Source organism: Furipterus horrens, unplaced genomic scaffold (genome assembly GCF_987537825.1).
Source record: "Furipterus horrens unplaced genomic scaffold, mFurHor1.1.pri manual_scaffold_7, whole genome shotgun sequence".
NCBI classification, from domain to species: domain Eukaryota; kingdom Metazoa; phylum Chordata; class Mammalia; order Chiroptera; family Furipteridae; genus Furipterus; species Furipterus horrens.
The window spans coordinates 70,971,691-71,548,406 of NW_028327177.1; the positions used below are offsets into that span (position 1 = coordinate 70,971,691).

General features: G+C 37.8%; 1 protein-coding gene and 3 pseudogenes across 1 annotated transcript; 2 read left to right on the forward strand and 2 right to left on the reverse strand.

Annotated features, from left to right (window-relative positions):
* The first annotated feature begins 43,401 nt into the window (after window positions 1-43,401).
* On the forward strand, window positions 43,402-439,823 carry CNBD1 (cyclic nucleotide binding domain containing 1). The gene is given in 14 exon segments (XM_090284915.1): window positions 43,402-43,515; window positions 46,695-46,748; window positions 102,717-103,008; window positions 104,826-104,898; window positions 108,884-108,962; window positions 108,964-108,998; window positions 115,194-115,355; window positions 287,180-287,325; window positions 326,360-326,553; window positions 374,829-374,966; window positions 376,105-376,237; window positions 436,719-436,828; window positions 439,398-439,548; window positions 439,789-439,823. Coding segments are annotated over 14 exon segments (1,716 nt in total).
* LOC150004629 (centromere protein I pseudogene) lies at window positions 133,774-135,943 on the reverse strand (annotated as a pseudogene).
* LOC150004630 (centromere protein I pseudogene) lies at window positions 244,378-246,547 on the reverse strand (annotated as a pseudogene).
* Window positions 328,219-329,296, forward strand: LOC150004631 (farnesyl pyrophosphate synthase pseudogene; annotated as a pseudogene).
* Window positions 439,824-576,716: the final 136,893 nt, after the last annotated feature.

The following is a 576,716-nucleotide window of genomic DNA, read 5'->3' on the forward strand; positions in this document are numbered from 1 at the left end:
TCTGGAGTCAGAAACTATGTGATGGAATCAGGTCCTGGACAGATTTTTTTTTGACCCTGCTCATTCTCATTTTCCTCATCTCTAAAATGAAATCATTTGGAAGAACCAATGAAGTAGTGAATATTAAGTTTGATAATGTGTAGCTCTGAGTATCTATTCCACAAACCCAGCTGCTGCTGTGGTTGCTGTGCTGCTGTGTCAGGATATTACCCCTTCCTTCCCAAGATATGCAAGACAAGCACTGAGATTTATAACACCTGTGGTGCTCCTTTTAAGAAGGCTGTCTTTGGAAATACAAGCTATCATTGCTATTGTTAAAGATTTACATGAAATCTTGCATCTTGACTATCCTCAAGATTTGTTTTAGTTACTGATGAAGCTATGAGTGAAAAATATTTATGAGTTAAACATTTACACACTCAACATAGGAGCACCTAAATTTGTGAAACAAATCTTGATTGACATAAAGGGGGAGATCAACAGAAATACAGCCATAGTTGAGGATTTTGACACCCCATTGACTTCAATGGATAGATTTTCCAGGTACAAAATCAACAAAGAGACAGTGGCCTTACACAACACACTAGATAAAATGGATTTAATTGATATCTTCAGATCATTGCACCTCAAAGTAGCAGAATATACATACTTTTCAAGTGTACATGGAACATTTTCTAGGGTAGGCAACATGCTAGGACACAAAGCACGTCTCGATAAATTTAAGAAGACTGAAATCACATCAAGCATCTTCTCTGACTACAATGCTAGGAAACTAGAAGTCAATCACAAGAAGAACACTAAAAAACATGCAAAGCCATGGAAGCTAAATAATATGTTATTAAACAATGAATGGGTCAACAATGAGATTGAGGAAGAAATCAAAAGATACTTTGAAAGAACTGAAAACAAGGACACAACGATCCAAAATCTGTGCAACACTGGGAAACTGAGAGTAAGAGAGAAACTTATAGCATTACAGACCTATATTTAAAAAAATAAAACAAGAAAAAGCTAAGTGAGTAGAAGGAAGGAAATAATAAAGAGCAGAGCAGAAATAAACAAAATAGAGTCTAATAAAAAATACAAAAGATTAATGAATCCAAGAGGAGTTTCTTTGAAAAGATAAGATTGACAAATCTTTACCCAGACTCATCAAAAATAAGAGAGAGGACCCAAATGAATAAAATCAGAAATATAAAATGAAAAATAACAACTGACACCAAAGAGATACAGAGGATTGTAAGAAAATATAATGGACAACTATATACCAAAAAACTGCATAACCAGGATGAAGTGGATACATTCCTAGAAACATATAATCTTCCAAAAATAAATCAGGAGGAATCAGAGAATCTGATAGAAAGATCACACCTAGTGAAACTGAAGCAGTAATAAAAAAAAACTCCCAACAAACAAAAGCCCTGGACAAGATAGCTTCATAGGTTGATTTTACCAACATTCCAAGAAGAACTAACACCGCTCCTTCCCAAATTATTTCATAAAATTCAAGAGGATTGAAGGCTCCCAAACTCATTTTATGATGTCAGCATTATCCTAAATCCAAAAACAGGTAAAGGTACTACAAAGAAAGAAAATTATAGGCCAATATCCCTGATGAACACAGATGCTAAAATCCTCAACAAAATATTAGCAAAACAAATATAGCAATACATCAAAAAGACCATAAACCATAATCAAGTGGGATTTATTTCAGGAATGTGAGGTGGGTATAATGTTTGCAAATCAGTAAATGTGATTCATCGCATAAACAAAATGAAGAATAAAAAAGACATGATCATATCAATATATGAAAAAAAAGCTTTTGATATAATTCAGCACCCATTTATGATAAAAACTCTCAGCAAAGTGGGAATGGAGGGAACATACCTAAACAAAATAAAGGCCATATATGACAAACCCACTGTCAGCATCATACTCAATGGGCAAAAACTATAAACATTCTCCCTTAAGATTAGGAACAAGACAGGGATGTCTGCTTTCACCTCTCTTTTTCAACATAGTACTGGAAATCCTAGCCACAGCAATCAGATAACAAGAAGAAATAAAAAACATCAAAATTGGAAAGGAATTAACAGTCTTTATTTTCAGATGACATGATACTATACATAGAGAACACCAAAGATTCCACCAAGAAACTTCTAGAACTGATAAGTGAATTCAGCAAAGTAGCAGAATACAAAATTAATATCCACTAAATAGTTGCATCCAATAATGAACTAACAGAAAGTGAAATTAAAAAAAGAATCCCATTGACAATCGATCAAAAACAAACAAACAAACAAAAACAACCTAGGAATAAACCTAACCAAGGATGGAAAAGACATGTACATAAAAAACTATAAGACACTGAAGAATAAAATTGAAGAAGATATATATAAGTGGAAGCACATACTGTGTAGCGATAGGAAGAATTAACATCATTACAATGTTCATGCTACCCAAAGTAATCTATAGATTCAATGCAATTCCTATCAAGATTCAAAAGACATGTTTCATGAAACTAGAACAAATATCTCAAAAATTTATATGGAACTACAGCAACAGAAATCCTGAGAAAAAAGAACAAAGTTGGAGGAATCATGCTATCTAATATCAAATTATACTATAAGACCATAGTATTAAAAAGTATGGTACTGGTATAAAAACAAATGCATAGATCAATGGAACAGAACAGAGAACCCAGAAATATATTCACTTTTATTAAAGTCAATTAACATTCAAAAAGAGGACTTCCGGCCAAGATGGAGGCATAGACAGACATGCTGCATCTCCCTCCACAACTAAGAATGAATACAACTACCTCAAAACTAGAAACAACCAGAAGTTCCAGAAAATCAAAGTGCATGGAAGTCCAGCAAACAAAGATAAAGAAGAAATATTCATCCAGACAAGTAGGAGGGACAGAGCCCAGGTAGAGAGGACACAGTGTGGTGCTGGCAGCAGCGGCAACAGCAGCAGGCCGGCAGAAAGTGCAGTCACATGTTTTAAAAAGTCAGGAGGGACACCTGGGGGGCGTGCCCAGCTCCTCACCAGAGTAGCTCATTGTCCCAGCTCCAGGGAAAATCAAGCCTCATTGCTTTTGACTGTGCAAACCAGTGGGGGTTGAGACAGGGCAGAAACTGCTGGTCTCTCAGTGGAGTCCGCTTGCTTAAAGGGCCCCCACAGACCTAGAATGTCCACAGACCCATCCACTCTGGGAACAACGACCAGGGCAGCAGCTAGAGGGGCGCCACTATGGTTTGGAAGTGGGAGAGGTGCCTGGAAAAGGGGCGAGTCCCAGACAAGCGGCATTGTTCCATCTCAGGCCCCTCCCCCGCATACAGTGCAACAACGTAGCGAAACAGGTTGCCCATTACTGATGAATCCCTAAGGCTCCACCCCTTACAACATAACAAGAGTGGCAGCTCTCCCTGGGACATGGAAGCAAACAAACACAGGAGACTTCCAGCCAAAATGAAAGCCTAGACTGACATGCTCCGTGTCCCTCCACAACTAAGAAGAAATACAACTACTGCAAAACCAGCAATAAACAGAAGTTCCAGAAAATAAATGGAAGTCCAACATATGAAGTTATAAGAAGTGGTGGTCATCCGGACAGGTAGGAGGGACGAATCTGGGAGGAGAGTTCAAGCTGTGCTGTCCGCGGCAGCAGCAGCAACAGCAGCAGGACAGCAGTAAGCACAGACACCTGTATTTAAGGGGAGGCGAGAAGCACCTGGAGAGCACCCTCAGTTATAGACCAGACCCATCAGCTTGTGATTCCAAAGCCAGGGAAGGCAGATCCCCATTGCCTTGGACTGTGAGGCCCAGTGGGGGTGGGGACAGAGGAGGAGGTTTCTGGTCTCTCAGCAGTGAGTGAACGGCAGGAATCCATTTTGGACCTCCACCCCCGCAGAAAACACCACAGCGTGGTGAAACAGTTCACCTGGTTGTGACGAGTGCACGGGGCTCCGCCCTCTATAGCATAGGAGGTATGACAGCCTTGCCCACGAAGCAAAGGTAAACACAAAACTGTCCAAGATGGCACAGATCATGATAGAGACTCCAGTGATGCAGCTGACCAGACAGCAAATTTCTAATCTAATGAAGCAGCAGATAGGAAATACTTCTGAGGCACAGTTCAGAGCTTTGGTTATAAAAGTGCTTAAGACCTAACAGCAGATCTTAAGACAGGAAAGGAATAAAGGCTAGTCCTGCTGAAATGAACAAAAACACATACAAAACTAGTGGTGAGGGCAAGAAAACCAGGTATCAAATCAACAAATCGAAACATAGGAAAGGAACAAACAGTCAACCAGTACAGAAACAGGGAGTGAGAAGTGAGGAAAATGAGGAGAGGCTCAGAAACTTACCAGCTATAAGCGGGCCAACATCCGAATCGTAGGGTTGCCAGAAGGTGAAGAAGAGGAACTAGAAATGGAAAAATTATGTGAAAAAATAATGAAGCAGAACTTCCCTAACTGGGGGGAGGAAATAGACTTATAGGTCCAGGAAGCACAGAGAGTTTGAAAAAAATTGGAGCCAGAAAGAACCACACCAAGACATATTATAATCAAAATGTCAAAAGTTAAGGATAAAGAGAGAATCTTAAAAGCAGCAAGAGAGAAGGAGAGAATTACATACAAAGGGGTCCCAATAAGACTGTCAGCTGATTTCTCAAAAGAAACTCTGCAGGCAAGAAGGGACTGGCAAGAAATATTCAAAGTAATGCAAAGCAAAAACCTACAACCATGATTACTCCATCCAGCAAAACTGTTCTTCAAAATAGAGGGGCAGAGAAAGTGCTTCCAGGACAAAGTAAAACTGAAGGAGTTCATCAGATCCAAACCACTGTTATATGAAATGTTAAAGGGACTTGTTCAGGAGAAAGAGGATCAAAACTATGAACATTAAAATGAAAATTGTATCATAACAACCAACAACAGAAGCTTGGGAATGGAAACAAAGACAAACTAAGTAGGCAACGAGAGTGTGAACAGAATTATAGGTATGGGGAAAATTATGGGGTGAGGTCAGCAGGGAAGGGGGGGCAAAGCAGGGAGATGATACAGGAATTGAGAAGCATAGTAGGAGGGAGTGGAGTAGATAGGAAGATGTTGAGAAAAACTATATGCACAACCAATGGGCATGGACTAAGGGTCGGGGAAAACTGGAGGGAGGGATGTCACTGGGTGGAGGGGAACAAAGGGAAAAGAAACTGGGACAACTGTAACAGCATAATCAATAAAGCATATTTTAAAAAAAAAAAACATTCAAAAAGAAAGCAAGCACAGAACTTCCGGCCAAGATGGAGGCCTAGACAGACACACTGGGTCTCCTTCCACAGCTAAGGAGGAATATAACTACCTCAAAACTAGAGATAACCAGAAGTTAGAAAATCAAGCTCCATGGAAGTCCAACAACGTTATAAAGAAGACAGGTAGAAGGGGTGGAGCCGGGGTGGAGAGGATGCAGTGTGGTGGTGCCAGCAGCGGCAGCGGCCAGGGCAACAGCTAGAGGGGCACCAGTCCCATACAGAAGTGGGAGAAGTGCCTGGAAAAGGGGTGAGGACTGGGCAAGTGGCATTGTTCCCTCTCAGGCCTCTCTTCCACATACAGCGCCACAACGTGGTGAAATGAGTCACTCTGTGCTGATGAATACCTATGGCCCCTCCCCTTAAATGTAATAGGAGCGACAGCTCTACCTAAGACACACAGGCAAACAAACACAGGAGCCTGTCAAGATTAGGAGACAGAAGAATGGCCCAAAAGAGGGAACAAATCAAGGTTGCAGTGGGAGAACTAAGCAATGAGGAGATAGCCAACCTAACAGACGCAGAATTCAAAATGCTGGTGATAAAGATGCTCACAGAAGTGACAGATATGCTTGAGTATGGCAAAGGCATAAGGGAAAAGGTGAGGGCTATGCTAAATGAAACAGGAAAACACACACAAAACCAATGGTGAAGGGAAGGCAACTGGGGTTCAAATCAATGATTTGGAACATAAGGAAGAAAAAAAAGCAATCAACCAGTACAGAAGGAGAAAACAAGAATTTGAAAAAATGTGGCGAGGCTTAGGAACCTCTGGGATAACTTTAAACGTGCCAAGATCCGAATCATATGGGGCACATGAAGGAGAAGAGAGCCAGAAATTGAAAACTTCTGTGAGAAAATAATGGAGGAAAACTCCCCAAATTTGGTGAAGAAAATAGACATACAAGTCCAAGAGGCACAGAGTCCCAAACAAGCTAGATCCAATGAGGACCACCCCAGACACATCATAATTAAAATGCCAAAGTTTCAAGAGAAAGAGACAATCTTAAGAGCAGCAAGAGAAAAGCAGAGTTATCTACAAAGGGGTGCCTGTAAAGTTATCAGGTGATTTCTCAAAAGAAACTTTGCAGGCAAGAAGGGACTGGCAAGAAATATTCAATGTGATGAAAAGCAAGGACCTACAACCAAGGTTACTCTATCCAGCTGGCTATCTTTTAGAATGGAAAGGCAGATGAAGTTCTTCCCAGACAAGGGCAAGCTAAAATAGTTTATCATCACCAAGCTATTATTATATGAAATGTTAAAGAGACTTATTTAAGAAAAAGAAGATCAAAACTATGAACACTAAAATGACAACAAACTCACAACTATCAGCAACTGAATCTAAAAAATAAAAACAAAATCCAACTAAGCAAACCAGAATAGGAACAGAATGATAGGTTTGGGGTCATTTGGAGGGTTATCAGCTGGGAGGGGGAAGGGGGATAAAAGGGGAAATGGTACAGGGATTAAGAAGCATAATCAGTTGGTACAAAATAGACAGGGGTAAGTTAAGAATAATATAGGAAAGGATGAAGCCAAAGAACTTATATGCAGAACCCATAGATATGAACTAAGGAGGGTGGGATTGCTGGAGGGAAGGGGGATACTGGGCAGAGGGGAGCAAAGGGGGATAAAAATGGAACTACTGTAACAACATAATCAATAAAATACACTTTAAAAAAGCAAGCAAGGACATAAGATGGGCTAGAGATAATTTATTCAATAAATGGTATCAGAAAATTGGACAGATACATGAAGAAAAATGAAAGTAGACTGCCTTCTTAAACCAAACACAAGAATAAATTCAAAATGGATTAAAGACTTAAATGTTAGACCAGAAACTTTAAAAATCCTAGAAGAAAACAGAGGCAGGAAAATATCGGATATTGCTGGTAGCAATATTTTATAGGCTATATCTCCCCAGGCAAGGGAAACAAAAGAAAACAAACAAATGGGACTACATCAAACTAAAAAGTTTTTGCACAGCAAAAGAAATCATCAGCAAAATAAAAAGACAACCCACAGAATGGGAGAACATATTTGCTGATACATCTGATGAGGGGTTGATATCCAAAATTTATAAAGTACTAACAAAACTCAACGCCCAAAAAAACAAACATCCCAATTAAAAAATGAGCAAAGGACTTGAATAGACACCTCTCCACAGACAACATGGACATATGAAAAGATGCTCAATATCACTAATCATCGGGGAAATGCAAATTAACACCACAGTGAGATAACATCACATCTGCCAGTATCGCTATTATCAATAAATCAACAAACAACAAGTGCCGATGAGGATGTGGAGAAAGGGGAACCCTTTTGTATTGTTGGTGGGAATGCAGACTGGTGCAGCCACTGTAGAAAGCAGTATGGAGATATCTCAAAAAACTAAAAGTGGACCTGCCTTTTGACCCAGGGATCCCATTTCTGGGGATTTATCTGAATAAACCTAAAACACTAATTTGAATAAACATAAGCACCTCTATTTCCATTGCAGTGTTATTTTGCAATCACCAAGATATGGGAGCAGCCCAGGAGTCCATCAATAGATGACTGAATAAAACAACTACAGGACATTTGCACAATGGAATACTACTCAGCTGTAAAAAAGAAAATTTTAGCTTTTACGACAGTATGTATGGACCAGAGAACATTATGCTACGTAAAATAAGCCAGTCAGAGAAAGACAATTACCATATGATTTCACTCACATGTGGAATCTAATGAACTGAAGTAACAGGGAAAATGGGGACAGACTCATAGATGGAGAATAGGTGACAGCTAGTGGGGGGGGTGGTTAGGACATTTAGGAATTGAGCAAAAAGGAAAAAGGACTCATGGACATGGTCAACAGTGTAGTGATTACTGGGGGGAGGGGCATATAAGGAGACTAAATCATAATAGAAAAAATACAATAAAAATTAAATTTAAAAAATCTTTCTGAACGGGTAATACACTCATATAGTTCAAAAACAGTAACAAGTATGTTTCTTCAAGTGTCCTGCCTGTGTCCATCCTGATTTTCTCTCCTCCTCCTATCTTCACTTCAGTTAATCATTTTCATTGGATATTTTTGTAGCCTTTCACTGTTTATGTAAATACAGAAATGGAATATTTTCCCCTTTATGTCACACAAAAATTAGTATTGTTCTATAAATTGTTCTGTAACTAGTTTTTTCTTTAAACTCAGCAATTTACCCTGGAAATCTTTTTACAGTAGTTCACAGGAAACTTCCCCTTCATAGTTTTTTTTTTTTTCCCATTACAAAGATACAGAGAGATCTGATTAAGATCACTGGGGAGAGGTAGGAGGGGCCATGTGAGGAGTTTGCCAAGGCAATGGGAGGCAATCTAGGATGAGATTGGCTGAGAAGCTGAACATGTCCAGAGCGCATGGAAATAAAAAGAGGGCTGGTTGCCTGGCTTACAGGCCTTCCTGGCTCCTGAGCTGGCTCTCTCTCAGGCTCTGGTTCTGGCTTAGGTTCTCTGGATGCTGGACTGGCTGGCCCTGGCTCTCAGGCTTTTCTTCCTCAAGGATGCCTGGATGATCATGCTGCAGCTGCCTGCATTTCCCAATGGACAGTATTTTGGATGGAAAGGAATTCTGGGCACAGCCTATGATTGGGGTCGCCTGGCAGAGGGTGACAGGTTTATTCTTTGAGTGTCCTAGAGGGAACAGACTCTGAGGCAGAAGACTGCCATTCTTCAGGAGTTGTGTAGCTTTTGCGTATTATGCTCTTTTAGTTTGTAAACTAACCCTATAGAAACTAACTAACAGGGGAAATGATAGGAGAACTCAGGTATTAGAGTTTAGCCTTAATTGATAGGCTTAAGTGATTAAAACTGTGACTTGATAGGCTTACTAACTGCTTTTGAATAAAGACACTTTTCTTATCAGCAAAGCTTTGCCTCTGGAATGTTGTCTAGAGGGTGGCAGCAGGTAACAGATATACCACAATTTATTTGACTAGGTCCTTGTTAATGGACATTTGAGTTACATCCATGTGGGTAAATTTGTTATGAAAATTATGTTTGCACTTTTCCTAGGATTATAGAATTTTGGATAAGTAAGATAACTTAGAGGTTGTCTAATTGAACTCTCTCCTTTTACAGACAGTATTCCAGGTATTCAGTGATGGTCTCAAAAAAAAAATGGCAAATGGAAAAGATAAAATTGTAAGATTTATTTGTAACTATAGTCATTTCAAAGCACCAAAGCATTCCTATCTTAGACTATGAAAACATCTCTTCTGAGATACAGAATAAAAACAGCCAAGAGCAATTTCCACCAGTAGAAGCAATGATGTTTTTCCTTCAGTGAGTTTTTAAAATTCATAGCATTGATGAGGGCAGAAAAATGGAGGGCAGAAAAATGATGAATATTATACTTTTAGGATATTTTAAATCACTTTAAGAGTTCTATTATAATAGTAAGATAATTACAAGTAAGAACAATACAACAATATAGTTATCTTACCTTCAATATCCTATTTGTCCTAAATATTGGATTAAACCCAAAGAAGAGGTAGAAAACATCAAATGGCATTACTGATGCGACATCCAACTGTTGGAGGAACACATTCACAATTATATTGTGTTTACATGCTTTTTGTGCATGGGTTGATTTATACCAATGTATGTAAAAACTGACCAGTTACCCCCCATGAATTCTTTGTTGCTTAACACAAAACTACCTTAAGTTAAACATGCATGATGCCACTGGAAGGCATATTAACACATGAAAACAAGAATGGCATTCTGCAGCCCACTCCAGTGGGTTTCATTTCTACCTTCATGCCTCTGATCTTTCCCTGGGCATTGCGTCCACTGGGATCTCTGGAATTTTTGTCACACTGTCAAATATATTTCAGAGGTGACATGGCTGCTAATGTTAGAATATATTTTAACAATGTTTTAAACATGGGACTCTAGGACTAAAAATCAAGTTGTTCTTAATTTTATTTGAAACCACTGCACATTCACTGCAGTAACATATTTTTGTTTCAGCCAGTTCTCCAGTGTTCATGGCTAATTATGTTGTTGGTTCATCTAGATGCCTCCATTCTTTCTACTGCTATCTATTTTGGGTCACGTAACTAACAAAAAACTGCCAAGAAAGTATGTATCAGAGATTGTGCAGGTTGAGAGAGGAGAGAACAGAACCAGTCCTATTTATAATTAATCAGCATTCTGATGGGAGAAGGTATTAAAAGTGCTATTACAGATGTGTGTGTGTGTGTGTGTGTATGTGTGTACCATTATATATATATATATATATATATATATATATATATATATATAATGTCATGTATTTAAATTATTCTGGCCTTTTATTACCCTGGTAATTGAGAAATGATAACATCATACTTGCATACTTTCCTGATTGCAATAATAAAAACAAATTATTTTATGTAAGGTATTTTTCATTTTCATTATTTTTGCATGGTATTGAAAAATAGGTACATTAAAAACATTTAATTTATTTAAGATAATTAAGGACATCGAAAAGCTTTCTGTAAGACCATATATATGAAATGGGCAGAATTAATTATGTACCAGAATCTCAGGACAGCCTAGTGCCGCTGAGAAGCAAGGGAACTTTTGGTTTTAATTAATCAGATTAGCTATTAAAAGCAAATTACTTACTAAAGGTATTGGTTTGTAAACTGCATCATATCAACAAACCCCATTGATTTTACCTACAGACATTTACCTCATAATAAGTAGAAAGGCATATGGGACAGTGTCTAAAATAATGTCTCCCAAATAAGAAAGGTGAGTGCTGAGCTGTGATGTGTCTAGTGCTGTTCCAGCACTTGTGTTTTCTGGTTCAATTAATAATCTATTCTTTTTAACATGTAAAATAACTGTTTTAAAACTAGTATGTCTGAATAGTGACCTTTTACTTGCTGTCTATCCAACTGCTCAACTGTCCACCTGACTTCTCTATGTAGACCCTCTTTAGTCCTGTTTGGTATTAACACTTTAGTGGGACTTGTGTGATATAAATAATTTATTTCTCCTTGAATTGTAAAAAATTAAATTTAAAAAATTGAATGAGTGCTGAATTGAGTAAACGTTGTGCTCTGTACAAAACACTTTGCAAAGCCTGGTGGCTGAACCAGGAGAAAGATATTGCTTCTGTCCACAAAAATTAATAATATAACAGGGAATTAACCAGACACAAAAATAACTATAACACAATGCCATAATGCAGGCAGGAAGTGCTGAGGGAATTCAAAAGGAGGAGTGACCACAATTAAAGAAATGAATAATTTACCTTTATAAACCCAAATAAAATACATGGGTTAATTTCCTCTCATCAAATTCAAGAAAGTGATTAGGGGTTTGGGATAAGCTTGTGCCACTGAGAAAAAATATTTGTCTTTTTGGTATAGTTCATCAAAGTAGTGCAGAGTTTTTACAAATATGCCTGAGCATGTGGATATTTTTTACAAAGAAAATTAGGAGATAAAAACAAACTAAAAGGAATTTTAATCACCACAGATTGCTAATTGGGATTTGTATTTTTAAACAAAACTTGAGGCCATTAAAGTATAGTTTTTGATATGAGAGGTTGGAGTTCACTCATACAGATTGGGTGACCTTGGATAACCCCTAAATCTCTGCCTATTTCTCAGAGTTAGGAGGAACAAATATAAGATAACAAAGTACTTTGTTGTAAATAACTGCAGGTGAAAAACATAAGATTATATTGTAATATGAGGAAAAGAAGATGCCATGCCATTTAAGTAACTATATTTTCTATTAAAATTTTTTCCTGTATAAAAAAAGAAACAGAAATAGGCCTGCAAGCCAAGTGTCACTGGTTTGATTCCCAGTCAGGGCACATTACTAGGTTGCACGTCAGGTCCCCAGTTGGGGGCGCGAGTGAGAGGCAACCACACAGTGATATTTCTCTCCCTCTCTTTGTCCTTTCCCCGTTCTCTAAAAATAAAATAAACAAATAAATGAATAAATTAGTTTAAATTAAAAAAAGAAACAAAAATAGAAACAATTTCATAGACTTTTACATCATTGTGGTACATGAATTGAAGTCTAACGTTCTGTATGGATAAGACAAAGTACAACCTATACTCCTTTACTGATGTTTAAATTGGAATTTCAATGTGGGCACTAACATTTTATTCTGCCTAATAAAGATGCATATGTTGACTTACACATTTGCACATACAGGGAAGTATATTGTGTAACTACTGAGAAGGAACACCCCAGGCTTGCCTTTGTTCTAATACAACATCATCTGTACAAACTTTGCTGCAAAGGCTACCATTCTGAAAGAAAGCAGGTTTTTTTGGTAGAAATTTGTAAGTGGGACTTAAAGTTAAAATGGCAATGGATTGCTTTAACAATTTTGAAATTTTAAGTCACCTACCTGAAATTTTGTAGAACTCCTGTAGTGCCTTGTTAGCACACATAAATCCACTTGAAATACATTATATTTATATTTTATATTAATTTTACCCAATTCCATTGGTTATTTTCACACTTTAAAAATACTGATAACATATTATGCTAAGTGAAATAAGCCAGACAAAGACATATACCATATGATCTCATTTATATGTGGAATCTAATGAACAAAATAAACAGACAAACAAAATAGAGCCAGAGGCATGGATACATGGAACACACTGACAGCTGTTAGAGGAGAAGAAGGATGGATACTGGGCAAACAGGTCAATGGAGACAACTGTAATAGTGTAAACAATAAAAAAAAATTTTTAAAGCTATGAGAAAAAAGAAAGTTTGCTTTATACTTAAATACGACTAGTAGACTTGATATCAACATGCCATTTAATACACACAATTTACGCATAAAAATATCTGTTAAAGGGAATTCTTCTAGTGACTTAAAATTTTATTATTTTACCTTAAAAATATTGATAGCTATTTTTTCAACTTCAGCCTATAAAAAACTATCCTCTCATATCTAAAAACAAAAATAACCCTCCTTTCACATTTGTTTTCTTTGTTTTTGCCCTATTGTCACACTCAGACTTTTTAAGAGAGTTGCCTTCATTGCTTAACTCCACATTCTTGCCTCATATTTAACCCTCAAACTATGGCCATGTGGTGCAATATGACTTTTACTCACTCTTATCCATCAAGACTAGCATGTGAAAGCCCAGATGAGCTCCCAATGATCACACCCATGGAGCCCTTCATACACTTAGCCTTTTTTAAGGCACCGTGTTTTAAAATCAAGTATATATCTCTTGGTCCATTTATTTTAAATCAGTTTATTCTACTACATGGCAATCTATCGCAGGATAGGGTTGATTTTGTTTAGCAACTGTATATAATTAGTTGCTAGAATATAACAGGAGCCCAATAAATATTTGTTGAAGAAATGAAGAGATGAATAAAACTTCCTGAAGCATTTGATATTTTGGAGGGACAATTATGTCCTTAAAATGATCTCTTTCTAAAAAACTTGTAACATCATTCTTGATTTACTGTACTTCTTCAGTTTCAACTTTTGGGTGTCCTTAAATTCTATGACTAGCCATTTAAAAGCCAATATTCCCCAGGATTCAGCTCTCTGTTTTTTTCTCTTTATACTTTCTTCCTGGGAAATTTCATCCACTCTCATAGTTTCAAAGATCACCATGTATGTTGGTGAGACCAACTCTCTACTTCCATCCAATACCACTTTATGGAACTGTTGACTTATACAAGCAACTGCCTTTTGCCTTCTTCATGTAGCAGTTCTGCTCATTTCAAAGTTAACCTCACCAAAACCCACTACATTATCATTCTCTATTCCCCTTAAGCCTAACTATGCTCCCTACTCCTTCTCCACCTCCTCCTCCTTTTTCATCCTCTTCCTTCCCTCTACCTTCTCCCTTCTGCTCCTCACCCTTTCCCTGCCTTCTCCTCCTCCTTCCCTTGAGTATTTGTTAGCATCCTTGTCTACCTAAACCACTCACTCTCTCCTCTGGCACCAGTCTCCTTGCCTTTAGTCTTGTAGCCAGATGTCTCTCTAACTCAGATCACTTAGCAATCCTCATTTATGGACACCACACAACTTCAAGAAAAATACAAGCCCCTTTTGATGGTATACGGGCTCTACACTCTGTATCTTGCTCACCCCTTTTACATGCCATAACAGCACGGTTAGCAGTTCCTCCAATGCTGAGTTTCTCATCTTGATGCCTTTGCCCATGCTGTCCCCAGAGCTTGGAACACCCTGTTCCCTGCTTTTTATGCAGTGAAAGTGTGTAGATAACTTGAATTTAACCATTAAGATTGGACCAGATGCCTCCCTCCTGTGATTTCCTCTGACCCTCTTAGCCCCTAGGGCTTACCTCTGTAATGACTCACATCACGAGACCCACCATTTTTCTTTTCTCTGTCTGTCTTTCACACTCTGAGCTACTTAAAAGCGTAAGTTCTGTACCTTTGTTCTGTTTCTTCAGTTACTAACACACATTTAACACATAGTAGGTGCTCTTAATAAATGTGTGGTAAGTGATAGATGAATAGGAAAGCACTGTTAACATTCAAACTTAAAATAATTAATACTAAAATTGAATTAATATTCTTATATTTTAAATATAGGTAGAAAGGACTAGTCTATGTACTATTAGTTGACAAAGTATGAGAACTTGTACACATGGAAGTAAGTTCTTCTAATAATAATCATCCAGACTATCTAAGTTTAGAGGTTTTGAAGTACTGCCAAGTGATGTTAAAGCCCAAGTCCCCATTTCCTGCCCTCCCCCTTTTTGGCTATAACTTCTACCCATGTACACATACTAAATTTTACAGAAATATATCCAAAAATATATGACATGTTAATTTAACAATTTTTTACTGTGAAACAAAATGTCTTATGGAAAATTATGTTGAATCATGTACCAAGCTTTAGTAAAATCTATCAGCACCTTCAAAGTTTAAATGGGATAGACAGATTCATTTCCTGGAAAAATGTCTTGAGCATATTGTGCCTTTCCTTTCAGGGTTGTCTATGGTCCTATGATTGAATAAATGTAAATGAAACTACAACCTGCTAGGCCCTCCCACCCCCTCTCTTGTTACTGTTAGTCTACTTCTTGTTTACATAGCTCTGGTTCAATTTTGCTCATTTGTTTGTGTTGTTCGTTAGTTTCCTATTATAGGTGACAGCACAAGGTATTTTTCTGTCATTGCCTGGCTTATTTCGCTAAGCATAATTTTCTCTAGTTCCATCCATGTTGCAAATGCTAGAAGTTCCTTCTTTCTTTCTGCTACATAGAACTCCATTGTGTAAATGTACCACAGTTTTTTGATCCACTCATCTACAGATGGGCACTTAGATTGTTTCCAGCACTTGGCTATTGTAAATAGTGCTGCAATGAACATTGGAGTGCATAGGTTCTTTTGAATTGGTGTTTCAGGATTTTTCGGATATAATCCTAGCAATGGATTTGCTGGTTCAAAAGGCAGTTCCATTTTTAGTTTTTTGAGGAAATTTCAAACTGTTTTCCACAGTGGCTGCACCAATCTGCATTCCCACCAGCAATGCACCAGGATTCCCGTTTCTCCGCATCCTCTCCAGCACAAGTTGTTTGTTGATTTGTTGATGATGGCCATTCTGACTGGTATGAGGTGGTATCTCATTGTGGTTTTTATTTGCATCTCTCTGATGGAGAGAGATGCAAATAAAACACTTGGAGAAATGTTTGTTCAGGTCCTTTGCCCATTTTTTAATTGGGTTGTCTGTCTTCTTGGTGTTGAGTCATATGAGTTCTTTATATATTTTGGAGATCAATCCCTTGTCTGAGATGTCATTGGCGAATATATTTTCCCATATGGTTGGTTTCTTTTTCATCTTGCTGATGTTTTCTTTAGCTGAGCAGAAACTTTTTAGTTTGATGTAGTCCCATTTGTTTATTCTTTCCTTTTTTTCCCTTGCCTTAGGAGATGTATCAGTGAAAATGTTGCTACGTGAGATATCTGAAATTATCCTGCCTATTTTTTCCTCTAGGACTTTTATGGTATCACGGCTTACATTTAAGTCTTTGATCCATTTTGAGTTAATTCTGGTGTATGGTATAAGTTGGTGGTCTAGTTTTCATTTTTTTGTATGTCCCTGTCCAGTTCTCCCAACACCATTTGTTAAATAGGCTCTTTTCACTCCATTTGATGTTCTTTCCCCCTTTGCCAAATATTAGTTGACCATATGAACCTGGGCTTATTTCTGGGCTCTCTATTCTGTTCCATTGATCTATATGTCTGTTTTTATGCCAGTACCAGACTGTTTTGATTACCGTGGACTTGTAGTATAGTTTGATATCAGGTATTGTGATTCCTCCTACTGTGTTCTTCCTCAAAATTGCTGTGGCTATTCGGGCTTTTTTTGGTTCCATATAAATTTTTGAAGTGTTTGTTCTAGGTCTGTGAAATATGTCATTGGTATTTTAATAGGGATTGCATTGAATCTATAAATTGCTTTGGGTAGTATGGACATTTTAATGATGTTGATTCTTCCCATCCATGAGCATGGTATATGCTTCCATTTATTTGTATCTTCTTTAATTTCTTTCTTCAGTGTTATGTAGTTTTCTGAGTACAGCTCTTTTACCTCTTTGATTAAGTTTATTCCTAGGTATTTTATTTTTCTTGTTGCTATGGTAAATGGGATTTTCTTTCAGTTTCTATCTCTGACATTTTATTGATGGTGTATAAAAATGCCTTTGATTTCTTTTTTTTTTTTAATGTTTTTTATTGATTATATTGTTACAACAGTTCCAATTTTCTCCCCCTTGTTCCCCTCCCCCCAGCACCTCCCTCCCCCAGCGATCCCCCCCAAGTCCATACCCCTGGTTCGTAAAAATTAAGTATCCCCCCCCTCTCAAATATTAGGACCCTTTGTAATCTTGTAAAGGACAATGGGCGAAGATCTCAAGCTCCTCTAGCTGCTTCAAGCTGGACATGGTCGTTGTCCTACCTACCTTTGGGTCCAGAAAACCCTAATATGAGTGGGGGTGTGGAGGGGAGGGTGGCCTTCCCACATGGGGAAGGATCGTGCAGACTCCAGGTCAGTTGGCTGCCTCCGGTCAACGGCGTGCTTGGTTCAACAGGCTGGTGTCCTTGTTGTGTTCTGAGGGCAACAGATTTGGCGAAAAGGGTTAAAAGACATCATTCAATCCATAACTACTAGATGACAAAAGGCAGGGATTAATTTTTCAATGTTCCATATTAGGGAAAAAAAAAGTTTCTTTGTAAGAAGGTGTGCTAGGCACATCTCGCCTGTCCAAAACCCTTTTGCCCATTATACTTAGTTTGGGCTGAGGTAAATAGTTTAGGTTTTTCCCCCTCTCAGACCTCTGGGCCCTTTCTGTCCAAGCCATTAGGATAGAAAAGAGAAACCCGTTTTAAAGTGAAGCCCACAGACCACCCCATTCTTCCCCAACCCAGCCATTTAGTTCAGCCAAATCGTTGAGTCTCAGGAGGCAGCGCTGCAGATAGGATTAAGTGAGGCTTATGCGTACAGATAATCACTCAGGTAATGCGATCATAGGCTTATGTCCTTTGAAAACAAAAAACACGTGTTAATTTATGTAACATAACCCGCAAACAAGTCTCTAAATCTGGAGAAGAAACTTTTAAGACGGTTAGTTGCCCTGTTTTATACTCTACTACTGATCATTGTGATTTTCCTTGAATAATAATTTTTCTCCCTAAGGTTACCCTCCTTGTCTTTAAAGGGACTACATTAAGTCCATTTTTAATTTATCCTGTTCGTTTGCATAAACATAACAAGAGCAGCAAATGATCACTTATGATCTTTAGTTCTGCTTTGCTGGAACTTACCCAAGGAATATTTGGGGTGACCTTCAGTCTGTTCTTCAGGGCACAGAAGCTGTGCCACATATCTGGTATTCATCCTTGCCTGTACACACCTGTTTTTTCCAAGTCTTTCTGGTCTTTCCTTGTGCCTTAAGGTCCCTTCTAGCCATCTTTCAGGAAAACAACCTTTGTTCCTTCCCTGGAAGGATTGCTGTGGACCGCACAACCAACCATGGTACCAGGCCTTTTATCTCACGGGCTTTTATTACCTTTGAAAGTCATTCCCAGTTCCTCAGGGCTTTCTGGTAACAATCTGAGCCCAAGTATGTTTCCTTTAGGCTTGACATTCCAGTCAAAGACTTGGTCAAAAAAAAAAAAAAAAAAAAGAACCTCTGTTGACAACTGGTCTTATTAGTTCTATGCAAAGGAACTTATGTCATTACTTACTTGTTTAGAATGCCAAACTCTGGAGGGATCAAATAGGGAGAAAAATATACAACGTGAAGGAAAATCTTTGTCCTAATATTCACTGAACTGGCATTTCCATTCTTCATATTTTCATTTTTCCCCCACTAAAAAATTTTGATTTGTTTTTCCATTACAGTTGTCTCACTTTTTTAGCCCTCTTGTTTCCCTGCACCCTGTCCCTCCCCTCCCCCACATTTAGTCCCCATTCAGTTGCACCTGTCTGTGGGTCATTCATATATATATATATTTTTTAACTTGACCCATCCCCTTACACCTTTCTTTTCCTCCCCCCCGCCCCCCTTGTTACTGTTAGTCTACTTCTTGTTTACATACCTCTGGTTCAATTTTGCTCATTTGTTTGTGTTGTTCATTAGTTTCCTGTAATAGGTGACAGCATAAGGTATTTTTCTTTTGTTGCCTGGCTTATTTCACTAAGCATAATTTTCTCTAGTTCCATCCATGTTGTTGCAAATGGTAGAAGTTCCTTCTTTCTTTCTGCTACATAGAATTCCATTGTGTAAATGTACCACAGTTTTTTGATCCACTCATCTACAGATGGGCATTTAGGTTGTTTCCAGCACTTGGCTATTGTAAATAGTGCTGCTATGAACATTGGAGTGCATAGGTTCTTTTGAATTGGTGTTTCGGGATTTTTTGGATATAATCCTAGCAATGGAATTGCTGGTTCAAAAGGCAGTTCCATTTTTAGTTTTTTAAGGAAATTCCAAACTGTTTTCCACAGTGGCTGCACCAATCTGCATTCCCACCAGCAATGCACCAGGGTTCCCGTTTCTCCGCATCCTCTCCAGCACAAGTTGTTTGTTGATTTGTTGATGATTGCCATTTTGACTGGTGTGAGGTGGTATCTCATTGTGGTTTTAATTTGCATCTCTCTGATGGCTAGTGATGTTGAGCATACTTTCATATGTCTATGGGCCCTCTGTATGTCTTCTTTGGAGAAGTGTTTGTTCAGGTCCTTTGCCCATTTTTTAATTGGGTTGTCTGTCTTCTTGGTGTTGAGTCGTATGAGTTCTTTATATATTTTGGAGATCAATCCTTTGTCTGAGATGTCATTGGTGAATATATTTTCCCATATGGTTGGTTTCCTTTGCATCTTGTTGATGTTTTCTTTAGCTGAGCAGAAACTTTTTAGTTTGATGTAGTCCCATTTGTTTATTCTTTCCTTTATTTCCCTTGCCTTAGGAGATATATCAGTGAAAATGTTGCTACGTGGGATATCTGAAATTTTCCTGCCTATTTTTTCCTCTAGGACTTTTATGGTGTCACGGCTTACATTTAAGTCTTTGATCCATTTTGAGTTTATTCTGGTGTATGGTGTGAGCTGGTGGTCTAGTTTCATTTTTTTGCATGTCCCTGTCCAGTTCTCCCAACACCATTTGTTGAAGAGGCTCTTTTCATTCCATTTGATGTTCTTTCCCCCTTTGTCAAATATTAGTTGACCATATGAACCTGGGCTTATTTCTGGGCTCTCTATTCTGTTCCATTGATCTATATGTCTGTTTTTATGCCAGTACCAGACTGTTTTGATTACCGTGGCCTTGTAGTATAGTTTGATATCGGGTATTGTGATTCCTCCTACTGTGTTCTGCCTCAAAATTGTTGTGGCTATTCGGGCTCTTTTTTGGTTCCATATAAATTTTTGAAGTATTTGTTCTAGGTCTGCGAGATATGTTGCTGGTATTTTAATAGGGATTGCATTGAATCTATAAATTGCTTTGGGTAGTATGGACATTTTAATGATGTTGATTCTTCCCATCCATGAGCATGGTATACGCTTCCATTTATTTGTATCTTCTTTAATTTCTTTCTTCAGTGTTATGTAGTTTTCTGTGTACAGGTCTTTTACCTCTTTGGTTAAGTTTATTCCTAGGTATTTTATTTTTCTTGTTGCTATGGTAAATGGGATTTTTCTTTCAGTTTCTATCTCTGAGTTTTTATTGTTGGTGTATAAAAATGCCTTCGATTTCTTAATATTGACTTTGTATCCTGCTATTTTGCCGAATTCACTTATTAGATTGAGTAGTTTTTTTGTGGAGTCTAAAGGATTTTCTATGTACACTATCATGTCATCTGCAAATAATGACAGTTTTACTTCCTCTTTTCCAATTTGGATGCCTTTTATTTCTCTTTCTTGTCTGATTGCTGTGGCTAGAACTTCCAGGACTATGTTGAATAGGAGTGGAGAGAGCGGACATCCTTGTCTTGTTCCTGATTTCAGGGGGAATGCTCTCAGTTTTTGCCCATTGAGTATGATGTTGGCATCAGGTTTCTCATATATGGCCTTTATTATGTTGAGGTATGCTCCCTCTATTCCCATTTTGCTGAGAGTTTTTATCATAAATGGGTGTTGTACTTTATCAAATGCTTTTTCTGCATCTATTGTTACGATCATGTGGTTTTTGTCTTTCATTTTGTTTATGTGTTGTATTACGTTTATTGATTTGCAAATATTAAACCATCCTTGCATCCCTGGGATGAATCCTACTTGATCGTGGTGTATGATCTTTCTAATGTGTTGCTGGATCTGGTTTGCCAATATTTTGTTGAGGATTTTCACATCTTTGTTCATCAGCGATATTGGCCTGTAGTTTTCTTTCTTTGTTGTGTCTTGACCTGGTTTTGGAATTAGGGTTATACTGGCTTCATAGAACGAGTTTGGGAGTCTTCCCTCTTCTTGGATCTTTTGGAATAGTGTGAGGAGGATAGAAGTTAGTTCTTTACTAAATGTTTTGTAGAATTCACTTGTGAAGCCATCTGGTCCAGGGCTTTTGTGGGCCGTGAGTTTTTTGATTACTGCTTCAATTCCACTAGCTGTTATTGGTTTATTCAGACTTTCTGCTTCTTCTTGATTCAGTTTGGGAAGACTGTAGGTTTCCAAAAATTTGTCCATTTCCTCTAGGTTGTCAAATTTCTTGCCATACAATTGTTTGTAATAATTTCTTATAATCCTTTGTATTTCTGTTGCATTCATTGTGATTTCTCCTCTTTCATTTCTGATTTTATTTATTTGGGTCCTCTCTCTTTTTTTCTTGATGAGCATGGTTATAAAGGCTTGTCAGTTTTGTTTATCTTTTCAAAGAACCAGCTCCTACTTTTGTTGATCTTTTGAATTGTTAGTTTAGACTGTATGTCATTTAATTGTGCTCTGATCTTGATGATTTCCTTCCTTTTACTTGATCTGGGTTTTGCTTGTTGTTATTCCTCTAGTTCTTACAGCTGTAAGGTTAAATTTTTTATTAGAGATTCTTCTAGCTTTTTTAGGTAGGCTTGTATTGCTATGACCTTTCCTATCAGAACTGCTTTCGCTGTATCCCATAGGTTTTGGGTTGTTGTGTGTTCATTATCCTTAGTTTCCAGAAACTTTTTGACTTCTTCCTTGATGTCATTGTTAACCCATTCATTATTTAATAGCATGTTATTCATTCTCCATGAGTTTGAATTTTTTTTGAATTTTTTCCTTGAGGTTGAGTTCCAATTTTAAGCCATTGTGATCTGAGAAGATGCTTGATATAATTTCAATTTTCTTGGATTTATTGAGGCTTGTTTTGTGTCCTACCATGTGGTCTATCTTTGAAAATGTTCCATGTGCACTTGAAAAGTATGTATATTTTGCTTCTTTGGGGTGAAAACTTCTATATATATTGACTAAGTCCATTTGATCTAGAGTGTTGTTCAGTGCCTCAATATCTTTGGTGTTTCTTTGCTTCGAAGATCTGTCCATTGTTGACAATGGGTTGTTAAAGTCCCCTACGATGAGTGTGTTGCTGTCTATATCTTTCTTGGAGTCTTTCAAAATTTTCCTTATATATTTGGGTGCTCCTAAGTTGGGTGCATATATATTCATAAGGGTTATATCTTCTTGATGGATTTTTCCCTTAAGTATTATGAAATGCCTTTCTTTGTCTCTTTTTATGGACTTTGCTGTGAAATCTGTTTTGTCTGATATAAGTATTGCTACCCCGGCTTTTATTTCATGTCCATTTGCTTGATATACTTTTTTCCATCCCTTTACTTTCAGTCTGTGTAGATCTTTTGTTCTAAGGTGGGTCTCTTGTAGACAGCATATATGTGGGTCATACTTTCTAATCCATTCAGCTACCCTATGTCTTTTAATTGGGGCATTTAATCCATTTACATTTAAGGTTATTACCGATAAGTACTTATTCATTGTCATTTTTCCCCTTTGTACTTGTGTTCTTCTCTGTCTCTCTCTGTTTCTTTATCTTCTTAGAGCAGACCCTTTAGCATCTCTTGCATTGCTGGTTTGGTGGAGATGTATTCTTTTAGCCTTCTTTTGTCTTGGAAGCTCCTTATTTCACCCTCCATTTTGAATGAGAGCTTTGCTGGGTATAGTATTCTAGGTTGTAGGCCTTTGTTTTTCATTGCTTGGAATATTTTTTGCCATTCCCTTCTGGCTTGTAGTGTTTCTGCTGAGAAATCTGATGATAGCCTTATTGGAGCTCCCTTGTATGTTATTAGTTGTTTCCCTCTTGCTGCTTTTAGGAATTTCTCTTTGTCTTTGAATGTTGCCATTTTAATTATGATGTGTCTTGAAGTGGGCCTGTTGGGGTTCATCTTCATTGGGACCCTCTGTGCTTCCTGGACTTGTGTGACTCTTTCTCTCCTCATATGATGGAAGTTCTCTGTCATTAATTTTTCAAAGAGGTTTTCTATCCCTTGCTCTTCTTCTTCTCCTTCTGGAATTCCTATTATACGGATATTATTACATTTCATGTTGTCCTGCAGCTGTCTTAGAACCTCTTCAGTCTTGTTCAGTCTTTTTTCATTTTGTTGCATTGTCTGGGAGTTTTTGTGTACGTTGTCCTCCAGCTTGCTGATCCGATCTTCTGCTTCCTCTAGCCTGCTTTTAATTCCTTCGACTGTGTTCTTCAATTCAGAGATCATATTCTTCATTTCCTCCTGGCTCTTATTGATAGCTTCTATGTCCTTTTCCATGCTCGTGTAATTCTCTGTGAGTTCCTTGTAGTTTTTCTCTAGTTCCTTGTAGTTTCCCTGGAGTTCTTTGTAGTTTCCACTGAGTTCATTCAGCTTCTCCATAATCCATATTTTGAATTCCGTATCTGATATTTTGCTCCCCTCTATTTCATTTAGCACTCTCTCTGGGGATTTTACCTTTCCTTTTGATGGGGGGTTGTTTCTCTGTCTCCCCATTTTTGTGATTCCTATTGTTTGTTGGTGCTTCTTAGAATGATCTGCTCTTCCTGGATCTGCCTCTGGTATTGTCAGATCATGTACCAGACTGGCCCTAGGCAGCCTATTGGAGAGTTCCAGTGATCTACTGCCTTAGTCTGTCTTCTTTAGTTGTTAATCTACTCAATTTGTGATTAGCCATCAAACTTAAGGACTGTGGGTGTGGCAGCTTAATTCCTGTAGGCAGGGCTTTTATTTCCCCTTAGTCTGATGCCACTTGGGGGGTGAGGGGAATGGTCTGTCTGCTGTACTGGGGCTGAGTCAGCACTGGCTGGTCCTGGGAGGAGGTTAGTGTAGCTTCCACTTACTCCTCTGCCCTCCTGGATCTCCGTCTGTGTTGTCCTTGATGTTATTTCTTTAATCTGTCTGGTTGTATTTCAGCTACTCTTTGGTTGGTCTTTTTCTCTGGTTAGTTGATTGAGAGTCACTCTGCCCGCCTTTTCTTGAGATCTTTTGTGGAGGTGCTGCTAAAACGTAATCACACAACCCAGGCAAGAAACTGACACCCTCCAATATCTCCCTCAACTACAATCTCACTATAGGCTGCAAATGAGCCTGTATTAATATACTTGTGGAGATATGGGGATTCTTATTTCATAGGAGAAACAGACAGGAGTTGTTTTAAATGAAGGAAGGGTAATTTTTGAGCTGGAAGTTGACAGAGTAATAATATTAGCAATTGGGATCAAGGTTATGTAAGAGAGCAATTAACACTTACACTGTATGTTTGAAAAGAAGGAGAGAGTTACAGTGTAGAGTGAGAAAGTGCAAGTGTATAGTATTAGGATTATATAATCTGTATATGCTATATGATTAGCGTGGGAAGGAGGATAGACACAACAGACATCCAGGCAGACAGACAGCCAGAAATTGAAAGAGAGGGCTGAGGAGGTTAGAAGGTAGGAAACAGATTGAGAAAGATTTTTTCAATAATAAAAATACAGAGTAGAAAATAGCAAGACGGGAAGGGAGAGAGGAAAGAGAGAGAGAAAGTAGAGAAGAGAAGGGTAGAAGAGAGAACGAAAGAAGAAGGGGAGGTAGAAGAGGGGGGACTGGATTAAAATTCTTTTTAAATTATATATTATAAAAAAAGATTAGGAGATTAAAACATGATATGAAATTGCAAGATAGAGAGAAAGAGAGAATACATAGAGAGAGGAATAGGAGATGGGAAAGCAAGAGGATGGGGGAGGGAAAGAACACAGAGGAGGGAAGGAAATCAAGAGGAAGAGGAGATATTAGGGAGCAAAAGATTGAAATTGAAGAGTTGACAAAAGATAGGATGAAGGAGAGAAATACAAGAGGGAGAGAAAGAAGTGAGGGGATGGGGTGGAAAGAGAGAAGGGGTTAGAATGGGAGGGTGAAGGGAGAGAGGGATAGATTAGAAATATAATTTGAATATTAAAAGATTAGAATATAAAGTGGAATAGGGAGAGAGAAAGGAAGAGAGAGAATATGTATAGGGAGAGAAGGAAAATAAGGGCAAGGGATGAAAGAAAAACGAATGTAGACTGAAGGGGGACCAAATAAAAAAAGAATTTTAATAAAATTGAAGGTGCTTAGCTCAGAGAAAAAAGAGAGAGAAAGGGAGAGAACTTAAAATTTAAAAATTAACTGAGAATAGGATGCAGGGGAGACATGCTAAGGGGAGAGAAGGGAGGGAAGAGGAGGGGAGAAAAGGAGAGAGAATAAGAAAGGACGGGAGGGGCAGTTAGAGAGTGAGAGATAAAAGAACGAGAGGATTTTAACTCAATTCAACTTTTAGGCACAGTCTCTGGGTATTTTTGGTTTGTTTGTTTTTTTCTTTTTCCTTCCTTCCTGAGTCCGCTCCTATTCAAAATTCCATGAGTTTCAAATCTTTTCTGGTTGGTTTGCTGGCTGTGGGAGGGTTCTGCTTGGTTCTGGGATTGCTAGTCTTTTTTTCGTGGACCTACCACCGCTCTGCTGTGAGCTGCGTTTAGTTGTCCCCTCCTGAGGCGCCCTCAGCCCTCCTCAGGCTTGTCCAGCTACTCCTTCCCACTGTTGGTCCAGCCTGTGCCTGCCAGCAATCCCCGCCCTGCCTCCAGTCGTGTCCCTATTCCCAGGCTACAGCTTCTGCTCCCTTCCCGGTCTATATGCCTGCGTACCCTACCTCTCTCTCTGTCTCAAGATCGTCCTTTTGTTCTGCAGGACTCTGGCACAGTCGGTCAAAGTACTGGGCCCAGTGGCCCTTTTCTGCCCAGGGCCTCTCCCCTAGTCTGGAGCTCTGCAGCAGCTTTCCCACGTGGGCTCTTCTCTTTGCCCCCAAACTGTCTCTATTCCGAGCTACAGCTTCTGCTAACTTCCCTGTCTATAGGCCTGTGTGCTCTATCTCCCTCCCCGACCCAGCACCGTCCCTTTGTTCTGCAGGACTCTAGTGTGGTCAGTCAGCGCAGCACTCTCCTACCCCGGAGCTCTCCGCCAGTCTGGACCTCTGCAGCAGCCTTTCCCTGCGGCCCCTTCTCCCCGTCCTAAAACCGTCTCCACTCCAGAACCACCGCCTCTGCTCTCTTCCCTACTTACACACCCTGCACGTCCTATTTCTCTCCTAGCCCCAAACCCGCCTTTTGTTCTGTGGGATTCTAGTGCGATTGCTCAATTCTTCCCCGGTCCAGAGTTCTGCAGCAGCTTTTCTATGCGGCCAGTCTCCTTGCCCCAAAACTGTCCCTTTGTTCTGTAGGGCCCTAGCACAAGTGCTGGGTGCACCCCGGATGCCGAGCTTTCTGTCGGAGGTTGCAGCTGAGGAGGTTTCCCTCTAGACTCAGATCACACAGTTTCTCCCAGTCCTGGTTGTTCACTGTTCTCTCACTCTGGCTTTTTCGGCCAAATCCTCTCCCTAACTCCCTACAAGAATTCACTTATCGGTGTGCCCCTAGCAGGGGGAGCCTCCAAGCAACTCTCGGCTAGTGAGCTCTCCGGCTTGTTACTGCAGACGCACTGAGTCTCGGAATGACTCAGCCTGCAGTGTGTGGTAAACCCCTCCACCCCCCTCCACGCTGCTCCCACGATCTCCTCCCTGTTCATGCTATCGGAGATCCACACTCACTCAGTCACTCCTCTCAGCATTTTTTCCTGGAGTCTCTCCTTAACAGGAGCAAGCTGAGAACACTGTCCCTACTTCGCGGCCATCTTCCCCTCCTCTCTCCCAATGGTGTATTTTTAAGTAGAACAAAAATTCCAAAAGTTTATATGGAACCACAAAAGCCCCAGAATAGCCTTAGAAATCTTAAGAAAGAAGAACAAATTTGGAGGAACCTTGATACCCAATATCAAACTATGCTACAAGGCTATAGTAATAAAAACAGCATGATATTTGCATAAAAACAGACATAGGTAAATGAAACAGAATAGAGAGCCAAGAAATAACCGAAGCCTTTATAGTCAATTAGTATTTGACAAAGGAGGCAAAAACATACAATTGGATAAAGAGTTTATTCAATAAATAGTGTTGGGAAAATTGGACAGATATGTGCAAAAAATTGAACTACACCATCTTCTTGCCATACACAAGAATAAACTCAGAATGGATAAAAGACTTAAATGTAAGTCATGAACCAATACAAATTCTAGTAGAAAACGCAGACAGTTAAATCTCAGACATCTCTCATAGCAATTCCCCCCCCCAATATATCTCCTTAGACAAGGGAAACAAAGGAAAAATATACAAATGGGACAACAGCAATTTAAAAAGCTTTACATACCAAAGGAAAGCATCAACAAAATGAAAAGGCAACTCACTCCATGGGAGAACATATTTTCCAATGATACAATTGATAAGGGGTTAATTTCCAAAATACAAAAAGGACTTATACAACTCCTCACTAAGAAGACAAAGAACACAATTAAAAAATGAGCAAAGGACCTGAATAGGCACTTCTCCAAAGAGGACTACAGATGGCCAATGGACATATGAAAAGACACTCAATGTCACTAATTATCAGAGAGATGCAAATTAAAATGTCATTGAGATATCACCTCACAGTTGTCAGAATGGCTATCATCAATAAATCAACAGACAACAAGTTTTGATGAGGATGTGGAGAAATAACTTTTCACATGCAAGGGGTTAATTGGTGGGAATGCAGATTGGTGCAGCCACTGTGGAAAACAATATGGATTTCCTCAAGTGGTTAAAAATAAAACTGCTTTTTGACCCAGTTATCCTATTTCTGGGAATATATCCTAAAGATCCCAAAACACCAATTTGAAAGACTATATGTACCCTGATATTCATAGCAGTGTTATTTATAATAGCCAAGATCTGGAAACTGCCCAAATGCCCATCAGTAGATGAGTGAATAAAAAATATGAAGTACTGTACTTTTACACAATGGAATACTATTCAACCATAAAAAGAAGAAAATATTACCTTTTGTGACAGCATGGATGGTCTTGGAGATTACTATGCTAAGTGAAATGTCATATAATGTCACTTATGTGTGGAATCTAATGAACAAAATAAACTGGTGAACAAAATAGAAACAAAGGCATGGACACAAAGAAAAGACTGACTGCTGTCAGAGGAGAGTGGGGTTGGGGGATTTTATGAAAGAAGGTGTAGAAATTAAGAAAAAAATAAATGTAAAACACACACACAGTAAATAGAGTGGTGATAGCCAGAGGGAAAGGGGGTTGGGGATAAGTGGAGGTGAGCAAAGTGGGGGAATGGGCAAAGGGGGTATAATTGGTGCAAAACGCATTGTGCAGATGGTGTTTTATTGAGCTGTACTCTTGAAACCTGTATGGCTTGAGAAACAATTTCACCCCCAAAAGCAAAATAGAAGCAGACTCATAGATAGAGAGCAGGCTTATAGCTATTGGGTGGGGGGCAAGTGTTGGGAGATGAAAGGATTTATCAACAAAGAAAAAAAAAGAGAACGTATTCATAGACATGGACAATACAGTGTGGTAATTACCAGGGGAGAGAGGAGGTGGATAAACGGTGATAGACGGAGACTTGACTTGGGGTGGTAAACACACAATACAGTGTACAGATGATACGTTGTGGAATTGTGCACCCGAAACCTATATAATTTTGTTAACCACTATCACCCCAATAAATTCAATAAAATGGAAAGAAAAAATATGAGGTCATACTGCAGTAGGGTGGGCCCTTCATTTAAAGACTGGCATACTTATAAGGAGGCCAACTGAAGACTTGGAAGATATACCAGAGAGGCCATGTGACCACAGAGGCCAAGGCTGAGTATGCAGGTACAATGCAGGTACAAACCAGGGAACACTGAAGACTTCTGGTCAGTAGAAGCAGCAGCTGGAAGAGACATGGTGACACATTCTCCCTCAGGCTCTCAGAAGGGCCAGCCTTGCCAACACCTTGATCTCAGGCTTACAGCCTTCAGAGATGTGAGAGGATACATTTTTGTTTCTTTAAGCCATTTTGTTTGTTGTAATTTGTTATGGCAGTCCTGAAAAACTAACAAAGTTAGCAAAGTGAATAACTGTGATAACATGTGGGCAACTCAGAGGGAGGCATATGTTGTAAGCTACAGACACTTTCATTCAATTTAGTACATGTTCAACTTGAGATGTTCATGAGGAATCAAGCTGTTCTCAGTCCATTCAGTATGGCAGACAGTTGAGAATATGGGTCTAGAAGTTGGTAGGAAGGACTGAGCTGGAGATGTTGAACTAGAACTGGCCTGTCTAGAGGAGATGAGGGTTTATACAGTGGGTCAGATACTGGGAAGAGCCTGCATGAAAAAATGAAACACTGGGAGGTCAAACCTTGGAATTTGCTGACATTTAAGGAGCAGCATTAGAAAAGGAACTGAGAAGTAGCAATTAGATATATCAGAGAGAGAAAAATGTCACAAAATCAGGAAAGCTAAGTTTTCAAAGGGAGGTCAGTGGTGTCTCAGGATGCACACAAAGTGAACAGGAGGGGACTACAGGATGATTTTAATTCTAGCAAGTAAGACTTCATAACCTTTAAGAAAGTTGCTGGGATAAATGGGTAAGGTCATAAAATTTTGTCATTTTCTTCTCATTCTTTTAATAAGTATTTTTTTAAGTGCATAGTATCTGTCTTTGTTCTCTAAATAATACTTTGGATTTCCATTTATTATTTTCCAAACTCAATTAAAAGTGCTAGTAAATCTTCTTGAATAAACTTTGGCTTCTGCAAACCTTGTTAGATCCCTTTTAATGTTTAATTAAGAATTAAATTTATTTACATTTAAAGTTATTATTGAGAGGTATTTATTCATTTCCCTTTGTACCTGTGTTCTGTTTCCTCTCTCTTTTTCTTCTTTTTCTTACAGCATTCTCTATAGCATGTCATGCAATGCTGGTTTGGTGGAGAGGTATGTTTTTAGTCTTCCTTTGTCTGAGAAACTCCTTATTTCACCTTCCATTTTGAAAGAAAGCCTTGCTGGTAGAGTAGTCTTGGTTGTAGGCTTTGTTTTTCATCACTTGAAATATGCTTTTTTCTGCTATTTCCTTCTGGCTTGTAGTGTTTCTGTTGAGAAATCAGCTGACAGCCTTATTGGAGCTGTTATTTGCTGTTTTTCTCTTCCTGCATTTAGGATTCTCTCTTTGTCTTTGAATGTTGCCATTTTAAATTACAATGTGCCTTGGAGTGGGCTTTCTTGGGTTCATCTTCATTGGGACCCTCTGTGCTTCCTGGACTTCCATGACTTTTTCTATCATCAAGTTAGGGAAGTTTTCTGTCATTACTTTTTCAATCAGGTTTTCTATCCCTTGCTCCTCTTCTTTTCGTTCTGGTATCCCTATGATACGAATATTGTTTTATCTCATGATGTCCTGCAGTTCTATTAAACCCTCTTCATTCTTTTCAGTCTTTTTTATTTTGTTGCATTGTCTGGGAATTTTTTTTTACATTGTCCTCTGACTCACTGATCTAATCCTCTTCTTCATTTATCCTGATTTTGATTGCTTTTACTGTGTTCTTCAATTCAAAAATTATATTCTTCATTTCTTCCTGGTTCTAGTTGATAGTTTCTATGTCCTTTTTCTTTTTTTTTTTAATGTTTTTTATTGATTATATTGTTACAACAGTTCCAATTTTCTCCCCCTTGTTCCCCTCCACCCAGCACCCCCCTCCCCCAGCAATCCCCCCCAAGTCCATATCCCTGGTTCGTAAAAATTAACTATCCCCCCCTTCTCAAATATTAGGACCCTTTGTAATCTTGTAAAGGACAATGGGCGAAGGTCTCAAGCTCCTCTAGCTGCTTCAAGCTGGACATGGTCGTCGTCCTACCTACCCTTGGGTCCAGAAAACCTTAATAAGAGTGGGGGTGTGGAGGGGAGGGTGGCCTTCCCACATGGGGAAGGATCATGCAGACTCCAGGTCAGTTGGCTGTCTCCGTTCGATGGCGTGCTTGGTTTAACAGGCTGGTGTCCTTGTTGTGTTCTGGGGGCAACAGATTTGGTGAAAAGGGTTAAAAGACATCATTCAATCCATAACTACTAGATGACAAAAGGCAGGGATTAATTTTTCAATGTTCCATATTAGGGAAAAAAAGAAAAAAAAAAAAAAGGCTTCTTTGTAAGAAGGTTTGCTAGGCACATCTCGCCTGTCCAAAACCCTTTTGCCCATTATACATCCTTTTTCATGCTGGTGTAGTTCTCAGTAAGTTCCTTATAGCTTCTCTGGAGTTTTTTGTAGTTTTCCTGGAGTTCGTTGCAGTTCCCCTGGAGTTTGTTGTATTTTTCTTTGAGTGTGTTGCGTTCATTGAGCTTTCTCATTACTATTGTTTTGAATTTCATGTCTCATAGTTTGCTTGCCTCTATTTCATCTATCCCTCCTTCTGGGAATTCCTCCTTTACTTTTGGTGTGGTGTTGTTCCTGTTTGGTGGGGTGTGGTTCTGCCTCCCCATTTTGGGTGTTTGTTCTTGTTTGTTTCTGCTTCTTAGATTGATCTGCTTTTATTTTCTGCCTTTGTGGTGTGAACTTTTTGGTAGAAATCTGTGTGATTCTTCAACTAAAGGTGCTGGGAGAACTGGACAGGGATGTGTAAAAAAAAAAAAAAAAGAAGCTAGACCACTAACTTACACCATACACCAGAATAAACTGAAGATGGATAAAACACTTAAATGTAAGCCATGACACCATAAAAGTTCTACAGGAAAACAGAGGCAGAAAAATTTCAGATATCCCACATAGCAATATTTTCACCAATATATCTCCTAGAGTAAGAAAAATAAAGGAAAGAATAAAAAATGGGACTACATCAAACTAAAAGGTTTTTGCTCTGCAAAAGAAAACATGAGCAAGATGAAAAGGGAACTAACCATATGGGAAAACATATATGCCAAGGATAATTTGAGGCTGGCCTGCCCCGTGTTCAGGCACTAGATGAGGTTGAACTGCCTCCAACACCCTGAATCAGTCAGAAACTACTCTGTACAGCAGAGATTTCATGACCACAGTGGTACAAACTTATCCAGGACACTGTATTTTGTCTGGAGGGAAAGGGAGGTGGCTGTTCCCTCTAGTGGAGAAAACGCAAGACCTCCATCCCTCATACTTTTTATTGAGAAGGGTATGCATGGGAGACACAAGGTCAAAATTAATAAATCATCAATAGCTTTTAGGCGTTTGGATTACAGTTGATAATTACAGATTACAAGTACTAATATAGAGGGCACAGCGACCAGTCTGTGTCAGGGCTTATTAAACATCTTGACAACACACTGGCATTAAGTGCAAGGTTTTATACATTCCTTGCTAGATATTGTTAATAGTTAACTAAGAGATAAGAAAAGCAGAACTAGATCCAAAGCATAATAATCATTCTTTAAATCCACTTCCCATGGAAACCCTCTGAATGGCCTTTGGTCTTTTCTACTGCACAGCCTTCTAGTGTTCTGTTGAGACTTAAAGACTTCCTGGGGTGGTGCGGGGGGAAGCCTGGCTCATGGCCAGAGCTACAATCCCTGAAACCACAAGGAGCAGTTTCCCACAATACCTCAGAAAACGGATTGATCTTCAAAATATATAAAGAACTTATATGACTCAACACCGAGAAGACAGACAACCTAATTTTAAAATGGGCAAAGAAACTGAACAAACACTTCTTCAAAGAGGACATACAGAGGGTCCATAGGCATATGAAGGAATGCTCAACATCACTAGCTATCAGAGCGATGCAAATTAAAACCACAATGAGATACCACTTTACATCAGTTAGAATGGCCATCATCAACAAGTCAACAAACAACAAGTGCTGACAAAGATGTGGAGAAAAGGGTGCCCTAGTGCACTGTTGGTGGGAATGTAGACTGTTTAGCAACTATGGAAAGTAGTATGGAACTTCCTCAAAAAACTAAAAATGGAACTGCCCTTTGAACCAGCGATTCCATTGCTAGGATTTCACCTGAAGAATCCTGAAATGCCAGTTCAAAACAACTTATGCACCCCTGTGTTTATAGCTGCACTATTTACAATAGCCAAGTGCTGGAAACAGCCTAAGTGCCCATCTGTAGATGAGTGGATCAAAAAAATGTGGTACATTTACACAATGGAATACTATGCAGTAGAAAGAAAAAAAGAAACTCCTAGCATTTGTGATAACATGGATGGAACTAGAGAGAATTATGCTTAGCGAAATAAGCCAGGCAATGAAAGACAAATACTCTATGATATCACCTAATACAGGAAACTAATGACCAGCACAAATGAGCAAAATTGAACCAGAGACATGTAAACAAGGAATAGGCTAACAGTTATCAGGGGGGAGGAGGGGAGAAAGAGTAGGGGGACAAGTAGGTGAAGGCTTTAGTAAAGGAACTAGTATAAATAACCCATGGACATGTACAACGAGGTGGAGATTGATTGTGGGAGAAGGGGTGGGCTGGGCTGATAGGAGCAATGAAGGAAGAAGTGGGACAACTGTAATAGAAAAAGAATAAATAAATCAAAAATTTAAAAAAAGAGTTAAATGACTAAACTCATTTAAAAAATTCTAGTTGATCTAACCTGCTATTTAAAACATTCTATTTCTGTCATGTTGCATGAGAGGCAGGAATTAGGCAAAAAATATTATATCCTACTTTAAGAAGTTTTTGTGGAAGAGAGGAGCAGGTTTGTTTTTTTTTAATTGTATTTTCACAATAATTAATTATAAATTCAGGTAGTTGTTCTCAAAAGTTACATTTGAAGAAAAGAAGCCTGCTTTAAATAAGTGAGCATTTCTATAGGAGTAAATTTCTTATTGAAAGTATTTGAAATCACTATAAAATCCTGGTTTTTACCAATGTATGTGGTGGCCTACCACACAAGCTACACATTTTAAGGCAACTTGGGTCTGGAAAATAGAACTCAACCAGCCCTCACTTCACTCCATCTCACTGAATTCATCTCTAAAAGCTGGGAAGAGTTTGAGTTGTTTATCATGTTTCACTTATGCATATGGTACTGTTTGTACACAGAAGTTTGTACATATGGTAAAGTACCTATGGATGTTATGAGGCCCTTTTTCCCAATCCAAATTACCCTGTCCAGAACATGCTGTAATGCTTTTTTCACTCTGAAGTTTGCTTTCAGTCCCCTCCCAGCAGTCCACTCTACAGATCTTTTCTTCTGTTAATTTGTAAGTGCTGTAAGCTGTGTGCATAAGGTTGATTTTTATTGTTCCTGATTCACAGTTTAATGATCCATAAATGTAGTGATGCCTAATTTTATCGAAAGTTTAAGAACTATTTTTTAAAACGATTTTATGTGTTTATTTTTAGAGAAAGGAGAAAGGAGGGAGAAAGAGAGGGAGAGAAACAGCAATGTGTAGTTATCTCTCACACAGCCCCAACTGGGGACCTGGCCTGCAACACAGGCATGTGCCCTGATTGGGGATTGAGCTGGCGACCCTTTGGTTCACAGGCTGTGTTCAATCCACTGAGTCACACCAGCCAGGGCTAACAGCTATTTTAAGACTTAAGTAACAAAAAAGCTATAAAAATACTGCAGCACAGATTATAAATTTACATCCATAAGGCCTGTATGTACACATATATGCGCACACATCAACATATGCACCAACACACCTAAGAACAGCAGCCCTTCCCAAATTTTAACCCAACTGTACAGAGAATGAATAAACATACCAATATAAACACAAAAATAGTCATCATACTAAAAGATTTCATTTAAAAAAGCATCTTAACTTCCTTAATGATTTCAGGTATTCTTTGAAAGTAAGTAATAACTATGTTTCTATCATTATTTTCCACACAGTGGCAGCCTAAAAAGTCAAGAAATATGTACACAAATTTTCCTGAGAACTGGTATCTTGGAGAAATTCTGAGGTGCATTTTGAATGTCTCATTTATTTATTTTTATAGTGCACTTACTTTGTATGAGGAAAGATGACATATTCTGTGTTCACTCTAAAGATTCAGTCAATTTTCTTCTCTTTCATCTTATATATCCCTTTACATTTCTTCTTCCTTTTTAGCTTCTCCTAAGTAAATTGTTGTTTTCTATATTTAAAAACTTATGTACTAGAACATGTGATGGACTGAATTGTGTCCCCCAAAATTCATATGATGATGCTCTTACCCCTAATGTGAGTGCAGTTGGAGACATGGCATTTAGGAGCATAAGTGTGACTGGGAGATCCAAGAAGGCAGAGGAGTAAGTGGAAGCTACACTAACCTCCTCCCAGGACTGATATGGAATTACAGCTAAATTGTGGAGAAATTATTCCAAATAACCAACTGAACACTAACTGGTGAGAAGCCTCATAAGCTAAGACAGACAGAAGAAACCACTTGACCACAACAGGCTGGTAGGGAGTGTGGAAGAAGCATGAGAGGGCTGGGTGGGTTCCCATGCATGGCAGCTGAAGTCTGGAGGGATATATCAGTGGCCGAGGGATTTCCACTGAGGAGTGTGGTGTCTAAACCCCAAGATGGGCTCCCCAGCCAACAGCACCAGAGTGGAAAGAAATGCTGAAAATATCCAGCTGTGAAAAGAAGCAAGGTGTCTGTCTGCCAGGGAGAGATGGCTGGAGACTCAGAGAGCCTCTTAAAAGGTAAACACACACAATTTTATCTGCAGCCAATTACCCTGGGCTCTGGCAGAGGGAAGGGAGAGTGGACTAGAAACACCTGAGGAGAGTCTAGGGCTGGTGGCTCTGGGGAGATAATCAAAAAAACAGCTGCCAGATCCCTATGCTGAGTCAACCCCATATTGCAGAAACCATCTTTCTCAGGCAGAGCACTCCCCTCCAAATGGCATCACCCTGAGGAGAAGAAATAACCCCACCTGCAGGAGTTATTCTGTGCCACTATGTGGTTCTTAAATCATACAATTGATTACAGCATGATTAGATTAACAAACTGATCAGTTTAACATTTAAGGTGGAAAATACAAAGAAACAACCAGGATGGGAAGACAAAGAATCAGACCCCAAATTAAAAAACAAGAGACTTCTCCAGAAGAACTAGAAGAAATGGAGGCAAGCAATGTATCAGATAGGGAGTTTAGAGCAATGATTATAAGGATATTCAACAGCATAAAAAAAACCATAAAAACCATAAAAATGGACCAGACAGAAATAAAGAATGCAATATCTGAAATAAATAATATACTGGAAGGAATAAAGAGTAGGTTAGAAGCAGAGGATCAAATCAGTGTTTTAGAAGACAAGGGAGGAAAAAACACACCCAGCCAGAGCAGCAAAGAGAAAAAAGAATTTTAAAAAATGAGGAGAGCTTACGAAATGTTTAAGACAACATTTTCATCATGGGGGTACCAGAAGGAGAAGAGAGCAAGCAAGGGATCAAGAAGCTACCTGAAGAAATAATGACCAAAATTTTCTATAATCTGGTGAAGGAAAAAGTCACACAAGACCAGGAAGCTCAAAGATTTCCAAACAAGTTGGACCCAAAGAGGCCTACACTGAAATACATCATATTTAAATTGTCAAGGCTTAAGGACAAGGAGATAATCTTAAAAGCTGTAATGGAGCACCAATTAGACTGGCATCTGATTACTCAACAGAAACATTTCAGGTCAGAAGAGAGTGGTATGAAATATTCAAGGTGTTGAAAAGCAAGCACATACAACCAGGGCTACTTTACCCAGGAAGAATGTCATTTAAAATCAAAGGAGAAATAAAGAGCTTCCCAGACCAAAAAAAAAAAGCTAAGGAGTTTGTTAACACCAAACCAGTACTGCAACAAAGGTTAAAGGGCTTGCTTTAAGAAGAAGAAGAAAAAGAGAAAAGAAACAACAGAGGAAAACAATCTAACAATTAAATGGCACTAAATATGTATCTATCAATAATCACCTTAAATGTAAATGGCTTCCATGCTCCAACCAAAAGACATAGGGTAGCTGAATGGATGAGTAAACAAGACCCATATATATGCTGCCTCCAAAAGACCCATCTCAGATCAAAAGATACACACAGACTAAAACTAAAGTGTAGTAAAAAGCTATTTCATGTAAATGGAAATTAAAAAAAAAAAAAGAGCTGGGCTAGCAAAACTAATATCTGACAAAATAGATTTTAAAACCAAGGCTATAGTAAGAGACAAGATAGACACTACATAAAGATAAAGGGAACAATTCAACAAAGGATATAATCCTAGTAAACATTTACACACCCAAGATAGGAGCACCTAAATATGTAAAGCAAATTGTGATGGTCATGAAGGAGAGATTTATAGAAATGTAGACAGGTCAGGCATTTTAACACACCACTGATTTCAATGGATAGATCTTCCAGGCAGAAAATCAACAAGGAGACAGCAGCCTTAAACAACATACTAGGTAAAATAGATTTAATTGATATCTTCAGAGCATTTCACCCCAAAGCAGCAGAGTAGACATACTTTTCAAGAGCACATGAAATATTTGCTAGGATAGACCACAATGTTAGGACACAAAACAAGTCTCAATACATTTAAGAAGATTGAAATTATATGAAGCATCTTATCTGACCTCAATGTTCTGAAACTAGAACTCAATCACAAGAAGAGCACTGAAAAACTCACAAAGATATGGAAGCTGAATAACATGTTTTTAAATAATGAATGGGTCAACAATGAGATCAAGGAAGAAATCAAAAGATATCTTTAAACAATTTAAAATGAAGACACAACAATCTCAAATCTGTATGATACTGGGAAAGAAATCCTAAGAGGGAATTTCAGAACATTACAGGCCTATATCAAAAGCCAGAAAAAGCAAGGAGTCACCTGCAAGATGGCAGAAGAGTGAGGGGATGCTGTGCTTGCTTGCTTCCAAGACCTGTCTGTAGTTCGGACTAATTGCAGACAGATCATCTCAGTTAACATTTGGTTACTGACAGGAGTTGAGCCTTGGCACTGCTGGATCAGAGAAGACCATCTGGGAGCGACCTGTTTGATGAGGATAGTGGAGGAGAAAGGGATGAAACAGGATTTCTGACTGGTTTGACTCCCTGAGCTGCAGCTGGCAGTACACAAAGATTTTTTAGTGACCCCAGGTTTCCCAGAGAGGAATCGGGAGGAGAGCGGGGCTCTGCCCGCTGGCAGAGCCAGAAGTGGGCCAGGTGGCATCTGGCTCTGAGAGGCAAGAAATAGCATACTGCTGTGTGTGTTTGAATGTGTTTTTCCTTTTTCTTTTTCTCTTTTGTTTTTTGCAGAGAAGGGAGAAGAGACGAGGGGTGGGATGAGATTCTTGAGGAGCGCAGAAGCACACTTGCCCACTCCCCAAGCCTCCCCTGGGTCACACAATCATGCAAATGGAAGAGTCCCAGTCCATGTGCCCAGGTGCGCAACCAACTCGCTGGCCTCTGTGCCCAGGTGACCCTTGGGCCCGCCCAAACAGGCACAAATTTAATGCGCCGGTGGCCAGGCACAGATGCCCACCTCTGCCACGCACAGGTGCCCATGGCCCCACCCCAACAGGCACAAAACCAACTTGCTGGCTGCTGCACATGGGCACAAGACCAGCATGCTGGCCTCCGTGCACAGGCGCCACCCAGACCCATCCCAATAGGCATGAAACCAACACGCTGGCCACTCCAATAGGCCCACAACAAACCCGCCCACCGGTGCGTAGAGGCCTCCCCCTTCTCCAGAGCAGGAGAGCAACCAGTCTGCCTTGGACCAACCTGCCCCAGGGTGCAACAGGTCAACCCACCCCTGGCCTGCACAAGGGAATGCACTCATCTCTGGCTGAGGCCAAAGGACAGTGAAATGAATTAGAGGCACTTTGTAATAAGTTTTGGGTGCTGGCTCTTGAGTAAGAGCTGGGAGAGCAGCGGACTAGGTCCCAGTACAAAAGCATCCCAAGTGCTACAAGAGAAATCACTTAAGCAGACTGCTTACCTCCAAGTGGCATCAACTGGAGGCAGCAGCTCAACAACTGTATACAAGAAGGTCACACCATTAAGGCAGAAAATAAAAGCAGATCAACCTAAGAAGCAGAAACAAGACCAGGGCCCAAAATGGGGAGGCATAATAACACCCCACCATACAGAAACAACAACCCACCAAAAGGAAAGGAGAAATTCCCAGAAAAAGGGATAGATGATATAGAAGCAAGCAAGCTATCTGACATAGAATTCAAAACAATAGTAATGAGAATGCTCAATGAACTTGAAAAACTCAAAGAAAACTACAACAAAGTCCAGGGGAACTATAAAAAACTCCAGCGAAACTACAAAGAACTACAGGGAAGCTACAAGGAACTTACTGAGAACTACACCAGCATGAAAAAAGGACATAGAAACTTCAATAAGAACCAGGAAGAAATGAAGAATACAATTACTGAACTGAAGAACACAATAGAATCTATCAAAAGCAGGCTAAATGAATCAAAGGATCAGATCAGTGAGTCAGAGGAAAATGAAGAAAAAAATTCTCAACCAACGCAACAAAATGAAAAAAGACTGAAAAAGAGTGAAGAGGGTTTAAGAGAATGCAGGACAACATGAGAATAAACAACATTAGAATGATAGGGAAGCAAGAAGGAGAAGAAGAGGAGCAAGGGACAGAAAACCTGATTGAAAAAGTAATGACAGAAAATTTTCCAAACTTGATGAGGGAAAAAGTCATGCAAGTCCAGGAAGCACAAAGGGTCCCAATGAAGATGAGCCCAAAAAAGGCCTACACCAAGGCACGTCATAATTAAATTGGCAACATTCAAAGAGAAAGAGAGAATCCTAAAACAGCAAGAGAAAAACAGTAAATAACATACAAGGGAACTCTGATAAGACTATCAACTGATTTCTCATCAGAAACACTACAAGCTAGAGAGAATGGCAAAAAAATATTTCCAACAATGAAAAACAAAGGCCTACAACCAAGAATACTCTACTTAGCAAGGCTCTCCTTCAAAATGGAAGGTGATATAAGGAGTTTCTCAGACAAAAAAAGACTAAAGAATACATCTCCACCAAACCAGCATTGCAAGAGATGCTAAAGGGAATGCTGTAAGAAAAAGAAGAAAAAGAGAGAGGGAGAGAAACACAGGTACAAAGGGAAATGAATAAATGCACGTCAATAATAACCTTAAATGTAAATGGACTAAATAGTCCAATCAGAAGACATAGAGTAGTGGAATGGATATGAAAACATGACACACATATATGCTGTCTACAAGAGACACCTCAAAATGACAGATTTACAAAGACTGAAAGTAGGGGACAGAAAAAAGTATTCCAAGCAAATGGACATGAAAAAAAGGTGAGGAAGCAGTACTTATATCAGACAAAACCCATTTCACAGCAAAGGCCATAAAAGGACAAAGAAAGACATTTTATAATACTTAAGAGAACAATCCATCAAGAAGATATAACCCTAGTAAACATATATGCACCCAACATAGGTGCACTGAGATATATAAGGGAAATATTGGAAGACTACAAAGAATATATTAAAGCAACACACTCATAGTGGGGGACTTTAACACCCCATTTTCAACAATGGACAGATCTTTGAAGGAAAGAAACACCAAGGATATACAGGCATTGAACAACACTTTAGATCAAATGGACTTAATTAATATATATATAGGACTTTTCACCCCAAAGAAGCAAAATATACATTCTTTTTAAATCCACATGGAACATTTTCAAAGATAGACCACATAATAGGACACAAAACTAGCCTCGGCAAATTCAAAAAAATTAAAATTATTTCAAGGATCTTTTCAGACCACAATGCCTTGAAACTAAAAATTAACCTCAGAGAAAAAAAAACAAAGACATCCAAACTCATGGAGAATGAATAACATGCTATTAAATAATGAATGGGTTAACAAAGACATCAAAGAAGAAATCAAGAAATTTCTGGAAGCTAATGATAATGAACACATAAAGCCCAAAACCTATGGAACACAGCGAAAGCAGTCCTAAGAGAGAAATTCATAGCATTACAGGCATATCTGAAAAGGATAGAAGAATCTCAAATAAAAAAATCTAACTCTAAAGCTACAAGAACTAGAACAACAATAACAAACAAAGCCTAGAGCAAGAAGAAGGAAAAAAATCATCGAGATCAGAGCAGAATTAAATGACATAGAGACCAAACAAACAATTCAAAAGATCAATGAAAATAAGGAATGGCTCTTTGAGAAAATAAACAAAATCAACAATCCTCTAGCCAGACTCATCAAGAAAAAAAGAGAGAAGACCCAAATAAGCAAAATCAGAAACAAAAAGGAGAAATCATGACTGATACCACAGAAATACAAAGGATTGCAAGAAATTACTACAAACAGCTGCATGGCAAGAAACTTGACAACCTAGAAGAAATGGACAAATTTCTAGAAACATAACCTTCCAAAACGGAACCAAGAAAAGGTAGAAAGTCTCAACAGACCAATAACAAAGAAGGAAATTGAAACAGTAATCAAAAATCTCCTGGCACACAAAAGTCCTGGACCAGATGGCTTCACAGGCAAATTTTACAAAACATTTAGGGAAGAACTAACTCCTACCCTCCTCAAACTATTCCAAAAAATTCAAGAAGAGGGAAAAATCCCAAACTCTTTCTATGAAGCCAGTATTACCCTAATCCCAAAACCAGGTCAAGACACAACAAAGAAAGAAAACTACAGGCCAATATCACTGAAGAACATAGATGCTAAAATCCTCAACAAAATATTGGCAAACCAGATCCAGCAACATATTAGAAAGATTATACACCATGATCAAGTGGGATTCATTCCAGGGATGCAAGGATGGTCTAATATTCGCAAATCAATAAATATAATACATCACCTAAACAAAATGAAACACAAAAATCACATGATCATATCAATAGATGCAGAAAAAGCATTTGATGAAGTACAACACCAATTTATGATGAAAAACATAGAGGGAGCATACGTTAACATAATTAAGGCTATATATGAGAAACCTGAAGCCAAAATTATACTCAATGGACAAAAACTGAAGGCATTCCCCCTGAAATCAGGAACAAGACAAGGATGTCCACTCTCACCACTCTCATTCAACATAGTGTTGGAAGTCCTAGCCAAGCAATCAGACAGAAAAAAAAAAAAATAAAAGGCATCCAAATTGGGAAAGAAGAAGTAAAACTATCATTATATGCAGATGACATGATAGTATACATAGAAAACCCTACTCGATATAATAAGTGAATTTGGAAAAATAGTAGAATACAAAATAAATATACAGAAATCTAAGGCATTTCTGTACACCAACAATAAGATATCAGAGACAGAGACAAAAAGAATACCATTTACTATAGCAACAAGGAAAATAAAGTACCTAGGAATAAACTTAACCAAAGAGATAAAAGTCCTGTGCTCTGAAAATTACATAACAGTAAAGAAAGAAATTAAGGAAGATACAAATAAATGGAACAAAATACTATGTTCTTGGGTGGGAAGAATCAATATCATCAAAATGGCCATACTACTCGAAGCAATTTACAGATTCAATGCAATCCCTGTTAAAATACCAATGACATATTTCACAGACCTAGAACAAATACTCCAAAAATTCATATGGAACCAAAAAAGACCCCAAATAACAAAAGCAATCTTAAGACAGAAGAACACAGCAGGAAGAATCACAATACCAGACATTAAACAATACTACAAAGCCACTGTGATCAAGTCAGTCTGGTAGTGGCATAAGAACAGACATATAGATTAATGGAACAGAATAGAGAGTCCAGAAATAAATCCAGGAATATACAGTCAACTAATATTTGATAAAGGAAGAAGGAACAGAAAATAGAGTGAGAACAGCCTCTTTAACAAATGGTGCTGGGAGAACTGAGCAGGGACGTGCCAAAAATTGAAACTAGACCACCAACTTACACCACACACGAGAATAAACTGAAGATGGATCAAAGTCTTAAATGTAAGTCGTGACACCATAAAAGTCCTAGAGGAAAACATAGGAAGAAAAATATCAGATATCCCATGTAACAATATTTTCATGGGTACATCTTTTAAGGCAAGAGAAATAAAGGAAAAAATAAACAAATGGGACTACATCAAACTAAAGAGTTTCTGCTCAGCAAAAGAAAACATCAACAAGATGAAAAGGAAACCAACCATATGGGAAAACATATTTGCCAATGATATCTCAGACAGGAGGCTGCTATTTTAGATGGTTGGCTGGAAGACTTCTCTGAAAGTAACATTTGAATTTAGACCTGAGAGAAGTGAGAGAGTGGCTTTCTTCACATGGAAGAACAGCAAGTGCCGACAGCAGTGTGCTTTGGTATGTGTGAAGATGTGAAGGAAGACCAGGGTGACTGCAATAGAGTGAGCAAAAGGAGAGAGGTAGAAGATATGTTTGGAGGAGAGGAGTCAGATAAAGCAGTAAATTGTAGAGCTGATAAGAGCTTTGAACTTGAAGTTAAAAAGTCTTACAATGGTTGAATAGATTATTCAAGATCTGGCCTCACTGGTGAGGGAGACATTTAGGGTACACAATTGAAGGAGTCATTCACTTTTTGGTCCTCATGCTAGACTTGGCCCTGCTGACTGTCTCTTATTCACTGCCACATCTTGCCCCTGGGCTCACTCTACTGTGGCTGCACTGGCCATCTGTTGCCCCACTCCTGCTTTAGTGCCATGCACCTGCTACTGCAGCAGAGCTCTGGAATACACTTCACCTAGACAGTGGAATGGCCTAATTATTTACTTCATTTAACTCTCTGCTCAAATGCCACTTTCTCTGAAAAGTATTTTTGATTATTCTATTTGATATAGTAGCCTCCATTATTTTTTATCCCATTACCCTGTTTAATTTTTTGCTCCTAGTTCTTATTGTTGCTGACATTATGTTATTGTTCATATGTTTTCTATTTTATTCTAGGATGGAAGAATCTTTGTCTTCAATATGATTTTATTATCAAGGCCTAGAAAGGTGTCTGGTATATAGAAAGTGCTCAATAAATATTTGTTAAATAAAAGAAAAGATATGACAAACTGACTTCCATGAATCACAGAAGAAACATTTATCAGGACTTTTTTATGAGCGAGGAACTCTTTTAAAACTCTAGTTACATTAACTTATTTAATCCTCTCAGTAATTGCAGATGAAAAACTGCAGCACAAAGAAGCCCCATAAGTTGCTAAACTCATATGACTAGTAGTGTTAGAACTAGGTCTGAATCTAGACAATATGGCTCTAGAAGCCAACACTTAACCAATGTGTAGTGTCACATTATATTTTCATTTTTTATCATTATCATAAGGTGTTAAAAATTAGTAAACCCTACAGTATACCATTAATTTTTAAAATTTGACTACTGTTCTAAGCATGGTAACACATTATTTACTTGAATAAACATCATTACTTTGCAAGTTTTATTAGGAGTTTCTGGATAAAATATGGGAGAAGGAAAATTTATTGAACATTTACTAATTGTCTAGGTAACATTTTTAGAGCAGTTAAATGTTGTTTGTATTCTGGTGCACTCATTAGAAATGTATTTTTAACTTGACTATCTCCCCTGCCCCCCACTCAGTAAGCCAAAAATGCAAGAAAAAAAGGGAGTAAGTCATATAAGTAAGCTTAATAGGGTAGTACAGAATGAGAAAGAGGTCAAGAATGAATTTTGTAAATTCCAAAAAATATGAACTTGAAAAAATTATTCTTAGTAAGTAAGAGTGTTGAAATTTAAGAGATGTGCCAGATGGTCTGACAGAAACTCAGTACCATTTCCCCCTATACTTTTTCCTGAACTCTTGGTAATGACATTTTTCCTATCTGTGCCAGAAGCAAGGATTTCCATCCATGAGAACCTCTTGTGCAAGATTTGGAAGGTGCATGTGAACCTTCCCAGTATCCTCCTGAGGCTGCAAGAGCTGAGCTCCCTGGTGGTGATGGCCTGTTAGCCTTCACTTCCTAGTTCCTGAGAACCAGCGGAGGCCTTCCATGACCTGTGCCACCCCAACTCTCCAATTGGTAAGCCTCTAACTTCTTTTAGTACATTTATTTCTGCATGAACTATCTAGATTGAATTCTCTGACTCCTGATTGCTATACAGACATTTTCTTGGATATGTTTAATAATTTGTTTTATTTCACAATATATTGAAAGAATCTTATTAGAAAATGAATGGAAACATCAGAGGTAATTATTGTCTTAAAGTATTTCATTTGGGCCATTAAAATGGGCAATTCAAATCATTTATTCAATAATTTATATTTGATATAATATTTATAACTTGTTTAGTACTCATAGTTTCTGGAATAAAGTTGATGGAGGTTTTGTTGGCAGATTTTCAAGACAAAGAAGCTGAAGAGCTTCTAGATACTCTGTAGGATTATTTGGATACCAATATTCCCTTCTTCAAAGGAAGATACTTGCACATCTCCTGATTCCCTGGTCACTTTCTCCCATGGTATGTTATTATACTAAGTCTAGAACTACAATGACTTGCCTTTGTACAGGGTGTTTAGTTTACAAGCACATTCTATATATCACATCAGGAGATCCCCACACACTGAAGCTCACTTCTTGCATGTTTCCCTAACTCTCTGCATTTTCTCTTATCTTAGCTGTTATGTACTACATTTATATTTCTATTCCTCTTCTGCCACATTTAGATTGCAAACTTTTTGAGAACAGGAATCATGTCCTAACGGTCATTCTTTGGTGATTATCCCAGGGCCAACCTCCTAGAAAGTGTCAGAAGAAATATGTTTAATGGAAGGAAATAAGTGGCAGAGATTCAGCTGATCTGAGATATTTTGGACTCTGAAATCTATGACCTTTTTATGATGTCACTTTGCATCTCATTGAGACTCTAAGATACCCAAAGAATTAGTGAAATAGTTGAAAAACAAACCCCACATATTTCTAGAAAACTACATGGTATAACTAATGAACTGAGAAATGTGGCTTTATCATTGTTTTTAACTTGTTTTAACCCTAATACACATTTTTAGCCATATCTCTTTTAACTCTGAAACATAAATATTCCATGCCATCTAACAACTATTAGGGAAAGGCAGATAACTAACAAAATCAGTTCATATTCTGTGCCTGGAGGACTTGGCAAATGCTTCATTTTAAATGGTATTTCTGAGAAATTCAGGGAAGAAAAAAAAAGCCATGACAGATGGGATGGCTTATCTGAGACAAATTTTAGGCACTCTTTGTGTGGTGAAAAAGAGTTACTCATTCTGGAGCACTATTCTAAAAAGAGATGGACTAGTGATGAGGAGACATATGTGAAAGTTGTGGTGTCTGTCTTCAAGAAGCATACCACCTTGTGGGAGAATCAGGTGTTTAACAGGTAATGTATGGAATCTTTACTAATTTATCTGTCCAACTTTCTTTTAAGGTAAAGATAAATTAACATCAATCTTTTCATTCTTCCTGATTTAGGTCATAATGGATGCCTATAAAAAGTGTGTCCATTCATTTAAATGTTTAATTTGCAGGTACAGTACCTAATAACAGGCACTGAAGTGAGTGAAAATGCAGTTCAAGTGAAGGTAGGCTTGGGTTGAAGAATGGGGTTCCTTCATGAATGTGATGGAATTTCACATTTTATACTAAATTGAATCCATGCTGGTGTGAATGCTAATATTACATATTTTGGCTTGTGTATCCATGGTAAGGAAGTTTTAAAAAAGTATACATATTAATTATTCCAGTCAAAAATTTTTGCCTGGTTTAATCTACTATTTTTTTCCAAATCGGTGACTTAATTTTTGTTTCTTACCAAATAAAGCACACTTTCATCAAGGATTGTTGTGACTGCCTAACAGAAGTAGAAAAAAACCACCTTAAATTAAAAATAAGACCCATCCACTTTATAAAATGAGAATGATTACTACTACTTACTGATTACTTAAATATTTATCAGAAAAAGTTTCCAAATTTAGATGGCTGTGTGTTTAAAGATAAGGGTATGTTTATATTTCTTATAAGGAGATATGGTTAGTCCTATCATCATGGTGGAGCTCTGGGAAAGCTAGGGAAGATACCTCTCTTCCTTTCAGTACATTTAAAAGGTAGTGAGCAATAGTGGTAATCATCCACTGATATTAATGACAAATAATGTATGCCATGGAGAGAAAAGAGTGCTAAGGAGGCCAGGTGGAAGAGTGAAACAGAAGGAAAAGGATGGATATGAACAGGGTAGGGGGGGTCCAAGTGAAAAATGAAAATTGGGGCCACTTCTTCAAAATCCATTAAAAGTACTAAAATATAAAACTGCTTTTTCTTGCATAGTTTCTCTCTGGATCTTTCATAGTGGTTTTTATTTGCTGTGTGGTTTCATTTCACATTTAATCCCCACAAGAATCCCACAAGTTAATTAAAATATTATTATTTCAAGGTTATGGTCTTCTGGTATTTCAAGGTTATGGATGGTGAAACAGAAGGTTTTGATGTTTGCAAAACAAAACTAACTGAGGCTTTGATCCAATGCATAAATCAATGCTATTTGCAATTACTGCTTCCAATAACCATTTGGAAATTCTCACCTATTTTAAGGAAAATTTGCTTTTAGAATATATTTCTTCTATATAATACCACTTACTGCTGTTATATTTTGGAGGATCATGGGTTATTTTATTCAAAGTAAGGAATAGATAGATTCAAAGTACAGATAGAAATGTTCAAAGGATAGATAGGTAGAGCAGGAGTTGCATATGTATCTTTTTAAAATATAAACTTTGATTATTTTACTTTTTTCTGAAGTTCTTAAATATAAGTGAGAATGCCACAAGTTTGTTTCATGAGTGAAATGATTTAGAAGGAGTACACACTTCACAGTTGAAAAACTTCAGTTTATCTAACTGTACACCCCAATAAAGCTTATTTGACTGAGGAGCTGTTTTGAAGTTTATGGACATATTCAGGACAGCATGCCATGTATAAAATCTATTCTAAATTTAGTTATGGGAATCTAGACAATAAGTCTAAAAATACTGACAATTAATTACTTATTTATAGGGTAATAGTAAGATTTCTATATGCATGATTATAAATTTTGAATTCCATTTCCCAATCTATAGGTGGAGAGCCAATTTGTTTTTCGATGACATGGATTGAGGCTGCAGTGATTTATGAAACTTCTTCAATGAATCATATAGCAACATGAGAGGGACATAGCAACAACTGTAATATTTCTGCCCATATGTTTCCCAGTCATAGATCTCTAATGTCAATGGCAACCTAAGCCATTTTAAAAGCTGGGTAAAACCAAAATGATGTAGACAGAATTCTGGAAGTTTTATCCTTACCTTTATTATTTTTCTCATAATAATGGTGATGATGATGATGATGAATAAGTGATAAAATTTAGATGCTAGAGACTATGTTAGGTGTTTTATTATCTCATTTGACTACATAAAAATTTTCAAAATGATGTGTTATTATTCTCCAGTGAAGATAGAAACACTGAGGCTTAGAAAAGTTAAGTAAATTTTCCCAGTTATGAAATGGGAGAGAAAGAATACAGAGTCAGGAAGGTAGGTCTTTGCAACTCATGAGTCATGCTGGCAAATTCTGGTCCTCCCTCTGACTGCTGAAATTTTATATTAGCTGTTCCCTTAGTCCAAAATGTTTCCCACTCAGATTTTCCCATTATGAGTCTGTCTCATTATTGAGAAATGTCTTTCCAGAGAGAGTTCTTTCTTGGCCTACAGTATCCTCTCCTATTGTATCTAATCATCTTGCTTATTCTCCACAGTATACTTTACCAGAGTTTGTGATTATCATAATACTGTTTACTTTTCAAGTAAATGTTTCTTCCCCTTGAATGAAAGCTCCATGAAGACTGGGACTTTTTTTCTTTATTGTATTTCTAGAAGTAAGTATACTTCTTTTTAAAATTTCTTTATAATTATGGTTGAAATGCAATATTCTATTAGTTCCAGGTGTTTAACATAGTTATTCAATGCTTATATGTTAATACTTTACAAAGTAGTCACCACAATAAGTTTAGGAACCATCTGTTAACATACATTGTTATTACAATGTTATTGACTCTATTCTCTATGTTGTAGCTTATGTCCCTGTGACTTTTTGTTTCTTAAAGTTTGTCCTTATAATCCCCTTCCCCTATACAGGCATATTGCTACATAATGAATGCTCAGTAAATATTTATTAAATAAATGACTGAATCCTGACCAAAAAAAATATCTAAAAGAATGGATGGCCCTTAAGACCAAGATGAGTACCCCTACCAAGGGTTCACTCACACATAAGATCAATCACACAAAGTAAAGAGGTGGCTGGACCAAAAGCTGGTGTCTTCAAGCTACCTGACCAACACATTATTTATAGGAAGCAGTCTCTTTGTAGGACTCTCTGACTATGTAAACACGATGTGAGCAGTCTCTGAAGTATCATACCACAGGAAGACATGCTCATTGCATAAGCTTTGTCTTTCCAAAAATTCAGCCTCCATGTTCCTCCTCTAGGTACATTCATGTGCATAGTTGGTCTTCCACTTAGGAGCCTCATGTGCTCATGAAACCTGCTTGAGCCATCACTCATGTGGGATCTTTTAGGAGCACTATTACATTTTAAAAAGAACAGTCAAAACAGGAAAATAATATTATTAATGTTAACAATTAATGAAGCAGAATTTCAGGCTTTACTCATGTCTCTCAAAGTCATTAAAGGAATATAGCTTATATCCCTCACTAATTCTTTCTGTTCCTCTTTTGCATGATCCCACACATGCTTTCCAGAGATAGTTGTTTGTCGTGCCCTCTCCCTCCCTAACACACCCCTGCTCTGTCTCCTACCTACACCACCTCTGTCCTATTTACAGACTTCCTGTCAGTGACCATTAGGGGTCAGCCCAGCAAATCAATACGTTTTATTCTATCACACCTACAAAAGTACAGTTTCCCCAAAGATATTTTTATTTCAGTCCATATTTATAGATAGCTGTTTCATACAGGCAGTCTGTCATCTTTGTATGTGTGTGGGTATGTGTGTCATTCTTTTCCTAAATCCATTAGGAAATGATATTTTCTATGGGAAATAAAATGTTTAACTTCCATATGTAGATAGCTTTGAAATGTGTAAATTATTAAATAGTATTATTTCTATAAAAGGAACTTTGATGTCCCCTCAAGTATCAGCAGTTCTTTATTTGTTACCATAAAGATTTTAAAGTATGTGTCATATTCAGAAACTATCATTGGTACAAGCAAAGAATAATTATACTTCTGTTAGCTGCAATACTAAGTTGTTTCAAAGTTCAAATCCCCAAGTTATAGTCTTTCCCCAAAAGCCAATGTAATAGTTTAAAATATGATTTGCACTCACCATACTTTCTGTTTAAAAATAAAACTCTTTCAAACCCAAGGTGGTTCTATTTTTTTAGAGTATAAGCACACCATTTCTTTGTTTGAATATTTTTAAATAGCCCAAATACTATGTTCTCTCCTACAGGATATTCTGGTGAATAATTTCTCAAATTGTATTGTGCATATATGAGTTACATACTCAAATCACCAGATGAAAAAATAAAATACCCAGGAGGATATTTTTTAATTAACAGAATCTAAAATAATTGGTGAAAGCAGGGAAATTAAGAGCTATGGAAATTATTATGTAGTGGATTGTCTTCAGAATCTTGGCATAATTTCTACACACTAGCCCCATGTTCTTTGATGTTGCAGGAGCTAGAAGCCTGAAAGCTCCATTCCTTAAAAGGAGGATTCAGATTAAAAGGTGCCAGCCAGAAGCACTTGCGTGAGATTTGAGAAGAAAAAGAGAAAAATACCATATTATTGTTTCTCTGTTGGAGGCAGACAAAGCCATAGAATGATGGGCATCAACAGGATGGCTATTCTGCCTCTGGATCTGGGTGTTTTCCTAGGAGTCATCAGTTCAGTTCTGGAAGCAGCTATGAACATCACCAGTAGCTTTCTATGGTTCTAGGGACCTTCTGAAAACTACAACACCTGAGAGTAAATGGCACTATGCTTTCATTCTTCCAACTTGCCAGTAGTTTCAGAAGAATCTAATTACCTGTATTATCTAATTTAATGTATCTAAGTTATTGAATTATTTTCTGCCTAAGATATCTTGAGTTATTTTTGTTTTCCTGATTAAACTTTGGACAATATATGCTATAATTTTCTCAGATGACATATGGCTTGTTAGCAGATTTTATGAGCTTGAAGAAAAATTAATGGAATATGTCCTTAGTCTATGACTTGCTTAAGTCACAGAACTGTGCTGAGCTTGTGCAGTGGTATTATGTGTTTTGCTGCTGGCTCAATTGAAGTCAACTGAAATATAATTGTATTGGCACTGTATTTGTTGAGACTTTTCCTACCAAATAAGCAGAAAAAGATAGAAAATGTCATGGCCTTTGACCTCCAGATGCATCTAGGAGGGGAAGTAATAGCAGTATACATAAACAATACTGACCAAGACAAGACAAAACATCCCATGTCAGAGAAAGGATGCTTCATCTTCCTTTTCACTTCTGTTTCATCTCATTCCATTTATCTACTAATAAATGATACAGGTGGCCATCTCTAAGGGAAGCTTATAGTGGAGTAGCAGGTTTTCTAAAGGCAAAAAGGAGCCAACCATAGCACAAGTATCAGGGGAGGAAAAGGGGCTCAGAAAGGTCAGAGGAAGAAATACAGGGGCATTTCCTCATTGCTAATCTTGCTTGGAGAAAAAGCCACATGTGGGCCTTGAAACTGTTACCCCTGAAGTCTAAAAAATCCAAAGAATGCAAAATATCAGAAATGGCATTAAAATGGGACTCTGGAAGCTTAAATTTTGATCTGATTTCTGCTATTAAATCTGACTTTTTATCACTTCACCTATCAACCTTCAACTCATTGCCAGTAAAATGATCACTTGGACTTCAGTATCCCTAGATTCTATCTCAGCTCTAACAATGAGGCATCAAAAAATAAATCCAGGGTGTGTGAAGTCTTCCTGCCACTACTTCCAATATTCTTTAGACAGTTCTACAATATCCTTGGGCACCTAGCATTGTTCCATTCTTCTCTCTGTCAACATTTAAAAAACCCAAACAGACATGTAAATGTTCAGAATCAGATATTCAATATTGCAAAAATCATGCCCATTCAAAGTAATAAAAAATTACTTTTGTGCATCTGAGGCAAAATTATTCTGATTCTATTCCATTTGACTCAGTAGTACATTCAATAATAAGATAAAATAAGTAGCACTAATAAGGTGAGTTGCCAGAACTTCTGGTCAAGATGGAGGCATAGGTAAATATACTTCACCACCTTCTACAAGAATAAGAAGAAATATAACTACCTCAAAACTAAAAACAACCAGAACTACCAGAAAATTGAACTGCATGTGTGTCCAACAAAGATATAAAGAAACAATACTCATCCAGACAGATAGAAGAGGTAGAGCCAGGGTGGAGAGGATGTGGTGTGGTGATGGTGGTGGTGGCTACAGCAAGGCAGGGGCTGTGGCTGGCAAGTAGAAAGAGAAGTCACACATTATAAAAGTCAGGAGGGGCACCTGGGGAGTGATCCCAGCCTCAGACCAGGCCACACAGCTCATGGCTTCAGAACCAAAGAAAATAAAGCCTCATTGCTTCTGGCTGTGAAAACCAGTGGGGGTTGGGGTGGCGAAAGAAACAGTCAGTCTCCCAGCAGAGTCTGTTTGTTTAGAGAGACCCAATGGTCCTAGAACACCTGCAAAACCACCCACTCTGGGAACCACAACCAGGGTAACAGCTAGAGGGACGCCAGTTTTATACCAGAAACAGGGAAATTGCCTAGAAAAGAGGCAAGTGCTGAGAAAGCACTATCATACCCCTCCTCCACATATGGTGCCACAACATGGTGAAACAGGTCACCTTGCACTGGCAAATACCTGAAGCTCTGCCTCATACAATATAACAGGTGTGACAGCTCTACCTAAGACACAGGCAAACACAGGATGTGGTCAAGTTGAGGCAGAGACGTATGGCTCAAAAGATGGAGCAGATCAAGTTTCCAGTAGAAGAACTAAGTGATGAGGAGATAGCCAACCTAACATACACAAAGTTCAAAACACTGGTGATAGTGAGGCTCACAGACTTGACAGACAAGATTAAGTATGACAAATGCATAAGGGAAGAAATGAAGGCTAGGCTAAGTGAAATGAAGGAAAATCCACATGAGAACAATGGTAAAGGGAAGAAAGCTGGGGTTCAAATCAATGATTTGAAACATAAGAAAGAAATAAACAATCAGTACAGAATGAAGAAACAAGAATTTAAGAAAACAAGGAGAGGCTTAGGAATCTCTGGGACTTTAAACATGCCAACATCTGAATCATAGGGGTGCCAGAAGGAGAAGAAGAAGAGCAATAAATTGAAAGCTTATGTGAAAAAATAATGAAGGGAAACAAGCTAGACTCAAAGAGATCCACACCAAGATACATCATAATTAAAATGCCAAAGGTTAAAGATAAAGAGAGAATCTTAAAAGCAGCAAGAGAAAAGCAGAGAGTTACCTACAAAGGGGTGTCAATAAGACTATCAGCTGACTTCTTAAAAGAAACTTCGCAGGCAAGAAGGGACTGGCAAGAAGTATTCAAAGTGATGAAAAGCAAGGATCTAGAACCAAGATTACTCTATCCAGCAAAGCTATCATTTAGAATGGAAGGACAGGTATAAAGTGCTAACCAGACAAGGTAGAACTAAAGGAGTTCATTATCACCAAGCCATTATTATAGGAAATGTTAAAGGCATTTATTTACAAAAAAGATCAAAACCATGAACATTAAAATGACAATAAACTCACAACTATCCACAACAGAATCTAAAAAATGAAAACAAAACAAATTAAGCAAACAATCATAGGTATAAGGAGCATTTGGAGGGTTATCAGCTGGGAAGGGGAAGGGGAAGAAGTGGGAGAAGTGCGGAAATGGTGCAGGAATTAAATATGCATGACCCATGAACATGAACTAAGGTGAGTGGGACTGATGGAGGAAAAAAGGTTACTAGGCAGAGGGAAGCAAAGGGAAAAAGATTTGGACAACTGTAACAGCATAATCAATAAAATACACTTAAAATTAAAATGTAGTTTCAAAAATTTAAAAAATTGTGAGTTGCCAAGAATAATTGTGACTGTGTGAATGATTGCTATAATAAAAAATTAAATATTATTATGCTAATGTGTTAATGAAGGTTTTAGGATGAATGACTTTTCATGTAAGTTGACAAGTGTATGTAAAAATGTGTAACACCTTCAACACCAAGAACAAGCCACTACCACCCCCAGTTCTCTGGTGCTTTGGATGTTGCTTGTGTGCTATGCCTCTTAAATCTAGACATAAACAGATAATACTTTGCTAGTGAAGAAGAATCAATACAACATGTATAATATAGTTAGAAACAAACTGGCTCTGGGATTGGAAAAGTTGGATTTTGAAACCCACAGAACTGCACTATTTCTAACTAGCACAATGACCGTGAGGAGTTACTTAATCTCTAAATGTCAGTTCTTTTCTAAAAATTTTTCCCTAAAAGTATACCTAAAAATATCTACTCTATCTCTCATAGAGCTGTTTTTAATGCTGTATTAGGTAGCACATGCAAATTTACAACCATGCTGTCTGAGAAATATTGTCAATAAACTGTAGTTATTAATATAGCAACAAAAATGATATAAAGAATAAATGAGAAAGTTCTGTCATTTTCCTGGACACTGGGATGTTAAACCACCAATGTGTCATCATATTTTAAAAACAGCGGAACAAAAGAAATGTATTCACAATATAGATCATCTCTGTATTCAAGAAAGAAAGTATGTGACATATCTGGATTATGAACAAAGACCATGGAAATGGAATTTGATTGAAACTACAACTGGAACTCTTTCCTTTCTCATTCCTGTCAGTGAATCCACCAATCTGTGGTAAGCTATGAACTGAACATACGAACTATGTGATAGAAAGGAGTGTGTGCATTTGTGTGTGTCTATGAGTCAGTATTTATCCATTTGGCCCCTCCTCTCTCTTTTAACAGTTCTCTACTCTTCTCTGCCCAACCTGGAATCCCTGCAGACTAAATTCCAACCACCACATCATCCAATCTCCTTTGCTCTATAGCTTTTATTTGGTTCAGTCAGTGGTCTCCCATTGGGATGACATGGAAGAATGGAAGAAGAGTGAGGTTGGAGGACTAATTTCCTCCCAACCCCATTTTCTTTCTGTAGAAACTGTTTCTATAGCCCTCTTCCTTTACCTCTAGGACACTACTTCAATTATCACAGGCTCAATACTATGATAACACTGGGGAACACAATTTTCATTGACTTAGATCTGACACTTGTTTTTGACTAACTTTTGGCATATGAATCCAAAAATGACCCATTTTTCTCTATCACGTCAACTTTTTAAGGTACAGGATAGCCTCCCTTTGTCCCCAAAATCATACAAAATATACATACAAAGGAAAATGAAGAAAAAAATTACCTGAATAGACTGTTTATTTAGAGTTATTTGATTCATATAAAGGCTATATATTGTGACTGTAACTCAAATTGTGTACAAGTAGTAAAGTTCTGCTACCAAACTGACATATTAAGATATTTTATCTTTTCAAATGATAGGCTAGGAAATGCCAAAATGAGATACTTGAAATAGTCTCCTTCAGTTGGCAAAGCTTTAACAAATTGCTTCATGAGATCCAGTTTTATGTGCAGAGGTGGGAATATAATGTTCTTTCTACCAACAAGTGGCTCATGTAGAATGTCTGGATCACCAGGTTTGAGGTCAGATCTTGGAGGCCAATTTGACTCCACCCAATGCTTCTCATGAGCTCTGCTGTCCCACATACACAGAAAACAGGGACTCTTGGTGTATCCGTGTTGCTGACCAAGAAGGAAGCAGACCATTTTAAGGTCAACACAGATGATCCAGTTGTGCTTGTGATATTGCAACAAATCAATGACTCTCTTTATGTCTTCATAGTCTTCTCAAAAACAAACTGAATGGCTAATTGGTACTTCACCAAATAAATTGCCATTGTGGAGGAGGACACACTTCAAGCTCCACTTTGAGCTATTGATAAACAGTCGCCATTCAGTTGTGTTATAAATTGGAATTCCCAATTCCTCCATTAAACTGTGTATGTTATGGCAATACACAAAGCCACCGTAACTTTGAAAGTACTGCAGAAATGCACTTTCTCTTGACTGAAAGTAGGATACCTTCACTCCTTTTTCAAGAAAGTTTTTCTCATGCAGTCTTGATGCTAGGAGTTCTGAAGCCTTTTTGAATAGTCCCAATCTGATGCCAAATCATTCAACTCATGCTGACCAAATTTCTTATGAACTGAGTCATCTTCAATTTCAAAATCTTTATCGTTGCTGTAGCTCAGTTCTTCACCATACTCCTGTTTTTTGAAAGAGGGTAGTTCAATGAAAACTGGCACTGGAATTTCAGCTGAATGAGGCATTGGGCATATAGCTGATGGTAGACTAGGATACTCTGTTTTACATTTTTTTTCTTGATATATCCTGATGCTTTCACTATACAAAAGTAACAGTCACTTGAATGATCTCTGGGCTCTCACCCATAGGTATACCAAATGGCAATTTATCACGTGTTCCCTTCATCCACATCTGTAAACTCTCAACACATGGCTTGCACACCTTGTAAGGGGCCCAAGTCTTATCTTGATCACCAAGTTTTACTTTAAAATATGCCAAATAGGCTTGCCTGACAAATGTGCTGATGTTTGTCCTTTGACTGGGAATGGTGAAACTGCCACAGATATAACAAAACGAATCAGGGTTGTTTAGGCACTTACGCTGAGAAATAACAGAGGCAGACATGATCTGAAGGAAAGAAAAATGTTTGTATGTAAATAAAAAATAAATTCTGCTAACTCCTTGTATACAGACAAGAACTCAGACTACACTTTGGAATATGATTAACTATATAGAGTGACACACAACCTCTCACCAGACTGTTTCATGTCTAACTGAATAGCCTAGACAAGTATGAACCTGTCTCTGGTCTCCAAGGTTGTCCCCCACCACTCCCCACTCAAGGGAGGTTTGCTCTCAACCAATAGGATAGCTCTAGCACTTTCCTTGATCCAGCTCGATCCAGCTCAATCCAGCCTAGAGTGGTTGCATTAAGATAAGCTGTACAGAAAAAAACTTGACATGATAGAAGAAAACTAACTGCAGTTTTGAAATCTGCATGCCTATTTAAGTTCAAAACAACTGAAAAATAGAACTCAACAGGAATTCTGTTAAAATTTGCTCCCCTGTGTAATAGAAATTACCAAGTTCAAATAACATGAATCCCACTTTTGCCTTTTCAGATCTCCAGTAGGATAATGGCTTTCTTATGTTGCTGGCCCCTGAATTTCTTAACCCTGCCTACACACTGGCAAAGAGTCTCTCTGAGGACTATTTATCCTCTCTGAATGTGTTCTCTGTTTCCTGCTAGTATCTTTTCCAATAGATTGTTCATGTTTATATTTGTGCATTTCAGAGACAAGAGAAGAAAAAGATGATGACTGACTTCTCTTGAAACCAATTAAAGTCTGTGGCCTTTTGCAATTTGCCTTATTTACTTCTTAACAATATGTCATATTGTGAAGGAGATCAGTTAGTGAACAGGGAAAAGGAGAGATAGAAAAAAGAAAAAAAGAAAAAAAATTAAATTCTAAATTTAAAAAAACACTATTTTAGTAGCAGATTTGTTATGGTTAAAGTAACAATAAGAGGAGAGTAGATGAAAGCAATACTAGTTCTATTTGCTGTCAGGAGTCCCAAGAAGTAGAAGTATAAATTGCTACACTTTTCTAGAAATTTCCATTAGCAAAGAGCATCTTTATTTTATTTTTTAATATATTATATTATTTTATTGTTGTTCAATTACAGTTGTCCCAATTTTCCCCATATTGTTTTCCCTGCCCCACCCATACACCTGCTCCCATTGTCAATCCCCAACCTGTTGCCTATGTCCATGGGTCCTTTATACTTGTTCCTTGACTGGACCCTTCCCTTTCTTTCCTCCATTATACCCCTTCCCACTCCCCTATGTTCACTGTCAGTTTTTCCCTTATTTACATGTCTCTGGTTCAATTTTTTAAATTTGTTTTTTTGTTCATTAGATACCACTTATAGGTGAGGTCATATGGTATTTGTCTTTTGCTGCCTGCTTATTCTACTTAGCATAATACTCTCCATTTCCATCCATGCTGTCATGAAAGGTAGGAGTTTGTTCTTTTTTTTTATGCTGGGTAGTATTCCATTGTGTAAATGTACCAGTTTTTCGATCCACTTATGCACTGATGGACACTTAAGGTGTTTCCAGCACTTCACTATTGTAAATAACACTGCTATGAACATCAGGGTGCATAGGTTCTTTTGAATTGGTATTTCAGGATTATTTGGGTATAATCCTAGCAATGGAATCACTGGATAAAAAGGCAGTTCCATTTTTAGATTTTTGAGGAAATTCCATACTATTTTCCACAGTGGCTGAACCTGTCTGCATTCTCACCAACAGTGCACTAGGGCTCCCATTTCTCCACATCCTCACCAGCACTTTTTTGTTGATTTGTTTATGATGGCCTTTCTGACAAGTATGAGGTGGTATCTCATTGGGGTTTTAATTTGCATCTACCTGATGGCTAGTGATGTTGAGCATTCATTCTTTCATGTGCCTATGGGTTCTCTGTATGTCCTCCTTGGAGAAGTGTCTGTTCAGGCCCTTCGCCCATTTTTAAATTGGATTGTCTGTCTTCTTGGTGTTGAGTCATATAAGTATTTTATATATTTTGAAGATCAAACCCTTGTCTGATGTATCAATGGGAAATATGTTTCCCCATATGGTTGGTTCCCTTTCCATCTTGCTGATGTTTTTTCTTCCCTGAGCAAAAACTCTTTAATTTGATGCAGTCCCATTTGTTTATTCTTTTCTTTATTTCTCTTGCCCAAGGACATCTATCAGTGAAAATATTGCTATGTGGGGTATCTGAAATTTTACCGCCTATGTTTTTTTCTATGATTTTTATGGTTTCACAGCTAGCGTTTAAGTATTTGATCCATCTTAAGTTTATTCTGGTGTGTGATGTAAGATGGTGCTCTAGTTTAATTTTTTTGCATGTCCCTGCTCAGTTCTACCAACTTTTTGAAGCCATTTAAGAGGCAGTGAACAAATTATAAATACATAACATGCTAAATTGTTTACATTTATAATTTTTTTCAAACTATTTCAATGTCTTCAAAACTATGCATAAACAATGCAGAGAATACCTGTGCTTTAAATTTTATCTAGTTCTATGTGGGGCCTTATATCCAATAACCAGTTCTTCCTTGTTGTTTTCTATGTATTGTTTTTGAAAAAGGCATAAATATATGTGGAAATTGTATGTAATCAAAATAAGAAAACAAGTTTTATGAAGGTACCTTGTTTGAAAAACCATTTCATAATTACAACAGAAGTTGAACCTAAAGCTGCCATATTGCATTTTAAAATCTAATTCTTCCCAGCAGCTTCACTTCCTTTAAAATATCTAACTTACAGGAGTGATGCAAGATGTAATTGAGAAGTAGTTAAAAAAGAGTCTTAATTTAAGGTTTTAAAGAAATGATGTCAAATACTAATTTGATATAGACTATGTTGAACATTTAAAAGATGCTTAAGAAAGTCAAATGTTTCAAACTTCCCCTTGATTTGATAACGTTGAAGTGAAATACTAAATGAAGGAGCTTTCTCATATAAGTTGGTGGAAAGATTTTATTTATTTATTTATTTTTTGATAAAATTTATTTTATTCTTCAGGTTAAAGAATTACTTCTTAAGTACCCACCATACACAGTGTTATAACTTACTAAGTGAAGTTTTATTCTGGAATTCTTTGTTTCCAAGACCACAGGAAGAAATGTTGGTGCTGGCAAAGAAGTGATTTGAATCACTGCTCGGCAACAACAGCATGATGAAATGTGTCTTTTTGTGTTTTGTTTATAGCACATCTTCATTACCTCCACTAGACTGGCCTTTACCTACTCATTTTGGACAATGTGAACTGAAAATAGAAGTGCAACCTAAAACTCATCATCGAGCCCATTATGAAACTGAATGTAGCCGGGGAGCAGTAAAAGCACCTGTTGTGAAGATATGAGATTTTGGGGACGTCTTTTGCAGATACCATGCATCTGTTAATTATGGAGACTGTTCAGTTAGGTACTACTGAGCCTGCAGAGAAAAAATTCAAAACTAGAAAGCCTATATTGAGGTTTTGTGTCCTTGTTGATATAGCAGCATTTTCATATGAGTTTTTCTTTGCTAGGTTAAAATATTTTCTTGTCCTTGCTGGTGTGGCTCAGTGGATTGAGTGCTGGCCTGTGAACCAAAAGGTCACTGGTTTTCGATTCCCAGTAGGGCACATGCTTGGGTTGCGGGCCAGGCCCCAAATTTGCGGCATGTGAGAAGCAACCAATCAATGCCTCTCTTGCACTTGGATGTTTATCTCCCCCTCTTTCCCTTCCCTCCCTCCCCTTGCTCCAAAAAGTAAATAAATAAAATCTTAAAAATAAAAATAAAAAGATATTTCTCTTGGACTGACTCTCCAGCTGGGGAAACTCTGGGGAAACAAGATTATATGATCAAACAGTTGTTTTTCTGATTAAAAAGAAAAGTATGTTTATAAATATAATTACATGCTCATTTAAAATCCACATAATACAGAAAAGTAGAAAGAATAAAGCAATAAACTACCCAAAATCTAAACCACTTAGCAACAAGTAATTGTTAACATTTGCTTAACATTCCAAATAATTGTCCATGTATTTATTTAATGGAAGACTGGATTAATGACTACAAAAATGAATAAGTTTTTTTAGAAATAATATGATTAGTGGAGAAATCAATGATATTAGATGAACCTCCAATCATTTCAGAGTAGAGGTCATATTATTTACTTTTTGAAATGATTTTATTGCACATTTCTTTGTATAGTGACCATCAATGTTCATTGTTAGCTCTTGAATTATATTATGTATAGGAGAAAAGCATGGTTTTACTGACTCTTAGAGTTAGAGGAGACTTTAGTGCAATAATTTGCCTTACAATGTTCTGGGCATGCAGTAATTAGTCTTTGATGAACTTCCTATTTGAAAAGCAGGCCAGCCTAAGTTTGTGGCATTTCTAATTGTTACAGAAACCCATTGGACTAAAATTTGTCTCCCTATTTCTTAAGTCCTTGTAACCAAGGTTTTCTTCCTCTGTCATATTAAGTACAACCACTTTTTGAAACACTGTCACAACATATATTACTGTTCCATGTTGTGAACATGAGCTTTGTGTCACCCGGTCCTGAATTAATGTGCTGTATGTTCTGTTCACAAGTAGTGTGACAGGTTATTAATTTTCCTTAGTCTCTTATAAATCTGTAAGTATCTTTGATTAAAGTCTGTTGCCTTTATTATGCCAGGGGTGTAAACTTGGCTATATTTTTCCCACAGTTATATTTTAAGTGGTGAGAACAGTACTTGGCTCAAAGTAGGCATCTTGTGTGGTGTCCGCTCATAGTAGGTGATCAGTTATGACTCATTATTAGTTCATCAGAGTCATTTGAAGTCATCTGGTGTAAAACTTCACTTATAACTCAAAATCTTTATTTATAAACATTTTCCATGGTATGCAATCCAGATTGATAATGGGAGAATATTTTATTGCCATTCCCTATCTTATAGTAACCTTTTGGACCTGGCTGGTTTGGCTCAGTGGATTGAGCGTCGGCCTGCGAGCTAAGTGTTGCTGGTTCGATCTTCCAGTCAGGGCACATCAGAGAAGGAAAACTCTGACTCCAAAAAACCTCCGCTGCCTTGCGGCATACCTCTTCAGGGGAAAGGCTAAGGGAGTAAACCCCGATAGAAAATCCGGAGCCGGAGTCCCTAAGGCAGTTTGACGGTGTAGTCAACACCGGCAACTCCTGCGGCACACCTGAAACCAAGTTGTATTGACTCCGTCTTTCCCTTGGACCCTTCAGCTGCGAAGAGAGGGGGGGTCTGCTGCATGGGCAACAGCAGACCCTCCATATCACCCTGCCCAGGCTCTGTAGCTTCAGCTTCACTGGAGAGGACACTCCAGCGTCATCGCAAGATGTCGATTCAACACGGGAGGAGACAGATACCGTGTCATTCCCGAGTCGGACTGCACAGCCATTCTCGGCGGTGCAGATAGACTCTTAAGAAGCTACACCATCGTCTCTCGAGACGGACGGCTGCCGACGACGAGTAACCTTTTCCTTCTACCTTTTCAGAATCTATCTATTCTTCAAGGTCCAATTCAAACTCCCCCATTTATTCAAGCCTGTTTTTAATACTCCGAATTCATAGAACTTTCCAAACTTCAATAGCACTTTGTTGTTGGTCAAACAACATGACCTGTAATTTGATGTTTGACTTTTATTTTAATATTCCTCACAAGAGGATATGTTTATTGATTTTAGAGAGAGAGAAAAGGAGGGAAGAAAAGAGAGAGAGAAACATCAATTGGCTGCTTCTCATATGTGGCCAAACACAAGGGACTGAACCTACAAACTTTTGTATGACACTCCAGCAAACAGAGCCACCCAGCCAGGGCTTGGTATTTTAATTTTTTAATGGTGGTTTGCTCAAGATGATTGATGCTCTTATTAAGCTGAATTTCCTCTTTCTCCCCATAATGTACGTAAGCAGGGAAGATCTGAAGATCATTTCCTATGGCCCAGCTTCATATTTAGGAAACTGAAAGACAGGCTTTTCATAGTCAGGCAAGCTTTCAAATGTTCTTTACCCTCACCTAAAATATTCCTTTACGGACTTCTGGACATGGAGGAAAACAAAAAAGTTTGTCTTTCTTTCAATTTTGACATTTACTCACAGTTTATTAATATCTGCTATTTATTGGGAATATAGATTCTATTATTTATTTTGATCTTTAATTTTTCATGAGCCTTTCATTAATACATTTTTTAAATGTCTTTTAAAATATCGTCGGCAGCCGTCCGTCTCGAGAGACGATGGTGTAGCTTCTTAAGAGTCTGTCTGCACCGCCGAGAATGGCTGTGCAGTCCGACTCGGGAGTGACACGGTATCTGTCTCCTCCCGTGTTGAATCGACATCTTGCGATGACGCTGGAGTGTCCTCTCCAGTGAAGCTGAAGCTACAGAGCCTGGGCAGGGTGATATGGAGGGTCTGCTGTTGCCCATGCAGCAGACCCCCCCTCTCTTCGCAGCTGAAGGGTCCAAGGGAAAGACGGAGTCAATACAGCTTGGCTTCAGGTGCGCCGCAGGAGTTGCCGGTGTTGACTACAACGTCAAACCGCCTTAGGGACTCCGGCTCCGGATTTTCTGTCAGGGTTTACTCCCTTAGCCTTTCCCCTGAAGAGGTATGCCGCAAGGCAGCGGAGGTTTTTTGGAGTCAGGGTTTTCCTTCTCTGATGTGCCCTGACTGGAAGATCGAACCAGCGACACTTAGCTCGCAGGCCGACGCTCAATCCACTGAGCCAAACCAGCCAGGTTTCATTGATTATGTTGCTAGAGTAGTCCCAATTTTTTCCCCTTTGCTCCCCTGTGCCCAGTACCCCCATTTTCCTCCAGCAATCCCACCCCCCTTAGTTCATGTCCATGGGTTGTGCATATTAGTTCTTTGGCTTCGCCCTTTCCTATATTATTCTTAACTTCCCCCTGTCTATTTTGTGCCAACTGATTATGCTTCTTAATCCTTGCACCATATCCCCATTTACCCCCCCCCCCCAGCTGATAACCCTCCAAATGATCCCCATACCTATGATTCTGTCCCTATTCTGGTTTGATTAGTTGGAGTTTGTTTGTTTTTTTAGATTTAATTGTTGATAGTTGTGAGTTTGTTGTCATTTTAGTGTTCATAGTTTTGATCTTTTTCTTAAGAAAGTCTTTTTGACATTTAATATGATAATAGCTTGGTGATGATGAACTCCTTTAGCTTTACCTTGTCCAGGAAGCACTTCATCAGCCCTTCCATTCCAAATGATAGCCTTGCTGGATAGAGTAATCCTGGTTTCAGGTTGCCTTTCTTCACATTGAATACTGCTTGCCAGTCCCTTCCTGCCTGCAAAGTGTCCTCTGAGAAATCAGCTGATAGTCCTATAGGCACCCACCTGTAGGCAACTCTCTGCCTCTCTCTTGCAGCCCCCAGGACTCTGTCTTTATTTTTCACCTTTGGCATCTCAATCATGATGCATCCTGGTGTGGTCCCATCTGGGTCCAGCTTGCCTGGGATCTTCCATACTTCCTGGACCTGTGTGTCCATCCTCTTCACAAAATTTGGGAAGTTTCTCTCACATTTTCCAGTTCTTGTTTCCTCATTCTGCATTGGTTGACTGTTTTTCCTTCCTTATGTTCCAAATCATTGATTTGAACCCGTTTCCTTCCCTTCACCATTGGTTTTGTGTGGATTTTCCCTCATTTCACTTAGCATAGCCTTCACTTCTTCCCTTTTGTGTTTGCCATACTCAAGCATATCTGTTAAGCCTGTGAGCATCTTTATCACCAGAGTTTTGAATTCTGCATCTGTTAGATTGTCTATCTCCTCATCTGTTATGTTGGCTATCTCCTCGTTGTTTAGTTCTGCCACTGGAACATTGATCGGTTTCCCCTTTGGGGCCATACTTCTCTGTCTCCTCATTCTGACAGGCTCCCGTGTTTGTTTGCCTCAGCATTCCAGGTAAAGCTGTCACTCCTGTTAAATTGTAAGGGACAGAGCCTTAGGGATTCATCACTATAGGGCGACCTGTTTCACCATGTTGTGGCGATGTATGTATGGGAGGGTCTGAGAGGAAACAAAGCCACCTGCCCAGCATTAACCCTTTTCCAAGCACCTTTCCCACTTCTGCACCAGCCTGGTGCCCCTCTAGCTGCTGCCCTGGCTGTCGTTCCCAGAGTGGGTGGATCTGCAGATATTCTAGGACTGTGGGGGCCCTTTAAACAAGAAGACTCTGCTGAGAGACCAGCAGTTTCTACCTCCATCCCAACCCCCACTGGTCTGCACAGTCAGAAGCAATAAGGCTTGATTTTCCCTGCTTCGATGTTCTGTGAGGGGCTGGGAATGTTCCCCAGGTGTGCCTCCCAACCTTTTTTTAAAATATGCTTTATTGTTTATGCTATTACAGTTGTCACAATTTCTTTTCATTTTGTTCCAGTTGTCCCCCCCTTAGTCCATGTGCATTGGTTGTGCATATAGTTCTTCCCAACATCTTCCAATCTACTCCTTTCCCTCCTACTATGCTTAATTCCTGCATCATCTCCTTCCCTTCCCCCACTTCCCTTCCCCACTGACCTCCCCACAAAATGTTCCCCATAACCATAATTTTTTTCCACTCTTGTTGTCTATGCAGTCTGCCTTTGTTTCAATTCCCTATGTTCTGTTGTTGGTTGTTGTGATACAGTTTTCATGTTAATGTTCATAGTTTTGATCCTCTTTCTCCTAAACAAGTCCCTTTAACATTTCATATAACAGTGGTTTGGATCTGATGAACTCCTTCAGTTTTACTTTGTACTGGAAGCACTTTCTCTGCCCTTTTATTCTAAATGACAGCTTCGCTGACTAGAGTAATCATGGTTGCTGGTTTTTGCTTTTCATTACTTTGAATATTACTTGCCAGTCCCTTCTTGCCTGCAGAGTTTCTTTTGAGAAATCAGCTGATAGTCTAATTGGGACCCCTTTGTATGTAATTCTCTTCTTCTCTCTTGCTGCTTTTAAGATTCTCTCTTTATCCTTAATTTTTGACATTTCGATTATAATGTATCTTGGTGTGGTTCTCCCTGGGTCCAGTTGTTTTGGAATTCTCTGTGCTTCCTGGACCTGTAAGTCTATTTCTTTCCCCCAGTTAGGGACGCTCTGCTTCAATATCAAGAACAAGTGCTGCTGAGGATGCAGAGAAAAGGGAACTCTAGTGCACTGCTGGTGGAAATGCAGACTGGTGCAGCTACTATGGAAAACAGTATGTAATTTCCTCGAAAAACTAAAAATAGAACTATTTTTGAACCAGTAATTCCATTGCTAGGATTATATCCAAAGAATCCTGAAACACCAATTCAAAGAACCTATGCACCCCTATGTTCATAGCAGCACTATTTACAATAGCCAAGTGCTGGAAACAGTCTAAATGCCCATCTGTAGATGAGTTGATAAAAAAACTGTGGTACACTTGTACAATGGAATACTATGCAGCAGAAAGAAAAAAGGAACTTCTACTAATTTCAACAACATGAGTGGGCCTAGAGAGAATTATGCTTAGTGAAAGAAGCCAGGTACTGAAAGAAAATACCATATGATATCACCTAATACAGGAGAATAATGAACACACAAACAAAGAGAAAAATTGAACCCGAGGTATGTAAACAAGGAGTAGACTAACAATGCAAAGGGGGGAGGGGGGAGGGAGAGAAGGGGAAGGGTCTAGTCAAAGAAAATGTATAAATGACCCATGGACATGGGCAACTGGGCAGGGACTAACTGTCAGAAAAGGGGTGGGCAGGGTGCAGGGAATCAATAGGGGAAAAGTGGGACAACTGTAATAGAAAACCAAACAAACAAAAATTTTATGTTCCTACCTCCTTTATCAAAAATTTTTATTGAAGAAAATGAAAGCAAAATAAATTAATAAATGAGCCAGCAACACCCCTCACCCCCCCCAAAAAACCCTCACATATAGGAAAGTAATTAAAGAAAATTATAATATGGAAATGCAATTTTAGTGAATATTAGGACAAAAATTTTTCTTCATACTGTATATTTTTCTCCTTACCTGATTTCTCCAGAATTTGGCATCCTGAAGATGTAAGTAATGACATAAGGTGTTTTGTTTAAAACTAATAATACCAGTTGTTAATAGAGGTTTTGTTAACCAAGACTTTTAGTAGAATGTCATGTCTAAAGGAGACATTTTTCGGCTCTGGTCATTGCCAAAATTCCCTGAGGAACTGGGGTTGACTTTCGAAAGTAATAAAAGCCCACAAGAAAAAAGGCCTGGTGCCTTTGTTGGTTGTACAGTTCATGGCAATCTTTCCAGGGAAGGAAAGAAGGTTGATTTCCTGAAAGATGGCTAGAAGGGACCTTAAGGCACAATGGAAAACCTGAAGGACTTGGAAAAGACAGGTGTTTACAGGCAAAGCTAAATGGCAGGTATGTGGCTCAGCTCCTGTGCTCTGAGGGGCAGACTGAAAGTCACCCTAAAGGTTCCTTGTGTAAGTTACAGCAAAGCAGACTTAAAGATCATATGTGATCATTTGCTGCTCTTTTTGTGTTTATGCAAATTAACAGGCTAAATTAAAACTGGACTTAATGCAGTCCCTTTAATGACAATGAGGGTAATCGTAAGGAAAAAAATTTCAATCCAAGGAAAATCACAATGCTCAGTGGTAGACTATAAACTATTTCAACTAACTGTCTTTAAAGTTTGTTTTCATTTGAAAGTTAAACTAAGTCTGTGACATCATCAAAGATGCTTAATTTACAGTCAAGAAGAATGTCAAATGCCTTGCAACTAGATGTCTTTCCCATAAGATGGTCTTGCAGATTTAGAGACTGGTTTGTGGATTATGTTGTGTAAATTAATATGTGATTTCTGTTTTCAGAGGGCATAAGCCTATGTTCTCATTACCTGAGTGATTGTCTGTATGTACAGGCCTCACTTAATCCTGTCTGCATTGCTGCCTTCTGAGACTCAATAGTGTGGCTGAACTAATTGGCTGGGTTGGTAAATCATGGGATGATCTGTGGGCTTCACTTTAAAACTGGTTTCTCTTTTCTATCCTAGTGACTTGGACAGAAAGGGGCCAGAGGTCTGAGAGAGGCGAAAACCTAAAATATTCCCCTTAGCCCAATGTAAGTATAGTGGGCAAAATTGTTTTGGACAGGTGTGACTTGCCTTGCACACCTTCCTCCAGAGAATCCCTTTTTTTCCCCTAATGTGGGGCATTGAAAAATTAATCCCTTCCTTTTGTCATCTAGTGGTGTTGGATTGAGTAATGCCTTTTAACTCTGTTGCAAGATCTGTTGCCCCAGTATACAAGGATGCCAGCCTGTTAAACCAAACACGCTGTGTCCAGGGACAGACAACTGACCTGCAGTCTACAAGATCCTTCCCCATGTGGGAAGGCCATCCTCCCCTCCACACCCCCACTATTATTAGAGTTTTCTGGACTCAAGGGTAGGTAGGACAACGACCATGTCCAGCTTGAAGCAGCTAGAGGAGCTTGAGACCTTCACCCATTGTCCTTTATAGGATTATAAAGTGTCTTAAGTCTGAGAGGGGGGAATTGTTATTTTTTATTGTTATAAATAAATAGATAAATTAATTTTAAGAAAGAATAATATAGGAAATGGTGAAGCCAAAGAACTTATATGCATGACCCATGGACATGAACTAAGGGGGGTGGGATTTCTGGGGAAAGGGAGGGTAGTGAACAGAGGGGAGAGAAGGGGAAAAACATTGGAAGCATTGTAACAACATAATAAATAAAATATTCTTTAAAAAAAGAAAGATGATATAGACTGAATTCAGCTCAATAATTACAATTAAATATGAAATAATTAGTATAACATTGAGGATCTTTTAAGGCTTTTAAATGATTTATGTACTGCTAATATGCTCTTGGAAATGACTGGTGCTAACAGAATCCTACTCATTTTCTCCTTTCCATGTCACTCTCTCAAAATACTCATGAGCATCATTATTATCATCCTCATGCCCAAAAAACTTCAAGACTTAATTTCATCCAAGTGTATGTAAAACATTAAAAGCAAGTGATTTTTTTCTTTTCTTTCTTTTTTTTTAGCAGTTAACAATCTAAGAAAAATATTATGGTTCATATTATTTCAAAACATCTGCATTGCAATGGGAAAATAGTGATGGGGTCACATCCTCCATCCCATTGTGGAGCCACAGCATGGCAAAGTTGAAGGCATCCAGCTTTCAGTACACAATTCATTTTAATTTCCAACTGAAGTTTAAAGATAAATTTCATAACCCCAGTTATCAGTTTTAAAAAATATAATAAAAAGTTATCAAGTCAGTTGAATTTGCCAAGATAAACCTGACACAAAAGTCCAATTGTGATGAAAGTCTAATTAAACTGCCAATAAAGTCAAAGTAAAATTAAATCTTATTTAATCAAGAAAAAACACATTTAGCCCTGACTGGTTTGGCTTGGTTGGTTGGAGCATCATCCAATAACCAAGAGGTTGTGGGTTTCTTTCCTGAGGGCACATATCTGGATTGTGGGTTTGATCCCCAGTCCAGGAGTGTATAATCCCTGGTCCAGGCACAAGTGGGAGGCAGCTAATCAATGTTTTTCTCTCACATCAACTTCTCTCTCTCTTCCTTCCTTTCTCTCTAAAAGCAATAGAAAAAATATCCGCAGATGAGGATACGTTTTTTATAAAGTAATGACACATTTATATAATTACAATGAAAATTAATAATTAAAAATAAAAAGTAAAATCTGTAAGACAGGGCTTTGAGAATTTTCCAAAAACAACATGGGTAGTTCAGACACACAATACCAGTAAAGTTTTGCAAAGATAGGTTTCATCAAATATAATGAAATGCAGCAAGGATTTTAGTGAGATATTAGGATATTTAGGCAAATACTTCTCAAATAACCAGCCAACCATCTGGAATGATGACATATATTATATCTCTTTCACACACACACATATGTGCATACATATCCTTTTCAATATCTATAATTGATATAACTATCTCCATATGTGGCCCTGGCTGGTTTAGCTCAGTGGATTGAGCGTCGGCCTGCGAGCTAAGTGTCGCTGGTTCGATCTTCCAGTCAGGGTACATCAGAGAAGGAAAACTCTGACTCCAAAAAACCTCCGCTGCCTTGCGGCATACCTCTTCAGGGGAAAGGCTAAGGGAGTAAACCCTGACAGAAAATCCGGAGCCGGAGTCCCTAAGGCGGTTTGACGTTGTAGTCAACACCGGCAACTCCTGCGGCGCACCTGAAGCCAAGCTGTATTGACTCCGTCTTTCCCTTGGACCCTTCAGCTGCGAAGAGAGGGGGGGTCTGCTGCATGGGCAACAGCAGACCCTCCATATCACCCTGCCCAGGCTCTGTAGCTTCAGCGTCATCGCAAGATGTCGATTCAACACGGGAGGAGACAGATACAATGTCACTCCCGAGTCGGACTGCACAGCCATTCTCGGCGGTGCAGATAGACTCTTAAGAAGCTACACCATCGTCTCTCGAGACGGACGGCTGCCGACGACGGATCTCCATATGTTATGTATCAGTTACTGGACCTGAGGTTTCCTGGGAAGGGATACTCTTAATCTGTGTGGCTGAGACTAAACTTATTGCTAAGGAAATAAGTCCTCCCTGGAAGGGGGGTGGTCTCTGGAAGTTTATCTTCATGTTCATAAATATGATTGCCCGGAGCCAGCTTAACTGATAGCTTTGGAAATTGATGCTTAGGAAGAACAAAATAAAAGGGGAGAAGTTGCCACATTATAGTTGCCAGAAGTTACTCACAGAAAATAAAAAAAATCTTAATATTGAAAAGCATTCTCCCAAATGAAAGAATGAGCCCATTTAATAGACTATGACAGCATTGCACACCTCAGTAGCTCCCAAAGGCACAGTTACATTGCTATAGTATAATAAGTAACATCTTATCAATAATTTTATTTTTTAATTATATTTTATTGATTATGCTATTATAATTTTCCCAGTTTTTTTCCCTTGCCCCTCTCCACCCAAAACCCCCCACTTCCTCAGGGAATCCCCACACCATTGTTCATGTCTATAGGTCATACATATAAGTTCTATTTCCTATACTGTACCTTATATACCCCTGGATATTTGGTAACTACCTATTTGTACTTCTTAATCCCCTTACCTCTTCATCCTTTCTCCCACATGCCCCTCCCATCCGGAAAACATCAAAACCCTCTCTGTATCTGTAATTCTGTCTCTGTCTTTCTTGTTTGTTTAGCTTGTTTTTTAGATTCAATTTTAAAGTATATTTTATTGATTATATTGTTACAGTAGTCCCAATTTTTCCCCTTTGCTCCCCTCTGCACAGTACCCCCCTTCCCTCTAGAAATCCCACGCCCCTTAGTTCATGTCCATGGGTCCTGCATATAAGTTCTTTGGCTTCACCCTTTCCTATACTATTCTTAACTTTCCCCTATTTTGTACAAACAAATTATGCTTCTTAATCCCTGAAACATTTCCCCATTTCTCCCCCTTCCCCCTCCCAGCTGATAACCCTCCAAATGATCCCCATACCTATGATTCTGTTCCTATTCTGGTTTCCTTAGTTTGATTCTGTTTGTATTTTATAGATTCAGTTGTTAATAGTTGTGAGTTTGTTGTCATTTTAGTGTTCATAGTTTTGATCTTCTTTTTCTTAAGTCTCTTTGACATTTCATATAATAATGACTTGGTGTTGATGAACTCCTTTAGCTTCACTTTGTCTGGGAAGAACTTCATCTGCCCTTCCATTCTAAATGATAGCTTTGCTGAATAGAGTGATCTTGGTTGTAGGTTGCTTTTCATCACATTGAATACTGCTTGTCAGTCCCTTCCCACCTGCAAAGTGTCCTCTGAGAAATTGACTGATAGTCCTATAGGCTCTGTTTTGTAGGCAACTCTCCATCTCTCTCTTGCTGAACCCAGAACTGTCTTTAACTTTCATCTTTGGCCTCTCAATCATGATGCGTCCTGGTGTGGTCCCCTCTGTATCCAGCTCGCCCAGGAACCTCCATGCTTCCTGGACCTGTATGTCCATCTCCTTCACAAAATTTGGGAAGTTTCCGTCATTTTCTTCAATTCTTGCTTTCTCATTCTAAACTGGTTGACTGTTTTTTACTTTTTATTTTATTTTATTTTTTGGTTTTTAAACTACTTGTCCCATTTTATACCCATTGCTCCCCCCCCAACCAGCACACCCCTTCTCCCATAATGATATCCCCATATCCCTCCTGGTTGTCCATGTCCATGAGTCATTTATACACATTCCTTGACTAGACCCTTCCCTTACTTATCCCCCTTCTCTCCCTCCCCTCTCCCACCTATTGACAGTTATTCTGCTTCTTGTCCTATTTAGTTTGTTTGTTTATGTTGTTCTTTAGCTTCCTGTATTAGGTGATATCATATGGTATTTTTCTTTCTTTGCCTGGCTTATTTCACTAAGCATAATTCTCTCTAGTTCCAGACATGTTGTTGCAAATGGCAAGAGTTCCTTCTTTCTCTCTGCTGCGTAGTATTCCATTGTGTAAATGTACCACGGTTTTTTTATCCACTCATCTACAGATGGGCACTTAGGCTGTTTCCAGCACTTAGCTATTGTAAACAGTGCTGCTATGAACATAGGGGTGCATAAGTTCTTTTGAATTAGGGTTTTAGGATTTTTTGGGTATAATCTTAGCAGTGGAATCACTGGTTCAAAAGGCAGTTCCACTTTTAGTTTTTTGAGGTAATTCCATACTGTTTTCCATAGTGGCTGAAACAGTCTGCATTCCCACCAATAGTGCAGTAGGGTTCCCATTTCTCCACATCCTCGCCAGCACTAGTTGTTTGTTGATATGTTGATGATGGCCATTCTGAATTGTGTGAGGTGGTATCTCATTGTGGTTTTTATTTGCATCTCTGATGGCTAGTGATGTTGAGCATTTTTCATGTGTCTATGGACCTTCTGTATGTCCTCTTTGGAGAAGTGTTAATTCAGTTTCTTTGCCAATTTTTTAATTGGGTTGTCTGTTTTCTTGATGTTGAGTCAAATAAGCTCTCTATATATTTTGGGGATCAGTCCCCTGTCTGAGATATCATTGGCAAATATGTTTTCCCATATAGTTGGTTCCCTTTTCTTCTTGCTGATGTTTTCTTTTGCTGAGCAGAAACTCTTTAGTTTGATGTAGTCCCATATGTTTATTTTCCTTAATTTCTCTTGCCTTAGGAAATGTATCCATGAAAATATTGTTATGTGAAATATCTGAAATTTTCCTGCCTATGTTTTCCTCTAATACTTTCATGGTGTCACGGCTTACATTTAAGTCTTTGATGCATCTTGAGTTTATTCTCGTGTGTGGTGTAAGTTGGTGGTCTGGTTTCATTTTTTGGCACATTCCTGTCCAGTTCTCCCAGCACCACTTGTTGAAGAGACTCTTCTCACTACATTTTATGTTCCTTCTTTCTTTATCAAATATTAGTTGACCGTATAGTCCTGGACTTATTTCTAGATTCTCTATTTTGTTGCATTGATCTATATGTCTGTTTTTATGCCAGTAGCAGACTGTTTTAATCACAGGGGCTTTGTAGTATTGTTTGTTGTCTGGTATTGTGATTCCTCCTACTGTGTTCTTCTGTCTCAAGATTGCTTTTGCTATTTGGGGTCTTTTTTGGTTCCCTATGAATTTTTGGAGTATTTGTTCTAGGTCTGTGAAATATGTCATTGGTATTTTAATAGGGATTACATTGAATCTGTAAATTGCTTTGGGTAGTATGACCATTTTGATGATGTTGATTCAACCCATCCAAGAACATGGTATTTTCTTTCATTTATTTGTATCTCACTTAATTTCTTTCTTAAATGTTACATAACTTTCAGAGCACAGGACTTTTATCTCTTTGGTTAAGTTTAATCTTTCGTACTTTATTTTCCTTGTTGCCATAGTAAATGGTATTTTCTTATTTGTTTCTGTCTCTGATATTTTATTGTTGATGTACAGAAATGCCTTAGATTTCTGAATATTGAGTTTGTATCCTGCTATTTTGCCAAATTCATTTATATCGAGTAGTCTTTTAGTGGAGTTTATAGAGTTTTTTTATGTACACTATCATGTCCTCTGCATATAATGATAGTTTTACTTCTTCTTTCCCAATTTGGATGCCTTTTATTTATTTTTTCTGTCTAATTGCTTGGCTAGGACTCCCAACACTATGTTGAATAGGAGTGGAGAGAGTGGGCAGCCTTGTCTAGTTCCTGATTTCAGGGGGAATGCCTTCAGTTTTTGTCCATTGAGTATGATGTTGGCTTCAGGCTTCTCATATATAGCCTTAATTATGTTAAGGTATGCTCCCTCTATTCCCATTTTGCTGAGTGTTTTAATCATAAATGGGTGTTGTACTTTATCAAATGTTTTTTCTGCATCTATTGATATGATCATGTGATTTTTGTGTTTCATTTTGTTTAGGTGATGTATTATATTCATTGATTTGTGAATATTAAACCATCCTTGCATCCCTGGGATGAATCCCACTTGATCATGGTGTATGATCTTCTTGATGTATTGCAGAATCCTGTTTGCCAATATTTTATTGAGGATTTTAGCATCTATGTTCATCAGTGATATTGGCCTGTAGTTTTCTTTCTTTGTTGTGTCTTGACCTGGTTTTGGGATTAGGGTAATACTGGCTTCATAGAATGAGTTTGGGATTTTTCCCTCTTCTTGAATTTTATGGAATAGTTTGAGGAGGGTAGGAGTTAGTTCTTCTGTAAATGTTTTGTAAAATTTGCCAGTGAAGCCATCCGGTCCAGGGCTTTTGGAGATTTTTGATTACTGTTTCAATTTCCTTCTTTGTTATTGGTCTGTTGAGACTTTCTACATCTTCTTGGTTCAGTTTGGAAGGTTATATGTTTCTAAAAATTTGTCCATTTCTTCTAGGTTGTCAAGTTTTTTTCCATAGAGTTGTTTATAGTAATTTCTTACAATCCTTTGTATTTCTGTGGTATCAATCATGAATTCTCCTTTTTTGTTTCTGATTTTGTTTATTTGGGTCTTCTCTTATTTTTCTTAATGAGCCTTGCTAAAGACTTGTCAATTTTGTTTATTTTTTCAAAGAACCATCTCGTAGTTTTCTGATCTTTTAAATTGTTTGCTTGGTTTCTATGTCATTTAATTCTGCTCTGATCTTGATGATTACCTTTTTTTCTTCTTGCCCTACCTAGGCTTTGTTTGTTGTTGTTGTTCTGGTTCTTGTAACTTTAGAATTATATTTTTTATTTGAAATTCTTCTGTCCTTTTCTGATATGCCTGTATTGCTATGAAGTTCCCTCTTAGGACTGCTTATGCTGTGTTTCATAGGCTTTGGGCTGTTGTGTGTTCATTGTCATTAGTTTTTAGAAATTTCTTGATTTCTTCTTTGATGTCATTGTTAACCCATTCATTATTTAATAGTGTGTTATTCATTCTCCATGAGTTTGGGTGTCTTTGATTTTTTTCCCTGAGGTTGATTTTTAGTTTCAAGGCATTGTGGTCTGAAAAGATGCTTGATATGACTTCAATTTTTTTGAATTTGTTGAGGCTTGTTTTGTGTCCTATCACGTGGTCTATCTTTGAAAATGTCCCATGTGCTTTTGAAAAGAATGTATATTTTGCTTCTTTGGGGTGAAAAGTTCTATATATATCAGTTAAGTCCATGTGGTTTAGTGTGTTGTTCAATGCCTGTATATCTTTGGTGTTTCTTTGTTTCGATGATCTGTCTATTGTTGATAATGGAGTGTTGAAGTCCCCTACTATGAGTGTGTTGTTGTTAATATCCTTCTTGTGGTCTTCTAGTATTTTCTTTATGCATTTGTGTGCTCCTATGTTGGGTGCATATATGTTTATTAGTGTTATATCTTCTTGATGGATTGTTCCTTTAAGTATTATGAAATGTCCTTCTTAGTCTCTTTTTATTGCCATTGCTTTGAAATCCATTTTGTCTGATATGAGGACTGCTACCCCAGCTTTTTTTTCAGGTCTGTTTGCTTGCAATACTTTTTTATATCCTTTTACTTTCAGTCTATGTTAATCTTTTGTTTTGAGGTGTGTTTCTTGTAGACAGCAAATATGTGGGTCCTGTTTTCTTATCCATTTCATTCTCCTATGTCTTTTAATTGGAGCATTTAATTCATTTACATTTAAAGTTATTATTGACATGTATTTATTTATTTCTCTTTGTATCTCTGTTCCTCTACTCTTATTTTTTTCTATTCCTTCTTCTTAGAACATTTTCTTTAGCATCTCTTGCAATGCTGGTTAGGTGAAGATTTATTCTTTTAGTCTTCCTTTGTCTGAGAAACTCCTTATTTCGTCTTCCATTTTGAATGAGAGCCTTGCTGTGTAGAATATCCTTCGTTGTAGGCCTTTGTTTTTCATTGCTTGACATATTTTTGACCATTCCCTTCTGGCCTGTAGAGTTTTTGTTGGGAAATCGGTCCATAGCCTTATCAGAGTTCCCTTGTATATTATTTGCTGATTTTCTCTTGCTGCTTTTAGGATTCTCTCTTTGTCTTGGAATGTTGCCATTTTAACTATGATGTGCCTTGGAGTGGGTTTTTGGGGGTTCCTCTTCATTGGAACTCTCTGTGCTTCCTGGACTTGCATAACTTTTTCTCTCATCAGGTTGGGAAAATTTTCTGTCACTACTTCTCCTATCAGTTTATTTATTCCTTGTTCTTCTGATCCCTCTTTAATTCCAATGACTCTGATATTGTTCTTCCATGTGCTATCCTGTAACTCCCTTACCTCTTCTTCATACTTTTTCAATCTTTTTTCATTTAGCTGTATCATCTGAGAATTTTTTCTACATTATCTTCTAACTCACTAATCTAATCCTCTCCTTCGTTTAGTCTGCTTTTGACTGATTCTACTGTGTTTTTCAGTTCAGAGATTGCATTCTTCATTTCTTCCTGGTTCTTGTTGATAGTTTCTATGTCTTTTTTTATGCTGGTGTAGTTCTCTGCAAGTTTCCTGTAATTTTCTTGGAGCTGTTGGTAACTTCCTTTGAGGTCATCATAGTTTTCTTTAAGGTTGTCAAATATATTGAGCTTCTTCACCACCATTGTTTTGAATTCCGTGTCTGACATTTGGGCTATGTCTATTCTACCTACCTCTCTTTCTGGGGATTCCTTTTTTCTTTTTATTGAGAGATTGCTTCTGCATCTTACCATGTTGGATTCTTCTGGTTTATGTTGTTTTTTGGGTTTGACTGCTTTGACTTTTCATCTTTGTGGTATGAGATTCTTTATAGGAGATCTGGGGGTTTCAGTGGTGCAGTCTTTTTGATCTCCTGAGCCTGATGTTCTTGGGGTACTTTTTATGTCATTTGTTTATGCTGTCTGGTTATATTTCAGATGCTTTTTGTTAGGATGTTCCTTCTGGCTAGTTGATTGAGAGTCACTCTATCCACTTTGTCTTGAGTTCTTTTGTGGAGATGTCAGTTCAGCCTTTGTGTGTCGTCTTGTTTTTCTGTGTCTACAGCTTGTCTAATGAGGTGGGTCAGAGGTTCCTTGCAGCAGTGGTGTGTCCCCGCACGGTGCGTTGCTTTGGCGCCTGTTGGAGCTAGCGGAGGTGCCCTTGCACGCACGCCTGTTAGCGTGCAGGGGGGCCGAGAGCTTGCCTCAGGCCTGCCTCACCCCATTCTAAGAGTTGGTCTCTTGCCTCTTAGGGCGGGGCTTCAGACACTTGGGCACAGTGGAAGTGAGCTATTGGCGCCTATTGAAGCTGGCAAGGTGGTTTTGCGCTTGCTCGCTGTGCATGCCCAAGGCAGCCAGGGAGCTAGCCTCAGGCCTGCTGAGCCGCACTCTGGGAGCCGGTCTCTCTCCTCTTAGGGTGGGGCCCTGGACACTTGTGCTCAGTAGAAGTGAGTGTCTGTGAGTTGCTGCTGCCCGCTGTTCCCCTGCCTCAGCTGCCAGCCGTTCCCGCACCCACCTGGGCCGGCATGAGCAGAGCCTGAGCAAGTACTCTGTGCTCCGGCCTGGCGCCCACTGGAGCTGGCCAGGGAGGACTGTGCACAGTCTTCTGCATGTCCACTGGGCCCTCCCTGCGCCCATTGGAGCACTAATCTTATGTCTGTTTGGGTGTGTCTGAGGGGCATCTGGATGCATGGCCCTGTGCACCTGGGCCAGTGAATGAGGACAGTTCCCTATGCCCACCCGCGTGACCCAAGGGGAGTGCTGGGAAGTGGGAGAGCGCACTTCTGTGCCTGCGCTCCTCAAGAATGTCCTATCACCTCCAAACTTTCCCCCTCTCTCCGCAGTTCACAAGAGAAAAATACAAAGGAAATATTACATTTTCACTTGCACAGCAGCACGCTGTCTTTCATCTTTCAGCGCCTATGCCACCTGGTCGAGTCCTGTCTCTGCCAGCGGGCAGAGATCCGCTTTCCTCCTGACTCCCCTCTGGGGAAGCCTGTGGTCGCCAAAAAGCCTTTGTGTCCTTCCAGCCGCAGCTCAGACAGCCACCCCAGTCAAGAATCCCATTTTGTCCCTATTTCTTCCGCTATCCTCACTAAACAGGTTGTTCCCAGATGGTTTTTCTCTAATCCAGCAGTGCCAAGGTTCGACTCCTGCCAGTGTCCAGCTGCTCACTGAGATGTTCTTTCTGCAATTAGTCCAAACTACAGACAGGTCTCGGGAACCAGAGAGCGCAGCCTCCCCTCACTCCTCCTCCATCTTCCTAAAAATCTAATTTTCTTTTTTTTTTAATTTAAATTATATTTTATTCTTTATGTTATTATAGTTGTCCCAGTTTTTCCCCTTTTGTCCTTTTCTACCCTGACGTCCTCCCACCAACTCCCTCAGGCAATCACCACACGATTTGTCCAAGTCCACATGCCAAGCATATATATTCTTTAACTACTATATTACCTATGCTGTAATTTACATCCCCATGACTATTCTGTAACAACTAATTTGTACTTCTTAAGCCCTTCATCTTTTTGCCCATCCTCCTGATCCCCCCTCCATCTGCCAACCATTAAAACATTTTCTGTCTTTATGATTCTGTTTCTATTCTAGTTGTTCATTTTGTTTTTTTAGATTCAATTATTGATAGATATGTATTTATTGCTATTTTATTGTTTGTATTTTATATCTTCTTTTTCTTAAAGAAGAACCTTTAACATTTCATATAATACCAGTTTGGTGGTGATGAACTCCTTTAACTTTTTCCTGTTTAAGGAACTCTTATCTGTCTTTTGATTCTAAATGATAACTTTGCTGGATAGAGTAATCTAGGCTGTAGGTTATTGCTTTTCATTACTTTGAATATTTATTGCCAATTCCTTGTAGCCTGCAAAGTTTCTTTTGATAAATCAGCTGACAGTCTTATGGGAATTCTCATGTTTTTAACCTTTGGCATTTTAATTATGATGTGTCCGGTGTACTTCTTGAACTTGTATGTCTATTTCCTTCACCAAGATGTGGAAGTTTTTTTCATTCTTTTTTTTCTAATAGATTTTCAATTTCTTGCTCACTTTTCTCCTTCTGGCATCCCCATGGTGCAAATGTTGGTATGCCTGAAGTTGTCCCTGAAGTTCCTCACACTATTCTCATGATTTATTTTTTATTCTTTTTTCTTCTTGCTGTTCTGATCGGTTGTTTTTTGCTTCCAAATCAGTGATTTCATTCTTGGCTTCATCCACCCTACTGTTGATACCCTGTAAATTGTTCTGCTTTTTAGTTAGTGTTTCCTTCATTTATAACTTGTTCTTTTTCAAGCTTTTCATGTCCTTTTTAATGTGGTTGAAGTTCTCTCTAAGTTCATCTGCTCTTCCCCTAAGTTTATTCACCATCCTTATTATGAGTTTTTTGAACTCTGCATCTAGAAGATTGTATCCATTTTTTGTTGTTCTTTTTCTGGAATTTTGTTCTGTTATTTTATTTGTATCATTTTTCTTTGTCTCCTCATTTTGCATCCTTCCTGTATTTGTTTCTAGGTACTATGTAGAGCTGCTATGTTATCCTGGCTTCATAGAGTGGTCAATGTAGTAGATGTCCTGTAGGGTTCAGTGGCATAGCCTCCCCTCACACCCAAGCTGGGTACTCATGGTGTGTCTTCCATGTGGGCTGCATACACCCTTCTTGCAGTTGAGCCTTGATTGTTGTTGGTAGGTCAATGAGAGGGATTTACCCAGGTTGATCAGCTGCAAGGACTGATTGTGACCACTGTCCATCAACTTTCAACCACTGTGGAAGGTCAGCTATGCAATGGTCCATTCCACAGAGCAGGACTTACTTCAGCAGGGCTCTGGTGCCCTCTGAGTCCACCCTTGAGTGTGTTGCTGTGGAGGGCATTGGATAGTAGTGCTCTGACATGATCTATTGTTGTCTGCTGGGTATTCAGGCTCTGGGGCCTCCTGGGAGATGCAGGCCAAGGTCAGCCACTGACTGTGTTTTCTCCAGGGCCACCCAGCATAAGCTACAAAGTGATCTGCATATAGCTGCTACCTGTGCTGGTCTTGGAGGTTCCCAAGTGAGACAAAGCTGTGAGCCTGCTGCTGCGAGTGGCCTGCGGCCACTTAGTGAGAGGTATGGGGCTCTCTGAGGCAAGATGTTATTTGTTTGAGAGAATGTAGGAAACTATGAAACGTGAACCAAAACAAACCATTCATATGGAAAAGCCCTTGGAAACAGTTTGGGTTTTCCCAAAAGTTGGTTGGGTCAGAGCTGTGAGGAATCACCAAGGCAGGCAAACAATGTGAGCTAGGTTGATGGAGTCTCAGATAAGGCACTCCCCTGCTGGGTTTGTGGGGGAATGGCTCAGCAAAGAAACATTGCCTCTGCCAGCACTTCTGTCTGGGAGAAAGCTGCCCCCTCACCCCAGCTTTTTCCTAGATACCAGACACTTCTATTCTTCCCCATATGTCTCTGTTGCCTTCCAAGTTGCTGCCCTGGTGCTAGATCTCAGAAGGAGTGAGTCTAAGTAAGTTTGTGTGTGGGCCCTTTAAGAGGGACTCCTGGATTCAATTCCCACTGGTTTTGCAGCCAGAAGTTATGAAAATCTATCTTCCTGGCCCGACCCCTCACTCTGGATATATCCCTCCCAATTTTTATCTACCACACATGAGTGTGGGACCTACCTGCTCTGCGTCTCTGCCCTTCCTACCATTTTTTAATTACATTTTACAGATTATATTGTCACAATAGTTCCATTTTCTTCCCCTTTGCTCCCCCTCACACAGCACCCTCCTTCCCCAGCAATCCCTCTCTTCCCCAGTCCATGGGTCATGCATGCAATCTCTCCAGTTTCTTCCTTTCCTGTGTTACCATTATTTTAGAATTACTTCATTAATTGATTTTTTTTATAACAATAAAAAAGTAACATTCCCCTCCCGCCTCAGACTTTAGACCCTTTGTAATCTTATAGAGGAGAGCGGGCGACGGTTTCCTGCACTTACAGCTGCTTTAAGCTGGACGTGGTCATCGTCCTACCTATCCTTGGGTCCAGAAATCCCTAATAAGAGTGGGGGTGTGGAGGGGAGGGTGGCCTTCCCACATGGGGAAGGGTCGTGCAGACTCCAGGTCAGTTGGCTGTCCCCAGACAATGGCATGCTTGGTTTAACAGGCTGGCATCCTTGTTGTGTTCTGGGGGCAACAGATATGGCAACAGGGTTAGAAGACATCATTTAGTCCATAACCACTAGATGACAAAAGGCAGGGATTAATTTTTCAATGTCCCCAATTAGGGAAAAAAAAGAGGGGCTTCTTTGGAGGAAGGTGTGCCAGGCACATCATATCCGTCCAGAATCCTTTTGTCCATTATATTTAGCTTGGTCTGAGGGAAATATTTTAGGTTTTTCTCCTCTTAGACCTCTGGGTCTTTTCTGTCCAAGTCATTGGAATAGAAAAGAGAAACCTGTCTTAAGGTGAAGCCCACAGACCATCCCATTCTTCATCAACCTAGCCACTAGGTACAACCAAACTGTTCAGTCTCAGGAGGCAGCGATGCAGACAGGATTAAGTGAGGCCTATACGTACAATCACTCAGGTAGTGAGATCCTAGGCTTATACCCTTTGAAAACAGAAAACACATGTTAATTTATGTAGTATAACCCACAAACCATTCTCTATTTCTGTAAGCCTGTCTTAATGAAAAGACATCCAGTTGCAAGGCATTTGACACTCTTCTTGCCTGTAAATTAAGCATCTTTGATGATATCACAGATCTAGTTTAATTTACAAATGCTAGACAACTTTAAGTGAAGAGACTTTAATGATGGTTAGCTGTATTACTTTATATTCTACCAATGGGCATTGTGATTTTCCTTGGGTCACAATTTTTCTCCCTCAGTTTACCCCCCTGTCATTAAAGGAACTGTATTATGTCCATTTTAAATTTATCCTGTAAATTTGCATGAACTCAACAAGAGCAGCAAATGATCACTTCTGATCTTTAAGTCTGCTTTGATGGAACTTACACATGGAACACTTAGGGTGACCTTCAGTCTGCCCTTCAGGGCGCCGAAGTTGAGCCATGTACCTGCCATTCAGCCTTGTCTGTAGACACCTGTCTTTCCCCAGTCCTTTAGGTTTTCTTTTGTGCTTTAAGGTCCCTTTTAGCCATCTCTCAGGAAAGCGACCTTCATTCCTTCCCTGGAAAGATTACCATGGACCGCACATCCAAACTAGGTACAAGATCTTTTTCCTCGTGGGTTTTTTATTACCTTCAAAGGCCACCCTTGGTTCCTTAGGGCTTTTCGTAATAACCAGAGCCCAAGCATGTCTTTTTTAGGCATGACATTCCAGTCAAAGTCTTGGTCGACAAGACCTCTATTAACCACTGGTCTTATTATTTTCATGCAAAGAACCTTATATCATTACTTACTTCTTCAGGGTGCAAATTTCTGGAGGGATCAGGTAGGGAGAAAAATATACAGCGTAAAGGGAAATCTTTGTCCTAATATTCACTGGAGTTGCGTTTCCATTCTTTATATTTTCTCTTTTTTTCCCCCCTTCTTTCTCCCTCCTCCCCCCACTAGAGAGGAAAAGAGGAAAGAAAGAAGAAAAAAATTCTTTGTTTGTCCCACATTTTTCCCCTATTGCTTCCTTACTTCCTGCCCACCCTTTCTCCCACAGTCAGTCCCTACCCAGTTGTCCATATCCATGGGTCATTTATACATGTTCTTTGACTAGACCATTCCACTTCCTACCATTCTTGATGTGGTTCTTTCTTTAACTCATAGTGGTAGGACTTCCATTCAGCTTGATATCTGGCAGTTCTGAATAATGGTTGTTCTTTAGTTTAGTTGTAGCTCTTTTCCTTTTTTTGATTTACTTATTGTTTTTCTATTAGTGTTTTCCCACTTTTTCCACCATTGCTCTCCCCGTCATCCAGCCCACCCCTTTTCCCACAGTCAATCCTCCCCCCATTGTCTATGTCTATGGGCCACTTATACTAGTTCCTTGACTAGACCCTTCCCTTACTTATTCCCCTTTTTTTCCTTCCTCCTTTCCCCTGGTAACTGTTCGTCTGCTTCTTCTTTGCATGCCTCTGATTCAATTTTGCTCTTTTGTTTGTGTTGCTCATTAGTTTCCTATATTAGGTAATATCATATGGTATTTGTTTTTCATTGCCTGGCTTATTTCACTAAGTATAATTCTTTCTAGTCCCATCCATGTTGTCGCAAATGGAGGAGTTCCTTCTTTCTTTCTGCTGCATAGTATTCCATTCTGTAAATGTACCAGTTTTTTGATCCACTCATCTACAGAAGGGCACTTAGGCTGTTGCCAGCACTTGGCTATTGTAAATAGCGCTGCTATGAACATAGGGGTGCATAGGTGTTTTTTAAATTGGTGTTTCAAGATTCTTCAGGTATAATCTTAGCAATGGAATTGCTGGTTCAAAAGGCAGTTCCCTTTTAGTTTTTTGAGGAAATTTCATATTATTTTCCATAGTGGCTGCACCAGTCTGCCCTCCCACCAACAGTGCACTAGGGTACCATTTTCTCCACATCCTCACCAGCACTTGTTTGTTGATTTGTTGATGATGGCCATTCTGAATAGTGTGAAGTGGGACCTCATAGTGGTTTTTATTTGCATGTCTCTGATGGCTAGTGATGTTGAGCATTTTTTAATATGCCTTTGGACTCTGTGTGTCCTCTTTGGAGAAGTGTTTCTTCAGGTCATTGGCCCATTTTTTAATTGGATTGTCCGTCTCTTTAGTGTTGAGTCATATAAGTTCTTTATATATTTTGGAGATCAATCCCTTGTCTGAGGTATCATTGGCAAATATGTTTTTCCGTATAGTTGGTTTCCTTTTCATCTTGCTGAAATTTTCCTTTGCTTAGCAGAAACTTTTTAGTTTGTTGCAGTTTCATTTGTTTATTTTATTTTATTTTTTAGTTCCCTTGCCTTAGGAGATATATTGGTGAAAATATTGCTAAGTGGGTTGTCTGAAAATTTTCTGCCTATTTTTTCCTCCAGGACTTTTATGGTGTCACAGCTTACATTTAAGTCTTTGATCCATCTTGAATTTTTTCTGGTGTAGGGCGTAAATTGATTATCTAGTTTCATTTTTGTGCATGTCCCTGTCCAGTTCTCCCAACAGCACTTGTTGAAGAGGCTCTTTTCATTCCATTTTATGTTCCTTCCCCCTTTGTTGAATATTAGTTGACCAGGTCTATACCTGAGTTTATTTCTGGGCTCTCTATTTTGTTCCATTGATCTATATGTCTGTTCTTATGCCATACCAGACTGTTTTGATTAGAGTGGCTTTGTAGTATTGTTTGACATCAGGTATTGTCTTTTCTCCTACTGCTTTTTTCATTTTTTATTGTTCTATTACAGTTGCCCCATTTTCCCCTCATTGTTCTCCCCTGCCCTGCCTACATTACCCCTCTCTGATAGTCCATCTCTACTCTGTTATCCATATTCATGGTGCATTTATACTAATTCCTTAAATAGGTCCTTCTCTTTCTTTCTCCCTTCTGCAACCTCTGGTCACTGTCAATCTGTTCCTTGTTTCCATGCCTCTGGTTCTACTTTGCTCCTTTGTTTGTTTTATTCATTAGGTTCCTGTGTTAGGTGAGATCATATGGTATTTGTCTTTCACTGCCTGGCTTATTTCACTAATCATAATACTCTCCAGTTTCATCCATGTTGTTTCAAAAGTCAGGAGTTCCTTCTTTCTTCTTGCTGCATAGTATTCTATTGTGTAAATGTATCTTAGTTTTTTTGATTCACTCATCCACTGATGGGCACTTAGGTTGTTTCCAACATTTGGGTATTGTAGATAGCACTGCTATGAGCATAGAGGAGCATAGATTCTTTGGAATTGGTGTTTTGTGATTCTTCAGGTATAATCCTAGCAGTGGAATTGCTATAATTTTGATGTGGTTGTATGAGTACGTGAGTTCTATTTACCTATGCTGCTATTTTCACTGGAAGTCACTATAATTTTATTTTAAAAAATAAAAATATATGTATTGAATTTTTAAAATATTAATTAAACCCTTCTTTCTAGAATTAACTTATTTAACATATTGATAATGTATGGAAGTTTATCATGGTAAATTTGGTTATTGTTATTATTGGTTTATATCATACAGAATAAGTACCTAAGGTATATCTTGAACAGTAAACCAGTAGTATACTACTGCTGAATATGCAGCAGAAATGCATGGAATTCATATGAAACATGTGTTTGAGAAAAAATATATTTAAAGTATTTTAAAAGTTTATAATCCATGTGAGTTTTTTGAGGTTTATCTCAGCAATAATATTGTCATTACTAATAAAAATGATAATCGAGTGCTTACAATATCTAAAAACTGTAGTAGAACCTTTATATTCATTTTAAAATTTAATTTTTATTATGTTTGTATGAAGTATTATTGTTACCTCTATTATGTAGATTAGGATATTGTAACTAAACAGATTAAATGACTTGCCCAAGTAAGTGTGAGAAATGAGTATATTATGAGCAATGTTTAAGCATTGACAAACAATTTCATCAATCTTTTCATCAAAGACAAATCATGATTATGTTATGTTCTTAAAATGAATTTTAGGAAGATTTAGAATATGTTGAAAGACTAATCAAAAACTGAATTTGTTCTGGGACTTAAATTTGTGACTTGTTAGATTCTTTCTGGACACACATCAGTATATTTTAGCACACAGTACCATGAAGGTTACTTAGACTTCAATAAAATTAAGATTTTAAAATTGTTTATTTTGCTGTTTCCTCCTTAATGTTTTTGTTTACTTGCATTGTCACTTTTTACACACATACACACAAACAGTTTTAAAGCAGAGGCCCCTTTGATTTGAAATTACTATGATGTTATCTTTCAGTGTATACAATCTTTTTAGTTATTATTATTTTTTCTTTTATTGTGTATGCTATTAGAATTGTCCCTGTTTTTTGCCTTTTGACTCCTTTACCCAGCCACCCCTTGACTCTCTCAGAAAATCCCCAGACTGTTGTTCATGTCCATAGGTCACACATATATATGTTTGCCTGATCTCTTCACCTTCTTTCAACCAGGCCTCACTTCATTCCCTTCCCTCTTATAGCTGTTAGTCTGTTTTATGGTCTTTTTAATATATGCAATACAGAAAAGAAGGTGAAAAAATTATATAATACAGCCCATCTCTTTAGAATACATGAAAAATGCAAGAGTACTTTATAACCAACTTCCATAAGGAGGTTCTTCATTCTTTGAGTTTTAAATATGAGAATGAGAGGACAATGGGTCTGGGACAGGCTAGAAAATGAAGGAAATAGTGACCAATTGGTACAGTGGGGATGGCCAGTTGCCATTCTGGAGTGGGGACCATGCAGGTGAAGGTACCTGGCTGGTGCAAAAAAACGAAGATGAAAAGCTATGATGAGACTTGAAAAATTCAAGTCTGCAGTGAGTCCAGAGTTTAGGGAACAGGATATAGTCAATTGAAAAGTAATGGTGAAGTAAGTTTATCTTGCAGAGGCAATTTACTAGACACTGTTGCAAGATAAATGTGTTACTTCTGTAATATAACTAAGGTTTTCAATTATTTTTTTTAGATGAAGTTTGTTAATAAATGCCTCTCAGTCTGTCAGGCCCCAGAGTCAGTCACAATCCTTTTGAATGTAACCCATTACAGTTATGACACCAGTAAAATATTTTTAAAGGCTCTCTCTCAGTGGTTATACTCAGACTCAAAGGATGCATTATTTAGGACTCTAAATGCGAGCCAGTGCAACAAGCCTTAATTATTGTGAAGCAGCAGAAAATAAGCAAAATATAGAATGGCCCAAAATTTCATTTGGTTTTTCCTGAATGAGAGCTCTAGTAGGGCTTAGTTGTCTTTAACTTCATTTGAAATAATTTTTTTAAATTGCACTGTGACAGTTGTCATATCAGCATGCATTTAAAAAAAATCAAAATTGGTGAATTTTTGTGTAGCCATTTTAATATTGAAGATGGAAGAAGATTCACTTCATTATTTCAAGAAAGGTAAAACACAACTGAAATGCAAAAAAAAAAAAAGGTGCAGTGTATGCAATAGGTGCAGTGATTGATTGACCATGTCAAAAGTGGTTTGAGAAGTTTTATGCTGGAGATTTCTGGCTGGACAATGCTCCATGGTTGGGTAGGCCAGTTGAAGTTGATAGCAACCAAATTGAGACATTAATCAATAAAGTTATTTGTGGAAATAAAAAAGATGTCATTTATTTTACTGAAAAAGCTATATGGAGTTTTCAGTTATCCCAACATATACTACACTGAAACAGAATTTGGTGAAATATTAACAGGGGTGACTTTTTTGTCATATGATACTAGAAGGCATGTTTTACCTGATGTATATAGCCATGGAGAGCAATGCAAATATCCTGTAGAAGCTGCTACAAAAAGGTTTTGAGACCCAGTGGAAACTTTTAGCAGGCAGGGAAAGGGTTCTCTCTGATCTACCTAAGACCAATTAAATAAATTCTTGTTTCACCTGACCCAGACTCCTATGCTGTTAATTCTGTTCTATCTGCCTTGTGTGTTGTGATTTCCTTCTGCATTCCTCCTGCTCATGGTATCTCCCAGAGGCCCGTTCATGAATTCCTGGACCAGCCTCCCTCTCAGAATGTCGTGCACAGATGGGTGAGAACCATGAGGGAAGGTTCCAAAGTGCCCAGCCTATCAGAGGGCACCCTGAGGGTTCAGCTTTATGAGGCATCAAGGAAAAGTCATCCTTTGCCTCTCAAGTAGTCTCTGCCTAGATGCCTATAAGCCATCAAGATGCCTGTGTCTTCTATTTCCTCAGCCATTTTATCTCACATGAGAGCCATAAACAGCGTGCCTCTTCCTCTGCCTCGAAGTGTGCCAAGTGAGCGGGACTTCCTGGAGGGTCTGGCATTGTCTCCAGTGTTATTTACCTCAAATCTAAGGCATGGGGCTTTTCAGGGTTGGTTGGTAGAGGCATTGGCAATCTTGCTGACAGTTTATTAGTGGAATAGAAAAAACATAGATGTCCAAATTCTGCTGTGTCCTCCTAAAGCCATTTCAGTTGTCTAGGTCTCAAGGCTTTTACTTTGTAAAATGAGGGTCTGTGTGAGATTTCAGGACTTACAATAGCAAACACTTTTAATGAGGAGAGAACACAAAGGCTTAGAGAGGTCACACGGGGGACCCCCACTGATCAGGCCCTTGTTGATTACACAGACTCAGTCTAACTGCTTTCTGGAGCTAACTAATAGTTAATTTTCACTGGAAGAATTCTCATTTAAAAATTCAAGAGAAAATAAAAGATGATTACTATTATTCTTGCTCTGGAATTTATTTTTATTTTATTTTTATTTTGTAATCATTGATTTGCAATATCATCGGAATTATAAAGTTAAATATTTTAAAGGTTATACAAATGACAGTATAATATTTTCTTATTTTATATAGCTAGTCTAAACCCAGAATATTTTCTCAAGACCTCTTGTTATAGCCATCAAGTTTATAAATCTGTTATTTTATTACCAATATTAATAATTAATAACATGTAATAGTCCAAGTGATAGCTGAGATTTAAAAACATCTTTTAGGTAGCAAAGCTAAGAATTGCAACCCTTTCAACATCAACAAAAGCATTTACTTTATTGAATATGAAATAAATAAATTCATATTAAATATGAGATAAAACATTTATTATATCAACTATTTATTTAATGTGTATATTATTTTAATAGCAGGGTAAAGTTATGGTATTGATTGAAGAAACTAACCCTATTAATTTATCTCCCGTGAGAGTTGGTTTTACTGAATATTTTTTAAAATTAATAATGATAGTCTCCAGGGAAAATGGTGCCACAGGCAGCAGTTGAAATTCTGAAGAGGCATATGTATGTTTTGAACAGTATTAGACAAAGTTCTTATGTTAAGCCAAATTAATTTCTACATATGTTACATTTTTATGTTTTTGTTACTGTGAAAAATTTTTGTACATTGTAAATGTTTTATATTTTAATGCAAGTTGAAATAAGTATTAAATGTAATTTTGCCAAAACCCACAGCTCCTAGTAGACACATTTTATTTGTGAAAAAGGAAAAAAAGTTAGCCTAAGGCGATTTTTTTTCCTTAGCAGCCCAGGAAGTATAGTGACTGGGAGGTACAAGATCAAATTAATTTAGAATTACTTGGATGAGATATGTGCTGACCTCTGTAGTGTCTTCCAAAGACACTCAATGTGTGTAAAGTGATTAAAAAATGAAAAGTCAGGACCAAGTTAGATGTCAAAATTGGACAGAGTGTAATGGAAGCAGTGAGCCCCCAACTTCCCCTGCAGAGGCTCCAACTTGATGTTTTCTGTTTGTGACTTCTCTTAGGAGATATGTCCTGCTTGCTTAGTAGCTGTGTCTTTGTGCTAATTCTAGCCAGTTGACAATTTTCCTTGCAAACTCTGATGGTTCCTGCTGTAACAATGACCCACGAAAGTGTATGTGAGGGAGATTTTGTGGAGACTTCCAGCCAAGATGGAGGTGTAGACAGACATGCTGTGTCTCCCTCCACAACTAAGAAGGAATACAACTACCTCAAAGCTAGAAACAACCAGAAGTTCCAGAAAATCAAACTGCATGGAAGTCCAGCAAACAAAGATATAAATAAGAAATACTCATCCAGACAAGTAGCAGGGCAGGAGCCAGGGCAGGGAGGACTTGGTGTGGTGGTCACAGCAGCAGCAGCAGCAGCGGCGGCAGTGGCAGGTCAGCAGAAAGTGCAGTCACACATTTTTTTGTTTCTTTGTTTTGCTTAGCTGGATTTTGTTTTTATTTTTGATTCAGTTGTTAATAGTTGTGAGTTTCTTGCCATTTTAATGTTCATAATTTTAATCTTTTTCTTAAGTAAGTCCCTTTGACATTTCATATAACAATAGCTTGGTGATGATGAACTCCTTTAGCTTTACTTTGCCTGGAAAGCACTTTATTTGCCCTTCCATTTGAAATGATAGCTTTGCTGGATAGAGTAATCTTGGTTGTAAGTCCTTGCTTTTCATTACCTTAAATACCTCTTGCAAGTCCCTTCTTGCCTTCAAAGTTCTTTTTGAGAAATCAGCTGATAGTCTTATAGGCACCCCTTTGTAGGAAACTCTCTTCTTTTCTCTTGCTACTTTTAGGATTCTCTCTTTATCTTTCACCTTTGGCATTTCAATTATGATGTGTCTTGGTGTGGTCTTTTTTGGGTCTAGCTTGTTTGGGACTCTCTGTGCTTCCAGAACTTGTATGTCTATTTCCTTCACCAAATTTGGGGAGTTTTCCTTCATTATTTTCTCACATAAGTTTTCAATTGCTTGCCCTTCCTCTTCTCCTTTTGGTACCACTATGGTTCGGATGTTGGCATATTTAAGGTTGTTCCAGAGATTCCTAAGCCTCTGATCATTTTTCTCTTGATCAATTCTTGTTTACTTGTTTTGTACTGGTTGACTGTTTTTTTCTTCCTTATGTTCCAAATTATTGACTTGAACCACGGTTTTCTTCCCTTCACCATTGGTTTTGTGTGGATTTTCCTTCGTTTCATTTAGCATAGCCTTCACTTCTTTTCTTATGCGTTTGCCATACTTAAGCATTTCTGTCAAGCCTGTGAGCATTTTTATCAACAGTGTTTTGAACTCTTCATATGTTAGGTTGGCTATCTTCTCATCACTTAGTTCTCCCACTGAAATCTTAATCCATTCCTTCTTTTGGGCCATACTTCTCTTTCTCCTCATCTTGACAGGCTCCTGTGTTTGTTTGACTCTATGTCTTAGGCAGAGCTGTCACTCCTATTATGTTGTAAGGGGTGGTGCCTTAGGTATTCATCAGTATAAGGTGACCTGTTTCACCACTTTGTGGCGCTGTTTGTGGGGGAGGGGTCTGAGAGAAAACAATGTCGCTTGCTCAGCACTCACCCCTTTTCCAGACACTTCTCCCACTTTGTATGGGACTGGCACCTCTCTAGCTGTTGCCCTGACTGTTGTTCCCTGAGTGGGTGGGTCTGTGGACATTCTAGGACTGTGGGGGCCCTTTAAACAAATGGACTCTGCTGAGAGATTGGCAGTTTCTTCCTCCGCCCCAACCCCCACAAGTCTGCACAGTCAGAAGTAATGAGGCTCTATTTTCCCTGGCGCTGGAAGCATGAGGTGTGCAGTCTGTTCTGGTGCTGGGAGCACTCCCCAGGTGTCCCTCCCAACTTTTTAAAATGTGTGACTGCGCTTTCCGCTGGCCTGCCACCGCCGCCGCCACCGTTGCTGCTGCCACACCTCGTCCTCTCCACCCGGGCTCCGCCCCTCCTACCTGTCTGGATGAGCATTTCTTCTTTATATCTCAGTTTGTTGGACTTCCATGCAGCTTGGTTTTCTGAAACTTCTGTTCATCTCTAGTTTTGAGGTAGTTGTATTCCTTCTTAATTGTGGAGGGAGATGCAGTGTGTCTGTCTAGGTTTCCATCTTGGCCGCAAGTCAGTCACACATTTTAAAAAGCCAGGATGGACACCTGGGGAGCATTTCAGCTCCTCACTAGACTGTGCAACTCACTCTCCCAGCACAGGGGAAAATCAACCCTCATAGCTTCTGACTGTGCAAACCACTGGGGGTTGGGGTGGAGGCAGGAACTGCCGGTCTCAGCAGAGTCCACTTGTTTAAAGGGCCCCCATGGTCCTAGAAAATCCACACACCCACCCATTGTGGGAGCGAAGGCCAGGGCAACAGCTAGAGAGGTGCCAGTCTTATTTGGAGGTAGAAGAGGTGCCTGGAAAAGGGATGAGAGTTCAGCATATGGCATTGTTCCCTCTCAGACCCCTCCCCCACATACAGCGCCACAACGTGGTGAAACAGGTCACTCTGTATGACAAATACCTAAGGCTCTGCCCCTTACAACATAACAGGAGCAACATCTCTACCTAAGACACAGAGGCAAAGAAACACAGGAGCCTGTCAAGTTGAGGAGACAGAGAAGTATGGCCCAAAATGGAGAACGGATCAAGGTTACAGTGGGAGAACTAAGTGACAATAAAATAGCCAACCTAAGAGATGCAGAGTTCCAAATACTGGTGATAAAGTTGCTCACAGGCTTGACAGAAGTCCTTGAGTATGGCAGACACATAAGAGAAGAAGTAAAGGCTATGCTAAGTGAAATGAAGGAAAAGCCACACAAAACCAATGATGAAGGGAAGGAAATCATCACTCAAATCAATGATTTGGGACACCATAAAAGTCCTAGAGGAAAACATAGGCAAGAAAATTTCAGATATCTCACGTAACAATTTCTTCACAGATACATCTCCTAAAGCAAGAGAAATAAAGGAAAAAATAAACAAATGGGATTACATCAAACTAAAGAGTTTCTGCTCAACAAAAGAAAACATGAGCAAGATGAAAAGGAAATCAACCATATGGGAAAACATATTTGCCAATGACATCATAGACAGGGGACTGATTTCCAAAATATATAAAGAGCTAATATGACTCAACATCAAGAAAACAAACAACCCAATTAAAAAATGGGCAAAGGACCTGAACAAACACTTCTCCGAAGAGGACATACAGAAGGTCCATAAACACATGAAAAAATGCTCAACTTCATTAGCCATCAGGGAGATGCAAATAAAAACCACAATGAGATACCATTTTACACCAGTCAGAATGGCCATCATCAACAAATCAACAAGCAACAAGTGCTGGCGAGGATGTGGAGAAACGGGAACCCTACTGCACCGTTGGTGGGAATGCAGACTGGTGCAGCCACTGTGGAAAACAGTTTCAAATTTCCTCAAAGAACTAAAAATGGAACTGCCTTTTGAACCAGCGATTCCACTACTAGGATTATACCTGAAGAATCTTGAAACAACAATTCAAAAGAACTTATGCACCCCTATGTTCATTGCAGCACTGTTTACAATAGCTAAGTGCTGGAAACAACCTAAGTGCCCATCTGTAGATGAGTGGATCAAAAAACTGTGGTACATTTACACAATGGAATACTATGTAGCAGAAAGAAAGAAGGAACTCCTGCCATTTGCAACAACATGGATGGAACTAGAGAGAATTATGCTTAGTGAAATAAGCCAGGAAAAGAAAGAAAAATACCATATGATATCACCTAATACAGGAAACTAAAGAACAACACAAACAGAAGAACTAAATAGAACAAAGAGCAGAATAGCAGTCAATGGGGGGGGGAGGGGGGAGGGAGAGAAGGGGGATAAGTAAGGGAGGGGTTTAGTCAAGGAACGTGTATAAATGACTCATGGACATGGACAACGGGGAGGGATATGATTGTGGGAGAAAGGGTGGGCTCATGGTGGGGGAGCAATGGGGGAAAAATGGGACAACTGTAATTGAAAAACCAAAATAAAAATAAAAATAATAAATGTGAATATTATCTAATTGAAAAAAAACAAAAAACAAATCAATGGTTTTGAACATAAGGAATAAACAAACAGTCAACCATTACAGAATAAGGATACAAGAATTACAAAAGATGAGGAGAGACTTGGGAACCTCTGGGACAACTTTAAATGTGCCAACATAGGGGTGCCAGAAGGAGAAGAGGAAGAGCAAGAAATTGAAAACTTATGTGAAAAAATAATGGAGAAAAACTTCCCAAATTTGGCAAAGGAAATAGACATACAAGTTCAGGAAGAAAGGAGTCCCTGGCGAGCTGGACCCAGAGGGGACCACATCAAGACACATCATGATTAAAATGCCAAAGGTGAACAATAAAAAGAGAATACTAAAAGCAGCAAGAGAGAAGTGGAGAGTTGCCTATGAAAGGGTGCGTAATAGACTATCAGCTGATTTCTCAAAAGACACTTTGCAGGCAAGAAGGGACTGGCAAGCAGTATTCAATGTGATCAAAAGCAACCTACAGCCAAGATTACTTTATCCAGCAATGCTATCATTTAGAATGGAAGGGCAGATGAAGTGCTTCCCAGAGAGGGTGAAGCTACTTAAGAAAAAGAAGATCAAAACTATGAACACTAAAATTACAACAAACTCACAACTATCAACAACTGAATCTAAAAAATAAAAACAAAATTCAACTAAACAAACAAGAATAGAAACAAAATCCTAGGTATGGGGATCATTTGAAGGGTTATTGGCTGGGAGGAGGGAGAGGGAGAAATGTAGAAATGTTGCAGATATTAAGAAGCATAATTTGTGGGTACGAAATAGACAGGGGGAAGTTAAGAATAATATAGGAAAAGGTGAAGCCAAAGAACTTATATGCAGGACCCATGGACATGAACTAAGGGGGGTGGTATTGCTGGAGGGAAGAGGGGTACTGGGCAGAGGGGACCAAAGGGGAAAAATTGAATCTACTGTAACAACATAATTAATAAAATATACTTAAAAAAAAAGAAAGAGAGCGTACATGAGGATGCTTTCAATCTGTATTATGGCTGGACCTGAATTATAAAGCAGGTATCAATGAGGGTCATTCAAATTCATTGGGTATCATTAGGAAGGTTCAGCTAAGGACCTTAAGAATATCCAGCTATTATGCACCTTTTTGTTTACTTCACATGAGGTTAGCTAGGTTACACTTAGTGAATTATGTCCATCTTGTCTATAAAATTTTCATGTGAGTAAGCTTGGGGTAATTTGCTAGCACAGCAATAGGAAACTAATACATGGTCCATTTTACAGTTAAGAATAGTGAGGCTGGGGTTTTCTGCTAAGGTTTACACAGTTGTCCAGTGGTGGAGACTCTTCATAGTATACCCCATACAATGAATTCTCTCTGCTCATAAAAACAATCGGAAACACCCCAGTTTCCTCCTTGACCAGCACCCAGAGGTGTACTGCCCATGTTACCAGCTTAAGTATGTCTGTGCATTGATTGCACTTGAACATTGATTTGAGGTAGAGAAGTGATGGCTCATCCAACAACCTCCTTTCAGTCCTATCTTCTTACTCTGAAATTCAGACTCCCAGACACACCAAGTCATTAAGCTTCTTGTGTCACATTTTTTTTCTTGGAAATTTTCAAGTTTTCTACAGTCTCTGATTTGTGTTTCAGGAATCTTCACAGCTTGCTAACCTTTGGAAAGAGATGATCGGTCTCAAAAGCAAAAATAGACATGGCACTCTGCATTCTGAATAGAATAGTTTTAAAAACTAAATAGTTAGTAAAGCCTACAGTAGTTTTTACTACCTGTGGGAAGCATCTGGTCTGAGTACACGTATGATCTGTTATCATTAGATATTGATTTCCTGAAGAGATAAAAGAAAGAAAAATGTCATTACTTTTTTTAATAGAAAACAAGAAGCTGTCCTTCAGCATTTGGCTGAAGGGAACCCCTTTGTACTTATTATTGGTTGGCCAGCTCTGTTTTGGTTCATAAGCTATGCCTCTATTTGCATCATGCTTATTAGGCTTATCCTTTCGAGAAAGGACAAGTACAAAAATGTGCTTTTCATTTTGACTACTATTTTACCTGGGAGGAAGCATTTCTGTGCTCTTGTCTCAGTAACAACAAAGGCTTCAACTTCATGAGGTTTTTATGGGTACATTTTGCTTGTTCTGACCTAGAGGAATGTAGAGGGGACAGAGAGCCCATGAGAGCTGGGAGCCTAAATGGGTTTAGAAACAAGATGTACTCTTTCTGTGAATGTTTTCCTTGATTCCTCTTTCATTCCATGGTACACATTAACAGAAAAGCTGAAAAAAATATCATCTTTCCTAACACTTCAAGGGCATTTCCTGTCATTTGAGCATCTTTCGGTTCTTTCATAGCTAGAGATGAAAGGACTTTTAAGATATATAGATATATCTGGGAAAGTGAATATTGCTCCATTTTAAAGTTTTAAACCATTCAAATCCCAGGAGTGCACATAAGAAAAGTGAGAAGAAAGAATCACACCATATAATGTATAAGAAAACAAGGCTTAGAAACAGCTAAAAGAGAAGAATGGACATTTCCAGAAGGCATACAAAGTGAAATAGATAGTTGAATTTCCTGCTCTTTTTTGTATAATCAATATAGTCCTATGGACATAAGATAATTATTTTTTCAGCTTTGTTTTTTTAGTGTAAAAGTTAATTTTTCTTTATTTTTAATCCCAAAGGAGAAAAAAGTGGATTTTTTTAACTGCAAATCACTATCATTTCTTTTTTTCCTTATTACTGTTATAACTATCTCAATGTACTTGTACTTTTTTGTTAGAAAATCATGAGTAGTCTTTAAAAATTAAGTTATGATAACTCTGAGCTTGATTATGATGGGAGTACAGACAGAAAACCTTGGGATAAATTGCAGTACATTTCAAATCAGATCTCACCATTAAAGGTCACCTGAGTTGACCTCTGAGTTCAGGCATCTATCTCAGAAATACCTCCTGCATTCACTCCCCACATCAGACCTTCAGCCATCTAGATCCTTCCTCCATCACCTTTGTAACTTATCCCTGATCTCCCTTTCAAGATATAATGTAGATGGATTACTTTTATTATATGATGATTTAAAAAGGAATTTGATCTTGTTAACTTTCTATTCAAAAATTATCAGGGTTCTCCTCTCCTCTAAAACTTAGGTACAATCTATTTTCCTCAGTCTGGCATTTAAAATTTTCATGATTTGGCTAAAATCTGTCTCATGTCCTAGACTTTACACTTCCATTGATATAACTCTTCACTGTAGTGAAAATGCATTGGTGGATGTTCTTTAAACCTATCTGCAACACCGCTCAGTGGGATGGGAGTACTTTCTTGGCTCAATTAAACATTCACATGGCCACATTTAATATGTGTGCTCAGGATTAGGATAGAATCTCAGTCTTCCAAAAGGGCAGCTAGTCAAAATTCTTAATTTTATCAGTAGATGGGTTAAGGCCCATCTACTGTCAAAGCCTGGCTAAAATGTATTTGTGAAGGGAAAAGAAGATGGGAAAACAAAAGTAAACTTAGTACTTAATGAAACTCTTTAAGCTTTATCCCCGAATTAGATTTGATCACCAGCTCAGCTTCTGGTCTTTGCAAAGTTACAATTTCACATTGAAATCTTTTGGCTTTTTTTCCTTTTAATGAAACTTCTTCAAAGACAAGATTCATCTTGTTGCTTAACTCCCTAAAAAGAACCTTGTGACAGACTCTTTTTGGAAATGAGGATCAGTGAAGAGGAAAAAGGTTCTAAAGTGTTCTTTTAGGCAGTGAGTACTATGTAGCTTAATCTAGTTTTGAGGGTTTTTTTGCTATTCAAAGCCTAGTGTAAAGCCTTACCCTCAAGTGCCATTGCTTTACTCAGGCAAGGTGAGTTTTCAATTTTCTTAGTCTTTGTTAGCAATTTTTAGATTTATAACATTCATCCTGCGATTTTTATTTTTATTTTTATAAGCTGCTTTAGCTGAAGTATGAAGATATATACTTTTTTAAAAACTCCCCGTTTTGTCATAATTTCTAAACTTTTTTCCAAAGCTATATGGCACCATCTTCCTTTGTGGTCCGCACTAGTCACAAGGGCTATTCTGACTCTTTACTGATCTGGGTCATGAAAAGGGACTCAACTGATAATTGTTTGAAGTTTCTTAATCTATGTATCTAAAAATTTGGTATCATTAAGATTTTACAAATAATAATACCTATATCAGAAACATTAGTACACTAAAATTATTTCTGATATAATCAAACTGTAAATTGGCTCATTTAAAGTAATTATTTCATATGATACTAAAATGCAACTAGATAATTTTTTATTTCTTAAGGTTTAACAGTATTATAGATTTAAAAAGACCAAAATTATGTAGTTGGTACTTTCAAACTTATTAAGTGGTATGATTTATGTAAATAGCAATTAGTTTTCTGTTTAAATTTCCATTATTTCACTTTCTTTTTTAAAGTATATTTTATTGATTATGCTATTACAATTGTCCCAGTTCTTTTCCCCTTTGACCCCCTCTTCCTGATACCCTCCTTCCCTCCAGCAATTCCCACACCCTTATTTCATGTTTATGGGTTGTGCATATGTTATTTGGCTTCTCCATTTCCTTTACTATTCTTAACAACTTCCTGTCTTTTTTGTACCTACCAATTATGCTTAATCCCTGTACCTTTTCCTCCATTCTCCCCCTTGCCTGCCTCCCACTGATAACCTTTCATATGACCTCCATATCTATAATTATTTTCCTGTTCTGGTTGTTCGCTTAGTTTGTTTTGTTTTTCATATTCAGTTGTTGATAGTTGTATTTGTTGTCATTTTAATATTCATAGTTTTGATCTTCTTCTTTCTCTTAAATAAGTCCTGTTAACATTTCATATAATAAGGTCTTGGTGATGATGAACTCCTTTAGCTTTACCTTGTCTGGGAAGCACTTTATCTGCCCTTCCTTTTTAAATGATAGCTTTGCTGGATAGAGTAATCTTGGTTGTAGGTCTTTGCTTTTCATCACCTTAAATACTTATCACCAGTCCCTTCTTGCCTGCAGAGTTTCTTTTGAGAAATCAGCTGATAGTCTTATAGGAACCCCTTTGTAGGTAACTCTCTTCTCTTGCTGCTTTTAATATTCTCTCTTTATCTTTAATTATTGGAATTTTAATTGTGATGTGCCTTGTTGTGGTCTTATTTGGGTCTAACTTGTTTGGGAATCTCTGTGTTTTCTGGGCTTGTATGTCTATTTCCTTTGTCACATGAGGGAAATTTTCTTTCATTACTTTTTCAAATATGTTTTCAATTTCTTGCTCTTTTTCTTTTCCTTCAGACATCCCTATGATTTGTATGTCGGCACTTTTGAAGATGTCCCAGAGCTGTCTTATTCTCTCTCTCTCTTTTTTTTTTTTTTTTTAAATTCTTGTTTCTTCATTCTGTACTGGTTGACTCTTATTTCTTCCTTATGTTCCAATTCAATGATTTTAACTCTGGCTTCCTTCCCTTCACTGTTGGTTCCATGTGGACTTTTCTTTATTTCACTTAGTGTATCCTTCATTTCTTCCCTTACTCATCTGCCATGCTCTATCATTTCTCTGAGCATCATTATTCTTACAGAAACAGGGGAGTCCAAAAATCCCCAGAGTTTGCGGCTGGGGGATGGGGAGAAGGAAGCAGCTTTCAGAATGCCTCCACATACCTGAGGCTGGTGGCTGGTATCTTTCATTATGCAAAATTGCTTGGATGCTTCCAAGGCCTCAGGTGGATGGGAGGAGTCTTGAACCAGGGGAAAGTATGGAAAGCACACAGAGCCTACATGGGGTTCTGTGAATGGTCAGAACTGATTGCAACACCCACTGCATCAGAGGACGCAGTCAGGGATATATAGGCAGCTGCGAACACTTTAGGGGGTGCTCTGGAGAAGGAGGAGATCCACGTGGTTTACAGAAAGAAGACAGTTTGCAAGGAGGCTGAGAATCCTGGTGGTTTTGTATTGAGAGCTGAAGGGCACCACAGCACAGAAAGGACCTCCCCAATCAGATTGAATGATTGGCAGCCACTGGTAAAGCTGAACTGTGTTTGGGAAGTAGGGAAACAGTGTTTCTGACGTTCCTAAAACTGGCTAGGTTTGGTAGGGGGAAGACAAGGGTATGTGTAACTGTTAAATAAACAATTTTCTTTTCATGCAACTAAAGTATTAAGAGTTATAATTCTGGCGGCGGGCAATCGGACCCCTAACTAAAGAGCCCGTGGGTTTGTTTTCAATTGAAGCAGCCCAGGGGTTCTGTGACATTATCACTAGTATTTTGAACTCTACATCTGATAGGTTGGCTATCTCCTTTTTGCTTAGTTTTTTTTTTTTTTTTAATTATTTTTATTTCTGGAGTTGTGTTCTGTTCTTTTGTTTGGGCTATACTTCTTTGTCTCCTCAATTTGACAGCCTCCCCATGTTTGCTTCTGTGTATTAGGTAAAGCTGTCCCATCTGTTACACTGTAAGGGGTGGAGCCTTAGGTATTCATCAGTGCAGGGCGACCCCTTTCACCACTTTATGGTGTTGTATGTGGGAGAGGTGTCAGAGAGATAAAATGCCACTTGCTTGAAACTCATCCCTTTTCTAGTCACTTCACCTGCTTCTTATATGTGACAGGTGTCCCTCTAGCTGTTGCCATGGTGATGGTTCCCAGAGTGGGTGTGTTCGCATAAGTTCTAGGATGGGAGGAACCCTCTAAATGAACTCTCCTGAGATATGGGCAGTTTCTTCTGCCACCTCAAACCCCACTGGTTTTCATAGTCAGAAACTTTGAGGTTTTATTTTTCCAGCACTGGAACTGTGAACTGCACTGTCTAGCCTGGGGCTGGGATCACTCCCCAGGTGTTCCTCCTAGCTTTTATCTGCCACACATGAATGTGGACCTCTCATTCCATCATCCACAGCCACTGTATTGTCACCACTGCCTCCCCTCATCTCACCACGACCACTTCGCACCTGCCATACCACGTCCTTTTTGTCCCTCCTACCAGTCTAGATGAATGTTCCTTCTTTCTTTATTTTTTATTATTGTTTTCCAATTATAGTTGTCAAATTTATGCCCATTGCTCCCCCCACCCAGCCCACCCCTTTTCCCACAGTCATATCCCCCCTCATTGTCCATGTCCATTAATCATTTATACATGTTCTTTGATTAAACTCTTCCCTTACTTATTCCCCTTCTCTCCTTCCCCCCGATAACTGTTATTATGTTCCTTGTTCAGTTTTGTTCTATTGTTTGTGTTGTTCCTTAGTCTCCTGTATTAGGTGATATCATATGGACTTTTTCTTTCATTGCTTGGCTTATTTCATTAAGCATAATTCTCTCTAGTTCCACCCATGTTGTTGCAAATGACAGTAGTTCTTTCTTTCTGCTTCATAGTATTCCATTGTGTAAATGTACCACAGTTTTTTAATGCACTCATCTACAGATGGACAGTTAGGCTGTTTCCAGCACCTAGCTATTGTAAACAGTGCTGCTATGAACATAGAGTGCATAAGATCACTGGTTCAGAAGGCAGTTCCATTTTTAGTTTTTTGAGGTAATTCCATACTGTTTTCCATAGTGGCTGTACCCATCTGCATTTCCACCAACAGTGCAGTAAGGTTCTCGTTTCTTTTGTTCTTTTGCTTGGGACATTATTCTTTGTTGTTCCATTTGATCTCTGTATGTTAGGTAGGTGTTCTTTGCCTCCCAAACACCTGCTTTGATTGTTTTATGATAAAGCTGTCTAGCTGGGATCAGTTGCATAATTCTTTGGAACACCTGGACTCTGTGTCCAGGAGTGTTTCTTGTGGGTTCTGTGTCCCTGTTTAGTTATGTCTTAAATGCTGGTGGCTCATTGTGGGTAAGTTATCTCTTCAGGCTGGGCAACTGTAAGAGTAACCCATGACCTCTGTGTGTGAGATGCTGCGCAGTTGTTGCTCCTTGATGAGGTCTTGTTCCAAGCATGGTCTGGAGCCTGCAGTAATCCCCTTTGGATGTACTGATTGTGTGACTCATTGGTTAGAGCTTTGGTATGGACTGAAGACAACCACTGATTTTGTTGGTTCTGCGTCTACTTGGATGATATTCAGATACAGGTTGCTTTCAGACATTGTGTGTAATGCTATCTCTCTGTAGCTGAACCTATTTGTACATGTGAAGGGCTGTTTGTTGGAAGTTCTGTAAATGCTCTGAGGCTCCCTGAAGGTTGGCCTTTCCCTTTCAGTTGTTCTGCCCCATGCTGAGGTTAGCTGGTATTCTTCTTGAGGTTTTTGGTGAGAGATTGTATGATGATACCAGGCCTATTGAGATAGGGCTAACAGGCTTCCCACTTTGTTGGTCATTCAGTCTTTAAGGCACTTAGTGAGGGAAGAGTAGCCCCTACTCAAAGCCAATCCCTTCAGTTTTTGCCAGAAACTCCAGCATTTGCTTCCTTAGCAGGGTTTTGGTTCAGGATGGGTATATCCAGCTTTCCTTTTTGCAGGGGTGAGCTCAGCAGCTCTGGACTTCAGTGGGTAAACAAAAAGAGCCTCCCATTGGGGCTGGTGCCAGACCAGACTGTAGGTGAAGGCTAAGCCCTCAGTCTCATTCTAAAACTTAATTATGAGTCTAAGCTCTGTTCCATTTCCAGGTAATATCCTCAAGAAATCTCACACTTTGGAAGTCTTGGTTCTGAATTTCTTTTTTTCCCCCATGGAAATGCACCCAGCAGGAGAATTTGGGACCTGGCAGGGCTATTCTGCAGTTTCCCCATTGGGGTTTGTGCCTGCAGCCCTGTAGGAAGGGGGTGGGCACTCCTTTTCCTTCCTACTGTAGTGTGGGCTGAGAGTGGGTTTGCCTCACTGCAAAGTATCCTAGGTGCTCAACTCTTGCCTAACTTCCAGCCAATAACCCTTGCAGGAGACACAGTTCAGATTTTTCTATGTTCAGCATCCAGTCTGCTTACAAACTGAGCCAGATGGGGCCCCAAAACCCCTCATTGCACAAATTTCTGACCTCTCTGCCCAGCTGGTCTCAGTGAGAAAGGACTCGAAGACCCAGTGTGATTTGTCATGGCTGGGACAAGTTCAGAATGAGCCAAGAAAAAATTTGGGCTCTGCATCAGCAGCCACCTGGGTGGCTCACAATGAGGGGCGGAGTGCCACCCATACTCTTGAGAAGGAGGAAACAGTTCTCTTTCCCAAGCCACTTAGTAAGTTCTCCATTTTGGTCTGCATCCCATGCTTCCCCGGCAATCAGAGATCCCCCTTATGCTACTGCTTTCTGTAATACTCAGAGGCCCTATTGCAGCAGTGTGGTTTCTCCTGTAGCGTGAGTCCATATAGTAAACTCTTCAGTCTGGTGCAAAAACCACTGAACTATTTCATGCTGAATTTGCGGTTTCTGATTTTCAGAGGTGTGGTGAAACAACACTGCTTCCCACCTCCAGCAACACACAGCCCCCTCTTTCTGTCTCTATTGCTGTGGGTTGTGGATTGTTGGGTGCAATTATGGCCCCACAGTTCCCAAGGGGTGGGAACTCCACTGCTGCAATTTCAATCTAGTCTCTTTGCTGGCAGAACAGCTGAACATAGGGTCCTTGCCCATCCACATTTCAGTTCCTCTTATTAGTCTCTGCATACCCACACTAACTGAGTCACTGTCTGGGACTCTGCATAGAACCTCCCCAAGGAATAAATGTCTCTCAAAGTCACTAGTGGCCACAGCCTGTTGGTGCCTCTGAAAGACCCAGGTGTGACAACCTGGTCTCTTTATCAGTATGAACCCCTATCTTGAGCTCTCCAGGTTGGTGTTGCAACAATGGAAGCTTTGTATGGCCCCGCAGTCTTAGTGGATCCCCGCAAGTTTCCCCCAACAAATAGCACACAGTCTACTCTTCCTGTCTCTGTTGTTGTAAGTTGGGGACCCCTGCATAGAACTAAGGTCTCTGGCTCCCATGGGAGAGGGAGCTCGAGAGATGCAATTTCTGTCTAGTCTCTCAGCTGCAATAAAAGCCACGCACAGGGCCTTTCTTCTTCCACTTATAAACCCCTTTTACCTGTCTCTACAAAACATCTACTTTACTCCTTGCCTTTAGACCTTCATATCAGCAAATATTCAGTTGATTGTTCAGGTTGATTGTTGTAAATTCAGCTGAAAATCTGGATTAGGGCAGGAGCAAGTAGACTCAGCTTCCACCTACTCTGCATTAAACTGCTGATTTTCTCATTACCTTTTCACCAAGAGGAGTGCTATGCACATTAGTGCATATTACTGCTTTTTGTTTTCTGGTACTATCAGCATGCACTTTCCTGGTGGAAGAGGCAATTCTGTGATCATAGTAAGGATGCTGATGGTACTCACTAGTCAACCTTTCCTCCATCTCTTATGTTTTTTTCTGGCACAGTTTGCTTCTTGGATATGATTAGTATCTTTCTGTTCTTATTGGATCTTATGCGGTTTGCTTACCCTTGAACTTTACAAGGAATTGCAAACTGAATCCAGACACTGAAAGTTCTCTGGAAAGGGGGTAACCAAAGGTAGGAACCTGCATAGGATCAAATAAAAATGACTAGTATTAGAGGGAGGAGAGAGAGAGAGAGAGAGAGAGAGAGAGAGAGAGAGAGAGAGAGAGAGAGAGAGAGAGAGAGAGAAACTATAAGAAAATGTAATGTCTAGAATCTAGAATTCTGGAGCCAGTTAACATTCTAAAGGTGTAGGATGGGGATTCTGAAAAGCTTACTAACAGAGGAGTGACATTGTATGACACATAAATCCAAGCATTTATTGATTTAAACAGACAAACAATGCCAGCCCAAATATAACATCAATAAAAACCATGAAACCCTTTCCTTGCTTTAATCACCCTATTCAATTCTGCTTCTGCATCAACCAAAGACTGTTAGAACCTCACTTTTATGGTCACAGAATTCTTTTGCTATGATGAATGTTTGCAATTAAATTATATTTATACACTTGGCTAATAAGATTACATAAAATTACTTGCATTTTTAATTAAATTTTTTGTAGGCTTGAAAATGTCTAAACACATTGATTTTGGTCAATTGAATGCATTATGCCACATGAGTGGACTACAGAGCAGGTAAGATAGTCATGCATTTTTTGTCATTCAAGTAAATATTAATGTTTGTTTCATGAATAAAGCATAATAATAAACCATTGTTGACTCTCATAAGTACATGACTTACCACACAGATAACAGTATTTGAAAACCTGGATTTTATTTATCCAGATTAAAAGGGCAGGCCATATATATATATATATTTTTTTTTAGGGAAACAATATCGTGTGTCACAAACTTGACTCATTCTTAGTTTGGCCCTTTCTAGTACTTAGAAAACAGTTATGGGGCAAAAAGATTTAAATGTGTTATGCATTTCTTTGATATGATTTCAAATTCACCTGTTTGTGGCTTTCAAAAGTGTTTTAATACACTTGTTTATGACAAGACTAAAAAGGTTTTTTTTAGGAGTAAAATTGGGTCAGAATATCATCATATGTTTTGTTGTTGTGGATAAGCACCCAGAGGCTCAGGTGCTGAGGGGCCCAGCTGAGGGCTTATCCACAAGACCAGGTAGAGAAGTAACTATGGCAAGGGATCTTTAAACTAAATACTCATAGTTTGTGAAGACTATTGGAGAGTTTTGGTCTGAGCAAGACATACTTTGCTAACCTAAACAGCTCTCCAAAGATCCTGAAGCATTTGCCCCCACCCTGGCCATGGTGACTTTTTGGGTGGCTATGACTCTCAACTGTGCACCAGCCTTGGAGTGATAATCCCCGGAGCAGCTAGCCTGCCCTCCAATACTAGTGCCTTGGTTCCCTAGCAACATGACCTAGCAACAAGGGACTTTGATTTTGGAGCTAGCACTTGGAAGTCAGGTGAAGCTGGCTCTCAGAGAAACCCAACTCCTATTAAAAGGTCCACCTTTGTTAAATTTGGATTTTATTCCTTTTGTTTCCCCTTGCTTGAAACAAGTGTGGTTAATCTGCCATTTGTTTGGACTATGCTATTTTTGCACTGGCTTATTAAGGTATTGTCTTGTATAGTATTGACTTATGAAATCATTCCAATTCCTACAGCAAGTCTGTGGTAAATCAATTGCTGGCAAGACAGAATCAGTCTTTGAGTATGACCTGCCACCCCAAATAAAATGAAATTATTGAAACCACAAATCTTAAATACATTGGTGATGAGTAGATGAAATATAAATAAGCCAAAGAACTATGAACTACCATGATTCAAAGCTCAGAATTCCTAACATATATTATACTTGGAGATATAATTTTAAAAATTGATTTTTTTGCCAACTCCTTTGTTCAAGTTGGATTTTTGAAATTATGAAACTAGTTAGTTTCTTCTGTATTCATCAATGTCCATCTACCCTCCCACCTTCTTTCACAGAGAGAGGCCCTTGCCTAGTATTTCATGGGACTGCTGAGAAAATGCCCTAAGTGTAGAAGCATTATCCACTTTGACATATTTCTATATCACATCCTCTTAACCACTTCAAATTTTTTCTATATTTTATTCATCTTCCCATTGCTTTTTTCTCAGAGGAAATGAGGAGGGCATGCTTCTTTGCTATTCTTTGCATTTTGCTCCAGAATGATTTTTCTCTCACACTTCTGCCTGCTTCTTATTCCCAGAGTCTTTTGGCTTCCAGTAAAGAATTCAGTACTCGATCCCTGGAGTCAGGGTGCCTGGTCTGAATACTGGCACTGCCATTTCTGAGCTGCATGACCTTGGACAGCACTTTTGTTTTTAATTGGGCCTCGATTTCTTTGTCTACAAATCTGGGAAGATAGGAGTATTAGTTAATATAGTTGTATAAGGATTAAATGATCTGCTACATTTAAATGGCTTAGAGTAAATGCCTGGCACATTGTAAGAACTAACTTGTTTTATTATTTGGGGGTGGTGAGTGGGGCAGTATATATCCAAAAGTTTAAAAGAATGGGTTTTGAAGTCAACTTAGTTTTCATTTATACCCTGTATCCTCTGCTAACCAGTTGTATGAATTAAGCAAATTGCTAAGTTTTCAGTTCTTTTTTTAAAATTAAAAAAAAAAATTTAAATCCTTACCTGAGGATATGTTTTCAGAGGGGTGGGGGAGATATCTAAGAGAGAAACATCAATTGGTTGCCTTCCATATGCACCCTGTCAAGGGATTGAATCTGCCACCTAGGTATGTGCTCTGACCATGAATCAAACCCACAACGTTTTGGTGTACAGGATGATGCTCCAAATAACTGAGCCACCTGAGCAGGGCAGTTTTCAGTTTCTTTAAGGGATGAATAAACAGTGAATTATACCAGCCCTGTCAAGTTATATAAATACAAACTGGGACAAAGACAATGTAAAGATCTTAGTACAACATTTGGCACATAACAAGTACCTGATATATAACAGGTAAATGTGTAAAATAGATGACTGTAGAATGTCAGTTCTGAATAGAAAAAAAAAGAAAAATCAGATTTTTGTAAAGCTTCTGGTGATATCAATGGTTGGATTTGAAGAAGAGTTGATTATTATTGGTCAATGTATCTTTGTAATGAAATAGTAGGAATGAAAATGTCTAATGTCATATTAATTATATTCACACTGCATTATTTGAACTAATTAAGTCAAATTAAGTTTAACAGATTCTTAAAATATATACTATTTTCAAACACCTAATATAGTGTTTTAGGGACTTTGGCCAAGAGAAAGAAAAGCTGTTATAAATATTTTACCATGTGTTGTTATTATTTACATTGACAATGATATAAGAAAAGCCTTCTCTTAAGAATTTTTGCATTCACTGGTATGAGGAAAATATTGACTAAGATATTTGCCATTGTTAAATTTTAAGTATGATCATCTTCAGTAATTATTGAAATAAGCAAGCAAGATGAATGTTTAGTTTTAAAAATTGACCAACTTTTAGCAGTCGTTGTCAATTGAAACTTGAGTAAGGCAGCTATTACAAAATCAAATGTTATTACCTGACCCTGAATGAGAGAGGATCTTGTTATTGACATCTTTAATATTTGCAGTGAATGAAACCTGGCAGCAAATAGACATTACCTCAGGAGGATTTAAAACAAAGAACCCTCCCAGACTCCAGCCTTCAAAAGAAAACATATCGGAAGCTGACGCTTAAAAAAGTATCCCACGTTGGCTTGCAAGCCAAGTGTCGCTGGTTCGATTCCCAGTCAGGGCACATTACTAGGTTGCACATCAGGTCCCCAGTTGGGGGCACGAGTGAGAGGCAACCACACAGTGATGTTTCTCTCCGTCTCTTTCTCCTTTCCCCTCTCTCTAAAAATGAAATAAACAAACAAACAAGTAAATAAATTTAAAAAAAAATCCCAGATGATTCCAGTGATCTGCTAAATTTGGGAAACGCTGATCTTTTGGTCTAGGACATCTTTATTTCAGCCCTAAAAAAATAGTGCATGAGATGGACATAAATCATTACAAAGGTTCAGATAAATATACCCTCCAGTAATATGTATGTAACATAAATGAATCATTTTGGAGGAATTTTAATTCATTGTTATGTTTTATACAAGACTTTAATCAATCAAAGAATTTGAAGTTTTAAGAAAGCTCATATGTTTATTGGCCATTTATATGTCCTCTTTGGATAAATGTCAATTCAGGTCCTTTGCCCATTTTTTAATTGGGTTGTTTGTTTTTTTGGTGTTGAGTTTTGTAAGTTCTTTATAAATTTTGGATATTAGACCCTTATCAGATGTATTGGTGAACATGTTCTCCCATTATGTGGGCTGTCTTTTTATTTTGTTAATGATTTCCTTTGCTGTGCAAAACCGTTTCAGTTTGATGTAGTCCCATTTATTTCTTCTTTTGTTTCCTTTGCCTGGATAAGTATATCTGATAAAATATTGCTACAAGCAATGAGTTTTTGCTGTGTATGTTATCTTCTATGATTTTTATGGTTTCAGATCTAACGTTGTCTTTGATCAATTTAAAAATTAAATTGAATTTAAAATCTTCCTTTAAAAGATATTATCTAATGATACGTAAAATTTAATCTCTCTCTCTTTTTCTCTTTTAAAAGCTGGAGTGCTTTGAATATTCTATCAGCTCACAATAAGTTTATAAAACAATATCCTAAAATATTTCTGCAGAAAAAAAAACAGACTGCCTAAACTTTCCAAACAGGAGGGGAAAAGGTAATGATGTCTTTTTTGAATGTGGGCTTGATGTATGTGTGCATGCATGGAAGGACAAGTGGACTCAAATGCTGGAAGTATTGATCATGTGGGGGTAAGCATGGAAGTGAAGATGGTGGTAGAATAGAATCATACAGTCATTTTTCAGTCATATGATCAATGGGACTAATAAATGTGTGTTGCTTCCTGAGTATTACCTAAAAGTGAATAAACAACTAGCCTTAATAATAAACATAATAAGTTAAAATAGTATTAGGAACCAAAAAGGTAATATAATAAATGATACAGAAAAAACTAAAGAAATTATAAATTATGATATAATACTTTATGTAATGAGGTGAATTTGATAATCTAGATGTTATTGGTTAGTTTTCTAAAAAGTTTGCACTTAATTTATTCAAGAAGATAGTATGGCATAAATGAAAGTTGTGAATAGTATTATTCAAAAGTATTTTTGAAGTAAAAAAAAACAAAAGTAAAAATTAAAAACCCATAGCTCAAGTGATATCACTAGAAGCTCCTTTAAAGTAAAAGTAAGTTCTATACAACCTAATTATCCTGGAGTATACACAATGGAAAGTAGGTTGTAAGTTTGCCATGCATACTTGTATATAATCATATCAAAATTTAACAAGAATAACATAAATAAGAAATACCAATTTTAATTATGACCATATAGGCAAACATACAAAAATAAAAGCTTAGCAAATGAAGTAATGCCACAGTATACCAGAAGATTTGTACATCAGAGTTTTAGTTGGCTTTATCTTATGAGTGGAAATAATGCCCAATATCAAAAATGCTATTATAATTTTTAATATTAGTCGTTGTCGTCGGCAGCCGTCTGTCTCGAGAGACGATGTGTAGCTTCTTAAGAGTCTATCTGCACCGCCGAGAATGGCTGTGCAGTCCGACTCGGGAGTGACACGGTATCTGTCTCCTCCCGTGTTGAATCGACATCTTGCGATGACGCTGGAGTGTCCTCTCCAGTGAAGCTGAAGCTACAGAGCCTGGGCAGGGTGATATGGAGGGTCTGCTGTTGCCCATGCAGCAGACCCCCCCTCTCTTCGCAGCTGAAGGGTCCAAGGGAAAGACGGAGTCAATACAGCTTGGCTTCAGGTGCGCCGCAGGAGTTGCCGGTGTTGACTACAACGTCAAACCACCTTAGGGACTCTGGCTCCGGATTTTCCATTGGGGTTTACTCCCTTAGCCTTTCCCCTGAAGAGATATGCCACAAGGCAGTGGAGGTTTTTTGGAGTCAGAGTTTTCCTTCTCTGATGTGCCCTGACTGGAAGATCGAACCAGCGACACTTAGCTCGCAGGCCAACGCTCAATCCACTGAGCCAAACCAGCCAGGGTTAATATTAGTAGTCCAAAGAGAAACTATATAAGACTATCTGGAGATAATGAAAAGGCATTTAATTTAATTTAGTATTCATGTTTCATAGTAAAAGTAAAATTGTGTACTCTATTATGTACAGTTACTGTATATGCAAAGGGAGTAGAAGAAGTGCGTGATAAATCATTAAATTCACTTGGAGAAATGCCACATCAATGAAAAGAAATGGAAGACCTTTCTGAGATTTAGGGAAACAATTCCATGTGAGCAAAAACTATAAACACAGGACAGGAATGAGATCAAGGACTGCTTGGAACTGTGATCATTTTCTAAACTGTATTTTATTTATGGATCAACTAGACAGAAGGCAATTTTTTTGGTACATTCACAGATGTAGGAAATCAAATGCACAGACACATTGATTTAAAAAGAACACTGGATTTTGACCCAGGAGACTTTGATTTGAGTTGTGTTTTGCCCAAATGCAGCAATCTAACTTGGACATAGTTTCTGAACATTGACTACACTTAGTTTTTACTCAGAAAAAGAGGATAATATTAATACCATACTTTAGAGTTGGCATTGGAGGAGCTTTTAAACTGTTCTAGCTCTTATTTTTACCATGGATTTTAGATGACAATGACTTATGTAGATTTATACCATCTGTCATGAAATTTTATCTTTTTTTCAAGCAGGTTAGACAACAGCAACAAATCAATACATATAATTTTTAATTAATTAATTAATTAACTGATTTTTTAGAGAGAAGGGAAAGGAGAAAGAGAGGGAGAAAAACATCACTGTGTGGTTGCCTCTCACATGCCCCCAACTGGGGACCTGACGTGCAACCTAGTCATGTGCCCTGACTGAGAATTGAACCAGCGACCCCTGGTTTGCAGGCCGATGTTCAATCCACTGAGCCACAACAGCCAGGCAATACATATAATCTTAACAGCAACTTAAGAAATCACTGAGTTATCTGCTTTAAGAAATTTAATATCATCCTTTTTAAATAATAAGATAAAATGTAGACTTTTAATCAGTGCATTTTTACATCATTTTATTTCCAGAGGAAAAAGGAAGTTTAAGAAAATGATAGAATGGTCTGCCTGCAGTATTGGGGATGAGTCAGCACTGGGACCTGGCCGGCCGCTTCCTCAGCTCTCCCCTCAAAGCCACCACACCAAACTCTCCCCAAGAGTCTCCAGTCCTCTCTGCCTTCCCTCTGCTTGAGCCCAGGGCACTCCTTTGCTTCCCAAGTGGTCTTTCACATTGCTATCGGAGGCCAATGTTTCATTGATGCTAAGGAATTTCATATTAAATCACCTGTCAACTGCTGAGCAAGTGGAAAAATGAGTTCTACAGAGCCAAGAGGCTATCTAATGGGACACAAGGGTGAACACCTAGGAGTGGAATGGCTAGATTACATGGCCATGTGTATGATTAATTTTTTTTAAGAGACTGCCAAATTGCTTATAGAAGTGATTGTACTGACTTCCGGCCAAGATGGAGGCTTAGACGGACACACTCAGTCTCCCTCTACAACTAGAGAGGAATACAACTACTTCAAAACAAAAGATAACTAGAAATTCCAGAAAATAAAACTACACGGAAGCCCAATGTACAAAGTTATAAACCAGCAGCGCCCTTTGGGCAGGTAAGAGCGAAAGGGGACGGTGCTGTTTGTGGTAGCACCAGGGACAGCGGCAAGGAGAGCAGTCTCAGCTTCAGTCTAACCCCGGCAGCTTGCGACCCCAATGCTGGGAAAAGCAACCACCACATCGTCCCAAAAAGTGAGGCCCAGAGGGCCACAATGTGGCGAAAAAGGTTGCGGATCGCCGCCGGTCGCTGGGTCGTGATGAGTACACAGGCACTGCCCCCTATAGCCGGCCCAAGAAAGCAAAACGCATCTGTCAAAATGAGGCAGACAACTATAGAAATCCCGGGGGCGCAGCTCACCAGGCAACAGATGAAGAACCTGACAGATGAACAAATAAGAAACTTGTCAGAGGCTCAGTTCAGGGCCATTGTTATCAGGTGGCTTACAGAATTAACAAAAGATCTGGAAACAGATGAGAAAGAATCGAAAAACACTCATACTGAAAGGAACAAAACCTCATACGAGACAGATGGTGAGGAAACAAAATCCAGAGTTCAAATCAACAAACCAGAACATAGAGAAGGAACAAACAGTCAACCAGTGCAGAGAGAGGAAACGGGAAGCAAGGATGAGAGGATCAGAAACCTCTGGGACAGCTATAAGAGATCGAATATACGGATTATTGGATTGCCAGAGGGCGAAGAAGAACTAAAAATTGAAAAATTAAGTGATAATATAATAAAGCAGAACTTCCCAAACTTGGGGAAGGAAATAGACTTACAGGCCCAGGAAGCACAGAGAGTTCCAAAACAACTGGACCCAGGGAGAACCACTCCAAGACACATTATAATCAAAATGTCAAAAGTTAAAGATAAAGAGAGAATCTTAAAAGCAGCAAGAGAGAAGAAAAGAATCATGTACAAAGGGGTCCCAATTAGACTATCAGCTGACTTCTCAAGGGAGACCCTGCAGGCAAGAAGGGACTGGCAAGAAATATTCAAAGCAATGAAAATCCAAAACCTACAACCACGAATACTATATGTACAACCAATGGACATAGACTAAAAGGGACAAGGGGAGGGAGGGAGGCCACCGGGTGGAGGGGAGCAGAGGGGAGGGAAATTGGAACAAATGTAACACTGTAATCAATAAAACACATTAAAAAAAAAAAAGAAAATGATAGCAATTGAAGAAACAAGTAATAAGCATTCACAGAATTGTGAACACTTTAGGTTAAATAAATATTTATTCAAAATGTCCATGGCCTCCTGATAATCTCTGCTTGATTGCCTGCTTGCACAAGTCATTTAATAACTTCTTATAATGTGTTTTGAATTTTTTATGACTGAAGTTTTAGACTATCCATATAGCATATTTCTAGTTTTGCTATGTAAATATAATGATGAGGATTATTTTCTACCATTTTCTGAAGAGCATAAGACACAACTTAAGCACTCAATCAATTAATGAATTAACACATATGGCCATGCAGCTATGGGCAACTGGTGATTGGAAGCTTCATTATGACAATGTATCCACTAATGCATCATGTCTTGTGCAGTTTTTTGATGAAACATCAAATTACCCAGATGACTCAGCCCCCCATATAGCCCAGATTTGGCACCTTGCAACTTCTGGCTTCTCCCAAAACTTAAATCACCTTTGAAAGAGAAGAGATTTCAGACTGTCAATGTGACTCAGGAAAATATGATGCAGCAGCTGTTGGCAACTGAGAGAACTGTATGAGGTCCCAAGATGCCTACTTTAAAGGCTCCATTGTCCTCTGTACAATGTTTTTTGTATCTTGTGTCTTCTTCAGTAAATGTCTCTACTTTTCATATTACATGGCTGGATGCCTTCTGGAAAAACCTTGTACATCAGATAAATGTTTATTATTAAGCTTTAATATCCTGTGAACTTTAGATAGATTTTAAAAAAGCTTTTCAGTTACTAGCTATAAATGGTTAGACAAATTATATAAACTCAAGCTGCATTTTCCTTATTTTATAAATGGGAGATAATATTGTTTATCTCACATGACTAAGGTTATTGAGGTATGTGTGTACAGAGTAGTCAGCACAAAAGGACTCACATGTGTTAGACATTAATGTGTGATGTTACTGTGAACAAAAAAAAAAGTCTCGAATGGAGTCACTAATGTCAGTGGGGCCCTAAAATGGGGTGAGGAGGCCATTGGGGAAGTCAGACTTATGCTTTTGAACTTGTTTGTGCTTGCTGCAACAACACACTAGTATTTTACTTCCTTGTTTCCATGCCAAGGCCTACCCCAGAATATTGCCCCCTGGACCTGGTCAAACCCTTCTGGGCTAGTCAGAGTGCCATCTTAGACAGCCAATAGGAAGGAAAAGTTTCAAAACAATTTGTGGTTTTTTACTTTATATGCTCTGTCTTTCTCGTCATTTCTGGAACACATTTCAGGTTTGAATCTGTGACTCCCATATTGGAATCCCGAAACACCCCAAATAAACTTTGTTTTATTTTGCAACCTCACTTCTTTCCTTTCTGACACCATTGTTATATTCTATATAATGTTTATGTTATGTTTAACTTCATTTTTAAAATCTTTTCATGTATAGAAATAAAGGTGATGAATCTATGATAATTTAGGTTTTCTATCATCTCCTTCACTATTTTTTCCCTAAGGATAGACATTATTTGTTAGATTCTTTGTATCTAGGTTTTCAGTGACCTCTTAATATCAGTGGCTGGAAGTAGAAAAATGAATGAGAAACATTCTTACATCTCTTGGGGATTAATGTGTGTAACATATGTAGCATGAGAATAAAGTATGGTTGCTTTCAAAATGTCCCTAATTTTGGAAACAAAAGTTTTAAAATATCACTTTAGAATTGGTGCTGAAAAAACATCAACACTGAAAAACAAGTGTTTGGGTGCAAAGATAAGGTGTTAACCATTGACTTGAAGTATTTCCCTAAATTACATACACTTAATTTATTATGTTTCAATTACCTAGGACAGTTATAATACTATACTAAAACTCTGTATGTAGAAAATATTTTATATAATGCTAATTTTTAGACTTAATAGAATGACATGTTTAACTGCTCTGCTAATGATTAAAAAAAAGAACTAAGGCATTAGAAAGGAATATATTATTAAAATGCCAAATTATTTCAGAACAGTACATTTATACTCTTGACAATAAAGTGATAGTTTATGTTACTATTTTGTGTGTAATATGTAATACTGTAAAATATTATGCTTCCTTGTTCAGAAAACCCTCTGAAGACACAGAAGAAACTCAGACCCAACAATCTGACAATGACTTTCACAACATAGCTGTCTATGTTAAAAAAGCACATGGTGGCCATACTTTATATGGATCCAAAAAATTTGAAGAGAAGTTAGAAGAATTCCTGGCTATCTTAAAGAAATTGTAAGTATTTTTAATACAATGCTTCTTGTAGTTAAGTTCGTTTGAGTAGCTTTTTTTTTTTAAGTTAGTTGTTTGCAGCTGAATGTACTGTAATTGTAATCCAGCCACTGAATTATAACAGCAGAGTAAATAAAAAGGAAATTTACCTCACTGCTCTGAGGTGGATCCGATAGATAGATAAATAAGCTGATCTACAATTCATGTTTGTTGTACAGAACATGCTTTTTGTCTTCTTGTCTCCTTGGTGCACTAGTGTATTCATTTTCTGTTGCTGTGTAGCAAATTATCATCAACTTTGTGCCTTAAAACAATATGTTTATTATCTCAGGGCAGAGCTTGGCATGTCTAAACTCTGCTCATGTCCACAGGCTTCATTCAGGTTTATGCCACCTGCATTCCTTTCTGGAGCATGAGGACCTCTTCTAAGCTCACCTGTGTTGTTGGCAGAATATGGTTCTATGTGGTTATAGGACTGAGGTCCCTACTGCCTTCCTGGCTCTCAGTGGGGGGCTCCTAGAGGTTTCACAGGCCCTTGCTTCATGGTGGTCTGTCAGACCTTGTACAATGTGGAAGCTTATATCTTCAAAGCCAGCCAGGGAGAGTATCTCACCCTATCTGCTGAGATGAAATTTTACATAACCTAATTAAGGACCTGCAGATACCTAACCTTGGCCAGATTCTGTTGGTTAGAAACAAATCATTAATTTTGCTTACATCCCAAAACTCAGGAGAGTGGATTAGGGGTCATCTTAAGGTGTGTTAGCCATATTTGGTAATATAACTCACTTTGTGACCATGTTAATTACATTTGGGAATGGGCTGTGTACTTTAAACACACACACATGCACACACACGCGCACACACACACACACACACACACACACATGTTGTTCAACCAAAACCTGTTTATTGATGGTTAAGTTGTCAGGTCTGTGGCCCTCTGTTTATCTCTAACTGAATCATGACCAGATTGATGGGCTAATTCAGTGATCTGACAACACATTTTTAATAGCAGCTACCTTATACTCTCTAAAAATATTCACTTTTCATTCTCTTTGAGATTTTTAACAAAAATAAATTATTTTTGAGTATCGGTAGCCTCTTTTTAAAGAAATTCAAATATGCCTGACAAGACTAAGAAACTTATTGATAACTTGGTGTGATTTGGCTTAATCATGTCCGTTATTTCTTTTTGTCCTATTAGTTTTTATTATTATTATTTTTAATTAATTAATTATTTTTTTGTTGTTTATACTGTTAGAGATGTCCCCATTTTCTCCCCAACCTTACCCACCTCCACCCAGCCTCTTCCATCCCCCACCACAGCCTTCACCAAGTTGTTGTCTGTGTCCATGGGCCATGTAGATATGCAAATATGTTCTTTGGCTAATTTCTTCTAGTCCCTTCCACACACGTCTCCCCTCTGAGATCTGTCAGCCTATTTATTCCATGTATCCACGCCTCAGGTTTTATTTTGCTTATCAGTTTGTTTTGTTCATTAAATTCCACATATGAGTGAGATCATATGGTATTTGTCTTTCTCTGTCTTTGTTTGACTAGCTTATTTTGTTTAGCATAATATTCTCCAGGCCCATCCATTTTATCACAAAGGGTAGGAGTTCCTTCTTTTTGAGAGCTACATCATATTCCATTGTATAAATGTACCACATCATTTTTATCCACTCATCTACTGATGGATATTTAGGTTGTTTCCGGATCTTGGCTATTGTAAATAACACTGTTATAAATTTAGGGACTGTATATATTCCTTCCGATTTGTATTTTGGGATCCTTAAGATATATTCCCAGAAGTGGAATCACTGGGTCAAATGGCAGTTTTATTTCTATTTTTCTGAGCAAATTCCATACTGTTTTCCACATTGGCTATACCAATCTGCATTTCCACCATTGGTGCACAAGGGTTCCCTTTTCTCCACATCCTCACCAGTACTTGTTGGTGGATTTATTGATGATAACCAATCAGGCAGGTGTGCGGTGATATCTCATTGTGATTTTAACTTGCATCTCTCTGATGATTAGTGACATTGAGCATTTTTTCATATGTCTATTGGCCGTATGTCCTCTTTGGAGAAGTGTCTGTTCATGTCCTTTGTCCATTTTTTAATTAGATTGTTTGTCTTGTGTTGAGTGGTGTAAGTTCTTTATATATTTTGTAAATAAGCCCTGATGAGTTTTTTCATTGGCAGATATAGTTTCTTTTGCTGTGAAGAAAATTTTTAGTTTGATATAGTCTTATGTCTTTATTTTTTCCTTTGTTTCCCTTGCACTAAGAGATATACAGATAAAAAATATTGCTACACAAAATGTCTAACATTTTGCTCCTATATTTTCTTTTAGGATTTTATGGTTTTGTGACCAACTCTGTTCTTTCTCAAAATTGCTGAGGCCATTAAGGGTATTTTTTTGATTCCATATACATTTTTGGAATATTTTATCTATATCTGTGAAATATGCTGTTGGTATTTTAATAGGAGTTGCACTGATCTATTAATTGCTTTGAGTGGTATGGATACTTTAATGATGCTAATTCTTCCAATTCATGAACATGGTATATGCTTTCACTTAAACATCCACTTAAACATCTTTAATATCCTGTAGTTTTCTGAGTACATGTCTTTTACATCCTTGGTTAGGTTTATTCCTAGGTACCTTATTTGTTTGTTAAAATACTAAATGGAATTGCTTTCTTAGTTTTTCTTTCTGAGAGCTCATTATTAATATATAAAAGTGCCACTGATTTCTGAATATTAAATTTGTATCCTGTTACTTTGCCAAACTCATTTGTTAAATCTAATAGTTTACTGTTGGGGTCTTTAGAGTTTTTTTAATCTGCAATATCATGTTATCTGTGAATAATGGCAATTTTATTTCCTCCTTTTCAATTTGGATGCCTTTTATTTCACCTTCTTGTCTGATTGCTTTGGCTAGTACTTCCTGTATTATGTTGAATAAGAGTGGTGAAAGCAGACGGTCGCGGACCTCTGACCAGCGGGGTCCACGGTGTTATGGATGAAATGAATAAATGCACATGGACTACAAGAATCCTATGGAGAACAAGGGACAAAACTGGCCACTCTCTAAAGGAGAGAGAGTGCAGTTTGCCCCTGCCTGAACAGGCTTTTATTAACTCTTTAGGTGGATTGCAGCCAAGAAAGTTATAAATCATTGTACTAATTATTGCCTTATATGATTATAACTTTTATATAACAGAGAAAAAATGTTATATGTGCATGGATAATAAGGATAACTGATCTAGCCACATCCTGTCCTTGAAAATCAACTCAGATTGGACCCTAAGAAACTGCTTCAAGGTTACATGCTGGATATCTGTTGTTCTCAGCCCAGGATGAGGGAGTCCTTTAGCAGAAAGCAAGCTTTTAAGCTATTATAAAAATGGAGGCCTGGTTTCCCATGGGAAAACCAGTGTGCGGAGTGGGCTCTGTGTGCCACCATGCTGCAGTGGTTTTCCAAATCTGGGGCTGAGCTACATTTGCCATCACCAAGCACCCCGGCTTCCTATAGCAGGCATCCCAATCTTGTTCCTCATCTCAAAGGAAATGCTTTAGTATTTACACTTTGAGTATGATGTTGGCTGTAGGTTTTTCATATATGGTCTTTATTGTCTTGAGGTATGTTTCCTCTATTCCCACTTCGCTGAGAGTTTTTTTTTTAATGGGTACTGGATTTTCTTTTTTTTTTTTAATGTTTTTTATTGATTATATTGTTACAACAGTTCCAATTTTCTCCCCCTTGCTCCCCTCCACCCAGAACCCCCCTCACCCAGCAATCCCCCCCAAGTCCATACCCCTGGTTCGTAAAAATTAACTATCCCACCCCCTATCAAATATTAGGACCCTTTGTAATCTTGTAAAGGACAATGGGCGAAGGTCTCAAGCTTCTCTAGCTGCTTCAAGCTGGACATGGTCATCGTCCTACCTACCCTTGGGTCCAGAAAACCCTAATAAGAGTGGGGGTGTGGATGGGAGGGTGGCCTTCCCACATGGGGAAGGATCGTGCAGACTCCAGGTCAGTTGGCTGTCCCCGGACAATGGCGTGCTTGGTTTAACAGGCTGGCATCCTTGTTGTGTTCTGGGGGCAACAGATTTGGCGAAAAGGGTTAAAAGACATCATTCAATCTATAACCACAAGATAACAGAAGGCAGGGATTAATTTTTCAATGTTCCATATTAGGGAAAAAAAAAAGAAAAAAGAAAAAAAGAAAAAGGGCTTCTTTGTAAGAAGGTGTGCTAGGCACATCTCACCTGTCCAAAACCCTTTTGCCCATTACACTTAGTTTGGGCTCAGGTAAATAGTTTAGGTTTTCCCCCTCTCAGACCTCTGGGCCTTTTTTGTCCAAGCCATTAGGATAGAAAAGAGAAACCAGTTTTAAAGTGAAGCCCACAGACCACCCCACTCTTCACCAACCCAGCCATTTAGTTCAGCCAAACCGTTGAGTCTCAGGAGGCAGCGCTGCAGAGAGGAATAAATGAGGCTTATGCATACAGACAATCACTCAGGTAATGCGATCATAGGCTTATGTCCTTTGAAAACAGAAAACACGTGTTAATTTATGTAACATAACCCACAAACAAGTCTCTAAATCTGTAAGACTGTCTTATTGGGAAGACATCCAGTTGAAAGGCACTTGAAATTCTATTTGCCTGCAACTTGAATATCTTTGATGATATCACAGACATGGTTTAATTTTCAAGTGAAACCATATTTTAAATGAGAAGAAACTTTTAAGACGGTTAGTTGCCCTATTTTATACTCTACTACTGATCATTGTGATTTTCCTTGAATAATAATTTTTCTCCCTAAGGTTACCCTCCTTGTTTTTAAAGGGACTACATTAAGTTCATTTTTAATTTATCCTGTTCGTTTGCATAAACATAACAAGAGCAGCAAATGATCACTTATGATCTTTAGTTCTGCTTTGCTGGAACTTACCCAAGGAATATTTGGGGTGACCCTCAGTCTGTTCTTCAGGGCACAGAAGCTGAGCCACATATCTGGCATTCATCCTTGCCTGTACACACCTGTTTTTTCCAAGTCTTTCTGGTTTTTCATTGTGCCTTAAGGTCCCTTCTAGCCATCTTTCAGGAAAACAACCTTCATTCCTTCCCTGGAAAGATTGCTGTGGACCGCACAACCAACCATGGTACCAGGCCTTTTATCTCACGGGCTTTTATTACCTTTGAAAGTCATTCCCAGTTCCTCAGGGCTTTTTGGTAACAATCTGAGCCCAAGTATGTTTCCTTTAGGCTTGACATTCCAGTCAAAGACTTGGTCAAAAAAAAGAAGAAAAAAAAGGACCCTCTATTAACAACTGGTCTTATTAGTTCTATGCAAAGAAACTTATGTCATTACTTACTTGTTTAAAATGCCAAACTCTGGAGGGATCAAATAGGGAGAAAAATATACAACGTGAAGGAAAATCTTTGTCCTAATATTCACTGAACTGGCATTTCCATTCTTCATAATTTCATTTTTCCCCCACTAAAAAAATTATTTTGTTTGTTTTTCCATTATAGTTGTCTCACTTTTTTACCCCTCTTGCTTCCCTGCACCCTGTCCCTCCCTTCCCCCACATTTAGTCTCCACTCAGTTGCCCATGTCGGTGAGTCATTCATATATATATATTTTTTTTTTACTTGACCCTTCCCCTTCTTACACCCTTCTCTTCCTCCCCTCCTCCCCCCTTGTTACTGTTAGTCTACTTCTTGTTTACATACTTCTGGTTCAATTTTGCTCATTTGTTTGTGTTCTTCATTAGTTTCCTGTAATAGGTGACAGCATAAGGTATTTTTCTTTTGTTGCCTGGCTTATTTCACTAAGCATAATTTTCTCTAGTTCCATCCATGTTGTTGCAAATGGTAGAAGTTCCTTCTTTCTTTCTGCTACATAGAATTCCATTGTGTAAATTTCCTCTTAAGACTGCTTTCGCTGTATCCCATAGGTTTTGGGTTGTTGTTTGTTCATTATCATTGGTTTCCAGGAACTTTTCTATTTCTTCCTTGATGTCATTGTTAACCCATTCATTATTTAATAGCATGTTATTTATTCTCCATGAGTTTGAATGTTTTTGAGTTTTTTCCTTGAGGTTGATTTCAAATTTTAAGCCATTGTGATCTGAGAAGATGCTTGATATAATTTCAATTTTCTTGAATTTATTGCGGCTTGTTTTGTGTCCTACCATGTGGTCTATCTTTGAAAATGTTCCATGTGCACTTGAGAAATATGTATATTTTGCTTCTTTGGGGTGAAAACTTCTATATATATCGACTAAGTCCATTTGATCTAAAGTGTTGTTCAGTGCCTCAATATCTTTGGTGTTTCTTTGTTTTGAAGATCTGTCCATTGTTGACAATGGGGTGTTAAAGTCCCCTACGATGAGTGTGTTGCTGTCTATATCCTTCTTGGAGTCTTTCAAAATGTTCCTTATATATTTGGGTGCTCCTAAGTTGGGTGCATATATATTTATAAGGGTTATATCTTCTTGATGGGTTTTCCCCTTAAGTATTATGAAATGCCCTTCTTTGTCTCTTTTTATGGACTTTGCTGTGAAATCTGTTTTGTCTGATATAAGTATTGCTACCCCGGCTTTTTTTTCATGTCCATTTGCTTGAAATACTTTTTTCCATCCCTTTACTTTCAGTCTGTGTAGATCTTTTGTTCTAAGGTGTATCTCTTGTAGACAGCATATATGTGGGTCATTCTTTCTAATCCATTCAGCTACTCTATGTCTTTCAATTGGAGCGTTTAATCCATTTACGTTTAAGGTTATTACTGATAAGAACTTATTCATTGTCATTTTTCCCCTTTGTACTTGTGTTCTTCTCTGTCTCTCTCTGTTTCTTTATGTTCTTAGAGCAGACCCTTTAGCATCTCTTGCATTGCTGGTTTGGTGGAGATGTATTCTTTTAGTCTTCCTTTGTCTGAGAAACTCCTTACTTCGCCTTCCATTTTGAATGAGAGCCTTGCTGGGTAGAGTATTCTTGGTTGTAGGCCTTTGTTTTTCATTGCTTGGAATATTTTTTGCCATTCCCTTCTGGCTTGTAGTGTTTCTGCTGAGAAATCTGATGATAGCCTTATTGGAGCTCCCTTGTATGTTATTAGTTGTTCCTCTCTTGCTGCTTTTAGGATTCTCTCTTTGTCTTTGAATGTTGCCATTTTAATTATGATGTGTCTTGAGGTGGGCCTGTTAGGGTTCATCTTCATTGGGACCCTCTGTGCCTCCTGGATTTGCGTGACTCTTTCTCTCCTCATGTGAGGGAAGTTTTCTCTCATTAGTTTTTCAAAGAGGTTTTCTATCCCTTGCTCTTCTTCTTCTCCTTCTGGAATTCCCATGATATGGATATTATTACGTTTCATGTTGTCCTGCAGCTGTCTTAGAACCTCTTCAGTCTTGTTCAGTCTTTTTTCATTTTGTTGCATTGTCTGGGAGTTTTTGTGTACGTTGTCCTCCAGCTCGCTGATCCGATCTTCTGCTTCCTCTAGCCTGCTTTTAATTCCTTCTACTGTTCTTCAATTCAGAGATCGTATTCTTCATTTCCTCTTGGCTCTTATTGATAGCTTCCATGTCCTTTTTGATGCTGGTATAATTCTCAGTAAGTTCCTTATAGTTCTTCTGGAGTTCACTGTAGTTTTTCTGGAGTTCTTTGTAGTTTCCGCTGAGCTCATTTAGCTTCTCCATAATTCATGTTTTAAAATCCGTATCTGATATTTTGCTCCCCTCTATTTCATTTAGCACTCGTTCTGGGGATTCTGCCTTTCCTTTTGATGGGGGGTTGTTTCTCTGTCTCCCCATTTTTGTGATTCCTTTTGTTTGTTGGTGCTTCTTAGAATGATCTGTTCTTCCTGGATCTGCCCCTGGTGTTGTCAGATCATGTACCAGACTGGCCCTAGGCAGTCTATTGGAGACTTCCAGTGATCTACTGCCTTTGTCTCTCTTCTTTAGTTGTTACTATACTCAATCTGTGGTTGGCCATCAGTCTTAAGGACCGTGGGTGTGGCAACTTAATTCCTGTATGCAGGGCTTTTATTTCCCCTTAGTATGACACCACTTAGAGGGGAATGGTCTGTCTGCTGTACTGGTGCTGAGTCAGCACTGGCTGGTCCTGGGAGGGGGTTAGTGTAGCTTCCACTTACTCCTCCACCCTCCTAGATCTCCATCTGTGTTGTCCTTGATGATATTTCTTTAATCTGTCTGGTTGTATTTCAGCTACTTTTTGGTAGATCTTTTTCTCTGCTTAGTTGATTGAGAGTCACTCTGCCCACCTTGTCTTGAGATCTTTTGTGAAGGTGCTGCTAAAACATAATTACACAACCCAGGCAAGAAACCCACACCCTCCAATGTCTCCCCCAAATACAATCCCACTATAGGCTGCAAATGAGCCCATGTTAATATACTTGTGGAGATACTGGGACTCTTATTTCATAGGAGAAACAGAAAGCAGTTGTTTTAAATGAAGGAAGGGTAATTTTTGAGCTGGAAGTTGATAGAGTATTAATATTAGCAATTGGGATCAAGGTTATGTAAGAGAGCAATTAACACTTACACTGTATGTTTGAAAAGGAGGGGAGGGTTACAGTGTGGAGTGAGAAAGTGGAAGTGTATAGTATTAGGATTATATAATCGGTATATACTATATGATTAGCGTGGGAGGTAGGGTAGACACAACAGACATCCAGGTAGACAGACAGCCAGAAATTGAAAGAGAGGGCTAGGGAGGTTAGAAGGTAGGAAACAGATTGAGAGAGAATTTTTTAAGAATAAAAATACAGTGTAGAAAATAGCAAGACAGGAAGGGAGAGAGGAAAGAGAGAGAGAAAGTAGAGAAGAGAAGGGTAGGAAAGAGAACGAAAGAAGAAGGGGAGGTAGAAGAGAGGGGACTGAATTAAAATTTTTTAAATTATATATTATAAAAAAGATTAGGAGATTAAAACATGATATAAAGTTGCAAGATAGAGAGAAAAGGTGAATATAGAGAGAGAGGAATAGGAGATAGGAAAGCAAGAGGATTTTGGAGGAAAAGAGCTCAGAGGAGGGAAGGAAATCAGGAGGAAGAGGAGATATTAGGGAGGGGAGGATTGAAATTGAAGAGTTAACAAAAGATAGGATGAAGGAGAGAAATACAAGAGGTAGAGAAAGAAGTGAGGGGATGGGGTAGAAAAAAAGAAGGGGTAAGAATGGGAGAGTAAAGGGAGAGGGGGATAGATTAGAATTATAATTTGAATATTAAGAGATTAGATTATAAAGTGGAATAGGGAGAGAGAGAGAATATGTGTAGGGAGAGAAGGAAAATAAAGACAAGAGATGAAAGAAAAACGAATGTAGACTGAAGGGGGACACAATAAAGAAAGAAATTTAATAAAGTTGAAGGTGCATAGCGCAGAGAAAGGAGAGGGTGAGAAAGGGAGAGAACTTAAAATTATAAAATTAACTGAGAATAGGATGAAGGGGAGACATGCTAAGGGGAGAGAAGGGAGGGAAGAGGAGGGGAGAAAAGGAGAGAGAATAAGAAGGGACTGACGGTAGGGGTAGTTAGAGAGAGAGTGAGAGATAAAAGAATAAGGATTTTAACTCAATTCAACTTTTATGCACAGTCTCTGGGTATTTTTGATTTGTTTGTTTTTTGGTTTTTCCTTGCTTCCTTCCTGAGTCCGCTCCTATTCAAAATTCCATGAGTTTTAAATCTTTTCTGGTTGGTTGGCTGGCTGTGGGAGGGTTCTGCTTGATTCTGGGATTGCTAGTCTTTTTTTTCATGGGCCTACCACCGCTCTGCTGTGAGCTGTGTTTAGTTGTCCCCTCCTGAGGCAGCCTCAGCCCTCCTCAGGCTTGTCCAGCTACTCCTTCCTTCTGTTGGTCCAGCCTGTGCCTGCCTGCAATCCCCGCCCTGCCTCCAGTCCTGTCTCTATTCCCAGGCTACAGCTTCTGCTCTCTTCCCTGTCTATATGCTTGCACACCCTACCTCTCTCCCTGTCTCAAGATCGTCCTTTTGTTCTGCAGGACTCTGGCACAGTCGGTGGAAAGCGCCCGGCCCAGTGGCCCTTTCCTGCCCAGGGCCTCTCCCCTAGTCTGGAGCTTTGCAGTGGCTTTCCTGCGTGTGCTCTTCTCCTTGCCCCAAAACTTTCTCTATTCCGAGCTACAGCTTCTGCTGGCTTCCCTGTCTATCGGCCTGCGTGCTCTATCTTTCTTCCCGCCACAGCACCGTCCCTTTGTTCTGTAGGATTCTAGTGTGGTCAGTCAGCGCAGCACTCTCCTACCCCGGAGCTCTCTGCCAGTCTGGAGCTCCACAGCAGCCCTTCCCTGCGGCCCCTTCTCCCTGCCCTAAAACCGTCTCCCCTCCAGAACCTCCGCCTCCGCTCTCTTTTCTACTTACACACCCTGCATGTCCTATTTCCCTCCTAGCCCCAGACCGGCCTTTTGTTCTGTGGGATTCTAGCGCGACTAAAGAGCAAACACTGGTTTCAAGAACGCAGTTCTCCCCCAGTCCGGAGTTCCGCAGCAGCTTTTCTGTGCTGCGGTTCTCCTTGCCCCAAAACTGCTCCTTTGTTCTGTAGGGCCCTAGCGCTAGTGCTGGGCTCACCTGGAGTGCCGATCTTTCGGTCGGAGGTTGCAGCTGAGGATGTTTCCCTCTAGACTCAGATCACACAGTTTCTCCCAGTCCTGATTGTTCACTGTTCTTTCCCTCCTCTGGCTTTTTCAGCCAAATCCTCTCCCTAACTCCCTACAAGAATTCACTCCCGGCTAGTGAGCTCTCCAGCTTGATACTGCAAACGCACGGAGTCTCGGAATGACTCAGCCTGCAGTTTGTGATAAACCTCTCCACCCCCCTCCACACTGCTCCCATGCTCTCCTCCCTGTTCACGCTATCAGATATCCACACTCACTCAGTCACTCCTCTCCGCATTTGTCCCTGGATTCTCTCCTTAACAGGAGCGAGCTGAGAACACTGTCCCTACTCCGCGGCCATCTTACCTTCCAAGTGTCTGGATTTTCTTTAATGATTTTTCTATGCCTATTGATAAAATCAAATAAGCTTTAGTCTTTAATTTGTTTATGTGATGTATCATTATATCAATTTGTGAATATTGTACCAATGTTTCATTCCCAGAATAAATCCATTTGGTCGTGGTGTATGATCTTTCTAATGTATTGCTTGATCTAATTAGCTAATATTTTGTTGAGGATCTTAGCATCTATGTCTGTCAGGGGTATTGGCCTATAATTTTCTTCTTTGTAGTGTCTTTATTTGGTTTTGGGTGTAGGATAACACTGGCCTTGTAAAAAAAACTTGGAAGTCTTCCCTTCTCATGAATTTTTTGGAATTTTTAGGGAGGATAGGTGTCAGTTCTTTCTTGAATGTTTGTTAAACTTGCCCGTGAAACCATCTGGTCCAGGACTCCTGTTTTGGGGAATTTCTTTTGATTACTACTTTAATTTAATTAGTTTTTATATGTCTGTTCAGGTTTTCTGATTAGTTTATACAGAGTTTTTGAAGACTACGTTTCTAGGAATTTGCTCTTTTCACTCAGGTTTCCAATTTGTTGCCATATAGTTGTTCTAAGTATTTGTGTTTCTGCAATGTCTATTGTTACTTCACCTTTTTCATTCCTGATTTCATTTATTTGACTATTTTACTCTTCGTTTCTTGATGAGTCTGGCTAAAGGTTTGTCAATCTTTACCATCTAAAATAAGCAGCTTTTGGTTTCATTGATGTATCTTTTTAATAGAATTTTTATTTTGTTTTTTATTTACAGTTATCCCACTTTTTCCGCCATTGCTCCCGCCCACCCAGCCCACCCCTTCTCACACAAGCATATCCCCCCCTTGTCAATGTCCATGAGTAATTTATACATGTTCTTTGACTAAACTCTTCGCTTACTTATTCCTCTTCTCTCCCTCCGCCCTCCCCCCTAATACCTGTTATTCTCTTCCTTGTTCTATTTAGTTCAGTTGTTTGTGTTGTTCCTTAGTTTCCTGTATTAGGTGATATCATATGGTATTTTTCTTTCTTTGCCTGGCTTATTTCACTAAGCATAATTATCTCTAGTTCCATCCATGCTTTTGCAGGAGTTCCTTTTTATGTCTGCTGCATAGTCCTCCATTGTGTAATTGTACCACTGTTTTTTGATCCACTCATCTACAGATGGGCACTTAGGCCATTTCCAGCACTTAGCTGGCTATGAACATAAGGGTGCATAAGATACTTTAAATTGGGGTTTCAGGACTTTTTGGCTATAATCCTAGCAGCGAAGTTGCTGGTTCAAAAGGCAGTTCCATTTTTAATCTTTTGAGGTAATTCCATACTGTTCTCCACAGTGGCTGCACCAGTCTGCATTCCCACCAACAGGGCAGTAGGGTTCCATTTCTCCACATCCTTGCCAGTACTTGTTGTTTGTTGATTTGTTGATGATGGCCATTCTGACTGGTGTAAAATGGTATCTCATTGTGGTTTTTATTTTCATCTCTCTGATGGCTAGTGATGTTAAACATTTTTTCATGTGTCTATGGACCTTCTGTAGGTCCTCTTTGGAGAAGAGTTTGTTCAGGTCCTTTGCCCATTTTTTAATTGGGTTGTTTGTTTTCTTGATGTTGAGTCATATTAGCTCTTTATATATTTTGGAAATCAGTCCCCTGTCTGTGATGTCATTGGCAAATATGTTTTCCCATATGGTTGGTTTCCTTTTCATCTTGCTGATGTTTTATTTTGATGAGCAGAAACTTTTTAGTTTGATGTAATCCCATTTATTTATTTTTTCCTTTATTTCTCTTGCTTTAGGAGGTGTATTCATGAAGAAATTGTTACGTGAGATATCTGATATTTTCTTGCCTATGTTTTCCTCTAGGAGTTTTATGGTGTCACAGCTTACATTTAAGTCTTTGATCTATTTTGAGTTTATCCTTGTGTGTGGTGTAAGTTGGTGGTCTAGTTTCATTTTTTTGCATGTCCCTGTCCAGTTCTGCCAGCACCATTTGTTGAAAAGAGTCTTCTACTCCATTTTATATTCCTTCCCCGTCTATCAAATATTAATTGACTGTATAGTCCCGGATTTATTTCTGGACTCTCTGTTTTGTTCCATTGCTCTATATGTCTGTTTTTATGCCACTACCAGACTGTTTTGATCACAGTGCCCTTGTAGTATTGTTTGATGTCTAGTATTGTGATTCCTCCTGTTGTGTTCTTCTGTTTCATGATTGCTTTTGTTATTCGGGGTCTTTTTTGGTTCCATATGAATCTTTGAAGTATTTTTTCAGAGTCTGTGAAATGTGTCATTGGTATTTGAATCTGTAAATAGCTTTGGGTAGTATGGCCATTTTGATGATGTTGATTCTTCCCATACAAGAACATGGTATTTGCTTTCATTTATTTGTATCTTCCTTCATTTCTTTATTCAGTGTTCCATAATTTTCATAGTACAGGTCTTTTATCTCATTGGTTAAGTTTATTCCTAGGTACTTTATTTTTCTTATTACTATAGTAAATGATATTTTCTTTTTTGTTTCTGTCTCTATATTTTATTGTTGATGTACAGAAATGCCTTAGATTTCTGTATACTTATTTTGTAGCCTGCTATTTTGCCATACTCACTTATTATATCAAGTAGTTTTTTAGTGTAGTCTATAGGGTTTTCTAGGTATAGTATCATGTCATCTGCAAATAGTGATAGTTTTACTTCCTCTTTCCCAATTTAGATGCCTTTTATTTTTCTATCTTGTCTGATTGCTGTGGCCAGGACTTCCAACACTATGTTGAATAGGAGTGGTGAGAGTGGACATCCTTGTCTTGTTCCTGATTTCAGGGGGAATGCCTTCAGTTTTTGTCCATTGAGTATAATGTTGGCTTTGGCTTGTCATATATAGCCTTAATTATGTTAAGGTATGCTCCCTCTATTTCTATTTTGCTGAGTGTTTTCATCATAAATGGGTGTTGTTCTTTATCAAATTCTTTTTCTGCATCTATTGATATAATCGTAATTTTTGTCTTTCATTTTGTTTAGGTGATGTATTATATTTATTGATTTGCGAATATTAAACCATCCTTGCATCCCTGGGATGAATTCCACTTGATCATGGTGTATGATCTTTTTGATGTATTGTTGGATCCTGTTTGACAAAATTTTATTGAGGATTTTAGCATCTATGTTCATCAGTGATATTGGCCTGTAGTTTTCTTTCTTTGCTGTGTCCTGACCTGGTTTTGGGATTAGGGTAATACCGGCTTCGTAGAAAGAGTTTGGGATTTTTCCCTCTTCTTGGATTTTCTGGAATAGTTTGAGGAGGGTAGGAGTTAGTTCTTCCCTAAATGTTTTGCATAATTCGCCTGTGAAGCCATCCGGTCCAGGGATTTTGTGTGCAGGGAGATTTTTGATTACTGTTTCAATTTCCTTCTTTGTTATTGGTCTGTTGAGACTTTCTACTTCTTCTTGATTCAGTTTTGGAAGGTTATATGTTTCTAGAAATCTGTCCATTTCTACTAGGTTGTCAAATTTCTTGCCATATAGTTGTTTGTAGTAATTTCTTATAATTGTTTGTATTTCTGAGGTATCAGTCGTGATTTCTCCTCTTTTATTTCTGATTTTGTTTATTTGGGTCTTCTCTCTTTTTTTCTTAATGAGCCGGGCTAGAGGCTCGTCAATTTTGTTTATTTTTTCAAAGAACCAGCTCCTAGTTTTGTTGATTTTTTGGATTGTTCATTTCCTTTCTATGTCGTTTAATTCTGCTTTGATCTTGATGATTTCCTTTCTTCTTTTTGCTCTAGGCTTTGTTTGTTGTTGCTGTTCTAGTTCTTGTAGCTTTATGGTTAGGTTTTTTATTTGAGATTCTTCTATCCTTTTCAGATATGCCTGTATCGCTATGAACTTCCCTCTTAGGACTGCTTTTGCTGTGTCCCATAAGTTTTGGGCCGTTGTGTGTTCATTGTCATTAGTTTTTAGAAATTTCTTGATTTCCTCTTTGATGTCATTGTTAACCCATTCATTATTTAAGAGCATGTTATTCATTCTCCATGAGTTTGGGTGTCTTTGATTTTTTTCCCTGAGGTTGATTTCTAGTTTTAAGGCATTGTGGTCTGAAAAGATGCTTGATATGATTTCAATTTTCTTGAATTTGTTGAGGTTTGTTTTGTGTCCTATTATGTGGTCTGTCTTTGAAAATGTCCTATGTGCCTTTGAAAAGAATGTATATTTTGCTTCTTTGGGGTGAAAAATTCTATATATATCAGTTAAGTCCATGTGGTTTAGTGTGTTGTTCAATGCCTGTATATCCCTGGTGTTTCTTTCCTTTGATGATCTGTCTATTGTTGATAATGGAGTGTTGAAGTCCCCTACTATGAGTGTGTTGTTGTTAATATCCTTCTTGTGGTCTTCTAGTATTTTCTTTATGTATTTGGGTGCTCCTATATTGGGTGCATATATGTTTATCAGTGTTATATCTTCTTGATGAATCGTTCCTTTAAGTATTATGAAATGTCCTTCTTTGTCTCTTTTTATTGCCCTTGCTTTGAAATCCATTTTGTCTGATATGAGGACTGCTACCCCAGCTTTTTTTTCAGGTCCATTTGCTTGAAATATTTTTTGATATCCCTTTACTTTCAGTCTATGTAAATCTTTTGTTTTGAGATGTGTTTCTTGTAGACAGCAAATATGTGGGTCCTGTTTTCTTATCCATTCTGTTACCCTATGTCTTTTAATGGGAGCATTTAATCCATTTACATTTAACGTTATTACTGACATGTATTTATTCATTTCCCTTTTGTACCTCTGTTCCTCTACTCTTTTTTTGTTTTTTCTCTTCCTTTTTCTTAGAATATTCCCTTTAGCATCTCTTGCAATGCTGGTTTGGTGGAGATGTATTCTTTCAGTCTTCCTTTGTCTGGGAAACTCCTTATTTCACCTTCTATTTTGAATGAGAGCCTTGCTGGGTAGAGTATTCTTGGTTGTAGGCCTTTGTTTTTCATTGCTTGAAATATTTTTGACCATTCCCTTCTGGCTTGTAATGTTTCTGTTGAGAAATCGGTCGATAGCCTTATTGGAGCTCCCTCGTAAGTTATTTGCTGTTTTTCTCTTGCTGCTTTTAGGATTCTCTCTTTGTCTTGGAATGTTGCCATTTTAACTATGATGTGCCTTGGAGTGGGTTTTTGGGGGTTCCTCTTTATTGGAACTCTCAGTGCTTCTTGGACTTGCATAACTTTTTCTCTCATCAGGTTCGGAAAATTTTCTGTCACTATTTCTCCTATCAGTTTTTCAATTCCATGCTCCTTTTCTTCTCCTTCTCTTATTCCTATGATCCTTAAATTATTTTTTCTAATGCTATCCTGTAATTCCCTTACATCCTGTTCATATTTTTTCAATCTTTTTTCATTTTGCTGTATCATTTCAGAATTATTACCTACATTATCCTCTAACTCACTAATCTGATCCTCTGCTTCATTTAGTCTGCTTTTGACTGATTCTACTGTGTTTTTCAGTTCAGAGATTGCATTCTTCATTTCTTCCTGGTTCTTGTTGATAGTTTCTATGTCTTTTTTTATGCTGGTGTAGTTCTCTGCAAGTTCCCTGTAATTTTCTTGGAGCTGTTGGTAACTTCCTTGGAGGTTGTCATAGTTGTTTTTGAGGTTTTCGAGCATATTGAGCTTCTTCACCACCATAGTTTTGAATTCCGTGTCTGACATTTGGGCTATGTCTATTCCATCTACCTCTCTTTCTGGGGATTCCTCTTTTCTTTTCATTGAGAGGTTGTTTCTGCCTCTTACCATGTTGGATTCTTCTTGTTTGTTTTTGTTATTTGGATTTGTCTGCTTTCCCTTCCCAACTTTGTGGTATGAGATTTTTTATGGTAGATCTGGGGGTTTCAGTGGTGCAGTCCCTTTGATCTCCTGAGCCTGATGTTCTTGGGGTACTTTTTATATCGTTTGTTTATGCTGTCTGATTATATTTCAGATTTTTTTGTTGTTGTTAGGATATTCCTTCTGGCTTGTTGATTGAGAGTCACTCTAGCCACTTTATCTCGAATTCTTTTGTGGAGATGTCAATTCAGCCTTCTTGTGTCATCTTCTTTTTCTGCGTCCACAGCTAGTCTAATTTGATGGGCCAGAGATTCCTATTCCTTGCAGCAGTGGTGTGTGTGAGGTGGCCGGCAAGGCGCAATGCAAGGCAGCCAAGAGCCCACCTCAGGTCTGCCATGCCGCGCTCCAGGGAAGCAGACCACGCCGTGCTCTGGGGAAGCTGGTGAGGTGTTTTTTTTTTTCACTCAAGCATCAGTGCACGCCCAAAGCGGCTGGGGAACTAAGCTCAGGCCTGCCGCACCAGGATCCTAGAAAGCTGGCCTCGCTGTGCTCTGAGAAAGCCGGCCACACCGCGCTCCGGGAAAGCCCTTAAGGTGTTTTTTGGCTCCAGTGCCGGTGTGCACCCAAGCGGCTGGGGAACTAGCCTCAGGCCTGCAGCACCGTGTTCCAGGAGTTGGTCTTTCATCCCTTAGGGCAGGGCCACAGACACTTGTGCTCAGTAGACGTGAGTGACTATGAGTCGCTGCTGCCCACCGTTCCCACACCTCCTGAGCGGGCATGCGCAGAGCCTGGGCAAGTGCTCTGCGCTCCGGATTCCGGCCTGGTACTTCAGTCTGGTGCCCACTGGGCTGGCCAGGGGCGTTTGTGCACAATCTTCTGCGTGTCCAGTGGGCCCTCCCTGCGCCCGTTGGCTCACTGATTTTATGTCTGTTGGCGTGTGTCCGAAGGGCACCTGGACGCGCAGCCCTGCGCACCTGGGCCAGTGAATGAGGGCACTTCCCTATGCGCGCCTCCGTGAACCAGGGGGAGGGTTGGGGGGGTGGATGAGTGCACCACTGCGCCTGCGCTCCTCAAGAATGGCCTACCACCCCCAAACTTTCCTCCCCTCTCCACCTTCTACTAGAGAAAAATATAAAGGAGAATTATGTTCTCACTTGCTGGGCAGCATGCTGTCTGCTGTCCTTCAGCGCCAATGCCACTTGGTCGAGTCCGGTCTCTGCCAGTGGGCAGAGATCCGCTCTCCTTCCAACACCTCTCCTGGGTAGCCTGTGGTTGCCAAAAAGCCTTTGTGTACTTCCAGCCACAGCTCCGGCAGCCGGCCCAGTCAGGAATCCCGTTTCGTCCCCTTTTTCTCCACTATCCTCACTAAACAGCTTGTTCCCAGATGGGTTTTCTCTAATCCAGCAGTGCCTTGGCTTGACTCCTGCCAGTGTCCAGCTGCTCACTGAGATGTTCTGTCTGCAGTTAGTCCAAACTACAGATGGGTCTCGGGAGCCTAAAACCTCAGCCTCTCCTCACTCCTCCGCCATCTTCGCCCCTTGCTTGGCTTGTTTCTGTCAGCATGCATTTCACATTGATCATAGATAGGGTTTTTACTGTCTGATCAGGGGACAGAAGAATGACAAATACTGCTTTGTATGAAAAGTTTCAAGCCTTGTAAGCCTTCTGAAAATAAATAGTCTAAATACCTGTTCCATTTCTTCTGGCCATTCCTTTAGGAAAAAGGAAATAGCATAACTCAATAGAGCAGGGTGATGGACTAAATTTAAACTGATTTTATATTTTGCTACTCCAATTTTTTTAAAGACTTCAGAGACAAAATATGATTTTTTCTGGAAGGGTTTGGATGTCCATAGGTAACAAACCTATGACAGGTCTTGCTGCTGAATTTGAACTCTGATTTTGTCTTTAGTGCCAGCTCATTTTTCTTTGTAGCTGTCAAATCATTACGGTATCTGTGCATAATATAACAGAGCTGGTTCAGGATACTTGAATCCACACTAAGGAGTGTGAGATAGAAGATCACAGGAGGAAACAACACACTAATGGAATGTTATAATTTATATATATGTCACACACCTTCTTATAAAAATCCAAAGCGAAGTGCAGCAAGAAATTACTGTTGCTTTCCAAGCACATTGCATTAGTGGACAGCCACCCTACATAGAGAATTAGTTCAAATACAGACTTCATGGATCCACTGAAAGTTGTTTCTAGAGAACTGTCCATCACAGTTTTCATGTGGATGTCCATAGAAAGCCACAATAACTAATTCGGCAGTAGCTCTTTAAGGTTATCAAGAACACTACACTTGAAATAAATGATTGATGTAAAGAAGAGCTGTGCCAGATGGTCAAAAATATATGGTTTAACCTCAGAGAAGCTAGTAAAAGGAATTCAGCTCACAAGTTGAAGGAACTGTGATTGACAACAGAAGCCATCCCAGAGAGAAAGGCTCTTATACAGAAATGCTTCACAGGAATAAAACCCCTCTTGTAAGAAACACTCTGCCTTGATGATAATGTCCAGGAAGCTGGTAAATTCTTTTTTACATTCATAATTATTCACCTTGTACCAAATACATTCTTCTTGTAATGTTTGATTCAACCAATGATACAGCCTCAATAAGACTGATTCATCTCTGATACAGTTAATATAGTGAAGTAGCAAAGAATTGTTCAGCACTGCACTCATCTGAGAAGCTGGCTCTAAGCAATGAATGTTTTTGGGGGGAGCTTTTAAGCTGTCCTACTGGAAATGGTCTATTGCTACTAAGATCTTCAGAAAGACACATTCCTTTTTTTCCCATAGTCTTTACTGTGGCCACTGGAATTTAGCACTGGTATAAGTGAGTGAAAATTCTATTTTCTTTTCCTGGGACAGACTTTGGTTGGACCTAACATCAGCTTTAAAGGTTCTGGAGGAGGTCCCTGATTCCTTTGCCTCACAGCAACTAGAGCCATCTTCCATAGATTCTCTGAATTCTCAAAACAGATCTTCTTTACCGGCAAAGAAACAGACATCAAAGTGGGAACAAAGAACTTATAGAGTGACAACAAAGCATGAAGATAAGGCTGTATTCCCATTTTTGCCTGAAGATTAAGCCGTTTCCTCACATAAAATAGTTTCACATTCTCTTTTTTGGTAAGTAAATATAAGGAATGGCAGACATAAGGGCACGCTGCATCATCTTGCAATGAAGCAAAAAAGAAGCCATAGAGCAAGTTAAATTTCTCCTTGTGGTCAGTGTAGTCAAACACTGCAACCAGCCAATTATAAAAAAGTATCTTGGTGCTACTACAACACTTGCCAACACAAAGCCAGGAGACCACATTAACCACAGAATCTTCTGATATTAGAGTTACTGGAATCATGTATCTCAATATCAAAGAGTTTACAGCACTCCAAAATTTGCCACTGAGTGCCACATTTAATAGACTGTAAATCCCTTCTGGAGCTAACCCATTCTTTCAAGCCACACTTTCCACAGTTTTCAGGTGTTTTTCAAAGGTTTTATCTTTACTCCGTGAAGTTTTAATGGGACCTTTCTCAAAGTATCTCACTGTTACTTGCAGAGCATCTTCTCCTTGCTCATTAGCGTCAGCATGTTCAGAACATTCCACCAGACTATTTTGTCCATGTTTCAAGATGCTGTTTGAGTTGCTTTGGTCCTCCTTCAATTTTCAGGCCAAGAGATTACTGTTATAACTATTACTATGTCATGAAGTTCTCTTTGATGTCTGAGAGTTCTTAACTCTCTTTTGAGGTGACATTACTGCAACATGCTCCAATGCATTCTTCTGTCCCTGAAACTCCAGAGTCAAAAGATCCCCTCCAAGATTCAAATAATCAACCCCACTTTTCTTACTGGCCATCAGGTGGATGCTGTTCTCTGGTCCTGGTGGCCACCTCCAGTTCTCTGCTCTGCAACCCTCTCCACAGGCAGTCCCAACATGGCTGGTTGCTTTTTCAAGAGGGAGAGTCTCTATCCCTCCAATCTTCTAAGATTACGTTTTTAAAAAAGTAACAGAATCAGGTGTGTGCTTCTTATCTCTCTTTGGGTCACACTCACAACTTTCTCCCTTATCCTTCCCCTAGGTTCATTACCACTGTCTCTCTTTCTCATAAGCTCCAAAGGCCCTTCTTTTGCCTCTGTCACTCATTTCCTGAGCCCATGCAACCCAGCTGGCTCATTTCTTCCCTGGCTCACTTCTACCTGCATATTTATTACATCTAGCTTCACAACCCCATGTTCAACTCTTTTCTCTACTTTATGCTACACATTAAATCAGTCATCAAGTTCTGTGATCTCTCAGCCCACAGTGTTCCTCCTGTTCCTACCAATGTCAGCCTTGTTCAGACACTGGATTGCAATGACAACTTCTTAACCAGTCTGCAGGCTTGCACCCTCCACTCTATGCGGAGCGCGACCTCCTTTGACATATTCTATTAATTAGGAGTAAGTCACATGTTCCAGGCACACATACATGAGGACACAGGTATAACACCATGGACAGAGATCATGAGGGCCATCTTAGAATGCTACCTATCATATACTTGTTTTATAGTAAGTTCTATGATTTTCTCCAAACATTTATTTGCAAATAGATTAAGGTCACCTCCTCAAAGAGGTCTTTCTGAATAACATGCCCAAGCTAGCCCCTACTCCTGCTGTCCTTCTCTAGCCCATATCCTTCTTTATTTTCTTCATAGTGTTTACCACAGCTTCAGACTATACTGCTCTTTTATTTGTACATTTTATTGCCTGCAACCTCCCTAAAAAATACCTCTTTTCTATATTTAAGTATTTTAAAATAAATCTGTGGTTCTTCTACTCTAAAACAATAAATTATTTTAATTAGGAACCACAATAATTTACCATATAGAAGTTAATAATAGAGAGGATACTTTCAAACAAAATACAACATTTTAGCATATCTCAATAGATTTTATTATTAAATAAAAGTATTAAAACTAAGTTAATGAAACATGTAACTCAATAATTAAGACTAAGAACTACAAAGTATTTTAAAATCACATGTTAAGAATTAAAACAAAAAGACCACATTTTGAAATATAGTAGTCCCTCTCTATATCAGCCTATATCATGGCCTCACTGTATCACAGAATTTCTTAAAATATTATACTTAGTTATTTATCGTGGATTTTTTCACTATATTGCAGGATTTTGTGGTACTATATATATATGTTGTTAAAGTTACATAAGTTTAAGAGCATAGAATATGTTTAAGGACATAAGTAGTGTTTATAAAATTGTGGAAAAGGTTGTAAGGGAGTGGGGAAGGTTTATAAGTGTGTGAGAAGGGTTAATAAAGCCTTAAAATATATATAAATACTAAAATAAATGTAAGGTTTCCACTTCGCAGATTTTCACCTATTGTGAAGGGGTCTAGAATGTAATATGCACGATAAGTGAGGGAATTTGTACTAAAAAAAAAAAGAAACAGAAGTGAGAAACAAAGTCAAGAGTAGTTTCTTAGAAAAAGACAATAAAACAGATAAGCCTCTGGCAAATCTGACTTAAAGAGAAAAACAAAACAAAACAAAAAAACAGAAAGGGCCTAGCTGAGGGCTCAGTTGGTTGGAGAATGGTCCTGTATATCAAAAGGTTGTAGATTTGATCTCCAGTCAGGGCATATACCTAGGTTGCAGGTTCAATCCCTGGTTGGGGCCAATTAATGTTTTGCCCTCTCTCTCTTTCCCTTCCCCTCTCCTAAAAAAAATCAATAAACATGTTCTCATTTTAAAAATCTGGAAGAATTCAAGAATATCCAAATATAGGAGGGAAAAGATAGTGGTGGAGTAAGTAGCAGCCTTGTCTGCTTGCTTCCATTGTGGACCAAACTTGGAGTATAGACACTGTGCAGGGAGTGAGTGAGAGCAGCTTTCAGATAGGGCAAACAGGGAGGAGAGTGGGAATAGGGCAAGAACCATGGCCCCTACTTTCTAAGTGGAGTCACCATGCTTTCTAGCCCAGTGCCTCCAGCCACACAACATAGGGTCAGCCACAGACTGGCTCATTAGCCGGGATATACCAGGGTGAAGAGAGAAGGCCAGGGTGCTATGGAGGCCTGGAAACTATGCTCCCACCATAGGCACCCTTTCCAGTGACATCCAGGAGGGATTCAGTGAGAAACTTTGGAAGAAATTGTCAGAGGTGAGGGAAAACAGAAGCCAGACCTAACTGTGAGAGACTGTGAATTTTGGAGGGGGATTGAGGAGAGCAGAGAGATCAAGGCCCACAGGGACTAGTGCTGAAGCATGGGGGACAAACTGAGACTTTTAGAAGAAAAGCTGAGGCAGGGCCAAGACTCAGCAGGTCAGCCCAGGCTTGCAGGCCTGCCTGCAATGACTCTACTAAACAATAACGCAGACAAGTGCTACAATGAGGGGCCCTCACAGAGGAAAGCTGAGGTGGAGCCAAGACTTTGCAGGGACTCCTGGGCTTGCAGGCCTGCATGTAGGAACAACAGCTCTGCTAAACAAAAAACACAGACTGGTGCTGAAGTTTGGAAGCCATACAGAGATTTTTTTTTGAAAGAAGAGCTGAAACAAGACCTAAGACTTGGCAAGGACTCTGGACATGCATGCCAGCTCACCGGCATAGCAGCACTGCTAAACAAAAACGAAGATGTCTAGAGGGTACTACAGGACCAGTGGGTGGGACCCAACCCAGTGTGACTCACAGTGGAGAGATGTGCTAAGGGAAAAGGTCGGCAGACCCATGGGCAAGAGAACAGCAGCCTGAGGTTCCAGCTAGGTCTCCTCACAGACAGACAGCCAAAAAGGAAGATATAAAACCCATGGAACATTGAAAAGGGGCAGATCAAGAAAGAGAAGAAGCAGTAGAAACCAGATATTAATGAGATGAATTCTACCACAGTATTCTTCATGATTTATTTTTTTGTCCTCCCAGTTAATGAATTTTAAGTCACTAGTTGTTATAGTTTATTCCAAATATCATCTTTTGTTCCTCCTTCCTATTAGTCCATTTCAACATCCGATTTCCTCTTCTTAATTGTTTTAGATTCTATCTTCTCTCTTATTACAACTAGAATCAATTCTGCACTCATACTATTTTTTCCCTTTACATCCTTTCAAAACCATTTTTTTTGTCATTAGTCACTGCAATTCTTCTTCCTATTCATAAAATAAACATATTCTCTCTCCACCTTGATGCATTTGTTGTGATATGGTGATAGAAGTGGCATTACTGCAATTTATTCATAGATATTCACTATTTCAGTATTTCAAATACCAAACCCTATAGTACCCCTCTCTTACCCAATTAAGATCTTCATCCAGCCATTTCCTTCTTTCAGCATAAATTTAAAACTTTTTCCCTCCCTTAGCCAGGTTTTCATTTCTCATTCTTAATATATCAACCCCTTTATTCATCTCAAATTCACTTCCATTTCTTTTAGAAATATTTTAAGTTTTTTTTTCTTTCCCCCCCTCTTATTCCCATCCTACCTACATCAATCATAACCCAAAGGTTGACCATTGCACTGGGAGAAACTTTTTCTTTAATTTGTTTCCTACTTTTTCTTCCTCCTCTTCTCCTCTGTTATTTTTTGTTTTGTTTTGTTTATCTTCACTTTCACACTAAATATATATTCTGTAATTTCTATTTAAACCTAATACTATATGCTTCCCCCCTCTTACTTTATTATGATTTCTTCCTCCATTTTTTTTCACATATAATGTAAATTATACTTACTGTCTTGAATTGCCTTTTCTCTTTCATTAGTATTATTGCTCTTTACCCTGCCCTCTCAAAAGTCATTTTTCTTTCAGTTAGTCACCTCTTATGTGTTTTTCCTTTAGCATAATAGTTTTAATATCTTTACATATATATTAATACTGGTTCACTTGTTGTTGATAGTGTGATAGTGGTTGTGGGATATTTTTCAGGATGTAGGTTTCTTGCATGGGTTATGTGTTTATGTTTCAACAGCATCTCGACAAAACATTTAAGGCATTTTGGGTAGAGTGACTCTCAAGCAACTAGCCAGAGGGAAAGCTCCACTAAAGAGCAACACAACAACAAACAAAGCCTAAATACAACCAGATAGCACAAATAAATGGCATAAAGGGCATCCCAAGAGCATCAAGCTCAGGAGATCAAAGATATGGCACACTGAATTGCACAGGTCTCCAAATACAGAGGGTCACACCACAAAAGCAGAAAATCAAAGCAGATCAATCTAAGAAACAAATACAAAAAAGAAGAATAACCTAAAATGGAGAGGCAAAGAAATAATCCCCCAATGAAAAGAAAAGAGGAATCCTCAGAAAGAGTGCTAGATGAAACAGAGGCAAAAAAAAAAAAAAAAAATAGAACAACTATCAGACATGGAATTCAAAAGAATGGTTATAAGGAAGCTCAATGAATTTGACAAACTCCGAGAAAAACTACAATAAATTCCAGGGGAATTACAGACAACCCCAGGGAAACTAAAAAGAACTCTAGGGAAGCTACAAGGAACTTACTGAGGAGTACACCAGTGTTAAAAAATATATAGAAGGTCCTGGCTGCTGTAGCTCAATGGATTAAGCATCGGGCTGTGAGCCAAGTGTCACTGGTTCGATTCCCAGTCAGGGTACATGACTAGATTGCATGTCAGGTCCCCAGTTGGGGGCGCAAGTGAGAGGCAACCACACAGTAATGTTTCTCTCCATCTCTTTCTCCTTTCCCCTCTCTCTAAAAATAAAATAAAATAAACAAACAAACAAACAAATAAATACATAAAAAAATTTTAAAGGATATAGAAAATACCAATAAGAACCAGGAGGAAATGAAGAATACAGTGTCTGAATTGAAGAACACAGTAGAAGTAATAAAAAGCAGGCTAGATGGAGCATAGGATTGGATCAGCAAACTGGAAGCCAACATAGAAAAAAATTTTCCAGTCAGTGCAACAAAACAAAAAACAATTGAAAAAATAATGAAGAGGTTTTAAAAGAGCTGCAGAACAACATGAAACATAGTAAAATCCTTATATTAGGGACACTAGAAGTAGAAGAAGAGGAGCAAGGGATAGAAAACCTGTTTGAAAAATAATGACAGAAACCATCCCTAACTTGATAAGAGAAAAAGTCATGCAAATCCAGGAAGCAGAGAGAGTCCAAATGAAGATGAACCCAAAGAGGCTTACTCTCAGAAACACTGTAATTAAAATGGCAACATACAAAGACAGAGAGAGAATCCTAAAATCAGCAAAAGAGAAACAGCTAATAACATACATGGGAGCTCCAATAAGACTATCAGATGATTTCTCAACAGAAACACTAAAATCCTGAAGGGAATAACAAAAAACATTGCAGGCAATGAAAAGTAAAGTCCTACAACCACTACTATGCTGCCCAGCAAGCTCTCATTCAAAATGGAAGGTGCAATAAAGAGTTTCCCAGACAAAAGAAGGCTAAAAGAATACATTTCCACAAAACTAGCATTGTAAGAGATGTGAAAGAGACTGGTTGAATAACATGAAGAAAAATAGATAGAGCAAGAGAGAAGGACATAGATAAAAAGGGAAAAAATCAAAATGAATAAGTACATATCAATAATAACCTATGACAGAAGCTCACACCATGAAGACAAGAAGTCAAAGCAGATCAATCTAAGAAGCAGAAACAAAGAAAAAGAGTCACCTAAAATGAGGAGACAAAGAAACAACTCACAAGCAAAAGGAAATGAGGACTCCCCAGGAGCTTGCTAAATGAAATACAGGTAAGCAAACTATCAGACATGAAATTCAAAATAATGGTTATAAGGAAGCTCAATTAGCTTATATGGGTCAGAGAAAGCTACAAAAAAGCGCAGGGAAGCTACACGGAACTTACTGAAAACTACACCAGTATTAAAAAGGACACAGAAACTATCAATAAAAGCCATCAAGAAAAGAAGAACACAATGTCTGAATTGAATAACACAGTAGAAGGAATCAAAAGCAGGTTAGATGAAGCAGAGGATTGGATCAGTAAGCTGGAATCCAAAGTAGAAAAACAAATTTCAGACAGTTCAACAAAACAAAAAAAGACTGAAAAAAAATGAAGAGGGTTTAAGAGAGCTGCAGAACAACATGAAACATAATAATAGCCATATCATAGGGATATCAGAAGAAGAAGAAAAGAAATGGATAGAAAACCTGTTTGAGAAAATAATGACAAAAAATTTCCCTGACTTGAGGACAGAAAACCATGAAGAACAGAGTGTCCCAATCAAGATGAACACAAAGAGGCCCACTCTAAGGCACATCATAATTAAGATGGCAACATTCAAAGACAAAGAGAATATGCTAAAGGCAACAAGAGAGAAACAGCTAATAACAACAACAACAAAAAAGCTCTGATAAGGCTATCACCTGATTTTTCAAAAGAAACACTACAATCCAGAAGTGAATGGTGAAAAAATATTTCAAGTGATGAAAAAACAAAGGCCTACAACCAAGAATTCTCTACCCTGCAAGGCTCTCATTCAAAATGGAAGGCGAATTAAGGAGTTTCCCAGACAAAAGAAGTTTAAAAGAATATATCTCTATCAAACAGCTTTGCAAGAGGCGCTAAAGGGAGTGCTTTAAGAAGATAAATACAGAGAAAAACACAGGTACAAAGGGAAAAAAATCACAATGAGTAAACACATCAATAATAGTCTTAAATGCAAATGAAATAAATGCTCCAATAAAAAGGCATAAAGTAGACCCTGGCTGGTGTGGCTCAGTAAATTGTGTGTCGGCCTGCGAACCAAGTGTTGCTGGTTCAATTCCCAGTCAGGGCACATTACTAGGTTGCATGTTAGGTCCCCAACTGGGGGCGTGAGTGAGAGGCAACCACAAAGTGATGTTTCTCTTCCTCTCTTTTTCCTTTTCCCTCTCTAAAAATAAACAAACAAACAAACAAATGATTAAAAGAAGGCATAAAGTAGCTGAATTTATCATAAAATGTGATCCACATATATGCTGTGTACAAGAAACCCACCTGAGAACAAAAGATCTACACAGACTGAAAGTGAAAGGATGGAAACAAGTATTCCAGGCAAATGGACACACACACACACACACAAAAAAAAAAAAAACAAAAAAAAAAAACAGGGGTAGTGATACTTATATCGGACAATATAGATTTCACAACAAAGGCCATAAAAAGAAACAAAGAAGGACACTTCATAATACTTAAGGGAACGAACCATCAAGAAGATATAATCCATATAAACATATATGCACCCAACAAAGGAGCACCCAAATATTTTAGAAAACACATGGAGGACTTCTAAAAGGATGTCAACATCAACACTCTTATAGTAGAAAACTTTAACACTCCATTGTCTACAATGGACAGATCTTCAAAGAAAAGAAACACCCAAGGATATAGAGGTATTAAACAGCATTCTAGATCAAATGAACTTAATTGATATATACAGAACTTTTCACACCAAGAAGCTAAATATACATTCTTTTCAAAAACACATGAAATATTTTCAAAGATAGACCACATGGTAGGACACAAAACAAGCTTCAACAAGTTCAAGAAAACTGATATTATATCAAGTATTTTCTCAGACCACAATGGCTTGAAAGTTGAAACCAACATCAAGGAGAAAACTCAAAACATTCAAATTCATGGAGAATGAATAACGTGCTATTAAAAAATAACAAATGGCTTAAAATTAGATCAAGGAATAAATAAAAAATTCCTGGAAACAGATGATAATGAACACACAACACTCCAAAACCTATGGGACACAGTGAAAGAAGTCCTCTGAGGGAAGTTCATAGTAATACTGGCCCAAATAAAAGAATAGAAGAATCTCAAAAAAAAACCAACCTAAGTTTACAGTTACAGGAACTCGAGGAAGAACAATGAAAAATCCCAGAAGGCATAAAAGAAAGGAAATAATCAAGATTCCAGAAGTATTAAATGACAGAGACTAAACTAAGTATCCAAAAGATCACTAAAACCAGAGCCTGGTTCTTTGAAAAGATAAACAAACAAAATTGACAAGCCTTTAATTAGATTCAGCAAGATAAAAAGACTGAGTATCCAAAATAAATAAAATCAGAAATAAAAGAGGAGATATCACAACCGATACCACAGAAATGCAAAGAATTGAAGAAATTACTACAAAAAACTGTATGATTAAAAATTTGACAACCTTTGGGAAACAAACAAATTTTTGGAAACATAATCGTCCAAAACTGAATCAAGAAGAAGCAGAAAGCCTGAGCAGACCAATAACAACTAGTGAAATTGAAGCAGTAATAAAAAAAATCTGGCACATAAAAGCCACGGACTTGATGGCCTTACAGGATAATTTTACCAAACATTAAGGGAGGAACTAACTCATATTCTTCTCAAACTATTTTAAAAATCCAAGAAGAGGCAAGACTCCCAAACTCTTTCTATGAGGCTAGTATTATCTCATTTCAAAATCCAGGTCAGGGCACAACAAAGAAAGAAAACTATAGGCCAATATCGCTGATAAACATAGATGCTAAAATCCTCAACAAAATATTGGCAAACAGGATCCAGCAACACCTTAGGAAGATCATACACCATGCTCAAGTGGGATTCATCCCAGGGATGCAAGTATGGTTTAATATTTTCAAATCACTAAACGTAATACACCATATAAACAAAATGAAAAACAAAAAATTACATGATATCAATAGATACTGAAAAAGCATTTGATAAAGTACAACACCCATTTATGATCAAAACACTCAGGAAAGTGGGAATAGAGGGAGCATACATCAACACAATAAAGGCTATATATGAGAAACCTGAAGCCAATATCATATTCAGTGGGTTAAAACTGAAAGATTTTTCCCTAAGATCAGAAACAAGACAAAAATATCCACTCCCTCCACTCTTATTCAACATAGTCTTGGAAGTTTTAGCCACAGCAATCAGACAAAAAAATGAAATAAAAAACATTTAAATTGGAAAGGAGGAAGTAAAACTATCATTATTTGCAGACGACCTGATAGTGTACATAGAAAACCCAATAGATTATGCAAAAAAACTACTTGACCTAATAAATTAATTTGACAGTATAGCAGGGTACAAAGTCAACATTCAGTAATCAAAGGCATTTCTGTACATCAACAATAAAATACCAGAGATAAAACAGGGGGGAAAAATCCTGTTTACTATAGCAACAAGAAAAATAAGGTACTTTGGAACAACATTAACCAAGGAGATAAAAGAACTGTACTCAGAAAACTATAGAACACTGAAGAAAGAAATTAAAGATGATATAAATAAATGGAAGAGTATGCCATGTTCATGCATGAGAAGAATCAACATCATTAAAATGTCCATACTATCCAAAGCACTTTATAGATTCAATGCAATTCCTGTTAAAATATCAATGGCATAGTTCATAGACCTAGAACAAATACTTCAAAAATTCATATGAAACCAGAAAAAGACCCCATAGCATCAACAATCTTGAGAAAGAAGAACACGGTAGGAGAAATCACAATACCTGATATTAAACTATACTACATGGCCACTGTAATAAAAACAGCCTGGTACTGGTATAAAAACAGACATACATATCAATGGAACAGAATAAAGAGTCCAGAAAACCCAGGTCTCTATGGTCAATCATATTTGACAAAGGATGAAGGAGCATAAAATGGAGTGAAATGTTCTCTTCAACAAATGGTGTTGGGGGAACAGGACATGAACATGCGAAAAACATGTATAACTAGAGCACCAACTTACACTATACACCAGGACAAACTCAAGATGAATAAAAGGCTTAAATGTAAGCCATGACACCATAAAAGTTCTAGAGGAAAAAATGGGTAGTAAAACTTCAGATATCCCATGCAGCAATATTTTCACTGATATATGCCCTATAGGGCAAGAGAAATAAAGGAAAGGATAAGCAAATGGGAAAACATCAGACTAAAGAGTTTCTGCTCAGAAAAAAAAAAATCAGCAAGGTAAAAAGGAAACCAACTGTCTGGGAGAACATGTTCACCAATAATACCTCAGAAAAGGGTTTGCTTTCCAAAATATACACAGAACTTATATGACTCAAACAAGAAGACAGTTCAATTTTAAAATGTCCAAAGGACCTAAGCAGACACTTCTCCAAGAAGGACAGACAGAGAGCCCACTGGCACATTAGAGAATGCTCAATATCACTATCCATCAGAGAGATCCAAATTAAAACCACAGTGAGATACCACCTCACACTGGTCAGTATGGCCATCATGAACAAATCAACAAGCAAAGGAGTGCTGGTGAGGATGTGGAAAAGGGGAACCCTAGTACACTGTTGATGGGAAAGCAGACTGGTGCAGAGACTATGGAAAACAGTATGCAATTTCCTCAAAAAACTAAAAATGCAACTGCCATTTTATCCAGTGATTCTGGTGCTAGGATTAAACCCAAATAATCCAGAAACACCATTCAAAAAACCTATGCACCAGTATGTTTATAAAAGTGCTATTTACAATAGCCAAGTGCTGGAAACAACTTAAGTGACCATCATTAAATGAGTGAACCATGAAATGTTGGTACATTTACACAACGGAATACTATGCAGAAGAAAAAAAGAACTCCTATCCTTTGCAACACACGGATAGAACTAGAGAGTATTATGCTTAGTGAAATAAGGCAGGTGGTAAAATACAAGAACCATATGTTATACCTAATACAGGAGACTAGAATCAGAGGTACGTAAACAGGAACAGACTGAGAGTGATCAAAGGGGAGGGGAAAAGGAGAAGAAACAAATAAACTAATTTATTAGTCAAGAAACTAATAAATGACCCATAGGTATGGACAACAGGGTGGGTATTGACTGTGGGAGAGAGGGTAGGTGGGCAGAGTAGGGGAGAGCAAAGGGAGTAAAATGGGACAACTGTAATAGAAAAACAATAAAATAAATAAATTAAAAACATTTCCAGCATCTGGATAGAGGTGGGCAAAGGGAGGAAGTGGGATGGGGACATCTTTAATTGTGTCAACAATAAAAATAAAGAAAACAAAAACAAAAAACAAAAAGAACTAAAATAAAATGAAACCACTTAATGATTTTAAAAAAGAATGTCCATAATTAATAATGAGATTAGGGCTATAATCTTAGCCAAGGAAAATTTAGTAACTTCTCAGTAATGCTTAATAAATTGGTAATCCACTAAGTAAATCAGTAAGAGAAATTTATAAAGATATAGGAACTCTGATAGAAAAATAACTTTTAAATTACAAAGACCTACAGTGAAAGCAATCAGTAGCGATAATTCAAGTCTGCATATTCAAGAGATAATCAGCTCATCGCTGAAAATAGCAGGTTAAAGATAGGTGGTTTTTCACACCTGAATTATCACAAAATAAAAGAACTGAAAAGACAAAGAAATTCAGACAAAACACAAATAATGGATGAAGACTTAATAGTAGATGAGAGAGGTCAACAAAATTTCAGAAAATGAAAACAAGATGAACAATAGTAACTAAGTTGAGCTTCAGGTGCCTCTGTTCTGTTAAAGGTCTACAGTTGGAAAGAAGCCCATGACTGTAAAAGATTTACAGGTACTACACAAAACCCAGGGAAGACTCAGGAATCAGAGGCAACTGGTAACACTGAAGACATTAAAGGGAAATGGAGTTGAGATCAAAAATAAATAAATAAATAAAAATTTAAAAAAGTATTGCTTTAATGTAACTATAAAGAAATTAGAGAAAAGCCTGAGGATTTCTGGATGGTTCTGCAGGACAAATGGAGAGAGATCCAACTTAGTGTGGATCACAGCAGAAAGCTGCAGCAGGCCTACAAGTGAGAGAAAAGCAGCCACAGAAATCAGCCAGATCTCCTCACAGCCACCCAGTCAGAAAAGATTTGAAATACATGGAATTTTGACCATGTGTGAATCCAGAAAAAGAAGACCCCGCCCAAAGGTTGAACTGAGTAAAAACTTTTTTTCTTTTTTTCTTCCCTTTTTTCTTCATCCATTTTTTCTCTTCCCTTTTTTCTTCCCTTTTTAAAAATCTCTATCTTTAATCTATTTCCTACCTTCTCTCCCTTCTATCCTTATTCTTTAATTTTTGTTTGTTTTGTTTAGCCCCCTAATCACACAAAATATATAGCATATAACTGCTATATAAATCTAATACTATACACTTCCACTCTCTCACTTTATTGTGCATTCTTACCTCTCTTTTTTAACATACCATGTAAATATTACTGTCTCACATAGCCTTGACCTACTTGCTACTATTATTATTCTATCTTTGTTCTCAAAGATCACCTCTCATTTAAAACAACTCTTATCTATTGCTCCTATAGTATAACAGTCTTAACCTCTCTACATTTATATTAATACTGGCTCATTTGCTGCCGATAGTGGGATTGTGGTTGGTAGATATTTTTAAGGGTGTGGGTTTCTTGCCTGGGTTGTATGTTTATGATTTAACAGCATCTCCACAAAACAACTCAAGACAAGGTGGGCAGAGTGACTATCAATCAACTAGTCAAAGGGAAGGATTCAACAAAAAGTAACTGAAATACAACCAGACAGCATAAACAAATGGCATAAAGGGCATCCCAAGAGCATCAGGCTCAGGAGATCAAAGAGACTGCACCACTGAATCCTCCAGATCTCCTATAAAAAATCTCATTCCACAAAGGTGGGAAATCAAAACAGAGAAAACTAAGAAAAAAAAAACAAAAAGAAGAATCCAACATGGGAGACACAGAAAAAAACTTCCTAAAGAAAGGAAAAAAGGATTCCCCAGAAACAGAGACAGATGGAATAGACATAAGCCAACTATCACACATGATATTCAAAAGAATGGTGATAAAGAATATCAATGTACTTGACTATCTCAAAGAAAACTACAACAAACTCCAGGGAAATTACAAGGAACTGCAAGTAAATTAAAAGAATTGCAGGGAAGCTACAAGGAACTTATGGAGAACTACACCAGCATAAAAAAGGACATAGAAACTATAAACTAGAACCAGGAAGAAATGAAGAATACAATTTCTGAACTGAAGGACACAGTAGAAACAATCAAAAGCAGGCTAAATGAAGCACAGGATCAGATTATTGAGTTAGAAGACAATGTAGAAAGAAATTCCCAGACAATTAAAAAAAAGGAAAAAAAATTAAAAAGAATGAAGAGAGTTTAAGAGAACTGCAGGACAACATGAAACTAAACAACATTAGAATCATAGGGATACAACAAGAAGAAGAGGAATAGCAAGAAATAGAAAACCAGATAGGAAGAGTAATGTCAGAAATATTTGCTAATATGATGAGAGAAAAAGTCATACAAGTCCAGGAAGCACAGAGGGTCCCAATGAAGATGAACCCAAAAAGGTCCATTCCAAGGCATATCATAATTAAAATGTCAACATTCAAAGGCAAATTGAGAATCCTAAAAGCAGCAAGAGAAAAACAGGAAATAAAATACAAGGGAGCTCTGATAAGGCTATCAACCGATTTCTCAACAGAAACACCACAAGCCAGAGGGAATGGCAAAAAATATTTCAAGCAATGAAAAATAAAGGCTTACAACCAAGACTACTCTACCCAGCAAGGCTCTCCTTCAAAACGGAAGGTGAAATTAGGAGTTTCACAGACAAAGGAAGGCTAAAAGAAACATCTTCACCAAACCAGCATTGCTAGAGATGCTAAAGGGAATGTTTTAAGAAAATGAAGAAAAAAAAAGAGTAGGAGAGGAACACAGGTACAAAGGGAAATGAAAAAAAATACCTGTCATTAATATCCTTAAATGTAAATGGATTAAATTTTCCAATTAAAAGACATAGGGTTGCAAAATAGATATGAAAACCTTACTCATATATGCTGTCTACAAAAGACACATCTCAAAACAAAAGATTTACACAGACTGAAAGTGAAGGGATGGAAAAAAGTATTCCAAGCAAAAAGATTTGAAAAAAAAAAAGTTGGTGTAGCAATACTTATTTCAGACAAAACGGATTTCACAGCAAGGGCCATAGAAAGAGACAAAGAAGGACATTTCATAATACTTAAGGAAATAATCCATCAAGAAGATGTAACCCTGGTAAATATATATGTACCCAACATAGGAACACCCAAATATTTAAGGAAAATACTAGAACACTACAAGGAGGATATCAACAGCAATACACTCATAGTGGGGAACTTCAATGCTCCATTATCAACAATAGACAGATCTTTGAAACATAGAAACACAAAGGATATTGAGGCATTGAACAACATAATAAACCAATGGACTTAAATGATATATTTTAAGAATTTTCACACCAAAGAAGCAAAATACATATTCTTTTCAAATGCACATGGGACATTTTCAAAGATAGACCACATTATAGGATGCAAAACAAGCTTCAGCAAAGTCAAGGAAATTGAAATCATATCAAGCATCTTTTCAGACCACTATGCCCTGAAACTAGAAATAAACCTCAAGGAAAAAAAATCAAAGGCATTCAGTCATAGAGAATAAATAATATGCTATTAAATAATGAATGGGTAAACAATGACATCAAGGAAGAAATGAAGAAGTTTCTGGAAACTAATGATAATGAACACACAACAGTCCAAAAACTATGGGACACAATGAAAGGAGTCCTGGAGGAAAGTTCATAGCAAGGCAGGCCTACCTGAAAAGGATAGAATAATCTCAAATAAAAAATCTAACACTATAGCTACAAGAACTATAACAACAACAACAATAAACAAAGCCCAAGGTGAGTAGAAGGAAGGAAATCATCAGGAGCAGAGCAGAATCAAATTACATAGAGACTAAGCAGAACAATTCAAAAGACCAACAAAAGTAGGAGCTGGTTCTTTGAAAAATTAACAAAATTGACAAGCCTTTAGCCAGGCTCATCAAGAAAAAAAGAGAGAGGACCCAAATAAACAAAATCAGAAATGAAAGAGGAGATATCACAACTGACATCACAGAAATACAAAGGAATGTAAGAAATTACTACAAACAACTGTATGGCAAGAAATTTGACAACCTAGATGAAATGGAAAAATTTCTGGAAACATATAATCTTCCAAAACGGAATCAAGAAGAAATAGAAAGCCTGAACAGACCAATAACAAAGAAGGAAATTGAAAGAGTAATCAATAATCTCATGGCACACAAAAGCGCTGGACCAGATAGCTTCACTGGCAAATTTTACAAGACATTTGGGGAAGAACTAACTCCTACCCTCCTCAAACTATTCCAAAAAAATCCAAGAGGAGGGAAAAACCCCAAACTCTTTCTATGAAGTCAGTATTAGCCTAATCCCAAAACCAGGTCAATACATAATAAAGAAAAAAAACTACAGGCCAATATCGCTGATGAACATAGATGTTAAAATCCTCAATAAAATTTTGGCAAACAGGATCCCGCAATACATCAAAAAGATCATACACCATGATCAAGTGGAATTCATCCCAGGGATGCAAGGATGGTTTAATATTCACAAATCAATAAATATAATACATCACCTAAACAAAATGAAAGACAAAAATTACGATTATATCAATAGATGCAGAAAAAGAATTTGATAAAGAACAACACCCATTTATGATGAAAACACTCAGCAAAATAGAAATAGAGGGAGCATACCTTAACATAATTAAGGCTATATATGACAAGCCAAAGCCAACATTATACTCAATGGACAAAAACTGAAGGCATTCCCCCTGAAATCAGGAACAAGACAAGGATGTCCACTCTCACCACTCCTATTCAACATAGTGTTGGAAGTCCTGGCCACAGCAATCAGACAAGATAGAAAAATAAAAGGCATCTAAATTGGGAAAGAGGAAGTAAAACTATCACTATTTGCAGATGACATGATACTATACCTAGAAAACCCTATAGACTACACTAAAAAACTACTTGATATAATAAGTGAATATGGCAAAATAGCAGGCTACAAAATAAGTATACAGAAATCTAAGGCATTTCTGTACATCAACAATAAAATATAGAGACAGAAACAAAAAAGAAAATATCATTTACTATAGTAATAAGAAAAATAAAGTACCTAGGAATAAACTTAACCAATGAGATAAAAGACCTGTACTATGAAAATTATGGAACACTGAATAAAGAAATGAAGGAAGATACAAATAAATGAAAGCAAATACCATGTTCTTGTATGGGAAGAATCAACATCATCAAAATGGCCATACTACCCAAAGCTATTTACAGATTCAAATACCAATGACACATTTCACAGACTCTGAAAAAATACTTCAAAGATTCATATGGAACCAAAAAAGACCCCGAATAACAAAAGCAATCATGAAACAGAAGAACACAACAGGAGGAATCACAATACTAGACATCAAACAATACTACAAGGGCACTGTGATCAAAACAGTCTGGTAGTGGCATAAAAACAGACATATAGAGCAATGGAACAAAACAGAGAGTCCAGAAATAAATCCGGGACTATACAGTCAATTAATATTTGATAGACGGGGAAGGAATATAAAATGGAGTAGAAGACTCTTTTCAACAAATGGTGCTGGCAGAACTGGACAGGGACATGCAAAAAAATGAAACTAGACCACCAACTTACACCACACACAAGGATAAACTCAAAATAGATCAAAGACTTAAATGTAAGCCGTGACACCATAAAACTCCTAGAGGAAAACATAGGCAAGAAAATATCAGATATCTCACGTAACAATTTCTTCATGAATACACCTCCTAAAGCAAGAGAAATAAAGGAAAAAATAAATAAATGGGATTACATCAAACTAAAAAGTTTCTGCTCATCAAAATAAAACATCAGCAAGATGAAAAGGAAACCAACCATATGGGAAAACATATTTGCCAATGACATCACAGACAGGGGACTGATTTCCAAAATATATAAAGAGCTAATATGACTCAACATCAAGAAAACAAACAACCCAATTAAAAAATGGGCAAAGGACCTGAACAAACTCTTCTCCAAAGAGGACCTACAGAAGGTCCATAGACACATGAAAAAATGTTTAACATCACTAGCCATCAGAGAGATGAAAATAAAAACCACAATGAGATACCATTTTACACCAGTCAGAATGGCCATCATCAACAAATCAACAAACAACAAGTACTGGCAAGGATGTGGAGAAATGGAACCCTACTGCCCTGTTGGTGGGAATGCAGACTGGTGCAGCCACTGTGGAGAACAGTATGGAATTACCTCAAAAGATTAAAAATGGAACTGCCTTTTGAACCAGCAACTTCGCTGCTAGGATTATAGCCAAAAAGTCCTGAAACCCCAATTTAAAGTATCTTATGCACCCTTATGTTCATAGCCAGCTAAGTGCTGGAAATGGCCTAAGTGCCCATCTGTAGATGAGTGGATCAAAAAACAGTGGTACAATTACACAATGGAGGACTATGCAGCAGACATAAAAAGGAACTCCTGCAAAAGCATGGATGGAACTAGAGATAATTATGCTTAGTGAAATAAGCCAGGCAAAGAAAGAAAAATACCATATGATATCACCTAATACAGGAAACTAAGGAACAACACAAACAACTGAACTAAATAGAACAAGGAAGAGAATAACAGGTATTAGGGGGGAGGGCGGAGGGAGAGAAGAGGAATAAGTAAGCGAAGAGTTTAGTCAAAGAACATGTATAAATTACTCATGGACATTGACAAGGGGGGGATATGCTTGTGTGAGAAGGGGTGGGCTGGGTGGGCGGGAGCAATGGCGGAAAAAGTGGGATAACTGTAAATAAAAAACAAAATAAAAATTCTATTAAAAAGATACATCAATGAAACCAAAAGCTGCTTATTTTAGATGGTAAAGATTGACAAACCTTTAGCCAGACTCATCAAGAAACGAAGAGTAAAATAGTCAAATAAATGAAATCAGGAATGAAAAAGGTGAAGTAACAATAGACATTGCAGAAACACAAATACTTAGAACAACTATATGGCAACAAATTGGAAACCTGAGTGAAAAGAGCAAATTCCTAGAAACGTAGTCTTCAAAAACTCTGTATAAACTAATCAGAAAACCTGAACAGACATATAAAAACTAATTAAATTAAAGTAGTAATCAAAAGAAATTCCCCAAAACAGGAGTCCTGGACCAGATGGTTTCACGGGCAAGTTTAACAAACATTCAAGAAAGAACTGACACCTATCCTCCCTAAAAATTCCAAAAAATTCATGAGAAGGGAAGACTTCCAAGTTTTTTTTACAAGGCCAGTGTTATCCTACACCCAAAACCAAATAAAGACACTACAAAGAAGAAAATTATAGGCCAATACCCCTGACAGACATAGATGCTAAGATCCTCAACAAAATATTAGCTAATTAGATCAAGCAATACATTAGAAAGATCATACACCACGACCAAATGGATTTATTCTGGGAATGAAACATTGGTACAATATTCACAAATTGATATAATGATACATCACATAAACAAATTAAAGACTAAAGCTTATTTGATTTTATCAATAGGCATAGAAAAATCATTAAAGAAAATCCAGACACTTGGAAGGTAAGATGGCCGCGGAGTAGGGACAGTGTTCTCAGCTCGCTCCTGTTAAGGAGAGAATCCAGGGACAAATGCGGAGAGGAGTGACTGAGTGAGTGTGGATATCTGATAGCGTGAACAGGGAGGAGAGCATGGGAGCAGTGTGGAGGGGGGTGGAGAGGTTTATCACAAACTGCAGGCTGAGTCATTCCGAGACTCCGTGCGTTTGCAGTATCAAGCTGGAGAGCTCACTAGCCGGGAGTGAATTCTTGTAGGGAGTTAGGGAGAGGATTTGGCTGAAAAAGCCAGAGGAGGGAAAGAACAGTGAACAATCAGGACTGGGAGAAACTGTGTGATCTGAGTCTAGAGGGAAACATCCTCAGCTGCAACCTCCGACCGAAAGATCGGCACTCCAGGTGAGCCCAGCACTAGCGCTAGGGCCCTACAGAACAAAGGAGCAGTTTTGGGGCAAGGAGAACCGCAGCACAGAAAAGCTGCTGCGGAACTCCGGACTGGGGGAGAACTGCGTTCTTGAAACCAGTGTTTGCTCTTTAGTCGCGCTAGAATCCCACAGAACAAAAGGCCGGTCTGGGGCTAGGAGGGAAATAGGACATGCAGGGTGTGTAAGTAGAAAAGAGAGCGGAGGCGGAGGTTCTGGAGGGGAGACGGTTTTAGGGCAGGGAGAAGGGGCCGCAGGGAAGGGCTGCTGTGGAGCTCCAGACTGGCAGAGAGCTCCGGGGTAGGAGAGTGCTGCGCTGACTGACCACACTAGAATCCTACAGAACAAAGGGACGGTGCTGTGGCGGGAAGAAAGATAGAGCACGCAGGCCGATAGACAGGGAAGCCAGCAGAAGCTGTAGCTCGGAATAGAGAAAGTTTTGGGGCAAGGAGAAGAGCACACGCAGGAAAGCCACTGCAAAGCTCCAGACTAGGGGAGAGGCCCTGGGCAGGAAAGGGCCACTGGGCCGGGCGCTTTCCACCGACTGTGCCAGAGTCCTGCAGAACAAAAGGACGATCTTGAGACAGGGAGAGAGGTAGGGTGTGCAAGCATATAGACAGGGAAGAGAGCAGAAGCTGTAGCCTGGGAATAGAGACAGGACTGGAGGCAGGGCGGGGATTGCAGGCAGGCACAGGCTGGACCAACAGAAGGAAGGAGTAGCTGGACAAGCCTGAGGAGGGCTGAGGCTGCCTCAGGAGGGGACAACTAAACACAGCTCACAGCAGAGCGGTGGTAGGCCCATGAAAAAAAAGACTAGCAATCCCAGAATCAAGCAGAACCCTCCCACAGCCAGCCAACCAACCAGAAAAGATTTAAAACTCATGGAATTTTGAATAGGAGCGGACTCAGGAAGGAAGCAAGGAAAAACCAAAAAACAAACAAATCAAAAATACCCAGAGACTGTGCATAAAAGTTGAATTGAGTTAAAATCCTTATTCTTTTATCTCTCACTCTCTCTCTAACTACCCCTACCGTCAGTCCCTTCTTATTCTCTCTCCTTTTCTCCCCTCCTCTTCCCTCCCTTCTCTCCCCTTAGCATGTCTCCCCTTCATCCTATTCTCAGTTAATTTTATAATTTTAAGTTCTCTCCCTTTCTCACCCTCTCCTTTCTCTGCGCTATGCACCTTCAACTTTATTAAATTTCTTTCTTTATTGTGTCCCCCTTCAGTCTACATTCGTTTTTCTTTCATCTCTTGTCTTTATTTTCCTTCTCTCCCTACACATATTCTCTCTCTCTCCCTATTCCACTTTATAATCTAATCTCTTAATATTCAAATTATAATTCTAATCTATCCCCCTCTCCCTTTACTCTCCCATTCTTACCCCTTCTTTTTTTCTACCCCATCCCCTCACTTCTTTCTCTACCTCTTGTATTTCTCTCCTTCATCCTATCTTTTGTTAACTCTTCAATTTCAATCCTCCCCTCCCTAATATCTCCTCTTCCTCCTGATTTCCTTCCCTCCTCTGAGCTCTTTTCCTCCAAAATCCTCTTGCTTTCCTATCTCCTATTCCTCTCTCTCTATATTCACCTTTTCTCTCTATCTTGCAACTTTATATCATGTTTTAATCTCCTAATCTTTTTTATAATATATAATTTAAAAAATTTTAATTCAGTCCCCTCTCTTCTACCTCCCCTTCTTCTTTCGTTCTCTTTCCTACCCTTCTCTTCTCTACTTTCTCTCTCTCTTTCCTCTCTCCCTTCCTGTCTTGCTATTTTCTACACTGTATTTTTATTCTTAAAAAATTCTCTCTCAATCTGTTTCCTACCTTCTAACCTCCCTAGCCCTCTCTTTCAATTTCTGGCTGTCTGTCTACCTGGATGTCTGTTGTGTCTACCCTACCTCCCACGCTAATCATATAGTATATACCGATTATATAATCCTAATACTATACACTTCCACTTTCTCACTCCACACTGTAACCCTCCCCTCCTTTTCAAACATACAGTGTAAGTGTTAATTGCTCTCTTACATAACCTTGATCCCAATTGCTAATATTAATACTCTATCAACTTCCAGCTCAAAAATTACCCTTCCTTCATTTAAAACAACTGCTTTCTGTTTCTCCTATGAAATAAGAGTCCCAGTATCTCCACAAGTATATTAACATGGGCTCATTTGCAGCCTATAGTGGGATTGTATTTGGGGGAGACATTGGAGGGTGTGGGTTTCTTGCCTGGGTTGTGTAATTATGTTTTAGCAGCACCTTCACAAAAGATCTCAAGACAAGGTGGGCAGAGTGACTCTCAATCAACTAAGCAGAGAAAAAGATCTACCAAAAAGTAGCTGAAATACAACCAGACAGATTAAAGAAATATCATCAAGGACAACACAGATGGAGATCTAGGAGGGTGGAGGAGTAAGTGGAAGCTACACTAACCCCCTCCCAGGACCAGCCAGTGCTGACTCAGCACCAGTACAGCAGACAGACCATTCCCCTCTAAGTGGTGTCATACTAAGGGGAAATAAAAGCCCTGCATACAGGAATTAAGTTGCCACACCCACGGTCCTTAAGACTGATGGCCAACCACAGATTGAGTATAGTAACAACTAAAGAAGAGAGACAAAGGCAGTAGATCACTGGAAGTCTCCAATAGACTGCCTAGGGCCAGTCTGGTACATGATCTGACAACACCAGGGGCAGATCCAGGAAGAACAGATCATTCTAAGAAGCACCAACAAACAAAAGGAATCACAAAAATGGGGAGACAGAGAAACAACCCCCCATCAAAAGGAAAGGCAGAATCCCCAGAACGAGTGCTAAATGAAATAGAGGGGAGCAAAATATCAGATACGGATTTTAAAACATGAATTATGGAGAAGCTAAATGAGCTCAGCGGAAACTACAAAGAACTCCAGAAAAACTACAGTGAACTCCAGAAGAACTATAAGGAACTTACTGAGAATTATACCAGCATCAAAAAGGACATGGAAGCTATCAATAAGAGCCAAGAGGAAATGAAGAATACGATCTCTGAATTGAAGAACAGTAGAAGGAATTAAAAGCAGGCTAGAGGAAGCAGAAGATCGGATCAGCGAGCTGGAGGACAATGTACACAAAAACTCCCAGACAATGCAACAAAATGAAAAAAGACTGAACAAGACTGAAGAGGTTCTAAGACAGCTGCAGGACAACATGAAACGTAATAATATCCATATCATGGGAATTCCAGAAGGAGAAGAAGAAGAGCAAGGGATAGAAAACCTCTTTGAAAAACTAATGAGAGAAAACTTCCCTCACATGAGGAGAGAAAGAGTCACGCAAATCCAGGAGGCACAGAGGGTCCCAATGAAGATGAACCCTAACAGGCCCACCTCAAGACACATCATAATTAAAATGGCAACATTCAAAGACAAAGAGAGAATCCTAAAAGCAGCAAGAGAGGAACAACTAATAACATACAAGGGAGCTCCAATAAGGCTATCATCAGATTTCTCAGCAGAAACACTACAAGCCAGAAGGGAATGGCAAAAAATATTCCAAGCAATGAAAAACAAAGGCCTACAACCAAGAATACTCTACCCAGCAAGGCTCTCATTCAAAATGGAAGGCGAAGTAAGGAGTTTCTCAGACAAAGGAAGACTAAAAGAATACATCTCCACCAAACCAGCAATGCAAGAGATGCTAAAGGGTCTGCTCTAAGAACATAAAGAAACAGAGAGAGACAGAGAAGAACACAAGTACAAAGGGGAAAAATGACAATGAATAAGTTCTTATCAGTAATAACCTTAAACGTAAATGGATTAAACGCTCCAATTGAAAGACATAGAGTAGCTGAATGGATTAGAAAGAATGACCCACATATATGCTGTCTACAAGAGATACACCTTAGAACAAAAGATCTACACAGACTGAAAGTAAAGGGATGGAAAAAAGTATTTCAAGCAAATGGACATGAAAAAAAAGCCGGGGTAGCAATACTTATATCAGACAAAACAGATTTCACAGCAAAGTCCATAAAAAGAGACAAAGAAGGGCATTTCATAATACTTAAGGGGAAAACCCATCAAGAAGATATAACCCTTATAAATATATATGCACCCAACTTAGGAGCACCCAAATATATAAGGAACATTTTGAAAGACTCCAAGAAGGATATAGACAGCAACACACTCATCGTAGGGGACTTTAACACCCCATTGTCAACAATGGACAGATCTTCAAAACAAAGAAACACCAAAGATATTGAGGCACTGAACAACACTTTAGATCAAATGGACTTAGTCGATATATATAGAAGTTTTCACCCCAAAGAAGCAAAATATACATATTTCTCAAGTGCACATGGAACATTTTCAAAGATAGACCACATGGTAGGACACAAAACAAGCCGCAATAAATTCAAGAAAATTGAAATTATATCAAGCATCTTCTCAGATCACAATGGCTTAAAATTTGAAATCAACCTCAAGGAAAAAACTCAAAAACATTCAAACTCATGGAGAATAAATAACATGCTATTAAATAATGAATGGGTTAACAATGACATCAAGGAAGAAATAGAAAAGTTCCTGGAAACCAATGATAATGAACAAACAACAACCCAAAACCTATGGGATACAGCGAAAGCAGTCTTAAGAGGAAATTTACACAATGGAATTCTATGTAGCAGAAAGAAAGAAGGAACTTCTACCATTTGCAACAACATGGATGGAACTAGAGAAAATTATGCTTAGTGAAATAAGCCAGGCAACAAAAGAAAAATACCTTATGCTGTCACCTATTACAGGAAACTAATGAAGAACACAAACAAATGAGCAAAATTGAACCAGAAGTATGTAAACAAGAAGTAGACTAACAGTAACAAGGGGGGAGGAGGGGAGGAAGAGAAGGGTGTAAGAAGGGGAAGGGTCAAGTAAAAAAAAAATATATATATATGAATGACTCACCGACGTGGGCAACTGAGTGGAGACTAAATGTGGGGGAAGGGAGGGACAGGGTGCAGGGAAGCAAGAGGGGTAAAAAAGTGAGACAACTATAATGGAAAAACAAACAAAATAATTTTTTTAGTGGGGGAAAAATGAAATTATGAAGAATGGAAATGCCAGTTCAGTGAATATTAGGACAAAGATTTTCCTTCACGTTGTATATTTTTCTCCCTATTTGATCCCTCCAGAGTTTGGCATTTTAAACAAGTAAGTAATGACATAAGTTTCTTTGCATAGAACTAATAAGACCAGTTGTTAATAGAGGGTCCTTTTTTTTTCTTCTTTTTTTTGACCAAGTCTTTGACTGGAATGTCAAGCCTAAAGGAAACATACTTGGGCTCAGATTGTTACCAAAAAGCCCTGAGGAACTGGGAATGACTTTCAAAGGTAATAAAAGCCCGTGAGATAAAAGGCCTGGTACCATGGTTGGTTGTGCGGTCCACAGCAATCTTTCCAGGGAAGGAATGAAGGTTGTTTTCCTGAAAGATGGCTAGAAGGGACCTTAAGGCACAATGAAAAACCAGAAAGACTTGGAAAAAACAGGTGTGTACAGGCAAGGATGAATGCCAGATATGTGGCTCAGCTTCTGTGCCCTGAAGAACAGACTGAGGGTCACCCCAAATATTCCTTGGGTAAGTTCCAGCAAAGCAGAACTAAAGATCATAAGTGATCATTTGCTGCTCTTGTTATGTTTATGCAAACGAACAGGATAAATTAAAAATGAACTTAATGTAGTCCCTTTAAAAACAAGGAGGGTAACCTTAGGGAGAAAAATTATTATTCAAGGAAAATCACAATGATCAGTAGTAGAGTATAAAATAGGGCAACTAACCGTCTTAAAAGTTTCTTCTCATTTAAAATATGGTTTCACTTGAAAATTAAACCATGTCTGTGATATCATCAAAGATATTCAAGTTGCAGGCAAATAGAATTTCAAGTGCCTTTCAACTGGATGTCTTCCCAATAAGACAGTCTTACAGATTTAGAGACTTGTTTGTGGGTTATGTTACATAAATTAACACGTGTTTTCTGTTTTCAAAGGACATAAGCCTATGATCGCATTACCTGAGTGATTGTCTGTATGCATAAGCCTCATTTATTCCTCTCTGCAGCGCTGCCTCCTGAGACTCAACGGTTTGGCTGAACTAAATGGCTGGGTTGGTGAAGAGTGGGGTGGTCTGTGGGCTTCACTTTAAAACTGGTTTCTCTTTTCTATCCTAATGGCTTGGACAAAAAAGGCCCAGAGGTCTGAGAGGGGGAAAACCTAAACTATTTACCTGAGCCCAAACTAAGTGTAATGGGCAAAAGGGTTTTGGACAGGTGAGATGTGCCTAGCACACCTTCTTACAAAGAAGCCCTTTTTCTTTTTTTCTTTTTTCTTTTTTTTTTCCCTAATATGGAACATTGAAAAATTAATCCCTGCCTTCTGTTATCTTGTGGTTATAGATTGAATGATGTCTTTTAACCCTTTTCGCCAAATCTGTTGCCCCCAGAACACAACAAGGATGCCAGCCTGTTAAACCAAGCACGCCATTGTCCGGGGACAGCCAACTGACCTGGAGTCTGCACGATCCTTCCCCATGTGGGAAGGCCACCCTCCCATCCACACCCCCACTCTTATTAGGGTTTTCTGGACCCAAGGGTAGGTAGGACGATGACCATGTCCAGCTTGAAGCAGCTAGAGAAGCTTGAGACCTTCGCCCATTGTCCTTTACAAGATTACAAAGGGTCCTAATATTTGATAGGGGGTGGGATAGTTAATTTTTACGAACCAGGGGTATGGACTTGGGGGGGATTGCTGGGTGAGGGGGGTTCTGGGTGGAGGGGAGCAAGGGGGAGAAAATTGGAACTGTTGTAACAATATAATCAATAAAAAACATTAAAAAAAAAAAAGAAAATCCAGTACCCATTAAAAAAAAAACTCTCAGCGAAGTGGGAATAGAGGAAACATACCTCAAGACAATAAAGACCATATATGAAAAACCTACAGCCAACATCATACTCAAAGTGTAAATACTAAAGCATTTCCTTTGAGATGAGGAACAAGATTGGGATGCCTGCTATAGGAAGCCGGGGTGCTTGGTGATGGCAAATGTAGCTCAGCCCCAGATTTGGAAAACCACTGCAGCATGGTGGCACACAGAGCCCACTCCGCACACTGGTTTTCCCATGGGAAACCAGGCCTCCATTTTTATAATAGCTTAAAAGCTTGCTTTCTGCTAAAGGACTCCCTCATCCTGGGCTGAGAACAACAGATATCCAGCATGTAACCTTGAAGCAGTTTCTTAGGGTCCAATCTGAGTTGATTTTCAAGGACAGGATGTGGCTAGATCAGTTATCCTTATTATCCATGCACATATAACATTTTTTCTCTGTTATATAAAAGTTATAATCATATAAGGCAATAATTAGTACAATGATTTATAACTTTCTTGGCTGCAATCCACCTAAAGAGTTAATAAAAGCCTGTTCAGGCAGGGGCAAACTGCACTCTCTCTCCTTTAGAGAGTGGCCAGTTTTGTCCCTTGTTCTCCATAGGATTCTTGTAGTCCATGTGCATTTATTCATTTCATCCATAACACCGTGGACCCCGCTGGTCAGAGGTCCGCGACCGTCTGCTTTCACCACTCTTATTCAACATAATACAGGAAGTACTAGCCAAAGCAATCAGACAAGAAGGTGAAATAAAAGGCATCCAAATTGAAAAGGAGGAAATAAAATTGCCATTATTCACAGATAACATGATATTGCAGATTAAAAAAACTCTAAAGACCCCAACAGTAAACTATTAGATTTAACAAATGAGTTTGGCAAAGTAACAGGATACAAATTTAATATTCAGAAATCAGTGGCACTTTTATATATTAATAATGAGCTCTCAGAAAGAAAAACTAAGAAAGCAATTCCATTTAGTATTTTAACAAACAAATAAGGTACCTAGGAATAAACCTAACCAAGGATGTAAAAGACATGTACTCAGAAAACTACAGGATATTAAAGATGTTTAAGTGGATGTTTAAGTGAAAGCATATACCATGTTCATGAATTGGAAGAATTAGCATCATTAAAGTATCCATACCACTCAAAGCAATTAATAGATCAGTGCAACTCCTATTAAAATACCAACAGCATATTTCACAGATATAGATAAAATATTCCAAAAATGTATATGGAATCAAAAAAATACCCTTAATGGCCTCAGCAATTTTGAGAAAGAACAGAGTTGGTCACAAAACCATAAAATCCTAAAAGAAAATATAGGAGCAAAATGTTAGACATTTTGTGTAGCAATATTTTTTATCTGTATATCTCTTAGTGCAAGGGAAACAAAGGAAAAAATAAAGACATAAGACTATATCAAACTAAAAATTTTCTTCACAGCAAAAGAAACTATATCTGCCAATGAAAAAACTCATCAGGGCTTATTTACAAAATATATAAAGAACTTACACCACTCAACACAAGACAAACAATCTAATTAAAAAATGGACAAAGGACATGAACAGACACTTCTCCAAAGAGGACATACGGCCAATAGACATATGAAAAAATGCTCAATGTCACTAATCATCAGAGAGATGCAAGTTAAAATCACAATGAGATATCACCGCACACCTGCCTGATTGGTTATCATCAATAAATCCACCAACAAGTACTGGTGAGGATGTGGAGAAAAGGGAACCCTTGTGCACCAATGGTGGAAATGCAGATTGGTATAGCCAATGTGGAAAACAGTATGGAATTTGCTCAGAAAAATAGAAATAAAACTGCCATTTGACCCAGTGATTCCACTTCTGGGAATATATCTTAAGGATCCCAAAATACAAATCGGAAGGAATATATACAGTCCCTAAATTTATAACAGTGTTATTTACAATAGCCAAGATCCGGAAACAACCTAAATATCCATCAGTAGATGAGTGGATAAAAATGATGTGGTACATTTATACAATGGAATATGATGTAGCTCTCAAAAAGAAGGAACTCCTACCCTTTGTGATAAAATGGATGGGCCTGGAGAATATTATGCTAAACAAAATAAGCTAGTCAAACAAAGACAGAGAAAGACAAATACCATATGATCTCACTCATATGTGGAATTTAATGAACAAAACAAACTGATAAGCAAAATAAAACCTGAGGCGTGGATACATGGAATAAATAGGCTGACAGATCTCAGAGGGGAGACGTGTGTGGAAGGGACTAGAAGAAATTAGCCAAAGAACATATTTGCATATCTACATGGCCCATGGACACAGACAACAACTTGGTGAAGGCTGTGGTGGGGGATGGAAGAGGCTGGGTGGAGGTGGGTAAGGTTGGGGAGAAAATGGGGACATCTCTAACAGTATAAACAACAAAAAAATAATTAATTAATTAAAAATAATAATAATAAAAACTAATAGGACAAAAAGAAATAACGGACATGATTAAGCCAAATCACACCAAGTTATCAATAAGTTTCTTAGTCTTGTCAGGCATATTTGAATTTCTTTAAAAAGAGGCTACCGATACTCAAAAATAATTTATTTTTGTTAAAAATCTCAAAGAGAATGAAAAGTGAATATTTTTAGAGAGTATAAGGTAGCTGCTATTAAAAATGTGTTGTCAGATCACTGAATTAGCCCATCAATCTGGTCATGATTCAGTTAGAGATAAACAGAGGGCCACAGACCTGACAACTTAACCATCAATAAACAGGTTTTGGTTGAACAACATGTGTGTGTGTGTGTGTGTGTGTGTGTGTGCGCGTGTGTGTGCATGTGTGTGTGTTTAAAGTACACAGCCCATTCCCAAATGTAATTAACATGGTCACAAAGTGAGTTATATTACCAAATATGGCTAACACACCTTAAGATGACCCCTAATCCACTCTCCTGAGTTTTGGGATGTAAGCAAAATTAATGATTTGTTTCTAACCAACAGAATCTGGCCAAGGTTAGGTATCTGCAGGTCCTTAATTAGGTTATGTAAAATTTCATCTCAGCAGATAGGGTGAGATACTCTCCCTGGCTGGCTTTGAAGATATAAGCTTCCACATTGTACAAGGTCTGACAGACCACCATGAAGCAAGGGCCTGTGAAACCTCTAGGAGCCCCCCACTGAGAGCCAGGAAGGCAGTAGGGACCTCAGTCCTATAACCACATAGAACCATATTCTGCCAACAACACAGGTGAGCTTAGAAGAGGTCCTCATGCTCCAGAAAGGAATGCAGGTGGCATAAACCTGAATGAAGCCTGTGGACATGAGCAGAGTTTAGACATGCCAAGCTCTGCCCTGAGATAATAAACATATTGTTTTAAGGCACAAAGTTGATGATAATTTGCTACACAGCAACAGAAAATGAATACACTAGTGCACCAAGGAGACAAGAAGACAAAAAGCATGTTCTGTACAACAAACATGAATTGTAGATCAGCTTATTTATCTATCTATCGGATCCACCTCAGAGCAGTGAGGTAAATTTCCTTTTTATTTACTCTGCTGTTATAATTCAGTGGCTGGATTACAATTACAGTACATTCAGCTGCAAACAACTAACTTAAAAAAAAAAAGCTACTCAAACGAACTTAACTACAAGAAGCATTGTATTAAAAATACTTACAATTTCTTTAAGATAGCCAGGAATTCTTCTAACTTCTCTTCAAATTTTTTGGATCCATATAAAGTATGGCCACCATGTGCTTTTTTAACATAGACAGCTATGTTGTGAAAGTCATTGTCAGATTGTTGGGTCTGAGTTTCTTCTGTGTCTTCAGAGGGTTTTCTGAACAAGGAAGCATAATATTTTACAGTATTACATATTACACACAAAATAGTAACATAAACTATCACTTTATTGTCAAGAGTATAAATGTACTGTTCTGAAATAATTTGGCATTTTAATAATATATTCCTTTCTAATGCCTTAGTTCTTTTTTTTAATCATTAGCAGAGCAGTTAAACATGTCATTCTATTAAGTCTAAAAATTAGCATTATATAAAATATTTTCTACATACAGAGTTTTAGTATAGTATTATAACTGTCCTAGGTAATTGAAACATAATAAATTAAGTGTATGTAATTTAGGGAAATACTTCAAGTCAATGGTTAACACCTTATCTTTGCACCCAAACACTTGTTTTTCAGTGTTGATGTTTTTTCAGCACCAATTCTAAAGTGATATTTTAAAACTTTTGTTTCCAAAATTAGGGACATTTTGAAAGCAACCATACTTTATTCTCATGCTACATATGTTACACACATTAATCCCCAAGAGATGTAAGAATGTTTCTCATTCATTTTTCTACTTCCAGCCACTGATATTAAGAGGTCACTGAAAACCTAGATACAAAGAATCTAACAAATAATGTCTATCCTTAGGGAAAAAATAGTGAAGGAGATGATAGAAAACCTAAATTATCATAGATTCATCACCTTTATTTCTATACATGAAAAGATTTTAAAAATGAAGTTAAACATAACATAAACATTATATAGAATATAACAATGGTGTCAGAAAGGAAAGAAGTGAGGTTGCAAAATAAAACAAAGTTTATTTGGGGTGTTTCGGGATTCCAATATGGGAGTCACAGATTCAAACCTGAAATGTGTTCCAGAAATGACGAGAAAGACAGAGCATATAAAGTAAAAAACCACAAATTGTTTTGAAACTTTTCCTTCCTATTGGCTGTCTAAGATGGCACTCTGACTAGCCCAGAAGGGTTTGACCAGGTCCAGGGGGCAATATTCTGGGGTAGGCCTTGGCATGGAAACAAGGAAGTAAAATACTAGTGTGTTGTTGCAGCAAGCACAAACAAGTTCAAAAGCATAAGTCTGACTTCCCCAATGGCCTCCTCACCCCATTTTAGGGCCCCACTGACATTAGTGACTCCATTCGAGACTTTTTTTTTTGTTCACAGTAACATCACACATTAATGTCTAACACATGTGAGTCCTTTTGTGCTGACTACTCTGTACACACATACCTCAATAACCTTAGTCATGTGAGATAAACAATATTATCTCCCATTTATAAAATAAGGAAAATGCAGCTTGAGTTTATATAATTTGTCTAACCATTTATAGCTAGTAACTGAAAAGCTTTTTTAAAATCTATCTAAAGTTCACAGGATATTAAAGCTTAATAATAAACATTTATCTGATGTACAAGGTTTTTCCAGAAGGCATCCAGCCATGTAATATGAAAAGTAGAGACATTTACTGAAGAAGACACAAGATACAAAAAACATTGTACAGAGGACAATGGAGCCTTTAAAGTAGGCATCTTGGGACCTCATACAGTTCTCTCAGTTGCCAACAGCTGCTGCATCATATTTTCCTGAGTCACATTGACAGTCTGAAATCTCTTCTCTTTCAAAGGTGATTTAAGTTTTGGGAGAAGCCAGAAGTTGCAAGGTGCCAAATCTGGGCTATATGGGGGGCTGAGTCATCTGGGTAATTTGATGTTTCATCAAAAAACTGCACAAGACATGATGCATTAGTGGATACATTGTCATAATGAAGCTTCCAATCACCAGTTGCCCATAGCTGCATGGCCATATGTGTTAATTCATTAATTGATTGAGTGCTTAAGTTGTGTCTTATGCTCTTCAGAAAATGGTAGAAAATAATCCTCATCATTATATTTACATAGCAAAACTAGAAATATGCTATATGGATAGTCTAAAACTTCAGTCATAAAAAATTCAAAACACATTATAAGAAGTTATTAAATGACTTGTGCAAGCAGGCAATCAAGCAGAGATTATCAGGAGGCCATGGACATTTTGAATAAATATTTATTTAACCTAAAGTGTTCACAATTCTGTGAATGCTTATTACTTGTTTCTTCAATTGCTATCATTTTCTTTTTTTTTTTTAATGTGTTTTATTGATTACAGTGTTACATTTGTTCCAATTTCCCTCCCCTCTGCTCCCCTCCACCCGGTGGCCTCCCTCCCTCCCCTTGTCCCTTTTAGTCTATGTCCATTGGTTGTACATATAGTATTCGTGGTTGTAGGTTTTGGATTTTCATTGCTTTGAATATTTCTTGCCAGTCCCTTCTTGCCTGCAGGGTCTCCCTTGAGAAGTCAGCTGATAGTCTAATTGGGACCCCTTTGTACATGATTCTTTTCTTCTCTCTTGCTGCTTTTAAGATTCTCTCTTTATCTTTAACTTTTGACATTTTGATTATAATGTGTCTTGGAGTGGTTCTCCCTGGGTCCAGTTGTTTTGGAACTCTCTGTGCTTCCTGGGCCTGTAAGTCTATTTCCTTCCCCAAGTTTGGGAAGTTCTGCTTTATTATATTATCACTTAATTTTTCAATTTTTAGTTCTTCTTCGCCCTCTGGCAATCCAATAATCCGTATATTCGATCTCTTATAGCTGTCCCAGAGGTTTCTGATCCTCTCATCCTTGCTTCCCGTTTCCTCTCTCTGCACTGGTTGACTGTTTGTTCCTTCTCTATGTTCTGGTTTGTTGATTTGAACTCTGGATTTTGTTTCCTCACCATCTGTCTCGTATGAGGTTTTGTTCCTTTCAGTATGAGTGTTTTTCGATTCTTTGTCATCTGTTTCCAGATCTTTTGTTAATTCTGTAAGCCACCTGATAACAATGGCCCTGAACTGAGCCTCTGACAAGTTTCTTATTTGTTCATCTGTCAGGTTCTTCATCTGTTGCCTGGTGAGCTGCGCCCCCGGGATTTCTATAGTTGTCTGCCTCATTTTGACAGATGCGTTTTGCTTTCTTGGGCCGGCTATAGGGGGCAGTGCCTGTGTACTCATCACGACCCAGCGACCGGCGGCGATCCGCAACCTTTTTCGCCACATTGTGGCCCTCTGGGCCTCACTTTTTGGGACGATGTGGTGGTTGCTTTTCCCAGCATTGGGGTCGCAAGCTGCCGGGGTTAGACTGAAGCTGAGACTGCTCTCCTTGCCGCTGTCCCTGGTGCTACCACAAACAGCACCGTCCCCTTTCGCTCTTACCTGCCCAAAGGGCGCTGCTGGTTTATAACTTTGTACATTGGGCTTCCGTGTAGTTTTATTTTCTGGAATTTCTAGTTATCTTTTGTTTTGAAGTAGTTGTATTCCTCTCTAGTTGTAGAGGGAGACTGAGTGTGTCCGTCTAAGCCTCCATCTTGGCCGGAAGTCAGTACAATCACTTCTATAAGCAATTTGGCAGTCTCTTAAAAAAAATTAATCATACACATGGCCATGTAATCTAGCCATTCCACTCCTAGGTGTTCACCCTTGTGTCCCATTAGATAGCCTCTTGGCTCTGTAGAACTCATTTTTCCACTTGCTCAGCAGTTGACAGGTGATTTAATATGAAATTCCTTAGCATCAATGAAACATTGGCCTCCGATAGCAATGTGAAAGACCACTTGGGAAGCAAAGGAGTGCCCTGGGCTCAAGCAGAGGGAAGGCAGAGAGGACTGGAGACTCTTGGGGAGAGTTTGGTGTGGTGGCTTTGAGGGGAGAGCTGAGGAAGCGGCCGGCCAGGTCCCAGTGCTGACTCATCCCCAATACTGCAGGCAGACCATTCTATCATTTTCTTAAACTTCCTTTTTCCTCTGGAAATAAAATGATGTAAAAATGCACTGATTAAAAGTCTACATTTTATCTTATTATTTAAAAAGGATGATATTAAATTTCTTAAAGCAGATAACTCAGTGATTTCTTAAGTTGCTGTTAAGATTATATGTATTGCCTGGCTGTTGTGGCTCAGTGGATTGAACATCGGCCTGCAAACCAGGTGTCGCTGGTTCAATTCTCAGTCAGGGCACATGACTAGGTTGCACGTCAGGTCCCCAGTTGGGGGCATGTGAGAGGCAACCACACAGTGATGTTTTTCTCCCTCTCTTTCTCCTTTCCCTTCTCTCTAAAAAATCAGTTAATTAATTAATTAATTAAAAAATTATATGTATTGATTTGTTGCTGTTGTCTAACCTGCTTGAAAAAAAGATAAAATTTCATGACAGATGGTATAAATCTACATAAGTCATTGTCATCTAAAATCCATGGTAAAAATAAGAGCTAGAACAGTTTAAAAGCTCCTCCAATGCCAACTCTAAAGTATGGTATTAATATTATCCTCTTTTTCTGAGTAAAAACTAAGTGTAGTCAATGTTCAGAAACTATGTCCAAGTTAGATTGCTGCATTTGGGCAAAACACAACTCAAATCAAAGTCTCCTGGGTCAAAATCCAGTGTTCTTTTTAAATCAATGTGTCTGTGCATTTGATTTCCTACATCTGTGAATGTACCAAAAAAATTGCCTTCTGTCTAGTTGATCCATAAATAAAATACAGTTTAGAAAATGATCACAGTTCCAAGCAGTCCTTGATCTCATTCCTGTCCTGTGTTTATAGTTTTTGCTCACATGGAATTGTTTCCCTAAATCTCAGAAAGGTCTTCCATTTCTTTTCATTGATGTGGCATTTCTCCAAGTGAATTTAATGATTTATCACGCACTTCTTCTACTCCCTTTGCATATACAGTAACTGTACATAATAGAGTACACAATTTTACTTTTACTATGAAACATGAATACTAAATTAAATTAAATGCCTTTTCATTATCTCCAGATAGTCTTATATAGTTTCTCTTTGGACTACTAATATTAACCCTGGCTGGTTTGGCTCAGTGGATTGAGCGTTGGCCTGCGAGCTAAGTGTCGCTGGTTCGATCTTCCAGTCAGGGCACATCAGAGAAGGAAAACTCTGACTCCAAAAAACCTCCACTGCCTTGTGGCATATCTCTTCAGGGGAAAGGCTAAGGGAGTAAACCCCAATGGAAAATCCGGAGCCAGAGTCCCTAAGGTGGTTTGACGTTGTAGTCAACACCGGCAACTCCTGCGGCGCACCTGAAGCCAAGCTGTATTGACTCCGTCTTTCCCTTGGATCCTTCAGCTGCGAAGAGAGGGGGGGTCTGCTGCATGGGCAACAGCAGACCCTCCATATCACCCTGCCCAGGCTCTGTAGCTTCAGCTTCACTGGAGAGGACACTCCAGCGTCATCGCAAGATGTCGATTCAACACGGGAGGAGACAGATACCGTGTCACTCCCGAGTCGGACTGCACAGCCATTCTCGGCGGTGCAGATAGACTCTTAAGAAGCTACACATCGTCTCTCGAGACAGACGGCTGCCGACGACAACGACTAATATTAAAAATTATAATAGCATTTTTGATATTGGGCATTATTTCCACTCATAAGATAAAGCCAACTAAAACTCTGATGTACAAATCTTCTGGTATACTGTGGCATTACTTCATTTGCTAAGCTTTTATTTTGTATGTTTGCCTATATGGTCATAATTAAAATTGGTATTTCTTATTTATGTTATTCTTGTTAAATTTTGATATGATTATATACAAGTATGCATGGCAAACTTACAACCTACTTTCCATTGTGTATACTCCAGGATAATTAGGTTGTATAGAACTTACTTTTACTTTAAAGGAGCTTCTAGTGATATCACTTGAGCTATGGGTTTTTAATTTTTACTTTTGTTTTTTTTTACTTCAAAAATACTTTTGAATAATACTATTCACAACTTTCATTTATGCCATACTATCTTCTTGAATAAATTAAGTGCAAACTTTTTAGAAAACTAACCAATAACATCTAGATTATCAAATTCACCTCATTACATAAAGTATTATATCATAATTTATAATTTCTTTAGTTTTTTCTGTATCATTTATTATATTACCTTTTTGGTTCCTAATACTATTTTAACTTATTATGTTTATTATTAAGGCTAGTTGTTTATTCACTTTTAGGTAATACTCAGGAAGCAACACACATTTATTAGTCCCATTGATCATATGACTGAAAAATGACTGTATGATTCTATTCTACCACCATCTTCACTTCCATGCTTACCCCCACATGATCAATACTTCCAGCATTTGAGTCCACTTGTCCTTCCATGCATGCACACATACATCAAGCCCACATTCAAAAAAGACATCATTACCTTTTCCCCTCCTGTTTGGAAAGTTTAGGCAGTCTGTTTTTTTTTCTGCAGAAATATTTTAGGATATTGTTTTATAAACTTATTGTGAGCTGATAGAATATTCAAAGCACTCCAGCTTTTAAAAGAGAAAAAGAGAGAGAGATTAAATTTTACGTATCATTAGATAATATCTTTTAAAGGAAGATTTTAAATTCAATTTAATTTTTAAATTGATCAAAGACAACGTTAGATCTGAAACCATAAAAATCATAGAAGATAACATACACAGCAAAAACTCATTGCTTGTAGCAATATTTTATCAGATATACTTATCCAGGCAAAGGAAACAAAAGAAGAAATAAATGGGACTACATCAAACTGAAACGGTTTTGCACAGCAAAGGAAATCATTAACAAAATAAAAAGACAGCCCACATAATGGGAGAACATGTTCACCAATACATCTGATAAGGGTCTAATATCCAAAATTTATAAAGAACTTACAAAACTCAACACCAAAAAAACAAACAACCCAATTAAAAAATGGGCAAAGGACCTGAATTGACATTTATCCAAAGAGGACATATAAATGGCCAATAAACATATGAGCTTTCTTAAAACTTCAAATTCTTTGATTGATTAAAGTCTTGTATAAAACATAACAATGAATTAAAATTCCTCCAAAATGATTCATTTATGTTACATACATATTACTGGAGGGTATATTTATCTGAACCTTTGTAATGATTTATGTCCATCTCATGCACTATTTTTTTAGGGCTGAAATAAAGATGTCCTAGACCAAAAGATCAGCGTTTCCCAAATTTAGCAGATCACTGGAATCATCTGGGATTTTTTTTTAAATTTATTTACTTGTTTGTTTGTTTATTTCATTTTTAGAGAGAGGGGAAAGGAGAAAGAGACGGAGAGAAACATCACTGTGTGGTTGCCTCTCACTCGTGCCCCCAACTGGGGACCTGATGTGCAACCTAGTAATGTGCCCTGACTGGGAATCGAACCAGCGACACTTGGCTTGCAAGCCAACGTGGGATACTTTTTTAAGCGTCAGCTTCCGATATGTTTTCTTTTGAAGGCTGGAGTCTGGGAGGGTTCTTTGTTTTAAATCCTCCTGAGGTAATGTCTATTTGCTGCCAGGTTTCATTCACTGCAAATATTAAAGATGTCAATAACAAGATCCTCTCTCATTCAGGGTCAGGTAATAACATTTGATTTTGTAATAGCTGCCTTACTCAAGTTTCAATTGACAACGACTGCTAAAAGTTGGTCAATTTTTAAAACTAAACATTCATCTTGCTTGCTTATTTCAATAATTACTGAAGATGATCATACTTAAAATTTAACAATGGCAAATATCTTAGTCAATATTTTCCTCATACCAGTGAATGCAAAAATTCTTAAGAGAAGGCTTTTCTTATATCATTGTCAATGTAAATAATAACAACACATGGTAAAATATTTATAACAGCTTTTCTTTCTCTTGGCCAAAGTCCCTAAAACACTATATTAGGTGTTTGAAAATAGTATATATTTTAAGAATCTGTTAAACTTAATTTGACTTAATTAGTTCAAATAATGCAGTGTGAATATAATTAATATGACATTAGACATTTTCATTCCTACTATTTCATTACAAAGATACATTGACCAATAATAATCAACTCTTCTTCAAATCCAACCATTGATATCACCAGAAGCTTTACAAAAATCTGATTTTTCTTTTTTTTTCTATTCAGAACTGACATTCTACAGTCATCTATTTTACACATTTACCTGTTATATATCAGGTACTTGTTATGTGCCAAATGTTGTACTAAGATCTTTACATTGTCTTTGTCCCAGTTTGTATTTATATAACTTGACAGGGCTGGTATAATTCACTGTTTATTCATCCCTTAAAGAAACTGAAAACTGCCCTGCTCAGGTGGCTCAGTTATTTGGAGCATCATCCTGTACACCAAAACGTTGTGGGTTTGATTCATGGTCAGAGCACATACCTAGGTGGCAGATTCAATCCCTTGACAGGGTGCATATGGAAGGCAACCAATTGATGTTTCTCTCTTAGATATCTCCCCCACCCCTCTGAAAACATATCCTCAGGTAAGGATTTAAATTTTTTTTTTAATTTTAAAAAAAGAACTGAAAACTTAGCAATTTGCTTAATTCATACAACTGGTTAGCAGAGGATACAGGGTATAAATGAAAACTAAGTTGACTTCAAAACCCATTCTTTTAAACTTTTGGATATATACTGCCCCACTCACCACCCCCAAATAATAAAACAAGTTAGTTCTTACAATGTGCCAGGCATTTACTCTAAGCCATTTAAATGTAGCAGATCATTTAATCCTTATACAACTATATTAACTAATACTCCTATCTTCCCAGATTTGTAGACAAAGAAATCGAGGCCCAATTAAAAACAAAAGTGCTGTCCAAGGTCATGCAGCTCAGAAATGGCAGTGCCAGTATTCAGACCAGGCACCCTGACTCCAGGGATCGAGTACTGAATTCTTTACTGGAAGCCAAAAGACTCTGGGAATAAGAAGCAGGCAGAAGTGTGAGAGAAAAATCATTCTGGAGCAAAATGCAAAGAATAGCAAAGAAGCATGCCCTCCTCATTTCCTCTGAGAAAAAAGCAATGGGAAGATGAATAAAATATAGAAAAAATTTGAAGTGGTTAAGAGGATGTGATATAGAAATATGTCAAAGTGGATAATGCTTCTACACTTAGGGCATTTTCTCAGCAGTCCCATGAAATACTAGGCAAGGGCCTCTCTCTGTGAAAGAAGGTGGGAGGGTAGATGGACATTGATGAATACAGAAGAAACTAACTAGTTTCATAATTTCAAAAATCCAACTTGAACAAAGGAGTTGGCAAAAAAATCAATTTTTAAAATTATATCTCCAAGTATAATATATGTTAGGAATTCTGAGCTTTGAATCATGGTAGTTCATAGTTCTTTGGCTTATTTATATTTCATCTACTCATCACCAATGTATTTAAGATTTGTGGTTTCAATAATTTCATTTTATTTGGGGTGGCAGGTCATACTCAAAGACTGATTCTGTCTTGCCAGCAATTGATTTACCACAGACTTGCTGTAGGAATTGGAATGATTTCATAAGTCAATACTATACAAGACAATACCTTAATAAGCCAGTGCAAAAATAGCATAGTCCAAACAAATGGCAGATTAACCACACTTGTTTCAAGCAAGGGGAAACAAAAGGAATAAAATCCAAATTTAACAAAGGTGGACCTTTTAATAGGAGTTGGGTTTCTCTGAGAGCCAGCTTCACCTGACTTCCAAGTGCTAGCTCCAAAATCAAAGTCCCTTGTTGCTAGGTCATGTTGCTAGGGAACCAAGGCACTAGTATTGGAGGGCAGGCTAGCTGCTCCGGGGATTATCACTCCAAGGCTGGTGCACAGTTGAGAGTCATAGCCACCCAAAAAGTCACCATGGCCAGGGTGGGGGCAAATGCTTCAGGATCTTTGGAGAGCTGTTTAGGTTAGCAAAGTATGTCTTGCTCAGACCAAAACTCTCCAATAGTCTTCACAAACTATGAGTATTTAGTTTAAAGATCCCTTGCCATAGTTACTTCTCTACCTGGTCTTGTGGATAAGCCCTCAGCTGGGCCCCTCAGCACCTGAGCCTCTGGGTGCTTATCCACAACAACAAAACATATGATGATATTCTGACCCAATTTTACTCCTAAAAAAAACCTTTTTAGTCTTGTCATAAACAAGTGTATTAAAACACTTTTGAAAGCCACAAACAGGTGAATTTGAAATCATATCAAAGAAATGCATAACACATTTAAATCTTTTTGCCCCATAACTGTTTTCTAAGTACTAGAAAGGGCCAAACTAAGAATGAGTCAAGTTTGTGACACACGATATTGTTTCCCTAAAAAAATATATATATATATATATGGCCTGCCCTTTTAATCTGGATAAATAAAATCCAGGTTTTCAAATACTGTTATCTGTGTGGTAAGTCATGTACTTATGAGAGTCAACAATGGTTTATTATTATGCTTTATTCATGAAACAAACATTAATATTTACTTGAATGACAAAAAATGCATGACTATCTTACCTGCTCTGTAGTCCACTCATGTGGCATAATGCATTCAATTGACCAAAATCAATGTGTTTAGACATTTTCAAGCCTACAAAAAATTTAATTAAAAATGCAAGTAATTTTATGTAATCTTATTAGCCAAGTGTATAAATATAATTTAATTGCAAACATTCATCATAGCAAAAGAATTCTGTGACCATAAAAGTGAGGTTCTAACAGTCTTTGGTTGATGCAGAAGCAGAATTGAATAGGGTGATTAAAGCAAGGAAAGGGTTTCATGGTTTTTATTGATGTTATATTTGGGCTGGCATTGTTTGTCTGTTTAAATCAATAAATGCTTGGATTTATGTGTCATACAATGTCACTCCTCTGTTAGTAAGCTTTTCAGAATCCCCATCCTACACCTTTAGAATGTTAACTGGCTCCAGAATTCTAGATTCTAGACATTACATTTTCTTATAGTTTCTCTCTCTCTCTCTCTCTCTCTCTCTCTCTCTCTCTCTCTCTCTCTCTCTCTCTCTCTCTCCTCTCCCTCCCTCTAATACTAGTCATTTTTATTTGATCCTATGCAGGTTCCTACCTTTGGTTACCCCCTTTCCAGAGAACTTTCAGTGTCTGGATTCAGTTTGCAATTCCTTGTAAAGTTCAAGGGTAAGCAAACCGCATAAGATCCAATAAGAACAGAAAGATACTAATCATATCCAAGAAGCAAACTGTGCCAGAAAAAAACATAAGAGATGGAGGAAAGGTTGACTAGTGAGTACCATCAGCATCCTTACTATGATCACAGAATTGCCTCTTCCACCAGGAAAGTGCATGCTGATAGTACCAGAAAACAAAAAGCAGTAATATGCACTAATGTGCATAGCACTCCTCTTGGTGAAAAGGTAATGAGAAAATCAGCAGTTTAATGCAGAGTAGGTGGAAGCTGAGTCTACTTGCTCCTGCCCTAATCCAGATTTTCAGCTGAATTTACAACAATCAACCTGAACAATCAACTGAATATTTGCTGATATGAAGGTCTAAAGGCAAGGAGTAAAGTAGATGTTTTGTAGAGACAGGTAAAAGGGGTTTATAAGTGGAAGAAGAAAGGCCCTGTGCGTGGCTTTTATTGCAGCTGAGAGACTAGACAGAAATTGCATCTCTCGAGCTCCCTCTCCCATGGGAGCCAGAGACCTTAGTTCTATGCAGGGGTCCCCAACTTACAACAACAGAGACAGGAAGAGTAGACTGTGTGCTATTTGTTGGGGGAAACTTGCGGGGATCCACTAAGACTGCGGGGCCATACAAAGCTTCCATTGTTGCAACACCAACCTGGAGAGCTCAAGATAGGGGTTCATACTGATAAAGAGACCAGGTTGTCACACCTGGGTCTTTCAGAGGCACCAACAGGCTGTGGCCACTAGTGACTTTGAGAGACATTTATTCCTTGGGGAGGTTCTATGCAGAGTCCCAGACAGTGACTCAGTTAGTGTGGGTATGCAGAGACTAATAAGAGGAACTGAAATGTGGATGGGCAAGGACCCTATGTTCAGCTGTTCTGCCAGCAAAGAGACTAGATTGAAATTGCAGCAGTGGAGTTCCCACCCCTTGGGAACTGTGGGGCCATAATTGCACCCAACAATCCACAACCCACAGCAATAGAGACAGAAAGAGGGGGCTGTGTGTTGCTGGAGGTGGGAAGCAGTGTTGTTTCACCACACCTCTGAAAATCAGAAACCGCAAATTCAGCATGAAATAGTTCAGTGGTTTTTGCACCAGACTGAAGAGTTTACTATATGGACTCACGCTACAGGAGAAACCACACTGCTGCAATAGGGCCTCTGAGTATTACAGAAAGCAGTAGCATAAGGGGGATCTCTGATTGCCGGGGAAGCATGGGATGCAGACCAAAATGGAGAACTTACTAAGTGGCTTGGGAAAGAGAACTGTTTCCTCCTTCTCAAGAGTATGGGTGGCACTCCGCCCCTCATTGTGAGCCACCCAGGTGGCTGCTGATGCAGAGCCCAAATTTTTTCTTGGCTCATTCTGAACTTGTCCCAGCCATGACAAATCACACTGGGTCTTCGAGTCCTTTCTCACTGAGACCAGCTGGGCAGAGAGGTCAGAAATTTGTGCAATGAGGGGTTTTGGGGCCCCATCTGGCTCAGTTTGTAAGCAGACTGGATGCTGAACATAGAAAAATCTGAACTGTGTCTCCTGCAAGGGTTATTGGCTGGAAGTTAGGCAAGAGTTGAGCACCTAGGATACTTTGCAGTGAGGCAAACCCACTCTCAGCCCACACTACAGTAGGAAGGAAAAGGAGTGCCCACCCCCTTCCTACAGGGCTGCAGGCACAAACCCCAATGGGGAAACTGCAGAATAGCCCTGCCAGGTCCCAAATTCTCCTGCTGGGTGCATTTCCATGGGGGAAAAAAAGAAATTCAGAACCAAGACTTCCAAAGTGTGAGATTTCTTGAGGATATTACCTGGAAATGGAACAGAGCTTAGACTCATAATTAAGTTTTAGAATGAGACTGAGGGCTTAGCCTTCACCTACAGTCTGGTCTGGCACCAGCCCCAATGGGAGGCTCTTTTTGTTTACCCACTGAAGTCCAGAGCTGCTGAGCTCACCCCTGCAAAAAGGAAAGCTGGATATACCCATCCTGAACCAAAACCCTGCTAAGGAAGCAAATGCTGGAGTTTCTGGCAAAAACTGAAGGGATTGGCTTTGAGTAGGGGCTACTCTTCCCTCACTAAGTGCCTTAAAGACTGAATGACCAACAAAGTGGGAAGCCTGTTAGCCCTATCTCAATAGGCCTGGTATCATCATACAATCTCTCACCAAAAACCTCAAGAAGAATACCAGCTAACCTCAGCATGGGGCAGAACAACTGAAAGGGAAAGGCCAACCTTCAGGGAGCCTCAGAGCATTTACAGAACTTCCAACAAACAGCCCTTCACATGTACAAATAGGTTCAGCTACAGAGAGATAGCATTACACACAATGTCTGAAAGCAACCTGTATCTGAATATCATCCAAGTAGACGCAGAACCAACAAAATCAGTGGTTGTCTTCAGTCCATACCAAAGCTCTAACCAATGAGTCACACAATCAGTACATCCAAAGGGGATTACTGCAGGCTCCAGACCATGCTTGGAACAAGACCTCATCAAGGAGCAACAACTGCGCAGCATCTCACACACAGAGGTCATGGGTTACTCTTACAGTTGCCCAGCCTGAAGAGATAACTTACCCACAATGAGCCACCAGCATTTAAGACATAACTAAACAGGGACACAGAACCCACAAGAAACACTCCTGGACACAGAGTCCAGGTGTTCCAAAGAATTATGCAACTGATCCCAGCTAGACAGCTTTATCATAAAACAATCAAAGCAGGTGTTTGGGAGGCAAAGAACACCTACCTAACATACAGAGATCAAATGGAACAACAAAGAATAATGTCCCAAGCAAAAGAACAAAAGAAACGAGAACCTTACTGCACTGTTGGTGGAAATGCAGATGGGTACAGCCACTATGGAAAACAGTATGGAATTACTTCAAAAAACTAAAAATGGAACTGCCTTCTGAACCAGTGATCTTATGCACTCTATGTTCATAGCAGCACTGTTTACAATAGCTAGGTGCTGGAAACAGCCTAACTGTCCATCTGTAGATGAGTGCATTAAAAAACTGTGGTACATTTACACAATGGAATACTATGAAGCAGAAAGAAAGAACTACTGTCATTTGCAACAACATGGGTGGAACTAGAGAGAATTATGCTTAATGAAATAAGCCAAGCAATGAAAGAAAAAGTCCATATGATATCACCTAATACAGGAGACTAAGGAACAACACAAACAATAGAACAAAACTGAACAAGGAACATAATAACAGTTATCGGGGGGAAGGAGAGAAGGGGAATAAGTAAGGGAAGAGTTTAATCAAAGAACATGTATAAATGATTAATGGACATGGACAATGAGGGGGGATATGACTGTGGGAAAAGGGGTGGGCTGGGTGGGGGGAGCAATGGGCATAAATTTGACAACTATAATTGGAAAACAATAATAAAAAATAAAGAAAGAAGGAACATTCATCTAGACTGGTAGGAGGGACAAAAAGGACGTGGTATGGCAGGTGCGAAGTGGTCGTGGTGAGATGAGGGGAGGCAGTGGTGACAATACAGTGGCTGTGGATGATGGAATGAGAGGTCCACATTCATGTGTGGCAGATAAAAGCTAGGAGGAACACCTGGGGAGTGATCCCAGCCCCAGGCTAGACAGTGCAGTTCACAGTTCCAGTGCTGGAAAAATAAAACCTCAAAGTTTCTGACTATGAAAACCAGTGGGGTTTGAGGTGGCAGAAGAAACTGCCCATATCTCAGGAGAGTTCATTTAGAGGGTTCCTCCCATCCTAGAACTTATGCGAACACACCCACTCTGGGAACCATCACCATGGCAACAGCTAGAGGGACACCTGTCACATATAAGAAGCAGGTGAAGTGACTAGAAAAGGGATGAGTTTCAAGCAAGTGGCATTTTATCTCTCTGACACCTCTCCCACATACAACACCATAAAGTGGTGAAAGGGGTCGCCCTGCACTGATGAATACCTAAGGCTCCACCCCTTACAGTGTAACAGATGGGACAGCTTTACCTAATACACAGAAGCAAACATGGGGAGGCTGTCAAATTGAGGAGACAAAGAAGTATAGCCCAAACAAAAGAACAGAACACAACTCCAGAAATAAAAATAATTTAAAAAAAAAAAAAAAAACTAAGCAAAAAGGAGATAGCCAACCTATCAGATGTAGAGTTCAAAATACTAGTGATAATGTCACAGAACCCCTGGGCTGCTTCAATTGAAAACAAACCCACGGGCTCTTTAGTTAGGGGTCCGATTGCCCGCCGCCAGAATTATAACTCTTAATACTTTAGTTGCATGAAAAGAAAATTGTTTATTTAACAGTTACACATACCCTTGTCTTCCCCCTACCAAACCTAGCCAGTTTTAGGAACGTCAGAAACACTGTTTCCCTACTTCCCAAACACAGTTCAGCTTTACCAGTGGCTGCCAATCATTCAATCTGATTGGGGAGGTCCTTTCTGTGCTGTGGTGCCCTTCAGCTCTCAATACAAAACCACCAGGATTCTCAGCCTCCTTGCAAACTGTCTTCTTTCTGTAAACCACGTGGATCTCCTCCTTCTCCAGAGCACCCCCTAAAGTGTTCGCAGCTGCCTATATATCCCTGACTGCGTCCTCTGATGCAGTGGGTGTTGCAATCAGTTCTGACCATTCACAGAACCCCATGTAGGCTCTGTGTGCTTTCCATACTTTCCCCTGGTTCAAGACTCCTCCCATCCACCTGAGGCCTTGGAAGCATCCAAGCAATTTTGCATAATGAAAGATACCAGCCACCAGCCTCAGGTATGTGGAGGCATTCTGAAAGCTGCTTCCTTCTCCCCATCCCCCAGCCGCAAACTCTGGGGATTTTTGGACTCCCCTGTTTCTGTAAGAATAATGATGCTCAGAGAAATGATAGAGCATGGCAGATGAGTAAGGGAAGAAATGAAGGATACACTAAGTGAAATAAAGAAAAGTCCACATGGAACCAACAGTGAAGGGAAGGAAGCCAGAGTTAAAATCATTGAATTGGAACATAAGGAAGAAATAAGAGTCAACCAGTACAGAATGAAGAAACAAGAATTTAAAAAAAAAAAAAAAAGAGAGAGAGAGAATAAGACAGCTCTGGGACATCTTCAAAAGTGCCGACATACAAATCATAGGGATGTCTGAAGGAAAAGAAAAAGAGCAAGAAATTGAAAACATATTTGAAAAAGTAATGAAAGAAAATTTCCCTCATGTGACAAAGGAAATAGACATACAAGCCCAGAAAACACAGAGATTCCCAAACAAGTTAGACCCAAATAAGACCACAACAAGGCACATCACAATTAAAATTCCAATAATTAAAGATAAAGAGAGAATATTAAAAGCAGCAAGAGAAGAGAGTTACCTACAAAGGGGTTCCTATAAGACTATCAGCTGATTTCTCAAAAGAAACTCTGCAGGCAAGAAGGGACTGGTGATAAGTATTTAAGGTGATGAAAAGCAAAGACCTACAACCAAGATTACTCTATCCAGCAAAGCTATCATTTAAAAAGGAAGGGCAGATAAAGTGCTTCCCAGACAAGGTAAAGCTAAAGGAGTTCATCATCACCAAGACCTTATTATATGAAATGTTAACAGGACTTATTTAAGAGAAAGAAGAAGATCAAAACTATGAATATTAAAATGACAACAAATACAACTATCAACAACTGAATATGAAAAACAAAACAAACTAAGCGAACAACCAGAACAGGAAAATAATTATAGATATGGAGGTCATATGAAAGGTTATCAGTGGGAGGCAGGCAAGGGGGAGAATGGAGGAAAAGGTACAGGGATTAAGCATAATTGGTAGGTACAAAAAAGACAGGAAGTTGTTAAGAATAGTAAAGGAAATGGAGAAGCCAAATAACATATGCACAACCCATAAACATGAAATAAGGGTGTGGGAATTGCTGGAGGGAAGGAGGGTATCAGGAAGAGGGGGTCAAAGGGGAAAAGAACTGGGACAATTGTAATAGCATAATCAATAAAATATACTTTAAAAAAGAAAGTGAAATAATGGAAATTTAAACAGAAAACTAATTGCTATTTACATAAATCATACCACTTAATAAGTTTGAAAGTACCAACTACATAATTTTGGTCTTTTTAAATCTATAATACTGTTAAACCTTAAGAAATAAAAAATTATCTAGTTGCATTTTAGTATCATATGAAATAATTACTTTAAATGAGCCAATTTACAGTTTGATTATATCAGAAATAATTTTAGTGTACTAATGTTTCTGATATAGGTATTATTATTTGTAAAATCTTAATGATACCAAATTTTTAGATACATAGATTAAGAAACTTCAAACAATTATCAGTTGAGTCCCTTTTCATGACCCAGATCAGTAAAGAGTCAGAATAGCCCTTGTGACTAGTGCAGACCACAAAGGAAGATGGTGCCATATAGCTTTGGAAAAAAGTTTAGAAATTATGACAAAACGGGGAGTTTTTAAAAAAGTATATATCTTCATACTTCAGCTAAAGCAGCTTATAAAAATAAAAATAAAAATCGCAGGATGAATGTTATAAATCTAAAAATTGCTAACAAAGACTAAGAAAATTGAAAACTCACCTTGCCTGAGTAAAGCAATGGCACTTGAGGGTAAGGCTTTACACTAGGCTTTGAATAGCAAAAAAACCCTCAAAACTAGATTAAGCTACATAGTACTCACTGCCTAAAAGAACACTTTAGAACCTTTTTCCTCTTCACTGATCCTCATTTCCAAAAAGAGTCTGTCACAAGGTTCTTTTTAGGGAGTTAAGCAACAAGATGAATCTTGTCTTTGAAGAAGTTTCATTAAAAGGAAAAAAAGCCAAAAGATTTCAATGTGAAATTGTAACTTTGCAAAGACCAGAAGCTGAGCTGGTGATCAAATCTAATTCGGGGATAAAGCTTAAAGAGTTTCATTAAGTACTAAGTTTACTTTTGTTTTCCCATCTTCTTTTCCCTTCACAAATACATTTTAGCCAGGCTTTGACAGTAGATGGGCCTTAACCCATCTACTGATAAAATTAAGAATTTTGACTAGCTGCCCTTTTGGAAGACTGAGATTCTATCCTAATCCTGAGCACACATATTAAATGTGGCCATGTGAATGTTTAATTGAGCCAAGAAAGTACTCCCATCCCACTGAGCGGTGTTGCAGATAGGTTTAAAGAACATCCACCAATGCATTTTCACTACAGTGAAGAGTTATATCAATGGAAGTGTAAAGTCTAGGACATGAGACAGATTTTAGCCAAATCATGAAAATTTTAAATGCCAGACTGAGGAAAATAGATTGTACCTAAGTTTTAGAGGAGAGGAGAACCCTGATAATTTTTGAATAGAAAGTTAACAAGATCAAATTCCTTTTTAAATCATCATATAATAAAAGTAATCCATCTACATTATATCTTGAAAGGGAGATCAGGGATAAGTTACAAAGGTGATGGAGGAAGGATCTAGATGGCTGAAGGTCTGATGTGGGGAGTGAATGCAGGAGGTATTTCTGAGATAGATGCCTGAACTCAGAGGTCAACTCAGGTGACCTTTAATGGTGAGATCTGATTTGAAATGTACTGCAATTTATCCCAAGGTTTTCTGTCTGTACTCCCATCATAATCAAGCTCAGAGTTATCATAACTTAATTTTTAAAGACTACTCATGATTTTCTAACAAAAAAGTACAAGTACATTGAGATAGTTATAACAGTAATAAGGAAAAAAAGAAATGATAGTGATTTGCAGTTAAAAAAATCCACTTTTTTCTCCTTTGGGATTAAAAATAAAGAAAAATTAACTTTTACACTAAAAAAACAAAGCTGAAAAAATAATTATCTTATGTCCATAGGACTATATTGATTATACAAAAAAGAGCAGGAAATTCAACTATCTATTTCACTTTGTATGCCTTCTGGAAATGTCCATTCTTCTCTTTTAGCTGTTTCTAAGCCTTGTTTTCTTATACATTATATGGTGTGATTCTTTCTTCTCACTTTTCTTATGTGCACTCCTGGGATTTGAATGGTTTAAAACTTTAAAATGGAGCAATATTCACTTTCCCAGATATATCTATATATCTTAAAAGTCCTTTCATCTCTAGCTATGAAAGAACCGAAAGATGCTCAAATGACAGGAAATGCCCTTGAAGTGTTAGGAAAGATGATATTTTTTTCAGCTTTTCTGTTAATGTGTACCATGGAATGAAAGAGGAATCAAGGAAAACATTCACAGAAAGAGTACATCTTGTTTCTAAACCCATTTAGGCTCCCAGCTCTCATGGGCTCTCTGTCCCCTCTACATTCCTCTAGGTCAGAACAAGCAAAATGTACCCATAAAAACCTCATGAAGTTGAAGCCTTTGTTGTTACTGAGACAAGAGCACAGAAATGCTTCCTCCCAGGTAAAATAGTAGTCAAAATGAAAAGCACATTTTTGTACTTGTCCTTTCTCGAAAGGATAAGCCTAATAAGCATGATGCAAATAGAGGCATAGCTTATGAACCAAAACAGAGCTGGCCAACCAATAATAAGTACAAAGGGGTTCCCTTCAGCCAAATGCTGAAGGACAGCTTCTTGTTTTCTATTAAAAAAAGTAATGACATTTTTCTTTCTTTTATCTCTTCAGGAAATCAATATCTAATGATAACAGATCATACGTGTACTCAGACCAGATGCTTCCCACAGGTAGTAAAAACTACTCTAGGCTTTACTAACTATTTAGTTTTTAAAACTATTCTATTCAGAATGCAGAGTGCCATGTCTATTTTTGCTTTTGAGACCGATCATCTCTTTCCAAAGGTTAGCAAGCTGTGAAGATTCCTGAAACACAAATCAGAGACTGTAGAAAACTTGAAAATTTCCAAGAAAAAAAATGTGACACAAGAAGCTTAATGACTTGGTGTGTCTGGGAGTCTGAATTTCAGAGTAAGAAGATAGGACTGAAAGGAGGTTGTTGGATGAGCCATCACTTCTCTACCTCAAATCAATGTTCAAGTGCAATCAATGCACAGACATACTTAAGCTGGTAACATGGGCAGTACACCTCTGGGTGCTGGTCAAGGAGGAAACTGGGGTGTTTCCGATTGTTTTTATGAGCAGAGAGAATTCATTGTATGGGGTATACTATGAAGAGTCTCCACCACTGGACAACTGTGTAAACCTTAGCAGAAAACCCCAGCCTCACTATTCTTAACTGTAAAATGGACCATGTATTAGTTTCCTATTGCTGTGCTAGCAAATTACCCCAAGCTTACTCACATGAAAATTTTATAGACAAGATGGACATAATTCACTAAGTGTAACCTAGCTAACCTCATGTGAAGTAAACAAAAAGGTGCATAATAGCTGGATATTCTTAAGGTCCTTAGCTGAACCTTCCTAATGATACCCAATGAATTTGAATGACCCTCATTGATACCTGCTTTATAATTCAGGTCCAGCCATAATACAGATTGAAAGCATCCTCATGTACGCTCTCTTTCTTTTTTTTTAAGTATATTTTATTAATTATGTTGTTACAGTAGATTCAATTTTTCCCCTTTGGTCCCCTCTGCCCAGTACCCCTCTTCCCTCCAGCAATACCACCCCCCTTAGTTCATGTCCATGGGTCCTGCATATAAGTTCTTTGGCTTCACCTTTTCCTATATTATTCTTAACTTCCCCCTGTCTATTTCGTACCCACAAATTATGCTTCTTAATATCTGCAACATTTCTACATTTCTCCCTCTCCCTCCTCCCAGCCAATAACCCTTCAAATGATCCCCATACCTAGGATTTTGTTTCTATTCTTGTTTGTTTAGTTGAATTTTGTTTTTATTTTTTAGATTCAGTTGTTGATAGTTGTGAGTTTGTTGTAATTTTAGTGTTCATAGTTTTGATCTTCTTTTTCTTAAGTAGCTTCACCCTCTCTGGGAAGCACTTCATCTGCCCTTCCATTCTAAATGATAGCATTGCTGGATAAAGTAATCTTGGCTGTAGGTTGCTTTTGATCACATTGAATACTGCTTGCCAGTCCCTTCTTGCCTGCAAAGTGTCTTTTGAGAAATCAGCTGATAGTCTATTACGCACCCTTTCATAGGCAACTCTCCACTTCTCTCTTGCTGCTTTTAGTATTCTCTTTTTATTGTTCACCTTTGGCATTTTAATCATGATGTGTCTTGATGTGGTCCCCTCTGGGTCCAGCTCGCCAGGGACTCCTTTCTTCCTGAACTTGTATGTCTATTTCCTTTGCCAAATTTGGGAAGTTTTTCTCCATTATTTTTTCACATAAGTTTTCAATTTCTTGCTCTTCCTCTTCTCCTTCTGGCACCCCTATGTTGGCACATTTAAAGTTGTCCCAGAGGTTCCCAAGTCTCTCCTCATCTTTTGTAATTCTTGTATCCTTATTCTGTAATGGTTGACTGTTTGTTTATTCCTTATGTTCAAAACCATTGATTTGTTTTTTGTTTTTTTTCAATTAGATAATATTCACATTTATTATTTTTATTTTTATTTTGGTTTTTCAATTACAGTTGTCCCATTTTTCCCCCATTGCTCCCCCACCATGAGCCCACCCTTTCTCCCACAATCATATCCCTCCCCGTTGTCCATGTCCATGAGTCATTTATACACGTTCCTTGACTAAACCCCTCCCTTACTTATCCCCCTTCTCTCCCTCCCCCATCCCCCCCCCCATTGACTGCTATTCTGCTCTTTGTTCTATTTAGTTCTTCTGTTTGTGTTGTTCTTTAGTTTCCTGTATTAGGTGATATCATATGGTATTTTTCTTTCTTTTCCTGGCTTATTTCACTAAGCATAATTCTCTCTAGTTCCATCCATGTTGTTGCAAATGGCAGGAGTTCCTTCTTTCTTTCTGCTACATAGTATTCCATTGTGTAAATGTACCACAGTTTTTTGATCCACTCATCTACAGATGGGCACTTAGGTTGTTTCCAGCACTTAGCTATTGTAAACAGTGCTGCAATGAACATAGGGGTGCATAAGTTCTTTTGAATTGTTGTTTCAAGATTCTTCAGGTATAATCCTAGTAGTGGAATCGCTGGTTCAAAAGGCAGTTCCATTTTTAGTTCTTTGAGGAAATTTGAAACTGTTTTCCACAGTGGCTGCACCAGTCTGCATTCCCACCAACGGTGCAGTAGGGTTCCCGTTTCTCCACATCCTCGCCAGCACTTGTTGCTTGTTGATTTGTTGATGATGGCCATTCTGACTGGTGTAAAATGGTATCTCATTGTGGTTTTTATTTGCATCTCCCTGATGGCTAATGAAGTTGAGCATTTTTTCATGTGTTTATGGACCTTCTGTATGTCCTCTTCGGAGAAGTGTTTGTTCAGGTCCTTTGCCCATTTTTTAATTGGGTTGTTTGTTTTCTTGATGTTGAGTCATATTAGCTCTTTATATATTTTGGAAATCAGTCCCCTGTCTATGATGTCATTGGCAAATATGTTTTCCCATATGGTTGATTTCCTTTTCATCTTGCTCATGTTTTCTTTTGTTGAGCAGAAACTCTTTAGTTTGATGTAATCCCATTTGTTTATTTTTTCCTTTATTTCTCTTGCTTTAGGAGATGTATCTGTGAAGAAATTGTTACGTGAGATATCTGAAATTTTCTTGCCTATGTTTTCCTCTAGGACTTTTATGGTGTCCCAAATCATTGATTTGAGTGATGATTTCCTTCCCTTCATCATTGGTTTTGTGTGGCTTTTCCTTCATTTCACTTAGCATAGCCTTTACTTCTTCTCTTATGTGTCTGCCATACTCAAGGACTTCTGTCAAGCCTGTGAGCAACTTTATCACCAGTATTTGGAACTCTGCATCTCTTAGGTTGGCTATTTTATTGTCACTTAGTTCTCCCACTGTAACCTTGATCCGTTCTCCATTTTGGGCCATACTTCTCTGTCTCCTCAACTTGACAGGCTCCTGTGTTTCTTTGCCTCTGTGTCTTAGGTAGAGATGTTGCTCCTGTTATGTTGTAAGGGGCAGAGCCTTAGGTATTTGTCATACAGAGTGACCTGTTTCACCACGTTGTGGCGCTGTATGTGGGGGAGGGGTCTGAGAGGGAACAATGCCATATGCTGAACTCTCATCCCTTTTCCAGGCACCTCTTCTACCTCCAAATAAGACTGGCACCTCTCTAGCTGTTGCCCTGGCCTTCGCTCCCACAATGGGTGGGTGTGTGGATTTTCTAGGACCATGGGGGCCCTTTAAACAAGTGGACTCTGCTGAGACCGGCAGTTCCTGCCTCCACCCCAACCCCCAGTGGTTTGCACAGTCAGAAGCTATGAGGGTTGATTTTCCCCTGTGCTGGGAGAGTGAGTTGCACAGTCTAGTGAGGAGCTGAAATGCTCCCCAGGTGTCCATCCTGGCTTTTTAAAATGTGTGACTGACTTGCGGCCAAGATGGAAACCTAGACAGACACACTGCATCTCCCTCCACAATTAAGAAGGAATACAACTACCTCAAAACTAGAGATGAACAGAAGTTTCAGAAAACCAAGCTGCATGGAAGTCCAACAAACTGAGATATAAAGAAGAAATGCTCATCCAGACAGGTAGGAGGGGCGGAGCCCGGGTGGAGAGGACGAGGTGTGGCAGCAGCAACGGTGGCGGCGGCGGTGGCAGGCCAGCGGAAAGCGCAGTCACACATTTTAAAAAGTTGGGAGGGACACCTGGGGAGTGCTCCCAGCACCAGAACAGACTGCACACCTCATGCTTCCAGCGCCAGGGAAAATAGAGCCTCATTACTTCTGACTGTGCAGACTTGTGGGGGTTGGGGCGGAGGAAGAAACTGCCAATCTCTCAGCAGAGTCCATTTGTTTAAAGGGCCCCCACAGTCCTAGAATGTCCACAGACCCACCCACTCAGGGAACAACAGTCAGGGCAACAGCTAGAGAGGTGCCAGTCCCATACAAAGTGGGAGAAGTGTCTGGAAAAGGGGTGAGTGCTGAGCAAGCGACATTGTTTTCTCTCAGACCCCTCCCCCACAAACAGCGCCACAAAGTGGTGAAACAGGTCACCTTATACTGATGAATACCTAAGGCACCACCCCTTACAACATAATAGGAGTGACAGCTCTGCCTAAGACATAGAGTCAAACAAACACAGGAGCCTGTCAAGATGAGGAGAAAGAGAAGTATGGCCCAAAAGAAGGAATGGATTAAGATTTCAGTGGGAGAACTAAGTGATGAGAAGATAGCCAACCTAACATATGAAGAGTTCAAAACACTGTTGATAAAAATGCTCACAGGCTTGACAGAAATGCTTAAGTATGGCAAACGCATAAGAAAAGAAGTGAAGGCTATGCTAAATGAAACGAAGGAAAATCCACACAAAACCAATGGTGAAGGGAAGAAAACCGTGGTTCAAGTCAATAATTTGGAACATAAGGAAGAAAAAAACAGTCAACCAGTACAAAACAAGTAAACAAGAATTGATCAAGAGAAAAATGATCAGAGGCTTAGGAATCTCTGGAACAACCTTAAATATGCCAACATCCGAACCATAGTGGTACCAAAAGGAGAAGAGGAAGGGCAAGCAATTGAAAACTTATGTGAGAAAATAATGAAGGAAAACTCCCCAAATTTGGTGAAGGAAATAGACATACAAGTTCTGGAAGCACAGAGAGTCCCAAACAAGCTAGACCCAAAAAAGACCACACCAAGACACATCATAATTGAAATGCCAAAGGTGAAAGATAAAGAGAGAATCCTAAAAGTAGCAAGAGAAAAGAAGAGAGTTTCCTACAAAGGGGTGCCTATAAGACTATCAGCTGATTTCTCAAAAAGAACTTTGAAGGCAAGAAGGGACTTGCAAGAGGTATTTAAGGTAATGAAAAGCAAGGACTTACAACCAAGATTACTCTATCCAGCAAAGCTATCATTTCAAATGGAAGGGCAAATAAAGTGCTTTCCAGGCAAAGTAAAGCTAAAGGAGTTCATCATCACCAAGCTATTGTTATATGAAATGTCAAAGGGACTTACTTAAGAAAAAGATTAAAATTATGAACATTAAAATGGCAAGAAACTCACAACTATTAACAACTGAATCAAAAATAAAAACAAAATCCAGCTAAGCAAAACAAAGAAACAAAAAAATGTGTGACTGCACTTTCTGCTGACCTGCCACTGCCGCCGCTGCTGCTGCTGCTGCTGTGACCACCACACCAAGTCCTCCCTGCCCTGGCTCCTGCCCTGCTACTTGTCTGGATGAGTATTTCTTATTTATATCTTTGTTTGCTGGACTTCCATGCAGTTTGATTTTCTGGAACTTCTGGTTGTTTCTAGCTTTGAGGTAGTTGTATTCCTTCTTAGTTGTGGAGGGAGACACAGCATGTCTGTCTACACCTCCATCTTGGCTGGAAGTCTCCACAAAATCTCCCTCACATACACTTTCGTGGGTCATTGTTACAGCAGGAACCATCAGAGTTTGCAAGGAAAATTGTCAACTGGCTAGAATTAGCACAAAGACACAGCTACTAAGCAAGCAGGACATATCTCCTAAGAGAAGTCACAAACAGAAAACATCAAGTTGGAGCCTCTGCAGGGGAAGTTGGGGGCTCACTGCTTCCATTACACTCTGTCCAATTTTGACATCTAACTTGGTCCTGACTTTTCATTTTTTAATCACTTTACACACATTGAGTGTCTTTGGAAGACACTACAGAGGTCAGCACATATCTCATCCAAGTAATTCTAAATTAATTTGATCTTGTACCTCCCAGTCACTATACTTCCTGGGCTGCTAAGGAAAAAAAATCGCCTTAGGCTAACTTTTTTTCCTTTTTCACAAATAAAATGTGTCTACTAGGAGCTGTGGGTTTTGGCAAAATTACATTTAATACTTATTTCAACTTGCATTAAAATATAAAACATTTACAATGTACAAAAATTTTTCACAGTAACAAAAACATAAAAATGTAACATATGTAGAAATTAATTTGGCTTAACATAAGAACTTTGTCTAATACTGTTCAAAACATACATATGCCTCTTCAGAATTTCAACTGCTGCCTGTGGCACCATTTTCCCTGGAGACTATCATTATTAATTTTAAAAAATATTCAGTAAAACCAACTCTCACGGGAGATAAATTAATAGGGTTAGTTTCTTCAATCAATACCATAACTTTACCCTGCTATTAAAATAATATACACATTAAATAAATAGTTGATATAATAAATGTTTTATCTCATATTTAATATGAATTTATTTATTTCATATTCAATAAAGTAAATGCTTTTGTTGATGTTGAAAGGGTTGCAATTCTTAGCTTTGCTACCTAAAAGATGTTTTTAAATCTCAGCTATCACTTGGACTATTACATGTTATTAATTATTAATATTGGTAATAAAATAACAGATTTATAAACTTGATGGCTATAACAAGAGGTCTTGAGAAAATATTCTGGGTTTAGACTAGCTATATAAAATAAGAAAATATTATACTGTCATTTGTATAACCTTTAAAATATTTAACTTTATAATTCCGATGATATTGCAAATCAATGATTACAAAATAAAAATAAAATAAAAATAAATTCCAGAGCAAGAATAATAGTAATCATCTTTTATTTTCTCTTGAATTTTTAAATGAGAATTCTTCCAGTGAAAATTAACTATTAGTTAGCTCCAGAAAGCAGTTAGACTGAGTCTGTGTAATCAACAAGGGCCTGATCAGTGGGGGTCCCCCGTGTGACCTCTCTAAGCCTTTGTGTTCTCTCCTCATTAAAAGTGTTTGCTATTGTAAGTCCTGAAATCTCACACAGACCCTCATTTTACAAAGTAAAAGCCTTGAGACCTAGACAACTGAAATGGCTTTAGGAGGACACAGCAGAATTTGGACATCTATGTTTTTTCTATTCCACTAATAAACTGTCAGCAAGATTGCCAATGCCTCTACCAACCAACCCTGAAAAGCCCCATGCCTTAGATTTGAGGTAAATAACACTGGAGACAATGCCAGACCCTCCAGGAAGTCCCGCTCACTTGGCACACTTCGAGGCAGAGGAAGAGGCACGCTGTTTATGGCTCTCATGTGAGATAAAATGGCTGAGGAAATAGAAGACACAGGCATCTTGATGGCTTATAGGCATCTAGGCAGAGACTACTTGAGAGGCAAAGGATGACTTTTCCTTGATGCCTCATAAAGCTGAACCCTCAGGGTGCCCTCTGATAGGCTGGGCACTTTGGAACCTTCCCTCATGGTTCTCACCCATCTGTGCACGACATTCTGAGAGGGAGGCTGGTCCAGGAATTCATGAACGGGCCTCTGGGAGATACCATGAGCAGGAGGAATGCAGAAGGAAATCACAACACACAAGGCAGATAGAACAGAATTAACAGCATAGGAGTCTGGGTCAGGTGAAACAAGAATTTATTTAATTGGTCTTAGGTAGATCAGAGAGAACCCTTTCCCTGCCTGCTAAAAGTTTCCACTGGGTCTCAAAACCTTTTTGTAGCAGCTTCTACAGGATATTTGCATTGCTCTCCATGGCTATATACATCAGGTAAAACATGCCTTCTAGTATCATATGACAAAAAAGTCACCCCTGTTAATATTTCACCAAATTCTGTTTCAGTGTAGTATATGTTGGGATAACTGAAAACTCCATATAGCTTTTTCAGTAAAATAAATGACATCTTTTTTATTTCCACAAATAACTTTATTGATTAATGTCTCAATTTGGTTGCTATCAACTTCAACTGGCCTACCCAACCATGGAGCATTGTCCAGCCAGAAATCTCCAGCATAAAACTTCTCAAACCACTTTTGACATGGTCAATCAATCACTGCACCTATTGCATACACTGCACCTTTTTTTTTTTTTGCATTTCAGTTGTGTTTTACCTTTCTTGAAATAATGAAGTGAATCTTCTTCCATCTTCAATATTAAAATGGCTACACAAAAATTCACCAATTTTGATTTTTTTTAAATGCATGCTGATATGACAACTGTCACAGTGCAATTTAAAAAAATTATTTCAAATGAAGTTAAAGACAACTAAGCCCTACTAGAGCTCTCATTCAGGAAAAACCAAATGAAATTTTGGGCCATTCTATATTTTGCTTATTTTCTGCTGCTTCACAATAATTAAGGCTTGTTGCACTGGCTCGCATTTAGAGTCCTAAATAATGCATCCTTTGAGTCTGAGTATAACCACTGAGAGAGAGCCTTTAAAAATATTTTACTGGTGTCATAACTGTAATGGGTTACATTCAAAAGGATTGTGACTGACTCTGGGGCCTGACAGACTGAGAGGCATTTATTAACAAACTTCATCTAAAAAAAATAATTGAAAACCTTAGTTATATTACAGAAGTAACACATTTATCTTGCAACAGTGTCTAGTAAATTGCCTCTGCAAGATAAACTTACTTCACCATTACTTTTCAATTGACTATATCCTGTTCCCTAAACTCTGGACTCACTGCAGACTTGAATTTTTCAAGTCTCATCATAGCTTTTCATCTTCGTTTTTTTGCACCAGCCAGGTACCTTCACCTGCATGGTCCCCACTCCAGAATGGCAACTGGCCATCCCCACTGTACCAATTGGTCACTATTTCCTTCATTTTCTAGCCTGTCCCAGACCCATTGTCCTCTCATTCTCATATTTAAAACTCAAAGAATGAAGAACCTCCTTATGGAAGTTGGTTATAAAGTACTCTTGCATTTTTCATGTATTCTAAAGAGATGGGCTGTATTATATAATTTTTTCACCTTCTTTTCTGTATTGCATATATTAAAAAGACCATAAAACAGACTAACAGCTATAAGAGGGAAGGGAATGAAGTGAGGCCTGGTTGAAAGAAGGTGAAGAGATCAGGCAAACATATATATGTGTGACCTATGGACATGAACAACAGTCTGGGGATTTTCTGAGAGAGTCAAGGGGTGGCTGGGTAAAGGAGTCAAAAGGCAAAAAACAGGGACAATTCTAATAGCATACACAATAAAAGAAAAAATAATAATAACTAAAAAGATTGTATACACTGAAAGATAACATCATAGTAATTTCAAATCAAAGGGGCCTCTGCTTTAAAACTGTTTGTGTGTATGTGTGTAAAAAGTGACAATGCAAGTAAACAAAAACATTAAGGAGGAAACAGCAAAATAAACAATTTTAAAATCTTAATTTTATTGAAGTCTAAGTAACCTTCATGGTACTGTGTGCTAAAATATACTGATGTGTGTCCAGAAAGAATCTAACAAGTCACAAATTTAAGTCCCAGAACAAATTCAGTTTTTGATTAGTCTTTCAACATATTCTAAATCTTCCTAAAATTCATTTTAAGAACATAACATAATCATGATTTGTCTTTGATGAAAAGATTGATGAAATTGTTTGTCAATGCTTAAACATTGCTCATAATATACTCATTTCTCACACTTACTTGGGCAAGTCATTTAATCTGTTTAGTTACAATATCCTAATCTACATAATAGAGGTAACAATAATACTTCATACAAACATAATAAAAATTAAATTTTAAAATGAATATAAAGGTTCTACTACAGTTTTTAGATATTGTAAGCACTCGATTATCATTTTTATTAGTAATGACAATATTATTGCTGAGATAAACCTCAAAAAACTCACATGGATTATAAACTTTTAAAATACTTTAAATATATTTTTTCTCAAACACATGTTTCATATGAATTCCATGCATTTCTGCTGCATATTCAGCAGTAGTATACTACTGGTTTACTGTTCAAGATATACCTTAGGTACTTATTCTGTATGATATAAACCAATAATAACAATAACCAAATTTACCATGATAAACTTCCATACATTATCAATATGTTAAATAAGTTAATTCTAGAAAGAAGGGTTTAATTAATATTTTAAAAATTCAATACATATATTTTTATTTTTTAAAATAAAATTATAGTGACTTCCAGTGAAAATAGCAGCATAGGTAAATAGAACTCACGTACTCATACAACCACATCAAAATTATAGCAATTCCACTGCTAGGATTATACCTGAAGAATCACAAAACACCAATTCCAAAGAATCTATGCTCCTCTATGCTCATAGCAGTGCTATCTACAATACCCAAATGTTGGAAACAACCTAAGTGCCCATCAGTGGATGAGTGAATCAAAAAAACTAAGATACATTTACACAATAGAATACTATGCAGCAAGAAGAAAGAAGGAACTCCTGACTTTTGAAACAACATGGATGAAACTGGAGAGTATTATGATTAGTGAAATAAGCCAGGCAGTGAAAGACAAATACCATATGATCTCACCTAACACAGGAACCTAATGAATAAAACAAACAAAGGAGCAAAGTAGAACCAGAGGCATGGAAACAAGGAACAGATTGACAGTGACCAGAGGTTGCAGAAGGGAGAAAGAAAGAGAAGGACCTATTTAAGGAATTAGTATAAATGCACCATGAATATGGATAACAGAGTAGAGATGGACTATCAGAGAGGGGTAATGTAGGCAGGGCAGGGGAGAACAATGAGGGGAAAATGGGGCAACTGTAATAGAACAATAAAAAATGAAAAAAGCAGTAGGAGAAAAGACAATACCTGATGTCAAACAATACTACAAAGCCACTCTAATCAAAACAGTCTGGTATGGCATAAGAACAGACATATAGATCAATGGAACAAAATAGAGAGCCCAGAAATAAACTCAGGTATAGACCTGGTCAACTAATATTCAACAAAGGGGGAAGGAACATAAAATGGAATGAAAAGAGCCTCTTCAACAAGTGCTGTTGGGAGAACTGGACAGGGACATGCACAAAAATGAAACTAGATAATCAATTTACGCCCTACACCAGAAAAAATTCAAGATGGATCAAAGACTTAAATGTAAGCTGTGACACCATAAAAGTCCTGGAGGAAAAAATAGGCAGAAAATTTTCAGACAACCCACTTAGCAATATTTTCACCAATATATCTCCTAAGGCAAGGGAACTAAAAAATAAAATAAAATAAACAAATGAAACTGCAACAAACTAAAAAGTTTCTGCTAAGCAAAGGAAAATTTCAGCAAGATGAAAAGGAAACCAACTATACGGAAAAACATATTTGCCAATGATACCTCAGACAAGGGATTGATCTCCAAAATATATAAAGAACTTATATGACTCAACACTAAAGAGACGGACAATCCAATTAAAAAATGGGCCAATGACCTGAAGAAACACTTCTCCAAAGAGGACACACAGAGTCCAAAGGCATATTAAAAAATGCTCAACATCACTAGCCATCAGAGACATGCAAATAAAAACCACTATGAGGTCCCACTTCACACTATTCAGAATGGCCATCATCAACAAATCAACAAACAAGTGCTGGTGAGGATGTGGAGAAAATGGTACCCTAGTGCACTGTTGGTGGGAGGGCAGACTGGTGCAGCCACTATGGAAAATAATATGAAATTTCCTCAAAAAACTAAAAGGGAACTGCCTTTTGAACCAGCAATTCCATTGCTAAGATTATACCTGAAGAATCTTGAAACACCAATTTAAAAAACACCTATGCACCCCTATGTTCATAGCAGCGCTATTTACAATAGCCAAGTGCTGGCAACAGCCTAAGTGCCCTTCTGTAGATGAGTGGATCAAAAAACTGGTACATTTACAGAATGGAATACTATGCAGCAGAAAGAAAGAAGGAACTCCTCCATTTGCGACAACATGGATGGGACTAGAAAGAATTATACTTAGTGAAATAAGCCAGGCAATGAAAAACAAATACCATATGATATTACCTAATATAGGAAACTAATGAGCAACACAAACAAAAGAGCAAAATTGAATCAGAGGCATGCAAAGAAGAAGCAGACGAACAGTTACCAGGGGAAAGGAGGAAGGAAAAAAAGGGGAATAAGTAAGGGAAGGGTCTAGTCAAGGAACTAGTATAAGTGGCCCATAGACATAGACAATGGGGGGAGGATTGACTGTGGGAAAAGGGGTGGGCTGGATGACGGGGAGAGCAATGGTGGAAAAAGTGGGAAAACACTAATAGAAAAACAATAAGTAAATCAAAAAAAGGAAAAGAGCTACAACTAAACTAAAGAACAACCATTATTCAGAACTGCCAGATATCAAGCTGAATGGAAGTCCTACCACTATGAGTTAAAGAAAGAACCACATCAAGAATGGTAGGAAGTGGAATGGTCTAGTCAAAGAACATGTATAAATGACCCATGGATATGGACAACTGGGTAGGGACTGACTGTGGGAGAAAGGGTGGGCAGGAAGTAAGGAAGCAATAGGGGAAAAATGTGGGACAAACAAAGAATTTTTTTCTTCTTTCTTTCCTCTTTTCCTCTCTAGTGGGGGGAGGAGGGAGAAAGAAGGGGGGAAAAAAAGAGAAAATATAAAGAATGGAAACGCAACTCCAGTGAATATTAGGACAAAGATTTCCCTTTACGCTGTATATTTTTCTCCCTACCTGATCCCTCCAGAAATTTGCACCCTGAAGAAGTAAGTAATGATATAAGGTTCTTTGCATGAAAATAATAAGACCAGTGGTTAATAGAGGTCTTGTCGACCAAGACTTTGACTGGAATGTCATGCCTAAAAAAGACATGCTTGGGCTCTGGTTATTACGAAAAGCCCTAAGGAACCAAGGGTGGCCTTTGAAGGTAATAAAAAACCCACGAGGAAAAAGATCTTGTACCTAGTTTGGATGTGCGGTCCATGGTAATCTTTCCAGGGAAGGAATGAAGGTCGCTTTCCTGAGAGATGGCTAAAAGGGACCTTAAAGCACAAAAGAAAACCTAAAGGACTGGGGAAAGACAGGTGTCTACAGACAAGGCTGAATGGCAGGTACATGGCTCAACTTCGGCGCCCTGAAGGGCAGACTGAAGGTCACCCTAAGTGTTCCATGTGTAAGTTCCATCAAAGCAGACTTAAAGATCAGAAGTGATCATTTGCTGCTCTTGTTGAGTTCATGCAAATTTACAGGATAAATTTAAAATGGACATAATACAGTTCCTTTAATGACAGGGGGGTAAACTGAGGGAGAAAAATTGTGACCCAAGGAAAATCACAATGCCCATTGGTAGAATATAAAGTAATACAGCTAACCATCATTAAAGTCTCTTCACTTAAAGTTGTCTAGCATTTGTAAATTAAACTAGATCTGTGATATCATCAAAGATGCTTAATTTACAGGCAAGAAGAGTGTCAAATGCCTTGCAACTGGATGTCTTTTCATTAAGACAGGCTTACAGAAATAGAGAATGGTTTGTGGGTTATACTACATAAATTAACATGTGTTTTCTGTTTTCAAAGGGTATAAGCCTAGGATCTCACTACCTGAGTGATTGTACGTATAGGCCTCACTTAATCCTGTCTGCATCGCTGCCTCCTGAGACTGAACAGTTTGGTTGTACCTAGTGGCTAGGTTGATGAAGAATGGGATGGTCTGTGGGCTTCACCTTAAGACAGGTTTCTCTTTTCTATTCCAATGACTTGGACAGAAAAGACCCAGAGGTCTAAGAGGAGAAAAACCTAAAATATTTCCCTCAGACCAAGCTAAATATAATGGACAAAAGGATTCTGGACGGATATGATGTGCCTGGCACACCTTCCTCCAAAGAAGCCCCTCTTTTTTTTCCCTAATTGGGGACATTGAAAAATTAATCCCTGCCTTTTGTCATCTAGTGGTTATGGACTAAATGATGTCTTCTAACCCTGTTGCCATATCTGTTGCCCCCAGAACACAACAAGGATGCCAGCCTGTTAAACCAAGCATGCCATTGTCTGGGGACAGCCAACTGACCTGGAGTCTGCACGACCCTTCCCCATGTGGGAAGGCCACCCTCCCCTCCACACCCCCACTCTTATTAGGGATTTCTGGACCCAAGGATAGGTAGGACGATGACCACGTCCAGCTTAAAGCAGCTGTAAGTGCAGGAAACCGTCGCCCGCTCTCCTCTATAAGATTACAAAGGGTCTAAAGTCTGAGGCGGGAGGGGAATGTTACTTTTTTATTGTTATAAAAAAAATCAATTAATGAAGTAATTCTAAAATAATGGTAACACAGGAAAGGAAGAAACTGGAGAGATTGCATGCATGACCCATGGACTGGGGAAGAGAGGGATTGCTGGGGAAGGAGGGTGCTGTGTGAGGGGGAGCAAAGGGGAAGAAAATGGAACTATTGTGACAATATAATCTGTAAAATGTAATTAAAAAATGGTAGGAAGGGCAGAGACGCAGAGCAGGTAGGTCCCACACTCATGTGTGGTAGATAAAAATTGGGAGGGATATATCCAGAGTGAGGGGTCGGGCCAGGAAGATAGATTTTCATAACTTCTGGCTGCAAAACCAGTGGGAATTGAATCCAGGAGTCCCTCTTAAAGGGCCCACACACAAACTTACTTAGACTCACTCCTTCTGAGATCTAGCACCAGGGCAGCAACTTGGAAGGCAACAGAGACATATGGGGAAGAATAGAAGTGTCTGGTATCTAGGAAAAAGCTGGGGTGAGGGGGCAGCTTTCTCCCAGACAGAAGTGCTGGCAGAGGCAATGTTTCTTTGCTGAGCCATTCCCCCACAAACCCAGCAGGGGAGTGCCTTATCTGAGACTCCATCAACCTAGCTCACATTGTTTGCCTGCCTTGGTGATTCCTCACAGCTCTGACCCAACCAACTTTTGGGAAAACCCAAACTGTTTCCAAGGGCTTTTCCATATGAATGGTTTGTTTTGGTTCACGTTTCATAGTTTCCTACATTCTCTCAAACAAATAACATCTTGCCTCAGAGAGCCCCATACCTCTCACTAAGTGGCCGCAGGCCACTCGCAGCAGCAGGCTCACAGCTTTGTCTCACTTGGGAACCTCCAAGACCAGCACAGGTAGCAGCTATATGCAGATCACTTTGTAGCTTATGCTGGGTGGCCCTGGAGAAAACACAGTCAGTGGCTGACCTTGGCCTGCATCTCCCAGGAGGCCCCAGAGCCTGCATACCCAGCAGACAACAATAGATCATGTCAGAGCACTACTATCCAATGCCCTCCACAGCAACACACTCAAGGGTGGACTCAGAGGGCACCAGAGCCCTGCTGAAGTAAGTCCTGCTCTGTGGAATGGACCATTGCATAGCTGACCTTCCACAGTGGTTGAAAGTTGATGGACAGTGGTCACAATCAGTCCTTGCAGCTGATCAACCTGGGTAAATCCCTCTCATTGACCTACCAACAACAATCAAGGCTCAACTGCAAGAAGGGTGTATGCAGCCCACATGGAAGACACACCATGAGTACCCAGCTTGGGTGTGAGGGGAGGCTATGCCACTGAACCCTACAGGACATCTACTACATTGACCACTCTATGAAGCCAGGATAACATAGCAGCTCTACATAGTACCTAGAAACAAATACAGGAAGGATGCAAAATGAGGAGACAAAGAAAAATGATACAAATAAAATAACAGAACAAAATTCCAGAAAAAGAACAACAAAAAATGGATACAATCTTCTAGATGCAGAGTTCAAAAAACTCATAATAAGGATGGTGAATAAACTTAGGGGAAGAGCAGATGAACTTAGAGAGAACTTCAACCACATTAAAAAGGACATGAAAAGCTTGAAAAAGAACAAGTTATAAATGAAGGAAACACTAACTAAAAAGCAGAACAATTTACAGGGTATCAACAGTAGGGTGGATGAAGCCAAGAATGAAATCACTGATTTGGAAGCAAAAAACAACCGATCAGAACAGCAAGAAGAAAAAAGAATAAAAAATAAATCATGAGAATAGTGTGAGGAACTTCAGGGACAACTTCAGGCATACCAACATTTGCACCATGGGGATGCCAGAAGGAGAAAAGTGAGCAAGAAATTGAAAATCTATTAGAAAAAAAAGAATGAAAAAAACTTCCACATCTTGGTGAAGGAAATAGACATACAAGTTCAAGAAGTACACCGGACACATCATAATTAAAATGCCAAAGGTTAAAAACATGAGAATTCCCATAAGACTGTCAGCTGATTTATCAAAAGAAACTTTGCAGGCTACAAGGAATTGGCAATAAATATTCAAAGTAATGAAAAGCAATAACCTACAGCCTAGATTACTCTATCCAGCAAAGTTATCATTTAGAATCAAAAGACAGATAAGAGTTCCTTAAACAGGAAAAAGTTAAAGGAGTTCATCACCACCAAACTGGTATTATATGAAATGTTAAAGGTTCTTCTTTAAGAAAAAGAAGATATAAAATACAAACAATAAAATAGCAATAAATACATATCTATCAATAATTGAATCTAAAAAAACAAAATGAACAACTAGAATAGAAACAGAATCATAAAGACAGAAAATGTTTTAATGGTTGGCAGATGGAGGGGGGATCAGGAGGATGGGCAAAAAGATGAAGGGCTTAAGAAGTACAAATTAGTTGTTACAGAATAGTCATGGGGATGTAAATTACAGCATAGGTAATATAGTAGTTAAAGAATATATATGCTTGGCATGTGGACTTGGACAAATCGTGTGGTGATTGCCTGAGGGAGTTGGTGGGAGGACGTCAGGGTAGAAAAGGACAAAAGGGGAAAAACTGGGACAACTATAATAACATAAAGAATAAAATATAATTTAAATTAAAAAAAAAAGAAAATTAGATTTTTAGGAAGATGGAGGAGGAGTGAGGGGAGGCTGCGCTCTCTGGTTCCCGAGACCTGTCTGTAGTTTGGACTAATTGCAGAAAGAACATCTCAGTGAGCAGCTGGACACTGGCAGGAGTCGAACCTTGGCACTGCTGGATTAGAGAAAAACCATCTGGGAACAACCTGTTTAGTGAGGATAGCGGAAGAAATAGGGACAAAATGGGATTCTTGACTGGGGTGGCTGTCTGAGCTGCGGCTGGAAGGACACAAAGGCTTTTTGGCGACCACAGGCTTCCCCAGAGGGGAGTCAGGAGGAAAGCGGATCTCTGCCCGCTGGCAGAGACAGGACTCGACCAGGTGGCATAGGCGCTGAAAGATGAAAGACAGCGTGCTGCTGTGCAAGTGAAAATGTAATATTTCCTTTGTATTTTTCTCTTGTGAACTGCGGAGAGAGGGGGAAAGTTTGGAGGTGATAGGACATTCTTGAGGAGCGCAGGCACAGAAGTGCGCTCTCCCACTTCCCAGCACTCCCCTTGGGTCACGCGGGTGGGCATAGGGAACTGTCCTCATTCACTGGCCCAGGTGCACAGGGCCATGCATCCAGATGCCCCTCAGACACACCCAAACAGACATAAGATTAGTGCTCCAATGGGCGCAGGGAGGGCCCAGTGGACATGCAGAAGACTGTGCACAGTCCTCCCTGGCCAGCTCCAGTGGGCGCCAGGCCGGAGCACAGAGTACTTGCTCAGGCTCTGCTCATGCCGGCCCAGGTGGGTGCGGGAACGGCTGGCAGCTGAGGCAGGGGAACAGCGGGCAGCAGCAACTCACAGACACTCACTTCTACTGAGCACAAGTGTCCAGGGCCCCACCCTAAGAGGAGAGAGACCGGCTCCCAGAGTGCGGCTCAGCAGGCCTGAGGCTAGCTCCCTGGCTGCCTTGGGCATGCACAGCGAGCAAGCGCAAAACCACCTTGCCAGCTTCAATAGGCGCCAATAGCTCACTTCCACTGTGCCCAAGTGTCTGAAGCCCCGCCCTAAGAGGCAAGAGACCAACTCTTAGAATGGGGTGAGGCAGGCCTGAGGCAAGCTCTCGGCCCCCCTGCACGCTAACAGGCGTGCGTGCAAGGGCACCTCCGCTAGCTCCAACAGGCGCCAAAGCAACGCACCGTGCGGGGACACACCACTGCTGCAAGGAACCTCTGACCCACCTCATTAGACAAGCTGTAGACACAGAAAAACAAGACGACACACAAAGGCTGAACTGACATCTCCACAAAAGAACTCAAGACAAAGTGGATAGAGTGACTCTCAATCAACTAGCCAGAAGGAACATCCTAACAAAAAGCATCTGAAATATAACCAGACAGCATAAACAAATGACATAAAAAGTACCCCAAGAACATCAGGCTCAGGAGATCAAAAAGACTGCACCACTGAAACCCCCAGATCTCCTATAAAGAATCTCATACCACAAAGATGAAAAGTCAAAGCAGTCAAACCCAAAAAACAACATAAACCAGAAGAATCCAACATGGTAAGATGCAGAAGCAATCTCTCAATAAAAAGAAAAAAGGAATCCCCAGAAAGAGAGGTAGGTAGAATAGACATAGCCCAAATGTCAGACACGGAATTCAAAACAATGGTGGTGAAGAAGCTCAATATATTTGACAACCTTAAAGAAAACTATGATGACCTCAAAGGAAGTTACCAACAGCTCCAAGAAAATTACAGGAAACTTGCAGAGAACTACACCAGCATAAAAAAAGACATAGAAACTATCAACAAGAACCAGGAAGAAATGAAGAATGCAATCTCTGAACTGAAAAACACAGTAGAATCAGTCAAAAGCAGACTAAACGAAGGAGAGGATTAGATTAGTGAGTTAGAAGATAATGTAGAAAAAATTCTCAGATGATACAGCTAAATGAAAAAAGATTGAAAAAGTATGAAGAAGAGGTAAGGGAGTTACAGGATAGCACATGGAAGAACAATATCAGAGTCATTGGAATTAAAGAGGGATCAGAAGAACAAGGAATAAATAAACTGATAGGAGAAGTAGTGACAGAAAATTTTCCCAACCTGATGAGAGAAAAAGTTATGCAAGTCCAGGAAGCACAGAGAGTTCCAATGAAGAGGAACCCCCAAAAACCCACTCCAAGGCACATCATAGTTAAAATGGCAACATTCCAAGACAAAGAGAGAATCCTAAAAGCAGCAAGAGAAAATCAGCAAATAATATACAAGGGAACTCTGATAAGGCTATGGACCGATTTCCCAACAAAAACTCTACAGGCCAGAAGGGAATGGTCAAAAATATGTCAAGCAATGAAAAACAAAGGCCTACAACGAAGGATATTCTACACAGCAAGGCTCTCATTCAAAATGGAAGACGAAATAAGGAGTTTCTCAGACAAAGGAAGACTAAAAGAATAAATCTTCACCTAACCAGCATTGCAAGAGATGCTAAAGAAAATGTTCTAAGAAGAAGGAATAGAAAAAAATAAGAGTAGAGGAACAGAGATACAAAGAGAAATAAATAAATACATGTCAATAATAACTTTAAATGTAAATGAATTAAATGCTCCAATTAAAAGACATAGGAGAATGAAATGGATAAGAAAACAGGACCCACATATTTGCTGTCTACAAGAAACACACCTCAAAACAAAAGATTAACATAGACTGAAAGTAAAAGGATATAAAAAAGTATTGCAAGCAAACAGACCTGAAAAAAAAGCTGGGGTAGCAGTCCTCATATCAGACAAAATGGATTTCAAAGCAATGGCAATAAAAAGAGACTAAGAAGGACATTTCATAATACTTAAAGGAACAATCCATCAAGAAGATATAACACTAATAAACATATATGCACCCAACATAGGAGCACACAAATGCATAAAGAAAATACTAGAAGACCACAAGAAGGATATTAACAACAACACACTCATAGTAGGGGACTTCAACACTCCATTATCAACAATAGACAGATCATCGAAACAAAGAAACACCAAAGATATACAGGCATTGAACAACACACTAAACCACATGGACTTAACTGATATATATAGAACTTTTCACCCCAAAGAAGCAAAATATACATTCTTTTCAAAAGCACATGGGACATTTTCAAAGATAGACCACGTGATAGGACACAAAACAAGCCTCAACAAATTCAAAAAAATTGAAGTCATATCAAGCATCTTTTCAGACCACAATGCCTTGAAACTAAAAATCAACCTCAGGGAAAAAAATCAAAGACACCCAAACTCATGGAGAATGAATAACACACTATTAAATAATGAATGGGTTAACAATGACATCAAAGAAGAAATCAAGAAATTTCTAAAAACTAATGACAATGAACACACAACAGCCCAAAGCCTATGAAACACAGCATAAGCAGTCCTAAGAGGGAACTTCATAGCAATACAGGCATATCAGAAAAGGACAGAAGAATTTCAAATAAAAAATATAATTCTAAAGTTACAAGAACCAGAACAACAACAACAAACAAAGCCTAGGTAGGGCAAGAAGAAAAAAAGGTAATCATCAAGATCAGAGCAGAATTAAATGACATAGAAACCAAGCAAACAATTTAAAAGATCAGAAAACTACGAGATGGTTCTTTGAAAAAATAAACAAAATTGACAAGTCTTTAGCAAGGCTCATTAAGAAAAATAAGAGAAGACCCAAATAAACAAAATCAGAAACAAAAAAGGAGAATTCATGATTGATACCACAGAAATACAAAGGATTGTAAGAAATTACTATAAACAACTCTATGGAAAAAAACTTGACAACCTAGAAGAAATGGACAAATTTTTAGAAACATATAACCTTCCAAACTGAACCAAGAAGATGTAGAAAGTCTCAACAGACCAATAACAAAGAAGGAAATTGAAACAGTAATCAAAAATCTCCAAAAGCCCTGGACCGGATGGCTTCACTGGCAAATTTTACAAAACATTTACAGAAGAACTAACTCCTACCCTCCTCAAACTATTCCATAAAATTCAAGAAGAGGGAAAAATCCCAAACTCATTCTATGAAGCCAGTATTACCCTAATCCCAAAACCAGGTCAAGACACAACAAAGAAAGAAAACTACAGGCCAATATCACTGATGAACATAGATGCTAAAATCCTCAATAAAATATTGGCAAACAGGATTCTGCAATACATCAAGAAGATCATACACCATGATCAAGTGGGATTCATCCCAGGGATGCAAGGATGGTTTAATATTCACAAATCAATGAATATAATACATCACCTAAACAAAATGAAACACAAAAATCACATGATCATATCAATAGATGCAGAAAAAACATTTGATAAAGTACAACACCCATTTATGATTAAAACACTCAGCAAAATGGGAATAGAGGGAGCATACCTTAACATAATTAAGGCTATATATGAGAAGCCTGAAGCCAACATCATACTCAATGGACAAAAACTGAAGGCATTCCCCCTGAAATCAGGAACTAGACAAGGCTGCCCACTCTCTCCACTCCTATTCAACATAGTGTTGGGAGTCCTAGCCAAGCAATTAGACAGAAAAAATAAATAAAAGGCATCCAAATTGGGAAAGAAGAAGTAAAACTATCATTATATGCAGAGGACATGATAGTGTACATAAAAAAACTCTATAAACTCCACTAAAAGACTACTCGATATAAATGAATTTGGCAAAATAGCAGGATACAAACTCAATATTCAGAAATCTAAGGCATTTCTGTACATCAACAATAAAATATCAGAGACAGAAACAAATAAGAAAATACCATTTACTATGGCAACAAGGAAAATAAAGTACGAAAGATTAAACTTAACCAAAGAGATAAAAGTCCTGTGCTCTGAAAGTTATGTAACATTTAAGAAAGAAATTAAGTGAGATACAAATAAATGAAAGAAAATACCATGTTCTTGGATGGGTTGAATCAACATCATCAAAATGGTCATACTACCCAAAGCAATTTACAGATTCAATGTAATCCCTATTAAAATACCAATGACATATTTCACAGACCTAGAACAAATACTCCAAAAATTCATAGGGAACCAAAAAAGACCCCAAATAGCAAAAGCAATCTTGAGACAGAAGAACACAGTAGGAGGAATCACAATACCAGACAACAAACAATACTACAAAGCCCCTGTGATTAAAACAGTCTGCTACTGGCATAAAAACAGACATATAGATCAATGCAACAAAATAGAGAATCTAGAAATAAGTCCAGGACTATACGGTCAACTAATATTTGATAAAGAAAGAAGGAACATAAAATGTAGTGAGAAGAGTCTCTTCAACAAGTGGTGCTGGGAGAACTGGACAGGAATGTGCCAAAAAATGAAACCAGACCACCAACTTACACCACACACGAGAATAAACTCAAGATGCATCAAAGACTTAAATGTAAGCCGTGACACCATGAAAGTATTAGAGGAAAACATAGGCAGGAAAATTTCAGATATTTCACATAACAATATTTTCATGGATACATTTCCTAAGGCAAGAGAAATTAAGGAAAATAAACATATGGGACTACATCAAACTAAAGAGTTTCTGCTCAGCAAAAGAAAACATCAGCAAGAAGAAAAGGGAACCAACTATATGGGAAAACATATTTGCCAATGATATCTCAGACAGGGGACTGATCCCCAAAATATATAGAGAGCTTATTTGACTCAACATCAAGAAAACAGACAACCCAATTAAAAAATTGGCAAAGAAACTGAATTAACACTTCTCCAAAGAGGACATACAGAAGGTCCATAGACACATGAAAAATGCTCAACATCACTAGCCATCAGAGATGCAAATAAAAACCACAATGAGATACCACCTCACACAATTCAGAATGGCCATCATCAACATATCAACAAACAACTAGTGCTGGCGAGGATGTGGAGAAATGGGAACCCTACTGCACTATTGGTGGGAATGCAGACTGTTTCAGCCACTATGGAAAACAGTATGGAATTACCTCAAAAAACTAAAAGTGGAACTGCCTTTTGAACCAGTGATTCCACTGCTAAGATTATACCCAAAAAATCCTAAAACCCTAATTCAAAAGAACTTATGCACCCCTATGTTCATAGCAGCACTGTTTACAATAGCTAAGTGCTGGAAACAGCCTAAGTGCCCATCTGTAGATGAGTGGATAAAAAAACCGTGGTACATTTACACAATGGAATACTACGCAGCAGAGAGAAAGAAGGAACTCTTGCCATTTGCAACAACATGTCTGGAACTAGAGAGAATTATGCTTAGTGAAATAAGCCAGGCAAAGAAAGAAAAATACCATATGATATCACCTAATACAGGAAGCTAAAGAACAACATAAACAAACAAACTAAATAGGACAAGAAGCAGAATAACTGTCAATAGGTGGGAGAGGGGAGGGAGAGAAGGGGGATAAGTAAGGGAAGGGTCTAGTCAAGGAATGTGTATAAATGACTCATGGACATGGACAACCAGGAGGGATATGGGGATATCATTATGGGAGAAGGGGTGTGCTGGTTGGGGGGGGAGCAATGGGTATAAAATGGGACAAGTAGTTTAAAAACCAAAAAATAAAATAAAATAAAAAGTAAAAAACAGTCAACCAGTTTAGAATGAGAAAGCAAGAATTGAAGAAAATGACGGAAACTTCCCAAATTTTGTGAAGGAGATGGACATACAGGTCCAGGAAGCATGGAGGTTCCTGGGCGAGCTGGATACAGAGGGGACCACACCAGGACGCATCATGATTGAGAGGCCAAAGATGAAAGTTAAAGACAGTTCTGGGTTCAGCAAGAGAGAGATGGAGAGTTGCCTACAAAACAGAGCCTATAGGACTATCAGTCAATTTCTCAGAGGACACTTTGCAGGTGGGAAGGGACTGACAAGCAGTATTCAATGTGATGAAAAGCAACCTACAACCAAGATCACTCTATTCAGCAAAGCTATCATTTAGAATGGAAGGGCAGATGAAGTTCTTCCCAGACAAAGTGAAGCTAAAGGAGTTCATCAACACCAAGTCATTATTATATGAAATGTCAAAGAGACTTAAGAAAAAGAAGATCAAAACTATGAACACTAAAATGACAACAAACTCACAACTATTAACAACTGAATCTATAAAATACAAACAGAATCAAACTAAGGAAACCAGAATAGGAACAGAATCATAGGTATGGGGATCATTTGGAGGGTTATCAGCTGGGAGGGGGAAGGGGGAGAAATGGGGAAATGTTTCAGGGATTAAGAAGCATAATTTGTTTGTACAAAATAGGGGAAAGTTAAGAATAGTATAGGAAAGGGTGAAGCCAAAGAACTTATATGCAGGACCCATGGACATGAACTAAGGGGCGTGGGATTTCTAGAGGGAAGGGGGTACTGTGCAGAGGGGAGCAAAGGGGAAAAATTGGGACTACTGTAACAATATAATCAATAAAATATACTTTAAAATTGAATCTAAAAAACAAGCTAAACAAACAAGAAAGACAGAGACAGAATTACAGATACAGAGAGGGTTTTGATGTTTTCCGGATGGGAGGGGCATGTGGGAGAAAGGATGAAGAGGTAAGGGGATTAAGAAGTACAAATAGGTAGTTACCAAATATCCAGGGGTATATAAGGTACAGTATAGGAAATAGAACTTATATGTATGACCTATAGACATGAACAATGGTGTGGGGATTCCCTGAGGAAGTGGGGGGTTTTGGGTGGAGAGGGGCAAGGGAAAAAAACTGGGAAAATTATAATAGCATAATCAATAAAATATAATTAAAAAATAAAATTATTGATAAGATGTTACTTATTATACTATAGCAATGTAACTGTGCCTTTGGGAGCTACTGAGGTGTGCAATGCTGTCATAGTCTATTAAATGGGCTCATTCTTTCATTTGGGAGAATGCTTTTCAATATTAAGATTTTTTTTATTTTCTGTGAGTAACTTCTGGCAACTATAATGTGGCAACTTCTCCCCTTTTATTTTGTTCTTCCTAAGCATCAATTTCCAAAGCTATCAGTTAAGCTGGCTCCGGGCAATCATATTTATGAACATGAAGATAAACTTCCAGAGACCACCCCCCTTCCAGGGAGGACTTATTTCCTTAGCAATAAGTTTAGTCTCAGCCACACAGATTAAGAGTATCCCTTCCCAGGAAACCTCAGGTCCAGTAACTGATACATAACATATGCAGATCCGTCGTCGGCAGCCGTCCGTCTCGAGAGACGATGGTGTAGCTTCTTAAGAGTCTATCTGCACCGCCGAGAATGGCTGTGCAGTCCGACTCGGGAGTGACATTGTATCTGTCTCCTCCCGTGTTGAATCGACATCTTGCGATGACGCTGAAGCTACAGAGCCTGGGCAGGGTGATATGGAGGGTCTGCTGTTGCCCATGCAGCAGACCCCCCCTCTCTTCGCAGCTGAAGGGTCCAAGGGAAAGACGGAGTCAATACAGCTTGGCTTCAGGTGCGCCGCAGGAGTTGCCGGTGTTGACTACAACGTCAAACCGCCTTAGGGACTCCGGCTCCGGATTTTCTGTCAGGGTTTACTCCCTTAGCCTTTCCCCTGAAGAGGTATGCCGCAAGGCAGCGGAGGTTTTTTGGAGTCAGAGTTTTCCTTCTCTGATGTACCCTGACTGGAAGATCGAACCAGCGACACTTAGCTCGCAGGCCGACGCTCAATCCACTGAGCTAAACCAGCCAGGGCCACATATGGAGATAGTTATATCAATTATAGATATTGAAAAGGATATGTATGCACATATGTGTGTGTGTGAAAGAGATATAATATATGTCATCATTCCAGATGGTTGGCTGGTTATTTGAGAAGTATTTGCCTAAATATCCTAATATCTCACTAAAATCCTTGCTGCATTTCATTATATTTGATGAAACCTATCTTTGCAAAACTTTACTGGTATTGTGTGTCTGAACTACCCATGTTGTTTTTGGAAAATTCTCAAAGCCCTGTCTTACAGATTTTACTTTTTATTTTTAATTATTAATTTTCATTGTAATTATATAAATGTGTCATTACTTTATAAAAAACGTATCCTCATCTGCGGATATTTTTTCTATTGCTTTTAGAGAGAAAGGAAGGAAGAGAGAGAGAAGTTGATGTGAGAGAAAAACATTGATTAGCTGCCTCCCACTTGTGCCTGGACCAGGGATTATACACTCCTGGACTGGGGATCAAACCCACAATCCAGATATGTGCCCTCAGGAAAGAAACCCACAACCTCTTGGTTATTGGATGATGCTCCAACCAACCAAGCCAAACCAGTCAGGGCTAAATGTGTTTTTTCTTGATTAAATAAGATTTAATTTTACTTTGACTTTATTGGCAGTTTAATTAGACTTTCATCACAATTGGACTTTTGTGTCAGGTTTATCTTGGCAAATTCAACTGACTTGATAACTTTTTATTATATTTTTTAAAACTGATAACTGGGGTTATGAAATTTATCTTTAAACTTCAGTTGGAAATTAAAATGAATTGTGTACTGAAAGCTGGATGCCTTCAACTTTGCCATGCTGTGGCTCCACAATGGGATGGAGGATGTGACCCCATCACTATTTTCCCATTGCAATGCAGATGTTTTGAAATAATATGAACCATAATATTTTTCTTAGATTGTTAACTGCTAAAAAAAAAGAAAGAAAAGAAAAAAATCACTTGCTTTTAATGTTTTACATACACTTGGATGAAATTAAGTCTTGAAGTTTTTTGGGCATGAGGATGATAATAATGATGCTCATGAGTATTTTGAGAGAGTGACATGGAAAGGAGAAAATGAGTAGGATTCTGTTAGCACCAGTCATTTCCAAGAGCATATTAGCAGTACATAAATCATTTAAAAGCCTTAAAAGATCCTCAATGTTATACTAATTATTTCATATTTAATTGTAATTATTGAGCTGAATTCAGTCTATATCATCTTTCTTTTTTTAAAGAATATTTTATTTATTATGTTGTTACAATGCTTCCAATGTTTTTCCCCTTCTCTCCCCTCTGTTCACTACCCTCCCTTTCCCCAGAAATCCCACCCCCCTTAGTTCATGTCCATGGGTCATGCATATAAGTTCTTTGGCTTCACCATTTCCTATATTATTCTTTCTTAAAATTAATTTATCTATTTATTTATAACAATAAAAAATAACAATTCCCCCCTCTCAGACTTAAGACACTTTATAATCCTATAAAGGACAATGGGTGAAGGTCTCAAGCTCCTCTAGCTGCTTCAAGCTGGACATGGTCGTTGTCCTACCTACCCTTGAGTCCAGAAAACTCTAATAATAGTGGGGGTGTGGAGGGGAGGATGGCCTTCCCACATGGGGAAGGATCTTGTAGACTGCAGGTCAGTTGTCTGTCCCTGGACACAGCGTGCTTGGTTTAACAGGCTGGCATCCTTGTATACTGGGGCAACAGATCTTGCAACAGAGTTAAAAGGCATTACTCAATCCAACACCACTAGATGACAAAAGGAAGGGATTAATTTTTCAATGCCCCACATTAGGGGAAAAAAAGGGATTCTCTGGAGGAAGGTGTGCAAGGCAAGTCACACCTGTCCAAAACAATTTTGCCCACTATACTTACATTGGGCTAAGGGGAATATTTTAGGTTTTCGCCTCTCTCAGACCTCTGGCCCCTTTCTGTCCAAGTCACTAGGATAGAAAAGAGAAACCAGTTTTAAAGTGAAGCCCACAGATCATCCCATGATTTACCAACCCAGCCAATTAGTTCAGCCACACTATTGAGTCTCAGAAGGCAGCAATGCAGACAGGATTAAGTGAGGCCTGTACATACAGACAATCACTCAGGTAATGAGAACATAGGCTTATGCCCTCTGAAAACAGAAATCACATATTAATTTACACAACATAATCCACAAACCAGTCTCTAAATCTGCAAGACCATCTTATGGGAAAGACATCTAGTTGCAAGGCATTTGACATTCTTCTTGACTGTAAATTAAGCATCTTTGATGATGTCACAGACTTAGTTTAACTTTCAAATGAAAACAAACTTTAAAGACAGTTAGTTGAAATAGTTTATAGTCTACCACTGAGCATTGTGATTTTCCTTGGATTGAAATTTTTTTCCTTACGATTACCCTCATTGTCATTAAAGGGACTGCATTAAGTCCAGTTTTAATTTAGCCTGTTAATTTGCATAAACACAAAAAGAGCAGCAAATGATCACATATGATCTTTAAGTCTGCTTTGCTGTAACTTACACAAGGAACCTTTAGGGTGACTTTCAGTCTGCCCCTCAGAGCACAGGAGCTGAGCCACATACCTGCCATTTAGCTTTGCCTGTAAACACCTGTCTTTTCCAAGTCCTTCAGGTTTTCCATTGTGCCTTAAGGTCCCTTCTAGCCATCTTTCAGGAAATCAACCTTCTTTCCTTCCCTGGAAAGATTGCCATGAACTGTACAACCAACAAAGGCACCAGGCCTTTTTTCTTGTGGGCTTTTATTACTTTCGAAAGTCAACCCCAGTTCCTCAGGGAATTTTGGCAATGACCAGAGCCGAAAAATGTCTCCTTTAGACATGACATTCTACTAAAAGTCTTGGTTAACAAAACCTCTATTAACAACTGGTATTATTAGTTTTAAACAAAACACCTTATGTCATTACTTACATCTTCAGGATGCCAAATTCTGGAGAAATCAGGTAAGGAGAAAAATATACAGTATGAAGAAAAATTTTTGTCCTAATATTCACTAAAATTGCATTTCCATATTATAATTTTCTTTAATTACTTTCCTATATGTGAGGGTTTTTTGGGGGGGGTGAGGGGTGTTGCTGGCTCATTTATTAATTTATTTTGCTTTCATTTTCTTCAATAAAAATTTTTGATAAAGGAGGTAGGAACATAAAATTTTTGTTTGTTTGGTTTTCTATTACAGTTGTCCCACTTTTCCCCTATTGATTCCCTGCACCCTGCCCACCCCTTTTCTGACAGTTAGTCCCTGCCCAGTTGCCCATGTCCATGGGTCATTTATACATTTTCTTTGACTAGACCCTTCCCCTTCTCTCCCTCCCCCCTCCCCCCTTTGCATTGTTAGTCTACTCCTTGTTTACATACCTCGGGTTCAATTTTTCTCTTTGTTTGTGTGTTCATTATTCTCCTGTATTAGGTGATATCATATGGTATTTTCTTTCAGTACCTGGCTTCTTTCACTAAGCATAATTCTCTCTAGGCCCACTCATGTTGTTGAAATTAGTAGAAGTTCCTTTTTTCTTTCTGCTGCATAGTATTCCATTGTACAAGTGTACCACAGTTTTTTTATCAACTCATCTACAGATGGGCATTTAGACTGTTTCCAGCACTTGGCTATTGTAAATAGTGCTGCTATGAACATAGGGGTGCATAGGTTCTTTGAATTGGTGTTTCAGGATTCTTTGGATATAATCCTAGCAATGGAATTACTGGTTCAAAAATAGTTCTATTTTTAGTTTTTCGAGGAAATTACATACTGTTTTCCATAGTAGCTGCACCAGTCTGCATTTCCACCAGCAGTGCACTAGAGTTCCCTTTTCTCTGCATCCTCAGCAGCACTTGTTCTTGATATTGAAGCAGAGCGTCCCTAACTGGGGGAAAGAAATAGACTTACAGGTCCAGGAAGCACAGAGAATTCCAAAACAACTGGACCCAGGGAGAACCACACCAAGATACATTATAATCGAAATGTCAAAAATTAAGGATAAAGAGAGAATCTTAAAAGCAGCAAGAGAGAAGAAGAGAATTACATACAAAGGGGTCCCAATTAGACTATCAGCTGATTTCTCAAAAGAAACTCTGCAGGCAAGAAGGGACTGGCAAGTAATATTCAAAGTAATGAAAAGCAAAAACCAGCAACCATGATTACTCTAGTCAGCGAAGCTGTCATTTAGAATAAAAGGGCAGAGAAAGTGCTTCCAGTACAAAGTAAAACTGAAGGAGTTCATCAGATCCAAACCACTGTTATATGAAATGTTAAAGGGACTTGTTTAGGAGAAAGAGGATCAAAACTATGAACATTAACATGAAAACTGTATCACAACAACCAACAACAGAACATAGGGAATTGAAACAAAGGCAGACTGCATAGACAACAAGAGTGGAAAAAAATTATGGTTATGGGGAACATTTTGTGGGGAGGTCAGTGGGGAAGGGAAGTGGGGGAAGGGAAGGAGATGATGCAGGAATTAAGCATAGTAGGAGGGAAAGGAGTAGATTGGAAGATGTTGGGAAGAACTATATGCACAACCAATGCGCATGGACTAAGGGGGGGACAACTGGAACAAAATGAAAAGAAATTGTGACAACTGTAATAGCATAAACAATAAAGCATATTTTAAAAAAAGGTTGGGAGGCACACCTGGGGAACATTCCCAGCCCCTCACAGAACATCGAAGCAGGGAAAATCAAGCCTTATTGCTTCTGACTGTGCAGACCAGTGGGGGTTGGGATGGAGGTAGAAACTGCTGGTCTCTCAGCAGAGTCTTCTTGTTTAAAGGGCCCCCACAGTCCTAGAATATCTGCAGATCCACCCACTCTGGGAACGACAGCCAGGGCAGCAGCTAGAGGGGCACCAGGCTGGTGCAGAAGTGGGAAAGGTGCTTGGAAAAGGGTTAATGCTGGGCAGGTGGCTTTGTTTCCTCTCAGACCCTCCCATACATACATCGCCACAACATGGTGAAACAGGTCGCCCTATAGTGATGAATCCCTAAGGCTCTGTCCCTTACAATTTAACAGGAGTGACAGCTTTACCTGGAATGCTGAGGCAAACAAACACGGGAGCCTGTCAGAATGAGGAGACAGAGAAGTATGGCCCCAAAGGGGAAACCGATCAATGTTCCAGTGGCAGAACTAAACAACGAGGAGATAGCCAACATAACAGATGAGGAGATAGACAATCTAACAGATGCAGAATTCAAAACTCTGGTGATAAAGATGCTCACAGGCTTAACAGATATGCTTGAGTATGGCAAACACAAAAGGGAAGAAGTGAAGGCTATGCTAAGTGAAATGAGGGAAAATCCACACAAAACCAATGGTGAAGGGAAGGAAACGGGTTCAAATCAATGATTTGGAACATAAGGAAGGAAAAACAGTCAACCAATGCAGAATGAGGAAACAAGAACTGGAAAATGTGAGAGAAACTTCCCAAATTTTGTGAAGAGGATGGACACACAGGTCCAGGAAGTATGGAAGATCCCAGGCAAGCTGGACCCAGATGGGACCACACCAGGATGCATCATGATTGAGATGCCAAAGGTGAAAAATAAAGACAGAGTCCTGGGGGCTGCAAGAGAGAGGCAGAGAGTTGCCTACAGGTGGGTGCCTATAGGACTATCAGCTGATTTCTCAGAGGACACTTTGCAGGCAGGAAGGGACTGGCAAGCAGTATTCAATGTGAAGAAAGGCAACCTGAAACCAGGATTACTCTATCCAGCAAGGCTATCATTTGGAATGGAAGGGCTGATGAAGTGCTTCCTGGACAAGGTAAAGCTAAAGGAGTTCATCATCACCAAGCTATTATCATATTAAATGTCAAAAAGACTTTCTTAAGAAAAAGATCAAAACTATGAACACTAAAATGACAACAAACTCACAACTATCAACAATTAAATCTAAAAAAACAAACAAACTCCAACTAATCAAACCAGAATAGGGACAGAATCATAGGTATGGGGATCATTTGGAGGGTTATCAGCTGGGGGGGGGGGTAAATGGGGATATGGTGCAAGGATTAAGAAGCATAATCAGTTGGCACAAAATAGACAGGGGGAAGTTAAGAATAATATAGGAAAGGGCGAAGCCAAAGAACTAATATGCACAACCCATGGACATGAACTAAGGGGGGTGGGATTGCTGGAGGAAAATGGGGGTACTGGGCACAGGGGAGCAAAGGGGAAAAAATTGGGACTACTCTAGCAACATAATCAATGAAACCTGGCTGGTTTGGCTCAGTGGATTGAGCGTCGGCCTGCGAGCTAAGTGTCGCTGGTTCGATCTTCCAGTCAGGGCACATCAGAGAAGGAAAACCCTGACTCCAAAAAACCTCCGCTGCCTTGCGGCATACCTCTTCAGGGGAAAGGCTAAGGGAGTAAACCCTGACAGAAAATCCGGAGCCGGAGTCCCTAAGGCGGTTTGACGTTGTAGTCAACACCGGCAACTCCTGCGGCGCACCTGAAGCCAAGCTGTATTGACTCCGTCTTTCCCTTGGACCCTTCAGCTGCGAAGAGAGGGGGGGTCTGCTGCATGGGCAACAGCAGACCCTCCATATCACCCTGCCCAGGCTCTGTAGCTTCAGCTTCACTGGAGAGGACACTCCAGCGTCATCGCAAGATGTCGATTCAACACGGGAGGAGACAGATACCGTGTCACTCCCGAGTCGGACTGCACAGCCATTCTCGGCGGTGCAGACAGACTCTTAAGAAGCTACACCATCGTCTCTCGAGACGGACGGCTGCCGACGATATTTTAAAAGACATTTAAAAAATGTATTAATGAAAGGCTCATGAAAAATTAAAGATCAAAATAAATAATAGAATCTATATTCCCAATAAATAGCAGATATTAATAAACTGTGAGTAAATGTCAAAATTGAAAGAAAGACAAACTTTTTTGTTTTCCTCCATGTCCAGAAGTCCGTAAAGGAATATTTTAGGTGAGGGTAAAGAACATTTGAAAGCTTGCCTGACTATGAAAAGCCTGTCTTTCAGTTTCCTAAATATGAAGCTGGGCCATAGGAAATGATCTTCAGATCTTCCCTGCTTACGTACATTATGGGGAGAAAGAGGAAATTCAGCTTAATAAGAGCATCAATCATCTTGAGCAAACCACCATTAAAAAATTAAAATACCAAGCCCTGGCTGGGTGGCTCTGTTTGCTGGAGTGTCATACAAAAGTTTGTAGGTTCAGTCCCTTGTGTTTGGCCACATATGAGAAGCAGCCAATTGATGTTTCTCTCTCTCTTTTCTTCCCTCCTTTTCTCTCTCTCTAAAATCAATAAACATATCCTCTTGTGAGGAATATTAAAATAAAAGTCAAACATCAAATTACAGGTCATGTTGTTTGACCAACAACAAAGTGCTATTGAAGTTTGGAAAGTTCTATGAATTCGGAGTATTAAAAACAGGCTTGAATAAATGGGGGAGTTTGAATTGGACCTTGAAGAATAGATAGATTCTGAAAAGGTAGAAGGAAAAGGTTACTCGTCGTCGGCAGCCGTCCGTCTCGAGAGACGATGGTGTAGCTTCTTAAGAGTCTATCTGCACCGCCGAGAATGGCTGTGCAGTCCGACTCGGGAATGACACGGTATCTGTCTCCTCCCGTGTTGAATCGACATCTTGCGATGACGCTGGAGTGTCCTCTCCAGTGAAGCTGAAGCTACAGAGCCTGGGCAGGGTGATATGGAGGGTCTGCTGTTGCCCATGCAGCAGACCCCCCCTCTCTTCGCAGCTGAAGGGTCCAAGGGAAAGACGGAGTCAATACAACTTGGTTTCAGGTGTGCCGCAGGAGTTGCCGGTGTTGACTACACCGTCAAACTGCCTTAGGGACTCCGGCTCCGGATTTTCTATCGGGGTTTACTCCCTTAGCCTTTCCCCTGAAGAGGTATGCCGCAAGGCAGCGGAGGTTTTTTGGAGTCAGAGTTTTCCTTCTCTGATGTGCCCTGACTGGAAGATCGAACCAGCAACACTTAGCTCGCAGGCCGACGCTCAATCCACTGAGCCAAACCAGCCGGGTCCAAAAGGTTACTATAAGATAGGGAATGGCAATAAAATATTCTCCCATTATCAATCTGGATTGCATACCATGGAAAATGTTTATAAATAAAGATTTTGAGTTATAAGTGAAGTTTTACACCAGATGACTTCAAATGACTCTGATGAACTAATAATGAGTCATAACTGATCACCTACTATGAGCGGACACCACACAAGATGCCTACTTTGAGCCAAGTACTGTTCTCACCACTTAAAATATAACTGTGGGAAAAATATAGCCAAGTTTACACCCCTGGCATAATAAAGGCAACAGACTTTAATCAAAGATACTTACAGATTTATAAGAGACTAAGGAAAATTAATAACCTGTCACACTACTTGTGAACAGAACATACAGCACATTAATTCAGGACCGGGTGACACAAAGCTCATGTTCACAACATGGAACAGTAATATATGTTGTGACAGTGTTTCAAAAAGTGGTTGTACTTAATATGACAGAGGAAGAAAACCTTGGTTACAAGGACTTAAGAAATAGGGAGACAAATTTTAGTCCAATGGGTTTCTGTAACAATTAGAAATGCCACAAACTTAGGCTGGCCTGCTTTTCAAATAGGAAGTTCATCAAAGACTAATTACTGCATGCCCAGAACATTGTAAGGCAAATTATTGCACTAAAGTCTCCTCTAACTCTAAGAGTCAGTAAAACCATGCTTTTCTCCTATACATAATATAATTCAAGAGCTAACAATGAACATTGATGGTCACTATACAAAGAAATGTGCAATAAAATCATTTCAAAAAGTAAATAATATGACCTCTACTCTGAAATGATTGGAGGTTCATCTAATATCATTGATTTCTCCACTAATCATATTATTTCTAAAAAAACTTATTCATTTTTGTAGTCATTAATCCAGTCTTCCATTAAATAAATACATGGACAATTATTTGGAATGTTAAGCAAATGTTAACAATTACTTGTTGCTAAGTGGTTTAGATTTTGGGTAGTTTATTGCTTTATTCTTTCTACTTTTCTGTATTATGTGGATTTTAAATGAGCATGTAATTATATTTATAAACATACTTTTCTTTTTAATCAGAAAAACAACTGTTTGATCATATAATCTTGTTTCCCCAGAGTTTCCCCAGCTGGAGAGTCAGTCCAAGAGAAATATCTTTTTATTTTTATTTTTAAGATTTTATTTATTTACTTTTTGGAGCAAGGGGAGGGAGGGAAGGGAAAGAGGGGGAGATAAACATCCAAGTGCAAGAGAGGCATTGATTGGTTGCTTCTCACATGCCGCAAATTTGGGGCCTGGCCCGCAACCCAAGCATGTGCCCTACTGGGAATCGAAAACCAGTGACCTTTTGGTTCACAGGCCAGCACTCAATCCACTGAGCCACACCAGCAAGGACAAGAAAATATTTTAACCTAGCAAAGAAAAACTCATATGAAAATGCTGCTATATCAACAAGGACACAAAACCTCAATATAGGCTTTCTAGTTTTGAATTTTTTCTCTGCAGGCTCAGTAGTACCTAACTGAACAGTCTCCATAATTAACAGATGCATGGTATCTGCAAAAGACGTCCCCAAAATCTCATATCTTCACAACAGGTGCTTTTACTGCTCCCCGGCTACATTCAGTTTCATAATGGGCTCGATGATGAGTTTTAGGTTGCACTTCTATTTTCAGTTCACATTGTCCAAAATGAGTAGGTAAAGGCCAGTCTAGTGGAGGTAATGAAGATGTGCTATAAACAAAACACAAAAAGACACATTTCATCATGCTGTTGTTGCCGAGCAGTGATTCAAATCACTTCTTTGCCAGCACCAACATTTCTTCCTGTGGTCTTGGAAACAAAGAATTCCAGAATAAAACTTCACTTAGTAAGTTATAACACTGTGTATGGTGGGTACTTAAGAAGTAATTCTTTAACCTGAAGAATAAAATAAATTTTATCAAAAAATAAATAAATAAATAAAATCTTTCCACCAACTTATATGAGAAAGCTCCTTCATTTAGTATTTCACTTCAACGTTATCAAATCAAGGGGAAGTTTGAAACATTTGACTTTCTTAAGCATCTTTTAAATGTTCAACATAGTCTATATCAAATTAGTATTTGACATCATTTCTTTAAAACCTTAAATTAAGACTCTTTTTTAACTACTTCTCAATTACATCTTGCATCACTCCTGTAAGTTAGATATTTTAAAGGAAGTGAAGCTGCTGGGAAGAATTAGATTTTAAAATGCAATATGGCAGCTTTAGGTTCAACTTCTGTTGTAATTATGAAATGGTTTTTCAAACAAGGTACCTTCATAAAACTTGTTTTCTTATTTTGATTACATACAATTTCCACATATATTTATGCCTTTTTCAAAAACAATACATAGAAAACAACAAGGAAGAACTGGTTATTGGATATAAGGCCCCACATAGAACTAGATAAAATTTAAAGCACAGGTATTCTCTGCATTGTTTATGCATAGTTTTGAAGACATTGAAATAGTTTGAAAAAAATTATAAATGTAAACAATTTAGCATGTTATGTATTTATAATTTGTTCACTGCCTCTTAAATGGCTTCAAAAAGTTGGTAGAACTGAGCAGGGACATGCAAAAAAATTAAACTAGAGCACCATCTTACATCACACACCAGAATAAACTTAAGATGGATCAAATACTTAAACGCTAGCTGTGAAACCATAAAAATCATAGAAAAAAACATAGGCGGTAAAATTTCAGATACCCCACATAGCAATATTTTCACTGATAGATGTCCTTGGGCAAGAGAAATAAAGAAAAGAATAAACAAATGGGACTGCATCAAATTAAAGAGTTTTTGCTCAGGGAAGAAAAAACATCAGCAAGATGGAAAGGGAACCAACCATATGGGGAAACATATTTCCCATTGATACATCAGACAAGGGTTTGATCTTCAAAATATATAAAATACTTATATGACTCAACACCAAGAAGACAGACAATCCAATTTAAAAATGGGCGAAGGGCCTGAACAGACACTTCTCCAAGGAGGACATACAGAGAACCCATAGGCACATGAAAGAATGAATGCTCAACATCACTAGCCATCAGGTAGATGCAAATTAAAACCCCAATGAGATACCACCTCATACTTGTCAGAAAGGCCATCATAAACAAATCAACAAAAAAGTGCTGGTGAGGATGTGGAGAAATGGGAGCCCTAGTGCACTGTTGGTGAGAATGCAGACAGGTTCAGCCACTGTGGAAAATAGTATGGAATTTCCTCAAAAATCTAAAAATGGAACTGCCTTTTTATCCAGTGATTCCATTGCTAGGATTATACCCAAATAATCCTGAAATACCAATTCAAAAGAACCTATGCACCCTGATGTTCATAGCAGTGTTATTTACAATAGTGAAGTGCTGGAAACACCTTAAGTGTCCATCAGTGCATAAGTGGATCGAAAAACTGGTACATTTACACAATGGAATACTACCCAGCATAAAAAAAAAGAACAAACTCCTACCTTTCATGACAGCATGGATGGAAATGGAGAGTATTATGCTAAGTAGAATAAGCAGGCAGCAAAAGACAAATACCATATGACCTCACCTATAAGTGGTATCTAATGAACAAAAAAACAAATTTAAAAAATTGAACCAGAGACATGTAAATAAGGGAAAAACTGACAGTGAACATAGGGGAGTGGGAAGGGGTATAATGGAGGAAAGAAAGGGAAGGGTCCAGTCAAGGAACAAGTATAAAGGACCCATGGACATAGGCAACAGGTTGGGGATTGACAATGGGAGCAGGTGTATGGGTGGGGCAGGGAAAACAATATGGGGAAAATTGGGACAACTGTAATTGAACAACAATAAAATAATATAATATATTAAAAAATAAAATAAAGATGCTCTTTGCTAATGGAAATTTCTAGAAAAGTGTAGCAATTTATACTTCTACTTCTTGGGACTCCTGACAGCAAATAGAACTAGTATTGCTTTCATCTACTCTCCTCTTATTGTTACTTTAACCATAACAAATCTGCTACTAAAATAGTGTTTTTTTAAATTTAGAATTTAATTTTTTTTCTTTTTTTCTTTTTTCTATCTCTCCTTTTCCCTGTTCACTAACTGATCTCCTTCACAATATGACATATTGTTAAGAAGTAAATAAGGCAAATTGCAAAAGGCCACAGACTTTAATTGGTTTCAAGAGAAGTCAGTCATCATCTTTTTCTTCTCTTGTCTCTGAAATGCACAAATATAAACATGAACAATCTATTGGAAAAGATACTAGCAGGAAACAGAGAACACATTCAGAGAGGATAAATAGTCCTCAGAGAGACTCTTTGCCAGTGTGTAGGCAGGGTTAAGAAATTCAGGGGCCAGCAACATAAGAAAGCCATTATCCTACTGGAGATCTGAAAAGGCAAAAGTGGGATTCATGTTATTTGAACTTGGTAATTTCTATTACACAGGGGAGCAAATTTTAACAGAATTCCTGTTGAGTTCTATTTTTCAGTTGTTTTGAACTTAAATAGGCATGCAGATTTCAAAACTGCAGTTAGTTTTCTTCTATCATGTCAAGTTTTTTTCTGTACAGCTTATCTTAATGCAACCACTCTAGGCTGGATTGAGCTGGATCGAGCTGGATCAAGGAAAGTGCTAGAGCTATCCTATTGGTTGAGAGCAAACCTCCCTTGAGTGGGGAGTGGTGGGGGACAACCTTGGAGACCAGAGACAGGTTCATACTTGTCTAGGCTATTCAGTTAGACATGAAACAGTCTGGTGAGAGGTTGTGTGTCACTCTATATAGTTAATCATATTCCAAAGTGTAGTCTGAGTTCTTGTCTGTATACAAGGAGTTAGCAGAATTTATTTTTTATTTACATACAAACATTTTTCTTTCCTTCAGATCATGTCTGCCTCTGTTATTTCTCAGCGTAAGTGCCTAAACAACCCTGATTCGTTTTGTTATATCTGTGGCAGTTTCACCATTCCCAGTCAAAGGACAAACATCAGCACATTTGTCAGGCAAGCCTATTTGGCATATTTTAAAGTAAAACTTGGTGATCAAGATAAGACTTGGGCCCCTTACAAGGTGTGCAAGCCATGTGTTGAGAGTTTACAGATGTGGATGAAGGGAACACGTGATAAATTGCCATTTGGTATACCTATGGGTGAGAGCCCAGAGATCATTCAAGTGACTGTTACTTTTGTATAGTGAAAGCATCAGGATATATCAAGAAAAAAAATGTAAAACAGAGTATCCTAGTCTACCATCAGCTATATGCCCAATGCCTCATTCAGCTGAAATTCCAGTGCCAGTTTTCATTGAACTACCCTCTTTCAAAAAACAGGAGTATGGTGAAGAACTGAGCTACAGCAACGATAAAGATTTTGAAATTGAAGATGACTCAGTTCATAAGAAATTTGGTCAGCATGAGTTGAATGATTTGGCATCAGATTGGGACTATTCAAAAAGGCTTCAGAACTCCTAGCATCAAGACTGCATGAGAAAAACTTTCTTGAAAAAGGAGTGAAGGTATCCTACTTTCAGTCAAGAGAAAGTGCATTTCTGCAGTACTTTCAAAGTTACGGTGGCTTTGTGTATTGCCATAACATACACAGTTTAATGGAGGAATTGGGAATTCCAATTTATAACACAACTGAATGGCGACTGTTTATCAATAGCTCAAAGTGGAGCTTGAAGTGTGTCCTCCTCCACAATGGCAATTTATTTGGTGAAGTACCAATTAGCCATTCAGTTTGTTTTTGAGAAGACTATGAAGACATAAAGAGAGTCATTGATTTGTTGCAATATCACAAGCACAACTGGATCATCTGTGTTGACCTTAAAATGGTCTGCTTCCTTCTTGGTCAGCAACACGGATACACCAAGAGTCCCTGTTTTCTGTGTATGTGGGACAGCAGAGCTCATGAGAAGCATTGGGTGGAGTCAAATTGGCCTCCAAGATCTGACCTCAAACCTGGTGATCCAGACATTCTACATGAGCCACTTGTTGGTAGAAAGAACATTATATTCCCACCTCTGCACATAAAACTGGATCTCATGAAGCAATTTGTTAAAGCTTTGCCAACTGAAGGAGACTATTTCAAGTATCTCATTTTGGCATTTCCTAGCCTATCATTTGAAAAGATAAAATATCTTAATATGTCAGTTTGGTAGCAGAACTTTACTACTTGTACACAATTTGAGTTACAGTCACAATATATAGCCTTTATATGAATCAAATAACTCTAAATAAACAGTCTATTCAGGTAATTTTTTTCTTTATTTTCCTTTGTATGTATATTTTGTATGATTTTGGGGACAAAGGGAGGCTATCCTGTACCTTAAAAAGTTGACGTGATAGAGAAAAATGGGTCATTTTTGGATTCATATGCCAAAAGTTAGTCAAAAACAAGTGTCAGATCTAAGTCAATGAAAATTGTGTTCCCCAGTGTTATCATAGTATTGAGCCTGTGATAATTGAAGTAGTGTCCTAGAGGTAAAGGAAGAGGGCTATAGAAACAGTTTCTACAGAAAGAAAATGGGGTTGGGAGGAAATTAGTCCTCCAACCTCACTCTTCTTCCATTCTTCCATGTCATCCCAATGGGAGACCACTGACTGAACCAAATAAAAGCTATAGAGCAAAGGAGATTGGATGATGTGGTGGTTGGAATTTAGTCTGCAGGGATTCCAGGTTGGGCAGAGAAGAGTAGAGAACTGTTAAAAGAGAGAGGAGGGGCCAAATGGATAAATACTGACTCATAGACACACACAAATGCACACACTCCTTTCTATCACATAGTTCGTATGTTCAGTTCATAGCTTACCACAGATTGGTGGATTCACTGACAGGAATGAGAAAGGAAAGAGTTCCAGTTGTAGTTTCAATCAAATTCCATTTCCATGGTCTTTGTTCATAATCCAGATATGTCACATACTTTCTTTCTTGAATACAGAGATGATCTATATTGTGAATACATTTCTTTTGTTCCGCTGTTTTTAAAATATGATGACACATTGGTGGTTTAACATCCCAGTGTCCAGGAAAATGACAGAACTTTCTCATTTATTCTTTATATCATTTTTGTTGCTATATTAATAACTACAGTTTATTGACAATATTTCTCAGACAGCATGGTTGTAAATTTGCATGTGCTACCTAATACAGCATTAAAAACAGCTCTATGAGAGATAGAGTAGATATTTTTAGGTATACTTTTAGGGAAAAATTTTTAGAAAAGAACTGACATTTAGAGATTAAGTAACTCCTCACGGTCATTGTGCTAGTTAGAAATAGTGCAGTTCTGTGGGTTTCAAAATCCAACTTTTCCAATCCCAGAGCCAGTTTGTTTCTAACTATATTATACATGTTGTATTGATTCTTCTTCACTAGCAAAGTATTATCTGTTTATGTCTAGATTTAAGAGGCATAGCACACAAGCAACATCCAAAGCACCAGAGAACTGGGGGTGGTAGTGGCTTGTTCTTGGTGTTGAAGGTGTTACACATTTTTACATACACTTGTCAACTTACATGAAAAGTCATTCATCCTAAAACCTTCATTAACACATTAGCATAATAATATTTAATTTTTTATTATAGCAATCATTCACACAGTCACAATTATTCTTGGCAACTCACAATTTTTTAAATTTTTGAAACTACATTTTAATTTTAAGTGTATTTTATTGATTATGCTGTTACAGTTGTCCAAATCTTTTTCCCTTTGCTTCCCTCTGCCTAGTAACCTTTTTTCCTCCATCAGTCCCACTCACCTTAGTTCATGTTCATGGGTCATGCATATTTAATTCCTGCACCATTTCCGCACTTCTCCCACTTCTTCCCCTTCCCCTTCCCAGCTGATAACCCTCCAAATGCTCCTTATACCTATGATTGTTTGCTTAATTTGTTTTGTTTTCATTTTTTAGATTCTGTTGTGGATAGTTGTGAGTTTATTGTCATTTTAATGTTCATGGTTTTGATCTTTTTTGTAAATAAATGCCTTTAACATTTCCTATAATAATGGCTTGGTGATAATGAACTCCTTTAGTTCTACCTTGTCTGGTTAGCACTTTATACCTGTCCTTCCATTCTAAATGATAGCTTTGCTGGATAGAGTAATCTTGGTTCTAGATCCTTGCTTTTCATCACTTTGAATACTTCTTGCCAGTCCCTTCTTGCCTGCGAAGTTTCTTTTAAGAAGTCAGCTGATAGTCTTATTGACACCCCTTTGTAGGTAACTCTCTGCTTTTCTCTTGCTGCTTTTAAGATTCTCTCTTTATCTTTAACCTTTGGCATTTTAATTATGATGTATCTTGGTGTGGATCTCTTTGAGTCTAGCTTGTTTCCCTTCATTATTTTTTCACATAAGCTTTCAATTTATTGCTCTTCTTCTTCTCCTTCTGGCACCCCTATGATTCAGATGTTGGCATGTTTAAAGTCCCAGAGATTCCTAAGCCTCTCCTTGTTTTCTTAAATTCTTGTTTCTTCATTCTGTACTGATTGTTTATTTCTTTCTTATGTTTCAAATCATTGATTTGAACCCCAGCTTTCTTCCCTTTACCATTGTTCTCATGTGGATTTTCCTTCATTTCACTTAGCCTAGCCTTCATTTCTTCCCTTATGCATTTGTCATACTTAATCTTGTCTGTCAAGTCTGTGAGCCTCACTATCACCAGTGTTTTGAACTTTGTGTATGTTAGGTTGGCTATCTCCTCATCACTTAGTTCTTCTACTGGAAACTTGATCTGCTCCATCTTTTGAGCCATACGTCTCTGCCTCAACTTGACCACATCCTGTGTTTGCCTGTGTCTTAGGTAGAGCTGTCACACCTGTTATATTGTATGAGGCAGAGCTTCAGGTATTTGCCAGTGCAAGGTGACCTGTTTCACCATGTTGTGGCACCATATGTGGAGGAGGGGTATGATAGTGCTTTCTCAGCACTTGCCTCTTTTCTAGGCAATTTCCCTGTTTCTGGTATAAAACTGGCGTCCCTCTAGCTGTTACCCTGGTTGTGGTTCCCAGAGTGGGTGGTTTTGCAGGTGTTCTAGGACCATTGGGTCTCTCTAAACAAACAGACTCTGCTGGGAGACTGACTGTTTCTTTCGCCACCCCAACCCCCACTGGTTTTCACAGCCAGAAGCAATGAGGCTTTATTTTCTTTGGTTCTGAAGCCATGAGCTGTGTGGCCTGGTCTGAGGCTGGGATCACTCCCCAGGTGCCCCTCCTGACTTTTATAATGTGTGACTTCTCTTTCTACTTGCCAGCCACAGCCCCTGCCTTGCTGTAGCCACCACCACCATCACCACACCACATCCTCTCCACCCTGGCTCTACCTCTTCTATCTGTCTGGATGAGTATTGTTTCTTTATATCTTTGTTGGACACACATGCAGTTCAATTTTCTGGTAGTTCTGGTTGTTTTTAGTTTTGAGGTAGTTATATTTCTTCTTATTCTTGTAGAAGGTGGTGAAGTATATTTACCTATGCCTCCATCTTGACCAGAAGTTCTGGCAACTCACCTTATTAGTGCTACTTATTTTATCTTATTATTGAATGTACTACTGAGTCAAATGGAATAGAATCAGAATAATTTTGCCTCAGATGCACAAAAGTAATTTTTTATTACTTTGAATGGGCATGATTTTTGCAATATTGAATATCTGATTCTGAACATTTACATGTCTGTTTGGGTTTTTTAAATGTTGACAGAGAGAAGAATGGAACAATGCTAGGTGCCCAAGGATATTGTAGAACTGTCTAAAGAATATTGGAAGTAGTGGCAGGAAGACTTCACACACCCTGGATTTATTTTTTGATGCCTCATTGTTAGAGCTGAGATAGAATCTAGGGATACTGAAGTCCAAGTGATCATTTTACTGGCAATGAGTTGAAGGTTGATAGGTGAAGTGATAAAAAGTCAGATTTAATAGCAGAAATCAGATCAAAATTTAAGCTTCCAGAGTCCCATTTTAATGCCATTTCTGATATTTTGCATTCTTTGGATTTTTTAGACTTCAGGGGTAACAGTTTCAAGGCCCACATGTGGCTTTTTCTCCAAGCAAGATTAGCAATGAGGAAATGCCCCTGTATTTCTTCCTCTGACCTTTCTGAGCCCCTTTTCCTCCCCTGATACTTGTGCTATGGTTGGCTCCTTTTTGCCTTTAGAAAACCTGCTACTCCACTATAAGCTTCCCTTAGAGATGGCCACCTGTATCATTTATTAGTAGATAAATGGAATGAGATGAAACAGAAGTGAAAAGGAAGATGAAGCATCCTTTCTCTGACATGGGATGTTTTGTCTTGTCTTGGTCAGTATTGTTTATGTATACTGCTATTACTTCCCCTCCTAGATGCATCTGGAGGTCAAAGGCCATGACATTTTCTATCTTTTTCTGCTTATTTGGTAGGAAAAGTCTCAACAAATACAGTGCCAATACAATTATATTTCAGTTGACTTCAATTGAGCCAGCAGCAAAACACATAATACCACTGCACAAGCTCAGCACAGTTCTGTGACTTAAGCAAGTCATAGACTAAGGACATATTCCATTAATTTTTCTTCAAGCTCATAAAATCTGCTAACAAGCCATATGTCATCTGAGAAAATTATAGCATATATTGTCCAAAGTTTAATCAGGAAAACAAAAATAACTCAAGATATCTTAGGCAGAAAATAATTCAATAACTTAGATACATTAAATTAGATAATACAGGTAATTAGATTCTTCTGAAACTACTGGCAAGTTGGAAGAATGAAAGCATAGTGCCATTTACTCTCAGGTGTTGTAGTTTTCAGAAGGTCCCTAGAACCATAGAAAGCTACTGGTGATGTTCATAGCTGCTTCCAGAACTGAACTGATGACTCCTAGGAAAACACCCAGATCCAGAGGCAGAATAGCCATCCTGTTGATGCCCATCATTCTATGGCTTTGTCTGCCTCCAACAGAGAAACAATAATATGGTATTTTTCTCTTTTTCTTCTCAAATCTCACGCAAGTGCTTCTGGCTGGCACCTTTTAATCTGAATCCTCCTTTTAAGGAATGGAGCTTTCAGGCTTCTAGCTCCTGCAACATCAAAGAACATGGGGCTAGTGTGTAGAAATTATGCCAAGATTCTGAAGACAATCCACTACATAATAATTTCCATAGCTCTTAATTTCCCTGCTTTCACCAATTATTTTAGATTCTGTTAATTAAAAAATATCCTCCTGGGTATTTTATTTTTTCATCTGGTGATTTGAGTATGTAACTCATATATGCACAATACAATTTGAGAAATTATTCACCAGAATATCCTGTAGGAGAGAACATAGTATTTGGGCTATTTAAAAATATTCAAACAAAGAAATGGTGTGCTTATACTCTAAAAAAATAGAACCACCTTGGGTTTGAAAGAGTTTTATTTTTAAACAGAAAGTATGGTGAGTGCAAATCATATTTTAAACTATTACATTGGCTTTTGGGGAAAGACTATAACTTGGGGATTTGAACTTTGAAACAACTTAGTATTGCAACTAACAGAAGTATAATTATTCTTTGCTTGTACCAATGATAGTTTCTGAATATGACACATACTTTAAAATCTTTATGGTAACAAATAAAGAACTGCTGATACTTGAGGGGACATCAAAGTTCCTTTTATAGAAATAATACTATTTAATAATTTACACATTTCAAAGCTATCTACATATGGAAGTTAAACATTTTATTTCCCAGAGAAAATATCATTTCCTAATGGATTTAGGAAAAGAATGACACACATACCCACACACATACAAAGATGACAGACTGCCTGTATGAAACAGCTATCTATAAATATGGACTGAAATAAAAATATCTTTGGGGAAACTGTACTTTTGTAGGTGTGATAGAATAAAACGTATTGATTTGCTGGGCTGACCCCTAATGGTCACTGACAGGAAGTCTGTAAATAGGACAGAGGTGGTGTAGGTAGGAGACAGAGCAGGGGTGTGTTAGGGAGGGAGAGGGCACGACAAACAACTATCTCTGGAAAGCATGTGTGGGATCATGCAAAAGAGGAACAGAAAGAATTAGTGAGGGATATAAGCTATATTCCTTTAATGACTTTGAGAGACATGAGTAAAGCCTGAAATTCTGCTTCATTAATTGTTAACATTAATAATATTATTTTCCTGTTTTGACTGTTCTTTTTAAAATGTAATAGTGCTCCTAAAAGATCCCACATGAGTGATGGCTCAAGCAGGTTTCATGAGCACATGAGGCTCCTAAGTGGAAGACCAACTATGCACATGAATGTACCTAGAGGAGGAACATGGAGGCTGAATTTTTGGAAAGACAAAGCTTATGCAATGAGCATGTCTTCCTGTGGTATGATACTTCAGAGACTGCTCACATCGTGTTTACATAGTCAGAGAGTCCTACAAAGAGACTGCTTCCTATAAATAATGTGTTGGTCAGGTAGCTTGAAGACACCAGCTTTTGGTCCAGCCACCTCTTTACTTTGTGTGATTGATCTTATGTGTGAGTGAACCCTTGGTAGGGGTACTCATCTTGGTCTTAAGGGCCATCCATTCTTTTAGATATTTTTTTTGGTCAGGATTCAGTCATTTATTTAATAAATATTTACTGAGCATTCATTATGTAGCAATATGCCTGTATAGGGGAAGGGGATTATAAGGACAAACTTTAAGAAACAAAAAGTCACAGGGACATAAGCTACAACATAGAGAATAGAGTCAATAACATTGTAATAACAATGTATGTTAACAGATGGTTCCTAAACTTATTGTGGTGACTACTTTGTAAAGTATTAACATATAAGCATTGAATAACTATGTTAAACACCTGGAACTAATAGAATATTGCATTTCAACCATAATTATAAAGAAATTTTAAAAAGAAGTATACTTACTTCTAGAAATACAATAAAGAAAAAAAGTCCCAGTCTTCATGGAGCTTTCATTCAAGGGGAAGAAACATTTACTTGAAAAGTAAACAGTATTATGATAATCACAAACTCTGGTAAAGTATACTGTGGAGAATAAGCAAGATGATTAGATACAATAGGAGAGGATACTGTAGGCCAAGAAAGAACTCTCTCTGGAAAGACATTTCTCAATAATGAGACAGACTCATAATGGGAAAATCTGAGTGGGAAACATTTTGGACTAAGGGAACAGCTAATATAAAATTTCAGCAGTCAGAGGGAGGACCAGAATTTGCCAGCATGACTCATGAGTTGCAAAGACCTACCTTCCTGACTCTGTATTCTTTCTCTCCCATTTCATAACTGGGAAAATTTACTTAACTTTTCTAAGCCTCAGTGTTTCTATCTTCACTGGAGAATAATAACACATCATTTTGAAAATTTTTATGTAGTCAAATGAGATAATAAAACACCTAACATAGTCTCTAGCATCTAAATTTTATCACTTATTCATCATCATCATCATCACCATTATTATGAGAAAAATAATAAAGGTAAGGATAAAACTTCCAGAATTCTGTCTACATCATTTTGGTTTTACCCAGCTTTTAAAATGGCTTAGGTTGCCATTGACATTAGAGATCTATGACTGGGAAACATATGGGCAGAAATATTACAGTTGTTGCTATGTCCCTCTCATGTTGCTATATGATTCATTGAAGAAGTTTCATAAATCACTGCAGCCTCAATCCATGTCATCGAAAAACAAATTGGCTCTCCACCTATAGATTGGGAAATGGAATTCAAAATTTATAATCATGCATATAGAAATCTTACTATTACCCTATAAATAAGTAATTAATTGTCAGTATTTTTAGACTTATTGTCTAGATTCCCATAACTAAATTTAGAATAGATTTTATACATGGCATGCTGTCCTGAATATGTCCATAAACTTCAAAACAGCTCCTCAGTCAAATAAGCTTTATTGGGGTGTACAGTTAGATAAACTGAAGTTTTTCAACTGTGAAGTGTGTACTCCTTCTAAATCATTTCACTCATGAAACAAACTTGTGGCATTCTCACTTATATTTAAGAACTTCAGAAAAAAGTAAAATAATCAAAGTTTATATTTTAAAAAGATACATATGCAACTCCTGCTCTACCTATCTATCCTTTGAACATTTCTATCTGTACTTTGAATCTATCTATTCCTTACTTTGAATAAAATAACCCATGATCCTCCAAAATATAACAGCAGTAAGTGGTATTATATAGAAGAAATATATTCTAAAAGCAAATTTTCCTTAAAATAGGTGAGAATTTCCAAATGGTTATTGGAAGCAGTAATTGCAAATAGCATTGATTTATGCATTGGATCAAAGCCTCAGTTAGTTTTGTTTTGCAAACATCAAAACCTTCTGTTTCACCATCCATAACCTTGAAATACCAGAAGACCATAACCTTGAAATAATAATATTTTAATTAACTTGTGGGATTCTTGTGGGGATTAAATGTGAAATGAAACCACACAGCAAATAAAAACCACTATGAAAGATCCAGAGAGAAACTATGCAAGAAAAAGCAGTTTTATATTTTAGTACTTTTAATGGATTTTGAAGAAGTGGCCCCAATTTTCATTTTTCACTTGGACCCCCCCTACCCTGTTCATATCCATCCTTTTCCTTCTGTTTCACTCTTCCACCTGGCCTCCTTAGCACTCTTTTCTCTCCATGGCATACATTATTTGTCATTAATATCAGTGGATGATTACCACTATTGCTCACTACCTTTTAAATGTACTGAAAGGAAGAGAGGTATCTTCCCTAGCTTTCCCAGAGCTCCACCATGATGATAGGACTAACCATATCTCCTTATAAGAAATATAAACATACCCTTATCTTTAAACACACAGCCATCTAAATTTGGAAACTTTTTCTGATAAATATTTAAGTAATCAGTAAGTAGTAGTAATCATTCTCATTTTATAAAGTGGATGGGTCTTATTTTTAATTTAAGGTGGTTTTTTTCTACTTCTGTTAGGCAGTCACAACAATCCTTGATGAAAGTGTGCTTTATTTGGTAAGAAACAAAAATTAAGTCACCGATTTGGAAAAAAATAGTAGATTAAACCAGGCAAAAATTTTTGACTGGAATAATTAATATGTATACTTTTTTAAAACTTCCTTACCATGGATACACAAGCCAAAATATGTAATATTAGCATTCACACCAGCATGGATTCAATTTAGTATAAAATGTGAAATTCCATCACATTCATGAAGGAACCCCATTCTTCAACCCAAGCCTACCTTCACTTGAACTGCATTTTCACTCACTTCAGTGCCTGTTATTAGGTACTGTACCTGCAAATTAAACATTTAAATGAATGGACACACTTTTTATAGGCATCCATTATGACCTAAATCAGGAAGAATGAAAAGATTGATGTTAATTTATCTTTACCTTAAAAGAAAGTTGGACAGATAAATTAGTAAAGATTCCATACATTACCTGTTAAACACCTGATTCTCCCACAAGGTGGTATGCTTCTTGAAGACAGACACCACAACTTTCACATATGTCTCCTCATCACTAGTCCATCTCTTTTTAGAATAGTGCTCCAGAATGAGTAACTCTTTTTCACCACACAAAGAGTGCCTAAAATTTGTCTCAGATAAGCCATCCCATCTGTCATGGCTTTTTTTTTCTTCCCTGAATTTCTCAGAAATACCATTTAAAATGAAGCATTTGCCAAGTCCTCCAGGCACAGAATATGAACTGATTTTGTTAGTTATCTGCCTTTCCCTAATAGTTGTTAGATGGCATGGAATATTTATGTTTCAGAGTTAAAAGAGATATGGCTAAAAATGTGTATTAGGGTTAAAACAAGTTAAAAACAATGATAAAGCCACATTTCTCAGTTCATTAGTTATACCATGTAGTTTTCTAGAAATATGTGGGGTTTGTTTTTCAACTATTTCACTAATTCTTTGGGTATCTTAGAGTCTCAATGAGATGCAAAGTGACATCATAAAAAGGTCATAGATTTCAGAGTCCAAAATATCTCAGATCAGCTGAATCTCTGCCACTTATTTCCTTCCATTAAACATATTTCTTCTGACACTTTCTAGGAGGTTGGCCCTGGGATAATCACCAAAGAATGACCGTTAGGACATGATTCCTGTTCTCAAAAAGTTTGCAATCTAAATGTGGCAGAAGAGGAATAGAAATATAAATGTAGTACATAACAGCTAAGATAAGAGAAAATGCAGAGAGTTAGGGAAACATGCAAGAAGTGAGCTTCAGTGTGTGGGGATCTCCTGATGTGATATATAGAATGTGCTTGTAAACTAAACACCCTGTACAAAGGCAAGTCATTGTAGTTCTAGACTTAGTATAATAACATACCATGGGAGAAAGTGACCAGGGAATCAGGAGATGTGCAAGTATCTTCCTTTGAAGAAGGGAATATTGGTATCCAAATAATCCTACAGAGTATCTAGAAGCTCTTCAGCTTCTTTGTCTTGAAAATCTGCCAACAAAACCTCCATCAACTTTATTCCAGAAACTATGAGTACTAAACAAGTTATAAATATTATATCAAATATAAATTATTGAATAAATGATTTGAATTGCCCATTTTAATGGCCCAAATGAAATACTTTAAGACAATAATTACCTCTGATGTTTCCATTCATTTTCTAATAAGATTCTTTCAATATATTGTGAAATAAAACAAATTATTAAACATATCCAAGAAAATGTCTGTATAGCAATCAGGAGTCAGAGAATTCAATCTAGATAGTTCATGCAGAAATAAATGTACTAAAAGAAGTTAGAGGCTTACCAATTGGAGAGTTGGGGTGGCACAGGTCATGGAAGGCCTCCGCTGGTTCTCAGGAACTAGGAAGTGAAGGCTAACAGGCCATCACCACCAGGGAGCTCAGCTCTTGCAGCCTCAGGAGGATACTGGGAAGGTTCACATGCACCTTCCAAATCTTGCACAAGAGGTTCTCATGGATGGAAATCCTTGCTTCTGGCACAGATAGGAAAAATGTCATTACCAAGAGTTCAGGAAAAAGTATAGGGGGAAATGGTACTGAGTTTCTGTCAGACCATCTGGCACATCTCTTAAATTTCAACACTCTTACTTACTAAGAATAATTTTTTCAAGTTCATATTTTTTGGAATTTACAAAATTCATTCTTGACCTCTTTCTCATTCTGTACTACCCTATTAAGCTTACTTATATGACTTACTCCCTTTTTTTCTTGCATTTTTGGCTTACTGAGTGGGGGGCAGGGGAGATAGTCAAGTTAAAAATACATTTCTAATGAGTGCACCAGAATACAAACAACATTTAACTGCTCTAAAAATGTTACCTAGACAATTAGTAAATGTTCAATAAATTTTCCTTCTCCCATATTTTATCCAGAAACTCCTAATAAAACTTGCAAAGTAATGATGTTTATTCAAGTAAATAATGTGTTACCATGCTTAGAACAGTAGTCAAATTTTAAAAATTAATGGTATACTGTAGGGTTTACTAATTTTTAACACCTTATGATAATGATAAAAAATGAAAATATAATGTGACACTACACATTGGTTAAGTGTTGGCTTCTAGAGCCATATTGTCTAGATTCAGACCTAGTTCTAACACTACTAGTCATATGAGTTTAGCAACTTATGGGGCTTCTTTGTGCTGCAGTTTTTCATCTGCAATTACTGAGAGGATTAAATAAGTTAATGTAACTAGAGTTTTAAAAGAGTTCCTCGCTCATAAAAAAGTCCTGATAAATGTTTCTTCTGTGATTCATGGAAGTCAGTTTGTCATATCTTTTCTTTTATTTAACAAATATTTATTGAGCACTTTCTATATACCAGACACCTTTCTAGGCCTTGATAATAAAATCATATTGAAGACAAAGATTCTTCCATCCTAGAATAAAATAGAAAACATATGAACAATAACATAATGTCAGCAACAATAAGAACTAGGAGCAAAAAATTAAACAGGGTAATGGGATAAAAAATAATGGAGGCTACTATATCAAATAGAATAATCAAAAATACTTTTCAGAGAAAGTGGCATTTGAGCAGAGAGTTAAATGAAGTAAATAATTAGGCCATTCCACTGTCTAGGTGAAGTGTATTCCAGAGCTCTGCTGCAGTAGCAGGTGCATGGCACTAAAGCAGGAGTGGGGCAACAGATGGCCAGTGCAGCCACAGTAGAGTGAGCCCAGGGGCAAGATGTGGCAGTGAATAAGAGACAGTCAGCAGGGCCAAGTCTAGCATGAGGACCAAAAAGTGAATGACTCCTTCAATTGTGTACCCTAAATGTCTCCCTCACCAGTGAGGCCAGATCTTGAATAATCTATTCAACCATTGTAAGACTTTTTAACTTCAAGTTCAAAGCTCTTATCAGCTCTACAATTTACTGCTTTATCTGACTCCTCTCCTCCAAACATATCTTCTACCTCTCTCCTTTTGCTCACTCTATTGCAGTCACCCTGGTCTTCCTTCACATCTTCACACATACCAAAGCACACTGCTGTCGGCACTTGCTGTTCTTCCATGTGAAGAAAGCCACTCTCTCACTTCTCTCAGGTCTAAATTCAAATGTTACTTTCAGAGAAGTCTTCCAGCCAACCATCTAAAATAGCAGCCTCCTGTCTGAGATATCATTGGCAAATATGTTTTCCCATATGGTTGGTTTCCTTTTCATCTTGTTGATGTTTTCTTTTGCTGAGCAGAAACTCTTTAGTTTGATGTAGTCCCATTTGTTTATTTTTTCCTTTATTTCTCTTGCCTTAAAAGATGTACCCATGAAAATATTGTTACATGGGATATCTGATATTTTTCTTCCTATGTTTTCCTCTAGGACTTTTATGGTGTCACGACTTACATTTAAGACTTTGATCCATCTTCAGTTTATTCTCGTGTGTGGTGTAAGTTGGTGGTCTAGTTTCAATTTTTGGCACGTCCCTGCTCAGTTCTCCCAGCACCATTTGTTAAAGAGGCTGTTCTCACTCTATTTTCTGTTCCTTCTTCCTTTATCAAATATTAGTTGACTGTATATTCCTGGATTTATTTCTGGACTCTCTATTCTGTTCCATTAATCTATATGTCTGTTCTTATGCCACTACCAGACTGACTTGATCACAGTGGCTTTGTAGTATTGTTTAATGTCTGGTATTGTGATTCTTCCTGCTGTGTTCTTCTGTCTTAAGATTGCTTTTGTTATTTGGGGTCTTTTTTGGTTCCATATGAATTTTTGGAGTATTTGTTCTAGGTCTGTGAAATATGTCATTGGTATTTTAACAGGGATTGCATTGAATCTGTAAATTGCTTCGAGTAGTATGGCCATTTTGATGATATTGATTCTTCCCACCCAAGAACATAGTATTTTGTTCCATTTATTTGTATCTTCCTTAATTTCTTTCTTTACTGTTATGTAATTTTCAGAGCACAGGACTTTTATCTCTTTGGTTAAGTTTATTCCTAGGTACTTTATTTTCCTTGTTGCTATAGTAAATGGTATTCTTTTTGTCTCTGTCTCTGATATCTTATTGTTGGTGTACAGAAATGCCTTAGATTTCTGTATATTTATTTTGTATTCTACTATTTTTCCAAATTCACTTATTATATCGAGTAGGGTTTTCTATGTATACTATCATGTCATCTGCATATAATGATAGTTTTACTTCTTCTTTCCCAATTTGGATGCCTTTTATTTTTTTTTTTTTCTGTCTGATTGCTTGGCTAGGACTTCCAACACTATGTTGAATGAGAGTGGTGAGAGTGGACATCCTTGTCTTGTTCCTGATTTCAGGGGGAATGCCTTCAGTTTTTGTCCATTGAGTATAATTTTGGCTTCAGGTTTCTCATATATAGCCTTAATTATGTTAACGTATGCTCCCTCTATGTTTTTCATCATAAATTGGTGTTGTACTTCATCAAATGCTTTTTCTGCATCTATTGATATGATCATGTGATTTTTGTGTTTCATTTTGTTTAGGTGATGTATTATATTTATTGATTTGCGAATATTAGACCATCCTTGCATCCCTGGAATGAATCCCACTTGATCATGGTGTATAATCTTTCTAATATGTTGCTGGATCTGGTTTGCCAATATTTTGTTGAGGATTTTAGCATCTATGTTCTTCAGTGATATTGGCCTGTAGTTTTCTTTCTTTGTTGTGTCTTGACCTGGTTTTGGGATTAGGGTAATACTGGCTTCATAGAAAGAGTTTGGGATTTTTCCCTCTTCTTGAATTTTTTGGAATAGTTTGAGGAGGGTAGGAGTTAGTTCTTCCCTAAATGTTTTGTAAAATTTGCCTGTGAAGCCATCTGGTCCAGGACTTTTGTGTGCCAGGAGATTTTTGATTACTGTTTCAATTTCCTTCTTTGTTATTGGTCTGTTGAGACTTTCTACCTTTTCTTGGTTCCGTTTTGGAAGGTTATGTTTCTAGAAATTTGTCCATTTCTTCTAGGTTGTCAAGTTTCTTGCCATGCAGCTGTTTGTAGTAATTTCTTGCAATCCTTTGTATTTCTGTGGTATCAGTCATGATTTCTCCTTTTTGTTTCTGATTTTGCTTATTTGGGTCTTCTCTCTTTTTTTCTTGATGAGTCTGGCTAGAGGATTGTTGATTTTGTTTATTTTCTCAAAGAGCCATTCCTTATTTTCATTGATCTTTTGAATTGTTTGTTTGGTCTCTATGTCATTTAATTCTGCTCTGATCTCGATGATTTTTTTCCTTCTTCTTGCTCTAGGCTTTGTTTGTTATTGTTGTTCTAGTTCTTGTAGCTTTAGAGTTAGATTTTTTTATTTGAGATTCTTCTATCCTTTTCAGATATGCCTGTAATGCTATGAATTTCTCTCTTAGGACTGCTTTCGCTGTGTTCCATAGGTTTTGGGCTTTATGTGTTCATTATCATTAGCTTCCAGAAATTTCTTGATTTCTTCTTTGATGTCTTTGTTAACCCATTCATTATTTAATAGCATGTTATTCATTCTCCATGAGTTTGGATGTCTTTGTTTTTTTTTCTCTGAGGTTAATTTTTAGTTTCAAGGCATTGTGGTCTGAAAAGATCCTTGAAATAATTTTAATTTTTTTGAATTTGCCGAGGCTAGTTTTGTGTCCTATTATGTGGTCTATCTTTGAAAATGTTCCATGTGGATTTAAAAAGAATGTATATTTTGCTTCTTTGGGGTGAAAAGTCCTATATATATATTAATTAAGTCCATTTGATCTAAAGTGTTGTTCAATGCCTGTATATCCTTGGTGTTTCTTTCCTTCAAAGATCTGTCCATTGTTGAAAATGGGGTGTTAAAGTCCCCCACTATGAGTGTGTTGCTTTAATATATTCTTTGTAGTCTTCCAATATTTCCCTTATATATCTCAGTGCACCTATGTTGGGTGCATATATGTTTACTAGGGTTATATCTTCTTGATGGATTGTTCTCTTAAGTATTATAAAATGTCTTTCTTTGTCCTTTTATGGCCTTTGCTGTGAAATGGGTTTTGTCTGATATAAGTACTGCTTCCTCACCTTTTTTTCATGTCCATTTGCTTGGAATACTTTTTTCTGTCCCCTACTTTCAGTCTTTGTAAATCTGTCATTTTGAGGTGTCTCTTGTAGACAGCATATATGTGTGTCATGTTTTCATATCCATTCCACTACTCTATGTCTTCTGATTGGACTATTTAGTCCATTTACATTTAAGGTTATTATTGACGTGCATTTATTCATTTCCCTTTGTACCTGTGTTTCTCTCCCTCTCTCTTTTTCTTCTTTTTCTTACAGCATTCCCTTTAGCATCTCTTGCAATGCTGGTTTGGTGGAGATGTATTCTTTAGTCTTTTTTTGTCTGAGAAACTCCTTATATCACCTTCCATTTTGAAGGAGAGCCTTGCTAAGTAGAGTATTCTTGGTTGTAGGCCTTTGTTTTTCATTGTTGGAAATATTTTTTTGCCATTCTCTCTAGCTTGTAGTGTTTCTGATGAGAAATCAGTTGATAGTCTTATCAGAGTTCCCTTGTATGTTATTTACTGTTTTTCTCTTGCTGTTTTAGGATTCTCTCTTTCTCTTTGAATGTTGCCAATTTAATTATGACGTGCCTTGGTGTAGGCCTTTTTTGGGCTCATCTTCATTGGGACCCTTTGTGCTTCCTGGACTTGCATGACTTTTTCCCTCATCAAGTTTGGAAAATTTTCTGTCATTACTTTTTCAATCAGGTTTTCTGTCCCTTGCTCCTCTTCTTCTCCTTCTTGCTTCCCTATCATTCTAATGTTGTTTATTCTCATGTTGTCCTGCATTCTCTTAAACCCTCTTCACTCTTTTTCAGTCTTTTTTCATTTTGTTGCGTTGGTTGAGAATTTTTTTCTTCATTTTCCTCTGACTCACTGATCTGATCCTTTGATTCATTTAGCCTGCTTTTGATAGATTCTATTGTGTTCTTCAGTTCAGTAATTGTATTCTTCATTTCTTCCTGGTTCTTATTGAAGTTTCTATGTCCTTTTTTCATGCTGGTGTAGTTCTCAGTAAGTTCCTTGTAGCTTCCCTGTAGTTCTTTGTAGTTTCGCTGGAGTTTTTTATAGTTCCCCTGGACTTTGTTGTAGTTTTCTTTGAGTTTTTCAAGTTCATTGAGCATTCTCATTACTATTGTTTTGAATTCTATGTCAGATAGCTTGCTTGCTTCTATATCATCTATCCCTTTTTCTGGGAATTTCTCCTTTCCTTTTGGTGGGTTGTTGTTTCTGTATGGTGGGGTGTTATTATGCCTCCCCATTTTGGGCCCTGGTCTTGTTTCTGCTTCTTAGGTTGATCTGCTTTTATTTTCTGCCTTAATGGTGTGACCTTCTTGTATACAGTTGTTGAGCTGCTGCCTCCAGTTGATGCCACTTGGAGGTAAGCAGTCTGCTTAAGTGATTTCTCTTGTAGCACTTGGGATGCTTTTGTACTGGGACCTAGTCCGCTGCTCTCCCAGCTCTTACTCAAGAGCCAGCACCCAAAACTTATTACAAAGTGCCTCTAATTCATTTCACTGTCCTTTGGCCTCAGCCAGAGATGAGTGCATTCCCTTGTGCAGGCCAGGGGTGGGTTGACCTGTTGCACCCTGGGGCAGGTTGGTCCAAGGCAGACTGGTTGCTCTCCTGCTCTGGAGAAGGGGGAGGCCTCTACGCACCGGTGGGCGGGTTTGTTGTGGGCCTATTGGAGTGGCCAGCGTGTTGGTTTCATGCTCCTTTTCTTCTCCTTCTCTTATTCCTATGATCCTTAAATTATTTTTTCTAATGCTATCCTGTAATTCCCTTACATCCTGTTCATATTTTTTCAATCTTTTTTCATTTTGCTGTATCATTTCAGAATTATTACCTACATTATCCTCTAACTCACTAATCTGATCCTCTGCTTCATTTAGTCTGCTTTTGACTGATTCTACTGTGTTTTTCAGTTCAGAGATTGCATTCTTCATTTCTTCCTGGTTCTTGTTGATAGTTTCTATGTCTTTTTTTATGCTGGTGTAGTTCTCTGCAAGTTCCCTGTAATTTTCTTGGAGCTGTTGGTAACTTCCTTGGAGGTTGTCATAGTTGTTTTTGAGGTTTTCGAGCATATTGAGCTTCTTCACCACCATAGTTTTGAATTCCGTGTCTGACATTTGGGCTATGTCTATTCCATCTACCTCTCTTTCTGGGGATTCCTCTTTTCTTTTCATTGAGAGGTTGTTTCTGCCTCTTACCATGTTGGATTCTTCTTGTTTGTTTTTGTTATTTGGATTTGTCTGCTTTCCCTTCCCAACTTTGTGGTATGAGATTTTTTATGGTAGATCTGGGGGTTTCAGTGGTGCAGTCCCTTTGATCTCCTGAGCCTGATGTTCTTGGGGTACTTTTTATATCGTTTGTTTATGCTGTCTGATTATATTTCAGATTTTTTTGTTGTTGTTAGGATATTCCTTCTGGCTTGTTGATTGAGAGTCACTCTAGCCACTTTATCTCGAATTCTTTTGTGGAGATGTCAATTCAGCCTTCTTGTGTCATCTTCTTTTTCTGCGTCCACAGCTAGTCTAATTTGATGGGCCAGAGATTCCTATTCCTTGCAGCAGTGGTGTGTGTGAGGTGGCCGGCAAGGCGCAATGCAAGGCAGCCAAGAGCCCACCTCAGGTCTGCCATGCCGCGCTCCAGGGAAGCAGACCACGCCGTGCTCTGGGGAAGCTGGTGAGGTGTTTTTTTTTTTCACTCAAGCATCAGTGCACGCCCAAAGCGGCTGGGGAACTAAGCTCAGGCCTGCCGCACCAGGATCCTAGAAAGCTGGCCTCGCTGTGCTCTGAGAAAGCCGGCCACACCGCGCTCCGGGAAAGCCCTTAAGGTGTTTTTTGGCTCCAGTGCCGGTGTGCACCCAAGCGGCTGGGGAACTAGCCTCAGGCCTGCAGCACCGTGTTCCAGGAGTTGGTCTTTCATCCCTTAGGGCAGGGCCACAGACACTTGTGCTCAGTAGACGTGAGTGACTATGAGTCGCTGCTGCCCACCGTTCCCACACCTCCTGAGCGGGCATGCGCAGAGCCTGGGCAAGTGCTCTGCGCTCCGGATTCCGGCCTGGTACTTCAGTCTGGTGCCCACTGGGCTGGCCAGGGGCGTTTGTGCACAATCTTCTGCGTGTCCAGTGGGCCCTCCCTGCGCCCGTTGGCTCACTGATTTTATGTCTGTTGGCGTGTGTCCGAAGGGCACCTGGACGCGCAGCCCTGCGCACCTGGGCCAGTGAATGAGGGCACTTCCCTATGCGCGCCTCCGTGAACCAGGGGGAGGGTTGGGGGGGTGGATGAGTGCACCACTGCGCCTGCGCTCCTCAAGAATGGCCTACCACCCCCAAACTTTCCTCCCCTCTCCACCTTCTACTAGAGAAAAATATAAAGGAGAATTATGTTCTCACTTGCTGGGCAGCATGCTGTCTGCTGTCCTTCAGCGCCAATGCCACTTGGTCGAGTCCGGTCTCTGCCAGTGGGCAGAGATCCGCTCTCCTTCCAACACCTCTCCTGGGTAGCCTGTGGTTGCCAAAAAGCCTTTGTGTACTTCCAGCCACAGCTCCGGCAGCCGGCCCAGTCAGGAATCCCGTTTCGTCCCCTTTTTCTCCACTATCCTCACTAAACAGCTTGTTCCCAGATGGGTTTTCTCTAATCCAGCAGTGCCTTGGCTTGACTCCTGCCAGTGTCCAGCTGCTCACTGAGATGTTCTGTCTGCAGTTAGTCCAAACTACAGATGGGTCTCGGGAGCCTAAAACCTCAGCCTCTCCTCACTCCTCCGCCATCTTCGCCCCTTGCTTGGCTTGTTTCTGTCAGCATGCATTTCACATTGATCATAGATAGGGTTTTTACTGTCTGATCAGGGGACAGAAGAATGACAAATACTGCTTTGTATGAAAAGTTTCAAGCCTTGTAAGCCTTCTGAAAATAAATAGTCTAAATACCTGTTCCATTTCTTCTGGCCATTCCTTTAGGAAAAAGGAAATAGCATAACTCAATAGAGCAGGGTGATGGACTAAATTTAAACTGATTTTATATTTTGCTACTCCAATTTTTTTAAAGACTTCAGAGACAAAATATGATTTTTTCTGGAAGGGTTTGGATGTCCATAGGTAACAAACCTATGACAGGTCTTGCTGCTGAATTTGAACTCTGATTTTGTCTTTAGTGCCAGCTCATTTTTCTTTGTAGCTGTCAAATCATTACGGTATCTGTGCATAATATAACAGAGCTGGTTCAGGATACTTGAATCCACACTAAGGAGTGTGAGATAGAAGATCACAGGAGGAAACAACACACTAATGGAATGTTATAATTTATATATATGTCACACACCTTCTTATAAAAATCCAAAGCGAAGTGCAGCAAGAAATTACTGTTGCTTTCCAAGCACATTGCATTAGTGGACAGCCACCCTACATAGAGAATTAGTTCAAATACAGACTTCATGGATCCACTGAAAGTTGTTTCTAGAGAACTGTCCATCACAGTTTTCATGTGGATGTCCATAGAAAGCCACAATAACTAATTCGGCAGTAGCTCTTTAAGGTTATCAAGAACACTACACTTGAAATAAATGATTGATGTAAAGAAGAGCTGTGCCAGATGGTCAAAAATATATGGTTTAACCTCAGAGAAGCTAGTAAAAGGAATTCAGCTCACAAGTTGAAGGAACTGTGATTGACAACAGAAGCCATCCCAGAGAGAAAGGCTCTTATACAGAAATGCTTCACAGGAATAAAACCCCTCTTGTAAGAAACACTCTGCCTTGATGATAATGTCCAGGAAGCTGGTAAATTCTTTTTTACATTCATAATTATTCACCTTGTACCAAATACATTCTTCTTGTAATGTTTGATTCAACCAATGATACAGCCTCAATAAGACTGATTCATCTCTGATACAGTTAATATAGTGAAGTAGCAAAGAATTGTTCAGCACTGCACTCATCTGAGAAGCTGGCTCTAAGCAATGAATGTTTTTGGGGGGAGCTTTTAAGCTGTCCTACTGGAAATGGTCTATTGCTACTAAGATCTTCAGAAAGACACATTCCTTTTTTTCCCATAGTCTTTACTGTGGCCACTGGAATTTAGCACTGGTATAAGTGAGTGAAAATTCTATTTTCTTTTCCTGGGACAGACTTTGGTTGGACCTAACATCAGCTTTAAAGGTTCTGGAGGAGGTCCCTGATTCCTTTGCCTCACAGCAACTAGAGCCATCTTCCATAGATTCTCTGAATTCTCAAAACAGATCTTCTTTACCGGCAAAGAAACAGACATCAAAGTGGGAACAAAGAACTTATAGAGTGACAACAAAGCATGAAGATAAGGCTGTATTCCCATTTTTGCCTGAAGATTAAGCCGTTTCCTCACATAAAATAGTTTCACATTCTCTTTTTTGGTAAGTAAATATAAGGAATGGCAGACATAAGGGCATGCTGCATCATCTTGCAATGAAGCAAAAAAGAAGCCATAGAGCAAGTTAAATTTCTCCTTGTGGTCAGTGTAGTCAAACACTGCAACCAGCCAATTATAAAAAAGTATCTTGGTGCTACTACAACACTTGCCAACACAAAGCCAGGAGACCACATTAACCACAGAATCTTCTGATATTAGAGTTACTGGAATCATGTATCTCAATATCAAAGAGTTTACAGCACTCCAAAATTTGCCACTGAGTGCCACATTTAATAGACTGTAAATCCCTTCTGGAGCTAACCCATTCTTTCAAGCCACACTTTCCACAGTTTTCAGGTGTTTTTCAAAGGTTTTATCTTTACTCCGTGAAGTTTTAATGGGACCTTTCTCAAAGTATCTCACTGTTACTTGCAGAGCATCTTCTCCTTGCTCATTAGCGTCAGCATGTTCAGAACATTCCACCAGACTATTTTGTCCATGTTTCAAGATGCTGTTTGAGTTGCTTTGGTCCTCCTTCAATTTTCAGGCCAAGAGATTACTGTTATAACTATTACTATGTCATGAAGTTCTCTTTGATGTCTGAGAGTTCTTAACTCTCTTTTGAGGTGACATTACTGCAACATGCTCCAATGCATTCTTCTGTCCCTGAAACTCCAGAGTCAAAAGATCCCCTCCAAGATTCAAATAATCAACCCCACTTTTCTTACTGGCCATCAGGTGGATGCTGTTCTCTGGTCCTGGTGGCCACCTCCAGTTCTCTGCTCTGCAACCCTCTCCACAGGCAGTCCCAACATGGCTGGTTGCTTTTTCAAGAGGGAGAGTCTCTATCCCTCCAATCTTCTAAGATTACGTTTTTAAAAAAGTAACAGAATCAGGTGTGTGCTTCTTATCTCTCTTTGGGTCACACTCACAACTTTCTCCCTTATCCTTCCCCTAGGTTCATTACCACTGTCTCTCTTTCTCATAAGCTCCAAAGGCCCTTCTTTTGCCTCTGTCACTCATTTCCTGAGCCCATGCAACCCAGCTGGCTCATTTCTTCCCTGGCTCACTTCTACCTGCATATTTATTACATCTAGCTTCACAACCCCATGTTCAACTCTTTTCTCTACTTTATGCTACACATTAAATCAGTCATCAAGTTCTGTGATCTCTCAGCCCACAGTGTTCCTCCTGTTCCTACCAATGTCAGCCTTGTTCAGACACTGGATTGCAATGACAACTTCTTAACCAGTCTGCAGGCTTGCACCCTCCACTCTATGCGGAGCGCGACCTCCTTTGACATATTCTATTAATTAGGAGTAAGTCACATGTTCCAGGCACACATACATGAGGACACAGGTATAACACCATGGACAGAGATCATGAGGGCCATCTTAGAATGCTACCTATCATATACTTGTTTTATAGTAAGTTCTATGATTTTCTCCAAACATTTATTTGCAAATAGATTAAGGTCACCTCCTCAAAGAGGTCTTTCTGAATAACATGCCCAAGCTAGCCCCTACTCCTGCTGTCCTTCTCTAGCCCATATCCTTCTTTATTTTCTTCATAGTGTTTACCACAGCTTCAGACTATACTGCTCTTTTATTTGTACATTTTATTGCCTGCAACCTCCCTAAAAAATACCTCTTTTCTATATTTAAGTATTTTAAAATAAATCTGTGGTTCTTCTACTCTAAAACAATAAATTATTTTAATTAGGAACCACAATAATTTACCATATAGAAGTTAATAATAGAGAGGATACTTTCAAACAAAATACAACATTTTAGCATATCTCAATAGATTTTATTATTAAATAAAAGTATTAAAACTAAGTTAATGAAACATGTAACTCAATAATTAAGACTAAGAACTACAAAGTATTTTAAAATCACATGTTAAGAATTAAAACAAAAAGACCACATTTTGAAATATAGTAGTCCCTCTCTATATCAGCCTATATCATGGCCTCACTGTATCACAGAATTTCTTAAAATATTATACTTAGTTATTTATCGTGGATTTTTTCACTATATTGCAGGATTTTGTGGTACTATATATATATGTTGTTAAAGTTACATAAGTTTAAGAGCATAGAATATGTTTAAGGACATAAGTAGTGTTTATAAAATTGTGGAAAAGGTTGTAAGGGAGTGGGGAAGGTTTATAAGTGTGTGAGAAGGGTTAATAAAGCCTTAAAATATATATAAATACTAAAATAAATGTAAGGTTTCCACTTCGCAGATTTTCACCTATTGTGAAGGGGTCTAGAATGTAATATGCACGATAAGTGAGGGAATTTGTACTAAAAAAAAAAAGAAACAGAAGTGAGAAACAAAGTCAAGAGTAGTTTCTTAGAAAAAGACAATAAAACAGATAAGCCTCTGGCAAATCTGACTTAAAGAGAAAAACAAAACAAAACAAAAAAACAGAAAGGGCCTAGCTGAGGGCTCAGTTGGTTGGAGAATGGTCCTGTATATCAAAAGGTTGTAGATTTGATCTCCAGTCAGGGCATATACCTAGGTTGCAGGTTCAATCCCTGGTTGGGGCCAATTAATGTTTTGCCCTCTCTCTCTTTCCCTTCCCCTCTCCTAAAAAAAATCAATAAACATGTTCTCATTTTAAAAATCTGGAAGAATTCAAGAATATCCAAATATAGGAGGGAAAAGATAGTGGTGGAGTAAGTAGCAGCCTTGTCTGCTTGCTTCCATTGTGGACCAAACTTGGAGTATAGACACTGTGCAGGGAGTGAGTGAGAGCAGCTTTCAGATAGGGCAAACAGGGAGGAGAGTGGGAATAGGGCAAGAACCATGGCCCCTACTTTCTAAGTGGAGTCACCATGCTTTCTAGCCCAGTGCCTCCAGCCACACAACATAGGGTCAGCCACAGACTGGCTCATTAGCCGGGATATACCAGGGTGAAGAGAGAAGGCCAGGGTGCTATGGAGGCCTGGAAACTATGCTCCCACCATAGGCACCCTTTCCAGTGACATCCAGGAGGGATTCAGTGAGAAACTTTGGAAGAAATTGTCAGAGGTGAGGGAAAACAGAAGCCAGACCTAACTGTGAGAGACTGTGAATTTTGGAGGGGGATTGAGGAGAGCAGAGAGATCAAGGCCCACAGGGACTAGTGCTGAAGCATGGGGGACAAACTGAGACTTTTAGAAGAAAAGCTGAGGCAGGGCCAAGACTCAGCAGGTCAGCCCAGGCTTGCAGGCCTGCCTGCAATGACTCTACTAAACAATAACGCAGACAAGTGCTACAATGAGGGGCCCTCACAGAGGAAAGCTGAGGTGGAGCCAAGACTTTGCAGGGACTCCTGGGCTTGCAGGCCTGCATGTAGGAACAACAGCTCTGCTAAACAAAAAACACAGACTGGTGCTGAAGTTTGGAAGCCATACAGAGATTTTTTTTTGAAAGAAGAGCTGAAACAAGACCTAAGACTTGGCAAGGACTCTGGACATGCATGCCAGCTCACCGGCATAGCAGCACTGCTAAACAAAAACGAAGATGTCTAGAGGGTACTACAGGACCAGTGGGTGGGACCCAACCCAGTGTGACTCACAGTGGAGAGATGTGCTAAGGGAAAAGGTCGGCAGACCCATGGGCAAGAGAACAGCAGCCTGAGGTTCCAGCTAGGTCTCCTCACAGACAGACAGCCAAAAAGGAAGATATAAAACCCATGGAACATTGAAAAGGGGCAGATCAAGAAAGAGAAGAAGCAGTAGAAACCAGATATTAATGAGATGAATTCTACCACAGTATTCTTCATGATTTATTTTTTTGTCCTCCCAGTTAATGAATTTTAAGTCACTAGTTGTTATAGTTTATTCCAAATATCATCTTTTGTTCCTCCTTCCTATTAGTCCATTTCAACATCCGATTTCCTCTTCTTAATTGTTTTAGATTCTATCTTCTCTCTTATTACAACTAGAATCAATTCTGCACTCATACTATTTTTTCCCTTTACATCCTTTCAAAACCATTTTTTTTGTCATTAGTCACTGCAATTCTTCTTCCTATTCATAAAATAAACATATTCTCTCTCCACCTTGATGCATTTGTTGTGATATGGTGATAGAAGTGGCATTACTGCAATTTATTCATAGATATTCACTATTTCAGTATTTCAAATACCAAACCCTATAGTACCCCTCTCTTACCCAATTAAGATCTTCATCCAGCCATTTCCTTCTTTCAGCATAAATTTAAAACTTTTTCCCTCCCTTAGCCAGGTTTTCATTTCTCATTCTTAATATATCAACCCCTTTATTCATCTCAAATTCACTTCCATTTCTTTTAGAAATATTTTAAGTTTTTTTTTCTTTCCCCCCCTCTTATTCCCATCCTACCTACATCAATCATAACCCAAAGGTTGACCATTGCACTGGGAGAAACTTTTTCTTTAATTTGTTTCCTACTTTTTCTTCCTCCTCTTCTCCTCTGTTATTTTTTGTTTTGTTTTGTTTATCTTCACTTTCACACTAAATATATATTCTGTAATTTCTATTTAAACCTAATACTATATGCTTCCCCCCTCTTACTTTATTATGATTTCTTCCTCCATTTTTTTTCACATATAATGTAAATTATACTTACTGTCTTGAATTGCCTTTTCTCTTTCATTAGTATTATTGCTCTTTACCCTGCCCTCTCAAAAGTCATTTTTCTTTCAGTTAGTCACCTCTTATGTGTTTTTCCTTTAGCATAATAGTTTTAATATCTTTACATATATATTAATACTGGTTCACTTGTTGTTGATAGTGTGATAGTGGTTGTGGGATATTTTTCAGGATGTAGGTTTCTTGCATGGGTTATGTGTTTATGTTTCAACAGCATCTCGACAAAACATTTAAGGCATTTTGGGTAGAGTGACTCTCAAGCAACTAGCCAGAGGGAAAGCTCCACTAAAGAGCAACACAACAACAAACAAAGCCTAAATACAACCAGATAGCACAAATAAATGGCATAAAGGGCATCCCAAGAGCATCAAGCTCAGGAGATCAAAGATATGGCACACTGAATTGCACAGGTCTCCAAATACAGAGGGTCACACCACAAAAGCAGAAAATCAAAGCAGATCAATCTAAGAAACAAATACAAAAAAGAAGAATAACCTAAAATGGAGAGGCAAAGAAATAATCCCCCAATGAAAAGAAAAGAGGAATCCTCAGAAAGAGTGCTAGATGAAACAGAGGCAAAAAAAAAAAAAAAAAAGAACAACTATCAGACATGGAATTCAAAAGAATGGTTATAAGGAAGCTCAATGAATTTGACAAACTCCGAGAAAAACTACAATAAATTCCAGGGGAATTACAGACAACCCCAGGGAAACTAAAAAGAACTCTAGGGAAGCTACAAGGAACTTACTGAGGAGTACACCAGTGTTAAAAAATATATAGAAGGTCCTGGCTGCTGTAGCTCAATGGATTAAGCATCGGGCTGTGAGCCAAGTGTCACGGTTCGATTCCCAGTCAGGGTACATGACTAGATTGCATGTCAAGTCCCCAGTTGGGGGCGCAAGTGAGAGGCAACCACACAGTAATGTTTCTCTCCATCTCTTTCTCCTTTCCCCTCTCTCTAAAAATAAAATAAAATAAACAAACAAACAAACAAATAAATACATAAAAAAATTTTAAAGGATATAGAAAATACCAATAAGAACCAGGAGGAAATGAAGAATACAGTGTCTGAATTGAAGAACACAGTAGAAGTAATAAAAAGCAGGCTAGATGGAGCATAGGATTGGATCAGCAAACTGGAAGCCAACATAGAAAAAAATTTTCCAGTCAGTGCAACAAAACAAAAAACAATTGAAAAAATAATGAAGAGGTTTTAAAAGAGCTGCAGAACAACATGAAACATAGTAAAATCCTTATATTAGGGACACTAGAAGTAGAAGAAGAGGAGCAAGGGATAGAAAACCTGTTTGAAAAATAATGACAGAAACCATCCCTAACTTGATAAGAGAAAAAGTCATGCAAATCCAGGAAGCAGAGAGAGTCCAAATGAAGATGAACCCAAAGAGGCTTACTCTCAGAAACACTGTAATTAAAATGGCAACATACAAAGACAGAGAGAGAATCCTAAAATCAGCAAAAGAGAAACAGCTAATAACATACATGGGAGCTCCAATAAGACTATCAGATGATTTCTCAACAGAAACACTAAAATCCTGAAGGGAATAACAAAAAACATTGCAGGCAATGAAAAGTAAAGTCCTACAACCACTACTATGCTGCCCAGCAAGCTCTCATTCAAAATGGAAGGTGCAATAAAGAGTTTCCCAGACAAAAGAAGGCTAAAAGAATACATTTCCACAAAACTAGCATTGTAAGAGATGTGAAAGAGACTGGTTGAATAACATGAAGAAAAATAGATAGAGCAAGAGAGAAGGACATAGATAAAAAGGGAAAAAATCAAAATGAATAAGTACATATCAATAATAACCTATGACAGAAGCTCACACCATGAAGACAAGAAGTCAAAGCAGATCAATCTAAGAAGCAGAAACAAAGAAAAAGAGTCACCTAAAATGAGGAGACAAAGAAACAACTCACAAGCAAAAGGAAATGAGGACTCCCCAGGAGCTTGCTAAATGAAATACAGGTAAGCAAACTATCAGACATGAAATTCAAAATAATGGTTATAAGGAAGCTCAATTAGCTTATATGGGTCAGAGAAAGCTACAAAAAAGCGCAGGGAAGCTACACGGAACTTACTGAAAACTACACCAGTATTAAAAAGGACACAGAAACTATCAATAAAAGCCATCAAGAAAAGAAGAACACAATGTCTGAATTGAATAACACAGTAGAAGGAATCAAAAGCAGGTTAGATGAAGCAGAGGATTGGATCAGTAAGCTGGAATCCAAAGTAGAAAAACAAATTTCAGACAGTTCAACAAAACAAAAAAAGACTGAAAAAAAATGAAGAGGGTTTAAGAGAGCTGCAGAACAACATGAAACATAATAATAGCCATATCATAGGGATATCAGAAGAAGAAGAAAAGAAATGGATAGAAAACCTGTTTGAGAAAATAATGACAAAAAATTTCCCTGACTTGAGGACAGAAAACCATGAAGAACAGAGTGTCCCAATCAAGATGAACACAAAGAGGCCCACTCTAAGGCACATCATAATTAAGATGGCAACATTCAAAGACAAAGAGAATATGCTAAAGGCAACAAGAGAGAAACAGCTAATAACAACAACAACAAAAAAGCTCTGATAAGGCTATCACCTGATTTTTCAAAAGAAACACTACAATCCAGAAGTGAATGGTGAAAAAATATTTCAAGTGATGAAAAAACAAAGGCCTACAACCAAGAATTCTCTACCCTGCAAGGCTCTCATTCAAAATGGAAGGCGAATTAAGGAGTTTCCCAGACAAAAGAAGTTTAAAAGAATATATCTCTATCAAACAGCTTTGCAAGAGGCGCTAAAGGGAGTGCTTTAAGAAGATAAATACAGAGAAAAACACAGGTACAAAGGGAAAAAAATCACAATGAGTAAACACATCAATAATAGTCTTAAATGCAAATGAAATAAATGCTCCAATAAAAAGGCATAAAGTAGACCCTGGCTGGTGTGGCTCAGTAAATTGTGTGTCGGCCTGCGAACCAAGTGTTGCTGGTTCAATTCCCAGTCAGGGCACATTACTAGGTTGCATGTTAGGTCCCCAACTGGGGGCGTGAGTGAGAGGCAACCACAAAGTGATGTTTCTCTTCCTCTCTTTTTCCTTTTCCCTCTCTAAAAATAAACAAACAAACAAACAAATGATTAAAAGAAGGCATAAAGTAGCTGAATTTATCATAAAATGTGATCCACATATATGCTGTGTACAAGAAACCCACCTGAGAACAAAAGATCTACACAGACTGAAAGTGAAAGGATGGAAACAAGTATTCCAGGCAAATGGACACACACACACACACAAAAAAAAAAAAAAAAAAAAAAAACAAACAGGGGTAGTGATACTTATATCGGACAATATAGATTTCACAACAAAGGCCATAAAAAGAAACAAAGAAGGACACTTCATAATACTTAAGGGAACGAACCATCAAGAAGATATAATCCATATAAACATATATGCACCCAACAAAGGAGCACCCAAATATTTTAGAAAACACATGGAGGACTTCTAAAAGGATGTCAACATCAACACTCTTATAGTAGAAAACTTTAACACTCCATTGTCTACAATGGACAGATCTTCAAAGAAAAGAAACACCCAAGGATATAGAGGTATTAAACAGCATTCTAGATCAAATGAACTTAATTGATATATACAGAACTTTTCACACCAAGAAGCTAAATATACATTCTTTTCAAAAACACATGAAATATTTTCAAAGATAGACCACATGGTAGGACACAAAACAAGCTTCAACAAGTTCAAGAAAACTGATATTATATCAAGTATTTTCTCAGACCACAATGGCTTGAAAGTTGAAACCAACATCAAGGAGAAAACTCAAAACATTCAAATTCATGGAGAATGAATAACGTGCTATTAAAAAATAACAAATGGCTTAAAATTAGATCAAGGAATAAATAAAAAATTCCTGGAAACAGATGATAATGAACACACAACACTCCAAAACCTATGGGACACAGTGAAAGAAGTCCTCTGAGGGAAGTTCATAGTAATACTGGCCCAAATAAAAGAATAGAAGAATCTCAAAAAAAAACCAACCTAAGTTTACAGTTACAGGAACTCGAGGAAGAACAATGAAAAATCCCAGAAGGCATAAAAGAAAGGAAATAATCAAGATTCCAGAAGTATTAAATGACAGAGACTAAACTAAGTATCCAAAAGATCACTAAAACCAGAGCCTGGTTCTTTGAAAAGATAAACAAACAAAATTGACAAGCCTTTGATTAGATTCAGCAAGATAAAAAGACTGAGTATCCAAAATAAATAAAATCAGAAATAAAAGAGGAGATATCACAACCGATACCACAGAAATGCAAAGAATTGAAGAAATTACTACAAAAAACTGTATGATTAAAAATTTGACAACCTTTGGGAAACAAACAAATTTTTGGAAACATAATCGTCCAAAACTGAATCAAGAAGAAGCAGAAAGCCTGAGCAGACCAATAACAACTAGTGAAATTGAAGCAGTAATAAAAAAAATCTGGCACATAAAAGCCACGGACTTGATGGCCTTACAGGATAATTTTACCAAACATTAAGGGAGGAACTAACTCATATTCTTCTCAAACTATTTTAAAAATCCAAGAAGAGGCAAGACTCCCAAACTCTTTCTATGAGGCTAGTATTATCTCATTTCAAAATCCAGGTCAGGGCACAACAAAGAAAGAAAACTATAGGCCAATATCGCTGATAAACATAGATGCTAAAATCCTCAACAAAATATTGGCAAACAGGATCCAGCAACACCTTAGGAAGATCATACACCATGCTCAAGTGGGATTCATCCCAGGGATGCAAGTATGGTTTAATATTTTCAAATCACTAAACGTAATACACCATATAAACAAAATGAAAAACAAAAAATTACATGATATCAATAGATACTGAAAAAGCATTTGATAAAGTACAACACCCATTTATGATCAAAACACTCAGGAAAGTGGGAATAGAGGGAGCATACATCAACACAATAAAGGCTATATATGAGAAACCTGAAGCCAATATCATATTCAGTGGGTTAAAACTGAAAGATTTTTCCCTAAGATCAGAAACAAGACAAAAATATCCACTCCCTCCACTCTTATTCAACATAGTCTTGGAAGTTTTAGCCACAGCAATCAGACAAAAAAATGAAATAAAAAACATTTAAATTGGAAAGGAGGAAGTAAAACTATCATTATTTGCAGACGACCTGATAGTGTACATAGAAAACCCAATAGATTATGCAAAAAAACTACTTGACCTAATAAATTAATTTGACAGTATAGCAGGGTACAAAGTCAACATTCAGTAATCAAAGGCATTTCTGTACATCAACAATAAAATACCAGAGATAAAACAGGGGGGAAAAATCCTGTTTACTATAGCAACAAGAAAAATAAGGTACTTTGGAACAACATTAACCAAGGAGATAAAAGAACTGTACTCAGAAAACTATAGAACACTGAAGAAAGAAATTAAAGATGATATAAATAAATGGAAGAGTATGCCATGTTCATGCATGAGAAGAATCAACATCATTAAAATGTCCATACTATCCAAAGCACTTTATAGATTCAATGCAATTCCTGTTAAAATATCAATGGCATAGTTCATAGACCTAGAACAAATACTTCAAAAATTCATATGAAACCAGAAAAAGACCCCATAGCATCAACAATCTTGAGAAAGAAGAACACGGTAGGAGAAATCACAATACCTGATATTAAACTATACTACATGGCCACTGTAATAAAAACAGCCTGGTACTGGTATAAAAACAGACATACATATCAATGGAACAGAATAAAGAGTCCAGAAAACCCAGGTCTCTATGGTCAATCATATTTGACAAAGGATGAAGGAGCATAAAATGGAGTGAAATGTTCTCTTCAACAAATGGTGTTGGGGGAACAGGACATGAACATGCGAAAAACATGTATAACTAGAGCACCAACTTACACTATACACCAGGACAAACTCAAGATGAATAAAAGGCTTAAATGTAAGCCATGACACCATAAAAGTTCTAGAGGAAAAAATGGGTAGTAAAACTTCAGATATCCCATGCAGCAATATTTTCACTGATATATGCCCTATAGGGCAAGAGAAATAAAGGAAAGGATAAGCAAATGGGAAAACATCAGACTAAAGAGTTTCTGCTCAGAAAAAAAAAATCAGCAAGGTAAAAAGGAAACCAACTGTCTGGGAGAACATGTTCACCAATAATACCTCAGAAAAGGGTTTGCTTTCCAAAATATACACAGAACTTATATGACTCAAACAAGAAGACAGTTCAATTTTAAAATGTCCAAAGGACCTAAGCAGACACTTCTCCAAGAAGGACAGACAGAGAGCCCACTGGCACATTAGAGAATGCTCAATATCACTATCCATCAGAGAGATCCAAATTAAAACCACAGTGAGATACCACCTCACACTGGTCAGTATGGCCATCATGAACAAATCAACAAGCAAAGGAGTGCTGGTGAGGATGTGGAAAAGGGGAACCCTAGTACACTGTTGATGGGAAAGCAGACTGGTGCAGAGACTATGGAAAACAGTATGCAATTTCCTCAAAAAACTAAAAATGCAACTGCCATTTTATCCAGTGATTCTGGTGCTAGGATTAAACCCAAATAATCCAGAAACACCATTCAAAAAACCTATGCACCAGTATGTTTATAAAAGTGCTATTTACAATAGCCAAGTGCTGGAAACAACTTAAGTGACCATCATTAAATGAGTGAACCATGAAATGTTGGTACATTTACACAACGGAATACTATGCAGAAGAAAAAAAGAACTCCTATCCTTTGCAACACACGGATAGAACTAGAGAGTATTATGCTTAGTAAAATAAGGCAGGTGGTAAAATACAAGAACCATATGTTATACCTAATACAGGAGACTAGAATCAGAGGTACGTAAACAGGAACAGACTGAGAGTGATCAAAGGGGAGGGGAAAAGGAGAAGAAACAAATAAACTAATTTATTAGTCAAGAAACTAATAAATGACCCATAGGTATGGACAACAGGGTGGGTATTGACTGTGGGAGAGAGGGTAGGTGGGCAGAGTAGGGGAGAGCAAAGGGAGTAAAATGGGACAACTGTAATAGAAAAACAATAAAATAAATAAATTAAAAACATTTCCAGCATCTGGATAGAGGTGGGCAAAGGGAGGAAGTGGGATGGGGACATCTTTAATTGTGTCAACAATAAAAATAAAGAAAACAAAAACAAAAAACAAAAAGAACTAAAATAAAATGAAACCACTTAATGATTTTAAAAAAGAATGTCCATAATTAATAATGAGATTAGGGCTATAATCTTAGCCAAGGAAAATTTAGTAACTTCTCAGTAATGCTTAATAAATTGGTAATCCACTAAGTAAATCAGTAAGAGAAATTTATAAAGATATAGGAACTCTGATAGAAAAATAACTTTTAAATTACAAAGACCTACAGTGAAAGCAATCAGTAGCGATAATTCAAGTCTGCATATTCAAGAGATAATCAGCTCATCGCTGAAAATAGCAGGTTAAAGATAGGTGGTTTTTCACACCTGAATTATCACAAAATAAAAGAACTGAAAAGACAAAGAAATTCAGACAAAACACAAATAATGGATGAAGACTTAATAGTAGATGAGAGAGGTCAACAAAATTTCAGAAAATGAAAACAAGATGAACAATAGTAACTAAGTTGAGCTTCAGGTGCCTCTGTTCTGTTAAAGGTCTACAGTTGGAAAGAAGCCCATGACTGTAAAAGATTTACAGGTACTACACAAAACCCAGGGAAGACTCAGGAATCAGAGGCAACTGGTAACACTGAAGACATTAAAGGGAAATGGAGTTGAGATCAAAAATAAATAAATAAATAAAAATTTAAAAAAGTATTGCTTTAATGTAACTATAAAGAAATTAGAGAAAAGCCTGAGGATTTCTGGATGGTTCTGCAGGACAAATGGAGAGAGATCCAACTTAGTGTGGATCACAGCAGAAAGCTGCAGCAGGCCTACAAGTGAGAGAAAAGCAGCCACAGAAATCAGCCAGATCTCCTCACAGCCACCCAGTCAGAAAAGATTTGAAATACATGGAATTTTGACCATGTGTGAATCCAGAAAAAGAAGACCCCGCCCAAAGGTTGAACTGAGTAAAAACTTTTTTTCTTTTTTTCTTCCCTTTTTTCTTCATCCATTTTTTCTCTTCCCTTTTTTCTTCCCTTTTTAAAAATCTCTATCTTTAATCTATTTCCTACCTTCTCTCCCTTCTATCCTTATTCTTTAATTTTTGTTTGTTTTGTTTAGCCCCCTAATCACACAAAATATATAGCATATAACTGCTATATAAATCTAATACTATACACTTCCACTCTCTCACTTTATTGTGCATTCTTACCTCTCTTTTTTAACATACCATGTAAATATTACTGTCTCACATAGCCTTGACCTACTTGCTACTATTATTATTCTATCTTTGTTCTCAAAGATCACCTCTCATTTAAAACAACTCTTATCTATTGCTCCTATAGTATAACAGTCTTAACCTCTCTACATTTATATTAATACTGGCTCATTTGCTGCCGATAGTGGGATTGTGGTTGGTAGATATTTTTAAGGGTGTGGGTTTCTTGCCTGGGTTGTATGTTTATGATTTAACAGCATCTCCACAAAACAACTCAAGACAAGGTGGGCAGAGTGACTATCAATCAACTAGTCAAAGGGAAGGATTCAACAAAAAGTAACTGAAATACAACCAGACAGCATAAACAAATGGCATAAAGGGCATCCCAAGAGCATCAGGCTCAGGAGATCAAAGAGACTGCACCACTGAATCCTCCAGATCTCCTATAAAAAATCTCATTCCACAAAGGTGGGAAATCAAAACAGAGAAAACTAAGAAAAAAAAAACAAAAAGAAGAATCCAACATGGGAGACACAGAAAAAAACTTCCTAAAGAAAGGAAAAAAGGATTCCCCAGAAACAGAGACAGATGGAATAGACATAAGCCAACTATCACACATGATATTCAAAAGAATGGTGATAAAGAATATCAATGTACTTGACTATCTCAAAGAAAACTACAACAAACTCCAGGGAAATTACAAGGAACTGCAAGTAAATTAAAAGAATTGCAGGGAAGCTACAAGGAACTTATGGAGAACTACACCAGCATAAAAAAGGACATAGAAACTATAAACTAGAACCAGGAAGAAATGAAGAATACAATTTCTGAACTGAAGGACACAGTAGAAACAATCAAAAGCAGGCTAAATGAAGCACAGGATCAGATTATTGAGTTAGAAGACAATGTAGAAAGAAATTCCCAGACAATTAAAAAAAAGGAAAAAAAATTAAAAAGAATGAAGAGAGTTTAAGAGAACTGCAGGACAACATGAAACTAAACAACATTAGAATCATAGGGATACAACAAGAAGAAGAGGAATAGCAAGAAATAGAAAACCAGATAGGAAGAGTAATGTCAGAAATATTTGCTAATATGATGAGAGAAAAAGTCATACAAGTCCAGGAAGCACAGAGGGTCCCAATGAAGATGAACCCAAAAAGGTCCATTCCAAGGCATATCATAATTAAAATGTCAACATTCAAAGGCAAATTGAGAATCCTAAAAGCAGCAAGAGAAAAACAGGAAATAAAATACAAGGGAGCTCTGATAAGGCTATCAACCGATTTCTCAACAGAAACACCACAAGCCAGAAGGGAATGGCAAAAAATATTTCAAGCAATGAAAAATAAAGGCTTACAACCAAGACTACTCTACCCAGCAAGGCTCTCCTTCAAAACGGAAGGTGAAATTAGGAGTTTCACAGACAAAGGAAGGCTAAAAGAAACATCTTCACCAAACCAGCATTGCTAGAGATGCTAAAGGGAATGTTTTAAGAAAATGAAGAAAAAAAAAGAGTAGGAGAGGAACACAGGTACAAAGGGAAATGAAAAAAAATACCTGTCATTAATATCCTTAAATGTAAATGGATTAAATTTTCCAATTAAAAGACATAGGGTTGCAAAATAGATATGAAAACCTTACTCATATATGCTGTCTACAAAAGACACATCTCAAAACAAAAGATTTACACAGACTGAAAGTGAAGGGATGGAAAAAAGTATTCCAAGCAAAAAGATTTGAAAAAAAAAAAGTTGGTGTAGCAATACTTATTTCAGACAAAACGGATTTCACAGCAAGGGCCATAGAAAGAGACAAAGAAGGACATTTCATAATACTTAAGGAAATAATCCATCAAGAAGATGTAACCCTGGTAAATATATATGTACCCAACATAGGAACACCCAAATATTTAAGGAAAATACTAGAACACTACAAGGAGGATATCAACAGCAATACACTCATAGTGGGGAACTTCAATGCTCCATTATCAACAATAGACAGATCTTTGAAACATAGAAACACAAAGGATATTGAGGCATTGAACAACATAATAAACCAATGGACTTAAATGATATATTTTAAGAATTTTCACACCAAAGAAGCAAAATACATATTCTTTTCAAATGCACATGGGACATTTTCAAAGATAGACCACATTATAGGATGCAAAACAAGCTTCAGCAAAGTCAAGGAAATTGAAATCATATCAAGCATCTTTTCAGACCACTATGCCCTGAAACTAGAAATCAACCTCAGGGAAAAAAATCAAAGACACCCAAACTCATGGAGAATGAATAACATGCTCTTAAATAATGAATGGGTTAACAATGACATCAAAGAGGAAATCAAGAAATTTCTAAAAACTAATGACAATGAACACACAACGGCCCAAAACTTATGGGACACAGCAAAAGCAGTCCTAAGAGGGAAGTTCATAGCGATACAGGCATATCTGAAAAGGATAGAAGAATCTCAAATAAAAAACCTAACCATAAAGCTACAAGAACTAGAACAGCAACAACAAACAAAGCCTAGAGCAAAAAGAAGAAAGGAAATCATCAAGATCAAAGCAGAATTAAACGACATAGAAAGGAAATGAACAATCCAAAAAATCAACAAAACTAGGAGCTGGTTCTTTGAAAAAATAAACAAAATTGACGAGCCTCTAGCCCGGCTCATTAAGAAAAAAAGAGAGAAGACCCAAATAAACAAAATCAGAAATAAAAGAGGAGAAATCACGACTGATACCTCAGAAATACAAACAATTATAAGAAATTACTACAAACAACTATATGGCAAGAAATTTGACAACCTAGTAGAAATGGACAGATTTCTAGAAACATATAACCTTCCAAAACTGAATCAAGAAGAAGTAGAAAGTCTCAACAGACCAATAACAAAGAAGGAAATTGAAACAGTAATCAAAAATCTCCCTGCACACAAAATCCCTGGACCGGATGGCTTCACAGGCGAATTATGCAAAACATTTAGGGAAGAACTAACTCCTACCCTCCTCAAACTATTCCAGAAAATCCAAGAAGAGGGAAAAATCCCAAACTCTTTCTACGAAGCCGGTATTACCCTAATCCCAAAACCAGGTCAGGACACAGCAAAGAAAGAAAACTACAGGCCAATATCACTGATGAACATAGATGCTAAAATCCTCAATAAAATTTTGTCAAACAGGATCCAACAATACATCAAAAAGATCATACACCATGATCAAGTGGAATTCATCCCAGGGATGCAAGGATGGTTTAATATTTGCAAATCAATAAATATAATACATCACCTAAACAAAATGAAAGACAAAAATCACATGATCATATCTATAGATGCAGAAAAAGCATTTGATAAAGTACAACACCCATTTATGATGAAAACACTCAGCAAAATGGGAATAGAGGGAGCATACCTCTGTTCCCATTAAGGCTATATATGAGAAGCCTGAAGCCAACATCATACTCAATGGACAAAAACTGAAAGCATTCCCCCTGAAATCAGGAACTAGACAAGGCTGTCCACTCTCCCCACTTCTATTCAACATAGTGTTGGAAGTCCTAGCCACAGCAATCCGGCAAAACAGAGAAGTAAAAGGCATCCGAATTGGGAAAGAAAAAGTAATACTATCACTATTTGCAGACGACATGATAGTATACCTAGAAAACCTTATAAAATCCACTAAAAGACTACTTGATATAATAAGTGAATTTGGCAAAATAGCAGGGTACAAAATAAATATACAGAAATCTAACGCATTTGTGTACACCAACAATAAAATCTCAGAGACAGAAGCAAAAAAGAAAATACCATTTACTACAGCAACAAGAAAAATAAAGTACCTAGGAATAAATTTAACCAAAGAGATAAAAGACCTGTACACTGAAAATTATGCAACATTGAAGAAAGAAATTAAGGAAGATACAAATAAATGGAGGCAAATACCATGTTCTTGGATGGGAAGAATCAACATCATCAAAATGGCCATATTACCCAAAGCAATTTACAAATTCAATGCAATCCCTATTAAAATACCAATGACATATTTCACTGACCTAGAACAAATACTCCAAAAATTCATATGGAACCAAAAAAGACCCTGAATAGCAAAAGCCATCTTGAAACAGAAGAACACAGCAGGAGGAATCACGATACCAGACATCAAACAATGCTACAAAGCCACTGTGATCAAAACAGTTTGGTACTGGCATAAGAACAGACATATAGATCAGTGGAACAGAACTGAAAGTCCAGAAATAAACCCAGGCCTCTATGGTCAACTAATATTTGATAAAGGAGGAAGGAACATAAAATGGAGTGAGAAGAGCCTATTTAACAAATGGTGCTGGGAGAACTGGATAGGGACCTGCAAAAAAATGAAACTAGACCACCAACTTACACCACACAGAAGAATAAACTCGAGATGGATTAAAGATTTAAATGTAAGCCGTGATACCATAAAAGTCCTAGAGGAAAACATAGGCAGGAAAATTTCAGACATCACACGGAACAATATCTTCATGGGTACATGTCCCAAGGCAAGAGAAATAAAGAAAAAAATAAACAAATGGGACTATATCAAACTAAAAAGTTTCTGCTCATCAAAAGAAAACATCAGCAAGATGAAAAGGAAACCAACCATATGGGAAAATATATTTGCCAATGATACCACAGACAGGGGACTGATCTCCAAAATATATAAAGAGCTTATACGACTCAATATCAAGAAAACAAACAACCCAATTAAAAAATGGGCAAAGGACCTGAACAAACACTTCTCCGAAGAGGACATACAGAAGGTCCATAGGCACAAGAAAAAATGCTCAACATCATTGGCCATCAGAGAGATGCAAGTAAAAACCACAATGAGATACCACTTTACACCTGTCAGAATGGCCATCATCAACAAATCAACAAACAACAAATGCTGGCGAGGATGTGGAGAAACAGGAACCCTACTGCACTGTTGGTGGGAATGCAGACTGGTGCAGCCACTGTGGAAAACAGTATGGAATTACCTCAAAAAACTAAAACTGGAACTGCCATTTGAACCAGTGATTCCACGGTTAGGATTATACCTGAAACATCCTGATACCCTAATTCAAGAGAACTTATACACCCCTATGTTCATAGCAGCCCTGTTTACAATAGCTAAGTGCTGGAAACAGCCTAGGTGCCCGTCTGTGGATGAGTGGATCAAGAAACTGTGGTACATCTACACAATGGAATACTGTGTAGCAGAAAGAAAGAAGGAACTCCTGCCATTTGCGACAACATGGATGGAACTAGAGAGAATTATGCTTAGTGAAATAAGCCAGGCAAAGAAAGCAAAATACCATATGATATTACCCAATACAGGAAACTAAAGAGCAACACAAACAAACGAACTAAATAGGCAAAGAGTAGAATAGTAGTCAGTAGGGGGGAAGGGGGAGGAAGAGAAGGGGGATAAGTAAGGGAAGGGTCAGGTCAAGGAACGTATATGAATGACTCATGGACATGGACGACGGGGAGGGATATAATTGTGGGAGAAGGGATGGGCTGGGAGGGGGGAGCAATGGGGGAAAGATGGGGCAACTGTAATTGAATAACAAAAAATAAAATTAAAAAAAAAAGAAAAAGAAACAAGCCAAGCATACTGGATTACATTTTTCCTTGTTGCCAAAGAGGCCAAGTGGCTCACCTTGAGTTTCCATATTCTTCTCACCAATAGACTGTCATCCTCCAGGATTGCTTGGATTGACCTTTGATCATGGCCCAGGGAGAGCTTCGATGTGGCTTTGATTTTCAAGATCTTGGTTCTTTAATGCAGTAGTGAAAAATGATTTAATCATCAGGTTGTGCCTTTCACCAAGTTATATATAGAGATATATTCATTATGTGGTGGAATTTTTCACGTTCTTGTTTATAAGTTACCTTGATGGAAGACAACAGGCAGTATACAGTGGCAGTTAAGCCACAGACATACTTATGTAAAATACTCTGCTGCCTCTATAAAACCTCTACAAATATTGCCATTTTTATGGCTGTGAACAATAACACCAACACAAAATTAACAAGTAGTTGGTTGATTACTTGGTCTTCACTGGTAGCAATTTGGTGAAAGAGGGAAAGAAGGAGAATTATGGTACAGTCAAGATATTTCTGTTTATTACTATTTTTATTTTATGGAACTGCTTTATTTTGTGTGTGTATATATGTATATGCCCCATTTTTAAGTGTTCAGGCACTAACTGCCACTTTATCTTCAGGGATAAATTCAAGAGCTTTTAAAAAATTTTATAATATCTAGAATATCTCACTGAATTTACTGTAAAATTTTGCTTCAGTGCTACTGAATAACTCCATCTTTTACTAAAATTCACATCATTTGAGAGAGAAAAAAAAGTGGGGTCCTCTGTCCCACAAATGCATGAAAATAAATTATGCCAACCATCTGAATGAGCAGGGGCATGTTCTTTCTTAGTCAAGCCTCTGGATGAAAATGTAGCCCTACTAACATCTTTTTTTTAAGTATATTTTATTGATTATGTTGTTACAGTAGTCCCAACTTTTTTCCCCTTTGCTCCCCTCTGCCCAGTACTCCCCTTCCCCCAGCAATCCCACCCCCCTTAGTTCATGTCCATGGGTCATGCATATAAGTACTTTGGCTTCATCCTTTCCTATATTAGTCTAAACTTCACTCTGTATATTTTGTACCAATTATGCTTCTTAATCCTTGCATTATTTCCCCATTTCTCCACTTTCCTCCTCCCAGCTGATAACCCTCCAAATGATCCCAATACCTATGATTCTGTTCCTATTCTGGTTTGCTTAGTTGGATTTTGTTTTTATTTTTTAGATTCAATTGTTGATAGTTGTGAGTCTGTTGTCACTTTTAGTGTTCATAGTTTTGATCTTCTTTTTCTTAAGTAAATTCCTTTAACATTTCATATAATAAGGGCTTGGTGATGATGAACTCTTTTAGCTTTACCTTGCCTGGAAAGCACTTCTTCTGCCCTTAGATTCTAAATGATAGCCTTGCTGGATAGAATAATCTTGGTTGTAGGTCCTTGCTTTTCATCACATTGAATACTTCTTGCCAGTCCCTTCTTGCCTACAAAGTTTCCTTTGGGAAATCAGCTGGCAGTCTTATAGGCACCCTTTTGTAGGTAACTCTCTGCTTTTCTCTTCCTGCTTTTAAGATTCTCTCTTTATCTTTCATTTTTGGCATTTCAATTATGATGTGTCTTGGTGTAATTCTCTTTTGGTCTAGCTTGTTTGGGACTCTGTGCTTCCTGGACTTGTATGTCTATTTCCTTAGCCAAATTTAGGAAGTATTTCTTTACTATGTTTTCACATCAGCTTTCAATTTTTTGCTCTTCCTCTTATCCTTCTGGCACCCCTATGATTTGAATGTTGGCACATTTGAAGTTGTCCCAGAGGTTCCTAAGCCTCACCCCATTTTTTTTAATTCTTGTTTTCTCATTCTATACTGGTTGACTTTTTTTCTTTATTATATTCCAAATCATTGATTTGAACCCCAGTTTCTTTCCCTTCACCATTGGTTTTGTGTGGCTTTTCCTTCATCTCACTTAGCATAGCCTTCACTTCTTTGCTTATGCATTTGCCATACTCAAACATATCTGTCAAGCCTGTGAGCATCTTTATCACCAGTGTTTTGAATTCTGCATCTGTTAGGTTGGCTATCTCCTCATCTGTGAGGTTGAATATATCCTCATCACTTGGTTCTCCGACTGGAACCTTGATCCATTCCCCCATTTGGGCCATGCTTCTCTGTCTCCTCATCTTGACAGGCTCCTGTGTTTGTTTGCCTCTGTGTCTTAGGTAGACCTGTTGCTCCTGCTACATTGTAAGGTGCAGAGTCTTAGGTATTCGTCCATGCAGGGAGACCCATTTCACCACATTGTGGCGTTGTACATTGAGGAGGGGTCTGAGAGGGAACAATGCCCCTTGCCTAGCACTCTCCTCTTTTCCAGGCACTTCTCCCACTTTCATGTGGGACTGGTGCCTCTCTAGCTGTTGACCTGGCCATCATTCCCAGAGTGGGTGGGTCTGAGAATTATCTAAGACCGTGGGGGCCCTTTAAACAAGTGGACTCTGCTGAGAGACCAGAAGTTTCTTCATCTACCCCAACCCCTGCTGGTTTGCATAGTCAGAAGCAATGAGTCTTGATTTTCCCTGGCGCTGGGACCGTGAGCTGCATGGTCTGGTCAGGAGCTGGGCATGCTCCGCAGGTGTCCCTCCCCACTTTTTAAAATGTGTGACTGTACTTTCTGCCAGCTTGCCACTGCCACCACCGCTGCCACCACCACACCACATCCTCTCCTCCCTGGCTCCACCCCTCCTACCTGTCTGCATGAGTTTTTTTTTTTTTTTTAATATCTTTGTTTGTTGGACTTCCATGCAGCTCGATTTTATGGAACTTCTGGTTATCCCTAGTTTTGAGGTAGTTGTGTTCCTTTTCAGTTTTGGAGGGAGACACAGCGTGTCTGTGTAGGCCTCCATCTTGGTCGGAAGTCCCCTACTGACATCTTGATTTCAGCCTTGTGAGGTCATGAGCAGAGGCTACATTTACAACCAGACTCTTGACCAACAGAAATGTTGATATAATAACTGTGTATTTTTTAAGCTTCCAAGTTTGTGATAATTTCATTATACAGCAATAAAAAAAATAATTTATAATATATAGGGAAATATTAACCCCATCTTACAACAACCCTTACTGAGAGTATTTGAACATGAACACAAAGACGAATGGAAAAGAGATATTTTGAATTTAGTCTATTTTATGTAAAAACCTAATGTATTATAAAGGTACATCACAAATTACATTTAGTGTCTCCTCATACCTGAATGTACTGATACCTACCCCATGGTGTTGAGAATCAGTGCCACATCACTGAAATAAATAACAGATTAGATACATCATATTGAGAAGAATCAAATCACAAGGTAACAAAGTAACTTTTAAACCTTACTCCATTCTTTCTTGGGAGTGATAAAAATATCTCTCAGATTAAACAATAGTGCATATGGATATTTTAAAACTTCTGAGCATAACAATAATATAACTAAATAAAATTTCTAAAATTAAAAATATTTTATTAAACATTAAAAAGGGTAATATATCTATTATATGGTGAGCTAATAGATTCTGAAATAGAAAATGAATAAATAATATTATTCACAAAAGGTAAAAAATTTATAAACTTTATATCAAAAAAGTTGAGGATTGGTTAAAGACTGAAGGCTTTGAACAGCCTGGAAATACTGTACTGACTCATCGCAATACTAATTTGGAAGGCCCAGATTTCCCTGGTAGTGAAACTCAAATTCCTCATTTAATGCAATTTTTTTTCCAAAAAGCCAAGTTTGTGATAGTCGACCTAGAGATAAAGTATACCATGGTTGCTTGCAATAAGTATTGTCCTCTCTTCCCTTGTACTAGTGGAAAAAATCTTCTGCTCCACACATACCAATCAGTTCTGGTATGCCTGAATTTTGTGCCAAGCAAAAGACAAACAGGAAACTGTGAGCTAAGAAGTGACTAAATAAGATTAATGTTCTTAATCAGGGCTAATCACTCACTTCAAGTGGGAAATTCATTTGGATTTGGCTGACAAGACCTCCATTGACAGCAGATTGCAGAATAATACTGCAAATAGTTGTATTCTAAAGATGCTTTATGATCTCCACAAGTTTCTAATTTACTTTTTTTCTTCTGAACATTCCTCTTCTAATCATAAAGCTTTAATTCTCCTAATCTTCATCCCCAATGACCTCCCAGATTGGCTTTTATAATCACTTAATACTCACTTTGCACTTACTAATTTTTTAATGGATCTTCTTTTACAACTTGAACTAGCTATTCAGTGGTGATTCACTAAGCCATTCTGGGATTTGTTTAAGGATTATGGGGTAAGCTGATAACATTTCAAATAGCTTAATTTGTCTTTGTTTCATGCATTCCAAACAAATGTATTTTAGAGAATATGAAAATTGTGTAAGAAAATTCATTTTCCAAGTAAAACATGAAGACACATTTTTCCCAAATATTTATTTATATGTATAAAGAGAAGCAGCAGCAGCTCTGACCAAGGGCCACCCAACTCCCTAATGGTTCTCTGAAGACATCTCTATAATGATCCTACCTTGCATGTTGACAGCACAGCTGAGTCTGACAGAGAACATTAAATTATTAATGTTAATATATTTTCAGTTCAGCAATGATTGCTGAGCACAGGTACTGAGTTGTCCATTGGTAAGAGTAAGCCATTAGTGACATCAAGGATATGACACCAGCCAAATAAGAGAGAACTGAGATTGTCTCTGGCCAGCATGTCCACACCCTAACAAGGAGTAATATTCATTTAAACATCTTAACAGTGACAACTGGGATCACATTCAATTTCCATGTAAGTTTATATTTTAGTATTCAAGGTAAAATTAATTCCAATAAAAAATTCTTGACCATGCCACTTCTCTTGACACTAATTTGAGAAAATTTGGCACATCAATGCCCATGTGTGTATTTGTTTTGTGTGTTGCATGTAAGGCAGTTTTGTCTTCCTAGAATGTACTCAAAATTAAAGAAAAATTGACATTGTATTTCAGTTAATATTTTGATTGCTCACTATAAATCAGGTACCATGTTAAAATGTTTTATACATTATGGCTCATATTCTACTTAAACTTAATAGGTTTTAATATTAACCATGGGGCTTAGTTTAAAAGTATTTTGCAATTCCACTATTCAAAATGAAGGAGATAGGTCTTATTATATGTGAAAAAAAAAAGATTTTAGCTGATTGTAATCTTAGTACATGCTATCTACTAATGTAATCCCAAGAAAATTAATATATAGCTGTATTAATAGTATAACAACTGGAAGACAAGAAATTCTAATGTAGGTCAGATTCACTGGAAATGTATTCACTTTTGGTTGTGTGTTGCAAGCCCATAGAGATGAAGGTAATCATTCATAATGGTGAGTAGCTCAAAAGCCATATCATGTGACAAACAGTTCAAGGAACTTGGGAAGTTAACTGGAGACAAGAATGAACAGGAGTAGTATAACAGTTGGTACTAAGGCCTCTTAACACAGGGACTATATTCCTGGAAAGGGTATGTTGATTGACTCCATGCTGTAAGGGTTGTAAAAGCAACCTACATATAAATATCCAATTGCCCAAGTACAATTTATGGTAAAGACCATGAATTTTCTTTTGTTACATACGTTTAAATTCATTTTCAATTACAGTTCACATTCAATATTATTCTGTATTAGTTTCAGATGTACAGCAAAGTTGTTAGAAAATCACTTGGCTGGACATATACTGATCCCATTGTTAATGACTTTAGTCCTTGTGCAATCCACATCTCTGTGACTGTTCTGCAACTACCAGTTTGTACTGCTTAATCCTCTCACCTTTTTCACCCAGCCCTCGAACTCTCCTCCCTTCTGACAGCTATTGGGCTGTTCTCTGTATCTATGAGTCTGTTTCTATTTTGTTTGTTTGTTTACATTGTTTATTAGATTTCACATATAAGTAAAATCATATGGTATTTGTCTTTTTCTGACTGCATAATTTCACTAGGTCCATCCATGCTGTTGGAAAAGGTAAGATTTCCTTCTTTACAGCTAAGTAGTATTCCATTGTGTAAATGTACCACAGCTTTTTTTATCCACTCATCTACTGTTGGTCACTTGGGCTTCTTCCAAATCTTGGCTATTGTAAATAACACTGCAACAAACATAGGGGGTGCATATATTTTTTCAAATTAGTATTTCAAGTTTCTTTAAATATATTCCTAGGAAAGACTTTTATTTTTACATTTTGGGGAAACTCTACACTATTTTCTACAGTGGTTGCACCAATATGCATTCCCACGAATAGTGTATGAGTGTTCCCATTTCTCCGCATCCTCATCTGCAGTAATTCTTGGTTGGTTTATTGATAATAAGCATTCTGACAGGTGTGAGATTTTAATTTGCATTCCCCTGGTTAGTGATGTTGAGCAACTTTTCATATCTATTGGCTCTCTGTATGTCTTCCTTGGAGAAGTGTCTATTTAGGTTTTCTTCCCACTTTTTAATTGAGTTCTTTGTTTTTCTAATATAGAGTTGTCTGAGTTCTTCATAAAGTTTGGACATGAACCCCTTATCATATTTATTATTAGAGAATATTTTCTCCTGTTCAGTAGGTAAGACCATGAATTTTCCAGGGCTCTGCATTACAGTGGCATCTTAACTCTAGATGAAGTATCCATATGTTTAAGCAGTTGGTTCTGGGTTCTGTTCACTTACACAGTTTATTGTATAGCTTTATGATGAGATTGTATCAACTAACAACTTTATACTTGATATCTGATAAAGTTCTCAAATTTTGTTCTTTAATTGTGAGAGTCATAACTATTTTTATCCCTTGAATCTCCATATAAAGTTTAAAATCAAATAATAAATTTCTAAAACAGAAGATTTGGGAATTTGATTAGGATTCTATAATAAGTATCTTGATTTTAGAAAAACTGATATTTCTCAATATTGATCTCCCAACTCATGAATAAATTTATCCTTCTATTTACTTAATTCCTACAAAAATTCTCTCAATTATGTTTGTAGTATTTTTATGAAAGGACTTAATATTTTTTGTTATAATTACTTGTGGGAGTTTCATATTTTGATGCCATTATAAATGTTATCTTTTAAAAAATTGTATTTTATTTACTTAATGCTACTACATGGAAATATGATTGCTTTTGGTATATTGAACTCATATCCTGAACCCTGTTAAAGTCACTTGTTAATTCAAATACTTTATCTGTAACTCTCTGGTTTTTCCTACACATAATCTTATTATCTCTGAAGGTTGAGAATTTTTTCTATTCTTTCTAATCTTTATACCATTTCCTCATAGTATTATTACTTCATTGGGTTTTATTTTCAGTAAAATGTTGCTCTTGTATACAAGTTTGAGGACCTCCCCCACTTCATGTGATGTTTATCACAGAAGTTAGTGTAGTGATTGTTACCCAAATTACTAATATCTGCTTTTAAATCAATTATCTATCATTTCCTATTTAAACTCTCGTATACTTTTTTCTCCTATCTTGTATTCTTTGGGATATTATTTATTATGTGATTTTGCAATATGTTAGCTTGAAAATTAATACATTATTTTATCTTTTTTGTTTGTTTCTCTAGAAATCACCACAAGTATCTTTGGTTGTCAAAGTATAATGTTAATTGATACTTTTATTCTCTTCCAAGGGAGGGAAATGGCCTTAGGACACTTAAATTCTCATCCTGAATTACATTTGATTTTTGTGTACATTAATTTCTCTGTATTTTAAGCTCCAAAAGATGCTATTATTTTAAATAGTTGATATTAATTTTTTATAGCCCTTTACTCTTCTACTCACATATCCAACTTTATTTGTCTGCAGAACACCTTTGTAGTATTTTTAAGTGACAAACATCCATTTTTTGTTTGTTTGTTTGAAAATGTTATGACATATTCACTTTTAAAGGCCATTTTCTTTGAAATGGATTTCTAGATTCTGATGGAGTGTAGGTATGTTTCTTATTACTTATTCTGTGTTGTTTTCCCTGGGCTTTTTTAAACCTTAGGCTTGCTGTCTTTATCTTATTTTATTATTATTATTCTATTACAGTTGTCCCAATTTTCCCCCCTTTGCCTTTCTCCACCCAGCTCACCCCCTGCTCCCACAGTATTGCTTCAGTAAAAACAGGAATTATCTACTCAAAATTTGCTCTGTTCCATTCACTCATCTTTTGTAGCAGCAATTATATATATGTTAGATTTTCCCAACTGTCCTTGTATGTCACCTGATATAGTTTTCATTCTTACTTCTTACTTCAAACTTAATATATGACCTTATATTTTTAAAATTTGCCTCTTTAAAATGTGTCTCCACTGAGGTACTTATTATTTCTTTGTGCAATTCTTTTCATGCCTGATAATATACTTTGTATTTTCATTCCAGGAGAATGTTCCTCACTAGTAAGGAATTGAAATAATCATTCACAAATAAAAGAGACTACTTTGACCTAAGAATAGTTATTAACTGAGTTTTACTCAGAAGTAATTATCCAAAAATACTGAGTAGCTGTTTATCCTAACAAAAGCTACAAATAATCTCTTCCATAGCTTTAGCAAACTAGACTTTGAAAATACATTAAGCATCCTGAGGTGTGAACAAGTAATCATCTGTTTTTCAGTATTCAATTGCTTTTTTAAATTGCATGTGTGATTCTGACCTTCAATATAAAGCAAGCATTACTTATTGGGTTACCCAAGCAGTTGGGGAAGCTCTGGAGATGGATGTTATGTTACTCATCACATTCTGACACAGTTCTTGGTTAACTCACAAATGACTTGCACATGGGGGGACATTTAAAATGTATTTTTAATAAATAAGTATAATAAAGTTTTAAATAATATATTCTTAAAATGATTAGAAGAAATTATTGTTATTATTTTTTACTTTGAGTTGGCTAAGAGATTTGACAAGGAAATATTGATTGCTTTTCCATTTTAACCTAATTTAATCTTCACAACAAACCTTTGAGGTCAGCTTTATATTAAAAATCATAAGAAGACTGAAGTTCTAGGTGATAATTTACCAAGTTGTCAATATTCATATGTGCTCACTTTATGTGTGCTCAGGATTTTAGTCTGGGCCTGTCTAGTTAATTTTATCTGTCTTAATAAGATAATTTCATTTTTTTTTAGAACTAAGCAGGGCATCAATGAATAAGTACATCTATAAAGTTAAATCAGAGTGAAAAGATAATTTTAGGTTTGATATTTAACACACATTAAAATGTAGTTAAAGAATCTGTCAGTAAAGTTATTTTTTCTATCTTTTCTCATTAGTTTCTTCCTCCTCCATAGCCTCTCTCAGCCAGAAGGCCGCTCATGTTTTGGAAGGATCTAAATTTATAACCTTCAAGTTGGTGGAGCCCTGTATTTCCTAGGTTAACCCAAGACTCTCCCACTGCATATGTCTGTTCTGTGTGTGGCAATGAAGTCTCAGCTGTGTTCACTACTGGGACTCAGATGTTCCTGAGTGTGCTTAACACCTTCTTGGAATAGGTTCATCTATCATTATTTGTGTGAGATATTGAAGAATTTTTTGGTAAAACAATAAACACTAATTCTAAAAATAAAAGGACTTAGGCAAGACAGTCTTATTGGTAAGAACTGGGGATTTCCGAGAATGGCATGATGCATATTGTTCAGGTGTGTCTTCTCACTCAGACCCTCAAAAACTCATATATGGTTTATATGGAGATGGCTACAAGTGATGGTGGTGGTGGTGGTGGTAGTAGTGGTGGAGTGTGTATAAGTGAGGGAGGAAGAGTTCTAATAAAATTTACAAGAGTTGTTCCAATAAAGCTTTTTAAGACTTAAATTATGAACACTGTAATTGTACTATCTCTCAAAGCATAGATTTATCAAATGTTTGTTTTCTTTCTTTCTATTTTACATCTCAGATATCTAATTTGAAGTTCTTATTTTTTGGAATAATTGAAACCAAGCATCTCTCTCCCTCTCCCTCTCCTTCTCTCTCACTTTCTCTCTTTCACTCTTGCTTGCTCTTTCTCTCTCTCTCAAGCTGGCTACAGTGTCTTTTCTTTTTTTTTTTTTTTGTTAACTAGCCATTTTATAGAACCTGATTTTGTCCTTAGAACTTCTCCAAAGAATTATTTTTAATTTGAAAAATTAAGTAAAGTACATAACTTAAAAGAGCATTAATGTAGAGGTCAAAAATTATCACCAGAGTGAAACAGCAAGGTAATCACTACTCACATTAAACAATAGAACATTACCAGCATCCCAGAGTGCTATTCTTAACCTTCTATATCATTATATACTCCCTGTCCTCCCAAGGTAATCAATTTCTTGATTTTTAATATGATAGATTAATTTTGCATTTTTAAAATTCCTCATTTAAAAGAAATCATACAGAGTGATTCTTTGGTGTGTGGCTTCTTTCATTCAACACTTTATATGATTCACCCATATTGATGTATGTAGCTGTAAATAAGTTATTTATGCATTTTTATTATTGTCCTTTGTGTGAATAGGCCACAATATTTTATAAATTCTATCCTTGGAGGTTAATTAGATCATTTCCATCTAGGGCTATTATGAAGAATAAAGCAACAAGGATTCTCTATTTCGGTGCTCCTATTTTGGGTGCATATATGTTTACCAGTGTTATATCTTCTTGATGGATTGTTCCCTTAAGTATTATGAAATGCTCTTCTTTGTCTCTTTCTATGGCCTTTGCTGTGAAATCTGTTTTGTCTGATATAAGCATTGCTACCCCAGCTTTTTCTTTATGTCCATTTGCTTGGAATACTTTTTCCATCCCTTCACTTTCAGTCTGTGTATATCTTTTGTTTTGAGGTGTGTCTCTTGTAGACAGCATATGTGGGTCATGTTTTCACATTTATTCTGCTACCCTATGTCTTTTGATTGGAGCATTTAATTCATTTACATTTAAGGTTATTATTGACAGCTATTTATTAGTTTAACTTTGTACCTGTGTTCCTCTCCCTCTTTCTTTTTCTTCTTTTTCTTAAAACATTCCCTTTAGCATCTCTTGCAATGCTGGTTTGGTAAAGATGTATTCTTTTATTCTTCCTTTCTCTGGGAAACTCCTTATTTTACCTTCCATTTTGAAAGAGATACTGCTGGGTAGAATATTCTTCATTGTAGTCCCTTGTTTTTCATTGCTTGAAATATCTTTTGCCATTCCCTTCCAGCTTATAGTGTTTTTGTTGATAAAATTAGTTGATACCCTTATCAGAGCTCTCTTGTATGTTATTTGCTCTTTTTTCTCTTTCTGCTTTTAGTATCCCCTCTTTGTCTTTGAATGCTTCCATTTTAATTATGATGTTCCTTGTAGTGGGCCTTTTTGAATTCATCTTTATTGGGATCCTCTGTGCTTCCTGGACTTGCATGACTTTTTCTCTTATCAAGGTAGAAAATTTTTCTGTCATTACTTTTTCAATCAGGTTTTCTATCCCATGCTCCTCTTCTTCACCTTCTTGTATCCCTATGATTCAAATATTTTTTTGTTTCATGCTCTCCAGTAGTTCTCTTACACCCTCTTCCTTCTTTTTAAATACTTTTTTTCATTTTGTTGTATTTTCTGGGAATTTTTTTCTACATTGTCCTCTAACTCACTAATCCAATTTTCTGCTTCATGTAGCCTCCTTTTGATTGCTTCTACTGTGTTCTTCAGTTCAGAAATTGTATTTTTTATTTCTTCCTGGTTCTTATTACTAGTTTCTATGTTCTTTTTATGCTGGTGTAGTTCTCTGTAAGTTCCTTATAGCTTCCCTGGAGTTCTTTGTAGTTTCCCTGGAGTTATTTGTAATTCCCCTGGAGTTTGTTGTAGTTCTCTCTGATTTTGTCAAGTTCATTGAGCTTCCTTATAACCATTCTTTTGAATTCCATGTCTGATAGTTTGCTTACCTCTGTTTATCTAGCTCTCTTACTGGGGTTTCCTCTTTTCCATTTATTGGGGGTTGTTTATGTGTCTCCCTATGTTGGATGCTTCTTGTTTGTTTTTGTTTCTTAGATTTGCCTGCTTTGATTTCCCACCTTTGTGGTATGAGATTCTGTATTGGAGACCCGAGGGATTCAGTTGTGCAGTCTCTTTGATCTCCTGAGATTGATGCTCTTGGGATGCCCTTTATGCCGTTTGTTTAAGCTGTCTGGTTGTATTTTAGTTACTCTTTGTTGCATCCTTGCCTTTGGCTAGTTGATTGAGAGTCACTCTGCCCACCTTGTCTTGAGTTCTTTCGTGGAGATACTGTTAAAACACAAACACACAACCCAGGCAAGAAACTCATACCCTCCAAAATATCTTCCACCCACATCCACACTATCAGCAGCAAGTGAGCTGACATTAATATAAATATAAAGGGGTTAAGACTATTATATTATAGGAAAAACAGGTAAGAGTTATTTTAAATGAAAGAAAAGTGATTTTTGATAGGGAATATGGTAGAGTAATAATAGTAGCAAGTATGGTCAAGGCTCTGCAAGACAGTAAATAGTATTCACATTGTATGTTAAAAAAAGGATGGAAGAGTGCAGAATGAAGTGAGAAAGTGGAAGTGTATAGTATTAGGTTTACGTAGAAGTTACATGCTATATGTTTAGTGCTAGAGGGAGAATAAACAAAGCAGACAAACAAAAAATAAAGAATAAAAAAGAAGAATAAGAGAAAGAGAAGGTAGGAAACAGCTTAAAGAAAGAGTTTTTCCCCAGTATAACCTTTGGGTGCTGTCTTCTTATTCTGGATCCACCCCTAATCAAAATTCCATGGGTTTCAAATTATTTCTGGCAGGCTGGCTGGCTGTCAGGAGATCTAGCTGGATTCTGAGGCTGCTATTCTCTTGCTTGTGGGTCTGCTGTAGCTCTCTGCTGTGAGCTGCACTTAGTTGAGTCCCCTCCCTTCTGGTCCTGTGGCACCCTCCAGCCCTCCAGCCCTCCTCAGGCTTGTCTATCAATGCTGTTCTGCTGGTGAGCCAGTGTGCATGCCAATAGTCCCTGCCCATCCTCAGGTCCTGTCCCCGATCTTCCTCCAAAAAAGTCTCTGTGTTGCCTCAGGTGCAGCACTGGCCTGTGTCCCCGCCTATATGTCTGAATATGCCACTTGCCTGCCTGGGGCCCTACCGAGTCTGAAGTTCTGCCACAGCTTTTCTGTATGGGCCCCTCTCCCTGGCTCAGTTCTACTTTTTTGCTTGGTGGAACCTTGGTGCAAGCGCCCAGGGTGAAGAGTTGCCAGCCCAGGGTTGCCAGCCCAGGGAGTCCCCACCTAGACTCAGTTCATATAGTTTCTTACAGTCCAGGCTGTTCACTGTCTTCCCACAGCTCCAGCTGTTTCAACCAAACCTTCTCGCTGACTCCCTCTGGGACTTTGCTGGTCCCAACACCTATGGCAGGGGGAAGCTTCCAAGCAGATTCTGTTTAATGAGCTGATCAGCAGCTGCCCATTTTGGGTGCAGTGCGGAAGAGGTATCAGGCTGGGAAGCCCAGCAACTCTGTTTGGAGAGTTTGGGCTGAGCTTTCAGTCCTCTCTCATGCCACTTCCACACTCCCTTCCCTGTTCACCCTATCTGAAATCTGCACTCACTCCACTCTGTGTTTGTACTCCAAGGTTTTCCATGATGGAAGCAAGCAGACAACACTGCTACCTACTCCATCGCCATCTACCTGCTGAGTTTTGCCATTTTAATTATGATGTGTCTTTGGGCCTCTTTGGGTTCATCTTGATAGCAACCCTCTGTGCTTCCTGGACTTGTGTGACTTTTTCTTTCATCAAACTAAGGAAGTTTTCTGTCATTATTTTTTCAAGCAGATTTTCTATACTTTGCTCCTCTTCTTCTCCTTTTGGTATTCCTATGGTACAGATATTATTACATTTCATGTTGTCCTGCAGCTCTCTTGAAACTTCTTCATTCTTTTTCAGTCTTTTTTCATTTTGTTGGACTGTCTGGGACTTTTTTTCTACACTTTCTTCCAGCTTGCTAATAAATCCTCTTTTTCACCTAACCTGCTTTTAGTTTTTTTCTACTGCATTTTTCAATTCAGATATTGTACTATTCATTTCCTCCTGCCTCTTATTGATATTTTTATGTCCTTTTTTCATGCTGGTGCCTTTTCAAGTAAGTTTCTTGTAGCTTCATTGGAGTTATATTTAGCTCTCTCTGATCTCATTGAGCTTCCTTATAACCATTCTTTGAACTCAATATCTGATAATTTTTTTTGCCTCAATTTCATTGAGCAGTCTTTCTGGGAATTCTACCTTTCCTTTCAAGTGGTGGCTGTTTCTTTGTCTTTCCATTTGGGTGACTTCTTGTTTTTCTGCATATTAGATTGTTCCACTTTGCCCCCTTGTCTTATGGTATTACCTTCATTAGGGGGCCTGTGAGGTTCTGTGGTGCAATTCCTTTGAGTTTCTGAACTTGATGCTCTTGGGATGCCATTTATTTGGGCTATATGATTGCAATTGTGGTTTGGGTGTTGTTGGATTTTCTTTGGTGTGTCTTTCCCCTCAGCTGGCTGACTGAGATTCACTTTGCTTACAGTATCTGTATACAGTTGTACAGATGATGCAATAACAAAACTGAACAGCCCAGGAAACAAACCCTCATCTGCAAAAATAACCCCACCCACAACCACACTATCAGCTGCAAATAAGCCAAATTTAATAATGATATAGAGAGATTGAGACTATTAAAAAAAGGCAAAACAAATATGAGATGACTAACTGAGAGAAAAGTGATTTTTCAAAGGTAGAGGGAGGAAGAATAATAAGAGGGAATAGAGACAAGGCAAAGAAAAAAGTAAAGTAAAATTAAAATTGTAAGTAAAAATGGGTGGAGGGAAGATGTAATAGAGTAGGAGAAGTGTATATTATTGGGTTTAAACTGAAATTTAATAAGTTAAATATATATAACTGAATACACACTTATATGTGTGGTTGGAGAAAAAGAAGGGAAAACAAAAACAAAAAATTATATAGAGAGAAATGGTTTGGAGAGAGTCCACCATGAAGTATGGAGTAAGAAAGAAGAGATCCACTGGGAAACCTGCCTGGAAAACACAGTAGCATGGCTGATGAGGCTGGAGTTGTGGGGACCCAGCTAACCAAGCATGGATTGGTGAGAGATGCCTATAACGCTGAACTGTGAACAGGATTACTGAGCCATGAACTTCTGTTTTTCTGAAAGATAGTCATGATTCTTGCTCCCCAGAAGAACTGATAAATATTACATGAGGGAACTGAAGTTCATGAACATTAGGATATCATAGGAAGGCAGCGGTAGTTTCAAAATCCTGCCAATGGCTTGGAGCTTCTCCATCATCCTCTGAGAAACTGAATAAAATATATAATTTATGGACAAAGCTTGAATGTCATCATGTAGCAGAACTTTTAAGAGTTCCTGTTGTCAGAGATCCAATATGGTGGAGGACTAAGTGAAAGCTACAATAATCCCTTCCCAGCACCAATCTGGAATTACAACTTAATTATGGAGAAATCACCTGGAATAACCAACTGAACACTAGTTGGTGAGAAACCTATAACCATGGACAGACAGAAGAAACCACTTCATCACAATTTGACTGGTAGGGAGAGTGGAGGTGATGCAATAGTGCTGGCTGGACCCCCACAGGTGGAAGCTGAAGGTAGAGAGAAATATTTCAGTGGCCAGAAGGTTCCCGCAGAGAAGTGAGAGGTATAAACACCAAACTGGGCTCCCTAGCCTACAGCATCAGAGCCAAAAGTAAACCAGATAACATCCAGCTGTGAAGAGCAAAAAGAAGAATTTTGTTTTGTTTTGTTATTTGCCATCCTGAGAGGGAGGGCTGAAGGCACAGAGTGATTCTAAAAGTGGTAAAACACAAAATTTCATTGACACCCACTTGCCCTGAGCTCTGGCAGAGAGAGGGCAGAGTGGACTTGAGACACTTGTGGAGAGTTTGGGGTGCTAGCTTTGGGGAGAGAACTGAGGGAGCAGCTGACATGACCCAGTGTTGACTCACCCCTCATATTGCAAGAGCCATCTTGCTCAAGCAAACCACTCCCCTCCAAGTGGCATCAGCTTGAAGGGAAGCAATAGCCCACCTGCAGGAATCACTATGCCCCAGTGAGCAGTGCTTAAGCCTGACTGCTGATTATAGAGTGACTAGATTAACAACCAAAGAATATAGCTGTAGACAGTAGAGCACTGGTAGTCTCAAACAGCCTGCTTAGCCCCATACTGGAAAATGATCTGATGTCACTAGGTGCATATCCAAGAAGAGAAGAAAGTTATAAATAACAAATACTACTGAGACTAATTCCTTTCAGTCTTCTTCATGAGTTATTTTCTTTACTGCATAGCTTTTTAACACCCAATTCTTGTCCTCCTAGTTTGTGCATTTTGTTACTAGTTTTTATGCTATAGTTTATTTCAAATATCATATTTTGCTCCTCCCTTCCCTTACCCCATTTTACCTTCTTATTTCCTCTTATTTTCATTTTAAGTTCTATTTTCTTTATTGCTATGACTTATTTACATTTTAAGCTCTTACTATTTCTCACCTCTCCAACCTCTAAAAACAATTTTTCTTGTCATGAATTATCTTAAATTCTTTTTCTCATTTATAAAATACACTTATTCTCTCTCCATCATGATCAGTCTTGGATAATTGGTTGTGGATATGGTGGTAGTTGTGGCATGTCAGCAATTTTATCCATAGATCTTCACTATTTTGGTATTTCAAACTTTAAATCTTATTATCTTCCTCTTCTACTCCATTTGTACTTTACTCCAAACCTTTCGGTCTTTTATTTTAAATTTGTATTTTTCCCTGTCTCAGCCTGGTTTTCATTCTTCACTTTTAATATGCCTATCCCTATATCATCTCAAAATCACTTCCCTTTCATCTATACATCTATTAAGCTTTTCTTGCTTTCTTTTTTCCTCTTATTCCCATCTCCCTACATTGATCTTAGTTTATTGGTTGTCAATGGTACTGTGGTGAAACTTTTCTCTAATTTAGTTCCTGTTCCTCCTCCTGCTCCCCTCCTCCTCCTGCTCCCCTCCTCCTCCTTCTCCTCCTCCTCCTCCTTCTTCTCTTTGTTTTTGTTTGTTCTCCCTCTCTCTCTCTCTCTCTCTCTATCTATCTATCTATCTATATATATATATATATAGCTTCTGCTCAAATCTTTTTTTTTTCAAATCTAATACTATACACTTCTTCTCTCTTCATTCTGCCTTCTTCCCTCCTTTTTATATACAATATAAATTTTATTTTCTTTCTCTCATTGCCTTGGCCCTTCTCACTACTCTTCTTGCTCCTCCCTCTCACCTTTCAACAATCATTTTACTTTCAGTTAATCATCTCTTATCTGTTTTTTTCTTTTTTATAATGGTCTTAATCTCTTTACAGCTCTATTAATACTGGATCATCTGCTGTTCACAGTATGATTGTGGGTGGGGATTATCTTTGTGGGTGTGGGTTTCTTGCCCAAGTGTAGAAGGAATAAAAAGCAGGCTAGATGAAGCAGAGAATTGTATCAGCAAGCTGGAAACTAAAGCAGAAAAAAAAATTTCCAGATGGTGTAACAAAACAAAAAAAGACTGAAAAAGAATGAAGAGGTTTTAAGAGAGCTGCAGAACAACATGAAACATAATAATATTCTTATGTTAGGGATAACAGAAGGAGAATAAGAGGAGCAAGGGATAGAAAACTTGTCTGAAAAAGTAATGACAGAAAACTTCCCTAAATAGATGAGAGAAAAAGTCATGCAAGTCCAGGAAGCACAGTGAGTCCAAATGAAGATGAATCCAAAGAGGTTTACTCTCAGACACATCATAATTAAAATGGCAAAACTCAAAGACAAAAAATGAATCCTAAAGACAGCAAAAGAAAAACAGCTAATAATATACATGGGAACTCCATTAAGACTATCTGCTGATTTCTCAACAGAAACACTAAAGTCCTAAAGGGAATGACAAAAAATATTCCAAGCAATGAAAAGTATAGGCATACAACCAAGACTATTCTACTCAGCAAGGCTCTCACTCAAAATGGAAGGTATAATAAGGAGTTTCCCAGGGAAAAGAAGGCTAAAAGAATACATTTCCACAAAACCAGCATTTCAAGAGATGCTAAAGGAACTGCTTGAAGAACATGAAGAAAAAGAGAAGAACACATGTACAAAGGGAAAAAACATAAGTGAATAAGTACCTATGAATAATAACCTTATATGTAAAGTAACTAAATGTTCCAATCATAAGACATAGGGTAGCAGAATGGATAAGAAAACATGACCCTCATATATGGTGTCTATAAGAGACCCATCTGAGAACAAAAGATTTATACAGACTGAAAGTGATGGGATGGAAAAAAATATTTCAAGCAAACATACTTAAAAAAAAAGGCCTTGGTAGCAATAGTTATATAAGACAAAATAGGTTTCACAACAAATGCCATAAAAATAGACCAAAAATTACATATCATAATACTTACAGGAAGAGTTTATCAAGAAATCATAATCTTCATAAACATATATGTACCCAACATAGGGGCACCCAAATTTATAAGGAAAATCTTGGAGGACTTTAAGAAGGGTATAGACAGCAACACACATACTCCATTGTCAACAATGGACAAACCTTCCAAGCAAAGAAACAACAAGGATATTATGGCATTGAACAACTCTAGATTAAATAGACTTCACTGATATATATAGAACCTTTCACACCAAAAAATCAAAATATACATTTGTTTCAAGTATACATGGAACATTTTCAAAGATAGACCACATGCTAGGACCAAAAACAAGCCTCAACAAATTCAAGAAAATTAAAATTATATCAGGCATCGTCTCAGATCACAATGGCTTGAAACTGGAAACCAACCTCAAGGAAAAATCTCAAAAGCATTCAAACTCAGGGAGAATGAATAACATGCTATTAAATAACAACTGGGTTAACAAAGGGATCAAGAAAGAAATAAAAATGTTTCTGGAAACAAATGAAACTGAACATACCATAACTCAAAACCTATGGAACATAGTGAAGGCAATCCTGAGAGGGAAGTTGACAGCAATACTGGCTAACCTAAAAAGAATAAAATTTCAAATAAACAACCTAACCCTACATTTATGAGAACTATAAAAACAACAACAAACAAAGCCCAGAGCAAGGAAGAAGGAAATGATCAAGATCAGAGCAGAATTAAATGACATAGAGACTAGAAGAACAATTCAAATGATCAATAAATCCAGGAGTTAGTTATTTGAAAAGATAAATGAAATGGACACGTTTTTAATAAGACTCATAAAGAAAAAGGAATGACCCAAATAAAACCAGGAATGAAAGAGAGGAAATACAGGTATGTCCTGTATAACATGGTACTTCTATAACACGGTTTTGCTCTAACATTATTAGAGAATTGGGGAAAACTCACATATAACATGAAATTAGGGAAACCCCCATAAAATACTGAATGTGATATAAGCTTTTAAGAGCAAAAATTAACTCATTTAAGATTTTTCATTTGAGTGTGTATGTCGTTTCAGATTTGCCTATAGAATTTTAAAATTAATCAGAGCCAGCAGAAAACAGGATGGATGCAATAGTAGAACTTGCTAAGTCTTTAGGAAGGGAAAGTTTTGATGATATGACTGTAGAATATATCCAAGAATTGCTGATAGAAGAAGAAACTGATGAAACAATTTTGGTGAAAATGACATCTGGGATGTGCCAAGATAATTTAGGGGATGATAACACTGATTAAAACAAAGAAGTTAAACAGTTTACTCTAAAAAGCATTAAAAAAAGCCTAGACTAAGCCAAACAGTTAGAGTCACATTTCTTAAATGAAGAGCCTTATACAGAAAGGAGCACAAAGTTGAAGAGAGAACTTCAAAAGTGCTTAGTATCAGATAATAAAATTTATAAAGATCTCTCAGCTAAAAGCAAGAAATCTAAAATAACAGAATTTTTGCAGAAAGTAGAGCATAGAAATCAAGATCATTCTGAAGAAAGTATAGAGGATGAGGATATCTTGTCAGAAATAAAATGCATTCGGTTGATGGAGCTTAATAGTGATGAAGAAAACATTACTTAATTCATGTTAATATGTAATACTTTTGATTCTAATTGCTTTAATAAAGATATTTTTCTTAATTATAAAAATATAATCTTTTTTTAATTTTTGGAACTTAACACCGCTTTTTGTACTAGTTCTTTGTTTTATATAACATGGATTCTCATAACATGACATTTGTTAGGAACCTAACAACTGTGTTATATGGGGGTTACCTGTAAAGACAAGTTTTCAGAACTATATATCTTAATTTACCACCCCCCCAAAAATGGTGATAATAAGAGGTTAGATGGGGTAAGTTACGGTCCATCTACTTCTTTATGGTCCAAACAAGGCATTCCAAATATTTGAAAGTTTTTGAGTGTAGGAAAGGCAGAAGGAAGATGGAAATAGAAATTTATTAGAAACAGTATTTCCAGAGTAATTTAGTTAATTATAGAAAATGTTTTGCATGTTTAGTCAGAACATGTAAATTATAATGATACTGAGCTATAATTTTTGAGTGAATTGCAGACTTTAAACATTATTTCTTCTAACCTCTTTTGTTAGCAGTGTTTTTATCAAATATTTTTTATTGTTTCCACCACCAATGGTCATATGCACTTCCCCAACACCTTTTCATTAGGCCTTTGAAATATATATTGACCTTGAGATCTGAAGGAGTTATGGGTATTGCGTAGATGAGAGGATTTAAGGTTCTATGTGACAAGTCAGAGAAAGATAAATACCATCTGATCTCACTTATATGGGAACCTAAGGAGCAAAATAAACTGATGAACAAAACAGAAACAAAGGCATAGATACATGGATCAAACTGACAGCTGTCAGAGAGGAGGGGTGTGTGGAGGCTGGATGAAAGAAGATGAAGAGACTAATTAAAAAATATATGTATATATATGACTGTGTGTGTATATATATATATATATATATAGACACAGACAACAATGTGGTCATAGCCAGAGGGAAAGGGGTGTAGGGATAGGTGGAGATGGGAAAAGAGGCAGGGGGAAGATGGGGACAGAAAGAGACTTTGCTTTGGGTTATGGGCACATGCAACATGCAGATGATGTTTTGTTGAGTTATATACTTGAAACCTGTATTGTTTTGTGAACCAATGTCACCCCAATAAATTCAATTAAAAAATGATTCTATGTGGAGTGTAGGACTTCCAGAATGACAAAGTGGAATTTGTATATATTAGCTCCTTCAAAAAAGCACTAAAATTCTGACAAAAATTGTCAAAATAATTTTTAAGAACTCTGAAAATTAATCAAATGCTTGAGACAATATGAGGAACCATATATTTAAGAAAAATGATGGATGTGTGGGAAGAAGATTAGGGTTTATAGTTTTTGTCCTGACCTACTTTACTTCTCTTTTTCTAGTTCTGTGATAGTCTTGAAACCAGTACCATTGCATCACTGGAGGGGCAGACTGGTTAGAGCTCCTCAATATTGCCTCAGTGTGACTTGTCTGACAGCTTTTTGGAAAAGCCCCATTCATAACATATTGTTGTTGTTTGAACCTGGGGAGTAGGGGGAAGCATATATCTAGAGTTACCACATTATATTATCTAAGATGTTTGGTTCTCAAAAACAATTGTGAAACATGTAGGAAAGAGGCAGTCAACAGCCAATGATGTCCTCAGGAATTCAATATTGATTTTTAGTAGATAAAGATTTTAAAGTAAACTATTATGAATAGATTCAAAGAAATAAAGGAAACCATGTCTAACAAATTAAAAGAAAGCATGACATCACAGTCTATCAGCAAAAGTTGGGGGACATATTACCTTAGGCATTTAATAAATTTCTGACCAGTAATTAGATGGCCACAGAGTAAAACAAACAGAGTCAGGTAGTTGCACCCTAGAGAGAATACAGACTATGAAGTTAAAGCATGATAATGTCTCATCACAAAAAAATAATATTAATGATATATAAACTGAGAAAAGAAAAATAAAGTCAAGTACAGATTTGGAGTTGAAAACTACAATGGCTGAATTAAAAAGAAAATCACTAGAGGGGACCAGCAACATATTTGAACTGGCAGAAAGAGGGTTCAGCAAACTTGCAGATACATCAGCTAAGAATATTCACTCAAAGAAACAGAAAGAGAAAAAATAAACAATATAGAGTCTCAGATACATGTGGAACCAACAAGTGTGCCCACAGAAACATGGGTATCCAAGAAGGAAAGGGGGAAGGAAAGGGGTAGATAATATTTGAAAAAAAGAATGGCCAACAAATTCTCATTTTGATGAAAAACATCATCTACCCATCCAAGCTCAATAAACTCCAAGTAGAGAAATAACAAAAGATGGAATCTAATAAGTGAAGTGCTGAGTTTTCTATAAAAAGAAGGTATAGGTAACTTCCTGAAATTCATGGAGGTGCATCTTAATGTTGGGAAAAAAATGACAGGTATCCCTAAGCAATCCTTAAATAAAAAGAAAATACAAATTTGAGAGCTCAAAAATCAAGAATATTTTTATTTGCTTCTTTGTGTTTATGCTATAGTCTCTTAATTTACAATCTTTTTATTTCTTAAAGGCCCACTCATAGGACACTGCATGAACACAACACTGTGTGGAAGATGCTGAAAACGATTCCAGATTTAACTTCTCAGCTAACAGATGACCACCTGAAAACACTTAGTAAAAATGTCATTTCTGAAACCTGGGTAAAAGGCAGCATAGGTAACAGACTCTCTAGAGATATATTTGGCAAGATCACATGAATGTCATTATTTTGAGTTCTCTGTTAATTATAATATGCATAATTTAACTTGACATGTTAAAATGTTCCGCTTAGATGTATTTCATTTGTAAGGTTATAAGTAATTAAATGAATTACATTTCCCATTTTAGCACTTATGCTTTAAAGATATACACTATAGTTTCTCCACCTAGAGTACACATCAGAATCACCCAGAAGACTCACTCAAACATACTACTGTGTTTAACTCCTAAAGTTTCTTTCTATCAGCTTAGGATGGGGCTTAATTTGCATGTCTAGTAACATTCTGGGTGATGCTACCAGTCTAGGGACCACACTTTGAAAGCCACTCATGGATATGTACATTTCATAATAATATAGGCTTGGTTTTCATAGTTAAGAAAAGAAGTGGTCAAAGCGACAATTTGACCAATCCAGGCACTAATCAGATATTTGGGGGAAAAAACCCTACAGAAAGATTTTAGTTTCCAAAGATTAATTTCTAGTCCCTTTTCCAAGGGTATGTTGTATACTTTAATAGAGGTATTTTATATTTTAATATGGAGCAGCATACAAATTGACACACACAGAGTCACACACACCTAAACCAACAGAGTGCAGTATCAATTCTTGTGTGTTTATTAAGTACCTACTAGAAAAGAGAAACTAAATTTACTTGGTACATTTTTTGTGTGTCAGGGATCTTCCTTTTTTAGCCATCACAATAACAAATAAATATAGATTGTTCTCTACAGATGAGGACCCTAAAGAACAAAATATCATGCACAACATTCCTGCTTAGACTCAGATTTCAAACGCACCTTGGCCTTAATGCTTAACACACTCTTGGTCCATAATGCTACTGGTTTGATGAAGTGGTGCATCAGGGTCATGACATTTAAAATCTAACTGGAATTTTGGAAAACATGTGTCTATTGAAAAGGTGATATATTTTGAGAGTCCCCCCAACCAATGGTTCTCTTTCATAATTAGTTTCATTTAATTTAACATCAAGCAGGGACAATTAAATCATGGGAATTTTGCAGAGGACAAATAGTCCTGAAAGGAAAGAACAAACATTCAACACTGCTATTAGTTTGAGCATAGTAATTAAAAATTTATTTGTTTTATCATAAATTTCTGAAATTATATTCATTATGGTAAAAAAGATGGAAACATCCTGAATGCCTTTTAATAAAAGGATGGACTGCACATGTGGTGATGCAGCTACTCTATGAAATTCTAGGCTGTGGTTGAAAAAAATAAAGTAGATCCATGTATATTGATGTGAAAGTATATTAAAGACTACAAAAAATTAGAACTGTAGAGTTAATAATATGATCACATGTATATTTTTATAACCCCCTGAAAATATATCTATATTAAAAATACATAGATGACAGTCCAAAAATATGTATTTTTAAAGTTGTTACATTTGTGAAAGAGAGGAATTGGGAACAATTAACTCTTTCTTCTACATACACTCATATTTGTATTGAATTTTACATAGTGAATGTATATCCATGTGTCAGTGCTTTTTTCACAAAGTTTTCAAAATTATAATTAGAAGCAAATATTCTGTTGGTATGTTAATAACCCAGGTGATTATTAAAATATAAACTTTCTTGACAATTCTCACCTTTACATGATCATTTATATTAAATAAGGCATTCTAACACACATTTCATACTTTCAAACATTGAAAAAATTAGGTCTCTGTGTTTACATCTGCCTTTGTCAAAATCCTTCTCTTGAGTGTGTAAGACATCTAGTTCTGAGAGCTCAGATCTGGTTCACTATCAAAACAGGAAACACTAAATATCTGACCTTTGTAAATATTTTTGTTCAGCCAACTTAAGAAATAAACCCACCCTCACATCTTTTGATCCTTTTTTTTTTTCTTCTTTTTTTTTTTAGGTTAGAATTAAATTAAATTATTTATTTAGTTAGTTAGTTAATTTATTGATGATGCTGGTTAATAAAATTATATAGGTTTTAGGTGTACAATTCTGTAACACATCATTTGTGTATTGCATTGTGTATTCACCACCCCAAGTAAGGTCTACTTCCATCCCCCTTTATTCTCCACTTCACCCTCTTCCTTCCTTCCTTCCTCCCTGGTAATCTCCATGTGGTTGTCATGTCAATGAGTTTTTTTTTTTCTTTTGCTTACTCCCTTCATCTTTTTCACCCAGTTCTGCAACCCACCTCCTTTCTGACAACTGTCAGCCTGCTCTCCATCTATGAGTCTGTTTCTATTTTGTTAGTTTATTTTTTTTTCATTACATTCTGCATATGGATGAAATCATATGGTACTTGTCTTTCCCCAACTGGCTTATTTCACTTAGAATAATGCTCTCCAGGTCCATCCATGCTGTAACAAAAGTAAGATATTTTTCTTTTTTTATTGCCCAGTAGTATTTTATTGTGTAAATGTACCACAATTTTCTATCCATTCATCTACTGATAGACCTTTGGGCTCCTTCCAAATCTTGGCTATTGTCAATAATACTGCTATGAACATAGAAGTACATATAGTCTTTTAAATAGGTGTTTTGGGATTGTTAGTATATATTCCCATAAGTGGAATTGCTGTTTTATAAGGCAGTTCCATTTTCAGTTTTTTTGAGAAAACTCCGTACTTTGCTCCACATCCTTGCCATTTGTTGACTTACCAATGGTAGCCATTCTGGCAGGTGTGAGGTGATATTTTATTATGGTTTTAATTTATATTTATTTGATGATTAGTGATGTGGAGCATTTTTTCATGTCTATTGACCATCTGTATATCCCCTTTGGAAAAATGTCTATTTAGGTCATCTGCCCATTTTTCAATTGGATTGTTTGGTTTTTAGTGTTGAGTTTTATAAGTTCTGCATAAATTTTAGATACTAACCCCTTATCAGATATATCATTGGCAAAAATGTTCTCTCATTCAGTGGGTTTCCTTTTCATTTTAGTGATGGTTTCCTATGCTGTGCAAAACTTTTAAATTTGATGCAGTCCCATTTGTTTGTTTTGTCTTGTATTCCCTTTACCCGAGAAGATAAATCAAAAAAATATAGCTAAGAGAAATGTCCAGGATTTTACTGCCCATGCCTTCTTCTAGGATTTTTATGGTTTCAAGTCTTATAGGTATGTATTTTATTAATTTTGAGTTTATTCTTGAGTCTTTATTTATATATGCATTTCCTTCCTCTGCTGTTGAAAGTATTCCCGCTAGCTCCTCATCACCTGGCTGCTGACTTTCATATTGCCTCGGAGGCTTTGGTTTCTCACTTGCAATACCAACAACTGTTGGCAACTTCTGTCTTTTCTGGCTACAGATTCTTTGGAATTTTTTTAACTTAAGGCAGCTTCCTAAACTTACCAGTACTCACTCAGCCTCTCATTCAGTTTTCTTAAACAATAAGATATTAACAGTGATAACAATATTGTGATTTGAAGTACTAAAAAACATACATATCTCTAGTTTAAATGAAAATGATACTAAAACATTATTACTTTATTACTATAATAAAAATAGTATATATTTACACAATGGAATACTATGTAGCAGAAAGAAAGAAGGAACTCCTGCCATTTGCAACAACATGGATGGAACTAGAGGTAATTATGCTTAGTGAAATAAGCCAGGCGATGAAAGAAAAATACCATATGATATCACCTAATACAGGAAACTAAAGAACACAAACAAAAGAAAATAGAACAAAGAGCAGAATAGCAGTGAATATGGGGGAGGGGGGAGAAAGAGAAGGGGGATAAGTAAGGGAAGGGTTTAGTCAAAGAACGTGTATAAGTGACTCATGGACACGGACAACGGGGAGGGATATGATTACGGGAGAAGGGGTGGGGGAGAGAAATGGGGGAGAATGGGACAACCGTAATTGAAAAACCAAAAATAAAAAATTTAAAAAAATAGTATATAGAATATATATTCCATATAGTAATCTGTTTTTGTATGCTCATAGGTGTATAGTTTATTTAATTAAAGTGATCTCAAGAGTTTTATGCCCTGTGCAGGAGACATTTTTATGATTGGAAACCTAAAGTTCATGGAAGCTAAAATAACTAACTTGCTTGAGAATACAGTTTAGTGGCTAACCTGGAATCTGGAGTCTCTATCAAAATTTTATTAGTACCTAGCTTTATATTAATGTTTAAATATTCACATGAAATAATTAAAGTGTTTTTTCTTCTGTTACTTATATCATCTTCATTCTGTTTTCTTTAAGTCCATTAAGTTTCACAGTGTTATTTCTCTTCTATTTGTTCATTTTATTTCATTTTATTTCCTACTTTTGAGGTTGTATTTCAAAAACACCAAAGCTCCTCATTGTGATATGATTTTATATTTATTATTAATGCTCAATTTTTTTATATTATTAAATTTTTAACACTTTCTTAACCTGAACAAACTTTATTTTCTGTTATGGTTTAAATTTTATTTAATGTATTGTACAAACACACAGGTAAATCTCATGAAAAAAATGTAGTGAGCATCTCTTCCATATACGTTAACCATAACTCAAATAATATGCTCTTACAAGGGAAGTAATCAAATATTTACTCCTATCATAAAGGCCCTGGCTCCCAGGTTTTGTTCTTTTTATCTTCTCATATAGAAATGATTTTTAAGTTCTTAGAAATAGTCTGTTATAGCTTGTATTTTAATTAATGTGCTTTGTAAAAGTTTAGTTGTGTTTACACTACATTTTCTTTTTTGAGAATGTCTGGGAGAAATATATTCAGTGATTTTGAGACTTCTAGGCAAGTCACTTAAAAAATTCTCTTATACTTGATAAGTCAGATAACTGATCATATTTTTCAGTTTGTACTGCATGTGAAATAGCTTAGGACATTTTATAAGCCCGTAAAAACTATTTGACTTACAATATATGTGGTATTATTTTAATAGAAAGTTTAAACATTAAATTTCTTTAAAGTAAAGCAATTGGAGCAATAATTGTCTGCTTACACAATACTATCTTCTGGCAACTATATAGGATTTCACACAATTTGCTTTTTAATTTATTCTTGCCTTTATCTTTTTTCTTGCCCAATTTTCTTTATTTCATCACTAAATTTTAAAGCAATAATGTATGTATATTTGTAAGCTCATTTACTATAACTCCTTTCAGATAACAATAGTCTAAATGAATGAATGATATCTTCTACTGAAAAGATCAAAGGCCTTGACCTGAATATGCATGGTATAAATGTGAAAAATTTTGAAATAAATTGTTTTAGTGATTTTTCTTAGAAAGACTACATTAAAAAATTATGAAGTAACAGGTTTTAAGGTTATTAAAAACAATCACCAAAAATTTGTAAAATTATAATTTCTACCTTTATGAAACCTCTAGAAATATTTCACAGAAAGTATCAATATTGAGAGGCTATGCCAATGGAAGGTCTGAGCCCAAAATAAGGTGAAATGAATTTCTTCTCATCCCGCTCAGTTAGCTCTGTGATAAGATTTCTTAAAAATCTTAAAATTAATACCCAGTTTTACTTGTATCTTATCTTCCACACATTGTAGAAATATTCTAAATAAGGTCATTAGACTTGTGCCTTAAAATAATTAGTCCTAGTGCCTCAATAGAGGAAAAATTGTCTCCAAGACAATACTCCATCTTTGATTATGTCTTAATATCAGAAAAACTGAAAAGGCCACTCAATGTTGTTGGTATGTTATTTCTGGGACCATTAAGACATTACAATGGGGACTCCATTAATTAAAACATCTGGCTCAAAATACATATAACTTTCTGGTATTTTCCTAAGCTTCCAGTTGAGTAGAAAACAGGCCATCAAGGAGTTTTATCTCATTTCTCAGAGGACAGAATTTTTAGAGAAAAAAATAGTTTTTACCCAAATGTTTTATGAGATTTTTTGGATAGAAATACAATAGAGGGACATTAATTAAGCTATTTTTATTTATTTTTTCTTTTTGGTTTTTCATTTACAGTTGTCTCCTTTTCCCCCAATTTCTCTCCCCCACCCAACACACCCCCTCTCCCGCAATCATATCCCTCCCCGTTGTCCATGTCCATGAGTCATTTATACGGGTTCTTTGACTAAAGCCTTCCCTTACTTATCCCCCTTCTCTCCCTCTCCCCTCCTCCCTATTGACTGCAATTCTGCTCTTTGTTCTATTTAGTTCCTTTCTTTGTGTTCTTCTTTAGTTTCCTGTATTAGGTAATACCATATGGTATTTTTCTTTCTTTGCCTGGCTAATTTAACTAAGCATAATTCTCTCTAGTTCCATCCATGTTGTTGTAAATGGCAGGAGTTCCTTCTTTCTTTCTGCTACATAGTATTCCACTGTGTAAATGTACTACTGTATTTTGATCCACTAATCTACAGATGGGCACTTAGGTTGTTTCCAGCACTTAGCTATTGTAAACAGTGCTGCTATGAACATAGGAGTGCATAAGTTCTTTTGAATTGGTGTTTCAAGATTCTTCGGGTATAATCCTAGTAGTGGAGTCGCTGGTTCAAAAGGCAGTTCCATTTTTAATCTTTTGAGGTAATTCCATACTGTTCTCCATAGTGGCTGCACCAGTCTGCATTCCCACCAACAGTGCAGTAGGGTTCCCGTTTCTGCACATCCTGGTCAGCACTTCTTGTTTGTTGATTTGTTGATGATGGCCATTCTGACTGGTGTAAAATGATATCTCATTGTGGTTTTTATTTGCATCTCCCTGATGGCTAATGATGTTGAGCATTTTTTCATGTGTCTATGGACCTTCTGTATGTCCTCCTTGGAGAAGTGTTTGTTCAGGTCCTTTGCCCATTTTTTAATTGGGCTGTTTGTTTTCTTGATGTTGAGTCATATAAGCTCTTTATATATTTTGGAAATCAGTCCCCTGTCTGTGATGTCATTGGCAAATATGTTTTCCCATATGGTTGGTTTCCTTTTCATCTTGCTCATGTTTTCTTTTGCTGAACAGAAACTCTTCAGTTTGATGTAATCCCATTTATTTATTTTTTCCTTTATTTCTCTTGCTTTAGGAGATGTATCTGTGAAGAAATTGTTACGTGAGATATCTGGTATTTTCCTGCCTATGTTTTCCTCTAGGACTTTTATGGTGTCACGGCTTACATTTAAGACTTTGATCCATCTTGAGTTTATTCTCGTGTGTGGTGTAAGTTGGTGGTCTAGTTTCATTTTTTTGCAGGTCCCTATCCAGTTCTCCCAGCACCATTTGTTAAATAGGCTCTTCTCACTCCATTTTATGTTCCTTCCTCCTTTATCAAATATTAGTTGACCATAGAGGCCTGGGTTTATTTCTGAACACTCTATTCTGTTCCACTGATCTATATGTCTGTTCTTATGCCAGTACCAGACTGTTTTGATCACAGTGGCTTTGTGGTAGTGTTTGATATCTGGTGTTGTGATTCCTCCTGCTGTGTTCTTCTGTCTCAAGATTGCTTTTGCTATTCGGGGTCTTTTTTGGTTTCATATGAATTTTTGGAGTATTTGTTCTAGGTCTGTGAAATATGTCATTGGTATTTTAATAGGGATTGCTTTGAATCTGTAAATTGCTTTGGGTAGTATGGCCATTTTGATGATGTTGATTCTTCCCATCCAAGAATATGATATTTGCTTCCATTTAGTTGTATCTTCCTTAATTTCTTTCTTCAATGTTATCTAATTTTCAGAGTACAGGTCTTTTATCTCTTTGGTTAAGTTTACTCCTAGGTACTTTATTTTTCTTGTTGCCATAGTAAATGGTATTTTCTTTTTTGCTTCCGTCTCTGATATTTTATTGTTGGTGTACAGAAATGCCTTAGATTTCTGTATATTTATTTTGTACCCTGCTATTTTTCCAAATTCACTTATTATATCAAGTAGTCTTTTAGTGGAGTTTATAGGATTTTCTAGGTATACTATCATGTCATCTGCATATAATGATAGTTTTACTTCCTCTTTCCCAATTTGGATGCCTTTTATTTCTTTTTCTTGTCTGATTGCTGTGGCTAGGACTTCCAACACTATGTTGAATAGGAGTGGAGAGAGTGGACAACCTTGTCTAGTTCCTGAATTCAGGGGGAATGCTTTTAGTTTTTGTCCATTGAGTATGATGTTGGCCTCAGGCTTCTCATATATAGCCTTAATTATGTTAAGGTATGCTCCCTCTATTCCCATTTAGCTGAGTGTTTTCATCATAAATGGGTGTTGTACTTTATCAAATGCTTTTTCTGTATCTATTGATATGATCATGTGATTTTTGTCTTTCATTTTGTTTAGGTGATGTATTATACTTATTGATTTGCGAATATTAAACCATCCTTGCATCCCTGGAATGAAGCCCACTTGATCATGATGTATGATATTCTTGATGTATTGCTGGATCCTGTTTGCCAAAATTTTATTGAGGATTTTAGAATCTATGTTCATCAGTGATATTGGCCTGTAGTTTTCTTTCTCTGTTGTGTCTTGACCTGGTTTTGGGATTAGGATAATACTGGCTTCATAGAAAGAATTTGGGATTTTCCCCTCTTCTTGGATTTTTCGGAACAGTTTGAGGAGGATCGGAGTTAGTTCTTCCCTGAATGTTTTGTAGAATTCACCTGTGAAGCCATCTGGTCCAGGGCTTTTGTGTGCAGGGAGATTTGGGGTTACTGTTTCAATTTCCTTCTTTGTTATTGGTCTGTTGAGACTTTCCTCTTCTTCTTGATTCAGTTTTAGAAGGTTGTATGTTTCTAGAAATTTGTCCATTTGTTCTAGATTGTCAAATTTCTTGCCATACAGTTGTCTGCAGTAATTTCTAACTATCATTTGTATTTCTGTGGTATCAGTCGTGATTTCTCCTCTTTCGTTTCAGATTTTGTTTATTTGGGTCTTCTCTCTTTTTTTCTTGATTAGACTGGCTAGAGGCTTGTCGATTTTGCTTATTTTTTTGAAGAGCTAGCTCCTAGTTTTGTTGAAATTTTGGATTGTTTGTTTAGTCTCTATGTCATTTAGTTCTGCTATGATCTTGATGATTTCATTCCTTCTTCTTGCCCTAGGCTTTGTTTGTTGTTGTTGTTCTAGTTCTTGTAGCTTTATGGTTAGGTTTTTTATTTGAGATTCTTCTATCCTTTTCAGATATGCCTGTATTGCTATGAACTTCCCTCTCAGGACTGCTTTTGCTGTGTCCCACAGGTTTTGGGCTGTTGTGTGCTCATTATCATTAGTTTCTAGACATTTCTTGATTTCTTTTATGATGTTATTGTTAATCCATTCATTATTTAATAACATGTTATTCAATCTCCATGAGTTTGGGTGTCTTTGATTTTTTTCTCTGAGATTGATTTCTAGTTTCAAGGCATTGTGATCTGAAAAGATGCTTGATATAATTTTAATTTTCTTTAATTTGTTGAGGCTTGTTTTGTGTCCTATCATGTGGTCTATCTTTGAAAATGTCCCATGTGCATTTGAAAAGAATGTATATTTTGCTTCTTTGGGGTGGAAAGTTCTATATATATCACTTAGGCCCATGTGGTTTAGTGTGTTGTTCAATGCCTGTATATCCTTGGTGTTTCTTTGCTTTGATGATCTGTCTATTGTTGATAATGGAGTGTTGAAGTCCCCTACTATGAGTGTGTTGTTGTTAATATCCTTCTTGTGGTCTTCTAGTGTTTGCTTTATGTATTTGGGTGCTCCTATGTTGGGTGCATATATGTTTATCAATGTCATAACTTCTTGATGGATTCTTCCTTTAAGTATTATGAAATGTCCTTCTTTGTCTCTTTTAATTGCCCTTGCTTTGAAATCCATTTTTTCTGATATGAGGACTGCTAGCCCAGCTTTTTTTCTGGTCCGTTTGCTTGGAAGATTTTTTTATATACCTTTACTTTCAGTCTGTGTAAATCTTCTGTTTTCAGGTGTGTCTTGTAGACAGCAAATATGTGGGTCCTGTTTTCTTATCCATTCTGTTACCCTATGTCTTTTAATTGGAGCATTTAATCCATTTACATTTAAGGTTATTATTGACGTGTATTTATTCATTTCCCTTTGTACCTCTGTTCCTCTCCTCTCTTTTTATTTTTTTCTTCTTTTTTCTTAGAACACTCCCTTTAGCATCTCTTGAAATGCTGGTTTGGTGGAGATGTATTCTTTTAGTCTTCCTTTGTCTGAGAAATTCCTTATTTCACCTTCTATTTTGAATGAGAGCCTTGCTAGGTAGAGTATTCTTGGTTGTAGGCCTTTGTTTTTCATTGCTTGAAATATTTTTGACCATTCCCTTCTGGCTTGTAATGTTTCTGTTGAGAAATCAGTTGATAGCCTTATCGGAGCTCCCTTGTATGTTATTTGCTGTTTTTCTCTTGCTGCTTTTAGGATTCTCTCTTTGCCTTTGAATGTTGCCATTTTAATTATGATGTGCCTAGAAGTGGATTTTTTGGGTTCCTCTTCATGGGAACTCTCTGTGCTTCCTGGACTTGCATAACTTTTTCTCTCATCAGGTTGGGAAAATTTTCTGTCACTATTTCTCCTATCAGTTTCTCTATTCCTTGTTCCTCTTCTCCCTCTTTAAATCCAAAGACTCTGATGTTGATTTTCTTATGCTATCCTGTAATTTCCTTACTTCTTCATACTTTTTCAATCTTTTTTCATTTTGTTGTATTGTATGGGAATTTTTTTCCACATTATATTCTAGCTCACTAATCCAATCCTCTGCCTCATTTAGTCTTCTTTTGATTGATTCTACTGTGTTTTTCTGTTCAGAGATTGTATTCTTCATTTCTTCCTGGTTCTTGTTAATAGTTTCTATGTCTTTTTTTATACTGGTGTAGTTCTCTGCAAGTTCCCTGTAATTTTCTTGGAGCTGCTGGTAACTTCCTTGGAGTTTGTCATAGTTGTTTTGAAGGATGTCAAGTATATTGAGCTTCTTTACCACCATTGTTTCTAATTCCATGTCTGACATTTGGGCTATGTCTATTTCATCTATCTCTCTTTCTGAGGATTCCTCTTTTCTCTTCATTGAGGGGTTACTTTTGCATCTTACCATGTTGGATTCTTCTTGTTTTTATTTATTTATTTATTTGTTTGTTTTTTGGGGGGTATGGTCTGCTTTGACTTCCCTCCTTTGTGGTGTGAGATTCTTTATGGGAGATCTGGGGGTTTCAGTGGTGCAGTCTCTTTGATATCCTGAGCCTGATGTTCTTGAGTTAACCTTTATGTCATTTATTTAAACTGTCTGGTTATATTTCAGATGTTCTTTGGTAGGATCTTCCTTCTGGCTAGTTGATTGAGAGTCACGCTGTCCACTTGGTCTTGAGTTCTTTTGTGGAGATGCTGTTAAAAACATAAACACACAGCCCAGTCAGGAGACCCACACCCTCAAAAAATATCCCCCACCCTCTATCCTGCTATCATCAGCCAACGAGCCCTTATTAATATAAATGTAAAGAGATTAGAGCTTTTATACTATAAGAAAGATAGATGAGTTGTTTTTAGGGAGCAAAAATATAATTTTTGATAGAGGGGGTGATAGATTAATGATAGTTGAGACTATGCAAGCCAGTAGGTAATATTTACATTGTATGTTAATAAAAATAGAAGAAAAGGATGGAAAAATGCATAATATGATAAGAAAGTGGGATTGTATTGTATTGGGTTTATGTAGTAATTATATTCTATTATTTAGAGTGATAGGGGGACTAAACTAGACACACAAACAAATAAACAATGATTAAAGAGAAAGGATGAGAAGGAGAGGTTATATTCAACACGTTAGAGATATAGTTTGTTTTTCTTTTTGGAAGGGAAAAAGAACAAGAAAAAAGAAGAAAGAAAAGAAGAAGGAAAGAAAGAGAGAAAAGAAAGAAGAAAGAAAGAAAAAAGAAAAAAACCCCCCAAAAAAACCCCGAAAAGAAACCAGCAAAAGGAAGAAAGAAAGAAAGAAAAGAAAGAATAAAGAAGAAAGAAAGAAAGAAGAAAGAGAGTGAAAAAAAAAGAAAATAAAAAGGATGTTTTTACTCAATTCTGCCTTGGTGTGTAGTCTTCTTTTTCTGTGGCCGCAGCTGGTCTAGTATGGCGGTTCATAGGTTCTTGTTTCTTGCAGCAATGGTGTGCGCCCATGGTTGCCGGCATGGCTCGCTCCCTTGCTGCCCGCTGGAGCCAGCTGAGGTGTCCTTGCATGCACGTCCCTGCATAATCGGGCAGCCCGAGAGCTTGCCCCACGATTGGCGCCTATTGTTGCTGGGCTGAGGTGTTTTCGCGCTCCCATGCCCGCGCCCCTAGTCCTGCTGAGCCGAGCTCACAGAGCCTGTCTCCTGTCTCCTAGGGAGGGGCCCCGGACACTTGCGCACAGTGGAAGTGAGCGTCTGTGAGTCGCTGCCACACGGTGTTCCTGTGCCGCAGCCACCAGCCTTCCCTCACCCGTCTGGGCGGACACGATCAGAGCCTGAGCCAGTGGTCTGCTTTCCTGCCTGGGACCCGGCACCCACGGGAGCTGTCCAGGGGTGTCTGCGCACGGTCCTCTGTGTGTTCAGTGGGCCCTCCCTGTGCCCATTGGGGCACTGATCTTATGTCCGTTGGGGAGTGACCGAGGGACTCCTGGACTCCCTGCCCCACGCACCTGGGCCAGTGAATGAGGGCACTTCCTTATGCGCGCCCCCGGGACCCAAGGGTAGGTTTGGGGAGTGGATGAGTGCCCCTCTGCGCCTGCACTCCTCAAGAATGGCCTACCACCCCCAAACTTTCCTCCCCTCTCCACCGTCCACTAGAGAAAAATATAGAGGAGAATTATGTTCTCACTTGCCCGGCAGCACGCTGTCTTCTCCTGTACTTCAGCGCCAATGCCACCTGGTAGAGTCCCATCTCTGCCAGCGGGCAGAGATCCGCTCTCCTCCCGACTCCTCTCCTGGGCAGCCTGTGGTCGCCAAAAAGCTTTTGTGTACTTCCAGCCACAGCTTGGGCAGCTGCCCCAGTCAGGAATCCCGTTTCGTCTCCTTTTCCTCCGCTATCCTCACTAAACTGGCCATTCCCAGATGGATTTTCTCTAATTCAGCAGTGCCATGGCTTGACTCCTGCCAGTGTCCAGCTGCTCACTGAGATGTTCTGTCTGCAACCATCCCAAACTGCAGCCGGGTCTTGGGAGCCTGAAAGCGCAGCCTCCCCTCACTCCTCTGCCATCTTCCCCTCTAATTAAGCTTTCATTTAATCAACTATTTGCTAAATGCCTAAAAGATTTCAAGTGACATGTGCTGTGCTGGAGATAGGAGGGCAAAATCAGAGGTCTGTCCCCAACAAGGTCATGATTGCTAGGTAGAGACTGAAAATGCAGAATGCATGACAGACTCTGAGGACAGAGTCCTGAGGAGGGCTGTATTTAGGATGCACAGTATGAGGGCAGAGGGCAGAGAGCAGGAGAGGCTCACTGGTAGACAGAGAACACTGACACTCAATTTATAGGCTGTGTAAGAACAAACCAGGTGACAATATGACCTTACACATCCAACTATAGCTCCTGGAAACATTGAAATCATTTAGAATGGTTGATTTCAGCTGAAGGTCCTGTGTCTTATCATCCACAGGGAAGTCACAAACATGTTTGCTTTAATCAAATTTTATGCTTGACCTTTAACCTTTTGAAAAGTCACTACCAACGTGATTAATTAAACTTTCAATTGTCAGTATTCTAAATTCCTTTTTTTAAATTTAATTTTATTGTGTTTCTATTACAGTTGTCCCATTTTCCCCCCATTTCTCCCCCTCTACTCTTCTACTTTCTCACTTCATTCTGCATTCTTCCCTTCATTTTTTAACATACAGTGTAAATACTACTTACTGTCTCAGGAAGTTCCACCAAAGAGTAACTGAAATAGAACCAGACAGCTTAAACAAATGTACACATCTAAATTCCTTTTGAACAAGTTTGTTCACCTGATACAATGATGATTAAGAGATATTTTAAAACATGAGGTCCTTCACTAGAAAAATTTCTTCAAGTCCTATCAAAATATTTCTTTTCCTTTTCATGTCATAGAGGTTGGCTAGATTAATAGTTTAAAGAAACGTACTGGTAACCAACTTGATTTTATTGAATTTCTTTACTTTTACAAAGTCTATGGATAAAGATTTAATGCTATTTTGATCTCTACTGTTTTACTCTTGCAATCAAATTTTTCGTAGATGCTTTGAGCATACCTTTTCCCCTCAAAGTTACATGAAGTAATTTTATGTGTATTTTGAAAATTTGACTGAGTCTATACCATATGTTTATTCCCATTGTTTAGATTTCAAAGCTTATTTTTTAAATTGTTGTTCCGTTACAGTGGTTTTAGTTTTTCCCCTTTGATCTTCCCTGCCCTGCCCCATACCCTACTCCCAGTCATTCTCCACCCTGTTGTCCATATCCATGGGTCATTTACACATGGTCCTTGACTAGACCCTTCCCCTTCTTTTCCCACATCACCTTATGGCCCCTCCCCTCTGATCATTGTTAGTCTTCCTTGTTTCCATGCCACTGGTTCTATTTTGTTCCTTTGTTTTGTTCATTAGGTTCCTCTTTAGGTGAGATCATATGGTATTTGTTTTTCACCTCCTGGCTTATTCACTTAGCATAATATTCTCCAGTTCCATCTATGCTGCCATAAAAGATAGGAGTGCCTCCTTTCTTTCTGCTGCATAGTATTCAATTGTGTAAATGTACCACAGTTTTTAAATTCACTCATTTACAGTTGGACACTTAAGCTGTTTCCAGCACTTGGCTATTGTAAACAGTGCTGCTATGAACATAGGGGTGCATAGGTTCTTTTGAATTGGTGTTTCAGGATTCTTTGGGTATAATTCCAGCAGCAGAATCACTGGATCAAAAGGCAGTTCCATTTTTAGTTTTTTGAGGAAATTCTATATTGTTATCCACAATGGCTGCACCAGTATGATTCCCACAAGCAGTATACTAGGGTTCCCTTTTCTCCACATCCTCACCAGCACACTGGCCATTCTGATCAATGTGAGGTAGTATCTCATTGTGGTTTTAATTTGCACCTTTCTGATGGCTAGTGATGTTGAACATCCTTTCATATGTCTATGGGACTTCTGTATGTCCTTCTTGGTGAAGTGTCTGTTCAGGTCCTTTGCCCACTTCTTAATTGGATTGTTTGTCTTCCTGGTGTTGAATCATACGTTTTTTAAAATATATTTTGGAGATCAAACTCTTGTCCGAGGTATCATTGTCAAATGTTTTCCCTTATGGTTGGTCCCCTTTTCATTTTGCTGATGTTTTCTTTAGCTGAGCAGAAACTTTTTAGTTTGATGTAGTTCCATTCACATATTCTTCCCTTTATTTCCCTTGCCATAGAGGATATATTAGCAAAAACATTGCTGCATGGGTGTGGGGGACTGCTCCTTGTGGTTTTTGGGAAACGTAGCCTGAGTTGTAAATCAGGCCCCCTCAGGAAGACCTTTAAGTCTTAATGGAAAACCAGAAGGCTATGAGGCAGGCATGACTGAAGGTCACTCAGAGGGTTCCCATGGGAACTGGATTTAAAGAACGCATATTATGTTTTAGAGCTTTCTCTGCTTTTCTTATCTCTTAGTTAACTATATACAATCTGTAGCTAAGAATGTATGAAACCTTGCACTTGGTGTCAGCATGATATCAGGATGTTTAGCAGACCCTGATACAGACTTGTCACTGAGTATTCTATATTAATATCTGTAATCAGTAACTGTCAATTGTAACCCAGTATCTGCAAAGCTTACTAATGATTCATAAGTCTTGACCTTGTGTCTCCTGAATTCCCTCCTCAACAAAAGGCACAGGAAATGGAAGTTCTGTGCTCTTCTCCTCTAGAGAGACTAGCCACCACCCATCCCTCCAGACAAAATACAGTGTCCGGGATAAATTTGTTTTCCCACCATGGTCATGAAACTTCTGCTGGACAAGGAATTTCTGACTGAGCCGGGGCATTGGAGGCAGGACAGCCTCACCTGGGATATCTGAAATTTTTCTGCCTAAGTTTTCTCCTTACACTTTTATGGTGCTATGGCTTAGGTTTAAGTCTATTATACATTTTGAATTTATTCTGGTGTATGGTGTAAGTTGATACTCTACTATATATATATATATATATATGTATATATATATATATATATTTTTTTTTGCATTCACTGTTCCAGTTCTCCCAACACCATTTAGTTGAACATGCTATATTTACTCCATTTTATGCTCCACTCCCCCTTTCTCAAGTAGTAATTGATCACAGAGACCTGTTTTTTTTCTGGGCTCTCCATTCTGTTCCATTGTTCTATGTGTGTGTTCTTATACCAATATCAGACGTTTTGATTAAAATGACCTTGTAATATAGTTTGATAACAGGTATTGTGATTCCCCCTACTTTGTTCTTGTTAAGATTGCTGAGGCTCTTTAAGGTCATTTTTTGTTCTATATAAATTTTTGAAATTTTTTATAGGTCTGTGAAATATGTCATTGGTATTTTAATAAGAATTGCATTGAATCAAATAGGTTGTTTTGGGAAGTATGGAAATTTTAATGATAATTCTTCCAATCCAAGAGCATGCTATATGCTTCCATTTATTTGTATTTTCTTTTATATCTTTAGTATTCCATAGTTTTCTGAGTACCAGTCTTTTACCTCCTTCCTTGAGTTTATTCTTAAGTACTTTATTTCTCTAGTTGCTATAGTAAAAGGAATTTTTTCCTAGTTTTTGTTCCTGATATTTTATCATTGATGTATAAAAATGCATTTTATTTCTGGATATTGATTTTGTATCCTGATGTTTTTTCAAATTCCCTTATTAGGTGGAGCCTATAGGGTTTTCTAATGTACACTCTCATGCCATCTGCAAACAATGACAGTTTTACTTCCTCTCTACCAATTTCGTTGCCTATTATTTCTTTTTTGTGTGTGTGAGCACTGTGGCTAGAACTTACTGTACTGCGTTGAATAAGAGTGATGAAAGTGGACACCCTTGGATTGTTCTTGATCTTAGGGGGAAAGCTTTTAGTTTTTGCCCATTAAGTATGATGTTGGCAGCATCTTTCTCACTTGTGGACTTTTTTATATTCAGGTAGCACTCACCACTTTTTCAGGCACTTCTCCCACTTCCGTATAGGACTGGCACCTCTCTAGCTGTTGCCCTGGTCGTCGTTCCCAGAGTGGATGGGTCTGCAGATGTTCTAGGACCCTGGGGGCCCTTTAAACAAGTGGACTCTGCTGAGAGACCAGCAGTTTCTTCCTCTGTCCCAACCCCCACTGGTTTGTATAGTCAGAAGCAATGAGGTTTGATTTTACCTGGCGCTGGGACCATGAGCTGTGCGGTCTTGTCTGGAGCTGGGGATGCTCCGCAGGTGTCCCTCTTGACTTTTTAAAATAGATGACTGTACTTTCTGCCAGCCTGCCACTGCCACCGCTGCTGCCGCCACTGCACTGCATCCTCTCTGCCCAGGCTCCACCTCTCCTACCTGTCTGGATGACTATTTCTTCTTTATATTTTTGTTTGTTGGACTTCCATGCAGCTCAATTTTCTGGAACTTCTGGTTGTTTCTAGTTTTGAGGTAGTTGTATTCCTTCTTTTGTTGTGGAGGGGGACACAGCATGTCTGTCTACACCTCCATCTTGGCCGGAAGTCCCCTGGCTTTTTTAAAAATGTACATTTGCTTGGAAGAGTTTTCTTTTCATCCCTTCACTTTCAGTTTGTGTAGATATTTTGTTCTGAGGTGGGTCTCTTTTAGACAGCATATATGATGGTAATGTTTTCTTATCCATTCAGCTATTATATCTTTTGATTGGAACAATTATTCTAATTATATTTAAGGTTTTTATTGATAGGTACTTATTCATTGCCATCTTTCCCCTTGTAACTGTGTTCCTCTCTCTCTCTGTATCTCTCTGCATCTTCTAAAACAGTTCCTTTATCATCTCTTGCAATGCTAATTTGGTGATGATGTATTCTTTAGCCTTTTTTTTTTTTAATCTGGGAAACTCCTTATTTTGCCTTTCATTTTGAATGAGAGTCTTCCTGGATAGAGAGGTCTTGGTTGCAGACTTTTGCTTTTCATTACTTGAAATATTTCTTGCAATTTTCTTCTGGCTTCTAGTGTTTCTGTGCTAAAATCTGCTGATAGCCCTAAGGAAGATTTCTTGTATTTTACTAGCTGTTTCTCTCTTGCTGCCTTTAAGATTCTTTCTTTGTGTTTGAATTTTGCTATTTCATTATGTTGTGTCTTGGAGTGGGCCTCTTTGGGTTCATCTTGATTGGGCCCTTATGTGCTTCTTAGACTTCTGTGACTTTTTCTCTCACCATGTTAGGGAAGTTTTCCATCATTAGTTTTTCAAAGAGGTTTTCTATCTCTTGCTCCTCTTCTTTGCTTTCTGGTAGCCCTATAATTCATATATTATTACATTTCAGGTTGTACTGCAGCTCCCTTAAACACTCTTCATTTTTTCTCAGTCTTTTTTCATTTGTTATGCTGTGTGGTAGTTTTTTTCTCCCTTGTCTTCCAGCTTGCTGATTTGATCTTCTGCTTCATCTAGCCTGCTTTTAATTTCCTCTATTATGTTCTTTATTTCAGATATTGTAGTCTTCATTTTCTCCTGGCTCTTATTTATAGATATTGTGTTCTTTTTCATGATGATTTAGTCAGTAAGTTCATTGTAGCTGCCCTGGAGTTATTTGTAGTTCTCACTGAGCTAATTGAGCATTCGTATAATAATTATTTAAAACTCAGTGTTTGATATTGTGCTTGTTCTTATTTCATTTAGCACTCTTTATGGGGATTCCTCCTTTCCTTTCCCTTGTGGGTTATTTCTTTGTCGCCCTATATAAGTTGACTGTTCTTGTTTGTTTCTGCTTCTTAGATTGATCTGCTTTTATCCTCTGTCTTCATGGTGTGACTCTCTCTGGTGGGAGACCTGTGGGATCTAGTGGTATGATCTCCTTGAGCTATTGAACTTGATGTTCTTGGGATGCCATTTATGTCATTGATGTGGGTCTATGGTTGTAATTGGGTTTCATTCTTGTCAGGTTTTTCTTTGGTATGTTCTTCCCTTTAGCCAGGTGACTGAGAGTAACTCCATACAGCATGTTTTGTATGCTGTTGTACAGGTGTTGCCAGAACAAAACCAAACAGCCCAAGAAAGAAACCCACACCCACAAAAATAACCTGCACTCACAATCACACCATCAACAGCAAATGAACGAGTATTAAATAAGGTGTGAAGAGATTAAGACTATTATAAGAAAGGAAAAATTAATATGAGATGACTGGTAAATAATTTTAAGAGGTTAGAGGAAGAGCAATAATATATATTTTTTTTACCATTCCCCTCTCTTACACCCTTTTGCCTTTCTCTTGCCCTTTCTTTTGTTTTTTATTTTCAATTTGAATTATTACTTGTCTAAGCCTGGTTTTCATTCTCACTCAGTATTCCTTCTCCCTCTATCATCTCAAAATCACTTCCCTTTCCTCTAGACACATCTTAAGCTTTTCCTTCTTTCTTTTTTTCCTCTCATTCCCATCCCACCTATATTAATCTTTGCTCATTGATTGTCAATAGTGCTGTTGTGGGTCTTTTTCTCCAATTAAATTTCTATTTGTGGGGTTCTCTTCTTTTTTATTGTTAACTTTCACTATACATATTGAAAAAAAGAAAGGGAAGGAGGAAGGTAAAAGGGAGTAGAAGAGGGGAATGATAAAATTTGAGTATCCACAACCAACAATCAGAGATTGATAAAGATGGAGAGAGGATAAGGGTGTTTAAAGAATGAGAAAAAGAATGTGAAATGATTGCTGCCAATAAAAAATTGTTTTTGAGAGGCTAGGGAGGGTAGAAATTGTAAGGGTACAGAATGAAAACAAGTCATAACAAGAGAAATAGAATGCAAAATTAAAATAAGAAGAGAAGCCCTGGCTGCTGTGGCTCAGTGGATTAGCGTTGACCTGCGAGCCAAGTGTCCCTGGTTCAATTCCTAGTCAGGGCACATGACTAGGTCACACGTCAGGTCCCCAGTTGGGGGTGTGAGTGAGAGGCAACCACACAGTGATAAAAATAAATAAACAAAATAAAATAAGAAGAGAAAATAAGAAGGTAAAATGGGGTAAGGGAAGGGAGGAGCGAAATATGAGATTTAAAATAAACTATAACATAAAACCCAGTGACTTAATATTCACAACTTGAAGGACAATAAATTTTTAAAAGCTATGCAGGAGATAAAATAACACAAAATTTGAAGAAGACCTCAGTGAATTTCATCTCAGTAATATAGCATTTACCACTTTCTTCTCTTTCTGAATGCACCCCTGGTGCTGTCAGATGGTGTCCCAGTCTGGCCCTAGGAAGACTGTTGCAGACTACCAGGAACCTACAGTCTGTGGCTGTCTCCTTCAGTTGTTAATCTAATCAATCTGTAATCAGCATTCAGACTTAAGCGCCACAGCATGAGGCAGATTAATTTTCTTGTGTGCGGGGCTTAGCTTCTGCTCAGGCTGATGTCACTTGGAGGGAACTGCTCTGCCTAAGCCAGATGTCTCCTGCAGTATGGGAAGTGGCTCAGCATGGGGATCCTATCAGCTTTTCCCTCAGTTTTCTCCCCAAAGCCACTGTTCCCAAACTCTCCTCAAGCATCTCTAGTCCACTCTGTTCCTCCTTTTACAAATGAAATTTTATGCATTGGCCCTTTAAAAAGCTCTCTGTGACTCCAGCTTCCTCTTCCTGGCAGGTAGAAAACTACCACTTTTCACAGCTGTATGTTATCTGGGTTCCTTTCTGGCTCTGATTCTGTTGGCTGCTGAGTCCATCATGGGATTTAAACACCAAATTTCTCAGAAGAAACACCCCAGCCACTGAATTTCCATCTGGTACTTCAGCTGCTGCTTGTTAAATCCCATTCAGCAGTCTTGCATCTCCTCTGCATTCTTTACCAGTCAGGTTATGGAGAAGTGGTTTCTTCTGTCTCTCCATGGTTATAAGGCTTCTCTCTAGCTATTGTTCAGTTGGTTACTCCAGATTATTTCTCCACAATTTAGTTGTAATTTCAGATTGGTTTTAGGAAGAGGTTACTGTAGCTTCCATTTATTCCTCTGCCATCTTGGATTTCTCCTCAAAAGCTTATTTTATCTTGCATTATTGATATTTATGTTTTCTGTTACAATTAATAAATTGAACACCATTTCTTCATCTGTAAGTAACATTTCAGTTGGCATTTGAGAGCTTAACTCTACTGTACTTTTTTTCTCTTAACATTTTTTTATGAGCTTTATATAATTTGTCCATATGGTTTTGGGCTATTTTAAGATGTTACATGAATTCTACCTGACAATCTTCTGCTAGTTGTTCTATTTCAGACTTTTCTCTTGACTTTTCTTTCTTTTATTTTTTAAATTTATTTTTAATTGTTTTTCTATTACACTTCTCCCACATTTTCCCCCATCGGCCCTCCCCACCCCACCCACCACTTGTCCCACAGTCAATCAACACCCCGTTGTCCATGTCCATGGGTCATTTATACTAGTTCCTTGACTAAATCTTTTCCCTTTTATTCCCCCTCTCCCTTGGTCACTGTAAGTCTGCTCCTTGCTTACATGACTCTGGTTCAATTTTGTTTGTTTGTTTGTGTTGTTCATTAGTTTCCTGTATTAGGTGATATCATATGGTAGAATATTTGTCTTTGGTTGCACGGCTTATTTCACTAAGCATAATTCTCTGTAGTTCCTTCCATGTTGTTGCAAATGATAGGTATTCTTTTTTCTCTCTTGTGCATAGTATTACATTCTGTAAATGAACCAAAGTTTTCTGATGTACTTATTTGTTGATGGGCACTTATGCTGTTTTCAGCACTTGGCTATTGTAAACAGTGCTGCTATGAACATAGGGATGCATAAATTCTTTTGAATTGGTGTTTCACTGTTGTTCAGGTTTAATGCCAACAATGGAATTGCTGGATCAAAAGGTGTTTCCATTTTTAGTTTTTTGAGGTAATTCCATACTGTTTTCCATAGTGACTGTACCAGTATTCATTCCCACCAACAGTGCACTAGGGTTCTGTTTTCTCCACATCCTCACCAGCACTTGTTTGTTGATTTGTTGATGATATCCATTCTGGCTGGTGTGAAGTGGTATCTCATTGTTGTTTTAATTTGCATCTCTCTGATGGCTAGTGATGTTGAATATTCTTTTACGTGCCTATGGAATCTCTTTATGTCCTTTTTGGAGAAGTGTTTGTTTAGGCCATTTGCCCATTTTTTAATTAGATTGTCTGTCTTCTAGCTATTGAGTCATATAAATTCTTTACATATTTTGGAGTTCAAACTCTTGTCCAATGTATCATTGGCAAATATGTTTTACCATATGGTAGGTTCCATTTTCATCTGGCTGCTGTTATCTTTTGCAGAGCAGAAACTCTTTAGTTTGATGTAGTCCTATTTGTGTATTCTTTCCTTTATTTCCCTTGCCTTAGGAGATATATCAGTGAGAATATGACTACGTGGGATATCTGAAATTTTCTTCCTATGTTTTCCTTTAGGACTTTTATGGTGTCATGGCTTACATTTAAGTCTTTGATCCACCTTCACTTTATTCTGGGTATGATGTAAGTTGGTGGCCAAGTTTAATTTTTTTGCATATCCCTGTCCATTTCTCCCAGCACCATTTGTTGAAGAGGTTATTTTTGCTCTTTTTATGTTTCTTTCCCCTGTGTCAAATATTAGTTGACCATATAGACCTGGACTCTCTATTCTGTGCCATTGATCTCTATGTCTGTTCTTATGCCAGTACCAAGCTGTTTTGATTACATTGACTTTGTAGTATAGTTTGATACCATGTATTATGATTCCTCCTACGGTGTTCTTCTTCCTCAAGATAGCTGTGGCTATTCAGGCTCTTTTTTTGGTTCCATATAAAATTTTGAAGTATTTGTTCTAGGTCTGTGAAATATGTCATTGGCATTTTAATAGGGTTTGTGTTGAATCTATAAATTGCTTTGGGTAGTATGGACAATTTAATGATGTTGAGTCTTCCTATCCATGAACATGGTATATATGATTTCTTTCTTTTTTTATATATATATATATATATTCCTTAATGTCTGTCTTCAGGGTTATGTAGTATTATGAGTAACGGGTCTTTTAATTCCTTGGTGGTTTATTCCTAGGTATTTTATTTTTCTTGTTGCTGTAGTAAACGAGAATTTTTTCTAGTTTCTTTCTCTGATATTTTATTGTTAGTGTACAGAAAGGCCTTTGATATCTGAATATTGACTTTGTACTCTGCTATTTTTCCATATTCACTTATTAGGGTGAGTAGTTTTTTCGTGAAATCTATAAAGTTTTCTGTGTACACTACCATGTCATCTGCAAATAATGACAGTTTTACTTCTACTTTTCCAATGTGGATGCTTTTTATTTCTTCTTCTTGTCTGTGGCTAGAACTTCCTAGACTATGTTAAATAGGAGTGTGTCACAGACCTCTGAGCAGCAGAGTCCACGGCGTTGTGGATGAGGGAATAAATGCACAGCAACTGCAAGAATTCTGTGGAGAAGAGAGGACTTTCTAGAGGAAAAAGTGCCATTGACCCTTGCCTTAACAGGCTCTTATTGATTTCTTACGTGGATTACATCCAAGAAAATTGTGAATTATAGTGCCGATTATTGCCTTATATGATTATTACTTTTACATATTAGAGAAAAGAATGTTACACATGCATGGATGATAAGGATAACTTGTCTAGCCACATCCTGTTCTTAGAAATTGGCCCAGAATAGGCTCTAAAAGACTGGTTCAAGGTTACATGCTGGACAACTGTTGTTCTCAGCCCAGGATGAGGGAGGTAGCAGAACTCAAGCTTTTAACTATTATAGAAATGCAAGCCTGGTTCCCTGTGGGAAAACTGTTGTGTGGACTGGGTCCTGCTTGCCACCATGCTCCCAGTGGTTTTCCACTCTGGGGCTGAGCTACATGTGCCACTACCAAGCACCCCGGTTTCCCATAGGAGTGGAGAGAGTAAACATCCTTGTCTTGTTCCTGTTCTTAGGGGCATTTTTTTTCAGTTTTTGTCCATTGAATATGATGTTGGCTTTAGATTTCTTGTGTATGGCTCTATTATGTTGAGGTATGCTTCCTCTATTCCCATTCTGCTGAGTATTTTCATAAATGGGTGTTGTACATAATCAAATGCTTTTTCGGTATCTATGAATATGATCATGATATTTTTGTCTTTCATTTTGTTTATGTGGTGTATTACGTTTATTGATTTGTGAATATGAAACCATCCTTGCATCCCTGGGATGAATCTCACTTGATGGTGGTGTAAGATCTCTAATGTGTGACTGGATCTGGTTTGCCAATATTTTGATGAGGATTTTAGCACCTATGTTCATCAGAGACATTGGCCTGTAGTTTTCTTAGTCATGTTTTGACGTGGTTTTGGAATTATGTCTTCGTAAGAAGAGTGGGAGTTTCCCCTCTTCTTGTATTTTTTGAATAGTTTGAGGAAGATAGGAGTTAGTTCTTCCCTAAATGTTTTGTAAAATTCACTCGTGAAGCCATCCAGTCTGGGGCTTTGTGTGCTGGGAGTGTTTTGATTACTGCTTCAATTTCACTGGTTATTAATGGTCTAGTTGGGCTTTCTGCTTATTCTTTTTTTTAATTTAATTTAATTTTATTTATTTTATCGTTGCTTACATATTTTTACGTCTAATAAAGTAAATATCAATCTTTAATATCCGACATAAACAAGAAGTTTATTGGATGGGGGGTGGGGAATCTGTTTTTTTTTTAAAGTATATTTTATTGATTATATTGTTACAATAGTTCCAATTTTTCCCTCTTGCTCCCCTCTACCTAGCACCACCGCTCCACCAGCTAACCCGCTACCTCCCCCAGTGCATTCCCATGGATCGTACATACAAGCTCTCTGGCTTCATGCTTTCCTATATTACTCCTAAAAAATTAATTAATTAATTGTTTTAACAATAAAAAATAACAATCCCTCCCTCTCAGACTTAAGACCCCAAATAATCTTATAAAGGACAATGGGCGAAGGTCTTGAGCTCCCCTAGCTTCTTCAAGCTGGACATGGCCATCATCCTACCTGCCCTTGGGCCCAAAAATCCCTGATAAGAATGGGTGTGTGGAGGGGAGGGTGGCCTTCCCACATGGGGAAGGATCTTGCAGACTCCAGGTCAGTTGGCTGTCCCCAGAAAATAACGTGCTTGTTTGAACAGGCTGGCATCCTTGTTGTATTCTGGGGGCAACAGATTTGGCAACAGGGTTAAAAGACATCATTTAGTCCATAACCACTAGATGACAAAAGACAGGTATTAATTTTTCAATGTCCCACATTAGGGAAAAGAAGGGCTTCTTTGGAGGAAGGTGTGCCAGGCACGTATCACCTGTCCAAATCCCTTTTGCCCATTATACTTAGTTTGGGCTGAGGGAAATAGTTTAGGTTTCTCCCCTCTCAGACCTATGGGCCCTTTCTGTCCAAGCCATTAGGATGGAAAAGAGAAACCAGTTTTAAAGTGAAGTCCACAGACCACCCATTCTTCATCAACCCAACCACTTAGTTCAGTCAAACTGTTGAGTCTCAGGAGACAGCAATGCAGACAGGATTAAGTGAGGCCAATATGTACATGCAGTCACTCAGGTAATGAGATCCTAGGCTTATGCACTTTGAAAACAGAAAACACATGTTAATTTATGCAACATAATCCCTAAAAAGTCTCTAAATCTGTAAGACTGTCTTATTGGAAAGACATCCAGTTGCAAGGCATTTGTCATTCTTCTGGCCTGTAAATTAAACATCTTTGAAGATACCACCAGACATAGTTTAACTTTCAAATGAAAACAGATTTTAAATGAAGAGAAATTTAAAGACTGTTAGCTACACTACTTTATATTCTACCATTGAGCTTTGTGATTTTCTGTGAATCATGATTTTTCTCCTTAAAATTACCCTCCTTGTCATTAAATAGACTGCATTAAGTCCATTTTTAATTTATCCTGTTCATTTGCATAAACACAGCAAGAGCTACAAATGATCATTTATGATCTTTAGTTCTGCTTTGCTGAAATTTACACAAGGAACATTTAGGGTGACCTTCAGCCGGCCCTTCAGGGCACAGAAGCTGACCCACATACCTGCCATTCAGTCTTGCCTGTAAACACCTGTCTTTTCCAAGTTCTTCATGTTTTCCACTGTGCCTTAATGTCCCTTCTAGCCATCTTTCTGGAAAACAACCTTCATTCCTTCCCTGGAAAAATTGCCGAGGACCGCACAACCAACCAACGTACCAGGCTTTTTATCTCGTGGGTTTTTATTATGTTGGAAAGTCAATCGTAGTTCCTCGGGCTTTTTGGTAACAACCAGGGCCCAAGCATGTTTCCTTTAGGCATGACATTCCAGTCAAAGTCTTGGTCAAAAAAAACCCTCTATTAACAACTCGTCTTATTTGTTGTTGTTGTTTTTTTAATTTTATTTTTTTGTTTTCCAATTACAGTTGTTTTATTTTTCTCCCTTTAAACACCCTCACCCAGCCCACCCCTTCTCCTGCAATGATATCCCTCCCCGTTGTCCATGTCCATGAGTCATTTTTACACATTCTTAGACTAAACTCTTCCCTTACTTATTACCTTCTCTTCCTCTCTCCTCCTCCCTATTGACTGCTATTCTGCTCCATGTCCTATTTACTTCATTTGTTTATGTTGTTCTTTAGTTTCCTATATTAAGTGATATCATATAGTATTTTTCTTTTTTTCCCTGGCTTATTTCACTAAGCATAATTCTTTCTAGTTCCATCCATGTTGTTGCAGATGGCAGGAGCTTCTTCTTTCTCTCTGCTGCATAGTATTCCATTGTCTAAATCTACCACAGTTTTTTGATCCACTCACCTACTGATGGACACTTAGGTTGTTTCCAGCACTTAGCTATTGTAAACAGTGCCGCTATAAACATAGGGGTGCATAGGCTCTTTTGAATTAGAGTTTTAGGATTTTTCGGATATAATCCTAGCAGTGGAATCACTGGTTCAGAAGGCAGTTCCATTTTTAGTTTTTTGAGGTAATTCCATACTGTTTTCCATAGTGGCTGCACCAGTCTGCATTCCCACCAACAGTGCAATAGGGTTCCCGTTCCTCTACATCCTCGTCAGCACTTATTGTTTGTTAATTTGTTGATGATGTCCATTCTGACTAGTGTAAAGTGGTACCTCATTGTGGTTTTTATTTGCATCTCTTTGATGGCTAGTGCTGTTGAGATTTTTTTTATGTGTCTATGGACTTTCTGTATGTCCTCTTCAAAGAAGTGTTTGTTCAGTTCCTTGGTCCATTTTTTAATTGGGTTGTCTGTTTTCTTGATGTTGAGTCGTATAAGCTCTTTATATATTTTGGAAATCAGTCCCCTGTCTGAGATGTCATTGGCAAATATGTTGGTTTCCTTTTCACCTTGTTGCTGTTTTCTTTTGCTGAGCAGAAACTTCTTAGTTTAATGTAGTCCCATTTGTTTATTTTTTCCTTTATTTCTCATGCCTTAGGAGATGTATCTGTGAAGATATTGTTATATGGGATATCTGAAAATTTCCTGCCTATGTTTTCCTCTAGGACTTTTATGGTGTCACGGCTTACATTTAAGTCTTTGATCCATCTTGAGTTTATTCTCGTGTGTGGTGTAAGTTGGTGGTCTAGTTTCATTTTTTTGCACGTCCTTGTCCAGTTCTCCCAGCACCATTTTTTAAAGAGGCTCTTCTCACTCCATTTTATGTTCTCTCCTTTTATATCAAATATTAGTTGACCATAGAGGCCTGGATTTATTTCTGGGCTCTCTATTCTGTTCCATTGATCTATATGTCTGTTCTTATGCTAGTACCAGACTGTTTTGATCACAGTGGCTTTGTAGTATTGTTTGGTGTCCTGTATCATGATTCCTGCTGCTGTGTTCTTCTGTTCCAAGATTGCTTTTGCTATTCTGGGTCTTTTTTGGTTCCATATGAATTTATTGAGTATTTGTTCTAGGTCAGCGAAATATGTCTTTGGCATTTTAATACGGATTGCTTTGAATCTGTAAATTGCTTTGGGTAGTATGGCCATTTTGATGATGTTGATTCTTCCCATCCAAGAACATGGTATTTGCTTCCATTTATTTGTATCTTCTTTAATTTCTTTCTTCAATGTTTTGTAATTTTCAGTGTACAGGTCTTTTATCTCCTTGGTTAAGTTTATTCCTAGGTACTTTATTTTTCTTGTTGCTAGAGTAGATGGTATTTTTTTTTGTCTCTGTCTCTGCTATTTTATTGTTGGTGTACAGAAATGCCTTAGATTTCTGTATATTTATTTTGTACCATGCTATTTTGCCAAATTCACTTATTATATCGAGTAGTCTTTTAGTGGATTTTATAGGGTTTTCTAGGTATACTATCATGTCATCTGTATATAATGATAGTTTTATTTCTTCTTTTTCAGTTTGGATGCCTTTTATTTCTTTATCTTGTCTGATTGCTGTGGCTAGGACTTCCAACACTATGTTGAATAGGAGTGATGAGAGTGGACATCCTTGTCTTGTTCCTGATTTCAGAGGGAATGCTTTCAGTTTTTGTCCATTGAATATGATGTTGGCTTCAGGCCTTCAGGCTTCTCATATGTTGCCTTAATTATGTTAAGGTATGCTCCCTCTATTTCCATTTTGCTGAGTGTTCTCATTACAAATGGGTGTTGTACTTTATCGAATGTTTTTTCTGCATCTGTTGATATGATCATGTAATTTTTGTGTTTCATTTTGTTTAGGTGATGTATTATATTTATTGATTTGCGAATATTAAACCATCCTTGCATCCCTGGGATGAATTCCACTTGATTGTGGTGTATGATCTTCTTGATATATTGCTGGATCCTGTTTGCCAATATTTTTCGAGGATTTTAGCAATTATGTTCATCAGTGATATTGGGCTGTAGTTTTCTTTCTTTCTTGTGTCTTGACCTGATTTTCGGATTAGGGTAATACGGGCTTCCTAGAAAGAGTTTGGGATTTTTCCCTCTTCTTGAATTTTTTTGGAATAGTTTGAGGAGGGTAGGAGTTAGTTCTTCCCTGAATGTTTTGTAAAATTCGCCTGTGAAGCCATCTGGTCCAGGGCTTTTGTGTGCAGGGAGATTTTTGATTACTGTTTCAATTTCCTTCTTTGTTATTGGTCTGTTGAGACTTTCTACTTCTTCTTGATTCAGTGTGGAAGCTTATATGTTTCTAGAAATTTGTCCGTTTCTTCTAGGTCGTCAAATTTCTTGCCATAGAGTTGTTTATAGTAATTTTTTGCAATCCTTTGTATTTCTGTGGTATCAGTCGTGATTTCTCCTTTTTAGTTTCTGATATTTTTTATTTGTGTCTTCTCTCTTTTTTTTCTTGATGAGGCTGTCTAAAGGCTTGTCGATTTTGTTTATTTTTTTAAATAACCAGCTCATAGTTTAATTGATCTTTTGAATTATTTGTTTATTCTCTATGTCATTTAATTCTGCTCTGATCTTGATGATTTCCTTCCTTCTTTTTTCTCAAGCCTTTTTTGTTGTTGTTGTTGTTGTTGTTGCTGTTCTAGTTCTTGTAGCTTTAGGGTTAGATTTTTTATTTGAGATTCTTCTATCCTTTTCAGATATGCCTGTATTGCTATGAACTTCCCTCTTAGGACTGCTTTTGCTGTGTACCATAGGTTTTGGGCTGTTGTGTGTTCATTATCATTGGTTTCCAGAAATTTCTTGATTTCTTTTTTGCTGTCATTGTTAACCCATTCATTATTTAAGAGCATGTTATTCATTCTCCATGAGTTTGGGTGTCTTTTTTTTCTCTAAGGTTGATTTTTAGTTTCAAGGCATTGTGGTCTGAAAAGGTGCTTGATATAATTTCAATTTTCTTTAGTATATTGAGTCTTGTTTTGTGTCCTATCATGTGGTCTATCTTTGAAAATATCTCATGTGCATTTGAAAAGAATGTACATTTTGCTTTTTTGAGGTGAAATGTTCTATATATATCATTTAAGTCCATGTGGTTTAGTGTACTGTTCAATGCCTGTATATCCTTTGTGTTTCTTTGCTTCTAAGATCTGTCTATTGTTGATAATGGAGTGTTAAAGTCCCCTACTATGAGTGTGTTGCTGTCTATATTATTCCTGAAGTCTTTCAAAATTTTCCTTACATATTTGGATGCTCCTATGTTGGGTGCCTATATGTTTATCAGTGTTGTATGTTCTTGATGGATTTTTCTCTTAAGTATTATAAAATGTCTTTCTTGATCTCTTTTTATGGCCTTATCTGTGTAATCTGTTTTGTCTGATATAAGTATGCTACCCCAGCCTTATTTTCATGTCCATTTGCTTGGAATACTTTTTCCATCCCTCCACTTTCAGTCTGTGCAGATCTTTTGTTTTGAGGTGTGTCTCTTGTAGACAGCATATATGTGGGTCATACTTTCTAATCTTTTCAGCTACCCTATATCTTTATATTGGAGCATTTATCCATTTACATTTAAGGTTATTACCGATAGATACTTATTTATTGTCATTTTCCCCCTTTGTACTTGTGTTCCTCTCTGTCTCTCTCTGTTTCTTCATCTTCTTAAAGAGACTCTTTCGCATCTCTTGCGATGCTGGTTTGGTGGAGATGTATTCTTTTAGCCTTCTATTGTCTTGGATACTGTGTATTTCACCTTCCATTTTGAATGAGAGTCTTGATGGGTAGCGTATTCTTGGTGGTAGGCCTTGGTTTTTCATTGCTTGGAATATTTTTTGCCATTCCCTTCCGGCTTGTAATGTTTCTGCTGAGAAATCTGATGATAGACTTATTGGAGCTCCCTTGTATGTTATTAGTTGTTTCTATCTTGCTGCTTTTAGGATTCTCTCTTTGTCTTTGAATGTTGCCATTTTAATTATGATGTGTCTTGAGGTGGGCCTGTTGGGGTTCATCTTCATTGGGATCCTCTGTGCTTCCTGGACTTGCATGACTCTTTCTCTCATCATGTTTGGGAAGTTTTCTGTCATTAGTGTTTCAAACAGGTATTCTATCCCTTGCTCTTCTTCTCCTCTGGAATTCCTATTATGTGGATATTATTACGTTTTATATTGTCCTACAGCTGTCTTAAAACCTCTTCGTTCTTGTTCAGTCTTTTTTTTTTGTTGCACTGTGTGGGAATTTTTGTGTATGTTGTCCTCCAGCTTACTCCTCCAGCTTACTGACCCAATATTCTGCTTCCTCTAGCCTAATTTTAACTTTTTATACTGAGTTCTCCAATTCAGAAATTGTATTCTTCATTTCCTCCTGGCTCTTATTGATAGCTTCTATGTCCTTTTTCATGCTGGTGTAATTCTTAGTAAGTTCCTTGTAATTTCCTGGTGTTTATTGTAGTTTCCCTGGAGTTATTTGTAATTTTCCTTCAACTCGCTGAGCTCATTGATCTTCCCATAATCCAGTTTTGAAATCTATATCTGATAGCTTGCTTCCCTCTATTATATTTAGCACTTTTTCTGCGGATTCTTTTTTTCCTTTCGATGGGGCATTCTCTGTCCCCCCATTTTTGTGACTCTTATTTTTTGTTGCTGCTTCTTAGATTGATCTGCACTTCATGGATCTGCCCATGGTGGTGTCAGACTATGTACCAGTCTGGCCCTAGGCAGCCTGTAGTAGACTAAAAGGGATCTACTGCCTCTTACTGTCTCCTTTAGTTGTTAATCTATTCACTGTGTGATTAGCTGTCAGACTCAAGGACCGAGGGTGTGGCAGCTTAATTTCTGTAGGGAGGGCTTTTGCTTAACCTCAGGCTGATTCCACTCCGAGGGGAATGTTCTGCCTGCAGTATTGGGTATGAGTCAGCACTAGAACCCAGTCGGCTGCTTCCCCAGTTCTCCCCTCAAAGCCACCACACCAAATTCTCTGCAAGCATCTCTAGTCCTCTCTGCCTTCCCTCTGCTTGAGCCCAGGGTAATTGGGGGCCAAAATATTTTTGTATGTGATCTGTTTAAGAGCTCATTTCTCCAGCTGTTTCTTTCTGGCTAGCAAGAAACCCTGTGGCTTTTCACTCTTCACAGCTGGATACTATTTTACTTTCCACTCTGGTGCTGTAGGCTGGAAATCTCAGCTAGAGGTTTAGATCTTGCCCTTCTCAGGGAGAACCCCCGGCTGCTGAGTTGTTTCTCAGTCCCTTCAGCTGCCACCTGCGGGAGCTCAGCCAGCGCTTTTGCATCTTCACACTCCCTACGGTCACGTTGTGATGTAGTGGCCTTTTATGTTTCTCCATGGTTATATGACTTTTTTCCAGCTAGTGTTCATTTGATTATTCCGGATGACTTCTCTAAAATTAAGTTGTAAATCCAGACTTGTCCTGGGAGGAGGTTAGTGTAGCTTCCACTTACTCCTCCGCCATCTTAGGTCTCGGGATCTTGTTTTTTTATTCCAGAGTCAAAGGGTTGTCTCTGCTTCTTTTTGATTCAGTTTTGGAAAGCTATATATTTCCAGTAATTTTTCCATTTCATATAGGTTGTTAAATTCTTGTTATAAAGCTGTTTTTAGTAATTTCTTACAATCCTTTACATTTATGTGGTATTGGTTGTGATTTCTCCTCTTTCGTTTCTGATTTTGTTTATTTGGGTCCTCTCTGTTTTTTTCTTGATGAACTTGGTTAAAGGGTTTTCAATTTTTTTATCTTTTCAAAGAACCAGTTCTAGGTTTTGATATTGTGATTTGTTTGTTTAGTCTCTTTGTCATTTAATTATGCTCTGATCTTTATGATTTCCTTCCATCTACTTACTCTGGTCTTTTGTTGTTTCTCTAGTTCTTGTCATTGTAGGGTTAGATTTTTTATTTGAGATTCTTCCATCTTTTTTAGGTATTCCTGTATTGCTATGAACTTTCCTCTTAGGATTGCTTTTGCTGTGTTACATAGGTTTTGTACTGTTGTGTATTCATTATCATTTGTTTCTAGAGACTTTTTGATTTGTTTCTTGATATCATTGTTAACCCATTCATTATTTAATAGCATGCTGTTCAATCTCCACGAGTTTGAATGTCTTTGACTTTTTTCTTGATGTTGGTTTCCAGTTTCAGGTCATTGTGATCTGAGAAAATGCTTGATATAATTTCAATCCTGAGGCTTGTTTTGTGTCCTACCATGTGGTCTATCTTTAAACACTTTCCATGTGCACTTGAAAAGAATGTATCTTTTTGCTTCTTTGGGGTGAAAAGTTCTATATATATCAACTAAGTCCATTTCATCTAAAGTGTCCTTCAATGACTCATTATCTTTGGTGTTTCTTTGTTTTGAAGATCTGTCCATTGTTGACAATGTGGTGTTAAAGTCCCCAACTATGAGTGTGTTGTTGTTGATATCTTTTTTGTAGTCTTTCAAGATTTTCCTTATATATTTGGTTTCTCCTATATTGGGTGTATAAATGCTTACCAGGGTTATAACAATCTTGATGGATTGTTCCCTCAAGTATTTGAAGTGTCCTTCTTTGTCTTTTTATGGCTTTTGTTGTGAAATCTCTTTTGTTGGATATAAGTATCGATACCACCCTTTTTTATGTTAATTTTTTTGGTATATTTTTTTTTCATCCTTTCATTTTCATTCTGTGTAGATTTCTGGTTTTGAGGTGGCTCTCTTGTAGATAGCCTATATGTGGGTCTTGCTTTCATATCCATTCTGCTACATTATGTCTTTTAATTGAAGCATTTAATCCATTTACATTTATGGTTATTATTGTTAGGTATTTATTCATTGTGACCTTTTCCCTTTGTATGCATGTCCCTCTCCCTCTATGTTTTTCTTCTTATTCTCAAAGCAGGCCCTTTAGCTACTCTTGAAATGTTGTTTTGGTGGAGATGTATTCTTTTAGTCTTTTTTTTGTCTGGGAAACTCCTTATTTAACATTCTATTTTGAAACAGAACCTTGCTGGGTAGAGTAGTGTTGATTATAGGCCTTTGGTTTTCATTGCTTGATATATTTTTTGACATTCTTTTCTGGCTTGTAGTGTTTCTGTTGAGAAATCAGCTGATAGTCTTATCGGGGCTCCCATTGTATATTATTTGCTGTTTTTCACTTGTTGCTTTTCACTATGTCTTTGAATGTTGCCATTTTAAATATGATGTTCTTTGGAGTTGGCCTCCTTTTGTTCATCTTCATTTGAACCTTCTGTGCTTCCTGGACTTGTAAGAATTTTTCTCTTATCATGTTTGAGAAGTTTTCTGTCATTACTTTTCAATCAGATTTTCTATCCCATGCTCCTCTTCTTCTCCTTCTGGTATCCCTATGATACAGATATTATTACATTTCATGTTGTCCTGCAGCTCTCTTAATCCCTCTTTATTCTTTTTGAGTCTTTTTAAATTTTTTTGCACTGGCTGGAATTTTTTCTCTGTTGTCCTCTAGCTCACTGATCTGATCCTCTTCTTCATTTAGCTTGCTTTTGATTCCTTCTACTGTTTTTCCCTTAGAAATTTTATTCATCATTTCTTCCTGGCTCTTATTGATATTTATGTGTCCTTTTTACTGCAGGTGTAGTCTCATTAAGCTCCTTGCAGCTGCCATGGATTTTTTGTAGTTCCCTTGGAGTTTGTTGTAGTGTTTTCTGACTTTGTTGAGTTCATTCAGCTTCTTCATTACCGTTGTTTGAATTCCATGTCTGATAGTTTGCTTGCTTCTATTTCTGGTGCTCCTTTTTTCTTTTAATGGGATCTTATTTCTTTTTATCCCCACTTTAGGTGGCTCTTCTCGTTAGTTTCTGCATGTTAGATTGATCAGCTTTAACTTTCTGCCTTTGTAGTATGGCCTTCTGTGGTAGAAATCTTGTATGATTCAGTGTTGTAGGCTTCTTAATCCCCTCAAGTTGATGCTTTTGGGATGTTCTTTATGTCTCTTATTTGGACTTTCTGGTGGTATTTTGGTTTTTGTTGTTGTTGTGTTGCTCTTTGGTGGGTCATTCCCTCCAGTTAGCTGACTGAGAGTCACAATGCCCACATCATTTTGTAAACAGTTGTTGAGCTGCTGCTAAAATAGAGCAGCAAGTCCATGATGAGTTGTTCCTCTGAGAGGGGCTGTTGCTTATCCTCTGGCTGATGCCACTTGGAGGGGAGTAGTCTGCTTAAGTGATTTCAATCTTAGCACTAGGGATAGTGTGTACTGGGATCTAGTCCACTGCTCCCCCAGGTCTTTCTCCAAAACCAGTGCCCAAAACTTTTCCAAAGCACCTCTAGTTCACCCTATTTCAGTTACAGCCCAGGGAAGGCAGGCCAAATGTGCCCTGCTGCATGCTCAGCTCAGGGCTTCTAGAATGTGTTCCCACAGGTGTGCAGCCCTGGGCAGGTGGGTGAGTGGGCCACATGCGCTCCCGCTCTCTTGGTCAGCTTGGGGTGGTCTGGCTGAATGCGCCCATGCTGTGTGTCCAGGCAGGCAGAATGTGCCCCCATGATGCACTTGCTCAGCTCTGTGCATTTTGAATGTGCCCCTGCAAGTGTGCACCTGGGGACGGGTGGGTGGGCAAAATGCGCCCCCGCAAGTGCACCCAGCTCTAGGCAGGTAGGCCAAATGCACCCCTGCTTGCCCGCTCAGCTCAGGGCGGGTTGGCTGGCCAAAGTTGCCCCTGCTCGCGTGTGCAGCCAGGCTGGTGGGTTAAAATGCGCTCCTGCATGTGTGCTCCTCAAGAATCTTGCCCCGCCCCTAGCATTTACTCTCCAGTCGGCAAAAAAACAATCAAACCAAAAAACAAAAAAACAACAAAGTACAACAACAAATAAAAGAAAAAAACAAAAAATTATGCTGCTCCTTGCCTTGTCTCAGCCAGCCTGCACAACCTCGATCTCCACCCTTGACTCCTCCCAGGGGAAGCCTAGGGACATTGAAAAATCTCTCTTCACAGCCAGCTGCTTCCCTGGGATCCAAGCCAACCAGAACTCCCCTGTCTTCAGGTCTCCTCTGTGATTCTCATCAGATGGGTCTCTTCAAGGAGGTCTCCTCTGCTGATAGCCACCCCAAGGCTCAACTCCTGCCAATATCCAGATGGAAACTGAGATGCTTTGTCCACAATTAACTGAAACTCCAGACCATTTGGAGGAGTAAGCAAATGTAGCCTCCACTCACTTCTCCACCACCTTCCTCTGATTTTTTTCATTTTTAACTCTGTTATTTTTTTTGTTTGTTTCAATGAGGGTTTTCTTTTTTTTTTTTTGTCCTTAAGTATTTGTATGAAGAAATCTCACCAAAGTTTATCTCACTCTACACATATTTTTGAAAATTCTTTAAAATTATTTTGTTTTCATATCTCTACCCAAGTGATACAGAGTCATAAATAAATTTGCTACATTAATTTAAGAAAATAACTGAGGGTCAATTTCTTAACTGAACTTTGTAACAAAATGGTATGAATTATTTTAGTCCTCACTGAGATCCTTTATAAAATCTATAAAACTATCTTCTATGTATATGTGTATATATACACATGTATACATTTTATTTTAGACATATAATATATATATGCATACACACAAGACATACTGCATAAATATACATTTACTGCACACACATCCTATATTGATATGTGTATTTTGTGTTTGTGTGTGTGTATATCTTTCAGATGTTGGAATATATTTGAAAACCTATAGAAATTAATGTATTTTGTGATTTTTCATGTTACTTAATCATTCTAAGTCTTAATTTCATCTGAATAATGGACATGATAAATAACATTCTAGATTATTAAAAGAATTAATGTTAAAGCAGCTTGCTCAGTGCATGGGCAATAATAGGTGCTCAGTGTGTAACACTTGCTCTTCATGGCAAGCTTAACATATCTGGATGCCAGAAACAGCTATGTTTCTGTTTCTGGAAATCTATAGAAAGGCTATTTCTTAATGAGTATTACTTTTAGGAATACCTTATCAATCCACTTATTAATCTAAGACTTTTAACCTTATGGAGAAAATCCAGGGAAAGTTGTAGACAAAATTCTATTCAGGAACTACTATTTGCTAAGTAATTAACAACATCCTTTTTGATGAGCTGCACTTAAATTGCACTCCATTTTCTTACAAACTATACTACCAAATTCCTTTCCAGACTTGTTTTTGTTATATAATATTTATACCATAAACATGTATTCATAGGTACACATATATTGACTTTATTTTTTAACACTTAAAACTAACATATTCCCTGGCTGCTGTGGCTCGGTGGATTGAGCATCGGCCTGTGAACCAAGTGTCGCTGGTTTGATTCCCAGTCAGGGCATATGCCTAGGTTGCAAGCCAGGTCCCCAGTTGGGGATGCGTGAGAGGCAACCATACATTGATGTTTCTCTCCCTTTCTTTCTCCTTTCTCTTATCTCTAAAAACAAATAAATAAAATAAAAATATTTTTAAAAACTAACCTACATTTCATTGAACTGTGCTTTATCTACTTAAAATATAACATGATCTCTGGCTATGTCACGAAAAGAGTCTCACTTTACTTTAATTGAAACCTCATATATATTGAGAGAAAGGAAAGGGAGGATGAGGTAGGCAGAAGGAGGAGAAGGGAGGAGAAAACAGAGGGGGGATAAGAAGGAGGAAGAGAAGTGGAGGGAGGGAATGGGAGGGAGGTAGCTGATGCTAGGCTGACCCATATAGGCTAGCATAGTCAGGAAGCTGTGTCTGGTTGTGTTTAAATACCACTGCTGACTCTGAGCCAGAGCAGGATCTTTACTTTCTTAGCACCTTCAGTTTGCACAGTTGTGGTATTACAGCAGTCATTGTACCTGCCATGTAGGGTTGCTGAGAGGATAAAAGAGTTAATATATGTAATATGTTTGGAATAGTGTCTGGCTCAAGACACAGAAAGAGGGAAAAAAAGTTTGCTAGTCTTGTAGTGGCACATTTTTTCTCTAATGTCCCCCACTACATTTGCATAATGTTTAATTCACTTTATATAACAATGGGATGAGGGCATGTCACCCCTAAACACTTCAATGCTCACCTAGAATTTAATATTTGTTTTTGGTCTTCTACTTTTTTAAGGTAATATTTACATATAATAACATGCATATTTGTACTTGAAGTGTATTACTTGATAACTTTTAACAAATACTGTAATTCAATCCCCTATCAAGGTAGAGAGAGCTTCACTGTCACCTCAGAGATTCACCTCCATGCTTCTTCCTGGTCCCTCTCTGACCACCTTCTAGAGGCAGCTGCTTTTCTGTTTTGTTTTTGTTTTTTGTTTTGTTATAAATCGGTATTTAGAAAGTCACTCATTTTAGAAAAAAGCAGGAAAGGCAAGCAGTTTGTTTCTCTTAGGGCATTAAAAAAAGGCCACCATTGTCAAATAAATTATGTAAGGTTTTATTTAAAGAATGTTAATAAGCAAAGTGTAAGAAAAAAACCTCACAGCAATTGAATTGCTTGCTCCAATCCTGTCATGTAGAGTTGAACAATGGAGAGACAGCATCCCATTCCAAGACCTTCCTCTCCCAGAGGACAGGCTTCAGGGGAATAGAACTGATTTAAGCTGCATTTTAAATGCTCACAAGTGAACAAACCTGCCAGACTTCCAGGAACTAGGATTACATGACAGATTGTGAAGAGTTACTATATGAGGTAGGAGAAGTGATGGAAAAAACTCTTCTGCCTTATAATATTACCTCTTCCATAGATAAATGAAAATTAATAGTAGGTATACATTGTAACTAATATAGGCAAACTGGCTTTTTGAGAAGAAGGTAGATATTTTATAAAGTTCAATTTTTATCATGATTTCTTAAATCTATGTCATGATTTGTCACCATGGTTCCTTCCTAGAATCTCTCAGTTCCATTAAGAGGATTGATTACTATAATAACTGTCAGAAAAGAATTCTCCAATTGTGTAGACATGTCTTTTTATTCTTGTTATTTGAGTAAATTATTTGTGAATGCCTTAGTGAAGTATTAAAGTCATTGTCATTGTATAAAGGAATCTGCTGATAGTGAAGCCAGTGTGATATGTATTGTCATCATATCTATATCAAAAAGCCTGAGAAATAAAGTCTACACAATATCTTTTTTGGTTTTGTTTTGTTTCAGTTGTTGGAAATGATGGATTTTATGTAATACTAAAAGGCCTGGCTCAACCTCGAACACAGGTATATAAAAATCTGACTGAAGAAAATGGGCCAATAGCTTCTTTCATTACTCAGAGTTCCCACAGCTTCATTTCCAGTGATGACTTAGAAAACACTATGCTTGCTGAGATGCACATGCCTGTATGTGACTTTATGGTAAGAAATTAACCTGCTTTTTCCATAAACAACACTATTACTATTATAAAACTTGATCTCTTCCAGATAAATTCACATTTCTTCAGTAAGTCAAGAGATATTTAAAACAATAATCTTTTATAATTTTTTTCTTTTAATCCTCACCCAAAGATATGTTTATTTATTTTAGAGAGAGGAAGGAGAAAAAGAGAGAGAGAGAGAGAGATCAGTTGCCTCTTGGATATGCCCCAACCAGGGATCAAACCTGCAACCCCTTGGTGTATGGAATGATGCTCTGACCAACTGTGTCAACCAGCCAGGGTTGATAATATATCTTTTAAAAATAAAAATTATACTATTAATATTGAAATTTGCTTAAGAAATTTAATGAAGGATGCCTGTAACAGCATACTTCCCACTTGGAGGGGCTTGTGGTATAATGGAGATAAAGCCATTGTGGTTGAATCACTGAATGAGGAAGGAGAGTTTTTTGAGATAAGGAAAAATTAAACAGGTGATTCTGAGGGAGGGATGGAGGACAGATTCTGAGAGTCCTTTTAAATAAAGTTGCGAATGTGTGCTGAGCTTGTTGATTTCAACAGAAATACCAAGGTCATCAAACTAAAAAGTTTTTGCACAGCAAATGAAATCATCAATAAAATAAAAAGACAACTTCCAGAATGGGAGACATATTCACTGGTATATCTGATAAGGAGTTAACGTCCAAAATTTATGAAGAACTTACAAAACTCAACACCAATAAAAACAAAGAACCCAATTAAAAAATGGGCAAAGGACCTGAAAAGACATTTATTCAAAGGGGATATACAGATAGGCAATAGACATGAAAAAGATGCTCAACATCACTAATCATCAGAGAAATGCAAATTAAAATAACAATGAGATACCATCTCACACCTGTCAGAATAGCTATCATCAGTGAGTCAACAATAACAAGCATGGGAGAGGATGTGTATAAAGAGAAACCCATTTTTCACTGTTTGTGGGAATGCAGATTGGTGCAACCACCATGAAAGGCAGTATGGAGATACCTGAGAAAACTAAAAACAGATCTGCCTTTTTACCCAGTGATTTCACTTCTGGTAATATATCTGAAAGAACCCAAAATATTAATTCAAAAGAACATAAGCATTATTTACAATCACCAAGATGTGGAAGGAGCCCGTGTCAGTCAGTAGATGAGTGGGTAAAACAATGGGACATTTATACAATGGAATACTATTCAGCTGTAAACAACAAAAAACTTTACCCTCGAGTCAGTATTTTTAGACCTAGAGAGCATTATGCTAAGTGAAATAACCCAGTCAGAGAAGGACAAATATGATATGATTTCAGTTCTATGTGGAATCTAATGAACAAACTGAACTAACAGACAAAATAGAGACAGACTTATAGAGAGCAGGGTGACAGACACTAGGGGGAGACATTAGGGGTTGGAGGGAATGAACAAAAAGGAAAAAGGACTAGTAGACATGGGCAAAAGTGTAGTGACTGCTGGGGGGAGGGAAGTATAAGGAGACTAAATGGTAACTGAAAGACTACAATAAAGATTAAACTAAAAAATAATTAATTAAATGTGGTTAAAAAAGGTTGATTCCATTATAATCAGAAAATCTTGGCCAAGAACTCGCATCCAGCAACAGAGTACTTTACTCCTCCCTCAGAATGAGTGGAGAGCAGAAATTGGATGTTTATGACTAAAAAAACAGAATTTCATCCAGCACTTCTCCGAGATTGTTAGGGTCCTTACCAAACATGACATGGGACACCCAGAAATAGAAGATGCTATTGCCAAGCTCACGAAAGTCCTGGAGCATGATGTCATTGGAGGCAAGTACCAGCAAGGTATGACAGTGCTGATAACATTCTAGGATCTGGTGGAACCAAGAAAGCTGGATGCTGATAGTCTCTAGTGGGCCATGACTGTGGGCTGATGTGTGGAACTGTTACAAGCTTTCTTCCTGGTGTCAGATGGCATTATGCATTCACCCCTTCACCTGACTGGGGCAGATCTGTTGGTATCAGAAGTCAGGCGTAGGTTTGGATGCCATCGATGATGCTATGCTTCTGGAAGCATGTATCTACTGATTACTGAAGGTCTACTGCTGAGACAAGTCCTATTACCTGAACCTGATCAAGCTTTTCCTGCAGACTTCCTATCAGACTGAGATTAGACAGACCCTGTACCTTACCACAGCTCCACAAGGCAACATGGATCTTGGTAGATTCACTGAAAAAAGGTACAAATCTATTAACTATAAGATAGCTTTCTACTCCTTCTACATTCCTGTAGGTGCTGATATGTATGTGACAGGCCTTGACAGAGAGAAGTAATATGCCAATGCCAAGAATATCCTGCTGGAGATGGGGAGCCCTTTCAGATTCAGGATGATTACCTTGACCCCTTTGGGTACTTCAGTGTGACAGGCAAGATTGGCACTGACATCCAGGACAACAAATGCAGCTGGTTGGCTCAGTGTCTGCAATGCCAGATCTTTCAGGAGAATTTGGGCTGAATCTGCAGGCTGTGTTTATGCAATATGAGGAAGATAGTTACAGCCACCTTATGAGTCTCATTGAGCAGTGCTTATTGCTCCTGACCCCATCCATTTTCTTGAGGCTACCACACAAGATCTACAAGCAGAAAAAGTGGCCTAGAGACTTCCAGGGAAGGGAGGGGAGGCCCTTAATAAGTTACAGTAAATCTCACTTAACATCATTCATATGTTCTTGGATACTGTGATAAAATTTAGCCATAGGCTAATTTATATAGCCAAGAGTTAAGCTACTATTGCCTATTTCTGGTCACAAAAACATCACTCAACACTTCTAATATTAAACACTGAAATAAATGTGAGCTATACACACATTTTTTTTTTTTTTTTGTAATTTAAGGAGTAAATAAAAGCAGGTAAGATTACTTTCCACCTCACTTATTCCAGTTAAGGGTTGTAGGTGACAGGAGCCTTTCTGAGCAGCTCAATATGGGAGACAACCCTAGACAGGAAGCCCTTACATCACAGGGCCCACTCATAGTCACACCCACTCAGGCTATTTAGACATGAATTCTCACCTGCTTATCTTTGGGATGTGGGAAGAAACCTGGGTCCTATGAGAAAATCCAGAAAAGGGGAGAATATGCAAGCACCACACAGTGCACCCAGGTGGAATATATTTTCTTTTCCCAAACATAAGAAAATGAGGGCAAATAAATGATATTATTTCAGGGAAAAAAGTCTTGCTTATCGGTAATATTCCAAGACTACCAGATGGTCAAAAAATAAAAGTTTATTATCTCTCTGGATTTCTGTGGTTAGATCTGCTTTGCCTAGAATCATGGTTCAAAATGCAGTTTTAGATGTAGGGTGGTCAAAATGTTCAGAATATAAAAGAGCCAAAGAAACCAATTAGACATAATTATTTAACACTGTGGAATCACAAAAGACCCAGGATAGCTAAAATAATACAGCTTAGGTGTGTCATAGGTTACACCATTCAGGTCTAAGAGCCCTCCATGATATTCACACAATGACTAAATCACCTAAGGACACTTTTTTCAGAACATACCCTGTCATGAAGTGGCCCATGACAATAGTTTGATATCATCATGGTTTGAAATCAAGAAGTGTGATGATTCCAGCTTTGTTCTTTTGCAAGATTGTTTCAGATATTAAGAATCTTCTGTGGTGTCATAAGGTTTTAAAATTTTTTAAATTTTTTATTTATTTCTTAAAGGGGAAGGGAGAGAGAAAGAGAGGGATAGAAGCATCCATGCATGAGAGAAACATCATCAGTTGCCTCTCACACACCCCAACTGGGGACCTGGCCCAAAACCCAGGCATTTGCCCTTACCAGGAATTGAACTGATGACCTTCAGGCTCACAGGCTGGCACTCAACCCACTGAGACACACCAGTCAGGGCAGAATTGTTTCTTTATATTACTGTAAATTATGTCACTGATATTTTGATAGGGATTGCATTGAATCTGAACATAATTTTTGATAGCATGGACATTTAATTTTATTTATTTAATTTAATTTTTAAAATTCTGTTCCTTTTTATTTTAATATCAGTAAGATTTTATTATTCACTTGAGTATTTTATAAAATTTATTTTTTATTGCTATTCTATTACAGTTGTCCCAAATTTTCCCCCTTTGCCCTCTGCCAAGCCCACCCCCTAATCCCTCAGTCAATCCCAACACCATTGCTACATCCATGGGTTATTCATACGTGTTCTTTGACTAGTTCCTTTCTGTTCATTTTACTAATATTTCCCCACTCCTCCCCTCTGGCCACTGTCTTCCATGTTTCCATGTTTCCATATCTCTGGTTCTATTTTACTTGTTGGTTTGTTTATTAGATACCTGTTACATGTTGAATCATATGATACTTGTCTTTCATTGACTTGTTTATTTCATTTAGCATAATATTCTCAATACACCTGTCAGAATGGCTGTCATTAATAACTCAACAAATAACAAGTGCTGGTGAGAATGTGGAGAAAATGGAACCCTAGTAAACTGCTAGTAGAAATGCAGACTAGGTAAGCCACTGTGGATAACAGTATGGAATTTCCTCAAAAAATTAAAGATGGAACCACCTTTTGATCCAGTAATTCCACTGCTTGGAATATACCATAAGAATCCAGAAACACCAATTCAAAAGAACTTATGTACCCTTATTATCACAGCAGCACTATTTACAATAGCCAAGTGTTGGAAGCAGCCTAAGAGTCCATCAGTAAATGAGCGGATCAAAAAACTGTGGTACGTTTAAACAATGGAATACTATGCAGCAGAAAGAAAGAAGGACCTCTTAGCTTTTCCAACATGATGGACAGAATATTATACTAAGTGAGATAGTATGAACTTTTAAAACTTTTTATAAAGTAAAATTTATTTTTTGTTAAAACACAGTTGACATATAATATTGTTAAGTATAAGATGTATAGCATATTTACTGATACATTTATATACTGCATTATGTTTACCAATGTAGCTTTAGCTAACACCTGTCTTGTATCACATGATTGCTATTTCTTTTTTCTTAAGTATATTTTATTGATTATGTTGTTACAGTAGTTCCAGTTTTTTTCCCTTTGCCTCCCTCTGCCCAGTATCCCCCTTCCCTCCAGTAATCCCACGCCCCTTAGTTCATGTCCGTGGGTCGTGCATACGAGTTTTTGGCTTCACCCTTTCCTATATTATTCTTAACTTTCCCCTGTGTACTTTGTACCAACAAATTATGCTTCTTAATCCCTGCACCATAACCCCATTTCTCCCCTTCCCCCTCCCAGCTGATAACCCTCCATACCTATGATTCTGTTCCTATCTTGCTTTGCTTAGTTGGATTTTGTTTTTATTTTTTAGATTCAGTTGTTGATAGTTGTGAGTTTGTTGTCATTTTAGTGTTCACAGTTTTGATCTTCTTTTTCTTAAGTAAGTCCCTTTGACATTTTATATAATAATGGCTTGGTGATGATGAGCTCCTTTAGCTTTACCTTGTCTGGAAAGCATTTCATCTGCCCTTCCATTCTAAATGATAGCTTTGCTGGATACGGTAATCCTGGCTGCAGGTTGCCTTTCATCACATTAAATACTGCTTGCCAGTCCCTTCCTGCCTGCAAAGTGTCCTCTGAGAAATCAGCTGATAGTGCTATAGGCACCCCCCTGTAGGCAACTCTTCACCTCTCTCTTACTGCCCCCAGGACTTTCTCTTTATCTTTCACCTTTGGCACCTCAATCATGATGCGTCCTGGTGTGGTCCCCTCTGGGTCCAGCTCGTCCGGGACTCTCTGTGCTTCCGAGACCTTTATGTCCATCACATTCACAAAATTTGGGACGTTTTTCTCATTTTTTTCAATTCTTGCTTCCTCATTCTGCACTAGTTGACTGTTTTTTTTTCTTCCTTATGTTCCAAATCATTGATTTGAACCCCGGTTTCCTTCCCTTCACCATTGGTTTTGTGTGGATTTCCCTTCGTTTCATTTAGCATAGACTTCACTTCTTCCCTTATGCATCTGCCATACTCAAGCATATCTGTCAAGTCTGTGAGCATCTTTATCACCAGTGTTTTGGACTCTGCCTCTGTTAGATTTTCTATCTCCTCATCTGTTAGGTTAGTTATATCCTCATCGCTTAGTTCTCCCACTGGAACCTTGGTCCGTTCCCCCTTTTGGGCCATACTTCTCTATCTCCTCATTATGACAGGTTCCTGTGTTTGTTTGCTTCCATGTCCCAGGTAGAGCTGACGCTCCTGTTACACTGTAAGGGTGACCTGTTTCACTACATTGTGGCGCTGTATGTGGGGGAGGGGTCCGAGAGGGAACAATGCTGCCTGCCCAGCACTTGCCCCTTTTCCAGGCACTTCTCACTTCCTTATTGGACTGGTGCCCCTCTAGCTGTTGCCCTGGCCGTCATTCCCAGAGTGGGTGGGTCTGCGGATGTTCTAGGTCTGTGGGGCCCTTTAAACAATCAGACTCTGCTGAAAGACTGCCAGTTTCTTCCTCCACCCCAACCCCCACTGGCCTACACAGTCAGAAGCAATGAGGCTTGATTTTCCTCGATGCTGAGACAGTGAGCTGCGTGATCTGGTCAGGAGCTGGGAACAATCCCCAGGTGTCCCTTCTGACTTTTTAAAATGTGTTACTGCACTTTCTGCTGGTCTGCCACTGCCGCCACTGCTGCCGCCACCACACCACATTCTCTCCATCCCGGCTTCACCCCTCCTATCTATCTGAATGAGTATTGCTTCTTTATCTTTGTTTGCTGGACTTCCACGCACTTTGATTTTCTGGTTCTTTCTAGTTTTGAAGTAGTTGTATTCCCTCTTATTTATGGAGGGAGATGCAGCATGTCTGCCTACACCTCCATCTTGGCTGGAAGTCTGCCATTTATTTTTTTGTGATAAGAACAATTAAGATTTTGTCTTCAGCAACTTTGAATTTTATGAGTATTGTTGAGTATAGTTCCTGTGCTGTGCAGTAGATATCCAGGACTCATCACCCACTCCTGGTAGCCACCATTGTACTCTGTGTTTTTACCTAAATTATTTCTCCATTTACTACATTTATTTCAGATGGCTATGATGGAACTTTATATACCCAGATTTTAAAGTTCCACATATGTGAGAGCATACATTCTTGTTCTTTTTCAACCCAACTTATTTCATTTTAGCCTAGTGCCATGAAAGCTCTATCCATGTTGTTGCAAATGGAAAGAATTCATGTTTTTTTATAGCTGAATAATATTCTATTGTATGTTTTGTATATACATTTCTTTTTTGGTTTTATTTTCTTTTTTTCTCTTTCTTTATATTTATTTTTTATTTTTGGTGTTTCAATTACACTTGTCCCCTTTTGCCACAATTTCTCTCTCCCACCCAACACACCCCCTCTCCCACAATCATATCCCTCCCCGTTGTCCATGTCCATGAGTCATTTATACGGGTTCTTTGACTAAAGCCTTCCCTTACTTATCCCCCTTCTCTCCCTCTCCCCTCCTCCCTATTGACTGCTATTCTGCTCTTTGTTCTATTTAGTTCCTTTCTTTGTGTTGTTCTTTAGTTTCCTGTATTAGGTGATATCACATGGTATTTTTCTTTCTTTGTCTGGCTAATTTCACTAAGCATAATTCTCTCTAGTTCCATCCATGTTGTCGCAAATGGCAGGAGTTCCTTCTTTCTTTCTGCTACATACTATTCCACTGTGTAAATGTACCACTGTATTTTGATCCACTCATCTACAGATGGGCACTTAGGTTGTTTCCAGCACTTAGCTATTGTAAACAGTGCTGCAATGAACATAGGAATGCATAAGTTCTTTTGAATTAGTGTTTCAAGATTCTTCCGGTATAATCCTAGTAGTGGAGTCGCTGGTTCAAAAGGCAGTTCCATTTTTAATCTTTTGAGGTAATTCCATACTGTTCTCCATAGTGGCTGCACCAGTCTGCATTCCCACCAACAGTGCAGTAGGGTTCCCGTTTCTCCACATCCTCGGCAGCATTTGTTGTTTGTTGATTTGTTGATGATGGCCATTCTGACTGGTTTAAAATGGTATCTCATTGCGGTTTTTATTTGCATCTCCCTGATGGCTAATGATGTTGAGCATTTTTTCATGTGTCTATGGACCTTCTGTATGTCCTCTTCAAAGAAGTGTTTGTTCAGGTCCTTTGCCCATTTTTTAATTGGGTTGTTTGTTTTCTTGATGTTGAGTCATATAAGCTCTTTATATATTTTGGAAATCAGTCTCCTGTCTGTGATGTCATTGGCAAATATGTTTTCCCATATGGTTGGTTTCCTTTTCATCTTGCTCATGTTTTCTTTTGCTGAACAGAAACTCTTTAGTTTGATGTAATCCAATTTATTTATTTTTTTCCTTTATTTCTCTTGCTTTAGGATATGTATTCGTGAAGAAATTGTTACGTGAGATATCTGATATTTTCTTGCCTATGTTTTCCTCTAGGAGTTTTATGGTGTCACAGCTTACATTTAAGTCTTTGATCCATCTTCAGTTTCTTCTCATGTGTGGTGTAAGTTGGTGGTCTAGTTTCATTTTTTTGCACATCCCTGTCCAGTTCTCCCAGCACCATTTGTTAAAGAGGCTCTTCTCACTCCATTTTATGTTCCTTCCTCCTTTACCAAATATTAGTTGACCATAGAGGCCTGGGTTTATTTCTGGACTCTCTATTCTGTTCCACTGATCTATATGTCTGTTCTTATGCCAGTACCAGACTGTTTTGATTACAATGGCTTTGTAGTATTGTTTGATATCTGGTGTTGTGATTCCTCCTGCTGTGTTCTTCTGTCTCAAGATTGCTTTTGCTATTTGGGGTCTTTTTTGGTTCCATATGAATTTATGGAGTATTTGTTCTAGGTCTGTGAAATATGTCATTGGTATTTTAATAGGGATTGCATTGAATCTGTAAATTGCTTTGGGTAGTATGGCCATTTTGATGATGTTGATTCTTCCCATCCAAGAACATGGTATTTGCTTCCATTTAGTTGTATCTTCCTTAATTTCTTTCTTCAATGTTATGTAACTTTCCGAGTACAGGTCTTTTATCTCTTTGGTTAAGTTTACTCCTAGGTACTTTATTTTTCTTGTTGCTATAGTAAATGGTATTTTCTTTTTTGTCTCTGTCTCTGATATTTTATTGTTGGTGTACAGAAATGCCTTAGATTTCTGTATATTTATTTTGTACCCTGCGATTTTGCCAAATTCACTTATTATATCGAGTAATCTTTTAGTGGAGTTTATAGGATTTTCTAGGTGTACTATCATGTCATCTGCATATAATGAAAGTTTTACTTCCTCTTTCCCAATTTGGATGCCTTTTATTTCTTTTTCTTGTCTGATTACTGTGGCTAGGACTTCCAACACTATGTTGTAAAGGAGTGGAGAGAGTGGACAACCTTGTCTAGTTCCTGAGTTCAGGGGGAATGCCTTCAGTTTTTGTCCATTGAGTATGATGTTCGCCTCAGGCTTCTCATATATAGCCTTAATGATGTTAAGGTATGCTCCCTCTATTCCCATTTTGCTGAGTCTTTTCATCATAATTGGGTGTTGTACTTTATCAATTTTTTTTTTCTGCATCTATTGATATGATCATGAGATTTTTGTCTTTCATTTTGTTTAGGTGATGTATTATATTTATTGATTTGTGAATATTAAACCATCCTTGCATCCCTGGAATGAAGCCCCCTTGATGTGATGTATGATCTTCTTGATGTATTGCTGGATCCTGTTTGCCAATATTTTATTGAGGATTTTAGCATCTATGTTCATCAGTGATATTGGCCTGTAGTTTTCTTTCCTTGTTGTGTCTTGACTTGGTTTGGGGATTAGGATAATACTGGCTTCATAGAAAGAGTTTGAGATTTTCCCCTCTTCTTGGATTTTTTGGAACAGTTTGAGGAGGATACGAGTTAGTTCTTCCCTGAATGTTTTGTAGAATTCGCCTGTGAAGCCATCCAGTCCAGGGCTTTTGTGTGCAGGGAGATTTGGGGTTACTGTTTCAATTTCCTTCTTTGTTATTGGTCTGTTGAGACTTTCCACTTCTTCTTGATTCAGTTTTAGAAGGTCCTGTGTTTCTAGAAATTTGTTCATTTCTTGTAGATTGTCAAATTTCTTGTCATACAGTTGTCTGTAGTAATTTCTAACTATCATTTGTATTTCTGTGGTATCAGTCGTGATTTCTCCTCTTTCATTTCTGATTTTGTTTTTTTTTGTCTTCTCTCTTTTTTTCTTGATTAGACTGGCTAGAGGCTTGTCGATTTTGTTTATTTTTTTTTGAAGAACCAGCTCCTAGTTTTGTTGATCTTTTGGATTGTTTGTTTAGTCTCTATGTCATTTAGTTCTGCTCTGATCTTGATGATTTCGTTCCTTCTTCTTGCCCTAGGCTTTCTTTGTTGTTGTTGTTCTAGTTCTTGTAGCTTTATGGGTAGGTTTTTTATTTGAGAATCTTCTAGCCTTTTCAGATATGCCTGTATTGCTATGAACTTCCCTCTTAGGACTGCTTTTGCTGTGTCCCACAGGTTTTGGGCTGTTGTGTGCTCATTATCATTAGTTTCCAGAAACTTTTTGATTTCTTCCTTGATGTCATTGTTAACCCATTCATTATTTAATAGCATGTTTTTCATTCTCCATGAGTTTGGGTGTCTTTGATTTTTTTCTCTGAGGTTGATTTCTAGTTTCAAGGCATTGTGATCTGAAAAGATGTTTGATATGATTTCAATTTTCTTGAATTTGTTGAGGCTTGTTTTGTGTCCTATCATGTGGTCTTTCTTTGAAAATGTCCCATGTGCTTTTGAAAAGAATGTATATTTTGCTTCTTTAGGGTGGAAAATTCTATGTATATCAGTTAGATCCATGTGGTTTAGTGTGTTGTTCAATGCCTGTATATCCTTGGTTTTTCTTTGCTTTGATGATCTGTCTATTGTTGATAATGGAGTGTTGAAGTCCACTACTATGAGTGTGTTATTGTTGATATCCTTCTTGTGGTCTTCTAGTATTTGCTTTATATATTTGGGTGCTCCTATGTTGGGTGCATATATGTTTATCAAAGTCATATCTTCTTGATGGATTGTTCCTTTAAGTATTATGAAATGTCCTTCTTTGTCTCCTTTTATTGCCCTTGCTTTGAAATCCATTTTGTCTGATAGGAGGACTGCTACCCCGGCTTTTTTTTCCAGTCCGTTTGCTTGGAATATTTTTTTATATCCCTTTACTTTCAGTCTGTGTAAATCTTCTGTTTTCAGGTGTGTTTCTTGTAGACAGCAAATATGTGGGTCCTGATTCCTTATCCATTCCGTAACCCTATTTCTTTTAATTGGAGCATTTAATCCATTTACATTCAAGGTTATTATTGACGTGTATTTATTCATTGCCCTTTGTACCTCTGTTCCTCTCCTCTCTCTCTTTTTTTTTTTTCTTCTTTTTTCTTAGAACACTCCCTTTAGCATCTCTTACAATGCTGCTTTGGTGGAGATGTATTCTTTCAGTCTTCCTTTGTCTGAGAAACTCCTTATTTCACCTTCTATTTTGAATGAGAGCCTTGCCGGGTAGAGTATTCTTGGTTGTAGGCCTTTGTTTTTCATTTCTTGAAATATTTTTGACCATTCCCTTCTGGCTTGTAATGTTTCTGTTGAGAAATCGGTTGATAGCCTTATCGGAGCTCCCTTGTATATTATTTGCTGTTCTTCTATTGCTGCTTTTAGGAATCTCTCTTTGTCTTGGAATGTTGCCATTTTAATTATGACGTGCCTTGGAGTGGGTTTTGGGGGGTTCCTCTTCATTGGAACTCTCTGTGCTTCCTGAACTTGTACAACTTTTTCTCTCATCAGGTTGGGAAAATTTTCTGTCACTATTTCTCCTATCAGTTTTTCAATTCCATGCTCCTTTTCTTCTCCCTCTCTAATTCCGATGATCCTGATATTATTTCTTATCATGCTATCCTGTAATTCCCTTACATCTTGTTCATATTTTTTCAATCTTTTTTCATTTTGCTGTATTCTCTGGGAGTTTTTCTCTACATTATCTTCTAACTTACTAATCCGATCCTCTGCTTCATTTAGTCTGCTTTTGACTGATTCTACTGTGTTTTTCAGTTCAGAGATTGAATTCTTCAGTTCTTCCTGGTTCTTGTCAACAGTCTCTATATCTTTTTTTATACTGGTGTAGTTCTCTGCAAGTTCCCTGTAATTTTCTTGGAGCTGCTGGTAACTTCCTTGGAGTTTGTCATAGTTGTTTTAAAGGATGTCAAGTATATTGAACTTCTTTACCACCATTGTTTTGAATTCCATATCTGACATTTGGGCTATGTCTATTTCATCTATCTCTCTTTCTGAAGATTCCTCTTTTCTCTTCATTGAGGGGTTATTTTTGCATCTTACCATGTTGGATTCTTTTTGTTTTTATTTATTTATTTATTTGTTTGTTTTTTGGGTGGGCGGTCTGCTTTGACTTCCCTCCTTTGTGGTGTGAGATTCTTTATGGGAGATCTGGGGGTTTCAGTGGTGCAGTCTCTTTGATATCCTGAGCCTGATGTTCTTGAGTTACCCTTTATGTCATTTGTTTATGCTTTTTGGTTATATTTCTGATGTTCTTTGGTAGGACCTTCCTTCTGGCTAGTTGGTTGAGAGTCACTCTATCCACTTTGTCTTGAGTTCTTTTGTGGATATGCTGTTAAAGACATAAACACACAGCCCAGGCAGGAGAACCACACCCTCAAAAAGTATCCCCCACCCTCTATCCCGCTATCGTCAGCCAACGAGCCCTTATTAATATAAATGTAAAGAGATTAGAGCTTTTATACTATAAGAAGGATACATAAGAGTTGTTTTTAGGAAGGAAAAATATAATTTTTGATAGAGGGGGTGATAGATTAATAATAGTTGAGACTATGCAAGCCAGTAGGTAATATTTACATTGTATGTTAATAAAAATAGAAGAAAAGGATGGAAAAATGCATAATATAGTAAGAAAGTGGGATTGTATTGTATTGGGTTTATATAGTAATTATATTCTATTATTTAGAGTGTTAGGGGGGCTAAACTAGACACACAAACAAATAAACAATGATTAAAGAGAAAGGATGAGAAGGAGAGGTTATATGCAACACGTTAGAAGTAAAGTTTGTTTTCCTTTTTGGAAGGGGAGGAAACCCCCCCAAAAAGAACCAAGAAAAGAGAAGAAGGAAAAGAAGAAAGGAAAAAAGAAAAGAAAGAAGAAAGAAGAAAGAAAGAAGAGAGAGAAAAAATTGAAAAAAAAAAAACACAAAAAAACGCCAAAAAACCCAAGAAAAGAGAAGAAAGAAAAGAAAGAATAAAGAAGAAATACAGAAAGAAGAAAGAGAGAAAAAAAATTGAAAAAAAAAAAACCGGATGTTTTTACTCCGTTTTAGCCTTGGTGTGTCACCTTCTTTTTCTGTGTCCGCAGCTGGTCTAGTAGGACGGTTCATAGGTTCTTGTTTCTTGCAGCAATGGTGTGCGCCTGCAGTTGCCACAATGGTGTGCGCCCGTGGTTGCCGGCAGGGCGCACTCCCTTGCTGCCCTCTGGAGCCAGTTCAGGTGTCCTTGCACGTGAGCCCCTTCATGGGCAGGGCGGCCCGAGAGTTTGCCCCGCGGTTGGCGCCTATTGTTGCCAGGCCGAGGTGTTTCTGCGTTTGCGCCGAGGTGTCCCTGTGCGCGTCCTTGCATGCGCGTGGGCGGCCCGAGAACTTGCCCCGCGATTGGCGCCTATTGTCCCTGGGCTGAGGTGTTTTCGCGCTCGCGTGCCCGTGCCCTTAGTCCCGCTGAGCCGAGCTCCAGGAGTTGGTCTCTGGTTTTATTTTCTTTTAAAACTTTTATTGTATTTATCCATTACTATTTAACTTCTTATATCCCCTAGCAATTATCACACTGTTGTACATGTCCAAAAGTTCTTTTTCCTTTTTGCTCAGTCCCTCCTTTTTGAGGTATCTCCATACTGCTTCCTGTGATGGCTGCACCAATCTACATTCCCTCCAGCAGTGCAAAAAGTTCCCCTTTCTCCACATCCTCCCTGGTGCTTGTTTTTTGTTGATTTATTGATGATAGCTTTTCTGACAGATGTGAGGTGATGTCTTATTGTAGCTTTAATTTGCAATCTCTGATGATTAGTGATGTTGAGCATCTTTTTCATGTCTATTTTCTATCTGTATGTCCTCTTTAAATAAATGTCTATTTAAGTCCTTTCCAGTTTTTAAATTGGTTGTATTTTTGGTGTTGAGTTTTGTAAGTTCTTCATAAATTTTGGAAATTAACTCCTTATCAGATGTATCACTAAATTTGTCTCCCATTCTGTAGATTGTCTTTTTATTATGTTGATTTTTTTTTTGTTTACCTTGCCTGGGGTGATATATCCAATAATATATTGCAATCAGCAATGTCTGAGATTTTTCTTACTATGTTTTCTTGTAGGATATTTATGGTATTGGGTCTAACGTTTAAGTCTTGAATCTATTTTGAGTTTATTTTTATGTGTGATGTAAGAAAATAGTCTAGTTCCCTTTTTTCTGCATGTATTGTCCAATTTTCCCTAAAACATTTATTAAGTAAACTATCCTTAGCCCATTGTATGAGCTTGCTTCTTCTGTCAAATATTAATTGACTATACATGTGTGGGTTTATTTCTGTGCTCTCTATTCTGTTCTATGGATCTATGTGTCTGTTTTTCTGCTAGTACCATGCTATTTTGATTCTAAAATATAGTTTGATATTAAGTAGCATGATTCCTATAACTTCCTTCTTTTTTCTCAGGATCTCTGTCACTATTGGCTTTTTTGGATCCATATAAATTTTTGAAATATTTGTTCTGGTTATGTGAAATATGTCATTGGAATTTTGATAGGAATTGCATTGAATTTATAGTTTGCTTTGGGTTGTGTGGACATTTTAATGATGTTAATTCTTCTTACCCATGAGCATGGTATGTGGCTCCATTTATTTGTATTTTCAATTTCTTTCTACAGTGCCCTATAATTTTCTGGGTATAAGCCCTTTACATCCTTAGTTAGGTTTATTCCTAAGTATTTTATTTTTTTGAAGCAATTATGACTATAATATTTTTCTTAATTTCCCTTTTTGTTAGTTCATTATTGACATATTAAAATGCAACTGATTTCTGGATATTGATTTTTTTCATCCTATTACTTTGCTGAATTCAGTTATCAGTTCTAGTATTTCTTGATGGAATCTTCAGAGTTCTCTATGGCAGTATCATGTCATCCGCAAATAAAAACAGTTTTACTTCTTTATTTCTAATTTCAATGCCTTTTATTTCTTCATGTTGTCTGCTTGCAGTGGCTAGGACTTTCAATACTATATTGAATAAGAAAGGTGAAAGCCTACATCCCTGTCATTTTCCTGATCTTAAGGAGAGTGCTTGTGGTTTCAGCCTATTGAATATGATGCTGGCAGTAGATTCATCATATATGGCTCTTATTATGTTTAACTATGTTCCCTCTAATCCCACTTTGCTGAGATTTTTTTTTATCATAAATGGGTGCTGGATTTTACCAAATGCATATTCTGCATCTGTTGATATAATCATGTGGTCTTTATCCTTCATTTGTTTATGTGGTGAATCAAAATTATTGATTTGCACATGCTGCGCCCACTTGATATGGTGTATATCTTTTTGATTCATTGCTGTATTCAGGTTTTTAAATATTTTGTTGAGGAATTTAGCATCTGTGTTCATAAGGGACATTGACATATACTTTTCTTTCTTTGTAGTGTCTTTATCTGGTTTTGACATTAGGGTAATGCTGGCTTTGTAAAATAAGTTTTGAAGTCTTTCCTCCTTTTGAGTTTTATGAAATAATTTGAGAAGGAGAGCTGTTAGTTCCTCTCAGAATGTTTGGTAAAATTCACCCATGAAGCCATCTGGCCCAGGGCTTTTATTTGTTGAGAGATTTTTAAAAATTACTGCTTCAATTTCATTAGGTGTAATCTGTGTTCAGATTTTCTGAATCTTCTTGATTTAGTTTTGGAAGATTGTATGTTTTTAGGAACTTATTCATTTTGTCCACATTGTCCAGTTTGTTGGCATATAGTTGTTCATAATACTTTCTTACAATCATTGTATTTCTTTCTTTAAATTTTTGATTTATTTATTGTTTTTCTATTAAGTTGTCCCACTTCTTCATCCATTTCTCCCCACCCCCCACACTCAGCCCACCCCTTCTCCTATAGTCAATCTCCACTTTGTTGTACATGTCTTTGAGTTATTTTTTTGGTGTCAGTTGTTATTTATCCTCTTTCATTTCTGATTTTATTTATTTGAGTTCTCTCTCATTTTTTTTCTTGATGAGTCTACTTAAATTTTTGTCACCCTTATTTATCTTTTCAAAAAACTGACTCTTGGATACATTGATATTTTGTATCACTTTTTGGACTGTATTTTATTTCTGCTCTGACCTTTATTAACACCTTCCTTCTACTTACTTTGGACTTTGTTGTTATTTTCCAAGTTCTTTCAAGTTTAAAGTTAAGTTATTTATTTGAACTTTTTTTTTTTTTTGAGATAGCCTTGTAATGCTATGACTTTCTTTTTAGGATTGCTTCTATGTCTGCATGTTTTTCAGTGTTCTTCTTGTGATTGATTTCTAGTTTCACAGCATTGTGGTCAGAAAAGATGCTTGATATGATTTTGTTCTTCTTAAATTTATTGAGAATTGTTTTCTTTCCTAACATGCGGTCTCTCCTAGAAAATGTTCTATGAGCTGCTTTGAGATGATATGCTTGGAAGATATCAATTAAATCCATTTGATTTAGTGTATCATTTAAGGCTTCTAAGTCCTTGTTGATTTTCTGCCTGGAAGATGTATTGATTGAAATCAATGGGGTGTTAAAATCCCCAACTATGACTGTTTTTCTGTCAGTCTCTCCCCTTATATCCATCTAAATTTGATTCACATATTTAGGTGTTCCTATGTTGGGTGCATAAATGTTTCCTAGAGTTATATCCTCTTGTTGAATTGTTGCCTTTATCATTATATAAGTATCCTTCTTTGTCTCTTACTATAGCCTATGTCTTAAAGTCTGTTTTTTTTTTTTATATATGTATTGTTAGCCCAACTTTTATTTTTTCTTTCAATTTGCATGAACCTTTTTTCATTCCTTTACTTTTAGTCTGTATGCGTATTTCAGTCTGAAGTGGGTCTCTTAGAAACAGTGTATATATGGGTCTTGTTTTCCTATACATACAGCTACCCTGTGTCTTTTGCTTGGAGCACTTTAGCCATTTACATTTTAGGTGAGCATTGTTATGTATTTAGTGCATTTTATTGTTAGACTATTTTTCTCTGACTTTTTTATTTATCTTTTTCTTTTTCTTAAAGCAAGTCCTTTGAAATTTGTACTGGCTTGGTGTTAACAAACTCCTTTAGCTTTTTCTTCTCTGGGAAGCTTCTTACCTCCCCTTGGTTTTTGGTCCTTGCTTTTCATCACCTTGAATATTTCATGCAACTCCTTTCTGGTCTGAAATACTTCTCTTGAGAAATCAGATAACAGTCTAATTGGAGTTCCCTTCTAGGTAACTACCTTCTTTTCTCTTGAAGCTTTTAGGTTTCTCTCCTTGTCTTTAAGTCTTGTCATTTTTATTATAATGTGTTGTTGTAGGCTTCTTTGGGTCCACCTTATGTAGGACTCTCTGAGCTTCCTTGACTTTTGTGTCTTTTCTTCACCAGGTTAGGGATATTTTTTGGTCATTACTTTTTCAAATAGGTTCTTGTTCCCTTGCTCACTTTCTTTTCTCTCTGGTATTCTCATGATGCGGATGTTGTTGCACTTCATATTGTCAAAAACATTTCTTAAACTCTCCTCCTTTTAAAAATTCTTCTTTTCTTTCTGCTGTTTGGCTTAGGTGTTTGTTTTTCTTTTTTTTTTTTCTTTCAAATCAATGACTTGATTCTCTACTTCACTTTTCTATTTTCTATACCTTCCAGTGTATTATTAATTTTAGATATTGCATTCTTTATTTCTGTCTGGTTATTTTTATGGTTTTTGTCTTTTTTTATGATGTTTAGTATCTTTGAAATCATTACTCTAAACTCTATCTTATAAGTCATTTGCCTTTACTTCATCTAGTTTTTCTGGAGAATTCTCCTGTTCTTTCATTTGGGGTCTGTTTATTTGTGTTCCCTTTTTGGCTGCTTCTTTGTATTTCTTTCTGTGTATTAGGTAAATCTGCAAAGACTCTGGTGTAGGCCTTTCTCAGATGCTGCTTGTGACTGGCCTGGGGCTATCAGTAATCCATAGCTTGCGGCTCCCTTTGTTGGACCTGTTTGTGTGCAGAAAGAACAAGGCTGAATTTTATCAGCACCATTGCCTGGGAGAGGGTCAGCTAAAGTCAGAGCTCCCAGAGATCCACCTGAGTTATTAAACCAGTCACTGATATATCCTCAGGCTATACTCAGCCACCTGGCTTAAACTTCACAGAGTAGGGCAGAGTAATTCCTGTGGGCAGGGTATTGTTTCCCCTCAGGCTGATGCCACTTGGAGGGGAGTGATGTGACTGAGAAAGATAGCCTCTGCAATATGGGGAATGACTTAGCACAGTGATCCTGGAAGCTGTTATGTCAGTTCTGTCCCCAGAGCCACAAACTATGGACTCTCCTCAAGCATCTCTAGTCCACTCTGCCCACCCTTTGCCAGAGCCCAGGGAAAATGGCTGCAAATGAAATATCATTGGCCTTTTAAGAGGGTCTCTGAGTCTCCAGCTGTCTCTCCTTGACAGGCAGAAACTGCTACTTTTCATAGCTGGATGTTATCTGGGTTCCTTTTCCAACTCTGCTACCGTCAGCTGGGGAGCCCAGACTTGTGGTTTAGACCCCACACTTCTCAGAGAAAACTCCCAGGCTGCTGACATATCCCCCCCAGGACTTCAGCTGCCACCTATGGGAGCCCAGCCAGTCATCTCATGCCTCTTTTTCACTCTCTACCAGTCATATTGTGGTGAAGTGGTTTCTTCAGTCTGTCCTTGGTTATAAGACTATAACCAATCTAGTGTTCAGTTGGTTATTCAGAATGATTTCTCTACAGTTTAGTTGTAATTCCAGATTAATCCTGGGAGTAGGTTAGTATAGCTTCCACTTAACAGCTCTGCCATCTTGGCTCTCTCCCTATTGTATATATATTTCTTCATTCATTCACTGACAGATTATTGTTTTCACATTTTGACTATTATAAATAATGCTGTAAAAATTGGAGTTCAGACCTCTCTTTTATAGCTTGTTTTCATTTACTCTGAATATATAATCAGAAGTGAAATTGCTGGAACATATAATAGTCCTACTTTTAATTTTTCAAAGTGGCTGCACCAGTTTACATTTCCACTAACAGTGTATAAGAGTTCCATTTTTTCAACATCTTGGAAAGCACTTACTCTTTCTTGTCTTGTTAATAATAGCCATTCTAACAGGTATAAGGTGATTTCTCGTTGTGGTTTTGATTTGCTTTTCTCTGATAATTAGTGATGTTGACCATCTTCTCATGTACTGTTGGCCATTTAGATATCCTCTTTGGAAAAGTGTCTATTTAGTTCTTCTATGACATTTTGTAATTGGATACTTTTTTGTTATTGGTTTGTATTAATTCTTTATATATTTTTGATATTAATCTCTTATCTGACAGAATTACAAATATTTTTCCCTTATATGGCTTGCCTTTTTTTATTTGTTGACTGTTTCTTTTCTTGCCAAAACTAAAATTTTACTGAATTTGTTTGCTATTTCTGTTATTATGTGTGTCTTTAAATTTAAACTGAATCTCTTATAGATAATATATCACAGGTTCTTACTTAATAAAACCCACTCATCCACTCTGTTTATTTTTTTAATTGGGTAGTTTATTTCACTTACATTTAAAGTAATTACTGATAAATGAAGACTTACTTTTGCCATTTTGTTATTGTTTCCTGTCTTATTTGAAGTTGTTTTGTCATTTCTTCCTCTCTTTTCCTCCTTTGTTATTTGATCTCATTTTTGATAGTGATTTGTTTTGATTCTTTTTCTTTTGTGTATATGTAGATTTTCCTTTGTTGTTACCTTGAGGCTCACATAAAATATCTTTCTGCTTAAGGTGATAACAACTTAATTTCAATTACATACTAAAACTTCGTATTTTTATTTCCCTCTCCTTTGTGTACTCGTAGTCAGAGTTTACTTCATTTTATAATATGTATCCATTAATGTTTTATGGGTATAGTTATTTTTAATATGTTGTCTTTTAACTTTTATTTTAGAGTTAGAAGAAGTTTAAATGCCACCATTAGAGTATGGCATTATTTTATATTTGACTATATATTTACCTTTACCAGCAAGTTATGTTTTCATATGCTTTCACTTAGCTATTTAGCACATTTTTGTTTCAATTTAAAGAAATCCATTTAGCAGTTTTTCTAAGGTAGGTCTAGTGGTGATGAACTCCCTCATTTTTGTTTGTATGAAAAAATATTTTATCGTATATTCTTTTTTTAAAATTAATTTGTTTGTTTGTTTATTTTATTTTTAGAGAGAGGGGAAAGGAGAAAGAGTGGGAGAGAAACATCACTGTGTGGTTGCCTCTCACTCGCGCCCCCAACTGGGGGCCTGATGGGCAACCTAGTAACGTGCCCTGACTGGGAATCGAACCAGCGACACTTGGCTCGCAGGCGGATGCTCAATCCACAGAGCCATAGCAGCCAGGGCTGGCATTTTCATTTTTAAGGCTAGTTTTTCCAGGAATAGTATTCTTTTTTTTTTTTTTTTTTTTTTTGGTAAGTAGTTTTCATTGAGATTTAATGGAATGGATCTTTGATTATTACATAATTATCACAGGGGTAAGAATTTTATATACTTATTGCTCATTCATTTCTTCTTCTTTTTTCTTTTTTTCTGTTTATTATTTAATCTTTTTTTTTTTTTGGTTTTTCAATTACAGTTGTCCCCTGTTCCCCTAATTTCTCTCCCCAACCCAACCCACCCCCTCTCCCACAACCATATCCCTCCCCGTTGTCCATGTCCATGAGTCTTTTATACAGGCTCTTTAATTAAACCCTTCCCTTACTTATCCCCCTTCTCTCCCTCTCCCCTCCCCCCTATTGACTGCTATTCTGCTCTTTGTTCTATTTAGTTCCTTTCTTTGTGTTGTTCTTTAGTTTCCTGTATTAGGTGATATCATATGGTATTTTTCTTTCTTTGCCTGGCTAATTTCACTAAGCATAATTCTCTCTAGTTCCATCCATGTTGTCGCAAATGGCAGGAGTTCCTTCTTTCTTTCTGCTACATAGTATTCCATTGTGTAAATGTACCACAGTTTTTTGATCCACTCATCTACAGATGGGCACTTAGGTTGTTTCCAGCACTTAGCTATTGTAAACAGTGCTGCAATGAACATAGGAGTGCATAAGTTCTCTTGAATTGGTGTTTCAAGATTCTTCAGGTATAATCCTAGTAGTGGAGTCGCTGGTTCAAAAGGCAGTTCCATTTTTAATCTTTTGAGGTAATTCCATACTGTTCTCCATAGTGGCTGCACCAGTCTGCATTCCCACCAACAGTGCAGTAGGGTTCCCGTTTCGCCACATCCTCGGCAGCACTTCTTTGTTGATTTGTTGATGATGGCCATTCTGAATGGTGTAAAATGGTATCTCATTGTGGTTTTTATTTGCATCTCCCTGATGGCTAATGATGTTGAGCATTTTTTCATGTGTCTATGGACCTTCTGTATGTCCTCTTCAGAGAAGTGTTTGTTCAGGTCCTTTGCCCATTTTTTAATTGGGTTGTTTTCTTGATATTGAGTTGTATCAGCTCTTTATATATTTTGGAAATCAGTCCCCTTTCTGTGATGTCATTGGCAAATATGTTTTCCCATATGGTTGGTTTCCTTTTCATCTTGCTGATGTTTTCTTTTGCTGAGCAGAAACTCTTCAGTTTGATGTAATCCCATTTATTTATTTTTTCCTTTATTTCTCTTGCTTTAGGAGATGTATCCGTGAAGAGATTGTTATGTGAGATATCTGATATTTTCTTGCCTGTGTTTTCCTCTAGGACTTTTATGGTGTCATGGCTTACATTTAAGTCTTTGATCCATCTTGAGTTTATTCTTGTGTGTGGTGTAAGTTGGTGGTCTAGTTTCATTTTTTTGCAGGTCCCTATCCAGTTCTCCCAGCACCATTTGTTAAAGAGGCTCTTCTCACTCCATTTTAGGTTCCTTCCTCCTTTATCAAATATTAGTTGACCATAGAGGCCTGGGCTTATTTCTGGACTCTCTATTCTGTTCCATTGATCTATATGTCTGTTCTTATGCCAGTACCATACTGTTTTGATCTCAGTGGCTTTGTAGTATTGTTTGATATCTGGTGTTGTGATTCCTCCTGCTGTAACCCTGCTCACCTCCCCCCTCTCACAAAGTCAATAACCATTAAGTTGTCCTTGTCCCTTGGTCATTTATACTAGTTCCTTGACTAGTCCCTTCCCCTTCTTTCCCCTCCCCCTGCCTCTCTAGTCACTGTCAGTCTATTTCTTGTTTATATGCCTATGGTTCTATTTTGCTAATTTGTTTGTTTTATACATTAGTTTTCCATACTAGGTGAGATCATATGATATTTGTCTTTTAATGTCTGGCTTATTTCATAATACTCTCTAGTTCCACCCATGCCATCACAAAAAGTAGAAGTTCCTTCTTTCTTTCTACTATGTAGTATTCCATTGTGTAAATGTACCACAGTTTTTTGATCCACTCATCCACTAATGGCCATTTAAGCTGTTTCTAGCATTTGGATATTGTAAATAGTGCTGCTATGAACATAGGGATGCATAAGTTCTTTTGAATTGGTGTTTCAGTATTTTTTGGGTATAATCCGAGCAATGGAATTGTTGGATCAACAGACAGTTCCATTTTTAGTTTGAGGAAATTTCATACTCTTTTCCACAGTGGTTGTACCAGTCTGCATTCTCCCCAACAGAGCACTAGGGTTTCCTTTTCTCCATACGTGCGCCAGCACTTGATTTTTGTTGATTTGTTTATGATGGCCATTCTGACTAGTGTGAGGTGGTATCTCACTGTGGTTTCAATTTGCATCTCTCTGATGACTAGTGAGGTTGATCATTCTTTCATGTGTTTATGAGCCCTCTGTATGTCCTCATTGGAGAAGTGTTTGTTCAGGTCCTTTCTTAATTTTTTAATTGGATTGTGTTTTTTTGGTGTTGAGTCATATAAGTTATTTATATATTTTGGAAATCAAACCCTTGTCTGAGGTATTATTAGCAAATATATTTTTCCCTATGGTCAGTTCCCTGTTTTCATCATGTTTATGTTTTCTTTTGCTGAGCAGAAACTCTTTAGTTTGACGTCATTCCATTTGTTTATTCTTTGCTTTATTTCCCTTGCTCTGGGAAACATATCAACAAAAATATTACTACGTGGGATATCTGAAAATTTCCTGGCTCTGTTTTCCTCTAGGATATTTATGGTGTCACAGCTTACATTTCAGTCTTTTTTAAAAATTTTTTATTACGTTTTATAGATTATATTGTCACAATAGTTCCACTTTTTTCCCCTTTGTCCCCCACCTCCGCCCAGCAGCCCCCTCCCCCAGAAATTCCTCCCTTCTCCATTCCATGTCCCTGGGTCATGCATGCAATCTCTCCAGTTTCTCCCTTTTCTATGTTACCATTATTTTAGAATTACTTCATTAATTGATTTTTTTAATAATAAAATTGATTTTTTTATAATAAAAAATGTAACATTTCCCATGCCCCTCAGACTTTAGACCCTTTGTAATCTTATAGAGGAGAGTGGGCAATGGTCTCCTGATCTTCTAGCTGCTTCAAGCTGGGTGTGGTCATCATCCTACCTATCCTTGGATCCAGAAATCCCTAATAAGAGTGGGAGTGTGGAGGGGAGGGTGGCCTTGCCACATGGAGAAAGGTTGTGTAGACTCCAGGTCAGCTGGTTGTCCTCAGACCATGGTGTGCTTGGTTTAACAGGCTGGCATCCTTGTTATATTCTGGGGGCAACAGATATGGTGACAGGGTTAGAAGGCATCATTCAATCCATAACCACTAGATGACAAAAGGCAGGGATTAATTTTTCAATGTCCCCAATTAGGGAAAAAAAGAGAGGCTTCTTTGGAGGAAGGTGTGCCAGGCACATCATATCTGTCCAGAATCCTTTTGTCCATTATATTTAGCTTGGGCTGAGGGAAATATTTTAGGTTTCCCCCTTCTTAGACCTGTGGGTCTTTTCTGTCCAAGCCATTGGAATATAAAAGAGAAACCTGTTTTAAGGTGAAACCCACAGATCATCCAATTCTTCACCAACCCAGCCACTTGGTATAGCCAAACCGTTCAGTCTCAGGAGGCAGCGATGCAGACAGGATTCAGTGAGCCCTATACATACAAACAATCACTCAGGTATTGAGATCCTAGGCTTATACCCTTTGAAAACAGAAAACACATGTTAATTTATGTAGTATAACCCACAAACCATTCTCTACTTCTGTAGTTTTTTTTAACAGTGAACATAAGTGAGAAACTTACAGTCTAAGGATAAATTTTATTTTTCATGAGGTAAAAACATTTCTGAATAAAAATTGTTAGTCAAATGTCTGCTGCATTTACTTCATGGACTGAACACAATAGTGCAAAACAGATATAAAAAAGGGGCTCTTAGCTTTGTTTTTTTAAATACTAATTTGTATATTAAAACTAAAACAAAAATCCATTTTATCCTAGTGCACACATGAGTCATAGAGCTATAGTATAGCATAGCTCTTGGAGACCAGCATTTAACACAAGTTTTCTTTGTGTGCCCACTTTCTAATTGTGCTCAGTTGAACAATTTACTTAATTGCTTCATCTGTAAAATGAGAATAATCAGTGTCTGCCTCCGTAATTTTTGTGAAGCTTACATGAGAAAATGCAACCCTGATTTTAGCACAGGATATGGGTTTCATAAATAATAATGTATTATTATTATTACTATTGAAGTTGAAACAAGTGAAAAAAATGCTATGGATATTTTTACATATTGCAGGATAAGGAATTCTTCTCCAATTCCTACCTCAGCTGCTAGTCTGGAGTCATTCCATACCCTGCTGCATACCCTGAAACAGTGCCACCAAATTTGAGTCCACTTGGAGGCCATTTCCCAGGTCAAACACGTGCAGTTGGTCTTTCTCAGTAATGAGTTTACTCAGTGTGTCAAGAAGTAAATACTGCATCTTCTTTCCCACTTGAGAACTTCTGCCCCTTGAGTCCACATTCAGGAGCCATCACCATGGGAGGAAATGCTTATCGTCAGCAGCCGTCCGTCTCGAGAGATGATGGTGTAGCTTCTTAAGAGTCTATCTGCACCGCCGAGAATGGCTGTGCAGTCCGACTCGGGAGTGACACGGTATCTGTCTCCTCCCATGTTGAATCGACATCTTTCGATGACGCTGGAGTGTCCTCTCCAGTGAAGCTGAAGCTACAGAGCCTGGGCAGGGTGATATGGAGGGTCTGCTGTTGCTCATGCAGCAGACCCCCCCTCTCTTCGCAGCTGAAGGGTCCAAGGGAAAGACGGAGTCAATACAGCTTGGCTTCAGGTGTGCCGCAGGAGTTGCCGGTGTTGACTACAACGTCAAACCGCCTTAGGGACTCCGGCTCCGGATTTTCTGTCGGGGTTTACTCCCTTAGCCTTTCCCCTGAAGAGGTATGCCGCAAGGCAGCGGAGGTTTTTTGGAGTCAGAGTTTTCCTTCTCTGATGTGCCCTGACTGGAAGATCGAACCAGTGACACTTAGCTCGCAGGCCGACGCTCAATCCACTGAGCCAAACAGCCAGGGCTTATATATATGTTATATATGCTTATATATAACATGTAAATACTCTGTTTTTTATTCTCATTTTTCTTGCCTCCAAATCATGTCACATCTCTTCCTTTCTTTGTTCTATATCAACTGATTCAGGTACATAATATGTTCTGCTTCACTTCACAAGTTAATTTACTAGAATTATTCACTTCTCATTCATTAGTGATTATGTGAAAGAAAGTTTAGTTAGCTTTTCAGTGGCAGTATCTACCTAACTTATGATCTTGAAACTCACCTTTGAATCTTTTTTCATGTGGTTATTGGGTATAGCCATTAGTGCTAATTGATGGGTGCTTTCTTTCCACCATTTAGTTTTGCTATGGCTATCTAGCTTTGTCACAATCTCCAAAATTATATTTCATTACTTACCTCATTGAAATATATATCTCTATCTTGTAGATACTCATATGCTTAACAGAATATATAGAATACCCTTATACACTCCTAGCAAGAAGGTACTATACTCCAGTTACAGAGAGAAGGCACAAAACAAGGATATATTAAATGCAGTTTGAAATAAAATATGTGAGGATAAAAGAACACAGAGCTTGGTAGATGACTATCCTCAGCTTGAATCCTGGTTCTGCTGTTTACTGTAATTTTTTCTTGGACATGTTCCTAAATTTTTCTGAAGCTCCCTTATTTTGTTTTTCTGTTTTTTTTTAAAGTATATTTTATTGATTTTGTTGTTACATTAGTCTCGACTTTTTCCCCTTTACTCCCCTCTGCTCAGCAACCCCTTTCCTTCCAGCAATCCCCCACCCCTTAGTTCGTGTCCATGGGTTGTGCATATAAGTCCCTTGGCTTCACCCTTTCCTATATTAATCTTAACTTCCCCCAATCAATTATGCTTCTTAATCTCTGCACTATTTCCCCATTTCTCTGCCTTCCCCCTCCAAGCTGATAACCCTCCAAGTGATCCCCGTACCCATGACTCTGTTCCTATTGTGGTTTCCTTAGTTGGATTTTGTTTCTATTTTTTAGATTTAGTTGTTGATAGCTGTGAGTTTGTTATTTTAATGTTCATGATTTTGATCTTGTTTTTCATAAATAAGTTTCCTTAACATTTCATTTAATAATAGCTTGGTGATAATGAACTCTTCTAGCTTTACCTTGTCTGGGAAGCACTTTATCTGCCCTTCCATTCTGAATAATAGCTTTGCTGGATAGAGTAGTCTTGGTTGTCCGTTCTTGCTTTTCATCACATTGAATACTTCTTGCCAGTCTCTTCTTGCCTGCAAAGTTTCTTTTGAGAAATCAGCTGGCAGCCTTATAGGCACCTTTTTGTAAGTAACTCTCTGCTTTCCTCTTGCTGTTTTTAAGATTCTCTTTTTATTTTTAACCTTTCTCATTTTAATTATGATGTATCTTGCTGTGTTCCTCTTTGGGTCCAGCTTGTTTGGGATTCTCTGTGCTTCCTGGACTTGTATGTCTATTTTCTTCACCAAATCTGGGAAGTTTTTCTTCATTATTTTTTCACATAAGCTTTGGTTTCTTGCTCTTCCTCTTCTCCTTCTGGCATCCCTATGGTTTGAATGTTGGCACGTTTAAAGTTATCCCAGAGGTTCCTAAGCCTCACTTCATTTTTTTCAATTCTTGTTTCCTCATTCTGTACTAGGTGACTCTTTTCTTCTTTCTTATGTTCCAAATTATTTATTTGAACCATTGTTTCCTTCCCTTATCATTGGTTTTGTGTGAATTTTCCTTCATTTCACTTAGCGTACCCTTCACTTATTCCCCTATGTGTTTGCCATACTCAAGCATAACTGTCAAGCCTGTGAGCATCTTTATCACCAATGTTTTGGACTCTTCCTCTGTTAGGTTGTCTATCTCCTCATCTGTTAGGTTGGTTATATCCTCATCGCGTAGTTCTCCCACTGGAACCTTGGTCTGTTCTTGCTTTTTGGCAATATTTCTCTGTTTCCTCATCTTCAAAGGTTCCTGTGTTTTCTTACCGCTGTGTTTTAGGTGGACCTGTTGCTCCTGTTATGTTGCAAAGGGCAGAGACTTAGGTATTCGTCAGTAGAGGGTGACTCATTTCAGCACGTTGTGGCACTATGTGTGGAGGAGGAGTCCGAGAGGGAACAATGCCACCCTCTCAGCACTCAGCCCTTTTCCAGGCACTTCTCCCATATATGGGACTGGTGCCTCTCTAGCTATTTCCCTGGCTATTGTTCCAAGAATGGGTTGGTCTGTAGACATTCTAGGACCATAGGGTCCATTTAAACAAGTGGATTCTACTCAGAGACTGGAAGTTTCTTCTTCCGCCCCCACTGCCACTGGTTTGTACAATCAGAAACAATGAAGCTTGATTTTCCCTGGTGCTGGGAACATGAGCTGCATGGTCTGGTAAACAGCTGGGAAAGCTCCCATTGTGTCCCTCCCCACATTTTAAAACGTGTGACTGCACTTTTCACTGGCCTGCCACTGCCGCTGCTGCCGCCGCAACCACATCACATCTTCTCCACCCAGGCGCTGCCCCTCCTACCTTTCCAGGTGAGTATTTCTTCTTTATATCTTTGTTTGTTGGATTTCCATGCAGTTTGATTTTCTGGAACTTCTGGTTGTCTTTAGTTTTGAGGTAGTTGTATTCCTTCTTAAATGTCGAGGGAGACCCAGCATGTCTGTCTAGGCCTCCATCTTGGCCAAATGTCTATAGTGTTTTCTATGTACATTATCATGTCATCGACAAATAATGACTCTTTTACTTCCTCTTTTCCATTTTGTATGCCTTTTACTTATTTTTCTTGTCTGATTGCTGTGGCTAGAACGGCTAGAACTTCCAACAGTATGTTGAATAAGATTGGAGAGAGTGGACATCCTTGTCTTGTTCCTGATCTCAGGGGGAATGCTTTCACTTTTTGTCCATTGAGTATGATGTTGCCTTCAGGTTTCTCATATATGGCCTTTATTATGTTGAGGTATGCTCCCTCTATTCCCATTTTGCTGAGAGTTTTTATATAAATGGGGGTTGTACTTTATCAGATGCTTTTTCAGCATCTATTGGTATAATCATGTGGTTTTTCTTTTTCGTTTTGTTTAGGTGGTGTATTACATTTATTGATTTGTGAATATTAAACCATCCTTGCATCCCTGGGATGAATCCCACTTGATCGTGGTGTCTGATTTTTTCAATGTGTTTCTGGATATGGTTTGTCAACATTTTGTTGAAGATTTCAGCATCTATGTTCATCAGCAATATTGTCCTGTAGTTTTCTTTCTTTGTTGTGTCTTGACCTAGTTTGGGGATGAGGGTAATACTGGTTTTGTAGAAAGAGTTTGAGAGCCTTCCCTCTTGGATTTTTTTGGAATAGTTTGAGAAGGCTAGACATTAGTTCTTCCCTAAATGTTTTGTAAAATTTGCCTGTGAAACCATCCAGTCCAGGGTTTTTGTATGCTGGGTTTTTTTGATTATTCTTTCAATTTCACTCTTTGTTATCAGTCTGTTCAGGCTTTCTGCTTCTTCTTGATTAAATTTTGGAAGATTCTATGTTTCTAGAAATTTGGCCATTTCTTCTAGGTTATCAAGTTTCTTGCCATACGGTTGTTTGTAGTAATTTCTTACAATTCTTTGTATTTCTGTGATATTGGTTGTGATTTCTCCTCTTCCATTTCTGATTTTGTTTACTTGTGTCCTCTCTCTTATTTTCTTGGTGAGCCTGGCTAAAGGCTTGTTGATTTTGTCTATTTTTTCAAAGAATCAGCTCCTAGTTTCATTGATCTTTTGAATTGTTTGTTTGGTCTCTATGTCAATTAATTCTGTTCTGATCTTGATGATTTCCTTCCTTCTACTTGCTCTGGGTTTGTTTGTTGTTGTTGTTCTAGTTCTTGTAGGTGTAGGGTTATATTTTTTATTTGTGATTCTTCTATCCTTTTTAGGTAGGCTTGTATTGCTATGAACTTTCCTCTCAGGACTGTTTTTGCTGTGTACCATAGCTTTTAGGGTGTTTTGTGCTCATTATCATTTTTTTCTAGAAACTTCTTAATTTCCTCTTTGATGTCATTGTTAACCCATTCATTATTTAATAGCATGTTATTCATTATACATGAGTTTGAGTTTTCATTCTAATTTCAAGATGTCTCTGCATGCTGGCCAGAGGGTTGGTTGTGCATTTGTTGGGGCTGGCCAGGGGTGCCTCTGAATGCTGGCAAGCAGGTTGGTTTCATGACTTTTGGGCGGGCCAGGAGCGCTTCTCTGTATTTATCTTTTAAAACATATTTTTGAGTCAGGTGTCTTGAAGAAAGTATTTTTTAAGTGGTGGGAGTAGGGGAATTTGAAAAGCATTATTGTGGAGTCTGTCTCAAGTGCAATAACTGATCAGCAGATTCAAGTATTCCCATGTAAATTGTTGATACTGTGGTTTTGATGGAACAACAGACAATCATTTGATTAAATTTATTGTGGCCTTTCTGACATTCATTTCTCTTTTTTTTTCATAGTGTTATATTCATTATTAAATAAATATAGTCCAATGGTGGTTCAAGATACGCTAGGTCCTATATAGGAAAATAGAAATTTCTGCTTCCTTTTTGTGTTTACTTAAACATGACACAAAGTGTACTTTTCATTTATATCCAATTCTGTGATTGCTTGATTATTCAAAGTCAATTGTTTCTACTTCAATGATTATATTTACATGAAGAAAGACAACCTCATATCTACTCCATAAGTTCTTTTTAATCAAAGGACAATTAGTTACTTTAATTAGAGAATAAGTTAGTAAAAACACATAATTTATTCTTTTTCCCCCCCAGCTTTTCTTTATTGATTATATTGTTACAATAGTTCCAATTTTCTCCCTTTTACTCCCCTCCACCCAGCATCTCCCTCCCCCAGCAATCCCCCCCCAGCAAACCCCCCTCCAAGTCCATACCCCTGGTTCATAAAAAATAACTATCCCTCCCTCTCAGATATTAAGACCCTTTGTAATCTTGTAAAGGACAGTGGGCGAAGGTCTCAAGCTCCTCTAGCTGCTTCAAGCTGGACATGGTCATCGCCCTACCTACCCTTGGGTCCAGAAATCCCTAATAATAGTGGGGGTGTGGAGGGGAGGGTGGCCTTGCCACATGGGGAAGGATCGTGCAGACTCCAGGTCAGTTGGCTGTCTCCGGTCAACAGCGTGCTTGGTTTAACAGGCTGGCATCCTTGTTGTGTTCTGGGGGCAACAGATTTGGCAAAAAGGGTTAAAAGACATCATTCAATCCATAACCAGTAGATGATAAAAGGCAGGGATTAATTTCTCAATGTTCCACATTAGGGAAAAAAAAAAAAAAAGAGGGCTTCTTTGGAGGAAGGTGGGCTAGGCACATCTCGCCTGTCCAAAACCCTTTTGCCCATTATATTTAGTTTGGGCTGAGGTAAATAGTTTATGTTTCCCCCCTCTCAGCCCTCTGGGCACTTTCTGTCCAAGCTATTAGGATAGAAAAGAGAAACCAGTTTTAAAGTGAAGCCCACAGACCACCTCATTCTTCACCAACCCAGCCATTTAGTTCAGCCAAACCGTTGAGTCTCAGGAGGCAGCGCTGCAGAGAGGATTAAGTGAGGCTTATGCATACAGACAATCACTCAGGTAATGCAGTCACAGGCTTATGCCCTTTGAAAACAGAAAACACATGTTAATTTATGTAACATAACCAACAAACAAGTCTCTAAAGCTGTAAGACTGTCTTATTGGGAAGACATCCAGTTGCAAGGCACTTGACATTCTACTGGCCTGCAACTTGAATCTCTTTGGTGATATCACAGACATGGTTTAATTTTCAAGTGAAACCATATTTTAAATGAGAAGAAACTTTTAAGACGGTTAGCTGACCTACTTTACAGTCTACTACTGATCATTGTGATTTTCCTTGAATAATGATTTTTCTCCCTAAGATTACCCTCCTTGTCTTTAAAGGGACTACATTAAGTCCATTTTTAATTTATCCTGTTCATTTGCATAAACATAACAAGAGCAGCAAATGATCAGTTATGAACTTTAGTTCTGCTTTGCTGGAACTTACCCAAGGAACATTTAGGTTGACCCTCAGTCTGCTCTTCAGGGCACAGAAGCTTGGCCACATACCTGGCATTCATCCTTGCCTGTACACACCTGTCCTTTCCAAGTCTTTCTGGTTTTTCATTGTGCCTTAAGGTCCCTTCTAGCCATCTTTCAGGATAACAACCTTCGTTCCTTCCATGGAGAGATTGCTGTGGAACGCACAACCAACCATGGTAGCAGGCCTTTTATCTCGCGGGTTTTTATTACCTTTGAAAGTCATTCCCAGTTCCTCAGGGCTTTTTGGTAACAACTTGGGCCCAAGTATGTCTCCTTTAAGCTTGACATTCCACTTAAAGACTTGGTCAAAAAAAAAAAGGAACCTCTATTAACAACTGGTCTTATTAGGTCTATGCAAAGAAACTTAAGTCATTACTTACTTGTTTAGAATGCCAAACTCTGGAGAGATCAAATAGGGAGAAAAATATACAACGTGAAGGAAAATGTTTGACCTAATATTCACTGAACTGGCATTTCCATTCTTCATATTTTCATTTTTCCCCCGTGAAGGAAAATGTTTGACCTAATATTCACTGAACTGGCATTTCCATTCTTCATATTTTCATTTTTCCCCCCACTAAAAAAAATTTTTTGTTTGTTTTTCCATTACAGTTGTCTCACTTTTTTCCCCCTCTTGCTTTCCTGCACCCTGCCCCTCCCTTCCCCCACATTCAGTCCCCACTCAGCTGCCCATGTCCGTGGGTCGTTTATACATATTCTTTGACTTGACACTTCCCCTTCTTACCCCCTTCTCTCCCTGCCACCACCCCCGTTGTTACTGTTAGTCTACTTCTTGTTTACATACCTCTGGTTCAATTTTGCTCATTTGTTTGTGTTGTTCATTAGTTTCCTGTAATAGGTGACAGCATAAGGTATTTTTCTTTTGTTGCCTGGCTTATTTCACTAAGCATTAGTCTCTCTAGTTCCATCCATGTTGTTGCAAATGGTAAAAGTTCCTTCTTTCTTTCTGCTACATAGAACTCCATTGTGTAAATGTACCACAGTTTTTTGATCCACTCATCTACAGATGGGAATTTAGGTTGTTTCCAGCACTTGGCTATTGTAAATAGTGCTGCTATGAACATTGGAGTGCATAGGTTCTTTTGAATTGGTGTTTCAGGATTTTTTGGATATAATCCTAGCAATGGAATTGCTGGTTCAAGAGGCAGTTCCATTTTTAGTTTTTTGAGGAAATTCCAAACTGTTTTCCATAGTGGCTGCACCAGTCTGCATTCCCACTAGCAATGCACCAGGGTTCCTGTTTCTCCACATCCTCTGCAGCACAAGTTGTTTGTTGATTTGTTGATTATGGCCATTCTGACTGGTGTGAGGTGGTATCTCATTGTGGTTTTTATTTGCATCTCTCTGATGGCTAGTGATGTTGAGCATACTTTCATATGTCTATGGGCCCTCTGTATGTCTTCTTTGGAGAAGTGTTTGTTCAGGTCCTTTGCCCATTTTTTAATTGGATTGTCTGTCTTCTTGCTGTTGAGTTGTATGAGTTCTTTATATATTTTGGAGATCAATCCCTTGTCTGAGATGTCATTGGCGAATATATTTTCCCATATGGTTGGTTTCCTTTGCATCTTCCTGATGTTTTCTTTAGCTGAGCAGAAACTTTTTAGTTTGATGTAGTCCCATTTGTTTATTCTTTCCCTTATTTCCCTTGTCTTAGGAGATATATCAGTGAAAAAGTTGCTACGTGGGATACCTGAAATTTTCCTGCCTATTTTTTCCTCTAGGACTTTTATGGTATCACGGCTTACATTTAAGTCTTTGATCCATTTTGAGTTTATTCTGGTGTATGGTGTAAGTTGGTGGTCTAGTTTCATTTTTTTGCATGTCCCTGTCCAGTTCTCCCAACACCATTTGTTGAAGAGGCTCTTTCACTCCATCTGATGTTCTTTCACCCTTTGTCAAATATTAGTTGACCATATGAACCTGGGTTTATTTCTGGGCTCTCTATTCTGTTCCATTGATCTATATGTCTGTTTTTATGCCAGTACCAGACTGTTTTGATTACCGTGGCCTTGTAGTATAGTTTGATATCAGGTATTGTGATTCTTCCTACTGTGTTCTTCCTCAAAATTGCTGTGACTATTCCGGCTCTTTTTTGAGTCCATATAAATTTTTGAAGTATTTGTTCTAGGTCTATGAAATACGTTGCTGGTATTTTAATAAGGATTGCATTGAATCTATAAATTGCTTATGGTAGTATGGACATTTTAACGATGTTGATTCTTCCCATCCATGAGCATGGTATATGCTTCCATTTATTTGTATCTTCTTTAATTTCTATCTTCAGTGTTATGTAGTTTTCTGAGTACAGTTCTTTTACCTCCTTGGTTAAGTTTATTCCTAGGTATTTTATTTTTCTTGTTGCTATGGTAAATTGAATTTTTCTTTCAGTTTCTATCTCTGAGTTTTTATTGTTGGTGTATAAAAATGCCTTTGATTTCTTAATATTGACTTTGTATGCTGCTATTTTGCCGAATTCACTTATTAGCTTGAGTATTTTTTTTTTTGTGGAGTCTATAGGCTTTTCTATGTACACTACCATGTCATCTGCAAATAATGACAGTTTTACTTCCTCTTTTCCAATTTGGATGCCTTTTATTTCTCTTTCTTGATTGATTGCGGTGGCTAGAACTTCCAAGACTATGTTGAATAGGAGTGGAGAGAGCGGACATCCTTGTCTTGTTCCTGATTTCAGGGGGAATGCTCTCAGTTTTTGCCCATTGCGTATGATGTTGGCTTCAGGTTTCTCATATATGGCCTTTATTATGTTGAGGTATGCTCCCTCTATTCCCATTTTGCTGAGAGTTTTTATCATAAATGGGTGTTGTATTTTATCAAATGCTTTTTCTGCATCTATTGATATTATCATGTGGTTTTTGTCTTTCATTTTGTTTATGTGGTGTACTACGTTTATTGATTTGCGAATATTAAACCATCCTTGCATCCCTGGGATGAATCCTACTTTATCGTGGTGTATGATCTTTCTAATGTGTTGCTGGATCCGGTTTGCCAATATTTTGTTGAGAATTTTCGCATCTATGTTCATCAGCGATATTGGCCTGTAGTTTTCTTTCTTTGTTGTGTCTTGACCTGGTTTTGGAATTAGGATTATACTGGCTTCATAGAATGAGTTTGGCAGTCTTCCCTCTTCTTGTATCTTTTGGAATAGTCTGAGTAGGATAGTAGTTAGTTCTTTCCTAAATGTTTTGTAGAATTCACTTGTGAAGCCATCTGGTCCTGGGCTTTTGTGTGCTGGGAGTTTTTTGATTACTGCTTCAATTTCACTAGCTGTTATTGGTCTATTCAGACTTTCTGCTTCTTCTTGATTCAGTTTGGGAAGACTATAGGTTTCCAGGAATTTGTCCATTTCCTCTAGGTTGTCAAATTTCTTGCCATACAGTTGTTCATAATAATTTCTTATGATCCTTTGTATTTCTGTGGTATCAGTTGTGATTTCTCCTCTTTCATTTCTGATTTTATTTATTTGGGTCCTCTCTCTTTTTTTCTTGATGAGCCTGGTTAAAGGCTTGTCAATTTTGTTTATCTTTTCAAAGAACCAGCTCCTACTTTTGTTGATCTTTTGAATTGTTAGTTTAGACTCTATGTCATTTAATTCTGCCCTGATATTGATGATTTCCATTCTTCTACTTGATCTGGGCTTTGCTTGTTGTTCTTCCTCTAGTTCTTGTAGCTGTATGGTTAAATTTTTTATTAGATATTTTTCTAGCTTTTTTAGGTAGGCCTGTATTGCTATGAACTTTCCTCTTCGGACTACTTTCTCTGTATCCCATAGGTTTTGGGTTGTTGTGTGTTCATTATCATTAGTTTCCAGAAACTTTTTGATTTCTTCCTTGATGTCATTGTTAAGCCATTCATTATTTAATAGCATGTTATTCATTCTCCATGAGTTTGAATGTTTTTGAGTTTTTTCCTTGAGATTGATTTCAAATTTTAAGCAATTGTGATCTGAGAAGATGGTTGATATAATTTTAATTTTCTTGAATTTGTTGAGGCTTGTTTTGTGTCCTACCATGTGTTCTATCTTTGAAAATGTTCCATGTGCACTTGAGAAGTATGTATATTTTGCTTTTTTGGGATGAAAACTTCTATATATATCGACTAAGTCCATTTGATCTAGAGTGTTGTTCAGTGCCTCAATATCTTTGGTGTTTCTTTGCTTCGAAGATCTGTCCATTGTTGACAATGGGGTGTTAAAGTCCCCTACGATGAGTGTGTTGCTGTCTATATCTCTCTTGGAGTCTTTCAAAATTTTCCTTATATATTTGGGTGCTCCTAAGTTGGGTGCATATATATTTATAAGGGTTATATCTTCTTGATGGATTTTTCCCGTAAGTATTATGAAATGCCGTTCTTTGTCTCTTTTTATGGACTTTGCTGTGAAATCTGTTTTGTCTGATATAAGTATTGGTACCCCGGCTTTTTTTTTCATGTCCATTTGCTTGAAATACTTTTTTCCATCCCTTTACTTTCAGTCTGTGTAGATCTTTTGTTCTAAGGTGGGTCTCCTGTAGACAGCATATATGTGGGTCATTCTATCTAATCCATTCAGCTACCCTATGTCTTTTGATTGGAGCATTTAATCCATTTACATTTAAGGTTATTACCGATAAGTACTTATTCATTGTCATTTTTCCGCTTTGTACTCGTGTTCTTCTCTGTCTCTCTCTGTTTCTTTATCTTCTTAGAGCAGACTCTTCAGCATCTCTTGCATTGCTAGTTTGGTGGAGATGTATTCTTTTAGCCTTCTTTTTTCTTGGAAGCTCCTTATTTCACCCTCCATTTTGAATGAGAGCTTTGCTGGGTATAGTATTCCAGGTTGTAGGCCTTTGTTTTTCATTGCTTGGAATATTTTTTGCCATTCCCTTCTGGCTTTTAATGTTTCTGCTGAGAAATCTGATGATAGCCTTATTGGAGCTCCCTTGTATGTTATTAGTTGTTTTTCTCTTGCTACTTTTAGGATCCTCTCTTTGTCTTTGAATGTTGCCATTTTAATTATGTTGTGTCTTGAGGTGGGCCTGTTGGGGTTCATCTTCATTGGGACCCTCTGTGTTTTCTGGACTTGCATGACTCTTTCTCTCCTCATGTGAGGGAAGTTTTCTGTCATTAGTTTTTCAAAGAGGTTTTCTATCCCTTGCTCTTCTTCTTCTCCTTCTGGAATTCCTATGATATGGATATTATTACGTTTCATGTTGTCCTGCAGCTGTCTTAGAACCTCTTCAGTCTTCTTCAGTCTTTTTTCCTTTTGTTGCATTGTCTGAGAGTTTTTGTGTACGTTGTCCTCCAGCTCGCTGATCCGATCTTCTGCTTCTTCTAGCCTGCTTTTAATTCCTTCTACTGTGTTCTTCAATTCAGAGATCGTATTCTTCATTTCCTCCTGGCTCTTATTGATAGCTTCTATGTCCTTTTTCATGCTCGTTTAATTCTCTGTGAGTTCCTTGTAGTTTTTCTGTAGTTCCTTGTAGTTTCCCTGGAGTTCTTTGTAGTTTCTGCTGAGCTCATTCAGCTTCTCCATAATCCATGTTTTGAATTTCATATCTGATAGTTCGCTCCCCTCTATTTCATTTAGCACTCTTTCTGGGGATTCTACCTTTCCTTTTGATGGGAGGTTGTTTCTCTGTCTCCCCATTTTTGTGACTCCTATTGTTTGTTGGTGCTTCTTAGAATGATCTGCACCTCCTGGATCTGCCTCTGGTGGCGTCAGATCATGTACCAGCCTGGCCCTAGGCAGCCTGTTGGAGACTTCCAGGGATTTACTGCTGTTGTCTGTCTTCTTTAATTGTTAATCTATTCAATCTGTGAGTAGCCATCAGGCTTAAGGACCGTGGGTGTGGCAGCTTAATTCCTGTTGGCAGGGCTTTTGCTTCCCCTCAGGCTGATGCCAGTTGGAGGGGAATGGTCTACCCGCAGTACTGGGGATGAGTCAGCACTGGGACCCAGTCGGCTGCTCCTCCAGTTCTCCCCTCAAAGCCACTGTGCCAAACTTTCCCCAAGTGTCTCCAGTCCTCTCTGCCTTCCCTCTGCTTGAGCCCAGGGTAAGTGGGGGCCAAAATATTTTTGTATGTGATCCACTTAACAGTTCTTTTTCTCCTGCTGTTTCTCTCCAGTTAGCAAGAAACCCTGTGGCTTTTCGCTTTTCACAGCTGATACTATTTTACTTTCCACTCTGGTGCTGTAGGCTGTGAAGCTCAGCTGGGGGTTTAGACCTTGCCCTTCTCAGGGGGAATCCCCAGCTGCTGAGATGTTTCTCAGTCCCTTCAGCAGCCACCTGTGTGAACCCAGCCAGCCCTTCCGCGTCTCCGCACTCCCTACCGGTCAAGTTGTGATGTAACGGCCTTTTCTGTTTCTCCGTGGTTATAAGACTTCTCTCCAGCTAGTGTTCGGTTGGTTATTCCATATGATTTCTCCAAAATTAAGTTGTAAATCCAGACTGGTCCTGGGAGGAGGTTAGTGTAGCTTCCATTTACTCCTCCGCCATCTTGGATCCCCCCATAATTTATTCTTTCATGTTTATTTTAATATAGTTAATTCAACAAACCTTAAGTATTTACCAACTCAGTATTATGTGTTTTTGCCAACTACTGGGGAAGCAAAAATGAATGTGACATTGTTCTTGTTCTCAAATTTAAAATCTAGTATGCACTATTTATAAAGCCTTATTAGATGCATAGAGAATACAAAACTCTGAGCCCTTTTTATATTTTCTTTGAAGAGTTTACAATCTAGTGGGGGGACTTAAATCATGTACACATGCAAATTACATGACAATGTGAGATCGTCTTTACTGAAGTGCTAAATGACTGTGAGGACAATGGTATCTACTCAGGCTTTCTCACCCTGGATGCCCAGGCATGGGATCCTAGAGATAACAGTAGATAGGCTTGCAGAGTGAACTTGCAGTTATATAAAACTTGAGGTCGTATTTTGGCTAGTGGCTGGCTTTGTTTTTATGTAATATAAAAGAGGTGGAATCCTCATGACAGTGCTTATAAGCAGGTACAGCAAGGAGCAAGTGTTGGGGCAGTGAGCAAATGGAGGAGTGGCACAGAGTACTGAGCTAGTAAGAGGCAGGGGTGCAAATGAGATGCTGTAATGTTTGCAATGAAGGAATTGTCAGAGATTCCAACCTTGTTTTGTTCATTGAATTGCCGGACACAAGGGAATCTTCATTCATTCGGCATGACAATGACTAAGACAAAATATTCTATGGGATGTCAGAAATGGGGAGATTACCTTGGGCTGAGAGTCAGATAATGCCTATTGAGAAGTGGGGTGGTCATTTCAAAGGACAAGAACAATTCGACTCTACAGGAAGGGAGAGGGCACCTACATATTCTATGAGGAATCCTCTTTTAAGCAATGATTTTTAAATGAAAATGAGCAAATATCTGGCAAGTGTAAAGATTGGATAGTTCAGTAGTTAATAAACAAAAAGAAGGTCTAGAGAACAAAAAGAGAAGAGAGAAATTAGAAAGATTGGGCTGGATCAGATTCAAGGACAGTTTCAGCAGTAAACAGAAAACTGAGACCATAAAGTTTGTGTATCTACTAGCCCTATTCTCACAGAGCCACTCCCATTCTCTTCTGCATTACCCTTCTCCCCAAGGCTCCTTTGCCCACTGGCCTGTGGCTGGATTTCTCTCAGAGACAGCACTGATGAAGACCAGTAAGAATCAGGAAGGTGGAGGTCAGGGTGCTGATTCCGTGGCCTCTCGGTGCCTGTCACTGGCTGATTCTGTCACATGAGGGTCCCAGCTCCTGTAACATGGCCCTCTCCACACAGCTCTCTTAGTTTTCCAGTTCTCTCTTTCCAGACCTGGAGGTTTGTGTGCTTGTGTCCAACCCTTCTAGTGAAATATTTAATGTGGTGTAAGAAAAAATCCACCAACCTAGAATTCTGTACCCTGGGAAATTATCCTTCAAAAGTGAGGAAAAAATAAGTCTTTCTCAGACAAATGAAAATTGAGAGAAGCTGTTGCTGCCTTGCAATAAATGTTAAAAGAAAATTTTTAGAGAGGAAAGAAATAATATAAGTCACAAACTCAGGTACACATAGAAAAAAAAATCAGAGAAGGAATAAGTGAAGGTTACCACCCTCATTTAAAAAATGATGAACATGGACTCAGAAGGCTAAGTAACTGTCCCAAGGTCATATAGCTGGTAAGTGGCAGAGCCAATAAGGGAACTCACATTGTAGAGTTCTTATGTAGATTCAGGGAGCTAATATTTGTAAAGTCTTAGTATGGTGCCTAGGATCAGGAAGCATTTTATGTCTTTAATAAATAGACAAAGACCGAAGAAACTGATGTTGTAAGATTAATATGACTATAAAATATTTTTTGCAATATGAAAAATAACTGTAAACATAATTTTAAATGAAGAAAACTATACTCTTGTCCACATGAAAAAATTATTTGAACAACTGTGTACTTTGGCATTTTGGATCTTAGCATCCCAGAGGATCTCCCAATGACCAGCTGTGGAAATACTAGAGTTAACCCACTTAACTGTATAGGCTGATACAAACTATCTGCCACTGCAGAAGTTCTATGATAGTTTATTTCTTCTTCAACAAATCTATCCTTTATTGAGCTCTTTGGGCCAAGAAGTTTGAGTATAACATTCTGTCTTCCCATGTCTAAAGATTAGTAATTTTGAAAAAAAAAATACAAAAATAAATTTTATTTGGTTCAATATAGTAATTTTTTCTCCACTATCACCATAAATCTTTCAATTCCTCCAAGTGCTCTTTTGAGAGTCTTGACACCTCATGAAAACACATAGCAATAATTATTTTGAAGCTGGCTTTCTGTTTTCTAGGATTTCCTCCATCAGATTGCCTTGTGGCTTTCCTGAGAGTTATTTGTTTTTTTCCTCTCATTCAAGTAACAAACAGCCTCAATGTGTTATTCTAATGAACTCTGACATTTAAATTCACTCCAAGTTATTTATAATAGTGCTTTCTTGCTATAATTTTTTTCTTTGAAACAGTTGATAATTAAACTACCAATTATTTGAGATATAGCTGAATATAGAGATACTAGGAAGAGCAAGCACATTTCTGTTCTATGGGACTAGATTTGACTACAACCAGCATTTCCTCAATGGCTTGTATATTCCTCATAGGTTTGTTGCTGTCACAGGGGTAAGAAACCAGTTACAGTGTCACAGGCCTGAGGATTGTGCTTTGCTCCACCTTGCTGATAGCAGAACATCATTTAGGCATAGTTTAAGAATTATACTTTGTCCCTAATAAACTCTTTATTAAAGTTAAACACAATGTACAGGATGGCTGAACATTATGTTTATATAAGATTATTAGAAGATTAAAAATACTAGAATCAAAATGGCAAAAACATTCTGAGTCTCAGGATAGGCTCCTCATCTTTAATAGCATTACTTCTCAGTTGTAGATTTAATACTTTTATTCTTTCTCTGCTTTAAAGAATCCCTTAACATGTATCCTGGTCAAAGGCAGACAGATAAACTTTCAGCATTGTTCTCCCAGTTGAGATAGATCATCACAAAATTTACCACTTAAACAGCTAAAATTTTCAAATACTTCAAAAGTATATTTTGGAATTTTCCTTAAGGTCAACTCAGTTCCACTGATATTTTGAACACCAATGTGTTTGTTACGGAAATAAATAAGAAATTCTCTTAGCCTTGGAAAATATTCTGATGTTGAAGAACCAGGCCCCACTTTGAGAATGGGGAATGAACTTCCTTGGTTTAAGTGGAACCCTTTTATATGTGTTTATTGTATGATAGCACCTGAAATGTATGATGAAAACCATGGTGGTATATAGTGGATTCAACCCTGACTGTCTTTCTTCAATGACAAATGGTGTTTATACAGATACTTCTTGAGTTATAATGTGGTAGTGTCCTCATAAACTCATCATAAATTGAAAATGAATTCAATACAAACATTATAGCTTAGCCTAACTTACCTTAAATGGGCTCAGAGCACCCACATTAGCCTACAGTTGGACAGAATCACCTTGCTGGTTCTGCACAGGATCATGTCATGCATTATACCACATAATGTTATTCTGGAAAAATCAAAACTCAAAGTACAGTTTCCACTGAATGTGTAAATTGCTTTTGAACTATTGTGAAGTTAAAAATTCATAGGTCTAACCATTCATTGTAACTTGAGGACCATCTACAGATATTTAGTGTTCTTATTAACTGTGACAACCATAATTCACTTCTCTAATTTTTATTTGTATGAAAATTGTGTGTGTATGTATAATAGTACTAGAAATTAATTTTTGTAGCTATTTTTACCAAGGAATTTTAAATAAACTGCTTTTACCTATCTTTAAAAGTCTAGCTGCATTAGTCAAACTGAAAAAAATATATAGAGTTTACTATTTATCAAAACCAGTAAGAAAATGTTAAAAAACTTCCACTGTAATAGGTTCCAGATGGTAACAATTTCTTGAAGAGGTGACTAAGACTTTTCTCAACTATCATATAAATACACACACACACACACACACACACACACACACACACTCACACACAATTGTTTCCAGGTAAACTCAAGTGTGTAATTGTTTTCCTAAATGATTTGCTTTATATTCACTTACAGTAATATCTCACCTAACAAGAATGGATCTATTTCTTCTATTATTAGCAGAGTGACAAGCCAAAAGGGCTTTACAGTATGCTTATTAGATTTACCAAAATAAGCAAAATTCCCAAGCTTTATACCTTAATCTATTAAAATAGTTTAATAAATTTTACATAATATAGTTTATTTATATTTACATGTAAATACAGCAAGCTTGGAAATCTGATTTCTAAGGCCAAAGAAAATTAGATGTAAGACATTTACAAGAAACAGACAAGCTAATACAGGATACCCTAATTTCTAAAATTTAAATTATACAAAATTATATTTTAGCAATACTATTTTATGATACCATATAGCGTATAAAATATTACTGTTACTATTGTGTGTTAAATATTATAGATCATTTGTATACCCATTCTGGCATGATGACTATATATATTTATATAATGAAGAAATAATAAAGACTATGGGGAAGTTCTAGGTTCAAGTGTGGCACACTCAAGCTCTTGGGCAAATGTGGACTACAGTCTTTTGTTGTAAATCAGATTTTGTTAGGCTATAACCACCACTTGTTGTATACCGTTTTAACTGCTTTTTCTCTACCTGGCAGAGTTGAATAGTTGTGACAGAGGTCATATGGCTGGAAAACTGAGAATATTTTCTATCTAGTCTGTTATCAAGTTTTCCAACCCCTTCTCCAAATGGAATCAACCAAAGAAATGGCCAAAAGTGATAAACATTTTTATAAATACATTGTTGATTTGATAATGAAATAAAGAATTCAGAGAGGCATAGCTTATAGTCAGAAATATCATTAATAAAAAGACTAAGTTGATTACTCAAAAATAATAAAAATGTTGCAGTACATTTTGGAGAGCATTTTACATTTTTAATAAAGATATTGGAGAAGGCTTACATATAGTTGCACTATGTTCATGGACAGCAACATTCAACACTTTAAGACAAGTCTCCCTGAATGATCTGTAGGTCTCATGCAATTCCAATGAAAACATCCAGTTTCCTCATGGAACTCGACAAGGTGATTCTAAAAATTTTATTAATGAACAAAAGATGAAGAATAGGCTAGATAGTCCTGAAAAAACACAGGAAGAGGTACTTGTCCTGTCAGATATAAGACTTGAAAATGAATCTACATAATTAATACAGTGTTGTTATAGCCAAATAATGACTCATAGATGAACATACTGGCAACCAGCTGGTCCAAAATTAGACTCCATAGATGTAAACACTCTCTATGTGAAACAGTGTCATGAAGAACAGTGGGGAATGTGGTGGGATGATGCATTAACATAAGCTAAGGCAATTGGTTGTCAATGTGGATAGAAATTAAAACTGCAGCTTTACTTCACATTGCACATAAACATCAGTTGGGATCATAAACGTAATTGTAAATGGGATGAACTCAGACATTTTATAACATGTGGCAGAATTTCTTCATGATATCATGATAACACAGGCTTGTAAAACCAGATAGTTAAAGAAGAAAACTATAAGGATATTTGTTTAAAGTTGAGGACCTTTTGCTTATACCATGATACCTACAGTAATGAAAACACAGACATACATTAGGTGAAGATATTTTTAACACACACAGATGGCAAAGAATTATTATCTGGAATACATAACAGTTTGCAAATCTAAAAGAAAAGTGCACTAAACATATAAATCAATCTTTTACAGAACAAAAACTATGCATTAAGGAATGGGCAAAAGCAAAGGTGCTGTACCACTAGCAATTTGGGAAATATCCAGTTAATAATTTTTACATTTAAAAATAAATGTGGGGAGAAACAAGATGGCGGAGGAGTAAGTGGAAGCTACACTAACTTCCTCCTAGAACTAGTCTGGATTTACAATGTAATTTTGGAGAAATCATCTGGAATAACGAACCGAACACCAGCTGGAGAGAAGTCTTATAACCACGGAGAGACAGAAAAGGCCGCTACATCACAACGTGACCGGTAGGGAGTGCGGAGACGTGGAAGGGCTGGCTGGGCTCCCACGGGTGGCAGCTGAAGGGGCTGAGAAACAGCTCAGCAGCCGGGGATTCCCCCTGAGAAGGGCAGGGTCTAAACCCCCAGCTGGGCTTCCCAGCCTACAGCGACAGAGTGGAAAGTAAAATAGTATCAGCTGTGAAAAGCGAAAAGCCACAGGCTTTCTTGCTAGCCGGAGAGAAACAGCAGGAGAAAAAGAGCTCTTAAGTGGATCACATACGAAAATATTTTGGCCACCACTTACCCTGGGCTCAAGCAGAGGGAAGGCAGAGAGGACTGGAGACACTTGGGGAGAATTTGGCACGGTGGCTTTGAGGGGAGAACTGGAGGAGCAGCTGACTGGGTCCCAGTGCTGACTCATCCCCAGTACTGCGGGTAGACCATTCCCCTCCAAGTGGCGTCAGCCTGAGGGGAAGCAAAAGCCCTGCCAACAGGAATTAAGCTGCCACACCCACAGTCCTTAAGCCTGACAGCTAATCACAGATTGAATAGATTAACAATCAAAGAAGACAGACAACAGCAGTAGATCCCTGGAAGTCTCCAACAGGCTGCCTAGGGCCAGACTGGTACATGATCTGACGCCACCAGAGGCAGATCCAGGAAGTGCAGATCATTCCAAGAAGCACCAACAAACAATAGGAGTCACAAAAATGGGGAGACAGAGAAACAACCTCCCATCAAAAGGAAAGGTAGAATCCCCAGAAAGAGTGCTAAATGAAATAGAGGGGAGCGAACTATCAGATATGGAATTCAAAACATGGATTATGGAGAAGCTGAATGAGCTCAGCGGAAACTTCAAAGAACTCCAGAAAAACTACAAGGAACTCACAGAAAATTACGTGAGCATGAAAAAGGACATAGAAGCTATCAATAAGAGCCAGGAGGAAATGAAAAATACGATCTCTGAATTGAAGAACACAGTAGAAGGAATTAAAAGCAGGCTAGAAGAAGCAGAAGATCGGATCAGCGAGCTGGAGGACAACCTACACAAAAACTCCCAGACAATGCAACAAAATGAAAAAAGACTGAACAAGACTGAAGAGGTTCTAAGACAGCTGCAGGACAACATGAAACATAATAATATCCGTATCATAGGAATTCCAGAAGGAGAAGAAGAAGAGCAAGGGATAGAAAACCTCTTTGAAAAACTAATGACAGAAAACTTTCCTAACATGACGAGAGAAAGAGTCACGCAAGTCCAGGAAGCACAGAGGGTCCCAATGAAGATGAACCCCAACAGGCCCACCTCAAGACACATCATAATTAAAATGCCAACATTCAAAGACAAAGAGAGAATCCTAAAAGCAGCAAGAGAGAAACAACTAATAACATACAAGGGAGCTCCAATAAGGCTATCATCAGATTTCTCAGCAGAAACACTACAAGCCAGAAGGGAATGGCAAAAAATATTCCAAGCAATGAAAAACAAAGGCCTACAACCAAGAATACTCTACCCAGCAAGGCTTTCATTCAAAATGGAAGGTGAAATAAGGAGTTTCCAAGACAAAAGAAGGCTAAAAGAATACATCTCCACCAAACCAGCATTGCAAGAGATGCTAAAGGGTCTGCTTTAAGAAGATGAAGAAACAGAGAGACAGAGAGGAACACGAGTACAAAGGGGGAAAATGACAATGAATAAGTACTGAAAGAAAGAAGGAACTTCTACCATTTGCAACAACATGATTGGAACTAGAGAGAATTATGCTTAGCGAAATAAGCCAGGCAACAAAAGAAAATTACCTTATGCTATCACCTGTTACAGGAAACTAATGAACAACACAAACAAATGAGCAAAATTGAACCAGAGGTATGTAAACAAGGAATAAACTAACAGTAACAAAGGGGGAGATGGGAGGGAGAGAAGGGGTAAGAAGGGGAAGGGTCTAGTCAAAGAACATGTATGAATGACCCATGGACATGGACAACTGGGTGGGGACTGACTGTGGGGGGGGGCAGGGTGCAGGGAAGCAAGAGGGGGAAAAAAAGTGAGACAACTGTAGTGGAAAAACAAACAAACAGAAAATTTTTTAGTGGGGGGGGAATAAAAATATAAAGAATAGAAATGCAAGTTCAGTGAATATTAGAAGGACAAGGATTTTCCTTCCGATAAGACAGTCCTACAGATTTAGAGACTTGTATGTGGGTTATGTTACATAAATTAACATGTGTTTTCTGTTTTCAAAGGGCATAAGCCTACAATCTCATTACCTGAGTGATTATCTGTATGCATAGGCCTCACTTAATCCTGTCTGCATTGCTGCCTCCTGAGACTCAATGGTTTGGCTGAACTAAGTGGCTGGGTTGGTGAAGAACGGGGTGGTCTGTGGGCTTCACTTTAAAACTGGTTTCTCTTTTCTATCCTAATGGCTTGGACAGAAAAAGCCCAGAGGCCTGAGATGGGGGAAACCTAAAATATTTCCCTCAGTCCAAAATAAGTATAATGGGCAAAAGTGTTTTGGACAGGTGAGATGTACCTGGCACACCTTCCTCCAAAGAAGCCCTTCTTTTCCCTAATGTGGGACATTGAAAAATTAATACCTGTCTTTTGTCATCTAGTGGCTACGGATTAAATGAAGTCCTTTAACCCTGTTGCCCCCAGAATACAACAAGGATGCCAGCCTGTCAAACCAAGCATGCCGTTGTCCAGAGACAGCCAACCAACCTGGAGTCTGCACGATCCTTCCCCTTGTGGGAAGGCCACCCTCCCCTCCACATCCCCACTCTTATTAGGGATTTCTTGACCCACGGGTAGGTAGGACGACGACCATGTCCAGCTTGAAGCAGCTAGAGGAGCTCGAGACCTTCATCCATTGTCCTTTATAAGATTGTAAAGGGTCTTAAGTCTGAGAGGGAGGAATTGTTATTTTTTATTGTTAAAATATTTAACTAATTAATTAATTAACTTTAAAAAAAAGAAGAAGAAGAATATATGAAAGGGTGAGGCGGGAGAGCTTGTATGTACGACCCATGGGCATGGACTTGGAGAGGGGATTGTTGGGGAAGGGGGGTGCTGGGCGGAGGGGAGCAAAGGGAAAAAAAATTGGAACTATTGTAACAATATAATCAATAAAATATACTTAAAAAAAAATAAATGTAAGTAAATAACAAAAAATTCAACCAGCAATATTACTTATTACAGAATTAGAAAATATTGAGAATTAGACAATATACAATGTTGGAGTAGTTGTGCAGAAATAGACACTGGGTGCATTTATGCTTCAGGAAAGGGGTGTAAGTTAGAACTCATGTCTTGGAAAGCAGTTTACCAGATGTTAAGGTGCAAACAGAAAGTGTACCCTCAGGTATGTATTGTAGAGAAATAGGAATGTATGCAATCAGGAGACATTTACACTAATGCTCATCTTATCATTGTTTTATAGACAAATACTGATGAACACAAATGTTCATCAACAAAAAAATAAATATGTAATTTGAGTCTGGTCACACGGCAATGAAAAATGAATGAATTACATCAACATAATTGTATTACAAAAATTTAGTGTTTAGCAAAAACACAGAATTGTGTCCTAAATTATTTTACTCCTGTAGTAAAAAAAAAAAAAAAAATGGAAATTTTTTTTTTGCTTTGGGGAAGTGACATTGATGGAAAAAGCATGACACCCATGTCAGGCTGCTTAGACCTCTTTCCTTCATAGACATGCAAATTACCTAGATTTCCTCTATCACAACTACTGGTATTTTAATGTTGAGTGATAATAACTTTAAGTTGCTTTTGGTTTTTTGATAGCTTAGACCATGGAGTACCTTTGGAATCCTGGAAGTTACAGCTCAGGTTCAATCAGAACCAAAAGAGTACTCAGTGATGACAGCAGAAGACTGTGAAATTCTTAAGATCCCTGCAAAGAGTTATGCCAAGTTGAAATTGGTATGATCAAATCTAATTTATATATTAACACAATATGGCTGTAAATTCAATAGAACTTTTGCATCTCTGGACAGATATCCATATCTCTCCTATTTTTTAATTTGACTTGGCCTGGAGGACATAAAAACGTGGTTTATTTTATGCCCATCACTTAAATCTCTGCTGGTGATGGGTAATTATGATAGAAAAACAGATCTTTATGGATATACTATTTTATGGCTTTTGATTTTTTATGAATTTAAAATTTTTTTATTCAACAAATACATGTTTTGGGGTGTCAACATCATGTCGTGTGTTAGAGATGTCAGGACCATCAGACAGACCTCTGCATTTCTGCACTCTACCTTAGAAAAAATGTACTTGGGTGTGATTGACATGCTGTTTCATATATAACTCAGAGCCAAACGACTAGGTCACAACTTAATTCTAACCTCTAATTCTGTTGCATTAACTTTTTTACTTCAAGTTTAACAATTTATTCTCTTTCACTCAAATCCAAATTTATCTTCTTTCCTTGCTCTCCCTGCCTGGCTGGCAGAGGAAGTTTGTGTCAATGTCCAGTCCTGCTGTACATGGTACTGGCACAGCCGTTGCTGGGTGCTCATGTGGGAAGGAAATGGAGGGGACTCCCATCTTCTTGATTCTGGTCTCTAATAGTCAGGGTTTCTTTCAATATTATGGTTTTGGTGTTGGTGGTGCTGATGACTTTCTCAAAATTCAACTTCCTACCAAATCCCTGGTTTCAGAGTGGGTGGCTTTAAAAAGAACCTTCTTTGTATGTTTTGTTTTTATTTTCAAAATATCAGTATTACTAATTTAATACTATCAATTACAACTTTTGTGTTTAGTCGACTATGATACGATTTTTTAATAAATGCTAAAACATAGTATCTAAAAATATTATGTAAGGTGGGGAAAAATGTTAGTAACATCTGAATATTAAAATTTCAGTATATCTGAAGATTAAAATTTCAGTATAGTTATGTGGCCATAAAATGATACTCCTATAAAATCAAATATATTTTATTGTATTTTATATCATGTAACTTTTATTTTTATTTTACTGACAGTTATCTGCTATCTTTTTTACCTCTTCTTAAATTACCAAATATGAAATTTGATAATGACTTTTTTCCAGGAGAAAACAAAACTTGAAAATAAACAAATAGTGAAATTAATTCGTAAGTGTCCATATTATGAGGAATGGCCTACTTTATCCATATATCAGCTAGTTCTGCTTGTTAAATGGAAAAGATTTTCTCCAGGTCATGGTGAGTTTATACTATTGGAATTTGCAATTTTTAATAGTTTTAATGTTTTATACACTATTTTTCATATAAAACATTAGTGTTTGTATAATTTATTTAATGTTATCTTTGAATTGCACATTTATATTATTACCAGTTTTCATAAAAATCATTCTGTATTAGCCTGAAGAGTGATCTCTCTACTATACTTGCATATCTTGCTGTCTTCCAATAGGCCTACTCCTTGTCCCACCCCAACAGTGTGAGGACCAAACTGAAAAAAGATAAGTGCAACAAAAGGGCAGGGTCATTGTTTCCTGTTTTCCTTGTTGAACATCCACTTATATAGCAAGTTAGCTCCTCTGTACCTGTGCTATATGTTATCATTGAAAATAAAATTATGCAGAATAGTAAAGGTCAAGGTGAGTGGTTGCAGCAATTTTCCAATGTTCAGCATAGCATGGCAGTGATGTGTGCATTTCCTGGGTTACATTTTCACAAAAGTTCAGGTGGCAATGGGTCCTTCTGTATAATTTTTTCTATCTGGGTGAGCCTACCAAATAAGAGATGCCAAATGCAATAGACTGATTGTTTTTGTCCCAAAAATTTCAGATATTGAACCCTTAATCCTCAATGTGATGCTATTGGGAGATAGGACCTTTGGGCGGGAATGAAGCCATGATAATGGAGCCTTCATGAGTGGAATTAGTGTCCTTTTAAGAAGAGGCCTGAGAGGTTATAGCTTTCACTAGGCCTCATGAAGACACAACAATTGAGCAGCTGTCTGCAAATCAGGTACCTGGACCTTGGATTTCTCAGTCTCCCAAACTATGAGAGAATTATTTGTTGTTGTAACCACCCCTCTATGGTATCAGTTATCTGACTAAGACACCAACATAAGAAGAAGCATAGTAGTTGGGTCAGAGCACAAACTTCCTTTAGTAAGAAAACACCCTGTTCCACAGGAGTCAGCCACCAACAACAGAGAGAGCTTTGTAGTCAAACATAGGGGGACCCAGTACCAACATTTTAACAGATAGGAAGCACTTGAAAGAAACACTTCCACCTCCAGCCTCCAGAGCCATAATTGTAGTGAGGGCTGTCATGCAGGGAAGAGGAGAACATGCTGAATTAAGTATAAAATTGAAGTTCTAGAAAAATGAGTTTTAATTGTAAGTCCCACGGTGCCACTCTTCTAATAAACATGTAGTGGATAAATTTTGGCATCTGTCAAAGATGGACATTCTCTAATAGAACAATGAGGATCAGCATAATGCTGTACTGAGGGTTCCTTTATTGGAAACAAACAAATATCATTAAGTTAAGATTTTGCTTCAAAAACTGAGATTTCAACACTTCTGACCAAGATGGAGGCGTAGACAGACATGCTGCATCTTCCTCCACAATTAAGAAGGAATTCAACTACCTCAAAACTAGAAACAACCAGGAGTTCCAGAAAATCAAAGTACATGGAAGTCCACAAACAAAGATATAAAGAAGAAATACTCATCCAGACAGGAGCGACAGCTCTCCCTGGGACATGGAGGCAAACAAACACAGAAGACTTCTGGTCAAGATGGAGGCCTAGACTGACATGGTCTGTCTCCCTCCACAACTAAGAAGGAATACAACTACCACAAAACCAGCAATAACCAGAAGTTCCAAAAAATAAATGGAAGTCCGACGTATGAAGTTATAAAGAAGTGGTGCTCATACAGACAGGTAGGAGGGGAAAAGCCAAGGAGGAGAGTTCAAGCTGTGCTGTCCACGGCAGCAGTAGCGATGGCAGCAGAACAACAGTAAGCACAGACACCCATATTTAAGGGGAGGCAAGAAGCGCCTGGAGAGCACCCCTGGCTGGAGACCAGACCTGTCAGCTTGTAATTCCAAAGCTGTGGAAGGCAGACCTCCATTGTCTTGAACTGTGAGGCCCGGTGGGAGTGGGAATGGAGGAGGAGGCTCCCAGTCTCTCAGCAGAGAGTGAATGGCAGGAATCCATCTTGGATTCCCACCCCTCAGAAAATGCCACATCGTGGTGAGAAAGGTTACCCAGTTGTGATGAGTGCACAGGGCTCCACCCTCTATAGTGTAGGAGGCATGACAGCCCTGCCCAGGAAGCAAAGGTAAACACAAAACTGTTCAAGATGGCACAGATCATTATAGAGATCCCAGTGACGCAGCTGACCTGACAGCAAATTTCTAATCTAACGGAGCAGCAGATAGGAAATCTTTCTGAGGCACAGTTCAGAGTTTTGATTATAAAAGTGCTTACAGACCTAACAGCATATCTTAAGCAAGACAGGGAAGGAATAAAGGCTAGTCGTGCTGAAATGAACAAAAACACATATGAAACTAGTGATGAGGGAAAGAAAACCAGGGATCAAATCAACAAATCAGAACATAGGGAAGGAATAGTCAACCAGTGTGGAAACAGGGAGTGAGAAGTGAGGAAAATGAGGAGAGGCTCAGAAACTTATTGGTCAGCTATAAGTGAGTCAACATATGAATTATAGGGTTGCCAGAAGGTGAAGAACTAGAAATTTAAAAATTGTGTGAAAAAGTAATAAAGCAGAACTTCCCTAACTTGAGGAAGGAAATAGACTTACAGGTTCAGGAAGCACAGAGAGTTCCAAATAAACTGGACCCAGGGAGAACCGCACCAAGACACATTATAATCAAAATGTCAAAAATTAAAGCTAAAGAGAAAATCTTAAAAGCCGCAAGAGAGAAGATGAGAATTACATATAAAGGGGTCCCAATAAGACTGTCAGCTGATTTCTCAAAAGAAACTCTGCAGGCAAGAAGAGACTGGCAAGAAATATTCAAAGTAATGAAAAGCAAAAACCTACAACCATGATTACTCTGTCCAGCGAAACTGTCATTCAGAAAAGAAGGGCAGAGAAAGTGCTTCCAGGACAAAGTAAAACTGAAGGAGTTCATCAGATCCATGTGAAAGGGACTTGTTTAGGAGAAAGAGGATCAAAACTATGAACATTAACATGAAAACTGTATCACAACAACCAACAACAGAAGTTAGGGACTGAAACAAAGACAAACTAAGTAGGCAATGAGAGTGTGAACAGAATTATAGGTAGGGGAAAGTTATGGGGGGAGGTCAGCAAGGAGGAGGAAGGGAGGAAAGGGAGGGAGATGGTACAGGAATTAAGAAGCATAGTAGGAGGGAGTGAAGTAGATAGGAAGATGTTGAGAAGAACTATATGCACAACCAATGGACATGGACTAAGGGTGGGGGACAACAGGAGGGAGGGATGTCACTGGGTGGAGGGGAACAAAGGGAAAAGAAAGTGGGACAACTGTAACAGCATAATCAATAAAGCATATTAAAAAAAAAAACCCTGAGATTTCTTAATTAACCCATTCAATTTGATGAGACTCTAAACCCTTTCCTGAATTTGTTCCAATTTTATTACAGTGCTAGTGTTTATATTGTATTCTTTTTAAAAATGTAGTGTCTAGATCCTGTTTAGCCAAATATATATATATTTTTTAATATTGAATATTAGTCATTTTGCATTTTGTTCATAAAACTTTTTTTGATGAGGTATAAATGCTATTTTATTTTTGTTTTTTGGCTAATAGTATATATAGAAGGCAAGTAGTAAACTGGTAAAAAACTGAGAATTGAGCCATTTTGAATCCAGCATATGTATTATACAGAAACAATTTAAAAAATGTGAATGCTTTGGCTTTATTCTAGTTTTCCCAATTTGTAACAGAAATTCCAAACCTTGGTCCATGCCTCACTTTAAGGACTCTTGTATAAAATAATAATATCTCAGCCTTTCCAATATATCAGGACTTTAATATTTTTGAAATGATTAAAAAAGAGGAAATAAACTATAATCAGATACATTTTTAATTATGTTAGCCAAAAGAATATAAAATTCAGAAAAAGAGAGTAATGATGTGCCTTTTGTGTATTTCGTTACAAATGATCAACATGTGTTTCAGTTTAAAATATTAATCTAAAATATTTAAATTTAGCATCAAAGAGTTAAGAAGTTACTTACTTGACACAGTTTTGTAGACTAATTCTAGGTTCAAGTATTTTTCAGAAAATGTATTTAAAATAATTATAGAAACTGTATTTCCCTGGATAATCTGTGATTATGTTGAATAAGTCAAAAGTAACATTATTTTACCAAACATAAATATGAGATGCCTACATTTGCACAGTTTTAAAAACCATTTGTCCTTTTTCAAGAAGAATGAACATTTTACTAGATGATCTTTAAAGCCCTTTCAGCTCTGAAATACTATGACTTATATAAATCAACATACTGAGGTGAAGAATAAGTCCTATCAACCTAATCTAATTTTGTTATGGTACCGACACACTTTTTATATTAAAGAGAAGGATTAGGTATAATACTTCTCGACTTTACTAAAGATTTATTTTGAATTTTTATTAGAAAATGTAGAGAATGTAGTTCAAGTTACACTGTAATTATCTAGGTTTAAAATTAGCAGTAGTATAATTTTCAAAGCATAACTGTGTTTTCATCTTATTTTAGGAATGTTTATTAGATGAAGTTTCAGACAGAATGTTAATTATTCAAAAGGTTAATAAAATTTAAGATTAACCTTGAGTAATCTGTGAAATAAGTGAAGCTTATTTCTGGCTTTTTCACTTTTGTTAACTTAAGTCTTCTTACTTTGGGTCAGATGCCAGGGGTGCCTGTCTATAATGGATATTTCCAATGTTGCTTATAATTTAGGCCTATTTGGTTTGTATTACAGCCATGAATGTCTTCCTAGGTGTTATTTTTCTCAGGTGTGCCTGGCTTGAAATGGCATTAGCGTATTTCACCTGTTTTCAGGTGTATTATGTGTATAAGAAAAAATGGTAAATAATTTCACCTCAATGAACTACTGATGTACACTTTATTGTTATCCTGGTTATCTTTTCCAAGTAGGATTTGATATAGCAAACATAATTACCAGAGATGGTGAAAAAGTAAAAATCAATTTAGTTCAGAAAGATAAAATATGCCAATATTATAATATTAAAACAAAAAATAGAAAACCCAACTACCTAATCTTCCCAAATCAAAACTGGAAACTTTGAGCCACAGAATTATGTATTTTGGAGCTCTACCTAGCGGAAGTTGGAAGTTCTAGACTCTAAACCCAACTTTTTGACTTCAGTCTCTTTCAGATCAAAAAAATCTGTAGGGTATTAGAACTCAGCTCTATGGCACATCCCTGAGCATCCAAGAACTAGGCTGCACTTAGGGGTCTTATTCATCCCCATGTGTCTTTGTTCCCTTATTTCTCCTTTACTGGTCTCTTTGCATTAAGTATTTTCTAATGTAACATGTCAATTCATTTAATGCTTTTAAAAATACACTTTACTATTCAGAGCAGCTTTAGGTGCACAAAAAATTGAGCAGAAGGTACAAGAGTCTCCCACATACCCCTGTCCCCAATTTTTCATAGCATCCCCTACTATTAACATACTCTGCCAAAGTGGTATATTGGTATTATTGATGAACCTACAGTGAAACATCACCAACCAAATGCAGTTTACATTAGGGCTCAATTTTGGGGTTGCACATTCTGTGGGTTGGGCGACTATATAATGATACTTACCTGCCATTATAGTATCATACACAGTCATTTTACTGTCTTCAAAATTCTTTGTGCTACATATAGTCATTTCTCTCTCCCCCCTAACCCATGACAACCACTGATCTTTTTATTAGTTTTTTTTTTATGGTTTTTCCATTTTCAGAATGTCATGTAATAGGAATTATACAGTATGTAGCCTTTTAAGACTGGTTTCTTTAACCTAATAATATGCATTGAAAACATCTCCATATTTTTTAATGGTTTGCTAACTCATTTTTTCCTATTGCTGAATAGTATTCCATTGTTTGGATATATCATAGTTTATTTGTACACTCACCTAATGAAGGACATCTTAATCCATTCCAAGTTTTAGCATTATAAATGAAGTTGCTATAAACATCTGCATGCAGAATTTTGTGTGGACATAAGTTTTAAGCTCCTTTGAGTAAATATCAAGGGGTGCAATTACTGGATTGTATGATAAGAATGTACTTAGTTTTATAAGAAACCATGAAACTGTCCTCCAAAGTGGTTGCATTATTTTGCATTTCCAATGAATGCAATGAAGATGAATGAATGAAGATGTCTGTTGCTCCACATACTCATCAGCATTGGGTATTGTCTGTACTCTGGAGTTTGTTCATTCAAGTAGATTTGTAGTGGCATTTCATTGTTTTAATTTGCATTTTTCTAGTGAGATATGTGAGAAGCCTCAAAAAAAGAAAAGATCCAACAGACAGAAAATCAGTGAGGACATAATTAAATTCAATACTATCAGTTAACTGGTTATAATGCACATCTACAAATTAAGCCATCCAACAGCAGAAGACACATACTTCTCAAGCTCCATGCAACATTCACCAGGACAGGCCACATTCTAGGTCATAAGATAAACTTCACAAATTAAAAAAAATAGAATAATATATATTCTCTTAGATCACAGTGGCATTACATATACAAGGGGGGACCGCCCCCCAAATGGACTTATCACTGAAGGGTGGGCCTCTTGTAGTACAGGCTTCCCCCATTAGGTGAGTGTTCTGGGAACCCATCTGTATCAGTGTAACAGCTGATGTTGTTTTGAGTTTCTGAGGACTTTGTAAATGCATTTTCCCATTTCATGATGAGTAATTTACAAGCACACCTGCCCACACCGAGCTGAGTGTTAAGCAGTTTTTGACAAAAAACAGCATGACCCCTGTGCTCCACCCTTCCTACTCACAAGATCTTGCCCAGAGCAACTGTTTTTTTTGTTGTTGCTGTTACCCTGAATGAAAAAATTGATCCAGTGATTCCCTTGCTAGGATTATACCCAAAGAATCCTGAAATGCCAATTCAAAAGAACCTATGCACCCCTATGTTCATAGCAGTGCTATTTATAATAGCCAAGTGCTGGAAACAGCCTAAGTGCTCATCTGTAGATGAGTGGATCAAAAAACTGTGGCACCTTTACACAATGGAATACTATGCAGCAGAAAGAAAGAAGGAATGTCTAGCCTTTGGGATAATATGGATGGAACTGGAGAGTATTATGCTTAGTGAAATAAACCAGGCAACAAAAGACAAATACCATATTTTATTACCTAATACAAGAAACTAATGAACAACACAAACAGGCAAAACAGAACCAGAGGTGTGTAAACCAGGGACAGACTGACAGTGACCAGGTGGAAGTGGGGAATGGGGAAAAGGGGGAAAGAAGGGGAAAGCTCTAGTCAAGGAACTAGTATGAATGACCTATGGATATGGACAACAGAATGGGGATTGAATATAGGAGGGGGGATTACTGGGGTAAGGAGCAGCAATGGGGGAAAACATGGAACAACTCTAATAGGAAAACAATAAATTAAAAAATAAATTAAAAAGGAAAACATTTTTCCAATGTGGAAGAGGTGAAGCAAAAAAATGGCAGAAGCACTAAAAGGCATCAGAATTAATTAGTTCAAAAACTGTTTTGAGGCATGGAAAAAACATGTCAATAGGTGTATTGCATCAAATAGTGACTACTTTGTAGGTGGTTGAAGTTTAAACATGTAAGAATGAATGCACAGCTTTTTATAAATAAAGTCTGGGTTACTTTGGTTCCTCCCTCATAAATCAATAACCAAAAGGTAAATGGAAAATCTCAAAGTATGTAGAAGTTAAACAATATACTTCTAAATAATACATGGGCCAAAGAAATCTCAAGAGATTTAATAATTTAAATTTAATTCTATTCAATTATGTTAAAATAATTAAAATTTTAAATTTAATTAAAATTAAATTTTTAACTCAGTAAAATAATTTAAAATTTTAATTATTTAAATAATTTTCTAATATGTTTAATTAATATAAGTTAAAACAATTTAGAAAAATATGTGATAAATCCCTGTACCTTCTGCTCAAAAACAAGTACATGTAACTGGGAATCCAGGAACTTATCTTTCAGGAGTACCTGGATCCAAGCTCTGAACTAATTTCACTCCAATTATTTGTTCCAGTTCTTGGTCCTGTTTTGCTTTGTCTGTTTCCTCCTTCAACAAATTTCACCATGCTATGGCAAAAATAACTACAGGACATATTTTTGTCACAGTCAACAACCCCTGTGATAAAGTCTCTCCTCCTGATTATTCCAAGAAAAATCTGGTATGATTCACTGGCTGGGCTTGCATGACATGGACACTCGGAGCATTTGCTCTAGTGAGGATATGCAACCTGTTATTCAGCTGAAGGTGAACCACAGCCCTACCCTGGAAAATGGTGCAACCCCCATGAACCATGGGAATTCCAAAGGGGAGAGTGTGTCTCTGCAGAGGTGCTGAAACAACAGACCTATGTGCTCCCTCTATGTAGAGCTGAGGCATTCCATGCAGAATAAGGCAGGCTGGTGACAGGATTGCCTCCTTGGGGCCCAGATATGCTTTGATTTCTTTGTGGTTTTTTATCTTAATAATCCAAACCATCTCTACTTCTGTATGCACTGTACACCCCATCAGATCTGTCACTTCCAGGTACCGAAAAAGGGGTATCTGTTAATGAGCTGGGTTTTTTATTTTTTATTTTTTTGGGAGAGAGAGAGAGACAGAAGAAGAGAGAAAGGAAGGGAGGAGGAAGGAAAAGGAGAGAGAGAATGATTGTTGTTTCACTTATTTATGTATTCATTAGTTGACTCTCATATGTGCCCTGATGGGGGATCAAACCTACAATCTTGGCATGTTATGACAATGCTCTAGCCAACTGAGCACCTCTGCCTGGGCTAGAATTGGTCTTTAAATTCAGATTTCCCTCTAAATTTTTTTTAAGGCAGATATTGCTGTTTTTATATTTATAACTGCCTTCAGGTAACTTCACAAAACCTAATCGCCTGCATAAAATTTTTGAGATTTGTAGAATGAGTCTTGCTTAAAATTATTATAAGAAGAGTTTTGCAGGCTTCAATAGTTTCAAAATAGCAAAAAACTATATATATATATACACACATATATATGTATATACACACACACACATATAAATATATTTGTATATATATATATATCTGTATATTTATATCCTTCTATCTGTACAACGAGGTCAATTTCTGGTACTTTATCCCATCAAAGCAGTATGTCAGAGCTGTATGATACTCATCTAGTTCTTATAAGTTGGTACCTTGCTCCAGGTACAGTGCTTTTGTTTTGAACATTTATCACTACCAGGTGTGACCTACACATGCATAACCTGTGGTGTTGTCTTAGGACAGTAAGCTACATGGTTAATTGCATTTCTTTAAATATTGGCACTACTGAGTTTATATCAGTGGTACTGCTATATACATTTTGGGTCCCATATAAATGTTTATTCAAACTTTCCCAAACTACTAGTTAATGGCAAAAGGGGCAGATCTTCAGTTCCTGTGAAATAGAGTGGGTATTTGCATTGCTTATAAAAAGAGAAAAAATAGAACTAGAAGTTGGCTAGGGGAAATAAAAAAATTCTTCTCATTATAATTTTTGCACCTCTGCATGCAAATGACAGCCACATGAGTAATTATTCATAAGTCTATATGTTGATACTCAAACTTTAATAAAAAGTGTTATTTGTATTTTTTAAAAATTAAATCTTGCGTTTTAGAAGACTTCGACATTTCAGTTAATAATACTCCATGAAATTGGGGGAAAAGGGGACAACTGTAATTGAAAAACCAAAAAAAAAAAAAATAATAATAATAATAATACTCCATGAAAGTCCTTTGCTGAAACAAGACAAAGCTTGGATCAGTAGAGGGCAGCCATGTCAAATACTGTGTTTTTCTTCTAGTTCCTTTAGATTCCTAAATCTTACAGGAGCTTTTATGAGATAGTTACAGCTATGAGATTAACATTTGCTCTGAGAAAAATGTGAGCATTGACAGGCTTAAATGCCATCGTATTTTTGCTTAATTTCTCAAATAGCATACTTTGAATTTTTAAATTATTTTGTTATTTAATTTTTTAGCATGTTTGCAAGGGTAATGCTGTTTTCTGATGTTTATTTTAACATTAGGTCAATTCTTCCCCCAGAAAATGTTGGCAGGGCTTTATATGGAAAATCCATGAACCTTAATTCTGTTTCAGACAGGCCTGAACTTCAGAGGTTTGCTTCTTCTTGGGCAGACCATGCTAAAATGACAAATGTTATTTTAGAAAATATTGCCGAAACATATCTGGAGGTAACATTTGTTATAGAATGTAAAATATAAATCAAATTTAAGTTGCTATTCATGAGTAAATTACTTGTGTCTGAAAAATGTAATAATAATTATTTAGGCTTTTTACACAGGACAATGTTATTTGCCTAAGCAGTTATTCTCAAGAAGTACTTTGGCCTCTTGTTTATTCATGCTATTAGTCAAATATTTAAGACACAGTTTTAAAGAGAAGGAATATAATATCCATTACTTGAACAAATCTTTCAGTCACAAAGAAATTATCCATAGCGCATGTGAACTACAAAAATATCCCCTAAAAACTACCTCACTCATTCAGTGTCCATGTCACCTGGGGTGTCTTTGAAAGTAATATTTTTGTTTATTGCAAAGAGATCTTATATCTTATACTTTTTGTGTTTTCTTCACTAGATTAAACAAGTTATATGCAGCTTTTAAAATTACTTGTTAAAAATAGAAAAATACAAAAAGATAGGTTAGTTATATAAATTTAACATTTTACTCTCTTTTCTTATATGACAGTAGAGAGGATAAATCTGACAAAAATAATTGAATAATAGTACATCAAAAACAAAAAAGATTTAAACCTTCATTTTGTATCTGGAATTTTCAAGAGTAAACTGTTGTTTTTGCCTTGTTTGTCTTAGAAGACTGATCATAGCAGCCTCTACTGGAACTTGGGCAAAATCCTTGCTGATTACCAGAGCACTTTGTAATAATTGTATTATTAGAATACCTGATATAATATTTAATATGCCCACCATTAGTTAATTTCATTATATTTTCAAGAAGCTGTTGGTACTAGTGTTTTCTTTCAAATTTAGTACAGCATGGAATTAAATTAACAATGATATGATTTAAAAAGACTGGGGACCTCAATGTATCAATATAAAAATCTGAAAAATAATATTGGAAAATGTAATCTAGCAGCATTTTATAGAATAATGCACCCAAACAAAGTTGCTTCATTCTAGTAATTCAATGAGAACTAGCTCAATATGTTTTAAAAAACCTATTAGTATATTTTACTAAAATATAGATCAAGGGAGAAAAAACCATAACCTCATCTTCAAGCACTTTAGAAAATTCTAACACACGTTCCTAATAAAATAAAAATAGATGAAAACTTCCATAACATGATTAAAAGTCTATATCTCAAAAACATTCCTGACAGTAAATACCAGAACCACAATTTTCATTGAAGGGATAAGCTTTTGGGGGGAGAGAGAGACAGAGAGAGGGAGACAGTAGAGAGAGAGAGACACACACACACACACACGCACAACGATTTGAAAGAGAAACATCAATTGCTTGCTTGCCTCCTGTACACACTTTGAAAAGAGATCAAATGGACAACCTAGGTAAGTGCCCCAACTGGGACTTGAACCCTCAGCCTCTTGGTGTACAGAATGATGCTCCAACCACCTGAATGACCTGGTCAAGGCCTAACATTTTTAAGTAAAAATATAATAAGCATGAACTTTTAGATGGGGAAGATAAAATCATCTCTACTTATTATATTATTAGTTAAATATTTGTAGACTCAATGAGAAAATTATTAGAAATAATGGAATTACATGACGTGACTGGCGACAAAATTGATATTAAAATTTATTTTATAACATATAATACTTAAAGAAAAAAGGGAGAGAGAGAAGGTGGAGGAGTGCGGGTAGGCTGTGCTCTCAGGCTCCCAAGACCCGTCTGTAGTTTGGACTAATTGCAGACAGAACATCTCAGTGAGCAGCTGGACACTGGCAGGAGTCGAACCTTGGCACTGCTGGATTAGAGAAAAAGCATCTGGGAACAACCTGTTTAGTGAGGATAGGGCAGGAAAAAGGGACAAAATGGGATCCCTTACAGAGGTGGCTGCCTGAGCTGTGGCTGGAAGGACACAAAGGCTTTTTGGCAACCATAGGCTTCCCTAGAGGGCGGTCAGGAGGAAAGCGGATTTCTGCCCACTGGCAGAGATGGGACTCGACCAGGTGGCATTGGCTCTGGAAGATGGGAGACAGCATGCTGATGTGCAAGTGAAAACGTAATTTTTCCTTTGTATTTTTCTCTTGTGAACTGCGGAGAGGGGTGGAAAGTTTGGGGGTGATAGGACATTCTTGAAAAATGCAGATGCAGGCTCACATAGGGAGGTGCCCTCGTTCCCTGGCCTAGGTGCGTGGGGCCACGTGTCCAGGTGGCCCTCAGACACACCCCAACAGACATAAGATCAGTGTCCCAACGGGAGCAGGGAGGGCCCACTGGACATGCAGAACACCGTGCACAGTCCCCCCTGGCCAGCTTAAGTGGGCACCAGGCCGGAGCGCAGAGCACTTGCTCAGGCTCTGCTCTGCCCGCCCAGGTGGGTGCAGGAATGGTGGGCAGCTGTGGCGAGGGAACAGTGGGCAGCAGTGACTCACAGACACTCACTTCCACTCTGCACAAGTGTCCGGGGCCCCGCCCTAAGAGGTGAGAGACAAACTCCCGGAGAGTGACTTGGCAGTTCTAAGGCTAGCTCTCAGGCCTCCTTGCATGTGCACAGGCGCGCAAACATAAGAGCACCTCGGCCCAGCATCAATAGGCGCCAACCACTCACTTCCACTGTGCACAAGTGTCTGGGGCCCAGCACTGAGAGGTGAGAGACCAACTCCAGGAGCGCTGTGCTGCAGGCCTGAGGCTAGCTCCCTGCCGCCTTGGGCACGCACAGACACGCAAGTGCAAAAGTACCTTGTTGGCTTCAATAGGCACCAATCACTCACTCCACCATGCCCAAGAGTCTGGGGCTCCACCCTAAGAAGCGAGAGACCAGCTCCCAGAACGTTGTGCATCAGGCCAGAGGCAAGCTCTCTGGCAGCCTTGTGTGCACAAAAGCACCTCCCTGGCTTCAATAGGCGCCAACCGCGCACTTCCACTGTGCCCAAAAGTCTGGGGCCCAGCCCTAAGAGACAAGAGACCAACTTCCGGAACGCTGTGCAGCAGGCCTGAGGCAAGCTCTCTGGCAGCCTTCTGCGTGCACTGGCGCGTGAGTGCGCAAAAGCACCTGGCCAGCTTCAATAGGCGCCAGTCGCTCACTTCCACTGTGCCCAAGTGTCTGGGGCCCCACCCTAAGAGGCGAGAGACCAACTCCCTGAATGCTGTGGGGAAGGCCTGTGGCAAGTTCTCGGGCCGCCTTGCACAGGTGCGAGTGCAAGGGCACCTCAGCTAGCTCCAACAGGCACCAAAGGAATGCGCAATGCAGGTGCACACCACTACTGCAAGGAACAGGAAACTCTGGCCCTCCTCATTAGACCAGCTGTGGACACAGAAAAATAAGACAACACACAAAGGCTGAACTGACATCTCCACAAAAGAACTCAAGACAAAGTGGATAGAGTGACTCTCAATGAACTAGCCAGAAAGAAGATCCTAACGAAGAGCATCTGAAGTATAACCAGACAGCATAAACAAATGACATAAAGGGTACCGCAAGAACATCAGGCTCAGATCAAAGAGACTGCACCACTGAAACCCCCAGATCTCCTATAAAGAATCTCATACCACAAAGGTAAGAAGTCAAAGAAGACAAACCCAAAAAACAAACATAAACCAGAAGAATCCAAAATGCTAAGACGCAGAAACAACCTCTCAATGAAAAGAAAAGAGGAATCCCCAGAAAGAGAGGTAGATGGAATAGACATAGCCCAAGTGTCAGACACATAATTCAAAACAATGGTGGTGAAGAAGCTCAATATATTCGACAACCTTAAAAACAACTATCACTACCTCCAAGGAAGTTACCAACAGCTCCAAGAAAATTACAAGGAATTTACAAAGAACTACACCAGCATAAAAAAAAGACATAGAAATTATCAAAAAGAACCAGGAAGAAACAAAGAATTCAATCTCTAAACTGAAAAACTCAGTAGAATCAGTCAAAAGCAGACTAAACAAAGCAGAGGATTGGATTAGTGAGTAAGAAGATAATGTAGAAAAAAATTCTCAGACGATACAGCAAAATAAAAGAAGATTGAAAAAGTATGAAGAAGAAGATAGGGAATTACAGGATAGCACAAGAAAGAACAATATTAGGGTCATTAGAATTAAAGAGGGATCAAAAGAACAAGGAATAAATAAAATGATAGGAGAAATAGTGACAAAAAATTTTCTCAACCTGATGAGAGAAAAAGTTATGCAAGTCCAGGAAGCACACAGAGTTCCAATAAAGAGTAACCCCCCAAAACACACTCCAAGGCACATCATAGTTAAAATGGCAACATTCCAAGACAAAGAAAGAATCCTAAAAACAGCAGGAGAGAAACAGCAAATAGCATAAAAAGGAGCTCTGATAAGGCTATCCACCGATTTCTCAACAGAAACACTACAAGCCAGAAGGGAATGGTCAAAAATATTTCAAGCAATGAAAAACAAAGGCCTACAACCAAGAATACTCTACCCAGCAAAGCTCTCATTCAAAATGGAACGTGAAATAAAAAGTTTCTCAGACAAAGGAAGACTAAAAGAATACATCACCACCAAACCAGCATTGCAAGAGATGTTAAAGAAAATGTTCTAAGAAAACAGGAGGAAAAAAAAAAAAGAGTAGAAGAACAGAGGTAGAAAGAGAAATGAATAAATACATGTCAATAATAACCTTAAATGTAAATGGATTAAATGCTCCAATTAAAAGACATAGGGTAACGGAATGGATAAGTAAACAGGACGCACATATTTGCTGTCTACAAGAAACACACCTCAAAATGAAAGATTTACATAAACTGAAAGTAAAAGGATATAACAAAATCTTCCAAGCAAATGGACCTGAAAAAACAGCTGTGGTAGCAGTCCTCATATCAGACAAAATGGATTTCAAAGCAAGGGCAATAAAAAAAGACAAAGAAGGACATTTCATACTACTTAAAGGAACAATCCATCAAGAAGATATAACACCGATGAACATATATGCACCCAACATAGAAGCACCCAAATACATAAAGGAAATACTAGAAGACCACAAGAAGGATATTAACAACAATACACTCATAGTAAGGGACTTCAACACTCCATTATCAACAATAGACAGATCATCCAAGCAAAGAAACACCAAGGATAAACAGGCATTGAACAACACACTAAACCACGTGGACTTAACTGATATATATAGTTCTTTTTACCCCAACGAACAAAATATACATTTTTTTCAAATGCACATGGAACATTTTAAAGATAGATCACATAATAGGACAAAAAACAAGCCTCAACAAATTCAAGAAAATTGAAATGATATCAAGCACGTTTTCAGAACACAATGCCTTGAAACTAAAAATCAATCTCAGAGAAAAAAATCAAAGATACCCAAACTCATGGAAAATGAATAACACGATATTAAATAATGAATGGGTTAACAATGACATCAAAAAAGAAATCAAGAAATTTCTGGAAACTAATGATAGTGAAAACACAACAGCCCAAAACCTGTGGGACACAGCAAAAGCAGTCCTAAGAGGGAAGTTCATAGCAATACAGGCATATCTGAAAAGGATAGAGGAATCTCAAATAAAAAATCTAACCCTAAAGCTACAAGAACTAGAACAACAATAACAAACAAGGCCTAAGGCAAGAAGAAGGAAAGAAATCATCAAGATCAGAGCATAATTAAATGACATTGAGACTAAACAATCCAAATAATCAACGAAACTAGGAACTGGTTCTTCAAAGAAAAGCAAACAAAATTGACAAGCCTCTAGCCAGGCTCATCAAGAAAAAAAGAGAGAAGTTCCAAAAAACAAAATCAGAAATGAAAGAGGAGAAATCACGACTGATACCACAGAAATACAAAAGCTTGTAAGAAATTACTACAAACAACTCTATGGCAAGAAATTTGACAACCTAGAAGAAATGGACAAATTTCTAGAAACATTTAACCTTCCAAAACTGAATCAAGAAGTAGAAAGTCTCAACAGACCAATAACAAAGAAGGAAATTGAAACAGTAATCACAAATCTCCCTGCACACAAAGGCCCGGGAATGGATGGCTTCACATTCGAATTTTACAAAACATTTAAGAAAGAACTAACTCCTACATTCCTCAAACTATTCCAAAAAATCTAAGTAGGGGGAAAAATCCCAAACTCTTTCTATGAAGCCAATATTACCCTAATTCCAAAACCAGATCAAGACACAACAAAGAAAGAAAATTATAGGCAAATATCACTGATGAACATAGATATTAAAATCCTCAATAAAATATTGGCAAACAGGACCCAGCAATACATCAAAAAGATCATACACCACGAACAAGTGGGATTCATTCCAGGGATGCAAGGATGGTTTAATATTTGCAAATCAATAAATATAATAAATCACCTAAACAAAATGAAAGACAAAAATCACATGATCATATCCATAGATGCAGAAAAAGCATTTGATAAAGTACAACACCCATTTATGATGAAAACACTCAACAAAATGGGAATAGAGGGTGCATACCTTAACATAATCAAGGCTATATATAAGAAGCCTGAAGCAAACATCATACTCAATAGACAAAAACTGAAAGCATTCTTCCTGAAATCAGGAACTAGACAACGCTGTCCACTCTCTCCACTCCTATTCAACATAGTGTTGGAAGTCTTGACCACAGCAATCAGACAAGAAAAAGAAATAAAAGGCATCCAAATTGGAAAAGAAGTAAAATTATCATTATATACAGAGGACATGATAGTATACCTAGAAAACCCTATAAACTCAACTAAAAGACTGCTCGATATAATAAGTGAATTTGGCAGAATAGCGGGATACAAAATAAATATACAGAAATCTAAGGCATTTCAGTACACCAACAATAAAAATATCAGAGACAGAGACAAAAAAGAAAATAGCATTTACTATAGCAACAAGAAAAATGAAGTACCTAGGAATAAACTTAACCAAAGAGATAAAAGACCGGTACTCTGAAAATTATTTAACACTGAATAAAGAAATTAAGGAATATACAAATAAATGAAAGCAAATACCATGTTCTTGGATGGGAAGAATCAACATCATCAAAATGGCCATACTACCCAAAGCAATTTACAGATTCAAATACCAATGACACATTTCACAGACTCTGAACAAATACTCCAAAAATTCATATGGAACGAAAACAGACCCTGAATAGCAAAAGCAATCTTGAGACAGAAGAGCACAGCAGAAGGAATCACAATACCAGATATCAAACAATACTACAAAGCCACTGTGATCAAAACAGTCTCGTACCTGCATAAAAACAGATATATAGATAAGTGGAACAGAATACAGGGTACAGAAATAAACCCAGGCCTTTATGCTCTACTGATATTTGATATAGGAAGAGGAACATAAAATGGAGTGAGAAGAGCCTCTTTAACAAATGGTGCTGGGAGAACTGGACAGGGACATGCAAAAAAATGAAACTAAACAACCAACTTACACCACACACCAGAATAAACTCAAGATGGATCAAAGACTTAAATGTAAGCCATGACACCATAAAAGTCCTAGAGGAAAACATAGGCAGGAAATTTTCAGATATCCCACGTAACAATATCTTCATGGATACATCTCCTAAGGCAAGAGAAATAAAGAAAAAAATAAAAAAACGGAACTACATCAAACTAAAGATTTTCTGCTCAGCAAAAGAAAACATCAGCAAGATGAAAAGGAAACCAACCATGTGGGAAAACATATTTGCCAAGGATATCACAGACAAGGGACTGATCCCCAAAATGTATAAAGAGCTTATATTACTCAACATCAAGAAAATAAACAACCCAATTAAAAAATGGACAAAGGGCCTGAAAAAACACTTATCTGAAGAGAACATGCAGGAGGTCCATAGACACATGAAAAAATGCTCAACATCACTAGCCATCAGAGAGATGCAAGTAAAAACCACAATGAGATACTACTTTACACCTGTCAGAATGGCCATCATCAACAAATCAACAAACAACAAGTGCTTCCAAGGATGTGGAGAAACAGGAACCCTACTGCACTGTTGGTGGGAATGCAGACTGGTGCAGTCACTATGGAAAACAGTATGGAATTTCCTCAAAAAACTAAAAATGGAACTGCCATTTGAACCAGTGATTCCACTGCTAGGATTATACCCGAAAAATCCTAAAACCCTTATTCAAAAAAACTTATGCACCCCTATTTTCATAGCAGCCCTGTTTACAATACCTAAGTGCTGGAAATAGCCTAAGTGCCCATCTGTAGATGAGTGGATCAAAAAACTGTGGTACATTTACACAATGGAATACTATGCAGCAGAGAGAAAGAAGGAACTCCTGCCATTTGCGATAACATGGATGGAACTAGAGAGAATTATGCTCAGTGAAATAAGCCAGGCAAAGAAAGAAAAATTCCATAGGATATCACCTAATACAGGAAACTAAAGAACAACAGAAACAAACGAACTAAACAGGACAAAGAGTACAATAGCTATCAATAGTGGGGAGGGGGGAGGAAGAGAAGGGGGATAAGTAAGGGAAATGTCTAGTCAAAGAATGTGTATAAATGACTCATGGACATGGACAACAGGGAGAGATATAATTGTGGGATAAGCGGTGGGCTGCGGGGGAGTAATGGGGAAAAAATGGGATAACTGTAGTTGAAAAACCAAAAAATTGAAAAAAAATAAGAAAAATGAAAGAGAATACATTTATTATAACAACGAAAAATATTAAATATCTTGAAATACACTTAATTTGAAATATTAAGGTATAAAACTTAACTGAGTTACATAAAATGAAACAATAATTAAGTTATAACTCATTCTTGGATAGAAAAGCACATTATTGAAAGATATCTTTTTTCACTGACTTTATTAGCCCAATGTAAATTTAATAAAAACAACAATAATATTTTTAAAGTTGATTATGTTAATATTAATGTCTATGTAAAAAAATTCAACAAGCAAAAAATGTAGAAAATACTTTGAAAATGCAGAGAAAATATAATATAAACCAAAATTTGGTAAGCAGGTTACTTGAAAGACAAGGGAATTAAGAAAAATTATGTCAATTTAGTATAATACAGAGATATTTCAAAAGAGTAGGGAAAATATAGTTTATTAAATATGTGCTTATTGGAAAAGTAGTGAACAGAGGCATTAAAAACCTTTCTGTGAACCATATCCTAACATTACTATAAAAAGACATTGGCAAAATCATTTTCTAACCTTTGGTGAAGGAAGCCCTTTAGAGCATGACAAAAGAAAAAGGTAAGGGATATAAATTGAATTATTAAGACAAAGAAATAAAAATTCTGTATTCAGTTTGGCAACATGCAAGCTGATAATGTTGTATACATAAAAAATAAATTATTTTTAATATAAACATGACTCTTTCCAATGAATTACAAATTCTTAAGAGGGACAGGGAGAAAGAAGAGAGAGAGGTTTGGACACCTGAAATCAATCTAGGTATATTGACACAATGCCAGGTTGATGACAGAGCCTAGTCAAATCATCATATCCCAGGGAAGAGGACATGTATCGTTGACAGTTAGCTTCAGTCATGCCTTAGCCAACCCCTGCCCTTTAGAAGTAGTAATCATTCTTCATTATGCCAGATTTGTGAATTTGAGAGGGCTGCTTGTATAGAAAGAGGAAAATGCAGGCATTGAAAGAAACTTGGAGCAAGGCATCTTTTAGTTAATAAAAGAAGAGTAAACCAAATTATGAGGTCATAAAAAGTAGGCCCATGTGTGTAAAATAGTATGTATATGATGCAGTGCATGTATAATACAAAGGAGAAGATTGTGTAAAAAAGGAGTTGGCCCTGATATCGAGGACATGAAGGACATCATTTCACATTTTGCATGTCACTAGAGAAGTAGTTCAGAAGTGCTGGGGCAGAGGAGGCTGCTGCCTGGTGTGAAAGCGGAGATGGCCAATATGACAAAACCAGGATGTGAAAGCAGAGCAAGTAGCCTCTGGTTTCTAGGAGTTTTTCATATCGTTCTGAACGTCTTTCCTGTAGTAGTAACTAAACTAACAGGTAACAAATGCAGCTGTCTTCTCCATTGATACTACTTGTAGAATTTTTATGGCATGTGCATAGAGCTCAGAAGGGTATATGCATAAATCAAATAATGTATAGGAGCTCCATATGAGGAACCATAAATGGGCCCTCACAAAATAATTTTATATCATTGGAAAAGCCCTACTAGGCAAAAAAATGATATAAGAACAAAGCCACCAGAATTTTGTAACCACTGGGAAAACGTGTTTTCTCTTAATAGATAATAAATATATTGAGCTATAGAAAGTTAACATGATTTTACCTTTATTTAATTCTTTTCACTTAAGTTACCAAATATTGATTGATTGCAAAATAACATTGCTCTGTGAGAAAGAAATTATCAGTGAAAATTGAAGGGTTTGGAAATAATACACTGGATTAATCAATTAGAAAAGAGTTTCTGTGTAAGTTATAAATGTTTACATTATGCTCAAAAAGGTGATAAAGGCAACTTATAGGAGCCTGCATATTTTATTTTCATGTCCTTTGGGTAAATTGTGTTTTATTTCTTTTCTTTTTGAGTAATTGCACCATTTAAAAATGATTTGCATGAAATTTAAATAATACAGGGGTTGGCAAAAGTAGGTTTACAGTTGTGAGTATGCAAAAGGTTTTTTTCTTATACTATTTATTAACTATTGCATTGTTTTCAATATTAACACATTGCGTATGGGTGGCAAGAATTCTCGTAATTTCTAAAAGGCTTTTAAATTCCCCAATACACAACGTGTTAACAACTGTAAACCTACTTTCCCCACCCCTGTATTTATGTCCTCAAGCCTGAAGCTCCTTGGAATAGTAACACATTCCAAAAATCAAGTCCAGATTTCACATGATATGAACAAAAATATTATGTTTGCTTTTTGCAATACATGATGCTGTGTAGACATTCTTTTAACTCCAATAGAAAAATAATAATTGATTTGGAACCTGATAACATTTAACTTATACTTATTTTACTTTTAATTAATTGCCCTGCCAATTTAACTGTGTCAGGCTTCTTAAAAAGCACAATGTGTTTTGTGCATGAAAGGAGTTACATGCAGCAGACATCCAGCCAATATGGAGGCGTAGACAGACATGCTGCATCTCCCTCCACAAATGAGAATGAATACAACTACTTCAAAACTAGAAACAACCAGAAGTTGCAGAAAATCAAAAGGCCTGGAAGTCCAACAAACAAAGATATAAAGAAGAAATATGTATTCATCCAGACAGGTAGGAGGGGCCGAGCCAGGGTGAAGAGGACGCGGTGTGGTGGTGGCAGCAGCAGTGGCAGCCACAGGCCAGCAAAAAGTAGTTACACATTTCAAAAAGTCAGGAGGGACACCTGGGGAGCATTCCCAGCTCCTTACCAGACCACGCAGCTCACAGTCCCAGCACCAGGGAAAATCAAGCCTCATTGCTTCTGATTGTGCAAACCAGTGGGGATTGGGGAAGAGGCAGAAACTGCCAGTCTCCCAACAGAGTCCACCTTTTTAAGAGCCCCCATGGTTCTAGACTATCCGCAGACCCATCCACTCTGGGAATGACAGCCAGGGCAACAGCTATAGAGGCACCAACCCCATACGGATGTGGGAGAAGTGCATGGAAAAGGGGCGAGTGCTGGGCAAGTGGCATTGTTCCCTCTCAGGCCCCTCCCCCATGTCGGTCGTCGTCGGCAGCCGTCCGTCTCGAGAGACGATGGTGTAGCTTCTTAAGAGTCTATCTGCACCGCTGAGAATGGCTGTGCAGTCCGACTCGGGAGTGACACGGTATCTGTCTCCTCCCGTATTGAATCGACATCTTGCGATGTTGCTGGAGTGTCCTCTCCAGTGAAGCTGAAGCTACAGAGCCTGGGCAGGGTGATATGGAGGGTCTGCTGTTGCCCATGCAGCAGACCCCCCCCTCTCTTCGCAGCTGAAGGATCCAAGGGAAAGACGGAGTCAATACAGCTTGGCTTCAGGTGCGCCGCAGGAGTTGCCGGTATTGACTACAACGTCAAACCGCCTTAGGGACTCCGGCTCCGGATTTTCTGTCGGGGTTTACTCCCTTAGCCTTTCCCCTGAAGAGGTATGCCGCAAGGCAGTGGAGGTTTTTTGGAATCAGAGTTTTCCTTCTCTGATGTGCCCTGACTGGGAGATCGAACCAGCGACACTTAGCTCGCAGCCCTCCCCCATGTACAGCACCACATATGGTGAAACAGGTCACCCTGTACTGATGAATCCCTAAGGCTCCACCCCTTACAACGTAGCAGGAACAACAGCTCTACCTGAGACACAGAGGCAAACAAACACAGGAGCCTGTCAAGATGAGGAGATAGAGAAGTATGGCCCAAAAGGGGGAACAGATCAAGGTTCCAGTGGGGGAACTAAGTGACGAGGAGATACCCAATGTAACAGATGCAGAGTTCAAAACGCTGGTGATAAAGATGCTCACAGGCTTTGCCCATATGTTTAAGTAAGGCAAACGCATAAGAGAAGAAGTGAAGTCTATGCTAAGGGAAACGAAGGAAAATCCACACAAAACCAATGGTGAAGATAAGAAAACCAAGGTTCAAATCAGTGATTTGGAGCATAAGGAAGAAAAAAACAGTCAACCAGTACAGAATGAGAAAACAAGAATTGAAAAAAATGAGGTGAGGCTTAGGAACCTCTGGGACAACTTTAAACATGCCAACATCAGAATCATGGGGTGACAGAAGGAGAAAAGGAAGAGCAAAAAATTGAAAACTTATGTGAAAAAATAATGGAGGATAACTTCCCAAATTATGCAAAAGAAATAAACATACAAGTCCAGAAAGCACAGAGAGCCCTGGATGAGCTGGACCCAGAGGGGAACACACCAAGACAAATCATAATTAAAATCCAAAAGGTGAAAGATAAAGAGAGAAGCCTAAAAGCAGCAAAAGAGAAGCAGAGTTTCTTACCAGGGATGCCTATAAGACTATCAGCTGATTTCTCAAAAGACACTTTGCAGACAAGAGGAACTGGCAAGCAGTATTCAATGTGATGAAAAGCAAAAACTTACAACCAAGATTACTTTATCCAGAAAAGGTATCATTTAGAATGGAAGGGCAGATGAAGTGCTTACCAGACAAGGTAAAGATAAAATAGTTCATCATCACCAAGTCATTATTATATGAAATGTCAAAAGGACTTACTTAAGAAAAAGATCAACAATATGAACACTAAAATGATAAAAAAACTCACAACTATCAAGAACTGAATCTAAACAATAAAAACAAAATCCAACTAAGCAAACCAGAATAGGAACAGAATCATAGGTATTGGGATCATTTTAAGGTTATCAGAAGGGAGGGGGATGGGGGAGAAATGGGAAAATGGTTCAGGAATTAAGAAGCATAATGGTTGGTACAAAATAGACAGGGGGAAGTTAAGAATAATATAGGAAAAGGCGAAGCCAAGGAACTTATATTCATGACCCATGGACATGAACTAAGGGAGGTGTGATTGCTGGTAGGAAGGTGGGTACTAGGCAGAGGAAAGCAAAGAGGAAAAAATTGGAATTATTGTAACAACACAGTCAATAAAATATACTTAAAAAAAAAAACAATGGAGTTACATGCAAATCATTTATTTAAATTAAATAATTTAACTAGTTACTTCTCTTTCTACAGTTGCATTTTTAGGTGTAAAGGCGATACCTCAAGTCTTTTTTTAATGCTTATCTTTTAAAAATTTTATTGTTTTTCTATTACAACTGTCCCATTTTTTTCACTCATTGCTACCCCCCACCCAACCCACCTGTTCTTCCACAGTCAATCTCCACCCCGTTGTCTGTGTACATGGGTTATTTATATTAGTTCTTTACTAAACCCATCCCCTTTACCCCCTCCCCTCCCTCCCTCCTCCCTCCTGACAACTGTTACTCTGTTTCTTGTTAATTTTTTTCATTTGTTTGTGTTGTTCATTAGTCTCCTGTATCAGGTGATATCATATGGTGTATTTCTTTCATTGCCTGGCTTATTTTGCGAAGCATAATTCTCTCTACTTCCATCCATGTTGCTGCAAATGGCAGGAGTTTCTTCTTTCTTTCTGCTGCATAGTATTCCATTGTGCAAAGGTACCACAATTTTTAAATGCACTCATCTACAGATGGGCACTTAGGCTGTTTCCAGCACTTGACTATTGTAAACAATGCTGCTATGAACATAGGGGTGCATAAGTTCTTTTGAATTGGGGTTTCAGGATTCTTCGAGTATAATTCTAGCACTAGACTTGCTGGTTCAGAGACAGTTCCATTTTTAGTTTTTTGAGGAAATTCCATATTGTTTTCCATAGTGGCTGCACCAGTCTGCATTCCCACCAACAGTGCACTAGAGTTCCCATTTCACCACATCCTCACCAGCACTTGTTTGTTGATTTGTTGATGATGGCCATTCTGACTGGTGTAAAGTGATATCTCATTGTGGTTTTTATTTGCATCTCTCTAATGGAGAGTGCTGTTGAGCATTCTTCATATGGCTATGGACCCTCTGTGTATCCTCCTTGGAGAAGTGTTTGGTCAGGTCCTTTGTCCATTTTTTAATTGGGCTGTCTGTTTTCTTTGGGTTGATATATGTAAGTTCTTCATATATTTTATAAATTCATATATATATTATATATTTTATATATATTTAGAGATCAATCCGTTATCTGATCTTTCATTGGAAAATATGCTTTTGCATATGGTTGGTTCCCTTTTCAGCTTGCTGATGTTTTCATTTGTTGAGCAGAAACTCTTTAGTTTGATATAGTCCCATTTGTTTACTTTTTCATTTATTTCCCTTACCTTCGCAGATGTATCAGTGAAAATATTGTTATGTGGGATATCTGAAATTTTCTTTCATTTTTTTAATGTCTTTTATTGATTATATTGTTACAACAGTTCCAATTTTCTCCCCCTTGCTCCCCTCCACACAGCACCCCCCTCCCCCAGCAATCCCCACAAGTCCATACCACTGGTTTGTAAAAATTAACTATCCCCCCCCTCTCAAATATTAGGACCCTTTGTAATCTTGTAAAGGACAATGGGCGAAGAAGGTCTCAAGCTCTTCTAGCTGCTTCAAGCTGGACATGGTCGTCGTCCTACCTACCCTTGGGTCCAGAAAACCCTAATAAGAGTGGGGGTGTGGAGGGGAGGGTGGCCTTCCCACATGGGGAAGGATCGTGCAGACTCCAGGTCAGTTGGCTGTCTCCGGTCAACGGCGTGCTTGGTTCAACAGGCTGGTGTCCTTGTTGTGTTCTGGGGGCAACAGATTTGGCAAAAAGGGTTAAAAGACATCATTCAATCCATAACTACTAGATGACAAAAGGCAGGGATTAATTTTTCAATGTTCCATATTAGGAAAAAAAAAAAAAGGGCTTCTTTGTAAGAAGGTGTGCTAGGCACATCTCACCTGTCCAAAACCCTTTTGCCCATTATACTTAGTTTGGGCTGAGGTAAATAGTTTAGGTTTCTCCCCTCTCAGACCTCTGGGCCCTTTCTGTCCAAGCCATTAGGATAGAAAAGAAAAACCCATTTTAAAGTGAAGCCCACAGACCACCCCATTCTTCCCCAACCCAGCCATTTAGTTCAGTCAACCCATTGAGTCTCAGGAGGCAGCACTGCAGAGAGGATTAAGTGAGGCTTATGCGTACAATCACTCAGGTAATGCGATCATAGGCTTATGTCCTTTGAAAACAGAAAACACGTGTTAATTTATGTAACATGACCCACAAACAAGTCTCTAAATCTGTAAGACTGTCTTATTGGGAAGACATCCAGTTGCAAGGCACTTGAAATTCTATTTGCCTGCAACTTGAATATCTTTGATGATATCACAGACATGGTTTAATTTTCAAGTGAAACCATATTTTAAATGAGAAGAAACTTTTAAGACGGTTAGTTGCCCTATTTTATACTCTACTACTGATCATTGTGATTTTCCTTGAATAATAATTTTTCTCCCTAAGGTTACCCTCCTTGTCTTTAAAGGGACTACATTAAGTCCATTTTTAATTTATCCTGTTCATTTGCATAAACATAGCAAGAGCAGCAAATGATCAGTTATGATCTTTAGTTCTGCTTTGCTGGAACTTACACAAGGAATATTTGGGGTGACCCTCAGTCTGTTCTTCAGGGCACAGAAGCTGAGCCACATATCTGGCATTCATCCTTGCCTGTACACACCTGTTTTTTCCAAGTCTTTCTGGTTTTTCATTGTGCCTTAAGGTCCCTTCTAGCCATCTTTCAGGAAAACAACCTTCATTCCTTCCCTGGAAAGATTGCTGTGGACCGCACAACCAACCATGCTACCAGGCCTTTTATCTCACGGGCTTTTATTACCTTTGAAAGTCATTCCCAGTTCCTCAGGGCTTTTTGGTAACAATCTGTGCCCAAGTATGTTTCCTTTAGGCTTGACATTCCAGTCAAAGATTAGGTCAAAAAAAAAAAAAAAGAAAAAAAAAAAAGGACCCTCTATTGACAACTGGTCTTATTAGTTCTATGCAAAGAAACCTATGTCATTACTTACTTGTTTAGAATGCCAAACTATGGAGAAATCAAATAGGGAGAAAAATATACAACGTGAAGGAAATCTTTGTCCTAATATTCACTGAAGTGGCATTTCCATTCTTCATAATTTCATTTTTCCCCCACTAAAAAAATTTTTTTTTTCCATTACAGTTGTCTCACTTTTTTACCCCTCTTGCTTCCCTGAACCCTGTCCCTCCCTTCCCCCACATTTAGTCTCCACTCAGTTGCCCCTGTCTGTGGGTCATTCATATATATATATTTTTTTACTGGACCCTTCCCCTTACACCCTTCTTCCTCCCCCCTCACCCCTTGTTACTATTAGTCTACTTCCTGTTTACATAACTCTGGTTCAATTTTGCTCATTTGTTTGTGCTGTTCATTAGTTTCCTGTAATAGATGACAGCATAAGGTATTTTTCTTTTGTTGCCTGGCTTATTTCACTAAGCATAATTTTCTTTAGTTCCATTCATGTTGTTCAAATGGTAGAAGTTCCTTCTTTCTTTCTGCTACATAGAATTCCATTGTGTAAATGTACCACAGTTCTTTGATCCACTCATCTACAGATGGGCACTTAGGTTGTTTCCAGCACTTGGCTATTGTAAATAGTGCTGCTATGAACATTGGAGTGCATAGGTTCTTTTGAATTGGTGTTTCGGGATTTTTTGGATATAATCCTAGCAATGGAATTGCTGGTTCAAAAGGCAGTTCCATTTTTAGTTTTTTGAGGAAATTCCAAACTGTTTTCCATAGTGGCTGCACCAGTCTGCATTCCCACCAGCAATGCACCAGGGTTCCCATTTCTCCGCATCCTCTCCAGCACAAGTTGTTTGTTGACTTGTTGATTATGGCCATTCTGACTGGCGTGAGGTGGTATCTCATTGTGGTTTTTATTTGCATCTCTCTGATGGCTAGTGATGTTGAGCATACTTTCATATGTCTATGGGCCCTCTGTATGTCTTCTTTAGAGAAGTGTTTGTTCAGGTACTTTGCCCATTTTTTAATTGGGTTGTCTGTCTTCTTGGTGTTGAGTCGTATGAGTTCTTTATATATTTTGGAGATCAATCTCTTGTCTGAGATGTCACTGGCAAATATATTTTCCCATATGGTTGGTTTCCTTTGCATCTTCCTGATGTTTTCTTTAGCTGAGCAGAAACTTTTTAGTTTGATGTAGTCCCATTTGTTTATTTTTTTCTTTATTTCCCTTGCCTTAGGAGATATATCAGTGAAAATGTTGCTACGTGGGATATCTGAAATTTTCCTGCCTATTTTTTCTCTAGGACTTTTATGGTATCACGGCTTACATTTAAGTCTTTGATCCATTTTGAGTTTATTCTGGTGTATGGTGTGACCTGGTGGTTTAGTTTTATTTTTTTGCATGTCCCTGTCCAGTTCTCCCAACACCATTTATTGAAGAAGCTCTTTTCACTCCATTTGATGTTCTTTCCCCCTTTGTCAAATATTAGTTGACCATATGAACCTGGGCTTATTTCTGGGCTCTCTATTTTGTTCCATTGATCTATATGTCTGTTTTTATGCCAGTACCAGACTGTTTTGATTACCGTAACCTTGTAGTATAGTTTGATATCAGGTATTGTGATTCCTCCTACTGTGTTCTTCCTCAAAATTGCTGTGGCTATTCGGGCTCTTTTTTGGTTCCATATAAATTTTTGAAGTATTTGTTCTAGGTCTGTGAAATATGTTGCTGGTATTTTAATAGGGATTGCATTGAATCTATAAATTGCTTTGGGTAGTATGGACATTTTAATGATGTTGATTCTTCCCATCCATGAGCATGGTATATGCTTCCATTTATTTGTATCTTCTTTAATTTCTTTCTTCAGTGTTATGTAGTTTTCTGAGTACAGGTCTTTTACCTCTTTGGTTAAGTTTATTCCTAGGTATTCTATTTTTCTTGTTGCTATGGTAAATTGAATTTTTCTTTCAGTTTCTATCTCTGAGTTTTTATTGTTGGTGTATAAAAATGCCTTCTATTTCTGAATATTGACTTTGTATCCTGCTATTTTGCCGAATTCACTTATTAGATTGAGTAGTTTTTTTGTGGAGTCTAAAGGCTTTTCTATGTACACTATCATGTCATCTGCAAATAATGACAGTTTTACTTCCTCTTTTCCAATTTGGATGCCTTTTATTTCTCTTTCTTGTTTGATTGCGGTGGCTAGAACTTCCAAGACTATGTTGAATAGGAGTGGAGAGAGTGGACATCCTTGTCTTGTTCCTGATCTCAGGGGGAATGCTCTCAGTTTTTGCCCATTGAGTATGATGTTGGCTTCAGGTTTTTCATATATGGCCTTTATTATGTTGAGGTATACTCCCTCTATTTTCATTTTGCTGAGAATTATTATCATAAATGGGTGTTGTACTTTATCAAATGCTTTTTCCGCATCTATTGATATGATCATGTGGTTTTTGTTTTTCATTTTGTTTATGTGTTGTGTTACGTTTATTGATTTGCGAATATTAAACCATCCTTGCATCCCTGGGATGAATCCTACTTTATCGTGGTGTATGATCTTTCTAATGTGTTGCTGGATCCAGTTTGCCAATATTTTGTTGAGGATTTTAGCATCTATGTTCATCAGCGATATTGGTCTGTAGTTTTCTTTCTTTGTTGTGTCTTGACCTGGTTTTGGAATTAGCGTTATACTGGCTTCATAGAACGAGTTTGCGAGTCTTCCCTCTTCTTGTATCTTTTGGAATAGTCTGAGGAGGATAGGAGTTAGTTCTTTCCTAAATGTTTTGTAGAATTCACTTGTGAAGCCATCCGGTCCTGGGCTTTTGTGTGCTGGGAATTTTTTGATTACTACTTCAATTTCACTAGCTGTTATTGGTCTATTCAGACTTTCTGCTTCTTCTTGATTCAGTTTGGGAAGACTATAGTTTTCCAGGAATCTGTCCATTTCCTCTAAGTTGTCAAATTTCTTGCCATACTGTTGTTCGTAATAATTTCTTATAATTCTTTGTATTTCTGTTGTATAAGTTTTGATTTCTCCTCTTTCATTTCTGATTTTATTTATTTGGGTCCTCTCTCTTTTTTTCTTGATGAGCCTGGCTAAAGGCTTGTCAATTTTGTTTATCTTTTCAAAGAACCAGCTCCTACTTTTGTTGATCTTTTGAATTGTTACTTTAGACTCTATGGCATTTAATTCTGCTCTGATCTTGATGATTTCCTTCCTTCTACTTGATCTTGGTTTTACTTGTTGATCTTCCTCTATTTCTTGTAGCTGTAGAGTTAAATTTTTTATTAGAGATTCTTCTAGCTTTTTCAGGTAGGCTTGTATTGCTATGAACTTTCCTCTTAAGACTGCTTTCGCTGTATCCCATAGGTTTTGGGTTGTTGTGTGTTCATTATCATTGGTTTCCAGGAACTTTTTGATTTCTTCCTTGATGTCATTGTTAACCCATTCATTATTTAATAGCATGTTATTCATTCTCCATGAGTTTGAATGTTTTTGAGTTTTTTCCTTGAGGTTGATTTCCAATTTTAAGCCATTGTGATCTGAGAAGATGTTTGATGTAATTTCAATTTTCTTGAATTTGTTGAGGCTTGTTTTGTGTCCTACCATGTGGTCTATCTTTGAAAATGTTCCATGTGCACTTGAGAAATATGTATATTTTGCTTCCTTGGGGTGAAAACTTCTATATATATCGACTAAGTCTATTTATCTAAAGTGTTATTCAGTGCCTCAATATCTTTGGTGTTTCTTTGCTTTGAAGATCTGTCCATTGTTGACAATGGGGTGTTAAAGTCCCCTACGATGAGTGTGTTGCTGTCTATATCTTTCTTGGAGTCTTTCAAAATTTTCCTTATGTATTTGGGTGCTCCTAAGTTGGGTGCATATATATTTATAAGGGTTATATCTTCTTGATGGATTTTTCCCGTAAGTATTATGAAATGCCATTCTTTGTCTCTTTTTATGGACTTTGCTGTGAAATCTGTTTTGTCTGATATAAGTATTGCTACCTTGGCTTTTTTTTCATGTCCATTTGCTTGAATACTTTTTTCCATCCCTTTACTTTCAGTCTGTGTAGATCTTTTGTTCTAAGGTGTGTCTCTTGTAGACAGCCTTTATGTGGGCCATTCTTTCTAATCCATTCAGCTACCCTATGTCTTTTAATTGGAACGTTTAATCCATTTACGTTTAAGGTTATTACTGATAAGTACTTATTCATTGTCATTTTTCCCCTTTGTACTCGTGTTCTTCTCTGTCTCTCTCTGTTTCTTTATCTTCTTAGAGCAAACCCTTTAGCATCTCTTGCATTGCTGGTTTGGTGGAGATGTATTCTTTTAGTCTTCCTTTGTCTGAGAAACTCCTTATTTCCCCTTCCATTTTGAATGAGAGCCTTGCTGGGTAGAGTATTCTTGGTTGTAGGCCTTTGTTTTTCATTGCTTGGAATATTTTTTGCCATTCCCTTCTGGCTTGTAGTGTTTCTGCCGAGAAATCTCAGGATAGCCTTATTGGATCTCCCTTGTATGTTATTAGTTTTTTCTCTCTTGTTGATTTTAGGATTCTCTATTTGTCTTTGAATGTTGCCATTTTAATTATGATGTGTCTTGAGGTGGGCCTGTTGGGGTTCATCTTCATTGGGACCCTTTGTGCCTCCTGGATTTGCGTGACTCTTTCTCTCCTCATGTGAGGGAAGTTTTCTGTCATTAGTTTTTCAAAGAGGTTTTCTATCCCTTGCTCTTCTTCTTCTCCTTCTGGAATTCCAATGATATGGATATTGTTACGTTTCATGTTGTCCTTGTCTTAGAACCTCTTCAGTCTTGTTCAGTCTTTTTTCATTTTGTTGCATTGTCTGGGAGTTTTTGTGTACGTTGTCCTCCAGCTTGCTGATCGGATCTTCTGCTTCCTCTAGCCTGCTTTTAATTCCTTCTACTGTGTTCTTCAATTCAGAGATCGTATTCTTCATTTCCTCCTGGCTCTTATTGATAGCTTCCATGTCCTTTTTGATGCTGGTATAATTCTCAGTAAGTTCCTTATAGTTCTTCTGGAGTTCACCATAGTTTTTCTGGAGTTCTTTGTAGTTTCCGCTGAGCTCATTTAGCTTCCCCATAATCCATGTTTTAAATTCCGTATCTGATATTTTGCTCCCCTCTATTTCATTTAGCACTCTTTCTGGGGATTCTACCTTTCCTTTTGATGGGGGGTTGTTTCTCTGTCTCCCCATTTTTGTGATTCCTTTTGTTTGTTGGTGCTTCTTAGAATGATCAGTTCTTCCTGGATCTGCCTCTGGTAGCGTCAGATCATGTACCAGACTGGCCCTAGGCAGCCTATTGGAGACTTCCAGTAATCTACTGCCTTTGTCTCTCTTCTTTAGTTGTTACTATACTCAATCTGTGGTTGGCCGTCAGTCTTAAGGACCGTGGGTGTGGCAACTTAATTCCTGTGTGCAGGGCTTTTATTTCCCCTTAGTATGACGCCACTTGGAGGGGAATGGTCTGTTTGCTGTACTGGTGCTGAGTCAGCACTGGCTGGTCCTGGGAGGGGGTTAGTGTAGCTTCCACTTACTCCTCCACCCTCCTGGGTTTCCATCTGTGTTGTCCTTGATGTTATTTGTTTAATCTATCTGGTTGTATTTCAGCTACTTTTTGGTGGATCTTTTTCTCTGGTTAGTTGATTGAGTGTCACTCTGCCCACCTTGTCTTGGATTCTTTTGTGAAGGTGCTGCTGGATCCCAACTAGGGCTCGGGAGATGATCAGTCTCCCCTTCTGTCCAGAGATGGGCCTGTCTTTGGTGGGTCCCTGGGGACTTACCAGTCGCCAACTTCACTGGCAGGCAGTTTGGACCACTTCCTGAAATTTTCCTGCTTATGTTTTCCTCTAGAACTTTTATGATGTTATTTATTTTCAACATAAATGAGTGTTGCACTTTATCAAATGTCTTTTCTGCATCTACTGATATAATCATTTGGTTTTTGTCTTTCATTTTGCTTATGTGGTGTATTACATTTATTGAATTGTGAATATTAAATCATCCTTGCAACCCTGGGCTGAATTCCACTTGATCCTGGTGTATGATCTTTGTAATGTGTTGTTGGATCTAGTTTGCCAATATTTTGTTGAGGATTTTAGCATCTATGTTCATCAGTGATATTGTCTTGTAGTTTTCTTTCTTTATGTGTCTTGACCTGTTTTTTGAATTAGAGTAATAATGGCTTCATAGAAAGCGTCTGGGAGTCTTCTTCTTGAATTTTATGAAATAGTTTGAGAAGCACAGGTGTTAGTTCTCTAAATGTTTTGTAAAATTCGCCTCTGAAGCCATCTGGTCCACGGCTTTTGTGTGTCAGGAGTTTTTATTTATTTTTTCGTTTTTCAATTACAGTTGTCCCATTTTTCCCCTACCCAGCCAACCCGTTCTCCCACAATCATATTCTTCCCCATTGTCCATGTCCATGAGTCATTTATACACGTTCTTTGATGAAACCCTTCCCTTACTTATCTCCCTTCTCTCCCTGCCCCCTCCCCCCTATTGATTGCTATTCTGCTCTTTGTCCTATTGAGTTCTTTTGTTTATACTGTTCTTTAGTTTCCTGTATTAGGTGATATCATATGGAATTTTTCTTTCTTTGCCTGGCTTATTTCACTGAGCATAATTCTCTCTATTTCCATCCATGTTATTGCAAACATCAGGAGTTCCTTCTTTCTTTCTGCTACACAGTATTCCATTGTGTAAATGTACCACTGTTTTTTGATCCACTCATCTACAGATGGGCACTTAGGTTGTTTCCAGCACTTAGCTATTGTAAACAGTGCTGCAATGAACATAGGGGTGCAGAAGTTCTTTTGAATTAGGGTTTTAGAATTTTTCGGGTATAATCCTAGCAGTGGAATCGCTCGTTCAAAAGGCAGTTCCATTTCTAGCTTTTTGAGGTAATTCCATACTGTTTTCCATAGTGTCTACACTAGTCTGTATTCCCACCGACAGTGCAGTAGGGTTCCCATTCCTCCACATCCTCGCCAGCACTGGTTGTTTGTTGGTTTGTTGATGATGGCCATTCTGACTGGTGTAAAATGGTATCTCACGGTGGTTTTTATTTGCATCTCTCTGATGGCTAATGATGTTGAGCATTTTTTTTCATCTATCTATGGACCTTCTGTATGTCCTCTTCAGAGAAGTGTTTGTTCAATCCTTTGCCCATTTTTTAACTGAGTTGTTTGTTTTCTTGATGTTGAGTCTTATAAGCTCTTTATATATTTTGAAGATTAACCCCTTTTCTGTGATGTCATTGGCAAATGTGTTTTCCCATATGGGTGGTTTCCTTTTCATCTTGCTGATGTTTTCTTTTGCTGAGCAAAAACTCTTCAGTTTGATGTAGTCCCATTTGTTTACTTTTTTCTTTATTTCTCTTGCCTTAGGAGATGTATCCGTGAAGATATTGTTACATGGAATATCTAAAATTTTCCTGCCTATGTTTTCCTCTAGAACTTTTATGATGTTATGGCTTACATTTAAGTCTTTGATCCATCTTCAGTTTATTCTCATGTGTGGTGTAAGTTGGTGGTCTAGTTTCATTTTTTTGCACGTCCCTGTCCAGTTCTCCCAGTACCATCTGTTAAAGAGGCTCTTCTCACTCCATTTTATGTTCCTCTTCCTATATCAAATATCAGTTGAGCATAAAGGCCTGGGTTTATTTCTGTACCCTGTATTCTGTTCCACTTATCTATATATCTGTTTTTATGCAGGTATGAGACTGTTTTGATCACAGTGGCTTTGTAGTATAGTTTGATGTCAGGTATTGTGATTCCTCCTATTGTGTTCTTCTGTCTCATGGTTGCTGTGGCTAATCGGGGTTTTTTTGTGTTCCATATATATTTTTGAAGTATTTTTTCTAGGTCTGTGAAAAACATTGCTGGTATTTTAATAGGGATTGAATTGAATCTATAAATTGCTTTGGGTAGTATGGACATTTTAATGATGTTGATTCTTCTTATCCATGAACATGGTATATGCTTCAATTTATTTGTATCTTCCTTAATATTTTTCTTCAATATTATGTAATTTCAGAGTACAGGTCTTTTATCTATTTGGATAGTTTACTCCTAGTTACTGCATTTTTCTTGTTGCTATCGTAAATGGCATTTTCTTTTTTGTCTCTGTCTCTGATATTTTATTGTTGGTGTACAGAAATGCCTTAGATTTCTGTATATTAATTTTGTATCCCGCTATTCTGCCAAATTCAGTTATTATATCGAGCAGTCTTTTAGTGGAGTTTACGGGTTTTCTAGGTATACTCTCATGTCATCTTCATATAATGATAGTTTTATTTCTTCTTTACCAATTTGGATACTTTTATTGCATTTTATTGTCTGATTGCTGTGCCTAACACTTCCAACACTATGTTGAATGGAAGTGAAGACAGTGGACAGCCTTGTGTTTTTTCCTGATTTCAGAGGGAATGCTTTCAGTTTTTGTCCATTCAGTATGATGTTTGCTTCAGGCTTCTTATATATAGCCTTGATTATGTTAAGGTAGGCTCCCTCTATTCCCATTTTGCTGAGTGTTTTCATCATAAATGGGTGTTGTACTTTATCAAATGATTTTTCTGCATCTATTGATATGATCATGTGATTTTTGTCTTTCATTTTGTTTAGGTGATTTATTATATTTATTGATTTGCAAATATTAAACCATACTTGTATCCCTGGAATGAATCCTACTTGTTCTTGATGTATTATCTTTTTGATGTATTGCTGGATCTTATTTGCCAATATTTTGTTGAGGATTTTAGCATTTATGTTCACCAGTGATATTGGCCTATAATTTTTTTTCTTTGTTGTATCTTGACCTGCTTTTAGGATTAAGGTAATACTGGCTTCATAGAAAGAGTTTGGGATTTTCCCCTCTTCTTGAATTTTTTGGAATAGTTTGAGGAGGGCAGTAGTTAATACTTCCCTAAATATTTTGTAAAATTCACCTGTGAAGTCATCCTGTCCAGGGCTTTTGTGTGCAGGGAGGTTTTTGATTACTGTTTCAATTTCCATCTTTGTTATTGGTCTGTTGAGACTTTCAACTTCCTCTTGGTTCAGTTTTGGGAGTTTATATATTTCTAGAAATTTGTCCATTTCTTCTAGGTTGTAAAATTTCTTCCCATACAGTTTTTTGTAGTAATTTCTTACAATCGTTTGTATTACTGTGGTCTCAGTCATGATTTCTCCTCTTTCATTTCTGATTTTGTTTATTTGGGTCTTCTTTCTTTCTTGATGAGTCTTGCTATAGGGTTGGTGATTTTGTTTTCTTTTTCAAAGAACCAGCTTCTAGTTTTGTTGATCTTTTGGATTGTTTGTTTAGTCTCTATCTCATTTAATTCTGCTCTGATCTTGATGATTTCCTTTCTTCTTTTTGCCCTATGCTTTGTTTGCGGTTGTTCTAGTTCTTATAGCTTTAGGGTTAGATTTTTTATTTGAGATTGTTCTGGTCTTTTCAGATATGCCTGTATTGCTATGAACTTCCCTCTTAGGGCTGCTTTTGCTGTGTCCCATAGGTTTTGGGCTGTTGTTTGTTCATTATTATAAATTTCCAGAAATTTCTTGATTTCTTCTTTGTTTTCATTGTTAACCCATTCATTATTTAATAGCGTGTTATTCATTCTCTATGAGTTTGGGTGTCATAGATTTTTTTCTCTGAGATTGATTTTTAGTTTCAAGGCATTGTGGTCTGAAAAGATGCTTGATATGATTTGAATTTTCTTGAATTTGTTGAGGCTTGTTTTGTGTCCTCTCATGTGGGCTATCTTTGAAAATATCCCATATGCATTTGAAAAAAATGTATATTTTGCTTCTTTGGGGTGAAAAATTCTATATATATCAGTTAAGTCCATATGGTTTAGTGTGTTGTTCTATGTCTGTATATCTTTGGTGTTTCTTTGCTTGGATGATCTGTCTATTGTTGATAATGGAGTGTTGAATCCCCTACTATGAGTGTGTTGTTGTTAATATCCTTCTTGTGGTCTTCTAGTATTTGCTTTATGTTTTTGGATGCTCCTATGTTGGGTGCATATATGTTTATCAATGTTATATCTACTTGATGGATTGTTTCTTTAAGTATTTTGAAATGTCCTTTTTTGTCTCTTTTTATTGCCCTTGCTTTGAAATCCATTTTGTCTGATATGAGGACTGCTACCACAGCTTTTTTTCAGGTCCGTTTGCTTGGAAGATTTTTTTTTTATCCCTTTCCTTTTAATCTATGTAAATCTTTTGTTTTGAGGTGTGTTTGTTGTAGACTGCAAATATGTGGGTCCTGTTTTCTTATCCATTTCGTTACCCTATGTCTTTTAATTGGAGCATTTAATCCATTTACATTTAAGGTTATTATTGACATGTATTTATTCATGTTCCTTTGTACCTCTGTTCCTCTCCTCTTATTTTCTTCTTTTTTCTTAGAACATTCCCCTTAGCATCTCTTGCAATGCTGGTTTGCTGGAGATGTAATTTTTTGTCTTCCTTTGTCTGGGAAACTCCTTATTTCACCCTCCATTTTGAATGAGAGCATTGCTGGGTATAGTATTCTTGGTTGTAGGTCTTTGTTTTTCATTGCTTGAAATATTTTTGACCATTCCCTTCTAGCTTGTAGTGTTTCTGTTGAGAAATCGGTGGATTGCCTTATCGGAGCTCCTTTGTATATTATTGGCTGTTTTTCTCTTGCTTTTAGGATTCTTTCTTTGTCTTGGAATGTTGCCATTTTAACTATGATGTGCCTTGGAGTGGGTTTTTGGGGGTTCCCCATTATTGGAACTCTCAGTGCTTCTTGGAGTTGCATAACTTTTTCTCTCATCAGGTTGGGGAAATTTTCTGTCACTATTTTACCTATCAGTTTATCTATTCCTTGTTCTTCTGATCCCTCTTTAATTCCAATGACTCTGATATTGTTCTTCCATGTGCTATCCTGTAACTCCCTTACCTCTTCTTCATACTTTTTCAATCTTTTTTTCATTTTGCTGTATTGTCTGGGAATTTTTTTCTACATTATCTTCTAGCTCAATCCAATCCTCTGCTTCGTTTACTCTGCTTTTAACTGATTCTACCGTGTTTTCCAGTTCAGAGATTGCATTCTTCATTTCTTCCTGGTTCTTTCTAATAATTTCTATGTCTTTTTATGCTGGTATAGTTCTCTGCAAATTCCTTGTAATTTTCTTGGAGCTGTTGGTAACTTCCTTGGAGGTTGTCATAATTGTTTTTGAGGTTTTCGAGTATATTGAGCTTCTTTACCATCATTGTTTTGAATTCCATGTCTGACATTTGGGCTATGTCTATTCCATCTACCTCTCTTTCTGGGGATTCCTCTTTTCTTTTCCTTGAGAGGTTGTTTCTGCATCTTACCATGTTGGATTCTTCTTGTTTGTTTTTGTTTTTCGGGTTTGTCTTCTTTGACTTCCCACCCTTGTGGTATGAGATTCTTTATAGGAGATCTGGGGGTTTCAGTGGTTCAGTGTCTTTGATCTCCTGAGCCTGATGTTCTTGGGGTACCCTTTATATCATTTGTTTATGCTGTCTGGTTATACTTCAGATGCTCTTTGTTAGGATCTTCTTTCTGGCTAGTTGATTGAGAGTCACTCTATCCACTTTGTCTTGAGTTCTTTTATGGAGGTGCTGTTAAAAACATAAGTACACAGCCCAGGCAGGAGACCCGCACCCTCAAAAGTAGCCCCCACCCTCCATCCCGCTATTGTCAGTCAATGAGCCAGTATAAATATAAATGTAGGAGATTAGGGCTTTTATACTATAGGAAGAATAGATGAGTTGTTTTTAGGGAGGAAAAATATTATTTTTGAGAAAGGGGATGATAGATTAATAATAGTTGAGACTATGTAAGACAATAGGTAATATTTACATTGTATGTTAATAACGATGGAAGAAAAAGAGGTAAGAATGCAGAATATAGTAAGAAAGTGGATTGTATAGTATTTGATTTATATAGTAGTTATGTTCTATTTATTTAGAGTGAAAGAAAGGCTAAACTAGACACACAAACAAACAAAAATTAAAGAGGAAGGATTAGAAGGAGTGATTGTATGAAATAAATTAGAAATATAGTTTGTTTTTAAGAAAAGAAAAAAAGAAAAATTAAAAATTATAATTAAAATTAAATTTAGAATTAAAAATAAGAAATTAAAAGTAATTTAAAGTAAAATAAATATACATATAAAAAACTAAGATAGAAATAGAAATTTTATAAAGTATATAAAAGGAATTTTATTTTTTAATTTTTTTATTCATTTTGAGTTGACCTTTGTGTGTGGCTTAAGATAGGGTTCCAGTTTTATTTCTGCATGAGGCTTATCAGTTTTCCCAATGATATTTATTGAAGAAAATACTATTTCCCTACTGTATATTCTTGCTCCGATGTAATAAATTAACTGGTCATAGGTGTATGGTTTATTTCTTTTTTAATTACTTATTTTATTATTGTTCTATTACAGTTGTGCCAATTTTTCCCCCTTTGCTCTCCACTGTTCCACCCCTGCCACACTCCCACAGTTAACCCCACCGTGTTGTTCATGTCCATGGGTCATTTATACACGTTCCTTAAATAGATCTTTTATCTTTTTTGCCCCCTTCTCCTCCTTCCCCTCTGGTCATTCTCAGTCTATTTTTATTTCCATGTCTCTGTTTCTATTTTGCTCTTGTGCTTGTTTTGTTCAATAGGTTCTTGTTATAGGTGAGATCATATGGTGTTTGTCTTTCAATGCCTGACTTATTTAACTAAGCATAATACTCTCCAGTTCCATCCATGCTGTAGCCAAAGATAGCAGTTCCTTCCTTCTTTCTGCTGTGTAGTATTCCATTGTGTAAATATACCACAGGTTTTTGATCCACACATCCACTGATGGGCAATTAGGCTGTTTCCAGTATTTGTCTATTGTAAATAGGGCTGCTATGAACATAGGGGAGCATAAGTTCTTTTGAATTGGCATTTTAAGATTCCTTTGGTATAAGCTCAGCAGTGAAATCACTGGATAATAAGACTGTTCCATGTTTAGTTTTCTGAGGAAATAACATACTACTTTTCACAGTAGCTGCAGCAGTCTGCATTCCCACCAACAGTGCACTGGGGTTCCCTTTTCTCCACATCCTTTCCAGCACTTGTTCATTGATTTTTTAATGATGGCCATTCTGACCAGCGTGAGTTTGCATGTCATTAAATTTTTAATTTTCATCTCTCTGATGGCTAGTGATGTTGAGCATCCTTTTATATACCCTCTTTATGTCCTTCTTGGAGAAGTGTTTATTCAGTCCTTGGCCCATGTTTTAATTGGGTTGTTTGTGCTCTGGTGTTGAATTGTATGCACTCTTTATCTATTTTGGAGATCAAATCCTTGTCTGAGGTATCATTGGCAATATGTTTTCCCATATGGTTGGTTCCCTTTTCATTCTGCTGATGCTTATTCTTTGGGTATAGTCCCAGCAGTGGAATTGCTAAATCAAAAGACAGGATACTCTAATTTCTCTTTAGATCATATAAATCTTTCACCTTTTACTAAAATGTAATTTTAAAAAAAAACTTTATTTCCTGAACATTAATGAATATGACCTTTAAATAATTGTGCATAAGTTTTTATTTACATATTCCATGACAAAATTTTTTCAACTAAAATTGTGTTATAATCCTTTGGATCTTTCTATGTTCTTTATCTTTTTTTTTTTTTTTTTTTACTTTAAAAAATTTATTTTATTTTTTTTTATTTTTTGGTTTTTCAATTACAGTTGTCCCATTTTCCCCCCACTGCTCCCCCCTCGCAGCCCATCCCTTCTCCCATAAGCATATCCGTCCCCGTTGTCCATGTTCATGAGTCATTCATACATGTTCCTTGACTAGACCCTTCCCTTACTTATCCCCCTTCTATCCCTCCCCTTCCCCCCTACTGACTACTGTTCTAGTCTTTGTATATTTAGTTCGTTTGTTTGTGTTGCTCTTTAGTTTCCTGTATTAGGTGATATCATATGGTATTTTGCTTTCTTTGCCTGGCTTATTTCACTAAGCATAATTCTCTCTAGTTCCATCCATGTTGTCGCAAATGGCAGGAGTTCCTTCCTTCTTTCTGCTACATAGTATTCCATTGTGTAAATGTACCACAGTTTTTTTATCCACTCATCTACATATGGGCACTTAGGCTGTTTCCAGCACTTAGCTATTGTAAACAGGGCTGCTATGAACATAGGGGTGCATAGGTTTTTTTTGAATTAGGGTTTTAGGATTTTTCGGGTATAATCCTAGCAGTGGAATCGCTGGTTCAAATGGCAGTTCCATTTTCAGTTTTTTGAGGTAATTCCATACTGTTTTCCATAGTGGCTGCACTAGTCTGCATTCCCACCAACAGTGCAGTAGGGTTCCCATTTCTCCACATCCTCGCCAGCATTTGTTGTTTGTTGATTTGTTGATGATGGCCATTCTGACAGGTGTAAAGTGGTATCTCATTGTGGTTTTTACTTGCATCTCTCTGATGGCCAATGATGTTGAGCATTTTTTCATGTGCCTATGGACCTTCTGCATGTCCTCTTCAGAGAAGTGTTTGTTTAGGTCTTTTGCCCATTTTTTAATTGGGTTCTTTGTTTTCTTGATGTTGAATAATATAAGCTCTTTATATATTTTGGAGATCAGTCCCCTGTCTGTGATATCATTGGCAATTATGTTTTCCCATATGGTTGGTTTCCTTTCCATCTTGCTGATGTTTTCTTTTGCTGAGCAGAAACTTTTTAGTTTGATGTAGTCCCATTTATTTTTTTCTTTATTTCTCTTGCCTTGGGAGATGTATCCGTGAAGATATTGCTACGTGTGATATCTGAAATTTTCCTGCCTATGTTTTCCTCTAGGACTTTTATGGTGTCACGGCTTACATTTAAGTCTTTAATCCATCTTGAGTTTATTCTCATGTGTGGTGTAAGTTGGTGGTCTACTTTCATTTTTTTGCACGTCCCTGTCCAGCTATCCCAGTACCATTTGTTAAAGAGGCTCTTCTCACTCCATTTTATGCGCCTTCCTCCTTTATCAAAGATTAGTTGACCATAGAGACCTGGGTTTATTTCTGGACTCTCTATTCTGTTCCACTGATATAAATGTCTGTTCTTATGCCAGTACCAGACTGTTTTGATCACAGTGGCTTTGTAGTATTGTTTGATGTCTGGTATTGTGATTCCTCCTGCTGTGTTCTTCTGTTTCAAGATTGCTTTGCTATTCGGGGACTTTATTGGTTCCATATGAATTTTTCGAGTATTTGTTCTAGGTCATTGAAATATGTCATTGGTATTTTAATAGGGATTGCATTGAATCTGTAAATTGCTTTGGGTAGTATAGCCATTCTGATGATGTTGATTCTTCCCATCCAAGAACATGGTATTTGCCTCCATTTATTTGTATCTTCCTTAATTTCTTTCTTCAATGTTTTGTAATTTTCAGTTTATAGGTCTTTTATCTCTTTGGTTAAGTTTATTCCTAGGTACTTTATTTTTCTTATTGCTATAGTAAATGGTATTTTCTTTTTTGCCTCTGTTTCTGATATTTTATTGTTGGTGTACAGAAATGCCTTAGCTTTCTGTATGTTTATTTTGTACCCTGCGATTTTTCCAAATTCAGTTATTATATCGAGTAGTCTTTTAGTGTAGTTTATAGAATTTTCTAGGTATACTATCATGTCATCTGCAAATAGTGATAGTTTTACTTCTTCTTTCCCGATTTGGGTGCCTTTTATTTCTTTGTCTTGTCTGATTGCTGTGGCCAGGACTTCCAACACTATGTTCAATAGAAGTGGGGAGAGTGGACAGCCTTGTCTAGTTCCTGAGTTCAGGGGGAATGCTTTCAGTTTTTGTCCATTGAGTATGATGTTGGCTTCAGGCTTCTCATATATAGCCTTAATTATGTTAAGGTATGCTCCCTCTATTCCCATTTTGCTGAGTGATTTTATCGTTAATGGGTGTTGTATTTTATCAAATGCTTTTTCTGCATCTATAGATATGATCATATGATTTTTGTCTTTCATTTTGTTTAGGTGATATATTATATTTATTGATTTACGAATATTAAACCATCCTTGCATCCCTGGGATGAATCGCACTTGATCATGGTGTATGATCTTTTTGATGTATTGCTGGATCCTGCTTGCCAAAATTTTATTGAGGATTTTAGCATCTATGTTCATCAGTGATATTGGGCTGTAGTTTTCTTTCTTTGTTGTGTCTTGACCTGGTTTTGGGATTAGGGTAATACTGGCTTCATAGAAAGAGTTTGAGATTTCTTCCCTCTTTTAGGATTTTTTGGAATAGTTTGAGGAGGGTAGGAGTTAGTTCTTCCCTAAATGTTTTGTAAAATTCCCCTGTGAAGCCATCCGGTCCAGGGCTTTTGTGTGCAGGGAGATTTGTGATTACTGTTTCAATTTCCTTCTTTGTTATTGGTCTGTTGAGACTTTCTACATCTTCTTGATTCAGTTTTGGAAGGTTGTATGTTTCTAGAAATCTGTCCATTTCAACTAGGTTGTCAAATTTCTTGCCATATAGTTGTTTGTAGTAATTTCTTATAATTGTTTGTATTTCTGAGGTATCAGTCGTGATTTCTCCTCTTTCATTTCTGACTTTGTTTATTTGGGTCTTCTCTCTTTTTTTCTTAATGAGCCTGGCTAGAGGCATGTCAATTTTGTTTATTTTTTCAAAGAACCAGCTCCTAGTTTTGTTGATTTTTTGGATTGTTCGTTTAGTTTCTATGTCGTTTAATTCTGCTTTGATCTTGATGATTTCCTTTCTTCTTTTTGCCCTAGGCTTTGTTTGTTGTTGTTGTTCTAGTTCTTGTAGCTTTAGGGTTAGATTTTTTTTTGAGATTGTTCTGGTCTTTTCAGATATGCCTATATTTCTATGAACTTCCCTCTTAGGACTGCTTTTGCTGTGTCCCATAGGTTTTGGGCTGTTGTGTGTTCATTGTCATTAATTTCTAGAAATCTCTTGATTTCCTCTTTGATGTCATTGTTAACCCATTTATTATTTAATAGCGTGTTATTCATTCACCATGAGTTTGGGTGTCTTATTTTTTTTACCTTAGGTTGATTTTTAGTCTCAAGGCATTTTGGTCTGAAAACATGTTTGATATGATTTGAATTTTCTGGAATTTGTTGAGGCTTGTTTTTTGTCCTATTATGTGATCTATCTTTAAAATGTTCAATGTGCATATGACAAAAATGTATATTTTGCTTCTTTGGGGTGAAAAATTCTATATATATCAGTTAAGTCCATATGGTTTAGTGTGTTGTTCAATGCCTGTATATATTTGGTGTTTCTTTGCTTGGATGATCTTTCTATTGTTGATAATGGAGTGTTGAAGTCCCCTACTATGAGTATGTTGTTGTTAATATCCTTCTTGTGGTCTTCTAGTGAGACGTGGACCACCTACGCAAGGCACGAAAGGAAACTCAACAGCTTCCACATGAGGTGCCTGCGACGCGTCCTGCATGTCGCCTGGCAGGATAAGGTCCCCAACACCGAGGTGCTGAAGCGAGCCAATATGAGCAGTTTGCATGCAGTTCTTAGCGAGAGACGCCTCAGGTGGCTCGGCCATGTCAAAAGAATGGATGCAGGCCGTATCCCCAAATACCTCCTCTACGGCGAGCTAGCAGAAGGCAAGAGGATGACAGGGTGCCCAAAACTGCGGTTCAAAGACATCTGCAAAAAGGACATGACACAATGCTCCATCAATCTCAACACATGGGAAGTTCAAGCAGACGACCGCCTAGCCTGGAGGCTCGCGGTCAGGCAAGGTACGTCAGGCGCAGAGGCTGCGCGCAACGAGGAGGCGGTCCAGAAAAGATCGAGGCGGAAGCAGCGTCAGCAGCAGCAACAACAGCCATCTGCCTTCACCTGTACCAAGTGCGGCAGGGATTGTCACTCCTGAATCGGACTGCACAGCCATTCTCGGCGGTGCAGATAGACTCTCAAGAAGCTACGCCATCGTCTCTCGAGACGGACGGCTGCCGACGACGACGACGACGATGACGGTCTTCTAGTATTTGCTTTATGTATTTTGGTGCTCCTATTTTGGGTGCATATATGTTTATCAGTGTTATATCTACTCTATGGATTATTTAAGTATTATAAAATGTTCTTTTTTGTCTCTTTTTATTGCCCTTGCTTTGAAATCCATTTTGTCTGATATGAGGACTGCTACCCCGGCTTTTTTTTCAGGTCCATTTGCTTGAGATATTTTTTTATATCCCTTTACTTTCAGTCTATGTAAATCTTTTGTTTTGAGGTGTGTTTCTTGTAGACAGCAAATATGTGGGCCCTGTTTTCTTATCCATTCTGTTACCTTATGTCTTTTAATTGAAGCATTTAATCCATTTACATTTAATGTTACTATTGACATGTATTTATTCATTTCCCTTTGTATCTCTGTTCCTCTACTCTTTTTTTGTTTTTTCTCTTCCTTTTTCTTAGAATATTCCCTTTAGCATCTCTTGCAATGCTGGTTTGGTGGAGATGTATTCTTTCAGTCTTCCTTTGTCTGGGAAACTCCTTATTTCACCTTCCATTTTGAATGAGAACCTTGCTGGATAGAGTATTCTTGTTTGTAGGCCTTTGTTTTTCATTGCTTGAAATATTTTTGACCATTCCCTTCTGGCTTGTAATGTTTCTGTTGAGAAATCAGTCGATAGCCTTATTGGAACTCCCTTGTAAGTTATTTGCTGTTTTCTCTTGCTGCTTTTAGGATTCTCTCTTTGTCTTGGAATGTTGCCATTTTAACTGTGATGTGCCTTGGAGTGGGTTTTTGGGGGTTCCCCTTTATTGGAACTCTCAGTGCTTCTTGGAGTTGCATAACTTTTTCTCTCATCAGGTTCGGAAAATTTTCTGTCACTATTTCTCCTATCAGTTTTTCAATTCCATGCTCCTTTTCTTCTCCTTGTCTTATTCCGATGATCCTGATATTATATCTCCTAATGCTATCCTGTAATTCCCTTATATCTTGTTCATATATTTTTAATCTTTTTCATTTTGCTGTATCGTTTGAGAATTATTTCCTACATTATCCTCTAACTCACTAATACGATCCTCTGCTTCACTTAGTCTGCTTTTGACTGATGCTACTGTGTTTTTCTGTTCAGAGATTGCATTCTTCATTTCTTCCTGGCTCTTGTTAATGGTTTCTATGTCTTTTTTTATGCTGGTGTAGTTCTCTGGAAGTTCCCTATAATTTTCTTGGAGCTGTTGGTAACTTCCTTGGAGGTTGTCATAGTTGTTTTTGAGGTTTTCGAGCATATTGAGCTTCTTCACCACCATAGTTTTGAATTCCATGTCTGACATTTGGGCTATGTCTATTCCATCTACCTCTCTTTCTGGGGATTCCTCTTTTCTTTTCATTGAGAGGTCGTTTCTGCGTCTTACCATGTTGGATTCTTCTTGTTTGTTTTTGTTATTTTGATTTGTCTGCTTTGCCTTCCCACCTTTGTGGTATGAGATTCTTTATGGTAGATCTGGGGGTTTCAGTGGTGTAGTCTCTTTGATCTCCTTAGCCTGATATTCTTGTAGTACCTTTTATATCGTTTGTTTATGCTGTCTGGTTATATTTCATATGCTTTTTGCTAGGATCTTTCTTCTGGCTAGTTGATTGAGAGTCACTGTATCCACTTTATCTTGAATTCTTTTGTGGAGATGTCAGTTCAGACTTTGTGTGTTGTCTTGTTTTTCTCTATCCACAGCTGGTCTAATGAGGGGGGTCAGAGGTTCCTGTTCCTTGCAGCAGTGGGCTCCCACACTTCGCGTTCCTTTTGTTTCTTTTGGAGCTAGCCAAGGTGTCTTTGCAGGCATGCCTGTGAGTGGGTAAGGTGGCCCGAGAGCCCGCCTCAGGCCTGTCGTGTAGCGCTTTGGGAGTTTCTCAACTTGGCCAGGCAGTTATCCTCAGGTCTGCCACACTGTGCTCCAGGAGATGGTCTCTGTCCTGCCAGTGCTGGGCCCCAGACTGTCGTGTATAGTGGAAGTGAGCGATTGGTGCCTATTGATGTCGGTTAGGTATTTTTGTACTTGTGCGCCCTGCTCGCCCAAGGCAGCCGTGGAGCTAGCCTCCGTGAAGCACTCCAGGTGAGTGTCTGTGAGTTGCTGCTACCGCCTGTGCGGGTACGTGCTGAGCCCAAGCGAATGCACTGCATTCCGGCCTGTCACTCGGGCCTGGCTCCCACTGTAGCTGACCAGCGGCAACTACGCACAATCTTCTGTGTATCCAGAGGTCCCTCCCTGTGCCTGTTCGGGCACTGATCTTATGTCTGTTGGGGTGTGTCCAAGGGGCCCCTGGACTCTCGGCCCTGCGAACCTGGGTCAGTGAATGAGGGCACTTCCCTATGTGCGCCTGTGACACAAGGGGAGTGTTGGGGAGTGAGCGTGTGCACCTCTGTGCCTGTGCTCCTCAAGAATGTACTTTCACCCCCAAACTTCCCCCCACCTCCGTAGTTCACAAGAGAAAAATATAAAGAAAAAAATTATGATTTCACTTGCTCAGCAGCACGTTGTCTCCCATCTTTCAGCGCCTATGCCACCTGGTCCTGTTTATCATTTTCTATGTTACCTGGAGGAGAGAGTGATGAAATTACAGCATTTATCTTGACATTACTGTCAGTTCTTGGAAATAGGAAAGAGGACCAGCGGCTTAATCAGTAAAACTAGGAAACATAATGAGGAGCCATTAAGTCTGTCACAGACTTTTTTTCTAATCAACAGTACTGTTTGATATTCCTCATAAGTTTGGTAATACACACTTTTGATTATTGAGAGAGACTCTGGCTCCCTCAGAGTGGTTGAAGAAACTACTCAGACACTCTCCATCTGAGGAAGGAAGGGAGGGGTTTTTCTCTAGTGGAAAATAGCCCCATTTTTTTTATTAGCCAGGGTTTTTATCCACTTTGCACATGCAGAAGTACTTAAGGACAATATGCAGCACTTCCCCAAATGGTAGGGAGTGAAAAGAAAATGCATATCAATACAGGGTTGAAACATCCAGGTATTTTACACAAGGTCAAAAGCATTTTCTCTTACTTAATCATTCTGTTCTTCACATTTTACTGACAAGGATTTGAGGCTTTACAGAGAAAAACAGAGCAGGTTCCCTTTTCCTTAAAAGCCACTTTGGATTTCTATTCTGTCTTTAAAATCCCCCGGAGGGTGGCATTCAGAGCAGGCCTGGAAGACAACGTGCCAGCTAAGGGCCCAGCTGGGGGTGGCTCCACACAGTGGTCAGAGTCTTTTAAACCAAGACTGTCTGCTTCTCACATCTCCCCATGCCTGTCTGTCCCCTACAGATAATGTCATTAAAATCTGATTGATGAAAAAGAGTTTCAATACATTGTCTTTATTAAGACAAACATTGGCAGTGATTTTTAGAAAGAGCAAGAAGAATCAATCACCTTTAGAATGACATGACCTCATTGAAAATATATCTTCAGTTGGTTGGCTTTACCATTGTAGTCTGTACTTCAACACAAGGTCCCTGCCCTCCTTGATATTACATGTCCTTCCCTGTGGTCTACAGAGGACTTAGTTTTCAAGAAAAGACTTAGAGCATTTCTGCCTAGATGTGAAGAAGAAAGGTGTTTTTAGAGTCTAAGTGCATCCTTTTCTTACTCTTGCTAGTATGTGACATGACTTCTGTTACACTCTTTTAATTGACTAAAAGAAGGAAAGCAATCTATACCACCACACCACATTTTGGAAAAAGAGCATTCTTTTCTTTTATGAGTCAACCTATGAGAAAATTTTCTTATCTAACAATTTACATAGAATAGTACAGACATAGTGTACTTTGAATCTTAAGATAACTGTAGTGTAATTGTTTGGCTGTAATAAACATAGTATAACACAGTATAATTGTTACCATAATTTATTTAAACAAAATAAGTGATTATCGACAGTAGAATAAATTACTAATTTTTGTATTAAAAATTTGGAGCTCTGAATATTATGAAGAAAAAGAGATTACATATTCTCATATACATGTGAGTAAAAGTATTGAAATGCCATTTGATTTATCTTAAGGTATTTTCTCATTGCTTGTTTGAGTTTATTTTATTTTATATTTTTGATTATGATAAATTATGTTACCAATAGTTACCTTGCTCTTTAACTATAATTTTAAAAGACCTATGCTATTCTCTATCTTATTATTTTAATAACATCAATAATTTTTCTCATGATGACATGTACTCTTTTTTTACTTCCTAAAATGCATTTCCTATTAAAGTATTAGGATGACATTGGTTAATAAGATCATATAGGTTTCAAGTATACATTTCTTTATTTTATTGTTGTTCTACTACAGTTGTCCCAAGTTATCTCCCTTTGCTCTCCACTGCCCCACCCACCCCACTCCTACTCCCACAGTCAATCCCCACCCTGTTGTCCCTGTCCATGGATCATTTATACATGGTCCTTGACTAGACTCTTTCCTTTTCTTTCCACCCTTTACCCACTCCCCTCTCCTCTCTGGTTGGTCACCATCCTTCTGTTCCTTGTTTCTATTCTTCTGGTTCTATTTTGCTCCTTTGTTTTGTTCATTAGGTTCCTGTTATAAGTAAGATCATATGGTATTTGTTTTTCAACATCTGGCTTATTTCACTTAGCATAATATACTCCAGTTTCATTCATGCTCTCTTGAGATGTAGGTGTTCCTTCTTTCTGTTGCATAGTATTCCATTGTGTAAATGTACCAGCATTTTTTGATGCATGATCCATTCATTTACTGATGGGCACTTAGGTTGTTTCTAGCACTTGGCTATTATAAATAATGCTGTTATGAACATAAGGATGCTTAGGTTCTTTTGAATTGATGTTTTGGGATTCTCTGGGTATACTTCCAACAGTGGAATCATTGGATTAAAAGGCATTTCCATTTTTAGTTTTTTGAGGAAATTATTTACTGTTATCTACAGTGGTTGCAATAGTCTGCATTCCCACCAACACTACACTAGGGTTCCCTTTTCTCCACATCCTCTCCAGCATTTGTTGTTTGTTGACTTGTTAATGATGGCCATTCTGACCAATTTAAAGGTGGTATCTCATTGTGATTTCAATTTGCATCTCCTTGATAGCTAGTGATGTTGCACATTCTTTCATATGTCTATGGGCCCTCTGAATTGGTCTCCTTGGAGAAATGTCTGTTCAGGTCCTTTGCCCATTTTTTAATTGGATTGTTTGTCTTCCTGGTGTTGAGTCATAAAAGCTCTTTATGTATTTTGGAGATCAAACGCTTGTCTGAGGTATTATTGGAAAATATGTTTCCCATATAGTTGATTTCTTTTTCATTTTGATAATGTTTTTCTTTAGTATAGCTGAAGCTTTTTATTTTCATGTATTGCATTTGTTTATTCTTTCCTTTATTTCCCTTGTTCGAAGAGATGTATCAATAAAGATATTGCTGTATGGAATGTTTGAAATTTTACTGCCTCTGTTTTCCTCTAGGACTTTTATGGTGTCACACTTACATTAAACTCTTTTAACCATCTTGAGTTTATTCTAATGTATGGATAAGTTGGTGGTCTATTTTATGTATTTGCATGTATGTAAAGATATTTCCAGACACCATTTATTCAAGAAGTTGCTTTTACTTCATTTTATGCTTCTGCTCCCTTTGTCAACTATTAATTGACCACAGAAATATGGGTTTATTTCTGAGCTCTCTATTCTATTCCATTGATCAATATGTCAGTTCTTATGCCAATACCAGACTGTTTTGATTACAGTGGCCTGGTAATATAATTTGATATCAGGTCTTGTGATCCCTTCTACTTTGTTCATTTTCAACATGGCTGAGGCTATTTGGGTTTGTTTTTAGTTCTATATAAATTTTTGATATATCGTTCTAATTCTGCAAAATATGTCATTGGTAATTTAATAAGGATTGAGTTGAATCTATAAATTGCTTTGGGAAGTATGCACATTTTAATGATATTAATTCTTCCAGTCCATAAACAAGGTATATGCTTTCATTTATTTTTGTCTTCCTTAATTTCTTTCTTCAATGTTCTATAGTTTTCTGCATACAGGTGTTATACCTCCTTGGTTAAGTTTATTTCTAGGTCCTTTATTTCTTTTTTGTTGCTATTTATCCCCCTAGGTCTTGTTTCTTATATTTAATTGTTGGTGTATAAAAATGCCTTAGATTTATGAATATTGACTTTGCATCCCACTATTTTGCCAAATTCACTCATTAGGTCGAATATTTTTTTGGTGGCACCTATAGGATTTTCTATGTACACTATCATGTCACCTGCAAATAATGACAGTTTTACTTCCTCTTTTATAATTTGAATACCTTTTACTTCTTTTTTTGTCTGATAATTGTGGCTAGAAATTCCAAAACTATCTTGAATAAAGTGGTGAGAGTAGACATACTTGTCTTTTTCCTGAACTTAAGGGGAAAAGCTTTTAGTTTTTGCCTGTTATTTATGATGTTGGCTGTAGGTTTCTCATATATGACCTTTATTATGTTGAGGTATGCTCTCTCTATTCCCACATTGCTGATCAATTTTTTTCATAAATGGGTGCTGTACTTTTTCAAATTGTTTTTCAGCCTCTATTGATATGATCATGTGATTTTTGTCTTTCATTTTGTTTAGGTGGTGTAATATGTTTTTTGATGTGTAAATATTATACCATCCTTGCATCCCTGGAATAAATGCCACTTGATTATGATGTATGATCTTGGTAATGTATTGCTGGATCTGGTTTGCCAAGATTTTGTTGAGGATTTTAGCATCTATGTCATCAGCAATATTTGCCTGTAGTTTTCTCTCTTTGTTGTGTCTTGACCTGATTTTGGAATTAGGATGAAACTGGCCTCATAGAAAGAGGTTGAGCTCTTCCTTCTTGAATTTTTTGGAACAGTTTGACAAGGTTATGAGTTAGTTTTTTTTTTTTTTTTTTCCTAAGTTGTTGGTAAAATTTACCAGAGAAGTAATCTCGTCTAGAGCTGTTGTGTGCTGAGAGCTCTTTGGTTACAGCTTCAATTTACTTGTTATCAATCTATTCAGGCTTTCTTCTTCTTCCTGACTCAGCTTTGGAAGATTATATGTTCCTAGAAATTTGTCCATTTCACCCAGATGTCAATATTCTTGGCATATAGTTGATTATAGTTATTTCTTACATTCCTTTGTATTTCTGTGTGTCAGTTGTGATTTCTCCTCTTTCATTTCTTATTTTATTTATTTGGGTCTTCACTCTTTTTTCTTGATGAGTCTGGTGAAAGGCTTGTTGATTTTGCTTATCTTTTCAGAAAACCAGTTCCTGGATATACCAGTCCTTTGAATTGTTCTTTTAGCCTCTATGTCATTTAATTCTTCTCTGATTTAATTATTTCCTTCCTTTTACTTTCTCTGGGCTTTGTTTGTTGTTGTTCCTCTAGTTTTTGTAGACATAGGGTTTCGCTGTTTGAGATTTTTCTATCTATTTAAAGTAAGCCTTTGTTATGATGAATTTGCCTCCCAAGATTGCCTTCGCTGTGTCCCATAGGTTTTGGGCTGTTGTGTGTTCATTTTCATTTGATTCCAGAAACTATTTGAGTTTTTTCTTGATCTCCTTGTTAACCCATTTATTATTTAGTAACATCTTATTCAGTCTCCATGAATTTTAATATTTTTTAATTTTTTTTTTTTTTTGTTCTCTAGTTTCAAGTCATTTTGACCTGAGAAGATTCTTGAAACGATTTAAATTTTCTTGACTTTGCTAATGCTTGGTTTGTGTCCTACCATGTAGTCTATCTTTGAAAATATTTTATGTGTATTTGAAAAATGTATATTTTGCTTCTTTGTGGTGAAAGTTTTGTATATAACATTAAGTCCATCTGATCTATAGTGTCGTTCAATGCTACATTATCCTTGGTGTCTCTTTGCTTTGAAGATCTGTCCATTTTTTACAATGGGGTGTTATATTCCCCTACTATAATTGTGTTGGTGTTATTACTTTCATGAAGTCCTCAAAGATTTTTCCTATATATTTAAGTAATCCTATGTTGGGTGCATATATGTTTATATGTTTACAAGGGTTATATCTTCTTGATGGATTGTTCCCTTAATAGTATGTGGTGTTCTTCTTTGTTTCTTTTTATAGCAGCTGCTTTAAAAACTATTTTGTCTGATATAAGTATTGCCACCCCACCTTATATATGTTTATTTTTTTGAAAAACATTTTGTGTTTTTTTTATCTCTTCACTTTCAGTCTGTGTAAATTCTTTGTTCTTAGGTGGGTCTCTTGTAGAGAGCATATATGCACATCATGTTTATTTAACATTCTGCTATACCTGTCTTTTGACTGGAGCATTTAATTATTTTACATTTAAAGTTATTATTGATGGGCTTTTATTCATTGCCATTTTTCCATTTGTACCTGTGTTTCTTTCTCTCTTACTCTCTCTGTTTCTTCATTTCTTAAATTAGTCTCTTTATCATCTCTTGCAATGCTAGTTTGGTGGAGATATATTCTTTTAGTCTTTTTTTTTGGTCTAGGAAACTCCTCATTTCACTTTGAATCTAAATGAGAGCCTTGCCAAGTAGAGTAGTCTTGGCTGCAAGCCTTAGCTTTTCATTAATTGGACTATTTCTTGCCATTTTTTTCTGGCTTCTAGTGTTTCTGTGATGAAATCAGCTGATAGCCTTATTGGAACTTCCTTGTATGTTATTAGTTGTTTCTCCATTATTGCCTTTAAGATTTTATCTTTGTCTTTGGTTTTTGCCATTTTAGTTATGTTGTGTCTTGGAGTCAGCCTCTGGGGTACATCTTTATTGGGACTTTCTGTGCTTTCTGGATTTGCATGACTATTTCTCTCACCAAGTTAGGAAACTTTTCTTTCATTAGTTTATCAAACAGGTTTTATATCCCTTCTCCTCTGGTATGCTTATGATATGAATATATTCTATTTCATGTTGTCCTGCAGCTCTCCTAAAGCCTCTTCAATCTTTTTCAGTCTATGTTCCTTTTGTTGATCTCTCTGGGAAATTTTTCTCCCTTGTCCTCCTGCTTGCTGATCCAATCATCTGCTTCACCTAGCCTGCTTTAATTCCTCCTCTTGTTCTTTGTTTTCAGGAATTGTATTCTTCACTTCCTTCTGACTCTTATTGATGTTTTCTTTGTGCTGTTTTATGCTGGTGTAGTGTGCAATAAGTTCTGTGTAGCTTCCCTGAAGTTCTTTGTACTTCTCACTGAGCTCATTGAACATCCTTATAACTGTTATTTTAAACTCTGTCAGAGAGTTGCTTGCCTCTATTTCATTTAGCACTCTTTCTGGGGATTCTCCCTTTCCTTTTGTTTGGGTTTTTTCTGTGCCTCCCCCACTTAAGGTGACTCTTCTAGTTTTTTTCCGCTTCTTAAATTGATCTGCTTTTACCCCTTGTCTTCCTGGTGTGACCTTCTGTGATAGGAAACCCAGGGACTCAGTGATGTGATATCTTTGACATCCTGATTTTGATGCTCTTGGGATGCTCTTTATGTGATTTATGTGGGCTCTCTGTCTGTATTTAAATTTTTGTTTTTGTTGTGTCATTTCTTTGTTGGGCCATTCCCTTTGGTTGGCTGATTGAGAGTCACTAAGCCCACCACATATTTTTTTAAGTATATCTTATTGATTATGTTGTTACAGTTGCCCCAATCTTTTTTCCCTTTGCTCCCCTCCACTCAGTATCCCCCTTCCCTCCAACAATCCCAGCCTCTGTAGTCCATGTCCATGGGTTGTGAATACACGTTCTTTGGCTTCACCCTTTTTCATATTATTCTTAAATTTCCCCTGTCTATTTTGTACCAACTAATTATGCTTAGTCCCTGCACCATTTCCCCATTTCTCACCCTCCCCATTCCCAGGTGATAACCCTCCAAATGATCCCCATACCTATGATTCTGTTCCTATTCTGGTTTCCTTCATTTAATTTTGTTTATGTTTTAGATTCAGTTGTTGATAGTTGTAAGTTTGTTGTCATTTTAGTGTTCATAGTTTTGATCTTCTTTTTCTTAAATAAATCCCTTTGACATTTCATATAATAATGGTTTGGTGATGGATGATGAACTCCTTTAGCTTTACCTTGTCTGTGAAGCACTTTATCTGCCCTTCCATTTTAAATGATAGTTTTGCTGGATAGAGTAATCTTGGTTGTAGGTCCTTTCTTTTCATCACATCAAATATTTCTGGGAAGTCCCTTCTTACCTACAAAGTTTCTTTTGAGAAATAAGCTGATAGTCTGATAGCAACTCCTTTGTAGGTAACTCTCTGCTTTTATCTTGCTGCTTTCAAGATTCTCCTTTATCTTGAACCTTTGGCATTTTAATTATAATGTGCCTTGGTGTGGTCCTCTTTGGGTCTAGCTTGTTTGGGAGACTTTGTGCTTGCTGGACTTGTATGTCTATTTCTTTTGCCAAATTTGGGAATTTTTCCTTCTTTATTTTTTCACGTAAACTTTCAATTTCTTACTCTTCCCCTTGTCCTTCTGGCACCCCTATGATTTGGATGTTGACACATTTAAATTTGTCCCTCAGGTTCCGAAGTCTTTACTATTTTTTTCAGTTCTTGTTTCTTCATTCTATACTGGTTGATTGTTTATTTCTTCCTTATATTACAAATTATTGATTTGAACCCCAGTTTCCTTCACCATTGATGTTGTGTGGATTTTCCTTCATTTCATTTAGCATAGCCTTCGCTTCTTCCCTTTTGAATTTGCTGTACTTAAGCATATCTGTCAAGCCTGTGAGCATATTTATTACTAGTGTTTTGAACTCTTTGTCTGTTAGGTTGGCTATCTCCTCATCGCTTAGTTCTCCCACTGGAACCTTGACCTGTTTCCTCTTTTGGGCCATACTTCTCTGTTGCCTCATTTTGAGGCTTCTGTTTTTGTTTGCCTCCGTGTCTTAGGTAGAGCTGTCACATCTGTTATCTTGTTATGTTGTAAGCCTTAGGTGTTCATCAATACAGGGCAACTCGTTTCACCAGGTTGTGGTGCTGTATGTGGGGAAGGGGTGTGAAAGGAAGAAATGCCACTTGTTCAGCACTTGCCCCTTTTCCAGGCACTTCTCCCACTTCCCATATGGGACTGGCACCTCCTCTCTAGCTGTTGCCCTGTCCATTATTCCCAGAGTGGGTGGGTCTTGAATGTTCTAGGACCATGGAGGCCCTTTAAAGAAGAGGACTATTCTGAGAGACCAGCATTTTTTTTTGTCCACCCCAATGCCCACGGGTTTGCATAGTCAGAAACAATGAAGCTTTATTTTCCCCAGTGTTGGAACCGTGAACTGTGCAGTCTGGTCTGGTGCTGGGAGTCCTCGTCTGGTGTCCCTCCTTACTTTTTAAAACATGTGATTGCGCTTTCTGCCAGCCTGCCACTGCTGCTGCTGCCACCACACCGCATCCCCTCCACTCTGGCTCCAACCCTCCTACCTGTCTGGATGTGTATTTCTTCTTTATGTCTTTATTTGTTGGGCTTCCATGTGGCTGGGTTTTCTGGAACTTCTGGTTATCTCTAGTTTTGAAGTAGTTGTATTCCTTCTTAATTGTGGAGGGAGATTCAATTTGTCTGTCTAGACCTCCATCTTGGCCAGAAGTCCTTGCCCACCTCATCTTGTTGTTGTTATACAGATGCTGCCAGAACAAAACTAAACAGCCCTAGAATGAAACCCACACCAGCAAAAATAACCACTACCCACAATCACACTATCAACAGCAAATGAGCCAATATTAATAAAGGTGTGAAGAGACTGGCTATCATAAAAAAGGGAAAATATGAGATGACTAACGAATAAAAAATGATTTTGAGAGTGTAAAGGGAGGAGCAATAATAAGAGTAGGGAATAGAGACAAGGCCATGGGATGTAGAAAGTAAAATTATATCATAAATAAAAAAGGAACATAAGAAGGCAGAATGAAGTAAAATAAGGGAAGCTTATAGTGTTAGGTTCAAACAGACAATATATATATTTATATTAAAAGTATTACATATATATATATAATGAGTGAACAAAAAGAAAAAGAAAAAAAGTCAAACAAAAATAGGAACCAAATTGGAAAGAAAATCCACCACATCATTATCAACAACCAATGAGCAAACATTAAGGTATGTAGGTTAAAAATAGGAGAGGAAAAAAGTAAGAACAGCTTAAAATATGTCTAGAGGAAAGGGAAGTTATTTTGATATGATAGAAGGAGAAGGAGTTCTAAGAGTGAGAAATGAAAACCAAGTTAAGATAGGGAAAATTAAAATTTAAACTAAAAAATAGAAAGGGCAGGAGGAAGAAAAAATGGAGTAGCAGAAGAGAATAGTAAATTCTGAGGTATGAAATACAAAAATAGTGAAGATATGGGAATAAATTTGAAGAAAAGACACAACCACCACCATACCCACAACCAATGAGCAAAGATTGATCAAGGTGAAGAGAGAATAAGGGTATTTTAGAAACAGGAAAAAAAAAAGTGAGATGACTGATGACAAGGAAAATGGTTCTGAGAGGCTGAAGAAGGGAGAAATAGTAAGGGTATAGAATGGAAATTAGTCATATCAAGAGAGAAAATAGAATTTAAAACAAAAATAAAATGGTAAAATGGAGTGAGAAAAGGGAGGAGCAAAATATGAGATTTTAAATAAACTATAATAACAAAACTAGTGACTTAATATGCAGAACTTGAAGGACAAGAAATGAATGTTTAAAAGTTTTTAGGTGAGAGAATAATGCAAATTATGAAGAAAACCATACTGAAATTCATATCAGTAATATCTATTACTTACCATTTTCTTCTCTTTCTGGATATACCTTGGTGCTCTCAGTGTTTCCATCTGGCCCTAGACAGCTGTTGGAGACTACCAGTGCTCCACAGTCTAGCTGTCTCCTTCAGTTGTTAATCCAGTTAATCTACAATCAGCATTTAGGCTTCAGTGCCACAGAGTGGGGCAGGGTAATTTCTGTTGTTGGGGCTATTGCTTCCCTTAGTTGGATGCCATTTCAAGGGGATAATCTGTTTGAATCTAATACTATAAGATGGATCCTGCAGTGTAGGGAACCACTCCTTGTGGTTTAGGGAATTGTAGCTCCGGCTCAAGCATGACCTGCCACTGGCACTCTGGCTGTGATTGTCTTTAAGTTTCAACATAAGGCTGTGTGTGGAACATAACCAAAAACCACTCAGAGGGTATCCATGGGAATTGGACTTAAAGAATGCTTATTATGCTTTAGAACTTGCTCTGCTTTCCTTATCTTTAATGTAACATAAACAATCTCTAGCAAGAAATGTATGAAACCTTGCACCTAATGCCAGTGTTGCATCAAGATATTTGATAGTCCTTGACACAGACGGGTCACTGTGCAACCTGTACTGGTACATATGATCTGTCACTGTCAACTGTAATCCTAATGCCTAAAACCTATTGATGATTTATGAATTTTGACCTTGTATCTCCCATGTGTATTCTCCTCAATGAAAGGCATGGGAGAAGGAGGTTTGATTGCTGTTCTCCCCTAGAGAGAGCAGCCACCTTTCTTTCCCCAGACATAATAAAATGTCCTGGGTAAATTTGTTCTGCTGTTGTCATGAAGTCTCTGCAGTACAGAGTAGTTTCCAACCTAGCCTAGGGTGTTGGAGGCACCTCCACCTCACTGGAGTATGGGGAATTACTCAGCATGGGGATCCTGGAGGCTACTCCCTCAGTTCGCTCCCCAAGCCACTGTCCCCAAACTCTTCCCACTGTTTCTAGTCCACTCTGTCCTGCCTCCTTGCTGGTGCTCTGGGTAAGTGGCTGCAAATGAAATTTTATGCATTATCCCCTTAAGAGGCTTTCTGTGATTACAGCTATCTCCCCCTGGTAAGTGGAAACCCCACTACTTTTCACAGCTGGATGTTATCTGGTTTCCTTTCTGGCTCTGATGCTGTAGGCTGAAGAGCCCAGCTTGGGGTTTAGACCCCGCACTTCTCAGGGCAACCCCAAGCTTCTGAAATATCCCTCCAGAACTTCAGCTGCTCCCATGGGAGTTCAGTCAACCCTCTTGCACCTCCTCTGCACTCTGTACCAGTCAGGTTCTTGTGAAGCAGTTTCTTCTCTGTCCATGGTTATAAGGCTTCTCTCCAGCTATTGTTCAGTTAATAATTCCAGATGATTCCTCCACAATTTAGTTGTAATTCCAGACTGTTTCTGGGAGGAAATTAGTGTAGCTACCACTTACTCTTCCACCATCTTGGATCTATGGACACTTTATTTTAATCCAAAATGTTCAGCTCCAGCCCTGTCCACACAATGACTCCAAGAAGTGTGCAATCATCCACTGAAAAAATGGATGGGGTGTGCAAGTGTGGGTGAGAAGCCACGTACATTGGGATATTAATGGATTTTCTCTGAAGAGCCATGGGAGCCAGGATGGAAGGCCCATGCAAGGTGCAGTGTCAGCAATGTTCTTTTCCCCCAGTGAAGCTCCATTTACATGAAACTAGATCTGTATATTGTACTGTGTGCCACCACCTAAAGTCACCATCTTCCATCACCATATATTAGACCCCACTCCACCCCAACCTCCCCACCTACTTTCCTCTGGCAACCACCACACTGCTGTCTGTGTCCACAAGTTTTAGTTTTATATCCCATATGTGAGTGAAATCATATGGTTCTTAGCTTTTTCTGACTGACTTATTTCACTTAGCATAATATTCTCATGGTCCATTCATATTATCACAAATGGCAGCATTTTGTCCTTTCTTATGGTCGAGTAGATATGTACTCTTATATAATGTGAAATAAATACTTTTAATTATAAAAAATTATTTTTAATTGTCTGCTTTAAAAATCATGAGAAAGATACACTTGTGTCTTTATGTTATCTCTGTTAGGTTTAGGGTTTCCAGAAAAAAATGTTGATATAATTCAAGATAAAAAAATATGTCAGTTTGAAATATCAATTTTAATATATGTCTAATTCATTTTATTATTTAAATTAAATTATATTGATGATTTAAAATGTTATGTAGACCTGGATGATTTTATTCCAATTGCTTTTTAATATGTACATTGATAGTTCTAGAGGTGTTATCCAGTTCACCTTCAAGTATTACTTGGTATTAAGGTGCCTTCACAAATCTGAGCAAAAACTAATAATATTAAAGCATAATTTATTATGTAACACTAGATGCCAGGCATTATGTTAAGTATTTTATATGCACTTAATTATCTCATGTTGACTATAGAATGGGATTCCTAGTTTTGCCATTTTCAAGGTGAAAAATCTGAAGCTCAGAGAATTGATATAATTTATCTTGGGTCACATCAGGAGTGGTAGAGTATGGTTTGAAACCAGTCTACTGTGTCCTCAAAGTCCTTGATTTAAGTGCTTCTGTTATTAGTAGAGTGCTAGGGCAGGCTCAAGGTCATGCTCTGGGGACTATTAAGTATTGGGGGATTTTGTGAGTTAGTCATTAAACCATTGGCAGTTTGAAATTAGCAATAGTAGGAATATTTACACCATGAAGATCAGTAGACCCCACAAATTAGGGCTTTCCCTACATGCCTCTTTCTCTCCACCAATTTACTGCCCACCACTGCTTCTATTACAAGTCTTGTCAATGTTTACTTCTATAAATATTTCAGATGTAGACTTCTATCATATGCCAAAGACTGCCTATAAACTGGCACCCATTCAGAAATTTACTATTTATAGTTAATGATTAAATTTCATTTTGTTGTCATAATATCTAAAAGAATTTTCTATAGAGAAGAATGTGTGAAATAATGAATTATTTCCTTTGTTTACAGTTATAGTGGAAAGTGGAAATATAATTTCTTTCGTGGCTTATATTAATTCTGGACATTGTAACATTTATAAAAATATTGTAGGACTCGTGAAACTACAGTCAAAAAGAGTGGTAAGTTTTAAACTTATGTATTCTCTTTAATCCATTAATTTTCTTTAATAAATAAAGAATGTTGATGTTTTCCATGTGCTTATTAGACATTTATTATTTGTTTGTCTTGTTATGTAAAATTTCTGCTCTATTTTTTGTACTACTTTTTTGGGGTTCTTTTCTTTATATTACCAAGTTGTAAGATACCAGAATGTAAGATAAGTTGTAAGATATATTGAGTTGTGACCAATATACCAGTGACCAAACTGTCTAATTACCAATAAGCACATTAAAAGATGCTTAACATCCTTATTAATCAGAAAAATGCCAATTAAATCCATATTTAAATGGCTAAAATGCACAACATATGACCCAAAATTTTTAGATATTTATTAAAGAGAAATAAAATTATATGCCTATAAAAAACCTACATGGATCTTCATAGGCCAAAAATTCTAAGTAATCCAAATGTCTGTCTACAGTTGAACAAAACAATACTGCAGTGTATTCTGACAATGGAATGCCACACCTCCATGAAAAGAACTAATAATGCATTCAAGAATATGGATGAATCTTAACACATTAGGCTGGGCAAAAGTATCAAACCCATAAGAGTGTAAAATCTTGGTGTAGAGATCCAAGATGGCAGAAGAGTAAGTGGAAGCTACACTGATCACCTCACAGGACTATTCTGGAATTACAACTAAATTGTAGAGAAATCATCCAGAACAGCCAACTGAACAATAACTGCAGAGAAGCCTTATAACTAAGGACAGACAGAAGAAATCACTTTACCACAAGACTGGTAGACAGTGCGATGGAAGCATCAGAGGGCTGGCTGGGCTATCACGGGTGGCAGTTAAAGTTCTAGGAGGATATTTCAGAAGCCAGGAATTCCCCCTAAAAATGTGGGGTCAGAATACCAGCTGGCTCCCCAGCTTATGGCACCAGGGCCAAAAAGGAATCCAGATGACATTTAGCTGTGAAAAGCAGCAAAGTTTCTGTCTGCCAGGGAGAAATGGATGGAGATGGAGAGAGCCCCTTATAGAGCCAATACACAAAATTTTGTTTGAAACCTCTTACTCTGGCCTCCAGCAGAGGGAAGGCAGAATGGACTAGGGATACTTAAGGAGAGTCTGGGCCAAGTGGTTCTTGGGAGAGATATGAAGGAACGGCTACCAGGATATCTGTGCTGAGTCATCCCCCATACTGCAGAAGACATACTTCCACTCTCCTCCAAGTGGCATCCCCTGGAAGGCAAGCAAAAGCCCCACCCACAGGAATTACTCTGCCCCACTCTGTGCTTCTTAAGCCTGACTGCTATCACAACTTGATTAGATTAACAAGTGATTTGTTTAATGATTGGTTAATTTAAGAACTAATGGAAAATACAAAGAAGCAGCCAAAATGAGAAGACCAAGAAACATACCCCAAATGAAAGAAAAAGAGAATTCTCCAGAAGAACTAGGTAAAATAGAGGCAAGCAATTTATCAGATAGAGAGTTTATAGTAATGATTACAAGGATACTCAACAGCATGAAAAAAGACAAAGAAACCATAAAAAGGACCAGTCAGAAATAAAGAATGCAATATCTGAAACAAGTAATACACCGGTAGAAATAAACAGTAGGGTAAATGAAGCAGAGGATTGAATTAATGCTTTGAAAGACAAGGTAGGAGACAAAACACCCAAATGTAACAGGAAAAATAAAAAAGAATTTAAAAAAGAATTTAAAAAAGGAAGAAAGCTTAAGAAACATTTTGGAGAAGACAAAGCATAACAACATTGGTATCATGGGGACACCAGAGGGACAAGAGAGAGGGCTAGGGATCAAGAACCTGTTTGAAGAAATAATGACCAAAAACATCCCTAATCTGGTGAAGAAAAAAGTCACACAAATCTTGGAAGCTCAGAGTCCCAAAGAAGATGGACCCAAAGGAGATGGACCCAAAGAGTCCTACACCAAGGCTGATTATAATTAAAATGACAAGGCTTAAAGACAAAGACAGAATTCTAAAAGCCCAAGAGCAAAGTAAACTTAGTTGAATTCTGCTGTACTAATGATAGGTTTGCTGTTTATAAAAAATGACAAATCTTCAATTAGGTACTGGCTTTTGACTCCTTTTTAGAGTTCCTGTCATGGTCATATTCTGAGGACTACACTCTTTTTTCTGTTTCTTTCATTCATTTTTAAGTCTTACTGCTAACCGACAACATTTTCTTGTTTCAAAGAAAACATACTAAGCTAAGCTATGCTCACAAAATGTATTCTAGGGCTTTGAATAATGGAATGAGTTAAATATTTTCTAAATATCTTTGAAGATTAAAAATCTTAATATGCACAGCACTACAAAGAACAGTGCTTTCTATTGCTTTAGGTGTGCTCAAGTTGTCCTTTAAGTTGCTGTTGTTCTAGTATAATTTAAGTACATGTGTAAATAAATGTTTTCTCTGGTTTCCATGAAATTACAGTTTATTTTAAGTACTGTACATCAATGTGATCTATGAACAGCATTTCTGATAGAAACAATATTTATTCATGATATGAAAGCTGTTTAGTTAAACATCACTTACCTATGTGTCTTAAAGAAAAAAATTAAAAAACTTGTTTATATGGGTCAACTTAAGAAGCAGGAGTCCTTTGGTGAGATCGGTGTTCTTCTTCAGGATCCTTTCCCATGCACAATAATCACTGGAGCTGATGTTGAGATGGCAGTCATTGAAGATAAGGACCTATTTGGTAAAGACAGAAATGTCTTTTATTTGAACTGTTATACCATTTTATTTGTTGAGTTTTGGACAAAGGTCAATATATTTTACAGAAATCTGGACACTTAAGTAAGTAATGTATGTATATTTGTTACTTACAGAGATAACATGCTACTTTAGAATATATTAGAAATATTTCAAAGGACTGATTTGAAATTACTGAAATATCTTTTCTAATTTGCAAGTTAACACTTCTATGTTTCTGGTTCAGGTAAAATGTGTAGTATCTGCCAATGTACAGTTTAGATCAAGAATATATGAAGACCTATGGCTTGTATTTAAGCCCATATCTGAAATTTTAGAACTTTAGTAATATTTAAAGAACCATCATGCAATTACCTGTTGTTGGCCATCAAACATTGTAAATATGCAAATGGAATATGCAACTCAGTATAAAGGATAAATGAATAGGGGTTAATAAGTCAAAACATAGTAGGTTAATAAAGAAAAATATAATTTTAGGTATAATAAAACTAAAAATGTTAAATATTGAGTAAGGAATAAATAAAAGAGGGAAAACTTATAGAAATTAATATGGGTGAGATATTTGCTTTAAAGAAATTCAATTAAAAAGATGTCCATGATTATTCATGTATGACTTAACTGAATCCCATTATCTTGAATTTCAAATGTGTGTGTGTGTGTGTGTGTGTGTGTGTTTGTCTTAGAGGATATGTGCCCTCAAGCTGCTTAACTTTCATTTGGCTTCCCTTAAATTCATGTTTCATTTCCAGAAGTTATATATTTGAAATAGCATTGATTAATTTTCTTTCTTCTGTGACATTCAGATACAAGTCCCCCCTCAAAGTAAATATCACTTAAAAATAATTACTAACCACCAATTAAAATGACATGTTCTCACTTAATACAGGCTAGGTTTCTATTTTCCTGTATAATTATGTTAACTGGTGCAAGGCAAATACACTGTAGCCTTTTTGATGTAAATTAATATTTCACACTTGAGAGTATATTAGCCTTCTTTGCCATTTGGCAACCTAACATTCAAATAGATGGTGTAGTGTGAGTTTGAGTTGCATTTTTGCTGTTCATATTTATAGAACTACTGACATGTTCTGTGTCTAATTAAACATCAGTAGCATTCTTGAGGACTCTATTTGGCTTGTTATTGATTTCTACATTCTAATTACTGTATATATTATTCTAAAAAAGTAGAAAATATTTTAAAAGCAAAATAATTTTCCTGAAAAATGTAATAGTTAATTTTGTTGGAGAAATAATCTTCAAACATGAACAAAAATGATATTAATATTCACTCATATTACTTTATTCTGTTTCCATTTATTTCACTTCTTTTTATCATCTGAACCATGAATTAATCACTGAAAAAATGATATAGGGCAACACCCAAGGGAAAGTAAAATGTGCTTTAAAAATTATGAAGTTGAAGGCAAATGAAAATGTTAAACTAGAGTAAGAAACATGAGCAAACCCATGATATGTGATCTTGCTATAAAGTTAATATTGTTGTTTTTAGCTGCTATATTACATTGGTGTTAGGAATCATTATTTATATTTAATGTGGTCCATTAAAAATAAACAAAAATTAAGTAAAACCAATATTTTCCATCAGAATCTTCAGTCATATATTTATTGTTATCTGTACTTCATAATCTATGAAAGATTGTTAAATGCAGTGATTTTTTTAGAATTGTAAAATGTATTACTGAAAAAATAAAGTTCATATATTTTCTCAAGCATACAGGTCACACTCTCTATTTGCTCTCATATAAGTAATATTAAAGAGCTAACATTGTTCAAATGATTTAGTTTATCAACAATCATTAGTAAATGACTTAAAGGGAGCAATGACTTTACTATACCTATACTTACTTGAGGACACTTAGAATCAAAGGATAAAGGAGCATGTAAAAGTTAATGCTTTCTCAGGAGATTCCATACAATCATAGAGGAGACAGACAGTAATTAGTTTTGCAATATTTAAAACAACTTGAAGAGTGATTTCTTTTTTTTCTTTTATATCGTTTTATTTAAACTTATTTTTATTTACAGTTTTCTTTTATAATTATTTTGTATTAGTTTCAGGCATTCAGTATAATGGTTAGACAGTCATATACTTTAAAGTGTTCCCCATGATATTTCCAGTACCCAACTGGCAGCATACGTACTTATAATATTATTGACCATATTCCCTATGCTGTCCTTTATACCCCCATAACTATTTTGTAACTACCCAATCGTATTTCTCAATCCCTTCACCTTTTTCACCCAGTTCCCCAATGCCCCTTTCCTCTGGCAACCATCAGTCTGTTTTCTGTATTTATGAGTATGTTTCTGCTTTGATAGTTTTTGTTCTTTAGATTCCAGATTTAAGTAAAATTGTATTGGTATTTGTCTTTCTTTGACTGACTTATTTCACTCAGCATAGTACCCTCTAGGTCCGTCTATGATATTACAAATGGTAAGGTTTCATTCTGTTTCATGGCTGAATAATATTTCATTGTTTGTAGGTACCACAGTATTTTTATCCACTTATCTGTTGGTGGGCACTTGGGTTACTCCCATGGCTTGGCTATTGTAAATAATGCTACAATGAACACAGGGATTTATATATCCTTTTGACTTAGTGTTCTGGGTTTCTTTAACTATATACCCAGAAGTGGAATAGCTAAATCATAAGGCAGTTCCAATTTTAGTATTTTGAGGAACCTCCATACTGCTTTCCCTGTGGCTGCATCAATCTGCATTTCCACTAACGGTGCAGAAGGGTTCCCTTTTCACCACATATTTGCCAGTGCTTGTTTATTGTTTTATTGATGATAGCCATTCTGACAGTTGTGAGGTAATATTTCATTGTGTTTTTAATTTGCATTTCTCTAATTAGTGACATCGAGCACCTTTTCTATATCTATTGGCTATCTGCATGTCCTCTTTGGAGTAATGTCTGTTTAGGTACTTTGCCCATTCTTTCATTGGATTTTTTTTTTTTCTCTTTTCGTGGTGAGTTTTATAAGATCTTTATAAATTTTGGATATTAACCCCTTATCGGTCATATCATTTGCGACAATCTACTTTCATTCAGTAGGCTGTCATTAAATTTTTTTTATTTTTATTAATTCTTAAAATTTTATTTATTATTTTTTCTATTATAGTTGTCCCACTTTTCCCCTAACTGCTCCCTCCCTGCCCACCCCTTCTCCCACAGTCCATCCCCACCCTGTTACCCCATTGTCCATGTCTATGGGTCATTTATACTAGTTCCTTGACTAAACCTTTCCCCTTCTTTTCCCCCTTCTCTCCTCCCCAATCCCCCCTGGTCACTTTCAGTCTGCTCCTCGTTTACTTGCCTCTGGTTCTATTTTTCTCATATGTTTGTGTTCATTAGTGTCCTGTGTTAGGTGATATCATACAGTATTTGTCTTTAACTGCCTGGCTTATTTCACTAAGTATAATACTCTCCAGTTCCATCCATGTTGTCACAAATGGTAGGAGTTCCTTCTTTCTTTCTGCTGCATAGTATTCTGTTATATAAATGTACCAGAGTTTTTAATCCACTCATCCACAGATGGGCATTTAGGCTGTTTCCAGCATTTGGCTATTGTGAATAGTGCTGCTATGAACATATGGGTGCATCAATTCTTTTGGTGTTTCAGGATTCTTCGGGTATAATCCTAGCAATGGAATTGCTGGATTAACAGACAGCTCCATTCCTAGTTTTCTGAGGAAATTCCATACTGTTATCTACAGTGGCTGCCCCAGTCTGCATTCCCAGCAACAGTGCACTAGGGTTCCCTTTTCTCCACATACTCCCAGCGCTTGTTTGTTAATTTGTTAATGATAGCCATTTTGGCAAGTGCAAGGTGATATTTCATTGTGGTTTTAATCTGCATCTCTCTGATGGCTAGTGATGCTGAGTAGTTTTTATATGTTTTTTTTTTTTTTTTTTTTGGTATGTCCTCCTCAGAGAAGTGAAATTAATGACTTTTGCCCATTTTTTGATTGGATTATTTGTCTTCTGGTTTTGAGTCCTATATGTTCTTTATATATTTTGGAGATTATACCCATTCAGTGGGTTCCCTCTTCATTTTGATATAGTCTTATTTGTTTATCTTTTCATTTGTTTCCCTTGTCCTAGGAGATATATATTTTGAAAAAATATTTCAAAGCAAGATATCTGAAATTTTACTGCTGCTATTTTCCTCTAGGATTTTAATGATATTGTGACTTACATTTAAGTGACATATGGTTTAGATGGTGGTCTGGTTTCATTTTTTTTGCATGTATCAGTCCAGTTCTTTCAATACCATTGACTGAAGATTCTGTCTTTACTCAACTGTATTCTCTTGCCTCCTTTGTCACATATTAATTTACCATAAATTTAGGTTTAATTATTGGCTCTCTATGGTATTCCATTTATCTTTGTTTTTATTCTCATGCCAGTACTAGACTGTTATGATTACAATTGCCTTATAGTATAGTTTGATATCAGGTATTTTGATTTCTCCAACTTTGTTCTTTTCTTTTCAAGACCATCGAGAATATTCAGTCTTTTTGGTTCCATACACATATTTGGAATATTTTTTCTAGATTTGTAAAATATTACATTTGTATTTTAATAGGAGTTGCATTCAAACTATAGATTGCTTTGGATAGTTCGGTTAATGATGTTAGTTTTTCCGATTCATGAAAAAGATATATGCTTCCACTTATTTATTTCTTCCTCAATTTCTCTTCAGTGTCTAATAATTTTCAGAGTACAGATCTTTTGCCTCCTTGGTTAAATTTACTCCTAGATAATTGCTTTTTTTGTTGCAATAGTAAATGAGATAGTTTTATTAGTTTCTCTCTCTGATAGTTCATTATTAGTGTATAAAAATTGTATTAATTTATGAATATTGACTTTTTATCCTGCTACTTTATTGAAATCATTTATTAAGTCAAGTAGATTTTAGAGCAGAGCCAATAGGGTTTTCTATGTATAATATCATGTCATCTGTGAATAATGACAGTTATACTTCCTCCTTTCCAATTTGGACGCTTTTTATTTCTTTTTCTTGTCTAATAGCCATGGTTGGGACTTCCATTACAATGTTGAATAAGAGCGGTAAAAGCACACACCCCTGCCTTGTTCCTAATTTTAAGAAAAACTCTATTAGTTTTGCCCATTGAGTATGATGTTGGCAGTAGGTTTTTATCAAATATTTTTTTAGTATCTGTTGATATGATAATGTGATTTTTGTCTTTCATTTTGTTTGTGATGTATCATATTTATTGATTTAGGAATATTGCACCAGTCTTGCATCCCTGGGATAAATCCCACTTAATAATGGTGCATCATCTTTTTAATGTATTGCTGGATTCAGTTTGCTAATATTTTGTTCAGGATTTCAGCATCTATGTACTTCAAGGGTATTGACCTATAATTTTCTTTTGCTGTGTCTTTATTTGGTTTTGGAATTAGTATAATGCTGGCCTCATAAAGTGTTTGGATATCTTCTTTTTTCTTGAATATCTTGGAATAGTTAGAGAAGAATAGGTGTTATTTCGTCCTTAAATGATTGGAAAATTTTGCCTGTAAAACCATCTGGTCCATGACTTTTTTTTTCTAAGATTTTTTTTTTTAAATTACTGCTTCATTTTCATTAATTCTAAACGGCCTATTCAGGTTTTTGGCTTCTTCCAGATTCAATTTTTGAAGACAGTATGTTTCTACAAATTTTTTAATTTTACCTAATTTGTCCACTTTCTTGGGATATTTTTCATAGTATTTTCTTGCATTTCTTTGTATTTTTGTAGTATCAGTTGTTACTTCTCCTCTTTCATTTCTGATTTTATTTATTTGGATACCCTGTTTTTTATTTAATGAATATGTTTTATTTTATTTTTTGGCTTTTTTTATTGTTCTTTTACAGTTGTTTCAATTTTTTTCCCCTTTGCTCTCCACTGCCAACACATCCCTCAGTTTCACAGTCAATCCTCACCCTGTTGTCCATGTCCATCAATCATTTTTACAAAGTCCTTGACTAGACCCTTCCTCTTCTTTCCCCCTTTACCCACTCCCCTTCTTTCCATGCCCCTGGTTCTATTTTGGACATTTGTTTGTTTTGTTCATTAGATTCCTGTTATAGGTGTTATCGTGTGGTATTTTCCATCTGGCTTATTTCACTTAGCATACTACTCTCCAATCCCATCCATGCTATCTTGCAAGGTAGGAGATTCTTCTTTATTTCTTCTGCATAATATTCTATTGTGTAAATGTACCAACATTTCATGGTCCACTCATTTACTGATTGTCACTTAGGTTGTTTCCAGCACTTGGCAATTATAAATAATGCTGATATGAACATAGGGGTGCATAGGTTCTTTTGAATGGTGTTTCAGGATTCTTTGGGTATAGTTCCAGCAGTGGAATCACTGGATCAAAAGACAGTTGCACTTTTAATTTTTTGAGGAAATTCCATACTGTTTTCCACAGTGGCTGCACCAGTCTGCATTCCCATTAACAGCACCAGGGTTCCTTTTTATCTCCCTCCTTGCTAGCACTTGTTGTTTGTTTATATGTTAATAAAGGCCATTCTGACAGGTGTGAGGTAGTAGTACCTCATTATGGTTTTAATTTGCATCTCTCTGATGGCTAGTGATGTTGAGTATCTTTTCATATGTCTATGGGCCCCCTGTGTGTTCTTCTTGGAGAAGTGTCTCTTCAGGTTCTTTGTCAATTTTAAAATTTGTTTGTCTTCCTGGCATTGAGTCGTATGGATTCCTTATATATTTTGGAACTCAAACTGTTGTGAGAGGTTACATTGGTAAATATGTTTTCCCATATGGTTAGTTCCCTTTTTATTCTGATGATGTTTACTTTAGCTGTGCAGAAACTTTTTATTCCCAGCTTTATAGTATCATTTGTTTATTCTTTTACTTTACTTCTCTTGCCCTAGTGGATGTACTAGCAAAAATATTACTGCATGGAATATCTGAAATTCTACTGCCTATGTTTTCCTCTATACTTTTATGGTGTCACAGATGTGTCTAAGTATTTAATCCATTCTGAATTTATTCTGTGTATGGTGTAAGTTGATGATATAGATTCATGTTTTTTTGCATGTACTATACCAGCTCTTCCAACATAATTTGTTGAAGAGGCTATTTTACTCCATTTTATGTTCTGCCCCTTTGTCAAATATTGACCACAGTGATCTGGGTTTATTTCTGGACTCTCTATTCTGTTCCATTGATCTATGTGTCTGTTCTTATGCCAGTACCAAATTGTTTTGATTACATTGGCCTTGTAATATAGTTTGATATTAGGTAATGTGATCCCTCCTACTTTGTTCTTCTTTCTCAAAATTGCTGCGGCTATTCAGGGTTGTTTTTGGTTCCATATACATTTTTAAAATTTTGTTCTAAACCTGTGAAATAGGTCATTTGTATTTTAATAGGGATTGTGAGGAGTATATGGATTGTTTTGGGTAGTAATTTAATGATGTTAATTTTTCCAATCAAAGAACATGGTATATGCTTCCATTTATTTGTATATTTCTTAATTTTTTCTTCATTGTTCTGTAGTTTTCACTTTACAGGTTTTTCACCTCTTTGGTTAAGATTATACCTAGGTACTTCATTTATCTTGTAAGTGTAGTATATGGGATTTTTTTCTTAGCTTCTCTTTCTCATATTTCATAGTTGGTGTACAAAAATACCTTTGATTTCTGGATATTGGCTTTGTATTCCACTATTTTGCCATATCACTTAATAGGTCAAGTAGATATTTGCTGGAGTCTATAGGGTTTTCTATGTATACTATCATGTCACTTGCAAATAATGACAGTTTACTTCCTTCCAATTTGGATGCCTTTTATTTTTTATTGTCTGATCACTGTGGCTAGAACTTCCAATTTAATGTTGAATAAAAGTGGTAAAGCAGGTATAATTATCTTGTTTTTGATTTTAGGGGAAAATATTTTAGGTTTTGCCTGTTTACTAGGAAGTTAGTTGTAGTTTCTCATATATGGTCTCTATTATTGAGGTATGATCCCTTTATTTGCACTTCGCTGAGCATTTGTATCATAAGTGGGTGCTGTACTTTATTAAATGCTTTTTCAGCATCTATTGATATAATCTTATGATTTTGTCTTTTATTTTTTTATGTGCTGTATTACATTTATTTCATTGGATGTTATACCATCCTTGCATCCCTGAAATGAATCCCACTTGATCATCATTTATGATCTGTCTATTGTATTGCCAATATTTTTGTCAAGGATTTTAGCATCTTTGTTATTGGTGATATTGGTATATAGTTTTCTTTCTTGGTTGTGTCTTTACCTGGATTTTGGAATTAGCAGAATACTGGCCTCATAGAAAGTTGTTGGGAGTCTTTCCTCTTTTAGATTTTTTTGGAATTGTTTGGGAAGGATAGGAGTTATCTCTTCCTAAAATGTTTGGTAAAATTTGCCAGTGAAGCCTCCAATCCACATTCACATTCAATGATCAAAGATTGATAAAGGTGGAGCGAGAATAAGGGTATTTTAAAAATGGGAATAATAATGTGAGATGACTAATGACTAGAAAAGTATTTTTGTCAGGCTGGAAAGAGGAGAATTAGTAAGACTGTGGAATAGAAATTAGTTGTAGCAAGAGGGTAAATAAAAATTAAAATGAAAATAAGAAGAGGAAAGGGGTAAAATGGATTAAGGGAAGGGAGGAGCAAAATAGGAGACTTTCAATAAACTATAATATAAAAATTAGTGAGCTAATAGACACAAATTTGAAGGACAAGAAATGGATTTTAAAAAGCTTTACAGGAGAGAAAATAATGCAAATAATTATAAAGACCATGGTGGAATTTGTCTTAGTAGAAAAATTTTACCATTCTCTCCTCTTTCTGGATCTGCCATTGGTGATGTCAGATAGTGTCTCAGTCTAGCCCTATGCAGCCTTTTTGAGACTACTAGCAATCCACAGTTTGTGGCTGTTTCCTTTAGTTGTTAATTTAGTTGATTTGTAATTAGCACTCAGGTTTAAGCACCACAGGATGAGTAGAGCAATTTTGCAGGTAGGGCTATTGTTTCCACTCAGGCTGATGCCACTTGGAGGGAAATGGTCTCCTGAGGAAGATAGTTCTTGCAATATGGGGGATGAATCAGCATGGGGATCCTATCAGCTTCTTCCTTAATCTCTCTCCAAAGCCACCATTCCAAAACTCTCCTCAAGCATCTCTAGTCCACTGTGTCCCTCTTTGCCTGAGCCTGGGGTAAGTGGCTGCAAATGAAATTTTGTGTGTTATCCCTTTAAAAGACTTTCCACATCTTCAGATTTCTCTCCCTAGTGACAGAAACCCTGCTGCTTTTCACAGCTGGACATTATCCGGGTGCCTTTCTGGCTCTGACAGAAAACCTCTGGTTGCTGAAATACACTCTGACACTTTAGCTGCCTCCTGTGGAGGCCCAGCCAGCCCTGTCACATCTCCTTTGCACTCTGTACTATTCACACCGTTGTGAAGTAGCTTCTTCCATCTCTCCTTGGTTAAAAGGCCTCCCTAAAGCCCATCACTCAGTTGGTCATTCTGGATGACCTCTCTATAATTCAGCTGTAATTCCAGGCTTGTCCTGGGAGGAGGTCAGTACAGCTCTTACTCACTCCTCTGCCATCATGGATTCTCCCTTTCACTATTTTTTCTTGATAAGTCAAGGGTCATCAATTTTGTTTACCTTTTCAATTTTGTTTATCTTATCTATTAGACTCATTTTATCTTTTGAATTATTATTTTTTTCATAGTCTATGTCATTTATTTTTGCTCTGATTTTAATTACTGCCTTGCTTTTACTTACTCTGGGTTTTGTTTGTTGTTCTTTTACTACTTCTTTTAGGTACATGATTAGGCAGATTATTTGATATTTTTCTGTCTTTTTAGATTGGCCTTTAATGCTATGAACTTCCACCTCAGGACTGTTTATGCTGTGGGCTGTAGTTTTTGTGTTTATGTGTTCATTTTTATTTGCTTCCAGGTACATTTTTATTTTTTCTTGATCTCATTGTTGTGCCATTCATTACTTAATAACATGTCATTTAGATTCCATGTATTTGAATGTTTTTGAGCTTTTAAATTGAGGTTGATTTCTATTTTCAAGCCATTGTGACCTGAGGAAATGCTTGATATGATTTCAATTTTCTTGAATTTTTTAAGGCTTATTTTGTGTCCCACCATGTGGTCTATCTTTTAAAATTAACCATGTGCAGTTGAGAAGAATGTGTATCCTGTTCCTTTGTGAAGAGATGTTCTTGTAAGTGTCAATTAAATCCATTTGAACTAGTGTGTCACTTAAGGTAGCTGTTACCTTGTTGATTTTTGTCTGGAAGAGCTATTTATTGGTGACAGTGAGGTGTTAAAATTCCCTGTGATGACTGTATTGCTATCAACCTCTTTCTTAAAATCCTCCAAGATTTTCCTTATATATTTAGGTGCTCCTCTACTGGGTGCATATATGTTTACAAGGGTTATATCTTCTTGTTGAATTAATCCCTTTAGTATTAAGCAGTGACCTTCTTTGTCTCTTATTATGGTCTTGGTTTTGAAGTCAATTTTGTTATTTATAAGTACTGCTACCCAGCTTTTTCTATTTGCTTGAATTTTTTTTTCATTTCTTTCATTTCAGCCTGTGTAAATCCTTTGTTTGAGGTGAGTCTCTTGTAGCCAGCAAATATATGGGTCATGTTTTTTATCCATTTAGCTACCCTACATATTTTTATAGGAGCATTTAATTAATTTACATTTAAGATTATTATTGACAGTTGCTTATTCATTGCCATTTTTCCCTTTTGAACCTGTGTTCCTCTCTCTATTTCTCCTTCTTCTTAAAGTACTCCCTTTAGCATCTATTCCAATGCTAGTTTGGTAGAAATGTACTCTTTTAGTTTAGTTTATTTTTGTCTGGGAAACTTTATTTATACTTCTATTTTAAATGAAGTCCTTGTTAGATAGAGTAGTCTTGGTTATAGGTCCTTGCTTTCCATTACTTGGAATTCTTCATGCCAATCCTTTCTGGTCTGAAATGTTTCTGTTGAGAAATCAGCTGACAGATTTTTTAGAGATCCCTTGTACATAACTGACTCTTTCTTTATTGCCTCCTTTAAGATTCTCCCTTTGTCTTTAAACTTTGCCATTTTAATTATAATGTGTCTTGGTGTGGGTCTCTTCGGGTTCCTCTTGATTGAGAATCTCTGTGCTTCCTGAACTCGTATGACTTTTTTGTTCAACAGATTAGGGAACTTTTCTGTCATTATTTCTTCAAACAGCTTTTTTATCCCTTGTTCTTTTTCTTCACCTCTGGTATCCCCATTATGTGAATATTGTTATGTTTCATACTGTCCCAAACTTTCCTTAACCCATCCTCTTCTTTATCTTTTTTTAAAATTTCTTTTCTTTTCTTTTATTTTTTAATTTTATATTATTTTTTGGTTATTCAATTACAGTTGTCACATTTTTCTCCCTTTGCTCCCCCCTCCCAGCACATCCCTTCTCCCACAATTATATCCCTCCCCGTTGTCCATGTCCATGAGTCATTCATATACGTTCCTTGACTAGACCCTTCCCTCACTTATCCCCCTTCTCTCCCTCCCCCCTTCCCCCTACTGACTACTATTCTAGTTTGCCTATTTAGTTCGTTTGTTTGTGTTGCTCTTTAGTTTCCTGTATTGGGTGATATCATATGGTATTTTGCTTTGTTTGCCTGGCTTATTTCACTAAGCATAATTCTCTCTAGTTCCATCCATGTTGTCGCAAATGGCAGGACTTCCTTCTTTCTTTCTGCTACATAGTATTCCATTGTGTAGATGTACCATTGTTTTTTGATCCACTCATCCACAGATGGGCACCTAGGCTGTTTCCAGCACTTAGCTATTGTAAAAAGGGCTGCTATGAACATAGGGGTGCATAAGTTCTCTTGAATTAGGGTTTCAGGATTTTTCAGGTATAATCCTAGCAGTGGAATCGCTGGTTCAAATGGCAGTTCCAGTTTTAGTTTTTTGAGGTAATTCCATACTGTTTTCCATAGTGGCTGCACTAGTCTGCATTCCCACCAACAGTGCAGTAGGGTTCCTGTTTCTCCACATCCTCGCCAGCATTTGTTGTTTGTTGATTTGTTGATGATGGCCATTCTAACAGGTGCAAGGTGGTATCTCATTGTGGTTTTTATTTGCATCTCTCTGATGGCCAATGATGTTGAGCATTTTTTCATGTGCCTATGGACCTTCTATATGTCCTCCTCAGAGAAGTGTTTGTTCAGGTCCTTTGCCCATTTTTTAATTGGGTTGTTTGTTTTCTTGATGTTGAGTTGTATAAGCTCTTTATATATTTTGGAGATCAGTCCCCTGTCTGTGATATCATTGGCAATTATGTTTTCCCATATGGTTGGTTTCCTTTCCATCTTGCTGATGTTTTCTTTTGATGAGCAGAAATTCTTAGTTTGATGTAGTCACATTGTTTATTTTTTCCTTTATTTCTCTTGCCTTAGGAGATGTATCCGTGAAGATATTGTTACGTGTGATATCTGAAATTTTCCTACCTATGTTTTCCTCTAGGACTTTTATGGTGTCGCGGCTTACATTTAAGTCTTTAATCCATCTTGAGTTTATTCTCATGTGTGGTGTAAGTTGGTGGTCTAGTTTCATTTTTTTTGCACGTCCCTGTCCAGTTCTCCCAGCACCATTTGTTAAAGAGGCTCCTCTCACTCCACTTTATGTTTCTTCCTCCTTTATCAAAGATTAGTTGACCATAGAGGCTTGGGTTTATTTCTGGACTCTATTCTGTTCCACTGATCTATATGTCTGTTCTTATGCCAGTACCAGACTATTTTGATCACAGTGGCTTTGTAGTATTGTTTGATGTCTGGTATCGTGATTCCTCCTGCTGTGTTCTTCTGTTTCAAGATTGCTTTTTCTATTCGGGGTCTTTTTTGGTTCCATAAAAATTTTTGGAGGATTTGTTCTAGGTCAGTGAAATATGTCATTGGTATTTTAATAGAGATTGCATTAAATTTGTAAATTGCTTTGGGTAGTATGGCCATTTTGATGATGTTGATTCTTCCCATCCAAGAACATGGTATTTGCCTCCATTTATTTATATCTTCCTTAATTTCTTTCTTCAATGTTGCATAATTTTCAGTGTAAAGGTCTTTTATCTCTTTGGTTAAGTTTATTCCTAGGTACTTTATTTTTCTTGTTGCTATAGTAAATGGTATTTTCTTTTTTGCCTCTGTCTCTGCTATTTTATTGTTGGTGTACAGAAATGCCTTAGGTATCTGTATATTTATTTTGTACCCTGCTATTTTGCCAAATTCACTTATTATATCAAGTAGTCTTTTAGTGGATTTTATAGGGTTTACTAGGTATACTATCATGTCATCTCCAAATTGTGATAGTTTAACTTCTTCTTTCCCAATTTGGATGCCTTTTATTTCTTTTTCTTGTCTGATTGCTGTGGCTAGGACTTCCAACACTATGTTGAACAGAAGTGGGGAGAGTGGACAGCCTTGTCTAGTTCCTGATTTCAGGGGGAATGCTTTCAGTTTTTGTCCATTGAGTATGATGTTGGCTTCAGGCTTCTCATATATAGCCTTAATGATGTTAAGGTATGCTCCCTCTATTCCCATTTTGCTGAGTGTTTTCAACAAAAATGGGTGTTGTGTTTTATCAAATGCTTTTTCTGCATCTGTATATATGATCATGTGATTTTTGTCTTTCATTTTGTTTAGGTGATGTATTATATTTATTGATTTGCGAATATTAAAACATCCTTGCATCCCTGGGATGAATCCCACTTGATCATGGTGTATGATCTTTTTGATGTATTGTTGGATCCTGTTTGCCAAAATTTTATTGAGGATTTTAGCATCTATGTTCATCAGTGATATTGGCCTGTAGTTTTCTTTCTTTGCTGTGTCTTGAGCTGGTTTTGGGATTAGGGTAATACTGGTTTCATAGAAAGAGTTTGGGATTTTTCCCTCTTCTTGGATTTTTTGGAATAGTTTGAGGAGGGTAGGAGTTAGTTCTTCCCTAAATGTTTTGTAAAATTCCCCTGTGAAGCCATCCGGTCCAGGGCTTTTGTGTGCAGGGAGATTTGTGATTACTGTTTCAATTTCCTTCTTTGTTATTGGTCTGTTGAGACTTTCTACTTCTTCTTGATTCAGTTTTGGAAGGTTGTATGTTTCTAGAAATCTGTCCATTTCAACTAGGTTGTCAAATTTCTTGCCATATAGTTGTTTGTAGTAATTTCTTATAATTGTTTGTATTTCTGAGGTATCAGTTGTGATTTCTCCTCTTTCATTTCTGACTTTGTTTATTTGGGTCTTTTCTCTTTTTTTCTTAATGAGCCTGGCTAGAGGCATGTCAATTTTGTTTATTTTTTCAAAGAACCAGCTCCTAGTTTTGTTGATTTTTTGGATTGTTCGTTTAGTTTCTACGTCGTTTAATTCTGCTTTGATCTTGATGATTTCTTTTCTTCTTTGTGCCCTAGGCTCTGTTTGTTGTTACTGTTCTAGTTCTTGTAGCTTTATGGTTAGGTTTTTTATTTGAGATTCTTCTATCCTTTTCCGATATGCCTGTATTGCTATGAACTTCCCTCTTAGGACTGCTTTTGCTGTGTCCCATAGGTTTTGGTCTGTTGTTTGTTCATTATCATTAGTTTCCAGAAATTCCTTGATTCCTTCTTTGATGTCATTGTTAACCCATTTATTATTTAATAGCATGTTATTCATTCTCCATGAGTTTGGATGTCTTTGATTTTTTTCTCTGAGGTTGATTTTTAGTTTCAAGGCATTGTGATCTGAGAAGATGGTTGATATGATTTCAATTTTCTTGAATTTGTTGAGGCTTGTTTTGTGTCCTATCATGTGGTCTATCTTTGAAAATGTCCCATGTGCTTTTGAAAAGAATGTGTATTTTGCTTTTTTGGGGTGAAAAGTTCTATATATATCAGTTAGGTCCATGTGGTTTAGTGTGTTGTTCAATGCCTGTATATCCTTGGTGTTTCTTTGTTTGGATGATCTGTCTATTGTTGATAATGGAGTGTTGAAGTCCCCTACTATGAATGTGTTGTTGTTAATATCCTTCTTGTGGTCTTCTAGGATTTGCTTTATGTATCTGGGTGCTCCTATGTTGGGTGCATATATGTTTATCAGTGTTATATCTTCTTGATGAATTGTTCCTTTAAGTATTATGAAATGTCCTTTTTTGTCTCTTTTTATTGCCCTTGCTTTGAAATCCATTTTGTCTGATATGAGGACTGCTACCCCGGCTTTTTTTTCAGGTCCATTTGCTTGAGATATATTTTTATATCCCTTTACTTTCAGTCTATGTAAATCTTTTGTTTTGAGGTGTGTTTCTTGTAGACAGCAAATATGTGGGTCCTGTTTTCTTATCCATTCCGTTACCCTATGTCTTTTAATTGGAACATTTAATCCATTTACATTTAATGTTACTATTGACGTGTATTTATTCATTTCCCTTTGTATCTCTGTTCCTCTACTCTTTTTTTGTTTTTTCTCTTCCTTTTTCTTAGAATATTCCCTTTAGCATCTCTTGCAATGCTGGTTTGGTGGAGATGTATTCTTTCAGTCTTCCTTTGTCTGGGAAACTCCTTATTTCACCTTCCATTTTGAATGAGAGCCTTGCTGGATAGAGTATTCTTGGTTGTAGGCCTTTGTTTTTCATTGCTTGAAATATTTTTGACCATTCCCTTCTGGCTTGTAATGTTTCTGTTGAGAAATCGGTTGATAGCCTTATTGGAGCTCCCTTATAAGTTATTTGCTGTTTTTCTCTTGCTGCTTTTAGGATTCTCTCTTTGTCTTGGAATGTTGCCATTTTAACTATGATGTGCTTTGGAGTGGGTTTTTGGGGGTTCCTCTTTATTGGAACTCTCAGTGCTTCTTGGACTTGCATAACTTTTTCTGTCATCAGGTTCAGAAAATTTTCTGTCACTATTTCTCCTATCAGTTTTTCAATTCCATGCTCCTTTTCTTCTCCCTCTCTTATTCCTATGATCCTTAAATTATTTTTTTTAATGCTATCCTGTAATTCCCTTACATCTTGCTCATATTTTTTCAATCTTTTTTCATTTAGCTGTATCATTTGAGAATTATTACCTACATTATCCTCTAACTCACTAATACGATCCTCTGCTTCGTTTAGTCTGCTTTTGACTGATTCTACTGTGTTTTTCAGTTCAGAGATTGCATTCTTCATTTCTTGCTGGCTCTTGTTGATAGTTTCTATGTCTTTTTTTATGCTGGTGTAGTTCTCTGCAAGTTCCCTGTAATTTTCTTGGAGCTATTGGTAACCTCCTTGGAGGTTGTCATAGTTGTTTTTGAGGTTTTCGAGCATATTGAGCTTCTTTACCACCATAGTTTTGAATTCCGTGTCTGACATTTGGGCTATGTCTATTCCATCTACCTCTCTTTCTGGGGATTCCTCTTTTCTTTTCATTGAGAAGTTGTTTCTGCATCTTACCATGTTGGATTCTTCTTGTTTGTTTTTGTTATTTTGATTTGTCTGCTTTGCCTTCCCACCTTTGTGGTATGAGATTTTTTATGGTAGATCTGGGGGTTTCAGTGGTGCAGTCTCTTTGATCTCCTGAGCCTTATGTTCTTGGGGTACTTTTTATATCGTTTGTTTATGCTGTCTGGTTATATTTCAGATTTTTTTGTTAGGATCTTTCTTCTGGCTTGTTGATTGAGAGTCACTCTATCCACTTTATCTCGAATTCTTTTGGGGAGATGCTGTTAAAAACATAAACACACAGCCCCAGCAGGAGACCCGCACCCTTGAAAATATCCCCCACGCTCTATACTGCTATCGTCAGCCAATGAGCCATTATTAATATAAATGTAGAGAGATTAGAGCGTTTACACTATAGGAAGAATAGATAAGAGTTGTTTTAGTGAAAGAAAAATATGATTTTTGAAAGAGGGGATAATAGGTTAATAATAGTTGAGACTGTGCAAGACAGTAGGTAATATTTACATTGTATGTTAATAACTATAGAAAAAAAGGGGGAAGAGTGCAGAATATAGTAGGAAAGTGGAATTATATAGTTTTGGATTTACATAATAGTTATAGTCTATTTATTTAGAGTGAAAGGGAGGCTAAACTAGGCCCACAAACAAATAAACAACAATTGAAGAAGAGGGATAAGAAGGAAAGGTTATATAAAACAGATTAGAGATATAGTTTGTTTTTTCCTCCTTCCTTCCCCTCCTCCCCTCCTCTTTCAGGAAGAAAAGAAAAAGGAAAAAGGGAAAAAGAAAAAAAAAACCAAAAGGAATATTTATACTCAGTTCAGCCTTCTTGTGTCGTCTTCTTTTTCTGCCTCCACAGCTGGTCTAATGTGATGGGTCAGAGATTACTATTTTTTGCAGCAGTGGTGTGCGCGAGGTGGCCGGCAGGGCACCATGCAAGGCAGCCAAGAGCCCACCTCAGGCCTGCTGCACCACGCTCCTAGAAAGCAGGCTGCGCCGCACTCCGGGAAAGCCCTCCAGGTGTTTTTTTGGCTCGAGCACCGGTGGGCGCCCAAGGTGTCTGGGGAACTAAGGTCGGGGCTGCCACTGGTCTCCTAGAAAGTTGGCCACTCAGCGCTCTTGGAAAGCCCTTGAGGTGTTTTTTGGCTCTAGTGCCGGTGTGCACCCAAGTGGCTGGGGAGCTAGCCTCAGGCCTGCAGCGCCGTGTTCCGGGAGTTGGTCTCTCGCCTCTTAGGGCAGGGCCGCAGACACTTGTGCTCAGTAGACGTGAGTGTCTGTGAGTCGCTGCTGCCCGCCATTCCCAGGCCGTAGCCACCCACCGTTCCCGCACCTCCTGAGCGGGCAGGCGCAGAGCCTGGGCAAGTACTCTGTGCTCCGGATTCCGGCCTGATACTTTGGCCTGGCGCCCACTGGGCTGGCCAGGGGCGACTGCGCACAGTCTTCTGCATGTTCAGTGGGCCCTCCCTGTGCCCGTTGGGTCACTGATTTTATGTCTGTTGGCATGTGTCCGAGGGGCACCTGGATGCGCAGCCCCGCGCACCTGGGCCAGTAAGTGAGAGCACTTCCCTATGTGCGCCCCCGCGACCCAAGGGTAGCGTTGGGGAGTGGATGAGCGCACTACTGCGTCTGCTCCTCAAGAATGGCCTACCACCCCCAAACTTTCCTCCGCTCTCCACCGTCCACTAGAGAAAAATATAAAGGAGAGTTATGTTCTCACTTGCCCAGCAGCACGCTGTCTCCTGTCCTTCAGTGCCAATGCCACTTGGTTGAGTCCGGTCTCTGCCAGCGGGCAGAGATCCTCTCTCCTCCCGACTCCTCTCTGGGAAACCTGTGGTCGTCAAAAAGCCTTTGTGTACTTCCAGCCATAGCTCCGGCAGCAGTCCCAGTCAGGAATCCCGTTTCGTCCCCTTTTTCTCCACTATCCTCACTAAACAACTTGTTCCCAGATGGGTTTTCTCTAATCCAGCAGTGCCTTGGCTCGACTCCTGCCAGTGTCCAGCTGCTCACTGAGATGTTCTGTCTGCAGTTAACCCAAACTGCAGACGGGTCTCGGGAGCCTGAAACTGTAGCCTCTCCTCACTCCTCCGGCATCTTCCCAAGTCCCTCTTTATCTTTTTATTGGTCTCTCTGGGTAATTTTTTTCTACCTTGTCTTACAAAAGGATGATTCAATCCTCTGCTTTGTCCAGCCTGCTTTTAATTTTTCTAGTGTATTACTCTTATCAGATATTTTCTTCTTCATTTTGCATGGTTTCTTATTAATAGTTTCTATGTCCTTTTTTTTGTGTGCTGACGTAGTTCTAAGTTCCTTGAGCATATTTATAACCATTTTTGTGAACTCTATGTCTGATAATTTGCTTGCCTAAATTTCACTTAGCTCTTTTTTTCTGGGGATATCATCTTTTCTTTTGTTTGGAGGTTCTCTTTCTCCCCATTATAGCTGTCTCTGTTTGTTCTACATGTTAGATGGATCTGCTTTGACTTCCTGTCTTCAAGGGGTGTCCTTATGTGGTAGGAGTCCTTTGGGATCCAGTGATTCAGTCTCCTTGATCTCCTGAGCTGGATGCTCTAGGAATGTTCCTTTGTGGGTTATGTGAATCCTCCTGTTGGATTTAGGTCCTGATTGTTGTTGACCCATTAGTTGTTATGATCTCCCTTGGCTGACTGACAGGTTCAAACCCCCACTCAACTTTGATGCTCTTGTACAGGTGCTGACAAAACAAAGGAAAACAATGCAAAAAAAATAAAAAACCCGAAAAAACAAGCAAACAAAACAAAAACACAACAAAATAAGAACTTCTCCCCCAACAACAAAGCAAGATCAATCACAAAAGAGTAAAGAATAAGAAAATTGGGGAAAAAATAGAATAGTTGAGGCATAGAAAAGTAAAAAAAGTGAATAAGAGTAGACCAAAGGAAAATGATTATGAGAAGATAAAGGGAAGAGAACTTATATGAGTAATGAATAGAAAAAGGAAAATGGTAAAGAGTCAAAGAAAGAGAAAGGATAATAAAAATGAGAAAGAAAATCAGAAGAGGAAATAGAGTAAACAAAGGTAAGAGTAAAATAAGAGATATGAAATAGAAAATAGAGCAACAAAAATAGAAAAAAAGAAAAGAAAAATAATAAGCCCTGGCTGCTGTAACTCAGTGCATTGAGCATCAGCCTGTGAGCCAAGTGTTGCTGGTTCAATTCCCAGTCAGGGCACATGACTAGGTTGCATGTCAGATCCCCAGTTGGAGGCGTGAGTGAGAGGCAACCACACAGTGATGTTTCTCTCCCTCTCTTTCTCTTTTCCCCTCTCTCTTATAATAAATAAATAAATAAACAAAACTAACAAATAAATAAATAATTTGAAAAAGAAAAGAAAAATAATAAAATGACTATGAAAAGGAAAAAGTGAAAATAAGGAAGTGGAGTTTCTCTCAGCAGAGTTTAGTACTTGCCTGGGTTCTCCCTTTGGATATGACTTATGTTGTCTGAGGCTTGTGTAAGCCAATGCCAGGCACTCTCCACATTTAGTCCTTTTTAGCCCGTTTGAAGCTCCAGATGATTAACAGTTTGTGGCTATTTTCTCTGGGCTTGGCTGTGCACAGAATGTGTCAAGCTGTGCTGCAAAGTTGGCTTTCATCAGCATGGTCCAGGTGTGGGTTAACAAACAATCTAAGGCACCGCAGAATCTGCCTCTGACTGCATTTGTCTGCTGGATAGCTCTGAGTCTTACACCAGTTGCTGACCTGATTGTTTATAACAGGACTTCATGGGGATGGGATTCCTGGGTCTCCTGTGGGAGGTGCCTTTCAAACCTCTGGGAAGATTGTGGGTGTGTTCTGCAGTCCCAGAGCCACTTGTCTGAGTCTATCTGGTATTACTTCCCTGAACTTAGCAGGGTTGAGTCCCCAGTAGGCTAGTGGGTGGGGCCTCCTGAGCTTAGATTTTGGGTCCGCTGGAAACTAGGCAGGCATTTCTATTCTATGTCTCTCCCATTAGAGGGAAGCGCCATTCTGGTTTCAAGAAAAGTATATGAAATGGCTGCACTCTAAAACCAGTCTGTGTCCTCAGCAGGGGTTGAGATGTATGATGAGAGAAAAGAAAGGTGAAAAGGAAAAACAAATCCAAACCAAACCAAACAAACAAACAAACAAACAAAAAACAGCCAAAAACAACCACAAAAGAGAAAGTATGGGGTGAGTAGGTTGTCATAAGATGAGCCAAGCATAATTCTGAAGGGTTGGGCAAGCAGTATCCCACAGGATAGGGTGATTGTTTTTCTCCTGGGAGTAGCTTATTATTCTCACGAAAGATGGCTGCTGCAGAATCTAGGTACATCCTGGCACAGAAATCCCTACGGCCCACTCTCTTACTTCTCTCCCCAGTGTCTCCCACTCTGGACTCTCCTCACGCAGATCCAGTCTGAACAACCTTCCCTTTTTCTGAGCCTCAGGTGTGTGGCTATGAACATAAAACCTTTATCTCTACACAGTAGGCAAAACCCCCATGGCCTTTCACCACTGGCTGTTACCTGTCCTGCTGATCCAGGAATGGTGCTTTGAGCTTGGGAGCCTGGTCTGGGGTCCTGGATTCTTTCCTCTCAGGGGGAAGCTCCCACAGCTGTGCTGCATCTGTTACCTGTTGCCCATGTGAATGAAGTTGGCCCATTTCACATCCTAGCTTTCCTACTTGTATGGAGGTGGTTTCTGCCCATTCTTAGTTAAGTCTTTTTCCAGTAGTCTTCAGTTTATTTAGGGTGGCTGTTCCCCTCTTTAGTTTTATTTACAGTTTGGTTCTGGGAGGAGGTGTGCAAAATAACCTCCTACTCTGCCACCATCTTGCAATGCATGCCTCCCCCACCACCCCACCCTGCATTTCTGGATTTAAATAATCTTTCCTGAAAGGAGAATTCCAAATCCAAGGTGACATTGATACTGTTGACCTAAACAAAAGTCAGCAACTACTCTCCAGCAAATGGGCTTATTCAAGAACAAAAAAGAATTACAATCTGGAAGATGCAACCATGGCAGGCCACGAGTAAGTCTGCTGAAACAGAAGATAGGGGGCTCTTTTGTAGACAGGAGGTGAGCAGTCTAGCTTCTTCCCTCCCCACTTCATTTTAAATTAGGTTTCTGATTATTCATTTAGTACAGTACAAAAAACCTAGAAGTGTTTGTTTTTATAGTTAGTTTAATTATATATATTTATTTATTTTTAAATGTCTTTAAAATGTTTATTGATTTTAGGGAGAGAGGAGAGAGATAATAACATTCATGTGAGAAGGAAACATCAATTGATTTCCTCTCATATACTCTTTGACCAGGGATTGAACCTGCAATCTAGGTATGTGCCTTTACCAAGGAATCAAGCCCCACAAGATGTCAATGCATGGGATAATGCTCCAATCAATTGAGTCACACCAGCCAGGGCAAAAGTGTTTGTTTTTATACAGGAAGAATGTTCAAAGACTTTTTCTTAATCAAAAGTCTGGAAAACCAGATATTTTACTATAGATAGGTCTGTTAGCCAATTCAGAAGCAATGAATATATTCCTATCAAAAGGATATATAATATTTCCCAGCACATCAGTATTCCTCCTCTGTGCTGAGACAAGTTATAAGAAGTTGCTTCATTGGAAATAATTAATGAAAAGTGTTTAAACTCTTGAATAATCTGCCTCAGAAAATAAGCTTCCTTTTCCTACATTGTTTTTTGTTTTGGCTTTATGATAAAATTTTGATAGAAAAACACACTTCCAAGTTAAAAATAAGGTGTGGCACTTAAAAGTAATTTTTCTCTTAGGATTCTTTTTTTAGTCATTACTAATAATATTAAAAGAAAAAAATAAAAATTAATCTGAGTAAAACGTTTTAAAAATTTTCTGAACCAAGTTTTGATTGAAAAAATTATGTTTGATGAACCTATTTCTCTCTATATTATTTTACACTATCCCTAATGCAACCCTTAATTAGGACTCTACCCTTAAAGTTCTCCTTTATGTATGAGTTTACACTTGGTTTATATAGCAAAGTCTGCATGGATAACACTTCCACATTTTTTGCTCTGCAAACTTGGAGCCACATACCTAGCTTGTTTGTCAGTCTGTCTCCTTAACTTTAGATTTTCCAAGCCATGTAAATAGCTTGTTTGTCAGCATCAACTAAAGTCTTCTTACCCTTAGATTTTTCAGACAATAGTGTAGTGTGACTTCTGCCTTCCAGAAATGCATTTAAAGCTCTCCAGGTGCTCCTGTTAAAGGTTCTTACTTTCAGTTGAGGTTTTTGGGGTGATGTATAGATAGTTCCCATCACAGACCCCTGGGAAATGGATGGTAAGGATTAAAACAGCTTTAATCTCTCACAATCTCTATTATCAACTATTTTTCCCCAGCTTTTCTTTATTGACTATATTGTTACAATAGTTCCAATTTTCACCCCTTTACTCCCCTCCACCCAGCATCTCCCTCCCCAGCAACCTCCCCCCAAGTCCATACCCATGGTTCGTAAAAAATATCTATCCCTCCCTCTCAGATATTAAGACCCTTTGTAATCTTGTAAAGGACAGTGGGCGAAGGTCTCAAGCTCCTCTAGCTGCTTCAAGTTGGACATGGTCGTCATCCTACCTACCCTTGGGTCCAGAAATCCCTAATAATAGTGGGGGTGTGGAGGGGAGGGTGGCCTTCCCACATGGGGAAGGATCGTGCAGACTCCAGGTCAGTTGGCTGTCTCTGGTCAACAGCGTGCTTGGTTTAACAGGCTGGCATCCTTGTTGTGTTCTGGGGGCAACAGATTTGGCGAAAAGGGTTAAAAGACATCATTCAATCCATAACTACTAGATTACAAAAGGCAGGGATTAATTTTTCAATGTTCCACATTAGGAAAAAAAAAGAAAAAAGAGAAAAAAAAAAGGGCTTCTATGGAGGAAGGTGTGCTAGGCACATCTCGCCTGTCCAAAACCCTTTGCCCATTATACTTAGTTTGGGCTGAGGGAAATAGTTTATGTTTCCCTCCTCTCAGACCTCTGGGCCCTTTCTGTCCAAGCCATTAGGATAGAAAAGAGAAACCAGTTTTAAAGTGAAGCCCACAGACCACCCCATTCTTCACCAGCCCAGCCATTTAGTTCAGCCAAACCGTTGAGTCTCAGGAGGCAGCGCTGCAGAGAGGATTAAGTGAGGCTTATGCGTACAGACAATCACTCGGGTAATGCAGTCATAGGCTTATGCCTTTTGAAAACAGAAAACACATGTTAATTTATGTAACATAACCAACAAACAAGTCTCTAAATCTGTAAGACTGTCTTCTTGGGAAGACATCCAGTTGTAAGGCAGTTGACATTCTACTTGTCTGCAACTTGAATCTCTTTGGTGATATCACAGACATGGTTTAATTTTCAAGTGAAACCATATTTTAAATGAGAAGAAACTTTTAAGACAGTTAGCTGACCTACTTTACAGTCTACTACTGATCATTGTGATTTTCCTTGAATAATGATTTTTCTCCCTAAGATTACCCTCCTTGTCTTTAAAGGGACTACATTAAGTCCATTTTTAATTTATCCTGTTCATTTGCATAAACACAACAATAGCAGCAAATGATCACTTATGATCTTTAGTTCTGCTTTGCTGGAACTTATGCAAGGAATATTTGGGGTGACCCTCAGTCTGTTCTTCAGGGCACAGAAGCTGAGCCACATACCTGGCATTCAGCCTTGCCTGTAAACACCTGTCTTTTCCAGGTCCTCCTGGTTTTCCATTGTGCCTTAAGGTCCCTTCTAGCCATCTTTCAGGAAAACAACCTTCATTCTTTCCCTGGAAAGATTGCTATGGACCGCTCATCCATCCAAGGTACCAGGCCTTTTATCTCATGGACTTTTATTACCTTTGAAAGTCAGTCCCAGTTGCTCAAGGCTTTTTGGAAACAACCAAAGCCCAAGCATGTCTCCTTTAGGCATGACATTCCATTCAAAGTCTTAGTTAAAAAAGAAGAAAAAAACCTCTATTAACAACTGGTCTTATTAGTTTTATGCAAAGAAAGTTAGGTCATTACTTACTTCTTTAGAATGCCAAATTCTGGAGGGATCAGATAGGGAGAAAAATATACAGTGTGAAGGAAAATCCTTGTCCTTCTAATATTCACTGAACTTGCATTTCTATTCTTTATATTTTTATTTTTCCCATACTAAAAAAAATTTTTTGTTTGTTTTTCCATTACAGTTGTCTCACTTTTTCCCCCCTCTTGCTTCCCTGTACCCTGCCCCTCCCTTCCCCCACATTCAGTCCCTACTCAGTTGCCCATGTCCGTGGGTCATTTATACATGTTCTTTGACTTGACACTTCCCCTTCTTACCCCCTTCTCTCCCTCCCCCCTCCCCCCTTGTTACTGTTAGTCTACTTCTTGTTTACATACCTCTGGTTCAATTTTGCTCATTTGTTTGTGTTGTTCATTAGTTTCCTGTAATAGGTGACAGCATAAGGTATTTTTCTTTTGTTGCCTGGCTTATTTCACTAAGCATAATTTTCTCTAGTTCCATCCATGTTGTTGCAAATGGTAGAAGTTCCTTCTTTCTTTCTGCTACATAGAACTCCATTGTGTAAATGTACCACAGTTTTTTGATCCACTCATCTACAGGTGGGCACTTAGGCTGTTTCCAGCACTTGGCTATTGTAAACAGTGCTGCTATGAACATTGGAGTGCATAGGTTCTTTTGAATTGGTGTTTCAGGATTTTTCGGATATAATCCTAGCAATGGAATTGTTGGTTCAAAAGGCAGTTCCATTTTTAGTTTTTTGAGGAAATTCCAAACTGTTTTCCATAGTGGCTGCACCAGTCTGCATTCCCACCAGCAATGCACCAGGGTTCCCATTTCTCCACATCCTCTCCAGCACAAGTTGTTTGTTGATTTGTTGATTATGGCCATTCTGACTGGTGTGAGGTGGTATCTCATTGTGGTTTTTATTTGCATCTCTCTGATGGCTAGTGATGTTGAGCATACTTTCATATGTCTATGGGCCCTCTGTATGTCTTCTTTGGAGAAGTGTTTGTTCAGGTCCTTTGCCCATTTTTTAATTGGGTTGTCTGTCTTCTTGCTGTTGAGTCGTATGAGTTCTTTATATATTTTGGAGATCAATCACTTGTCTGAGATGTCATTGGCGAATATATTTTCCCATATGGTTGGTTTCCTTTGCATCTTGCTGATGTTTTCTTTAGCTGAGCAGAAACTTTTTAGTTTGATGTAGTCCCATTTGTTTATTCTTTCCTTTATTTCCCTTGCCTTAGGAGATATATCAGTGAAAATGTTGCTACGTGGGATATCTGAAATTTTCCTGCCTATTTTCTCCTCTAGGACTTTTATGGTATCATGGCTTACATTTAAGTCTTTGATCCATTTTGAGTTTATTCTGGTGTATGGTGTAAGTTGGTGGTCTAGTTTCATTTTTTTGCATGTCCCTGTCCAGTTCTCCCAACACCATTTGTTGAAGAGGCTCTTTTCACTCCATTTGATGTTCTTTCCCTTTTTGTCAAATATTAGTTGACCATACGAACCTAGGTTTATTTCTGGGCTCTCTATTCTGTTCCATTGATCTATATGTCTGTTTTTATGCCAGTACCAGACTGTTTTGATTACCATGGCCTTGTAGTATAGTTTGATATCAGGTATTGTGATTCCTCCTACTGTGTTCTTCCTCAAAATTGCTGTGGCTATTCGGGCTCTTTTTTGATTCCATATAAATTTTTGAAGTATTTGTTCTAGGTCTGTGAAATATATTGCTGGTATTTTAATAGGGATTGCATTGAATCTATAAATTGCTTTGGGTAGTATGGACATTTTAATGATGTTGATTCTTCCCATCCACGAGCATGGTATATGCTTCCATTTATTTGTATCTTCTTTAATTTCTTTCTTCAGTGTTATGTAGTTTTCTGAGTACAGGTCTTTTACCTCCTTGGTTAAGTTTATTCCTAGGTATTTTATTTTTCTTGTTGCTATGGTAAATTGAATTTTTCTTTCAGTTTCTATCTCTGAGTTTTTATTGTTGGTGTATAAAAGTGCCTTTGATTTCTCAATATTGACTTTGTATGCTGCTATTTTGCTGAATTCACTTATTAGGTCGAGTAGTTTTTTTATGGAGTCTATAGGGTTTTCTATGTACACTATCATGTCATCTGCAAATAATGACAGTTTTACTTCCTCTTTTCCAATTTGGATGCCTTTTATTTCTCTTTCTTGTATTATCAACTATTTTATATCCTCAATATGGTTGAGGGACTTTGGAGAGTTTTGGTTCTTCTCAGCTATTTAAAAAATTAGTACCTTGTGAAATGTATTGCCTTAGGTTCTGATCTGATTCTTTTCATTTTAAAGTCTTGGAACATTCATTACTGCAAGGTATTAGACTATATACTTCTCATGTTTTATCTCATCAAACATACACAACAATCCATAAGACGTGTGCCTTTAACATGTGTATGTTTTCATATTGTAAGCAATGCTGCAACAAACATGGGGGTGCAGATATCTTTTTAAGATAGAGGTTTTAATTAGTTTGGATAATATCCAGAAGTAAAATTGCTGGATGATATGGTAGTTCTATTTTCAATTTTTTGGGGATAGTGAAATCTATGATATTTTCTACCTTCCCTAGATTCACATAAAGAATAATGTAAACTTTGCCTTTAATCATGGTGGCTTCCTTTACCTAGGAAAACTCACATTATTCTTCTGTCTTTCTCTCCTTACCATCTGCTACTTGATTACATTTTTAATAATGTTTACATATTTATTTTATATCAGATTATTTTCTTTTTTTTTAAGGTTCTTACTATTTATTAAGGGATATAATATTCATTTGAAGGTAGATCATAACAAGTTAAAGATGCATATTGAAAATACTAGCTAAACTATTAAAAAGATAAAACACAGAGGAGTGGCTAATAAGCCCTGTGAGGATAATAGAGTCTGTAGGCTCCTTCACCCTGGATTCCTGGGCATGGATCGCTTAGAGAAAATAATTAGATTTGCATGCGCAGCACACTTGCAGGTATATAAGCATTGATGTTATATTTTGGCTTGTAGCCAGCTTTGTCTATACATAGTATATAAGGGGTGAAATCCCCACGGGATCATGAGTGGTCAGTGGTAGGTGTGGAGCGCAGTGAGCGAGCAATGTGAATGCTGTAGTATCTGCAATAAAAGAATGTCAGAAATCCTTTCTCTACCTCATCTATTTTTTCAGTTGCTCAAATCAAGATTAAACCTACATTGGTTCTGGAACAATTGGAGTAGTAGGCAGGATTCACAGCAATTTGATATGGAACTTGTGCCCATGGGAGGTGGAGCAGTGGCCCACCACCAGTGCATAGTACTCGATGGCAGGTCTCTTCGTGGCTTGGGCTCCCCACAGGAATGGCCTGAGGTCAGTAGCACTCCTGAAATGGTAAAGAAAGCCCTCCGGGAGGTGGGAGAAAGCCTAGGCATGTTGAGCGTGAGGGCAGAGGCAGCCACCGTGGGTTGGATTTTCCTTGCAGCCCTGCAAGCTGGAGCCAGGACCGGAACCTGGATGGAGATGGAGACAATATTTCCAGAGGAAGATATGTTCCAGGGCTTCCAGTGGAAAAGTGAAGCTCTTGAAGCTTGAATTCACCCACTTGAAGATGACATTGCTCGTGTGATGGTTTGGGGATCCACCTCGCCAATCATGGTAGCAGATTCTTTGGAGGAAGAAAAGGGGGAGGATCCAATTTCCCTATGTGTCCAACCCATTGTGGTGCAGTAAATGAAGTCTCAGCAGCCTGTGGCACCTGGGGGGGGGGCGTGCCCAGTGGGCCCTGTCCAGATGGTGGAGCACACCACATACCGCCCCTATTCCCAGGCCAAGCTAATTGATCTGGGAAAGCAGTTTCACCAGAAAGCTGGAGAACCGCTGGCTGCACGCCTTCTCTGCTTATGGGATGAAGGGGTAGATAGTATAATGTGCACAGACATAGAGATGGAGAAACTGATGTCTCTCATGAACGCACCCCTCCTTGCACCAGCAGCTCCAGAATTGCTGCCGGCATGGGCCGGGAGAAGGAGCCCATTCTCTTTTAGACTGGGTGATGGCTGAAGTCCAGACAGTTTGGGCCAATGTAGGAGACATGGCGGATACTAAGTAGCTGGCAATCCTATGTGGACCTGGCACAGATCTTGTGGGAGTTCAGCATGCACCAGGCCATGTTCAACATAAACACTTACGGTCCAGACAATGAGCGGTTCACCGTGGGGATGAGGGATATTATGTTGCACCATGCCCTGTCAGCGTCCTTTGGATCGCTCATAGCTATTTTGTCCCCATATGTTGGGCGCCGCATTAATGAAGTCACCACCATGGTGACGAGCATGGGAGAGGCAGGGAATCGGTGCACCTGGAAGGGGGTTCAAGCTGTGTCACAGGGTCCCTCCCCTTGAGTGAAAGGCAAGCCCATCTGGGTGACATGCACACAGCTGTGGGTGGATCTCCTAGGAGCTGGAGTTGACAGCAACAAGATTGACAGGAAGCCAAATGCCTATCTCTTGGAACTGTGGAAGCAGCTGCAGGTCAATCAGTATTTCCAGTGACTTCAGAAGAAAGTGAACCATTCTGAGGCTGTCTCCTAGGAGGTTTCTGCCATGTCCTGAAGACCACTTGGCAGTGCCAGCCACCTCCCAAGAGGAGAGTGATATCCTTTCGCAACAGCATGGATGGAACCAGAGAGTATCATGCTAAGTGAAATAAGCCAGGCAGCAAAAGACAAATACCATATGATCTCACCTATAAGAGGAACCCAGACAGTTAGGAGGGGAGGAGTCAGGACAGAGAGGACACAGTGTGGTGGCAGCAGCAGCGGCAGCAGTGGCCTATATCAGATTATTTTCTGCGGTAGATTATAAATTTAAAAATTATATAGCTATATCAAGTAGATGATATGGTAGATGGATGAATTCTTTTTAAATTATAATTTATTGATTATGCTATTACAGTTGTCCCAATTTTTCCTCTTTTTCCCCTCCACTCAGCACCCCCAATCCCTCAGGGAATCCCCACACCATTGTTTGTGTCCATGGGTCATGAATATAAGTTCTTTGACTACTCCACTTCCTATACTTAATTGTACACCGCCATGGTTATTCTGTAACAATCTATTTGTAATTCTTAATCTTCTTAACTCTTCACTCTTTCCACCATGCCCACCTCTCATCTAGCAAACACTAAAATGCTCTCTGTATCCATGATTCTGTCCCTGTTCTTATTTGCTTAGTTTATTTTTTATATTCAGTTGTCAATGGGTATGCATTTGTTGCCATTTTATTGTCCATACTTTTGATCTTCTTTTTATTAAATATGTCCCTTTAACATTTTATATACAGCATTCCCTCACTTATCATGGGTATTACATTCCAGACTCCCTCGCAAAGTAGGAACCTTACATTTATTCTACACTCTTAAACCTATATAACTTTAACAACATATGTATACAGTACTGCAAAATCCTGCGATACAGTGAGGACGCAATAAGTGAACCACGATATAGAGAGGGACTTGAAATTGTCCCAGAGGCTGCTTACATCATCCTCATGTTTTGGGTTATTTTTTCTTCTTGTTTTGTTGGTTGGTTATTCTTTGCTTCCTTATATTCCAAATCATTGGTTTTATTCTTGGCTTTCTCCACTCTACTATTATTTCCCTGTAAATTATTCTTTATTTCATTTAGTATATCCTTCATTTCTACCTGGGTCTTTTTATGCCGTTGGAAGTACCCAGTGAGTTCTTTGAGCATCCTTATAACCAGTGTTTTAAACTCTGCATCTGATAGATTGCTTATCTATATTTTGTTTAGTTATTTTTATGGAATTTTGTTCTGTTCTTTCACTTGTCTCCTCACTTTGGCAGCCTCCCTGTGTTTGATCCTATGTATTAGGGTTAGGGTTAGGGTTAGCTCCTATGACTTCCTGTCATGGTAGCACAGCCTAATGTAGTAGGTGTACTTTAGGGTCCAGTGGCACACCCTCCCCTATCACCCAAGCTGGGTACTTGAAGTGTGACCTTTGTGTGAGCTAAGTACTCTCTCCTTTTGTAGTTTAGCCATGATTGCTGTTGGTAGGTCAATGGAGGAGATTTACTCAAGCCAGTTAGCTGCAAAGACTGGCTGTGATCACTGACCACCAACCCCCACCCTACATGGAGTATAAGCTATGCCAGGACAGGGTGGTGGTGCTCCAATGTGGTATGTAACTGTCCACTAGGTGTGCAGGCTCTGAGGTTTCCTGGGTGGTGTGGGCCAAGGTTAGCCCCCTCCTGTGTTCTTCCCAGGGCTACCCCGCATGAGCTATAAAAGAAATCTGAGATGGCTGCTATTTATGGTGGGCTTGGAGATTTCCAAGTGAAGCCAAGCTAGATCAGCTGCTGCTAGTTCTAGGCCTGAAGCTGTTTAGCAAAAGGTGTGGGACCCAGGGGTTCACTGAGTCTAGCTGTTTCTTCTTTGATAGAATTTAGGAAGTTGTGAAGCATGATCCAAGACCAGCCATTCATATGGAAAAGTTACGATGAACAGTTTGGGTGGGCTCGCAACTGGGTGGGACAGAGTCTCAAGGGACCTCCAGGGAGGGGCAAGCAGTGTCAGCCAGGTTGATGGAATCTCATATATGGCACCCACTTGCCAGCTCTGTGGCTCTGTGGTGGGAGGGTTCAGAAAAGAAACAGTGGCCTCTGCTCACCTTTCTGTCTTGGAAAAAGCTATACCCCAGTTCCCACCTGGAGGCCAGACTCTTCAGTTTCCTCACTGTAAGCCAGTGGTGCCTTTCAGGCTGCTACCTGAGCACTGGAGCACAGAGAGAGTCTGAGTAAGTTTGTTTATGGGTCCTTTAAGGGAAACTGCTTGGGATTCCAGAAGTTTCTTCCACCAACCCAATCCCCACTGTTTTTATTTATTTATTTTTTTTTTTGCAGCCAGAATATAGGATTTATAATCCTGGCACTGGAACCCTGGGCTGGTGACCTGGTGTGGGGCTGGGGCTCCTTGCTACCAAGATATCCCTCCCAAAAATTTATCCACCACATCCATTCTGCATCTCTACCCCTCCTACCATTCTGTATGGATGCAGTTTCTTTATTTCCATAGTTGTCAGACTTCCATTTGGCTTGATTTCTGACAGTTCTGAGTGATGGTTGTTCTATATTTTAGTTGTAATTTTTGTGTGGCTGTGTGAGGAGGTAAACCTTGTTTACCTATGCTGCCATCTTGACCAGAAGTCTCAAATTCTTTCAATAATAAAGCAAGGTAGAATTTAAATATTTTTTAAAATTAATGGGCTTAAATATTGGCTGGTTTTTTTCTCAAGAAAAAAAGGAAGTGTTATCGGAAATTAGATTTTCCTGAAGATAATAATTAATGACTAGTAACATTTCTAGTGATCCAGAATTACAGAAGTATCAGCACCTTGCATTAAGGTGAAGTCACCAATCACATAGGTGATACTTAAATCCATAGTTCACTGTAACTACAAGTAATGTGATTTGAAATGCAGCCAGGCAGAATTTTGGTTTTAAAGCATCATCACAACATAGTACCTGATGTATCACTTGCTTCTCTGGACATGAAGCACATTGATAACAATAATTAGTTTAGTTTCAGTCCTTATACTTCAGTGATTTCTATTTTTCAATCTTGTAATTATATGATGCCTTAATCATGAGTTTATTTTCAGCAGTAATTTGCATGAAAGCTCATATAAAGTTATAGGTAGTGTATTATCTCACATAGAAAATGTTTTGTCTGCTTCAAAATTATAATTGCCTTCAAATAAAAGGAAATTATTATAAATTTTTATCTAATAAAAAATTACTAATTTATATCTGAATGTGTTGCTGGTTTAGCAAACAATACAATATTAACCAGCTATCAAGATCAAACCATTACAAAGATATATAAAATTTTGTATTTTTTAAACTTATTTTAGAATTAGTTCACATAAAATTTCAGGCCAAGTTTCCATATAAATCCTATGCTTCAATATTTTTAGAAAGACTCCAAATGTATGTGTCACATATAATTTCATAAACTTATAATTACATAGTATTTCCTGATGTTTTAATATTTACATTGTAAAACCCTGCTTAATTGTTAGAAACTTCAAAAGTTTGTATCTTATTAAGTGTTAGAGCTTCTTATAATTCTAACAATGCTTTTACAGTGTAGTATTTTTATTTTGTGGTAACATATTATTTGGCAAAACTAATCCCTAAAGAGTACTGATCCCTTACAAAATAATTCAGAAAAAAGAAAATCATAATACAGAAAATACTATACCCCATCCATCAATGTGTCATGGCCACTATATCCAGTATGTGAGATATTGTGTTATAGTGTTTTTAAGAGTATTTTTGATATTGCACCTTGGCTGATTGCTAAATATTGACTATTACTCGATTTAAAAAAATGCATACAATTAAGTGAAATGTATCCTGTAAATAATTTGACAAAATCATTCCTATTGACAGACTTATTCACAGATAAGAAAAAAAATTAAAACCTGTCTCCTTGAACCAAGATCTTTGAAAGGACAGTTTTAGTAAAAGAAGGTATCATGGAGGAGTTTTGTTCTCATTGCTGGTATTCAATTCTTGTTTTGTGTTCTCAAGTGGTGGGTCTGCAGGGCAGAGATAGACTAGAGGTTCAACAGCGTCCTTTCTCTCTCTTCAGCACAGAGAAAGGTTGAATCCCCAGCCTCTCCTGCAGGTAGGTTGGAGCTTACTTGGCTTTGGTGAATGGAATAGAGAGAAATAACTGTAGCCTGTCCATGAAAGATGTTATCCTCTGTGATTTCATCTGCTACCTGGAAGTGACATGTGCCAAGATAGCAGAACCACATGGTGGGAGCCTTGACCCTGGGACCCTCCCCCTGAATGGAACTGCCCAGAACAATAGCTCAGCCAGGCACATCTGTATTTGATTTTGTGCAGGTGTCAAATAAACATTTGTTGAATTAAGCAACTAAGATTTATATTTGTTTGTTATAGCAACTAGCAAGTGTTACTCTGAGTCATACAACTGGCAAAAATGTGAGATTTTCTGAGGACTTTAAGAAGTAAAAATTCCTAAATTGGGACATAAAATGAAAATACTTTAGCCCTGGCTGCTGTGGCTCAGTGACTTGAACATCGACCTGTGAACCAAGTGTCGCTGGTTTGATTCCCAGTCAGGGCACATGACTAGGTTGCACATCAGGTCCCCAATTGGGGGCGCAAGTGAGAGGCAATCACACAGTGATGTTTCTCTCCCTCTCTTCCTCCTTTCCCCTCTCTCTAAATATAAATAAACAAATAAATTTTAAAAAATATTTTGCATGATGATTTTTATATTCTTAACATTTAGAAATTTTCTACTCAAAAAGAATTTCACAGCACATTTAGGAATAAGAATACATATGTGCATAAAGAAGGTATTTTTAGGATGTTTTTTTAATTTTATTTTTATTATTTTTCTATTACAATTGTCCCACTTTTTCCCTCATTACTACCCCTCACCCAACCCACCCCTTCTCCCACAGTCAATCCCTTCCCTGTTTTTCATGTCCATGGGTTATTTATATTTGTTCCTTTACTGAACAAAAGAAAGTGTAAAGCATGGAAATGCAATTTTAGTGAATATTAAAAAGACAAGAATTTTCCTTCACAATGTATATTTTTCCCCCTACCTGACCCTCCAGAATTTGGTATTCTGAAGAAGTAAGTAATAACATAAGGTTCTTTGCATAAAACTAATAAGACGAATTGTGAATAGAGGTTTTGGTAACCAAGACTTTGAGTGGAATGTAATGCCTTAAGGAGGCATGCCTGAGCTCTGGTTGTTACCAAAAAGCCCCGAGGAACTGGGATTTACTTTTGAAGGTAATAAAAGCCCACGAGAAAAAAATGCCTGGTATGTTGGTTGGTTGTGCGGTTCATGGCAATCTTTCCAGGGAAGGAACAAAGGTTGCTTCACTGAGAGATGGCTGGAAGAAACCTTAAGGCACAATGGAAAACATGAAGGACTTGGAAAAGGCAGGTGTTTACAGACAAGGCTAAATGGCAGGTGTGTGGCTCAGCTTCTGTGCCCTGAAGGGTCGACTGAAGGTCAACCTAAAGGTTCCTTGTGTAAGTTCCAGAAAAGCAGACTTAAAGATCATATGTCATCATTTGCTGCTCTTGTTGTGTTTATGCAAACTAATAGGCTAAATTAAAACTTGACTTAGAGAGGTAAGATGGCGGAGGAGTGAGGAGAGGTTGCGGTTTTAGGCTCCGGAGACCCGTCTGCAGTTTGGTCTAATTGCAGACAGAACATCTCAGTGAGCAGCTGGACATTGGCGGGAGTTGAGCCAAGGCACTGCTGGATTAGAGAAAATCCATCTGGGAACAACCTGTTTAGTGAGGATAGCGGAGAAAAAGGGGACGAAACGGGATTCCTGACTGGGGGGGCTGCCCGAGCTGTGGCGGGAAGCACACAAAGGATTTTTGGCGACCACAGGCTAACCCAGAGAGGAGTCAGGCGGAGAGCGGACCTCTGCCCGCTGGCAGAGATGGGACTCGACCAAGTGGCATTGGTGCTGAAGGACAGGAGACAGCGTGCTGCTGGGCAAGTGAGAACATAATTCTCCTTTATATTTTTCTCTAGTGGACGGTGGAGACGGGAGGAAAGTTTGGGGGTGGTAGGCTGTTCTGGAGGAGCCCAGGCGCAGAAGCCCGCGCATCCACTCCTCAACCCTACCATTGGGTCGCGGGGGCGCACATAGGGAAGTGCTCTCATTCACTGGCCCAGGTGCGCGGGGCCGTGAGTCCAGGCGTCCCTCGGACACTCCCCGACGGACATAAGATCAGAGCCCCAATGGGCACAGGGAGGGCCCACTGAACACGCAGAGGACTGTGCACAGACACCCCTAGACAGCTCCCGTGGGCGCAGGGCCCCAGGCCGGAAAGCAGACTACTAGCACAGGCTCTGTTTGTGCCCGCCCAGACGGGTGAGGGAAGGTGGGCAGCTGCAGCACGGGAACAGCGGGAGGCAGCGACCCACGGACGCTCGATTCCACTGAGCACAAGTGTCCCTGGCCCTGCCCTAAGAGGTGAGAGACCAACTCCCGGAGCTCGGTTCAGCGGGACTGAGGGCACGGGGCGGCGCGCGAGCGCAAAAGCACCTCAGCCCGGGGTCAGTTGGCGCCAATCCCGGGGAAAGCTCTCGGGCGCCCGCGCGGGCAGGGGCACCTCGGCGTGAACGGGGAACCGCCGCAGCCCAGCGAAAGCAGGAGCCAATCCCGGGGAAAGAGCTCGGGCCACCCGCGCGGGCAGGGACACCTCGGCGCGAACTGGGAACCACCGCGGCCCGGCAACAGTGGGCTCCAACTGCGGGGCAAACTCTCGGGCCGCCCGAGAGCGCAGGGGCTTGCGCGCAAGGGCACCTCAACTGGCTCCAGCAAGCAGCAAGGGAGCGCGCCGTGCCGGCAACCGCGGGCGCGCACCATAGCGGCAACCGGGGGCGCACACCAGTTCTGCAAAAAACAAGAACCTCTGACCTGCCACACTAGACCAGCTGCGGACCCAGAAAAAGAAGGCAACACACCAAGGCTAAAACGGAGTAAAAACATCGATTTTTTTTTTTCCAAATTTTTTCTCCCAAATTTTTTCTCCCTTGTTCTTTCTTTCTTCTTAATTATTTATTTTCTTTCCTTCTTTCTTTATTCTTTTCCTGGGGTTTTTTTGGGGGGGGTTTTGGGGGTATGTATATATATATTTTTTTTTCTAAATTTTTTTTCTCTCTTTTTTCTTTCTTTCTTTCTTCTTTATTCTTTCTTTTCTATCTTTCTTTGTTCCTTTCTTTCTTCCCTTTTGGAGTTTTTTTAGGGGGGGTTTTGTGGTAAATTTTTTATTTTCTTCTCTTTCTCTCTTCTTTTCTTTCTTCTATTTTCTTGGGGATTTTTTGGGAGGGTGTTTTTCCTTCACCTCTTCCAATAATAACAAACTTTACCTCTAACGTGTTGCATATAACCTCTCCTTCTCATCCTTTCTCTTTAATCGTGGTTTATTCGTTTATGTGTCTAGCTTAGCCCCCCTATCACTCTAAATAATATAATATAATTACTATATAAACCCAAATACAATAAAATCCCACTTTCTTACTATACTATGTATTTTTCTATCCTTTTCTTCTATTTTTATTAACATACAATGTAAATATTACTAACTGGCTTGCACAGTCTCAACTATTATTAATCTATCAACCCCTATATCAAAAATTATATTTTTCCTCCCCCAAAACAACTCTTATCTATTCTTCTTATAGTATAAAAGCTCAAATCTCTTTACATTTATATTAATACGGGCTAGTTGGCTAACGATAGCAGGATAGAGTGGGGGATACTTTCTGAGGGTGTGGGTCTCCTGCCTGGGCTGTGTGTTTATGTCTTTAACAGCATATCCACAAAAGAACTCAAGACAAAGCAGATAGAGTGACTCTCAACCAAGTAGCCAGAAGGAAGATCCTATCAAAGAACATCTGAAATATAACCGAACAGCATAAACAAATGACATAAAGGGTAACTCAAGACCATAAGGCTCAGGATATCAAAGAGACTGCACCACTGAAACTCCCAGACCTTTGATAAAGAATATTACACCCCAAAGAAGGGAAGTCAAAGCAGACTACCCCCCCAAAATAAATAAATAAATAAATAAATAAATAAATAAATAAAAACAAACAAAAAGAATCCAACATGGTAAGATGCAAAAATAACCCCTCAATGAAAAGAAAAGAGGAATCCTCAGAAAGAGAGATAGACGAAATAGACATAGCCCAAATGTCAGACATGGAATTCAAAACAATGGTGGTAAAGAAGCTCAATATACTCGACATCCTTAAAATCAACTATGACAACCTTCAAGGAAGTTACCAGCAGCTCCAAGAAAATTACAGGGAACTGGCAGAGAACTACACCAGCATAAAAAAAGACATAGAAATTGTTAACAGGAACCAGGAAGAACTTAAGAATACAATCTCTGAACTGAAAAACACAGTAGAATCAGTCAAAAGCAGACTTAACGAAGCAGAGGATCAGATTAGTGAGTTAGAAGATAATGTAGAGAAAAACTCCCAGACAATACAGCAAAATGAAAAACGATTGAAAAAATATGAACAAGATATAAGGGAATTACAGTATAGCATTAGGAAAAATAATTTAAGGATCATCGGAATACGAGAGGGAGAAGAAAAGGAACATGGAATTGAAAATCTGATAGGAGAAATAGTGACAGAAAATTTTCCGAACCTGATGAGAGGAAAAGCTATGCAAGTCCAAGAAGCACTGAGAGTTCCAATCAAGAGGAACCCCCAAAAACCCACTCCAAGGCACATCATAGTTAAAATGGCAACATTCCAAGACAAAGAGAGAATCCTAAAAGCAGCAAGAGAAAAGCAGCAAATAACATACAAGGGAGCTCCGATAAGGCTATCAACTGATTTCTCAACAGAAACATTACAAGCCAGAAAGGAATGGTCAAAAATATTTCAAGCAATGAAAAACAAAGGCCTACAACCAAGAATACTCTACCCAGCAAGGCTCTCATTCAAAATAGAAGGTGAAATAAGGAGTTTCTCAGACAAAGGAAGACTGAAAGAATACATCTCCACCAAACCAGCATTGCAAGAGATGCTAAAGGGACTGTTCTAAGAAAAAAAGAAGAAAAAAACAAGAGAGGAGAGGAACAGAGGTACAAAGGGAAATGAATAAATACACGTCAATAATAACCTTAAATGTAAATGGATTAAATGCTCCAATTAAAAGACATAGGGTAACGGAATGGATAAGAAAACAGGACCCACATATTTGCTGTCTACAAGAAACACACCTCAAAACAAAAGATTTACACAGACTGAAAGTAAAAGGATATAAAAAAATATTCCAAGCAAACGGACCGGAAAAAAAAGCCGGGGTAGCAGTTCTCATATCAGACAAAATGGATTTCAAAGCAAGGACAATAAAAAGAGACAAAGAAGGACACTTCATAATACTTAAAGGAACAATCCATCAAGAAGATATGACTTTGATAAACATATATGCACCCAATATAGGAGCACCCAAATACATAAAGCAAATACTAGAATACCACAATAAGGATATCAACAACAACACTCATAGTAGGGGACTTCAACACTCCATTATAAACAATAGACAGATCATCAAAGCAAAGAAACACCAAGGATATACAGGCATTGAACAACACACTAAACCACATGGATCTAACTGATATATATAGAACTTTTCACCCCAAAGAAGCAAAATATACATTCTTTTCAAATGCACATGGGACATTTTCAAAGATAGACCACATGATAGGTCACAAAACAAGCCTCAACAAATTCAAGAAAATTGAAATCATATCAAGCATCTTTTCAGATCACAATGCCCTGAAACTAGAAATCAACCTCAGAGAAAAAAATCAAAGACACCCAAACTCATGGATATTGAATAACATGCTATTAAATAATGAATGGGTTAACAATAACATCAAAGAAGAAATCAAGAAATTTCTAGAAACTAATGATAATGAGCACACAACAACCCAAAACCTGTGGGACACAGCAAAAGCAGTCCTGAGAGGGAAGTTTATAGCAATACAGGCATATCTGAAAAGGCTAGAAGAATCTCAAATAAAAAACCTAACCACAATGCTACAAGAACTAGCACAACAACAACAAACAAAGCCTAGGGCAAGAAGAGGAATGAAATCATCAAGATCAGAGCAGAACTAAATGACATAGAGACTAAACAAACAATCCAAAAGATCAACAAAACTAGGAGCTGGTTCTTCGAAAAAATCAACAAAATCGACAAGCCTCTAGCCAGTCTAATCAAGAAAAAAAGAGAGAAGACACAAATAAACAAAATCAGAAATGAAAGAGGAGAAATCACGACTGATACCTCAGAAATACAAATGATAGTTAGAAATTACTTCAGACAACTGTATGACAAGAAATTTGACAATCTAGAAGAAATGGACAAATTTCTAGAAACATACAACCTTCCAAAACTAAATCAAGAAGAAGTGGAAAGTCTCAACAAACCAATAACAAAAAAGGAAATTGAAACAGTAATCCAAAATCTCCCAGCACACAAAAGCCCTGGACCTGATGGCTTCACAGGCGAATTCTACAAAACATTCAGGGAAGATCTAACTCCTATCCTCCTCAAACTGTTCCAAAAAATCCAAGAAGAGGGGAAAATCCCAAACTCTTTCTATGAAGCCAGTATTATCCTAATCCCCAAACCAGGTCAAGACACAACAAAGAAAGAAAACTACAGGCAAATATCACTGATGAACATCGATGCTAAAATCCTCAATAAAATATTGGCAAACAGGATCCAGCAATACATCAAAAAGATCATACATCATGATCAAGTGGGCTTCATTCCAGGGATGCAAGGATGGTTTAATATTCGCAAATCAATAAATATAATACATCACCTAAACAGAATGAAAGACAAAAATCACATGATCATATCAATAGTTGCAGAAAAAGCATTTGATAAAGTACAACACCCATTTATGATGAAAACACTCAGCAAAATGGGAATAAAGGGAGCATATCTTAACATAATTAAGGCTATATATGAGAAGCCTGAGGCCAACATCATACTCAATGGACAAAAACTGAAAGCATTCCCCCTGAAATCAGGAACTAGACAAGGCTGTCAACTCTCTCCACTCCTTTTCAACATAGTGTTGGAAGTCCTAGCCACAGCAATCAGACAAGAAAAAGAAATAAAAGGCATCCAAATTGGGAAAGAGGAAGTGAAACTTTCATTATATGCAGATGACATGATAGTATACCTAGAAAATCCTATAAACTCCACTAAAAGACTACTCAATATAATAAGTGAATTTGGCAAAATCGCAGGGTACAAAATAAATATACAGGAATCTAAGGCATTTCTGTACACCAACAATAAAATAGCAGAGACAGAGACAATAAAGAAAATACCATTTACTATAGCAACAAGAAAAATAAAGTACCTAGGAGTAAACTTAACCAAAGAGATAAAAGACCTGTACTCTGAAAATTACATAACATTGAAGAAAGAAATTAAGGAAGAAACAAATAAATGGAAGCAAATACCATGTTCTTGGATGGGAAGAATCAACATCATCAAAATGGCCATACTACCCAAAGCAATTTACAAATTCAATGCAATCCCTATTAAAATACCAATGACATATTTCACAGACCTAGAACAAATACTCCATAAATTCATATGGAACCAAAAAAGACCCCGAATAGCAAAAGCAATCTTGAGACAGAAGAACACAGCAGGAGGAATCACAACACCATATATCAAACAATACTACAAAGCCACTGTAATCAAAACAGTATGGTACTGGCATAAGAACAGACATATAGATCAGTGGAACAGAATAGAGAGTCCAGAAATAAACCCAGGCCTCGATGGTCAACTAATCTTTGATAAAGGAGGAAGGAACATAAAATGGAGTGAGAAGAGCCTCTTTAACAAATGGTGCTGGGTGAACTGGATAGGGACCTGCAAAAAAATGAAACTAGACCACCAACTTACACCACACACGAGAATAAACTCAAGATGGATCAAAGACTTAAATGTAAGACATGACACCATAAAAGTCCTAGAGGAAAACATAGGCAAGAAAATATCAGATATCTCACGTAACAATCTCTTCACGGATACATCTCCTAAAGCAAGAGTAATAAAGGAAAAAATAAATAAATGGGATTACATCAAACTGAAGTGTTTCTGCTCAGCAAAAGAAAACATCAGTAAGATGAAAAGGAAACCAACCATATGGGAAAACATATTTGCCAATGACATCACAGACAGGGGACTGATTTCCAAAATATATAAAGAGCTGATACGACTCAACATCAAGAAAACAAACAACCCAATTAAAAAATGGGCAAGGGACCTGAACAAACACTTCTCCGAAGAGGACATACAGAAGGTCCATAGACACATGAAAAAATGCTCAACATCATTAGCCATCTGGGAGATGCAAATAAAAACCACAATGAGATACCATTTTACACCAGTCAGAATGGCCATCATCAACAAATCAACAAGCAACAAGTGCTGGCGAGGATGTGGAGAAACGGGAACCCTACTGCACTGTTGGTGGGAATGCAGACTGGTGCAGCCACTATGGAGAACAGTATGGAATTACCTCAAAAGATTAAAAATGGAACTGCCTTTTGAACCAATGACTCTACTACTAGGATTATACCCGAAGAATCTTGAAACCCCAATTCAAAAGAACTTATGCACCCCTATGTTCATTGCAGCACTGTTTACAATAGCTAAGTGCTGGAAACAACCTAAGTGCCCATCTGTAGATGAGTGGATCAAAAAACTGTGGTACATTTACACAATGGAATACTATGTAGCAGAAAGAAAGAAGGAACTCCTGCCATTTGCAACAACATGGATGGAACTAGAGAGAATTATGCTTAGTGAAATAAGCCAGGCAAAGAAAGAAAAATACCATATGATATCACCTAATACAGGAAACTAAAGAACAACACAAACAAAGGAACTAAATAGAACAAAGAGCAGAATAGCAGTCAATAGGGAGGAAGGGAGAGGGAGAGAAGGGAGATAAGTAAGGGAAGGGTTTAATTAAAGAGCCTGTATGAAAGACTCATGGACATGGACAACGGGGAGGGATATGATTGTGGGAGAGGGGGTGGGTTGGGTGGGGGAGAGAAATTGGGGGAAAAGGGGACAACTGTAATTGAAAAACCAAAATAAAAAAATTAAAAAAAAAAAAAAAACCTCTAAAAAAAAAAAAAACTTGACTTAATTCAGTCCTTTTAATGACCACGAGGGTAATCTTAAGGAGAAAAATAGTGATTCAAGGAAAATGACAATACTCAGTGGGAGACTATAAACTAGTGCAGCTAAGTATCTTTAAAGTTTGTTTTCATTTAAAGATTGTTTTCATTTGAAAGTTAAACCAGGTCTGTGACATCACCAAAGATGCTTAATTTATAGGCAAGAAGAATGTCAAATGCCTTGCAACTAGATGTCTTACCAATAACACAGTCTTACAGATTTAGAGACTTGTTTGTGGATCATGTTGCATAAATTAACATATGTGTTCTGTTTTCATAGGGCATAAGCCTATGATCTTATTCCCTGAGTGATTGTCTGTACGTATAGGTCTCAGTTAATCCTTTCTGTATTTCTCCTGAGACTGAACGGTTTGGCTGAACTAAGTTGTTGGGTTGGTGAAGTATGGGCTTGTCCGTGGGCTTCACTTTAAAACTGGTTTCTCTTTTCTGTCCTAATGGCTTGGTGAGAAAGGGCCCAGAGGTTTGAGAAGGGGGAAATTTAAATATTCCCCCAAGCCCAAACAAAGTATAGTGGGCAAAAGGGTTTTGAACAGCTGTGACATGCCTCGCACATGTTCCTCCAATGAAGCCTTTATTTTTGTTATAATGTGGGACATTCAAAAGTTAATCCCTGCCTTTGTTGATCTAGTGGTTATGGATTGAATGATGCCTTTTAATCCTGTTGCCAAATCTGTTGCCCTCAGAATATAATAAGGATGCCAGCTTGTTAAACTGAGCATGCCATTACCTGGGGACAGCCAACTGACCTGGACTCTGCAAGATACTTCCCCATGTGGGAAGACCACCTTCCTCTCCAAAGCTCCATTCTTCTTAGGGATTTATGAACCCAAGGGTAGGTAGGAAGATGACCATGTCCAGCTTGAAGCAACTAGAGGAGCACTAGACCTTTGCCCATTGTCCTTTATAAGATTATAAAGGGTCTTAAGTCTGAGAGAAGGAATTGTTACATAGTAGGGGTTTCCCCCCCCCCAAAAAATAAATAAATGAATAAGAAAAAGAATTTGAAGATCTATTCCAGTAGGATATTGGATTCCTGCCCTAATACTTTCCTACTCCGCTTGTAAGAAATCCATTCATGGTTCTCTGTTCATCTATTTTCAGGCCTTGGATGTACTGGAAAGATTTTGGTTAACAGATACGAAGATCTCTGAGAGGGGTAATTGCAGTGAAAAAATAGGAAATTAGATAAGAAAATGTATTATAACATTAAATAATTGCTCTGAAATAAGTGTGACTTTTTCTACACCTGAAAGATAGCAGATGTGGATATATTGATGGGAGGGAGAAAGATAAACAAAATTTGGGGAGGAAATTGTAAATACAAGTGAGATGTCTAAATTGTACACTGACTCTCCAGGACAGAGTGAGTAAAGGAGTCAACCTTCAGACTCCCTAGAACACAGTGCATAATAGAGTTAATTTAGGAAGTGATCAGCTAAATGAACAAGAGGGTCCAGTCAACTACTCCTGGGTGAAAGGAATAATGCAATAATGTCAATAATAATAACTAATAGTGATATCTTTTATTGTATTTTTTCATTACCATTTATCCTCTTTATGCCCCCTTTACCCCCCCCATCACCACATTGTTGTCCATGTTTATGAGGCCCATCTTTATAAGCTACATGTTTATTTTCATTCACATGATTGAAAAGTAGACTTTTTTCATCTGTGGATTAGACATAATAGTCATCTATACTGAACATTTTATGAACATGCTACCGTGCTGGGGACTATTTAAAATCAGAAATGCCTTAAAGATAACAGCATAGTTTAATGATATAAAATAAGATCCCTAATACCAAGCACTGTTATATGTCAAATAATTATTCCCAACTCTAAATATATTGGCCATTTAGGTGAAGGGATGGTCAATGGGCTCAGAGTAAAAACAGGTAGGATGGTTCAAATATATATAGATTCAAAACTATCATGCAACTTAAGTTCAGAAAATTGAATCCCAAAGAGGAATAATCTTGCTCTGCCATTAAAAAAAATTTTTTTTACATTCTTTCCACTTTTATTCTCTTCCTTTCTCCATATTTGTATTCCTCACATTTTACATACATGTCACCCCCAGGCACATGCACAAACACACATGAATACACACACAAATGTCAAATAAGACAAGTTAGAATTATTTCTATTCTTCTGTCTGCTTTTATCTGCATATTTAAAGCTGCAATGATTAAAAACCTACACTTACTCAGAGATGGTGTTTTGCTTTATTTTGAGAATTATTAATATTTAAGAATGAAACTTAGGGATCAAATCAACAAATTGAAACATAGGGAAGGAACAAACTGTCAACCAGTGCAGAAAGAGGAAATGAAAAGTGAGGAAAATGAGGAGAAGCTCCGAAACTTATAAGTGGGCCAACATCTGAATCATAGGGTTGCCAGAAGGTGAAGAAGAAGAACTATAAATTGAAATATTGTGTGAAAAAATAATGAAGCATAACTTCCCTAACTTTGGGAAGGAAATAGACTTACAGGTCCAGGAAGCACAGAGAGTTCCAAATAAACTGGACTCAGGGAGAACCACACCAAGACACATTATAATCAAAATGTCAAAAATTAAAGCTAAAGAGAAAATCTTAAAAGCCACAAGAGAGAAGATGAGAATTACATACAAAGGGGTCCCAATAAGGCTATCATCTGATTTCTCAAAAGAAACTCTGCAGGCAAGAAGGAACTGGCAAGAAATATTCAAAGTAATGAAAAGCAAAAACCTATAACCACGATTACTCTATCCAGCAAAACTGTCATTCAGAATAGAAGGACAGAGAAAGTGCTTCCAAGACAAAGTAAAACTGAAGGAGTTCATTAGATCCAAACCACTGTTATATGAAATGTGAAAGGGACTTGTTTAGGAGAAAGAGGATCGAAACTATGAACATTAAAATGAAAACTGTATCACAACAACCAACAACAGAAGTTAGGGAACTGAAACAAATACAAACAAAGTAGGCAATGAGAGTGGGAAAAGAATTATAGGTATGGGGAACATTATGGGGGGAGGTCAGCAAGGAGGGGGAGGGGGAAAGGGAGGGAAATGGTGCAGGAATTAAGCATAGTAGGAGGGAGTGGAGTAGATAGAAAAATATTGAGAAATATGTGCACAATCAATGGGCATGGACTAAGGAGGTGGGGTACAACTGGAGGGAGGGAGGTCACTGGGTGGAGGGGAACAAAGGGAAAAGAAATTGGGACAACTGTAACAGCATAATCAAAAAGCATATTAAAAAATAAAAATAAAAAATGGGTAAAGGACCTAAATAGACACTTCTCCAAAGAGGACATACAGATGGCCCACAGATATATGTAGGGGACTGTTCCTCATGGTGTTGGAAATTGTAGCCAGAGCTGTGAGCCAGACCCTTCCAGGAGGGCATCTAAGTCTCAGTGGGACACCAAAGGCTGTGTGGCAGACAGAACTGAAGGCCACTCAGAGGGTTCCCATGGGAATTAGATGTAAAGACTGCAATTATGCTTTAAAGCTTGCTCCACTTTTCTCATCTTTTAGTTAACTATAAACAACCTGTAGCTAAAAATGTATGAAGCCTTGTACCTGATGCCAGCATGACATCAAGATGTTTAGCAGACCCTGACACAGACTGGTCACTGTGTTCTCTATATCAATGTCTGTAATCAGTAACTGTCAACTGTAACCCAAGTGTCTGAAAGCTTATTGGTGATTCATAATTCTTGACCTTGTATCTCCTGAATTTCCTCCTTGATAAAAGGCATGGGAGACACAAGTTCTGGGCTCTTCTCCCCTAGATAGATTAGCTACTTCCCATCCCTCCAGACAAAATACAGTGTCCTGGATAAATTTCTTTCTCCACCATGGTCATGAAACCTCTGCTGGATAGAGAGTTTTCTACTGAGCCAGGGCATTGGAGGAAGGACAGCCTCAGATATAGAAAAATGTTCCATGTCACTAATCATCAGCAAGATCCAAATTAAAACCACAAGATGTCACCTCACACTTTCCAGAATGGTTATCATCAATAAGTCAACAAACAGAAAGTACTGGTGAGGATATGGAGAAAAGGGTACCCTAGTGCACTGTTGGCCAGGCTATTACTTCCTATTCAAATACAATTTAAAGGTTAAAAGCACATTAAAATTTAAAGTTATAACCATACCACATCTGCTTCTTAATATTAATTTTTATTCATATATGTATTTCTTTCTCTTGTATAAACTACTTGATATTCTAAATTATTAATTAAATATAATACCATAATTTGGGTAATCTAAAGTTGATGTAAAAAATGTGAATATCAATGTTAACATCTATTACCACAGTGATGTTTCTGTACTTTCTATACCCATCAAATCAAGGAAAAATCCATACAATTTTGTATTCAACATTAAGTTAATGAAATCAATAGCAAAAACTATATCTGTAACTTATAATGAGGTAATTATTTGAGTTTTCTTGACTGCCTTATAGTCCCAGAAAATTTTTTTTTTCATGTTCTGCTCAGAGACCCAGAAGAAAGCATTCTTTTCTATACATATTTCAATTCAACCTGAGATATAGCCTTAACTTAATGTAAACAAATTTATAGGTTTGGACACACCAATAACCTTTGCTAAATAAATGTCATAAATACTGGGGCCAACTGGTAGCTTCCTGCATTACAATGTTAAGTGAACTTATTCTATAAAATTAGGCAGTGAGGATATGAGTGGACATGGAAGGAGGTATGAAAGGGCTGCTACAGTCCAGGGCACAAGGACAGCACCCTGACCTCTTCTTGATCTCATGTTAGAGTCTGCTGTATTGTTATGTATGACCTTTTTAGGCATACATTGTTTTTACTTTAGTTGGTTTGAATGTGTTCTAGTCATTACAATCAAATGAGGTTCAGTTATAAATTACTCCACTGTTTCTTTTTTTTTCTTTTTTACATATAAATTTAGTGGCTTTATTGCACTTATGAAATTATATTAAGAAAAATATTTAAAAATCAATAGATGTTTATTTACAATAAGTATGCCAATATGACTTTAAATTTTCATTTACCTGACAGGTTTCAAAGAATAGTTTATTACATGTCTAATAAAGCACTTAAAAATATTTACAAATTCAAAATAGATGTTTTATAACTGAAAAATAATTCACCTGAGACTTCATTATAACATTATCATTTGTTGGATTTTTTCCCAAGTTGTTAATGAGGTTGAGTGGCCACAGAAACATGCACTACAGTGAATACATTTAATTCCTCATTCAAAGCTGGTTAAGCATTAAGCGACAGTAAATTTTGTTATAAAAGTTACAAATGGAAACCAAGGTTTATATCCATATTTGATCTGAATATAATGATTTAACAATAAATCATTCACTATGGGTGAATTGAAATAATAAAAAAGTTAAGGTAATGTCAACTGCTTTTTAAATTCTGTTATTCAGAGCACTTGTGTTATTTTTCAAGATATGAAGTTAGGTCATGATTTTTTAGCAATATAACTGTTAAGTAGACTATAAGATTAATAGTTTTATTGGTGTCTTGTAGTGTGTTTTGAAATTGACCTCTTTACCTCAAAAATATTAGGAGATTCTTCATATAGTTCAATCTGGAAAAAAAGACAGTGTACAGATTATATAAGCCTAAGGAGGAACCATGAATAGAACATCTTAATAATTGAATGGGTTGTGCATAAAATACTGTAATATGAATATTACATATTCATCTTTATAAATACATTTAGAATGATTTTTTAATATGCTTTATTGATTACACTGTTACAGTTGTGCCAATTTATTTTCCCTTTGTTCCCCTCAAGCCAGTGACCCACCTCCCTCCAGTTGTCCCCCCGTAGTCCATGCCCATTGGTAGTGCATATAGTTCTTCTCAACATCTTCCTATCTACTCCATTCCCTCCTACTATGCTTCTTAATTCCTGTGCCATCTCCCTCCCTTTCCCCCCTTACCTCTCCCCACTGACCTTTCCACAAAATGAACAATGCCACTTGCCCAGCACTCACCCCTTTTCCAGGCACTTCTCCCATTTCTGTATGGGACTGGCACCCCTCTAGCTGTTGCCCTGGCTATCTTGCCCAGAATGGGTGTGTCTGTGGATGTTCTAGTACCATGGGGGCCCTTAAACAAGTGGACTTTGCTGAGAGACAGGCAGCTTCTGCCTGCACCCCAACCCCCACTGGTTTGCACAGTCAGAAACAATGAGGCTTGATTTTCACTGGTGCTGGGACCGTGAGCTGTGCGGTCTGGTGAGGAGTTGGGAAGGCAACATAAGGTGTCCCTCCTGACTTCTTAAAACGTAGAACTGTGCTTTCCACCAGCCTCCCTCTGCTGCTGCTGCTGCAACCACCATACCACATCCTCTCTGCCCCGGATTCACCCCTCCTACCTGTCTGGATGAGTATTTCTTCTTTATATCTTTGTTTGCTGGACTTCAATGCAGCTTGATTTTCTGGAACTTCTTTTCTCTTAGAATGATTTTGATATTAGTTTTTAAAAAAGGATAATTAGAAAGGATGAAACTATTTTTGTAAAAAGAAACAAATTATTCAGTGACAGCAAGTGTTCTGATTTTTTCTACCTTTTCACTCAGTTGTACTCCATCTTTTAGCTCCAGTCCTTGGCCTTGCCTTTCCAGGTATCCAAGAGACTGTTACTGGCCCTGGGGTGTAATTCAGCCTCATCCAAAACATGGAGGGCATTACCTTTTCTAGGTTGTTTTAATTTATTTTAAAATTTCAATTATAGTTGGCATACATTATTGTATTAGTTTCAGGTGTATACTCCAGTGGTTAGACATTACATAACTTAATAAGTGATCATCCTGATAAAACTTACACCCATCTGACACCATACATAGTTATTAAACTATTATTGACTATTTTCCCTATGCTGTATTTTACATCCTCATGACTATTCTGTAACAACCAACTTAAATTCCTTAATCCCTTCACCATTTTTGACCACCCCCTAAACCCCCCTCTCATCTGTCAACCATTGAAATGTTCTTTGTATTTGTGATTCTGTTTCTGTTCTGCTTGTTCATTTACTTTGTTTTTTTAGGTTTAATTATTGAGATATATGCATTTATTGCCATTTTATTGTTTATAAGTACTAAATAATTTCCAATTTTTGAATATGAAGTTAGAAATTATGTAAATTAGATTAAAGGATTATAGTTAAATTATTTGTGATGATTTGGGTGTCTTTGAATGTGAATTCAGGAAGAAATATCAAAGAATCAATTTATTATTTGGGGAAATTTCATTTCATCTTCTATATCAAAATATTAATAAAGATAAGATCAGCAACTTCTCTACTATTTTTCTATTTCCTATTACTTTTTATGAGATTCTAACTATTTGCTTTGGCTTTTCTCTAGAATTAGATCCAGTGAACCAGCAACTTATGCTCCAAACAGCTAAACAAACTTTTGGCCATCTTACAGATGTAAGTATAAATATTACTATACATGGTAATTAAATGCAAGCATCCATTATATTTTAACTTTAGTAGCAAGGCTATAATATTATCAACTCTCTAGAAAATAATGGAATAGAATATTTGTAAAAGTTTTAAAATTATTCATCTACCTAGTTATGTGTTTTAATGTTACTTACAATAATATTTTTGGTGACATGGAGATTTATAACAGACTAAAAATGTTTCATAGCCTGTCTCAACAGATATATACCATATAATCAGCCTTACATAGAAAAGTTTCACTTATTTTTTTTTCTAGGACTTTTACAGTTTTAGATCTTATGTTTTAGTTTTTAATCCAGTAACATAAGGGCAAATACTGTGTGATTCCATATATATAAGATATCTGAATTAGGCTTATGGAAGAAAATAATAAAATTATGATTGTCAGGGGTTGAAGGAGGGGAAAATGGGAGTTTCTAATCCACAGGTATAAAATCTCAGTTATGAAGATGAGTATGTTCTAGAGATCTAATGAACAACATTGTTTCTATAGATGACAATGCAGTATTGCACACAAATCTGTTAAGAAGGTAAATCTCACGTTGTATTTTTATGACAACAAAATAGTAAAAAAGGAGTTGCATTTTTAAGAATGATACTTAAAAGCTGTGTCATTAGTTTTTAGTTTTAACATGTCCTTTTTATGTTAATAAAATATTACTCCCAATATGGAGGCCTAGACAGAAACGCTGGGTCTCCCTCCACAACTAAGAAGGAATACAACTACCTCAAAACTAGAGACAACCAGAAGTACCAGAAAATCAGATGCATGGAGGTCCAATAAATACAGATATAAAGAAGAAATACTCATCCAGACAGGTAGGAGGGGTGGAGCTGGGGCAGAGAGGACACAGTGTGGTGGTGGCAGCATGGCAGCAGCAGGCCGGCAGAAAGCACAGTCAAATATTTTTTAAAGTCAGGAGGGACACCTGGGGAGTGTTTCCAGATCCTGGCAAGATCATGAAGCTCACAGTCCCAGGGCCAGGGAAAATCAAACGTCATTGTTTCTGACTGTGCAAACCAGTGTGGGTTGGGGCAGAGAAAGAAATTGCCAGTCTCTCAGAAGAGTCTGCTTTTTGAAAGGGCCCCCACAGTCCCTGATGTCCACACACACCCACTATGGGAATGATGGCCAGGGCAACAGCCAGAGAGGTGCCAGTTCCATACAAAGTGGGAGAAGTACCTGGAAGAGGGGCGAGTGTTGAGTAAGCAGCATTGTTCCCTCTCAGACCCCTCCCCCATATACAGCGCCACAATATGATGAAATGGGTCACCATGTACTGATGAATACCTAAGGCTCCGTCCCTTACAACATAAGATGAGCAACAGCTCTACCTAAGACACAGAGACAAAAAAACACGGGAGCATGTCAAGATGAGGAGACAGAGAAGTATGGACCAAAAGGGGGAACAGACCAGGGTTCCAATAGGAGAACTAAGTGATGAGGAAATAGCCAACTTAATAGACGTAGAGTTCAAAACACTGGTGATAAAGATGCTCACGGGCTTGACAGATATCCTTGACTATGACAGACACATAAGGAAAGAAGTGAAGACTATGTTAAATAAAATGAAGGAAAATCTACACAAAACAACAGTGAAGGGAAAAAACTGGGGTTCAAGTAAATGATTTTGAATATAAGGAAGAGAAAAAAAGTCAGCCAGTACAGAATGAGAAAACAAGAATTGAAAAAAATGAGAAGAGGTTTAGGAACCTATGGGACAAATTTAAACATGCCAACATCTGAATCATAGGGGTGCCAGAAGAAGAAGAGGAAGATCAAGAAATTGAAAGCTTATGTGAAAAAATAAGGAAGGAAAACTTCCCAATTTTGGCAAAGGAAATAGACATACAAGTTCAGGAAGCGAAGAGAGTCCCAAACAAGCTAGACCCAAAAAAGACCACATCAAGACACATCATAATTAAAATACCAACGGTTAAAGATAAAGAGAGAATCTTAAAAACATTAAGAGAAAAGCAGAGAGTTACCCACAAAGGGATGCTTATAGGACTATCAGCTGATTTCTCAAAAGACACTTTGCAGGCAAGAAGGAACTGGCAAGAAGTATTCAATGTGATGAAATGCAAGGACCTACAACAAAGATTATTCTATCCAGCAAAGCCATCATTTAGAATGGAAGGGCAGATGAAGTGCTTCCCTGACAAGGTAAAGCTAAAAGAATTCATTATAACCAGGCCATTATTATATGAAACATTAAAGGGACTTAAATAAGAAAAAGATCAAACTATGAACAATAAAATGACAAGAAACTCACAACTATCAACAACTGAATCTAAAAAATAAAAACAAAATCCAACTAAGCAAACCAGAATAAGAACAGAGTCATAGGTATAGGAATCATCTGGAGTATTATCAGTTGGGAGGGCGAATGGGGAGAAGTGGAGAAATGGTACAAAGATTAAGAAGAATAATTGGTAAGTACAAAATAGACAGGGGGAAGTTAAGAATAATATAGGAAAGAGTAAAGCCAAAGAACTTATGCACAACCCATGGACATGAACTAAGGTGGGGTGGTATTGCTAGGGGAAGGAGGGTACTGGGCAGAGGGGAACAAAGGGGAAAAATTGGGACTACTGTAAGAACATAAACAATAAAATATACTTTAAAAAATAAAATACTACTTCTAGTTGGAACAAATATACCTTATGTCAATTCCTATAAAACTTGTATTTATATTATACGTAGAATGCATAGAGGACCATTATAAATGAGACCATGTTAGAATAGTTAGCTCATGCTATAATATTGAATAACCTAAACAAGAAATGTGTAGAAAATATTGACGTTTATGGTATAATGAAGAACATGCAGAATTTAAAATTATTAACATTCCAGAAGGTCTGGGCAAGGCCAGATGGCCAGATGGGATTGCTCTACATGAAAGAAAGGCAGATCCCAAGGCCCCATGTGTGGAATGCGTGTCTTTGTAAGAGTGGCAGTCTACGATGTGTGATATGACAAAATGGTAGCTTAGTCCAAGGAATGAGGAAACAGGCTAATAGTTTAACCAAACAGGGTCTTTGAGGACCAGAACCCTTAGAAGAATTTTTAAAGACTATTTATTGTGTGGTGCTGGGTATTTGCCCTACCCCATACCCTGCCAGAAAACCCATTCTGATATCCACTCTTATGCCTTCAGTCTTTCTCATGGTTGGATTTGAAGACATTTTGAGTCCTTCTTTAAGACTAAAATGTGATGCAAAAAGATCCCCAAAAGGGGATAACATCTGGGTAGTATTTTAAGAACTCAGCTGGGATTTTTAAATGAAGGTGTAGCTCTCACCAATATTTTTGATTTAATCATTATGAGGAAAGTGAGACCACAGCATTTCTTCACTGTGTTTGCCAAATGACACAAACCATGCTGGTTGTTGACATATGACTTCGTAGAACAGGGATGTTATGAGATGAGTGTTTGCCAAGTGCACAGTTTACTACTGAGAGACTCCAGTAAGGAATGAAATATATGTGCTATTTCATGTATTTGAGTGAGAGAATTAAAAATATTATTCTGAGGTTTGACACTAATGATGGATATGGAATTGAAACACAACAGGAAACTGATTTCTTAAGGTATTGAAAATCTTTTCAGGATTGTAGTGAGTTGTTCATGGAAGATGTCATCTGTGAGTTAAAATTCCCTGGAGAAAGTACTCTATTGGATAATTGGTCATCAATTAAGTATTAGAATAATTTGTTGAGGTCAAAAGCTACATGAAAATAAAGAAATGTATGGGGGTATAATATTAGTGACATGAAAAGATATTTTGATTTGTGGTTAGACTATGCTGCTGAAATGCTCAAGCATAGCAGTTGTAAAGTGGAGAAATGAAAAAGATTAAAAAATCACTTGCAAGCCAGTGCCAGGAATTATATAAGGTTGACATATCTCTGATGCTGGCAGTATATTATAAAGTGGAAAGTAGCTGAGATTAAGATACAAGATTCTGATCCTAAGTCAAACAGACAGGTAATAAAAGACTCCTACATATATCTTAAAATTAGAGACTTTGTAATAAGCCTTTCAATTAGAAGATGTGGAGGAAACATTGGATTACCCAGAGACAGTCACTTCAAGAGCAATTTATAAATTAGCTTTCCTGGAAAAACCTTGAATTCATTAAAAACCAAAGTTTCCTTCCTGATATTTGTCTCTCAGTAAATCTGATTCAGGAGGAAGAAGATTAGAAGTAATAAAACCTGCCCTTAGTGGGTAAAATGGAATATGTGACTTGAAACATCAGTGCTCAGTTCAAAGTGGCCTATCTGTGAATTACTAACATGTGCTCAGGTGCCTGAGGTCTAAGTGCTGGGCCACAAGAAGACACTGACATCTGGGCACTGGGACTGCCTATTAATTTAATTCTGGTCTGGTGGTCCTATGTAGAACTCATGTGATCCCCTGATCTGTGAAGAAGCAGATTGTAGAACAAAGACTTTGAAGTTTATAGGAAGTAGAAACACAAAGCCATTCATCTGACTTGTTTAAAGGGTAGAAACTCTATTCTTGTCCTAGAGAAATTCAGCTCATGGAGTGAGAGGGGTTTGAAAGTAAGGCAGAACTTCAAGCCAAGATGGAGGCTTAGACTGAAACGCTCGATCTCCCTCTACAACTAAGAAGGAATACAACTACCTCAAAACAAAAGATAAATAGATTCCAGAAAATAAAACTACATGGAAGCCCAACATATGAAGTTATATAAACCAGTGGTGCTCGACTGGACAGGTAGGAAGGGCGAGATCAGAATCAGAACAGAAGGGTCGGGCTGAGCTGTCCATGGTAGCATCGGGAATAGCGGCAGAACTGCAAGAAATGCCAGGGGAGCAATCATGGCTGCAGTCAAAACCCGACAGTTCGCGATTCCAGTTCTGGGAAAGGCAGACCCCTCACCCCCACCCCATTACCTTGAACGGTGAGGCTTTGGAGAAGGAGCCTCCCAGTCTCTCAGTGGAAAGTAATGGCAGGAATCCATCTTGGTCCCCCACCCCCTCACAAAGCTCTGCAGAGCGGCGAAAAGGGTTGCTGATTGCCGGTCACAGGGCACGATGAGTGCATGGGGTTTCATCCCCTATAGCCTGCCTGGGGAGAAAGGTAAACACAAATCTGTTAGAATGAAGCAGACAATGATTGAAATTCCAGTGATGCAGCTCACCAGGTAGCAGATGAGAGACCCGGCAGAGGAACAAATAAAAAACCTTCCAGAGGCTGAGTTCAGAGCTATAGTCATAAGGTGGCTTACAGAATTAAAAGATTTGGAACAAGACAGGGAAGGAATGAAAGCTACTCATACTGAAATGAACAAAAACACATACGAGACAAGTGGTAAGGAAATAAAATCCAAAGATCAAATCAACAAACCAGAACATAGGGAAAGAACAAACAGCCAACTGGTGCAGAAAGAGGAAACAAAAAGTAAGGAAAGTGAGGAGATCAGAAACCTCTGGGACAGCTATAAGCAAATGAACATTCAAATATGAGGATTGGCAGAGGGCGAAGAACTAGAAATTGAAAAATTATGTGAAAAAATAATGAAGCAGAACTTCCCGAACTTGGGGAAGGAAATAGACTTACAGGTCCAGGAAGCACAGAGAATTCCAAAAAAACTGGACCCAGGGAGAACCACTCCAAGACGCATTATATTCAAATTGTCAAAACTTAAAGATAAAGACAGAATCTTAAAAGCAACAAGAGAGAAGAAAAGAATCATGTGCAAAGGGGTCCCAATTAGACTGTCAGCTGATTTCTCAAAGGAGACTCTGCAGGAAAGAAGGGACTGGCAAGAAATATTCAAAGTAATGAAAATCAAAAACCTACAACCACAAATACTCTATCCAGCAAAACTGTCATTCAGAATAGGAGGGCAGAGAAAGTGCTTTCAGGACAAAGTAAAACTGAAGGAGCTTCTTAGATACAAACCACTGTTATATGAAATGTTAAAGGCACTGGTTTAGAAGAAGGAGGATCAAAACTATGAACATTGAAATGAAAACTGCATCACAACAACCAACAACAGAAGCTAGGGAATTGAAACAAAGGCAAACTAAGTAGGCAACGAGAGTGGGAAAAGAACTATATTGGGGGGAGGTCATCAGGGAGAGGGAAGGGGGAAAGGGAGGGAGGTGATACAGGAATTAAGAAGCGTAGTAGGAGGGAATGGAGTAGACAGGAAGAGGTTGAGAAGAACTATATGCACAACCAATGGACATGGACTAAAAGAGGGGGACAACTGGAGGGAGGGGGGCCACTGGGTGGAGAGGAGCAGAAGGAAAAGAAATTGGGACAACTGTAACAGCATAATCAATAAAACATTTAAAAAAAAGAAAGTAAGTAAGACAGAGATGGGAATGTGGGACTAATGTGGAGGAGGTCCACATGAAGACGTTCTGGTAGGTGGGCTCTGGCTCTGAGGATGCTATGTGAGTAGGTCAGGATTGAACTTCTGAGTTCACATAGAAACTTCCCCTTCTGTAGCAGTAATAATTGTATAGTCCTTGAACTTGGGATACAAATACTGAGCTCTATCAACACTAGTATAATTTTGCCTGACTCTACTGAAAGGGATGATTCAGGGTATATGGAAACTTTCTTCACAGCTAAGTCATCAGATGCATAGATAACACAGCCCAAAAGAGGCCATTGAGAAGGCACCTGTATCCCATAGCTGGGAGATAAGTGTAAACTAGCAACCAGTGGAACCCAGAGCATAACAAGGAAACCCTGGGGTTACAGAATGTATAGAACAATGGATTTTGAGGGAGATGCAGATATTTTTGCTTGGAAAATATATAAATGAGAAAGAGAGGTGTTATTCTTAGGGTTGATAGAGATAGGAAGTGAAGGAAGGGCTGGAACAGCCACCAGTGGATGCAGAGGTCTGGATACACATCCTGAGGACCTAATCATAAAGGGGATGTGAGGTATTGGAGGAACATACATCTAACAGGCAGAATAAAAAACAAAGTGTATAAAGAAGAAGATCCAAGGTTAGAAGTGTGGCCACAGAGAGACTTAGTGAGAAATTGTTACAGGAGTACAATTAGAGTAGTAAAAAGGGATGATGTAGATGAGTACCCTTAATGCATCTCAAATGTTCCTGACCATCTGGTAAAATTTACCCCAAAGCTTTCTAATAGTCAACACAAGGAAATGGGTATCCTTGAAATGAAAATAAAGTACTTATTCATGAAAATATTTATTACTGGGAATATAACCAGAAAAACGTTCTCCATATTTCTTTTTTTTTAATTTATATATTTTTCCTTTTATTTTATTGATTATGCTGTTACAGTTGTCCCAATATTTTTCCCCCTGCTCCCATCCACCTTGTGGCCCCCCTCCCTCCAGTTTTCTTACCCTTAGTCCATGCCCATTGGTTGTGCACATAGTTCTTCTCAACATTTTCCTATCTACTCCACTCCCTCCTACTATGCTTCTTAATTTCTGTGTCATCTCCCTCCCTTTTCCCCCTTCCCCCTCCCCACTGACTTCCTCCAAAAATGTTCCACACACCTATAGTTCTTTTTTCCCTCTCGTTGCCTACTTAGTCTTTGTTTCAATTCCCTAGCTTCTGCTGTTGGTTGTTGTGATACAGTTTTCATTTCAATGTTCATAGTTTTGATCCTCCTTCTTCTAAACCAGTCCCTTTAACATCTCATATAACAGTGGTTTGGATCTAACAAACTCCTTCAGTTTTACTTTGTCCTGGAAGCACTTTCTCTGCCCTTCTATTCTGAATGACAGCTTCACTGGATAGAGTAATTGTGGTTGTAGGTTTTGATTTTCATTACTTTGAATATTTCTTGCCAGTCCCTTCTTGCCTGCAGGGTCTCCTTTGAGAAATCAGCTGATAGTCTAATTGGGACCCCTTTGTATGTAATTCCCTTCTTCTCTCTTGCTGCTTTTAAAATTCTCTCTTTATCTTTAATTTTTGACATTTTAATTATAACGAGTCTTGGTGTGGTCCTTCCTGGGTCCAGCCTATCCAGAACTCTCTGTGCTTCCTGGACCTGTAAGTTCATTTCCTCCCCCAAGTTCGGGAAGTTCTACTTCATTATTTTTTCACACAATTTTTTAATTTCTATTTCTTCTTCTTCACCTTCTGGAAATCCTATAATTCAAATATTCATTTGCTTATAGCTGTCCCAGAGGTTTCTGAGCCTCTCCTCATATTCCTCATTTTTTGTTTCTTCTTTCTGTGCTTGTTTACAGTTTGTTTCCTCCCTATGTTCTGATTTGTTGATTTGATCCATGGCTTGCCCTTCCTCATCACTTGTATGTATATTTGTTCATTTCAGCAGGACTAGCCTTCATTTCTTCCCTGTCTTGATTCAGCCCTGCTGTTAGGTCTGTAAGCTACCTTATGACTACAGCTCTGAACTGAGCCTCAGAAAGATTCGCTATTTTTTCATTGGTCAAGGCCTTTATTTGTTTTTTTGTTAGTGTGTGATTGGTATTTGAATCATTAATTCTGCCATTCTGACCATTTTGTTTATCTTTCCTTCTTGGGCGGGGCACTGTCACACCTCCTACGCTATGTTGGGCGGAGCCCCATGTGCTCGTCAACCCGGCAACCTTTCTCACCACACTGTGGCACTTTGTGTGGGGGTGGGAGTCCAAGATGGATTTCTGCTGTTACTCTCCACTCAGGAACCAGGAGCCTATGGGGCCTGCCTTCCCCGGCATTGGAATCATGAGCCAATGGTTCTGGTCTGCAGCCAGGGCCAGCTCCCAGGTACTTCTCTCCTTCCCCCAAATACGGGTGTCTACTTACCAGGTCCCGCTGTTCGCTGCTGTGGCTGCTGCCTCCAGCACAGTTTGTTCAGCTGCGGTTTTGCCCTTCATACCTGTCTGGATGAGCACCACTTGTTTATGACTTCATACATTTGACTTCCATGTAGCTTTATTTTCTGGAACTTCTTATTATTTTTGGTTTTGTGGTAGTTGTAGTCCTTCTTAGTTGTGGAGGGAGACAGAGCATGTCGGTCTATGCCTCCATCTTGGCCAGACTCTCTCCATATTACTTAATGAAAAGAATATTAAAAATTATATCCATTCCTACATTCTTACAGTTTAATAGTCAGAAGTGTTCTGACATTTCTAGTGATAATATTATCACATTACACTGTGCTATGACACAGAACATAATTTATCAAGTCCAAAGCAATCTAATTTGGATGGACATAACTATCACGTAAACCCAGCAATCCACTTCAGAGAGTCTAAGGCAGAAAGTTTCATATTTTCATTTTACATTAGGAACTGCCATGTATGTGCATATGAGTGTACCACTGAATCCCCCAAGATTTCTATCACAGAAGGTCACACCACAAAGGCAGTAAGTGAAAACAGATTAATCTAAGAAGGAAAAATAAACAAGAGCCATCTAAAATGGGGCAATAAAAAACAACACCCTATCAAAAGGAAAGAAAGAATTCCCAGAAGGAGGGATAGGTGGAATAGAGGCAAGCAAACTATTAGACATGGAATTCAAAACAATAGTAATAAGAAAGCTCAACGAACTCAACAAACTCAGAGAAAAGTAAAATAAACTCAAGAAGAGCTACAAAGAACTTCAGGAAAGCTACAAGGACCTTACCAAGAACTACACCAGTATTAAAAAGGACATAGAAACTATCAATAAGAGCCAGGAAGAAATGAAGAATACAATTTCTGAACTAAAGAACACAGTAGAAGGAATCAAAAGCAGGCAAAATGAAGCAGAGGATTGGATCAGTGAGGTAGAAGACAATGTAGAAAAGAAATTCCGTGACTGCAACAAAATAAAAAAAAGACTAAAAAAGAATGAAGAGGGCTCAAGAGAGCCTCAGGACAACATGAAATGTAATAATATCCATATCATAGGGATACTATAAGGAGAAGAAGAAGAGCATGGGATAGAAAACCTGACTGAAAAAGTAATGACAGAAAATTTCCCGAACATGAGGAGAGAAAAAGTCCCATAAGTACAGGAAGAATAGAGAGTCCCAGTGAAGATGAACTCAAGGAGGCACACTCCAAAGTGCATCATAATTAAAATGGCAACATTCAAAGACAAAGAGAAACCTAAAGGCAGCATGAGAGAAATAGCAAATAACATATAAGGGAACAATGATAAAGCTATCAGTTGATTTCACAAAAGAAACACTACAAGTCACAAGGGAATGGCAAAATATATTTCAAGCAATGAAAAACAAAGGCCTACAACCAAGGCTACGCTACCCAGAAAGGTTCTCTTTCAAAATGGAAGGTGAAATCGGAGTTTCCAAAAAAACAGTACATCTCCACCAAACCAGCATTGCAAGAGATGCTAAAGGGAGTGCTTTAAAAAGATGAAGAAAAAGAGAAGGAGATAAAAGTGCACAAGTACAAAGGGGAAAAAAATTACAATGAGTAAATATCTATATCATTAAAAACCTTAAATGAAAATGGTTTAAGTTCCCCAATAAAAAGGCATAGGGTAGCTGAATAGATAAAGAAACATGACCAACATATATGCTGTCTATAAGAGACCCACCTCAGAAAAAAAAGATCTATACAGACTGAAAGTAAAGGGATGGAAAAAAATAAATCAAGCCAATGGATATGAAAAAAAAAAAAAGTTGGGGTAGCAATACTTATATCAGACAAGATAGATTTCACGACAAAGGCTATAAAAAAAAGACAAGGAAGGACTCTTCATAATACTTAAGGGAATAAACCATCAAGAAGATATAACCCTGACTACCAGCCAAGATTGAGGCCTAGACTGACACGATCTATCTCCCTCCACAACTAAGAAGAAATATGACTACTGCAAAACCAAAAATAACCAGATGTTCCAGAAAGTAAAGCTACATGGAAGTCCAACATATGAAGTTATAAAGAACTGGTACCCATCCAGATGGGTAGGAGGGGTGAAGCTGGGGTGAAAAGGTCAAGCTGTATTGGGGAGACAGCTGTGGTGATGGCAGTAGGACAGCGGTAAGCACAGACACCTGTATTTAAAGGGAGGTGAGAAGTACCTGGGGAGCACCCCTGGCTGAAGACCAAACCCATAAGCTCACGATATCAACACCAGCAAAGGCAGACCCCCGTTGCCTCAAAGTATGAGGGCGAGAGGGCCAGGAGATGGAGAAAGAGGCTCCTGGTCTCTCAGCAGAGAGTGAACAGCAAGAATCCATCTTGGATTCCCGCCCCCATACAAAGTACCACAGTGTGGGGAGAAGGGTCCTCTGGCAGTGATGGGCATGGGGCTATGCCCCCTATTGCACAGGAAGTGTGACAGCCCTGTCCAGGTAGCAAAGGGAAACACAAAACTGTCAGGATGGCACAAATCATGATAGAGATTCTAGTGATGCAGTTGACCAGACAGCAAATATCTAATCTAATGCCTCAGCAAATAGAAAATCTTTCTGAGATACAGTTCAGAGCTTTGGTTATACGATGCTTACAGACCTAACAGCAGATCTTAAACATGACAGTGAATGAATGAAGGCTAGCCCTGCTGAAATGAATGAAAACAGATACAAAACTGGTGGTGTGAAAAGTAAACCAGGGATGAAATCAACAAATTGGAACATAGGGAAGGAACAAACAGTCTACCAGTGCAGAAAGAGGAAACAAAAAGGGAGGAATACGAGGAGAGGCTCAGAAACCTATGGAACAGCTATAAGAAGGCCAATATCCAAATCACAGAGTTGCCAGAAGGTGAAGAAGAAGAACTAGAAATTGAAAAATTGTGTGAAAAAATAATGAAGCAGAACTTCCCTAACTTGGGGAAGGAAATAGACTTACAGGTCCAGGAGGCACAGAGAGTTCCAAAAAAATCTGGATCCAGGGAGAACCACGCCAAGACACATTATAATCAAAATGTCAAAAATTAAAGATAAAAAGAGAATTTTAAAAGCAGCAAGAGATAAAAAGAGAATTATATACAAAGGGGTTCCAATTAGACTATCACCTGATTTATCAAAAGAAACTCTACAGGCAAGAAGGGACTGGCAAGAAATATTCAAAGTAATGAAAAGCAAAAACCTACAACCATGATTATTCTCTCCCGTGAAGCTATCACTCAGAATGGAAGGGCAGAGAAAGTGCCTTCAGGACAAAGTAAAACTGAAGGAGTTAATTAGATCCCAACCACTGTTATATGAGATGTTAAAGGGACTTGTTTAGGAGAAAGATGATCAAAACTATGAACATTGAAATGAAAACTATATCACAACAACCAACAACAGAAGCTAGGGAATTGAAACAAAGGAAAAAAATGTAGGAAACGAGAGTGGCAAAAGAATTATTGGTGTGCGGAACATTTTGGAGGGAGGTCAGCGGGAAGTGGGAAGAGGGGAAAGGGATTGTGATGGTACTGGAATTAAGAAGCATAGTAGGAAAGAGTGGAGTAGAGAGGAAGATGTTGAGGAGAACTATATGCACAACCCATGGGCATGTACTAAGTGGGGAGCAGCTGAAGGGAGCGGGGTCACTGGGTGTAGGGAAACAAAGGGAAAAGAAATTGAAACAACATAATCAATAAAGCAAATTTTAAAAAAAGGAAGATATAACCCTGATAAACATATCCACCCACCATAGGAGCACCCACATATATAAGAAAAATATTGGAAGACTTCAAGAAAAATAACAACAACACAATCAGAGCAGGGAACTTTAATACCACATTGTCAACAATAAACAGTCTTTAGAGCAAAAAACACTAAGGATATTGAGGCATTGAACAACACTCTAGATCAAAGGGATTTAATTGGTATAGATAGAACCTTTAACCAAAGAGAAAAATATATACATATTTTTTTCAAGTGTACATAGAATATTTTCAAATAATACCACAAGTAGGACACAAAAAAAGCCTCAACAAATTCAAGGAAATTGAAATTATCCCATGCATCTTCTCAGATTGCAATGGCTTGAAACTGGAAACCAATCTCAAGGAAAAAATCTCAAAAATATTCAAATTCATGGAGAGTGAATAACATGCTATTAAATAGTGAATGGCTTAACACTGACATAAGAAATACAAAAGATTTTGGAAAAAAATGATAATGAACACAAAACAGCCCAAAATCTATGGAATACTGTGAGGCAGTTTTGAGAGGAAAGTTCATAGCAATACAGGCCTACCTAAAAATGATATAAGAATCTCAGATAAAAAATCTAACACTGAGACACGCTGCATTTCTTTCCACAGCTAAGAAGGAATACAGCTACCTCAAAACTAGAGACAACCAGAAGTTCCAGAAAATTGAGCTGCATGGAAGTCCAACAAACAAAGATATAAAGAAGAAATACTCATCCAGACAGATAGGAGTGGCAGAGCCAGGGTGGAGAGGATGCAGTGTGGTGGCCACAGTGGCAGTGGCAGCAGCAGGCTGGTGGAAAGTGCAGTCACATTTTAAAAAGTAAGGAGGGACACCTGGGGAACACTCCCTGCACCAGGCCAGATGTCACGGTTCATGGTCCCAGAACCAGGAAAAATAGTCTAATTTCTTCTGACGGTGCAAACCAAGGTGGAGCAGGGGAAGAAACTGCCAGTCTTTCAGCAGAGTCAGCTTGTTTGAAGGGCTCCCACAGTCCTAGAACATCCACAGAACCACCCACTCTGGGAATGATAGACAGGGCAACAACCAGAGAGGCGCCAGTCCCATACAAAGTGGGAGAAGTGCCTGGAAAAGGATCAAGTACTGAGCAAGCAGCATTGTTCCCTCTCAGACTTTTCCCCCACATACAGCACCCCAATGTGATGAAATGGGTTGCCCTGTACTGATGGATGCCTAAGGCTCTGCCCATTACAACATAACAGCAGCAGCAGCTCTACCTAAGACACAGAGGCAAACAAACATGAGAGCCTGTCAAGATGAGGAGACAGAGAAGTATGGCCTAAAAGAGGGAACAGATCAATGTTCCAGTGGGAAAACTAAGCGATGAGGAGGTAGCCAACATAACAAACAAATAAATAGCCAACTTAACAGATGCAGGGTTCAAAAAACCATTGATAAAGATGCTCACAGGCTTGACAAAAACACATAAGTATGGCAAATGCATAAGGGAAGCAGTGAAGGCTATGATAAATGAAACAAAGAAAAATCCACACAAAACCAGTGGCGAAGGGAAGAAAACCGGGGTTCAAATCAATAATTTGGAATATAAGGAAGAGTAAAACAATCAGTACAGAATGAGGAAGCAGGTATTGAAAAAAAATTAGGAGAGGCTTTGGAACCTCTGGGACAAATTTAAACATGCCAACATCTGAACCATAGAGGTTTCAGAGGGAGAACAGGAAGAACAAGAAATTGAAAACTTATATCAGAAAATAATGAAGGAAAACTCTCCAAATTTGGCAAAGGAAATAGACATACAAGTTCAGGAAGCACAGAGTCCCAAACAAGCTAGACCCCAAAAGGACCACATCAAGACACGTCATAATTAAAATACCAAAGGTTAAAGATAAAGAGAGAATCTTAAAAGCAGCAAGAGAAAAGCAGAGAGTTACCTACAAAAGGGTGCCTGTAAGACCCTCAGCTGATTTCTGAAATGAAATTTTGCATGCAAGAAGGGACTGGCAAGAAGTATTCAAGGGGATGAAAAGCAAGGACTTACAACAAATATTACTCTATCCAGCAAAGCTATTATTTAGAATGCAAAGGCAGATAAAGTGCTTTCCAGACAAGGTAAAGCTAAAGGTGTTCATCATCACAAGTTATTATTATATGAAATGTCAGAGGTACTTAAGAAAAAGATAAAAATCATGAACATTAAAGTAACAAAAAACTCACAACTATTCACAACTGAATCTAAAAAATAAAAATAAAACCCAACTAATCAAACCAGAATAGGAACAGAATCATAGATATGGGGTCATTTGAAGGGTTATCAGCTGGGAGGGAGAAAGGGGAGATATGTGGAAATGGTGCAGGTATTAAGAAGCATAACTGGTTGGTACAAAATATACAGGGGGACGTTAAGATTAATAAAGGAAAGGGTGAAGCCAAAGAATTTATATTCATGATCCATGGACATGAACTAAGGGGGGTGGGATTTCTGGAGGGGAGGGGATTAATGGGAAGAGGGACACAAAGATAAAAAATTGGGACTTTTGTAACAACTGAATCAAAAAATTACACTTAAAAGAGATCTAACACTAAAGCTACAAGAACCAGAGGAACAACAATAAAGCCCAGAGTGAATAGAAGAAAGAATATCATCATGATCACAGCAGAATTAAATGGCATGGAGACTAAACCAACAATTCAAGGATCAATAAAACCAGGAACTGTTTTTTTGAAAAAAAAAAAAAATCAACAAGCCTTTAACCAGGCTCATAAGAAATGAAAGGGAGGAAATCACAACTGATACCACTGAAATACAGATGACTGTAAAAAATACTACAAAACAGCTGTATGACTAGATATTGGACAACCTGGGTGAAATGGACAAATTTCTGAAAACATAACCTTCCAAAAGTGAATCAAAAAAAAGCAGAAAGCCCGAATAGATTGATACAACTAGTGAAATTGAAGCAGTAATCAAAAAAATTCCAGCACACAAAAGTGCTGAACCAGATGGCTTCACAGGTGAATTTCGCAAAACAGTTAGAGACTAATTAACTGCCATTCTTCTCAAACTATTCCAAAATATCCAAGAAGAGGGAAGACTCCCAATCTCTTTCTATGAGGCCAGTACTATCCTGATTCCAAAACCAGGTCAAGACACAACTACAGGCCAATATAGCTGATGAACATAAATGTCAAAATCCTCAACAAAACACTGGCAAACCAGATCTAGCAACACATTAAAAAGGTTATACACCACAATCAAGTGGAATTCATCCAAGGGATGCAAGAATGGTATAATATTCACAAATCAATTAATATAAGTACCACATGAACAAAATGAAAGATAAAAAATTACATGATCATATCAATAGATGCTGAAAAAGCATTTTATAAAGTACAACGCCCATTTATGAAGAAAACTCTCAGCAAAATGGGAATAGAGGGACCATACCTCAACATAATAAAGGCTATATATAAGAAACCTGAAGCCAACATCATACTCAATGGGCAAAAACTGAAATCAGGAACAAGACAAGGATGTCCATTCTCTTCACTCCTATTCAACATAGTGTTGGAAGTTCAGACAAGAAAGAGAAATAAAATGCTAACAAATTAGGAAACAGGAAGTAAAACTGTCATTATTTTCAGATGACATGATAATGTACATAGAAAATCTTATAGAATCCACTAAAAAACTACTCGACCTAATGAGTAAATTTGACAAAATAGGAGGGTACAAATCAATATTCATAAATCAAAGGCATTTCTGTACAGCAATAGTGAAATATCAGAGATAGAAACTAGATAAAAATCCTATTTATTATAGCAACAAGAAGGTTAAAGTACCTAGGAATAAATTCAACCAAGAAAGTAAAAGAACTATACTCAGAAAACTACATAACACTGAAGAAAGAATTTAAGGAAGATACAGATAAATGGAAGCGTATATACCATGTTCATTAAAATGTCCACACTACCCAAAACAATTTATAGATTCAATGCAATCCCAATTAAATTATTAATGACATATTTTTCAGACCTAGAGCAAATATTTAAAAAATTTGAAACCAAAAAGACCCCAAATAGCCACAGCAATCTTGAGGAAGAAGATCACAGCAGGAGAAATCACAATACCATATATCAAATTATACTAGCAGGCCACTGTAATAAAAGCAGTCTGGTACTGGCATAATGACAGATAGATCAAGGGAATGAAATAGAGAACCCATAAATAAATCCAGTCTATATGGTCAACAAATATTTGACAAAGGGGGAAGAAACATAAAATGGAGTGAAAGAGCCTCTTCAACAAATGGTGCTGGAAGAAGAGGACATGAGAAATATGAAACTAGATCACCAACTTACACCATACACCAAAATAAACTGAGGATAGATAAAAGACTTAAATGTAAGCAGTGACACCATAAAAATAATAGGGGAAAACCAAGACAGTAAAATTTCAGATATCCCACATTGTAATATTTTTGTCAATATATCTACTAGGCAAGGGAAGTAAATGAAAGAATAAACAAATGAGACTACATCAAACTAAAGAGTTTCTGCTCAGCAAAAGTAAACATCAGCAAAATGAAAAGGGAACCAACCATATGGGAAAATATACTTGCCAATGATACCTCAGACAATGGTTTGATCTCCAAAATACATAAAGAACTTACATGTTTCAAAACCAAGAAGATAGACAATCCAATTAAAAAATGGTCAAAAGACTTGAAAAAACACTTCTCCAAAGAGGATATAAAGAGGGTCCATAGGCATATGAAAGAATGCTCAACATCACTAGCCATCAGAAATATGCAAATTAAGACCACCATGAGATACCACCTTACACCGGTCAGAATGGCCATCATTGATAAATCAACAAACAATAAGTGCTGGCTAGCACGTGGAGAAAAGAGAATCCTAGTGCAGACTGGTGCAGTCACTGTGGAAGACACTTTGGAATTTCATCCAAAAAATAATAATGGAACTTCTATTTGATTCAACAATTTTATTCTTAGAATTATACCTGAAGAATCCTGAAACATCAGTTCGAAAGAACCTATCCACCCCTATATTCATAGCAGTGCTGTTTAGTATAACGAATTGCTGGAAACAGCCTAAGTGCCCATTTCTGGTTTAGGGATTAAAAAGCTGTGGTACATTTACTACCCTGGCTGGTTTGGCTCAGTGGATTGAGCGTCGGCCTGCGTGCTAAGTGTCGCTGGTTCGATCTTCCAGTCAGGGCACATCAGAGAAGGAAAACCCTGACTCCAAAAAACCTCCGCTGCCTTGCGGCATACCTCTTCAGGGGAAAGGCTAAGGGAGTAAACCCCGACAGAAAATCCGGAGCCGGAGTCCCTAAGGCGGTTTGACGTTGTAGTCAACACCGGCAACTCCTGCGGCACACCTGAAACCAAGCTGTATTGACTCCGTCTTTCCCTTGGACCCTTCAGCTGCGAAGAGAGGGGGGGTCTGCTGCATGGGCAACAGCAGACCCTCCATATCACCCTGCCCAGGCTCTGTAGCTTCAGCTTCACTGGAGAGGACACTCCAGCGTCATCGCAAGATGTCGATTCAACATGGGAGGAGACAGATACCGTGTCACTCCCGAGTCGGACTGCACAGCCATTCTCGGCGGTGCAGATAGACTCTTAAGAAGCTACACCATCGTCTCTTGAGACGGACAGCTGCCGACGGTACATTTACACAATGGAATACTATGCAGCAGAAAGAAAGAAGGAATTCTTGCCTTTTGCGACAACATGGATGGAACTGGAGAAATCATGCTTAGTGAAATAAGCCAGGCAATGAAAGACAAATACCATATGGTATCAGCTAATAGAGGAAACTAATGAACAACACTAACAAATGAGCAAAATTGAACCAGAGGCATGAAAACAAGGAGCAGAGTGACAGTGATCATGGGGAAAGGGAGTGGAAGAGAAGGGGAGAAAGAAGAGAAAGAGTCTAGTCAAGGAATTAGTATAAGTGACCAATGGACATGGACAACAGGGTGGAGATTGTTTGTGGGAGAGGAAGTGTGGGCCTGGTAGAGGAAAGCAATGGGGGAATAAATGGGACAACTGTAATAAAGAATCTATATGAAAAAAAATTATAAATAAAAAAATTAAACATTTTTCCAAATTGTATTATTATATTTATTCTCTCTATTCATTCTTTACAATACAATAATTCATTAAGCAAATGAGTAAAATAAAAACTCTCCCTTAAATTTTGTAATATCTTGGTCACTTTTGTATATTGTTTTAGTATATACTTATTTTAACCATGAATAAAATAATACAGTGGTATATATAATACATATTTAAAAAATTACATCATTCTGATAGTATTTATTGAAGGTAAAATGATTTAAATTATGTTGTTGCCACTAGGTGATAACTAATAATTTGAACTCAGTTTATCTTTTTTTATGATGTATCTTAAAAAGATTTTCTTATAAAAATACACTTTTACAGTCTTTTTTTTTAGCAAGTAATGTTAAGTTCACTATAAATATAGTAAAGTTAACAGTGTACTAAACATATGCACTTTCTCTTATGATTTCTTCAGTTAGAGCATTGCTATCACTCTTAAAACATTCTTTTGATTCACTGTGTGTTATACTTTATTTTTTCTCATTTGTTTATTTTGTGCATTAGTTTCTGTGTTAGGTGATATCATATGGTATTTGTTTTTCATTGCCTGGCTTATTGTAGTAAGCACAACACTCTCCAGTTCCATCCATGTAGTCGCAAAAGGCAGAAATTCCTTCTTTCAATTCTTTTTCATGTCACTGTCCAGTTCTCCAGGCATATTTTTTGAAGAGGCTATTTTCACTCCATTTTGTTCTCCTTGCCCCTTTGTCAAATAATTGCTCATTGAGATGTGAGTTTATTTCTTGGCTCTATAATCTGTTCCATTGATCTATATTTCTGTTCTTATGCCAGTACCAGACTTTTTATTACAGTGGGCTTTAATATAATCTGATGTCAGCTACTGTGATTCCTCCTACTTTCTTCCTCTTTCTCAATATTACTGAGGCTATTTGGGGTCTTTTTGGTATCATATACAATTTTAAAATTTTGTTTTGTTTTTCTATTACAGTTGTCTCATTTTTTCCCTCATTGCTCCCCACCCCACCCAGGCCCACCCCTTCTTCCGCAGTTAATCCCCACCGCATCGTCCATGTTCATGGGTTATTTATTCTAGTTCCTTTACTAAATCCCTTCCCCTACTTACCCCCAATCCTCCCCATCCCCCCGATAACTGTTACTCTCTTCTGTGTTCAATTTTGTTCATTTGTTTGTGTTGTTAATTATTACCCTGTATTAGGTGATATCATATGGTATTTTTCTTTTGTTGCTTGGCTTATTTCACTAAGCATAATTCTCTCCAGTTCCATCCATGTTGTCGCAAATGGCAGGAGTTCCTTCATTCTTTCTGCTGCATAGTAATCCATTGTGTAAATGTACCACAATTTTTTAATCCACTCATCTACAGATGGGCATTTAGGCTGTTTTAAGCATTTGGCTATTGTAAATAGTACTCTGTGAACATAGGCATGCATAGGTTCTTTTGATTTGCATTTCAGGATTCTTCGGGAATAATCCTAGCAATGGAATTGCTGGTTCAAAAGGCAGCTCCATTTTTCGTTTTTTGAGGTAATTTCATACTGTTTTCCATAGTAGCTGCACCAGTTTTCATTCCCAACAAAAGTGCACTAAAGTTCCCATCTCTCCACATCCTTGCCAGCACTTGTTTTTTGATTTGTTGTTGATGGCCATTCTGACTGGTGTAAAGTGTTATCTCATTGTGGTTTTCATTTGCATCTATCTGATGTCTAGTGATATTGAGTATTTTTTTATATGCCAGTGGACCCTCTGTATATCATCCTTGGAGAAGTTTTTGTTCAGGTCCTTTGCCCATTGTTTAATTGGGCTTTCTGTCTTCTTGGTGTGAACATGTGTAAGGTCTTTATATATTTTGGAGATCAATCCCTTGTCTGAGATATCATTGCCAAATATATTTTCCCATATGGTTGGTTCCCTTTTCATCTTGATGCTGTTCTCTTCTGCTGAACAGAAAGTCTTTAGTTTGATGTAGCCCCATTTGTTTATTTTTTCCTTTATTTCTCTTGCCTTAGGAGATGTTTCAGTGTAAATATTGTTATGTGGGATCTCTGAATTTTTCCTGCCTATGTTTTCCTCTAGAACTTTTATGGTGTCACTGCTTACATTTAAGTCTTTAATCCATCTTGAGTTTATTTTCATGTGTGGTGTAAATTGGTGGTCTAGTTTCATTTCTTTTTTGCACATTCCAGTTCTCCCAGCACCATTCGTTGTAGAAGATCCTCTCACTCCATTTTATGTTCATTCTCCCTTTGTTGAATATTAGTTGACCATATAGACTGGGGTTTATTTCTCTTCCATTGATCTATATGTCTGTGCTTTTGCCAGTACACTGACCAGTACTAGAGGTGGCAGGTATTGTAATTCCTCCTACTGCATTCTTCTGCCTCAAGATTTCTGTGGCTATTTCGGGTCCTTTTCAGTTCCATATAAATTTTTGAAGTATTTGTTTTAGGTCTGGGAAATATTTCACTATATTTTAATAGGGACTGGGTTGAATCTATAAGTTGCTTCTGGTAGTATGGAGGTTTAAATGATGTTGATTCTTCCCATCCATAAACAAGGTATTTATTTGTATCTTCCTTAATTTCTATCTTCAGTGTTATGTAGTTTTTTGAGTACAGGTCTTTTACTTCTTTGGTTAAATTTATTCCTCTGTATTTTATTTTTCTTGTTGCTATAATACAGGTTTTTTTTTTTAAAGTTTTTATGTCTGATATTTTATTGTTAGTGTACAGAAATGCATTTTATTTCTGAATATTGACTTTGTACCCTGTCACTTTGTCATATTTACTTATTATGTAGTTTTTTAGTGGAGTCTATAGAGTTTCTATGTACATAATCATGTTATCTGCAAATAATGATAGTTTTACTTCTTTTTCAATTTGGATGCCTTTATTTTTTTTCTTGTCTGATTGCTGTGGCTAAAACTTCTAATACTGTGTTGAATAGGAGTGGAAAGAGTGGACATCCTTGTCTTATTCCTGATCTCAGGGTGAATGCTTTCAGTTTTTGTCCATTGAGTATGATGTTGGCTCCTTGTATACGAGGCTTCTCATATATGGCTTTCATTATGTTGAGGTATGCTCCCTCTATTCCCATTTTTTCTGAGTGTTTTCATCATATATGGGTGTTGTATTTTATCAAATGCTTTTTCAGCATCTATTGATATGATCATGTAATTTTTGTCTTTCATTTTCTTTATGTGGTATATTATATCTATTGATATGCAAATAGTAAACCATCCTTGGATCCCTGGGGTGAATCCCACCTGGTTGTGGTGTATAATCTTCTTAATGTATTGCTGGATTCAGTTTGCCAATATTTTGTTGAGAAATTTAGCAACTATATTCATCAGCAATACTGGCCTGTAATGTTCTTTCTTTGTTGTGTCTTGACCTGGTATTGGAAATAGCGTAATACTTGTTCCATAGAAAGAGTTTGGGAGTCTTCCCACTTCTTGGACTTTTTGGAATAGTTTTAGTAGGGTAGGCGTTAGTTATTCCCTAAATGTTTTGCATAATTTTCCTAAGAAGCCATCTGGTCCAGGGCTTCTGTGTGCTGGAATTTTTTTTGATTATTTCTTTTGATTTACTAGTTGTTATCGGTCTCTTCAGGCTTTCTGCTTCTTCTTCATTCACTTTTGGAAGATTATATGTTTCTAGAAATTTTTGCATGTCATCTAAGTTGTCAAGTTTCTTGCCATACAGTTGTTTGCAGTAATTTCTTACAGTCTTTTGTATTTCTGTGATATCAGTCATGATTTCTCCTCTTTGCTTTCTAATTTTATTTGGATCCTCTTTCTTTCTTTCTTGATGAGCCTTGCTAAAGGCTTGTTGATTTTGTTTATCTTTTTAAACAACCAGCTCCTACATTTGTTGATATTTTGGATTGTTTGTTTAGTCTCTATGTCATTTAATTCAGCTCTGATCATGATGATTTCCTTCCTTCTTTTTGCCCTAAGCTTTGTTTGTTGTTGTTGTTCTAGCTTTAGGGTTTTTTATTTGAGATTTTCTATCCATTTCAGGTAGGCCTGTATTGTTATAAACTTTCCTCTCAGGACTGCTTTTGCTGAGTCCGATAGATTTTGGGCTGTTGTGTGCTCATTATAATTTGTTTCCAGAAACATCTTGATTTTTTACTTCATGTCATCGTTAACCCATTCACTATTTAATATCATGTTATTCATCCTCCATGAGTTTGAATTTCTTTGAGTTTATTTCCTGAAGGTTGATTTCTAGTTTCTAGGTACTGTGATATGAGAAGAAGCTTGATATAATTTCAATTTTCTTGAATTTTTTGAGGTTTGTGTTGTGTAATACCATGTGGTCTATCTTTTAAAATGTTCTATGTGCACTTGAAAAAAAAAGTATATTTTGCCTCTTTGGGGTGAAAAGTTCTATACATATCAACTAAGTCCATTTGATCTAGAGCATTGTTCAATGTCTCAATATCCTTGGTCTTTGTTTGTCTCAAAAATCTGTATTGTTGACAATGGGGTGTTAAATCGCCTTCTATGAGTGTGTTGCTATTGATATTTTTCTTTTAGTCTTCTTATATATTTGGGCGCTCTAATGTTGGGTGCATATGTGTTTACCAGAGTTATATCTTTTTCATGGATTGTTCCCTTAACTATTATGAAATGTCCTTCTTTGTCTCTTTTATGGCCTTTGCTGTGAAATCTGTTTTGTCTGATATAAGTATTGGTACCCCAGCTTTTTTTTCATGTATGTTTGCTTGGAATACTTTTTTCCATCCCTTCACTTTTAGTCTGTTTAAATCTTTTGTTTTGAGGTGTGTCTTTTGTAGACAGCATATAAATGGGTTATGTTTTTGTATCCATTTTGCTGCTCTATGTCTTTTTATTGTAGCATATAACCCATTTACATTTAGTTTATTATTGACAAATGTTTATTCATTTTCTTTTGTACTTGTGTTCCTTGCTCTCTCTTTTCCTTCTTTGTCTTACAGCATTCCCTTTAATTTTCTTGCATTGCTGGTTTGGTGAAGATGTGTTCTTTTAGTCTTCCTTTGTCTGGGAAACTGCTTATTTCACCTTCCATTTTGAGAGAGACCCTTGTGGGGTAGAGTAGTCATGGTTGTAGGCCTTTGTTTTTCATTGCTTGAAATATTTTTTGCCATTCCCTTCTGGCTTGTAATTTTACTGTTGTGAAATTAGTTGATAGTCTTATCGGTGCTCCCTTGTATGTTATTTGCTAATTTTCGCTTGCTGCCTTTAGGCTTCTCTCTTTGTTTTTGAATGTTGCCATTTTAATTATGATGTGCCTTGGAGTAGGCCTTTTTAGGTCATCTTCATTTGGACCCTCTGTTCTTCCTGGACTTGCATGACTTTTTCTCTCATCAAGTTATGAAAAGTTTCTGTCATTACTCTTTTGATCTGGTTTTCTATCCCATGTTCCTCTTCTTCTCCTTCTTTTATCCCTATGATATGAATATTGTTTCATTTCATGTTGTCCTGAAGTTCTCTTAAACTCTCTTCATTCTTTTTTCATTTTGTTTCATTGTCTTGGGATTATTTTCTATGTTTTTCTCTAACTCACTGACCCTATCCTCTTCTTCATTTAGCCTGCTTTTGATTGCTTGTACTGCATTCTTCAGTTCAGAAATTAAACTTCATTTCTTTCTGATTCTTATTTATAGTTTCTATGTCCTTTTTTATGCTGGTGTAGTTCTCAACAAGTTCCTTGTAGCTTCCCTGGAATTCTTCATTGTTTCCCTGAAGTTGATTGTAGTTTTCTTTGAGTTTGTTGAGTTCATTGAGCTTCCTCATCACTATTGTTTTGAATTACACGTCTGATATTTTGCTTGCCTCCATTTCATCTATTCCTCCTTCTGGGAATTTCTCCTTTCCCTTTGGTGAGATGTTGTTTCTGTTTATGGGGTGTTGTTCCACCTCCCCGTTTTGTGTGCTGGTCCTGTTTGTTTCGTCTTCTTTGATTTATCTGCATTTATTTTCTGCTTTTGTGGTGTGACCATCTGTGGTAATTATCTGTGTGATTCAGTGGTGCAGAATCCTTGATCTCCATAACTTGATGCTCCATGGGATGCCCTTTATGCCTTTTATTTGGACACTCTGGTAGTATTTTGGGTTTGTTTGTTGTGTTGCTCTTTGGTGGGTCCTTCCTTTAAATTAGCTTACTGAGAGTTAGTCTCCATACTTCTGACAGTTGGTGAGCTGCCTCTGGCTAATGCCTTTTGGAGGGGAGTAGTTGGCTTATGAGATTTCTCTTGTAGCACTAAGGTTGAATCTGCCTTTGGATCCAGTCTGCTGCTGTTTTATTTTTTTCTCCAGAACCAGCATTCAATGTTTTCCTTAGCTCCTCTAGTTTATTTCACCTTTTTTCAGCTTCAGCCCAGGTTAAGCATGGGATGTGTGCTTTTTTTTGCCACCCAACAGGTGGGCTGGGGTTATGGGTGAGTGCTTTAGGGCATGCTGGGAGCATTCTCTCATGCTGGTGGGCAGTGGCATTTCCTCATGCTGGCTGGCTTGTGCAGGGGCTGGTACCTAGTTTCTGTTCTGGTGGGTGAGCAGCCTGGTGTTAGATAGATTGGGAAAAAAACAAGAATTCAAAGTAGCACTAAAGTGGCAGTGAGCTTACCAGAGACAAAATGAAATGAGTGTGAGTTTCTAAATATGTTTTAAAATACTGAGCCCACACTTGAGCTGGAAATGCATAGATCTGTTCCTGATTACCATCAAAAGACTTTGCGAATGAGCCAGAAGATAGAATGACCATGGGTGGTATATTGGGAAAGATCTCAAAGGAACTTCTATGTCTTTGAAAACTTAAGTGACAGTGAGCACACAGCTCACAAAACATGTGTTGCAACCCACAGCCTGAACCTAACCAGAATTTTGCCTCCTTAAACAAGAACAGAATCATTCTCAATAGAATTTAAACAAACACACACACACTCACACACTTACTTAATATATATATAAATTAATTAATATATATAAATAAATTTATATAAATTTGGTGAACACAGTCATGACACCTGTGCATAATAACAGATTTAACCTTTATATGTCTTACACTTAAAAATTATTCCCTTGAGTCATTACATTGGTTGGCATGTCTAGTACAATATTTAGAAGCTTCAGTATTTTCCTATGTTAACTTTATGTAAACATGTTTATATGTATATTCGCTTCATCAGATCAAGACAATACTCTACAGTTATGGATTGCTAAGGGTTGGGTTTCTTTTTATCACAACCAGTTTAGAATTTTACTAAATGTTTGTTCTGCATTTATTGATAGGATATTAAATTTTGTCTGTATTTTTTAAAAATGAGACACAGAGCTTTTCACATTTTCAATCAATGTTGCCCTGTTGTAATAAAACCAACTTGGTATTATTTTTGTTATAATACTAACTTAGATACTATATTTCCTTATTAAATATTTTGGCATTTACCTGACAAGAAAAAAATGTAATAGTGTGTTATGATGAATGTGTTCATTGTGTTAATTAACTTGATTGTGGCAAGCATTTCACCACATGTATGTATATCAAATATTCAAGTTGCGAACTTCAAATATTTACAATTTTCTCACTTATACCTCAGTAAAGCAGGGTAAAATAAATAAAATACTTTTGAAATCATGACATATTTTAGCACATTGAAAAGTAAAAGTAATTGTTGAGAAAAACCAAAGAAGAGAAAAAAATGTAGAGATATACCATGTTCATGGATTGAAAGACTCAAATTTGTTAACATGGCAATAACTGCGAATTTGATTTATAGTTAAACACAATTATAATACAAATTCCAGTATATTTTTCTCTAGAAATTGACAAACTTATTATAAAAGTTAATATGGAAATGCAAAGCTTATAGAATATCCAAAATACTTTAGAATTACATGAAAAAAATTAAAAATAGATGAGCACAATTTAAAGACTGATGAACCAGATTTCTGGAGATAGTATAGAGCTGAATTGATCAAGTGATATTGACATGAAAATAGACATGAATTACTAGAATAGAATGTGTGATATAGAAGTAGACTCATACACATAAGGTCAACAAAGTAACCAAAGTACTTTAGTGAGGAAAGGATAGTCTATTCAACACATTGTGCTGGAAATATTGGATATACATGTGAAAAATTATTTTTCTTTACCCCACTTCATATACACAATTTCACTATAAGAACTTCAAAAATATGAAAAAGAAAAAAATATAGAAGCAAAATATTTGCATCTTGGAGTCATCGTCGTCGTCGTCGGCAGCCGTCCGTCTCGAGAGACGATGGTGTAGCTTCTTAAGAGTCTATCTGCACCGCCGAGAATGGCTGTGCAGTCCGACGCGGGAGTGACACGGTATCTGTCTCCTCCCGTGTTAAATCGACATCTTGCGATGACGCTGGAGTGTCCTCTCCAGTGAAGCTGAAGCTACAGAGCCTGGGCAGGGTGATATGGAGGGTCTGCTGTTGCCCATGCAGCAGACCCCCCCTCTCTTCGCAGCTGAAGGGTCCAAGGGAAAGACGGAGTCAATACAGCTTGGTTTCAGGTGTGCCGCAGGAGTTGCCGGTGTTGACTACAACGTCGAACCGCCTTAGGGACTCCGGCTCCGGATTTTCTGTCGGGGTTTACTCCCTTAGCCTTTCCCCTGAAGAGGTATGCCGCAAGGCAGTGGAGGTTTTTTGGAGTCAGAGTTTTCCTTCTCTGAAAGGAAATAGTACATACAATGATTTTAGTGCCATAGCCCACACATAGTAGGTCTCAAAAATAGACAGCTGTTATCAAACACGGTGGATATGCCTGTTGAGGATAGAGGCAAGAAGGAGCAAAATGTGACCTATGATGGTGTGTGTGAAATCTGGATGAGGGCCGTGTATTAAGACGTGTGTACAAGCAATGTGTGTCGGCGTGTGTGCACCCCAAGCAATTCCTTCTCCTCCATTGAGCCCCCTATTCAGAGAGTGAGAAGATGGTATGGTTTCCACAGACACCTTCGGCTTTTGGAGTAGACAAAGATTTATTAGACAGGGACAGAAAACATGAAACATATAAAGAAAAACAGTAATAAATTGAACTATAAAATTAAAACTTTCTGCACTTCTAAAATTAGATAATGTTAAAGGTTCTACTGTGAATATATGAAGAAAAACTGAACTGTACACTTTAACAGCATAAATTTTGTTATATGCAGATATCTTAAAACATAAAAAGACATAATTAAGATTAAAAAACCACACACTAGGAAAACATATTTGCAAAATATATATGTAATAAAGGGATTTTATTTAGAATATAAAACCATCTTTTATAAAGGAAAAACAGGAAGATAGACTAATTAAAACACAGTCAAAATTTGAACATGTTGAAAGACACCCTATACAGTTAAAAAGCACATGAAAAAAATTGTCAACATAATTAGTCTTTAAGGTAATAAATAAAAAACTATAATATTACTGCAAATCTAATAAATAAAACTAAAATGATATATTATTACACATGTAATAAGTCCCTGAAAAAAAGAACAAAGCTGGAAAAATCATGCTACCCAATATGAAACTATACTATAAGGCCATAGTAATCAAAACAGCATGGTACTGGCATAAAAAGAGATACATAGATCCACACAACAGAAATAAACCCACACATTTATAGTCAATTAGCATTCAACAGAGGAAGCAAGCACATACAATGAGCTAAAGATAGTTTATTGAAGAAATGAACAGATATGTGCAAAAAAATGAAATTACACCACACACAAGAATAAATTCAAAATGGATCAAAGACTTAATTGCTAGACTTGCAACCATAAAAGTCATGGAGGAAAACATAGGCAGCAAAATCTCAGAAATTGTCTATAGAAATATTTTATCAGGTATATCTTCCCAGACAAGGAAAACAAAAGAAAAAATGAACAAATAGGACTACATCAAACTAAAAATTTTGCACAGGAAAGGAAATCATCAACAAAATAAAAAGACAACTACAGAATGGAAGAACATATTCACAAATGCATCTGATAAGGGGTTAATGTTTAAAATTTATAAACTACTTATAAAATTCAACACCCCAAAAAACAAACAACTCAATTAAAAATGGGCAAAGGACCTGAATAAATACTTCTCCAAAGAAGGCATATACATGGCCAATAGACATGTGAAAAGTTGCTCACTGTCACTAGAGAAACGCAAACTAAGACCACAATGAGATATCATCTCACACCTGTCAGAATAAATCAACAAACAACAAGTGCTGGAGAGGATATGGAGAAAGGGAAACCCTTTTGCACTGTTGGTGGGAGTGCAGACTGGTGAAGCCACTGTAGGAAGGAGTAAGAAGATACCTCAAAAAATTAACAATGGATCTGCCTTTTGACCCAGCAATTCCCCTTCTGAGAATATATCTGAAGGAACCCAAAACGCTAATTCAAAAGAATATAAGCACCCCTGTGTTTATTGCAGCATTACTTACAGTTACCAAGATTTGGAAGCAGTTCAAGTGTCCATCAATAAATGAGCAGATAAAACAACTATGGGACATTGACACAATGTAATTCTACTCGGCTGTAAAAAAGAAAAATTTACCCTTTGCAACAGTGTGGATGGACTTGGAGAACATTACGCTAAGTAAAATAAGCTAGTCAGAGAAAGACAAATACCATATAAGTTAAGGGGACTAAATGGTAATAAAAAAAATACAACAAAAACAAACAAACAAAAAGACTGACAATACTAAGGGTTGGAAGAAATGTGAAATTACTGAAACTCTCATATATTGTTGGTGGGCATGAATTATGATACAACTTCTTTGAAAAACAGTCTGGCAAAATTATAGAGGCTCTGAATGACATTATTTTCCTCCAGAGAGAATTACACTATTTTTCTAGTTAGCAGAATGGTTGTGGGAAGATCACCTTGATTTAATCATGACTGGTCTATTTTCAGCTTTACCTTCTGGTGTATATACTTGGAGTGTCTCCTCTCAAAGCCTGAGGTCTTTCAAAAGCATCTCTTTCTTGGAGCTATTCAGTTTACAAATATAGTCTAAAATTGTTTTCAACATGAGGGCTATGATTATTGAAGTTCAAGTCCTTTTCTTTAAGAAACTCAGAATTGAGTTGAACATAACATATTAATGCCTATAAAATTGTAGTGAAATTGTTTGTTTTATGGTGAATGGGGGCATTATGGAGCCACTAACATACTTTTGTTTTCAATCTTCTTTACTTTAGATTTTGAAATTTAAAAATATTTATCTTCTCTGTTGACTACATCAGTAAATTGGGCAACCTAGCCACAGATTTCATATATCATTAATACAATCATCCTCTGTCTTCTTTAAGCTTCTGTAGCAGAGCAAGAATGCATTCTTAGCAAGAACAAGAGGACCAGAAGGGAGATTGCTGATTCTGCAGGTGGACATTACAGAGATTATAGATGGAGTGATTATACATGAAGCATTTCATCTCAACCCCAAACAATGAATAGGCTTTTCCAGTGTAGGTGGTAGAAAGTGATATGAATGAGCTATATTTTGAGCATCACATGAATCATTGATTCAGTCAGGACAACACAAGTAAAAATGGAGAGAATATGATGGGTATTTATAGTAGATGATATCAGCTAAGTAGTCTGGTGTCATATTTTGCAAGTGATTTTTATATAGTCAGATCTTCTTTCATCATTACTAGGATTTCATTGAAATGTTTATGTAGGAGGGTGAATATAGGAAGGTTTAAAAGTGGTTATTCATGCCAGGTCGACTTAGTTCAGTGACTTCCGTACAGGTATATTGAAATAAGGTAATAAATAATAATTCCTCAATGATAGGATTCAAATAAAATCTATATCCTTTATGTGACATTGACCTTTGATACTTTTGGAGGGTTATCTATGCCTACATACATTTACAAAAGGTGCTCCTACTGAGACTCCCAAAATCTTTAATCTGTTGCACCGTTTTGTTTTGTTTCTTTCTCTTGACCTGACAGAGCTGCAATTCACTGAACTTCTGGGCACACAGTAAGGGACATTGTTCAGCTGAGCTTTTTGTAATTGGTGTCTTAATTAAAAGTGACTTTTCACTTTTAGCATATTGTTTATTTTTCATGATACATATACCCTGAGGCATTTCATAATGGGTGTTGTCTTCAAGATCTTGAATACAAATAACAAGCTATTCATTATAGTTTCCTGACTTAAAGTCATACATGATGTCACCCTAAGTGCTTTCCTTCACCTTTCTCTGGCCAGAATATTATGGGATTTTCTCCAGGGTTCCTGCATCTGTCACATCTGGGCTGTTTCAGTATAGTCTGTCTGGGGTGGACAGAGTCAGTGTGAAGGCTGTAGTTTTCATAAAGTAAGACAGCCTGCTTATATTCTGCCGTCAAAAGCATATTACCCAATTCCCTACTTTTTAAAGCAGAATCCTAGTGTTACAGTAACACCAGCCACAAAATAATCAGGACAAATTTACACTAAGCTAGAAACCATTCAGCGTCTTGGTGGAATGCAGCAGGAAGGAGACCCCAGAATTTCCGTCAGAATCGTGGCTTTTAAAGAAACATGATAGATAGCTTGTGAGAAAAGGTAGTAAAGCTATATATAAATAATGACAGTAAAATACAGAGCAACAAAAACAAAAAACTGAGACGAACCAGCCACAATATCTACATAACTTGTTGGGAGTCTTTCTCTGTCTTTTTTTCCCCTTCCATCCAGTTCTAGCAAAGGGGTTGTTTATTTCTGAAAATGATTAAGGTTAGTGGTAAGAGGACATGAGCTTTAAAATAGTTCTATACCAGACAAAAAGATATTTAAAAAAATGAAAATTGGTTGTGTTTTAGAGAGACACAGATGGAGATATTTTGTATTTCCCAAAAGACTTACACTATTTTACACTTAAACACAATGCTTAATATTCCAACATTGACAAATGCATACTAGGGCCTGTTGAGTAATATTTACTAAATGTCTTACACTTAATAACTTAAATCATCACAACAACTCTATGAGGTAGTTGTTATTGTTATTTCTGTTTTCAAGATAAGAAAATGAAGGAACAGGAAGTTAGCTAAATGTCCTAGAGACACCTGGCTGCTGAGGTCCTTGCCTGGAATTTCAGGCCAGGCTATGGCTCCAGGGCCCTTGAATCCTATCCATTCAGTCCTGTATCTTGAGTAATTCCTTCTAGAAATGCCATTTTTATGTTAATATTGCCTACTTTGGAAGCTGTAGATAAACTTGAGTGATCCAATTTTGATTTAAATATGGCACAATTTTGTTATGTTTAAAATGTCTAAGCACTGCATCCCTAACAAGAGTATACATTTTAAAAGGACAATACTTTTTGTTTTCATTTACATAAAATTATTTTCCAATTATAGTTGGCATACAAAATTATATTAGTTTCAGGTGTAGAACATAGTGATTAGACATTTCTATATTATACAAAATGATCATCCCAGTAAGTCTAGTATCATCTGGCGGCAATACTTTTTTTTTATTTCAGAAACCCTGGAACAGCTCTCTCTTGATATCTTGCATAAGGTAGATAAATATATTTAACTGATTGAAAACAAAAACAGGCAGTGATTTCATATCTTAATAGTTTAGTTTAAGGATTGAAACATATGATATAGATTAGGCAATCCAGGCCAAATCACATTTGCTAATGATTTCCTGTGTGATTCAATGATCCCAATTTACTTCTCAGGTCATGACTCTCTCCAAGTCCACAATTTCCCTCATTGAGTATTTCAGACTCTCTGGAACTTTGCTCTCAGAAGCCTTTCAGCAACGGCAGATGGACAACAGAACTCAGTGTAATGTTGCTTACAGATCACATCCATTCAATGATTGCAAATGACTTAGAAAGTCTTGGATAAATGTTGATAACACAACCTCTAAACTCCCTCTCAAAACTAAAACCCATTCATTTGTATCCATGGCTTCCAGGTCAGGGTAGAGGGATTTAACTAAGATAAGCCCACCCATGATTCAGCCCTGCTGACTTCAGGAACCTCTTCTGTCATTTACTCTTCTTGACTTTGTGCTCTACTAATGCCAAATTGTGAGACTTTCTTAAATGATTCATCTTATTTCACACCACTGTGACTTTGCCTATGTTATGTTCTTGTCTTACCAACCTGGAGGAGGCTCATTTTTCAGATCCCATTCATAGGAAACATTCTCCCTGAAGCCTTCCCAAAGCTTCTCACCTGCTGGGCAGGCTCATCTCTCTCTCTTATTTCATTCTGCTTCTGTACCTGGCACATCATTTAACTTCATTTACCTTCCATTTAAAATTACCTTCCCTTTTGCTAAAACATTAGCTGTTTAGGTGTGAGTGTGTTCCTCTTTCTGTCTCTGACCATTACTGAAATTTAGCGTGAGTGATCAGGAGTCCACCTCATCCAGGAGACTGATTGCTATCAACATTAGAATGCAGTTTTTATATGTTAAAAGTTAACTGGTGTTTTATATAGAAATACCAAGGCATGAACTGTAAAATTCTTGCAAGTGCAATGAGTGTCCTAGTTCATTAATACAGTTATGTTACAATTCCTTATTGAAAACAATGAAATGCCCCTTTTCTGATAAAACATATTCTGATAGGAATTAGTATTGACTTGGTTTGATGTCCAGTCTTGAAATAGGGAAATCACATTATTCTTTCTCAAAATCCTCTTGGTGATCTTGTGAGTAATTGATTTGACAATGCATCTTTACAGACTTATGTTCTTCCCAAATTGCAACTTGCATCTTCCTAGAACTTGTCACTGTTGGTAAGGTGGACAGTGTGCCTGGAGTGAGCGACAAGACAGGAGGTTTATTTTTATTTTGTGTACTTGAATACTTTTGAAACCTTTCCCATAAGATACATTTCTATTTTTATTTTAGTAAAGAAAGAAAATAAATAGCATATCTGACTGAAAACAGTTCAACTATTGTTTAAGTTTTTTATATTTTATGATAAAAAATGGGTTTGAGGTAATTTGGGGTTGAAAATGACTTCTCTATACATTTTATTTAATGCTCTTGGATAGAGATACAAGTTACTTTTTCCAAAATCTTGACTCATATATTTCAATGATAAAACATATAAAACATAAATAAAAATTAAGGTTCTGCTTGACCTCTAATATTTTCTCCTCTTAACACAAAACATTGTTCCTGAAAACTCATAGGAAATCACAAAACACGTTACTTAGTGATCCAGATACATGCTTCCATTTCCCAAATCAACTAGCATTCAAATGCAAGTTGATAATGAAATATTTTGGTATATCAAAACATAAAAAAATGAAGACATCAAAAAAACTCCAAGCGAGAAAAAGGCATATCTTGAAAGACCTAAGAAACAAAAGAAATTTAAAGCAAAAATAAATATTATCAATCATTGGAAATGTGGCTTTCAAATATCTAAAATAGGAAGTTATTGATAAGAAAGCAGCAATAGAATTTCAGAAATTAACAATTTAGCACTAATTTTCCAGATGAAATAAAAAAAGAACATAAGGTGAAATTAGCATTTTATCTGTGCCATACCTGTTTCTATTTCCAAACTCATGAGGAATTGGAAAGTGGAAGCATCTGCTCTTGACTCCTTCAGGGCCATGTGTGAAGCTCAGTTTCTCTGGCCCTGAACCTACCTGGGCTCCTGAACTGAAGTTCATCCCTCACCATTGTATTGTGGAATTACTTTGTTTGAAGACCTATATTGAAGTCAGCCACTCTGAGTGTGAAGAGATGTTCAAAGAAGCCACTTAGTATATTCATTGGCTGGCTAGTCTCCCAAGCAAATATTCCTTTTGTAGGAAAGGTATTATTTTTATAACCAACGTGTATATATATATATAAGATTATAATTATCTTTGTTTATCGGATACCACATATTGTCTGTCTTACACAGTATTTTTTGGGCCTGTTCTGTTCTCAACACTTGCATTCTTCCATCCATGTCCAACCTGTATATATCTCACTAGATATTCACCCCATCTAAAAATTATGCATCCTCTCCAACTTGGTGCTCATAAACAAGGGATTCTAGGAACAAATTAAGTAGAAACATTTATGTGAGTATACTGGAGAAAGCTTTCTTCTGGACATAGTTCTGAATGGAAATGTACACTTGGAATTTTTTAAACTGTAAGCAGGTATATAAAATTGAATAACAAAGATTAATATTTTTTTTCTTTATTTTTCCAATTCACAGTCACTTATTTCTTCTATTTTTATTTTCATGGTAGCTAATATAAACTAATCAATTAATTTTCTTCACAACAGTGAAATATTTGTCATAGATATTAGGCTCTGGATTAGATAATGGAATCTAACACTAAGATTTGAAAAAAATAAAGCTATTTACTTGATAATTTGGAAGCTACAAGAATATTTTCTATATTTTTCCCCATATTATCAAATATTAAGTACAATTCTCAAAGTAGCATAGTTCTTGGGATAGGACAATTCTAGAATTTTTATCTCTTATCATTTTAATTGATTTTACTGTAAAATAAAAGGATACATTTGTTTAAACAAGTTTAAAATATTTGTTGCATGAAAAATTTTCAATAATTTAAATCCTAATAACTAGTTTGCTCTAGTACCACACATTTTTTTTCCAGAAAATTGATGTTACCATGTTAAATTTTGTGAGATAAAAATACCACCATTTTTTCAAAAGAATATATTCCGGTAACAAAATATGAATATAATATGTCTATTTGGAATTGCAGGAGAGGTCAGAAGTTCAAGGATTTCATGATCTGGGACATTATTTTTACTGCATATTTTCATGTTAAAAATTATGTCACAAATGCCAAATATCTTGGTTCTCATCTCACATATTTTTCTGGTTAGGAATAGCACAAGCATTCTCACCGGAAAGCTGACAATTTAATTGAAAAAGTTATAAAACTTATATGAAAAATACTCATGATAAAGAAAAGAAAATGGGTTACATTATATGCTTCACTTAAAAATATTTTATGTAGGAAGTACAAATGCATTTATTGTCTCAGACTATAGAATAAGGATTAATGGTTGGAAGTCATAAGAAGCTTTATTTGAAATTTGTATGAGAGCCTTTTCTTCTTTTTTTTCATTTTTTAAATGTTATTGTTGTACAGTTACAGTTGTCCCAATTTCCCCCCCATTGCTCTCCCCTGCCCTGCCTTGCCCACACCCCTCCCCAACTCCCACAGTCAAACCTCACCCTGTTGTCATGTCCATGGGTCCTTTATACTTGTTCCTTCACTAGACCCTTTCCCTTCTTTCCCCTGTTACTCCTCTCCCCACTCCCCTCTGGTTGCTGTCAGTTTGTTCCTTATTTTCATGTCACTGGTTCTATTTTTCTCATTTGAAAGAGCTTTTTCTAAGGGCCTTTGTATTCAGCAATAGTCTGGCTCACCTCAATCAATGGTAGTAAAACCCCATCCAGAGGAAGTCATGTGTCAAGAAAATTGTAGACAGCGTTCTAGTACTATGGTGCTAACATAAGTTATGTTTAAGGTTCTTTCTCAGAGATTCTCTAATATTTTCCTAAATGTTGCTTCTATACAAACACAAGGGCCAAAGTCATGTCTTTGCTTCAGGTGAGATTAATTCTTTACAAAGCTAGTAAATATTTTGCTTTTGCTGACCAACAAATTTTGTTCTATTTTGTTAAGTTATATCCTTCTCATTCATTATGCCTTAAATGACTTCCTAAAATTATAAAAACAGTACAGTACAGTACAGTTTGATTTTATTTATGTTTTGTCTGTTAGACAATGTTACTGACTTCTTGGCACATGAGTGTTATGTTTAGATTATAAGAATCAAATTATCTTATGATTAAATTTTACTAAACACTTACTATAAATTTTTAAAAAGTAGATATGCAATTACTACATTCTCTATTTTGCTCTGGTTCCTTTTTTCAGAGACAACGCTCAATGATGGGTTTGAGAGCTTAAATGAGTGATTGGGATACTTTAGGTAGGAAAGAGAAAAATGAGTTAACTCATATTTGCTACCCAAGTGTAGAATCTTCAGCTCTAAATTATTTCATTGGTCCTGCATTTCTAACAGCATAAAATTGTATGTAATCTCTTAAGGGGTTATTTAAATGTTACTGGACTGAAGGGTTCTTTTTGCCTACATTCATCAAAGCCCAGTAAGACACAAACAACAGTTTACTTGCAGCCAAGAAAGTAAGGATTTATTAAGAAGACAGCCCTATGCCTAAAGTCACAGGTGAGCTAGTGCTCAAAGACCTGGCTCCAAAATGGCTTCTGGGGCTGGGTTATATATGGGAAACATCATTAGTCATGGTGACTAAGGGAGTTAGAGTGGTGGTCTCTAATGTTTGTGGTGCTATGGTAGGGGTAGTTGTTCATTGCCTCTGTCCTGATGTCAGCTATTGAATTGTTCCATCCAATTTCTCAAGGCCAAGATATTGTCTTTAGTTTGATTCAAAACTCTGTATCTGTAGTCAATAGACCCAGGATCTGTTCCTAAGACTACTGGTTGTTGACAAGAACCTCATTTGTCTTGAGAGCTTAATGATTAAGCAAGGCAGAGGGAGGTGAGTGAGTCAGGGTGCTAAGTGAGGCCAGTTTGAGTCAAAGGAAAAATATTAAAATAAAAGTCCAAATTAAAGAAAATAAGATTTCTGTGTGGTTATAATAAGAACTGGGAAAATGCATATTGTACAGTACTATTCTATATAAAAAAGATAACAAAACCTGAAGAAATCTTACAATATATCACCACCAATAACAGAAGGTTAATTTCTCACTTTAAAATCTCAATATTAATCAAAATTTATTATTTTTCAATAACATTTTTCTATTTTACAAAAACAAACCTTTGTTTAGTTTACACGTGCCACATATTTGAGCATTAACAACAAAAAGCATGTAGGAGGGCTTCCTCTATCTTTCCTTTCATTTCCTGCCCCTCCAGACTATTCATTCATTGCACCTGGCAGTGGGCAAGGTGCCTGCAGGGAAGAGGACTTGAAGCAAGGAGCATGTGGAGTCCAGGGAGGGCAGCCTGGCAGGGTGGAGTCAGGCAACTGGGGCAGGATACAGGTGCAAATGATGCCGGTCCACATGGTGGGTGGGGCTGTCTTGCTGGGGCAGATGGAAAGCGCACCCCAGGAACCTTGTTCATGCACCAAGTGCTGGCAAGATCTCAGAGGCTGGAGACCTGTGTGGGGTTTGAAATTGAGCAGAAGATTGAGTGACAGGTTGTCCCATACAGGGGTTGTCTGTGTGGAGTGTGAGGTGCCAGTGTGGTAAGCAGGGCTGAGCAGGAAGGTCCACACAGGTGTCTGAGCCTGAACTTCCCAAGGGGCGGGCACTGGGTGAATTATGGAAACCTCACTCAGATGTGCAAATGTGTTAAGGTGAGTTAGACCATATGGCTCTTAGAAGGAAGCTGTAATATAAGCAAGGAGAATGGAACTAGAACAAACCTGCAGTTTTCCACTGAAGTTAAAAGTATCAGAGTGTGTACATGTGTACTTATGCACCTGTGCACCTGTGTGCCTTTGCATCAGTGCACTTGTGTACTTCTCCAACCACTGGGAGCTCTTGCAGCCAGCAATGACCAGACCTAGCCCTGAATTCTGAAAACCATTCTCCATCTTTAAGACTTGATGAAGAAAGGAATTAAATCATGATCTTGAAGCATCCCAATATTTCCAAGAGGAAAGAAAGGCTCCAGAATGATGGTCATGTGTCAGCAAGGCACATTGGCAAGCTGAATGGCTAGTCAATGCAGAAAAACTTAAGCATCAAAATAAATAATGATAATATAATTGCAAACCTGTGGGATAAAAATGAATAATAAGACCCCAAACTCATATAATTAAATGAATGAATAATTGAACATTTGAGGAGTACTTTCACAATTTCAAATTAACTCCCCATAAAATATGTTCCAATTTCAAAGTGAAGAAAGTAACATTGCAGTGGAAAACACTTTCAGATATCTGAACTAAGCTATCAAAGTTTCCAGATTTTGATGGTTGCACTGTTATTGTCTAGGAAAATGTTATCATTTGTAGCAAATATTAAAGTGTTTAAAGATGATGAATAGGGTTGTTTAATAAAACTAGAAGTTTCAGTAAGTATATAAATGTAAGGAACTAACCAATAGAACTAATCATAGGATGAAACATGGTGAGGGGTAGCAGAAGGGTAGTGGGAAGAATGTGAATATACTAAGTTTCTAATCATTTGTTGGGTGAGTGAGTAGAACAATATGTCAACTTCATATATCAAGATCCAGTTTCTTATAATCTATGGAAAACAATCTGGCAGTGACTATCAAGATTATCAAGATTGAAAAAGGCATGTAAGACTCTGACCCAGAATTTCCACTTTGGGAAGTTTATTGCACTCACTGGGATACACATGAAATGATGTCGTCGTCGTCGTCGGCAGCCGTCCGTCTCGAGAGACGATGGTGTAGCTTCTTAAGAGTCTATCTGCACCGCCGAGAATGGCTGTGCAGTCCGACTCGGGAGTGACACGGTATCTGTCTCCTCCCGTGTTGAATCGACATCTTGCGATGACGCTGGAGTGTCCTCTCCAGTGAAGCTGAAGCTACAGAGCCTGGGCAGGGTGATATGGAGGGTCTGCTGTTGCCCATGCAGCAGACCCCCCCTCTCTTCGCAGCTGAAGGGTCCAAGGGAAAGACGGAGTCAATACAGCTTGGCTTCAGGTGCGCCGCAGGAGTTGCCGGTGTTGACTACAACGTCAAACCGCCTTAGGGACTCCGACTCCGGATTTTCTGTCGGGGTTTACTCCCCTAGCCTTTCCCCTGAAGAGGTATGCCGCAAGGCAGAGGAGGTTTTTTGGAATCAGAGTTTTCCTTCTCTGATGAAATGATGTATATTAAAGGTTAAATGCAATATTGTAAGAGTGGAGCATTTTGAGTGTCCTAATGTTCATCAGTAGAGCCTTTCATTCAAGAGAAGCTGTTACTGAACCAAAATGGGGGTTTGGCTGTCTGCCATCACCAATAGGCAAATTCTGGAGGCAGAAGTTGATGAGAAAGGAAAGGGGTCTTTATTCAAATGCTGCACAGCCTGGGAGAATGGCAGACTTTTGTTTCAAAGCCATCTCATCCAGAAAACCCAGAGGAAACCCCAGCCACTCTCAGCCAGACCAAAATCAAAGGTAGCATCCAGAGTTCCTTTTCCCATTTTAATTACCATCCCTTGGAAAGAGCAGGTGGCCACCAAGTGGTTATCAAGGCAGCTTTTCTCTCAGTTAGCCTCAAGCTCACTATTGGAGCCCATTTGTGGGGCCAGCACTGCCATTGGCCACATGGCTTCCAGGGCCAGAAGGACCCACAAATGTACCAGCCAGTATGTTTGTGAGGTGGGTAAGAGCCTCATCCCTTTATTCCTTTGTGTTTATATTTGATTACCCATTTGGGCTGGATCAGATGCTTTCTCAGCCCAAACTTCCACGTGCTCCAGGAAGGTACATTCCTCAACCAATCCTTTCTTTCCCCCAGGCTAGACTGATAGGTTTCTCCAGTCCTGCACTTCCCCCATCACAATTCTGACCTCTATAATACATGTGCCTTCCCCTGGTCCCATCCCATTCAGGTACTAGAATGGGGTCAGAGGGTTTCTCCCCCCTAGTTATCTTGCTAGCCTTGCCTGTGTTCAATGCAATGTTTCCTTTTCTTGCTGTCTTGCTTCGGAGCTGGGATCTCCAGTCAGGCCATTGGTATCAATATTACTGGACCCAAAGGGTTAGGGTGAAGAAGGGTGAGGTATTTCCCAAGGTATTAATATGAAAAGAGTTCCTAAGTGTGCTATCGTTAAGCAAAAATACAAGAAACAAAGCAGTATGTATAATATGTAATATTTAATGTAAAAAAGAAGAAAATGTGAATCAACAGTTTTAATTGCCTATAAGTTCATTAAGAATTTCCAAAAATAATTACTTTAAATTAAATACAAGATAAGAATATCTAGGAGATACAGGAACCAAACGGAATGGGGTAGAGAGTAGAGAGGTTTTTCATTATTACCTCAATAAATTTAATTTTTAAACCATGTTGACAAATCACTTGTGAAAAATTAAATTTGAAATTGGATAAGAAAAAACAAATACAATAGGAAAAAATCTAAAAGATAAATGTGGTAGGCAGAATAACTATACCCCCAAATGCCCTAATTCCTATGACTTGTGAATATGTAAACTTACATGACAAAGGGACTTTGCAGATGTGATTTAGATTATGGACCTTCAGATGGGGAGGTTATTCAGGTGGGCCCAATCTAATTTTATGAGTTCTTAAAAGTAGAGAACTTTTCCTGGCTGTGATAATAGAACATTTCTATGGAAACAATGAACTTGAACCCTTAATTATATATAAAGAAGAAGAACCCAAGACAGATAAAATATTTAAAACATAAATCCTAGAGCCTTAAAGCTTTTAGCATAAAACATAAGAGAATACGTTTATGACCTTGGAGAGGGCAAATATTTCTTAGGACATAGAAATCACTAATAATTTTTTTTCTAAAATGATAAATTTGTCATCATTAATATCAATACATGTTCATCAAAAGACGTGATTAATAAAACCAATCAGAAATCACAGATTGGGAGAAATAAGCACATCACACAAATCTGAATAAGGAAGCATATGGAGAATATGTAAATTACTCCTATTTAAGTGGAAATAAAATTAAATACCCAATTATAAAGCTGGCAAAGGATGTGAACAGACACTTCACGAAAGAAGATATGGGAATGACCTATAAGCACAAGAGAGGGTGTTCAATATCATTAACCATTAGAGAAATCCAGTTTAAAACTACAATTAGATACTATTTCATATACTGTGAAATGGCTAACATTTAAAAGTGAGGAAAGGAAATGTAACAATACTTCTATGGAAAAAAATGAATCTCAATCCATATTATCACTCTATAAAAATAAAAATCAAGATGGATTCAATACTTAAATATAAAACCCAGAACCAGACTTCCGGCCAAGATGGAGGCATAGACAGACATGCTGCGTCTCCCTCCACAACTACGAAGGAATACAACTACCTCAAAACTAGAAACAACCAGAAGTTCCAGAAAATCAAAGTGCATGGAAGTCCAGCAAACAAAGATATAAAGAAGAAATACTCATCTAGACAGGTAGGAGGGGCGGAGCTGGGGCAGAGAGGACACGGTGTAGCGGTGGCAGCAACGGCAACAGCAGCAGGTTGGTGGAAGCACAGTTACACATTTTAAAAAGTCACGAGGGACACCTGGGGAGTATCCCCAGCTTCTCATCAGACTGTGCAGCTCACTGTCCCAGCACCAGGGAAAATCAAGCCTTATTGCTTTTGACTGTGCAAACCAGTGGGGGTTGGGGTGGAGGCAGAAACTGCTGATCTCTCTGCAGAGTCCGCTTGTTTAAAGGGCCCTCACAGACCTGGAACATCCACAGGCCCACTCACTCTGGGAACGATGGCAGCTAGAGGGGTGCCAGTTCGGTGCAGAATGGGAGAGGTACCTGAAAAAGAGGCAAATGCTGGGCAGAAGGCATTGTTCCTTCTCAGACCCCTCCCCCACATACAGTGCCACAACATGGTGAAACAGGTCGCCTGTTACTAATGAATACCTAAGGCTCTGCCCCTTACAACATAGTTGGAGCGACAACTCTCCCTGGGACACGAAGCAAACAAACACAGGAGACATCCAGCCAAAATGGAAACCTAGACTGACACGCTCCATCTCCCGCCACAGCTAAGAAGGAATACAACTACTGCAAAACCAGATATGACCAGAAGTTCCAGAAAATAAATGGCAGTCCAAAGTATGAAGTTATAAAGAAGTGGTGCTTGTCCAAACAGGTAGGAGGGGTGAAGCTGGGGAGGAGAGTTCAAGCTGTGCTGTCTGTGGCAGCAGCAGCGATGGAGGCAGGACAGTAATAAGCCCAGACACCTGTATTTAAGGGGAGGCGAGAAGCACCTGGGGAGCACCCCAGCTGTAGACCAGATCAATTAGCTTGCGATTCCAAAGCCGGGGAAGGCAGACCTCCATTGCTTTGGACTGTGACACCCAGCGGGGGGGGGGGGGGGGGACGCGGGAGGAAGCTTCTGGTCTCTCAGCGGAGAGTGAACAGCAGGAATCCATCTTGGACCCCCACCCCCAGCAGAAAACGCCACAGCATGGTGAGAAGGGTCGCCTGGTTGTGACGAGTGCACAGGGCTCCACCCCCTATAGCTTAGGAGGTATGACAGCCCTGCTCAGGAAGCAAAGGTAAACACACAATGGTCAGGATGGCACAGATCATGATAGAGGTCCCGGTGACACAGCTGACCTGACAGCAAATATCTAATAACAAAGCAGAAGATAGGAAATCTTTCTGAGGCACAGTTCATAGCTTTGGTTATAAAAATGCTTACAGACTTAACAACAGATCTTAAATGAGACAGGGAAGGAATGAAGGCTAGTCCTGCTGAAATGAACAAAAACACATATGAAACTAGTGGTGAGGGAAAGAAAACCAGGGGTCAAAGCAACAAGTTGGAACATAGGGAAGGAACAAACAGTCAACCAGTGCAGAAAGAGGAAATGAAAAGTGATGAAAATGAGGAGAGGCTCAGAAACTTATCAGATGGCTATAAGCGGGCCAACATCTGAATCATAGGGTTTCCAGAAGGTGAAGAAGAACTAGAAATTTAAAAATTATGTGAAAAAATAATGAAGCATAACTTCCCTAACTTGGTGAAGGAAATAGACTTACAGGTCCAGGAAGCACAGAGAGTTTCAAATAAACTGGACCCAGGGAGGACCACACCAAGACACATTATAATCAAAATGTCAAAAATTGAGGATAAAGAGAGAATCTTAAAAGCAGCAAGAGAGAAGAAGGGAATTACATACAAAGGGGTCCCAATAAGACTATCAGCTGATTTCTCAAAAGAAACTCTGCAAGCAAGAAGGAACTGGCAAGAAATATTCAAACTAATGAAAAGCAAAAACCTACAACCATGATTACTATCCAGCGAAGCTGTCATTCAGAATGGAAGGGCAGAGAAAGTGCTTCCAGGACAAAGTAAAACTGAAGCAGTTCATCAGATCCAAACCACTGTTACATGAAATGTTAAAGGGAGTTGTTTAGGAGAAGGAGGATCAAAACCATGAACATTGAAATTAAAACTGTATCACAACAATCAACAACAGAAGCTAGGGAATCAAAACAAAGGCAAACTAAGTAGACAATGAGAGTGGGAAAAGAATTATAGATATTGGAAACATTTGGGGGGGAAGTCAGTGGGGAGGGGAAAGGGGGGAAAGGGAGGAAGATGGTACAGGAATTAAGCATAGTAGGAGGGAGTGGAGTAGATAGGAAGATGTTGAGAACTATATGCACAACCATTGGGCATGGACTAAGGCTGGGGGACAACTGGAGCGAGGGGGTCACTGGGTGGAGGAGAACAAAAGGAAAATAAATTGGGACAACTGTAATAGCAAAACAATAAAGCATATTAAAAAAAACAAACAAACTGAAAAACCCATAACTATAAATCTTCTAGAAGAAAACACAGAAAAACTTTATGACATTGCTGTCAAAGATTGGTATGTGGCAGGATGAAGGGCAATTAGAACTACTATTTAGTACTGGTGTTAGTATAAAAATGCACAGCCACCTTGGAGAGATCTTGAACCTTTTCTTATGAAGTTAGACATACATTTACTCCTTGACCCAGCATTTTCACTCCTAAACATTTAACACTAAGTTCAAAAAGAAATGAATCCACAAATGTTTTTACAAGAATGTTCATAGCACCATAACTTTCAATAATTAAAAACTTGAAAAATGCAAATATCTATCAATGGGAAAATAAATTAACAATGTAAGCTTTATTAATTCAATGAAGTACTACATAGCAATAAAAAGTAACAAACTGACACATAGAATTCCAATAAGAACCTTGCAAATATGCAAAGTGAACAAAACTAGTAACAAAAAAAAGGATATATCATATAATTTCATTTAGTAAAACAGTCAAAAATTAGCTACAGTGATAAAAGTCAGAAAGTGATTGCTTCTGTGAAGAGGGGTGGTACTGAAAAAGATTATGAGGGAACTTTTCAGGGTTACAGTTTTTTTTATCTTGTTTCCGGTGATGGTTACATATGTATACAATTGCCAAAGTATAACTGGGCAACATGGGGTCTGGCCACTTTTTGCCATGCTACAAAGATTACACATACTACAAAGATTTGTGAGGATGGAAACAGGTTTTTATTAAAAGGAAACCTGATTTGAGAGGGCTGGAAACATTTCAAGCCAACTTCATTTGTAAAACACCATAAACCAGCCAACCCCAGGAAGATTAAAGTCCAAAACCAAACCCAGAAATTTCCCATTATTGCTTATCTGTCTTTTTTGAGCTTAAGCCAGCTCCCAAATACATCTCCTTCCTCTCATGTGTATGCACTCCTGGGTTTCAGAGTCACGGTCTGGGATACACTGCTAGATCACTCCAGGCAGTTGTGCAAGGGAAGCTCCATTCACAAGGAACTTGACAGCTCAAGCCTCTGTTTGAGCGTTCAGTCTTTGTGCACTGCTCTCCTGGCAAGAGAGTGGAAGCAGTCCAAGACCCGTGGTTGTGCTGCACAGGCAGTCAAAGGCTGGGACCCAGGGAGGGTCCCAACATGGAGCTCTGCTTCACAACGTGGAGCCCTGCCGCCCCAGGAGCTGGCTACCAACTCTGTGGGGCATAAGCTCTTAGCAGTCCCAGCGTCTTCAGCTCCCACTAGCAGATTGGCAGCAAGGACAGGAACTGCTGTCCCCACTCTCCCACTGGAAGAATGCGCGGAAGCTGGCAGTCCTCTTCCCAAACTGTGCTAGAGCTGTCACTAACAGGCTGGCATAGGCCGCTGATGAGCCGCAGCTGCGACATCTTCCAGCCTGGGAAACAGAATGGGCCTGCCAGGCCCATGCTGGAGGTAGGGCTGCAGCCTCCTCTGTGGGGGAGTGGGTCCATTGTCTGTCGCCCCACCATGCTCTCCATGCATGCCGGCCCTTACCCTCTCCTGTCCCCTCTCACTGTGCTCCAGGCTGGCCCTTGAGCCCTCAGGGAAGGACTCTGGGAACATTCCCGTGCCACCCAGTCTTCATGGACCAAGGTTCTGGAATTCCAGCCCCCGCTGACGGAAAGGATGAAAGAACCCAAGAGAGCAGCGTTTCAGCGCGCTCTCCTTTTAAAAGCTTCCCCAGAATTCCCTGCGTGGCCAGCTTGCATCACCCTGGTTGTGGGGTAGGTATGCTGGTTGGGCATCATTAGTGCAGCTGCTGCTCCTGCGTGGTCCCTGGCGCCTCCCACCCACCCTCCACCCGCAACCCCACCCCGACCTCAGTTTGTGGAGGCGGAGTAACCCCCCATTACAAAAGCTAATGAAACAAAATGTAAGAGAGGTATATTTTATGTGTTTTATATTTCAATTAGAAAGTAATGTTGGTTGAAATATCACTTATAAAGGATAAGTTATTTAGGGTGGAACTTTAATTCAAGCAACTGATGTTTAATGCTTATCTATCAAATATAAGACATGGTAGCACTGACTGTGAAGATGACCCCTTTCTCTCCTTCCCCCAAAAAAGGAAGGAACGGAGGGAGGGAGGGAGGAAGGGAGACCAAAAATGACTAGATGTCTTTCCTCTTTCATTTAGTCAACACTTATTGAGCACCTGCTGTCTCCTTGATCCTAGGCACTGAAGATAGTGGTAGACAAGTCCAGTGACTCACAAGCTTCTAGTAGGAGACACAAAAAATACTGTAAAATGGCAGCTGTTCCATGGGGAAGTCTACCCCAAGAAGCTGATATCTGAGTAGGGTAATAATGGAGGAAATCACTTGAAACTTTTGAGATTTGGAAATTATTATAATTATTGTGATGGTGTTGATAAATTACATTTGCATTTTTATTGTCTTTTATTTTGCTCTTTTATGTAGAAATGGTTTGAAAATAAAATTAGTTATTGTTTAAAAATTGAATAGATAATTACAATTATTTTTGAAAGGGAAGTAGTTTAGGCTGCAGTATAGAGATTGGAATGTGGGGGATATTATCTAATACATTAATAAAACACTGCTTTTACAAAACCAAATAATGCCACTAGGAAATTTGACACTCATAAGTTAGCACTTCTTACACAGACCAGATCCTCTGGTCCTAGATCCTCTGGATTCCACTCCTGCATATATTCAGGGTGTCACCCCACATATCAGCTAATGTTGAACATCTGCTTTCTGTTTTCATTGAAAGATGTCTCATTTGGACTGCCAAATAGAGAGTGGGGTCATTAGCTGTTATATAACATGAAGTTCTCAGCAGATTATTCTCAAGTGAGGAGTAATGTCAGGAAAGCCATAGTCACCACAGTTCATCCTAAGGTTTGTCTCACATTGGGAGTCATGACAGGCATAGTTCCAAAAGAGATGGCCAAACTCTCACAAGTCCACAAATGAAAATGAAAATGCTTTTATACAGCATTTATCACTCAGGAGTCACTGTAAACTGGGATGTTCTGAATGCTGAAGTAAAAACATAAGTAATGAACAACGTAAGATACTGTGTGCCTGCTGCATTATCAAGGTCTGAATGATGTTTAGTGTAGTCTGAATTCATAGATGTTTGGTGCAAATGAATAATTCATGTGACTTTTCTCTATTCATTTATTTATTTCATTATTTTATTAACTATAGCCTTCCTTCCCTCCCTCCCTCCTTCCTTTCTTTCTTTCTTTCTTTCCTTCTTTCTTCTTTCTTTCTGTATTTATTTTTTCAATTGAGAGAGCAAGAGAAAGAAATATTGATTTATTGTTCCACCTAGTTATGCATTCACTGTAATTCTTTCATGTGCCTAGATCGGGGATCGAACCCACAACCTTGGAGTATTGGGATGATGCTGTAACCAACTGAGTTACCAGGCCAAGGACCAAATCGTCAGCAGCCGTCCGTCTTGAGAGACGATGGTGTAGCTTCTTAAGAGTCTATCTGCACCGCCGAGAATGGCTGTGCAGTCCAACTCGGGAGTGACACGGTATCTGTCTCCTCCCATGTTGAATCGACATCTTGTGATGACGCTGGAGTATCCTCTCCAGTGAAGCTGAAGCTACAGAGCCTGGGCAGGGTGATATGGAGGGTCTGCTGTTGCCCATGCCCGTCTGTCTCGAGAGACGATGGTGTAGCTTCTTAAGAGTCTATCTGCACCGCCGAGAATGGCTGTGCAGTCTGACTTGGGAGTGACACGGTATCTGTCTCCTCCCGTGTTGAATCGACATCTTGCGATGACGCTGGAGTGTCCTCTCCAGTGAAGCTGAAGCTACAGAGCCTGGGCAGGGTGATATGGAGGGTCTGCTGTTGCCCATGCAGCAGACCCCCCGCCCTCTCTTCGCAGCTGAAGGGTCCAAGGGAAAGACGGAGTCAATACAGCTTGGCTTCAGGTGTGCCGCAGGAGTTGCCGGTGTTGACTACAACGTCAAACCGCCTTAGGGACTCCGGCTCCGGATTTTCTGTCGGGGTTTACTCCCTTAGCCTTTCCCCTGAAGAGGTATGCCGCAAGGCAGCGGAGGTTTTTTGGAATCAGAGTTTTCCTTCTCTGATGTGCCCTGACTGGAAGATCGAACCAGCGACACTTAGCTCGCAGGCCGACGCTCAATCCACTGAGCCAAACCAGCCAGGTTCAAGGCCCAAATATTCATTTTAAAAATGAAGGCTGCTCTAATTTCACCCTTCTATTACTTAGTTGTGTTTTATTTTACAAATTGGAAGTGTTATTAAGATGTAGGAATACCTGTAAAGACTGTGTGTGTGTGTGCACACGCGCACATGTGCGTGCCTTGATCAATACAACTAAATTATTTTTATGTTTGATAACTTTTCTTATAAGCTGCTAATATACTATAATTTAATACCCTCTTTGTCTTCAGAGATCTGAGTTAACCTTCCTATCTGACACATTGTCAAATAAGGCAGCCTGGCACTTTACTGCAAGCCCATTCAGTTCCTTTGTGGAGATTCACCAGCTCCCCCAGTTCTTCACACTCAAAATTTGCTTTGATTATAAATGTAGTGGTTTGAATCATAGTATAGAATACTAAATAATTGAATAAATTTTGTATCCTTTAATCAATTTCATCTTATGTTTCCTTGCAGGAGGATGTCAGAAATGAATATTTGCAAAAGGAACAACAAAAAGAATGGAAAGATTTCAAGGTATATTACTATATATTGCAATAAAATATAGGATAATTAATCATTCTTTCCTTGTGGTAGACTGTATTAAATTTTTGGTAACCTTTTCAGAGAGCATCAATATTAAGGAAAACAGAGTAATTGCAATAAATGGATGTTAAAATATTTTTACTGAAAAATATATTCTTTAGTTTCTTATAGCTTATTATTATCTTGTAAAAACATGAAAAATTAACTTGTAATAACTACACTTTTTCTTCTAAACTTAGAGGGAAGAATATGCATCATTAAGTACCCACTGGGTGTTAAGCAAGATTATATATAATGAATATATGTATATATATTCATTTAACCCCTTTAACTCTTGCTTTTCTTATTTTACGGAAGTGGAAGGTAAAGACCTGGGAGATTAAGAAACTTGTTCAGGTCACACAGATAATTAATCCAACTTTCATTTGCCCATTTTGAGATATAGTGAGTTCTTTATAATTTTGTGGAGATTCTTATGAGGGCTGTAGAATATGGTTGACATGTGAGGGTTGAACTGTTTTTCTTTTGTATGTAATGTATATGTCAAAGAAAAATAAGTGACTATGGTAATTTTCACACTGCTGTAAGATTACTCCAATTTAGAGCACTTCAAAAAATTGACTGCCAGAAGCATCATCATTATTATCATCCTCAACATTTCCTCCATCACTTGTCCAATACCTGCTTCAAGATACATAGAGTGGGTGCCATCCTTTAACCACCTAATTTGTATATAACTTTAAGTGTATTTAGAAACAAAAAAGGAAGTAACTGGGGATTGTAGCACAGTTGAGACATAGTCTCAAAAATATGGAGAAAAACCCACAACATAAAGATATATGACAACCTTTAAAGTAGCAACCTCTATTTATTTTTATGGCTGACATGATAGAATGAGATACGAGACACCACACAATGAAAATAAAAGTAACAGGCAGAGATTTTACATAGGACATCTAATTTAAAAACCTACTCCAGTGGCATCCTCACACAACTAGAAGGACAATGGTTTTCTGAATAGTTCAGTGTCAGATATGGTAATTATATCTTCACTGTTTCAAGAATTTCAGTACGAGTTTTTTTTTTTTTTTAAAGATTTTATAGAATTTTTATTTTGTTTTTCAATTACAGCTGTCCCATTTTTCCCCCATTGCTCCCCCACACCCAGCCCACCCCTTCTCCCACAATCATATCCCCCCTCTGTTGTCCATGAGTCATTTATACATGTTCTTTGACTAAACCCTTCCCTTACTTATCCCCCTTCTCACCCTCCCCCTTCCCCCGCATTAACTGTTATTCTGTTCCTTGTTCTGTTTAGTTCATTTCTTTGTGTTGTTCCTTAGTTTCCTGTATTAGGTGATATCATATGGTATTTTTCTTTCTTTGCCTGGATTATTTCACTAAGCATTATTCTCTCTAGTTCCATTAATGTTGTTGCAAATGGCAGGAGTTTCTTTTATGTTTCTGCTGCATAGTATTCCATTGTGTAAATGTACCACCATTTTTTGATCCACTCCTTTATAAATGGGCACTTAGGCTGTTTCCAGCACTTAGCTATTGTAAACATGGCTGCTATGAACATAGGGGTGCATAAATTCTTTTGGATTAGGGTTTTGGGATTTTATGGGTGTAATCCTAGCAATGGAAACTCTGGTTCAAAAGGCAGTTCCATTTTTAATCTTTTGAGGTAATTCCATACTGTTTTCCATAGTGGCTGCACCAGTCTGCATTCCCACCAACAGTGCAGTAGGGTTCCTGTTTTTCCACATCCTCGCCAGCACTTGTTGTTTCTTGATTTGTTGATGATGGCCATTCTGACAGGTGTAAGGTGGTATCTCATTGTGGTTTTTATTTGCATCTCTCTGATGGCTAATGATGTTGAGCATTCTTCATCTGTCTATGGACCTTCTGTATGTCCTCTTCAGAGAAGTGTTTGTTTAGGTCCTTTGCCCATTTTTTAATTGGGTTGTCTCCCATCTGAGATATCATTGGCAAATATGTTTTCCTGCATGGTTGGTTTTCTTTTCATCTTGCCGATGTTTTCTTTTGCTGAGCAGAAACTCTTTAGTTTGATGTAGTCCCATTTGTGTATTTTTTCCTTTATTTCTCTTGCCTTAAAAGATGTATCTGTTAAGATATTGTTACGTGGGATGTCTGAAATTTTCCTGCCTATGTTTTCCTCTAGGACTTTTATAGTTTCATGGCTTACATTTAAGTCTCTGATCCATCTCGAGTTTATTCTCGTGTGTGGTGTAAGTTGGTGGTCTAGTTTCATTTTTTTGCATGTCCCAGTCCAGTTTTGCCAGCCCCATTTGTTAAAGAAAATATCACTCCATTTTATGTTCCTTCCTCCTTTATCAAATATTAGTTGACCATCGAGGCCTGGGTTTATTTCTGGGCTCTCTATTCTGTTTCACTGATCCATATGTCTGTTCTTATGCCAGTACCAGGCTGTTTTGATCACAGTGGCTTTGTAGTATTGTTTGATGTCTGGTATTGTGATTCCTCCTGCTGTGTTCGTCTGTCTCAAGATTGCTTTTGCTATTTGGGGTCTTTTTTGGCTCTACATAAATTTTTGGAGTATTTGTTCTAGGTCTGTGAAATATGTCATTGATATTTTAATAGGGATTGCATTGAATCTGTAAATTACTTTGGGTAGTATGGCCATTTTGGTGATATTGATTCTTCCCATCCAAGAAGATGGTATTTGCTTCCATTGATTTGTATTTTTCTTAATTTCTTTCTTCAATGTTATGTAATTTTCAGAGTACAGGTCTTTTATCTCTTTGGTTAAGTTTGTTCCTAGGTACTTCATTTTTTTTGTTGCCATAGTAAATGGTATTTTCTTTTTTGTTTCTGTCTCTGATGTTTTGTTGGTGGTGTACAGAAATGCCTTAGATTTCTGTTATTTTTTTTTTTTTGGTAGCCTGCTATTTTGCCATATTCACTTATTATATCGAGTAGTCTTTTAGTGGAGTTTATAGGGTTTTTTATGTATACTATTATGTCATGTGCATATAATGATAGTTTTATTTCTTCTTTTCCAATTTGGATGCCTTTTATTTCTTTTTCTTGTCTGATTGCTGTGGCTAGGACTTCCAACACTATGTTGAATAGGAGTGAAGAAAGTGAGAAGCTTTGTTTTGTTCCTGATTTCAGGGGGAATGCTTTCAATTTTTGTCCATTGAGTATGATGTTGGCCTCAAGTTTCTCATATATAGCCTTGATTATGTTAACGTATGCTCCCTCTATTCCCATTTTTCTGAGTGGTTTCATCATAAATGGGTGTTGTCTTCTATCAAATGCTTTTTCAGCATCTATTGATATGACCATGTGGTTTCTGTCTTTCATTTTGTTTAGGTGATGTATTATATTTATTGATTTGCAAATATTAAACTATCCTTGCATCCCTGGGATGAATCCCACTTGATCGTGATGTATGATCTTTTTGATGTATTGCTGGATCCTGTTTGCCAGTATTTTGTTGATGATTTTAGCATCTATGTTCATCAGTGATATTGCCATGTAGTTTTCTTTCATTGTTGTGTCTTGACCTGGTTTGAAATTAGCGTAATACTGGCTTTATAGAAAGAGTTTGGGATTTTTCCCCTTTCTTGGATTTTTTGGAATAGTTTGAGGAGGGTAGGAGTTAGTTCTTCCCTAAATGTTTTGTAAAATTCGCCTGTGAAGCCATCCGGTCCAGGGCTCATGTGTGCCAGGAGATTTTTGATTACTCTTTCAATTTTCTTCTTGATTATTGGTATGTTGAGACTTTCCACTTCTTCTTGGTTCAGTTTTGGAAGGTTATATGTTTCTAGAAATTTGTCCATGTCATCTAGGTTGTCAAATTTCTTGCCATACAGTTGTTTGTAGTAATTTCTTACAATCCTTTGTATTTCTGTGGTATCAGTCATGATTTCTCCTTTTTCATTTCTGATTTTGTTTATCTGGGTCTTCTCTCTTTTTTTCTTGATGAGCCTGGCTAAAGGCTTCATGATATGGTTTATTTTTTCAAAGAACCAGCTCCTAGTTTTGTTGATCTTTTGAATTGTTTGTTTGGTCTCTATGTCATTTAATTCTGTTCTGATCTTGATGATTTCCTTCCTTCTTCTTGCCCTAGGGTTTGTTTTTTGTTGTTCTAGTTCTATTAGCTTTATGGTTAGGTTTTTTATTTGAGATTCTTCTATCCTTTTCAGATATGCCTGTATTGCTATGAACTTCCCTCTTAGGACTGCTTTTCCTGTGTCCCATAGGTTTTGGTCTGTTGTGTGTTCATTATCATTAGTTTCCAGAAATTTCTTGATTTCTTCTTTGATGTCATTGTTAACCCATTCATTATTTAATAGCATGTTATTTATTCTCCATGAGTTTGGATGTCTTTGACTTTTTTCTCTGAGGTTGATTTTTAGTTTCAAGGCATTGTGGTCTCAAAAGATGCTTGATACGATTTCAATTTTCTTGAATTTGTTGAGGCTTGTTTTGTGTCCTATCACGTGGTCTATCTTTGAAAATGTCCCATGTGCTTTTGAAAAGAATGTATATTTTGCTTCTTTGGGGTGAAAAGTTCTATATATATCAGTTAAGTCCATGTGGTTTAGTGTGTTGTTCAATGCCTGTATATCCTTGGTGTTTCTTTGCTTCGAAGATCTGTCTATTGTTGATAATGGAGTGTTAAAATTCCTTACTATGAGTGTGTTGCTTTTAATATCCTTGTGGTCTTTTAGCATTTTCTTTATGTATTTGGGTGCTCCTATGTTGGGTGCATATATGTTTATCAGTGTTATATCTTCTTGATGGATTGTTCCCTTAAGTATTATGAAATGTCCTTTATTTTTTTTTATTGGCCTTGCTTTGAAATTCATTTTTTCTGATATGAAGACTGCTACTCCAGCTTTTTTTCATGTCCATTTACTTGGAATACTTTTTTATATCCCTTCACTTTTAGTCTGTGTAACTCTTTTGTTTTGAGGTATGTTTCTTGTAGACAATGAATATGTGGGTCCTGTTTTCTTATTCATTCCATGACCCTGTCTTTTAATTGGAGCATTTAATCCATTTACATTTAAGTTTATTATTGACATGTATTTATTCATTTCCCTTTGTACCTCTGTTCCTCTACTCTTTTTTTCTTCTTTTTCTTAAAACGTTCCCTTTAGCATCTCTTGCAGTACTGATTTGGTGGAGATGTATTCTTTTAGTCTTCCTTTGTCTGGGAAACTCCTTATTTCTCCTTCCATTTTGAATGAGAGCCTTGCTGCGTAGAGTACTCTTGGTTGTAGACCTTTGTTATTCATTGCTTGAGATATTTTTGATCATTCCCTTCTGGCTTGTACTGTTTCTGTTGAGAAATCGGTCGATAGCCTTATTGGAACTCCCTTGTATGTTATTTGCTGTTTTTCTCTTGCTGCTTTTAGGATTCTCTTTGTCTTTGAATGTTGCCGTTTTAATTATTATGTGCCTTAGAGTGGTTTTTTTCGAGGTTGCTCTTCATTGGGACTCTCTGTGCTTCTTGGACTTGCATGACTTTTTCTCTCATCAGGTTGGGAACATTTTCTGTCATTACTTCTCCTATCAGCTTTTCTATTCCTCATTCCTCTTCTTATTCTTCTTTTTTCCAATGATCCGGATATTATTTTGTTTCATGCTGTCCTGGAATTCCCTTCTTCATATGTTTTCAATCTTTTTTCATTTTGTTGTATTGTCTGGCAATTTTTTTCTACATGGTCCTCTAACTCACTGATCCAATCCTCTGGTTTGTTTAGCCTGCTTTTGATTGATTCTACTGTGTTTTTCAGTTCAGAGATTGTATTCTTTATTTCCTCCTGGTTCTTGTTAATAGTTATTATGGTTTTTTTTTTTGTTTGTTTTGTTTTTATGCTGGTGTAGTTCTCTGTAAGTTCCCTGTATTTTTCTTGGAGCTATTGTTAACTTCCTTGGTGGTTGTTGTAGTTGCTTTTGAGGTTGTTGAGTATATTGAGCTTCTTCACCACCATTGTTTTGAATTCTGTGTCTGGCATTTGGGTTTGTCTATTCCATCTACTTCTCTTTCTGGGGATTCCTCTCTTTTTTCATTGAGAGGTTGTTTCTGCATATTACCATGTTGGATTCTTCTTGTTTGTTTTTGTTTTTTGGATTCATCTGCTTTGACTTTCCACCTTTGTGGTATGAGATTCTTTTTTTAAGATCTGGGAGTTTCAGTGGTGCAGTGTCCATTGAGGCACTGACCTTATGTCTGTTGGGGTGTGTCCAAGAGGCACCCAGACCCGCAACCAGCAACCTGCCTGCACACCTGGGCCAATGGATGAGGGTACTTCCCTGTGCGTGCCCACATGACCCAAAGGGAGGGTTGAGGAATGGGTGAGTGCACTTTGCGTCTGCGCTCCTCAAAAATGTCCTATCACCCCCGACCTTTCCTTCTCTCTCCACAGTACACAAGAGAAAAATGTAAAGGAAAATCACGTTCTCACATGCACAGCAGTACGCTGTTTTTTGTCTTTCAGCACCACATGCCACCTGGCCCACTCCTGGCTCTTCCAGCGGGCAGAAATCCGCGCTCCTCCTGATTCCTCTCTGGAGAGACCTGTGGTCGCTAATAAGCCTTTGTGTACTTCCCTCATTGTGGTTTTAATTTACAGTTCCCTGATGATTAGTGACAATGAGCAAGGGCACCACTGCTGAGCTGTTTGACTCATAGGTTACTTAATATCTTCAAGCCTTAATTTAGGGTTTATCAACCCATGAAGCATTGGTTCCTTACATTCCTGATATTCAGATCTCAATTAAACATGTTAAAAATAGCACAAATAATTAATTATTTGCTTTCTGTTTAGTATCAACCATAGGAAGATTAACTACATGCTCTTTTACAAAGAGTATTGGGATCCCAGAATAAAGCACCCTTTGTAAATTCAAAATTACAATTTCTCCTTATGTCCTTCTTTTTCAAACCTGTAAAAAATAGATCCGTTAGTAATTCATAGATATAAATATTTGAAGAGTTTTAAAATAAAAATTCTGTATAAATTATATCCTCTATATATTTTTCTTAGGTAAAACTATCTTTACAAGTTTTAAGAGATATTCTTTTTGTTTTTCTATTTGCTATTTATGCTACTATAAGTTATAGAGTTTAGCGATGACAGAATTAATTTTCTTTAATAATCCTTTCCTATTTGGATAAGACAGTGAAAAATTCCTTACATTATAATGGAATTATTCCAGGCTTTGGAAAATGGAACCATAATTGGACAAGCATTCCCAAGAATCTCAAGGACACTCTAGTCAGTTATTAAAGATATCACCTCATAAAAAGCTAAGATTTCAGTATGGATTAATTTTTTTAGTTTATTATTATAATTCACAATAATTGTCTACCAAATTATTGTAAACATCTATTTATTCCTACAGACAAGCTTCCTACTAATTTATTCATATAAATACTTTCCCACTAATATAGTTATTGTGGTTAGCTAAATCTTTGAATTCATTTTGTTCCTTTTTTTTATATGTTGGGATCTTTTATCATAAAAAGAGGTAAAACTATCTTCCATAACAAATATTTTGCATCAAAATTTTAAAATAAGATTTTCACACTTATATCCCAGTATGTGTATTTAAATTAAATAGTATGCTTTGACTTATTAGATTAAGTATAAAATTGAAACAAAAATGAGAAGTTTATTTATTGTTGCTTTTCAAAGCCTATAAAACAATACATATTTTTGCCATATAAACTTGTTTGAAAAGCACAGCTTATTTTCTCTGTATTCTGTAGTATACATGTAGTTAAGATGGCTTAGTCCATTTGGGCTGCTGTAACAAAATACTGTACACTGGGTGGCTTATATATAGCAGAAATTGTATTTCTCAAGTTCTAGAAGCTATAAAATCTAACTAAGATCAAGACACCAATATGGTCATGTCCTAGTGAGGACCTTCTTTCCGGTTCATAGCCTGCACCTTCTCCCTGTGTACTCAAATGCTGAAATGGACTAGGCAACTATGTGGGGTCTCTTATAAATAAAAGCAATAATCTCATTCATGTATACTCCATATGTATGACCTAAGCACCTTCCAGAGGTCTCTCCTCCTAATACTAGCACATTGAGCATTAGTGAGGGGAGACATGAACATTCAAACCATAGTATATGCAAATAGAATTTCTACGCAAAATACTTAGAAAAAAATGTATTTCATTAAGTCACACTTCCCTATATCATTGTCTTAATTGTATTAATGAGTGACTATTTTATAATGTAAAACATTGGAATCCCATGTTTAAGAGAGTGGTCTATTCACAGTGAAGTTAGCCAAGGGTTAATAATTGGTGATGAGGGTAAACAAGGAATTGACTAAATCATAGGGGTTGGGTTACAAAACAAAAGTGGATGTATTTTGATATTATTTTTCTTTGTATTTGCTTTCGATACAGAATAAAGGTAATAAATTGTAATGAAAACATACAATAAAAATAAACTATTAAAAATAAAAAGTAAAATAGCCTATTTAAAAATGGACAGCACTATAGTTCTTTAGTCTTGTTATCATCATCATTTTTTTGTATATTTTATTGACTATTTTGTTACAATATTTCCAATTTTTCCCTCCTTTGCTTGCTTCCACCCAGTACCCCCGCTACCCCCAGCAATACCACCCCCCTTAGTTCATGTCCATGGTCGTGCATGCAAGTTCTTTGGCTTCACCCTTTCCTATATTCTTAATTAATTAATTTTTATGACAATAAAAAATAACAATTCTCCCTCTCTGACTTAAGACCCTTTATAATCTTATAAAGGACAATGGGTGAAGGTCTCATGCTCCTCTAGCTGCTTCAAGCTTGACATGGTCATCACCCTACCTACCCTAGGGTCCAGAAATCTCTAATAAGAGTGCAGGTGTGGAGGGGAGGGTGGTCTTCTCACATGGAGATGGGTCTTGCTGACTCCAGGTCAGTTTGCTGTCCCTGGACCATGGCATGCTTGCTTTAACAGGCTGGCATCCTTGTTGTATTCTGGGGGCAACAGATTTGGCAACAGCGTTAAAAGGAATCATTCAATCCATAACCACTAGATGAAAAAAGGCAGGGATTAATTTTTCATGTCCCATATTAGGGGTGGGAAAAAAAGGCTCTTTGGAGGAAGGTGTGCAAGGCATATAACAACCTGTCCAAAACCCTTTTGCCCACTATACTTAGTTTGGACTGAAGGGAATATTTTAGGTTTCCCCCCTCTCAGATCTCTGGGCCATTTCTGTCCAAGCCATTAGGACAGAAAAGAGAAACCAGTTTTAAAGTGAAGCCCACAGATTACCCCATGCTTCACCAACCCAGCCACTTAGTTCAGCTAAACCATTGAGTCTCAGGAGTCAGCAATGCTGACAGAATTAAGTGAGGCCTATACATATGAACAATCACTTAGGTAATGAGATCATAGGCTTATGCCATATGAAAACAGAACACACATGTTAATTTACATAACATAACCCACAAACCAGTCTCTATATCTGCAAGACTGTCTTATTGGAAAGACATCCAGTTGCAAGGCATTTGACATCCTTCTTGCCTGTAAATTAAGCATCTTTGATAATGTCATAGACCTAGTTTAATTTTCAGATGAGAACAAACTGTAAGTGAAAATAAACTTTAAAGACAGTTAGCTGCACTACTTTATAGTCTACCACTGAGCTGTTCCACTTTTTTCCTGATTGCTTCCCTGCACCCTGCCAACCCCTTCTCCCAGTCAGTCCCCACCCAGTTGTCCACGTCCATGAGTCATTTATACATGTTCTTTCACTAGACCCTTCCCCTTCTTAGCCCCTTCTCTTCCTTCCCCCTCCACCCTTGTCACTGTTAGTCTACTCCGTTTTTACATACCGCTGGTTCAATTTTGTTCATTTGTGTTCTATACTCTCCTATACTAGGTGATATCATATGGTATTTTTCTTTCGTTGCCTGGCTTATTTTTCTAATCATAATTTTCTCAAGTTCCATCCATGTTGTTGAAAATGATATAAGTTCCTTCTTTCTTTCTGCTACATACTACTCCATTGTGTAAATGTATCAAGTTTTTTTATCCAGTCACCTAAAGATGGATACTTAGGTTGTTTCCAGCACTTAGATATTGTAAATAGTGCCGCTATGATCATAGGAGTGCATAGGTTCTTTTGAATTGGTGTTTCAGTATTCTTCAGATATAACCCTAGCAATGGAATTGCTGGTTCAAAAGGCAATTCCATTTTTAGTTTTTTGAGGAAATTCTACACTGTTTTCCATAGTGGCTGCACCAGTCTGCATTCCCACCAGCAATGCACCAGGGTTACCTTTTCTCTGCATCCTCTCCAGCACCTGTTGTTTGTTGTTTTGTTGATGACGGCTATTCTGACTGGCGTGAGGTGGTATCTTGTTGTGGTTTTTATTTGCGTCTCTTTGGTTGCTAGTGATGTTGAGCATTCTTTCATATGCTTATGGGTTCTCAGTATGTCCTGTTTGGAGAAGTGTTTGTTCAGGTCCTTTGCCCATTTTTTAATTGGGTTTTCTGTCTTTTTGGTGTTGAGTCATATAAGTTCTTTATATATTTTGGAGATCAATCCCTTATCTGAGATATCATTGGCAAATATATTTTCCTATATGGTTGGTTTCCTTTTCATCTTGCTGATGTATTCTCTTGCTGAACAGAAACTCTTTAGCTTGATGTAGTCCCATTAGTTTATTTTTTTTCTTTATTTCCCTTGCCTTAGGAGATATATCAGTGAAAATGTTGTTACGCGGGATATCTGAATTTTTTCTGCCTGTTTTCTTCTAGGACTTTTATGGTTTCATGGCTTACATTTAAGTCTTTGATCCATCTCGAGTTTATTCTCGTGTATGGTGTAACTTGTCTTGTTTCATTTTTTTGCACGTCCCCGTCCAGTCTCTCAGCACCATTTGTTGAGGAGGCTCTTTTCACTCCATTTGATGTTCTTTCCCCCTTTGTCAAATATTAGTTGACCATATAGACCTGGGTTTATTTCTGAACACTCTATCCTGTTCCATTGATCTATATGTCTTTTCTTATGCCAGTCCCAGATGTTTTTGATTATCATGACTTTGTAGTTTAGTTTGATGTCTGGTATTGTGTTTCCTCCTACTGTGTTCTTCTTCCTCAAGATTGCTGGGGCTATTCAGGATCTTTTTTGGTTCCATATAAATTTTTGAAGTCTTTGTTCCAGGTCTGTGAAATGTGCCATTGGTATTTTAATAGTAATTGCGTTGAAAATATACGTTGCTTTGGGTAGTATGGACATTTTAATGATGTTGATCCTTCCCATTCATGAACATGGTATATGCTTCCATTTATTTGTATCTTCCTTAATTTTTTTCTTCAGTGTTATGTAGTTTTCTGAGTACAGGTCTTTTACATTTTTGGTTAAGTTTATTCCTAGGCACTTTATTTTTTTTGTTGCTATGGTAAATGGCATTTTCTTCTAGTTTCTATCTCTGAGATTTTATTGTTGGTGTAAAGAAATGCCTTCAATTTCTGAATATTGACTTTGTACCCTGCTATTTTACCAAATTCACTTAGTAACTCATGTAGCTTTTTCACGGATTCTATAGGATTTTCTATGTACACTACCATGTCATCTGCAAATAATGATGTTTTACTTCTTCTTTTCCAACTTGGCCTTTTATTTCTCTTTCTTGTCTGATTGCTGTGGCTAGAACTTCCAAGACTATGTTAAAAAAGAGTGAAGAGAGTGGACATTCTTGTCTTGTTTCTGACCTCAGGGAGAATTCTCTCAGTTTTTTCCCATTGAGTATGATGTTGGCTTCAGGTTTCTCATATATGGCCTTTATTATGTTGAGACATGCTCTCTCTTCCCATTTAGTTGAGTGTTTCTATCACAAATGGGTGTTGTACTCTATTGTTATGGCTACATAGGTGAAATTGAACACTCTGAAGCGGTGTATAAAGTAAGCAAAGGATTTTTAATGATGGCCAGGAGTTGGGCAGACCCTGAGCAGGTCTCTAACATGCTCCAACCTACAATGGAGTCTAAATGCTGGGTTTTTATACTGGTGCAGTCTCTTTGTTTCTTCTTTGGCAGGAAACAGCCTTAGGAAGAGGGGGCTGGGTAGGACTGCAGGAATGTCTTGGCAGTAACAGGAACAGAAATTCACAAGGCTATAAGTTTATCTCTGGCAGCAGCATAGCTTTTCAGCCAGGGACGAACTCCCTGTGAAGCAATTTATCTTCAAAGAGCTAGACATTCTGCAAAGCACAACCTTCACAAATGTTGTAAACCAGACACAAGGAAGCAAATGGGAGGTGATAGAGGCTTGTAAACAACTAATTGCTATAACACTCCTTTTTACATTTTTTCCCCCAAGGCCTTTTAGCAAATTCTTTCTACTTCTTACAAAGAACATTTGAAGTCCCTATATATTTACATATTTAGCAGACCTTTGGAACTTTTACAGGGAATATTTGGTGCCCCTACACTATCAAATACTTTTTCTGCATCTATTGATATGATCATGTGGTTTTTGTCTTTCATTTTATTTGTGTGGTGTATTACGTTTATAGATTTCTGAATATTAAACCATTCTTCCATCCCTGGGATGAATCCCACTTGATCGTGGTGTATGCTCTTTCTAATGTGTTGCTGGATCTGGTTTGCCAATATTTAGTTGAAGATTTTAGCATTTATGTTCGACAGCGAAATTGGCCTGTAGTTTTTTTTCTTTGCTGTGTCTTGACCTGGTTTTGGAATTAGGGTAATACTGGCTTCATTGAAGGAGTTTGGGAGTCTCCCCTCTTCTTGGATTTTTTGGAATAGTCTGAGAAGGATAGGAGTTATATTTTTCCTAAATGTTTTGTAGACTTCACCTGTGAAGCTATCCAGTCTAGGGCTTTGTTTGCCAGGAGTTTTTTGATTACTGCTTCAATTTCACTAGTTGTAATTTGTCTGTTCAGGCTTTCTGCTTCTTCTTAATTCAGTTCTGGCAGATTATATGTTTACATAAATTTGTCCACTTCATCTAGGTTGTCAAGTTTTTTGCCATGCAGTTGTTCGTAATAATTTCTTACAATTGTGTGGAACTGATCCTTGTGGTTTAGGGAATTGTGGCCCTGGCCTGAGCATGACCTGCTGCTGGCACCCCGGCCGTGCTTGTTTAAGTCTCAATGATGGCTGTGTGGGAGACATACCCAAAAAACATTCAGAGGGTTTCCATGGGGATTGGATTTCAAGAATATTAGTATGCTTTAGAACTTGCTCTGCTTCCTTTATCTTATAATTAAGTATAGAAAATTCTTTATCTTCTTTTTGGCATAAACTACAACCAAAAGTAATCTCTACATCTTACAGGATTTTTTCTTTTTTATGAGTAAGAAGAATTTTAAAAAATCTTCAGTACCATCTAAAAGCAGAAAACATTGTTTTCTGTGATTTTTTTCAATCTAAATGTTTTCACTGGTTAAACCCATGATTATAGAGGGACAATACTTTGGGGGCTCATTATTCTCTTTTTAAAGACTTCGAAGCATTCAACAAAACTTCCACATGGATGACAGCATTATTTTCAAACAATGTATTGAGTAATTACATTGCATAATTGCCCATTGTACAATATGCATAGAAGTATTTCTAAGATTTTATAATAATTGAATATAAGGGGGGATTCTTCTAGGCACATACATTTTGGTTTGTTTTCCATATTAATCACTAAGTTTTTATGTAAGAAGTACATAGTATCAGTTAATTTGTGAATGTATTAAGTAGTGATAAGTTGAGGAAGTTTTTGCAGTAGTAATAGTTAACATAAGCAAGAACTTCTGAACCTCTGAATGGATGAAGTCACTTAATTCTCTCAAAACCCATTTGAAGTGGGTTCTATTATTTATCATTCCCTATTTTACAGATAAGGGATTGAACACACATGAAGGCTAGTATTTTAGTGAATGTTAATAAATGCTCCTTTGTGTTTTTCAGTTTGTTTCTGATGAGAATCATAAAAAAAATTCCAAATCATACTACACCAGCCAATAGATATTTATGTTGTCAAGGCTTCACTATGCTCATCAATGAAAATAAAGCTATTTCTGGCTATATCATGTGATCTAATTCATTACTGCAGAAAGACATTTTCTTAGTGGTAGGTTGCTACAAGAGGTCCCCGACCCTCGCCTGTAGACCTCAGCATTTGAACTTGTGTTTGATCTGAAAACATCATAAATAATGCTTTTTTCTAGCATTATTCTGCTTTCTGTGTTAATTTCTTTTATGGCATGCTGTTTAATACCTTCCTTTTACAAATAATGCAGGCTTGGGTACAGTTCCATTAGATCTTTAGAAAACCATGAAAATACATCAGATCATGTACAAATTGCTGTCTGAAGGTGTTTCCCAGGCTCTTGTCTTTTAAATGATATAAAATACAGAAACTGATGTCTGTTCACACAAATGGAGAACATTAACAGTATGAAGTGGTTAAATTACCGTGAAATTATAAAATAATAGTTCTATAAAATTCTCGAGAAAACTTCTGTTTAAGCTGCCTTTTTTCAGTCAGGTAAACATCAGAAATACTTTGTGAAAATATTTTTCTAGTCTCTTTTTTAATATATCTAAGAAGGAAAACTGAAAACGCCAGAGTACCTCATTTAAATAATTTTGGTTACATAACAAAAAAGAAACGTTTACTTATGTAAAACCAAAGTCACCCATAATTTTTATTAAATGACTATTTATTCCCCCCTCACCCCCGCCCCAGACTAAAGAAACACAAGTCTTTTCATGTTTCTTCTTAGGAGCTTATTATTATATTTTTAACCATTTTGTTACTTGTCACTGTCTCTTTTTAAAGTGGAAGAGCAAAATCGAAATTTTTACTGGTCAATTCTCATAGAATAATGCTGCACAGTCACATTATTGCTCAGTTACTGTGAATTTTGGTGATTTTGAATTAAACAATTGCTTTTTGTTATTTTTCATGTTTTTCCTCCCATTTTTACGTTAACCATATTTATAGGGTCTCTTATTCAAAAGTCAGGAGAATGTCCTTTCCTTTGATAGGGACTTGATGTTTTTCATTTCAATAATAATAAAAAATGTTTTGTCATTTTTTTCTCAACATGTAAATTTTTCCCCAATATTTAATTGTTCTTCTCCTTTTACTAGTTTTCTTTTTCAGAGTTTTACATTATTCAATATTTGTTTTCTCTCTTTTTAAATCCCATGATTTTTTTTTCATGGCACTCTTCCTATATTCCTTGAATTTGTCAGTTTAGAAATAATGTTGTTCCTGAAAAGCTTCTTAATGGAATACTTTTGTGTACTGTAAGTGACAGGAAACTCCATTCATTGTAGAAACAAAACAAACTACCTTTGAAAATAAGATAGGCAGGATTCTATAATTTCCTCCAACATGTGATTGTAGAAAACAAAACTAAATTAAACTAAACACTCCCTGGCCAGCGTGGCTCAGTCGGTTGGGTATCATTCAGTAAAGCAAAAGGCTGATGATTCGATTCCTGGTCAGGGTACATGTCTGGGTTGTGGACTTTGTCCCTGGTTGAGGCAGGTAGGAGAAGCAATCGATCAATGTTTCTCTCCTTCTCTTTCTCCCTACCTTCTCCTGTTTCTAAATAAATAAAGCACGTTATAAGCAAGTTGTCAAAAATTAAAAATAAGAGAGAATCTTAAAAGCAGCAAGAGAGAAGAAAAGAATCATGTACAAAGGGGTCCCAATTAGACTATCAGTGGATTTCTCAAAGAAGACCCTGCAGGTAAGAAGGAACTGGCAAGAAATATTCAAAGTAATGAAAATCAAAAATCTACAGCCACAAATATGCTATCCAGAGAAACTGTCATCCAGAACAGAAGGGCAGAGAAAGTGCTTCCAGGACAAAGTAAAACTGAAGGAGTTTATCAGATCCAAACCACTATTATATGAGATGTTAAAGGGACTGGTTTAGAAGAAGGAGGATCAAAACTATGAACATCAAAATAAAAACTGCATCACAAGAACCAACAACAGAAGCTAGAGAATTGAAACAAAGGCAAACTAAATAGGCAATGAGAGTGGAAAAATAACTATAGGTATAGGGAATATATTGAGGGGAGGTCATCAGGGAGGGGGAAGGGGGAAAGGGAGGGAGATGGTACAGGAATTAAGAAGCATACTAGGAGGGAATGGAGTAGACAGGAAGAGATTGAGAAGAACTATATACACAGCCAATGGACATGGACTAAAAGGGGAGACAAGTGAAGGGAGGTGGGCTACTGGGTTGAGGGGAGCAGAGGAAAAAGAAATTGGGACAACTGTAACAGCATAATCAATAAAACATATTTAAAAAATTTAAAATATTAGGAAATAAAGCAAAAAAAGCAAATACCTGAGTTTGTGCATATTTTGTATTCAGTAACCATTTTGTAGTGTTGTGTCTGTTTGGCAACTATCATGGTATGTGAATTTTATGATCATGGAATATTTACACAGCCAAAGTGTGGTCTTCTGAATGTAAAAGGGAATGAAATGACTTCATAGAGAATCTTTGAAGTATGTTATCATATCTTTAGGAAGGAAGTAAAGTGATATTTGATTTTTAGCAGCATATTGAAGTAGACATTTGAAACTTGGGGACCACAGAGTTGTAATTTGAAGTTTAAGTAGATTACTGGAAGAAATACAGATGAGAAAATATCTGTCTTAAAGCAACATGCAAATAAGTTGGACTTCAGAAATGCTACTCTGAAAATCTACTTCTTAAGCTCTACTTTCATTTCTTCCATTTTCTTTTTTTAAAGTATATTTTATCGATTATGTTGTTACAGTAGTCCTGATGTTTTTTCCTTTTGCTCCCCTCTTCCTAGTACCCCCCCCTTCCCTCCAGCAATCACACCCACCACCTTAGTTCATGTCCATGGGTCATTCATATAAGTTTTTTGGCTTCACCCTTTCCTAAATTATTCTTAACTTTCCCCTGTCTATTTTGTACCAGACAATTATGCTTCTTAATCCCTGCACCATTTCCCCATTTTTTCCTCTTCCCCCTCCCAGCTGATAACTTTCCAAATGATCCCCATACCTATGATTCTGTTCTATTCTGGTTTGCTTAGTTGAATTTTGTTTTTAGTTTTAGATTCAGTTGTTGATAGTTGTGAGTTTGTTGTTATTTTAATGTTCATAATTTTGACCTTCTTTTTCTTAAGTAAGTCCCTTTGACATTTCATATAATAATGGCTTGGTGATGATGAGCTCCTTTAGCTTTACCTTGTCTGGAAAGCACTTCATCTGCCCTTCCATTCTAAATGATAGCTTTGCTGGATAGAGTAATCTTGGTTGTAAGTTCTTGCTTTTCATCATCTTGAATACTTCTTGCCAGCCCCTTCTTGCCTGCAAAGTTTCTTTTGAGAAATCAGCTGAGAGTCTTATAGGCACCTTTTTGTAGATAACTCTCTTTTCTTGCTGCTTTTAAGATTCTCTCTTTATCTTTCATCTTTGGCATTTTAATGATGATGTCTCTTGGTGTGGTCCTTTTTTGGTCTAGCTTGTTTGGGGTTCTCTGTGCTTCCTGGACTTGTATGTATATTTCCTTAACTAAATTTGGAGAGTTTTTCTTCATTATTTTCTCACATAAATTTTCAATTTCTTGCTCTTTCTCTTCTCCTTCTAACCCCCTATGTTTCAGATGTTGGCATGTTTAAAGTTGTCCCAGAGGTTCCTCAGCCTCTCCTCATTTTTTCAATTCTTGTTTCCTCATTCTGTACTGCTTGACTGTTTTTTGTTTTTGTTTTCTTTATGTTCTAGATCATTGATTTGAACCCTGGTTTCCTTCCCTTAGCCACTTGTTTTGTGTGGATTTTTCTTTGTTTCATTTAGCATAGTCTTCACTTCTTCCCTTATGCATTTTCCATACTTAAGCATATCTGTCAAGCCTATGAGCATCTTTATCACCAGTGTTTTGAACACTATGCCTGTTAGGTTGGCTATATCCTCATCTGTTAGGTTGGCTATCTCCTTGTCACTTAATTCTCCTACTGGAATCTTGATCCATTCTCCCTTTTGGGTCATACTTCTCTGTCTTCTCATCTTGACAGGCTCCTGTGTTTGATTGCCTCTGTGTCTTAGGTAGAGCTGTTGTTTCTGTTTCATTGTAAAGGGCAGAGCCTTAGGTACTCATCAGTACAGGGCTACCTATTTCACTACGTTGTGGCGCTATATGTGGGGGAGGGGTCTGAGAGGGAACAATGCCATGTGCTGAACTCTCGCCCCTTTTTCAGGCACCTCTCCGACCTCCGTATGGGACTGGCACCTTTCTAGCTGATGCTCTGGCTGTCGTTCCCAGAGTGGGTGGGTCTATGGACATTCTAGGACTGTGGGGGCCCTTTAAACAAGCAGACACTGTTGAATGACCGGCAGTTTCTTCCTCTGCCCCAATCCCCACTAGTTTGCACAGTCAGAAGCAATGAGGCTCTTATTTCCCTGGCACTGGGGCTGTGAGCTGTGCTGTCTGGTCTGGTGCTGGGAGTACTCCCCTGGTGTCCCTCCTTACTTTTAAAAACATATGATTGTCCTTTCCACCAGCCTGCTGCTGCTGCTGCTGCTGCTGTGACCAGACTGTATCCTCTCTGCCCTGGTTCCACCCCTCCTACCTGTCTGGATGAGTATTGCTTCTTTATATCTTTGTTTGTTGGACTTCCATGCAGGTCGATTTTCTGGAACTTTTGGTCGTCTCTAGTTTTGAGGTAGTTGTATTTCCTGTTAGTTGTGAAGGGAAACAGTGTAATGGTCTAGGCCTCCATCGTGGCCGGAAGTCCTCATTTCTTCCATTTTATATATTTCAGTTACATGTCCTTTCCACATTTTCTATTTTTCTCACCTTTTTTTTTATCCCCCGCTGGTCCTCTGGTCCTAAGCATCCCTGTCTGTAGGTGGATGGACAAGGCTCCTGTGTCCTACCTTTATTGTAGGCTGCCCTACCAGGGCAATACTCTTAGGAACAAGTGACATATTTGTGTCACTTTCAGAGTCCCCCTATGGTCCTGATGAAGATAAAGTTACTGCCTGAGACAAGTTACATGGAGAGCAGCAGATGCAGTCTATTTTACCAAATGAACAAACAGGTCTCCTGTTAGATAGAGCTGGCATGCTCTCAGGAGAACTAGATCTCAGTTACAATAAAATGTTATTTTTATCAAAACAAAGTTATATGTTTATTTATGTTAGCTATTGTGCATTTTAACAGTCCCTAAATTGCCCATCTCTGGGTTTATTGGAGCATAACATTGAAATGATTAGAATCTGCACTTGAAAAATAACACAAAAAGGAAATGAACTTATCAACAGCAATATCCACTCAGTTACTACTTTTATTCTTGTCACATAAATCAATACCATTCTTAATTTGGTGTTGTTTGTCCCCTCTCCCTTAGGTGAAGTTTGGGCAGCTACCAGACACATTTTCAGATACATTTTTAAAATTACTGTAACAGGAAGAAGGTGCATTGCTGGGTTTCAGTGGAGGCATGGCAGAATTAGGAAGCTAGGCTTAGATAGGAAGTGCATAGGCTGGGCCTCAGCTGATTTATGAGGTAGGTTTTATTCAAGGTGTTCTTCCTTGTTTCTTTGCTTTGCTCTGAAAGATATGGGAGACTTGAACAGGTTTCTCAGGTGAGGAGGACATAGAAAAAGAGGATGAGAGAAGGACTTCCTGAGAGCCACGGACTTGCCATTGCTGCTTAGAAGTCATCAGTTTTCTCTTTAGCTCAACAGTTCTAGAAGAGGACCTGAGAAATTTGAATTTGATTGATTCAGGTTACGAAATGTACAGAGCATCTTCAGCAAAATTATGATGAAATTAAAGGAATTTGAAAGGGGAAAATAATGGCTCAGTTAAGGTCAAGAAGTAGAATAAAGTACAGACAGGCAGAACAATAATGCCCTGAAAAGAAAGGAAGACAATTGAGACTTAATCCCAATGCAATCTGAGTACACATGTGAGAAAAAGAAATTTCAAGAGCTAGAAGCAGAGAAGCAGTCAACAGATGGGGGATCCAAATTTAAGATTCAGAATTTAGGACCCCTAAGGATCCAAGACTAAATCTTATTTATATAGTTAGCTATGTCTGGCTCCTAGAAGAGTGACATGATCAATAAATGTTTACTGATGCCTGGGCCAGCGCGCTGGAGCCCCCCAAGTCCACCTGCCCGAGCGTGCCAGTCCCTGGAGTGCCCTGGGTCATGCAAGGGAGCACTTCAAGCAAGCCTGTCCTAGTGCACTGCAGGCCCTCCCCAGGCTCACCCTGCTTGACTTGGTCTGGAGCCAAAGGAGGGTGAAGTGAACTAGAGGCACTTTGAAAAAGTTTGGGACACTGGTTTTGGAGAAAGAGCTGAGAGCAGTGGACCAGATCCCAGTGCAGACTCAACCCCAGTGATATGGAAGAAATCTCTTAGGCAGACTACTTCCCTCCAAGTGGCATCAGTTGAAAGCAGCTCACAACTGTCTACAAGATGAGGTGGGTGGAGTGACTCTCAGCCAGCTAATTGGAGGGAAGGACCAATCAAAGAGCAGCACAACAAAAACCAAAACAAAAATACTACCAGAGTCAAAATAAAAGGCATCAAGGTCATCCCAGGACCATCAGGTTCAGAAGATCAAGAAGTCTGCACCACTGAATCACACAGGAATCCTACCACAGAAGGTCACATTACAAAAGCATGAAATTAAAACAGATCAATCTAAGAAGCAGAAACAAGAAGAGTCACCTAAAATGGGGATACAAAGAAACAACACCATATCAAAAGGAAAGGAGGAATTCCCAGAAGGAGGGATAGATGAAATAGAGGAAAGTAAACTATCCGACATGTATTCAAAACAATGGTAATCAAGAAGCTCAATGAACTCAACAAACTAAAGGAAAACTACAACAAACTCCAAGGGAATTACAAATAATTCCAGGGGAACTACAAGGAACTCCAGGGAAGCTACAAGCAACTTACTGAGAACTATACCAGCATTCACAGTTATTGAAAAGATCTAGAAAGAAATGAAGAATACAATTTCTGAACTCAAGACACATTAGAAGGAATCAAAAGCAGGCTAAATGAAACAGACGATTGGATCAGTTAGTTAGAGGGCAACGTAGAAAGAAATTCCCAGATAGTGCAACAAAATGAAAAAAGACTGAAAAAAAAATGAAGAAGGTTTAAGAGAACTTCAGAACAACATGAAATGTAATAATATTCGTATCACAAGGATATCAGAAAGAGAAGAAGAGAAGCAAGGGATAGAAAACCTGGGTGAAAAAGTAATGACAAAACTTCCCAAAAATGAGGAGAGAAAAAGTCTCATAAGTACAAGTACTGGAAACACAGAGGGTCCCAAAGAAGATGAACCCAACAAGGCCCACCTTAAGGCACATAATAATTTTAAATGGCAACATTCAAAGACACAGAAAGAATCCTAATGGCAGCAAGAGGAAAACAGCAACTAACATACAAGGGAGCTCCAATAAGACTATTAGCTAACTTCTTAACAGAAACATGACAAGCCAGAAGGGAATGGGAAAAATATTTTAAGCAGTGAAAAACAAAGGCCTACAAACAAGATTACTCTACCCAGCAAAGCTCTCATTCAAAATGGAAGGTGAAATAAAGAGTATCCCAGACAAAGGAAGACTAAAAGAATACATCTCCACTGAACCAGCATTGCAAGAGATGCTAAACAGAATACTTTAATAAAAATGAGAATAAGATAGAGGTAGAGGAACAGAGGTACAAAGGGGAAAAGTCAAAATGAATAAATACCTGTGAATAGCAACCTTAAATGTAAATGGATTAAATGCACCAATCAAAAGACATAAGGCAGCAGAATGGAAACAAAAACATGATCCACATATATGCTGTCTACAAGAGACCCAACTCAGAGCCAAAGATCTATAAAACTGAAAATGAAGGGATGGACAAAAGTATTTCAAGCAAACAGACATGAAAAAAGAAAGCTGGGGTAGCAATACTTATATCAGACAAAATAAATTTCACAGCAAAGGCCGTAAAAAGAGACAAAGAAAGACATTTCATAATACTTAAGGGAACAATCCATCAGGAAGATACAACCCTGGTAAACATACATGCACCCAACATAGGAGCACCCAAATACATAAAGAAAATACTAGAAGACCACAAGAAGGATATTAACAGCGACACACTCATAGTCAGGGGCTTTACACCCCATTTTCAAAAACGGACAAATCTTTGAAGCAAAAGAACACCAACCATATGGAGGCATTGAACGACACTCTAGATCAAATGGACTTAGTTGATATATATAGAATTTTTCAGCCCAAAGACATTAAAACTCATGGAAAATGAATAACATGCTATTAAAAAATGAATGGGTCAACAATGGCATCAAGGAATAGATCAAAAAGTTTCTGGAAACAGATGATAATGAACACAACAAAAACCCAAAACCTTTGGGACACAGTGAAAGCAGTCCTGAGCGAAAAATTCATATAAACTGCAGGCCTACCTAAAAAAGATAGAAGAATCTCAAATAAAAATTTTCACTCTAAAGCTATAAAAACTAGAGGAACAACAACATAACAAAGCCAAGAGTGAGTAGAAAGAAGGAAATCATCAGGATCAGAGCCGAATTAAGTGATATACAGACTAAATAAACAATCCAAAATATCAATAAAACCTGGAACTGATTCTTCGAAAAGATGAACAAAATTGACAAGCCTTTAGCCTGGCTCTTCAAGAGAAAAAGAGAAAAAACTCAAATAAACAAAATCATAAAACAAAGAGAAGAAATCATAAACAATACCACAGAAATACACAGGATCATAAGAAATTACTACAAACCAAAGTACAGAATAATTTGACAACCTAGATGAAATGAACAAATTTTTGGAAACATATAATCTTCTAAAACTGAATCAAGAAAAAGCCAAAAGCCTGATAGACTGATAACAACTAATGAAAATGAAGCAGTAATCAAAAAACTGCCAGCACACCAAAGACCTGCATCAGATGGCTTCACAGGCAAACTTTATGAAACATTTAGGAAAGAAATAACTCCTATTCTTCTCAAACTATTCCACAAAATCCAAGAAGAGGGAGGACTCCCATGCTCTTTCTATGAAGGCAGTATTATGTTAATTCCCAAACCAAATCAAGACACAACAAAGAAAAAAACTGCATGCCAATATCACTGATGAACTTAGATGCTAAAATCCTCAACAGAATGTTGGCAAACTGGATCCAGCAACACATTAAAAAGATCATACATAACAGTCAAGTGTGATTCATCCCAGGGATGCAAGGATGGTTTAATATTCGCAACTCAATAAACATAACACACCATCTAAAGAAAATGAAAAACAAAAATTACATGATTATATCAATTGATGCTGAAAGAGCATTTGATAAGTACAGCACCCATTTATGATGAAAACACTCAGCAAAATGGAAATAGAAGGAGCGTACCTGAACATGAAAAGCCCATATATGAGAAACCTGAAGCCAACATCATATTCAATGGACAAAATCTGAAAGCATCCCCCCTAAGGTAAGGAACAAGACAAGGATGTCTACCCTCTCCACTACTATTCAACATAGTGTTTGAAGTTCTAGCCACAGCAATTAGACAAGAAAGAGAAATAAAAGACTTCCAAACTAGAAAAGAGAAAGTTAAACTGTTTATTTTCAGATGACATGATAGTGTACATATCAAACCCTATAGAACCCATTAAAAAAAAAACTACTTGATGTAATAAGTAAATTTGGCAGAACAGCAGGGTACAAGTTAATATTCAGAAATCGAAGGCATTTCTGAACATCAACAATAAATTCTCAGAGATGGAAACTAGAAAATAATCCCATAGCAACAAGAAAACTAAAGTACCAAGGAATAAACTTAACCAAGGAGGTAAAAGACCTGTACTCAGAAAACTGCGTAACACTGAAAAAGAAATTAAGGAAAATAGAAATAAATGGAAGCATATACCATATTCATGGAAGAGAAGATTCAACATCATTAAAATGTCTATACTACTCAAAACAACTTATATTTTCAATGCAATCCCTATTAAAATACCAGTGACATATTTCATAGACCTAGAACAAATACTTCAAAAATTGGTGTGCAACCCTGAAGGACCTTGAATAGCCACAGCAATCTTGAGGAAGAACACAGTAGGAGGAATCACAATACTTGATATCAAACTATACTACAAAGCCACCATAATCAAAACAGTCTGATACTAGCATAAGGACAGACATATAGATCAATGGAACGAAATTGAGAGTCCAGAAACAATATTTTACAAAGCTGGAAGGAACATAAAATGGAGTGAAAAAAGACTTTTCAACAATTGGTGCTGGGAGAACTGGATAGGGACATGCACAAAAATTAAACTAAACCACCAACTTACACCATACACTAGGATAAACTCAAGATGGATCAAAGATTTACATGTAACTTGTGGAACCATAGAAGTCCTAGAGGAAAACATAGGCAGGAAATTTTTAGATATCCCACACAGCAAAATTTTCACCAATATATCTCATAAGACAATAGAAATAAAGGAAAGAAAAAACACATAGGACTACATCAAGCTAAAGAGTTTCTGCTCAGCAAAAGAAAACATCAGCAAGATGAAAAGGAAATCAACCATATGGGAAAACATATTTGCCAATGACATCACAGACAGGGGACTGATCTCCAAAATATATAAAGAGCTTATACGACTCAACATCAAGAAAACAAGCAACCCAATTAAAAAATGGGCAAAGGACCTGAACAAACACTTCTCTGAAGAGGACATACAAAAGGTCCATAGACACATGAAAAAATGCTCAACATCATTAGCCATCAAGGAGATGCAAATAAAAATCACAATGAGATACCACTTTACACCAGTCAGAATGGCCATCATCAACAAATCAACAAACAAGTGCTGGCGAGGATGTAGAGAAACGTGAACCCTACTGCACTGTTGGTGGGAATGCAGACTGGTGCAGCCACTATGGAAAACAGTATGGAATTACCTCAAAAAATTAAAAATGAACTGCCTTTTGAACCAGCGATTCCACTACTAGGATTATACCCGAAGAATCTTGAAACATCAATTCAAAAGAACTTATGCACACCTATGTTCATAGCAGCACTGTTTACAATAGCTAAGTGCTGGAAACAACCTAAGTGCCCATCTGTAGATGAGTGGAACAAAAAACTGTGGTACATTTACACAATGGAATATTATGTAGCAGAAAGAAAGAAGAAACTCCTGCCATTTGCAACAACATGGATGGAACTAGAGAGAATTATGCTTAGTGAAATAAGCCAGGAAAAGAAAGTAAAATACCATATGATATCACCTAATACAGGAAACTAAAGAACAACACAAACAAAAAAACTAAATAGAACAAAAAGCAGAATAGCAGTCAATGGGGGGGGGATAAGTAAGTGAAGGGTTTAGTCAAAGAACGTGTATAAATGACTCATGAACACGGACAACAGGGAGGGATATGATTACGGGAGAAGGGGTGGGCTGGGTGGGGGAGAGAAAGGGGGGGGAAATGTGACAACTGTACTTGAAAAACCAAAAATAAAAAAAATTTAAATTTTTGTTTAGAGGTAAAAACCATTAATAATGAACAAAGTTATAAAGTCCTTTGGGAAGGCACATACCACAATCCATGAAATTGTTAAGAATATATCAACCATTTCAAAAAGCATCTTGATAACTCAGAGACCTCAAACTGTGTTGGAATTTTAAAGATTTGAGACTTGATGGCTAAAAATTCCAGAGGTACCACATATTTGCCACCAGCGCACTTACAGTGACTTAACAATGTTTTTTTTTTTATTTATTTGAATCCTTGAGTAGTTCTCTAAGTTCTCTAATTTAAAAACAGATTGTTTTGTTGCAAAAAAGTTCAGCATGAACATTGGGATGCATAGGTTCTTTTGAATTGGTATTTTAGGATTCTTAGAGTATCATCTCAGAAGTGGGATCATTGAATCAAAAGGCAGTTCCATTTTTAGTTTTTTGAAGAAATTTCATACTATTTTCCACAGTGGTTGCACCAGTCTGCATTTCCACCAACAGTGCAGTAGGGTTCCCCTCTCTCCACATCCTTACCAGCACTTCTTGTTTGTTGACTTGTTAATGATGGCCATTCTGACCAGTGTGAAGTGATATCTCATTGTGATTTTAATTTTCACCTCTCTCATGGCTAGTGATGTTGAGAACCCCTTCATATGCCTACAGGCCCTCTATATGTCCTCCTTGAAAAAGTGTCTGCTTAGATCCTTTGCCCATAGTCAAGTGCTAGAAAAAACATAAGTGCCTATCAATAAGTGAGTGGACCAAAAAACTGTGGTATGTTTCCACAATGGAATACTATGTGGCAGAAATAAAGAAGGAATTCCTACCCTTCATTGCAGCATGGATGGAACTGGAGAGTATTATGCTAAGTGAAATAAGCTGGGTGGGAAAAGACAAATACCATATTATCTCATCTATAAGTGGAATCTAATGAACAAAACAGATGAGCAAAAATAGAACCAGAAGCATGGAAACAAGGGACACACTGACAGTGACCAAAGAGGATGGGGAGGGGAAAACAGGGGAAAGAAGAGGAGGGGTCTAGTTAAGGAGCAAATATAAAAGACCCATGGACATGGACAATAGAATGGGGATGGTCTGTGGGAGCCAGCAGAGGGGATGACTGGCAGGGCAGGGGAGAACAACGGGAAAAATTGGAACAACTATAATTGAACAACAATAAAATAAGATAAATTAAAAAAAAAACTTTGACATACACTTTTCCTTAATCTCATCGTTGTTATTGATGTTACATTGCATGTATCACCAACTGTAATCTTATTAAGCACATAGCAGTGATCTGTCTCACATCATCTAATAAAAAAGGGCTTTATAGAATATGTTTGATCATAGATATGTAATAGTCCTTGTTTACATTTCATCCTTGTACAATTATAAGGAAAATGAATACCCAAGGATCTATTTCTGTTGGCCAGATGTGGGGGTGTGGTGGGGATAGGATTATTGGTATGATAAGGATTTCCATTAATTTTCTACAAATATTTCAAACATCCATTTTATTGAAAGTAAATCCTTAGACACTTATAAAGGCAACATTTGAACTGAACCATTTGTAAAACATACAATTCTGTTAATAAAATTCCAACATTGGTTATAATGTAGATATTTTGATTCCACTTCCAGACATTACAAAGAAGAGTTTCCAATTAAACAAAAAGTCCAGTTTGGACTTTTGGCTTATCTAGGTTCTAGAAGGGCTAAACACACACACACACACACACACACACACACACACACACACACACACACACAATTCCTGACTTTTGTTATATGTGAATGTTGTTTGTGGAAAACAGTGATTCTCAAAGTATGACAGTATAATCAGAAACATCAGTGTCACCTGAATCTCACAAAAATCCAAACTCTGGGGCCCCACCACAAACCTGCTGAATCAAAAATTTCAGAAGTGGGGCCTAGAAATACAGGCTTTAATAGTCATTCATGTGACTCTGGTGCATACTCTATTTGAGACACACAACAGAATTTTTAAAATAAATTCTAGTTTTCTAAACAGTGGTTGGGAAACTTACAGGAAAAGATGTATTGAGGGGAGACAATGTCACAGGTAGCTTTGTGATAGAATGAGTCCGATCGCAACCATGTAACTACAAAGAAGACAGGAGGAGTGTCTGCTATTTCAGGTATTCAGTTTACAATCCCAAACTGATTCACTAACATGGATGTTTTGAGGCTTTGCAGCTGTTCATTATGTATGTCAAATTGAGACAACTGTGGAAACAAATGATTAACGTGTAGTTTGTAGATATTTCAAAATGCAGGTACATTTGATGTGCATTGGCTCACTGATTTTCCTCAGAGTTATGGAGTGTCTAAAATGCATTACCAGTTTCAGGCATCTTGGTAAATTTTCATAGTGTAAGTTATTAACTACAGAATGCTTTGGTCCAAAAATATATTTCATACCAAAAATGAGCATGGGAGCTGGTTTTCCTCTTCATCACTTTGAGCAGCTAGGTCCTTTGTACATGTACATCATGTGCACACCATTATCTGTATAACCAATGACCGTTACTCTTAAATTATGTGTTCACTTTGACAAAATAAACTGTGGAAAGTAAAATAGATTTCAATATAGTAAGTTAATTCCACATAACTTTTTGAACTGAATTTAGCTATCTCATTTAATTCTTCAGAGGAAGATGTAAGAAATCATTTATGTAACTCTGATGCTAAAATTTGATATCATAGGGTAGTACTTTTATTAATATATGTTATAACTGTTAGTTTTTAGTGGGTTAATGATTAATATAAATTATTTCAATTCTTGCACCAAAGAGTGAACCATTGTTCAAATAAATTTTTCATGCTTTCTGAGGTAAAAAGAGCTACAGTTTCAATGTATATTTTATTAACTTCTTTCAATTTGACTCTAAAGTGGCCATAACACATACTGCCAGGATTATTATAAAAATTGACTGAAAGCCATATTCAATGAGTACAAGTTATGTAACAGGATTAAAAACAGCTTGAACTGATCATATAATTCTATAAAATAATCACAAGTGGAGTTACAAAAATGTATAAAATAATAATCAAGATAATGTATTAAATAAGGCAGAAATATAACAAGAAGTAAACCATGTGTACAGGAAGGCAAAAAGAATATACAGGGTGGTGCAAAAGTAAGTTTACAGTTGTTTGTGTGGAATATAATATAATAATTAATAAATAATGCAAGAATAAACTCTGTTTTGCATACTCACAACTGAAAACTTACAATATTTTTTCACTACCCTGAATAATAGTGTTAAATATATAGAATTAGAGAAGGCATCCAGGGAATTTTGGAGGGGAAAACACAGAAGTAGATACGGGAAATAAAGATGAAAAATGGTAAAAGAATGTAGGTCTGAATAATTAATAAATGGTTAATCAATATTAATTTATATTAGGAGATGATATAAAAATATTTGCTAAGTGACTGCAGAGGACCAAGATGTGGGATTCTGTTGTTGTTATGTCTTCATGGAAGGAAAATAGTCAAAGGCAGCTATGTATTTATTAGCAGAACATGAAAGGCTTCCCAGCTTGAAGTCATTTGTGAAGTCTCTACTTTAAGCCTTCCTCTTCTTAAAATATTTGGGTTGATGTTATTACTCCACTTGAATTTCTTAAAATAAATAAAACAATTATAAAAAGACAACCTTAAAAACAAGAGACTTCCTGGGATGATCAGAATATGATAGTGTTACCTGAAGTATACAATATTTTAGTTGTAATCAAGGTGTCCTAGTTAGCCTTAAATGTTATTTTTCTGCAACTGTTGAATAATTTACTCAGGTGTATATTTGTCTCATTATCTGTGTTGTGGGTCAGTTGAGGATGGGTGATTTTGACTTCTGGCTAAAGGACAGCTGACCTCAGCTCTCTTCATGGTGGACTCAGAACATCTCTGGAAGTCTGTATTTCAACAGCATTTGCTTGAGCAGAACTGGGCCTGCTCTTCATGCACAAGGTCATCTGAGCTCTGATAATCCTACAAGGAAAAGGAAATGAAATTGGTTCTACAATTCAAGGAGAGAGAAATGAAGTTGTTTGATGGCTGGACAATAGGCATCAGGGGACACTTGGAACTGCTGGCTGCTCGGCCTTCATTGGCTTCACAGTAACCTCCAGTGTTGCTTGGACTGGCATAAGAACAGTGTTTGGTCTGAGGCATCAGATTTCCCATTAGAATGGCTTTGTATCAATAATGGGGAGTGCCCAATGTAATGATGAGACCTCAGGGTGGAGAAGGCCTGGGAGGGGGAGGTTTAAGTGAAGAAGAGGGTAAAACAAGGACAAGTGAGTTTTGAAATAATCCTTTCTTGGATTAACATTAAATCGTTGTTTAGTTTTCTCCATTTTCATTTTATGAAAGAAATGAATGGAAACAGCTAATAAAGCAGGCTTCAAATTCTTCATAGTTATTAAGAAAGGAATGAAATTGTGCAGAATGTGGGAAATGAGCAAGTTAGTAAATTTTGCTAACCATTAATTTTTACTGTTGTTCAGTAGAGATAATCATTTATCTCTGCTTTTATAGTATATTTGTGGGATCAAATGCATTAATAGTGTAAAGAACTTAGTGTCTGGTGCTAAAAACTTAATAAATGTTTGTTATTCTTTTTTATTCCCTGAAAAATTTAATTCATTATTTATTTAATACACATAATGGCATGCTCTATCAATGCACCATATAGTTTTGTCTTAGCATCCACTTTCCAGAAAATAGACTTGAATGAAGATTTGCACACAGGAACAGTATTGGGAAGTGTACTTAAGTATGAAATTATGTGGAGTGAAGCAAGTATCACTGGGCCTCCATCTGTAACAGAATCTGATAGTCACAGTCAGTTATCCCTGTCTGTCTTCTCTTGACACAAGGAGGCTGACATAACCAGTAGTAGCTGTAGCTTAAAGTTTAGATGAACTCCTGCTTTGTTCCCTGGTGGGAAGTGGTCTCCCTCTGAGGAAAAGGGACTCAGCCTAAAGAGTTGTACATTTCAGGAACAGGTTAGGACATTGTTAGTAACTAAGTGAGGCCGTTCATACTTCCAGCCCTTGGTTGTCAAATCATGTATTCTGCCCATGGGGACACCACATTAAATAATGTTCATCAATTTAGCATACATATTGTTTCAGAGAGAATGGTGCCCCAACTATACAGGCGGCACCTACAAGCTGACACCCAAACTGTGCCTTTGACTGACTGTTCCATTTACCCACCAGGCCACAGCCCTGTGTGGTGAGTTTGTGATGCAACCAGAGGATGTTGGGGTCATGTACCCAGTGTGTTGCATGGCTCTCTTGCCATATAGTAGGACCCATGGTCTGCTCTGACATTTAATGGGATGCTATCAGCAGGACAAATGTCCTAAAGGGTAGTTCAACTACTTCACGGCCCCAGTCAGTGGTCCTAGAGCAAGCTGAGGTCCTGCAGGCAAGAAAGGCAAAGTTGTGTGCAAACTATATTTCATTCTAGTCAAAATGAATCCTCTTCCATGGAGAACATTGCCCAAAGTAATTAACCAAGTTCTCAGTATCTTCCAGGAATGGTGCCATGTTAGGGACTCAATAAAGATTTCTTGTACTGCTTATGGGACTTCCAGTTGTGGAAGCCTCAGAGAGTGGGAACTCTGTCTTTTCCACCACAGCCATTCCATTTGCCACGGTGAGGCTGACTAATGTCACTAGCAGTCACCTTGTCTGCTGGTTCAGTGCCCTGCATGGAATAAGCTTCTTGTTGGGTGCTAACATGCAAAGCACAGATCATCATACCCAATGGCCCAACCATATGTTCTCTCTGTAGTTCTTCTCTGGAACTTTCTGTCCTTCATCTTCCAAAATCATTTCTTCCAGACCTCTGAACCACTTGCCAAGCCATTAGTCACTCTTTATGAAGCTGTGTGTATTCTTACTTCAAGCCAACTCTTTCCATACAGAGTAGAGTAGACGGTGAAGCCTATTTCCTGGAGTCCTGCCTCCTGAGAAGTGTGGCCTTCACATCGGTCTGTGAGCACCTCCCCTGGGCCTGTGCACATGTAGCAATTGAACCTTTTGAACCATTACCTGTAACTCTCTATGCAGCCTCAGGTGTGAGTGAGGCAGAGATGTCTGTGCAATAGTGGAAAATGACTGAGGTTCAGGCCAACTCAGCTCATCTGTGACCTCTGACCCTGCTCATGTCCAGTCTGTTTAGGTAATTCCATTTTCTCTGTGTAGCTGTGGGCCTGCTTGACCTATGACTTGGTGGTTCTGGCAGAAACTATCTGTGTTTGGACTTGATGTCCTGTGGTCATGGGCCTTACTTCTGTGAGATCCAGTAGCTTGCCAGAGCAACCTTCCTGATATGAACTCAAATTGTTTTATCCACTATCTGTATATATCACTGAATTTTGCATGGAAGGTTGTGAAAATTGGCCAGCAGTTTTCCTCTATGGTCATTCTTTGTCAAGCTTGAATATTGCAATTATGCTTGTTCATGTCCTCTTAGGAGGTTGTATCATTTCTTCCTGAATACTTGGAAGTATTTGTTGCTGTTGCTCTCAGGACATGGAGTTTTCTTTTCTGGAAGAGGTTTTATAGTGGTTTTATTTAATTGTATTGGACTAATTAGATTTTCTATTTATTTTTAGTCAATTTAATAAGTTGTAGTTTTTCTAAGAATTTGTTCATTTCATTTTCATGAAGTTGTTTAAAATTTTCTCTTATGGTTTGTATAATGTGTGTCATCTTTTCAAGCTAGTTTCTTCAGAATTTTACCAAAACATTGTTGAAAAATACAACTGGTCTTGTATGTTTTCCTTTTTATTCATTTTACACTTAACTTTATTATTTAGTTTCATTTCTTTTCTATGAGTTTAATTTGTTTGTATTTTTCTGAATTTTTTAGGTGAATATTTACGTTGTTGGTTTTCAATTCTTTTTAAATATATGTGCACCTAGAATATAAATTTCTCAGTAAGTGTACCTACCATTTATCTCAAAAGTTTTATAGTTTGGTTTTTTATTAACATTTAATTCAAAATATATTTTAAAGTTTTATCATAACTCTTTGGCTCTAAAAAAGATTTGTTGCAGGCAAGTTCTCTGTTTAGTTTGCCTGAAAATATTTTTATTTAGCTGTAATTTTTAATGATATTTTTCTGGATACAAAATTGTAGTTTAGCAATTTTTAGTTTTAGTACTGTGAAAATGTTCCATGTCATTTCTCAGACTAAGTGTTGCTTATTGTAAGCAATCTGTCTTCTTTCATATAGGTGCTTTTAAGATGTACTTTTGTCTTTGAATTTAATAGTTTTGTTGTTATGTCTGAAGTGTGTGTGTTTTTGTTTTGTTGGAAATGATGTTTGAGATTGTATAGAGCTTTTAAATCTGTGGTTGGGTTGCTTTCTTAAATTTTGGAAAATTCTCATTATTTTCTCTCCAAATATTGCTGTTTTCTTTTCTCCTCTTGAGACTCCTGTTTCATATACATTAAACCATGTCACGTATCCCTATTCATTTCTGTGTCCTCTTATCTGTTTGTAACTTATTCTAGAGATTTTATTTTGTTTTGTCTTCCCCTAATGATCTTTCATCTATGTCTAGTCTTCTGTTAGACCTATCCACTGAAATGTTAATTTTGGTTATTTCAATATTTAGTTCTTGAATATCCATTTAATTCATTTTTGTAGCTTCTAGTTCTCTGTTTCAATTCTAAGTCTTATACTAAACATATACAGCATAGTTATAAGGTCCTTGTCTGGTCATCCTCATCATCTAAACTTTCTGGATCTTCTTCCATCATGTGTTTCTCTCTCTCTCCCTTTCTCTCTCTCTTTCTCTCTGTCTCTTTCTTCCTTCCTTTCCCCTTTCTCCTCCTTCATTTCTCTCTGTCTTTGAGAATGTTTAAATTTGACCCTTGCAATGGCCATTAGCAGCTGGCATCACGTTAACCCAATGTCCAAGACTGATGAGAATGCATAAACATGAACTTCAGGTCCTGCAAAAGGCATTCATTTATTTTATTCCTAAAGGGCAGCCTGCCACCTGAGGACTTGACTTGCAAGGTCTGGACTTCACGTTTTACACCTTTAAGTCTAAGATGCCATAAGTAGTTCTGCTTAGCTTCTTGGTCCTCATTCTCCCATTCCAGAATCCATAATAAAAATGTAGCTCTAGAATTTAGACTTCCCTCTTCACCTTTCTTCTCTGAGATATGGACCCATTCTCTTAACTTTTCTGTTCTACTCTTAGTAGAAATGGAAGTCCAATGGAAATTGATCACCAGATAATATCAAAGTATTTTGAGTGGGTGTGTATGTGTAATTAAGGAGCAGGGTCAGAAAAAGTTTGTGTACATATAATATAAGAAGCGTTATGATTTTATTTTCTTTTATCCCACCCTTTCCCTACTGCTCAATTATTAAGTACATACTTTAATAGAGGACTGAAAATCAGGTGTCTATTCAGATATGTCAATATTTGAACGATTAAAGACAAGTCAGTTCAAACAATATTGAGATAATTATGTTTGTGTTTTATTTATGTGATTATAATTAACATTTATTTCAGATCTACAAAGTATTAAGTGATGACTAGATATCATCATATAAGTGCATAAAATATCTATTTTATATTTTCTCATTTTGTAGTCCTTGATTGCTTTTAATAGATATTCTGAGTGTTTATTTCTAAAGTGATTCAAAATCAATCATCAAACTTTATGTCTGTAAAGCATTATGATAAACAGTAATATAGAATATTTTTAATTTGACTAATTCAAATCATGAAACATTTGACTATCAAGTTGTTTACTAGTCTTGTACAGAGAAGGAAAACTCTGACTCCAAAAAACCTCCGCTGCCTTGCGGCATACCTCTTCAGGGGAAAGGCTAAGGGAGTAAACCCTGACAGAAAATCCAGAGCCGGAGTCCCTAAGGCGGTTTGACGCTGTAGTCAACACCGGCAACTCCTGCGGCGCACCTGAAGCCAAGCTGTATTGACTCCGTCTTTCCCTTGGACCCTTCAGCTGCGAAGAGAGGGGGGGTCTGCTGCATGGGCAACAGCAGACCCTCCATATCACCCTGCCCAGGCTCTGTAGCTTCAGCGTCATCGCAAGATGTCGATTCAACACGGGAGGAGACAGATACCGTGTCACTCCCGAGTCGGACTGCACAGCCATTCTCGGCGGTGCAGATAGACTCTTAAGAAGCTACACCATCGTCTCTCGAGACGGACGGCTGCCAACGACGACGACAACGACGACTAGTCTTGTAAGTTAATTACAAGTAGTTAACTACTATTAATAGGCAACAATTCTCTTTACTAAAGTTACATTAATTTTCAATTGTCTTGAGTTGCAAATAATTCATTTTACTACTCTCATTGTAATTTTATATCTATTTTTTTCTTCTTTTAAAGGTGTCTGCAAATTACTTTGCTTCTTTCAAGTAGAACAGCAAACAAAATTATTGCCTTTTATTTTATTATTTTATTACAATTGTCACACTTATTTTCCCATTGCATCTTCCTACCCCACCCACCTCTTCTCCCACAATAAATCCCGCCCCCTGTTGTCCATGTCCATGGGTCATTTATATATGTTCATTGACTAGACCCATCCTCTTCTTACCCTCCTTCTCTTGACAGTCCCCCTCCACCCCAGTAACTGTTAGTCGGCTCCTGTTTACATACCTCTGATTCAATTTTGCTCATTTGTCTGTGTTATTCTTTAGTTTCCTGTATTATGTGATAACATATGATATTTGTCCTTTGTTGCCTGGCTCATTTCATTAAATATAATTATCTCTTGTTCCATCTATGTTGTTGCAAATGATAGGAGTTCTTTCTTTCTTTCTTTCTTTCTTTCTTTCTTTCTGCTACATAGTGTAACATACTACAGTTTTTTGATCCACTCATTTACAGATGAGCACTTAGGCTGTTTCCAGAACTTGTCTATTGTAAATAGCATTACTATGAACATAGGGGTGCAAAGGTTCTTATGAACTGGTGTTTCAGGATTCTTCAAGTATAATCCTAGCAATGGAATTGCTGGTTCAAAATGCAGTTTTATTTTTAGTTTTTTGAGGAAATTCCATACTGTTTTCCATAGTGGCTGCACTAGTCTGCATTCCCACCAACAGTGCACTAGGGTTCCCTTTTCTCCACATCCTCACCAGCACTTGTTGTTTGTTGATTTGTTGATGATGGCCATTCTGACTGGCGTAAGTGGTATCTCATTGTGGTTTTTGTATGCATCTCTCTGATGGCTAGTGATGTTGAGCATCCTTTCATATGCTTATGGGCCCTCTTTATATCCTCCTTGGAGAAGTGTCTGTTCATGTCCTTTACCCATTTTTTAATTCGGTTGTCTGTTTTCTTAGTGTTGACTCATATAAGTTCTTTATATACTTTGTAGATCAATCCCTTGTATGATGTATGATCAGCAAAAATGTTTTCCTAGATGGTTGTTTCCCTTTTCATCTTGCTGATGTTATCTTTTTCTGAACAGAAACACTTTAGTTTAATGTAGTCTCATTTGTTTATTCTTTCTTTTATTTCCCTTGCCTTAGGAGATGTATTAGTGAAAATATTGCTCTGTGAGATACTCGAAATTGTCCTGCCTATGTTTTCCTCTAGAACTTTTATGGTGTCACAGCTTACATTTAAGTCTCTTATCCATCTTGAGTTTATTCTTGTGTATGGTGTAAGTTGGTCTAGTTTCATTTTTTTGCATGTCCCTGTCCAGTTCTCCCTATTGTTGAAAAGGCTCTTCTTACTCCATTTTATGTTCATTCCCTGTTGGTCAAATATTAGTTGACCATATAGACCTAGGTTTATTTCTGGGCTTTCTATTCTGTTCCATTGATCTATATATCTCTTCTTATGCTGGTACCAGACTGTTTTGATTACAGTGGTCTTGTAGTATAGTTTGATATCAGGTATCGTGATTCCTCCTACTGTGTTCTTCTGCCTTAAATTGATGTGCTATTTGGGGTATTTTTGCTTCCACACAAATTTTTGAAGTATTTGTTCTAGGTCTGTGAAGTATGTCATTGGTATTTTAATAGGAATTGCACTGAATCTATAAATTGCTCTTGGTAGTATGGACATTTCAATGATGTTGATTTGTCCCATCCATGAACAATTATATGCTTTCACTTATTTGTATCTTCCTTAATTTCTGTCTTCATTGTTCTATAGTACCTGAGTACAGGTCTTTTACCTCCTTGGTTAAGTTTATTCGGAGGTACTTTATATTTCTTGTTGCTATAATAAATGGGATTTTTTTCTAGTTTCTATCTCTGATATTTTATTGTTGGTGTACAGAAATGCCTTTGACTTCTGAATATTGACTTTGTACCATGCTATTTTTCAAAATTCACTAATTAGGTCGAGTTTTTTCCATGGAGTCTATAGGATTTTTATGTACACTATCATGTCATCTGCAAATAATGACAGTTTTACTTCCTGTTTCCCATTTTGGATGCCTTTTATTTCTTTTTCCTGTCTGATTGCTGTGGCTAGAACTTCCAATACTATATTGAATAGAAGTTGAGAGAGTGGACATCCTTGTCTTATTCCTGATCTCAGGGGGAAAGCTTTCAGTTTTTGACCACTGAGTATGATGTTGGCTTCAGGTTTCTCGTATACAGTTTTTATTATATTAAGGTATACTCCCTCTATTCCCATTTTGTTGAGTGTTTTCATCATAAATTGGTGTACTTTATCAAATGCTTTTCCAGCATCTATTGATATGATTATGTGATTTTTGTCTTTCATTATGTTTATGTGGTGTATTTCGTTTATTGATTTGTGAATATTAAATCATCCTTTCATCCCTGGGATGAGTACCATTTGATTATGATGTGTGATCTTTCTAATGTGTTGCTAGATTTGGTTTCCCAATATTTTGTTGAGGATTTTAGCATCTCTGTTCATAAGAGATATTGGCCTGTAGATTTATTCCTTTGTTGTGTTTTGACCTGGTTTTGAATTATGGTAATACTAGCTTCATAGAAAGAGTTTGGGAGTCTTCTCCCTTCTTGTTTCTTTTTGGATTAGTTTGAGAAGCATAGGAGTTATTTCTTTCCAAAATGTTTTGTAAAATTCACATGTGAAGCCATCTAGTCCAGGGATTTCTCTCATTACTTTTTCAATCAGGTTCTCTCTCCCTTGCTCCTCTTCTTTCCTTCTGGTGTTCACATGCTGCAGGTATCATTATGTTTCATGCTGTCCTGCTGCTGTATTAAAACCTCTTTACTTTTTTCCAGTCTTTTTTATGTTTTGTTGCACTGTCTGGGAATTTTTTTCTACATTGTCCTCCAGCTTGCTGACCTAATCTTCTGCTTCCTCTAACCTGCTTTTAATTCCTTCGACTGTGTTCTTCAATTCAGACATTATATTCTTCATTTCCTCCTGGTTCTTATTGATAGCTTCTATGTCCTTTTTGATTGCCCGTGTAATTCTTAGTAAGTTCTTTGTAGTTTCCCTGGAGTTCTTTGTAGTTTTCTTTGAGCTTGCTGAGTTCACTGAGCTCACTTATAATACACATTTTGAATTATATTTTTGATAGTTTGCTTTCTTTTATTTCATTCATTACTCTCTTGGGGGAGCCCTCCTTTGTTTTCAATGGTGAGTTGTTTCTCTGTCTCCCCCCCTTTTTTGTGTGTGTGTGTGTGATTCTTTCTGTTTTTTTCTGCT